Source organism: Hyperolius riggenbachi, chromosome 1, assembly GCF_040937935.1.
Source record: "Hyperolius riggenbachi isolate aHypRig1 chromosome 1, aHypRig1.pri, whole genome shotgun sequence".
In the NCBI taxonomy this organism is placed as follows: Eukaryota; Metazoa; Chordata; class Amphibia; order Anura; family Hyperoliidae; genus Hyperolius; species Hyperolius riggenbachi.
In genome coordinates, this window is record NC_090646.1 from 187,744,427 (window position 1) to 188,262,483 (window position 518,057).

At 42.4% G+C, this 518,057-nt stretch overlaps 1 protein-coding gene across 4 annotated transcripts; it reads left to right on the forward strand.

Moving 5' to 3' along the window:
* The first annotated feature begins 5,558 nt into the window (after positions 1 to 5,558).
* NR3C2 (nuclear receptor subfamily 3 group C member 2) lies at positions 5,559 to 476,161 on the forward strand. Of its 4 annotated transcripts, none has more exons than XM_068279226.1 (9): positions 5,559 to 6,141; positions 21,011 to 22,775; positions 292,865 to 293,016; positions 358,893 to 359,009; positions 406,823 to 407,170; positions 408,435 to 408,579; positions 427,386 to 427,516; positions 439,472 to 439,629; positions 474,545 to 476,161. In XM_068279226.1, exons 2-9 carry the CDS (start codon positions 21,013 to 21,015, stop codon positions 474,698 to 474,700), a joined length of 2,970 nt encoding a protein of 989 aa, XP_068135327.1. In that variant the 5' UTR covers positions 5,559 to 6,141; positions 21,011 to 21,012; the 3' UTR covers positions 474,701 to 476,161. The 4 variants fall into 4 exon arrangements, with proteins under 4 accessions (XP_068135327.1, XP_068135318.1, XP_068135320.1 ...); XM_068279217.1 differs by lacking the exon at positions 5,559 to 6,141 and adding an exon at positions 12,186 to 12,416; XM_068279219.1 differs by lacking the exon at positions 5,559 to 6,141 and adding an exon at positions 12,186 to 12,416 and having other exon boundaries at positions 292,865 to 293,004.
* Positions 476,162 to 518,057: the final 41,896 nt, after the last annotated feature.

Sequence of the window (518,057 nt, forward strand, 5' to 3'; positions counted from 1 at the left end):
CAAAACCTCATCTAACTATGAAGTATGGTGATGGGCGCATCATGGTTTGGGGCTGCTTTGCTGCATCAGGGCCTGGATGGATTGCTATCATCAGAGGAAAAATGAATTCCCAAGTTTAGCAAGACATTTTGCAGGAGAACTTAAGGCCATCTGTCCACCAGCTGAAGCTCAGAAGAAGACGAGTGTTGCAACAGGACAACAACCCAAAGCATAGAAGTAAATCAACAACAAAATAGCTTAAACAGAAGAAAATACACCTTCTGCAGTGGCCCAGTCAGAGTCCTGACCTCAACCTGATTGAGATGCTGTGGCATTCCCTCAAGAAAGCTATTTACACCAGACATAACCAGAGAATATTGCTGAACTGAAACAGTTCTATAAAGAGGAATGGTCAAAAATTACTCCTGACCGTTGTGCATGTCTGATCTGCAACTGCAGGAAACGTTTGGTTGAAGTTATTGCTGCCAAAGGAGTTTCAACCAGTTCTTAAATCCAAGGGTTCACATACCTTTTCCACCAGCACTGTGAATGTTTTCATGGTGTTTTCAATAAAAATATGGAAACGTTTAATTATTTGTGTGGTTTTAGTTTAAGCACACTGTGATTGTGTATTGTTGTGACTTAGATGAAAGTCAGATCACATTTTATGACTAATTTGTGCAGAAATCCATTTAATTCCAAAGGGTTCACATACTTTTGATTGCTACTGTATATTCTCCCTGTTTTATATCATTACTATGAATTTCTAAAATCAATAAAGAGGGCAGATTCACGGGACCAGCTAGAGCTGTAAACAGACAACAAACTGACAGGCAGGAAGTAGGCATATCCGAGGAATAAGAGATCACATAGACAAAATGAATGTATGTAGAAATTCATGCTTCAGAGGAGAAAACATAACTAATATTTTAAAAATAATTCAAGTATACTTTAATAGGGGATTATGATAGGCTTTAGCACAGTGTTATGTGTGAGAACACATGAATAGATTTTAACCATATAATATCAAACTGTCATTTTTAAAAAGCTAACAAGTGGAACCTTGATTTGCAAGCATAATTTATTCCAGAAATATGCTTGTAATCCAAAGCACTCTTATATCAAAGCAAATGTACCCATAAGGATTAATAGAAACTCAGATGATTTATTCCACAATCCAAAAACAGTTATAGAAAAATACAAAGTACTGTACTGTATAAAGTAAAACTTTAATAAAAGACTGACTTTCACTATAACAGAATCAATGCTATCTGTTGGCTCAACCCAACCTTTTTTTCTGTGTGGCTTTAAAGAGACACTGAAGTCTCAAGAAAAACATCTTTATATTTAAAAAATGTGTTTAATATGCTAGCCCTACCTAAACCGCCGCATTCCCGCCGCTGTAATCTATCTAAATCCCCCCTAACTCCCCCCTCCCTCTCCCCCGCAAAATCCACGACACTTTTGGTCGTGGATTTTGCTGCTATAGGAGGCAGAGCTATGAGCCGCAGCTCTGCCTCCTTACGCGTCAATCAGCCGTGTATCTCCGCCTCTCCCCCGCCCCTCTCAGTAAAGGAAGACTGAGAGTGGCGGGGAGAGCGGAGGCGATCCGAGCTGATAGACATGCTGAGAGGCAGAGCTGCAGCTCATAGCTCTGCATCTCACAGAAGCGCTGCCCGGATTGCCCCCCGGCGAGTTAGGAGGGATTTAGATAGATTACAGTGGCAGGAGTACGGCGGTTTAGGTAGAGCAAACATATTAAACACATTTTTTTTTAAAAAGATGTTTTTATTGAGACTTCAGAGTCTCTTTAAAGAGAAACCATGACCAAGAATTGAATTAATCCCAATCAGTAGCTGATACCCCCGTTTACATGAGAAATCTATTCCTTTTCACAAACGGAACATCAGTGGGTCTGTATGGCTGATATTGTGGTGAAACTCCTCCGACAGGAAACTGTGAGGACCATGGTCCTGACAGTTCCTGACTGTGAACCCCATTGCATTGTGGGAAATAGCTGTTTACAGCTGTTTCCAACTGCCAAAAAAAGCAAGCAGCAGCTACTTCCACAGACATCACCTGCCAGCAGTAAAAATGTCACCATGTGATAAAACTCAGAATGTAAATCAGAGAGAGGAAAGATTTTACAATGCGCAAACACTGACTAAATCATTTATACATAATTATTGTAAAAATGAAGCACTTTTTTATTACATGATTTTCACTGGAGTTCCTCTGTAACAAGGAACTTACCCAACAGCAGTTGCTTTTGCCTACGTTTGAGGTTTTCATGGAAATGTGACATTGTACAGTCCCTACACTCAGATTAAAGGGAACCTGAGGTGAGAAGGATACGGAGGCTGCCATATTTATTTCCATCAAAACAATACCAGTTGCCTGGCAGTGCTTCTGATCCTGTTTCTCTAATACTTTTAGCCATAGACCCTAAACAAGCATCCAGCATCTAATCCTGTAAAACTTCAGCTGACTGAAGTTTTACAGGATTAGCCATATGCTTGTTCCAGGGTTTTGACTCAGACACTACTTATGCCAGAAGATTAAACAACTGGCATTGTTTACAAGGAAATAAATATGGCAACCTCCATATCCCCCTCACCTTGGGATCCTTTTAAGTACAATCCTGCAGCGTCAAAGGTAATAGACCACCAGCTCAGTTGTGATGATACGTGTATAGGTTCTTTGGTTGTATATGAAGATGTTGCTTATCAAGTCAAATTTTCTTACAATGTTTTGCCTGTCTTACAAAGCACACTCAAACCAAATTACTCTCAATCCAAGGTTTTACTGTACTAACAACGATACAAACAGCTATGTGACACAAACTAGAAAGTGCAGACTATGTATGTATCAGGGAAAAAAAGGTGGAAATGGGGCATCTAAAGGTTTGCTACAAGGCCCACTAGGTACTGCCCTGGTTTCTCAATTTGCAGATGATGGCTCTAAGTAGTTCACTGTAATCTCAAGTTTTAGAGAGTGCTTTGTAATACTTCTCCAAATTACATATTTCAGTAACTTTCATTTTTAGGACTTCTGTAATTTCTTTTGTTCAAGGCATGTAGTGCAGCTTGTCGAGAAATTTTAGGCAACTTCACATTACTGGAAAGGTTGTATTTAAGTGATGTTTAGATTCAATAGGTCTGGCAGCAAACAAAATGGGTCATTGGCATTTGAATCACTTGTTCACTGGATGGCAATTACTTTTGCACATGGGTAATATGAGTACTGATTTTATTTCCTTCAACAAATCAAATGAGCATTCAAAAACTGTGCAGCCACACTTGATTTATGGTCGGGGAGTTATGCTGGCAACACTTGTGGGTGATTGGCCGCACTTGCTAGGGAAAGAAGGTGGACATATGAGCAGGTGTCATCTCTGGGTGAGTGGGGGAAGGGGAGGAGAACCTAAGTGAAATAGTCCAATCACATTTTTGCAGGTGGGCACAATGTTTTATAGTTACACTCCTGCCAATAATTATGGAATAACCATAGTACACCACTGCAACTTGCCTCTGAATAGACATGTAATGTAGTCAGTGGCATGGTACAGCTACAAAGTTAGTGGTGTGGCTTGGCCCTCATTTTTGACCCTTTTTCCACTTTCCACTCATCATGGATATTGTTACTATTACTACTAATTTATAAAGTGCCAACATCTTCCATAGCGTTGCACTATATAATCACAAGACAAGAGTTTAAACCCTTGTACAGAGTACAAGACAAATCTGGAGACTACTACAGGCAAATACCCAACAAATATACAGTTCAAAAATATACAGTGGCTGTAAGAAACAACTAGAAAGAGAGCCTTGCCCTTGTCAGCTTACACTGTAAGGGGGTGGGTGAGGAAAAGCGAGGTTGGGCAGTAAGTAGGGATGAGCTCCGCTGAGCTCATTTATTCGGAATTGTAACTACAACTTGCTGGCTGGGAGGAGGGGGGAAGGTGTTTAACTTACCCTTGTAGCTGCCTATAGCCAATGTTCCAATCCATCCCCTCTCGGGTTTGAAGAAGGTAGCATTGGAGTGACATGAACGTGATGGAACGTAAGTTGGAGTGCATCAACTATAGGTAAGTTAACTCCCTTGCCATGGCCAGCAGGGTGTAGTCGGAATCCGATTCCAAATGGATTAGCTCTGCAGAGCTCATCCCTAGTAGTAAGCAAACAGAATTTGGGTTGTAAGGGTTCTCTTAAAGGATTCAAGCGTTGAAAAGGGGCAAATATGTTATAGGGCAAGGGCAAAGTTCCAGAGGAAGGGTGAATCCTGTGACAAGTCCTGTACATGTGACTGTGAGGAGTTGGGGACACAAAATGGGGATTTTTAAACCATGGTGGCCCCCTATTAGCACAAGTGTGATCCCCTATGTCTCCCATTGGGTGCTCCCTGTGGGAATATGGGTGGTCCCAGTGTCGCTCATGGTAATATGGGTGACCCCTGAGTTCCCCATGGTAATATAGGTATCCCATGTGTGCTCCATTACAATATGGGCGGCCCCTGTAACCCCTATGGGAATAAAGGTGGCTTCTGTGTCCTGCACTGGAGTAAATCCCCCTCCACACCCCCCCCCCCCCTCCTTCTGCATGAACATTACGGTTGTGCAGCTGACTGACTATTTAAAACTAACACCATACTTGCTGACAGGTTTCCTATTCCTAAGGTCAGCAATAATAACCCAGAAAAGGCTCTAACCTCTTTCGATGCTATCCAAAATTAGAGTGTTATTCACTGGTATTGGGATTTAGGGTACATTAACACTATTGAGCATATTCACTATGTAGCAGTAAAATTACTGTGGGCTGGAAGCGCGCACCAATTTTACCAGTACTTCCAACAGGTACGTAGCATGCGTTGTGCTTTCTGATCCTGATTTTTTTCCATCATTTCAAGTTGCATGCCTCTTCCAGAATCGCTGCGGGAGTTAAAGGTGACCCACGCTGGAAAGCGATGCTGAAAGCCACCAAAAGCTGTCAAATGCTTTTCTGCATTCTTGCTGCAGACGTTCATCTGAACTGAGCCTTACTGTAAAACTATTCTAGCAAAAGACATGCTCCTGATAAGCCTCCAGATATGCAGACCATTAAAACTACATTAGCAGAATGCAGATTACCATTAATTTATAAATGTATACAATAATCTCTACCAAAAATAAATAAATGTTTAAAGAACATAGTTCTCCTATTAAACTAGTTTACCCTAATTGCAATGTACATATGACCTACAAGAGGGACAACTGGGAAAGAAAGAGGAACAGTTGGGAACTATGCAGTATATTTATATTCTCTAATTTCTCTCACATTGTATCCCTTACATTTTTAGCCTTGCCCTTTAGAGGGCTTCAGAAGAGCGAAGAGGAAAAAGAATGGAAGCGCTGTAAGGTAACAGTACTGTAATACTGCATGGGAGACAGTAAAAGTGAAATTCTTCCTGAATCAGACACACACACACACACACACACACACACACACACACACACACACACACACACATACACTGGCAACACTGTACATCATGTGACTGGTACTGTCACGTGACCTGCTGATGTCATCCTGACTTCACAGCTCCTTCTCTCTGCATGGGAACTAGACAGTACCGTGCTCAGTCTGCCTGTCACTCAAGTGCTGCTTCCAATACAAGTAGTGGCCGGGCAGCGCTGTGCCTGTCTGTCAGCTCAGACGCTGGCCAGCACTAGACAGTGCGCCTGGAGGAGCCGTGCACAGCGCCGCCAGCAGCCGGGATCAGTGGCTAGACTTCCACGAAGAGTGCTCTGGGGGGAAACGAGGAAATGTCACGAGCTGGACGAGCAGGAATGAGAGGACGAGTCTGACTGTGGAGAAGGAGGAAAAGTTTTACAAGTCAGCCCAGCGGCCGGAGTTGATGAGAGGCAATGTCAGGCTGCAGGTGCTGACCTTTCAGCAGCCAGCCCAGGCTCCCCAGTCTCCGGCTGCCTCTGCCTGTGGAGGGTGTGACTGGACACGCCGGTGAAGCTGTCATCTGCCGGACGAGATCGCTGCTATCTGGGTCAGCTCGGAATCGCTTGCAGTTTGGGGCAGACTATTTGAATTGGTGTCTTGTGGATCGCTGTGTACAATATTGTGGCAGCAGGAGAGCAGCTCCCCGCCAGCCGCTTACCATGTCATAGGAAAGGTGAGTGGCAATAATGGCCAGCCAGTGTGCAGTGATCTGCCAGTGCCATAGTGCAAAGTCCAGGCAGGATAGACTGAATACACATGACATGATCAGCGCCTCCTCTCCCATGTCTAGCCTAAACTAAAGTCAAACTTGTGTGTCTCCTTCACACATCCTCCTCTGCCAGCGCCACAGGGGTTAACTGTCAGCCGTGTTACATGTGACTCCCATGTAGGTGGTGTGGTATGTTACTTTGCACGTTGACACGCATGATCAGCACTTGACATCAGTCCATCTGGTGCCGTTTCTGGGGACAGTCTGGCTAGGCGACACTTATGTCTTTATATTTTATAAGGCAAGTCTAGTTAGCGAGCGCCCAGACAGACTCAGACAGTAGTGTCTCCATAGGCTGCAATGCATTGTATGCAACACCATCCTCCTAGCTTGTGTTTGCTAGACTTTAGCGGCCATCCTTGCTAAGTATTTATTTAAATCAACTGCAGATCATCTCCCCCGACGGAGCGGATCATATTACGAATAGCATGTTCATAGTGTCTTAATTTTTATTTACATTTATTTTTTCAAATATAGTTATGTATATTTTTTAAAAAAAAATTAAGAAACACCTCTGTACCATACACTCGTTCAAATGGATGTGATTAATGCCAGTTAGCAGACAGTGGCATTGTAGTGCACCGTTTATATTTAATGTTTTTCCCCCATGCATTTGATCCGTATGTTCAGTGTATTTGCACTGTCCGGTTTTTATTTTACTATTCTGCGTGTTGGCGGCGTGATTTGGAAGAGCTATGGCAAGTTTTTTAGGTGTGTTATTTTGCGGAGCCCAACATCAGCGAAAAGAATGCGAGATCCAGAGGAATAAATGCGAGTTTCTTATTACTGTAGTTTCCAAACAGCGTAGGAACTTTTTTTTTAATATATATTTTCACAGCTCAGTCACCGACTTCCAGATACAATATTATAAATCCCTCTGACTTCAGTCACTTCCATTATGTGCACTGTAGCTCTGATATGCATGAAATATGTAACTTTCAGTGACACACTCCATGCAGCCTGCTGCCTGGTCTGCCACATCAGGAGTGCAAGAAGGGATGCTGTGCAGTAGCCCTTGGCAACCAATCAGGGCTCACCTTCCATTAGTTTAGAGAAAACTGTCAAAACAATGGCAGAGGATGATGGATCAATTGCTGCTGGTAGTTACACGTTGCACCTTGCTGTTTATCAAATAAGGGCAGCCACCTTGTACTACGTCTGCTACATAAATAACGAGGCTGGTGGGGAAAAGGTTGTGTTTGTTCCAATATTGATCAGTGGTCAGGGAAGGAAGGAAACTCAAGTCATCTCAATATATTTTAAATATTCATATTTTTTTTAAACGACTGGGCTACATAGTGGTGGAAAATTCCAGTCTTCAATATACGTGTATGTCATGTATTATTGCAAACTAGTAGTGTGTAGGTTTGAACTTGATACCGATTGCTGGCGTGCCAGGTAATGCTGAATAATAAAGCACACAGGGCAGTAGGCTGCATGCCAAATAGCTGCAGGCCTGTGTGGCTCACCGTGGTGCAGGTGGAGCTTCCCAGCTCTGTCTCCTGGAAACTGCCAGTGTTTTCATTCAAATCATCATCTTTGCCCTTTTCTCTCCCTTGCTCTACCTGCTAGGTCAGTAGTGGATTTCCAAATAACCTTCCTATAACCTGTGCTGCCTGAATTAGTTTTTGGGTGTGCCAAGGGCTGGAATTCTAGGGAAGGCATGTCTGCCCAGAGGTGGTGCTGCATGCTTAGGTGATTGTCTACCTGTTGTAAAATGTCTTAAAATCAGGCTTTGATAAATAGTATTATTGTATGACAGCATTCTAATGGTGTTTTAAAATACTAGGATTAAACCCCCCCCAGTTTAAAAAAAACAAATTTAGAAACGAGAAAAATCATCTGTGGAACCCCCCCCCCCCCCCCCCAATTTTCCACAGATGATTTTTCTCGTTTCTAAATTTGTTTTTTCCATGTGCGCCATTTGACAGCTGACTATCGGCGTTAGAAATCACACGCGGTATACAGAAAAGTAGTGGAGGCAGCAAGTTTTTTCCCGCAGGTTAGAAACGTACTATGGGCCCTTTTACACTTGATGCGTTTTAATGTGTTGCATTTTTATGCATTTTTTTTTCTCCATAGCAGAGCTTTGTGAATAAGGTTCAGTTTTTCAGCGTATAGTATGAAAGAGGCCAGAGAAAAAACATGGACACTGGACTGCACATCAGTCGTTCTTTCAGTTACAACTGACAGCAACTGATACAGTATAAAAAAAGACCCTTAACCACTTAAAGGGGTTCTGTTGCCCTTTTTCACAATGTAATTTAAATCAGTAGTTATGTTCCTTTCTCATGTACAAATATTTTCTTCCCTATCTTGTATTTTAAAACCAGTCCTGTCTCTTTCCTGCTCCTTTCAAATTTTTCGTCTAGTTAACTAGACGAATATTTGGCTCCAGGAAGAGGCAGACAAAGCTGCAGCTTTTCTTCCCTGTTCTGCCTCTCCCTCCCCCTTTACACGTCATCGTGTGAGTCATCCCTGACCTTTGTGCGGGTTCCAGAGAGCAGGGGGAAGGAGGCTGAATGCTGAGGAGAGCTGCCCCGTGTATTTTTTAGATAAGCTTATCTCTCTGTAAAAGAGGTAATCAGGGACTGATTATCTCTCATCCTGTCACATCATCTGCCTACTGCACTGTGTATATATATATATGTATATACATAGAGAGAGACATTGAGATAGATACACCAACATTGCAGCTGACAGTTCACAAAAAAAGTATAACGATTTTTCTATCTAACATACTTTGCACGGTGAAATAAGTGAGCAGCACTGCAGGATGCGCAACTCCGTTAGTGATACGTCACGGAGGATGCAACGTTTTCGCCGCATATGCCGAGCAAGAGAGCCTACGCATGCGCAGTTAGGAGCGGCTCTCGTGCACGGCAGGACATGGAGAGGGCGAATAGCGATGACCCAGAAGCAGTTCCGGAGTCACATGGGCTCGGCGGCCATCTTAACAATCGGAATATAAGGTTAAATTTATATTTTTAACTTATTTATTGGCCTCGGAGAGCGCCGAAAATAGAAGTGCTAAAGAGAGGGCGCAATGAGGGACATAGTTATAGGTTTAAATCGATGTGCACGGAAATCACCACAGATCTTCTTTAAGGACCGGGCTTGTTTTCCATCATCTGAGCTGCGTAGGCTCTCCAGCCCACAGCACAGATCACCTTGCAGCCAGGGCGACCAGACTCCCCCCCCCCCTTTTTTCCCTACTAGGGGGATGTCCTGCTGGGGGGGTCTGATCGCCGCCGGCTATCTGCGTGTAGCGGGGGGCTCCTCAAAGCCCCCCTCCGCAGCGATATTTCGCCTCCCTCTATTTCCCTCCCTCCCCTCCTTCCCATGGGCGGTACAGGTCAGCAATTCGTCCTGTACCGCCTCTGATAGGCTTCAGCCTATCAGATGCCGGCGATCCCCGGCCAATCAGAGGCCGGGGATCGCCGTTCTCCTTTACGGCGCTGCTGCGCAGCAGCGCTGTGCGACGGAAACACCACGGATTTCTTCCCCGTGTGTTTACATTTAGCCTGTGAGCCGCAATCGGAGGCTCGCAGGCTGCTCATGGAGACACCCTCCGTGAACTGACATGGAACGTCCAATCAGAGGCCGGGGATAGCCGATCTCCTTTACGGCGCTGCTACGCAGCAGCGCCGTGCGACATAAACACCGGGGATTTACATTTAGCCTGCGAGCCGCGATCGGAGGCTCGCAGGCTGTTCACGGAGACACCCTCCATGAACTGACATGGAACGTCCAATCAGAGGCCGGGGATAGCCGATCTCCGCCGTGCGACATAAACACCGGGGATTTACATTTAGCCTGCGATCCGCGATCGGAGGCTCGCAGGCTGTTCATGGAGACAGCCTCCGTGAACTGACATGGAACGGCCACTCGAACGAGCGGCCGTTTCCATGTAAAACCACTTACGACCTGCCGCCGCCTATCGGCGTTAGGCGGTCGTTACAGAACCTGAACTGAAAATAAAAAGTCAAAATAACCATAGAGGTCATACTTACCTCCTGTGTAGTCTACTCCTCAATCCCTTTCTCCTCTCCTGCATCCTGTTTGTCCACTGTGATCAATGGAATTCTCCATGCTCCATTTTAAAAATGGCCATTACCCCATAACAGCTTCCTGGTCAGCACACTTTTAAACTGCAATATCACCCACTTGAGCCATAGGGAAACATGGACATTACCTTGCACATTCAGTTGTAACTGACAGCTGCTGATATATAACTGACAGCAACTGGTATATTTCAATTCTGACAAAATAATGTCATAAATGGTAGGGATCACTGTAAGAAGAAAATGGTGAGCTTCTGAGAGGAACTGACAGCGAGGTCAGCATGTAATATTCATTTGCAGTTACGCCATGTGTTTATTTTAAATAATTTTACTCACTTCAGGTTCCCTTTAATGGTAACCTGCCCATTTATTAACCTGGGCTGTCACATGTGGTGCGACTGTGGGAAAACTGCCTGCAGGTCCATCAGGTGTGACCCCGGCCTCAAAGTAAAGAAACATTTTAGAAGTTGCTTTTTCAAATGAATTAGTACACACTGTAGCTAGTTTTCTACCAATGTAAGCACATAGTAAAGATAAGCATAAACCACACTAGATGTTTTCAATACAAGTAGTCCCCAGTTAACGAATGAGATAGGGACTATAGTTTGTTCCTAAGTTGAATTTGTATGTAAGTCAGAACACTGAGCCTCCACTATGCCTTCCCTGTGTCTCCAGTTTCCCCCTGTGCCATTTAGTCATTGCTAAAAATGCCCCACACAGCTCCAACAAGCTGTCGTTTGTCTTGTCCTTCAATATGGAAGTGGCATCATTGTGATGTGTGTGCTGTTTGTATTGACGGGTTGTTTGTAAGTTGGGAAGTATGTAACCTGGGTACTACCTGTAGAAGCTTGATTCAATAAAGACATCAAACTGAGTGAAAATGGATACAAAACTGACTTTTGATTGAATATTGGTTGAAATGGCCATACTTTTCTCCATAAAGCTAGGCTAAGAGCCTTATTATTGGCCTTTGGCTTTGTACTGCACTCAGTGGTACACAGATAGTGCTGGTAATGTTTTGGTCAACATGAAATAAGATTCTTCTGAAACTTGACATAATCAGTCATTCATTGAGAATAATGGATACCCAGCATTAAAAAAAAACGTATACTGTACACACTGGAGGTGGTTGTCAATATCTTATGCCTAGTACACACAATGCAATTTTTGGTAAGATTGATGGCTAAATAGATTATTTCTGGCAGGTCCAATCTGATTTCTGATCGATTTTGTATAGAAGTGATCAGAAAATCGATCAGAAATCAGATTGGACTTGTCAGAAATAATCAATTCGACCATGAATCTGATGGAGAATTGCATTGTGTGTACCAGGCATTAGAAAGGGACTCAAGCAATAATTCAAGTATATTGCATTATTGATCAGGCCAGAGCTTGTTTTAAACACATGTAAGTACAGTAGGTATAATACACATGAAACTATTACAGCAAGTAAACATTGATAAAAGAATGAAGTAGGAATACCAAAGAGGTTAACTCGTACATCATTTTTATAACCATGAGTATACTTTGAAAAAGGAAACCTATGACTGGGTCACTCCCAGATGCGTCTTTAGTGGCTCACTGTGCTATAGGCATGAAAGGCTGCATAGGTGGGAGAAGTCAGTAAATACAAGTTCAGCCGCTCATTCTAGAAGTCGTCTGGCCGTTCTGCATAAAGGGTGCGCGCAGTAAGTTTCTTCCCCTTTGCATGTAACACGATGAGCGTCATATCTCGTGCACAAGGTCCCCGGGATCCAGCGGCACCTTGTACCAGCAGGATGGCTTCCTACAGCATGCAAAGGGTTAGCTTTTGTGTCGCAGCAACTTAATATAAGTCATGCCACCCTCTCCATAACTGACAGGTCAGCCGAGCCAGTGAGACGGCCGGGAGCGGGGAAGGAGTGTCAGAGGGAGAGCAGCAGGGACGGCTCCAGCCAGCATTGGCCATGTGACTTAACCCCCTGTGCGCCTGCGGTCGGCGCTGTCAAGCGGTGACAGGAGAGAGTTGTCTCCTGTGACTAATTCCGAGCATGAGGAAACCAAGCAACATGTGTGAATCGGTGACACACTCGTGTCTGCTGCCCCGAGGAGCTCAGAGCCGTGTGCACGCCTATTGTCAGTACAGCCAGCCAGCCAGCCACTGTCTATATACACACAGCAGGTACACAGGTGCCAGCTCCACTGGCTGCTGTTTACTTAGTCTACATTTGGGGATGCAGGAAGTGCACAAATGAGGGAAATTAAGGAATTATTATCATTATTGTGTGTTTATATGAGGATAAGCAGCAGCTGCAAGTTCCAGACTTCATAACTGATGTCCTGCTGGTGGATTGTGAGGGAGCTACACAGAAATGTTTCAGACATATCCAAAATACATTTTAGTTGTTCTTTGGGGTAGTCAGGTTTTGCTTCAGCACACCCCACAGGGACAGATTAAGGTGAAATGAGGACATAGGCAAAAAGCAGCTTTAGCTCGCTCCTTGGCATTTTTGGGAAGGTGCAGGGGGGGTTGATGTCAGGGAAGAGTCAATAAGGCCCCTGAATACCCTCCAGGCCTCTTTCGATATAGGATACGCAGGCGGACATGCGCTCGGAAGGCAACGCCCGGGATTGCATGCCCTCTGCCTTACGCTGCTGATCCTATTCACCACAGTGAAGGGGTTAGTGCTGCGTTTTGCCGACAGTGCATGCAGCAGTATAATATTGCATGCATAGCACTTTAAAGGACCACTATCGCGAAAAAAGTAGGCAGTTAAAATCTGACAGAACCGACAGGTTTTGGGCCAGTCCATCGCCTCATGGGAGATTCTCATGGTTTTTCTTTGTTTTTAACCAGATTTCCTGAAGAGCAATTTAACTGCCAAAATAGTAAGTTACCAGCCAGCCTTCCTACTCACTTGCACACTATTTTGTCAGTTAGGGCCCGTTTCCTCTACACGCAGATTGGATGCAGAAAAACTGACTCCAAGGAATGCCTATGGGAAAATCTGCATCAGAAAATCGCATTTAGTGGAAACGGGCCCATAGGCATTAATTTGAGTCAGTTTTCTACATTCATTCTGCATCCAATCTGCGTGTAATGGAAACAGGCCCTTAGACTTTGCAACTACTGTTCAGGAAATGCTGTTGAAAAAAAGAAAACACTTAGGGCTTGATTCACAAAGCAGTGCTAACTGTTAGCACGCCTGTGAAAACCCCCTTAGCACGTCTAAACGAGCTTTTCACGCGCAAAACTTTACGCGCGCAAAACTTATGCGCGTAACACTTTACGCGCACACTGCACAGAGCGCAGGGCGCGCCGCACGAAGTGCCCATTAAAGCCTATGGGACTTAGCGCGCGCATAGGACTTTGCACGCGCAAAACTTTGCGCGCGGTACTTAGTGCGCGATCTGATTGAGAAAACCGGTGCTAACCTACTTAGCACCCTGGTTAGCACGCCTAAAGACTTTAGACGTGCTAAGTAGGTTAGCACCGCATAGTGAATCAAGCCCTTAGAATCCCCCGTGAGGAAATGGACTGGCCCAAAACCTGTCAGTTCTGACAGATTTTAACTGCCTACTTTTTTTTGCGATAGTGGTCCTTTAAATGTGAATGCCAGACTGTGCAGTCTATACACTTCTGATGTTCTTGCGTGACGCACACCATACACGTTGCCAAAAGGTGCACAGCAACAGGGGCTTACCTAGTCCCTTGCAGATGACATGGTTCCTCATATATTCCCCCTAGAAGGCAGTACACTGTTGCCTTCTTTGTGGCAATGCCCATCAGGCAGCCCCTTCTTCTGAAATTCTGTGGCTCCAACTGCTGGAGGTGATGTGTTTGTTTCTGCTGCTCAGTTACTGCATAAATTGAATTGTTGTCAGTGTCTGTGAGGTTGCCGGCTGACCACTGCTTTTCCCCTTCCGTACTGTTTCCTTGCCAGTTGCAGAGCCAGACACCGAGCTGAAAACAGTCACACCAGTAATACAGTAGCACCATTACTCTGCCAGCCATCTGTGATAGTCACCTTCCATGTTTTGTCAGTCATATCACAGAGGTTGGTCGCCTAGAATAGTACTATAGTCGGTCCAATGCTTGCTGATTTGGCACCACTCCCTGGGTAAACAACTTTCAATATCCAGCCTTTATTTATGCAGACTTTAATTCCCTTTTCCACGTACAGGGTTGGAATACTAGGCTAATTTGTGTACAACCCTTGTAATACTGAAAGGAGCTATTTTAACCATTACATGGCTGGTGCTTGATTTACAGACATAAAGAACAGGGAATAATAGATATCAAAAAAAGAATACGCAGACTTTGTTTTATGGATTACTTTCAAATCTATAAAATATATGATCAGAAAAGTGATACGGCTAAATGGACAGAATAACAGATTGGTGTTTATCATCCTGCTGGCTGCCTGTGAGGTATTAAAAGAAAATCATCCAAGTCTGGACATTAATATTTAAAAATTGATTGGCAGCAGCTTATAAGGATTGCGATCAGGTTGTAAAATATCTACTCTGATGTGGCGAAGGGGTCTGAAAGCTGAGCATTTGCAAATAAAATACTGTTAAATGGGGAGGAAGTAGTTTACTATTTTTTTCCAGGAAATGTCAAAGCTTAATGCTCGTTCCTGATCCCATTTAATTACTCTGGTTCATCAATCGTTTCCAAGTGACAGCATACTGCCTAGCCATCTCATATTTCTCTGGGTATTGAAATACTAGGCAGATCACAATTTTTCTAAATCTCAAAGAATACATGTCAAAGGTGGCATACAGTACATGACTTATACTGCATACGTTGTGGTGTGAGCTCGGCTGTCAGCAGAGAACATCTATAATTCATCTGACACTTCGCTCAGGATACAGATGAGAACTGAGCAGCACACAATACAAGGTACATTTGATACCTGTCAGTGCTACTCAGTTATAGGTTTCCTTCAACTCCCCACATATTACAATACTGTTCAGAAATGACATAGAGGGCATCATTTCCTGATGGTATAAGATCTACACTGGCCTGGGGACCTTCTGCTCACATCAGGTATAGAAGGAATAGTTGACCACAATTTCAGGCGGAAGCAGAAAATGTGGTCGCCCGCTAGCGGCAGAAGTTTGTGCGCCACCATAGGGGCCCATTGTAGTTATCGGCTAGGAGGGGAAATTTGGGGACCTGCAGTGCCTGATAAATGTTGGGAGTTGAGGCTTAAATGATAATGATAAAATAGCGGTATTTAATACCGATATTTTACATTCACTTTTATGTAGAGTTTAATAGTAAAATATTGGTAAATTTATTGATATTCGACTATCGGGATCACTGGGTGCCCAAATTTCTAGGCGCCCTTTTTTGACATAGGCCGACAGGCCAGAATAAAACATGATGTGATCGTAATTTTGTCTGTTCTTACTGGCGTATTACAGATTTGAATTTGTGATTTTAAAGAGAAACTAAGGACCCCTTTTCCTCCAGGGATACTTACCTTGTAAAGGGGAATCCTCCGGATCCTAATGAGGCTTTCCCCATCCTCCTAAGCCTGAGGGATCCAGCGCTGGCTCCCCTAAACCCACAGCCGACAAGGATGTTGGCTGTGGTGCAGGCGCAGTAGCACCTGCATTATTTACCTTCCCCGGCTCCAGCGCAGGCGCAGTATCGGTTTTCCGATTGGGCTCAGGCAGAAATAGCCGAGCCCGATTGGGTCCGCTCTACTGTGCAGACACGAGTCGTCTGTGCAGTAGAGTGGAACCGATCGCGCTCAGCTATTTCCGCCTGAGCCCGATTGGAAAGCCGCTGCTGTACCTGTGCTGGATTGCAGTAGTTAAATATTTACCACCCTGGTGTTCTGGGGCTCCCAGCGTTGGATTGCTGAGGCTTAGGAGGATGGGGAAACCTTATTATCCAGAGGCTTGCCCTCAGGAAAATGTAACAGACTAGAAGTACACACATTTTCTACTGTAATGCAGGGATGCTGTTAAATGTACTTATTTGTCTGTAATAATAAATGTATTTATTATTATGGTTACATCTGATATGCCACTGACACCAGCAGCATCAAGAGTGGAAAGGAGAGCTGCTGTGGGGTTGAAAACACATTAGGCCAATGAGACATTCTGTCTGCCACATTACACTGTTGATTTTTGTTAACTGTTGTTAGAATGTGCTTTGTTCGATTTTGAGTTTAGTTGGACTTGTAGATACATCTTCTTGTCATGCAGTACAGTTGCATTTACAGTTGAATTTAGATTTGGCTCAGAACATAACGATAAACATTCATTCAGCAAAGCAAATATTGAGAAACAGCCAAAACAGCAGAGAACTGTCCTTGACATAATATGTGGCCTTTGATATGCTTGAGTGTCCACTGTACATGATTAAGTTATTTTTGTGCATTATTTGGCAAGAAAGTAGCATCTGTTATATAACATTAGCTGGAGAAAACAAACAAAGGCATGTTGCCCACAGAAATTAGTCTGGTATTGGTACAAGAAGGAAAATGCTGGAATTCCATTGGTCACTGCTGACAAGAAACATGCTCTCTTTTCCTTCCTTTTTTATAAATCAAGTCCATTGTACTCAAAGCATACAGGGGCTTATCTAGATGTCCTGTCTCATGTGCTATATGCTCATGTGCTCGTCTGTTCTATACTGTCTTTGATATGGAGAAAAGACTACTTATATGTGTATAGTGCCATAAAATGAATTTTGCATGCCGTTTTACTAGCACTTTGTGCTTTGTGTTGAATGGGCCTATTTAACACATGTCACATGAGGTGACCATGTACAATTTATGTATATCATTTCATAACGAGGGCCTCCAGGGTTCAGGAAAAACAACTTGTGAGATTTTTATGCGAGTACATGTATAAAAAATGTCTGAATGTACCCTATAAACAGTGCATTTTTTTCTGTTACCACTCTTTGTTGAATTTTCAAAAGAGTGAAACCGTAAACAGTACAGTGCCACGTGTCATTACATAACTTGTATAATCAGTGCTAGTAGCACATTAATACTGTATGTCCGTTTGTAAACACACCACATGCATTTTTGACTGGTATCCTTTAAGGCTGGGGAAAACTATGCCAGTCTGCTGCCACTTCAGAGTGATGAACAGCAATGCAGTCCGCTGTTTGCTAACATTGTTACAGTCAGGCCTTTTGAAAAGGCTATAGCCAAAAACAGATATGTCACAAAGACAGATAGAAGAGGCAAAAATTGAAGGGGCATTTCTTCACTAACAAGCGGTCTGCTGACACACTTCTTCCTTGTTGATTCCGCCGCCAGTGTCATCCTCATTGCCAGTATAGTGGTTCTCCTCTCAGTGGTCTGACGATACTGGTGCATTTGCAGAGACCCTTCCTGTTTTGTGGAAATGAGAGAATAATAAACCCCAATCACCCTCTCACTGTATGCTGGAGTCTCAAAACAGTGACCATCCACGTTATATGCTGGCGTATACAGAGCAAATCCCCCAACCCCACTTATCTCCTCTCTGTGTGCTGACATGCAAAAACAATCTACCTCCAGTCATGCCCTCCCTGTATGCTGGTATGCAGAGAGCAATAGCTCCCCCCCCCACAGTGACCATCCACGTTATATGCTGGCATATACAGAGCAAATCCCCCAACCCCACTTATCTCCTCTCTGTGTGCTGACATGCAAAAACAGTCCACCCCAATTCACGCCCTCCCTGTATGCTGGTATGCAGAGAGCAATACCACCCCCCCCACAGTGACCATCCACGTTATATGCTGGCATATACAGAGCAAATCCCCCCCCAACCCCATTTATCTCCTCTCTGTGTGCTGGCATGCAATGACAATCTACCTCCAGTCACGCCCTACCTGTATGCAGAGAGCAATAGCTCCCCCCCCCCCCCCCAGTGACCATCCACATTATATGCTGGCATATACAGAGCAAATCCCCCCCCCCCCCAACCCCATGTATCTCCTCTCTGTGTGCAGGCATGCAATGACAATCTACCCCCAGTCACGCCCTACCTCCTATGCTGGTATGCAGAGAGCAATAGCTCCCCCCCCCCCCCCCAGTGACCATCCACATTATATGCTGGCATATACAGAGCAAATCCCCCCCAACCCCATTTATCTCCTCTCTGTGTGCTGACATGCAAAAACAGTCCACCCCCAGGCACCTGTATGCTGGTATGCAGAGAGCAATAGCTTCCCCCCCTTCCCACAGTGACCATCCACCTTATATGCTGTCATGTACAGAGCAAATCCATCCACCACTCCCCCTGCTCCATTTACTTCCTCTCTGTGTATCTACTCCCAGTCATGCCCTCCCTGTGTGCTGGTACGCCTGGTATTCAGAGAGTAATTTCTCTCCACAGTGACTGCCCATCCCATAAGCTGGCCGCTGATCTTCTACCTCCAATGCTTGGAATACACATTGAGATTTTCTGTCAGATTTACTGTCAGCTCAATTATTTCTGACAGGTGCAAACTGATTTCTGATCAATTTTCTGCTCAATTTTCCATTCACTTCTATGAAAAATCATTTAGAAAATTGACCGGGAATAAGAATGGACCTTATCGAAAATAATCGATCTGAAAATAAATGTGATAGAAAATCTCATTGTATATTCCCAGCATAATACTTTTAGCCTCTAATACTCTAAGCCATAGGCACTAAACAAACATGTAGATCAGATGTTTCTGGTTTTTTTCAGGTGTATAATTCGGGCACTACTGCATCCAAAGAGATCAGCAGGATTAATATGGCAGCCACCATAGACTTCTCAGTTCAGGTGTACTTTTAGGCTACTTTCATACCTACTGTCACATCGAGTCGCAGTACTCTCCCCCGACGCACCTCGTCACGAGGGCAATGTCAATCTATGAAAACTTACACATGAAAAGTGACGAAAAAAAGAAGTAAGTAGTTAAATCACTGCAAGCTCACCGCAAACTCTGCAGTGCCAACCACATGGATTATGCATCAATGCACATCTGTGGAGACGCATGGTGATATGGTGATGCGGCGTGTGTACATGTAATCCAGTGAGGCACTTCCTGTCCATCAGGGAGTGCGTCACTGAGCTTGGGGCGGCGCTATGCATATTACCCTGTCTGGGCTGTCAGCCGCAGGGCTCTTCTGCTGTAGGACAATCGCACCACACAAATGTGAAACCAGCTTCAAGAACTAGAGGCAGAACATCAGCACAAAAGTCAGACAACTGACATTGTCTATGAGAGAATGAAGGTGGTGGCGTGTGTATTCCTCTCACTTAACAATTAGGCTAGATTCACATCGAGACGGATTGCTACTGTTTAATCGGAGAGGAGAGGCAAGCGTCCGCCTCAGTGGGACGTTGTGGTCTGGTTGTAGTCTGAAGCAGATTTGTTGCCACCAGAGGCTTATGTGAGAGCCAGGGCCAGGGCGAAGCAGAGGCGAGAGAGGCTCCAGCCTCAGGGCGCAGTGTAGGAGGGGGAGCACAACTCACTCAGCTATCATTCCCCTATTGTGTTTGAAGCAGAGAGAAATAAGAAAAGGGGATACATGGCAGTGCCTGCAAGCCTGATAACTAGAGATTAAGGTGTTGGGGGTCCTGGGGCGCCTCTTAGTCTGATAGCAATCAGTGTGTGATGGCTGGGGTGGAGTGGCGCACTTTGGTGTCTCAGCCTTGGGTGCTGGAGGACCTTGTCACGTCTCCGGTGGGAAACGTTATGCAGGTCAGAATGTTGCATTGCAGTTACTGTTGTGGACTGACGTGTGAATGAATCCAATTAATAAAATAGGATCCTCTTTTTGTCGTTTTTTTTGTGATCTGGCAAAATGGACAAAAAATGTCTGTTTTGTGTTGCAGTATGAATCGAGTTTTAAAGGGAAACAGAGATGAGTGATCTGGAGGCTGCCATATTAATTTCCTAATAGAAAATGCACGTTGTCTGGTTGGTCTGCTGATCCTGTGTCTCTAAGGCCCCTTTTACACTTAATCAGTTGCTCTCAGTTAAAACAGAAAGAAAACTGATTTTCAAAGTAATGCCCATGTTTTCCTATGGCACCTTTCACACTTAACGCGTTTTAACTGAAATCTTCTTCCCAATGCACTGCTATGGAAAAAACACGTACCAACGCGCACTAATGCATACTAACGCATACCAACTCTTTAAGTGTAACTGCTGAGTGTTTTGACATGGCATTCTCACACTAGATCACCCCTAGGTGTGTATTGTTTTCATGATATGATAACTTTATATTAGCTGTATTCCAAGAGTTCGGTACTGTGTATAACTTATTATCTTCTTTCATTAGCACAAACTCTTCAGTGGTTATGGAAAAACTTTCTAAAATTTGATTATGTAAGACCTATTAAGTTTCCAATACAGACTAAACACTCTAATTATTATCATCCCATATAATAATAAGGTTCAGTGATGTACAGTAATAGTAAAGTAATAATATATTTCCAGAAGTGCTCTGTATATAAGGACTAATACATGGTCAGACTACAAAAGGGTGTAATTTGAGTTTCTGACTTTTATGTGCATAACTGAAACTACACAGGCATATATTCAACATTTTAACATCCTTGCTTTAAAATTTTAGCACAGTTATGCGTAGATTAGGTTACAGCAGAGGAGATAAATCATTGTATACAAGGAAACTGATGTCTAAATGACTAAAGATAAGATGGAAAATGTAGGGCTAGGCTATACTTTTACAGAGATTGAATATTGACCTTTTTATGAAATTTTCCAGGTATGGAGACCAAAGGATATCACGGCTTCCAGGAAGGAGGAAATATGGAGAGACGATGGGGTCAAGTACCACAGCCCATGGAATTCTCCTCTGCTTCCAGGCAGCAGACCTCTGAAAACACTTACATGGAAATTGTAAATGTGAGTTGTGTGCCCAGTGCTTTTCCTATTACTGAAAGAGAAGGAAAGGAAAAACAAGATCTCCTCAATTGTCTTCATCAAGGTAATCAGTCTGGTACTTTAGCCCAGGAATTTAAGACAGACCTGGAGTCAAAAGAACTCTCTGCCACGGTGGCCGAGTCCATGGGATTGTATATGGATTCTGTGCGGGAAGCAGATTTCGCTTATGAGCAGCATAACCAGCAAGGAATAATTGGTCCTGGGAATTCATATGAGAATGTGGATCACCTTGTAAAATTTTACAAACCAGCCCCTTCTGGCACTTTTCCAATACATTGTCAGAATCAAACTGGAAGCTCTATTTTAGAGGTTGACAGTTCTGCGAATGGTAAACTTAACAGTAACACATTAAGGAGTCCTTCTTCCTGCAATGAGAAAAGTCCAGTCACCAACAGCCCCTCCAGCATGGCTTTTTCTGTGGGCAGCCCCACTGGAATTAACTCTGTTTCCTCCACCACTTGTCACACCAACTTTGGAAAGCTTACAGTCCACAGTCCTGTCAACCAAGGAACTCCTGTTTCATGTTCACCAAATATTGACACTAGGTGTTCTCTTTCTCATAGTCCTGCACATACTAGCACGGTTGAATCCCCCTTGTCTAGTCCATTAAGTAGTTTGAGATCACCCATTTCAAGCCCTCCGAGTCACTGCAGTATAAAATCCCCTGTATCAAGTCCACTAAATATTGCAGTGAAAGCTAATGCGTCAAGTCCTGGGAATATCAACACAAGATGCTCTCTTTCCAGTCCTTCCAATGCCAATAACAGGTCCACTATTTCTAGTCCTACTGCAAGTTCAATGGGTTCTATCTGTAGTCCAGCACACAACACTTTGGGGTTCTCTTCTGCAGTTTTGCCTACAGAATGTAGAACTGATGTCAATATCAGTACCGAAACTAAAGACAAAGGCACTCAGCAACTCTTATTTCCCAAATTAGAAGCTATGGAATCTGATACTACTGACAGTTCAATTAACTTGGTGAAATTCATCAAGCCTGACCCAGATGGGACTTATACTGACTCCTGTTTTGGAGATCATGGTAAGGTTGCTTGTAACTCATCATTTCCACTCTCGATAAAGCAAGAGCCTGGTAAAAACACTTGTTCTAATTCCCTTTTTAAAGGCACCCCGTCTGTAAATCCTTTCCCATTTATGGAAGGCTCGTATTTTACTTTCATGGATGACAAAGATTATTATTCACTTTCTGGAATTCTTGGACCACCTGTTTCATCATTTGTTGGCAGTTGTGAAGGCAATGGATTTTCTAGTCAAGGGCTGGCTACAGGAATTAAACAGGAGGCTGATGATGGCAGTTTTTACCAAGAGAACACTATGCCTTCCTCAGCCATTGTTGGTGTTAACTCAGGTGGGCAGTCATTTCACTACAGAATTGGAGCTCAAGGCACTATCTCTTTGTCGAGGCCTGTCAATCGAGACCAGCCTTTCCAGCAGTTGAGCTCATTCCCTGCCGTTGGCTCACTGGTTGAGAGTTGGAAAGCTCATTCTGAATTGTCACAGAGTGCTTTGTCATCCAGAAGAAATGATGGTTTTCCGGGCCCAGGATACATTCCAGAAAACGTGTCAAGGTGAGTAAGAAAGTAGTCACATTGTGAACACACCAGACAGGAGATGGCACAAGACTATAATTGCTACATACCTAAACTACGGAGTCATAAAATTAATAGGTGTGACTTCTTTATAGGAGCATTGATCGTATTACTTGGATACTTTTTTTTTATATCATAGATTTGTAATTTTATTTTTGTGGAATTTTTGTCTTACATTTATTATAATTTGATGTGGCTATACTTGACTGGATTGCATGGTTCTACTGGTTTTTCATAGTGCTGCTGAGCTATTTTTGCAATTGATTTGACATTTGTTTGGCACCTGAAAGTACCTTGGCATAAAGATAGTGTTTTACATAGATAAATAGTCTAAGAAGCAACCCGCTTTAGTGAGAAAGATATAGAAATATTATCTGTCTCTTATTATGCATTCTTATAAAGCTTACATTTTGTGCATTGCTTCACTGAGTACACTGTATAAAACCTAGTAGTAACTGTTATTTAAGGGAACCTGAACTCTTGCACAGGACAGAACGATAACATAGAGAAATGTGCCCTGTATGTATGTAGAGAGTTTAGCCTGTTTAAATTCCCCTCATTTATGTCTAATTACTAGTTCTAATTTGATATCTACCCTGTGTCACCTGACTGCCATGGCAGAGATGGCAGATAAGCTCATATGAAAACACAAGATGTTACCAATATGTCTGCTTCCATGAATCAGGAAATAGAAACAGTGCAGATTTATTTTAGGATTTGTGTGAACTGTAACGAAGAAATGTTTTTTGTTTGAAGGTTATTATGCTGTTGTGTATCTTTTAGAGCAGAGAGGATGTTCTGAGTTCAGGTCCGCTTTTAAGGAATTTATAATTTAATTTGTCTGTGGATTTTAGATACATCCAAGTCAGGGTTTCCCATATTTTCTTGCTCGCATACCATAATCATAGAGGTTTATTTGTTTTGTTCTTTTGAATGACATATGTAGTATTAAACTGTACCTCACATGTATACTGCAAGCATCCAATAAGGACATGTATTCTCCAAATTATGAATAATAATACTCATAAAATCTCTCACAAAAACGGTTGTGCCATTTTTCCTGCTGTGTCTGCCAATGAAGGCAAGCACAAGGTTAATAGTTCTGTCTTGCATGCAAGTTGTAAGAAACTTGGATCTGGGACAATCAACATTGTTAGGAAGTGCATTTAAATGTTCCAACTTCAAGCTACATACAGTTTGCGATAAATTTGCATGGAAACCAAAATGATTAGCAACTCATGGACTGTACTGACCAGTCCAATACGGTGCTTTCTAGCCAGGGCCGGGCTGAGGCAGAGGCGAGAGAGGCTCCAGCCTCAGGGCACAGTGTAGAAGGGCTCTCAACTCACTCAGCCATCATTCCCCTATTGTGTTTGAAACAGAGGGTAATAAGAAAAGGGGATACATGACAGTGACTGCAAGCCAGATAACGAGAGATTAAGGTGTTGGAGGCACTGGGGCGCCTCTTAGTCTAATAGCAATCAGTGTGTGACGGCTGGGGTGGGAGGGATGGAGGGCGCACTTGGGTGCTGGAGGACCTTGTCCCAGCTCTGTTTCTAGCACATGTATAATCAAGTTATCTTTTTGGAGCTCTGTATATATTTTGCTGATGTAAATGAATCACCAGGATGATAGAGTTGTGGTACTGAGTGGATAAGACTGACTTATGTAAGTGACATCTGAGTTGTTAGAATCAAATGCTAATCTAAACAATCCATTTCTGTCGCTTAAAGTTTAGCAATGGCTTTTCAAACTCCAGCAACAAATATGCTTAATTGTCACATCAAATGTTAACTAGACAAATACTGAAAATCCTGTTAGTTGCCCTTCAGGTTTCAAAACTAGTGAAAACAGCCTTGTTGTTATGATAAGTAAAGCTAATATGTCACTTCAAAAGCTTTAACCATGCCGACTTCAATTTTGCTCTGGGGATAAAGTGTAATTGTAACCTGACCCTCTCATTTGAAAGGTTGTCGTGTAAAATGCTATGTTGATACTATATGGAATACATCTACTTAGTTTAAGTTGTTCTTTATCAACCATGCACATGTTTACAGTTTCTAGTGAGCAATGAATGGCATAAGAAGCGCATTCATTTCAGCGCCTAATGCTAATAGTTAAGCACTGGCACTGCACAAGATAGTAAATTCTTCTGCACATTGTATTTTTCTGTCATTCCTGCCCATAGAAACCTAACTTAATTTGTTAATATTTAACATGTGATGTGACATAAACCATAACTCAACAAGTTAACATAAAACATGCCACATCTCTGCCCTGATCAGATAATGGGATGTTGACAGAGCTTGCGTGTAAAAACCTTCCATGTCACGTGCATCACAGGAGTTAGTGTGCCGTTTCACTAACATCAATTTTTCTGTAGCAAAGAACGGAATTATAGAGAATGCAAGCACAGTATCACTTTGATCTGCAGATCAATAAAGTGTTACTGTCAGTATCACTTCATAGCTGATCAGAAATAAAACCCTAAAATAATGAATACTAGGTATCTTTTTACCAAAGTGCGTCGAACAGACATATTATTACTAATATTGTATCTGTCATTCTTACATTGGAGTATTGTGGAGCTACAATAGGGGTCTAAAGGTGGCCACTAACAATCCAATTTCTAGCGAAAAATCTTTTGAACGATCAGAAATTCTGGTCAGAAGTGAAATCGTTCACTACACCATCAACGAACCAATCTTTGCTTCCTATCTATCACAACCAACAAGAAAATCCAAATTTTGGTTAAGCGAAAATCCAATCGGACGACTATTTTTATAATCGTTTGTAATTGATTGTGTCCAACGGAGATTATTTACAACCAATCCGATCAGAATTAATGATCGCTCTAACAATTTTTCGCTAGAAATTCGACCATTAGTGGCCACCTTTTATTCTATTATTCTGGACCTGAACTCTTGCACAGGAGAGTTTAGGCTGTATTTATCAGAGAGTTTAGGCTGTCTAATTCCCCCTCATTTGTGTCTAATCTCAAGTAATTTGAGCCCCCCCTGTGTCACATGACTGCCTATGGCAGATAAGCAGATAAGCCCATTTGAAAGCTCAGGCTGTAAACAATTTGTCTGCTTCCATGAACCAGGAAGTAGAAACAGCGCAGATTTATTTTAGTATTTGTATCAGCTGTAACAAAGAAATGTTTTTTTGTTTAAAGGTTATTATGCTGTTGTCTTTTAGAGCAGAGAGGAGGTCTGAGTTCAGGTCCGCTTTAACTCCAATGCTTTTAATGTAAAGCTGACCACATGCATCGGTCTGATTATACAAGTGACTACGTTTTAGAATAAATAGTTTGAAAATAGAAAAATAACACAGTTGCATACTTTTGGCAATGCAGAGATTGCAGGTACACTGAGGCCCTTGGGCTAGAGGGGCCCTCCTTCAACCGCAGTATTAGCTCTTTGCTGGTAATAATTACGTCTATAGATGCTTTGAAAAGGGCTGGTTCACACGGACGTTTTGCTGGCATTAAACGCAGCGTTTTAAAAGTAATGTTTTTAGGGATCTACTGCCCTCCCAGGCAAGTGAATGGGAGCGTTTAGTACAAACTTTTACAGGCTTTCGTGAAGGCCTGGCAGTTGATCCCGGCGTCTTGTCTCATCTCAAAAGCAACTTGCAGCTTCTGGAAGGAGTTTGAAAGCCCATAAAATCCCAGCCTTTCCATGTACTTCCTGTTAAAGCCACCAAAAGCCCAGAAAAAGCAACGCTCTCCTGAAAGCCATTAAAAGCCCTCAGCGTTTGAACAAAACGCTAAGGGCTCTTTCACATCTGCGCAGATTTTCTGCGTTTTGACGCAACGGCTACAGTTTGCGTTTACCAAGGTGAAATGAAAGTCCTTAGACTTTCATTTTACCTTTCACATATAACGCTGTGTTTTTGTGCGGTGTGCTACGACGCCCCCAGGAGCTGTTTTTCGTCTGACACTAGCGTTACGCGTTACAATGATAGTCAATGTAAAGCGCAAGCTATGTGCATTTTTTAAAAAAAATTTCAACGCAGGCATAAAATCCCAGAATGCAACAGAGGAACATGGTAGAAAGTTGAAAAGAAAAAAGAAAAAAAAAATTACCTGCGTTTTACTATGTGCTGTGACGCATTGAAAACGCATTGAAAACGCACACTCACTGCAGTGCAATGCATTAAAACCCATACAACAAAACGTATGCATTGAGCGTTCTCCAACGCCAGCTCTAATGTGAAAGAGCCCTTAGCAGAAGCTCAGCAGAAGCCCATGTGAACCAGCCCGTAATCTTTCACAAACTACTCCACATTCCCTGCTTGCACCTGTGATACTGTGGTTGTCTTTGGCAGGTTAAGGTGTGTCATATCAATTTATATATATATATATATATATATATATATATATATATATATATATATATGTGTATATATATATATATATATATATATATATATTATAGTGTTGGGGGGGGAAGATGGGGGGAAATGTAAATGTTGCACTGTAGCCCAAAGCTCCTTAGCTCTGCCACTGCATGTTACAATCAGAATTTCAGACGAATGGCTTTAACAGTGCTGTTGCAGTGCTGTTGCCAGCCTATGGGCCTATTTCCACTAGTTGCGGATTGGCTGTTTTCCGCACACAATTTTGGATGCAATTATAAAATTAAACAGTTCTTAGAAAAACGTATTACCCAAAGAAAGTCCAGATTTTTCCTAAATAAACAAAAAAACAAAACAATAGATATGTCACTTTGGCACACACAATAAATAAGTTATTTCTTTTAAAGGGAATGTCCAAGCAAAATAAAAAAATTAGTTTCACTTACCTGGGGCTTCTACCAGCCCCATGCAGCCATCCTGTGCCCTCGTAGTCACTCACTGCTGCTCCGGTCCCCCGCTGGCAGCTTGCTGACCTAGGAGGTCGGCGGGCCGCATTGCGTACATTTTTACGCATTCCCGCTAGTGCAGGAACAATAACACATACATTTTACGCGTTACTGGTTCAATGCGTACATTTTTACGCATTAAACCAGTAATGCGTAAAAAATTTTTTTATTTTGCTTGGACCTTCCCTTTAAGCAATACTATAGACCCTGAACAAGCATGCAACAAAGCAGGTGTTTCTGACATTATTGTCAGCTCTGACAAGATAAGACACTTCTGCAGCCGAATAGATCAACAGCTATGAATTAGCCCCTGGGAGATTTGGGTGCAGGATAAAGCCGATATATGGCTTACCCTGCTCTTGCACAAGTCCCTGCGCCGTTAATTACTTTTCCCCCTCCAGGTCAATGTGGATGGAAGGGAATGATGCACTTCGGCTTCCAGCTATTGCAGGAGGCCTAATTACAGTGTTTTAACAGTAATTTTAACAGTAATTTGAGCTCCGTCTTTTGACAGCGACAAATTACGTATTGAGCACAGTTATAGCCGTAATGGCTATTACAGCCTATTGTGGCGCTGGCTGCACCCAAATGCCCTGCACTATTTTAACAGCGCTCGATCAGCAGGGCTGCCAGGCAACTGGTATTGGTTAAAAGGAAATACATATGGCAGCCTCCATATTCTTTAAGGGGTAAAAAAAAACCAGGAACCTGAAGTTGTTAAACTACCTGTAAACATTCAATAATTGCTTCCCAATCTGACCATAATATTGTATGTATGTAGGCTCACCTTAGTGTACGTATTGTAACGTCGCTGATGAGCTGGGTGCAAGGTAAGCTGAATGATGGCTCACCTTGCAGCTCAAATCCCCAGCGGCATTAAATACTATTCCCCGTCTGCAGGGCCGGCCCTAGACTTTTTGCCGCCTGAGGCAAAATTAGAAAAAATCACCCCCCCCCCCCCCAGCTGTGGGGGGGGGGGGGGGTGCCGAGCTGGAGGGGTAGCTAGCAGAAAGGGAGAATTGGGCCTAGTGGCGGGGAGGGGGGTCGGACCCCCCCTCCCTCGCCTGGGTCCCCCGATCTGCGCTCCTCCTCCAGCGTAAAGTACCAGCCAGCGCGCATATGTTGAAGAGGCAACGGGCGGAGGAATCACTCACCTTTTCCGCGTTCCATCGTGCGCTCCACTGACGTCACTTCCTGCAAGGCCGTCCACTTACAATACAGTGGGCGGCGTTGCCGGAAGTGACGTCAGTGGAGCACACGATAGAACGCGGAAGAGGTGAGTGATTCCCCCGCCTGTTGCCTCTTCGTCATATGCACGCTGGCTGGTACTTTACGCTGGAGGAGGAGCGCAGATCGGGGGACCCAGGCGAGGGAGGGGGGGTCCGAAGCCCCTCCCCGCCGCTAGGCCCAATACCCCCTTTCTGCCCGCTACCCCTCCAGCTCGGCGGGCGGCCCCAGCGTCCATGGAGAGGCTGGTGCCGCCAGGGCCGCCATCAGAAATTTTGGGGCCCCTCGCAGATCATCAGGCCTGCCCCCCCCCTCCCAAGCCCACCCACTGGCTGCTGAGCCCGCTCAATAGCCACCCCACCCCCGTGCCCGTAGCGTCAAAAACTGTGCATGGCTCCAAAGAAAGTGGCACGCACAGCACGACGCAGTAAAAAAGTGTCTCCCTCTGTGTCACCTCAGTTTGTGCAACAGTGAGGTTAGTGTTAGGTGTAGTGATGGGAAGGCTTGTGTTAAGTGGTCAGTGTAGGTTCAGGGAGGTCAGTGTGGGTGCAGGGAGAGGTCAGTGTGGGTGCAGGAAGAGGTCAGTGTGGGTTCTGAGAGGTCAGTGTGGGTGCTTGGAGGTCAGGTCAGTGTAGGTTCTGGGAGGTCAGTGTGGGTGCTTGGAGGTCAGGCCAGTGTGGGTTCTGGGAGGTCAGTGTAGGTTCTGGGAGGTCAGTGTGGGTGCTTGGAGGTCAGGTCAGTGTAGGTTCTGGGAGGTCAGTGTGGGTGCTTGGAGGTCAGGTCAGTGTAGGTTCTGGGAGGTCAGTGTGGGTGCTTGGAGGTCAGGTCAGTGTAGGTTCTGGGAGGTCAGTGTGGGTGCTTGGAGGTCAGGTCAGTGTAGGTTCTGGGAGGTCAGTGTGGGTGCTTGGAGGTCAGGTCAGTGTAGGTTCTGAGAGGTCAGTGTGGGTGCTTGGAGGTCAGGTCAGTGTAGGTTCTGGGAGGTCAGTGTGGGTGCTTGGTCAGGTCAGTGTAGGTTCTGGGAGGTCAGTGTGGGTATTTGGAGGTCAGGTCAGTGTAGGTTCTGGGAGGTCAGTGTAGGTTCTGGGAGGTCAGTGTGGGTGCTTGGAGGTCAGGTCAGTGTGGGTGCTTGGAGGTCAGGTCAGTGTAGGTTCTGGGAGGTCACTGTGTGTGCTTGGAGGTCAGGTCAGTGTAGGTTCTGGGAGGTCAGTGTGGGTGCTTGGAGGTCAGGTCAGTGTAGGTTCTGGGAGGTCAGTGTGGGTGCTGAGAGGTCAGTGTGGGTGCTTGGAGGTCAGGTCAGTGTAGGTTCTGGGAGGTCAGTGTGGGTGCTTGGAGGTTAGGTCAGTGTGGGTGCTTGGAGGTCAGGTCAGTGTAGGTTCTGGGAGGTCAGTGTAGGTTCTGGGAGGTCAGTGTAGGTTCTGGGAGGTCAGTGTGGGTTCTGGGAGGTCAGTGTGGGTGCTGAGAGGTCAGTGTGGGTGCTTGGAGGTCAGGTCAGTGTAGGTTCTGGGAGGTCAGTGTAGGTTCTGGGAGGTCAGTGTGGGTTCTGGGAGGTCAGTGTGGGTTCTGGGAGGTCAGTGTGGGTTCTGGGAGGTCAGTGTGGGTGCTGAGAGGTCAGTGTGGGTGCTTGGAGGTCAGGTCAGTGTAGGTTCTGGGAGGTCAGTGTAGGTTCTGGGAGGTCAGTGTGGGTGCTTGGAGGTCAGGTCAGTGTGGGTGCTTGGAGGTCAGGTCAGTGTAGGTTCTGGGAGGTCAGTGTGGGTGCTTGGAGGTCAGGTCAGTGTAGGTTCTGGGAGGTCAGTGTAGGTTCTGGAAGGTCAGTGTGGGTGCTTGGAGGTCAGGTCAGTGTAGGTTCTGGGAGGTCAGTGTGGGTGCTGAGAGGTCAGTGTGGGTGCTTGGAGGTCAGGTCAGTGTAGGTTCTGGGAGGTCAGTGTAGGTTCTGGGAGGTCAGTGTGGGTGCTTGGAGATCAGGTCAGTGTAGGTTCTGGGAGGTCAGTGTAGGTTCTGGGAGGTCAGTGTGGGTGCTTGGAGGTCAGGTCAGTGTAGGTTCTGGGAGGTCTGTGTGAGTGCTTGGAGGTCAGGTCAGTGTAGGTTCTGGGAGGTCAGTGTGGGTGCTGAGAGGTCAGTGTGGGTGCTGAGAGGTCTGTGGGTGCTGGGGGACGGAGAGACACTAGGATTTAGGCCAAAGTGCTGTGTGGGGGCGGGGCTTACCGGACGTGGTGGGCGGGGCTTACCGGACGTGGTGGGCGGGGCTTCTTTCCGTGGCCAGGCGATCTTTATTGAAAACTTCTCTTCTTGAGGTCTGGCTGGGTGAGCCAGCCCATCACCTCAGTCATCTTGCCTCCTCCATCTTCAGCAGCACCAGGCCTCCTCCATTCCCAGCATGCTACCTGCAGCTCCTCCTCCCAGACCCTCCTTAGCTGGACGGCAGCCAGCCTGGCCGTGTCTTTGTATGCACCACAGACCACCCACAGCAGGCATGTCGGGACTTTGGGGTGGGGCCTACCGGGGGAAATCCCGCCCTCCCATTGGCTCAGTCTGACACTGGCTTCACCCTCCTCTGTGATTGGCTGGCATCATCACTTGCTGCAGCAGCCGCTCGCAGTTACCAGACATGACATGCTGGGAGCAGGGGGCCTGTAGCGGAGCCGCAGTAAGTGAGCAGGGGGCCCGGGCCCCCCCTTGGGAGCCTCAGGCGGCTGGGCCCATCACTCTTGTATCGGCTGTCCTCCCCTGACGGCAGGGGTGGGTGCCGCCCCCGCAGATTTGCCGCCTGAGGCAAATGTTTCACCCCGCCTCATGAGCGGGCCGGCCCTGCCCGTCTGAGTTGTAGCAGGGAGATGTAATTCGGGGTCTGCTGTAACTCGGGGTCCGCTGTAACTCCGGACTGCGAGTGAGCGGTAACTGGGGGTAACTTAAAAATCACCTGATCGCCGTTTTCAGTGTCACGTCTCCATAGAAACCGCATGTCACATGACACGCTGTCAGGAAGTACCATTGTATTACATGCTGGCTGCCAGTGTGTAATATGCTGGCACGTCCTGGCGGCGTGTCATTTGATGCACGGTTGCCATGGAGATGCGATGCTGGAATCGGCAATCAGCTACGTTTTTAGTGATCTCCATTTACCACCCGCTCGAGACTCTGCTGGGAGGGAGGGGTTAGGAGAGGAATGTAAGGCCCACGGTTTGCGGTTCGGGACGCACAAAGTTTGCCCAGCCCTGCCTTAGAATGTAGTTTTACGTTCTAAATCCATGTATGCCCTGATTTGCAAGAAGTCAGTAAAGCTGCTTTTATTTCAGAATTTTTCATTTGTTTTCAGTATTTGTATTCAAATGATTCATCATCATTTTTCAATGTAAATAGAAATTTTGAGAACAGTTATGTGATCATGCAGTAATATTTTCACCCACATGGACTTATTTTTTACGGAGCATTGCTTGGGAGTAACACTTTATTTAGGAATAACTCTCATGGCTCATACCAGTTATTATTTGTGATTCTGCAACACAGTCGTTTAGACCAGGCTGAAGCAGGTCTTTTCTTGTACTTATTACTGTGGGGGTTTCAATAGAGGTCCATTTGCTTCTGGATGGTTACTAGTTTTTAGACTTAATTATGCATTTCATTATCAGATCCACTCCTGCACTTACATTAGGTTGTATTATTAAATTGTATCTATGGCAACAAACAGAGCATTATTGTTTTCAATATGGCCAGGCTGTAATCCAAAAGCCTAGAGTTTTTGATTCACAGAGCTGTATGAGTGTCCTCTTTCCTCCTTCTCAACCTGTTTTCTTTGTCTAGCCTGAGTAATGGAAATGCTTATCTAGACCATACATGTCAAACTCCGACCCCTGGCCCACAAGTGCATTAAGTGTCCCATTTGAGATCACCAGGGAAGCTATATTGGATGTGAAGCCCAAGATTACCAGGGAAACCATATGGGAGAGGGAGGAGAAAAGCACTAGACACCATAGAACTGTAGGGGGGGGGGGGGGGTCATCAGACACTAAGAAACTGTATAGGGGAGCCACTAGCCACCAGGGAACTGCATAGGAAGGGGGACACTAGACACCAGGGAGCTGTGTAGGGAAGGGAGATAGCCACTAGACACCAGGGAGCAGTATAAGGAAGGGAGGATCACTAAACACTAAGGAACTGTATAGGGGAGGGAGGGCTGCTAATCACCAGAAAATTGTATAGGGGAGGGAGGACAGACAACTAGACACCAGGCAACTGTATAGGGAAGGGAGGAGGCCACTTGACATCGAGATTAGCCCACAACTTGGTCCCAGGGTTTAATTTTGGCCCACTTTGTATTTGAGTTTGACACCCCTGGTGTAGACTCACCTGAGTTATCCTCTCATCTAAACCATTTTCTTTATTCCTTACTACAGTGTCTGATAAACCCATTAGTATCTGTAGACATGCAATTAAGTCAGTAATTAGAGCTGTGATAAACAGAAAACAAGCAATGGGGATGAAGAAAAGAACTGGAAATAAATTAGCCGTACACAGGTCAATTATGGCCCAATGTGCTCAACTGATCGATCCCTAATTTGATCAGATGGTGCCCAGACACGGTATGCTGCATTTGATAGATTTTAGTAGAAGCCTGTCGACAGTTGATTGGATTTGAGTATGTACTGCTCAATGCAGTACAACTCTGTGGGCCATTGATCCCCACTATTCCTGTCCCGCCCCCATCACACAGAGATTTTACATGTCCAGTCAGACTTTCCATAGATAAGCAGCTTGAAATACCAGGGCTGTGTAGTCGGAGTTGGAGTCGGAGCAATTTTGGGTACCAGGAGTCGGAGTTGGAGTCAGTGATTTCAAAAACTTCGGAGTCGGATGATTTTTGTACAAAATCAACAGCCCTGGTAAGTATTAGACTTATGAGTCGGAGTTGGAGTCAGAGCAATTTTGGGTACCAGGAGTCGGAGTTGGAGTCAGTGGCTTCATAAACTGAGGTGTTGGAGTCGGATGATTTTTGTACCAACTCCACAGCCCTGCGAAATACACAGAAAGTCAATCCATTTGAAATGTTTAGTCCCGCCTCAAGTTTATTTGATTAGTTCTGAGTGTGGATAGTATCACGGGATGGTGACTTTGAATCGGATTTTGTAATCTCATATATACCTTGTTTACTTTATGCAGAGCAGGAAGTGAAAAGTAAAAGTAGACAAAACTGGAAGAACTGTCCATACAGTTAAGAGAAACATCTTTGCATATAACTTAATGAATAAAAGTAGACAAGCAGCTTAGACTTACTACACAGGTGCAGTACACAGGCGGATAGCGAGGTCACAAGAGGCTCATGTCAGGTATGTTCAGAGGGTCAGTGCACGAAGATGGTCGAAGTCAAGATTCCCCTTCTGTTTTCATTTGCTTCGGGTTCCCATTGTCATTGATTTATTTGCATATGCTACTTTGAAAGGATACTATTTTAGACAATTTTGTTATGCATGTTTGGATCATTTTTCAGATTCCCTTTAAACAAGTCTTCAGTATGCTAATGTATTGATTCACACACACTTCTACCTAGAACACACTGATAGCTGTGTAGTCAGTGAACCATTTTTACTAAAACTGCTATTGGTCTTGGTGGATGGAACACCACCTGGCTTAACCATGTATGAGCAGTTATGTGTCAGGATTTTGAGGGTGAATATAAAATTTCATCATGCAGTGTTTATGTTGTAGTAACTGTCCTCTGCATTGAGCAGTATTGGCAAGCAGTGGTAAAACAGCTGCTAAATGCCTAGTGTAGGTGCCTCATGACCAGTGACCACTGACAACCATGCTAAACCAGCCTGGAGAACAATTATATGCTGTTACCTAGCTGATTACAAATCTACGAGTATGAGCTAAGCTATATGCATAGAGATCCTTTGTAAACTCACAAACTTGGACTGGATTATGCTTTTTGTAAAATAGGTGTCAAAGATTTGCAACTCTCACCTGTGTCATATCAAACAATAAAGACAATTGCTAAAAGTTCACTGAACTATCAGTCATTTGATTGTAGTCATGTCTAGCAGGGCAACAGTTGTATAATATATGCCACTGGACCTACAAACTTTAATAATAGGATCCAGTCTAGGTTTGGTGTAGCAGGCAGGTTCTCCACTGCCCTCATGCCTTTGTAAATCGGGCCACAATCTCAAATGTCAATAAAGTTTAGTGAATACACTGTTTTTAATTGCTTGCATGCTGTGTCATTTAGCCTTTGTAAAACTTTGTTTACTAGAATTGCAATCTGGATCACACGCAAAATTACACAAGTGTTTATTATTTTATTATATAATACCAATAAAGTAACAAAAGTATCTAGTGATGACTGTGTGAAGTCTGTTCTAGCTGCATTGCTGGATTAAATAATTAAAATTACGCTAGGAAAATGACTTATATTTCATCAGTGTTTTGCTGTTGTTTGTATGGCTACAGATATGAGCCTTTCTATTTGGAATAGATGAGTATGACACGGTTGCCCAGAATTTCCTAAGCTTGGAAGCTTGTTTGCTCTCAGAGACCATTTCAAATGTGAATGTTATACAGAGAGCTGTCAGATTTCAGATCAAGAGCTCTGCCAGATCATTGCCAGTGTGCTTCTTGATATTCTTGAATTGAAGAGAATGTTTGTTCCAATGATTTACTAATTCAGAGGTTAGAGGGAAAACGGCAATATATTTCTGTACAAAATAGCATTACATTGGTAAATGGAGGCCACAGCCTCAGAGTTTCATGAGTGAATTGGCACTAAAACTTGGATTGCCTTTGAGTTGGCAATGGTAGGTAATATAGAATCAGATACGTCATACTGCATAGATGGTATATAATTAGTACACCATAAACTGATTTATAAGCATTAACTACCTGCATCAGATCATGAAAAGGTATATCTTGATTGGTTTCCATGGTTTTTTGTACTTTGTATGTTGCACTCAGCCTTATTATAGAAATCCGACAAGTCATTTCACCTAAAGCACAGCCATGAGCAGTAATGCCGGTTCATACAACACTGTCTGAAAGATAACCTGTCTGACCTGCTCATGACAGTAAGCAAGCATGGAGGCCTGATCGAGTAATCATATCTAGACTTTCACAGCAGTTGAATGAATCCCAAAATATCTTCTGCTGGCCTTTATAAGGTGGAGGCTGACATTTTACTTATACATCTTTTGCCCCTGTACAAGGAATTAAACATGGCATCAAGGGGTTGCAGGTGAAAGATAGCCAGTAAGCCACAGTGGGGGAAGGTCAGGTTTTTGTTTGAACCATTATAAAGGGATTCACTGAATGTAATAACTTAACGTTTAACGTTGTTAGTAATTGTCTTGGGTGATAGTATAGGAGTGGTTATTGTGCAGACACGCTGGTTGGTTATCTGCCGAGTAGAGTGTTTTGCTGTATGGCGAAGGGGGGGAGGAGGACAAGCAAGAGGCACCCAGGAAGACAAACACGGTTTGGTCTGAGTGATCTAGTGCTTCATATTGCTGAAAACAATCCATGCCTGGGAATAGCCTGTCCTGATGCTAGATTTTAATTGGAAGTAGTGTGGTCTCTTACCGTATAAAGCTACAGAATATGATAGGGTAGCTGTTTTGCATTCTTGGGCTATCTAAATTATATAATTAGTTTAATATCTGAGGGACAGTTGGTGACAAAAATATATACTATATAAAGTGCTGCAGAGGATATTGGCACTATATCAATTCCAAATATATAAATAACATTAATAATCTTTTTGCAGGAATGACATGTTACATAATGGGGTTCCAACAGGATAACACAATACGATAAAACGTTAAAAAGGATTGGGAGGCAGTGGTGGACTTACCTCCCGCAAGCAGACACCAGAAACTGTCTATTCGATTGATACAGATTTTATTGGCATACTCCAAAAAAGAAAGATGCCAGGTGTTACCTGGACCAATTTCTGTTGTATGCTCCTTTACCGTATTGCCTGAGGAAGCAGGTTCATATCTGCAAATCGTGTCGCGGTCTCTTTTTTGGAGTATGCCAATAAAATCTGTAACAATCGAATAGACAGTTTCTGGTGTCTGCTTGAGGGAGGTAAGTCCACCACTGCCTCCCAAGCCTTTTTAACGTTTTATCGTATTGTTCTATCCTGTTGGCGCCTCTGACTTGTACACAGTACCTAAGATCCACCCCTGGTGGAGGGCGATAACCCATCTTTTTCTTATCTACAGAGAGCGACTTCTTAATCCTGAGTGAGGACGGGATAATCTCCTCACCTACCTATACAGTGGTTGCCTTTGCGGTGACCCGGCTTTGTGAGTATATCTATTGTACTCGTTAGAATTTTCCATTTACTACAGGACTTACTACACTATATCGGGCTCTCGGTTTCCCTTTTGTATATGTTACATAATGGATTTCATTGGAGCATTTAGCTGACTGCTTGCCTTCAACTTTAACACTTTTGTGTGATGTAGTGAGAGCTACTACTGCTATTATTATTATTATTTTGTATTTATATAGCGCCGACATGTTATGCAGCGCTGTACAGAGGATATTGTCTTGTCACTAACTGTCCCTCAGAGGAGCTCACAATCTAGTCCCTATGAAAAAAATCTGTTTTATTAATTAATTAAACTGGTAGAAAACCAGGTTATCTTCCTTAAATGTACATGCCCTGCTAAAATCATTGAAATCCAATGGGAGACATGCCCTATGTGCTTTGCCTGCCATGACTTTATCGTAATTGACACAGAAAGAACAGTCCTATTAGTTAATGGGAATTTCCTCATTCATTTTGTTTTAATTTAAAATTGTTCAGTTATGGTATACTAATGCAGAGGAGTGGTAACTGAATGGCGTATTTGTTTTTAAATATTCCCATGGGTGCCAAAACCTAGAGCAGGGGGACTAGAGTGAGAGGGGGAACTAGGGAGAGTGGGGGGGGGGGGGGGGAAGGAGAATGGGGATAGAAGTGAGTGGGGATGAGGGCGAAGGGGAGAGTGGGGATGAGAGAGATGGTGCAGTGGGGATGAGGGGGAGAGGAGAGTCAGGAAGAGGTAGAGTTTGGACAAGAGAAAGCAGAGTGAGGATGGGAGGGAGAGTGAGGACAAGAGAGAGAAAGGTTGTTCCTTTTAATGAGTTCATAATAGACATTGCTAATGACACCACATTTCCTTTTAACAATTAATTCTGACTTTGTTCAGGTTGAGTTCTCTTAAAAGTAGAAGGTTGGATGGGTGTCAGGCAACTGTTTCATGAATTGAGGCAGTTGTAATTTTCCAAATACTGTTGGAAAATGTCATAGCCGCATATGAAAGTGCAAGTGAAAAAGTGACCTTTTATTAGGATTCTTCAGGACGGAGGCACGTACATCTATCTCACTGAGACCATTTAGTCTCCCTTGTAAAGCACAGAATTTACTTTTCTTCTACAGCAGCAACCAAGTTGCATATTTATCTTAATAAGTACTCATGAAATGAATTTATGTAAATAAAAAGTAGTGGTTAGTTTAGACCTCAGCTGATTAGCAGGCCGGGCCTCTTCCAACTCATTTTTATTGATTTATTGATTTATTTTTACTTAACCCTGAATCCCAGGTGCAAATATAACTTTTCCTTTTGAAGAGAACAGCTATGCATGTTTTAAACAGAATAACTTTCTTTAAATATTTTGCTTATTTATTTGTGGGCCTAACCATGCAAACTGTGTTCATAGAACATATATGAATAGTAAACACAACAATAGTGGTTTTGGCCCCTAAAGAGATTTGAAACCCCTTGTTCCTAGCCATTTGTTGTTTCCAATTTATCAGCAGACTGTACACACGCCAGCACTGCTGTATCTTCTGACTACATATTTCTCTGGGTCTTATTTCCTGCTCCCTCACCTATTCCATCCGCTGTCTGACATCACTGTGTGTGGCATCATTACTAACATATTGGTGAACTACTAAAGTGTACATCAGATCTAATTTTTTATATGGAATTGGACAGACATAGAGTATGGATTTACAGAGGCAGAGTTCAACCCAGATCTGCAGGTAATAAATATGTGGGCAATGCTGTCGCAGGTAGCAGTGGACAATAGCAGAGGCTTTGTCCGGAGTGGGTAAGAGTATGGGAAGCTATTAAGCCAGCAGGCAACAGTGAAGGCACTACCCGTGAAAGTGAGTGTGCAAATTGTTCTTATTTTCTGCTATACTATCTATCTATAGCCATCAGCTCTAAGATCTGCCAAGGTTTTATCAGTAGTATTTACATCAAATATGGTTGTGTTATGGAATCATAGGAAGCCATTGCAATAGAGCAATGAGTTTTTTTTTGTTTTTGTTGGATCTTAACAGGAAATGATGGTAAGTGGTAGTGATCAGTGACATAGTAATGACAAAATACCACCATATCCCTGGCATCTTTGCAGATTCTCACTCAATGCCGCTATTTGTCTGGGATTAGGAGGTAGTGTGGGTTATCGGTGGTGCCAATCCAATACATCTCAGCAGGTAGAAGTTTCTTGGCAGTCATGACATGCTGGGATTTCCAACTGTGCAGAGGTCAACCGCCTGGCAACTACTGACCTCAACTGGCCATGTAGATTGGCAGTCAATCTCTGGCTTCTGGACAGCTGACGCACAGTTCAAATGCCTGGGTGAACTTAGACGTAACCTAAAAATAGGTCGCGGGATATCTAGTATTTGTATCTGCTGCATTGTGCAAACTTCTGAGAAAGAAGAGAACCAGTTACGTAAATAGAATTCTGGGTTAGAATTCTGGGAAGTCCTGGCAACCAAACAGCGTGCTGTTGCTATAGTTGCAAGCAAGTTTTGAGCTGTCTAGGAGTTTTATAAATGTAGCTGCCTGGTGACTGAAATATATTCAGTTTTTATTGAAATTGGAATTTTTTTACAAATTAATTTTTGTCCATAAAGTTAACTATGTAACTTTGTAATACTTTTTTTTTTCAAAACAAGGGAACCTGCTTAGCTAGAAGTACTAGTATTTGCCACTGCACACTTACAGAATAAGTACATTTTTCATTTCATAGCATTGCTATGATGAAGAAATATTAAGCCCTTTTTCTATTTTTTTACAAAATGTTTTAAACAAAATTATTCAGTAAGCCATCTAAATGATGCAGTATCATGACAGCTGTGTAAAAATTGTAGCACTTAACATTTTGTGACTCCTACTAGCTATCAGATATTGCCCTATATCAAAACAGCTTGCAAAGAATAAACCTGCAGTAGGATACTTTACGAGGTGCCTAATATGAGATCAGAAGTTAAAGCCTTTTTGATGGTTTGGTTGTTCCTAACTTTTCATTCATGGTAAAGTAAAAACATCTTCCAGTATACAAGTGATGTCTATATATAGCATTCAAATCACGTTAAGAGCTGCATTCTGTAGTGTAATCCATTAATCCAGTGCGGGGGTTTGACCAAGTACTGGGTGGCATCACCAAAATGATGTAAGATAATCTGCGAGAGGTCAGCACACCTTTTATAGTATCTGGCACCTTGTCGTAATTCTTCCTTGCATGATGGTTCCACACATATTTATGTATGTATGTGTGTGTGTATGTGTATACACACACACATACACACACACACACACACACACACACACACACACACACACACACACACACACACACACACACACACACACACACACACACACACACACACACACACACACACACATAGTATCAGTGTATCTTTACAAGCACTGAATAGAATATAGCTAAAGAGTTTAAAGGGCTCCCAGCAGCAAATATATATGAGATCAGCCCAGGGAGTTACAGCTCACAGCTCTTATTTACTGAGCAATTTCAAAGTAGATGCACAGCAGCAATACATTAGAGCTGCGTGATGCAACTCCCTGGGCTTATTTCTTATATACAAAAAGGGAATTGGGCACCCTCAGTTGCGTGCATACTATCCCTGAGACTTGAACACTTGTGAAGCTGCTGACTCCCCTCAGACTATTTATAAATATATATTTTGGGCTGTTGGGGGCAGCAAGCATTAATTACCTTCCAGTGGCTTCTCCCTTGTTAGGCATGCTGGTAGTTGTAGTCTATCTCCCGGCCTACAGGTGTAGTCATGTTGATGGAGTACATCTCATCGCACGCATTGTGGTATCCAGGACCACAAAATTTCCATTTGGCCACTTTGAGCTGCAGCAGTTGTGGCTGGGAAACACCATACAGTTCTTTAAAGAAAAAAAAATCACATCATATTCTATATGCAGACCACCAATATTTGAAGATGTAGCCGACCGCATCTATAAGTAATACATTCTGTGTGTGTGTGTGTGGGGGGGCGGTAAAAAAGCCTCAGGGGGCCGCATTCGGCCCGCAGGGCTAATTTGAGGAGCACTGATGTAGACCGATTGGTCCTGACAGATCAGTTCAGATGATAATCTGTGTTAGTTGTTCACACTGCAAAACGAGAAATGATTGCTCCATTCAAAGTAATCACGTGTGGTGAATTTTGCACTTCAAATTCCTCATTTTCACGCTCCCACTAACAATCCGACCTGCAGACTGGCGCTGGGCCATTGTTTAATTCAAATGTGCATTTGACATTGTTCACTTGTCATTGTCGAGTGTGTGTACGAGTCTTCAGAGTTAGAAGGCCATACTTAATCTACTGTGGAGTAATTGCATGGACTGGCTGGGATTTGGGTCTGTACATCAGGCCAGGTCACATATTGCTGGTCACTTTCAGCAATGGTCTGGGTAGGATGTTGGGGAGAGGTGTATTTTGCATTCTTCTTTAATTAGTAGTCTGGTCTGGGTCAAGAAAGGCTTACTGGACGGATTACTGCTGGCTGCTTGAGGCCATGTTCACATTATTGACACAGACTGGCCCGATCACACACCATGTGTGCTTCTGTGCGCTGCGCTGCTCATCCCATTCACTACAGTAAATGGATCAGCGCTGCACTAATGCATGCAGCAGTGCGATAGCGCATCGCATTGCTGCGCAGCACAGCGCACATGATCTAAACGGCAAAAGTGCTGTCTATGCACTTCTGTCGTTCTTGCGTATCACACACCATATGCGCTGCCTAAATGCGCACGGCAGCACGTATGATGTGAATGAATGCTTAAGCTAAAACAGTGTCTGCAGCAGATAGTGCACCTAACTGTCTCTCCCTCTTGATCTCACATGCGCCTCATTTATCTAGAAGGTTAACAAGTGTTAAAATGCTCTATTTTTCCACCTCTTCTACCACTTGTGTGAAATCTCTACTTATGTTCCAGTATACAAAATAATGCTTGAAGATTGTCAAGAAAACACACCATTCAGTATACATGGAGCAATAAACATCAAGTACGAAGGAGTGGCAAGGTGATTGACCAACTCCAGTGAAAATAGTGGACGTGTTTGCAAGCTGGCGTATTTGGTTAAGTTTTTTCCACACTTTGTGCAGCAGAACAGACAGCAGTGCCAGCATAATCTGAAATCCTACTACTGCAGCTTTACCACAACTCTGGCCAACCTGACAACAATTCAGTTTTATGATACTGAGAATAAATGCGGTAAGCTCCTTGAGCCTTGGATCAGCCTATCCACACTGTCCTTATTTTTGGGAAATTATTGTTTTTTCACACCAATTTGATTGTACATGTTATGTTTTAAGAGATGTGAGTTGTCGAGGCCCTAAATAGATACAAAATCCTAGGTAAGGAGTTCATCTTGAAGCTACTGTTTTCAGTCTGTTTTTAGAATACATTTTTAAACATCAAGGATATAAACAGTGTGATATGTTTGTATTTCTGTGTTTAGAAGTATTTTCTCATGAGAGAAGGATTAATTGGAATCTGTAGATGGCCTAGTGATTTCCTTAGGGCGATGGGCTTGTGAAGACAGGTTCTTCATTTCAGTTTGAACCTCATAGAACACAAAAGAATAAAGATTGAACAAATGTTTCTTGTATCCCAGGTAACAATGTTGTGAGGGTGATTTTGAAAGGATTAGAACATCTGCCTGTCTGTGTCTCCATTTGGGAGATTCACCTTTACTTCCTCAACTCTTTGACTGTTACTGGGACAAAACCAGCAAGTAAGGAGAATTACCAGAGATACAAATAGCAGTAAAAATTTACTGTTGCTTAAAGAGAACCCGAGGTGGGATTTAATTATGTTAGTGGGGCACAGAGGCTGGTTGTGCACACTAACACCAGCCTCTGTTGCCCCACGGTGTGCCTCCAGGACCCCCCTGCACGCCGCTATACCCCCCGCAGTGCTAGCGACACGCAGCGTGTCACCAGCACAATGTTTACCTATGCCTGTCTGTTAACGCCGCTCCCCCGCGCGTACGAGAGAGAACGGCGCCGGAGACTTGGGCGCAGGACACAGCCAGTATATGGCTGATCCTGCTGCCGCACAAGTCCGGGCCGTGTTAATTACTATTCCCCCTCCAGGCCGACATGGATAGTGGGGGAATGAAATAATTCGGCTTCCAGCAATCTCTGGAATCCGAATTATTGTTTTAAAAGCAACTTCAGGTCCGTCTTCTGACGGCGCTGAAGTTACTCCCTGTGCCTGCGATAGCCGTAGTTCCTATTACGGCCTATGGTGGCGCCGGCTGCGCCCAAGTCTCCTGCGCTGCTGCGCCCAAGTCTCCAGCGCTGGATTTACCGTGTTCGTCCCCCGCCTCCTCCGTATCGGTGCTACCCGCCCGCGTCACTTCCCTGCAATCAGGGGGAGGGAAGTGACGCGGGCGGGTAGCGCCGATACGGAGGAGGCGGGGAAGCGGCGCTAACAGACAGGCTTAGGTAAACATTGTGCTGGCGACACGCTGCGTGGCGCTAGCACTGCGGGGGGTATAGCGGCACGCAGGGGGGTCTTGGAGGCACACCATGGGGCAACAGAGGCTGGTGTTAGTGTGCATAACCAGCCTCTGTGCCCCACTAACATAATTAAATCCCACCTCGGGTTCTCTTTAACCTGTTTCTTACACTACAAAATAAGTGTTTATATCTTGGGAATGTAGACATTTCACTTGCTTAATATTCTCATGAACCCTGTCACCCTCTGATTAATTTAGTAAGGTTGAATGTTGGAGAAGAAAACTCACCCCAGGCTTGCTGAACCACTAGTGAATTTCCACTATACCTGAATTAAAAGCAAATGTCAGCATTTGTCTTCAAACGAAAGTTTGTGAAATAACGCATTCAAACTCGCAACCCATTTTAACATCAATGGGCTGCTTTTGGCCTTTTGGAAGGGGGGTTGTTGTGCATAAGTGAAAATTTACAGTAGGCTGCATTTTTCCATTGACCCAACGTTGCATGGGTAGGAAACAACATTATGTCGCCTACGACTGCAAATGGTGTTTAGAAAACCGTGCACAAGAGGACATGCCCAGAACTGCAGGAAGCCTTAATAATTGTCTATTGTTAGTATATTGGTAAAAGTCTGAAGTACTGACCATAGTCATAAATTAACACAGGTGTTGCTGTAGGATTAATATATTAAAGGACCAATGTTCTGAAAATAGTAAGCATTTAAAATCTGACAGAACCAACAGATTTTGGATTAATACATCTCCTCAAGGGGGATTCTCAGGGTGTTTTATGTTTTGTAAAGCATTTCGTGGACGGCAGTTGCAAAGTCTAACTGCCAAAATAGTGTGCAAGTGAGTAGGAAGGCTTGCTGGTATCTTAGTATTTTGGCAGTTAAACTGGAAATGCTTTTGAAAACAAAGAGAACCTTGGGAATCCCCCATGAGGAGATGGACTAGTCGCTTCTGTCAGATTTTAACTGCTTACTTTTTTCTTTACTTGTAGTCGTCTTGAAGTCTAATATGTGCTATGTAAAAGGATCTTAGTATTTCAGTTAATATAATGAAACTTTGAATTCTGTTTTCCTTGCTTATAATATGCCCTGAAATATTGCTAAAACAGCATTTGTGCTGTGCTGCTGAAAATCCCAAGGAGTCCTTTTGATTAAAGGTGGCCATACATCTTAAAATCTGGCTGAACAAACGACCATTGGATTTGATCACTTTATCGATTCGAAAGAGGATGGAGTGGGTTTCCAGTATGCCCAATTGATGAAAAGTCGCTGAAATTATGTTGAATCGATCAGCTTGGTCGATCAAGCAGGCTACTGTTCACCTGTCATTCGATCAACTCTGAATCGATTTTTGCATTCATAGCATGGAGGCACAACATCAGTCAGATCGATCCACTAAGGTGAATCGCATCGAATATCGCTTGTAGTGTGTGGGCCACTAGTCAATCGACTTTCGATCAACCATACTGAAGTCAATAGCCCAATAAAGTTGATCGCTTTGTCAAGTTGAATCAGAATCGCTAGATGTACAGCTACCCTACACTATTAAACTGTTTATCTCTGCTAGCCTTTTATGTTTAAAGATAACCCCTTTTGTCCTTGCAGCTGTAATGCACATAATCAGTTTCTCCAATTATTTCCAGACTCATTTAAGCTGGTGAGTCTTTCAGCTGGTAATGCTGGCAACACACGATGCAATTTCCCACCAGATCCGTGGGAATCGAGCGATTTATTTCCGGCATTTCCGATCCGTTTTCGATTCAGAAAAAAGGATAGATTTTGTGAAGTTATCATTATTAAATCAATCCCTTTATCGATCGGGAGCAGTTTGGACATGTACACATGATACAACTTCCTGTCCAATCACCCGTTGATTGGATGGGAAATTGCATCGTGTTTTCCCAACATGGAAACGATGGCTTAAAGTGGAGCTGAACTCTTGCACAAAACAGAAGGAAAACATAGAGAAATGCACTCTGTATGTATTTAGAGAGTTTAGCCTGTCTAATTCCTCCTCGTCTGTCTAATCAAAAATTGTAATCTGATCTCTCCAATTTCAGCTGACTGCCACGGCAGATAAGCTCATTTGAAAGCACAAGATGTTAACAATATGTCTGCTTCCATGAAAGCAGGAAGTAGAAACACTACAGATTTATTGCAGGATTTCTATCAGCTGTTACAAATGTTTTGTTCTTTAAAGGTTGTTTATGCTGTTGCGTACCTTTAAGAGCAGAGAGGAAGTTCTGAGTTTAGGTCTGCTTTAAAACGTATGCAGGTGATGTATGTTACAAGAGACTTTTTACACAGCCCTATTTCCAAAAAAAGTTGTGGCACTGGCTAAACCATAATAAAAAAAAGAATGCCATGGTTTACTACTTGTTAAATACAAGAGACATGTTTACCACTATGTTGCAGAACCTCTTTTCTCAACACCGTAAGTTGCTGAGGTTTTCCTGTTACTCTGTTTCAGCAGCTCAACAGTTCAGGGTCTCCTTTGTCATATTTTTCATTTTATAATACACCAGATGTTTTTATTTGGTGATAGGGCCCTACTGCAGGCAGGCCAGTTTAACATCTGGACTTTTACTATGGAGCCATGTTAGAAACATCTTATCCATGTTTATTAGGCTACTTCAATATTTCAGCTTTCTCCACTGTTCTCCGTTCTTAGTATATTAGCCACACTAGGAAAGGACCAGAGGAAGAAACACCCTGTCTTGAAACAGCACAAGAAAATCTTTCCCATTGAATCTAAAACTAAAATAAATGTGCAGTTTCCACAAAATGCATTTACTTTAAAAAGAATCTGTACTCTAAAATTCTTACAATAAAAAGCATACCATTCTATTCATTATGTTCTCCTGGGCCCCTCTGTGTTGTTTCTGCCACTCCCTGCTGCAATCCTGGCTTGTAATTGCCAGTTTTAGGCAGTGTTTACAAACAAAAGACAAATGGCCTCTAACCAGCTTGTGATAGGCTCAGATAAGCTCAGTCTGTGACTCACACAGAGCCTGCAGGGGGCGTGGAGCGGGTGTGTATAGCTTCTATCCTATCACAAGCAGAGCTGCACATTCCTGCCCGAGCCGACAAAGCCGTCAGAGGAAAGAAGATTAGATTATGTAACAGAGATAATACAGCCACTGTGCAACTAGGAAAGGCTGCAGTAAGACAGACCACATTAGAACATGTATAGGAACTTATAGGATAGAAGAAATAAGGCTGAAATTTTTGTTACAGAGTCTCTTTAATAAACATGCAGGTATAATTTAAATTTTTACTTCAGATTTTTTTTTTTAATGCCTGTAACGTAGAATATATCATAATCTGCTCTGCACAATCGGCTTGGCTGGGTCAAACAGCAGTCCGATAGATGCCCAAACTCCCTGTCTGATTATCACTCATAAGAGGTAGTCAGAGAGGAGCTTTTAGAGGGCACTAGCCTGTTTCCCCTGTAAGTAAAAAAAATGACCCTGCCCAGTATTTCCATGTGCCCCCTAGGAGGGAGCAGAGGGAGGAGGTAGTGTGGTCAGGTGATGGCCTTGTGCAGAGGAAGAATATACCACCCTGCTGGCAGCTCAGCACTTTTTGCACAGACCTCTGGGTCATTTTACTGCCTTTACCAAAGGGAGTGTGCACAGACCTTTGGGCCATTTTACTGCCTTTACCAAAGGGAGTGTGCACAGACCTCTGGATCATTTTGCTGACTTTACCAAAGGGAGTGTGCACAGACCTCTGGGTCATTTTACTGACTTTACCAAAGAGAATTTCTTTGAAATACCGGTAGCTGTGTGGCCTTGCTCAGGAAGAGTTGAGGCTTAGTACCTATCTGGAAACACAAGGCACAATTGTATAGTGTTTGCCAGGGCTCCATAGGTCCAGAGAAGTTGACTTTGGAGCAATCGTAAATACATATAGCCTGTACTCTGTGTATGTGTTTGTGTCTGCACTCCAGTATTTCCTTTTTGGTCACGCATGGTGTCATGACAGGTTCTCAAGCCAGTAATAACACTGGGCAGTTTTACTGTTCATTGCACCTGTTAGGATTAGTGAACGTGGTATGCATTACTAAGATTCCCAAACTTTTTCAGCTCACTAACAGCACTTTGTTTCTAGCATGTATTCAGCCAGTGAATTCCCAGATCACACCTGGCATATCTGACACTATAAATTACTTATGAATTGAGAATTTTGTAAATGGTATTTGGCACAGCAAACAATTACATATTTCCTACTGTAAATTAACATTCACAAAGTGACATTGTGATGTCACCCTAATATATACATAACATAGAAGCTTAATGACGCTAAGTAAGCGCATTGTGTAAAAAAAACAGTGAGTGAAACTAGAATGATGGGTGTGATAAGTTTAATTGCAACTGTGTGATAGTTTCAATTAGGATATAAATAAAGAAAGAATTTAAAGAAGTGTGTGCCTTGACAAAAAAATGGATGATGAGCAAGATATGACTCTCTTTTTGCAACATGCTTGAAATCACATCAGACCTTTTGTTGATGTAATATTCTCTTGGTTTTATTAAAACAGTAACAGCCAGTGAATAGAAATCAGTCAATTAATTGTTTTCTGTTTAACATATGAATACATTTCTCTCATTATTGTGTGGTTTAATGAATAATTCTTCTTAATAAACATTCAGAACTGATAAGTCGAAATTTGGACTGTAAACCAAAGAACATTGGCCTTCACCAAATTCCCACACTTCATAGACACACAGTAATAGAGGTGTCAGGGTTCATCATTTGGCACACAAGGCATAGGCCATTTTCTAGAGATAGAATGAAACCAGGTAGATATTACACAGATCAAATTTTGCTGGATGCAATTATAGATGTCAAATGTGTCAAAAAGATCCAGCATTTAGATCTTTAGGCAATAGCGGAGGCACTGGTTCATCCGCTAGATTTTCTCTGGAGGCAGTTTTTATCATCTCTCCTGGCTGAATTTAGTCTATCGTATACAAGCTTTGCCCTTTTTTGTCAGAAAAAGTGCAATTGTTTCTTTAAAAGAGACTATAACCCAAAGAAATATGTATTGTTTTTAAAATCTGAATTTACTTGATTAAGGATGGCCAACTCTCTTAAATAGATCCCATATTCCAGTGTTATTATGTGATAAGCACTACTCCCAGAATAAGGGTACGCAAGAAGAAAATTGTATTAGCAACATTAACCACTTCCCGACCGCCTAACGCACAGGGGCGGCCGGGAAGTGGAGCCCGCAAGGACCAGCTCACCCACAGAGGCGGCGGTCCTTGTAAGGGCATGGGCGGAGCGATAGCGTCATCCGTGACGCGATCCTCCGCCGGCGCCTGTCTCCGTACACCCGCCGCAACATCCCGCCGGCCATACGGAAGCGCCGGCGGGATGTTAACCCGACGATCGCCGCATACAAAGTGTATAATACACTTTGTAATGTTTACAAAGTGTATTATACAGGCTGCCTCCTGCCCTGGTGGTCCCAGTGTCCGAAGGGACCACCAGAGCAGGCTGCAGCCACCCTATGTCGCACCCAAGCACACTGATTTCTCCCCCCCCTGCCCCAGATCGCCCACAGCACCCCTCAGACCCCCCCTGCCCACCCCCCAGACCCCTGTTTGCACCCAATCACCCCCCTAATCACCCATCAATCACTCCCTGTCACTATCTGTCAACGCTATTTTTTTTATCCCCACCCTGCCCACTGCCCCCTCCTGATCACCCCCCCATCCCTCAGATTCTCCCCAGACCCCCCCCAGACCCCCCCCCCCCTGTGTACTGTATGCATCTATCCCCCCTGATCACCTGTCAATCACCCATCAATCACCCCCTGTCACTGCCACCCATCAATCAGCCCCTAACCTGCCCCTTGCGGGCAATCTGATCACCCACCCACACCAATAGATCGCCCGCAGATCCGACATCAGATCACCACCCAAATGCACTGTTTACATCTATTCTCTCCTCTAAACACCCACTAATTACCCATCAATCACCCATCAATCACCCCCTATCACCACCTGTCACTGTTACCCATCAGATCAGACCCTAATCTGCCCCTTGCGGGCACCCAATTACCCGCCTACACGCTCAGATTGCCCTCAGACCCCCCCCCCCTTATCAATTCGCCAGGGCATTATTTACATCTGTCCTTCCCTGTAATAACCCACTGATCACCTGTCAATCACCCATCAATCACCCCCTGTCACTGCCACCCATCAATCACCCCCTGTCACTGCCACCCATCAATCAGCCCCTAACCTGCCCCTTGCGGGCAATCTGATCACCCACCCACACCAATAGATCGCCCGCAGATCCGACATCAGATCACCACCCAAGCGCAGTGTTTACATCTATTCTCTCCTCTAAACACCCACTAATTACTGCCCTGGCATTTTAGGGGCCCTAAACCGTGAGGAGTAGTCTACAAAACAAATGCCTCAAAATGACCTGTGAATAGGACGTTGGGCCCCTTAGCGCACCTAGGCTGCAAAAAAGTGTCACACATGTGGTATCGCCGTACTCAGGAGAAGTAGTATAATGTGTTTTGGGGTGTATTTTTACACATACCCATGCTGGGTGGGAGAAATATCTCTGTAAATGGACAATTGTGTGTAAAAAAAATCAAAAGATTGTCATTTACAGAGATATTTCTCCCACCCAGCATGGGTATGTGTAAAAATACACCACAAAACACATTATACTACTTCTCCCGAGTACGGCGGTACAACATGTGTGGCACTTTTTTACACCCTAAGTGCGCTAAGGGGCCCAAAGTCCAATGAGTACCTTTAGGATTTTACAGGTCATTTTGCGACATTGTTGGTTTCAAGACTACTCCTCACGGTTTAGGGCCCCTAAAATGCCAGGGCAGTATAGGAACCCCACAAATGACCCTATTCTAGAAACAAGACACCCAAAGGTATGACACTTTGTGAAAAAAAGCCAATTAAAATCAATTTCTGCTAACTTGTGACAATAATAAAATCTTCTATGAACTCACCATACTCCTAACGGAATACCTTGGGGTGTCTTCTTTCTAAAATGGGGTCATTAGTGGGGTTCCTATACTGCCCTGGCATTTTAGGGGCCCTAAACCATGAGGAGTAGTCTTGAAACAAAAATGACCTGTGAAATCCTAAAGGTACTCATTGGACTTTGGGCCCCTTAGCGCAGTTAGGGTGCAAAAAAGTGCCACACATGTGGTATCGCCGTACTCGGGAGAAGTAGTACAATGTGTTTTGGGGTGTATTTTTACACATACCCATGCTAGGTGGGAGAAATCTCTCTGTAAACGGACAATTGTGTGTAAAAAAAAATCAAAAAATTGTCATTTACAGAGATATTTCTCCCACCCAGCATGGGTATGTGTAAAAATACACCTCAAAACACATTGTACTACTTCTCCTGAGTACGGCAATACCACATGTGTGACACTTTTTTGCAACCTAACTGCGCTAAGGGGTCCAAAGTCCAATGAGCACCTTTAGGCTTTACAGGGGTGCTTACAATTAGGCACCCCCCAAAATGTCAGGACAGTAAACACACCCCACAAATGACCCCATTTTGGATAATAGACACTTCAAGGTATTCAGAGAGGGGCATGGTGAGTCCGTGGCAGATTGCATTTTTTTTTGTCGCAAGTTAGAAGAAATGGAAACTTTTTTTTTTTTTTTTGTCACAAAGTGTCATTTTCCGCTTACTTGTGACAAAAAATAATATCTTCTATGAACTCACTATGCCTCTCAGTGAATACTTTGGGATGTCTTCTTTCCAAAATGGGGTCATTTGGGGGGTATTTATACTATCCTGGAATTCTAGCCCCTCATGAAACATGACAGGGGGTCAGAAAAGTCATAGATGCTTGAAAATGGGAAAATTCACTTTTTGCACCATAGTTTGTAAACGCTATAACTTTTACCCAAACCAATAAATATAGGCTGAATGGGTTTTTTTTTCATCAAAAACATGTTTGTCCACATTTTTCGCGCTGCATGTATACAGAAATTTTACTTTATTTGAAAAATGTCAGCACAGAAAGTTAAAAAAATCATTTTTTTGCCAAAATTCATGTCTTTTTTGATGAATATAATAAAAAGTAAAAATCGCAGCAGCAATCAAATAGCACCAAAAGAAAGCTTTATTAGTGACAAGAAAAGGAGCCAAAATTCATTTAGGTGGTAGGTTGTATGAGCGAGCAATAAATCGTGAAAGCTGCAGTGGTCTGAATGGAAAAAAAGTGGCCGGTCCTTAAGGGGGTTAAAGCCCAGGGTCCTCAAGTGGTTAAGAAGGTTGCCTGTTTAAATTTAGTTTAACAAATATGTTCATCTTGAAGGTTCTTTAACTATGTGCCTATTTGCCAATATTGTAATGTATTATTGTTATTTAGTACTTATGTAGCGCTCACATCTTCTGCAGCGCTGTACAGAGTATATTGTCTTGTCACTTAAAGGGGCACTATGGCGAAAAATTTTAAAATTTCAAAAATGCACGAACATATACAGTACAAATAAGAAGTACATTTTTTTTCCAGAGTAAAATGAGCCATACATTACTTTTCTCCTATGTTGCTGTCGCTTACAGTAGGTAGTAGAAATCTGACAGAAGCGACAGGTTTTGGACTAGTCCATCTCTTCATCGGGGATTCTCAGGGACTTATTTATTTTCAAAAGCACTTGGGCCTAGTGCACTCCAGAGCGGTTCGGCTACGTTTTACGATCCGCTTGCGGCTGCGGATACGCTTGGGTAATGTATTTCAATGGGCTGGTGCACACCAGAGCGGGAGGCGTTTTGCAGAAACGCATACTCCAGGGCTGCTGCAGATTTTGGATTGCGGAGGCGTTTCTGCCTCCAATGTAAAGTATAGGAAAAACGCAAACCGCTCTGAAAAACGGCAGTTCAGAGCGGTTTTGCAGGTGTTTTTGTTACAGAAGCTGTTCAGTAACAGCTTTACTGTAACAATATATGAAATCTACTAAACCAAAAACACTTCCCAAAACCGCAAAATGCTAGCTGAAACGCTACAGAAAAATAAAAAAAAAGCGTTTCAAAATCTGCCAGCATTTTGCGGATCTGCTAGCGGTTTTTGGTGTACTCCAGGCCTTAGTGAATGGCAGTTGCTCTGTCCAACTGCCAAAAAAACTGTGTAGCGAGTAGGGAAGCTGGCCAGCATCATTGTTTAAATTATTTTAGGAAATATCTTTATAAAGAATAAAAGCCTTGCTGAGAATCCCCTATGAAAAGATGGACTAGTTCAAAACCTGTTGCTTCTGTCAGATTTATACTACGTACTGTAAATGACAGCAACATAGGAGAAAAGTAATTTATGGCTCATTTTACTCTGGAAAAAACGTACTTCTTATTTGTCTGTTTGCACATATTTTCTATGTTTAAATTTTTCGCCATAATGCCCCTTTAACTGTCCATCAGAGGAGTTCACAGCCTAATCCCTACTATAGTCATATGTCTATGTATGTATCTATCTATTGTGTAGTGTATCTGTAGTAGTCTAGGACCAATTTAGGGGGAAGCCAATTAACTTATATGTATGTTTTTGGGATATGGGCGGAAACCGGAGTGCCCAGAAGAAACCCTCACAGACACAGGAGAACATACAAACTTCCGTGCACATAGTGCCCTTGACTGGTATTCGAACCGTGGAGTTCCAACCACTGTGCTGCCCGGTGTATTTGTAAGGTTATGGAAACTTTAATAACCGTGGTAAACCCAGAAAGAACTGTGTATAGTGAGAACATTTTAATGGACCTATTCTTCTCAAAACAGCAATTCTGTGTCTGTACCTACCCTATCCTTTTTTCCTTTGCTGCTGTAATTCCACCTCCCCAAGTGCTAAGGACCTCAACGGGCATGGCATGCTGTGAGGCTGCTATGGTGTTTGAACTTTTGGTGTTTGCTCTTTCTCTGCACTGGTCTAGAGGCCAGGCATAGCATCAGTTGGGTGTCTGGGCTAGGCAGGTATAGTGTTAAATAGGGCAGAAATGAGGCCAGCTGTGAATCTGGGAGATGAGTGATAGCAGAAAAATCACATTTGGTAAGGGTTCTTTTACACATTGTGCATTTTCCAAACTTGTTTGCATTTCTGATGCATACCATGCTCACTAGAAATGCATTAAAACGTGTATTGCTGCTATATATTGTAACTTTTATGTGTGTTGTCAGAAATCCTGCTTAAAGGAACACTATCAATTCAAACAACTTTTTTTTTTAATACTCTATATTGGGTACACATTACCACTAGTGCTAGGGGGGCTTTACTTCATCATTCCTCACATAGCCCACAAATATACTTTACTGTGTCACAGCATGCAGGAGAGTCTGAGGAGCAGGCTGATCTGAAGAGGTAACAGGTAGTCTTTTGCTGTAATATAACAAGCAGTAAAGGACATATGTACTGACTGGCTGCTTGTGAGGTTACTCGTCTGGCTAAATCTACTTCCTAGGCTGATGTGTGCTTTCCATCTGGGAGAGAGAGACCACTGATAAAGATCCTGATAATATATTTGTAAGCATTCAAAGAAGTGAAGGCAATAAACACACTGGCCCATATGCAATACATTCACCTGAGTTACTCTTGGGAGATAATTTCATCTTCTCTGTAAACTAAATTTTTTAGCATTTTACAACTGAAAAAGTACCAAAACGTTGGTGAAGCGGCACTATAAAAATTATTTTGAGCATTTTCTTGCTTGCTGGTGGTTTAAATAGCATTTTATGACAGTGTATGAAAATATCACCTAGGAGAAAACTCAGGTGAAAAAGTAAATTGTATATTGGGATATTGCCCACATTGTTTAAATCTTAACCCCTTACCACCATCTAAATAAGATTCTTTCATCAAGGTGATTAATTAACTATAAACTGAGGAGCTGATAGCAACATAGTCTAGTCCTGCAGAGCTCTACACTTTTTGTATCTGGAACTGACGGGATGATTTTAACAGCTTAGAGGCAAAGCTGTGTTAAGAAAGAAATAGCATCTAGTACCTGTGGTAATGTGTGCCTTAGCACATAAAAAAGTTATTTTAATTGCTAGTGTTCCTTTAAATCAAGGTCTTAACATCACAGGGGAGAGGATGGACAGCTCTTCCTAAACCTGTGAAGTTCAGTTGTCCAATTCAGTCAGTTATTGTGTTGTGAGTATGACATTGGACACATAGTCCTGCAAAATATCTTTCCTTCACATTATTTTATTCTTTTAAATCTGTTTCTTGTCATAAGGTATACTCACACTGTACCCACTGCATTGCCCTGAAGCACACCAACCAATATACAGGCAACAGATGAGTGCACTGAATCTATAGACCTTTTTACACGTGTCCATTGCCGTATTGTGCGCTGTGGGTACTATACAATCCTGCACATTTTTCAAGACTGTAATGGACAATGCAGCATATCGTGCATGTGTTGTGCTGAATGCAAGCATTAGCTGAACTCTGTACTCTGACATGTGCTGCTGAAGATGTTAGTGCTATATTAATACATAATAATATTCATGTATAATGGTTGCTATGGATCTACAGAGACAGCCCTATCAAACAGCCTGAAGTCACCTGTCAGATTCTCCAGCACAGCTTGGAACATAAATGCTTCCTTTTCCATCTGCTCAATAAATCAGCTCCATTGTCTTTGTTTACACTTCTGGCTTAAATCAGAAAACAGAGATATATATTTTAGGTTTCAAATAAAATCCTTCCAGGGGGGGGGGGGGGGGTTGTTGTTAAATTCTCTCCTATGAATATGACAAGGTTTGGTGGAGTCCCCTTGGTGCATCACAATTCCTTGCAGTCTCTCTACCAAAGAGGGTGGTCATGTTAGAGATCCACAGCTGAGTTTGTAAAAGAATGACATACTATTTTAACATGCTGTAACAAATGCACAGCACTAGAAACGATAGGAATGTATGACAGCAGAAGAGGGGAAATTCCATTCAGCTTCTCAAGGGGAAAGTTACATATAAAATGAAAACAAGAGAAGAAAGCCTGTATTGGTTTGAACTTGATCTCTAGTCTTATGATGATTTGGTGCAGATCAGAAAAAAAATTCTTAGAAATTGGCTGCTATTCAGGATTTTGTACTTTGTGTTATTATTGCATTAATAGGTCTATTTCTGATAAGCCTGTTATCAACCTAAGGGATGTTTCTACCCCAAAATGGGCAAAGCAATGCCAGTGGTATTCAAGTACACCAGTGGTCAAGCTTACTCAGCGCTGCTTAGTACTGCTGTATGGGATGCTCATTTATAGTTCAGATTCTACTGTGCATTGTATCAAATAAAAGAAAGTGTAGAAGTTTAGTAAAGTTGTTTAATGTCTTGTTTAATCATTTTATGGATTGTTAAACACATCCAGCTGGAACAGCCTAGCTTTACGCACAGCTTTGGCTGTAGCAGGTTTCACAGTTTTCACAGAGAGCATTGTCTACAAACTGCTCTGGGAGTCCAAACTGATGTAGATCTATTACTGTGTAATGTTGGTTTGGACCCAATCTATGTAGTCCTTCCCAGACTGTGCAAAATGAAGATACATTTTTTTTCCTGTCTTTGACTTTAAATGTATGTTGTGCAAAGAAATGTAACTTTACTTTTTATTTTAGTCTGGCGCGCACCTTTCTAATTCTCTTAGAAGAGGAATGGGAAGAATTTGTAAAATTGTAAACATTACAAAATGGTTTTCAGTCTGCTCAGAGCTGAAAGTTGACATTAGGTTAGGTGATAATTGTATTCTGGAGGCAGGTGGACCGGACCGTTCATCTGCAAGAGGTGCAATATGTAGGGAACCATAACATAAAAATTCTAAAATTGGGCTGTGACTGCTTCATGGCTGTAAGATGTGCATTTTGGGGAATGCTTTAATAAAATATATGAATACAGTAATGATCATTTCCTTTAAAGTCCAACTTCACTTAAAATTATGCAGAAACTGAGCAGGGAAGGAACGAGGCACTCAGCACTGACCACTGTATACCAGATACTAGGCAGGAAAGTATAATCCCAGTCTTATGAAGTACATGAATTCTCATCACCGCAGACGTCTGTCTGGACTTTATTGTAATATATTACAGTAGAATAGGACACTCGGCACTCAGTAAACTTTTATGAGGGTGGAGGATTTTGTCTGCATATATGGCATTGACATTCACCCCTGATAGCACCTGTTTTGCTGCTGAGAGTTCAAGCTGAAGGACGTGCAACCGGTGAGGAAAACAACTCGGAGAATTATTGCACAACGAGAAGGACCGGGCATCTGTCACTGAAACGCTTGGTCATTTATTTCATCTTCTTGCTGCTTAAACATTGCATATACATCAATCACATAGGTAAATCATAACCTGTGTTGGTGGAGGTGCTTGGGTTCAGGGCTCGGGTGACCAGGGGGGTGGTTGGATGGCAGTACAGCCGTTTCACGCCAAACTTGCACTTGCTCACGTGCTAGATCCTTGGTAAGGACGGCGCTGTGCGGCTTCCTGTATAGACTTGACAAGCCGGCCTTCAGCGCACGTCATTGGTGTGTGGAGTTGTGACAAGAGGGTTGGAGGTTAAGGGGCGGGGGCTCGCCGTCCAGTGGCAAGACCGTGGAGGAAATGGGAGATTGTGTTTAGCATACAAGTGGTACATTGTGTATTGCATACAAACTGCTGCAACGTGACAATTTATAAACATTAAACTTGATTGTTGTTGGGGAAAAATAATCACATACATGCATATTGCCATAACGTTTGAACAAAATTGTGTAAGGCATCACTCTGATAAATACATACGTGGGGGTGAGTGCAAAATATCAAACTACCTATGTGACCTTAATGCAGTAACATTGCTTTCTACCCATTCCACTGTAAAACCAATTAATTATTTATTGAAAAAACCTTTTAAAAACCTACGTAACCCCTCTAAAAGAGGCTTGGGAGTGCAACTGTGTCCTAAAAGAGACCTCTGGGGGTATATTTCCTCCCAAGGAATTAGGAAAGCCAATGCGATCATTCAAGATCGTAAAGGTTGCAAACTAGTATATAATCTTCGATTACCAGGATTGAATGTAGGGGGAGGGGTGGGGGAGGAAATCATAATATGCATGTTAGAGTATCTCAGGGGGCTCCTCTTTGGCCAACCGTGAACATTTTGCTAGAGGTCTTCTAAGGGGCACTGAGGGAAGCGCCCCTTACCAAGGATCTAGCACGTGAGCAAGTACCAGTTTGGCGTGAAACGGCTGTAGTGCCATCCAACCACCCCCTGGTCACCCGAGCCCTGAACCCCAAGCACCTCCACCAACACAGGTTTGATTTACCTATGTGATTGATGTGCATGCCATGTTTTAAGCGCCAAGAAGATGAAATAATTAAACAAGCGTTTCAGTGACAGATGCCCAGTCTTTCTCGTTGTGCAATAATGTATTGTACTATATACTGAATATATATATATATATTATATATATATATATATATATATATATATATATATATATCCAAGTTGTTGCTCCTAATGGTGGCCACTAATGATCCAATCTTTTCATCCAATCTTACAATTTCTATGTCATATAAGGAACTGACTAAATTATCCATTTAATATATTCACTTCAATAAAATTGGATGAAAAAGATTGGATCATTAGTGGCCACCTTTAAGGTGCGTACACATGCACTACCAGCGGCGACGACGGGTCAGCTGGACCCTCCCGCTGGGCGGACGTTCAGCCGACAGTAGTGTGTGTGTACGTGCTGTCGGCGGACTGATAAGGCTGTTTCTGAACGATCCACCAGTGGATCATTCAGAAACAGCCTTATCAGTCAGCCAACAGCGCGTACACATGCGCTACTGTCGGCTAAAAGACCGCCCAGTGGGAGGGTCCGGCGGACCCGTCTTTGCCGCTGGTAGTGCGTGTGTACGCACCTTTTAGAAGAACTTCTGAAAAGCCGATTTCACAAAGCCAGATTTCTAAACAAACATCTAAAGCCCATACACACACTCAACAGCAGTCTTTAGGCTCTCATAACTTTTCTTGTGAAACACCTAAAACAAATCTATTGCTATTGTTCAAGCAGCTGATAAGACTAATAACAAGTCAATCCAAATGTTGAATTGACTTCTTATCAGTCTTATCAGCTGCTTGAACAATAGCAAGATATTTTTTTAGGTGTTTCACAAGAAAAGTTGTGAGAGTCTAAAAGTCTGCTGTTGAGTGTGCGTATGGGGCTTACGTGGTGAAACGACCACCCAGTCAGTCACAGTAGCAGTATACGGCCTTCCTTACCTGGTGATGGCTCACTAAAAGTACAGCATATTAATAGGAAAAATAAATGAATGCAAATTATGGGAATGTGCATATAATGTGCATTTTTTATGAAGTAAAAGAGGAACTTTAAAGAGGAACTGTAACCAAAGATTGAACTTCATCCTAATCGGTAGCTGAGACCCCCTTTCCCACAAAAAAATCTTTACCTTTTCTCAAACGGACCATCAGCTGGCTCTGTATGGCTGATATTCTGGTGAAACCCCTCCCACAGGGTGATGTCAGAACCTAGGTACTGACATCACATTATGGGAGCCTTGTTGCATTGTGGGAAATAACAGCTATTTCAAACTGCCAAAAAAGCAGCATCTTCTTCCACAGACATCACCTGCCAGCAGTAAAGATGTCACCATGTGATAAATGTGAGAATGTAAATCAGGGAGAGGAAAGATTTTACAATAGGCAAACACTGATTAAATCAATTATAAATCATTATTGTAAAAATTAAGCACGTTAAAAAAAAATTACGTTATTTTCACTGTAGTTCCTCTTTAAAGTAACAATACTTGCATGATATTTGAGAAAACTGATCTAAATATTTGTCCTGATTTGTGTTTATCCTGAGCATGATGTGATTTTTTTTCATTTTGCCTGGCCTCCTCTAGCTTTTATTGTATTGATATTAGGACTGTCATAAGAAAGCAGGTTACCTGAATAGCAGTAGCACGGATTCTGCAACCTTGTCAGCCGCTGATTCTGTTTCCCTGATCAGACCAAGTGGAAATGTCTCTGATTTGAGCCTAACTTATGTTTATTTAACTTCAAGAAGTGCAGAATGAAATGCAGGTCTGCAAGGTAAACACAAGAAGAAAGGAGCATAACACGTTTAGTTACATACAAATTGAAAATTAAATTACTTCTCACCGGAAAGGAGTAGAATGATTGGGAAAAAAGCAAAAGAGGTTGTGTTTTTCTCCGCAGGATAGATCACACTGTTAGAGGAAGACTCTGCATTCATTGCCTTTTGAAGAGATGTCACGTCAACTGACAAACAGATTTGTGACTGAGACTTTTTAGTTTCAATATCAAATTACTGATCACATTCAGTTTGTCTGAATAGCCTAGCAAGGTTCACAAAATATATTTGTCAGCTACAGGCATTTTAAATTTACATATTATAACTCTACAGTTACAAATGGGACTTTTTTTTGCTTTTCTATATCTGGGAATGGATCGGTTATTCTTTTTACTTCTCTTCATATTTTTCTTTCAACCACTGTAGATCCAGTGAAAGCCTTTAGATGGAGGCACTTCAGCCACTCCTGGCTGCAGCGCACCCTTATGACAGCAGCTGGAACTGAAGCACTCTGTGCTGACTGACATCCTGCAGTTCCAACCAATAAATCAGCAGGCTGTTTAACCAACGAAAAGATGTGTGCGAGCTGAACTTTACTCATCTGGCTGCAAACTTAGCCTGATCGGCTCAATTAAGAGCACAGCTTGTACAAATTTGCATTTGCTTTATCTTGCCAGGATATGCAGGGTCTTACACTAACTACGCCGCAAAATATTGCCCTGCAGGGGTTTGTCCATGCAAAACATTTTGCATGTTAACAGGGGTGAAGGGCCCCCATGCTTTTATGAAAGGGGAGCAGCATAAACAGAGCCTCAAGCCCTCTCACTGCTCAGAAGCCCTGCTGGTACAACCCGGGGAGGAGCTGAGAGGTGCAGAGGCAACCCCCCCTCCTCCAAGTGTGACCAGCAGCAGGGAGAGCTGCCCCCCCCCCCCCACCCCCAAAGGATAGGTACTTACAGTGGGATGCAAAAGTTTGGGCAACCTTGTTAACCATCATGATTTTCCTGTATAAATCGTTGGTTGTTATGATGAAAAATGTCAGTTAAATATTTCATATAGTAGACACACGCAGTGATATTTGAGAAGTGAAATTAAGTTAATTGGATTTACAGAAAGTGTGCAATAATTGTTTAAAGGGAACCAGAGAGGAACGTTCATTAAAAATAGAAAAAGCTTTTATACATACCTGGGGCTTCTTCCAGCCCCATAAGCCTGCATCGCTCCCACGCCGCCATCTTCTGCTTCCTCTATCGCCGGTACCGGGTCCCGTCACTTCCGGCGGACGCGGCCAATTGTCCGCATCACAGGGGCTCCCTCCATACCCGTACGCATGCGGCTGCGCAGTATGCAGCCTCACACGTACTTATATGGAGGGAGCCCCCTGTGATGCTGACAATTGGCCGCGTCTGCCGGCCGACTGGCGGTAATGACGGGACCCGGCACTGGCGGATCCAGGCAGCGGAGGATGGCGGCGTGGGAGCCATCCGTGCATATGGGGCTGGAGGAAGCCCCAGGTATGTAGAAGAGCTTTCCCCCAACGTCTCTGATTCCCTTTAAATAAAATTAGGCAGGTGCATAAACTTGGGCACTGTTGTCATTTTATTGATTACAACACCTTTAGAACTAATTAAATTGGCTTGGTAAGCTCAGTGACCCCTGACCTACATATACAGGTGAATCCAATTATGAGAAAGAGTATTTAAGTGGGGGTCAATTGTAAGTTTCCCTCCTCTTTTAATTTTCTCTGAAGAATAGCAACATGGGGGTCTCAAAACAACCCTCAAATGACCTGAAGACAAAGATTGTTCACCATCATGGTTTAGGGGAAGGGTACAGAAAGCTGTCACAGAGATTTCAGCTGCCTGTTTCCACAGTTAGGAACATATTGAGGAAATGGAAGACCACAGGCTCAGTTTAAGTTAAAGGGTCACTGTAGGGGGGTCAGGGGAAATGAGTTGAAGTTACCCGGGGCTTCTAATGGTCCCCCACAGACATTCTGTGCCCACGCAGCAACTCCCCAATGCTCCGGCCCCGCCTCCTGTTCACTTCTGGAATTTCAGACTTTAAAGTCTGAAAACCACTGCGCCTGCGTTGCCGTGTCCTCACTCCCGCTGATGGCACCAGGAGCATACTGCGCAGGCTCAGTATGGTCTGTGCCTGCGCCGTGCGCTCCTGGTGACATCAGGGGAAGCGAGGACACGGCAACACAGGCGCAGTGGTTTTCAGACTTTAAAGTCTGAAATTCCAGAAGTGAACCGGAGGCAGGGCCGGAGCATCGGTGAGGGGCTGCACGGGCACAGGATGCCTGCGGGGGACCATTAGAAGCCCCGGGTAAGTTCAACTCATTTTCCCCTGACGCCCCCCCCCTACAGTGTCCCTTTAAGGCTCGAAGTGACAGACCAAAAGAAAATCTTGGATAGGCAGAAGCGACAAATGGTGAGAACAGTCAGAGTCAACCCACAAACCAGCACCAAAAACCTACAACATCATCTTGCTGCAGATGGATTCACTGTGAATCTTTGAACCACTCAGCGCACTTTACACAAGAAGATGCTGTATGCGAGAGTGATGCAGAGGAAGCCTTTTCTCCACCCACAGCAAAAACCGAGACGCTTGAGGTATGCAAAAGCACATTTGGACAAGCCAGCTTCATTTTGGAATAAGGTGCTGTGGACTGATGAAACTAAAATTGAGTTATTTGGGCATAACAAGGGGCTTTCTGCATGGAGGAAAAAGAACACAACATTCCAAGAAAAATACCTGCCACCTACAGTAAAATATGGTGGTGGTTCCATCATGCTGTGGGGCTGTGTGGCCAGTGCAGGGACTGGGAATCTTGTCAAAGTTGAGGGACGCATGGATTCCACTCACTGTCGGCAAATTCTGGAGACCAATGTCCAGGAATCAGTGACAAAGCTGAAGCTGCGCTGGGGCTGGATCTTTCAACAAGACAATGACCCTAAACACTGCTCAAAGAACCCCATAGGGGCAATTTTTTCCTTACAGGTTGTGTTTAAGACTGGGTTTACACTGTGCTGGAGTGGTATTGTATCCATAATGACAGGTGTACTTTACTGCTAGCAGGGCTAGTTTGATGGTCTACTTCATGTCTGCTGCTAATCAGAAAGGGATGCCATTCATCAAATCTCCTTTCTTATGACCTGTTAAGTATTTCAGCATTCTGTACTGCAGTAGCTCTTCTATGGGATCAGGACACTGATAATCCTGTCACTGGTTTACTGATGGCGAAGCAGGTAATGTGGGCACTGGAGGCACTTTGGTAAAATAGGCAGAGCATAGACCACAATGTTAATTGCAGCTGTAGAAGGTCCAAGGGGTCATTTGGGCTCCAGCAACGCCCGATAAATATCGTTAGTAGATGGCGAAAATACATGTGCACCTTTAATGGACTCTAACCACTGAATCCTGGGGACACCTCACAAGACCTGGCATATAAGAGATCAGGAGTCTGTCAGAATTCATTACAATATGGCCCTTGTTAAAGTTGCTTGGCCCTTTTCCTGCATTTAACACAACATCTTCAAAATTCACTTTAGAAAATATTTGTTTGTTCCTTTTATACTTTTTTTTTTTTCCTAGTTAAAAATAAGCAAAATTCCAAAGGTAAAATTGCTATGATGGTATAGTTTGAAGGGTTTGTGTCATGAATATTTTTCAAAGAGAAAGCATTGAAATGAAAGTACAGAGGAAGTCATGAAGTGTAGTTACATATCATATATGTTTATCAGCGCTGGAAGCTGAGTAGCACTGCACATTGTGTCCTTTGCATCCTGTACATAAGTGTGATCATTCCATACACAGGCGAATGAAAACCTGGCAAGCCAAGTGGAGGATCAATAACACTCGTGCTGTCTGGAAAAATAACAGGTTTCATACACCTTGCTAGAAATGTCCACATCAGTCAGGTTTCCTCACAGCTGGAGAGTAACTGAAACACAAAATGTATTTAGAAATTTTAGATTTTACTGTGGAAGCGGGTCTGAGCCCATTAAAACAGTTCTGCGTCAGTGGACTGAGGCCGGTTAGAACCACTGTCAGTTAGGAGCTACAGTCATTGGCTTCAAATCATTAAGCTTATCTCCTGTCTTTAATAACGTTTGTGAGCTGTTTCTAGTTGATGATAAGGCATGTAGTATTCACTAAACAATTTACCTTAACCTCCTTGGCGGTAATCCCGAGCTGAGCTCGGGGTATGCCGCCGGAGGTCGCCGCTCAGGCCCTGCTGGGCCGATTTGCATTCTGTAAAAAGCAGCACACGCAGCCGGCACTTTGCCAGCCGCGTGTGCTGCCCGATCGCCGGCGATCCGCCGCGTGCAGCGATCCGCCGCATGCAGCGGCGAAAGAGGGTCCCCCCAGCCGCCCGAGCCCAGCGCAGCCGGAACAAACAGTTCCGGCCGGCGCTAGGGGCTGAATCGGGCGGCTCTGACGTCAGGACGTCGACTGACGTCCATGACGTCACTCCGCTCGTCGCCATGGCGACGAGGAAAGCGAAACAAGATAGGCCGCTCATTGCGGCCTATCTTGTTACTTTCGATTGCCGGAGGCGATCGAAAGTACGCTTCCGGAGCGCCCTCTAGTGGGCTTTCATGCAGCCAACTTTCAGTTGGCTGCATGAAATATTTTTTTTTTAATTTAAAAAAAACCCCATTTCAGCCTCCCTGGCAAAATAAATAAACCGCCAGGGAGGTTAAGCAAACGCCCTCTATGCTACTATATGGTATATGATATATGCTATAGCAGCATACAGGGTGCTATTGTGGCCGGTAACGCAAAGAATCACCCGCGTTCCCAGCCTGTCGGCTCCTGTCGCCGAAACCGGAAGTGGCTGCCGGCAGGGACAGGAGGATCGGAGGGAGACGGCGTGGGCACCGGACAGCTGCAGGGGGCTATTGGAAGCCCCAGGTGAGTAAAACTCTTTTTTTGGGATGACTTAAGTTTCCCTTTAACACTGAAAATACAGATTGATGTGTGGTGGTACGTTTTCTCTTGCTTTATTAACACCAGCATGATCTTAGTGGATTGAGGCCATTGCCTCAGTTGAGATTTTCCCCACTTCATGTCTTTAGTGACAACCCTGAGTAAGGCAGTAAGTAACCAGAATGTTAGCAACAGAGGTCTAGGCAGAATAAGAGCGTTCCATAGTGTGTTATCCTTAAAGAGACACTGAAGCGAAAAAAAATGATGATATTATGATTTGTATGTGTAGCACAGCTAAGAAATAAAACATTAAGATCAGATACATCAGTGTAATTGTTTCCAGTACAGGAAGAGTTGAGAAACTCCAGTTGTTATCTCTATGCAAACAAGCCATTAAGCTCTCCGACTAATGCTGGGAATACACGTTTCGTTTTTGCCTTCGTTTTAGCCTTCGATTCGTTCAGTAAACGAATCGAGTGTTGAAAACGTATGTGAAAATAGTCATAATCTCATTATAGTTTCGATTAATAGACCCCAAAAACGAACGACTAGTGATCGAACATGTTTGATATTATCTCTCTTTATCCATCTAATCGAGCCATTGGTAGGCTTGATGGCTGTTCAGATCGATTATATGTTCGTTTATGTTAGTCCGTCCCTGTAAAAAGGGATTTTCGTTTCGTTTCTTTGCAGCCTTCGATCATTGGAAAAACAAAACCATCAGAATCGAAAAAAAAAACGAAACCGTGGGTGGTGATATTAACCGTACGTTTGATTATTTCGGGAACGAAAAGGACAAAAGGCACAATCGAAACGAAGGCTAAAACGAAGGCAAAAACGAAACGTGTATTCCCAGCATAAGTTAGTCGTGGAGAGGGCTGTTATCTGACTTTTATTATCTCAACTGTTCCTGGACTATTTACTTTTCTTCTGCTAGAGGAGAGGTCATTACTTCACAGACTGCTCTGAAAGACTCATTTTGAATGCTGAGTGTTGTGTAATGTGCACATATTATAGAATGATGCAATGTTAGAAAAAACACTATATACCTGAAAATAAAAGTATGAGAATATTTTCTTTGCTGCTAATCTTCTAGTAATTATTCATAGTACACAACCAATTCACTATATCATATTTTTTTTCCGCTTCTGTGTCTCTTTAAAACTGCTTTATTTGTAAAAGATCGTACTGAACCTAACAGAGTAACTACAAAGAGGTGATTTATTTTTAAGGCTTGTACTTGCTTTATTTAGAAATTGCTACACTAGTGTATATATATGATTGACATATCAGTTATAATATAAAAACCTAGTCACTGATCTTGAACATTAGTCACTATCAATGCTTTTAAATGCTAAAATAGAACAAGAAAGCATGTTTTGAACCTGTGCATTTAAAACATTTATAAACAGTTGTAGTCCTGACCAGTAGAGTAATCTGGGTCTCATTTCCGTCCATTTCAGCTGAGCTGGCAGCGGACTACATAGGGCTGCATAAAGTCTAAAGAAAAAACAGCCTGACTTCTAATGTATAGTTTACTGTCGTTGTTTGTAGCATCTGTATTTGCAGTAGGTGTCATCTATAGGCCATCTCCAATATACAGGCAAAAGAGTTTCTGGAGCAAAGGACTTGGATATTTGTAGAAAATAGGTTATTTGGGTTAGTTCTGATCAGTCAGGAGCAGCATAAAGACTAGAGAAGGAAGGATGCCATTAGTGGGGCGTGTCTGGGAGAGGGATGGAACGATGTCTGGGGCAATGTCCCTGTGACTGCAGAAACAGGTGAAATTACAATGATCTGCTAATAAGGAAGAATATAAAGATAAGACAGTTTATAAGTAATATGGACTATGTACACAGTGATATAATCAGTTAAAGAGTTTCTGTCCCACTGCACGTATATTTTAAAGAGAACCAGTTACATTGAGTTTGTATTTCTGATAAGCTGATTATTCACATATGGCCTCTGTGGTTGTGGCCCTTGTGTGACAGTATGCACATTTTGTGGATATCAAAATGTATTTCCATTCAACAAATGAATAGCGTGCCTCTGCACTGACATAAAATTGACAATGCATGTGAGAAATGTACTCAATGCTAGTCTCGAAGGAACCCATATCTATGACCCAGTGCTTAACCTATTTTGGTTCCTGGACGTAGAAACTACGTCCAGGAACCATGCGCGCTGCCGCACGCTCCCGCGGCCGATCGCGCGCGTGCATGCGCATTCCCGGCCGCGGATTTGGTTGCCACAGAATCAATGTATCAGGCTATGGTGCCCGATCACTGATTCCTCTCCCTCGCTGAAAAAGCGACAGCTTCTCTCGGAAGCTGTGCTTTTTCTGGCCGTTGCCTTCCCCCTGCGTCACTCTAAGCATGTGTTACGCTTAGAGTGACGTCATGTAAACAAACTCATGGCCGCCATCTTGTGGCCAAAAAGTTAAACTACAACTAAAAGTAAAAAACATTAAAAACAACACACAATTACATTATAAAACTATAGTTTACATCCCACCCTCCCAAAAATACCCAAATAAAATGTTTAATATAAAAAAAAAAAAAAATTACAATAAAAAAAACAAAAACATATAAATATTTACCTAAGGGTCTAAACTTTTTAAATATCAATGTAAAGATGAAATATTTCTATATTTTTTTTATTTTAAACTTGTTAATAGTGATAGATGCAAACCGGAAAAAATGCACCTTTATTTCCAAATAAAATATTGTCGCCATACATTGTGATAGGGACATATTTTTAACGGTGTAATAACCGGGACATATGGGCAAATACAATACGTGAGTTTTAATTATGGAGGCATGTATTATTTTAAAACTATAATGGCTGAAAACTGAGAAATAATGATTTTTTCCGTTTTTTTCTTATTCTTCCTGTTAAAATGCATTTACAGTAAAGTGGCTCTTAGCAAAATGTACCCCCCAAAGAAAGCCTAATTGGTGGTGGAAAAAACAAGATATAGATCAGTTCATTGTGATAAGTAGTGATAAAGTTATAGGCTAATGAATGGGAGGTTAACATTTCTCAAGTGAAAACGACGGAACGCGAATGGGTTAATTATTATTTTTTTTCATACATTACTACCTTTCAAATTCTTATATTTTTAAGATAGCTGGTTAAGACACATCTTGAACTGAGTAACACAAGTTCCTTATTTAATTCATATTTTTGCTAAGTTTTCTCCTAGGAGATAATTTTTCATCTTTTCATGGGCGGCATAGTCGTTAGCACCCTCGCCTTGCAGCGCTGGGTCCCTCGTTCTAATCCCAGCCAAGGCACTATCTGCACGGAGTTCGTATGTTCTCCCCGTGTCTGCGTGGGTACTCTAGTTTCCTCACACATCCCAGAAACATACAGATAAGTTAATTGGCTTCCCCCTAAATTGGCCCTAAACTACAATACATACGCTACACGGTATATAGACCTATGACTATAGTAGGGATTAGATTGTGAGCCCCTCTGAGACACCGTTAAAGAGAGACTGAAGCGAACAAAAATTGCTGTTTTTACCTGCTAGTTCGCTTCAGTCCTCTCATTAGATCTAAATCGCCGCATCCTCGCTGCAAAACGAGCGCTTTAGACCCCCCAAATCCCCAGGGGGCAATCAGGCTGGAGCTTCCTGGAAGGGGCAGAGCTTTCAGCTGCAGCTCTGCCTCCTGATGTCAATCGCCGCGGATCGCTGCCTCTCCCCGCCCATCTCACTCTTCCTTCGCGGAGATCCGCGCAGCGATTGACGGCAGGAGAGGCAGAGCTACAGCAGAAAGCTCTGCCCCTTCCAGGAAGCGCCAGCCTGATTGCCCCCAGGGGATTTGGGGGGGGTCTAAAGCGCTCGTTTGGTAATTTTTTGCTTAATATGCAAAAAATTACATTTTTGCATATTATGTATATTGTGTACCAAAATATAAGACCTGTAAAATGAAAACAAAGTCACAGAATATAAGAGAAAAAAATTATTGTTACCTTAGGAACTTGGCTTTTTAAATATGTACACCATGCGGGTATATTACTGTTATTTTTGCAAATAAGGTCTCGTAATCATCGATGGTGTATAATGAGAAATTAAAAAACATTTATTTCCAGATACAATATTGTCACCATACATTGTGCTAGGCACATAATCTAAATGTTGTAATAACCAGGATTGATAAGCAAATAAAATTTGTGGGTTTAACTTATACTTAGCACTGTTTATTGTAAAGCTATATTGGATGGAAATGGAAAAATAGTGTTTTTTTTTCTATTTTTTTACCTTAAAGAGAACCCGAGGTGTGTTTAAAAGAATGTTATCTGCATACAGAGGCTGGATCTGCCTATACAGCCCAGCCTCTGTTGCTATCCCAATCCCCCCTAAGGTCCCCCTGCACTCTGCAATCCCTCCTAAATCACAGCCACGCTGCTGACAAACAGCTTGTCAGAGCTGGCTGTGTTTATCTCTATAGTGTCAGTCTGCTGCTCTCCCCGCCTCCTGCAGAACTCCGGTCCCCGCCCGTGTCCCTTCCCTCCCTGCTGATTGGAGGGAAGGGACGGGGGCAGGGACCGGAGCTATGCAGGAGGCGGGGGAGCAGCTGAGACTGACACTACAGATGTAAACACAGCCTCACAGCACGGCTGTGATTTATGAGGGATTGCAGAGCGCAGGGGGACCTTAGTGGGGTTTGGGATAGCAACAGAGGCTGGGCTGTATAGGCAGATCCAGCCTCTGTATGCAGATAATATTCTTCAAACCCACCTCGGGTTCTCTTTAATTTCCTTTAAAATGCATAAAAAAACCGAAGGTATTTACTAAACAAAATTGTCACAAACTAAAAGCCTAATATGTCCTGAAAAAAACAATATATAGATCAATTAGCTGTGATAAGGAGTAATAACGTTATTGCGAATGAATGGGAGCAGCGCTGATATGCGAAAATTGCTCTCGTCCTGAAGTGGTTAATAAAAAAAACAGCACATATATCAACTTCACCCTGTAATGTCACATTGTACTAAATAGGTAGTATGGTTGTACACTGGCTGCTGTTATTACTGAGGCCCAATGAGTACCAATGGTTGGGTCAAAATTTGAATAAAGAACTGACTGCCAGCGCCCTTTCTTCTGACTATAGCCTGTCTTCTACATTGGTGCCTAGAAGAGGCTATAACAGGGACAGAGGTGGGAGGGTTGAGGTCAGGGGTGGACACAGAAATGGGCGAAGGAATGACAGGCCATAGAGCATTGGCCTGGACTTTGAGATAATAACTTGGGTAAAATTTGAGAAACCATCAGAGCTCTATGGGGCTTGTTTTGGTGGTTCGGACAGCAATATAGAAGAGGAAAGTCTGCATAGTACGTAGTTTTACCTCCAGTTTAATATGATGCTATATTCCATAGGATCTGTTTGAAGATATCACCTAATATGAAGGTACTATTAACGTTTGGCTTTATCATAGAAGTCTTTTATGAAAGTGTGAGTCCAACATCGCAGCCTGTCCATATTGAGCCATTTGTTTTTGGCTGCAGAGTTTCTTTAAAGAGTACCTATATTATAAATTACAGTTTACTTTAAAGCTAATAAGGTGCCAAGATATATTAAATCGCAAATAATAAAGAATGGATTTCTCACCCTTAGGGTCTGCATTCCACATATGGTCTTGAAATCCCCGCCCTTGTCTGAAATTGGGCCCAGGCATTTTTTTTCTTTCCTAAAGATAGGTGTAAGGGATGCTAGGGTATTTACAGTGGGATGCGAAAGTTTGGGCAACCTTGTTAATTGTCATGATTTTCCTGTATAAATTGTTTGTTGTTATGATAAAAAAATGTCAGTTAAATATATAATATAGGAGACACACAGTGATATTTGAGAAGTGAAATGAAGTTTATTGGATTTACAGAAAGTGTGCAATAATCGTTTAAACAAAATTAGACAGGTGCATTAATTTGGGCACCACAAAAAAGAAATTAAATCAATATTTAGTAGATCCTCCTTTTGCAGAAATTAAAGCCTCTAAACGCTTCCTGTAGATTCCAATGAGAGTCTGGATTCTGGTTGAAGGTATTTTGGACCATTCTTCTTCACAAAACATCTCTAGTTCATTCAGGGTTGATGGCTCCACACCACAGATTTTCAATTATATTCAGGTCTGGGGACTGAGATGGCCATTCCAGAACGTTGTACTTGTTCCTCTGCATGAATGCCTTAGCGGATTTTGAGCAGTGTTTAGGCCCTGGCGCAGCTTCAGCTTTGCCACTGATTCCTGGATATTGGTCTCCAGGATCTGCTGATACTGAGTAGAATACATGCTTTCTCAACTTTGACAAGATTCCCTGTCCCTGCACTGGCCACACAGCCCTACAGCATGATGGAACCACCACCATATTTTACTGTAGGTAGCAGGTGTTTTTCTTGGAATGCTGTGTTCTTTTTCCTCCATACATAACGCCCCTTGTTATGCCCAAATAACTCATTTTTAGTTTCATCAGTCCACAGCACCATGTTCCAAAATGATCCTGGCTTGTCCAAATGTGCTTTAGCATACCTCAAGAGCCTCTGTTTGTGCTGTTGGCGGCGAAAAGGCTTCCTCTGCATCACTCTTGCATACAGCATCTCCTTGTGTAAAGTGCGCCGAATAGTTGCACAATGTACACTGCTCCATCTGCAGCAAGATGATGTAGGTCTTTGGTGCTGGTCTGTGGGTTGACTCTGATTGTTCTCACCATTCGTCGCTTCTATCTATCTGAGATTTTTCTTGGTTTTCCACTTCGAGCTTTAACTTGAACTGAGCCTGTGGTCTTCCATTTCTTAAATATGTTCCTAACTGTGGAAACAGACAGCTGAGATCTCTGAGAAAGCTTTCTGTATCCTTACCCTAAACCATGGTGGTGAACAATCTTTGTCTTCAGGTCATTTAAGAGTTGTTTTCAGACCCCAACGTTGCTACTCTTCAGAGGAAATTAAAAGAGGAGGGAAACTTAAAATTGACCTCCTTAAATACTCTTTCTCATAATTGGGTTCACCTGTGTATAAAGGTCAGGGGTCACTGAGCTTACCAAGCCAATTTGAGTTCCAATAATTAGTTTTAAAGGTTCTGGAATCAATAAAATGACAAGAGTGCTCACATTTATGCACCTGCCTAATTTTATTTAAACAATTATTGCACACTTTCTGTAAATCCAATAAACTTCACTTCACTTCTCAAATATCACTGTGTGTGTCTCCTATATGATATATTTAACTGACATTTTTCATCATAACAACCAACGATTTATACAGGAAAATCATGATGATTAACAAGGTTGCCCAAACTTTTGCATTCCACTGTATGTCATAACTCCATCTTCCCTCCTTCATGTCCTTCTCCCAGCCCACAACCACTGTGAAAAGAGATGTAATCTAATCAAGGCAGGTAGACAAGACATCTGAAATAGGAATTATAGCAAACAGACATGATAAGACAGGCTGCAGCTGTTCTGCTGTGTCTCCTCTCTCCTACACACTGTGAAAAGTGATGTAATAGAATCCAGGCAGGCAGACAAGACATCTGGAATAAGAGTTATAGCAAACAGACATGACAAGGCTGCAGCTGTACTGCTGTGTCTCCTCTTTCCTGCACACTGGGAAAAGAGATGTAATCTGATTCAGGCAGGCAGAGGAAACAGGAGGGAGGTGCAGGGGAGGGCACCAGGCTGGAGGGGAGGTCACCATGCTGAGGGTGTACTTTCAAGGCATCAACACGAGGAGAAAGCTGGATGTGCTACTACAGATATAAATGTGAGTCTGTTCTATCCAATGCAATGTACCAGATGTAAACTTTATATATGTATAGCCAGTCAAACTTTTTTTTGGGCCCGAGGTAGTCTTTAAGTAAGCTATTTTGTGGTATTAGGTAAATTCAGATTCCTCTGTTGATTAGTTTTTAGTTTTTTTTTTTCTCTTGTAGCCAAAATAATTTCAGTAATGGTTCTAGTTAAGTAACCACGCTTGGGAGAGCTTAATTAAATAGTGAAATGACAGTATGCAGATACACAGGAGCTTTTTCCAAACAAATCTCAAATAAACTATTCTACGGATCAATAAATATTAATATCAACTTTTAAGAGAAGATCCATTGAATTGTAACTAATTATGCATCGTGAGGGGAAGCTAAGCTCATTTCAATATTAGATTAAGCAGAATTAAATCAGAAATCTGGTTTAATGACCTTGTAAACAATTTACAGCAGAGTCTCTAATTGTTAGGCTATTACACTATCTGAATCAAAGCTAATTAGATGTTTCTCCAATTATAATAAAACAGAATTCTTTAATAACAAGTATGAATAATTTTTCACACTGTACATCTTATTTCATTGTGCTGTTAAAATGTGCATGTCATTTCAAGACACGATAAAGGCTAATGTGAAAAGAAATATATTTTAAATTATATTTTGCATCTCAGCTGGGAATCTTACTGTAAAAAAAAATCTGTTACTTGTAATACACCATGTTAAACATGCATATACAAATTATGATCATTTTTAGTGGGACTTTACAGAACTGATTAGCATTAACTTATTACAGCTCTCTTTGCACTTCAACGTAGTTTTGTTATCATTTATTAAATATACAGCCACTTACTCGTTTACAGACTACCTTTATGGTAATATACCACACCAGCAGGCAGTGTGTTGTGTAGAGTATAATTGGAACACACGTTGTTATAATTTTTTTGATAACTAAGCTTACTATATAGAAAGGAGTGGGTTGGATACACTAAGATGACATAAATTATATGCACATGTAATCCAGCTAGTAAAGACCTGGGGAGGGCTTATGTATTGGGGTGGGGGGGGGGGGGGGGGGGAGGTAGTATTAATCTGAGAAGCTTCTCCAGTTTTTTAACTAATTTTTCCCTCAAAGAAGTTTTCCAGGGTTGTGTGCTAGCTGCCAAAGACCTCAAATTGGGTCTTGATCTAGTCAAAAATTATTGTTAACACATGCTGGTGAGTTTCTTAGTTATATATTATTATAGCATACTTGTGGATATGTTAGTTATTATTATAACATATCTGAGACTTAGAAAGCTGTTATCTATAAAACTATTTGGAAATACTGAATAAGGCCATAAATGAGGTAAGGGGACCATCGGAATGCAACTCTATGTATAACCTTCCACTACTACTAATAGACTGGCTAAATTTAAAAAAATTGTTTGTTGCTTTGTTCCTTTTTGCAGTGAGTGGTAAAGCCTTAAACACACATAGGACTGTTGCCTGACAGTGATGGGAGACTGGTTACTATGGAGTGACGATGTGCACTGACATTCTGATGGGTGAAACAAAGAGGAAGAGGCGCTCAGAGATTCCATTCAAACTAGTGGGTCTTCCCAACAGTCAGGTCTCACCTGGATCAAAAGCGGCTAGCATAGCTTACTTGGCCACGATACGCCTCTGTCCCACTTACAGCTGGGGACCGGGCTCTCCACGACCGCCGGCCGGATGTGACGTCAGCGCACCCAGGATCCTCGTTGTGACGGGATACACAGCCACCAGGAAATCTGCTCTACTGGAGCCAATCGGGCGCAGTGAGCAGCGACTGGATAGTCTTATAATGTTAGTTGCAAGCAGAGCTAATCGAGGCAGTAATAAATTAATAAAATTGGCAGTAAAAAAGTAGGAATTTATTAAAAATGACAACGCGTTACGCGGAGGACCTCCCTCCGCTTTTTCAAGTCAATAATCTACATTTACAATGGTAGAGAAACATTTTATGCAGTCCACACGCATACAAAGTGAGAAACTGGCCAATCAACATTGCATGGGAGAGGGAGGAAAGGGACTGTATTACTCCTATTAGCTGGGAATTAATACATTGGCCTTGATTCACAAAGCGGTGATAACTCAGTTATCACGCCTAAAAGACTTTAGGCGTGATAACCTTTGCACTAGCAAAGTTATCACCGCTTTGTGCTCTAACTCGCGCGAAGCTACCTCGCGCACGCGCGCAAAGTCCCATAGGGCTTAATGGGAGCTTTGCGCGAAGCGCCGGGCGCTGCGCGGAAAATTCGCGCGAGTTTCTTCTTATCATGCCTAAACTGAGTTTAGGCGTGATAAAGGGGTTTTCACTCGCGTGCAAACACTTTGCACCGCTTTGTGAATCGAGCCCATTACCTGTAATATAACCACATGTAAAGGGCAATTTAGAACGACTGCAAAATATAATAGGACATTAGAACTAGGACATTAAAACTGAGGAATAAAAACCCCCAAGAGATAGAATAAAGTCCTAACCATCTGCATATAAGCCCACACACATGTATAGACCAAATAAAACATGTGTGCGCCCTGGTATACATGCGATGCTGATCGTCCATCCAAACGAATACAATACAATTATTGCCATATATTTCAATAACATATAATCATAAAAAATTAACAAATATAAAAATTATATATATATATATATATATATATATATATATATATATATATATATATAGTACTAGAAAGGGGAAAAAAGGGGGGGGGGAAACAACATGGGTTGTAGGGGGAGCCCCCCTCCCCCTACAACCCATATTGTCCCCCCCCCCAAGTGTGGAGGAGGGACACATTGTACTTTAGGGCCTGAATCACATTAATGTATAATAGGTTGTAAGTGGCTCATTTCTTCCAAACATTTATTGAGGCCACCTGGTTCAAGGGTACCCAATTTTAGAATCCAGAAAGACTTGCGTCTCCAAAGGATGCAGTACCTCTCATATTTGTTATGGTGATCTACCTGTTCTATAATGGTTGCCTCTGATGGGTGGGGTGAGTGGGAAACAATGCACTCGGGGATCCCTCAGGCTTTGGATATCACTTAATATTTGGCATTATGGAACTTAAGGTGGTGTCGGGGGGCCATACATACACTAGATTCTAACACAAGGCAGTCTTTATCAACTGAGTTTAATCTAACGTGTTTACATACAGTAGCTTGAATCTAAGCTTTAACCAAGGATTGAACTTCATTCCAATCGGGAGCTGATACTCCCCTTCCCTTTTCTAAAATAGCTCATCAGGGGGGTCTGATACTGTGGCGAAACCCCTCCCAAAGTTTGATGCTATGACCAAGGTCCTGACAGTTTGCTGTCTGTGAACCTTATTGCATTGTGGGCTTTTTCCAACTGCCAAGCAAGTAATATATTCCTCTGTGCATAGAACTCTCAGTAACAAGCATTCAGTACAGGTCACCTGGCAGAACTAAAGATGTCACCACCAGTGATAAATTTCTGAATATAAATCAGGTAGAGAAAGATTTTACAATGGGCAAACACTGACTAAATCTATAAATGAATATTGTTATTTTCACTACAATTCCTCTTTAAGCTTCCTGCTTCTCCTTCCACAAACCTGTCCTAGGACAGCACATGCGGAATTCAGACCAAGGATACATGATCGTCCCAAGTTGCCATGCACTAAGCTGCATTAATCGTATATAATTGTTCAGTCAACAAAGACATGGTCTATTTGGGTTTGCATACACACCTATGCTGAAGATGATCAAACTGATTATCTTACTTCACTCTTATCATATTACCATACATTGCCTGTGTTACGTCAAACAACAGTCTATTGTATTTCTATATGAGGTGGTTTTAGAGTAGTCATTTTTATTTGACATATGACTTTACATAGGTCAAGGTGTAACATACCTTTTCCCTAGTATTAAGTGACAATAGCCCTTATTCAAGTCACTTTTTCTTCTAGGTTTTCTCCTAGGAAATCATTTTTATCTTCTGTTTAAGATAACTATTTAAGAAAAAGTAGGTTAAAAAAAAGTACCGCCAAAAGTATTTTCTTGCTTTCTGGGGGCTTAAAGGGCATTTTATTGCTAAGGTGTGAAAATACCACCTAGGAGAAAACTTAGCACAAAAAAGTGAATTTAAGTAGGGCCAATGCCTTTTACTTGCTTTAAAGAGACTCCGTAACAAAAATTGCATCCTGTTTTTTATCATCCTACAACTTCCAAAAGCTATTCTAATGTGTTCTGGCTTACTGCAGCACGTTCTACTATCACCATCTCTGTAATAAATCAACTTATCTCTCTCTTGTCAGACTTGTCAGCCTGTGTCTGGAAGGCTGCCAAGTTCTTCAGTGTTGTGGTTCTGCTATGAACTCCCCCATCCAGGCCCCTCTCTGCACACTGCCTGTGTGATATTTAGATTAATGCAGCTTCTCTCTGTTCTATTATCTTTTACAAGCTGGATAAATCCTCCTCTGAGCTGGCTGGGCTTTCACATACTGAGGAATTACATACAGGCACAGCTGTCTGCACTCTGCAGGAAGAAATAGCCTGACACTTCAGTGGAAGATAGCTGCAGGGGGAAAGAAACACACAAATGATCTCTTGAGATTCAAAAGGATGGCTGTATACAGCCTGCTTGTGTATGGATGTATTTTCTATGTGTGGACATACTGTACATCAATCTACTTCCTGTTTTGGTGGCCATTTTGTTTGTTTATAAACAAACTTTTTAAAACTGTTTTTAACCACTTTTAATGCGGCGAGGAGCGGCGAAATTGTGACAGAGGGTAATAGGAGATGACCCCTAACGCACTGGTATGTTTACTTTTGTGCGATTTTAACAATACAGATTCTCTTTAATAGAATCAAACCTCTACAGGAACCTCTCAGAGGTGTCTTTTACATCACTGGAATTTACGTCCATTACTTCTGACCAAACTGGTGAGTCCCTGAGATTTTCTATGCTTTGCCACACTTCATACATTTTCAGTAGGATTTATGTGAGAATTTTGTGGTGGCCACTCCAGTGCTTTTACTGTGTTGCCTTTAAGTTACTTTGTTATAACTTTGGAGGTAAGCTTTGATTTTTTTTTCAGGAAGACAAAGTTGCAAACAAGTTTTGAGTTTCTGCTTGATGTTTTGAGGTGTTGCTTCACAATATTCACATAACCCTCCTTCGGCATTCATTTTCCGATGTGCACTCTTTACCAGTGAAACACTTCTACTGAGTAGTGAGGAGTATTTATTGTACACAAATGAAGAGAATTTCTTATTCATTAATTCTCCTTAAGTTAAACTCATTTAGTATTGGTTCTGATTCACCTGGTGACTTGTTAAGATATTATCTCATGATCCCGACTAGTCAACCAGATAATTACAAATTTCTGCTTCCTCTGAAGGCTTAAACAGGAAGTAGAAATGAGGCATGATAATGTGAGGAGCCAATCACTGACTTACAAATCAATCCCTTGGTCCTATTTATTACATGCCTGTGAAGAAATGCTGCTCAGGGACAAATTTAGAATAAGCTAATCATGCCTATGCTGTAGTATGTATAGTACAAGCCTGTTATTAACGTGATTACTCAGCTAAGAGGAGCTGTCAGCCATACGATCTCAGAAAAAAAACACATATATAAGTAGATAAATACTTGCTTGTTTTTTTTAGGGATTTAATTGTGAGTTCCTTTGAGGGGCAATTACTGATGAGACTATATACTCTGTAAGGTGCTGTGGAAGATGTCAGCACTATAAAAATACTAAATCTTAATAATAATAATAATAAGGTATGTATACGCCAACCCACCAATGTGGGTGCCTGTGCAGAGTGTGCATTGGAGCATGCTGGTGGGCGCAGAGTGCGCGTTGGAGTTGGCTGCTGCATGCATATCTACCTGTCCTCCCTCCAGTTCCAGTCTCCCCAGCAGCTTTCTGAACTGGCTGCTAGAGCTCTAGGGTCACTGTCATGTGATCGCAGTGAATCTGGAGCTCTAGTGGCTAGTTCAAAAGCTGCTGGGGAGACGAGAGGATACAGGCTGGAGCAAGGCCAGAAAGCTATGCTTTCTCTGGCATACTCCAATGCCAGCTTTGCATGGGGGTGCATACATGTCACCCGCAGTATATCACCCAGGGATAAGCCAACTACTCTACCTCATTTTTGGGGTCTCCAAAAGTTGGCTTATCAGATATACAGTAATGATTATTCCACTTAAGCTTGAGACACAGCAGAGATTTCTCTGATATCACTAAAACTCAGTCCATTTCTAGTCTTGGGGCTGATTTGTAGAAAGTGGTGATAAACATTTTGCCACTTGTTTTGCTGTCCAGATTTGGAATCTTGATGTCTTCTGTTATTATACTGAATTTATAGTATTGGGAACAGGTGTTTTTTTTTTCCCTGGCAATCAGGATTTTGAAATGATCACATTTCTGTATCGTAATTAACCTGTAAAGGCAGTCAGAGGATCCCTTCATGTGAATAGATTGATTGTCACTAGTTACAGTTAGTTCACACTGTGATCATCATGTGAAACTTAGTGATGAGCGCCCCATAGACATTCATTACAGCTTCTTTATAAAGTGCTGACGTGTGCCCAGCAGTGTAGTTCAAACTAAAATACTATACTCCAATGTTACTTGTGGTGTTCTCCAAACTAAAAGTGTTGTACAACTTAGGCCCCTTTAGAAAGTTGCAATTAGTCTAATCCCTACTTTATAAACATAGTTATACTTGTAAAATTTACATTGCAGAAGAAGCAACAATATATTTCAGATGATCACCTTTTTTTAATTTTTTTTTATAAATTTGGAGATCAGGAGTGCCATTGAAGGGATAAAAGCACAATTTCTGTTAATAATCTGAATGCTCTTTTATAAACAATACATTATTTCTCCTGTTTTTTAAGTAGCAATATAGGAGTCAAAGCTCTGATGCATCCAAGAAGTAGAGTTTTGTTGGAATGGCCTTGGAGCATTTTTAAGTAGGAACTGAAGCTAGGCATCTACTTTCATATATGAGGGACCTCTTGCAATATAATCTGCTCATTAGGGCCTCGTAGCAAAGTTGCCAATATGGAGAATTGAACCGTTATCACTACCTGTCAGTATTTAACGGACATCTTGCTTGGGCATCTTTGTCTATGCTGTTTACATCAGTGAAGAGTGCTAAATCCATGAGTGTAAGTGCAGTGTTACCCCAAGGGCCTGTTTCCACTACACACAAATTGGATGCAGAAAGCCTGACTCCAATGAATGCCTATGGGAAAATCTGCATCAGAAAAATCGAGTTTAGTGTAAACAGGCCCAGAGGCATTCATTGGAGTCAGGTTTTCTGCATCCATTCTGCATCCAATCTGCGTGTAGTGGAAACAGGCCCTAAAGCTGGCCCCTAACGGTCCAATTTCTAGCTAAAAATTGTTCGAGCGATCAGAAATTCGCGGGTGTTTATACTTATACAGAGGGCATAAATATGTATCATTGTAGTTAGTCTGTGGACATTTATATTTAAAGCTATGTGCTCCAGCTAAGCTGAATTGTACCTACACACACACACACACACACACACACACACACGAATTGTACACACACACACGCACACACGCTCCAGCTAAGCTGAATTGTACCTACACACACACACACACACGCTCAGCAGCATGTTAACCATCCAGTAGAAGATCTGTTAAATGATTATTCTCTGGAATGATGCATCCTTACAACAAGGTTTGTTATTTTGAGTGTTTCTCGGCTGTATTTTCTGGAAACCTCCGTGACCTAGTTTTTCTCTCTCGGAGGCTTGCAGCCTTATTTTGCCTGCATTTCAAGCCATGCATTTGGATTCCATATATACAGTCAAAGTTTGTGTTTCTGGTAGATTATTGTTCAGTAAAGGCTGCTTCGTTTTGTAAATACTGGAATATTGCTGATAAATGAATGACTGTAATTTAGCTCAGCCCTTGAGTTAAATAATTATTTTGAAAGACGAGCTTGCCAATGCAACTCAAACTGACAGAAATATGCTGGCAGAAAACGTCACGACGGAAGGACTGGAAAAGTAAGGCTGCCATTTTTTGAAGTACACATTTATTTCACATGGCTGAATATATAATGCCACTCACCACACAGGCAGCCCAGACAGTTGTCTTTTTTTTTTATTTCTGTTTAACTTTACTATTTTATTTTAGGCATGGCTATGTAAAATATGAAAAATAGATTCTTCAGCATATTTGGAAAGCAAGTAAAGCATATGAGATTTTTTTCTGCCTATGTACATTTAGATCCTTGATGTATGATCATGCAAACCGCTTAAACCACATAAAGCCCCAAAACTCACCCTCACACCCTTTCAAGTGAACCCAGTGGGAAAATAAACTGATGAGTTTAAACAATTGTATTTATGCTCCTACTTCTAAAAATGACTTTTTTAGGTATCCCAGTGTTCTATTTTATATTTAAACATTTACAAATTAGATTGAATGTTTTGTTGCCTCTGCTCAGTGCCAGCCTAATTAGTGTCCCAGAGTTAGAAAAAGGTTAATAGTTCATGTATTTTATTTCTCCCTGCCCTCATAAGTTGTATCCTGCCAGGAAAACTTTTATGGCTGTAATTTGCTTACCCGTGATGTTTATTATATTCCCGACAAAGTACCGACGAGACAGAAGCTGTCACTTCCATGCCTAGAAATTAACTCAGGCAGCAAAATAAAACAAGTAAAACAGCCTAGTGGTTATTAATATGTTTTGTACTGCACATACACATGTTTATCTCATCATGTCACATGTCACCTCGGGTACACTTTAATATATTTCAAAGCTCATCTCCAGACATAAATCTAAATATACAGTACAATAGTTTAGTAAACTGAGTGCTCAAATATGCTTCCTCTATGTGTACACCAGGCTCCTGTATCTACAAATCCTAACTTTTGATGATGATCTGATCACATGACTCAAAGCATCTGTGATGAGGCAATCAGCAACTATGTGTGTGCACACATTTGCATGCTGCTTCTGCTTACATTGCATTATCCCATTGTGCAGTCTGCAAGGAGGTGAGAGCAAACTGAATTTCCCAGGAAGATTGCAAGCCCATAACCATGACAGTCTGTGCTAATGGAAGCAAACTGTGTGGGCTACTAATGAGGTACTGTAAAAATGATGTGTTTGATATTGGCACACTTTTACAAGGTGAAATCAAGCTCGGCCACTCTGTGTCTATACAGCTCTAGGACTACAACATTTGAGCCTGGGTTGGATCTGGAAGCTATGGTTTTCACAGCTGAGCTCCAGGTGCTCATTGGCCAGGCTGGCCCACGGTCATTAAACTGACAGTCTTGGACTGTAACCTTTCTCCCTGGTTGCTAGCCCTGTTTCCTAATAATAAACTAACCTTTGCCATTAGCTGTGGATGTAGAAATACAAAGAGCACCTGTCATCTTGGGGGGAATACACTCTTTTTTTCTTTTGAATGCAGTTAATTTAATATTTATTTTTATAAAACATTATTTTAAATCAATTGCATATTAAAACATTATGCAAATCATAGTTTTTGCAAAATAAGAAAAAAATATCTGCCCCTGTAGTTCACAGATCCTCAGCAACCTACAGCTGTCTGCTTGCTATGTGTCAGCCTGAAACATGTCTTTTTAAATCAAATGAGAGTAGAGGGGGGTTGCTTCAGGCTGTCTGGTAGAGAAGGGAACAGGCATGTGGAGTTTTCAGAGGATTTATGAACTGGTGCAACTCGTATTTTTCCTTTGCAATTATGTAGAAGCATCTTTTTTTTTTTTTTGCCAAAACTTTTCTTGTGCATGGTTAATTAAAAAATATGTTTGCACTGTGGTGATTTTAATACAATATACTGTAGACGTAATTGCAATGTACAATTATAAACATACAGTAGTAGTAAAAAGTATGTGAGCGCTTTGGAATTACAGTGGGTTGCAAAAGTATTCGGCCCCCTTGAAGTTTTCCACATTTTGTCACATTACTGCCACAAACATGAATCAATGTTATTGTAATGTCACATGAAAGACCAATACAAAGTGGTGTACACCTGAGAAGTGGAACAAAAATCATACATGATTCCAAACATTTTTTACAAATAAATAACTGCAAAGTGGGGTGTGCGTAATTATTCCGCCCCCTGAGTCAATACTTTGTAGAACCACCTTTTGCTGCAATTACAGCTGCCAGTCTTTTAGGGTATGTCTCTACCAGCTTTGCACATCTAGAAACTGAAGTGTTTGTGAACAGCAGTTTTCAGATCTTGCCACAGATTCTCGATTGGATTTAGATCTGGACTTTGACTGGGCCATTCTAACACATGAATATGTTTTGTTTTAAACCATTCCATTGTTGCCCTGGCTTTATGTTTAGGGTCATTGTCCTGCTGGAAGGCGAACCTCCGCCCCAGTCTCAAATCTTTTGCAGACTCCAAGAGGTTTCCTTCCAAGATTGCCCTATATTTGGCTCCATCCATCTTCCCATCAACTCTGACCAGCTTCCCTGTCCCTGCTGAAGAGATGCACCCCCCGAGCATGATGCTGCCACCACCATATTTGACAGTGGGGGATGGTGTGTTCAGAGTGATGTGCAGTGTTAGTTTTCCGCCACACATAGCGTTTTGCATTTTGGCCAAAAAGTTCATTTTTGGTCTCATCTGACCAGAGCACCTTCTTCCACGTGTTTGCTATGTCCCTCACATGGCTTGTGGCAAACTGCAAATGGGACTTCTTATGCTTTTCTGTTAACAATGGCTTTCTTCTTGCCACTCTTCCATAAAGGCCAATTTTGTGCAGTGCATGACTAATAGTTGTCCTATGGACAGATTCCCCCACCTGAGCTTTAGATCTCTGCAGTTCTTCCAAAATCACCATGGGCCTCTTGACTGCATTTCTGATCAGCGCTCTCCTTGTTCGGCCTGTGAGTTTAGGTGGACGGCCTTGTCATACGCACAGGTGCACTCTATTTAGCCATTAGCACTCATCAGGCAATGTCTATGGGCAACTGCACTCAGACCAAAGGGGGCTGAATAATTACGCAAACCCCACTTTGCAGTTATTGATTTGTAAAAAATGTTTGCAATCATGTATGATTTTCGTTCCACTTCTCACGTGTACACCACTTTGTATTGGTCTTTCATGTGGAATTCCAGTAAAATTGATTCATGTTTGTGGCAGTAATGTGACAAAATGTGGAAAACTTCAAGGGGGCCATATACTTTGGCAAGCACTGTATATGGATTTCTGCACAAATTGGTCATAAAATGTGATCTAATCTTCATCTAAGTGACAACAATAGAAAATAGAAGATTTTCCGACAGTAAAGATTTGAGGATTAAAGATTACTGCTGCATTTTGACTGCTTTTATGAATGATTTATCTTGTATATTTAATTGTACAATCCCATTATTTTTATATTTTACATTTTCAAATTTGCAGTAGCACCCTTTTTCGTGTGCATACATAAAACTGTATGTGTTAGTTAGGGTTAGTTGTTAGGTTTAGGAGTCCTGTAGTAGGGTTAGGGGGCAGGGTAGGGGGGAGATTAGGCTTTGATGTTGGGGTTGAAAGATAAAGGGTAGTTGTCAGGAAGAGGTGAACTTCATGGCAAGTGTTGGGGTTTGTGTTTGGCATCAGAAAGGGGTCAATGTTAGGGCGTAGGTAATTTACAATTTACTGATAAGGGTATTAGCAAAGATTAACTGAAGGTTGGGGGAGTAATGCTGGGGCAAAACAGCTTCTCAAAGCTGAAACACGAGAGCATCTAGAATGCTATTCCTGACACTTTGTGCCCCAGTTGAATCCACTGACTTAAAATGTGCCTTTGATTATCAAGGCAGGAATAAGAAAACTGGGGAAAAGCTGGAGTAGTTTCCCAAAATAACCAGTCAGGTTTCAACACTTCTATATATGAAAAACTGTTCAATTTAAAATACATGTGTATACATACTGTATATATGAGGTATATTTGTTCTAGAGTAAGATGCACTGTAAATTACCTTCTTCCTATGTAGCTATCACTTACAGTACAAAGTATTAATGTGACAACTTTGAACCTTTTATGGATACGCTTTGGACTAGCCCATTTACTCACGGGAATTTTCGTAACTTTCTTTATTTTTAAAAACTCTCCTTGGGTATGGATTCTCAGAACTTCCTTTATTTTAAAAAGCTCTCCCCGGATAGTAGTGGCACAGTCCAGCCCCCAGCATAGGGTACTGCGAGTAGGAACGCTGGCGGATGCCATTGTACAGGTTTTTTTTTGCTGAGATTGCTTTATAAAACCATTTGAGAATTTGTTCTAAAAGGAAACACAAGATCTTTTTTTTTCTCTAGGATTAACAAAGTTGATTATTCTACAGTCTTAGACTCTAATGTAAAATGTGCATGACAGTTAAAGTTGAACCTGTTTTGCGGGTTACATAAGTGATAGAAGAAGGCAGCGACTGTCTGCTCCTGCTTGTTACAGCTATATTTAGAAAAGCTGTAGTGATGTCTTGTATACTGTATGTGTGGGTTAAAACACCTATTAGGCTAAAATAATTGTTAAGCCTCTTGCAGCATTAGTTTGACATTGTTGTTGTTCAGATGGAGGTTTCTGGAAATAGAAATTGTAAGTATGACTGGTGGCTCCAGACTGTGTGAGTAGGAGTTTTTCAGTTTTCTTTTCTTTTTACCATGGTAGTTGCTGAGCTTATGGTCTTTCCTAAATATTAAAGATTTTTAAAGAACTTCATGTATTTAGATCATTATAGCTCGGCTTGACACTCTGAGGTGCATTATAACTATTTGATTCCTGCCAAGGGAAGTTAAAAGGGGTTTCCTCTTTAAGCAAACCCCAGGCAATTTTATTTAGTGTTGAATGTAATATACCCATATCACCTCTATCAGGTTTTTATTGCTGTCACCCTTCCTGTCTGAGTGATATACAGGCTACAAGATACAGAGATCAATTGGAAAGTGTAACATGCGGTGGGGATGCCGCCGCGGCGGAGAGCAGCATGTCCGCCGCCTCCGCATGTCAGCCGGCGGCGGTCTCCGCCTCGCTGTCACGAACAGGTCCTTCGGCCGCACACAGGGCACGGGCTACGCGTGCGCGCGCCCGGCGGCAGGACCTTTATGCAGCTAGACGGAGAGTCAGCTGACTCGCCGGTCAGCTGACTCCAGCTAGCTGCCGGATTGGCTGGGTGGCGATGCAGAAGCGCTCCCAGCATAAAAGGAGCTGTTTGTCAGTTGCTCCCTGTCTGCTGTTGTGAATACCTCGTGTGCTAGCTCTCAGACCTTAGACTAGATCCCTGGTGTTGATGCTAAGGACTTCACACCAAGACTAGGACCTTGCTTATATTGTATTTGATTTCCTGTGTATGATTCTTGGCTAACTCTGACTCTGATCTGCTTTCTGACTCTGTACTTCTGCTTATCTGCCTTATCTGTTGCTGAATCTTTTGCCTGATTACCGATTACCCTCTTGCCTTACGATTTTGTACCGATACTTACCTCTCTGTTGCTGAACCTTTGCCTGATTACCGACTACTCTCTTGCCTTACGATTTTGTACCAATACTTACCTCTCTGTTGCCAACTCGATTAGTCTGACCCCTCTACTCTCACCAGAGGGCCCTTGTCTCTGGTGAGGGGCTCTGTACTGTTAGGGCCCTCCAGCTCCTCTGGAGAGGTACAGCCAAGCCTATCAGTATTACTGTTGCACCAAGCACCACATTATTGTATTTCTCTGCTATACTAGCATTATTGGTGATTCTGCATATCACCGTATAATCTGTCATTTGAGTCGCTACACAGTACCTTTACAGAAAGGGTTCCATTTTTTCTTGTGTCATAATTTCTACATGTTATTTACACAGACTCCTTATGTCCCAGTCTTTATTGTGTATTGCATGATGTTGTGTAATATGTTGGCACATGATCAATAAAAGGTAATAATAATAATGCCGGACACACCTGTGTACAAAACATTCTGTCTTCCCTCTTTGTAGTGCATTCTTTATGTATTTTTTTTATAGGGACCAAGAGTGCTCCTAGCTTATACCGTATACATGGTGACGTGCTATAAGTAGTTGGTCATTTAGGGAGGGGAACCCCAGTGATAACCAATGTGTTCAGTGCATAGTGATAACCAATATACCGAGTGATAACCAATGTGTTCAGTGCATAGTGATAACCAATGTGTTCAGTGCATAATGATAACCAATATACCTAGTGATAACCAATGTGTTCAGTGCATAATGATAACCAATACACTAAGTGATAACCAATGTGTTCAGTGCATAGTGATAACCAATATACCTAGTGATAACCAATGTGTTCAGTGCATAGTGATAACCAATACACCAAGTGATAACCAATGTGTTCAGTGCATAGTGATAACCAATATACCTAGTGATAACCAATACACCAAGTGATAACCAATGTGTTCAGTGCATAGTGATAACCAATATACCTAGTGATAACCAATGTGTTCAGTGCACAGTGATAACCAATATACCTAGTGATAACCAATATACCTAGTGTCATGGAAGAGCCGTGAGACCAGAAAACATTTGATGTCTATGGGGGTCTTCTTTTGGAAATCTAGCTTTCATAGCTGCTAGAGGAAGTCTTTTCATGAAGCCTTTTGCCTGTGACTTGTTAATTAACCAGGGGTGTGAAACTCTAGCTGGAATCCTGGTGTAAAACTCAAAGGTTGTTCTAGCTGGTCAAGCTTAGATGATAATTAACACACCAAAAGGTGGCTTTCATCCAGGGGAAGCCAAAGGAAGCTAGCTCCACAGGGGTCCACTGAAGAACTCAAGACACAGTGGCACCGCTGGGGAACAGATTTAAATGCATGTGGTTTATGATTTCTGTCTGTTAAATGAAAACCGTGTAGAGCACAGCAATGAAATTCATATAGTCTTAATCGTTAAAATCTGCCCAATGTGCTGATAAAAAATTCATAACAGTAACCCATCCGAGTATTGGTGTACGACCCTTCTCGGGGACAGGACAGCCTAACGCACTCATGCAAGATTTCATATTAATCGATATTTTCTGACAATTATGAATCCGCTGTCCACCTAAATATGACATTTATCATTTATAAGTTACAGTGTTTTACAATTTCAGCTCAAAATTCCCCTAGGAGGAGGTAGGCTGTCATTGGTGGGTAATTTAGAGGGGGCAGGCGTTGCCACACCCCCAAACCAGCTTCATCAAAAGCACATTGCCAGCAGGCGGACTTCAGTCCTCCATCTTAACATCATCTGGATTACAACTAGACCTGCTGCTGGGCAGAGGACCACCCAGCAGCCATCTTGGAACTGTAACATCTGCTTGGATTACAAAATATGCCTAAAGGCCTATGATTCTGAAACCAAGGAATTTGCATTTCTTTTCCCAGAAAGGACATGTTTCCACGAACTTAAGTATTTTCTTCCCTTATTTTTATTTTCCATACTGAGCTATTATTTGTCTCTAGAATTGTTGATTTTAACGATTTTCTGTATATATTAATTATTTATATTGCATTTATAATAAACGCTAACGTAATTTATTTGTTCGGCTACACCTATTATTCAGCAACACAAAACCGAACCTAGCTTCTGAAGAGTTGCTACTATTGTTGATAGCTAGATAAAAGAGAGTGTGTTTAAACATTTTATTTGCAGGTCTAGAATCAGCCAGTCAGTGGATTCCTCTGTCCCATGTTAACAGAGGTGGTGGCAGTTATACCCTGAAATAGTGTGTGAATTGTATTACCGTAACTCACAAGCTCCCTTCTAGTCGATCTGCTGCCAAAATCCCAGCGGTTTCTGGGCACCGATTGCGACCACAGATTGCATGGTCTGTGTGCTGAAACCGATTGGAAGGCATGGTGCGGTTCGGCCACTAGAGGGGGCTTGTGACACCTAGTGATAACCAATGTGTTCAGTGCATAGTGCTAACCAATATACCTAGTGATAACCAATATGTTTAGTGCATAGTGATAACCAATATACCTAGTGATAACCAATATGTTTAGTGCATAGTGATAACCAATATACCTAGTGATAACCAATGTGTTCAGTGCATAGTGATAACCAAAATGTCACCAGGAAAGGAAGTTGGAGAAATCACTCTTGGAAAAAAACAAAACACATTGTAGCTGGAGGTCCGCTACAAGCGAAGGGAATACGTTTATAAGGTTACATCATAAGAATGTAAACCTGTGCCATAAGTAATTAATTGACCTTTGCAGCCACTGCTGCTCAAAGTGAGGGGTTAAACACTGATATAACTAAGTTGTATGATTGTTTCTGCACCCATTCCTCTATTTCACTAATCTACAGTGAGTTCTGCATTCTATAAACAACCAGTCCCATTAAACAACAAAGTGGGACAATAAATGTCCACAGGTCCTGCTGCAGACAAATCTAGGACTCCACTCTTCAGTTGCGCAGTTCTTTTGTGGGTTGTGATTTCAGTACCTGAGAATACAGAGAGGAAATGGAGACTTGCTAAGGTTCTGAGAGTGATGCAGTCATCCGCAGAAGAGAGTATACTGTAATCAATCCTTTTTTTGGGGGGAGGTCACTGGAAAGGAGAGATGTCATTTTTCTGACCTAGATGTCATTTTTCTGCAGCAGGAACTGTGAGTTAAGAAAGAAACTTGACAGCATGTTTTAGAACCGAGATCCTACCATAGGCCTGTGTAGTCTAACGAGGGGGCAATATTAATAATATAATGTAACTGCATTTTTGATTATTAACTATTAAAGAGGAGCTGTTAGGTATAGGGTCTCAGAGAAAAAAAAACACATATATCAGTAGCTAAATATTGGCTGTACTCACATTACATATGCATTTCACTGTCCACGTTTGGATTTCACAGAATTTTTATATAGTATTTGCAGAGAATGATGCTCCTGACAGCTCATGGCAGGTTCCATGTTTGTCTGTCTCCTATGAAGCCAATTGTGATGTCATATCCTCCCTGCTTCCTGATGATTCGACTCACAAAAAAGATCCTAATGGACAACACTACTGTGCAGTGAATATTAATTAGCCATGTGGCTAGGAACAATAGCGGACTCATGCAGTATACTCTAACGGAACATGTGCCCTGTGATTTTTCAGTGCTGGCTGCTGTTACAAGCTGCTGTAACATGAGCCTGTAACTTCTCACTGTGAACAGCCTTAGGGCGTGATAGGGAAATGAAGGGGATGACCCAAGGTACTGCAGTGGGGAGAAGAGGCAGCCCCAGAATGCTTTGCAGTATCTGTTATGCGTCCTGCCGGCCTCCTTCAGAGCTTGGGAATTACCAGTCTTGCTGTTCAGCACACATCATAGTAAGAGAGATTTTTAACTTCAGTATTGTCTTTTTGGCTTCCTTCTAAACTGTTTAACACAGGAGAATAGGGGTTTAAATTAGCTTTTGCAGCCTGACAGTTACTCTGTAAGGTACCTGCAAAGAAGCTTTTTGCATACTTCTCTTATCAAAAGAGCATCTTATCTAGCATAGCGGAAAGAAGATGCCAGTTCATTGGGATAAACCTACTTTGCGTACTAAGGGATGCATAGGAGTTAAAAGGAATCTGGATTCAGGTGTGGTATCTCGACAATGTGCTGAGGTAGATGTTTCATGAGATTGGTGTTAATTTTGGCTTTAAGTGGTAAGTGTGCTTCTATGCATGAAGACTTATGTTGCCTGAAGCTAGATCTCGTTTTTGGAAGCACGGTGCAGGGCGGGGGTTCTTGAAATGCTAGCAGCTTGATGGAATGCATTTGTTTCTACTGCTTTAACTTCACAATGTTCCTGCTTGCTTTTTTCACATAGGAGTGGCCTTTTGATTATATCACTGTCTTTGAAGTTAGCAAACCGGTCTGATACCTAGCGTTTTTTCCCCTTGTTCCTTATAATACATGTTATTTTCCAAACTATCGCATTAAAAAAACAAAAAAACAAAAAAAAAACACTGCCTTTACCATCTATTGATGCAAAAGTAAGATTGCAAGTTGCAATGCAAGTAGTTCCTACCAGATGGGAAAAAAACCCCTCAAAAGATGCTTTAATTCCCTGTTGGTCATCATACAACAAAGTGCATGTTAAAAAAGATGCTAAGGTATCCTTGGATTCACAATAAAGTAGTCTTAATTTGGACTTCCAAAAGGTCATTCCATAAACAAGTCAAAATCACTTACCAGGCGAATGCTAAGCTTTTTACTAGTGTTTGCTTATCTTAGAGGTAAAAGAGATAGCATATGCAGGAAATTAAAAACAAACAAACAAAAAACAACCTGTCATCATTTAGTTTGTGGACTGGAGATGTTAGCACTGATATGCTGACACAGAAAGACTTTAGGACCATCACCTGTTGCTGATTATCTCATTTACTGTATACGGCTACTTTTGGAGTGCTGTCCAGATTTATTGATTATGTTTTTCATCCAACACCTTACAGTTAGTTCAGGACAGTTGGCAACCAAAAGTCCGAATTGCAGTCACATCACATAGCATAGATTAATGAGGTACAATTCAAGCCTCTTTCACATGGGAGGCTGAACTGCACACTTGTTGGGACTTCAGCTGGCCAGCTAGTCCTGTCCACCTTTAGTTTAATGCAGTTGCATGGCAATGTTTTTAACCCCATGTGTGTCAGTGTTTGACACGTGGTGTGGTTACCCAGCAGCCAAAAATTGCATCATGTTGCAGCTGAGTGAGGCTGTGCTCAGATGTGACGCAGTGCTCTGGCCCCCTCTTTACTGCCCATATTTAGCACTAGTAAGCATCCAGGCAGTGCACGAGAGCAGCCTCTGGTAAGAAAAAGGTCTTATTTGTGCATTTATATAGCGTTGTCATCTTCTGTTGTGTTTTACAGAGTACTTAGTCTTATCAAACTTATGTTTTGAATGTCGGGTTGCAAATTAGCATAACTGAACTTCATCCTAATGATATTTGCATAGCACTAAGGGTCTGTATCCATTGCATTGAAGAATAATTGTGCATGTTTACCTTAAAGAGGAGCTATTAGGTATAGGGTCTCAGAGAAAAAAAACACATATATCAGTAGCTAAATATTGGCTGTACTTAAATTACATATGCATTTCACTGTCCACGTTTGGATTTCACAGAATTTTTATATAGTATTTGCAGAGATTGATGCTCCTGACAGCTCATGGCAGGTTCTATGTTTGATTGTCTTGTATGAAGCCAATTGTGAAGTAATATCCTCCCTTACCCTGCTTCCTGATGATTCGACTCACAAAAAAGATCAGGATCAAAGATCCTAATCGTTCATGATCCGGACAACGCTACTGTGCAGTGAATATTAATTAGCCATGTGGCTAGGAACAATAGCAGACTCATGCAGTATACTCTAACGAAACATGTGTCCTGTGAACAGCGCATTGCTTTTTCAGTGCTGTGAGTTAAGCTGCTGTTACAAGCTGCTGTAACATGAGCCTGTAACTTCCCACTGTGAAAGCAGCCTTAGGGTGGGATAGGGAAATGAAGGGGAGGACCAAGGGAGTGCAGTGGGGAGAAGACGCAGCCCCAGCATGCTCTGCAGTATCTGTTATGTGGCCTGCCGGCCTCCTTAGGAGCTTGGGAATAAAGAGGCTTGCTGTTCAGCAAACATCAAAGTAAGAGAGATTTTTAACTTCAGTATGGCCTTTTTGGCTTCCTTCTAAACCAGGGGTCTCAAACTTGCGGTCCGCGGGCCATTTGCAGCCCTCGATACAATATTTTGTGGCCCTCGCCAGCAAAAGCTTCCTTATAGTTCGCTTCAGTGCTCCCAAGTAATCCGCCGCATCCCCGCCACTAAACGAGGGCTGCAGAGCCTCCAAATCGACCGGGGGGCAATCCGCCGGCATTTCCTGGAAGGGGCACAGCTTTCAGCTTCAGCTCTGCCCCTCCAGACGTCAATCGCCGAACGGATCGCTGCCTCTTCCTGCCCCTCTCTGTGAAAGAAAAGTGAGAGGGGCGGGCAGAGGCGGCGATGCGCCGCGATTGTGAAATTCCTTATGCGGCCCAGCCTCATCCTGACTTTGCCTCCTGCGGCCCCCAGGTAAATTGAGTTTGAGACCCCTGTTCTAAACTGTTTAACACAGGAGAATAGAGGTTTAATTTAGCTTTTGCAGCCTGACAGTTACTCTTTAAGTTAGCCATACAGTGTATAATCAAGGTTGTATTGTCTTCTTTAACCACTTGCTGACCGCCCACTGCACAGAGGCGGCCGGAAAGTGGATCCCGCAAGGACCGCCGCGTGTACAATTGGCGGCGGTCCTTGTACGGGCATGGGCGGAGCGATCGCGTCATTCGTGACGCAATCAGCCACCGGCGACTGGCTCCGCCCCCTCGCGCTGTAACCCGCCGGCCGTTCGGAAGCACCGGCGGGTTACTAGCACCCGGATCGCCGCATACAAAGTGTATAATACACTTTGTAATGTATACAAAGTGTATTATACAGGCTGCCTCCTGCCCTGGTGGTCCCAGTGTCCGAGGGACCACCAGGGCAGGCTGCAGCCACCCTAGTCTGCACCCAAGCACACTGATTTCCCTGCCCCCTGATCGCCCACAGCACCCCTCAGACCCCCCCCTGCCCACCCCCCAGACCACTGTTTGCACCCAGTCACCCCCCTAATCACCCATCAATCACTCCCTGTCACTATTTGTCAACGCTATTTTTTTTTATGCCCTAAACTTCCCCCTGCTTCCTCCTGATCACCCCCCCACCCCTCAGATTCTCCCCAGACCCCCCCCCCCAGACCTCCTCCCCCCTGTGTACTGTATGCATCTATCCCCCTGATCACCTGTCAATCACCTATCAATCACCTGTCAATCACCCATCAATCACCCCGTCTCTGCCACCCATCAATCAGCCCCTAACCTGCCCCTTGCGGGCAATCTGATCACCCACCCACACCAGTAGATCGCCCGCAGATCCGACGTCAGATCACCTTCCAAGTGCAGTGTTTACATCTGTTCTCTACCCTAAACACCCACTAATTACCCATCAATCACCCATCAATCACCCCCTATCACCACCTGTCACTGTTACCCATCAGATCCTAATCTGCCCCTTGCGGGCACCCAATTACCCGCCTACACACTCAGATTGCCCTCAGACCCCCCCTTATCAATTCGCCAGTGCATTATTTACATCTGTTCTTCCCTGTAATAACCCACTGATCACCTGTCAATCACCCCCTGTCACTGCCACCCATCAATCACCCCCTGTCACTGCCACCCATCAATCAGCCCCTAACCTGCCCCTTGCGGGCAATCTGATCACCCACCCACACCAATAGATCGCCTGCAGATCCGACGTCAGATCACATCCTAAGTGCATTGTTTACCTCTATTCTCTACCCTAAACACCCACTAATTACCCATCAATCACCCCCTGTCACTGCTACCCATCAGATTAGACCCCTATCTGCCCCTAGTGCACTCAATCACCCGCCCACACCCTCAGAACGCCCTCAGACCCCAGCCCTGATCACCTCGCCACTGCATTGCTTGCATCTATTCCCCCCTCTAATCACACCTTGAGACACCCATCAATCACCTCCTGTCACCCCCTAGCACACCTACCCATCAGATCAGGCCCTAATTTGCCCCATGTGGGCTCCTGATCACTCGGCCAAACCCTCAGATCCCCCTCAGACCCACTTCCGATCACCTCCCCAGTGCATTGATTGCATCTATTTTCCCCTCTAACCACCCCCTGAGACACCCATCAATCACCTCCTGTCACCCCCTAGCACTCCTATCCATCAGATCAGGCCCAATACAACCTGTCATCTAAAAGGCCACCCTGCTTATGACCAGTTCCACAAAATTCGCCCCCTCATAGACCACCTGTCATCAAAATTTGCAGATGCTTATACCCCTGAACAGTCATTTTGAGACATTTGGTTTCCAGACTACTCACGGTTTTGGGCCCGTAAAATGCTAGGGCGGTATAGGAACCCCACAAGTGACCCCATTTTAGAAAAAAGACACCCCAAGGTATTCTGTTAGGTGTATGACGAGTTAATAGAAGATTTTATTTTTTGTCAAAAGTTAGCGGAAATTGTTTTTTTTTCACAAAGTGTCATTTTTCACTAACTTGTGACAAAAAATAAAATCTTTTATGAACTCGCCATACACCTAACGGAATACCTTGGGGTGTCTTCTTTCTAAAATGGGGTCACTTGTGGGGTTCCTATACTGCCCTGGCATTTTAGGGGCCCTAAACCGTGAGGAGTAGTCTAGAAAACAAATGCCTCAAAATGACCTGTGAATAGGACGTTGGGCCCCTTAGCGCACCTAGGCTGCATAAAAGTGTCACACATGTGGTATTGCCGTACTCAGGAGAAGTAGTGTAATGTGTTTTGGGGTGTATTTTTACACATACCCATGCTGGGTGGGAGAAATCTCTCTGTAAATGGACAATTATGTGTAAAAAAAATCAAACAATTGTCATTTACAGAGATATTTCTCCCACCCAGCATGGGTATGTGTAAAAATACACCACAAAACACATTATACTACTTCTCCTGAGTACGGCGGTACCACATGTGTGGCACTTTTTTACACCCTAAGTACGCTAAGGGGCCCAAAGTCCAATGATAACCTTTAGGATTTCACAGGTCATTTTGCGACATTTGGTTTCAAGACTACTCCTCACGGTTTAGGGCCCCTAAAATGCCAGGGCAGTATAGGAACCCCACAAATAACCCCATTCTAGAAAGAAGACACCCAAAGGTATTCCATGAGCGAGCAATAAACCGTGAAAGCTGCAGTGGTCTGAATGGAAAAAAAAGGGTCTGGTCCTTAAGGGGGGTAAAGCCCGCGGTCCTCAAGTGGTTAATGCCATCTTTCTAGTATGAGGGTCAACAAATTGAGTTTATTTTGAACAGATTACTTAAGCAGGCTCAACTACTACAAAGACATGGTAAACTTTAACCGGATTGTGCAATCAAGATTCTATCGGTTTTCTTTTAGCTTCATAAATCTGTGTATAACATAGTAGGATGGTTGCCGCTGTCCATAGGTACCTATGTTTTGAATAAGGACAGCACAATGGCATATTGGCTAGTTATTTGGGTAGATTTGACTCTTTGACTGGATACCATACTTTCTGCATTGAGTTTATGAGTTTCCTTCAGCCACCTCGGTTTCCACCACACCTGAAAAGCACTTTGATAAATTGGTTCTCCCCATTGGTTCCTAGACTAGTATAGGAACATATGATTATGGCTATGACTGGCATTAGATTGTGAGCTCATTTTGAGAAGTTAGTGGCCTGAACATGTACTCTGCAGAATATGAGCACTATAAAATATAATAATAATTATGTTTGTGTGTGTGTGTGTTTGCTCAAATGTCGTTTTGTTTGGCTTTTTTCGGTGTTTAGAAGGACTTGTTATTCCCTGCTTCCTGCTTTAGGGCAAACTCACAAGGGTACTTTGAATTTATGTAAGCAGCACGTTGCCCCACTGAGCTCTTGAAATAAAACATATGGAGCCTACGCAACAGAGAAATTATTGCGGCTTATTACAGACATGATGCTAAAATAACTGTGCATCGGGACAACCCACAGAGCAAACCTGCAAGCATTTTATGTTTATAGCTCTTTCCTTTCCTGGGTGTATGGAAGTGTTTTTTATGTTAAAAGCATGTTTACAGCTGTAACTCAGTATGTGTTATTTTCCTTGTCAAGCTCAATCTAGAAGCAGCTCATACATTCCAAAGTGGTGATATATGTTTTCCCTGCTGGAATTTAGGTCTAAGACATATGTTCATGTATATATTTTGTTTTCTCCTGAAGTGCATAAAGCAAACAATCCAGTAACTTACAGTGCTATTTTCCATCCTTGATTGCTGTGTAATTCTGGTTCCTATAGAAACAAGATGACATACCAAAATGCATGCATGATTTAAAGCAGAGGTTATTCCAGGTCCAAGCATGTATACAGTGTCTTAGTCATTAAATAACGTACGTAAAGCCCTGTGTCATGCACAAATGTTTCCCTAGCCCTGTGTAGGGCTATAGGCACTCCATTGCCAAGGTTATTTGTATCTGTCTATAAGCCCCTCGATTAGCTAATATCAAATTAATAATGTGTAAGATACAAGTGCAGGAAACCAGGCGCTGTCCACTTTCTTCACCACAGGCTACACGTGCTGAGGCCTAAAATCCCCACAGATAGATTCAGTCTATGCCCTAACTCTTGCAGCCTGAACAGTGGGATGATGCAATACGGGCAAAACCACACACAGAGCTTGAAATTAACTCTTTGCTTTACTCTGTGCTTATGATTATCTGAGCAAAATTTGATGGCAAGATTTTTAGCTACAGAAGCCTCACAAAAAGGTAACATCACTGATTAGTACACTTTTAGTATTTTTATATGTTCGAGAGGAATACTGTGGTGAGAGAAATATGTAGGCTGCCATTTTTATTACCACTTAAAACGAGTCGCACATGGAACATTAATGCAGCATCAGAATGCCTTATCATCAAACTTGTTCAAAGTGAGTGATTCAGAAGGTGTTGGATGCAGATGATCAGTACAGTACCCAGACAAGTGACACATGACAAGAGCAAGGGCATCCTCCATATTTCTCACACTTTTGGTCTTTAACATGTCAAGCAAAAGCACCTTCTTCATGTCTAACTCAAAACTGCGCCTGCTTTTCCTTACTCCGCTAAGCATGGAGTTCATCCTAATGCCTAACCCAAAACTTGTAACCTTAATACTTAAAGGAAAGCCGAGATGAGAAGGATATGGAGGCTTTATCTCCTTTTAAACAATACCAGTTGCCTGGAAGTTCTCCTGATCCTGTGTCTTTAATACTTTTAGCCGTAGACCATGAGCAAGCATGCAGATCAGGTGCCAGAAGATCAACAGGGCTGCCAGGCAACTGGCATTGTTAAGAAGGAAATAAATATTGTAGCCTCCATATCCCTCTCACATCGGGTTCCCTTTAAATCTAACACCCTTATCGCCTTATACAAATTGTCCTAAACTGCCCTACAAAATCCTCTAATACTCACTTTTTAACACATGCAAAAAAACTCCTCACCTTGGGTATAAACCAACAATAAGTTGGCCAGCCGGTGCTCAGTGTCATGCAGGTACACCACCCCTGCAAACAATTAGACCACAAAAGAAGACACGGCACTCAGGAGCTGTATGCAGCAACAAGCTGTATAGAAGCAGACAGTACACTACATGTTTCGCCCGAAGCCCTGAGTGCCGTGTCTTCTTTTCGTTGTAATACTCACTTTTTACCAGCTTTGTTCCCACCGTTTTGATTGGTTGGATTTGGTTGGTTGGTTTGATTGGTTGTTTCATTGCCTAGTGACCGCTATGGACTTGCCCTATCAGTACACCTTAGCTGATAGCAGGCGTTTGGCTGTACAGTAACCAAGCACCGATTCCCTAAATCAAACAGCAAGAGCTGGCAAGTAACTGTAATGGCTAATTTTCATTACGTGTATAGAGGCCAAATCAACAGGCACTTTATAACCCAGCTTTGACAGTACATAGGCTAAGGCTAGCATTGCTTTCATCACGTTATGAGCTCAATGCATGCCAGTAAAAAAATGGGAACTCTCAAAGTGTCAATCTAATGACTTATCACAACTTTCCAAGAAAGTCAAATATTCCATACTCAGAGGTGTTTATTGTCACTTTATATTGAAGAAGGGGAAACCTTTGTATAACCAAGGAGAGCACCAGCACAAACAAATGCTTTAACTATAAAATCTAAATCAGCCACCTATGTATGTTCTACTAGAAGCCAACAGAGTGTAGTGTTTGGTATGAGGGTGGGGGCAGAACACTAAGAAACAAATCAAATATACTGTACTAGTGAATGGCTGCTGTAAAACAACTTTGAGTATGGAGTAGATGACAGCAGAGTGCTCAGGCAGCTGCACACTATGGGGAAAAAGCAACATCGACCTGTCTGGGCACCTGGCCTTCCTCTACACTGTACTGTAAATTGTTTTGCACCAGCAATTCATTTATGTATATGATTGGGTCTGTACCTTGGTTGCCTTCCTCCTTCCTGCATAAGCTAGTGACTTCATCTGTGTTAATGAAATATGTATAAATAAATAAAATACAGGAAACAGACAAAAAAATCTGTTGATAAAGGGCAGAAAACCTACAGTTTTGCATCTTTATGAACAGGCCAGATAAATGATATAACAGCAGATTTATACACATTTTCATTTCAGCATTAGTGTAGAAAATTCATTGCCAGTCATTTATGTTTGCAGCTAGCCCTGCCTCTGTTTGCTGTTGGAAGACTTCGAATTAGCTCATTAAATGTGTCCGGTTTATTTTTAATTCCATATATAAATGCTTATCGTCTTCCATTAAATTTGTATTCCCAAGATATGTGGAATAAGAACAAGATGGCAAGATCGCTGTAGAGCGCAGAAATTATATAGTGAACGTGCTGCAGGGTTTAAATTGGTTATCATTTTCTGTGTGATAAATAAACATTTCTTGTGCTTAATTATCAAAGGCCACTTACTTGTACATATGTGAAAATACATGATCTGATAGTATAATGAGGAGTTTTTGAAGCATCCTATTATATTTAATATTAAAGTAGAGCCAGCATTTAGCTATAAGACCCCATATTTGTGCATTATGCATCAGTGTGGCCTAGTCTTTTCTGTGGTTATTCCTCGAGTAACACAGTTGCTCCTCAGTATCACCGGGGTGTGTGTGTGTATGTATGTATATATGTGTATATATATACTGTATATATATATATATATATATATATATATATATATGTATATGTATATATATATATATATATATATATATATATATATATATATATATATATATAATCCAATCAAGAATACTTAGCTCTGACCCAGGCTGCCAGATCCTCTCCCCACTTCACCCCACTCAACTCCGCTCTGTCCTGCACCGCACCATCTTCACTCCTCTCCCCTCCGTTTCAACAGTACCTTTTATTAGCCCCTTGGATAGCAAGAGGTCTGTACAGCACCCGGCCCCGAATTGGCACCCTGAGTATGGAGTCCTGATATCTGCAGGAGATAGTAATTGTATATGTGTATGCACTTTAAAGGTGCCCATACATCAGGCGATGACGGGCAGATTCGACCAAGAGACAAATCTCTCTCTGATCAAATACACAGTGGAGGTTACAAAACAGTATTTTAAAATGGGGCTAAAATCTATAATGTAAGTGTATTACGTTCATAATCAAGGCCAACTTTAAAACATTTTAGGTACACTTAAGTAAACGTGCAGTGTAAACAAAGTGAACAATGCAGCATTGAATTAATCCCCTCACAGGCGGGTATGAACTTAACCGATTAGGGGGGATAGACTCTCACTTTTTCACTTTTTCACTTCCTGTTCACTGTGATTAGCTCACAAAGTGATCAGGTCAGGAGCCAATGAAAATGCATCCTGACCAATGCACGGAACTCTGCTGTCTTTAGGCAGCATACATCTGTGCCGGCGGGGACACACTATTGCGTCCCATACTTGGGAGCCGCCGGCATTTAAACTATGCTGCATAGGCATCCACAAGTGCGGCATAGTTTTAATTATTAGCGGTCCTGAAGCAGTTAAGTCATCAGCTCCACTTACAATACTGAAGGACCTCTATACTGCCAAATTTTCTCAAACATATCAACCTTATCTATTATTGTGAAATTAATTTTCATAAACCACATTTTTTTATTTATCCTCGTGATCTTCTCTTCATTAGGTAGGTTATGCTTCTTCCACTGAGAGTTTAGATATATATGAGCTGCCAGAGCCACAAAGTGAATAATTGTCTCTATAATTCGTGTGAAGCAAGTATTGTAGGCTCTTTCATAATTGGAAGGTCTATTTCCTTTATTATGCAGGTTGTTATCTAGTTGTGAATTGGTCTGATTCATATAGGATCTTGATTTCTATGTTTGCACATCCCCAATCGTTATGCTGGGTACACACGGTACAATTTCCCGCCCGATCGATGGGTGATCGAAAGGGAAGTTACATCGTGTGTACATGTCCAAAGTGTATCCGATCGATAAAGCTATCGAATTTGTAATGATAAGTGTGCAAAATCAAGCGCTTTATCGATTGAGAGCCGATCGGACATGTTGGAAATAATCGATCGCCTCCCGTCGATCGGGCGGGAAATTGCATCGTGTGTACGCAGCATTAGCCCTCATCCTCAGCATACTAAATTTCTTTGTTTTGGAGATTTCTACTCTGAGGGTGACAAATGCCACAATTTATATAGACCTGACTTTGCGGCAGTCCCTGGGATCCCTGATCACACTAGGTGATCTTAGGTGTATGTATGTTTGCGGTCGGTTGAGTGATTTTCCTATAAGCTTGATTCCGTGCTTTTTAACGTGATTATATATTATTAATAAAGATTTGTATTTATACTTTTTCACATCACTAACGAGTGTGTTTGCAATCTGTTACACATTCCCCTCAAACCTCCTTGTTTCCTTTACTTTTATGTTATTGGAGATATCCAACCCAGTATCCGTGGAACATCATAGAAGTTTGTTCCATATTCTGTTTGACAAATACGGTAATATGCAGAACTAATATCATTAAGATGGAGATGGAACTGTCCCTTGTGATAAGAAATAAGAGGCTTCTCTGTACTCTATACCACTCTGAAACTACCGGTACTTGTAGCAAGTCTCCAGTCCAAAATATATTTTATGGTTGTTAATCTACAAGCTAAACTTTTCATTCTGCTGCAGAACTGTAGCATATCAGTGCAGACCAACGCCATTATAAGCAATCATCATTTTGACATCATTGTAGTATGCAGACAAAATTGAGGTAAACATGCTCATTATGAATAGACCCTAAAATGACTCCCCGATCTACCGTATTTGGGAGTAGTAATTACAAATGTATCAACCTTTTCTATGTCTCAGACACACCTCTGGCTGATTGTTCTGGTGGTAAACGTAATTTGTCCAGATTGGATGTTGCTGACTTCTTTTTTCCTTCTCAAATGCTAACACCAAGTGTTTTCAGCAGGAAAATGTAGCAATAACTTTTATTGGCTAACAGAGTAGTTTTCCACAGCAAGGTTTTGAGACAGCTCAAGTCTCTTCCTCAGGCATTGTGTAATTAAGAGGACACCTGAGCTGTCTGAAATGCTTGCTGTTGTAATCTACTTACTGAGGTAATAAAAGGTGTCAGTGAACTCTGCATTTCCATTCTTCTGTTAATGACAAACACAACACCATGCTCTGTTACTATGAACAAGGGTGTGTACTTATTCTCTGCCTGTTGAATAGACAGCCATGCTAATGCTGGGCATACAGGGGAGTTGTGCAGCCTTATCAATTGAGCCTGATGGCTTGATTGATAATATCCGACAGATCCGATGACCTGCCGGATAGATTTCCTGCTCGATCCCCACCGGCAGACAATAGCGGGGAATCGAGCGGCTGATAAAGAGCGCCGGCGGGGATAAGCGTGTATGCCCAGCATTAGATACAGCTTATTATTTCACAAGCAAACACCCACAAGATGGTTTCCCATGCTGAACCACTGGCACCATCTATTGCCAGTGTTATTATGTCGTTTCTATCTCGGATACGTCCATACCATTTTCTATGCCTATTATATTGTTTCTTTTTGAAATGTGATTTGAATTTCAGTAGTCTTAGTTGTTTCTTATTTGCAGTCTTGCTATGGTTAAATTGTTACGTATACTTAGGGCTACAGCCCACTAGCAGCACTTGTGATTGCCGGCAATCGGCAAAGCGCTGTAACAATGGAACCCTATCTTTATGGTTCCACAGCAGCGTTGCTAAAGCATTGCCTTCAGCAATTTTGTAATTGACCCGGAATGATTGCCATACAAGGAAGTGAGGGCCTTTTCTCAATCGTTTTGGGAATTGTGGAGAAAATCAATACACTTCTGTGATTCAGAAATCACAAGTGATTTCTAAATCGCTCTAATGGGTGCCTTGTACCTTGTAGAAAGAAGGGGGACACTTTTCAGCAGAAACATATTTGGGCATCCAATGCCCCTGCTACACCACTAGTCACGCTTTTTCACTTTTTCATCACACCTCCAGTCAGGTACAACACGAAGATTTCATGATCAGAAGGGATGTTTTTAATTTTCAAACCATGCTGGTTGCTTTTTCCATTGCTAATCTTCTTTTATGTTAGTATTTGTAGATCGGGTTTTGTTTTTTTGAGTGGACATACAATTTAGGAAGTAGATTTATTTATACATATTGGTATGTGATGCCAAAAACAGAAACATTTGAAAACTAATCAAGGACAAAGGCTGTGAGTTGTTTACATGAAAGAGACCATCCATCTAAAAGAGAGACAGAGAAGAGCTATGCTATGTGTTTTTAATTTTGAAATTAAAGTATAGAGGTGGAACCAGTGAAAGTTTAGAGATGGAACCGGTGAACATGTTTATACAAAGGTATGGCATGTGGAATCTGGTTGGCTGGCTAATATTCTATCTTTTGTGGTATTTGTGTATAAGATGAAAAAATAAATCAAGCTACAAAATGAACAGGAAAAGGAACATCTCTGTATGTCTGCCAGCTATCTGCATATTAATTAAAGATGGCCTATGGAAGTTTGAGTAAGCACAAATACCGAGCATGTCTTCTGCCATATTATGGCTAGAGCGGATCAGGGAGACGGTACTTGTTCTGGGTTGCAATTAAATCTCATACAAACTGTATGCAGTTTGAAACTGAGCCCATCAAAATATTACCTACTTAGTTCCAAGTTGCATAATATCTGCATTAAATCTGCATGCAAGCCAAAAGTATAGGTATAGTAGTAACAGTAGAGTATTGTAACATATTAGCCATCAGTGAAAACAAGAAGTTTTCAATCAGGGTGATACATAAGCCTCTCATTGAAAATCTCTATTGATTACCCTGAAAAACATATAGAGTGGAAATATTTTACAAATGGGGGTGGGTTATTAACTCGAAGTTTGTTAAATTGCATAGAGATGCAAAATAAAAGTTGCCCAAGACAATTTTAGGCTTGTGTCAGGTGACTGCTTACCCCTATTCCCAGTGCACAGATTCCTGCTTAGCTCTCTGCTGCGTATGCTGTTCAGTTGTGCATTTTACTCTGGGACAAATGTACATCTTATATGTATGCATACACACTTAAAGAGTAAATTCAGTGTAAACTTTACAGAAAAGGACCTCAAATTGTTTATCTTCAATAGAGAAAGCACCAAGGAAGTTTTCTGCAGGGGTATGTGGCTACGTGACAGCAGAGTCGGCGGATATTAGGCTCAGGGAGGGATTTGGAAGGGAAAAAACAGCAGGTAGTTATAACTTAATATTAGAAAGAGATTCATAGAATGTAAATTTTACACTGAATTTGCTCTGAGTAAAATTGTTACTGTTTGTTTCCTGATGGTGGTCCCTTAAGTATAGTTTCCTAGGATTTATTGACTGTGCCTTATTGTGGTAATGTGTCTCAGGCTACTTTCACAGTGGGGAGTTGCACTGCATTCCCTGGAAAAACAGGATTGCAAGGCAACAGAGGAGAAAAGATGCATTGCACGTTCTGAAACAGTGAAACATATGATACTTAGAAAGAATGCTTTGTTGCTACTGTTAACATGCGTGGCATGCATCATACTATGCCAACAGAAGCATCACAGCACACTACTAATGCCCTGATTTGACAAATACCATTACAATATAATTAAATCGCATTAGCAATGCAATTATATTGTCCCATGCAACAAACCACAACGCATTACTTTGAAAGTTGTCTTAAACCTGTTGACTTAAATAAGTTACCCATGGAATGATTACATGTCATTTCCAAACCTTGACTGATTACAAGTTTAATTTTAAAACTATTGGACTTTTTCTGTAGGCTCATTAGCATTTTGTAAACAAATTGAAGAACATATTCTATTCTGAACCAATAGTATAACTACAGTGGTCCCATGCTGGTGAAGTCATCTGCTGCGACCTCTATCACCAGGAGAGAACAGGCCTACTGCTTTGGCATGGGTGCTCAAGGTCAAGGTTTTAAGTACATATTTGTCTTTGCTTAGTCATGTGTCTGTAGGGTGTCTTTAATTGTCCCTTTAAGTGTAAAGCCTTGTGGATAAATTAAGAAATGACTTTTTTCTCCTTGAGACCAAACTAAAAATGCTAATGAGTGCAGAATTGTTGTGCTAGCGAGAAGCAGCTCAGTGTGGGAAACTCTTGGCATGGGAAGATTCAAGAACTGTTGCATCTGGAAGTTTTATGAAACAGCTTTTATCCTGTGAGACTTAATAAAAGGATACTTCTTCAGCTTTGTATATCTGATTTACCGCTGATTGCCCTTGGGCCAAATGCTGTGTAATCGATTGTTAAAGAAATTTTAGATGTATCTCAGTTTATAGTGTCTCAAAGTAAAATAACATTTTTGATTATAGACCCAGTGCTGTGTTTGGCTGATATGGAAAGCACACAACTGTGTGTGTGCGTGCATATACTGTATATGTGTGTGCGTGTGTGTATATATATATATATATATATATATATATATATATATATATACAGTGGAGGAAATAATTATTTGACCCCTCACTGATTTTGTAAGTTTATCCAATGACAAAGAAATGAAAAGTCTCAGAACAGTATCATTTCAATGGTAGGTTTATTTTAACAGTGGCAGATAGCACATCAAAAGGAAAATCGAAAAAATAACCTTAAAGGGATACTGTAGGGGGGTCGGGGGAAAATGAGTTGAACTTACCCGGGGCTTCTAATGGTCCCCCGCAGACATCCTGTGTTGGCGCAGCCACTCACCTATGCTCCGGCCCCGCCTCCAGTTCACTTCTGGAATTTCTGACTTTAAAGTCAGAAAACCACTGCGCCTGCGTTGCCGTGTCCTCGATCCCGCTGATGTCACCAAGAGCGCACAGCGCAGGCCCAGTATGGTCTGTGTCTGCGCAGTACACTCCTGGTGACATCAGCGGGAGTGAGGACATGGCAACGCAGGCGCAGTGGTTTTCTGACTTTAAAGTCAGAAATTCCAGAAGTGAACTGGAGGCGGGGCCGGAGCATCGGTGAGCGGCTGTGCCAACACAGGATGTCTGCGGGGGACCATTAGAAGCCCCGGGTAAGTTCAACTCATTTTCCCCCGACCCCCCTACAGTATCCCTTTAAATAAAAGATAGCAACTGATTTGCATTTCATTGAGTGAAATAAGTTGTTGAACCCCTACCAACTATTAAGAGTTCTGGCTCCCACAGAGTGGTTAGACACTTCTACTCAATTAGTCACCCTCATTAAGGACACCTGTCTTAACTAGTCACCTGTATAAAAGACACCTGTCCACAGAATCAATCAATCAAGCAGACTCCAAACTCTCCAACATGGGAAAGACCAAAGAGCTGTCCAAGGATGTCAGAGACAAAATTGTAGACCTGCACAAGGCTGGAATGGGCTACAAAACCATTAGCAAGAAGCTGGGAGAGAAGGTGACAACTGTTGGTGCGATTGTTCGAAAATGGAAGGAGCACAAAATGACCATCAATCAACCTTGCTCTGGGGCTCCACGCAAGATCTCACCTCGTGGGGTGTCAATGGTTCTGAGAAAGGTGAAAAAGCATCCTAGAACTACACGGGAGGAGTTAGTGAATGACCTCAAATTAGCAGGGACCACAGTCACCAAGAAAACCATTGAAAACACATTACACCGCAATGGATTAAAATCCTGCAGGGCTCGCAAGGTCCCCCTGCTCAAAAAGGCACATGTGCAGGCCCGTCTGAAGTTTGCCAATGAACACCTGAATGATTCTGTGAGTGACTGGGAGAAGGTGCTGTGGTCTGATGAGACCAAAATAGAGCTCTTTGGCATTAACTCAACTCGCTGTGTTTGGAGGAAGAAAAATGCTGCCTATGACCCCCAAAACACCGTCCCCACCGTCAAGCATGGGGGTGGAAACATTTTGCTTTGGGGGTGTTTTTCTGCTAAGGGCACAGGACAACTTAATCGCAAGATGAAGCACATTAAGGTCATGGAGTGGCCTAGTCAGTCTCCGGACCTTAATCCAATAGAAAACCTATGGAGGGAGCTCAAGCTCAGAGTTGCACAGAGACAGCCTCGAAACCTTAGGGATTTAGAGATGATCTGCAAAGAGGAGTGGACCAACATTCCTCCTAAAATGTGTGCAAACTTGGTCATCAATTACAAGAAACGTTTGACCTCTGTGCTTGCAAACAAACAAGTATTAAGTCTTTTATTGTTAGAGGGTTCAAAAACTTATTTCACTGAATGAAATGCAAATCAGTTGCTATCTTTTATTTAAGGTTATTTTTTCGATTTTCCTTTTGATGTGCTATCTGCCACTGTTAAAATAAACCTACCATTGAAACGATACTGTTCTGAGACTTTTCATTTCTTTGTCATTGGACAAACTTACAAAATCAGTGAGGGGTCAAATAATTATTTCCTCCACTATATATATATATATATATATATATATATATATATATATATATATATATATATATATAATACTTTTTAACAGTTGTGTAGCAGATTTGTTTAACCACTTGCCGACCAGGGGATTTTACACTGATCGGTGCTGCGTGGGCTCTACAGCCCGCAGCACCGATCAGGAGTGCAGCAGGGCGATCAGACTACCCCCCTTTTTTCCCCACTAGGGGGATGTCCTGCTGGGGGGGTCTGATCGCCGCCGGCTGCAGTTGCTTAGCGGGGGGGGGCTCTTCAAAGGATTTCCGTCCTGCGCATTGAAGGATAGGCTTCAGCCTATCATATGCCGGCGATCCCCGGCCAATCAGAGGCCGGGGATCGCCGATCTGCCTTACGGCGCTGCTGCGCAGCAGCGCCGTATGATGTAAACAGCGGGGATTTCTTCCCCGCCTGTTTACATTTTGCCGGCGAGCCGCCATCGGCGGCTCTCCGGCTGTTCACGGAGACACCCTCCGTGAACTGACATGGAAAGGCCGCTCGATCGAGCGGCCGTTTCCATGGTAACCCGCAGACGACCAGTTTACGCCAATCGGCGTTAGCTGGTCGTCAAGAGGTTAAATACATTGTAGAAGTCAGACTTAGGAGGCGTATGATTTCCTGTGACTGCTCCCTTATGTGTGATGTAACTGTGGGTTTGGCAGAGTCCATCATAAACCTCATACAACGCATATTATTACTCCTCTGAAAGTAGGTTTACTGACAGACTGAATTTTACACTATTCAGTCACAACTATCTCTTTTATTGAAACATTCTTTGTTATGTCTAGCATGCAGGTACAAACAAAATCCATTTAATATGTAGTCATTGAAGAAAACATAACTGACTGCGGAAGTACTTGTACAGGAAATGTTTCTTTTTTTTTTTTCTTAGTTGATGTTTTCTTTGCATGTTTTTGTATCTTCATCCCAGATTTTAGTGCCTGTGTGTTTTTCCTTATGGCCTTTTTGTATACTGTTGCGTCGTGCCACGTCATGATGCTCTCCCCACCGCTCCCATGTCGCAGTAGTCATTAGTCTCTATGAGACTGGCCACAGTACCTGCAGTGCGACACAATGCAGCGAACAGGCATAACTCTGCAGTGGGTTACCAAGCGGTATGAGCAATACCACTCAGCATGTCATTGCTTTGGAGTTGATTGCACCGCAACAATCTATTTAGATTGTTGCGGTAATAGTGTGACATGCATATGGCAATAATACAAAATCCAGTGACATACTTCCTGTCCAGCAGGGAGCACGTCACTGAGTGGGGCGGAGCTAAACAAATAAACCTGCCAGCACACTCTGCTACAGGGTGTTTAAAATATGATATGGTGTGGTGCATTTGTCCTGTGGTAGGCTCTCCTTCCGCAGGACAATCACTCCTCCCCATGTGTGCAGTTAGGCTCAAAGCACCAGAGCTGCAGCCACTAGGACGCGCTCTATAGGCAGTAGCAGTGTTAGGGAGATTTGCCCAAGGACTACTACTGAATAGGTGCTGGCTTACTGAACAGGCAGAGCGGAGGCAGTATCCAGCCACAGATATTTTTTTAAACTCTTTTTATTGAAGAATGTAACCACGGAGAAACACATACATACAGTGCAATAATCAAGGAATTATAAAAGCGTAGTACAAAAACAGACCCGATTAGGGGTCATCCATAGGGTATAAAGTACTGTTCTGAAGTATGTTATTCAAAGGAAAATGTCCATTTAAGTAGTAACCAGAGTATAATCCTTGAACAGGCAAAATTGTTCCAGAGTAGAAAAGTAACGAGAAAATCCAGGAGGATTACAATATGCACTGAAGTAAGGATAAATTCAGGGGAAAAAACATCCTCTACACACATACAGGATAAAGTTATAACATTAACTAAAACAACAAGCACCTTGGGCAACATTGCTAGCCCAACCAGTAGGCAGCCAGTTATTAGTTAAATTAACTAGACTAATTTGGCAGGGCAGAAAGCTGTACAGAAAGGTATATATGTACATGTATCCATTAGACTTTAATGAATTAACCTCCTTAGCGGTCTGGACGAGCTCAGCTCATCCAGTACCGCCGGAGGCTGCCGCTCAGGCCCTGCTGGGCCGAATTTCTTCAAATAAAAAGGAGCACACGCAGCCGGCACTTTGCCAGCCGTGTGTGCTACCTGATCGCCGCCGCAGCACGGCGATCCGCCGCGTGCAGCGGCGAAATAGGGTCCCCCCAGCCGCTTGAGCCCAGCGCAGCCGAAACAAACAGTTCCGGGCAGCGCTAAGGGCTGGATCGGAGGCGGCTGAGGTCCATGACGTCACTCCGCTCATCGCCATGGCGATGAGCTAAGTGAAACAAGGAAGGCCGCTCATTGCGAAGAAGTACGCATCCGGAGCGCCCTCTAGTGGGCTTTCATGCAGCCGAATTTCAGTTGGCTGCATGTAATAGTTTTTTTTTTATTTAAAAAAAACCCTCCCGCAGCTGCCCTGGCGATCTTAATAGAACGCCAGGGAGGTTAAATACTAATAAGCCTTGGTGCTAGGCCATGAACAAGCAGTGGGTAAAGATAAGCATGAACATTTTAAATGCTGATCGTAAGGGGGCTATCCAGCCATGAGGTCCATGTAAGTAGAAATTTACCTATGCATCCTCTGTTTTTGAATGTTATTTGTTCCAGTGACAAATTAGCATTAATGAGGCTTTTCCATTTCTCAATTGAGGGAGGTATGGGGCTCATCCAACGTAGGACAATAGTTTTGTTGGCGAAGTAGCATGCTTTCCGAATAAGAGATCTATGCTGTTTGGACCATGTTTCAGCATCTAATAGGCAGAGGAGAGCGATTTGTGGGGTAGGGTTGATCTGAATCTCAACAATTTGTGAAAGCAGGATAAGCACCTCTGCCCAAAATTTGTTCAGGCGTGGACATTTCCAAATCATATGAAAATAGTCAGCCGCATACATTTTACATCTAGGACAGTGGACAGATGAGCCATGACCCATTTTTATCATACGTTTAGGAGTTAAGTAGACTTGGTGTATCAGAAAAGTTTGAATAAGTCTATCGTTAGCAGCAACAGAGATCTGAGAGGGCAGCTCCCATATCTCCTCCCAATCTTCCTCGGAGAGTTCTGGAATCACCTCGCGACATTTGTCAAAGGATGTGTCATCACCAGTCACAGTATTTACGGCATAGGTATAAAGGATAGATATGAGGCCGGATGGTCCCTGCGTTTTAAAAATCCCTATCAGTGGGAAATCTGACAGAAGTGGGTTATTTGCTCTAAATTGTGTGGCCAACGTGTGTCTCAGTTGTAAATATTTGTAAAAACTTTGTCGAGGCAGATTAAATTGAGTTTGCAATTGCTCAAATGTTTTCAGGGTGCCATTTTCATATAGTTGTTGTATACAGCGTACCTCCATATTATACCACCATCTAGCCACCTGTAGTCCTATTAATTCTTGAAAAGTAGGATTAAACCATAGTGGGGATTCAGGTATGATCCCTGTATAATTAGTGGCCTTTTTAATTTGCATCCAGACTCTGTGACAGAGTGTGTGTACTGGGAGGCCCCCAATAGTACCCGAAGCACGAGTTTCAAGAAAACCTAAAGGAGGACAATTCCCCATTAAGTGTATACTATGTAGCTCAGATTTGGGCGTTGCAGATTCATCAAACCAGCTCTTAATGTATCTTAACTGACCTGCAAGATAATATAGAAAAAAATTTGGTAGTGCCAGCCCCCCACAGTCCTTAGGTTTTTGTAATATTGCTAGCTTAAGTTTTGGTCTCGTGTTACCCCATATAAAGGGAGATAATAAGGAGTTTAATTCTCTGAAACATTTAATGGGGACACTAACTGCTACGTGCTCCAGAATGTATACAATTTTTGGTAGAAGGATCATTTTGATCAGATTTATGCGTCCAGCAACAGTCAGATAGGGGTAGCTTAACCCAAGATCTAAATTTCTGTTTTACCAGGTCCAATAAAGGGTACAGATTTTTTTGGAGAATATATGATGGATTTTTAGTAATTATTATTCCAAGGTATTTCAGCCACAGATATTTAAATGTTTTAATTAAATGTTTCCATGTTTTTATTGAACACACCATGTAAACATTCACAGTGCAGGTGGAAAAAGTATGTGAACCCTTGGATTTAATAACTGGTTGAACCTCCTTTGGTAGCAATAATTTCAACCAAACGTTTCCTGTAGTTGCAGATCAGAAGTGCACAATGGTCAGGAGTAATTCTTGATCTTTCCTCTTTACAGAACTGTTTCAGTACAGAAATTTTCTAGAGATGTCTGGTGTAAATCACTTTCTTGAGGTCATGCCACAGCATCTCAATCAGGTTGAGGTCAGGACTCTGACAGGGCCTGTCCAGAAGGTATATGTTCTTCTGTTTAAGCCATTCAATTGTTGATTTACTTCTATGCTTTGGCTCGTTGTCCTGTTGCAATACTCATCTTCTCCTGAGCTTCAGCTGGTGGACAGATGGTCTTAAGTTCTCCTGCAAAATGTCTTGATAACATTTGGAATTCATTTTTCCTTCAGTGATAGCAATTCGTCCAGGCCCTGATGCAGTAAAGCAGCCCCAAACTATGATGCTCCCACCACCATACTTCACAGTTGTGATTGAGGTTTTGATGTTGGTGTGGCTCTTTTTCTCCACACATAGTGTTGTGTGTTTCTTCCAAGCAACTCAACTTTGGTTTAATCTGTCCACAGATTATTTTTCCAGTACTGCTGTAAAACCCTCAGGTGCTCTTTTGCAAACTTTAAACGTGCAACAATGTTTTTTTTTTTTTTTTATGGACAGCAGTGGCTTCCTCTGTAATATCCTCCCATGAACTCCATTCTTGTTTAGTGTTTTACGTATCGTACATTCGCTTACATGGATGCTGGCATATGCTAGAGACTTTTGTAAGTCTTTAGCTGACACTCTAGGATTCTTCTTCACTTCATTGAGCATACTGCACTGTGCTCTTGCAGTCATATTTACAGGACGACCACTTCTAGGGAGAGTAGCAGCAGTCCTGAGCTTTCTCCATTTATAGACAGTTTGTCTTACCGTGGACTGATGAACTGCAAGGCTTTTGTAGATAATTCTATAACCCTTTCTAGCTTTATGCAAGTCAACAATTTGTTGAAGTTGTAGGTCTTCGGAGAGCTCTTTTGTGTGAGCCATCATTCACATAAGGCAATGCTTTTAGGGAATAGCAAATCCAAAATTGGTGTGTGTTTTTTATAGGGCAGGGCAGCTGTAACCAACACCTCTAAACTCATCTTATTGATTGGTCTCCATCTGGCTAACACCTCACTAGAATTAGCTCTTGAACATGTCATTAGTCTAGGGGCTCACATACTTTTTCCACCTGCACTGTGAATGTTTACTTAGTGTGTTAAATAAAAACATGGAAACATTGAATTATTTGTGTGGCATTAGTTTAAGCAGACTGTGGTTGTCTATTGTTGTGACTTAGATGAAGATCAGATCACAATTTTTAACCAATTTGTGCAGAAATCCATATAATTCCAAAGGGCTCACATATTTTTTCTTGCTACTGTATATCTTTTTTTTCTTAGAAAACCTTTTTTTTTTAGGTATAATTCGTGCAAAAAACAAAGTTCTAATGAATATACATAACAACTACCTAATCTTGATGAAAGTTATAGGATGACACCAGAAACTGATCTGTGATGTGTGGAATGCATTTCTTAAAGTGAAACTGCAGTTTCATCGAAAGAAAAGGCCTCAGGCCAGTTATGTACTTTGTAAAGAATTTTTAAAGTTGTTTGTAAAATTCTTGCTGTTTTAAAAATCCTGAAACAGGCATTTGCACTATTTTCTGAATGGGGGTGTTACGCAGTTCCGGATATGTACTTTCCAGCGCCCAAAACCCGCTTTCACCAACTGCGCCCCCCCCTCATTCTTTCCAGCACCCTAACTAGCGATCACAAGTTTGAGTGGTGCAGCTCTGCCCCCATTCAGCAAAAGCAGTGCAGGCTTTGTCCACTCCCTGTAATTTTGCACTATTGCCTAGATGCACACCAGCTGATAGCATTCTGGGCATGCATACTTCAGAAATTATGCTCGTATATGAGCAGCACTTGTCAAGTACGCATCCCCATAACACTCCCGGCCTTGGATACTGTGCACATCCGTACAGAAACGCAAAATTACAAGGAGCGCGAGTGGACAAAGCGTGCACTGCTTCTGTGTCCTCTGTGGCTTTGACTGGAGCCAGTTGCACAAACCGGTAACAGGGCAACTCAATGGAGAGAAGCTCATCTAAAACAGAGAAAAGTTAAGTAGGAGGATCCCAAACTACACACACTGGCATAGATGTAGCACCAGCTTAGTTGTCCTCTAAACAGGCAAAGAAGGACAGATCTGAAAATGAGTCAGCAGGAAGTTTTAAAACAAAATTATACCATTTATTGGCTAACTTTAAAAAAAAAAGTGAGCCTTTGGCTAATGAACCTTCTTCAGACTTTGTTCCTGTATACTCACAAGATGTTAGAGTACACAACTATATATACATTAAATATCAGAAGATACATAGCTTGTTTTGCAAAAAAAAATAGTCTGGAAAGAGTTAAGCTGTAGCACAGAGACTGCTGCTGTCATTCCCTAAAAGAAAAAAACTCAACCTAACAATACATTTACAGGTCTCAGGTCTTTAAAGCGGGAATGTCACCATAAAAATCAAATTTCAATAGCAACTGGTCTGAGTGTATTAAGTGATAAATATGCTAATCCTGCATTCAAAACTTTTTCTGCTGTTATGATTTGGAGTTATCACATACTTAAGGAGCACTGGCCCTTTAGTAATCAGTGCCAAACAGTTGCATGCTGGGGGTTCTTTTTATCTATAATATATTCCTCCTCTTCCCTTTATTTCCCTACCTAGCTGCTTATCTGAAACATGATCCCCTGCTCACGTGTGTTTACAAGCAAGGCTGAGGTGACTCAGCGATTGGAGGAAAAAAGAAAAAAGTAAAGGGCAGAAATGACATCAGGATTTAGCCTAAACTTTGGGCAAAAGACATGGCCCCCACCAGTAACAGAATTCTCTTCATTTACTATATAACATGCACTGAAATCAAAATGTGGACAGTACAATACATGTGTTATGTAAGTAGATCAAGTATTTATCTACTACCGTATTTTTCGGACTATAAGACGCACTTTTTCTCCCCCAAAAGTGGGGAGAAAAAGTACCTGCGTCTTATAGTCCGAATGTCCGAATGTAAGCTACCCTGGTGCTTGTTTCCGTATGGTTAAATAGGTCCTAAGCGAGCGAGTGCTGTCCAGAGCGGCATAGCAGCAGCCGCTGTAACTATGCACACTAATTGTCCTTTGATCTTAATCTCCTCCCCCCTCAGCGTGCCCCGCAGCAGTGCTTTCCACAATGTTTACATGTGACACAGGAGAAGCCGCCGTTATCAGCACAGCTAGTCCATTGATCTCGCCCAGAAGCCGTCACCTCTAATGCTGGTCCTTTAAACTTGCCCAGAATACGCCGCCCGCCGTCATCTCCAATGCTCGTCCTTTGATCTCACCCAGAAGCCGTCACCCGCTGTTAGCTCTAATGCCGGAAGCCGTCACCCGCCATTATCACTGTCGATCCTTTAAACTTGCCCAGAATACGCCGCCCGCCATCCTTGGATCTTGTCCAGCGTCAGACCCCATTAGCGCGATCCATGCTGACAGGCAATTCGGCCGCTACAGCGGCAGAGTCCTAAGGCTTCCGTACTACCCTGTTTACGTACGTCACCCCATGACCCGGCGCACGTGCGACACAGGTCATTAGAGGGCGCCAGTAAACAGGGTAGTACGGAAGCCTGAGGACTCTGCCGCTATAGCGGCTGAATTGCCTGTCAGCATGGATCGTGCTAATGGGGTCTGACGCTGGACAAGATCCAAGGACGGCGGGCGGCGTATTCTGGGCAAGTTTAAAGGATCGACAGTGATAATGGCGGGTGACGGCTTCCGGCATTAGAGCTAACAGCGGGTGACGGCTTCTGGGTGAGATCAAAGGACGAGCATTAGAGATGACGGCGGGCGGCGTATTCTGGGCAAGTTAAAGGACCAGCATTAGAGGTGACGGCTTCTGGGCGAGATCAAAGGACTAGCTATGCTGATAACGGCAGCTTCTCCTGTGTCACATGTAAACATTGTGGAACACGCTGCTGGGGGGGGGGGGGGAGGTGATTAAGATCAAAGGACAAGTAGTGTGCATAGTTACAGCGGCTGCTGCTATGACCTTTAGAAGACTGTGGATCACATTGGTGCTGCTGCCATGATTTACATGGCATGGATACCCAAACTGGACCCAGCACTGCCACCCAGGCTGGTAAGATTTCCTTTAATGTACTAAAATTTACTGTTTAGTTAGTGTAGCTGGGGAAAGAAAGGAGGGGGGGGGGTGTAGTGCAGTGTAGCTTGGTGGGGGGGGGGCTTGGAGGATGGGGGCAGCAGGAGTTAGTGAAGTGTAGTTTAGTATAGTTTGTGGGGACATCAGGGGTTAGTGTAACTTAGCAGTGTAACAAGGTCCATAAGACACTCCTGGACCATGGATGCACCCAGGTTTAGTATATTTTTTTTTCCCCTGGTTTTTACCCCCTAAACCTGGGTGCGTCTTATAGTCCGGAGCGTCTTATAGTCCGAAAAATACGGTATGTGTTTTTTTCCCTGGCATAGTATGGCTAATCCTACTGCTTTAACAGCTGACCAGTTAAAAACTATTTGACAGCAGTGAGGGAGAGAGGAAACTTAGCAGAGCTGATAATTCCTGTTTGTGAATGTGAATGCAGATACTGTCATTACACACACCAGGAATTGAGAGAGATGCAGGGAACGCTAGAATTCAGGCAGGAGAGAGCAAGCAGGAGAGTTGATTTACTTTGACATGTGACCTCTTATCTCTCCAAGTCCTGCACTTCTCTACTTTTTATCGCCCAGGGCCATGGCTTTTGTGGCCTTCCCAGAAATCCGGCCCTGGTGCTATGCATAAAGATGGCCATCGTTGCATAGATCCATTCCATAGAGTTGTAAAGAATAAAGGAAATGCTGAGAATCACCTAGGAGGAGATGGACTAGTTTAAACCTGTCAGATTTTGACTACCTACTGTAAGTGACAGTGACATAGGGAAAAATATAATTTATAGTGCATTTTACTATGATTGGAATGTATGTAAATACATGCATTTTACAGTTTTTCATGATAGTGATCCTGTGCTTGTCTAGCAATTTATTGTATAGATTTTTATACTGGACTTTTTCTTTAAATCTTTGTATTTCTTCTGATCAGAGGTGAACATACTATAAGGTTGTTCTATCAGGAATTGTAGCTGCACTCGTTTCATGCTGGAAAATATTCATGTACTTGCTTGTTTATAATCTTCATAATTCCCAAAGGACAGGAGTTATAAACTGAAGTGGGAGACCTTTTATGAACTTTTGTTTATTTTATGAGTTTGCCTGGAAAAGAGGCTTGTTTTTAGTACTGACTCAGGGTTCTCTACACGAATCTTCTGCATAACCAAGCATCTTTCCTGGCGACTTTTATGCAAGACACTGAATGAGATTTGTTAGGTAACAAGTGGTGGCGAGCTTCTATTTCGCATCATATCAGTTTTGCGGGCAATCTGTATTTTGATTTAAAATGAAATTATGCTAATTCCATTTCAAATGTGTTTTTTGTCAAACGCTTCTATAGAGGTCTCAGAAAATCTGATTAGCAGTGGACCTCAATGTAAACTGCTAATACTATGGACCTTTCCCACTGCCTTGAAAAGCTTTATAATTCTTTAAACATTTAAATGCCTGTGTGTAAACAAGCCCAAATGCATTGATTTAATTGTCTAATTGCTTATTAAAGGGGCACTACAGCGAAAAACTGTAAAATGTAAAATATGTGAAAACACATACAAATAACAAGTACATTTTTTCCGAGTAAAATGAGCCATAATTTACTTTTCTCCTATAATGCTGTCACTTACAGAAGGTAGTAGAAATCTGACAGAAGTGACAGGTTTTGGACTAGTCCATCTCTTTATAGGGGATTCTTACGGATATATTTATTATCAAAAGCACTTAGTGATGGCAGTTGCTCTGTCCAACTGTCAAAAAACTGTGTAGGGAGCAGAGAAGCTGGCCAGCATCATTGTTTAAATCCTTTTTAGGGAATATCTTTATAAAGAATAAAAGCCTTGCTGAGAATCCCCTATGAAGAGATGGACTAGTCCAAAACCTGTCACTTCTGTCAGATTTCTACTGCTTACTGTACGTGACAGCATTATAGGAGAAACGTAATTTATGGATCATTTTACTCAGGAAAAAATGTACTCCTTATTTGTATATGTTTGCACATATTTTACATTTTACAGTTTTTTGCTGTAGTGCCCCTTTAATGCATTTTACAATCCTGCAAAACCTGTTTTATGCACTTATTTGCTGTCATTTTCTGAAAGTGTCAGTATTTGTGATGTATTGGGAAGCTGAAGCTGGGACTACTTCCTACTAGCTTTTCCTGTCTAGCAAAGGATGAGTTCCCGAGTTGGTAATTGGTTGAGGTGATCAACCTATCCTACAAAGAAATCTCAAAAAAGATTCATAGAAACACATTTGATGAAGTGGTAGATTAACCACTTTATCCACAAGTCAGTAGATTTACGTCCTCTGTGACTTCATTTAAGCCACAAGTCAGTAGATATATGTCTTGTAGCAGAAGCAGTGCTGTGCAGGATTCGGCTTGCTCCTGTGCACATTTCTGGCACTATCTGATGCAGCACTAATTGGTGAATGGGAATATATGTTTCCTGAGCTAATGATATTGATTTTTACTATTAAAAACACTTTTATTTTCTCATTTCATAGTGAAAAATACACTCTGTAGCATTATTTCAGAATCAAAAATCTTTACCATAAATTGTGACAGGAACATAATTCAAGTTTTGTGATAAGCGGTAAGAATAGCCAAACAGAATTTGTGTTTTTTATCTACAGTAGCACTTTTTATAAACTGGAATGGGTAAAACCGAGAAATGTTTTTTCTATTTTTTTCTTTGTTTTCCCATTAAAATGTATAGAAAACAAAATTGTTCGAGGGGAAAAAAATGGCATACAATGAAAGCCTAGTTTGCCTTGAAAAAAACAATATATATTTCATTTCTGTGTCTTAAGTAGGGATAAATTTATTTCTGTTTAAATAAGGACATGGCTAAACTGTCAAAACTGCTCTGGTCAAGAAATGGGAAACAAGGTCTGGATGCGAAGTGCCTCTGCTTAGGTGGTCATGATCATGTAATCTTCTCTCACTTAATATTTATTGTATTTATAAAGCGCCATCATAGGAAAGGAGCATAATGAGGGCACGTGATCATGTAGCATACACAAAGAAAGGGAGGACCCTGGCGAAGGCTTACAATCTAAGGAAGGGGGGGGGGCTTTTAAGTCTAATAGAGGATAAAACAGGAATAAAGAAGACTTAAATATGTTTCACCAATCAGAGACTTGTTTATATATGTAACCCAATCAAATTGTTCAAACGCTTTTCCTTTAATTCTGTTTGGGGAATATTTCTGTAAAATCGATTACCTCAAAGTTGGGGTGTTGTTTTAAAACTGGAATTTTGATATTTCTTCTGTTATGTTGTCATATGATTATTCTGCCAACATGTCAGAGTTTCTTTTATCTCCTTGTATCGATTACTGAATATTAATGCACAAGAATGAGACATTTACAACTGAAGTTTTTTGTTTGAATATCTCATTGTCAACTTCTTGTTCATTTAGTCTCTGTTTCATCCGCAGTGTTGGAACAATACAGTGATATGTTTGTACTCAATAAACCTGACCTGTTAAAGGGAACCTTAACTGAGAGGGGTAAGGATATTTCTTTTAAACAATACCAGTTGCTTGGCAATCCTGATGAACTCTTTGGCTGCAGTAGTGGCTGAATCACACACCTGAAACAAGCATACAGCTAATCCAGTCTGACTTCAGTCAGAGCACCTGATCTGCATGCCTGTTCAGGGGCTGTGGCTCAAAGATTTATAGACACAGGATCAGCAGGAGAGTCAGGCAACTGGTATTATTTTAAAAGGATAAATCCATTTCCTTCGCAGTTTAGGTTTCCTTTAAGAAATACTGAATATCTCTGCAAATAAGGCCACATTTTCACACTGATATAGGGGAGTGTATGAATGACATCAGAAAGTGCATAGAGTGCACTGTCTTAGGTTCTTACTCGTGTGTGCTGCACAGCAGTACATTATTGCAGTGCACTGCTTCATACTTTTATGTCCAAACGCGGCGTTGTCCCATTCAGCGTCAGTGGGAATCAGTGCTGAAACGTAGAGCAATAGAGAGCAATACAGGTACCGTTCCTTGCGATATAGTGCACAGCCACCTGCTTTGCATAGTGTTCATTAATCATCTTTTTAAAAAAAAGACAGGGAGGGAATTTTATTTTTTTGCCCTCCAGTTAGATAATAATAAACATTTCTAAATATTCTGCTGTATAGTCTGATGGAAAGAGGACAGTCTCAGTGGGTTAAAGGCCATTGACCTTTGTCTTTTAATCAAACCAGCCTTGCCGGTATTTGTTGTTATTTATACTTTTACTTCTGTAACTGGAACGAAAATAATGCTCTATTTGGAAGACAAAACAGTAAAGTTTTTTTTGTTTTTTCTTGCATTATTAGGCCACCTAAATGAATGAGTGTCTGCTAGCCTCATTTGCCTTTGCATTAACAAATATGAATGATAAATGTAGGATCAGTTTTGCATTTTCCTTGTTTGCGGTTTTAGAAATATGTGTGCATCTTCAGTGACCTACTTTCTGAATAGTAAATTGCTGTTCTCATCTCACTAGAAATATTTTTAAAAAAAGTTGAACATTACCTGCAGACAAAATGTTTACTTCAGCAATTTACTGTTACAATAATGTGCATCGATAAGTATTCTTGGCAGGCCAACTTTTTTCCACAACAATAAGGCGCACAATAGAGCATTGCTATACCAAGGCAGAAAGATGGACATAGGCACAATGGGGTAAAAACTTCCCCAAGCTCTGCTTTGTAGAGGTACATGAGCTGTTTTTGACAATTGCTGATGTTCATAGGGTAAAAGAAGTGTATGGGAAATTAATTAGAGAATTTTTGTTAAACTTCATACTAATTATTAAATGCTTTTCTTTTACTTTAAAGCACATAATAAAAATACGCAGGAATAAACATTGTATGCAGGAGTTAAAGCGGAACTAGTAGTCAGGATACTGTACCCACTTTTAAGTTAACTATCCTGGTTTCAGCATCAGAAACAGGTCCTATAAATATATATTGGTGTATAATTGATATGTAACTCTGCCCTCCCAGTATTGTTTAGCCTAGGCTTTTTATTATCCAGAATTCTGCCCCAGAGCATTCTGGGAGACCAGGTGTTCTTTCTCCTGGCTTCGAAACACACAGGGAAAAAACATTCTGCAACAATGCACCTTCCAGCACTAAAGAGGGTTGCCACATGTTATAAATTTCAGAATGCAAATCGGGGTAAGCAAAGATTTTACAATGGGCAAACTTAATATTGTTTTTAATATTGTTTAATATTAAACAATTAAAATTAATATTGGACATAATTTTTATTATATCTTAAAAAATAAGCAACCGATTTTATTCATTACATTATAATGAGTAAAGTCCCTCTTTAAAAGAACAGAAGCATAGGTTACATTACTATGATTGTTGCCTATTATTTTTTTTTTTTTTTAAGATTCTTTATTTAACGATCACATTTTTTATTACATTCCAAGCCATAGGAAGACACAGCAGGGTGATCATGGAAAATAATACCTTCTCTAAGAATAGAGTTATGAACATGAGAAGACATAGACATTATAAGACATGCACTACTATTGTAAGCTTGTGGCGACAAGTCCATTGTATCTTTACTGTGTAAACCCATGGTTCCGGGCAATACAGTGGATTACAGCGACATAAAGGCATTAAAAGGAAAGAAAAGAGAGAAAGGAAAGGAGAAAAGAAGTGAGATATCATGAACCCTGAGAATCCCGGCTCCACAGGATCCAAGGAGGGAGGAGAGATAGGGGAGGGGATAGAAGGCCAAAGATAGGAATTTCCGTCAGGCTCACTCTGGTCCATCTCTCAGATGGTACCATCTTGTGAAGTTAAGACCCAACCCGAAGGGCAAAATATTGAGTTAACCCAATAACCCTTTTTTGATATAAGGTTTTAGGCGGGGGGGGGGGGGGGGTTTGCAATAGGGATTTATATTCATCAGACTCTAAGAAGATGTTCCAGTGAATCCATGTGTTGGAGAAAGTCTCGTCTCTGTTGTAGATGCTATGTGTCAGTGATTCCATTTGGTAAATATGTTTAACCTCATTGATCCATTCCAGGGTCGAGGGTGTTGCTATTGATTTCCAATTTCTCGCTATAATGATTCTAGCAGCTTGGATTAAGTGTTTAGATAAAGAGCATTTGAATTTCTTAAAGGGCTTAGGTGTGTTGTGGAAAAGATAGTAAGAGGGATCTGAGGATGGTTCTGCCCCAGTAAGAGTTTTCATGTGTTTTTGGACCTCTTGCCAGATCGGTTGTATATTTTCTCACTCCCAGAAAATGTGGAGTAAGGAGCCGTTTGCCTTGTTGCATCTCCAGCAATGAGAGTTAGCATGTGGGTATATTTTATGCAATCTGTTTGGGGTGAGATGCCACCTGGAAAGGATCTTGTAATTGGTCTCTTTCACTCTAGAAGAGACTGAGGCGGTTTGGTTAAGGATTAATATCTTTTGCCACCGTTCCTCTGTGAACTGTGTTTGGTCCCATTTCAGTTTGAGCTCCTGTGACCAGGTAGTATCAGAGACCAACAGTTGGTAGATATAAGAATGTGTTTTTTTGGTTGTGCCAGAAGTCATGCAGAGGGATTCAAATTGTGGCCGGGATAGCTGATTCTTCTTACCCAGGGATTCAAGAAAGTGTATGAATTGCATGTGGCTCCACTCATCTAAGAAAGGACATGAACGTTGTTCACGTAGTTGATTTGTTGATTTCCATACATTATTGGAGATGAAATCTCGGGCGCGTAAAATTTCTCCCATTCTCCAGCTAATATAAGCCTGGGAGGAGCATCCCAATAGGAAGATAGGGTTGTCCAGTACAGGGACCAGTGGGCCAGGGAGAAACCTCAGGTAGGTGACGGATGTTTGATAAGGCGGTAAGCGTGGCGTTTATTGATAGATATTCATTAGAGATTTGCTTGGATGCCCATGCATAAGATGTCAGGGCCGAGCCTGCAAGATCCTGCTCGAGGAGAACCCATCTCTTTTGGGCAGCGTGTCTGTGCCAGTTCACCAACCGAACCAATGATGCCGCCAGATAGTATTTTCTAAAATCAGGTACAGCAAGACCTCCCAAGGCTTTTGGCAAGACAAGTGCGGCAAGTCTGATCCGCGGTGGCTTACATCTCCAGACGAAACGGGCAAACATCTTCCTTAGCTGTTTAAAATGTTCAGGTGAAAGGATGATTGGGATGGTTTGGTAGAGATATAGGAGGCGTGGCAGAACATTCATTTTAAGAATGTTTATTCGTCCCAGCCATGTAAAATGGGTGTTGTCCCATCTGTGAAGATCCCTTTCTAATGTTTTAACCAGAGGAGAGACATTTAGGCTGTATAGGCTGCTTAATACGGACGGGATACGGATTCCCAAATAAGTGATAGCCTGGTTATGCCATTTGTAAGGGAAATTCTGCTTAATGAGTGTGTTAAGTTCGGCTGACATTGAGATCCCCATTGCTTGACATTTCTCAGGATTTACCTTAAAGTTTGAGAGCAAGCGATATCTTTCTAGTTCCAGTTCTAATATTGGCAAGGAAATATGGGGATTAGTTAAGTAAAACAGTAGGTCGTCTGCATAGGCCGCCACCTTGTGCTCAGATGTTGAGCGTTTGGGGCCAGTGATATCTAAGTTTTTGCGAACCAGGCGTAGGAAGGGTTCCAGGGATAGAGCAAAAATAAGAAAGCGGGCAGCCCTGCCTAGTACCGTTGGCTATGCTAAAGGAGGAAGAGACAACACCGTTGACCCGAACTTGTGCTGTGGGTGCAGAGTATAAGGTCATAACCCACTTGAGCATGTGAGGACCTAGTCCTATATGTTGCAAGGTGGATTCCAGAAATTTCCAGTCTACTCTGTCAAATGCTTTTTCTGCATCTGTTGACAGAAGTAGAAGGGGTGTGTGTGTTTTATGTGCCCATTGAATAAGGTTGATAGTCCTTATGGTGTTGTCTCTTGCCTCCCGACAGGGAATAAAACCCGCCTGGTCGGGGTGTACTATAGTGTTAATATGAGGGGACAGTCTGTTAGCCAGGACCTTAGCAAACAGTTTGAGGTCAGCGTTGAGTAAGGAGATGGGGCGGTAGTTTGAGCACAAGGTGGCGTCCTTCCCAGGTTTTGGTATGACCGCAACCTGGGCTGCAAGCATGTCTCTAGGTAGTTGAAGGTTGTCATCCTCTCCTTCAGTCAGAGCATTGAGTGATATAAGCAAATGTGGGATCAGAATGTCCTTAAATGTTTTATAATATTCTAGAGGGAGGCCATCTGGGCCCGGTGCTTTGCCCGAGGCAGATTCTTTTATAGCCTGTCTAATTTGTAGTTCAGTAATGGGATGTTCTAAGTCTGAAATAATTTGTTCAGATAAAGAAGGCAGTCCCGAATCCTGGATGTATGTTTTGATGTGGTTGACTTTCTTGTCTAAGGTAGGACGTGGGGTAGATGTAGGGAGGTTATACAGAGATTCATAAAAGTCTCTGAAGACTTTTGCGATGGTTTCAGAGCGTAATGCTTTGGAACCCGTCTCGTCTAGGATGCAAGCCACGTTGGTGAGCGCCTGTTTTTCTCTGAGCGTTTTTGCCAGCATTCTGCTGCACTTGTTTCCGAATTCGTAGAATGCTCTCTTACATTTAGTGGCTATAAGTTTTTCTTTATGAAAGAGGAGTTTACACAGCTTTTCTCTTTCAGCTCTGAGTGCTTCCTGATCCCTAGATGAGAGTGAGCATTTATGTCGAGTTTCGAGTTGGGCGATGGCATTTATGCTATTTTGGATTTCTGCCTGTCTTTGTTTATGTCTGATAGTGGCTTCCTGTATCATCTTGCCTCGGATCACACATTTGTGTGCCTCCCAGACAGTGGGGGAAGGTGTCCCCTCAGTGGAGTTCAGTTGGAAATAGGAGGACAATGCAGTAGATATGGATTGTTTAAACTCATTTTCTTGCAATAGGGAGGTGTTCATCCTCCACTGTCTGGGAAGATGATGTTTGGGTCTAATGCCAATCTCCAGAGTGACTGGAGAGTGGTCAGAGAGTAACATTGGTCCTATATCTGATTGAAGTTGCTCTGAGAGCAGGTTCTGGGAGATGAAGAGGTCGTCAATCCGGGTGTACGATTCGTGAGTATGAGAGTAGAACGTGTAATCACGGTCAGTTGGGTGTTGCACCCTCCAGATGTCTATTAGTTGGTGCTGAACTAGTTCTTTTTTGTATGTGGACAGAGCCTTTCTGGACAGGGAACTCTTGCCTGTGGAGGAATCGATAGAGGGGTCAAGCGTCATATTCAGGTCTCCCCCTAGAATTAAGCTTCCTTCCGCGAATGTATCAAGGGTTTCGAGGGCCCTGAGCAGAAAAGCTGGTTGTCCATTGTTGGGGGCATAGTAAGTGCCTAGGGTAAGATTTCTGGAGAGATAGGTGCCTTTTTATAAAAAGGAGATGGCCCGTGGTGTCTTTATATTCTTGTAAGAAAGTGAAGTCAACATCTTTAGATATCAGAATGTCTACACCTTTAGATTTTGTATCTGGTGAGCTACTAAAAAAGGCATGTTTGTAATATTTGTCTGTCAGTTTGGGGGGGGGCGGGAGTCTCCTTTAAAATGCGTCTCTTGGAGGAAGACAATTTAGACTCTTTGTCTGTGTAGGTGTCTCAGGAGGGCCCTGCGTTTTTCAGGAATGTTAAGTCCCTTCGCGTTGAGGGTCTATATTTTAAGCATCATTAATAGGCGGTAAAATGCTTATGAGAGGGGACCTAGCGAGCCCGATGGATTCATCTGAGGGAGAGAATAGTTGGCCAAAGAGAAAGATAAGTAGAGGAGAGGGAGTGTGGAATGATAGGTATAGTAATAGTAAAAGTAATATGCAAGGTACCAACCCTGCTTTATGTGCGAACATGCTTATATTCTTAATTAGTCTTAGTAAATCTAAAACCGTTTTTGTGGCCTGCATGGCCTTAATTGGTAGGGAAGGAGTTAACACGACTATAACGAGGAGCACCCCAGAGCCCCGGGCATGCAAAGTTTCAGCAGCATATGTTAATTTGATTTAACTAAGGGAACTAAGTGGTCAGGAGAGGGCAGAACGTTCTAATGGTTGGAAGCCCGATTTTGTGTAACTTTATGTGATATTATGTGGGCACTGCAAGGGTTATTGTTGCTGTACTTGAGGGAAAAGAAGGGTAGTTATTTCCCTATGTGCGGATATGGTCATACATACGTATATGCATACGTGTAACATTAAAGATCTATAAAGAGAAGCATAAATTGCAATTTAAACGATAATCATCAACTTAGTAGTTTTTAACAGAAGGATCACTACACCTATAACCTTATAATGGACCAGGGGATCCACATATGTAAAAACTGCATCAAGGTGACAATATCAACTATATATCTTATAGTAGAAGAAGAGAGATAAAATAGGAAGCGACAACATTCAGTCTATGTGCCATATAAGAAGGTAATAAAAGGCGTACATTACATGCGGTTTAGGTTAACTAACTGTTTACCTCCCACACCCAAAAAATACCCAAATAAAATTTTTTACAAAAAAAAATTACAATTAAAAAACAAACAAACATAAATAGTTTCCTAAGGGTCCTAAGGGTTCTTAATATCCCTGTTAAAATACATTTAGAAAAAAAATAATTCTTAGCAAAATGTACCACCCAAAGAAAGCCTAATTGGTGGTGGAAAAAACAAGATATAGATCAATTAATTGTGATAAGTAGTGAGAACGTTATTGGCGAAAGAATGGGAGGGGAAAATTGCTCGGATGCATAAGGTGAAAAACGACTGAAGGCTGAAGTGGTTAAGCTACATTAGAGTGTAATTATCTGTAGTAGTGCCTTATCAGTAGGTGTGACTCACACTCCCAAGGCTCTGCCTGCCCAAGAAAAGGCATTTTAAATGTTTTACATGTTTTAAACCTGTCCTCCCTGAAAGTTAATCCAGTAAATGTTCAGGGATTTTTTTTAAGGATTTCTCTAAATTATAATGAAGATTTTTTTTGCCCTAATGGTTATGATGATGTGCCTAATCTTTTAGAGGAAGAGAGGAAGCTGTGAGTTTAGATAAAATTAAAGAGACTCTGTAACAAAATGTTCAGCCTTATTTCTTGTATCCTATAAGTTCCTATACCTGTTCTAATGTGCTCTGGATTACTGCAGCATTTTCTAGTTGCACTGTCTCTGTAATATATCTAATCTTCTTCTCTTTGTCAAGCCTTGTCGAGCCAGGGAGGAATGTGCTGCCTCTGTTCTTATAGAGAGAAGTTTTGCACACCCCCTCCACACCCCCTTCAGGCTCTGTGTGTGTGCTGTGTGTATGAGTCACATCCAAGGTCTCTGCTCACAGCCAACCTGTCTGTGACCTTGTGAACAGCTGTGAGTACAGAAAGATCAGTTCAAAGGCCAGACAAGCAGCTAAGGCAACAAGTGGGAGAAACATTCCAGCAGTCAAGTCATGTTTGAGAGGAGCCTCTGCAAACAGGGACCTGCTCTGATGATGTATTTCCTGTTTGGCGGCCATCTTCATTGTTTACAAAAACAATGAATAAAACAGTGATTTTATCTCCAGGAAAGCAGCGGGGAGCGGCGAAAATGTCACAGAGGGGGCTTGGAGAAGTCAACAAACAGGCTGGTACTTTTATTTATGTAAGATTTTCATGTAATGGATTGCGAAGACACCTGACAGCGGGGCGGCTGGTTCCGCGTTCAGACCGGCGGTTTCTCCGCAGCAGCATGCGTCTGGTTTGTCTGAGCCTAGTAGTGCACACAGACGGAGAGCTACGCGCGCGCGCTAACAGGCAGGCCCTTTATGCCAATAGGAGAGGGATCAACTGATCAGGACGATCAACTGATCCCAGCGCAGTAGGTGATTGGCTGAATGGGACTGGGCGGCGCTGAGGAGCGCTCTGCTATATATACTTCTTGCTTGTCAATTGCTGGTTGTCTTCCGTTGCGAATGCTTATGTGTTAGCACTCAGACCATAGTCAGATCCCTCAGTGTGTTAGAACCAGGTGGACCTGGGAATTCACGCTTAGCCAGATTACTGTGTTATTACTGTGTTATTCTTTAGACCAGTTCCAGGGTGTAGAGACCACGGACCTCACACCCAAGATTAGGGATACTGTGTCATTGCTGTGTTATTCTTTAGACCAGTTCCAGGGTGTAGAGACCACGGACCTCACACCCAAGATTAGGGATACTGTGTCATTGCTGTGTTATTCTTTAGACCAGTTCCTGAGTGTTGAGACCACGGACCTCACACTCTAGACTAGGCCTCTGCTTGATATCTGTTATGACCTATTGCTCTCTTGACCCTTCTCCTGCTCTCTGATTCGGTACCTTCGCATATCTGATTACCTGTTGCCAACCCTGCCTGTCCCTGGTTACCGAATCAGCCTTCTGTCTCTGTACCTTATCTGCTCGTGTGTTGCCGACCCGGCCTGGCCGACCCTTCTACCTGTGACACCCCCACGGTGGGGTGTCCAGTAGTTGCAGGGACTCCCTGTCCCTCAGAGGGACCTCTCTGCAATCCAGTTAGGGACTCTATCCCATAGGAGTCCTTTGACTGCAGTAGAGTCTGACTCCCAGCAGTTCAGGGAATCACTGGCTCTCTGGTTATCTCCAACCCTAACTAGGAGATACTCATTATACGGTTGGGGTCACCTGCTCCTCAGGTGATCCAGGCTCATATACTGTTGCACCAAACACTTACACTTCATCAGGTGTCCAGAGGTTAGTTATACTTGTATTATTGGTGATTCTGCAGATCATCAATAATCAGGTGTATATCTGTATTCTTGGTGATACTGCAGATCACCAATAATCAGATTCTCTCTGTGTGCTGACACCGATCGTTACATTTCACAGTACAGATTCTCTTTAAGGTCCCCCCCCCCCATCTTTGAAGGATATAATTGTTGGAAAGGGTTATTACACAGGTATTTGCAAATTGAGATGATGATGGGGTGGGATGGTGCTGGATATTTAAAAAAGAGAGTCTGTTCATTTATAGATTTTCCACCAAAATTTTATGTATAAAAGCCTTATTGCTACATATCTTCCATCAAAGTATTGCTCATACCCAGGTTTAGTGGCTCAAAAGTAGTATTGGTCATGCAATGAAGGGTAAGAAAAAAAGTTTTTTGCTATGGGAAATGCCAGTAACAATGTTCTTCAGCATATTACAAGTCATGTCTGTAATTCAGTTGCAGTGTGAAACTAAAGTGCCTACAGGCGCTTCACTTTACCACAAATGAATGTTTGGCAGTGTGTAGTATTATTGGTATTTCCCCATGAGTCGTGGCAGAGATTCTTGTTTATCTGCAGTTCAGTCTCAGGCTCATGCATCTACATCGTCATTGGTAGATAATACATGTATATCAGAAGAGACAGATGTAACGACATTTTCCAGCATAATATTTGCTACCATGTACCACTGCCAATGTATTGCTCTTTGACTTCCTTTGGAGAATACACCAGGCTCTTTACCTGTTATACCTTCAAGAAAAGCATTTAAAAAAACATCAAAGTGACTGGTGCTACTTTATTCTGAACTACTTCTAAAGGACTCAAACATTACTACGGCCTTTTGGCAGGCTTACATACATTTAAAAATGAACTAATTACATCTCCTGTAATTTCATGAAGAGTCTTGAAGACATGCACCGTTAGAGTTGTTGGAGGTCCATTTATAAAAACAATGCAGGGAAGGTGATCCCTCTGAACTCCATATTTTAGTTAGAATCCCTATTTTGCATGTTGTCATTCAACAAACAAAACCAAAGGGCTTTGTTCATTATCAGTATTGCGACTGAGTAGTAAGGGCTGGTTCAGAATAGACATGGGCAAAGTGGTGTTCACTAGAATGTAGGTGCGCCATTCATAAAATAAATGCCAACTGCATCCGCTGCCTGCATTGCCACAATTTTGCTGCAGAACACAGTGGCCAAAAACGGAATGGGTAAATGTGAACTAACCCTTAAAAAGATCATTGCAGTCTTAGACCTGCCCATTTTGTGTCTGCTATCTGGTCCAGCACAATGCAGGGCAGTGTACAAGTGGCAACCTAAATGTTCAGTATGTGTCTGGTACAGCATCTGAACATTTTTTGTTAATTAAACTGTCCAGAGTGTCACCAGCTTGGCACATAATGGCTTTTATGTGTCTTTCTGACTTGGAAAGGAAACAGAGATAGTCCATTTTCCAGATATATATACACTACTGAAAAATGGTATTTTATAGTCTAACCAGTGACCTTATGTTACATCTCTCTGTACCATAAGGAACACTCTCGGCTCTGGCAGAACTCCAAAAATTGTATGTACTTTCTTAGCATTGGATATATTTGACTATAGGATGTTTATAATATGCTGAGAAGTCTCACTCCTTCACATATTTTTCACCAGGACAGTAGGGTGATAATAGAAACTCTTTAACAGTGTGGGCTCAGTATATGTTGAAGCTCAAATTCTAAGTTAAAATACAAAGCCTTCATCTTATAGCTGCCTAGTAAGGTTGTAAAAAGATATATGTCAATTGAGGTCACCAGAAAAAAAAAAGATAAAACAAAGTCATATCTGCAGTAAAGTTTAGTAAAAAAAAAAAAATACAGTGAAAAAACATGATCTACAGAGATACAAGTAATAATGTTGATGATGAAAACTATTTTACACTTAAAAATAACTTCAAGTTTGTTAATAGAAAATTGAGTGGGAGTAATGACTAAAAATTATTTGTATGAAAGTATTTAAGAAGTGAGCCATTGTTTACGAGGTTTTATCTGTAGGTGAAACCTAGGTGCCAAAAATGAAGTCCCCATCATCATGCACAAAGAGATTTATTTTCTTTTAATGTTTACAATTCCTGTTTTCCTGCTACATTACTCTAGAAATTTCCATATACTCAGGAGCTTCTGATACTTAACTTGACCTGAATATAGGAACTTATGAAAAAGCATTTTTTTTCCATTTCATTATAGCATTAACATGCAACTGTAGTCAAAACTTTTTATTGCAGTTTTGGATAAAATGGGGAATGGTAGCTATATTTTTATTGCTGCCTGTATCCCCAATAAGAAGAGTTTTTTTTAACACTTTGACAATGTTCTTTGGGACAAGGATAATTCAAAAGCTCCTCCTGCTCTGTTGAATAGCTCTTTGGAACTCTTTGGGCAATCTTTGGAACTGCTTACACCCTGTATTTACGAGGATGAGCAAATCCGTACTGCACGTGCGTGACTTTTAACTTGTCTGAGGAGTTCCAAAGAGTTTTTCAGTGGATGGTGCTGGAGTGATGGCCAGTCAAAGAAACAGAAAAGGCTCTATGCTATCCAGAGCCTTCCCTCAACTTGGGTAGCTAAACCTTAATTCACTTCATGTTTTAAAGGATTACTGAGTTACAAAGAACAGTTAACCAAAATACCCTATTTGCCTTAATGCCTCTCCTAGAATCCTAGTGTCATCCCCTACCTCAGTTGCACCCACAGGCTTTTAGGCCGCACTGGTTTGAAAAGGCCTGGACTTTGTTTACATTCAGCTCTGGCTGCACTTTACAGTTGCTATTAAAATAAAACAAGAGTCATACTCATTGGGCCATGTGGTGGGGAAACATGTGAGTCTATAAATAAAAGAGGAGGTGGCAGGATAGTTTCATTTTTTAAATGGCTTCCATTTTACAAAATGTAAAACCAATATTGCTTCGTGAAAAAATAGTATGTTTCATTGGTAAATGCTTCATCCAACCTTTTACTACGTGTATTTGCATAGGCTACAATTTTTGAGGGGTCTGCCTCACTGGAGAATTGTAGGAGAGTGAAGTCATTCTTATCTTGCAAACTGTGAATGCAGGGTCAAAAGCATAGCCTCTTGCATGGTATGTATTGCCAAGCAAAATATACTAGTCTAAACCATAGCAAAAACAGTATGGCTGCCCCCAATGTATTTTGGTGTTTGCAGGCCACATCATTGGTTACATCATGGACAGTTTGGCTACTTTTAGAATTGACATTGTACTTAGAGAAAGTATGGAAGGAGTTTTGATGTGAAGTTCATCTTGAACCAGGATAGCAAATAGTGGCTTTCTTTGTAATTGCATGGAAATATAAGGATACTTTCTAAAGTGTCTCTTGTGAGAGCCAAGTATATTTTGATGGTCTGTTGTTTATATTTGACCATGCTGGTATTCTGATGTTCATCATTCTCAATTATTCTGTTTTGTTTTTCAGCCATCCACCATCTTTTTGTACCAAAACCACTCCTATATAATAGAATACACTTGATGTTGGTTTAGAGATCCCGAAGTGCCAGAGCTGCTCATAAACTAGTATAGCATTACAGTCCAGCTCTAAACAGATCCATCTGCTTAAAGCATCCCATAAAGTTTTTACAGAATTCCAGCATAGCCTTTGAGTTAAACTGTGTTTCTTTAAGCATTACTATTATTTTTTTATTCTTGCGGCTTTTCATACCAGCCTGATTTCATAACAGGTTAAACCTTCACATCAGTGTAATATTATATATTTATCTTAATGTGTTGGCAAGGTTCACTGTACATTATTTAAAAAACACAACCTCTGTGCCTTCCTTACATGGCATCCTATAAAAGGATCTCTTACAAAAAGCTAACTGATACGCTGCAGGGCGTAGACTGGAATTTCCCCTACACTTCTTATGAACAGATTTCCTTTTATGAATTAGTGGTCTTCAGGGTATATCACTATCTCCATTTAACCTTGAAGGAATAAAAAAAAAACCCCAATATCAATTAACCCTTAGGAACCTTCAATGCCACATGCGAGCACTGATGTATCATTAGCTTCTGACTAATATGTCTCTTGCTATGCGGGTGAGGGGTGGAGGAACAATGAGTGGGTGTGTTGTATCGGCTTCCATCAGGTGGGGGTATGGCAACAATAATGCGAGCATGCAATCCTCACTTGTTCGACATCGCTAAAGATCCCACATGCCGGATCATTAACAATCAGCGTGCTGCCACTCTACACACCCTGGTCTGACTGGCAAATACTCAGCCATGGCGGTCATTATTGTCCGCCGTAGACAAGCAGATGCTAAAGCAGTCACTCATCCAGGACTGACAGCCTGGCCCGCCGGTGCTCAATCCTTCAGTGGGTCACCACCTCCACTATACAGTCAATCCAACACAATTAGAAGGAGGCACTCCAAAGGCGTATAAACAGTTGTTTATTCCACAGGTGACTAACACAACATGTTTCGGGGTTTCCCCCTTTCTCAAGTGTACAATCACCCTCCACAGTACAACAACTTATGAAGCATAGTGCACCACACCCACAACGGAAACCCCACCCTTTTGGTCAGCTGACCAGTGAGGCAAATACATTAACCCCTCAGGGACACATTTTATTGGGCACTACACACCAAGGTGTCTACCCAATAACAGTAACACACCTAAGAAACATAAGCGTAAGCAACATTTAGCATTCAAATTATATGAAATGCAGAAGCAGATACACAGCCAGTTAATTACTCAATTCAGTGACTCACTGCCCCAGGGATACAAGGTTCCCTCTCTCCACACCACCCACCATTCGATGACATGGCATCAGTACCTAGGGGAGAAAACAGAGCAAAAAGCCATATATTAGTGACAATTCATAAAAAGCATTTTAAAGCATTTTAAGCTAAACATGTCATTTAACCCTCTCGGGGCGATGGAATCCAATTTCCTCATCCATCTAGCTTCTCTCTGAAGTAAAACTCTGTCCCTATCTCCCCCTCTGCTGAGTGGTGGAACATGATCCAATACCACCCACCTCAACTGCGACACCCCATGTCCCAGGGCATGAAAATGTTTGCCCACTGGGGTGTGAGTGCTAGGTTTGGTGGCATTGAATCCTCGGATAGAGCTTCTGCTCTGTTTTCTCCCCTAGGTACTGATGCCATGTCATCGAATGGTGGGTGGTGTGGAGAGAGGGAACCTTGTATCCCTGGGGCAGTGAGTCACTGAATTGAGTAATTAACTGGCTGTGTATCTGCTTCTGCATTTCATATAATTTGAATGCTAAATGTTGCTTACGCTTATGTTTCTTAGGTGTGTTACTGTTATTGGGTAGACACCTTGGTGTGTAGTGCCCAATAAAATGTGTCCCTGAGGGGTTAATGTATTTGCCTCACTGGTCAGCTGACCAAAAGGGTGGGGTTTCCGTTGTGGGTGTGGTGCACTATGCTTCATAAGTTGTTGTACTGTGGAGGGTGATTGTACACTTGAGAAAGGGGGAAACCCCGAAACATGTTGTGTTAGTCACCTGTGGAATAAACAACTGTTTATACGCCTTTGGAGTGCCTCCTTCTAATTGTGTTGGATTATTGTCCGCCGTGGCTGAGTTCAGTGTGGGTATGCAGCCTAAGGTAGGTATTTGTTGCAAGTATTCTAGAGACTTACGGTGGCATACTCATTTTTTTGAGGATAAACTATTACTTGTATATGAACATAAACATATATGTTTAAAATATCCATGGATGAGCACATAAGATATAGCCAGAATAATGCAATCTATGTGAGCTGGTGAAAATCTTTGTATAGGATAACAAGAATCAAGTGAAGAAAGTCAGATCCACTTAAAATCTTAAAAAAAAATATTTAAACAAGAAATATTAACATTTTTTGCATGTATTAAATGTGACATTGCTTCTTTTTTTTTTATTCTTGTTGAATGTTAACAGGTATTTAAAAAGAAGTTTTAAGTGCTCATGTGTATATATAGAGGGTATGTAATGATCCTTTCAACTTTTCAGCGCTAAAACCTTAGCAGCATTGTTTCCTCAGCCAGATAAAAGTGTTTCTGCTCATATACTTTTCACAATGGCCTCGATTCATAAAGCATTCCAGCATGCGGAAATGCTGAAAACAGCTCACTTTACCGACCACATAGCAAAATTTGTATTCATAAAGGCTTTTTCCGCATGAAAAGCCGACATTCCTGAGAAGAACGATAAATCACCGCCTTGTGCGGTGATTATCTTAACAAAAGTAACAAAATGTCAATTCATAAAGATTAGAGGAAGCGGTATGCAGACAGGGATTACCGCTACCTCGGATGTGGCGAGAAGCGTGCGGAATACAGTGCAGTGAATGGGACAGACCTCCCAAGCAGCAGCAGAGAGAGCAGTGAACTGAGGAACTCAGCCAGTTCCTGTGTTTCCGCAAGGCTCCCGACAGCCTACCGCCTGCCCTACAGCGGGAAATCTCCGCTCTGCTATCGCAACTAGCAATATTTTATGAATGCCCACCCAGTAGTCAGAAATACAGAGAGCGGAGTTTCCCCGCACTGATTTACTTCACCGAACACATTTTTATGAATCGAGGCCAATATCTGCCTGAATTTGAATTTCTGTTTGCCTGCCTTATTTGAATAGATAACAGCACTAGTTTTTTTTTTTTTTTTTTGTAATACATGATGTTTTAATTTAGTCTTTAATGCTTGCTATGCATGAAAACAGAAAGGGACTTCAGACAATTGCTTAGTAGAACTAGTACTGTATTTACTTATGTTGACCTCATCGTCTCAGTTCAGGTACCTTTCAAGCACATGGTGTAGCTAGCTAAAGGACAACTGAAGTAAGAAAAATAAGGAGGCTGCCATATTTATTTCCTTTTAAACAATGCCAGTTGCCTAGCAGTAGGAGAGGCGCTACACCTGCTATTGCCGAAATTCTGTTTTGTCCCCACGTTTATTGCCTGATGAAGCGGGCTGGGCCTGCGAAACTCTTTGCACTTTTTTGGGGTACTATTTAATAAATGTGATTACTATTATACAGACAGTCTTTCGTTTCTGCTTTATGGAGGTAAGCCCACCACTTCCTCCCAGCAAATTTTAAAGTTTTTATCCGCTTTTATCCTGTTGGCGCCTCTGTTCTCCTACTGCTATACCGTGTCCACCCCTGGTGGAGGGGTGATCTACCCCCTTTCGCAACTACAGAGAGCGACTACAGAGAGCAACTACAGAGAATCTCCTCAACTGCCTATACAGTGGTTGCCTTTGTGGTAACCCACGTTTGTGAGTATCATTTTCTCACAATAACCTTTACTTCATTTATGCTTAACATACTACACTATATTGGGCTCTCGGTTTCTCTACACTTTAATACCAGTTGCCTGGCAGCCCTGTTGTTCTGTTTGGCTGCAGTCGTGACTGAATAACACTAGAAACAGGCATACAGCTAATCTTGTTAGAACTGACAATAATGTCAGAAACACCTGATCTGTTGCATGCTTATTCAGGGTTTATGACTAAAAGTATTATAGGCACAGGATCAGCAAGATAGCCAGGCAACTGGTATTGCTTGAAAGGTAATAAAGTTAGTAATAATGTAAATAAGTTAGTAATAATGTAATCTAATATCAGTAAAATGAGTAATGAGAAAGTTTAACATTCTCTTTAGAATAGATACAGTAGCACTTTAAAGGACAAGAGCCTTTATAGTTTGGAAATATCCTAGGAATGTGCAATTATTAAGTCAAAACGGATAACTTGCTTTACCTGAATCAACAGCACTAGCTACTGTAGTGGTCAGAACTGGTTTTCAATCCTTTGACTCATTTTGATAGACTTGCCCTCCGCCGTAGGGAATGGGCTTGTTTGAACTAATATTGAAATGCACCTTTCAGTGACCTGAAGATCACAAGCCATTTTTATTTTCACATGAAAATGTTTTAACTTGGTTAAAGACGACCATTTCTATCCCGTAAGTCACAAACATTTCACAATATCAAAAATCATTACAATGAGTAGTATAAGTTCAATCCGAACATTATATTTCTACTTGGATAAAATTATAGCAGTTAGTTGCAACTCCTGTTTAAGTACTGAACAATCAGCTCTAAGTGTACTTTTAGGCAGTGAATATTAGGTAGCTTGAGGAAACCGTATTTAACAGATTGTTGAAACACTTGTACTCAGATCTTGAATAATGAATATCAGTCCACAGATGTCAGACAGGGAAATATGGTTCTGTATTGTTTTTCGGTAGTGTATAATATTTACTCCTTGATCATAATTATTTTAGCAAATTAAATATTATTATTAGTTGCAATTAAGATCAATGGTTATAGCCACATAGATGCTGCTACCCTTATGCATGGCTAATTTGTAACACGAGATGGAAAACCTTTTATATTTTCAGAACAGATGAGATTGCTTTATCTTTTGCAGGCACTCGCAAATGTTTAGGTTACAGTACCTTTTAACACAACATGGAGACTCATATGATAAAACTGCATTTAAAAAAACAAAAACTGATGCATTATTTATAATAAGCAACTCAGTTCTAAAGGTCCTCTTCACTTTCTATTTGTATACTATGTATTCATTCCCTCCTGCCTAAGGTTGAATTCACAGTGGTGCGTTGCATAGCGCATGTGTTAAAATGTGTGTGAACTGCAATGGAGACTGGACATAGGGATTGATGCAGAGACAACAGGCAGCGAATTAGAATAGCGAGATCCGTTAAAACACATAGATGTGAACAGACCCATAGATTGTATGGGCAGTGAGTTGACATGCAGAATTGATACACTGTGAATTATCCCTAATGCTGGGGATACACGGTACGTTTCTGTACCGTGTATCGAGCAGCTGGTCCGATCACGCTGCTCGACCCTCGCCCGCTCGATCCCCGCCGGCGGACAATGACAGGGAATCGAGCAGCTGATAAGGAGCGCCGGTGGGGACGAGCGGTAATCGATCCGCGCGGACGAGCGGGGACGCGGCGGGAGTCGATCCGTGTATTCATAGCAGTGAGGGTCACGCTGTAGTCACTTCCTGTCTGAGTCAGGACTGAGTCAGCTACTTGCATACCTTATATTTAACTCTTTCAGGCAGAGAAATAAAAAAAGGAACATAGCATAGTTATTTGTGTGCTAGGTACTGTACATACACATGTCTATCTCATTATGTCACATTTTAGTTTGGGTATCCTTTAAAGTAAACCTGAAACTTAAAACAACAACAACAAAAAAATAACAGATACTCACCTCTGCTTGTGGGATACTTGACTTCTCCCCTCCCCCAATTTGATATTGATGACCTCCATAAATTTCTCCAGAAAATCATCAGAAACCTGTAAAGGGTTAATTAATACAATTATAAAATAGCTAGTCATTTTTAGGATTAATAGGTACTTGAGATCCTTTACCTGAGCATGATACATTGTAGATTAAAAAGTAAAAAAAAAACCTTAGAAATAACAACACAGTAACGACTCTTATTCAGTATAAAAGAATTGCTGCATAATCCTATGGCTTCCATCTGCAGAATGGGTAAATGTCATTGAACTTTTTGTCTATTTGTCTTGTCAGAGCAAGGTATAATAGCCTTTTCATGCAGATAAGATAATTAGTTCATTCATTCATTGAAAAGAAGCATCTGTAACAAATATAGGTACAAATGTTTCTTTTCAGTGAATAAAACTGATTATACATTGCAGATACTATGAACAAGCTACACTCACTGATCCTCACACCTGCCATTTGCTGACTTGATAGTTAAAGAGAACTCGAGGTGGGTTTGAAGAATATTATCTGCATACAGAGGCTGGATCTGCCTATACAGCCCAGCCTCTGTTGCTATCCCAAACCCCCCTAAGGTCCCCCTGCACTCTGCAATCCCTCATAAATCACAGCCACGCTGCTGACAAACAGCTTGTCAGAGCTGGCTGTGTTTATCTCTATAGTGTCAGTCTGCTGCTCTCCCCGCCTCCTGCAGAACTCCAGTCCCCGCCTGCATCCCTTCCCTCCCTGCTGATTGGAGGGAAGGGACGGGGCAGGGACCGGAGCTATGCAGGAGGCGGGGGAGCTGCTGAGACTGACACTACAAATGTAAACACAGCTTCACAGCAGGACTGTGATTTATGAGGGATTGCAGACTGCAGGGGGACCATAGTGGGGTTTGGGATAGCAACAGAGGCTGGGCTGTATAGGCAGATCCAGCCTCTGTATGTAGATAACATTCTTTAAACACACCTCGGGTTCTCTTTAAGAGGGCTTTACTTGCTGACTTATGATTCAAACCTAATTGGATAATAAGTCTTAATTGTCATTAAATGAAATGTAGGTATTTCCCTACATTCAGTGTTCGGCTAAAATCTATTTGTTCCTAGATATATAGCCACATTTTTTATTCCTTCATTTTCTTTACATGTTTTGAATACAGTTCTGTTCTTTTCCTCATTTCCAAAGTGATCATGTAATGAGTTCTGGTCTAGTGAATCTTATTTTACTTGGAAACGTAAACATTTTTTTTCCAACGTTAAGCCTATCTATTTATGGAGAAGCTCTAAGCGGTTTAATTAGCAGCTGGAGGTATAAATCTTTGTCTCTAGTGCTCATCAGATTATTGAGACATCCCTAATCCCATCACAGCCTGCTTTTTTGTGATGATACTTTGCTAGGAAAATACTGGGGTGGTCTGATTGTGCCCAGAGCACGGGTCCCCAGCTAAAGTCAACACACTGAGGTGTAGCAAGTGACAATGGACCACACTAGCCAAATATCCATATATACAAAAAAATAAAATAGGATAATAATAGGAAGGAAAAATACATTTAAGAAGTTTTATATTTTCTTTATATCTACCTAATTGTACAGACAGGTAGCTGAGCGTTCCCTTGGACCTCAAAAATAATATGTTGAGCTAAAGCAGATAAAAAATATAAAATAAGCCTAGTTTACAGTAGGATGCCTGTAATTACAAGTTGTTTTTTTAAGCTTTACCTTTAAAAGTGGTATGGTTTAAACTCAAGCTATGTTCATTTTAAATCTCCCTCCTCACTCACATAGTAATCACGAACGTCTGAAAACTTTCACTGTGATTTGCAGCACAGCGATGTGACCTCTACTGCCATATTGTTCTTCTTCTCCTGGGGGTATAGTGGAGGAGTAATGTGAGGAGAGGTATGGCCAAGCTTATGCTCACCAACTTTCCTACTAATATGTGGAGTCTGCTGAGAAAGAGGGGGGGTTTGGTCTGCAATCTGTCAGTCAACTTCTCTCATTGGAGTTAGTTGGGGAATTATGACTGCTGAGTGGGAATGACAGGCTCCCGGGTGATGTCAGTCTTTGTAGGAAAACAAAGTGGAAATGGCAGTCATGTGACTGTGTATGGTAACGATGATCTATTTGTACATCTTGATTTTGTTACAGGACTACTGTGAGGGGGTGGGCAGGATATTTAAAGTGGAGGCTGATCAGAGGCGTTAAAGTTTTTTGTCCAAAGAACTGATGAATCTTTTCAGTCCATTCATTTGCTCGAAGCACAATATGTGGAGGGACATGTGTTAATACAACACATTGACATACAGTGGCTAATATCTGATTGTCCAACAGGAATTATTTAACAAAAATGTAAGCATTATTACTGCTATTACTGCTATAGTGTTATAGCATGGTAGGTAGGTAGGCTGCTGCCTTTATTTACTTTTATTTTTGTATTCAATTCTGTAGTGGACAATGATGTATTACCACTACTGACATGCAGGCCTTTATTCAACTACAGGGCCTATTGTGCATTTTACATGTAATTAATCTTATGTCTGGCTTTAACTTGCCTAGTGGTTATCTCATCCTCACTGGTGTCAGCAAATACAGTGGTGTTAGTTGAGGTAACTGTATTAGGTGATATTATTTTTGCTTTCACATTGAAAGAAAATTATATATTTCTGATCCAAAAACCGGCACTATGAAGGTTCGGACACTTCAAGCCTAGCAGCTAATTGGGTGATAAAAGCTGTCTGTGGCAGTTAAAACACACACACACGCATCAGGAAAAGTTTCCACTTATATTACTGCATCAGGCTTTAGTTTCTAATCCATATCATTGTCATTTAATCCTTATTTATTAATAGAAGTTGGAATCAGGTGTGCACAGCACCACCCATCGAGTGCCTCCAAACAGTGGTGTAGCTACAGAGCCATGGGCACTAAGGCCAGTTTTACTTCAGGAGGCATGGCAACGTGGAACACTTCCTGATGAGAGATACAGTGTCCCCAGGTGAAGCAGGTGGTTTTGGTGCTAGCACGGAAACTAGGCGCCACTATAGCAGTAATGCTTTTATGCGCGGGGCAGGTAAGGGTAATTTGGGGTTCTGGTGGTCCCAATTTACATCTCCCTCCAAGTTCCTACACCTTGAAGGGGGCATAGTCCTTAACGCTGCCAGGAATTCAAGTGGCAACAGTCTTTCGTCTTACCCTGCGCCCAGCTCACCAGCAGCGTACCACTAGGTACGCACCCCAGAGCCCAACCTTATTCAGATAGTAATGACCGGCAATGTAAAGCTTCAACATTTTTAGATTTTATGTCCTGAATTTATGCCACGTTTTTATGACACATTGTAGAATGTTGCTGTATTACTGGCATGAGTATATATGTAGAAGGTACCATTATAAGGCAGAGTAAGCTGTGTTAGTATTTTCTATATCCCAGATTTTACTAAGAAGGCTATTTCAATAGAAAGTGCTGTGATATTGTCCAAGTACATTAAAACTATTTTTTGAATAATCCAGAACGTGGACAGAGGACCCATAAAGCTTCTTTGCCCCAGAGTCTATGTTGGCAGTCATCATAACGCCTCGCCGGCAGAAGAACCCACACTCTCCTTGTTCTTTGCAGTATTTCCTATTTTGATTATTTTGCAGTATTTCTTATTTTGATAATTTTGTCTACTATTATGTTTTGTTTTTTGTGTGTGACATTTCATATGCATTAGGAGTAGGTAAATGTAATGTTGGTTATACTTGCTTCTATGCCTTAAGTTCAGTGCTGCATGTAAAAAAATTCAGTGCAGCTCATAGAATGTTTTTCTTTTAGGTTAATAATACTCCCAATTTATTTTTATGGCAGCATACTTTATAAACTGGTTTAAGTGAACATACAAAGCAGTACATAAGCTGCAAGGCTACCAGTTGTAACCACACAGTGAACAAGAGCCACGTAGATGTTCTTTCATTTCCATGGTAACTGCATGCAATAGTTTACTCTATCTAGAAAAATGGAGTGTACAGTTAGCGCAAGCACCGTTCATATGAGCCGCTTATAAGGACCCAGGCACAGAATTGGAAGAGCCGCATAATTAACAGAGCAAGACTACACAATGGTCACCATAGAAATGCATAAATCTTTGTATAATTGCAATGCTGCATCTGTCTGACCAGTTTTCACTCGACTGATGTGTCATCTGCTTTATGTCCTTCACAAAACCAAATTACCGCTCATATTTTGCATTGCTGTACCATGCTGTAAATGTTAATTAGAAGTGTAATGTTTCTATTTCTTCATTATACACACAACTGAACTGGGAGTTTGAGTTTGAATGTAGTTTATTCAAACACCTGTTTATTCCCTCAACAAGTAGGTTTAGTGAGCGTGCATTTTGCTGCATTTTATTGTTTTCCTTTACCATGTTGTTGCTGGCAGGAGGTTATTCCCCTGGTCCTCAACATCCAGCTGTTGTAGAAAGACAGAGGAATTCATCTTGGAGAATTGTGGGCTCTTAGGTAACACAATATTTATCAGCTGAGATATGTAATATCACAGCACCCTGATCTGGCCCATGACAGTAAACTGTCTGGATGAATATTTAACCAATTCTGAGAATTTATGAGGAACAAGAGTCAGTCTCCCTCTCTTTATTGACTTTTGTGCTTGACCTATGCCATTGTTTCGTTATCGGAATATTCATGATTGGAAGGGCTTTATGAGTCTTGAGTTTAATGACAGGTATTTAGCCTTAAGCACAGACAAGTTCACGAGCCAGGACTGCTGGCAGTTACAATGTAAGGTGTCAGGATGTCCATCTTCCTGCTCTGAGAACTCTCCCTGAAAGTCAATCTCCAGCCACAGATTTACAATGATAACCTATTTTGTGTGTGTGAAATGAGGCTTCTGAGGCTGAATAGCTGGTTTTGAGATTTTGATCACATGACCAGACAGATTATTACAGGAAGGCAGTTTTGTGGCTCTTTGGTTGTGTCTGCTGCTGCCCATTGTTCAATTTGCAAGGGGTACACGGACTGAATCTGAGAACATGTCAGCCAATGGCAATGACATTAAAAGTAACTTAAAGAGAACCCGAGGTGGGAATTACTTTTACTATTGGGGCACAGAGGCTGGTTGTGCGCACTAAGACCAGCCTCTGTTGCCCCATCGTGTACCTCCATGTCCCCCCTGCTCGCCGCTATACCCCCCGCATTGCTGGCGACACGCAGCGTGTCGCCAGCTCAATGTTTACCTTGCACTGTCAGTCAGCGCTGCTCCCCTGCCTCCTCCGCATCGGCGCACCCGCCCGTGTCCCTTCCCTCCCGCTGATAGGAGGGAAGTGACGCGGCGGGTGGCGCCGATGCGGAGGAGGCGGGGGAGCGGCGCTGACTGACAGCGCAAGGTAAACATTGAGCTGGCGACACAGCCAGCAATGCGGGGGGTATAGCGGCGAGCAGGGGGGACATGGAGGCACACGATGGGGCAACAGAGGCTGGTCTTAGTGCGCACAACCAGCCTCTGTGCCCCAATAGTAAAAGTAATTCCCACCTCGGGTTCTCTTTAATGACATTAGCTAATCAAAGTACTTCTAAACAGACAAAAACAAGGTCTGCAACTGAGTGTCAACCTAGATCTAGGAAAACATGTGTGCCTGGAGTCTGACTTTATTAGCTTAATATTGATCATTGACCTCAGCAAAAATGATCACATGAATTTGCCATAAACTATAATTAACACAGACGAGGTCTGTCTCCTGCATGGGTCGGGACTCAATGCTTCAGGTGACAATTCAGGGCTGAGTTTTGTACAGACACGTTGCTAGCCTTGAGGGTGTTACTTTGGGGCAGGAAGGAGGCACAGAGCATAATGGAGGCAGTTTTGTAGAGGAAAAATGCGTTCCTCAGTTGCTCACTTGTTGGCGTAGTTTAGAGATTCCACATGCTGCATCCTTGCAGCCTGAAGAGCACTGTGATGGTTAGTCATTTGCCTCCTGCTGCAGTGTCGGTCATTCCTCTCACACAAAATGCACCAAATCTGCTATAAAACTTCCTTCTGGTCACTTGACAATATTAATTACAGTATTTGTATATTGCATTCCTCCTGTTGGACTCAAAACGCTTGCAAGGCAGCCACTAGAGCGCACTCAGTAGGCAGTAGCAGTGTTAGGGAGTCTCACCTAAGAACTCCTTACTGAATAGGTGCAGCCAAGATTTAAACCCAGGTCATCTATGTCAGAGGCAGAGCCCTTCACCATTACACTATTCAGCCACTAGCTGGATTGCATAGGAAATAATGACTGCAAAAGCATCGTTTGATAAAATAAATAAAATGTCACTATTCTACCTACAACCTTGTATGGTGTTACATTTGGATCTATACAGCAATACACAGCAGCATGTCCTTTGCAGCATAGATGCCATTCATTTAATTGAATGGCAATGCATCCGCTGTAAGCGAAAGATGTGTGTGGTAGCACAACGATGGAAATGACTATGAGTCCGTTCAGCACTATCCGTTGTGCATTGCGTTTAAATGCAATGTACAGCACAGAATCAGGCACAGTGTAAACTGGAACTTAGTAGACTGAGGCTCTTCTCACAGATAACTTTGTGAAAGCTAGGTCTGCTAAAGTGATTTATTCCAAGTGCATGACTACCAAGCATCTTGCTGCTTTCAGTATGTGGGAACAGAGCCGTTTCCTGAACATCTGTACACCATGAACAACTAACAGCAAAAGACGTGTACTAAAGGCATAATGTCAAAAAAAGAGTGTAAAATGTGTGTATGTATGTTTGTATGTGTATATACTCGTATGCCATTTCTTTTTCTCACATTGGTTGATGCTGGTTGTTGATGAGGGCGTTTTTTTCTGATTCTACTTTACTACTTAATCTCTTAGCTGTCATTTGAGCTAGTTACGCATTGCAATGTAATTTTAGGCCCTCACGGCAGCCAAAGGGCAGCGAGGATAACTTTTCAGCCCAGCAGAACGGCTGAGATGTGGGAGAGAGCAGTAATAGCTACACCGATTCCTTTGTCCTTCCTGTTGGCCAATCCAGCCAATAGCTTACTGTAAATATGGCTGGCTGCCAGTCTGTGGCGCAGAGCCTTTTCTTCTTGTGCTTGTAATACTGTAACCTGGCGGGAAGACAAGAATTACAGTTCTGCATGTTGTTTGTTTCTATTTTCTTCCTCGGTTGAAAGTGTCAGAACTCTGAGTGTGGGAAGAAGTAAATTGTAATGTTAACGTTGGTTAAAGATTACAAGAAAGCACAGGCCTGCTGGCTGAGTCACTGTGACAGGCAGGGAGACTGTACTATGTGCTTTATACTTCTGACCTTGTTGGATGTTGTCATTTCTGACGGTAATGTTAGCCCACTATGTGTGGAGCTGTTTCTTTTATGTGGGGGATTGTACTAATCGTTTAATCATGCATTCTCCCACTCTTTAACAGGCTTACCATCTTGTATCTAGAACAGAAGAGGGTTAATTCTAAGTAATGACCTAACATCCCAAGCTGCAATGAAAATGATTTTTTTAGGGTTAAATGGGGATAACAAACCATAACTTAAGAAAGGAACAATTCTTGTCCGCTGCCTGGTAGCCTAAGCAAGCCAAGTCCATTTTATAAACTCCTAATTTAACAGAAAAGTGGCTTACACATCCCCTTAACTGTGCCAGCAACCAGAAGAGAGGGAGGGTGGCACGACTGACAGACTGTCTTTTTAAAAGTGCTGCGGACGTGACTGTGCCCCAGCAAATTACCCACTGATCCCGGCTGATAAGATGACACTTTGACCAGTGAATAGAGCGGACACACCCATCAAGATAAGTATAACCAGCTGTTTGCCCAGCAGGCACCTTCCAACCATAAATTTTGCCCACCAACAACTACCAGTTATTAATGACACAGCAGCTCACTCCTAATATTTGCTTAAGCCCCATTGCACATTGTGTGTGTGTGTGTCTTTATATATGTGCTCAGTGTCCTTTTTTCCACAATCAGTTACTCCAGGCTGCACGCTATAAATTGAGAAGAGAGTTCCCACAAAGATCCAATTGCAATAGCAGCGCCAATGAGTCCAGCTTGCCGGATCCGTATACCTTAAATGTAAACAGACATGGAATCCCTCATGGCGAGCAACGCTTCATCAAAACACCTATGTGCTCAAAAAACACTTTGAGGTGCATAGGTTGTCACTTGTCACCAATAGGAAAGGGAGATGACACGCTACCCCCCCCCCCCCTCCCCCACACACACACACGATTTCCCCTGCTTATCGGATCAGTGTCTTTGCATGCAGCATATCAATTCCGATAAGTCAGCGTCTAAAAAGTATAAGGAAAGCAACTCCTCATAGTGTAAAACAGTTTACTAGAGTTCCCAACTGGCCCCAATTAAAATCCACGTACATAAAATCAACTTGTATAAAAGCTCATCATAGTTACTCTCATCTGCAGCTCCGGTTGCCTCCTGCGCGTCCACGACCAGTCTCCTTGTACTCAGCAGCATGCGTCTCCCTAAGCTCCGCCCTACGCGTTTTGTCACAGGTTGAGACTCATTAGGGGCTGGACTACGCATGCTCCCCAATACACTAAGTATGCAAGACCCCTCCCACCCATCACTGCCCAGGCAACCACTCAGGTACTAACTAACTAAAAGCCTGGATGATGTCGGAGGTGGACGGCTCACATATTATTACAAAACATATCCTCTGTATCACTAGCGTCCCTACTTCGCTTATGTATCAATTCCATTTGGATGCTTAGCCCATCTCGTACAAATCCCTCAATTGTTCACTAAACACCTACCCACCCTACCAGCTACATTTTAATAACCATATAAATAGGAGTCATATATCCAAATAAATTGTTAAAAACACAACACAATCAAAACTTTACAAATAGATGCTGACATAATGGGTTGCTGCCCTAAGTGCTAACTCTTTTCCCCCTGTTTCCCCACATGGAACAACTAACTCATGTGGTGCAGGAAGTCATATACACGGCTCTTAAAGGTACATACTCACTTTACATTTAATCATTAGACAGAAAGCAATTTACATCAATTTCAATATTAAGACCTTCTGGGGTCATACTGTGTAGATTATAGATCCATTTGGTTTCCATTTTAGAGAGTTCATGTAACCTACAGTGGAGGAAATAATTATTTGACCCCTCACTGATTTTGTAAGTTTGTCCAATGACAAAGAAATGAAAAGTCTCAGAACAGTATCATTTCAATGGTAGGTTTATTTTAACAGTGGCAGATAGCACATCAAAAGGAAAATCGAAAAAATAACCTTAACCTCCCTGCCGTTATAAAAAATTGCTGCGCACGGCAGGGAGGGTGTTTTTTGGCATTATTTTTTTTTCTTTAGCATGTAGCTAGCCTAGCGCTAGCTACATGCTTCCCCCCTCCCTGCGGCGTCCCCCCGAATGCGCCGATCGCCGCCGGCGCATATACCTATCCGGAAATCCCGTTCTGAACGGGATTTCCAGGAGGGCTTCCCCCGTCGCCGTGACATTGTGACGTCAGAGGGAGTCCCGAACCACCCCTCGACGCTGCCTGGCACTGATTGGCCAGGCAGCGCACGGGTCTCGGGGGGGGGGGGCACCCTCTGATGCGGCGGGTTGCGGCGAATCGGCGCGGAGCGGCGGCGATCGTAAGTTACACGCAGCTAGCAAAGTGCTAGCTGCGTGTAACACAAAAAAAAATTATGCAAATCGGCCCAGCAGGGCCTGAGGAATCCTCCGCGGCACGTTACCCCGAGCTGAGCTCGGGATAACCGGCAGGGAGGTTAAATAAAAGATAGCAACTGATTTGCATTTCATTGAGTGAAATAAGTTTTTGAACCCCTACCAACCATTAAGAGTTCTGGCTCCCACAGAGTGGTTAGACACTTCTACTCAATTATTCACCCTCATTAAGGACACCTGTCTTAACTAGTCACCTGTATAAAAGACACCTGTCCACAGAATCAATCAATCAAGCAGACTCCAAACTCTCTAACATGGGAAAGACCAAAGAGCTGTCCAAGGATGTCAGAGACAAAATTGTAGACCTGCACAAGGCTGGAATGGGCTACAAAACCATTAGCAAGAAGCTGGGAGAGAAAGGTGACAACTGTTGGTGCGATTGTTCGAAAATGGAAGGAACACAAAACGACCATCAATCGACCTCGCTCTGGGGCTCCATGCAAGATCTCACCTCGTGGGGTGTCAATGGTTCTGAGAAAGGTGAAAAAGCATCCTAGAACTACACAGGAGGAGTTAGTGAATGACCTCAAATTAGCAGGGACCACAGTCACCAAGAAAACCATTGGAAACACATTACACCGCAATGGATTAAAATCCTGCAGGGCTCGCAAGGTCCCCCTGCTCAAGAAGGCACATGTGCAGGCCCGTCTGAAGTTTGCCAATGAACACCTGAATGATTCTGTGAGTGACTGGTAGAAGGTGCTGTGGTCTGATGAGACCAAAATAGAGCTCTTTGACATTAACTCAACTCGCTGTGTTTGGAGGAAGAAAAATGCTGCCTATGACCCCAAAACACCGTCCCCACCGTCAAGCATGGGGGTGGAAACATTTTGCTTTGGGGGTGTTTTTCTGCTAAGGGCACAGGACAACTTAATCGCATTAACGGGAAAATGGACAAAGCCATGTATCGTGAAATCCTGAACGACAACCTCCTTCCCTCTGCCAGGAAACTGAAAATGGGTCGTGGATGGGTGTTCCAGCACGACAATGACCCAAAACATACAGCAAAGGCAACAAAGGAGTGGCTCAAAAAGAAGCACATTAAGGTCATGGAGTGGCCTAGTCAGTCTCCGGACCTTAATCCAATAGAAAACCTATGGAGGGAGCTCAAGCTCAGAGTTGCACAGAGACAGCCTCGAAACCTTAGGGATTTAGAGATGATCTGCAAAGAGGAGTGGACCAACATTCCTCCTAAAATGTGTGCAAACTTGGTCATCAATTACAAGAAACGTTTGACCTCTGTGCTTGCAAACAAGGGTTTTTCCACTAAGTATTAAGTCTTTTATTGTTAGAGGGTTCAAAAACTTATTTCACTCAATTAAATGCAAATCAGTTGCTATCTTTTATTTAAGGTTGCTTTTTGATTTTCCTTTTGATGTGCTATCTGCCACTGTTAAAATAAACCTACCATTGAAATGATACTGTTCTGAGACTTTTCATTTCTTTGTCATTGGACAAACTTACAAAATCAGTGAGGGGTCAAATAATTATTTCCTCCACTGTATTACATCCCCTCCAATGAACATTCAGTTTTTCTATTGCACAGAATTGCATTTGGGTTAGATCACATGCCTGTTGTTTTTGGAAGTAAGCTGACACACACTGGTTGTCGTGTCCCTTTTTTGCTTTATATACAGTGGTTTGCAAAAGTATTTGGCCCCCTTGGAGTTTTCCACATTTTGCCATATTACTGCCACAAACATGAATCAATTTTATTGGAATTCCACATGAAAGAGCAATACAAAGTGGTGTACACGTGAGAAGTGGAACAAAAATCATACATGATTCCAAGCATTAAAAAAAACCAAAAACTGCAAAGTGGGGTGTGCGTAATTATTCAGCCCCCTGAGTCAATACTTTGTAGAACCACCTTTTGCTGCAATTACAGCTGCCAGTCTTTTAGGGTATGTCTCTACCAGCTTTGTACATCTAGAGACTGAAATCCTTCCCCATTCTTCTTTGCAAAACAGCTCCAGCTTGGTCAGATTAGATGGACAGCGTTTGTGAACAGCAGTTTTCAGATCTTGCAACAGATTCTCGATTGGATTTAGATCTGGACTTTGACTGAGTCTTTCTAACACATGGATATGTTTTGTTTTAAACCATTCCATTTTTGCCCTGGCTTTATGTTCAGGGTTGTTGTCCTGCTGGAAGGTGAACCTCCACCCCGTCTCAAGTCTTTTGCAGACTCCAAGAGGTTTTCTTCCAAGATTGCCCTGTATTTGGCTCCTTCCATCTTCCCATCAACTCTGACCAGCTTCCATGTCCCTGCTGAAGAAATGCACCCCTAGAGCATGATGCTGCCACCACCATATTTGACAGTGGGGATGGTGTGTTCAGAGTGATGTGCAGTGTTAGTTTTCCGCCACACATAGCGTTTTGTATTTTGGCCAAAAAGTTCCTTTTTGTATCATCTGACCTTCTTCCACATGTTTGCTGTGTCCCGCACATGGCTTATGGCAAACTGCAAATGGGACTTCTTATGCTTTTCTGTCAACAATGGCTTTCTTCTTGCCACTCTTCCATAAAGGCCAACTTTGTGCAATGCATGACTAATAGTTGCCCTATGGACAGATTTCTCCACCTGAGCTGTAGATCTCTGCAGCTCGTCCCGAGTCACCATGGGTGCCTTGACTGCATTTCTGATCAGCGCTCTCCTTGTTCAGCCTGTGAGTTTAGGTGGACGGCCTTGTCTTGGTAGGTTTACAGTTGTGCCATACTCCTTCCATTTCTGACTGATCGCTTGAACAGTGCTCCGTGGGATGTTCAAGGCTTTGGAAATCTTTCTGTAGCCTAAGCCTGCTTTCAATTTCTCAATATCTTTATCCCTGACCTGTCTGGTGTGTTCTTTGGACTTCATGGTGCTGTTGCTCCCAATATTCTCTTAGACAACCTCTGAGGCCGTCACAGAGCAGCTGTATTTGTACTGACATTAGATCACACACAGGTGCACGCTGGTCATTAGCACTCATCAGGCAATGTCTATGGGCAACTGACTGCACTCAGACCTAAGGGGGCTGAATAATTATGCAGACCCCACTTTGCAAGTATTTATTTGTAAAAAATGTTTGGAATCATGTATGATTTTCATTCCACTTCTCAGGTGTACACCACTTTGTATTGGTCTTTCACGTGGAATTCCAATAAAATTGATGCATGTTTGTGGCAGTAAAATGACAAAATGTGAAAAACTTCAAGAGGGCCGAATACTTTTGCAAACCACTGTACATGTTCACCTATCCGTTCTCTCAATTCCCGTGTAGCACGGCCCACGTACTGATACCCGCACCCACACTATATTAAGTTTAAATATTATATATATATATATATATATATATATATATATATATATATATATATATATATATATATACGGAATAAAAAGACAGCACTACAAGGCAGCTACTGTAGATGCATACATTCTGTGCTGGGTATAGTTATTAGTAGACAAAATGGCAACAAATGTATCTACCTTTTAGTATTTCAGCACTACCAATTTCCAGGTCCTGGGAATAGATTTGTCTATAATTTATAAAGGTACAGTATATATTCCCATCTTAAAAGTTGAAGAGAACCCAAGGTGTGTTTAAAGAATGTTATCTGCATACAGAGGCTGGATCTGCCTATACAGCCCAGCCTCTGTTGCTATCCCAAACCCCACTAAGGTCCCCCTGCACTCTGCAATCCCTCATAAATCACAGCCGTGCTGTGAGGCTGTGTTTACATCTGTAGTGTCAGTCTCAGCTGCTCCCCCGCCTCCTGCATAGCTCCGGTCCCTGCCCCCGTTCCTTCCCTCCAATCAGCAGGGAGGGAAGGGATGCAGGCAGGGACTGGAGTTCTTCAGGAGGCGGGGAGAGCAGCAGACTGACACTATAGAGATAAACACAGCCAGCTCTGACAAGCTGTTTGTCAGCAGCGTGGCTGTAATTTATGAGGGATTGCAGAGGGCAGGGGGACCTTAGGGGGGTTTGGGATAGCAACAGAGGCTGGGCTGTATAGGCAGATCCAGCCTCTGTATGCAGCTAATATTCTTCAAACCCACCTCGGGTTCTCTTTAAACGTTAACGGGGACCTGAGCTAAGCTCGGGTTCAGAATCACATACATACCTCTGGAGAGCGAAGCCTCTGGATCCTACTGAAGCTCCCCACAGTATCTGTCATACTCACGTGGCTCTGCTCCATCCTCGGCGTCTTCCACGTGCAGCTCGTCCGTGCACTGGCGTCCTTTGGTTTCTGTGCATGCGCGCGTTGCCGGCTGTGGTTTGGCGATGGCAGCCGGGGTCGTGCGTACGTTCGTATGGAATGGCGTCAGACCTTGCGTACGCATGCGCGGGGTTTTGGCGGACATTCGTACGCATGCTTGGCGGTCAAGATTAGGCGCCAAAGTGCAGCCCTGCCCCTATAAAAGGCCTGCTCTCCCAGCAGCCAATGCTGTTCGTTCTGACAGCTAGTGTGTGGTTCGCTTGCTAGCCCTTGAGCTCTGGCCAGCCTTCTTGTTTGATCTACCATTGTGGCCCGGATTACCTGACTACTCCTTGATCTGCTACCCCTGGTTTGACCTTCTGTCTGAATCTTGACTACGCCTGCCTGCCGCCTGCCCCGACCACTGCCTAAATCTTGACTACGCCTGCCTGCCGCCTGCCCCGACCACTGCTTGAATCTTGACTACGCCTGCCCCAACCACTGCCTGAATCTTGACTACGCCTGCCTGCCGCCTGCCCCGACCACTGCCTGAATCTCAACTACGTTAGCCTGCCACCTGCCTCGACTCTGCCTGGAACTTGACTACGCTTATTGGCTACTCTATACTGTGGTGTTACTGTTCTCTCAACCACCAGCTGAGATTATCCCAGTAGTGACCTGATGCACACTAGGCAGCTAAGTCCAGCCTTCCCTATGGGGTTTGTTGGTAAACACCCGTGGATGCTTAGACTCCACTGCTTGGTAACATCTCCTCCTGCGGTGGAAGAGTCAACAGTGGCCGAAGACTTAACAGTACCCTCCGGTCCCTTGTTGCCACTTGTAGCCCCTATAGCTGATCGGGTCATGCTCCTCTTATGACATAAGCTTGGCCCGTGCCTTCGCAGTAGCATGGGGCAGCTTGTGCATGAGTGTCTCCTGCTTACTGAACAGGAGTGGTCATATTCACACAGACGCAGTACGGCTCACTCGTGCTTGAAGGGTAGAGCACCCTGATCACATTACAGGCAAGCCCTTGTTGGTAATCTTTGGAGGGTCCGTGAGTGGTAACGGAGGACCAGATGATGCTTTGGGAAGCCTCATTAGGATCCAGAGGCTTCTCTTTTCTTAACCTCCCTGCTGTTCTAACAATGTGCTGCGCACGGCAGGGAGGGTGTTTTTTTGCATTTTTTTTTCTTTTTAGCATGTAGCTAGCCTAGCGCTAGCTACATGCTTCCCCCCTCCCTGCGGCGCCCCCCGTACGCGCTGATCGCCGCCGGCGCATATGCCCATCCGGAAATCCCGTTCTGAACAGGATTTCCATGAGGGCGTCGTGACGTCAGAGGTAGTCCCGATCCACCCCTCAGCGCTGCCTGGCACTGATTGGCCAGGCAGCGCACGGGTCTCGGGGGGGGGGGGGACCCTCTGATGCGGCGGGTAGCGGCGAATCGGCGCGGAGCGGCGGCGATCGTAAGTGACACGCAGCTGTGTATTAAAAAAAATTATGCAAATCGGCCCAGCAGGGCCTGAGGAATCCTCCGCGGCGGGTTACCCCGAGTTGAGCTCGGGATAACCGGCAAGGAGGTTAAAGAGGAACTCCAGTGAAAATAATGTAAAAGTACTTCATTTTTACAATAATTATGTATAAATGATTTAGTCAGTGTCTGCCCATTGTAAAATGTTTCCTCTCCCTGATTTACATTCTGACATTTATCACATAGTGACATTTTTACTGCTGGCAGGTGACGTCAGTAGAAGGAGATGCTGCTTGCTTTTTTGGCAGCTGTAAACAGCTGAAGTTATTTCCCACAATGCAGCAAGGCTACCACAGTGTGATGTCAGCACCCTGACAACACACTGTGGGAGGGGTTTCACCACAATATCAGCCATACAGAGCCCCCTGATGATCCATTTGTGAAAAGGAAAAGATTTCTCATGGGAAAGGGGGTCTCAGCTACTGATTGGGATGAAGTTCAATTCTTGGTTACGGTTTCTCTTTAAGTTTGTGATTTTGTACCTAAGCTTTGGCTCGTTTACACTTTAAAGCTGAATTAGTTTTGAATAGCGTTGAAGGGATCAGAAGCTTCTAGGGGTTTACTACTGTGTCCCACTTTGAGATCACTTTTTAGCTGTAGGGTCTTCATGGAGCTTTGTGACTGTACTGTGAAAAGGGGTAGTCCTGGGGACAGAATGTGAGTGACACATCAAGAAGTAGTGAGGCATTCTAACTTTTTCTACACTCTATAAAAATGTATTTCTTTCTGTTTTTCTCACCCCTGTCTGGACAGGAAGTGATGAAACTTACCACAGATAGGAACACAGAATAGCAGTTTATATTTTAAAGACGTAGTTCAGTCTCCTGTTTTTATTTTTATGTAAATGTCTGCAGCTTGGAAAAGTGTGAAACCCATCATATATTGCATTTGATTGATGCAATTCCAAGCTGCATAAATTTGCATATAATTAATATTCTCATCCTCTTGAAGTTACGAGTATCTTATTGCCCACCTTCTCTCTGCTGCTCCATAAAGAATCTTTGTGGCTAGCACTGCAGCTAAAGCTCTGCAGAGTTTCATTATACATTCTTGTTAAATCCTTCTTATTTTTTGTCTTATAAATCATTTACCCTTCCCAAGCCCTCCCCAGTGTGTCTATGAATAAGGTTTATTAAAGGAAGTGATTAATGTTTTATTGGAAGCAGGGAGGGGTGATGAAAGAGGTACACGTGACTTTTATAAAGTCACAGGGAGGATGTGAGAAAAGTAAAATGCTTAATTACACATATCTTCAAAGGCTGGGTGCATTTTGGGTGCCATAGATACCAACATATGATCACATATCTTTGTGACTCCTCATTAGGCAGCTCTGTTAGGGGAAAATGTAAATGTTACATTTTTTTTAGTAGATTGCATTGTTTTCCAGACAATCAGCCATTACCAGGCATGTCTCCTTACCAATTCTCATCTTTCTGCAGGAACAAACATACATTTTAAGTCTAGGATTCAGAAGACATTGTTTTCTAAGAAAGAACAGAAGTCAGATCATGCTTGTATATCCTACAGTTGTGGGTGAAATATTCAATTGCCCAAACACTCACCATCAGCCAAATCAATGGCAGAAACTGATGATTAATTCTCCAACACTTGTGTAAATTGCGGGTTTATTGATTGGCAGCTCTTGCCTTTAATTTGGGTGTTGTCCCCTCCATTTCCTGTGGAGAAGCTATTTGCATAATTGTTGAATTTTCTGCTCAACACTTATGTAAACTATTGTCAATTACAGCTGTCTTTTCCAGCTATTTTACTTTTACTTTACTCTTTTAAGTAGTTTTGATCATCATACTAATTTGAAAGTTATTTACTGCATGAACTAATAACTTTATCAAGTGGGTATTTGATCACTTTTTTTTCCTTGTGCTTTAGTGTAAACAGTTTCGTTCTAAAAGATCAGACTGCCAATAGCAGACGATCACAGGCTGCGACTGCAGTCATCATTTTGCATGCCACTTCCTTTGTATAAAGAGCTTTTCTAATTACCTCTTGGAGATTTTGATATTTTAGCTCGTAGTAACACATTTATGTAAACTGGTGCCATTTCGGAGACATCTATTCATGCGTAAAGAAGAAAAGTATCATGTGAAAATTGATTTTCCATACCATGCACTGCTGGAAAGGGCATCTTGTTACTCATCGATCACCTATGGTATTTAAGCCATGCACAGTACTCTCTCTTGCTGGGGAAAGGATTGAAGATGTGATTGATGGCTGATACCCAATACGAGGCAATATATGAAACTGCCTGGCTTCTCTATTGACTCTCTTTGCCCCGCTGTTTCTTGTAGGCATCAACTTCACATCATTACTTTCTGGCTTGTCAGAAATTTCAATACAATTTGTGTAATGCTTCTTCATTTTATGTTGTTAAAAAAATGGGATGTTTTAATTATTTTTAATGTATGTAAAGTTGAAAAGCTATAATACAGATATTGTGTTTTTTCAGTAACATTTTATTATGTCTGTTAATGGCTTAAATGCGTTTTTAGAAGGTGAGTAATGGCGTTTTACTAGCTTATTTGACACCTAATTTGTAAAATGTTCCTTCACTTTAAAGATTTTGCTTTTATTCGACGTTCATTCATGTACGTTAGTGCTTGTCCCGCAAGTATCCTGTTGACTGTGGATGACATTCCTACCTTCTTTCTATGCTTACAATGGGCTGAATTGGATCAGCAATCCTGAGCAACTTTTATTCCGAGTTTAGTAGTTCCAAAATAAACTGCTGCTGCTATTCCAAGCCATACGATGTTTGTGCTAAGGGCATAAATAAATGTAATGGTTAGCAATGAGCGCTTTTACAGCACTTATTCAGGCTTGCTCCCAACTTATTACATCTACTAGTCTCTGGATTGGTGAGCTTTTTAAAGAATTAATTGGATGTTTTATTTATGGGGTTTCTAAATTTATGTTGATACAACTTATCAAAGTTATAAAAGCTATTTTGAATTTAATATAATTGAAAGTCATTTACATTTTTTGTTAAATTTTCAATTTGCGGTATTTTATAGATGTGGCAGATTATTAAAACGATGCTTCCTTGTAGCCATGCCAACAATGCATCATTTAGTAACTAATATTTTTGTGTATTGTGTGGTTCAAGCCCAAATTCAGGAAATATTTGTATTTTCCACATAGGATAGAGTAGAAAAGTGTTTTTTATTTTATTGCAATCTGTATTCCCATCTCGGGAAATTTCTCCCACTTCCTGCCCTAACAGGAAATGTGTGCATCCCTAAAACAGGCACGGTCACAGCAACAAATAAGATCTGTTTTGTTGACTGGGAAAACGGTTGTACATTTCCCGTCTCTGGGACCCCAGATTTGCTATTTGGACAGCAACCCATTGCAGGAATAGCCAGTGTTTCCTCGCCTGACTCACCTGCAGGAAAACGCTGCATATTTGGGCCACATTTGGTCCTAGTGGAAATGAGCCTTAATAGTAGAAACATTCAAGATGCAGATGGTGTAACATTTCAGGACAAGATTCTGGATTGGAGCTATGTCATGATGAGCATAAATCAAGCTTCCCCTCTGCTATTCAGGGTAACTGAATCAGACTCAAGCACAGTCCATAACCTGTTCCACATTCTGACCTGTTGTCCAGTATTTATTTCTTGGCATGTTCTGTACATGCTTCATATTTCTGGTAGCCCATGGCTTCTCAGTTTGATGCAGGGCTATGCCATACATCACGTTTCATAAAAACAGCAATAGCAGTCTGAATACATTGATTGAAAAAGTAAGCTTTATGGAACCTGGCCAGGCACATCTATAAGTTCAGTTAAAATGAGAAGGTCTTCCTGGTATTAACAGGTAACTTTCATAAGGTACAGAGTCCTTAGTCATAAATGATGGAAAAACCATCTGCTGAGCAACATGCCCTTCTAATGTTCAGTGACGTAAATAATTTGACTTCTAGAGTAATAAAAATTGAATAGCCTCTGGAAACGGCAAAGATAGAGAAAATTAGTTATCGAGCCATGTGACATGGGTGAATCCCTCACCAGAAATGTATATAACCAGATGGTAATCTTCTGAATGCAACTGAATAGGATTGCTTTGACACTGGTGAGAACACTTTATTGCTTCGTCACTACCCAGAGACTGCTGTAACGGCGATATATAAATGTGATGCATTTGTACCATGGCTATGCCAGGACAATATCATAGTTGTAGTACATTTCCAGTTGTTTGAATACATTGGAATAGAACATACTTTGTTTAGAAAAAATGACTCTGGTGAACTCTGGTAAATCTGCTTGTCTACACAAGTCCTCAATAAGGTATCTTTAGAAATGTCCAAATATTTCCTGTAGGAAAATGTAAAATGACCCAACAAACATGGGCTAGACATATTATACAGTATCGCTGTATAATGTTTGTAACCCCACCCTCCCAGTGATGCTTAGCTTACGCTGATTAGTCATGCAGAATTCTCACCCCAAAGCATTCTGGGAGACCAGGTATATTTTGTATTGGCTTTGGAATTCTCAGTAACAAACATTCAGCAGAGATGGCTCGGCAGTTTTAACCACTTGACATGCTGACGTATAAAAACGTCCTGCTGGAGCTTCTTAATGGCTCCAGGACGTTTTTATAAGTCAGACAGTGCTGCTGCTGCTGTGCGCGCGCATGCACGTGCGCACTCCCACGCCATGGCGACGGGGCGGGATGACGTCACCGACGTCAGCGACGTCGTGACGTCATTGGGAGTCCCGATCCACCCCTCAGCAATGCCTGGCACTGATTCGCCAGGCAGCGCACGGGGTCTGGGGGGGGGGGGGGGGGCGCGGCGCGACGGATAGCGGCGATCGAGCGCGGGGCAGCGGCGATCGGTGTGCTGACGCAGCTAGCAAAGTACTAGCTGCTTTCAGCAAAAAAAAAAAATTAAGCAAATCTGCCCAGCGGGGCCTGAGAAAACCTCCTGCGCGGCTTACCCCGAACTACGTTCAGGGTTACCGCCAGGAAGGTTAAACCACCAGCAAGCAAGAAAATACTCAAAATAATTTTGATAGTACTTTTCTCACCTACTTTTTGATACTTTTTCAATTGCAAAGTGTTGAAAAGTTATTTTAACCCCCTGGCTATGTGGGTCTGTGGTTTTTGCATGTTATACTGCACTCCGGCCTAAGCCCAGCGGTCATGACCACACCAGCCAAATGATAGCAATGTGCATACAATCAGCTCCGTAATGTCCAAACATAGGTTGATATACAGCCTAATCGTTAGCCTGCTAAAACAGAGTCCTGCATTACCGAACAGCTGTAGTGAAAATTCTGACATATGTGTTATTCAGTTTCGTAGTGTCAGGTGGATGAAACCAAGTGAAGAGAGATATCACTGTCCCTGTCAGCAGACTTGCTGACAGATGAGGAGCTGTGAGGTATTGAAAAATGGCATTTCTGAGCATTGTCTTGACTTTAGGGATAGATGAATGTTTATCTTTTGCCATAGTGGTGCCATAAGTGCTTGGTATAATGTTTGAAGCACATTGATTATTGAACACCTAGAGGTCCATTTGTTTTGTGTACTGACACTTGTGTTTGATAAAATGCCTTTAACTAGCTGAGCAATACAACTATGGAAAATTAGACTAATATGGGACATGTTATTTTGCTTTACTGATATGTCGTAAATTATGTTGGAAATATTGTCTCAAGACTTCCATTGTATAAATTTGCATGCTTGGCAATAATATGCATTTATTTGCTAAGTCTTTATAACAGGGACAGCATTTATGTGGCATAACTTTAATAAACCCTTTTTCTGTTTCATATACGCTGCTTTCCCCTTCCTGCTGTCTGGCCTCATTCAAACAATTATTTCTGTTTGTGAAATGCTCTGTATTTATACATACCATTTCATGGTAATTGCTGTTGCCTGCGCCGCTCTTCGGATAGATGTGTTTTCAGATGTCAGTATTTTGTGCAAAGAAAGTTGTAGTTTTTTTCTTTCAGAAATAATGCTTACATTTTGTTTTAATATGATCCATTTATGCACTCATTTGTACATTTCAGTGTCAAGGTTTAGCACCTACGAGCTTCAGGCATTAGTGGGGCTTGACTAATGTGGATTGACATCATTATTTCAGTTCATTAAGAAGATAAATTGCAGTAGCATTGGTTCAGAATGGCTGGATGAGACAGCAGGCCTTTTTGACACTTTCTGGCATAGTATCACTATCAGAATTGCTTGTTCTCAGGAATACTACTTTGTTAGCCCAAAATCTGAAACTCAGACGATGACCGTTATGAAACTCTTTGCAAGACATAGTTAGATTCATATGAATGCCTGTTTATCTGAGTTATAATTCATTATCTATGCCTTCTGTGAATAGAAGCATATACCTTTTTTACCTTAACGACATCCTACAAGGTGTGTTAACCTCCTGAGCGTTCTGGATGAGCTGAGCTCGTCCAGAGACGCCGGAGGGTGCCGCTCAGGCCCTGCTGGGCCGATTTTCACGAAATAAAAAGGAGCACACGCAGCCGGCACTTTGCCAGCTGCGTGTGCTACCTGATCGCCGCCGCAGCGCAGCGATGCGCTGCATGCAGCGGCGAAAGAGGGTCCCCCCAGCCGCCCGAGGCCAGCGCAGCCGGACCAAACAGTTCCGGCCAGCGCTAAGGGCGGGATCGGAGGCGGCTGACGTCAGGACGTCGGCTGAAGTCCATGACGTCACTCCGCTCATCACCATGGTGGCCCTTCTTGTTACTTCTGATCGCCGGAGGCGATCAGAAGTACGGATTAGGGGCGCCCTCTAGTGGGCTTTCATGCAGCCAACTATCAGTTGGCTGCATGAAATATTTTTTTTTTTATTTAACCGTCCGGTCGCCAGCCTGGCGATCTTAATAGAGCGCCAGGCAGGTTAAAGAGGAACTGCAGTGAAAATAACGTAATGATAAAAAGTGCTTAATTTTTACAATAATTATTTATAAATGATTTAGTCAGTGTTTGGCCATTGTAACATCTTTCCTCTCCCTGATTTACATTCTGACATTTATCACATGGTGACATTTTTATTGCTGATAGGTGATGTTTGTGGAAAGAGATTATGCATTTTTGGCAGTTGGAAACAGCTGTTATTTCCCACAATGCAACAAGGCTCCCACAGTGTTATGTCTGCACCCTGGTGCTGAAATCACACTGTGAGAGGGGTTTCACCGCAATATCAGCCATACAGAGCTCCCTGATGATCCATTTGAGAAAAGGAAAAAAAAATCTCATGGGAAAGGGGGTAACAGCTACTGATTGTTCAATTCTTGGTTACAGTTTCTCTTTAAGAAATAAATAAACATACGAGACAGAGATGAATAGCACACCAGTGCTGTAGGCATTACTCTGATACATAAAATGCCTTTTATCCCACCAGCATGCTAGAAAATACTCAATTTTTCTGAATTTTTTCACCTACTTTTTGGTACATTTTTCAATTTCAGCGTGCTGAAAAGTTGTTTTAATCAGAAGATTAAAAATTATCTCCTAGGAGAAAACTTATTGCAAAAAGGATCAGGTCTATAGTGCGTACACCTTCCAAATCTCTTATCTGTCTCCCTGAGACATTTTAACTTCATGAAACAGATTTAACCTCATATTAACAGGTTACATAACACTTCAACATAAACAAGTTATTACTGGACCAGGCCATGTGTGTCAGGGTTTTGGAAGTTACAGGGTTCCAAGGGTTAAAAAGAAGGATTTGATGGTGATAGCTGCCACATGTTTATTTGTATTAAATATGGTAAGCTTTCCTCTGTCTGTAGGAGTAACTGAATGGTTTCAAATACATTTCATCACTTCTACCAAAGGTGTAAGCCTGCCCCAGCTTCAATGTTCTTGTCTGCTTATCACAGTAGAAAAGGCCTTCTCCCGCCACAATCCTATTAGTCTTCTCTATACAGGAAGCATTCATTCCTGGTGTCACTGCAATGGCTGCGGAAAAGAGAGCCCCCAGTTTTCCTGGTTTCTGCTGATCACAGTAGAGGTCAAATGTGAACTCGGATCTCTTCATAGAAATGACATGTAATGTGTACTGGCCCAAAGGGACATGCTTGCCACCTTGTGGCAGCAAAGAAAAAAAATAAAAGTAAATATAAAAATAAAAATGTAATCAAAATCACAAATAAAAAGAATTAAAACTGCTAGCTGGAACAAAAACATGCACATTACATGATATGTTCAAAATCACATGCTACAAGAAGGCTATAAAATGCTGTAAAATGTAATCTCCTTTTTGTGCCTGGGGTTTAGTGTATTGGCCTAAATAACAGTGATCCAGTAGCGTATTCATAGATGCTCCACAAGTGCTTTACGTGAGAAAGCATAGCAGACGCCTATGCTGAACTATCAAATGATAGGAGTGCTCTGAGCTCTCCCATACTAACTGGTGCATGTAATGAGACCAGCTACTATTTCCATCAACAACCGGACACTTGTACAGTGACAGGTAATAAAATAAAATGCTAAAGTTACTTGTGTCTCACCGTAGCAGATCTATGAATAGCCCAGCCCTTTCAGAGGAAACTGCTGTCCACACTATCATTTTAATAATAGACTGTAAATGTAATTATAGAAATGTATTTTCCATGGCAGCTTAGACCCTCATTATCAAACATCGGGACACTTTAAAATGTAAATAAAACAGACTGCAGTGATATGAAAACCCTAGATTTAATTACAAATAGTACTAAAAAAAACATGGTAGTTGTTTAAAATGAGAAATTATTTTTGAATATGATATGCTCATTCTGAATTTTATGCCAGCAGAACATTTCAAAAAAGTAGGAAAGGAGCATGTTTACCATTGTGTTGCACTTCGCCTTTATAATGCTCTACAAATGTTTGGGAAGTGAGGAAACCAATTGCTGTAGTTCTGTTAGTAAAATGTAATACAATACAATAACATTTCTATAGCGCTTTTCTCCCATAGGACTCAAAGTGCTTAGGCTCTCTCAGATTCAGTAATTGGTAGTAGGATGAAGTATTCACACAACAAAAGTTATATTTCTGCAAATACCAAACTGAACAGGTGGGTTTTCAGTCTGGATTTAAACACGTCCAGGAATGGAGTTGTCCTGATCTGTTGAGGTAAGGTGTTCCAAAATGTAGGGGCAGCATGACAGAAGGCTCTGGGACCAAAAGTTTCCAAGTGGACTCTGGGTATGACTAGATTATTAGAACCTGTGGATCTGAAAATGCGGGGATTTTTACGCAGCTGCAGCATTTCTTTCATGTATCCAGGGCCCAGATTATTCAGTGTTTTAAATGTCAGTAGGCCGATCTTGAATAGGACCCTCCATTCTATAGGTAGCCAGTGAAGGGAGTGCAGGACTGGCGTTATGTGGCAGTGACGGGGTTGGATGGCTAGCAGTCTGGCAGCAGTATTCTGTATCAGCTGTAGGCGGTACAAGTCCTTTTTTGGAAGGCCAGTGTAGAGAGCATTGCAGTAGTCCAGTCGGGAGGTAATGAAGGTGGGATGAGGTGCTTGAGATGTTCTTAAAGGACTTACGAGGCCAGGAATTCAGAAAAAAAAAAAAGTTAGCTACCTGCTTCAGCTTGTCAGGCACGGAGGACGCCGTCCGCGCCCTCTGTGCCGTTTCGCCGGGTCCCCGCCGCTCACTAGCCCCCCTAACGGTCCCCGACCACGCGGCCCGGGTCGGGCTCTCCAGCCTGTACAAACATGGCGGCCGGAGCTGGCCGCGGCTGCGCAGTACGCATAGCCGCGAGTGCGGCTGCGCAGCTCTAAGGCCAAACCCCCCGATCCACGTAACAGTAGCGTGGATTGGGGGTTGGCCTTAGAGCTGCGCAGCCGCTCTCGCGGCTATGCGTTCTGCGCAGCCGCGGCCAGCTCCGGCCGCCATGTTTGTACAGGCTGGAAAGCCCGACCCGGGCCGCGCGGTTGGGGACCGTTAGGGGGGCTAGTGAGCGGCGGGGACCCGGCGGAACGGCACAGAGGGCGCGGACGGCGTCCTCCGTGCCTGACAAGCTGAAGCAGGTAGCTAACTTTTTTTTTTTTCTGATTTCCTGGCTTCGTAAGTCCTTTAAGGTGAAAATAAGATGATTTTACCACAGCAGAGATGTGAGTTCTGAAGTTTAAATCCCCATCAATTAGAACTCCCTGGCTACGCACATGATCAGAGCTGTGTAGATCCGTACCTCCTATTCCCAGTGGTGAAGACTGCAAGTTAAGTTGTTTTGTTGTCATGTGCTGCCCTCCGATCAGAAGGACTTCAGTTTTGTCTGCATTTAGTTTCAGTCAGTTGTCACTCATCCATTGCTGTAGTTCACGTAAGCAGGCGTTTATAGTTAGAGTTGGGTCTGTCACACCAGGCTTGAAGGAAAGATACAGTATAGTTGGGTGTTGTCCGCATAGCAGTGGTATGTCAGGCCATATTTTCGGATTAGTTTTCCAAGTGGTAACCTGTAAATCATGAAAAGCAGGGGAGAAAGGATTGAGCCCTGAGGCACTCCATACTTAAGTGGTACAGAGGTGGACAGGAAGGGCCCCATAGACACTTTTTGGGTTTTGCCACTCAAGAAGGATTGGAACCACTGAAGAACTATGCCATCAATGCTGCAGAATTCCTGTAGCCTGTTTATCAAGATGTCATGGTCAACTGTATCAAAGGCTGCAGAGAGGTTTAGCAGTATGAGGATGGAGCACTCTCCTCTGTCTCTTGCCATGAGCAGGTGGCATATTTGGATGAGGGCAGTTTCAGTGCTGTGAGGTTTCCTGAAGCCAGACTGAAATGGGTCATAACTGTTTTGAAGGATTTTGGCTTCTAGCTGGAGGTATATAGCTTTTTCAATTAGCTTACCCAGAAAGGGAAGGTTAGAGACAGGTCTGTAGCTGGTCATTGCATTTGGGTCCAGGGAGGGTTTTTTGAGGAGAGGCCTGATGATTGCTTCCTTCAGTAAAGCAGGAAATATCCTTGATTGTAAGGAACAGTTCACAATTTTGAGGAATACCGGTACAAACAGGTCGGGGCAGTTCAACATAAACTGTGTTGGGCCAGGATCCAGGTCACAGGTAGTTTGGCGGAGGTAAAGGGGAATGCTTGATGTAACTTCTTCATCAATTTCTTTGAAGTTTGACCAAGGTGTTACGTTGTCTCTGCTAATGGTCTTCGGCTCTATATTAGGCTCAGATGCTGTAAGTTGGATGGTGGACCTTATAGCGGAGACTTTGTCTGAGAAGAAATGGGGCAAATTGGTCACAGAGGTCCTTTGAAGACTGGATATTAAGTTTTTGACAAGCCGAGCTGCAGAGTTTTTCCACTATGCGGAACAGTTGGGCTGGGTTTTTAACTGCATTTGCAATCTCTTGTGATAGAAAGGATGATTTTTTCCCCGTGATTACCTTTTGGTGGCTCTTCAAGTGGAGGATTAAGGCATGTTTGTCTTCTGGGGACTGAGATTTGCGCCACAGTCTTTCAAGTTTTCGGCCTCGTCTTTTCAGCTCATTTATAGAGTTATCAAACCACTGTGCATGATGGTGTGGGGTAAGATATTTGGTGCACAGAGGAGCAATGGTCTCAAAGGTGGAGGACACACATTTGTTGTACTTAAACACCAGAGTATCAGGGTCCAAGCTAGAGTCAGTCAATTCATCAAAGCTAAGGTTATCTCGGATATGTTGTGGTGTTAGCCCTTTTAAGTGGTGATATTTTATTTGGTTCTTGAACTGGTGTTTGACAGCTGGTATTGAGAGGGAGAAGTGGATAGTGTGATGGTCTGACCAGGCAACAGGATTAATTTCCACACTGGCTATTGACAGCCTAGTATGGAATATAAGGTCCAGAGTGTGACCTTTCTTGTGTGTAGCAGAGCTGATTGATTGGAAGAAGTCCAGTTCATATAAGGCATGAGGTAGCTCTATTCCTAATTGCGTTCTTTCCTGTTGCAGAGTATCATGGAATAGTTTGTTGGCCTCCAGGGTGGGACCAACTGGTTCAGAAAGCCAGGTTTCAGTCAGGCAGGCTCGATCAGAAGACTCTATTAGATCATGTATGATTGCTGTTTTGTTGTTTATCGATCTGACGTTACAGAGTACAGTCTTGATTGGGCTACCCTGGGAGCTGAGGTCTGAGATTGAGGACTCCAGGAGAGAACAGTCTCCAGATGGGTGGCTGTCATCTCTGCTGGATTGTGCTGGAGCTCTTAGGGTTGTTGTCTGGGTGTACTCTGTAGATTTTTTCACAGAGTTATTTTGGTTCTGCAGTGAAGAACGTCTTTTCCCACATCCTCGGGACCCTCTTTTAAGGTGCCCATACACTCGTCAGATTGGCAGCAGATAGATAAGAAATGCATCTGATGATCTATCTGATGCGTTTTTAGAACATTTTTTACCAGGATAGAATTCCAATAGATTTCAGTTTGAAATCTATTGAAATTCGATCTGATGGCATTTTTTTGCCATCAGATTTCCATTAAGGCCAATACAAACTGATAAGCAATCTCATCAGATCGACCTAAATTTTCCACCCTGCCAGTTCAATGGAAATCCTTCGAAATCGATCGAAATCGGCCATCGATCAGTCGATTGGCCAACCGATTTGCAATCGATCGATCGATCGGAATCGATCGGTCGGCCAGAAAATCGGCTGAGTGTATGGGCCCCTTAAGTCTTTCTGAGGATTCCAACAGACTTAAGTAGAATTATTGTTGATTTGTAAATTGGATAAATATTTCTTGGTTGGTATACAGCGAGAAGTGTCTCTGCTGAATATTGATCCATTAGAATGGACAAAAGATACAGCTTGCAGGACTCCTGCTGAGAAAGGCCCTGTTTAGAGTCAAGGTGTGAACTTTTTCGGCTCCAGCTTTGATATCCTGCAGAGATCAAAGGGCCTGTGTAGACTGAATTGTCCTTACACAGAGATGTATGGATGGACAGCATGGCTTTGAAAACACAGTCCCTTGTTTAGAAGTTTGAAGATATTATATGTAAAAAATATAGTCTATTGAGCATAGATGCTGTAGATAATCGACAGTGTTTGGCATTCTTGAAGAAATGGGCTTCCCGAAAAAAAAATCTACATTTCAGCACCAAAAGCTGCATATATTCTTCATCAATAATGTTGCCATCCCAGGTGTGCCTATGCCATAACCAGTAGGCATGGTCTGAAATGTTGATTTCTGATTCTGACTAAATTTTGCTCTCCAATAAGTGCCACGGAAATGGGAATTTCTGATTTCCGCAGAATGTTAATTTTTTTTTTGCAAATAACGTTAGTTAATTGTAAAAAAAAAAAAGTGGAATCCGCTATTTTTTTATGGCTGTACACTACTATACACAAACCGTATTTCCAACTGGTAACCACTGTAAACTTCTGCATTCCCTGATTGGCCTAATGCTTCCGAAATCTTCTACTTGGCCTAAAATTACCGCGACAATCTGATTTTCTCTGAAAAATTCAGCATTTTCTGATTGGTCCAATGTTTTTTAATTTTTGATGATTGATTGGCCTAACATTTAAGAGTTGCGGTAATGCAGTATTTTTGTGGAATTCCAATTTCTGCGCACCAGTTTTCGCATACCGATTTCCTCCACGGTAAGACAGTTTCTGATCGGAAAATCAGAAATCGGAATTCTATGGAAATTGGAAGCTCATGTCCTCAAAAAACAATAATGCACCCCCATACCATTACAGATGCTGGATTTTAACTGTGTGCTGGTCCTTCTTAATATGGTGTACATGATTTCTAAAAACAACTTCAAATTCATTTTTTCAGGTCATGAGACAGTTTTGCACTTCATTTCATTTTATTTTCTTTCACCTCTTTCCCAGCCCCTGCAATTAACTCTAAGGTGGACCCACTCTCCTCAAACCCCACCTATCTACAATACTCTCCAGCACCCTGAAAGACCCAGTGATCAGGTCAAGCTGGAGCTTTTGTCCAGGTACCAATTTGCTCTTGGAGTGAAACTTCCATATAAATGCAGTAGCCCGGCATACTGCAGTAACTTCTTGGGCAAAGCGTTGTGATCACAAATTTGCGTGATTTTAGAAGGAAAGCCATTGTTTTTAAGTTTTTTATATTCTTAAAGGGGAAGTGTACCTTTTAAGATAATTTCATAATAAAATCAGTAAAAGATTCTCATATGACTCTCTTTCTAGTACAGATGGTGTTTGTATTGTGTTGTATCCATTCCAGTGCATGTTTTTGGAATGACGCCATTCCTATTGTGTATATCAGGGGTCCCCAAAGGTATTGGGTCGAGGGCCGGGTCAACATACTTCAGACTGCCGGGGGGTCCGGAGTATACATAAAATGCTGTCGAAATCTTTGCGGGCCAGACAGTGAAGCATACCCAGGTGACAGCCTGCAGTCCAATTGGACAGCAGTGTCACCGGATGTGGAATGTGATTGGAAACCAGCACATTACTGCTTTCTGGCTTCCATGTGGATGGGTGATGCCAGCACTGCTATTCTATGTACGGACCACCAATATTTTAAGATGTAGCTGACCGTATTTATAAGTTTTAAATTTTGTGTGATGGGGGGGCCGGTAAAAAAGCCTCAGAGGGCCACATTCGGCCCGCGGGCCTTAGTTTGAGGACCACTGGTGTATATGATGGTAGCGCTAAATTATTAGTTGTATTTTTTTAATGAGCATTACATGATTTTCAGTGTTTTGTGGCTTTTGCACCAACTTTTTGAAACATGTTGGTGGTATCAAATGTAAAATATGCTTATATTCTTTTTAGAAAACAGTATCATTTTAGTTTAGTATTTGCCATGTGGTCTTTGTATGTGCAGTTTTTTTTCTGGAAACTGGATTGTAGTTGTTATTCATATTAATTGATATGAAGGTGCATTGTGAGCTGCTTTGTATGTGAGTGTGACTTTCATTATATTGTTCCTCTGTTACTGTTATTTTCTTTCGGTCTACTCCAGATCTGGAATTTGCCTTAAGGCCTGCTGTCAGGATCTATAACAGTTTGTGGGCTGTATATACAAAGCATACTTCAGCCCTTGGGCATCTATGCAAGGTGATATCTTGGGCCGCTTTCCTTCAGCCAAGCAAGTAGTACTTGCACCCCTCTGATGGTGGACCCTGTTCACTACTCTCTATAAGATAATACCAGCAGGGCTATGTGCAGTTTCCTTCACCTCTTCATTATATTGCCAAGAAACCTTATAAAAGCTGAAAGTGGTTGGGACCGGCCTGGACAATGACTGCCTTGTGCTTGTGGGTCTCATAAATCTTAATCCAGCATCCATATGTACAATGAAAGGTTCAGTAAGTGTTAAGTGAATACTCCAGTTTCAGCATTGAGATGCTAATATTACTTAATCAAGTTGTACTGATTAATTAACTATTTGTTGGTTTTGTTCCATGCACGTTTGGAAAGAAAGAGTTCTCTGACCAGGGCGTGCTCTCCATACACACCCCATACTTGCTTTCCCGCTTAATTTAGTTTTTTTTTCTAGTTTTTACTTTTTATTTTAAGTGTAAATGCACGTATGAACTTAGGTTCCTTACCCTGGGATATGCCTCAGATGGCAGTGCCCAGCTCTGTTGCATAGGTGACTTTTTACTGGTAGTCATGGATACCATAGAGAACAACTCTACCATAGAGGGGCTGACCGTCTACTAAGATGAGTAGTTATTCCTGACTGCTTACCTAGTGGGCACTTCACTGAGAGAAGTGGAGCATTGGCCTCATTCTTGTAGAGAGGCATATTCCAAGTGAGGATACCATAAGCAGTTTTTATGTTCAGGAGGGAGAGGACAGTAGATACAAGCACTTTATTACTTAAAGACTGTTATCTTGTAAACAGGTGCTGACAATAAGTATGTACAGCCTTTCCACCTCAACAGCACAGGTAGCTGCCAATAATGATGCTTTATTGAGTTTTCTTTGCCAAAAGGTTCACCAAAACTGCTAGTTTTCTTTACCTCCATTACATTTGCTGATTTATTTATTTATTTATTTTTTTTTTGGGGGGGGGGGGGGTTATTCCTGGCAACCCCTGATTTCAGTTTCAGGATGATCAGTTAGCTGCACATTACATACATTCTTGTCAGTCTTTTTACAAACTTGGACTAGTCAGGTGTTTGCAGGATGACACTGGAAGCTACCTTTTTTGTTAGCCAACATTACACTACCACTCCAAGCTGTTCCTAATAGATTACTTACTTATCAACACTTTCCCTAGAGTCATGATACAAAACATATGCAAAGGTTTGGGAGATGATGAGAATGAAGGTTATTTACCAGGAAACTGGTTTTCTCCATGACATTGATCTATTTTTCTTCAATACAAGTGTTAAGCCCCATCTACACCATGGGACATTGAAGCGATCCGGCGGCTCGATTAGCCGCCGGATCACCTCTTCCGCGTGCCCGCCGCGTCCCCCGCATTCGATTCCCCGCTCGTCCCCGCCGGCGCCGCTTATCTCCCGCACGATTCCCTGCCATTGTCCCCTCGCGGGGATCGAGCAGGGAATCGGCGGTGAGAAGATCCGTCCTGTCGGTTCTTATCAATCGAGCCGCATCAGCGGCTCGATTGTGTCTGTGTGGGTTTCCTCTGGACACACCAGTTTCCTCCCACATCTCAACATACAGTACAGATAAGTTAATTGGCTTCCCCCTAAATTGGCCCTAGGCTACAATACATACACTAAATGATACATACATAGACATATAACTATTGTAGGGATTAGATTGTGAGCTCCTCTGAGGGACAGTTAAGTGACAAGACAATATATATATATATATATAAATATATATATATATATATATATACTGTACAGCGCTGCGTTAGATGTCAGCGCTATATAAATACTAAATAATAATAGGTTATGTCATAAAGCTAAATACCTGTTTGATAAAAGCTAATGTGGAAGCAACTAAATGCAAAAAAAACCCGCACAAATTGTTATTTTGAGTGCTTTAAGGTGGTGGTATATTGTATGCATAAAGGTATTAGCTGGTGTGTTGCAATGGGGGAGGGGTTGTCATATATGACCTTCCATTCTCATCAAGATGTAGGTATATTTCCTGTACTGCTGAAAAGAACTGGCTTCCTCTTGCGCTGTTAACAAGGCTAAGCCACGTATCCCCTTAGTAAACTGCTATAGTATTTCCTTTCTTTCACTCATTTAATATCTCACTGCTGTCAACTCAGTAATTTATTCATTATAAATTTCATTGTAAATAGAAGTAGAAATTTTATTTTAAAGAGACTACAAGTTAGGCTATCATGTTTTTACAGCCCTTATTGATACATTCACTTTCAGAAGTAATCTGCTAATAAGAATACCATATGTTGTGTGACTACTACCAAAGTGCCAGATATTTTTGGAAAGGCAAGTTCTTTCAACACTTAACATGTAAAAGGTGTTGCTTATTTGTGTTAGTGTACAAGTAAGAAAACAACCACCCAATGATCATTTGTTTTGTAAAACAGAAGGTATTTGCAAATCTTTAAGCTGGGTGCATGTCCAAAGCGCAGACAGTGGGTTGGTGCAGACACCTTCCCATAGGTCCTCCTATCACACGTAGACATTCAGCTCCATTACATGTTCTGATGAAGTCCAAGTATCCTCCATGACTGTAGGCAGGATGGAATAAATGGCTTCTTATAAGTTAAGCTGTGCATATGCTATAAACCAGATTCATTTGCACACCTTTTTGTTGGTCTTGTAATTATGTAGTGATATTTTAGACAATGGCAGTGACGCTCTTCAAAATTGTTTAGTTTTTTGCCTTAAAGGAAAACTTAAGGCAACTATAAAAAATGAGATTTACTCACCTGGGGCTCCCCTCAGCCCCCAGCAGCCGATCGGTGCCCTCGCAGCCCCACTCAGATGCTCCTGCACCCGCCGGCGAACACTTATATCGCCCCCTATGCTGCTATTGTGGCCAACTCGTCGCAATAGCAGCATAGGAGGCGATATACAGGCTGGGAACGCGAGCCGGAAGTGTTCGCCGGCGGGTGCAGGAGCATCTGAGCGGGGCTGCGAGGGCACCGATTGGCTGCTGGGGGCTGAGGGGAGCCTCAGGTGAGTAAATCTCATTTTTTATAGTTGCCTTAAGTTTTCCTTTAAGAAAATTATCTTGATCTTTGCAGTGTCTATGAAGTCATACACACATCAATAGTCCCCTGCGCAAACATTCATTTAATTGTCAGCTTTGGCCATATGTTTGTAGATGTCTGTCTCCTCAAGCCAAGCCATGCCAGATAGCCATGGAGCATCGGCACACATTAACACAAAGAAGCCAGGTTTGTGGTCTGCTTACCAAATCTCCAAACTGTATCATCATATCTGAAGAGCAATTACAGTTGGGTTGGTTTGGGCAGTAATAAGTCACTTTATGATACTTTTCAGCTCCTCAGTTATTTGGAATTACATAATGATTTCTATCCTGAATACAATTTTTGTCATAAATATTCAACCATCTGCATCCCAAACTGAGCTGAGTTCCACAGTTATTTTTAGTTTATTTTTAGATCCACCACAACGAAATAGCAGGAGACAGCTAGACTCAAATAGCCTATTTAGACTGGTGAACAAAGAGAACCGCCATAAGGCACATTAGGGCTGCAGTTCATTTCCTTCAAAAGGCTCAGGTATCATGTCTAACTTCCCGGGTTCTCATTTATTGGAGACAAGCCACTTCTAAATGTGCTTTCCACCTCCTAGGCACCAAGCAGCACTTGAAAAAGCAATTACTAAAATATAATTGCCAGTAACCTATGGCCATCTGAACAGGGAAAAAATATCTCCAGATCAGAAATGATCCCGTGCAGCTGAGTTGTATGCTTTTTTCTTTATTAAATAGGACTAGATAAGTGGAAACAACCAATTGACGTAAATAATCGATAATGGTCTGGCAGCAGAAGTGAATCACATGTTCAAAGTATAAAGTGCGTCCAGTTCTGGGAAATAAAAGGTACAAATATTTAATATCAGGCTGACAATTGGTGTACAGTAACATTATAATTATTGTTAATTAAAGCAAAATGCCATATTTTATGTGGCCTTTACTAATGGGTATTTTTACTTGTTATAACAGAAAAAGACTAGGTGGTGCTTCTGGTGGTTTAGACCTTAGAAAATACATACATAATAAGAATATTTTCTTACCTAGCCAGGTTACGTTTGGTGACAGTAAAGTGAATAAGCAGGAAATCTAAGACTGGCAAACGTAACACTAGAGACAGGCCAGATGAAATTCTTGTATTCAAAGTGTTCATCTATGCACCTCTAAAAATAAAAAGTCATCAAATGTGAGAACGTTTTTGTGGTCGTTAAACCTTTTACATATAGAAGACAATGTACATTCTACAGTGACTGATCATTGGGTGCTGAAGCCACAAGACAGAGGATGTCGGTCACCAATATTATCATCTGCAAACCTTCTGAGGTTTTTTTGAACCTTGAAAAATTCCAGGGAATATTTGCATTTACAGTAACTGTATTAAGTGTAAATGAACCCTAGATTAGTAAAACAACATATTACATTACAAATTAATGTGTGCTGATGAAAGCTGACTCCCATTATAAAATGTACCTGGTTTTAAAATGTACCTGAGGCGGCAATTGACATGATGAGATAGACATAGGGATGTATGTACAGTGTCAAGCATACTAATAACTAGGTTGTGTTTCTTTTCTTCTTTGTTTGTCTGAAAGAGTTAAACATTGCAGGTTGCGCACGCATCTTCTGCTCGGACGGGCGGAGCTCTGCCCCCTCTTCAGTCTCCGAGTGGCAATCGCCGTCTAATCAACATGTACATCGCTGCGATCGGCAGCAGCGCTGTACTGTCCTGAGGATGGGTAGTGATCGGCTGTCATAGGCTGAAGCCTATGACAGCTGATCACGCTAATTGGCTGGCGGGGGAGGGAGGGAGCAGGGGAGACATTTAAAAAAAATAGTCATTTAAAAAAACAAACAAACACACATAAATATTGATTAAAAAAAAAATAAACACAAGGGGGGCGATCAGACCCCACCAACAGACAGCTCTGTTGGTGGGGAGAAAAGGGGGGGGGGAATCACTAGTGTGCTATGTTGTGCGGCCCTGCAGCTTGGCCTTAAAACTGCAGTGGCCAATTTAACTAAAAATAGCCTGGTCTTTAGGGGAATTTAGCACTGTGGTCCTGAAGTGGTTAAGGAAACCTCTCTAGATCTAGAACTTGATAAAATATGCCACAACAAAGGGGGCCTGCACTTATTCTCAGCTTTGTTATTTATTATAGTAAGAACCCTTAAACCAAGGGCATTCAGAAAAATAATGCCTCTTTACAGATAACTTGTTTGGCCTCACACCTTCCTTCTCCTGAACCTTACTATTGGCCAGCCATGCAGGCCAAATAACGGAACAATTGTAAGTTGGGATGGGATGTAGCTAAACGAGATTGTCCTGAAGAAAGTGATTGTTTCAGATTTGCAACTGATTTGCAACTCTTGGCCTTTTGGCTCTTCCAAGGCACAATAAAAGAGTGAGGGGAAGAAGTTCTGGTGCTGAAACTGCTGTATGTTTGGCAAATTAGTGTGTTCTTTTTCAGTCAGTTGAACATGCCTCTGGAGCAAACATGGAGAATGTAGAAATACATTTTTTAAGTTTTTCTCCTTTAACCTCCTGAGCGATAATCCCGAGCTGAGCTCGGGGTATGTCGCGCAGGAGGATTTCTCAGGCCCCGCTGGGCCGATTTGCATAATTTTTTTTTGTTACACGCAGCTAGCACTTTGCTAGCTGCGTGTAACTTCCAATCGCCGCCGCTCGCCGCCGATCCGCCGCTACCCGCCGTTCCGCGCAGCCCCCCCCCTCCCCAACCCCTTGCGCAGCCTGGCCAATCAGTGCCAGGCAGCGCTGAGGGGTGGATCGGAACTCCCTACGACGTCACGACGTCCATGACGTCGGTGACGTCATCCCGCCCCGTCGCCATGGCGACCAGGGAAGCCCAGCAGGAAATCCCGTTCTGAACGGGATTTCCTGCTTACTCTGATCGCCGAAGGCGATCGGAGTGGGTGGGGGGATGCCGCTGCGCTGCGGCTATCATGTAGCGAGCCCTGGGCTCGCTACATGATTTAAAAAATTAAAAAATTAAAAAAATAGTGCTGCGCCACCTCCTGGGCGATATAATTGTATCGCCCAGAGGGTTAATATAAAAATCAATGAATATGAATTTCCAAGTTCTAAATCCCCCGGGGAAAGAACATCTCAATGTTTAAGGGTTGATTAAAAGTTTAGGACTATTCTTTGTTTGGTGGCATTTGTATCTTAATATGCAACAATTTTCAAGTCACTCAACATCCTTTTGCACACTTTCTAGAACATATCATGTAATTCTATCCCTTTATTTTATTTTGTTGGATTCTGATGAGCATTTCTCTAGAGTGGGGACGGACCACAGTCTGTTGTGCATAAAGATAACATGGGGCCTTACACCTTCTTTAAAGCTCTGGAAACGTCATCCCTTTTTGTCTTTCACTTATGCCCTCAAAGGAGCTATTTTTGCAAATTCGGAAGTCCCATTATTGGTTGACCAAGGCCTCTCCTGATTGAAAGGGTATACGTTTTGCCAGGAGCCCAACCTAATGCAATATCAGAAATATTTGACTAAATCAGAGCAAAACAATCAGGCCTTTTATCAGTTCTACCAAGCTTCATATATGAAAACACCCAAATACATTAAGAAATGCATTTAATTTTTATAAAACTTCTTCGATTCTCCCATGAACATAGATTGGATGTATCCCATTATGTTGCATGAGATAAGATGTAATTCTGTCCCTCATAAGTGGGAAGGGCTCTAAGGTTAGATGAACTGCCTGTGATTCAAGAGAGATGGAACAGCACCTCGGAAATCCTCTGTGGGTGTGCGGGAACCAACACTTGTACCAACAGGGTGAAGATCTGTCTTGTTCGAAGATAATGGTCTGCACCACATCCAAGTATAAATTAGCTTTATTGAAGATCCATAAAATGCTGTGTAGCAGCTACAGCCCGCTTTTTCGGGTTACCTGCCCTTTTACAAGCCGCTCAGCACAATAAAAGTTGTTTTATTGTGCTGAGCGGCTTGTAAAAGGGCAGGTAACCCGAAACCGTGAGCTGTAGCTGCTACACAGCATTTTATGGATCTTCAATAAAGCTGATTTATACTTGGATGTGATGCGGACCATTATCTTCGAACAAGTTACATGAACTTCCAACAGTTATTTATACATGAATGTTTATCCCCAAAGCTGTTTGGTCTCTTTAAAGATGACATTCTTTTCCTGCTTGAATGAGAGAGGCTTTGATGGTTTTGATTCTCAAACTTAGAATAGACAGTACCAGATGTGGTTCCTACAGTCCTATTTCTCTACTGAATCTCAGCTTTTAACATGGAGCAAACATCTAAATAAAGTTACGGTATATTTTCTCTTAACCATGGAGATCAAACTGGTTTTATTGCTGTTGAAGAGAACCATAAAAGGCATGAGAATGTAGTTTTCAAACATGTCAACTTTGGAGAAATTCTCATCGTCCCACTAAACTCCACTAAGGCCTTTGACTCTGTAGAGTGGACAGATTTGTGTGCTGCCCTCTCCAAGTATGGTATTGGTCTACTTTAGTCATCACTGGTAGTCATAGTGTGTAACCCATTATTGAATCCCCCACTTTGTACATAAGATCAGGCAGGGGTGTCCTCTTTAATTTTTACTGTTCATCCTAGCCATAGATCCCTTCATGATTACATTCAAAACTCAGTTTGCAGGTAACAAATATAATGACTGGGGAATCTAAAGACAATCGCACAGATGTCCTTTAAAGGACAACTGAAAAGAGAGGGATATGGAGGCTGCCATATTTATTTTCCAGTTGCCTGGCTGTCCTGCTGATCCTCTGCTTCTAATGCATTTAGCCATAGACCCCTAACAAGCATGAAGCAGATCTGGTGTTTCTGACATTATTGTCAGATCTGACAAGATTTGCTTCATAATGTTTCTGGTATTATTCAGACACTGTCGCAGGCAAATAGATCAGCAGGGCTGCCAGGCAACTAGAATTGTTTAAAAGGAAATAAATATGGCAGCTTCCATATTTTTCTCATTACAGTTGTCCTTTAAAGCGGAACTGTAGAGAGAAAATAAACACATTGTTTCAGTTACCTGGGGCTTCCCCAAGCCTCCAGCAGCCGTCCTGTCCCGCGACGCTTCTCGACGAGTCTCCGTTCTCCCGTCGCCAGCTACTTTCGGTTTTGCCGCCGGGCCAATGCGCCTGCGTGGCTCTGGCCACGCGTATCCTTTCTTCACGCTCCCCGCTATTGCAGAGGGGAACGCGAAGAAAGGATACGCTTGACAGGGCTGTGCTGGCATCGACTTACAAGTCGAGGTACAGGACGGAGCAGTGGCGGGAGAACGGAGGCTCGGGCAGGACCGGCGCGGGACAGGACAGCTGCTGGGGGCTTGGGGAAACCCCAGGTAATTGAAACAATGTGTTTATTTTCTCTCTACAGTCCCGCTTTAACTCCTACTGGGTGACCCCCTACATCCTTATATTATGTCCTTGGTATTTTAGAATGCTGTCAGTGCTTAGGCCTCCTGATTTATTTCTGTAAATCTAGAATAATGGCTATAATAGTTGATAGATATAAAAGTTGCGTATGTGTATGAAGGGGCGTACATACGCACTACTCTAGAGAACGACAGGTCCGTCAGACTCTCCCGCTGGGCGGGCGTGCTCGCCCGACAGTAGTGCGTGTGTACAGTCTGTCAGACAGACTGATGGGGCTGTTTCTGAACGATCCGCTGAGTGGATCGTTCAGAAACAACCTTATCAGTCTGCAGATAGACTGTACACATGCACTACTGTTGGGAGAATGACCGCCCAACGGGAGGGTCTGACGGACTTGTTGTTCTCTATAGTAGTGCGTGTGTACACGTACCTTGAGCCTTTAGTACCATTGGAGTCGAAAGAGAAATTTGTTTATCCAGGGGCAAGGATATCTAGATCACCCAAGGACTATCTTATAGATAATCTATATCTGCTTATGAAATGGTATCAACCTCTATCTCTCTCTGCCACCTGTGTCACTCCTCTGTTTCCCCTTCATTGTGTCCCACTTTGCCACCTCTGCCCCCTTTGCCTCCACTGTGTCCCTCTGTACCCCCTTTGTCCCCCAGTACCTCCTTTGAACCGCCTGTGCCCATTCTGTCCTTCTGTGACTCCTCCTGTCCCCCTTTGTGCCTTGTTCTGTCCCCGCTGTTCCACCTTCAGTCCTTTTGTGCCACTTTCTGTCCCCCTTTAGGACTCTTTCCTTCCCCTTGTGACTTTTTCTGTCCCCCTCTGTGTCTTCTTCCATCTCCCTGCAATTCCTCTTGTTGTCTCTCCTATTGACTGTATTATATTTTGTGCGTGTACTGTCATTATATTTGGATACACTAATACATATCTGTACAGTCAACTTGTTTAATGTGGAAAAAAACTTGCAGAATGTAAAAGTAATCATATGTTAACAAATTACAGAATCTGTAGGCTGCCTACAGTGAAAACTGCATATCTAAATTTTAACCGGTTTAGAGATTGGAGTAGATGTAATTGAAAGTAAACTGAGTTGGGCAGCTGAGCTTCCATGATGGTCAAACTTACCATCGATATAAACGACCAATAGAGTGGCTTAAAAGGTCAAAGGCGGGAGGCTTGCTACTGATACAGGGGAACTTCTTCCAGACACTCTTAGCAGTTGCTGTTCCCCAGGTATATATCTGAACTAAAAAAATAAACATTTCTGATGCAGTTTTCATTGAAGATAACCTCAGATTATGTACTTTATCATGCTATGCTTAGTTTATTTTGCTCATGTTTACTTCAGAGTTATTTAAGTTTATGTTGGAGCAAAGTCTGTTATAGTAGTATAAAAATGATTGATAATCTTTCTGGGTTTTTTATTACTTTAATTCACCAAGTATTTTAGCAGGTGTCTATCCATCCTGACTTACACATAATGTGTTCATCTCTCCTTCCAGCACTTTACTTGAAATCTCCCCTCGGGCTGGTAAAGAGATTGCCTGCAACAACTTCTGAAATGAGGTTAATTGGCACAGATTCCAAACCATACGTTTAAATCCACTTTTGTAAAGAAAAACTATACAACAGTTTTGAAGGAAACATTACTTTTGTTATAGCCCGGATAAATAATATACAGGTTTTTCAGTAAAAGCAGAATTTTCCTTTAAAGTACGTCTGTCCCTTAGCAAAGCCTTTTTTACTACAGGAGTCATAGTCCTGTACAATGTTACCCTTAAAATGCAGAGATCTTGTAGCTACAAAATAATTTCAGGATGGAGAGTTGAGACTCTTAGTAAAACTTTTTTAAGTTGAAGAAAGGTGGTTTCAGGTTTTACAGTACTTAAAGTGGGCCACTTTCTATCTAGCAATATGACCTCATAGGGTTTGAATCGTACTCGGACTTTTAATTGTTTTGAGATCTCACTGTTGGTGCAAAGGCCAGATGATGATGTCAAAGGGGGTCAGGAGGGGGCGGAGATTGAACAGCATGGTAAGGGTGGGAAGCAGCATGGCTGAGCATTTGAACAGGAAATCCAAACGCGTACTCTGGGATGCACCAAGGCACAGCAGAGCCATGTTAGTGAGAGTAACCTGACTGTTAAGGTGGCAAGATTATTAAATACATGTCTGGGCTTGTGCATGTGCAGTTAGATGCGCTCAACTTCAGAACTACTCAGAGATGCAAGTAGGTCTGGAGGCTACCCAAGGAGTGCCGAAGACCCAGCAATATGGGTAAATACAACCGAGGAAGGCACAGGGATGACAGGATAGAGCAAGGATCTTGAAGGCTCTATGGCAGGGGTAGGGAACCTATGGCTCGTGAGCCAGATGTTGCTCTTTTGATGGCTGCACCTGGCTCACAGACAAATCAGTAGGGATTGATTCACTAAGCTACACAGCTTAGTGTGGCAGCACAAGTAAAATTTTCAAGGTAGGCACACTACTGCTGTAGCATGCACTACTAACTTACTCACACTCCTCCCCTCCAAAACTAACAGCTGCTCCAGTTGTCCCACTCTGGACCCTGTCAGGTCCAGTGACTTTGTAGTACGAGAGACTTTGATTGGCCCAATAGGCTGCCTGTCACTTGGGCCAAAGTGCGGGGATCTCTTCCTACAAAATGAATCAACCCCCAAGTCAGCTAGGTAATTGTACAAGCTGTTAGTCAGTATTTCTCCTATCTGGCTCTCGGGGAAATTGCTGAAACCCGAGAAGCTGAAGACGTGTGTGACACTTCCGCTGTCCGACGGATCAACTGTATACACATCACCATGGCAACAGGGATGTGAGCCCTCTGCTGCGCATGCGCACTGTCCCAGTTTGAAACATATTGTATGGCTCTCAGGGAAATACATTTTAAAATATGTGACATTTATGGCTCTCTCAGCCAAGGTTCCTGACCCCTGCTCTATGGTATCCAGAGCCTCCCCTCTACTTAGGTATGTATCAAAGCTCAAGTTAGTTTCCTCACTTTAGGTTTGCTTTAAAGGGTACCTGAAGTGAGAAGGATATGGAGGCTGCCATATTTATTTCCTTTTAAGCAGTACCAGTTTCCTGGCTATCGGTCTTATCCCATGCCTTTAATACTTTCAGCCATAGACCCTGAATAAGCATGCAACAGATAAGATGTTTCTAACATTATTGTCAGATCTGACAAGATTAGCTGCATGCTTGTTTCTGGTGTGATTCAGACACTACAGTTGCCACACAGATCAGCAGGTCTGCCAGGCAACTGGTATTGTTTAAAAGGAAATAAATATGGCAGCCTCCATATACTTTTACTTCAGGTTCCCTTCAAATGAAGGTGAAGAAAGATTGATTTCAGGGAAAAGCAATGCATCAACAATCCCTTTTGTAGACCAGTTATATATAATGTGTCTGTCTTGTGTTTACAATGCTTTCTCATTTGCAGCAAAACATGTAGAAAAGCTGCTAAAATACAGCAGGATAGAAATCGCTGCTTTTCCATGGTACAAGTACATGGTAAAAGCAACAATAAGGCCAAGCATACACTTTTCCAGAAGGTCTAAACCAAACACTGCTTTAGCATCATTGTGAAAGGCTCTATAAATGCAGACCAGAAGCAGGGAGAAAACTGTGAAATCCTTTTTTTGGTGTTGTTAATAGTGTCTTTAACAGATCTGTGTGTTGATTCTTAGACATGAGTGTTATTTCCATCACTTCCAGTTCCAGTGTGAGCTGAGGAGCACTGCGTCAGCACTAGGGAATGGACCGTCTTCTCTACACCACCTAGTCTTATTTTTCCAGTCCAGTCACTGACCACACACATAGAAAGGTGCCAAGTGTTGCCTACATCACCTGTGCCGCTTCTATTAGATGCGGTAGTGAGATGCTTAGGAGACAAGGAGAAATATAAGTGCTTTATTAGAGCTTTAATAGAGCATCAATGAACTTGATGGGATGCTGAGGCTCTTTTGAGTTGCAGTGGTGGCACAAAGAGTTTAACTCTCAGCAGAGGAGGTGGGCATGGCCAGTTTGGTGCTCCAAGGGAAAGACTGGCTGTTGTTTCCTCCATCTCTTAATTGACTACTTCAACTGGGTGAACATATGGAACATAGTCTGCTCTTCAGTCTAGCCAAGCAGCATCTGACATATACACAGTAAGTCAGCACTGCATCCTAGCCAGCCGGGTAATAAAAAAAAAAATCAGTAATCATTTTTTTTTTAAAGTAATTGTGTAAGCGAAACCTTGTGCATTGCAAATGATGATCTGTTCCATACAATATGCATTAAAGGACAACTGACGTGAAAAGAATATGGAGGCTGCCATATTTATTTCCTTTTAAACAATATCAGTTGCCAGGTAGCCCTGCTGATATATTTGCCTGTAGTCGTGTCTGAATAACACCAGAAACAAGCATGCAGCTAATCTTGTCAGATCTGACAATAATGTCAGAAACACCTGATCTGCTGCATGCTTGTTCAGGGTCTATGGCTAAAAGTATTAGAGACAGAGGATCAGCAGGACAGCCAGGCAACTGGTATTGCTTAAAATGGAAAAAAAAATAAGAAAAAGAAAAAATAGATATGGCAGCCTCCATATATCCCTTGTATATCTCTTGTTACAGTTGTCCTTTAAACGCAAGTCTGAAATAGGTTTTAAATAATGGCTTGTTTTTTCCAGTGCCTTTTCACATAGATTACATGACTATATTTGCAAGTGATGTGTGATTTGTTCTCATTGTGAAAGCATTGCCATTTTTCCTTTTCTGGACAGCTTGTGGGTTAACCTTCATCCAGGACTTCAGTCCAGCAGCCATATTTGCTGTCAAGAAAGGACAAAGCTGCCAGGTGCAAATAAATGCGCATTGTTTTTTACAGGGCGCCCTTGCTGTACTTCCAAGTGCAAAGCTATGCAGTAAAAAAAGATCTTGACTCTGATCATAAAGAAAAATATTGCTTTATAATGAACAGTGTTTAAATCACCATTTATGTGTCTCCCTCCTTCCTGTGCAATGGAATCTGTGACAACATGCAGCCCAGGGCTGCCATGTTATAGGCCATATCTGTCTGGTACTCCTTTGTTTATACTGCTGTCATTCAGCACGATATAGTGGAGCATTCTACTGCAGTTTCTACTGCATCATGGGAGTTTTTTTCTGATTTAGATCAACCTAGACTTGCATAAAGCAAACCATTAATAAATACAATGAATGTGCAAAATGAATAGGTGATATTATTACATTGTCTACTACTATTGTTTTCAAAGGACCGCTATTGCGAACAATTGTCCAATCAAAATACATATTTATAAGAAGTACATTTCTCCCAGAGTAATAGGCACCACAAATGATTTTTCTCCTAAGTTGCTGTCGCTTACAGTAAGCCAGAGACGCCTGGTGCTCCAGGCCGACCAGGGTGCCAACTCACTCCCTGCAGCCCGCAGCTCACCTACAGCCTGTAGTTTCCAGTTGGCAGAACAGGGCTATGGGAAAATGGCATCAGAAGCCCTGCATTGGAGACTATTTGTGTCTCCAGTTCAGGGCTTCGGGCACCAATTTCGCCATTATCGTTTTTGTGTCTGATTTCTTTCTTTCTTATATTGGCATTGCCCCTTCTTCTTAGAGGTAAACCATTTTATATTTATTACATCCATGGTTACTTGCAGCATCAGAAAACCCAAGTGCCATCACAATGCATAGCACTTGCTTTTCTTTGCAAATCTTCCTTATGCTGTTGTGGTTTCCATTCATTATAATGAATGTGTTTCTGGCATTTTTTCCGGTGAATCACAACGCATGAATGGGGCCATCATCATGTCCCTGTGAATCATATTGCATTGTATTACTAAAATCGTGTCTCAAAACAAATGTGGGAAAGAGGCCTTAGTCTAAGGCCACGAAAGGATCAGTCAATAGGGAGGCAGGGTTTCTGCTTACAGAGTACCTACTCTTAAGCCTCCTACACAAGTACAGGCATGTCACCAATGAGGGATTGGGACTCGATCCCTTCTATGTCAGTTTGTGGCCGATGCTGTCCAGACCCGTCACTAGCCTCCAGGTTAGTAACTTGTTCTGTTGCTCTGTGGAATAGGGGCAGGCGGCCATTGGAATGGGCGGGGCAAGGGAAAGAACAATGCTCTTTGCAGTGTTGGCCAAAGCATCGAGGGAGGTCTTTAGCCCCTATTCATGTGCTACATTCTCAGCAGATGAGGTCCTTATTAGTCACCTTGGCTGAGAACCATCCAGTGTGCATCCGAAGCTTTACGCCTTTATGCCCATGTGACAAAGCAGATGGAAAAGAAGGTTTCCTTTATTACTTTGCAACAGCTACAGTGTTCTTTTACAAAATGTTTTTATGCATAACTAATTTAATATAATGTTGTATAAAATGCATATAAAAACTGTGCCTGAATTGGAGCGTTTACAAAGTTTTATGAAATTTATTGCGTTGAGCTAGGCAGACAGTATCACATAAAACTTGATTGCTTTCGATTTCACATTCTTGATCGTGGATAAGCAGAGGTCACAGTAAAATATAAGCTGTAAGTCAGGCTTTTATATGACTGTGGCTAATGTGTAACGTATTATGTTGATATCAAACGCTATGTGACATGTTCATGTTTTTGTTTTCCCTCTTTCCCTGCTGGAGAATGTAAGATAAGTGCTCTAAAGGTCTTCCCACTTTGCTTCAGCCCCCTCATAAAAGTCTTGTTTATATTGCCATTGCAAGGAAAACATAATTACGTTTATAAAAGAATGATAGTCAACGTCAACAAGATTGCATTTCTGTATCTATGCTAAATAAAAACTAGTGATGATTAACAGAACTGTATCAATGAGACCTAATAATATGTAACATTAACATGGCATGGTTTCAGAGAGGTGCCACCCAGGCCATTTATAATGTTTTCAGACCTGTCTACCTTTAAAAAACACAAAAACATTTCGTAATTACACCTCTGCTCAATCACATTGTCTTAGTTCTTCTGTATACACATGGAAATTCTACCATAGCAATTGCAGGATATACAATTCAGGTATTCTTAAAACAATCTCAGATCGAAAAATATCATTGCACTTAACAAATCATAATTATTCACACTCTTAATGTACAACATTAAGAGTGTGAATAATTATGATTTGTTAAAAAGCGTGTGAGTGTGAATGATTGATGTACGTGCACTATGTGTGCTAGTGAACTTGGCAAGTTTTGGAGGTGGGGAAGAAGCGTGCTCTTTGGCATCTGTGCCTTGGATTCTAGATAACCTTGTCCCAGCACTGCTCATGTGCTAACTTTTTATGAAATAAGTCTTCTGTAGTTTAAATTCCTGTCCTAAATGCTGACCACCTGACCAGATGTCAAGAGTGAAAAAAAATCTGTTTTTGGCTGTGTGGGTAGGACTGTTGTTTTATGAATTGCATGACCTCACTGTCCACATTGCAAAAGGAAAGGAGCAGACTGAATCTTTTTGAGAGGATTGTAGTCTTTTAATTGATCCTGAGTTTCATCTCGGGATCAAAATCAGATACTCACCTTATAAGAGAGAAGCCTCAGGACCCTACTGAGGCTTCCCTCTCTACTCAGATGTTCCCTGTCCCTCAGCCCAGCTCCCCTCCAGATCGGGTCGCACTCCTTCTCGTCTTGCAGCGTGGCTGCACAGTAGACACATGAGCACGGTCAGGCACGGTCAGGCATGTACAGTAGCACGGAGTCCTCGGCTCCAGCTTACCATGCGTGGCCACCATAGAGGGAGAAAAGCTGCGCTGCTGCCAAAGTAGTTAGCGATAATACATTCTCTCTAATCTCTGAAGAGGCGTGCTCAGCGACAGGGAACAGCAGAATAGATAGGGAAGCCTCAATTGGATCCTGAGGCTTCCCTCTCTTTATGTAAGTATCTTAATTTTGTACCCGAGCTTCAGCTCAGGTACACTTTCAGCAATAACAGTCTGTGGTAAAAGAAAAAACTAACTGGAACGCTTCATCTATCACACCATTTATAAATCTACTCTCAGGTAAAGGTGAAGGGCTCAGTTTATTTCATTAAATATAGTAGCACAGGATTATGGGTAGCATGAAGTAGTACGAATTTCAAAGCTCATAGTATGCGCATGCTTACTATTTGTTTGTAGCATTTTAATCCTGTAAAGCATTTAACCTTGACTCTCACTAGAGGGCACTGTTTGTAGATGGGGTAAGCTTTTGGTTGGACTGAACAAAAAGCCCATCTTTCAGCATTATTCAGTAGGGGTGACCAGTACCAGCTGTTGTACAGGAAGAGCACGTTATACTGTAAATAAGAACCAGGATGCTGCAGGTTTTTGGCTGTGAAACCTGCATCTTCCCTGCACACATTATTACACCTTCCACTTTTCTTTTTTTTTTTCTACACAGCACATATTTTTTGTTCAGATTGTTGCACTACTTGCACAGATTTGAAAGCAATAACAATAACAACCAACGGTCTGCTACTAAGAACAAAATAATCAATAGATAAACATGTTATTTGTGTATCTCAATGAAATATGGTAAGAAAAACAAAAGTTTGCTTTCCTAAAACAGAAAGAATTTGCGATAATTCAGGTTGGAGTGAGCTTGAGATGTCTCCCAGGCACCACTGCTGAATATATGCAAATTAACCATTGTACCCTTAGAAGCTAAACACACCTCCAGAACCGCTGGAATGCAATGATGTGTCAGCTTGTTAATATGTACAGAGCCATAATAATCCAACATGCATACAGACTGTTTCGGATTGTTTGATCCTCATCAGTGCATGGCATGGATTAATTTGGCTCTATGGAGTAGGGCTTGTAAATCCGAGAGGCACAGACTAACCAGCAAGCTCATGGTGACCCAGAACTCATTGGGGTGTGTAAGGGACCAAATGAAATATGGTCATAGATAACAGATTTATTTGTAGTCCTGTTTATTTTGGTCAGGGTATATTCATTTTATCATATTCCTTTGAGTATTTGTGTATCTAGGAAAACATATAGAATAGTTTGCAGTTTTGGACAGGAAAGATTTTCAGTCACATGTTGAGTTAGTTGTGTCATCCAAGGTCAAGGCTGGGCAACTCTGAGCTTTCCATCTCTTGCTGAGTAGCATCACATCCTTAGAGATATGATCAACAACAGTTATGCTGCAGACACTTGCCCATCCCTGATCTAAGAAGAAGCTACGCTTTATTAATAAAACTGTCATTTCACTTCTACCTCAGCATGCTCTGAAGCAAGCAGAAATATTTGTGTTTATATCTTCCTAGTACAGAGTGTATGTAGAAAATAAAACTGTTTTCATATTATGTATAAAGATTTAAACTTAATTCACTTGGGTTAATTAGGGCCCCTTTTTCCACGGGAGCCTGTACTGCTAATTTGTCGGGCAGTTCATCCTACTGGCTTTTGGCCATAAGCGCCGTTCGGCTGTAATAACATGCAGCTACATGGCAACATTTGATAACACCACACAGGTCACGTTTGACATGTGGCGGCGTTACCCGACGCTAAAAAAAATGTCTTTTGTCTGAGGATGGCAACCACTGTTTGCAACTCCACAGGGGGCCGGCGGGCCACCTCCATGCCAAGCACTAGCAAGCGTCCGGACAGGGGATGAGAGCAGCATTCAGCAACACATGGAAAAATGCCTTTAAATAAATGCATGGTTGATTCCAACAGTAACCAAAACGTTTTATGTGGTTTATCCCCTTTGGATGTTTTTCATCAATAAACTGGCTCATGTGAGGGTGAGGTCAAGGTTAGTAGTATTAAGCTTTGGTGATATGCAAGGTTGTTAATTAGTTGGTACAATGGTTTGGTAATTCTTAGTGCTAGGCTGAAACATGTAGGAGATTTAGTTTTAGATGTTAAGGCAGGGAGCACATTTATCTGACAGCAAAATTCCCCAAAAATCACAGAACGAATGGGAAAAATAGCATGCAGGAAGATTTGGTCACAAATGCAAAATTACGGAAATCGCATGGAAAAACACTGACAATTGTGCTCCCTGATTCTGCTCCAAGTGAAAAATCCATGTGACCTTGTTCATAAGTTATTTTGTTTCTGGTGCAAAAAAAAGAAAAAAGGGTAATAGCATTATGGTATAGCCTTTAGGCTTAAAGCCGTCCCGAACTTAGAACTTCCACTCTGCTCTAAAAGATACGGAACAGCATAATAAACTTTAAAGAAAAAATGTCTTTGTTACAGCTGATACAAATCCTGCAATAAATCTACAGTGTGTTTAATTCCTGCTTTCAAGGAAGCAGACATAGGGTTAACATCTGGTGTTCACAAATTAGAAGCTCTGCCCTGGCAGAGGAGATTCTTGAGCTAACACAGGTGAAGAGATCAAATTACACTTGTGATTAGTTACAGATGAGGGGAAATGAGGCAGGCTAAACTCTAAATACATACAGGGGGTGTTTCTCTGTTTTCCGTCTGTTCTGTGCTCAGTGTTCATGTCCACTTTAATGGACGATGATTTATATTGCTTTTGGTGAGCTATAGTTATCCACCCACCAATTACTGCCTATGGCTTTATCTTATTATTTTTTATTTATTTTTTATTTTGTTTAAAAGATAGTCTGTTTGGGCAACATCAATCACTAGCTACGATCAGTTTTTTGCAGTGATGATTAAAACAAAAATGCCTTAATTGAAGTAGTTTTTGTGTTGATTCTAGGATTTTCTTTTAATACATTTACTGATATCTGCTGCTGCTTTCTATTGCAGTTTTTTCTTGTCTGACATATGGAGCGTATGGATAGGAATATAAAAATACAGAAGATTGTGCACAGCTTTCTGTAGTGTCGGTGTGATAGCAGCTGCTATGTATGCTGTACAGTAGCTGACAGTGACAGAGCGTTTCTGAGTGGGAAGCCTTGTGGAGTACAGTAGACAGTCTAGACAGCACTGCTGAATGCTGCAGTACTGTGGATTTAAACTTCTAATGAGATAAGAGGAAGGAGGCAGAGAGGAAAGGCATCAGAGGACAGCAAAACAGGCTAGAATGAGATACAGTGACAATGTGTGTGGCATTTTATAAATAGATCTGCCTCATTATGACGGTTGTGGCAGTCAGTTTTGTTTTTTGTTATTACTATTTAACTGTGTTGTGACCTAAACTGAGCATTGATCTGAATAATGCGGTTTTGAGGTGTAATTCGTTGCCACCTTACAGTGAAGAAATTCACAAGCTGGAGGATAGAAGGCAATGAACAGGTTCACAACAATCCATGTATCCTTAACCTAATTAGGGACCAGTTTATGAATACACATAGAATGAAAATCAGTGTAACCCTTTAAAATCTGCTACAGCAACCATTCAGCAACCAATGATGTGTCATGCTTCATTTTACCACACCCTTTATACACCTGTAACATCTTAAAAAAAATTAATTTAAATAGATAGGTAATATAATCTCTTACCCACCCTGTTTTAAAAGAACAGGCAAATGTTTGATTTCATGAGGGCAGCCATCTTTTTGGTTGAAAGGAGGTGACAGGGAGCATGAGACACAGTTTCAACTGTCCTGTGTGCTGATCAACCCTCCCAGTTGCTAGGCAACGTGAACAACAACATAGGAAATTCCATCATGCTTTGCACAGCATCAGGGGGAAAAAGCCTGGGCAGTTTTCTTTGATGGGTGGAGCTTAGCTAAAAATGCAGCTAAAAATTATGCTTTGGTAAGAAAAACAAAGTACTGATGCTGTGAAACTGTTAAAGAAACACCAAGCCTTTTCAGTTCTACTGAGTAGATTTTTAGTCCGGAGGTTCACTTTAACTTACCTGGGGCTTCTACCGGCCTCCTGCAGACGTCCTGTGCCCACGAAGAACGCATGCGGCCAGGCCGCCGACCAGGAAAACGAGTATCATTGTGTCACGCTGCGGGCACAAGAAGTCTGCAGGGGGCCGGGCAAAGCCCCAACTATTTTTTTTTTAAGATATTACAGGTGTCCTGTAAACAGGAGTTCTGACTGGTTGCTGTGGGCAAATGACAAATCTGCCTTGTTGCTATGAGCATTATCAAACAAAGAAAATAATTCTGAATTGTTGCTATGGACATAGTTAAATAGTTATTTGGTTTGAAAAAAGACGCCCATCGAGGACATAGCCTCCTAGTTTGTTCTGACATCTTCTAGCATAGACTGATTATTAAAATGTCACTTAGTGTATAACTTGAGCCTATGTTGTTGCTTATCTGTGCTCTCACACATATTCCAATGTTAAGATTTTTCTTTTGCAACTGTGCAGTTGTAATGACATTTTAGCATAACTAGTGATAAGCAGGCAGCAATTAAAGCATAGTACAGTACATACAAGTGGTAAAACGCACTATGCCTTCAATTATTGGTTTGAACATTATTGTTCATTAAGCCCGTGATAACCTGAGCATAAATTACTGGATGCCTGCTTCACTATTGATAATTTTAAAGAGAACCTAAGTTGTCAGATAACTTTTTAAAAAACATACTACCGTAGGGCTAGCCGGATCAGGAAGAGTCATTTACCGCCAAGGTCATGATGCTGCAGAGTGTCAGCTGGCGGGGAAGGGGTATTCCTAATGCCGGAGGGGGCTATATGCATGAGTGCCTTTCCTGCAAAAAGATGCCCCTTAGCGTATGAGGCTACCGACAAGATGCTGTCAGTAGATTCGTGGGAAATGCTGAGAGAAGGGGCCAGAGAGTGGCACCAAGAGAACACAGAGGCAGGTCTTGTAACATAAAACATGACTCTGTGTCCTATTTGTCCCTCTAAAATCTGTCTAGGGTCCACTTTAAGATTTACCTAATGTTCAAGCTTGTGTGCTGTGTTCATTATCTGGTATGGTCACATAAGCCTATTGGCTCAGTTACTTCAGAAAAGAACACATTTGGCTCCAACAATATATATTTAAAAAAAAGTATGGATATCCCCTGCTAGTCTGTCTAAAGATGCCCATTAACCACTTAAGGACTGCAGTCTTAAAACTCCTTAAGGACCAGACACTTTTTTCCATTCAGACCACTGCAGCTTTAACGGTTTATTGCTTGGTCATACACCCTACCACCTAAATGAATTTTCGCTCCTTTTCTTGTCACTAATACAGCTTTCTTTTGGTGCTATTTGATTGCTGCTGTGATTTTTAGTTTTTATTATATTCATCAAAAAAGACATGAATTTTGTCAAAAAAATGAATTATTTTTTTTAACTTGCTGTGCTGACATTTTTCAAATAAAGTAAAATTTCTATATACATTTTTGTCTAAATTTACATGTCTAGTGTATATATGTGCAAAGTGTATATTTATTGGTTTGGGTAAAAGTTATAGCGTTTACAAACTATGGTGCAAAAAGTGAATTTTCCCATTTTGAAGCATCTCTGACTTTTCTGAGCGCCTGTCAGGTTTCATGAGGTGCTAAAATTCCAGGATAGTATAAATACACCCGAAATGACCCCATTTTGGAAAGAAGACATCCCAAAGTATTTACTAAGAGGCATGGTGAGTTCATAGAAGATTTTATTTTTTGTCACAAGTTAGCAGAAAATGACACTTTGTGACAAAAAAATTAAATTAAAAAAAGTTTCCATTTCTGCTAAAGTTGGGGGGGGGGGGGGGGGAAATGAAATCTGCCACGGACTCACCCTGCCCCTCTCTGAATACTTTGGGATGTCTACTTTCCAAAATGGGGTTATTTGTGTGGTATGTTTACTGTCCTGGCATTTTGGGGGGTGCTAAATTGTAAGCACCCCTGTAAAGCCTAAAGGTGCTCATAGGACTTTGGGCTCCTTAGCGCACCTATGCTGCAAAAAAGTGTCACATGTGGTATCGCTATACTCAGGAGAAATAGTATAATGTGTTTTGGGGTGTATTTTTACACATACCCATGCTGGGTGGGAGAAATATCTCTGTAAATGAGATTTTTTTTATTTTTTTTTTACACACAATTGTCCATTTACAGAGATATTTCTCCCACCCAGCATGGGTATGTGTAAAAATACACCCCAAAATACATTATACTACTTCCCCTGAGTACGGCGATACCACATGTGTGACACTTTTTTGCAGCCTAGGTGTGCTAAGGGGTCCAAAGTCCTATGAGTAGTCATTTTGAGGCATTTGGTTTCTAGACTACTCCTCATGGTTTAGGGCCCCTAAAATGCCAGGGCAGTATAGGAACCCCACAAGTGACCTCATTTTAGAAAGAAGACACCCCAAGGTATTCGGTTAGGAGTATGGTGAGTTCATAGAAGATTTAATTTTTGTCACAAGTTAGCGGAAATTGATTTTTATTGTTTTTTTTCCACAAAGTGTCATTTTCCACTAACTTGTGACAAAAAAATAAAATCTTCTATGAACTCACCATACACCTAACGGAATACCTTGGGGTGTCTTCTTTCTAAAATGGGGTCACTTGTGGGGTTCCTATACTGCCCTGGCATTTTAGGGGCCTAAACCGTGAGGAGTAGTCTAGAAACCAAATGCCTTAAAATGACCTGTAAAATCCTAAAGGTACTCATAGGACGTTAGGCCCTTTAGCGCACCTAGGCTGCAAAAAAGTGTCACACATGTGGTGTCGCTGTACTCAGGAGAAGTAGTATAATGTGTTTTGGGGTGTATTTTTACGCATACCCATGCTGGGTGGGAGAAATATCTCTGTAAATGACAATTTTTTGTTTTTTTTACACACAATTGTCCATTTACAGAGATATGGTTTTTAGAGTTTAAAGTCTGAAATTCCAGAAGTGAACCGGATGCGGGGCCGGAGCATCGGTGAGTAGATGCGCTCGCACAGGATGTCTGCGGGGGACCATTAGAAGCCCTGAATAAGTCATCTCAATTTCCCCCGACCCCCCTACAGTATTCCTTTAAAGGATTATTATTGCTTGTGGCTGCGCTCCCCTCTCTGTATGAGCAGCACGAATCCACTGGCGTCTGCACAGTGTAGGCTGCGCTTTTACTTGGAGGGAGCGTGGCTGTGAAAATGAAGAAGGTCCCAGCTGGCGACAGAGGGGAAGTCATGGAGGATCGGAGGAAGCCTCTGGTGCATCAAGAGGCTTTCCTCTGTCTGACTTTTTCCCCCTGATTACATGTGTACTTTAATCCTTCCATCATACACTTATTTTTCCATCTATTTATACTGCACTGTTTAATCAGTGGTGGTGAGAAAGTCAACCTTACTTAAAAGGCCAGTGGGGGAACCCCATGGGCCTGATTCACAAAGCGGTGCTAACAGTTAGCACCGTGGTGAAAAGCCCTTTATCATGCCTAAACTCTGTTTAGGCATGATAAGTTTAGGTGTGATAAGTTTAGGTGTGATAAGTTTAGGCATGATAAGTTTAGGTGTGATAAGTTTTTAGGCGTGATAAGTTTAAGCACCAACTGGGTTAGCACCGCAGTGCACAGCTGATCAAAAGTTTTGCGCCAGCAAAGTCTGGTGCACTTTGCATAGAGTTTAATGGCGCTGCTTTGAGTGCGGGACTTTGCGCGCGTAATAAACTTATCTAAACTTAGCATGCCTAAACTTATCACACCTAAACTTATCATGCCTAAACTTATTATGCCTAAACTTATCATGCCTAAACTGAGTTTAGGCATGATAAAAATGGTTATCACGCCTGGGCCTCGATTCACAAAGCGGTGATAACCCAGTTATCACGCCTAAAAGACTTTAGGCGTGATGACATTTTCACCACTGAGTTATCACCGATTTTTCCTGCTCTTCGCGCGAAGTTACCGCGCGTAAGCGCGTTCGCGCGTACGCGCGTAAGAGCGGCAACTTCGCGCGAGTTTCTTCTTATCACGCCTAAAGTGAGTTTAGGCGTGATAAGGGGCTTTTCACTGGCGTGCAAACACTTTGCACCGCTTTGTGAATCGAGCCCCTAAAGTCTTTAACTGGGTTATCACCGCTTTGTGAATCGAGCCCCATGGGCCTGATTCACAAAGCGGTGCTAATAGTTAGCACGCTGGTGAAAAGCCCTTTATCACACCTAAACTCAGTTTAGGCATGATAAGTTTAGGTGTGATAAGTTTAGGTGTGATAAGTTTAGACATGATAAGTTTAAGCACCAACTGCGTTAGCACCGCAGTGCACAGCTGATCAAAAGTTTTGCGCTAGCAAAATCTGGTGCACTTCGCATAGAGTTTAATGGCGCTGCTTTGCGTGCGGGACTTTGCACACTATCTACACTTATCTAAACTTAGCATGCCTAAACTTATCACACCTAAACTTATCACACCTAAACTTATCACGCCTAAACTTATCACGCCTAAACTGACTTTTCACCAGTGTGGTGCAAAGGTTATCACGCCTAAAGTCTTTTAGGCATGATAACTGAGTTATCACCGCTTTGTGAATCAGGCCCCATGTGTTTAAAAGAAAACTTCACTGTTTATTTGCTTTTTAAAAGGGAAAAACCAGTCCAAGCTACACAATGTGTATTTTACATAATGCATAATGTGTAAGTTATTTTCCTTTAGACCTGCAGCTGTACAGTGATACCACTCCCAATGTCACCTGAAACATAGGTTAGGGGTCATTTTAGGTGACAGGGAGGGGAAGAGAAAAGCAAGCTGCTCTTTGCTTGTCTTCCTTCATAGGATGTTCCCACAGCTATAGTAGTGGTTGGGCATTGTGTTCTGTTCTGTCACATTGCTGAGGAGCAAACCAGTGACGTCGGGATATACCTCACACACATAAGATTTTCAGCCGAGCCAAACAGGAACTATTGTTTCATCCGAGAACAATCTAAAGTGCACATGGATTTAGTCCTCAAGTCATGCTTGAGAAGTATTGCCAGCATTTGTCATAAATTGATAATACAGAAAGATATTTTATGCATGATTTTCTATATTTGTGTCAATTATTGGGCAGTAACACAAATAATCTTATAGGTGTTCAACGGAGGTGAACTGTGAGATAAGATAATGTCTGCAAAAGCATACATTTTTTGGATAAAACAGGCTTTAAAGGCAGGAAGTAAGGAAGTTTAGTGCATCAACCGCATAAATATTTCAGTATACTGGATCCTCCTGCCAGGCAGTTATTCCATAGCAATCTTTGCATTGCATATGTGCTAAACGTCACTGCACAGGGCTGAAGGAAGATGACAGCCTTAAGCTGGCAGTAGCTATGAGGTGGTTGATAAACATCATCTGAATGCCAGCCATATTCAGAAACCAGTTAAATCTGCATTCTATTTATTTATTTTGCCCAAGCATGCATATTTATGTACCGTAACCACTCACAGCACTAGACTTGCTAGTTGAATAATTGTGGCAAGAAGCTTTTCAATCCGACCATCAAAAATTGTTTTGATTTCCACCGTGTTTGCTTTGATCAGTTCTCGAACTTCATTCGATTTGCTGATTGCAAGGGCACTTGCTGTATTGGGCAAATCATGGCGCTCACCTTCCACTGCTTGCGTTGCAGTGTGATGCAATTCTTGTAGAATCGCAATGCACTGCCTGTGGGATATTTAATGCTTGTAATTTCCACGCCCATCTGAGGAAACCAGAAGTGACCGGTGAAACATGTCGTGGGCTAGCGTGGGAAGCTTGGTGGACATGTGATTGATGCTCCGACGCCCTGCTTGCAGCTCCCTCTCCCCGACAGGCTCACTCTTCTCTGCCTTTGTAGCTGACCATCCCCCGGCTGGGGGCATCTGTGATTCCACTTATCGGAACGCTATTCACAGCAGTGAATGCAAAACCGCTGCAGGGATCTGTTTCAAACAGACAAGGGGCCATACATAGCTCTGCATGGAGACCAGACGCCATTGATTTGGTACTGTATGCGTTTTTTCTTCCTGTTGTCATGAACTGCAGTTGATAGGACTCAATTCTATATATGACCATGATTACAAGTGCATACAGTGTCGGCCTCAACTTCTCTTGTCTGCTGTGCCAGAACCTATTGAACTAACTGCCTTACCTTAGGCTGGTGCAACCATCACTCCAGCTTTACCTGCATGGCTGCTTGCTGCTGTTTTTTCGCATGTTGCTGCAACTACTAACTCAGCTGCGTGTGTATGCCTGCTTGCTGCTGCTATAAATTACTCTGGTGACACATACGGTCATCTTGCCCTGAACTTAATCGGTAAGCCTTATCTGGTCAACATTGATACACATCAAGTATATGCACACTGTTGCTTGTCAGCAGAACTTTGCTATTATTCCCACTGTAAATCAGCGCACGTTTTGACCGATCATCTGGATCTGAGGAGACATTTAGATGGTTGCTTAGTGGGCTTGCGGTGTGAGTGAAGCGTATGAGTGTGGGCAAAGGGTGGCCTGATCAATCACCACTGTCATTTTAATGTTTGTTATCTTTTTTCTAATCAATAAAGTTATGATATGTTAATAGAAGAATACTGTAGCTTTGTGTCGCTTGGGGTATACGCCCTCCTTATCTTTCCTCCAAGAATTTTTGTATGGGATATTTAATGCAATTGCTATTTAGTTCAATAGAATGGGACTTGCCACCGCACCAAATTTGGAGAAAAAATGCAGAGCATGTGCAGAGGGACAACAGTTGTGTTCTCTCCTGTGTACTTAAGATTGGAAGTAGGAAAAGGCCCTAGTATATCTTTGGGTAATCTCACCGCTAAGCTTGACAAATACGTTATTAAAACAGACTGTAATTTGTTTGAATAGGTTGTTCAGTTAGGTGGCGTGGATAGTGTGGATGTAACACTGTACTGGTGATCACATTCAAACAAAAAAATCCACTTTTAATGAAGACAGTTTTAAAAAAAAATAATGATGCAGCTTCCAAAGCCACACTGAACTTTCTGAATATCTGCATTATGATTTGATCTACAGGCAAGTCATCAGGCTAAATAACTACAAACTTTTAAACCGTTTTACCTGTCTGGACCGTTATGGTTTAGAAGATAGATTCTCAAAATTATTTACAGCTTGTATGCCTTCATGAAGAACGGTGAGTGCAAGTTACCCCTTATTGTAGCTAACATCATCTCAAGTACACATACATACACTTATAAGAAAAGTATGTACAACATTTCTCAGTTCTTCAGGTTTATGCATCATGACACAATGCACATGAAATTGAAAAAAACAAACAAAACACAAAAAAAAGACTATTATTATTTTTATAGTCTATTGTTTGAACAGACTTAACTGACCTTGTTTACTATTGCCTTAGTCCTCTGTCCCTTCCCCATTACTACTTCTTAACACTAGACTTAAAGAGACTCTGAAGTCTTTTTTTTACCTGTTTTTGTCATAAAATCCTCTGAAGCATGAATGCCCCCAGTTAAATGGCTGCATCCCCGCGGCAGATGGGTGATTTATTGCAGAGAGATAGCCTTGCAAAGTTCTACATCTTTGCAGGTCGCAGATTCTGTTGCTCTGGAGAGGCAGTGCTTTGTGCTGTAGCTCTGCCTCTCTGCAATCAATCTCAGCGTATCTCCACCTCCTCCCCGCCCCTCTAAGTGAAAGAAGACAGAGAGGGGCGGGGAGAGGCGGCGAACAGCAGAGAATTACTGCGGATGAGACAGAGCTACAGCTCAAAGCTCTGCCTCTTCAAGGAAGTAAAGCCCTGCGAGCCTGGGACCTTTGCAGGGCTATTCCTCTGTAATAAATCATTCATCTGCCGCGGGGATGCGGCAATTAAACTGGGGCATTCATGCTTAAGAGGATTTTATGACAAAAACAGGTAAAAAAAAGAGACTTCAGAGTCTATTTAACCCCTTACTAAACACAACTCTCTTAATACCTCTTCAAAATTGCTTAAAGTGAATCTTCAGACTAAAAATCTACTCAGCAGCACTGAAAAGGCTTGGTGTTTCTTTAACAGTTTTACAGCATCAGAACTTTGTTTTTCTTACCCAAGCCTCATTTTTAGCTGCACAGAAGAAAACTGCCCAGTCCTTTTTCCCTTGATGCTGTGCAAAGCATGATGAAATTCCTGATGTTGTTCTCCTTCTGCTGTTTTGGCGCAAATTTTAATTTTTTTTTAATTTTTAATTTGAGATTTGAAGCCTAGCGTGCGCAGCTGGGAGTGGTGATCAGGACACAGGACAGTTGGAACTGTGTCTCATGCTCCCTGTCACCTCCTTTCAACCAAAAAGATGGCTGCCCCCTTGAAAAAGATGGCTGCCCCCAGGAATTCACAAACCTTTGCCTGTTCTTTTAAAACGTTAGGTAAGAGATTATATAACCTATCTATTTTAATTAACATAACTGATGTAACTTAATGACAGTATGTTTGTTTAGTAGAGTAAACACAGTGCACATGTACTCTTCTTAAAAGTCGATGTACTTCTCCACTCCTCCACCTGTATGCACTCAAAGTGCAAAATAGAGCAGACAGGGAGGCTTGTAGTGGAGTATACACAAGATTTATTGCTGGATAAAAGGTACAAACAGGCAACCCGAGGATAGGCACTTACTTTAAGAGGGTCCTAATCCACTTAGGACCCTCCCTGGCTGGTATCGCTTCGCCGGCAAAATGATCTAGTGTGAATGGGCCCTTAGCTGTCATCAGAACTTAGGTGCCTGTCTTATGGAATAAGTCAGTACGGAAACCCATGGGGAAAGAAAAAAGGAGCTAGCTATAATGCCTCTGCATCTGGCCCAAGTGGGTCATCCACTCTGCTGGACGATGGATCCTTGTATGGTTAAACATATTCTGTATTATATTTTTACACACAAACCACAGATTCTGCAAGTGACCACATTTTTTTTCTGGGTGGACTTGATGGACAGATGTCTTTTTTTCAATCAGATTAGCTATGTAACTATGTAACTGCTGTTAGGTAGTCAGAGCAAAGGTTCCATCCAGGGCTAGGGCTGCCATTGCATCAAGAATTCGTACTAGCTTCAGGTGTATACCTGTGCTGCAGAGGTGACTTCTGCCCAGGTACTCAGACAGTAGCAGCTTCCTGTAGTCAGACATTGGCTGCTTTCCAGAACTGGATGGGAGCTTCTGTGCTGTGAGAGGTAGTCTACCAAAGATTTTTCACACTGTACAGTGTATTTTTGTTTTGTTTTTTAAACTTACATACCATATCATGCAGGGTACTGTACTGAACAGTGCTGAAAAAGGTTACGTTTTCCAGAATGATTTACAGTATTTGTTCTTATCTAGTCACCTCATTTCACTCACTATAAATATCTCTCCATCTCTCTCTCTCACTGTATGCAGCGTATGAAAACTCCCTGCTGCAAACCCGCAGGGATAGTTTTGCCCTCTGTATCCCAGTTACATCCCCTGCCTTCACTACCTAAAATAGAATAAAATCTATGCCCCACTTGCTCAGAGTAACAGGAAGAGCCTTACTAGTGACCATGGCAAATGGTTTAAAACCACAGGGAGAAAATGTGAAGGTCCAAGAAGATAAACAAAGCGAAATACTTGAGAACCACATCACGCTTTTAATACAATACAGGCAATGTTTCTGTGGATTTTCAAAGAGTCTGACTGGTATAAAAACAAAACCTCTTAAATAACACGCTAAGGATTAGATACTGTATTTGTGCTCTGTGCAAGCTCTGACATGTAGTGGCCTGGCTGGCACTGTGCTGTGCATATGTGTGTGTGTGGGTACTGTGGGCAATGCAAGTCTCCTGTGAAAACAGGCAACATGAACTGGAGAGCATGCTCTGTTTTACATTAGCTCTCATTTGCTACAGTGCTCTGCCTTTGAATTGCTTCTGAGCCACAGTATCTGGCAGGGCTGAGTGGAAGTCATTTAAGGACAACTACTCATTCTGGATTTCTGCCATGTACAGTATACTTGATGATACCGAACAAAGCAGCATGAATCAGGATTATTTACATAGTGTCAATGTCTGTTTCGAATGAACCAACAGAATAAATTAGAGAAGCTTTTGTCAATGTACAGTATACAGAAACCCACTTTTACTAACAAATATTATTTTTGTAAAAGGGAAAAAGACAGCCTGTGTTTTCATTCTGTATAGACCTTTCATAAGCATTGTTTCCCCAGTCACTCCAGGCTGAGGACACGAGAGTAATACTTAGCATAGCCTAGGCTAGTCATGCTATTTAAGGTGATTAACTTGTAGATTATTTACAGTTTAGATAAAGGAATTTATTTATACATTATTATTACAATGTAAGGTGAGACTGCGGTATTGCTGGGTGTGCCACCAATGGGTGTCTAGGTCCTGACATCACATCTTCTTATTCTATTGATTCTCACTTCCATGGCTGTTCAAACAGTTATGGATTCTACATTGCTGCAGTGTATCAATCTGTTAAAGGGCCAGTATGCCTAATATATATCCTACTGTAATTTACATAAATGTGTAGCATAATATTTTTTGAGATACAGGAGGAGTTAATTTGAATTCCATGAGTAATACACAGTATTTGCATGCACCGTGTACATTTATTAATGTTTAGCCTTGAATAGTGGGCTTGTCTAATGTGAAGAAATGTGCAGTAGTTTTGGGATAACTTCTAACATCTTACAATGCAATATGATAAATGTATGTTGCTGATGAACAGAATGGCCATAAATGACTTCATTTTGCATCAGCATGACAGTCAAGTCATTTCTGTTTACCTTGCAGGGGACCATGGCAAGTTTGCCACATGCATTTACCAGACTGGCTGGTTGAAAGACAGTTTGGCTGAAGGTCTTACAGTGGTGTAGTGGATAGCACTCTTTACTTTCCAGCACTAGGGTCCCTGGTTTATATCTGGGCCAGGGCAGTATGTGCATGAAGTTTGTATTTTCTCCCTGTGTTTGTGTGGGTTTTACCTGGACACTTGGTTGACAATAGGTACGGTATGACTATGACTGTGGTTGAGATTAGATTGTGAGCTCTTTTTAGGGACAGTTGGTGACATGACTATAGACTTTGTGAAGTGCTGCAGAAGATACCAGCGCTATATATATTTACAAGAATATTAATGAACAGTGAGTCAATGCAGATACTAGTGATTAAGTGGATGAGGGTTTTAAGGTGCAGTTCCAGGAATTATTGTCTAAGAATTAAATGTTGAGGAAAGAAGATATGCACTTTTATATATATATATATATATATATATATATATATATATATATATATATATATATATATATATATAGCTGAATTTGTTAAATCTGTATAAAATCCAGTCCACCCATTTTACGAAGCACGTGCAGTATTGTCACATCCGTACAACCATAAAGAAGTAGAGGGTTGCGTGTAGAAGTGGTGGTGTTGGGCAGATAAGGTGAGCCTCTGGAGCATCCAGCTTTACCATTACTTATCTAACTTTAAACATCTTTCTCCTAACAGGTTTTCTTTAACCCTTTCTGATCCATTTTCTCAATCTCACCCAGCACTTACTTTTTCCCAGTGTGGGGGGAGGGCGGGGACATGGGTATCGAGAGAGTGCTGCTGCGGGGAGATCCAGCCTACCTCTTCACACTAGAGCAAGGAGGTGACCCGTCAAGGAGGGTGGGTGAGGCCAGTGCCATCTTGCATTCCGTAGCATTGCCATTATTGCACTCACACCAGCGTAATAACGGTATCACCTGAAGCAGCGACAGCTTGGTACCAAAGGGAATCAAAGCGTCAGACTTTTTCAGACACTTTGATCCAAATATGTTGACGTCATGCCAGACTAGATCCAGCAACAGTGCCTCTAGTGGCACGTCCGAATGTGGCCACGTAATATATAAACTATATGGTGGAGCAAGGAGAAGGTGGGGATCAACGTGTCAGACGTAATCTTACACTTTGTTCTAAAGGGGCTGACACTATGTTGGGTTTTATCCAGCAACAGCGACCCTAGTGGCGGCCATGTGCGTGTTGCTGAAACTTTTGAAAAGATTTATCTGCTTCCTGTCTGGACAGGGAAATATAAAAAATTACCACAGATGGGGACACAGCACAGGAATTGAAATCCTGCAGAGATTCTAACTCCTTACCACACTTACTAAAACTGAAATAAACTGTGTCTTCCTGGAACTGGGAAGTATGCTGGATACAGAAATCAGCATTGCTCAGTTTAGGCACTTGGGGCATGCCCGAAGCCCAGGCCTGATTGTAAAAAAGTGATTGGCCAGGTTTGACCTTATCCCTGAGACACAGCTACAATTCCCACAGCTGATTTGGCAGTATGTAGTTACCTGCTTTAGGGCCACAAGGTATTTCAGTTCATGGCTGTGTGTCCAACACTCCAGTCCTCACCCATGTCCACCAGATTTTATTTTAAAGCAAACTAGCACATGACTTTGAAACCAAATCTATATTGTATTATTTTGCAAAGTTTTGTACCCATGTAGGGACATTTAAGTAAAAATTTGCAGGAGTATTATTTATAATAAGGGTATTTGTAGCTCTTGCATTGAAATGTAACTTGTACTTAAGGTTTCCTGTTTCTTTAATGGCATCTATCCTGAGAATACTGTATTTGGGCACAGTTCTCTGGCTGTGTGTGGGAGAGGCTGGGGGCGACAAAGTTTGCATTTTCGCCAGAATGATTTAGGATTTTATGAGGAAAGCTGTCTGCTGCATTTGTATATGTCAGCATGTGCTGATTGTGTATTCATTATTGCACAACTCCAGAGCACTATGGAAAATGGCAGTGCTTTCTGAGAGGAAAGAAAGGAATGCAGTCCCTGTATTTGTCATTTTTTTTGTTCTCATGTGTGCCCTCATCTGACCCGTATATCTTTTATCCACTCTTTCTTAACACTCATGAGCAAAGGAATAGCATGTTTTATTCTGCATACCACATGTGAGCTAAACTTTTGTTCTCGGACAGTGGGATGCAAACGAAAAGTGACCCAGTCGTCCTTTGCAGGGAACAAAGTACAGTAGAGGGGTGGTCTGTTTGTCCTGCCCGCTCTGTCTCTGATTAAGTTTTACAGCTGAACTACCACAGCCCCACTAATCTCCCACAGGGGGTGAGCCATCAGAGCAGCATAATTGTATTCATTCGTAATTTTTACTAAAGTACCAATGTGCAAGAGGTGGATACCTAAACAAAGGGAATTTCTGATGTTTAAAATGTACTGTAATTTGTTTTTGTTTTGTTGTTGTTGTTGTGTGTTTTTTTTTTTTACAGTTTATCGCACTCCTGGCTAATAGGAAAGCAGGATATATTTTTAAAGTAAGGAGATGCTAAAATTATTAACCATTTAGTGTTTTACCCATTTCATTCACTCCTAGAATATTTAAAATGCAAACAAATGGTGACAGACAGCACAATTCATATTACTATTATTTTGTATTTATATAGCATTGACATATTCCACAGCACTTTACATAGTCTTTTCACCAACTGTCACTAACAGAACTCACATTCTGATCGCTACCATAGTCTAATATCCCTCGCATGATATATATTTGGGGCAAGCCAATTAACTTACCAACATGTTTTTGAGATTAAGGAGGGAACTGTAATGCCCATAGGAAACCTAAACAAACCCAGGAGAACGTACAAACGCCACACAGGTAGTGTCCTAGCCCATATTTAAAGCCAGTGCTACAAGGCCAGAGTGATATCCACAATACTACAGTGCCATCTATAGAGCTAACTAGATAAAGGGCACTTGCATCATGGGAGCAAATCATTTTGTTTTTTCCTTGATTTAGACCTGACATACAAAAAAGGTGGAGCTGCCATGTCTAACAATTTCTTTAAAAATTCTTTCACATGATTCAAACCTCCTGATTTTTTTTAGGCATCTCCAGGCTACACAATTTTCTCAGTTTTGCCTCAGAGAGGGTCTGGCTACCTCACCGCCCCCTTTCTAAATGGAATTCCATAAATACACCCATATCCTGGGTTTAAACTCCCTTTTCTATTCTGAAATTTGGCACCAACGACTGGAAGATGTAACTCTGGCAATAACTAAATGGCAGTAAAGGCTTCATGATACCTGGACTTCTGCAGAGTGGGATAGTATTTTGTTGACATAGCTAAATCCTAAAATAATAGTTTAACTAAGTACAGGACCGGTACGAGACCCCATCTCTCCTCTTTGGTAAGGTCTCACACCCTCTGACTGTTGTTTTAGGGGGTGTGGTGCTGCTGCTGCTGATCATCAGTATTGCTGGTGGCCATGCCCCAGTTTTCAGAGGGCGTGGGTTGAGTGTTTCTAGCTAGCCTCTATGGTCCTGCATACTGACATCTCACAAGAGCCATGGATGGCTCTTTTTGGCAAAAAGGTCTTTTCCCTTTCTAAGCTGAAGAACAAGCTATTTGTTCACTTTTGCAATACTACCAAAATCATAATGTAGTGTAGGTCTCCTTCTATCCCCTCCCTGCTGTAGTACGTAAAATTAGTAGAACAATCAAGACGGGCAATTCAATAGCATTTGGTCTTCCAGGACAGCCTGGAGCCCTCCAGGCTGACCTTTATATTCTAATCTTGTGCTCAGAACTGTGTAGTATCACTGGATGTAGGGTTTTTATTATTGTCCTCATTTTGTGTGTGTGTGGCCCTAGTAGGCATCACATGCATATCATGCTTTTCTATGTTGATGTACAATGTATCCTGGCAAATCTGTTATGTAACTTTATTTTCTTCAATAAAATTCTTGTTGAAAAAAATACATTTTCTTACTTATGTCTAGTGATGCTCAAATACCCCTTTTTAAAATTCGAGTTTGGTCGAATTCGAATAGTAAATTATTCGAGGTCAGTCGAATATTCGAGTCGAATAATTTTTACTATTCGATTCGACCTCGGACTTCGAGCTCACTATTTGAGTCGGTATTCGAGCTAACTATTCGAGCTGACTATTCGAATTGGCCTTAAATAGCTTCCCAACACTTGTTTTGAGGGTTAATGATGCAAGAAACATATTTTTTTCCAAGTGACAACAGCAAGTGATTATGTGGGGATGTTCCTTTAAAAAAAAAAAAAGGTGAAAAGAGAAGTTGTGTCCAGAATTTTGTTCAGTACTGTATATACTTCTTCTTCTTCTTCTTCTTTATCTTCTATATCTTCTTCTTCTTCTTCTATATCTTCTTCTTCTTCTTCATCTTCTTCTTCTTCTTCTTCATCTTCTTCATCTTCATCTTCTTCATCTTCATCTTCTTCATCTTCTTCATCTTCATCTTCTTCATCTTCTTCTTCATCTTCTTCATCTTCTTCATCTTCATCTTCTTCATCTTCTTCTTCATCTTCTTCATCTTCATCTTCTTCATCTTCTTCTTCTTCTTCTTCTTCATCTTCTTCTTCATCTTCTTCATCTTCTTCTTCATCTTCTTCATCTTCATCTTCTTCATCTTCTTCTTCATCTTCTTCATCTTCTTCATCTTCATCTTCTTCATCTTCTTCTTCATCTTCTTCATCTTCATCTTCTTCATCTTCTTCTTCTTCTTCTTCTTCTTCATCTTCTTCTTCATCTTCTTCATCTTCTTCTTCATCTTCTTCATCTTCATCTTCTTCATCTTCTTCTTCATCTTCTTCATCTTCTTCATCTTCATCTTCTTCATCTTCTTCTTCATCTTCTTCATCTTCATCTTCTTCATCTTCATCTTCTTCATCTTCTTCTTCTTCTTCTTCTTCTTCTTCTTCTTCATCTTCTTCTTCATCTTCTTCATCTTCTTCTTCATCTTCTTCATCTTCATCTTCTTCATCTTCATCTTCATCTTCTTCATCTTCTTCTTCATCTTCTTCTTCTTCTTCTTCTTCTTCTTCTTCTTCTTCATCTTCTTCTTCATCTTCTTCATCTTCTTCTTCATCTTCTTCATCTTCATCTTCATCTTCATCTTCTTCATCTTCTTCTTCATCTTCTTCATCTTCTTCATCTTCATCTTCTTCATCTTCTTCTTCATCTTCTTCATCTTCATCTTCTTCATCTTCTTCTTCTTCTTCTTCTTCTTCTTCTTCTTCTTCATCTTCTTCTTCATCTTCTTCATCTTCTTCTTCATCTTCTTCTTCATCTTCTTCATCTTCTTCTTCATCTTCTTCTTCATCTTCTTCATCTTCTTCTTCTTCTTCATCTTCTTCTATATCGTCTTCTTCGTCACTTATTTCTCTTTTCATTTTTTTTTTTTTAAAGAAATGCAGCTATTTTTGAGCGTAACAACAAATAGCTGGTGGCGCACGCATGTTGGAAGCGCCATTGTATGTGCTCCCTGGCAGTGGAAACACACAGACAGCAGGAGGTAAATTTAGCAGCAGGAGGAGGAGGATGAGTGTGTGGCAGCATGCAGTCAATGAGGCAGGCAGCGTGACATAATAGCCCTGGTACCTAGCGGTGATACCATGGCTGTAAATAAACACAACAGGAGGTCCCAGACAGCGGTCGTGCAGCCCACATTGTGTCCAATACACAACTGGGACAACACAGTTTTCAACCCGGGCACCTCAGAAAAATTAAACCTTTTTTTGTAATGGTTTTGTAGTTTTGGTTTTACAACCAATTACACAGATATATAGCTATTTTTTGACGTAATAGCTGGTGGCAGAGTGGCAGCAGAAGGTAAATCTGTGTACCCTGGCGGTGGGAAACACAGACAGACAGCAGCAGCAGCAGGAGGAGGAATGGAGGAGAGTAATTATGTGAGCAGCTATTGTTTGACGTAATAGCTGGTGGCAGTGTGGCAGCAGAAGGTAATTCTGTGTACCCTGGCAGTGGGAAACACAGACAGACAGCAGCAGCAGGAGGAATGGAGGAGTAGTGTGAGTGTGGCAGCAGGTAGGCAGCGTGACATAATAGCCCTGGTACCTAGCGGTGATACCAGGGCCGTAAATAAACACAACAGGAGGTCCCAGACAGCGGTCGTGCAGCCCACATTGTGTCCAATACACAACTGGGACAACACAGTTTTCAACCCGGGCACCTCAGAAAAATTAAACCTTTTTTTTTTTTAATGGTTTTTTGGTTTTTGGTTTTACAACCAATTTAGCTATTTTTGGACGTAATAGCTGGTGGCAGAGTGGCAGCAGAAGAAGGTAATTTTGTGTACCCTGGCAGTGGGAAACACAGACAGACAGCAGCAGCAGGAGGAGGAATGGAGGAGTAGGCGAGCAGCTATTGTTTGACGTAATAGCTGGTGGCAGAGTGGCAGCAGAAGGTAAATCATCTGTGTACCCTGGCAGTGGGAAACACAGACAGACAGCAGCAGCAGCAGCAGGAGGAGGTATGGAGGAGCAGTGTGAGTGTGGCAGCAGGTAGGCAGCGTGACATAATAGCCCTGGTACCTAGCGGTGATACCAGGGCCGTAAATAAACACAACAGGAGGTCCCAGACAGCGGTCGTGCAGCCCACATTGTGTCCAATACACAACTGGGACAACACAGTTTTCAACCCGGGCACCTCAGAAAAATTAAACCTTTTTTTTTTTTAATGGTTTGTTTGGTTTCGGTTTTGCAACCAATATAGCTATTGTTTGACGTAATAGCTGGTGGCAGAGTGGCAGCAGAAGAAGGTCATTCTGTGTACCCTGGCAGTGGGAAACACAGACAGACAGCAGAAGGGCAGTACACAGCAGCCCACTGTAGGTGTAAAATGTGTGGCTGCAGGCGACGTAATAGTCAAAGTGAACCAGGCTGGCTTAGTGAGCAGGAGCCAGGAGGTGGTAAAGGGTGGTAAGGCACATTAACGATGGTTCCGGCAGCCAGTTCATGTCCCCCTCTCGCCGACAACAGGGGCCAGGAACTCGCCTTCCACCCACGCCTGGTTCATCTTGAGAAACGTCAGTCTGTCCACAGACTTGTGAGACAGACGTGAGCGTTTCTCGGTGACCACGCCACCAGCTGCACTGAAGCAGCGCTCGGACAGCACGCTGGAAGGGGGGCAGGACAGCACTTCCAGGGCGTACTGCGCTAGCTCGCTCCAGATCTCCATGCGCTTGACCCAATACTCCATGGGATCAACAGGGGCATCGCTGTCAAGCCCGCTGTACGACCCCATGTAGTCAGCCACCATGCGGGTCAGGCGCTGGCTGTGACCGGAGGAGGATGCTGCTGCATGCATCTCCTCTCTAGTCACTGCTGCCGGAGCCTCTACAGTCCTGTAGAGCTCGTGGCTGAGAGACAGCAGGTCTGTGGGGCGCTTGCTGCTGCTGGATGCAGGCACCTGCTGCTGCCTCTGTGCTGGCTGCTGGACAGTGGGGGTGGAAGGCTGGGGGAAGGCTTCCTCCAAGCGCTCAACAAGGGCCTGCTGCAAGCTCCTTATTTGTTGCGCTGGGTCTCCTCCTGCAGGCGGCAGGAACTGGCTCAACTTCCCCTTGAGGCGTGGGTCCAACATCATGCTGATCCAGATGTCCTCCCTCTGCTTCATCTGGATCACCCTGGGGTCCCTGCGCAGGCACGCCAGCATGTGCGCTGCCATTGGGAAGAGGCGGGCCACGTCTGCTGGCACATCGACGTCAGTGCTGTCCTCATCCTCCTCCTCTGCCGCCTCATCCTCTCTCCACCCCCGCACCAACTCAGCTGCGCTGTGCTGATCCCCCTCATCAGCAGCCAGGTCAGGGACCTCCACCAAGTCCTCCTCCTCCTCCCCCTCAGAGGTGGACTGCGCAGCTGGTTGCCGCTCCTGCTGGTCCAAGGCTGCCGCTCCCTGTTCCAGCAAACCATCGAGGGCCCTGTTCAGCAGAGAAACCAGGGGCACCCACTCGCAGACCATAGCATGGTCCCTGCTCACCATGTTTGTGGCCTGCAGGAAGGGAGCCAGCACAAAGCACACCTGCTGCATGTGCCTCCAGTCATCATCGGGGACGATGGACGGGATGTTGCTGGTCTTGTCCCTTCTCCGAGCTGCGGAAACAGTGGCCAGGGCAAGGTACTGGTTGACAGCGTGCCTCTGTTCAACCATACGCTCCAACATCGCCAGGGTGGAGTTCCAGCGAGTCGGAACGTCAATGATCAGCCGATGGCGTGGCAGATCCAGCTCCTTTTGCACGTCTTCCAGGCTCGCACAGGCTGCAGCCGAGCGCCGGAAGTGACGCACAACATTCCTTGCCGTTTCCAGCAGTTCGCCCATCCCCTGGTAGGTGCGCAGGAACTTCTGCACCACCAGGTTCAGCACGTGGGCAAGACAGGGGATGTGGGTCAGGTTTCCCCTGTCTATGGCAGCAACCAGATTGGCCCCATTGTCGGACACCACCTCTCCGACTCTGAGGCCTCTGGGGGTCAGCCAAATCCTCTCCTGCTCCTGGAGTTTGGCCAACACGTGGGCTGACCAAGTGCAGCAGCGCTTGGCAGTGGCGGGCCTTCACGCTGCTGCTGAGGCGGGGGGTTTGGCCAGGTGTGGCGGAGGATGGCAGAGGATCGGAGGAACCCGCTGCAGTTCCCCTGACCCTGCGGGGTGGCACCACCCACTGTGTTGCTGCTGCTGCTGCTGCTGTGCCCGCTGCTGCTCTCCCATCCTCACCCCCTTCCACCAAGCTGACCCAGTGGACAGTGAAGGACAGGTAGCGGCCTGTCCCGAAGCGGCTGCTCCAGGAGTCCATGGTGACGTGGACCCTTTCACCAACCGCGTGCTCCAGCCCTCGCTCCACATTGGCCATCACAAAGCGGTGCAGTGCTGGAATGGCCTTGCGGGAGAAAAAGTGTCTGCTGGGGAGCTGCCAGTCTGGGGCTGCACAAGCAAGCAGCGCCCGCATGTCGCTCCCCTCCTGCACGAGCGTGTACGGCAGGAGTTGGGAGCACATGGCCCGTGCCAGCAAGCCGTTCAGCTGCCGCACGCGACGGCTGCTGGGAGGCAGAGCCCTAACCACCCCCTGGAAGGACTCGCTCAAAAGGCTCTGGCGTGGCCTTTTGCTGACACGGGAATCACCAGACACAGCGGAGGAGGCCACTGAGGACTGGCTGCCAGAACAGGCCTCAGTGTCGGCGGCAGGAGTTGCAGAGGGGGGAGGAGCAGTGCGTTTCCGCACTCCTGCTGGTGCTGCTGGAGGAGCAGGAGGGCGGGTGGCTGCTGTTGCTGCTGCTGAAGGCTGTGCAGTGATGGGTGTGGTGCCACTGCCAGCACCAGATGCCTTCAGCCTCTGGAACTCCTCATGCTGGTGGAAATGTTTAGCCGCAAGGTGGTTGATCAGCGAGCTGGTGCTGAACTTTAAGGGGTCTGCACCTCTGCTCAACTTCCGCTGACAGTGGTTGCAAGTGGCGTACTTGCTGTACACAGTGGGCATGGTGAAAAAGCGCCAGATTGGTGACAGAAACATCCCCCTACGGCATGGAAGCGCTGCTGCCTGTCTCCCTGTGGTGGTTGGGGGGGGGGCTTGGGTGCGGCTGGTGGTGGTACTGGCTGATGCTGCTGCTGCTGCTGCTGAGCCTGAGACACCAGCAGGCTGTGGGTCGCTGCCAATGCTTGCAATGATGCGCCTCCTTGCAAGGCCCACAAGCGCATCCTCCTCCTCCTCCGAGCTGCTGAGGACGACATCCCCTGGAGGTGGTGGCACCCAGTCTCTGTCTGTCACCGGGTCATCAACATCATCCTCCCCCTCCTCAAACATGTCCTGCTGGGATGATGACCCCCCAAACTCCTCTCCTGATGCATGGATGGGCTGCTTGACTGTCGCCACAGTCTTGCTGTCCAATCCCTCATCCCCCAAAGTGCCCATCAGCATCTCCTCCTCAAAATCGCCAACAACAGCAGACAATTGACTCATCATGCCTGGGGTCAAAAGAGTGCTGAATGAGAGGTCGGCGACTGACGGTGAACTGGCCTCCTCCCCAGACCCTGCTGGGCGGCTGCTGCGAACAGGGGTGGTGGTGGTGGTGGTGGTGAGGGTGGAGGCCTCGGATGCAGAGCTGATGGCGGGCTGCTCATCCTCCGTCATGAGTTGCACCACAGTGTCTGCATCCTTTTCCTCAATGGGACGTTTCCGACCCGGCTGGAGGAAAATCGGAGCAGGTGCTACACGCTGCTGCTGCTGTGTCTCTGCAGCGTGAGTTGCAGATGCTCCTGCTGGGCGGCGCCCAAGGCGTCCACGGCCAGTGGCTATGGGAGGAATGTTAGCCACTGACGCTGCTGCTGCTGCTGCGGAACTGTGCATGGTGGCGCGCCCGCGGCCGCGGCTTGCCACAATGCTGCTCCCTCTCCTCCTGATTCCCTTGCTGCCCTTCCCCTTGCCCAAACCGCGCTGGCTGCCACTTCCAGACATCTTAAATGTTTTGGGCGTATAGACAAAAGTTTTGTAAAAGGGCGGGTGAAAAGTGGGGTACTTTAATGGAGTGGGTTGGTTGGTGAGGTGACTGAGTGAGTGTCCCCTAGTACAGTAAGTAAGTAGTAACAGTCAGGAAGTACAACTAGCAGTTACAATAATCAGTAGTAATCACAAGTAAATTTAGTGTGTGTACACTCAGACAGTGAGTGCACGCACGCAGGAGCTAGTAGCCTATGAACACAGTGACTGAGTGTCCTAGACTCCTAGTACAGTAAGAGTAAGTAGTAACAGTAAGTAGAACTAACTAATTACAATAATCAATCAGCGATCAGAAGGAAATGGAGTGTGGGTGGTGTGTGTACACTCAGACAGTGAGTGACCGCACGCAGGAGCTAGTAGCCTATGAACACAGTGACTGAGTGTCCTAGACTCCTAGTACAGTAAGAGTAAGTAGTAACAGTAAGTAGAACTAACTAATTACAATAATCAATCAGCGATCAGAAGGAAATGGAGTGTGGGTGGTGTGTGTACACTCAGACAGTGAGTGACCGCACGCAGGAGCTAGTAGCCTATGAACACAGTGACTGAGTGTCCTAGACTCCTAGTACAGTAAGAGTAAGTAGTAACAGTAAGTAGAACTAACTAATTACAATAATCAATCAGCGATCAGAAGGAAATGGAGTGTGGGTGGTGTGTGTACACTCAGACAGTGAGTGACCGCACGCAGGAGCTAGTAGCCTATGAACACAGTGACTGAGTGTCCTAGACTCCTAGTACAGTAAGAGTAAGTAGTAACAGTAAGTAGAACTAACTAATTACAATAATCAATCAGCGATCAGAAGGAAATGGAGTGTGGGTGGTGTGTGTACACTCAGACAGTGAGTGACCGCACGCAGGAGCTAGTAGCCTATGAACACAGTGACTGAGTGTCCTAGACTCCTAGTACAGTAAGAGTAAGTAGTAACAGTAAGTACAACTAACTAATTACAATAATCAATCAGCGATCAGAAGGAAATGGAGTGTGGGTGGTGTGTGTACACTCAGACAGTGAGTGACCGCACGCAGGAGCTAGTAGCCTATGAACACAGTGACTGAGTGTCCTAGACTCCTAGTACAGTAAGAGTAAGTAGTAACAGTAAGTAGAACTAACTAATTACAATAATCAATCAGCGATCAGAAGGAAATGGAGTGTGGGTGGTGTGTGTACACTCAGACAGTGAGTGACCGCACGCAGGAGCTAGTAGCCTATGAACACAGTGACTGAGTGTCCTAGACTCCTAGTACAGTAAGAGTAAGTAGTAACAGTAAGTAGAACTAACTAATTACAATAATCAATCAGCGATCAGAAGGAAATGGAGTGTGGGTGGTGTGTGTACACTCAGACAGTGAGTGACCGCACGCAGGAGCTAGTAGCCTATGAACACAGTGACTGAGTGTCCTAGACTCCTAGTACAGTAAGAGTAAGTAGTAACAGTAAGTACAACTAACTAATTACAATAATCAATCAGCGATCAGAAGGAAATGGAGTGTGGGTGGTGTGTGTACACTCAGACAGTGAGTGACCGCACGCAGGAGCTAGTAGCCTATGAACACAGTGACTGAGTGTCCTAGACTCCTAGTACAGTAAGAGTAAGTAGTAACAGTAAGTAGAACTAACTAATTACAATAATCAATCAGCGATCAGAAGGAAATGGAGTGTGGGTGGTGTGTGTACACTCAGACAGTGAGTGACCGCACGCAGGAGCTAGTAGCCTATGAACACAGTGACTGAGTGTCCTAGACTCCTAGTACAGTAAGAGTAAGTAGTAACAGTAAGTAGAACTAACTAATTACAATAATCAATCAGCGATCAGAAGGAAATGGAGTGTGGGTGGTGTGTGTACACTCAGACAGTGAGTGACCGCACGCAGGAGCTAGTAGCCTATGAACACAGTGACTGAGTGTCCTAGACTCCTAGTACAGTAAGAGTAAGTAGTAACAGTAAGTACAACTAACTAATTACAATAATCAATCAGCGATCAGAAGGAAATGGAGTGTGGGTGGTGTGTGTACACTCAGACAGTGAGTGCACGCACGCAGGAGCTAGTAGCCTATGAACACAGTGACTGAGTGTCCTAGACTCCTAGTACAGTAAGAGTAAGTAGTAACAGTAAGTAGAACTAACTAATTACAATAATCAATCAGCGATCAGAAGGAAATGGAGTGTGGGTGGTGTGTGTACACTCAGACAGTGAGTGACCGCACGCAGGAGCTAGTAGCCTATGAACACAGTGACTGAGTGTCCTAGACTCCTAGTACAGTAAGAGTAAGTAGTAACAGTAAGTAGAACTAACTAATTACAATAATCAATCAGCGATCAGAAGGAAATGGAGTGTGGGTGGTGTGTGTACACTCAGACAGTGAGTGACCGCACGCAGGAGCTAGTAGCCTATGAACACAGTGACTGTCTGACTGAGTGTCCTAGACTCCTAGTACAGTAAGAGTAAGTAGTAACAGTAAGTACAACTAACTAACAATAATCTATCAGTAATCAGAAGGAAATAGAGTGTGTGTACACACAGACAGTGAGTGAGTGCACACACGCAGGAGCTAGCTAGTAGCCTATAAACAGTGACAGTCAGTGAGTGTCCTACTCCTAGTACAGTATAACTACAATACTATTAGTAAAGGACAGCAGAAATACTGGTATAGATGAGAGAAATAAACAGAGGACAGCTGCCCACAGAGGCAAGGCCCCCCTGAGGCCTAAACCTGTAAGCTTGCAGCAGCTGCCTGTCTCTAATGTAACACACAAGCTACTAACTAAAATACAATGTCTATCTAACTAACAACAATATAGGTGTATATGGCAGGTGTAGGTGAGCAAAAACGCTAGGTAAATGATCACAATAGAGCACTTGCTAAGCCAAAGCACAAAGGAGCAACTCTCTCTCTGTACAAGTCTCAGGCAAGCATGGAGAAACGTAACATGGCGGCCGCTATTTATAGGGTAGGGGCTGGCCAGGGTCCCCCTCTGTGATTGGCTGCCGTCAGAGGGCCTGGGAGCCCTCTGATTGGCTCTAAGGACATCAATCTGGGCTATGACGCTATTCGAGCTCGGTACCGAGCTCGAATAGCGCCGAGTTGCTCGAATAGCTCGAATAGTGAATGGGCTATTCGAGTGTACTCGGATAGCCCATTCGAATAGCTCCAGCTATTCGGAGCTCGAATACCGAGCTCGAATAGCTGAAAAAGAGCTCGAATATTCGAGCTACTCGAATATTCGAGCTCTGCTGAGCACCACTGCTTATGTCTGCTCTATAAACAAAGTTGTGGGCATTTTTATTCTTTTTTTTTTGTGTGTGCAATATCCCTTTTTGCATTATTATAGTGTTTGGCATGAGCACTGGGACTTCCAGAAAATTGAAATATAAATAAATCTTGGAGATTTATCTTGTAAGAATTGGTCCGATAATATGCCTGCATCACTTCTTATGTGATGCACTCAATGATTAATCCCCCCCCCCCCATTCCTTTAGCTTGTAAGCTCGCAAGGACAGGGCTCTCCCCCTTTTGTGTCATGGAAATCATCATGTTGAAAAGAGTACAGGTTACGGGCACCGCCTTTGACATGGGAGACCAGGGTTCGGATCCTGGCTAGGGTCAGTAAGGAGTTGAAGGCAAGACTCCATAACACTGCAGGGTGGCCTCTTGAACACGCCTTTAGGGGCTGCAGCTCTTGGGTGCTTTGAGTCCGACAGGAAAAAAGCGTTATACAAATGTTTGTATTATTATTATACATTGTATTCATCATGTTACTTTTATCACTGTCATTACCAATTTTATATTTTGTATTGTGTATCATTTTTGTATTGTGTCACCAATGATGTATCTTGTATATTGTGGCGTACACCGTTGTCTGTATTATTGTGTACCCCATGTTCATTTCTTACTTTGTACAGTGCCACGAAATACGTGGGCGCATTACAAATCAATAATAATAATAATGAATCTGACATAATAAGTGCAGTTATGGCACATACACTGCTTTCCAAAATGCTAAATATGCTGCCCTGCTGCAATGAAGATTTATTTCCCTTAAAGCAATAAAGGAAAAAAAAAACAGGGTTCTCCTCCATCCTGAGCTGTACAAACTCCTGTGTTCAGTCACAGGGGCTGGTAACAAAGATGAAGATACCCAGTGAGTAGGAAGTTACTCTCAGAGGCAAATTCTACTCCTCACAAGCACCTTGCCTCACGCTGGTGAACATGGGAACTCTTTGGCCACCCACCTGTCTCTTCATGAACGCCTGGCAATAGGGTAGGGAATAGGTCCATTCTTGCCGTTAGTGCAAGAACTGGTGAATGTGTTCCCACTGGCCTGTACAGTAAGTCCAGAAGACTTCAAGCTGGTAATCATATGCTAATGAACTACATACACTTTTTTTATTTATTTATTTGCTGTAACAAGAAAAACAAACAATTCCGATCTAAGAGATGTTTATTTTACATGGCGAAGCACAGCTTAGCTGTGTGTTATTAGTGTACACCCATTTCCTGCAGTTATTTCTTCAGTCACGCATGACAAACATTCTGGTGGCAGATAAAATTCTGCATTTGGTAATACTGAATGCGATAATTCATGTGCAGATTCATGCATATAAGTTAATTTATGTACAGTTATTTACAACATGGTTATGGTTCACATGGGTTGTTAGTTTAAATGTGTTTAAAATATCTGGAAGCACATACAAACACACCTAAGTGTGCCTACAGCCTAAAAGTTTTAAAGCATATCAACTTCCAAAAGGAAAAAAAATCCTCATCCAATCACCTCTATGGAGTTCAAGTATTCTAACAAAATGTATTACCTAGACACACTTGCACTTACCCTGGTCTTTCTCAGATCTCAACTCAATAGCTGTGATGATGTAATTGTGAAAGCTTTCTTGCACGGCGGTCTCAGCTGTTACAGCGTGATGACTCCCAACTATGTGTTCACATACTCAACATCCCTTCTGAATGAATAGGTTTCCCCTTTCCTATACAATGGCTGTGTTATTGCAGTAAACCAATTAGGTGGGTTACAAAAGGATTCAAAAAGTTTTAGTTCCTGCTTCGTATATGATTCCAATGAGTTGATCATAGAGGAGAGTTGTAAATATCTTTAGCACCAAGTTGTTTACTGTTGTTATCGTTTCCACAAATTTCCTGAAAAAAACAATAGAAGCTACTCACTTCCGTTGAAAAATAACCTTTACAGTTATAAAATGAATTGTGTAGTAATCTCTTATATAGATTTTTGTACCAAAGTGGAGTAATCTTTCTAAGTACCCATAAATACTTTAATTTGACTTGACCTTGGGTCAAAAGTCGAATACCTTATCCTTAATACCTTATCCTCCAGAAGTTTGTTGTGCTGTCCTATGCCCTTGCCCACTACCCTCCTGCACATTGCAACACGCTGCACCGTGCGAGCAGGGCTGTACCTGCACAGGAAGTTGAAGCTGCTTGTGCACAAGGGGCCCCAGTTTGCTGCACAGGCACACCCATGCTCATGCAGGTGCACTAAGGCGGAATTTGTGCTTGAAAAAAGGGCACGGCTGTGAGCTTGAAATCCAACAAGAGCTTGTTGGATTTCTTAGGGGGATCCGCATGTAACGATTGTGGGATATCTCCGTGGTCAGCGCACAAGATGTGCGCTGACACTGCGGAAGTCCTCCACAAGCGTGTCAAGATACTAGAACCCAGCTTTTGGTGCAAGCACCAGTAGAGGGGAATTCCCACCGGCAGATGGAGCTGTGGAGTGCAGAGGAATAAACCCTCTGCGCTGCCACAAATGCCAGATGGAAATTGTACGAAGAGAAGCAACACAAGGCAAGATAGCCCCCAAAAAGAGAGAGCATAGAGACAGAATCAATGTGTGTCCGCCAAACTAGTCGCCACCCAGCGACGGTGAACACACAATGGTGGAAACGAAGTGGGAACGCAATCGCAAGAATGGCGATTGCCAAATAGTGATACCAGACTGAGCAGGACAGAGCACGAGAGTAGCAAAGGCACAGCAAACAACAATAAAAGATAAGGAAAATAACAAACGCTAGCTAAACGCGAACACCACACTCATTCGCAACAGCGAACGCGTTTACAGCGCGGTCTCCGCACGAAAAGCACAACAGAGACAATGCACGCCACCCTAACTAGCCACAAGTAACACAAATGAGCACAAACAGACAAGACAGACAAATGAGGTAGCCAGTAGCAACCGCCGCTCCAGCTTACACTCCAGGAAATCAGATCAGAAGGATCCACAGCCGCTACCGCTAGAGGCTAGTGCGATCCAAACAAGACAACCGCTGCTGGCAACAGCGCAATCGCGACAGGCAAGACAGGACAGAATAGGCAGTACAATTATACACAAACTGACTGCACTAACTAGGAATGCAAAGAGCACTCCCCAAGAATTAACTATACTAAGATAGCAGTGGCTAACATTACAGGTGAGTCCAGCAGGAACAAACCTCTATGAGCAGCAAAGGACTCTGGGATCACATGGTATTTATACTGCAAGCCTTCAAAGGAGGCAGCTAGGCCGTTTGCATGACAAGTGTATGCAAATTGCTCAGCAGCAGAGCAGGTCTGATACTTGCAAAGCACAGGCAGGTCTCTTTTCCAGAGTCCTGCAGCCCTCAGACTTAAGGAATGGACAAAGAGCTGTCTGCCTGTGCAGACCGTTGAGCAGATCGTTACACCGCACTTGCCAACTGTGGAGCAGAGGGGGGTGTCGGAAGCGTCTACAGGATCCAGATGCTTCCCTCTCTTTAGATAAGTATTTTTGACCAGAGATTCTCCTCTGGTACACTTTAAACAGCAGTGGTCAAGTGGTCATCACCGGACCTTGTTGTCACCCAGAAACTGATAAGAGGGAACTGAACAGAATGAGCCTCTGGCATTTCAGCCAACTGCCACACCATGTTGATGGTGTGGCAGTTGGCTGATGGTGTAATGGTTAAGGGCTCTGCCTCTGACACAGGAGACCAGGGTTCGAATCTCGGCTCTGCCTGTTCAGTAAGCCAGCACTAATTCAGTAGGAGACCTTTGGCAAGTCTCCCTTACACTGCTACTGCCAATAGAGCGCGCCCTAGTGGCTGCTGCTCTGCTCTGGCGCTTTGAGTCCGCAAGGAGAAAAGCGCAATATAAATGTTATTTGTCTTGTCTTGTCTAATATCTGTTCTCAGCCTCCTCTCCCCAGTTCACAGTTGGAGCTGCTAGTAGCCCTCTAATGTACACAATGCGAGGAATGTTGATTGGCAGCACAACCATGTCCACTTCTGCATCCTGATTAAAATTTGTGGTGAACAGCTCTATCATCCCTCCTCCCCGATTCTGATTGGGAGAGGCAGTATGACAGCATGACCATTTTGAAATTGTAAGCCTTATTCTCTGCAGCAATCCTTAAGCTGTTTATTGGAGGGTGTTAGTACTTCCTGCAGCAAGATCACTTCACTTTGGCAAGCAGGGTGACTGCAGCTTAAATTGTGCTAGGTCTTCTCCACACTACTGAAGTAGTTCTGCTGATACTGTAATTTCAGACTTGTATGAAAGTTTTCTGCAAACTGCAGTAGTAAACTACTGTAGGGTTTAATGCAAGGTTATGGGTTTGGTAAAGCTAACGTAGGGTTTAGTGAAAGGTTATGGGTTTGGTAAAGCTAACGTAGGGTTTAGTGAAAGGTTATGGGTTTGGTAAAGCTAACGTAGGGTTTAGTGAAAGGTTATGGGTTTGGTAAAGCTAAAGTAGGGTTTAGTGAAAGGTTATGGGTTTGGTAAAGCTAACTGAGGGTTTAGTGAAAGGTTATGGGTTTGGTAAAGCTAACTGAGGGTTTAGTGAAAGGTTATGGGTTTGGTAAAGCTAACGTAGGGTTTAGTGGAAGGTTATGGGTTTGGTAAAGCTAACTGAGGGTTTAGTGAAAGGTTATGGGTTTGGTAAAGCTAACGTAGGGTTTAGTGGAAGGTTATGGGTTTGGTACAACTATCTGGCAATTAGAATTCCTAATAATTCAGTAGATTAGTATAATGGCATATTCATGGTTTAAAGAGACACTGAAGTGAAAAAAAAAAATGATGATATTATGATTTGTATGTGTAGCACAGCTAAGAAATAAAACATTAAGATCAGATACATCAGTGTGATTGTTTCCAGTACAGGAAGAGTTGAGAAACTCCAGTTGTTATCTCTATGCAAACAAGCCATTAAGCTCTCCGACTAAGTTAGTCCTGGAGAGGGCTGTTATCTGATTTTTATTATCTCAACTGTTCCTGGACTATTTACTTTTCCTCTGCTAGAGGAGAGGTCATTACTTCACAGACTGCTCTGAAAGACTCATTTTGAATGCTGAGTGTTGTGTAATCTGCACATGTTATAGAATGATGCAATGTTAGAAAAAACACTATATACCTGAAAATAAAAGTATGAGAATATTTTCTTTGCTGCTAATCTTCTAGTAATTATTCATAGTACACAACCAATTCACTATATCATTTTTTTTTTTCGCTTCAGTGTCTCTTTAAGATTACATTGGGGTCAAATGAAAGAGAGACAGGATGGATTTTTAGTACTGATATCTTGTGCCAAAATTGGGGTACTGGTATGAAAATGTATTACCATGAAGGCAAATGCCCAACACAATCCTGGAGATTGGTTTAAGGTTTTCTAAAGCTGTTTTCACATAAAGTAGAAAGAGATATACTTTAATTTAGCAAGGATATACATAATTTAGCAAGAAGTCTTTCCTGGACATGCAGAGCAGCAAAGTCATGGTAAAACCTCTTGCTTTAATACTGTGGTTTACCTCAGTGATTTGTAAGCAGCATGGCTACTGATCTTGTATTATGCATGTATCACTGCTTTCCATACCGCTCTGTACCAAGGACTGATGGGGGTAGAGCAGTTCAGCTGGTGATTACAGAACAGGGTCAAAAGATACTCTGTGGATTCCTGTCAGATAGAAACTTGCCTATTGTAAACTATCAAGACGAAGCAACTCCATTTTTTTTATCACTATCATACAGCTTCCGCCGTCTCATTTGCTTCTATATTTAGCTGTCTATTGACACAGATAATGATTTGCTTACAGCTAGAGAGCTAGAGCAGACAGCAGCATGCTCACCTCAGATGCTTCCTAACCTGCTAACCATGGCACATGCGATTGTTTATTACCAGATAGAGCTGGCAGACACGATCCAAAGGGAATGTTATTCTCTCTCTTCTACATGCATTACATTATTAAATACATACAGTATGTGGTCATGTTCAGCATTTACTTCATTGTCCAGGCATTTCAGTTTGGTTTTCTGCTCACCAAAATTATTTTGATTATTTTGATTTTCAGATACTGTCCAATGACATCTGTGAAGGTGTCTGCATCTAGTTAACAAAGTGCCCAAGCTTGTTGTGTGGTATTTATTGACGTAGCTATGTGGTATAGCATGAAAGGGGCAAGGGATATTTCTTTTTGTTTGTTTCCATGACCTCTTGCACATGATATATGTGGACAAAGAGATTGATTATAGGACTAGAATGCTTTATTGGTAACTGTGGTTCCACATCTATATAATTTTTTTTTACTAATGATTAATACAATTTGATTACTTTTGATTAACAAGTTCGTGTTTTTGTTATCAATTGGGCCACACCTCTCCAATCTTAATATCTCTCAGTTTTGTATACCTTCTGTTTTAAGAAGACACATTTCTGTTTTGCATAGTGTAAGAGGGCATTTTGTTCCCCTTTAGCTCCTTACACACTTCCAGGAGTTCTGGTTCAACACGAGCTTGCTGGGCAATCTGTAACTCTAGTAACAGAAAGCAAGGTAAATCTCTTCAGCAGTAATAACTCGCTAAAAGGCTTAATGGTCCAGTGTGAAACCAGAATATATATATATATATATATATATATATATATAAATATATATATATATATATATATATATATATATATGAATATATATATATATATATATATATATATATATATATATACATGCAACACTTTTATTTTGGTTTCCTACTGTTTTCTAGGCAAATCGCTGCTCTTCAGATAGAAGCATTAAGCTTTGTACCAAACCAGCCTCGTCAGGCTTATTACTTTGTAAACACAATTATTTCCTGCATTCTCTTATTGGGGAGGGGGGAACTAAGCGTGGTTAGAAACAATAAGTGAAAGTCTGTTTCTGACACATGGTTTCAGGTGCCGTATGTCAAGAATGACATATTAGTGCTGATTTATTATTACCATGCTCCATAGTGATTTCCCTGTGACTAGGAAAAGATACTGTATAACAAACAAAAAGTTCTGCGCCAGTGATGGCACAGCAGTTATTCACAAAGAGATTCTTGGCCATCGCTATGGAGCTTTATACCCCTGACAATGGCTGAGGTGATTGCCAGCAAGAGGCTGGCAAATCTGCTCTGGAAATGTGGGTTTTGGTCATTAAACATCTATAAAACCCCCATAATAACTGGCTACTAATGTAGAATTACAGTCCAGTATAGCATACAATAAAAACACATTCCTCTTTATAGCTCATATAGATGTCTTACCTGCTTTTGTCTCAGTGTAGTGTCATCTGTGTAAACTTCTCAAGTCCCCACAGATCACAGTGCAGCATTGCAGGGATTTTGCATTGCATTGACATGTGATGTGCAGTACATTCAAAAAGCTCTTCAGTCAGAGAGAATCAAACTTCTTATGGTGTAGCCACTATGTTGTAGCAGAGGGGACATTTTGACTATAGATTTGCTTAAATATATATATATATATATATATATATATATATATATATATATATATATATATATATATATATATATTTTTATTTTTTTTTTCAATTTAAAACAAAATCCACATTCCCTATCTACCCTATCTCCCAAGCACAGGATGGGTGTCCAAAAAGATGTGGCCAGTAAGTATGGGGCTCTGACCCGTAGCCTTTACCAGCCAATATGATCTGTAATATGGTGGTGTTAGTGATTTTGGCAAGCATCCCTTCTCTTGCAAAGTATCCTTGTTCCTCCCAGTACTGAAGACAAGGGCTACATTGTATCCAAAATGAATAGCCAAGTGCCTGCAACAATTTATAAAGTCTAAAATCTTCCCCTAGTTAAACCATACACACACACACACATACACACACGACTATAAGGTGTGCCAAAAGTATAAGGACAAACTCAAAGTTGCACGCGGTTTATGAATGTGATAGCAATCTTTTTACCAGCCTATTCCGGACATACAATGAGCAGCAACCTCAAACTAATAACCATTTCACCAACTGCTTTTCTTTTCTGGACACTGTTTAGCGCGATGGTACCTTTTTTCTATTTGCAATTTTTAGTGTAGTAGGTGGCTCTGAAGGATGTATATACCGGTTGATATCAGAGTATGTGTTATATGGCCGCTAATCAGTTGGGTGCAGGGAAGAGCCAGAAGATGGCTCTCCCTGCACAAGGTAATCTAGGGGAATATAAAAATATATCCCTCTACTGATTACCTAATTCCTCCCTCTCTGCACATAATTCAGGGTCTTGCTATTGTCAGTGCCCGAATTACAGTTCGTGTACGGCAGCATCCAAATCCAGCACGAAGATGACCTGCTTTGTGATATACCACTAGAAGTTAATTATCTTCTTAATCCCCTCCTATTTTGTTACTCCTTTAGGCCCGGTTCACACTGGCAATTAAGTAACAAACGGATCTGTGAAAACAAATCTGATTACCGGTCAATCGGATCCGTCTTCACTCCGTTGCCATTCGGCTGCTTCCATTCCGTGTCCCCTTATCCCCCAAGACCCCCACCCCCAAAGTGTATTTTTCTATTTAGAACGGTCCGTTTCTTCACTAGTGTGAAGAAACGTTCCATTATCTAATTGCCTCCAATGCAGTGCTTCAGCTACCGTTTCCGTTCCGCTGGGCTCAGCAGTCCGTAAAAATTGCTGCAGAACCTTATTTGCAGTCCGTTTAGCGGAGTGTGCGGAACAAATCCATTCTAACAGACCAACATGAACAGAACCATCGGTTAACATTGGATCTTTTCACATCCATTAGGATACTTTCCGTTAGGATCCGCAAACGGACCGTTTTTTTTTTCCACTAGTGTCAACCGGGCCTGAAACAGATACCACAAAAGGTTAAAAACTAAAAAAAAAACACTTAGAAACTTTTGAAGTATTTTAATGAAGTAAACACAATCTTTTTTCCAACCTTTATGAAAAGTCCTACATCATTTTTCCCATCTATTTTCCAATAATCATTTTTTTCTTATCTTGTTTGTTTTTTTCCCTTTGTTGTTTTTTGTTTTGTTATTGTAGAACGCCACCCTGCCATCTCCATCTTTTGCTTCTCCGGCACACACTGACCGGGGGCTCCAGCTTCAAGATATTTGAATTCCTTCCTGAGGTTTCCTGTTGGTCCATTTGTCGGGACCAAATAGAATCCTCAGCAGTAAATTCAAATAAACTCTGGTGGGAAATCAAGATCTGAATCTCCAGCTGGAGCTTATTTGATTTGCCACCAGGGATTCTTATATAGAAAAGCACAACAGAAGAAGAAATAACAGAAGTAGAAAAGTAGTATGGATTATTGGAAAATAAATGTGGATGATGACACTGTATTTGTATTTGATTTTAAAAACCAAATTGTGATGAGCCTCCCTGACAGTTGATCTGGAGATCACTCTTTCCAGTGTATTCCAATGATTAGATATAATGAAAACATTGCTTAGGGAAGTGCAATATACACAGCAGTGTAACGTGATTATCCAATTAATGCATGCACAGTGCTTCTCCCTGCTGCCTGCATACAGGAGATAATACTATTAGTGAACCTCCCCCCAGCACAGCAAAACACATACTCTATAATAAAACCCCTATGTCCCTGCGTCACGCTGTCCCTGTAGCTTGGTCCACGCTTTTTGCTACTGTGCATGTGCACAGCATGGACCCAGCCTCACAGAGACAGGAGGACGGGGTCAGGGAGCCGGGTGGGTGTGTGAGCAGGCGGGCGGGTGTGCGGCGGGTGCGTACACGGCAGGCGCACGCGCAGTAACATCTGGAGCCGAGAAACAGACCCTAGAGCCCGGGTCTGCTAGCTGTTAAATAGTTAGCCATTAGATATGTTAGTATATTACTGTTTTTCACTGTGTCCATGCTGGGGCATCAGAAATGTATACAATTTCTCTAAAAAGTCAGGGGGGGGGGAGTGTAACGTTTCTCCCCTTTATCAAGACACCACCATAACCTTCCCTCATGGTATTACTCCTACCACCTCCTGGGCACTGAAGGTGGGAAAAAGCCCCTTGCACTTTGCACTGGGACAAGGATCCTTTGCAAGGAGAGGAAATGCTGCCATCCCCCCACTGCAAGAACATGTGCCAGTGTTAAAAAGTCATGCTGGTTGGTGTTAGCCAGAAGGTGGAGCCCAGTGCTCACAGGCTGTACTCTCCTGCACACCACCATACATAGGGGTGTATGCACTGAACTGCATTAAGCACGTCTTATCGTATGATGAGTAGTGCATAATACAGTTTAGAGAATGTACCCCGTAGTTCCTTAAGGGTTTAATAATGTTTACAGAGTGGGTGTACACTGTTTTTAACATTGTAATTGTGTAAAAACAATTCCAAGGTCATCTTTTGACACTCAGCATCTCTTATTTTAAGTGAAACTGTCTCATGCATGTGAGTTTAAAGGGAACCTGAAGCGAGAGGTATGTGGAGGCTGCCATATTTATTTCCTTTTAAAGCAGAACTTTAACTATATATATATATATATATATATATATATATATATATATATATATATATATATATATATATTTAATGAAAACAGCCACAGGGAGCTGGGAAACGAACACCAATAAGGTCAGGGCATCACAGTGAGTAGATACATATGTTTTATTCATATGTTTTTGGGTATCACACTTCGCCATTGTTCTGACTCACTCTCTGCACTATGAGCCGGGACAAGCAAGGCGCGTGGACATGGAGGAAAGCCTTATGTAGGAGAGGGCAGAGATAGGCAGCAACAGGACAGAGTGAAGACCTCAGTTCTTCCTGCCGGAATATCTTCGTAACTGGTATTGTTTAAAATGAAATAAATATTGCATCCTCCATATCCATCTCACCTTCCCTTTAAATAAATATGTGCAGTTTAATGAATCATTTTTAATAAATTCAAGCCTTTGAAAACCTTAGAAGTCACAGGTATTGTCTCATTTTTCCACCAATGGCAAAACATGGTAAAAAATTAATCAAATATGTTGCTTATATATATTCTTTTTCTGCTACAGTTACCTCAGTGTACCACTGTAATAAGCAGCAGAGCAGCTGTGATGTTGAAAGCATCAATAGTGTGTTTTATATGGCACTCAGAGACATTAGCAAAAGGTCAGAAAAAGTACATGGTTGTTATTGTCCTGCTTTAGAAGAAAGGCCACTATGTCTTAAGGTGACATAACACTAATAGTTTATTTCAATAGATTAAACATTACTGTCAATATAAATATCAAATTTAATGAAAATCTTTTAAAACTGTGGCTGTTTTGTATTGACATTACAATCGAAATAATGAATGTTTATAGAGATTGTTTATAGACTGGAAGTGTTGGTTCATTGTTGGATTGATTCCGTGGGGTTGGGGGAGGGGGGGGGGATTCCGGCAGCAGTGCGTAATGGAGACTATTCACAGCTTTGTAAGAGCATATATATGTGATCAGTACTGCTTTACTGGCCAATCCATGCCACCAACAGCATAATGCAGGATCAAGGCTTCCAGATAAACCACATTACACTTTGAGATCACAGAGCTTATATTGAGATGAGCTCGTCATTTGATTGGCGCCAGAAGATGCTCAGAAAGGAAGTTACCATGTTGGAAGGAGTTCTGGGTAGGAGGCTGGTCACAACTTTGGGATGCTCCAATGTAAGTCTGTTACAGAGCTCAAGCCTAAGAATTGGCTGAAAGATGCAACACTGATTGAACATCAAGTACGAACAATTGTGTTAACACCACCATTGCAACATGTTTACCCAGTAATTCTCCCAGAGACAGAAACGTGGAACTGCCAGGATTTGACATCATTGTAAACCTACCCTTAGGCCCCTTTCACAGAAGAGCGTTTTCATTATGTTACTCGCTTTTACTGCAGGGTAACGCTAAAGCAATGAAAGTATGGTCATTTCATACCTGGCGTGGTGCAATGCGTTGTACTTATCACATGTGACGCGAAAGCATCAGTGCGTTAGGGGTCAAAATCCGCAGGGGGCATGCGTTAACCAAAAGGCATATAAGCCGATGGTGCCATAGATATTTTAAACTGTTTCGCGTTCAAGTTGCGCAACCGTAGAAGCATTTTTTTTTATACTCTAGTCTTCAGTTCAATTTGGATTTCCAGCACAGGAAGTGAGTGCTAGAGAGCAGGGATGCTCATCCGGATTCCGGATATCCGGGTAACCCAGATATCCGAACTTTTTTTTAGCTATCCAATTCGGATTCGGATAGCTATCTGCGGATATTTGGTCGCATACCCGAATATCCGCAGATATCCGGCGGATATCTGGATCCGAATAATGTAACTAAGGAGATGACATCATTGAGCCAATCAGAGGGCTCCCAGCAGAAGCCCTAGCAACCAATCACAGAAGGGAACCTTTGCCATCCCCACCTGACCTCATTGAGCCAATCAGAGGGCTCCCAGCCTAAGCCCTGGCACCCAATCACAGAAAGAAACCCTGGCCAGCCCCCCTGTATAATAAGGAGGGCCGCCATGATGAGACATATCATCCTAGCTTGCTGAATGCTCACTGAGAGACATGCTCCAGTGCTGCTGGCCTAGCAAGGGCTGTACACAGTGATAAACTTAAAGCTGTTCAGTGATTAACCCCTTCACTATCACTACACTATTGTATATTAATTAGCTTAATTTCATTGTGTGACAGTCAGTGTGTGCAGGGCTGCTGCAGCTGCTATGTGTCTGTGTGTGTGCTGTGCACAGACCAGGCCAGCTGCTGCCTGCTGGCCAGCTATTAGCCTTAGCTAGCTACAGTATAGTTAGGTTAGGGATTAGGGAATAGGAATACTGCAGTCAGTGCTAGTAGTTGTTAGAGTAGTAGTTTTACTGTGTTAGCTTTCTACAGAACTGCTGTGCTGTGAGCAGTGACAGTTAGTGTGCACTAGTGTCTTCTCCTCTGCTGTCTGACTGTCACTCACCACATGGCACTTGTCACGTGGCAATTGGCACTTGTCACGTGGCACTTGACACGTGTCACATAGCACTTGGAACCTGTCTTGTGGCACTTGGCACGTGACTAGTGCCAAGTGACAAAAGCCACGTGAGAAGTAACACGTGCCACGTCCGGCATGCTCCTGGCACACCTTACACCTGCTGCTGCTGCATTGCCCTGCTCCTGCTGCCTGTGCAGCTCCCACCGCCAGGGTGCCACAGGCCACTGATACCACCTATGTTTAACCGAAAACACAATTACTGCGTAATTTTTTGGGAGGTGTGTTAGCTGAAAACTGTCATGTCCCGGTTGGACTTTGGTCACAATGGCCTCGATTCATAAAAAGCAGTGCGATAAAAAAAATCTTGTCGGGAAAATACCGCACTCGGTATTCTCCCAGTCTGTGTGCTAATTTATAAAGATTTCCCCAGCTGCCTTTGAAGGTCGGTAAATTACCGCAGCCCATTGAGCGGTAGAGTAGAGCAGTGTGGCGATTCTCTCTTTTGCGAGATAATAGCAGTCGTGCTAGTTAAATATCGCAGTCGTGCTACATCCTATTGCGCGGTTTTCAGGGGAGTGTGCGTAACTTCAGAGAGCGCACACGCTACTCATCAGCTCCGAGCGTAGGGTGCGCTTGGTGATTTAACCCGCGCTGCTAAGTGCCGCATCCTTTAGTGAATCAAGCCCTGTTCTATTTTGCTGAAGGGAAATATGCTGAAACAGCTTGTTGTCACACAAATAAGATCATGAGACAAATTATTTCACACCTATTATGCCAGTCTTAAATCATGATTCATTAAAGGTGGTGATGTGTTCAGAGTAAATGCGTAGTCATACTTGTCTTATTTGTTCCACGCTGTATACAAGTGCATCCACTGTGACAAAGGCCTCAATTCACGGAGCATTATCAAACGTTTATCAAACACTTTATCAAACGTTTGATAATTTACCTCATGGGTAAAATCGCACCAAGGTGTTATATATTTGTTGAACGTTTTATCGGTAAAACATTCGATAAATATATAACACCTTAGTGATTTCAAAATTAGATTTTACCCATAAGGTAATTTATCAAACGTTTATCAAACGTTTGATAAAGTGTTTGATAAAACTCTGTGAATTGAGGCCAAAATGTGTTTGTGTGCTCTAAATTGCTAAGATGCTAAAGTAAATTTTGGAGTTGAGATGGAATATGAATGCAGCAAATATATCTTTGGATAATTTACAGTATCACATTAACCATGCTTCTTTTACATTGGTCATGCTCTGCCACCCAGTAGCCCTGTCACAAGGCTGCATGTGGGTAATAGAATTATAGGATAGTATTCTATTGACAACCAGATAGGTCATTTCATGCGCATTAACCTCTTGTGTTCTGACTTCACCTTTCTGCGGCCCCATCAAATCGGGCCCTTAATTAAAGTTTCTAATTGCTTATGTAATTGAGCAGAAGTACAAGCGATCTGTATGTATTAGCAACAATGCTTGAAAATCTCTTCAAAAGAGGCAGAAATTTAGCAAGCACTCTTGTCTATGTTAATTAAGCTTTTAGCTAATTGGGCAATTTACCATTGCAGGAAGAAATATCTTGCCGAAAAGAAACCCAAAACACATCTACTTGTTTGTTATCTTGAAAGATATATATTTGCCGAATGCTACTATTTTCACATGTACATTTCAACTGCTCAGTGCTATTTCTTTTAATGATGAATGGCCATGGAGAATAAAAATTAATGTAGGTAAACATATGGCATCGCCATGAGGTGCAGCATTGAAAAACTTGTCTATTTTAATGTCTTGTCATTCTGCTACAGACCTCCATTCTTCATACCGGTATATGACCAGGGCCAGTGCTTCCATAGGGGCAAACTAGGCAATTACCCAGTCCTCAAGCCTGCTGTTGGACCCCTCTAGGTCTTTCCCCAAGTGAATAATGTTCCCTGCAGAGTATTTGACAATGGAACGTAGTCACCTGTCTGACTGGTGTGCTCCTCCATTGGCCTGTGCTCTTCATACCCGCTGGCCATTTCTTCTGCAGGACTCGGAGGCAGGTTACATGACATCCCGCTTGGTCACTGAGAACAGTGTCAGATAGACCAGGAGTAAGAATGCAGCTGGAGATATCTGCATGCATCCAGAACGCATCCTCTCCTTCTGGATTAGTAATAGAGATGGTATAAAGGCAGAGGATCATCACAACAGCAAGTAGACTAGGGATTTGCACCTTTCATACATGTCTCAGTCCTCTAATATTACAGTACCTCCAAGTAGATGTTAATACCGGTACTTTGCCACCTTAATAATGCCATGTCAGATCTGTGTATACCATGCTAATTTATTCCCTATGGGCCTCACAACCACTGTGCAGAGGGAGAATTTTCTCAGTATTAGTCATTAGGTCATGATTACATGATTCATAATGGCATGAATAGAATAACCTTCAGTAGTAAAAGGTCAATGTCACCAAATACTAAGCCCCACTGTGTGTAGAATGCAGAATCTTTGATAAATCCATGGGTCATGCCTGAGAACTGCCAGCCATAAGATCTATACTTTACAGTAGGAAGCAAGATGCTGTTGCCATGTTTCCATATAGGCTTCCTTTATACTCGCTGACATGTCACCTGGTTGTAAACTGTGCTGTGTGCCCCTTAAACATTTTCTTCTATAAAACACAAAGACCCCGTTCAAAGAAGTATAGATGATCTGACAGTATTTCTTTGTTTTCAAGGTGCTATGAAGTTGTAGTTTTATCAGATATATTTTGCCTGAGGTAAAAAACAGAACATTAAAGTTTCCCAAATTCCCTTTCAAGTGGTCTAAAGTATAAAGTGAAGAAAGCTTGGAACCTTGGAGACATTTTAACAGTCTGAATTTTACATTTAACCACTTTTCAGCTGGACAGAAAAGAGCATAGCATGAGTGTGTAGCATTTGAACTGTCTTGGATGGTGTCAGGAAGTCATGGAAAGCTTTCTACCAACAATCTGGGTTTAAATACCTAAATACAAAATTCTATATAAAGCATGCATCTCACACAGGGACATGAGAAGGCCATCCATTACCTAAGGTGGAGAGTCTAAACATTACCACCTCCACTTCCAAATTTGCCAAGTTCTCTATTGCTAACCATACACGGGTCAAGAGTGGCTAGATTTAGGCAAGTAAGCAATCATTCTCTATTAGAAAAATGAAATGGATAGTGATTAATTCTCTTCTACATTAGCCCCATAATCTGTATTAGATTTTAACAGAAATTAGATTTAGAATGTATTTAACCACCAGCTCCCTACAGTACAATGCTATGCAGTATTGATTCACTACCACTATGCTTGCTTGAGAGAGGTTTTTCATCATGTCTGATCAACCTCTTAATCGATAAACTGTCTGAAATCAATAATGTATGTTGGGGCACAGTTTTATCAGATTGATAGCATTAGGCAGGACAATTCTTATGCATATGATTATTCTTAACATGGATGTTGCAAATACACACAAACACATACAATGTACACACAATGATTAGACTTGGTACCTCTGGCTACCGACAACTGTTTGCTTCTCCAGCTACCAACTACTGGGGTTACCCCTGGTTAATATGGCATAGAATGACACTTAGCATTTACAATTGCTCACAGTCTACTTGGAATGGATTTTCATGGAAATATTGTACCATTATTCCTACAAAATATGGCAAGTTCCATTAATGTTGATGGAGGTGGATTGCGTGTTGGTTTTTGTGTCTCCAACACAGGGCTAAATAATATAGAGGGGTATGGTTAATATGGTGATATAGTGGATAGCTATAGTGTAGCACTCTTACCATGTTGAGCTAGGGTCTCGGGTTCAAAGCTTGGCCAGATCACTGAGATCACTTTCTGCATGGAGTATTCTCTCTCCATATTTCTGTGGCTTCCTTCTAGGCCTCTCTGCATAAGCATTGTGCATGTTTGACTTTGCTGTACTTCAGTCAATGCATAATGTTCAAAGGCAAAAAATGAAGCTTTTAAAGGAAAAGAGTACTTTGAATTGACATTCATAGCTCACATGGACATAATTTTGTAAGGAAAAATGACTGGTGAATGTAGCATGAATATGAATGACGTGTACTCACTCTAATAATGTTTTCCAATTGTGCTCTGCTATATAAAGCAAAGAATAGCTAATGAATATGTAAACGTTTTATAGCTATTTCTCTGCATCACATTAGTTGCATTAATTATTGTTTTTACTTGAAATATTTCTTGTATTTAAAAAGCAGCATTAAGTAATTAGAAAGCTGTTTGAGTGGGTGTTTTTTTTTTAGAAGGCAATAAAGATAGAGGTGGCACAATCCAAGAATGTATTTTTCTTTGTGAATCTGTTACCATATAGGGAATACTTAAAGTGAAACTCTGCTTTATCTAAAATTGCTATAAATATACAGTATATCAGTGCTTCTGTAATTTGATGTTATTAAAATTGTTTCTATTTAATTTGAAGCCGGTTATAAATGTCTAAATCAGACTGAAGCTAAGATTGTACTTGGTTTACCAGGCTGGAATTTGTACTTTTTAGTGGAGTATGGAAAGCCTGGAAGCTTCCCATCCTGCTGCAGGAGTAAGGCAACAAGAGTAAGAAAACAGTAAACAGATCCTATTTTATACATAGGAGTCATTCACACTTGTCAGTTTGCAAAGAATCCATTGGATCTTTTGCAGTAAGTGGACCGCACTTCTGTGCAGTCCGCGATAATCCTGAGCAGGCAAATGTGTTCCTCATATAGCCTATGGAGGTAACGCTTCTGTCCCGGGCTCCACATCAGACCATCAGTGTGGACAATACACTGTCCACTTCTGCTGGCTGCATGTGGTCCAACAGCAGATGGGAACCAAGCCTTCTTGGCTGCACAGAGTAGGAGCTTGTTACTCATTTTTCCCACCTGGACAAAACAAGTGACTGGCAGGAGCTCCCAATTCATAGTCCGTGCTAACAACTGTTTGGAATAACTGTTGTACATGATAAATATGCTTGCATGCAAGCAAGATAAAATAATGTATGCTATTAATCCCTACAGTGTCTGAAGCTGAACTGAAGGGATTGCCTTTTTTTCATCAATAGTGGTGCTTCAAGGACACCTGAAGTGAGAGTAATATGGAGGTTACCATACATTTTTTTTCATTTTAAACAATACCAGTTGCATGGCATCCTGCTAATCCTTCTGACATCAGGAGTGTCTGGATCACACCCATGAAACAAGCATGTGGCAAATCCAGTCAAACATCTGATCTGCATGCTTGTTCAGGGTCTATGGATAAAAGTTTTAGGGTGCATACACACATCAAACTATAGTCTTTGGAAAATGAAAGATCACAGACCAATCTTACCACCCTTCATGTAGTATGAGAGCCATACTCTACACAGTCTTTTCTATGGAGCTGAATTCCCCATCAGAAAAAAAATCGTTGCAAGATGCTGCAGACAAACATGCTGTAGAGACACAAAATATCAGTATCTGCAAAAGATCTGTTCCTGCCAAAGATCCGTTCCTGCAAAATGCATTCATAGTCTATGATATCTGCAGATCATTATACACACCTTGTTTAACTGACATTCATCTGCAGATCAGATCAACCAGGATGGATTTTCAGATCTGCAGATGATTGTCTGATCTGCAGATGAATGTCAGTTAAACAAGGTGTGTATGATGATCTGCAGATCTCATAGACTATGAATGCAATTTGCAGGAACGGATCTTTTGCAGGAACAGATCTTTTGCAGATACTGATCTTTTGTGTCTGTACAGCATGTTTGTGTGAAGGTATGGCTCTCATACTACATGAAGGGTGGTAAGATTGGTCTGTGATCCTTTATTTTCCAAAGACTACCAAAGACTATAGTCTGATGTGTGTATGAGCCTTTAGAGGCAAAGGATCAGCAGGACAGCCAGGCAATTTGCATTGTTTAAAAGGAAATAAATGTAAATTTCCATATCCCTCTCACTTCAGGTGACCTTTAAGTTCCAATCAGAGCAGAACATATATCCTAAAAATTAAACAAATGGGCTACATTAGACTCACCATTATCATTCTGTGCTACATTTTAAATTGGAGGTAAGGGCATAACAATAGGTAGCGTAGCCTCTGCAGCCACAGGGAGGGTTTGGAGCTATGTGGTGCCCTAACTTCTGAACCTCCCTCCAAGACATTGGCCACCTATCATAGTTTTCCTTGAGGTCCCCATGATTTGGGGTAACGTCCATTTGGAAGGTGGAAAGTTAAATAATCCAAGCCTCAACCTTCATCCCAAATATCTAAATTTAAAGGGAATCTGAAGTGAGAGGAATATGGAAGTTGATATATTTATTTCCTTTTAAACAATGAAAATTGCCTGGCTGCACTGCTAATCCGCGGCCTCTTATACGTTTAAGCATAGACCCTGAACAAGCATGTGGCTCAGATATTCTGACCCAAGTCTGACCTGATTAGCTGTTTGGCATTGCAGCCTCCATATCTTCTCACTATAGGTTCCCTTTAAGGCATACGCCTTCTGGTTTCATATTACTGTGTTTACTTGTCTGTTCACCTGCATGGTGTTAAAGCAATCCCAAGCCCAAGAATAAAGGTTAAAAAAAAAAAAACACACACTACCTGATCCAGGGGGCTAGCTTGATCAGGTAGAGCCTCTGATCCCGGGGTCTTGACGCTGCAGCTCACCTCTCCTCACAGAGCAGAGAGGCAGGGGAGAGCTGTGGGTGGGTGCGATAGCAGCGGGTAGAGGCTCGGAGGGGAGGGTTAGAGGCGGGGAAGAGGCTTAAGGAGGAGGGGAGGGATCAATAAGGAGGGGAAGCCTCAATGAGGAGTGCCTCTCCTGCTAGGGACGCCCTTCCCCTAGTTATTTAGCAACAATCCTGTTGTCAGCATTTTCGGGGGTCTGCATCATAGAGAAGGGTGGATGGAGAGCAGCACACAGAGGCATGTCATTAAGCAAAGAACACGCCTCTGTGTCCCATTTGTATTGCAAAAAATCGCCTCGGGTACACTTAGCATATAAACCCCATTCTCAGCACTGGATTTCAATTTAAATGATATGTAAATGAAAATTACTCGGCAGTTTTACATCAGCGGACTGATGTAATTGTTTTACATCGGACTGAAGGATTGGATGCGATTTTTCAAATGCATGGTAACACTCAGCACAATAGAAATCACAGCAGTAATTTCACAGCAGCGTGTTTCAAATTTTTTTTTGTTTGTTTCAGCAATGGATTTGGAGAAAAATGCTAAAAAAAAAACTGCAAGCCATTTGCAATTATGTGATTCCATTATGTAATTGTGTTTGCGATTTTTAGTGTGAAAAAGCCCTAAGATATAGAAACAGAGCTGGAAATTATGATTTGCAGATCTCTGACGTTAGTGTAAGAAATGATTCAGTCAACTAAACTGGAACTTAAAGAGCACCAGAGATGAAGCACCCTCATGTATTTCATTGGGAACATGCCAGTAAACACCTACCCTGCTTTCAGTTTCATCCTTCTCTGCTCAATCTGCCTGTTATCAGCTCTGATAAGAATCCCCGACTAAGCATTCAGTCTAGGTTTGACCTGGAATAATTATAGCTGAGTCAGTCTTCTGTGAAGTCTTTTCATGCCCTTGGATCAGCTTTCCTGCTTTGCATACTCAGAGCTCTGATGACATGTGAGGGGCTGCTCTGCTGAGAAAGAAGCTCTGAAACAACAGACAAGTGTGGCTGCAGTGTGATCTTTGTGGACTGTACAGTGTGTGCAATCATTATTATCTGTGCAGTTTCATTCCTATGAGAGACACTTCCTACAGGCAGCCACACAGCATACCAGAATAATGAAGTAGAATGCACACAGATGTAAGGCTGCAGCAGCAGCCCTGCTTGTCTATAGTTTCATAGAGCCTAGACAGCACATCTAGAACAGCTCATAACCCGGAAGCAGAAGGGGTATAAGCCGGTGGCCATATTGGATTTTTCCTGGAACAATAATGGATAAAAAAACACTCAAAAAGGCACACCAGAGCGGCGAAATTATCAGGTAGAGCATTTATTCTTTACAAGCTATCGATTGATATGTTTATTTTGTGTGAAACGTTCATCTCTGGTTCCCTTTCAATACCTTTTTGGATAGGATAACCCTTCAGTGGTGGCAGAATGCACTCATATGCTCCTATTATGAAATAATACACATATTGCAATTAAATGTACTCTGTTATCAGACTGCAACCTGTCAAATATTTCTACTGCTTAAATGTGGCAAATACTGTGTGGGATATAATAATATAGAATTCTGAAAGTCATCATAGAATTATATTTTCAACCATCCTTTATGAATATCTTTCTCTCATTATAGTATTTGTTTTATTTTTCCTTCAAAATTTCATTTCTTTCAGGGCTCTTTCACACCAGAGCCCGTTTTCTGCGGTTTAACGCAAAGTCGAAACTTTGCATTAACCAAGGTAAAATGAAAGTCCATAGACTTTCATTTTACCTTTCACACCCGACGCTGCGTTTCGGTTCGACGCACCCGGGAGCTGTTAATTGGCGGGAGCCGGCGTTTTCCCGTTGGGTTGATTCATTATTACCGGCGCTGATTGCGTCGCACCACTAAATCCGGACGACACGCTGCAGGGCATATAACATGTAAAGGAGACCGGCTCCTGCACGCGTTGTAGATGTGAAAGAGCCCTTAGAGAAATATTCAGCCATTAAAAACTTGTCCAGGTGTTGCTCCTCACATTCATCTAATCCCCAAACCACTTACATTCGGCATTTTCATTATTCTGAGCATGGCAAAGGGTCTGTTTCCTCGAGACTTGATGCATTTTTAGATTTTTGCAGAGATTTTGGATTGGCGCTTGTGTGTAAGCCTGGAAGACGTGTCCTGCAGGGATCATCGACTGTTTTTTATACACCCTGTACCCGGACCATATTTCCAGCTGTTTATCTGCCATTGCTTGGCTGATGCTAACCATTCATGTGGCCCAAAAAGCCCCTTTAAAACCGGACTGCCCTCAACATGTTGCCTAACTGTAACCTCTCCGTTATTATTAACTCCTTCCTGATAACTAACCCTAACCTTCTGCCTTGACATTGACTCCCTTTTGACACCTAATCTTAACCTTCTAGTTCTTAACAACCAAAGCAACTGCCCCCTTCCTATCCCCTAATGTTCCTAACTAATCTATGCCTAGTCCTAGCTGCTAACCCTAGCAGTTGCTCACATTTTTTACCTATTTGGCTGGATGATAGCTGAACATCCAGTGCCAAAATTAACGAGCCACAACAGCATAACTTGCTAGGCATTTTAGCCATGTAGTAGTTGAATGTCTGTTGGCATGAAGGGTCCTTGACGACCAACTGGCATTCAACTATTGCAAATGTTATGGTCATATATACGTCATATACGTATATATGTCAAATGTTATGAAATTCGATAAAGAAAAGGACAACGTGATGCACATTTGTCAGTTTTATCGATACAACATTGATCCAGTACATCCATTGTTTTTATTGCATTGAGCACGCTGGTAGTTATGGAGCTGTAGGCAGCTGAGATTTCCACAGCTTTTTGTAGTATCAGGCAATAGCTTGTAGTGGTGCAATCAATATTTTACCAGATTTCTGCTGAAATCTACTTGCTGTTGAGTGGTGCAAGGTGGTAAAATCATTCATATTTCCAGATTTAATTTTTATCTGGGAAAATTTGATTGTGCCTTAAAGCGGACCCAAACCAAACATTTTTTTAATTCAAAATATTTAGTTGCACCACTCTGACACATACAAAGATAAATAAACACTCCTTCAAGCCTATGAGCATTTCAGTGCATGCTTTTCACCCTTTTTTTTTCATAACTAGGGTTATGCAGGTGGCAGCCATTAGCAATTCCTCCTTTGCTGGACACCATCTACTCCACCAGTTTGCCGGATTCTGTCATGGCAATTTGAAAGGAAGGGAGGGGTTTCTCCAATAAATGCAAAATATTTTATATTTGTCATCATGCAGCTGAAAAAAGGCTGCTATTTATTATAATTTAGAAAATGGATTTTATTTCTGAATTCTTGTATTTTTAATTTGGGTCCACTTTAAGATAGTGGGACAGTTGATGGTGGATCTTTGGGTATTTATTACTTATACACACATAAGTATAGAAAAACAAAAATGTGCATATGTACATTGTTATGCCAATATGCATATTTAGGGAGCTAGAGGACCTTTTGTACAGCTATCATTTAAAATGTTAAGTCAATTTTGGTCACTTTTTAATGTGCTCAGTAAATACCATTATTTACTATGGTGGCGTCAAGGAATACACCATGATGAGGAGGAGGCAGCAGAAGTTGGTGATAACATGCATGTGATTTCATGCTGTTGTTTGCCACAGTAGAGGATGTTTTAGGGCTATTGTGTAAGTGCATATTAATGGCTCTTTCTCTCTATAAGTGTAGAGAGTTGTATATTTAGAACAGTGTTTGCTATTACTGTAACTGGCACATACTACTTTTGTAAAGAGTACTTTTTGGCAGGCAGTTTACTCTGTGCTTGATCCAATACTTTATGACCTATTTTTAGAGGAAGACGTGAGTCAGCTTGATCTCTTTATACAGAACTTGAAATATCAAACTCCGTTATGACATATTTGTGCTTCAATTTTTAACGCCAAGTAAATATGAACTTTTAAACTTCAGCATGCCCTGCAACTATACAATATTGGCTTTTCACGAGTACAGACTATGCCCAGCATTGTGTGATTTCTCTTCTCTGCAGATATATTTTCTGTCTGTAGCCACAAGGAGGTGCTGTCCCGCATATGCAGTCCCTTCAAATCATACAACGGATTTAGCTCACACTGACTGATGTTACTTTGTAGGACTATAATACGGTTTCTCTAACAGATTATTTTGTGTTATATTTTACAAAGGGGATCATGTCTATTAACCAATAATATAGACAGGTATCTAAAAAAGATTAAACTGCTCTCTAACGATAATAATTAAATATTACATAACATGTCACCTGTCAAAATAAAAACATTACAACATGAAAAAATGCAGTCATGTCTGACTGTACAAACAGTATTTATGTGTGAACTGGTCATGTGTGGTTTTAACATTTTTCAGTTTGTAAAAAGTATAACTGAAATGACATGTATGTTTTTATAGACTGGTAAGTAAACTGAACAGTTTAACTTTTAAGTTTACCTTTAGGCCTCGTTCACATTGCGTTCCATTTGCGTGTCCGTTCGCATTGGGAGTTTTTTGAGGCGATTTCTTTTTCTGAATTCTGTTCATTGGACGGTTTTGTTAATCGCTTTTCTAAGCGCTTTTGCAGAGCGATTGCGTTTTTTCACTTCCTGACATCAGTCAGGAAGTGAACTCTTTGATCTGGAAAAGAATAAATACAATGTATTTATTCTTAACAACGGTCACACAGGCACTGCACAAAGCAAATTTGTGAGCGTTTTGCATTTTTCCTATAACTTCCATTGAGGCGGAATCACCTCAAAAATGGCCCATGCACCGCTTATCTGAGCGGATCCGAAACAAACCGCTCAGATGTGAACTTTGTCATAGGATGCACATACTCACCCTCAACCTTCCTGTTTGTCATAGGGTGATTTTGAAAATCGCCAGCGCTTAAAATATCTAAAAAAACGCCCCTAGTGTGAATGAGCCCTAACTCGGGGACTTTTTTTTTTCTTTTATTTGTGCATCTAAAGCACTTTTTAGAAAAAAAAATCTTTTTTCAAGCCTCTTTGTCAGTGTTTGTCAGTGTCTGGGAAAAGACATCCTTGACCTTGAACTGCTTTCATGGTATAAACATACCTTTTACAAGGCAGTTCAGAGGCAGAAATCACCCCTTAATATTATTATTGAACTGTGAATATGATTGACAGCTCATTAATAAACATCCAAATAGCAGACAAATAATATTAAAGTGGCCAAGGCGTATGTGTGATGCTTAAAGAGACACTGAAGCGAAAAAAAATATATGATATAATGAATTGGTTGTGTACTATGAATAATTACTAGAAGATTAGCAGCAAAGAAAATATTCCCATATTTTTATTTTCAGGTATATAGTGTTATTTCTAACATTGCATCATTCTATAATATGTTCAGATTACACAACACTCAGCATTCAAAATTATTCTTTCAGAGCAGTCTGTGAACTAATGACCTCTCCTCTGACAGAGAAAAAGTAAATAGTTCAATAACAGTTGAGTTAATAAAAGTCAGAAAACAGCCCTCTCCATGACTTTGAAAGTCGTAGAGCTTAATGGCTTTTTTGCATAGCGATAACAACTGGAGTTTCTTAACTCTTCCTGTACTGGAAACAATTAGACTGATGTATCTGATCTTAATGTTTTATTTCTTAGCTGTACTACACATACAAATCATAATATCATCATATTTTTTTTTCGCTTCAGTGTCTCTTTAACAGGACCCAAGTCCCCCCAAAAAACAACCTCTAAAGCGACTAGTATGAAGTCAACTAGCTCCAAAAGGTGAAAATATAGTAGAACAAAATCAGAATGCAGGAACAATGGGGCCATGCTTGGGCTGTGTATTACCATGTTAAGGAATATATATATATATATATATATATATATATATATATATATATATATATATATATATATATATATTATCCCTTGTTGTCTTGGAACACCTGAGGAAAGGAGCTTGTTCATGAAACATATTGGACCATATGTAATTCACTTTTTCCCCTGAGTTTTCTCCTAGGAGATAATTTTTGATCTTCTATTTAAAATAACTTTTTAGCACTAATAAATGGAAAAAGTAACAAAAAGTTGGTGAAAAAGTACTATCAAAATTATTTTGAGTATGTTCTGGCTTGTTGGTGGCATAAAGGCAATTTATTTATAAATTGTGAAAATATCACCTAGGAGAAAACTGAAAAAGTGAATTGCATATGACCCCTTGTCATGAAAGGCCTTTTAAACCACCAGCAAGTAAGAAAATACTCAAAATAATTGTTATAGTACTTTTTCACCAACTTTTGAGTGCTTTTTTAATTTTAAAATGCTTAAAGGTTATTTTAAAGAGAATATAAAATGATCTCCTGGGAGATAACTCGGGAACAAAAATTAATTGCATATGGGCCATTGGGTGAAAAGTTAGTGCAGCTGTGATAGCCTCTTAGGGCCCGTTCACACTGCACGCGTTTCCAGCCGCGTTTTGGAAACGCGTGCAGGTGGCCAAAACGCACGACATCAGACATTGCATAGAGTGCAATGTCTGATGTTCACACTGCATGCGTTCCGGACCTGTGCGGTCCGGGAACGCATGCTGCACGCAGATTTTGCAAAAAACGCGTGGCTGTCCCATTCACTTTTCAGTGATGGGATCAGCCACGCAACGCACACAAACGCGGATGGCCATGCGTTCGTACGCATTGCGGTCCGCACGCGTTCCGCACGCATAGCCATCCGCATTTCTGATCTGAACGGGCCCTTACTGTATATTTAAAAAAATAATTCCCCCTGTATTGATTGACTAGACTTGTTTTTCTCTAGGGTCTTTGATGAGTTTACATTAAGCACTTTTATGCACTCATTGCATTGTTTAATTGTGATTGCAACTGCAAAAGGATTAATAAAAGAAAGTGGTTTTACATTTCTATACCCTTGGATAGTCTGTTAAGAAAGAGATATACTGTAGCTACAAGGCAATCAAAAGCATTGATTCATCAATCCACTAACACTTCATTTTCCTATTCACCAAAACATTTTGAAGTTGAACAATTATATTCAATGACATTGGCCTCAATTCACTAAGCTTCACTCCTGTCTTTAATAACTCTTCTGAGCTGTTTTACAGTTATCACCATGGTGATATAATTGTGATAACTGTAAAACAGCCCAGAAGAGTTATTAAAGACAGAAGTTAAGCTTAGTGAATTGAGGCCATTGGGTTCCAAAATGACCTGTAGCATGATTATATGTAGCACTCTTTAATTTAACCTTTCTTTCTATGCTTCAGTTTTCTTTATAAAAGGCAGATGGTCATCAACTGACAAAGTGCTTTTGCTGAGCTGGAGTACTGAAGAGCCAAGATGCAAACTGCTTGTCAGTTCGCCCATTGGGTACCAAAGATGCTACATGCAGTTAAACTTATACTCTGCAAACACTTTTCCTACTATAATCTTGGGGTTTGGTGAAGCAAAACCTTGAGTTACTGCTTTCACTTGCAGTACATGAATGATTTTCCCAATTAAAACAGCTTTTGATTTTGTTTAGTAAAAGCCTGTGTAAAGCATATAGTGCCTGGTACACTAGCCTTTGTTTGTGCATTTTACCTTATCAGATAAAAGTTGTTATTCAGCCCACAGCAGGGAAATAAGTGCTAAAAATAAGGTGAGAAAAATAAGCTTTTTTCATGCGTTATCTCACTTTTATCAGAGTAGACAAGAAAAACTAAAAATAAGTTGAGAAAAAAAATAGCTCCCTGAATGGTGAAAATTTACTATACAAATAAGATAATAAATAAATAAAGTGAGATAAGTTTTAGTTACGGTAGATCTTTCAATGTGATTCATTAGATCTTGAATAAATAAAACTACTGCATGTTCTATTCAAAGCTATATTTTTCTCTGTGACAAATTTGATAGAGGATGGCTATATTTCAAAGAGGTCTGTAATTTTCTGTTAAATATTCACCACACCCTAAATCTATCCCACTTATTACCGGTAATTCATAGTTATTTCCATCAGGCACGTGTAACAAGTCCTTCAACCATTAAGGCTGATCTGTTGTCTAAGTGCCTCATACCTACACCGAAGTAAAGGCTATATAGTAGATAGTTGACTCCATTCCCAGGAATTTTTCGCTTTGCTTGGCTTGGAAAGGGGTTAGAACAGCCCTGGGCAAACTTTACATGGCCCGGGCCGCATTCAGTGGACCACGAGCCGCATTCCTAAAATACTTCACCTCCTTCCTCCCTCCCTGCAGAGTCACAAGCGTGCGATAAGAGTGGGTTAAAACTCACCTGATTGCCAATTCCTGGCAGCCAGCATGTACACTGGCACGTCCTGATGGCGTGTCATGTGACGCCTTGTTGCCATGGAGACACAACGCTGAAATCGGCAATCAGGTAAGTTTTAACCAACTCTTATCATCCACTCGTGACTCTGCAGGGAGGGAGGGGGGAGGGGAACCAGCTGCCTATAGGCAGGCCGGGTTTACAGTGCACCATAGTGGGGGAAGAGTGGTATCTGGCTTGCAGGCCTTAATTTGCCCAGCGCTGGGTTAGAATCTCTCTTGGATTTTAATTGTGAAGTTCTCCTCACCTCGGTCCAATACGCAATTAACTTTTTCTCCTGATTTTTTTTTTATCTAGGTGATATTTTCAAACTTTTCAATAAAATGCCTTAAAATATGTAATGAAAAAAACTCCCCTGGGTGGTACTCACCTCGGGTGTGGGAAGCCTCCGGATCCTATTGAGGCTTTCTCCTTTCCTCCTCGGTCCCACGGCGGCGGCAATGTAAATATTTACCTCTTGGCTCCAGCGCAGGCGCAGTATCCGCTCTTCCCACGGAGATAGGCGAAAATAGCCGATCTCCGTCGGGCCGCTCTACTGCGCAGACGCAAGTCTCCTGCTCCTGCGCAGTAGAGTGGACCCGACGGGGATCGGCTATTTCCGCCTATCTCCGTCAGAAGAGCCGCAACAGCGTCCCCGCTGGAGCCAAAAAAGGTAAATATTGCACAGCGCGACAAATTGTCGCCTGTGCGTTCCGGGGGCTGCAGCGTCACCGCCGTGGGACACAGGAGGACGGGGGAAGCCTCGATAGGGTCCAGAGGCTTCCCCCTACTGAGGTGAGTACCCCCCAGGGGAACTTTTTTTCAGTACAGGTTTTCTTTAAACCACTGGCAAGCAAACAAATGCTCAAAATAATTTTGATAGTACTTTTTCACTTACTTTTTGGTACTTGTTTTGTTGCAAAGTGCTAACAAGTTATTTTAAATCATCTGCATATGGCCCCTCTTGTCTTTGCAGCAAGTTCCTTACAACAGGGATAGAGACAGCAACAAATGAAACATTTTATTGTGGGGAAGAGTTAGAACTCCTATCAAGTTTTATACTGTCTATGGTAAAGCCATGGAGGTGCCATGGGCAGTAAGTTAGGGAGATCTCCAATAGGAAAACTGACAGCATTAAAAATGCATAAGAGCTTTTAATTACTTTTCAAAACTATGAATTTTTGTAAATTGGGTATGTGTATTTATGCTCGCTACGGCTGTAATATGAATATCTGTGAAGCCTATCACAGTTTATTGATGCAAGATGGAAAATTAATCTTCATTGGAATAAATTGTTATCAAAAAGGACAGACAATACTATACTTCTAGATTAGAGCATTTCTCTCTGCACCTCTTTGGACCCAGATATTTGTATTGATTTTAATTTAATTATGTATAACAGAATATCCAAGCAGCTTGGAGTGACCCAAAACTACTAGGAAAGTATAGGGGACTAAAAGAGACTGAAAAGCCCTCCTACTAAAAAGCCAACGCTTAGTGTATTTTGACTTAAAACAGAAGGTATTTGCGATAATTCAGCTTTAAGTGAGCGACTGTGGTCTTCCACAATGCATCACTACTGAATATCAAAAACTATGTCTTTATGCCCATGAAGCCAGGCTTACATCCAGAACCGTTGGTGTATAGCAAGCTTCTAGCCTAAAACTTTACAGTGCAACATCAACCCCACATGTAGACAGCCTGTTTTGGACTGTTGGTCCTCCTCAGTGCATGGCAGGGATTATGACTGTAGTTGTATAACAAATCAAACAAGAGCCTGTGAGTTCATATATCTATATCATATATGGGGGTACCTGCCATTGACAGTCACTGCACATTTAAATTTAGTCCTCTACAAGCGTCAGTATTACAAAAAGTGTTGGTTTATTGGTTCAGCTACCTCAATTCAGTCTGACAACAGTTCTCTGGAATTGGTCCCAATATTCTGCTTCATTTTTAAGATTAATTTAAGTCCCATATGAAGTGAGGGTAAGCATTCTGGCTTTGAGCTCTGGTTTCTACAGAGTTTGAATAGGAATAACAATCAAATGCAACAAAAACACCTGGGAAGGCCCCTAACATATTTGAAGAGCACTGTGCAAAAAAGGGTGGAAGTGGGGATCTTTTTTATCCATTGAGAGCTATGCTTTATGCAGATGGAAGACCAACATGTTAGACATGTCAGTGTTTCGATGTAAATCATCATGGTGAAGTCCCATAATCCCACTGACGCTGTTAAGTAGCCACTGTGTCTCATTTTTTGGGACTGTTCTGTTAGCAAAACAGTACAGTTGGCTCCATTAGCTGCAAAATCTTTGCTTTATTACCTCTCTAATTTTTTGTTTTTAAATATTGCACTTTAAGAATACAATTTAAAATACAGTAAATGTGAAATATTCTCCAACGACAAAAGCTGTCACTGTATTTGCTTGTTATGAAAATTGGTACATACTGTTTTATTACCAGCTATTTAACTATAAACATCTTTCCCTGCAACTCGTTTGAACATGCCAGGGTGATCAAACAAAATGTAAACACAAGACTGTTGAAGGTACATCAGTTAAATAGGATAAAAGCTTATTTCTTTTGGTCTATTTCTTTTTTTTTCTCCTCCATAAAAATAACATGACAGGAAAATGGCTTTATAAATTTGCCTGAAAATTTTAGTAGTTAGTTTTGTGTTCCAGAAATATCAGTGTGCAGCAATTCTAACGTTGAAATATGAGTTGTGTCCTCTGGGCATTTACATTGCCACAAGATTAGGCTTGTTCTGAAATATATTTATGACATGCTAGAACATCACACAGCATAGAGACAGATCAATGACACATATTCCTGACTCTTTTTAAATATGTAGGTAATCTCGTTAAAAGAGAATACTTTAAAATTGCATGCTGTACTTCAGGATCTTGTCTGGAAATGGGAGGCTGACACTGGCAGTCACTTCATTTACTATTAGTGAGCTAGCTGGATCGTAATGACAAGCCACGTGGAGATGTGTTTACATCCACCCTCTGCTCAAGTGAAGGATCACATAATGGTGGTAGATTTATTGTAGCAGCACTGATTGTGGAGACTACTGAACACTATAGTGCAAATGACGTAATAGGTGCTTTTTGAGGTGCCGATTGTGATATGTCTGAAATGCTAACTTTGCATGCTCTTGTGGGGAACACTATATGTGTCTTGCATGGGACCACTATTTAAGTGGCAGCAGGTGCAATATCTATCACTCTAGAAGTTGTACTGTGCATAACTTAATAAATTAAATTGCTTAATAATTTACAATATTAATTTATAAATAGTGTAGTCAATGTTTTCCCATAGAAAATGTATTTATATTATTATGTTCTTAAATGTAGCAGTGATGCCAGTATTTTTACTGCTAGCAAGGTGAATCAGCCTGGGATGTTCCAGACACCTCAGTGATGAGAGTAGGAATATCACATGATGTCCCAAAGTGCTCTGGTACAGAAGTATGTATTATATTGTAGCCTATGCTAAATATCACTGGGAGGGCAGGGTTACATACCAATGAACAGATATATAGTTACATAGTTACATAGTTATTTTGGTTGAAAAAAGACATATGTCCATTGAGTTCAACCTGTTGATCCTGAGGAAGGCGAAAAAGCCCTTACAAGGCATGGTCCAAGTAGCCCCAAAAGGGAAAAATTCCTTCCCGACTCCAGATGGCAATCAGATAAAATCCCTGGATCAACATCATTAGGCATTACCTAGTAATTGTAGCCATGGATGTCTTTCAACGCAAGGAAAGCATCTAAGCCCCCTTTAAATGCAGGTATAGAGTTTGCCATAACGACTTCCTGTGGCAATGCATTCCACATCTTAATCACTCTTGTGTAAAGAACCCTTCCTAAATAAATGACTAAAACGTTTTTCCTCCATGCGCAGATCATGTCCTTTGAGAAGGCCTAGGGACAAAAAGCTCATCCGCCAAGCTATTATATTGCCCTCTGATGTATTTATACATGTTAACCCCCTTGGCGGTATGAAAAATACCGCCAGGGGGCAGCGCAGCAGTTTTTTTTTAATTTTTTTTTTTAAATCATGTAGCGAGCCCAGGGCTCGCTACATGATAGCCGCTGCTCAGCGGCATCCCCCCAGCCCCGCCGATCGCCTCCGGCGATAGGCGATCAGGAAATCCCGTTCAAAGAACGGGATTTCCTGGAGGGCTTCCTCCGTCGCCATGGCGACGGGGCGGGATGACGTCACCGACGTCAGCGACGTCGGGACGTCATTGGGAGACCCGATCCACCCCTTGGCGCTGCCTGGCACTGAATGGCCAGGCAGCGCAGGGGTCTGGGGGGGGGGGGCGCGCGCCGCACCGGATAGCGGCGATCGGGCGCGCGGCGGTGGCGATCGGGGTGCTGGCGCAGCTAGCAAAGTGCTAGCTGCATCCAGCAAAAAAAAAATTATTTAAATCGGCCCAGCAGGGCCTGAGCGGCACCCTCCGGCGGCTTACCCCGTGTCACACACGGGGTTACCGCTAAGGAGGTTAATTAGATCCCCTCTAAGGCGTCTTTTCTCTAGACTAAATAAACCCAGTTTATCTAACCTTTCTTGGTAAGTGAGACCTTCCATCCCACGTATCAATTTTGTTGCTCGTCTCTGCACCTGCTCTAAAACTGCAATATCTTTTTTGTAATGTGGTGCCCAGAACTGAATTCCATATTCCAGATGTGGCCTTACTAGAGAGTTAAATAGGGGCAATATTATGCTAGCATCTTGAGTTTTTATTTCCCTTTTAATACATCCCAAAATTTTGTTAGCTTTAGCTGCAGCGGCTTGGCATTGAGTACGATTATTTAACTTGTTGTCGATGAGTACTCCTAAGTCCTTCTCCAAGTTTGAAGTCCCCAACTGTATCCCATTTATTTTGTATGGTGCTAGACCATTGGTACGACAAAAATGCATGACTTTACATTTTTCAACATTAAATTTCATCTGCCATATATGTGCCCATATAGCCATCCTATCCAGATCCTGTTGCAATATGACACTATCTTCCTGAGAGTTGATGATTCTGCACAATTTTGTGTCATCTGCAAAAATAGCAACATTGCTCACTACTGCATCTACTAGGTCATTAATAAATAAAATTGAAGTGCACTGGACCCAGTACAGACCCCTGTGGGACCCCACTGCTAACAGTCTCCCATTTTGAGTACGATCCATTGACCACAACTCTTTGTTTTCTGTCCATTAGCCAGTTCCCTATCCATGAACACAGACTCTTCCCCAGTCCTTGCATCCTCAACTTTTGGACCAGACTTTTGTGGGGAACAGTGTCAAAGGCCTTTGCAAAGTCCAAGTATATCACATCTGCAGCATTCCCAATATTAAGAATGGTGTTTCATCCAGTTTAACAATTGCGGATGGAAGAGAATAAAGTAGGTGGATTTGGCTTAGTACTGTGCAATGCAAGGTTTATGTGTGTGCTGTCAGCAGCCTGTCATGGAAAGCAAATTTTGTGATACGTGGAAACATTATTTGTGATATGCAGAATATAGGGTACGGGAAGGAGGATTGGGCACCAGTCACTAAGATAGAATGTAACAACAGAGAAAGCCAAGCCCTCAGGCCCCATTCACATTACCAACCGCAGATGGCCGTGCGATCGGAACACAATGCATACGAACGCACGCCATCTGCGTTTGCATGCGTTGCGTGGCTAATTCCCATTCACTGTAGAGAATGGGACAGCCATGCATTTGGGCAAAAAATTCGTGCAGCATGCACTGGTCCACAACGCATGCAGTGTGAACATCAGACAGTGCAGTCTATGCACGCTTGTCTGCCTCCTGCATGCGTTGCCAAAGCCGGACGGCAACGTGTGTATTGTGAACGGGGTCACCATCACTCAGTACACTTACAGCATTCTTAAAGTCAAAGTAATCCAAATAAAGTTCTAAAGGGGTTTGTTGCTCATGAAGTGACAGAGAGCTATAAACTGAATATTTCCAGCTAATGTCAACACATCAGTTAATACTACCTTAACACTCACTTTGATACAGCTTTAAGTAGAGCTCTTTAAAGAGGAGCTGTCAGCCATACTATCTCAGAAAAAAACACATATATAAGTAGATAAATACTTGCTCTACTTACATAACATACGTATTGCACGATCCACATTTTGATTTTAGTGATTTCTCTATAGTAAAAAAGCATTGGCCTCTCTCCTCCCAGTCTTAAGACACTCCCATCCAGCTCTGCAATAGAAAGTGCATTAGTCATTGTGTGACTCTGCAGCTTCTCAGCATGAAAAATATTGGCCAATCAGAGAGGAACAGAGGGGTGTGTGTGTGTGTGTGGGGGGGGGGGGGGCAGGAGGGAAAGAGGCTTCAGCCAATCAGGCTGCATTAGTTAAGTCTGAGGGGAAAGTAAAGAAGAAGAAAAAGAAAACCCAGCATGGCCTGCAACTTTCTTTGTGCGGCAGATGTACTAAATAAGAGCCAGGGGAACTGGGGAATTATCTTTTATGGACAAGAAAAGTAAGAGTGAGTTTCAACTTTTGGATTTCTTGGTTAGCATCCTTATTACTTGTTTACCAGATAAAAATAAAGAATTGATTTTTTATTTTATACCTGACAGTTACGCATTAAATGCTTCCTGCCAGTACCCGTGATAGCCATATTACAACAACTGTTCATACAAACTGACCCAGTGTTCTTCCTAGAGCTACCAGCACAGAAGATTTGACCACTGACAGTTTGCTTCAGTAGTGCTGATTTTTTTTCAAGAAAAACTATTCACGCTGTAGTATGGATTTTGGAATATAGTGGGAGTATTGTACTATACCATGCAAAATCACTGTTTTGTACTTGTTGGCTATACTTGCAGTATTATCTCCAATTTCTTCAGATACTGGTGCATGCTTACAAAATGGTTTTAGGCCTATCACTCAGGGAGGTGGTACTCTGAGAACAATATCATAGCAGAATCATTGCACACATACTCTATATGTAATGATCTGCTCAGCTGCCTGTGCAGGCAGGCAGCTTTTTGACCATTGTTCAGGTCTGCATTCTGCAGATCTCTGGAAGAGAGACCTTTTGTCAGTTTTTCAGCTTGCTGCTGCTGAAGAATTTGCATACGTTTGTCATGCAAATTGTCTAGCCACATCCCTTGTAGGCTTGCTCTATATATACCATGTGATATCACAGACCTTGGCTGGTCATAAGGGTTAGTTCCTGTGAAACACTCCTGGGAGTGTCAGCCTTGCTCATTGTTTGAATATCAGCTTAGAGTAATTCCTGGGACTGCACTCGGCAGGTTCCCCGGTGCAGTTAGGATTGCTTATCTGTTTTGTTTGTCTGTTGCGATTGTCCGGTCCCTGCGGTGGCCGACAGGAAATCGTTCAGTGTGTCTGGGTGCTAACCGGAACAGCGGTTGTTACTGGTAGCCCGTTCTGTTCTGTCTTCCTGGATCGCACTAGCCTCTTTCGCTAGTGCTGTGGATCCTATCTCTCGCTTGTTCCTGTTTTCGTGTGTCTGTCTTGTCTGTTACGAACGCTTGCTGGAGGCTCGGTGAGGTAACCGTTAAGCAAGCGCTCGCGTCCTCTGTTTCATGTTTGTCTGTCGGTGGTTAGTTAGGCGTGCTTGTCTCTATTGTGCTTATCACGTGGAGACCGCGCATAAACGCATGCACTGTTGCGAATGAGTGCGGTGTTCGCGTTTAGCTAGCGTTTGTTATTTTCCTTATCTTCTCATTGTATGATTTGCTGTGCCTTTGCTACTCTCGTGCTCTGCCTTGCTGTAGCCTTGTGTCACCTCTGGCAATCGCCTCTCTCGCGATTGCGTTCCTACTTCATATCTGCTGCTGTGTATGCACAGTCGCGGGTTGAGTTTGGTGCACACACATACAATCTGTCCCTGTGCTCATTCTCTTCCGCAATCGCTTCTCTTGTGATTGCGTTCTCACTTGGTTTCTTCTGTTGTGTGTCCGCCGTCGCAGGTTGGCGGCTAGATTGGTGGACATACATACATTCCTCATCTGTGCTTATTCGGTCTTGTGTCGCTGTTAGCAATCGCCATCTCCGGCGATTGCCTTCTCGCTTTGTCTTCCTGGTTGTGTGTTCATCGTCGCAGGGTCAGGGTGGCGACTAGTTTGGTGAACACACATACCCTCTGTCGCTTTGCTCTCTCTCCTTTAGGGCTATCTTGCCCTGCGTTTCTTCCCTTCGTGCAATTCCTGTCTGGCGTGTGTGGTAGGGCAGAGGAGCTGTTCCTCTGCACTCCACAGCTCCACCTGCCGACAGGAATTTCCCTCTACAGGTGCATTGCACCTTTTGCTGGGTTCCCTCAAATTACACGCTTGTGGAGGATTTCCACAGTGTCAGCGCGCGTCTTGTTCGCTGATCACGGAGAGAATCCCACAATCGTTACACTATAGGCTGGAATGTTTTCTATAGACTTAAGGCAGTGGCTGCCAGATGTTTGGTTATTTATTAGGTTGTGCATTCTTTTCTACAAAAGATCTATTAACAGTAATGACTTTGTGCCAACAAAAACTGCATTCATGAAGGAGTTATTGGTGAAGAGACAGCTGCTCATCTTCAAACAGTAAGGTCGGTCCTGACATGTCTTGTGATAGAAGAAGTAGCAGCACAGTTATTTTTGTCCCATTACATGCACAATTTTCCTGGAGCTATAAAATTTGGGCCTTGATTTAGCTAGGGCCATTCCAAGTAGGCAATAGCTTTGTCTAGATGATCCCTGCACTGAAGTATAGTGAGTACTCCATAACTTCCGTTTACAAAATGGCATAAAATGTATCGTTGCTGTGTATGGGTGGACTGAAGCTATAGTTTGCTTACACCGCACCATCTATGTAGCAGGGTTCTGTGGAGAATTAATTGCAAATGTGTATTTCAGACACGCTGGAAGTGGTAGCTAGCAAACTAAAGCCTTTAGTCAACAATCAGTTGACAAGTCTGTTAAATAATCATATACTAGATCATTTATATTCAGATTTGTACTGATATGCTTCACAGCATAAAAGTACACGTGTTACAGACAGACTTTGGAGGGACAGTGGGTTAAAATTTGAGGTGGAGGGTCACTAGCTTTTATTCCAAAAAGCTTCTAAAAACAAGAGGCCACTATGGTTTATTGTTCTTCTTCTATAGTTTACTTTCATTTCATTCAGACGTTCTTGCCAAGCAAATAGCCAGCTATTAGAAGAAGGATCACAGTTCTGTCATTTTAGCCATTTCTCAGGACCACAAATGTCTAAACATGTCTGACATCCTGAACTGAGAGGACTAGAGAGGGTGATAGAGCAATGCTTTTAAGAGATACTGAAGTGTGGAAACTCAGTTCAGGTTAGATATATATTAAAGTAGAGGGAAGGCTCTAAATACCAGAATAAGAATAATTTATTTTGCCAAGTACAAAGGGGAGTAGTACCCGGTATTGGTTTAGGCTCATACAGGTTAAGGTCTTAAAGCCAAGAGCTGATGCTGCCATACTATGGTGCCACCAGTCGCACTTGGCAATCATCTGTTATTCTGAAGGAGACATTGAAGGGGGAGGACAACAAAGGGAGGCGAAGGTTCAGCAGAGATGACTCAGTTGTGACGCTGCTGAAGATCCCGATTGCTAACATCTTGCACCTGGCAGTGCTGGCCAAGGTGTTCCAGTCCAAAAGGTGCAGTAGTGTTTATTTCTGTTGTGGGTTCCGACTCCTGGGCAGCATTCAGCTGGCTGTCACAGAAATGTCTGGCCGCGGCGGCCTTTACTTCCAGATTAGCAGTTGGCATCATTGAGGGGCTGATCCAAAGCTGTCCCTGCTGCGGTGGAGCAGCAGCAGCTGAAGGATGGAGCCAGCATCCAGCAAGGCCAAAAGTGTCCCCAATGGTGCGGTGTGTTTCAGCCTCAGTGGAGCCCTGACCTCCTGGGTAGCAGCAGTGCACTCCACTTGGCCTAGATCTGCACAGACAACTGACCCAGGCAGCGGCAAAGCAGAAAAAACTTCAGGCCCCTAACTCCCCACGACCCGCACCAGCGTCCCTGGCTACATCGGACCACAGTGCACACCTTCAGGAGGGAAAACAAGGTGAATTGGTAGGAAAGAGGTAATTAAAACAAGAAAAGGCCAGAATCCTGTAGCCATGGCTGCCAATTAAGCCGCCATCTTCTTGGACGGCAGTAAAGCCTTAAAGAGACTCTGTAACAAAATGTTCAGCCTTTTTTTTCTATCCTATAAGTTCCTATACCTGTTCTAATGTGGTCTGTCTTACTGCATCCTTTCCTAGTTGCACAGTCGCTGTAATATCTCTGTTATCTAATACAATTTTGTTTCCTTTGTTAGCTTTGTTGACTCTGCTTGTGATAAAGAGAAGCTGTACACACCCTCTCCGCGCCCCCTGCAGGCTCTGTATGAGTCACAGACTGAGCTTCTCTCAGCCTATCACATGCTGGTTAGCAGCTATATCTTTTGTTTGTAAACACTGCCTGCAACTGTCAATTACAAGCCAGGATTGCAGCAGGGAGTGGCAGAAACAGCACAGAGGGGCCCAGGAGAACATAATGAATAGAATGGTATGCTTTTTATTGTAAGAATTTTAGAGTACAGATTCTCCTTAAAGCCATAAAGCCTTCCTGGTCCTCCATCAGTCCCGTTGTTCCTGCGCCATCCCTGGTTGAAGTTATTCAACTTGCTAGGTTGAATAGCTATTTGGCACACCTCAGGCAGCCTTTCGAAGCTATAGTAAAGCTATTTCCCATGATCATTTGCATTATTTTTTTGCTTTCCATGGCTATAATGGATAGAAAATCCTGAGGTAGGGAGTTGAGACAATTTTGCCTTCTCAAAAATGGATAGAGTAACGTGTAGGCTTGTTCTAAGGGGACAAACTCCATTATTACTGTTATCATTATTATCTTTTATTTAAAAAGCACCAACACATTATGTAGACATGTACTTAAAATATAGGGAGCACTGGCTACATAACAACTAAAAGGTATGACCCAGAACTAGAAAAGAACACTGTCAAATCAAACTAAGAGGTAGGAAATACTGAGCTTGAATCACGAACAGGCGCTAAGCCGGTTAGTGAGCCCCTAAGAGGTAGTGTGAGCAAACCATGGAGTTTGGTGGTTTGCGCCCACACATCGTTCATAGCCTCGCGCAGCGTGGTGCACCGGTAATAGTGCACGGTGTGACGTTAAGGTCGCACCCGCTGCCCTGTAAACGTCGCACCCGGTGCGCCCAAAAGTGGCGCATCGGGTGCCCCTAATGCGTCGTTTCGTACGCATACAAAGCGCCGTTTACAGGGCCGTACGGGTGCGACGTTTACAGGGCAGCTGGTGCAGCCTTATCGTCGCACTGCGCACTATTACCAGCGCAGCACACTGCGTGGGGCTGTGCGCCAAGTAGCTTTGCTACTTGTTAGTGCGTGCAAAGCTACTTATGGGGCACTAAGTGGTTTTTCACTCCTGCGCTAACACTTAGCGCCGGTTAGTGAATCAAGCCCAGTTATTGTAATTGGGCTATGGTTAATTAGCAATGCAGTGGGGTTTAAGGGGCCTGTTTGAATGTGTTAAAGGTGGGACAAGCCTGATAGTAAGAGGAACAGAGTACCAGAGAGTGAGAGCTGCACTTGGAAAGTCTTGTAGCTGTTGGTGGTATTAGGTTAAAAGCAAGGAAATTATTAATAAGTCATGGGAGGAGCGGATCATTTTCTAAGGAATGTATTTATGTGAGATGATCAGTTTAGGTTGGACAGGTGGCAGTAGGCGGAGCATTGAGAGGATGGCTACATTGAGTAGGCATTATTAAGTTGGCCACTAATGATACAATTTGCTGAACGATTGATTACGAACGATTCTTCGTATGAACAATCGTAAATGATCATTTGGACAAAAATGTCTTAACCAATCCGAACAGATTAATGAAATCAATCCAAATTTCGGTTCGATCCCATCAACTTGATCGGATTGGTTAGGAGATTTTTGTCCATTAAGTGGTCCCAAACGATAATTTACAATTGTTCATACGAAGAATTTTTCGCAATCAATCGTTCAGCAAATTGTATCATTAGTGGCCACGTGTACACTAATTAAGTCAATAATTTGTAATATAGGTATAGGGACTACTGTACATAAGGCCATTTTCATTTTTGCATGGAGTACCACTTTAAAGCTTCCTGTATCCAGCCGGACACATGCTACAAACACCCACAATCCTGTTCAGTTTTCTACCAGTCAGAAGCGCAGTACTGAGCATCTAAAACATTTTTTCTCTTGTAAGTTTGATTGGTGGTGCATTTGCCGACACATCGCCATTTCATGTGTACAGTAATAGCTGAAAGTTTTGATGATCTGATTAATTGCTGCAAGGCGAGAGTGGAAAATAGTTCCCCTGCCTAGTTAAGTCTGAGGAATCTCTGTTTCATATCTTTGTAAGTACTACTTTTAGCTAAAGAAATTATGTACTGAAGAATGCTAGCCCTGGGCTTTCACAAATACCAAAGACCTCGTAATCTCTGATAAATTATCCTTGTCTTTTGCTTCACGCTGGTGTATTTTACCCCCTGTTGGTAAAAATGAAAAGAAAAGAATCAATTGAAGTTTTTATAGACTTACATGAGCCTATTTAAAATCACATCAGTTTACGGCTCTTTTGAATAGCCACTTAATAAGTTTCTTCTTCATCCAAAGGCGGCATTTAGTATAAATGTGCTGCTGATTGAGAGCAGGCAATAAACAAATGTATCTTTAACTTAAAGTGGGATTTATATTCAGGAACACCCTTAATCCCATCCCACACAAACCAGCGCACAATAACTGTGAAATTAAGCATTCTGAATTCTAGAATAGAATGTACACTGATTACAGATGCCATTCATTTGCAGAATTATTGCAATATTGGCAAGTCAACTCAAGCCATAGTCCTCTTAGCTATTTCAAATGACTCTCGGAATATGTTTTTTAAAACAATTATGTCCATTGTGAATATAAATTAATTTTCTCTGCAACCATCCATACCTAAATTCAACATTTTTTTAAAGCAAAGGAGACTATAGCAATGACTATACAAACACAAGGCTTGCCTTTATATTGCATTCATTGACTCTTAATCACAGCTTGAAGTCAAATGGCTATCCTTTATCCCTGATGTAAATGAATTAGCTGTGTTATCTTAATACTTGGCATCTGTCTGATGAACCATGACTGCTTCTTGTTCTAATTTTTGCCCCGTCAGGTATTTGCTAAAGGAATGAACTGTATAGCAAAAGTGTTAATTATGTGGATCAGTGTTTTCTAGGAAATTGTGGAACTAATAAGAGTTATATTTAAGCTAATGATACTTAACAATTAGGATATCACCATCTTAACCATACTGTAACTAGGCTTATTAGATTTACAAGCAAAACTGAAACACTTTGAAGCGATTTGCCATGGAATTAAGTAATGGAAACATTTTCTGTGGTGTCAGGATTAAAAAGCATAACAATGTTTCCAACCTATTTTCAATCTACTAAAAAAAGTGGTTTATTCCCGTTGGCATCCCTTTTGCTGAGATTTTGTGTCAATCCCTACTGTGATCAAGACCTGAAATCTTGGGAAGGTTCTTCTGGGGAGAAGCAAACTGCAAAAGAGCCAGATGAAGGTGGTTGAGATTCTCACAAACCTAATTAAAACAGATTCTCACAAACCATATCCGAATCTTTAAAAAAAATGTGTCTGGTGGTTACCACTAAAGAAGATCTCCACCTGAACCATATGATAGCATGGGTGCTTGGTTGAGTGTGGATATGTTAAGTCTACTCTTAAGAGGCTATCAGAGGGTCCCAGAAGTTGACTGCTGGTTGGTCTTCAGCTTCTGTACTGATTTGTGCAACTCCTGCTGTTCGGTTTAGTGCCATGGCTCCTAAGCTGTATGTGCCGTAACACATTTATGTATCTTGACAGCTTAGGTCATGTGTCACGACATGGTCTTCTCTCTGGGATTTCTATCATAGTCGCACTCTTTTCAAATCACAATGTCATGCGCTGGGGTGGAGCTTTCCTTTGATGCCTGTGAAAGAGTAAGAGTTGAATGTTTACTTCTTGCTATTGCCTATGTTGCATATTCTTCACATCCTGTTTATGGGCTCTTATGGTAAAATATAAACCCTGTGACCATTTACAGCAGTGAAGACTGGATATTCTTTATGTTGTCTTTCTGGGGTTGTATCTAAAGCAGTATAAGGCCTGTAACCCACTAGCAATGCTTTTCTAAGCTCTTGTGATTAGAAAAGCTCTTGCTAATGTAATGTTATGGGTGATTTATTTATTTTTAAATCACACCCCTCAAGTGAGATCACATTCATAGCAGTGTTCTCCCCAGAGCCTATTAGCCGGGCGGAGCGCCCACCTGGGTCTCTGTTCCCGCCCGGCTGCTGTGATTAGGCTCAATCTAAAGCAGAGACTCATTCCTCTGCACGGAGTTTTGAATCATTTCTCTGCACAGTTTTGAATCATTCCTCTGCACAGAGTTTCGATTCATTCCTCTGCACGGAGTTTTGAATCACTAGCTCTCCTCCTCCTAGAATCTCCTTCCTATCAGCAGCGTGGAGGGGCGGGAAAAGCTCCTAGCACAGAGCAGAGATGAGTCAGACCGCGGGAGCTTTCAGCTGAGGTCCAGACTTCAGGCACAGAATAGAATGTGCAGCTCTATTGCTTTCCTTTTGGTGAGTCACCTGATCTCCCCCAGCTACTACAGTGCACAGACACTCTCCTTTCCCTGCAATGTCCAGAAACCTCAAATACTGGCTGATCAACACATTTCCTTTTTTCTACTGATAACAAGCTGTTTACAGGATCTGTAACCTGAACCTGGTGCTGCATTCACTCTGCCTACTGTGTTCCTGCACTTCATCACAAACTGACCCCCAAGTGTTCAGTTAAATCACTGAGATATCCAGCTTCCAGTATGGGCAAATGAATGGCAAACCGTTCAGTACAGCATGTTTAACTTATCTTTGCTCAGCAGTTAGTTTTAGGTTGAACAGAAGATTTACAGCCATCCAGTTTAGCCAGAATACTAAATCATTGTAGCATGGTTTTTACAGTCTTCTCTGGAGTTCTCACCATGATTGTCACCTGCCTGTGTGATTTTAGTCAGCACTCGTCTGCTCCTATACAGCAGCAGGAGTCACATACATTGCATGCTGGGAGTGGTTAATGATATCTGGTCATATATGTGATGATGGGGGCTATGGCACTAAGGCCCCTTTCACGCTTTTCAGGGAATGTCCAGAGCTTTACCGAATGCCAGCAAACAGAGGTACTATGACAAAGTTGCCCTGTGGTAGCATTTACACTACAGTTGCAATTTCTATGAAAATATCATACATATACAGCATTTTGGAAGCGCTCGCAATGTGATTTTTGTTTCTCAAACAAGTTATTCCCCCCTTTCCCCCAAACCAGCACGATCTAGAAATCTCCCCATCTAGTGTGACCCTCCCTCTCCAGCAGCACCCAGCGTGACCTTACTTCCCCACCCGGCTACTTTTTCGTGCCACCCGGCTACAAAATATTTCTGGGGAGAACACTGCATAGCATTACATTGACAAGAGCTTTTCAAATCACAAGTGCTTAGAAAAATGCTGCTAGTGGGTTCTAGGCCTAAGCATAGTCTGGGTCATCATAAGGCTTTCCACTGTCTCATAAATAATGGTGAAATTTAAATATGGTTGCTATATGGACACAGTGAGAGTACTGTGTGGACATATGGACACAGTTGGAATGAATTACTAAATTAAATGTGTGGAACAGTTCATGTTTTCAAATTCTTTTGTACCTTGTTTCTTCCTTAATTGTGCTCCCCTATTATTTTAAGCATACTGTAATGGATTGCGGAGACACCGCTGCGCGGTCTGACAGCGAGGCGGCTGGAGCCGCGTTCAGACCGATGGTTTCTCCGCAGCAGCGACAGCAGCAGCGTGCGCCTGTGTTGTCTGAGCCTAGTAGTGCACATAGATGGAGAGCTATGCGCGCGCGCGCTAACAGGCAAGCCCTTTATGCCAATAGGAGAGGGATCAGCTGATCTGGACGATCAGCTGATCCCAGCGCAGCAGGTGATTGGCTGAATGGGTCTGGGCGGCGCTGAGGAGAGCTCTACTATATATCCTTCTTCCCTGTCAGTTGCCGGTTGTCTGCCGTTGTGAATGCTTACGTGTTAGCACTCAGACCATAGTCAGATCCTCAGTGTGGTTGAACCAGGTGGACCTGGGAATCCACACTTAGCCAGAATATTGTGTTATACTCCAGACTAGTTCCAGGGTGTTGAGACCACGGACCTCACACCCAAGACTAGGGATACTGTGCTATATTGTGTTATACTCCAGACTAGTTCAAGGGTGTTGAAACCACGGACCTCACACCCAAGACTAGGGATACTGTGCTATTATTGTGTTATACTTCAGACTAGTTCCAGGGTGTTGAGATCACGGACCTCACACCCAAGACTAGGGATACTGTGTCATTACTGTGTTATTCTTTAGACCAGTTCCTGGGTGTTGAGAACTCGGACCTCACACTCTAGACTAGGCCTATGCTTGATATCTGTTATGACCTATTGCTTTCCTGACCCTCCTTCGGCTTTCTGATTCGGTACCTACGCATATCTGATTACTTGTTGCCAACCCTGCCTGTCCCTGGTTACCGAATCAGCCTTCTGTCTCTGTACCTTATCTGCTCGTGTGTTGCCGACCCGGCCTGACCGACCCTTCTACCTGTGACACCCCCAGTGGGGTGTCTAGTAGCTGCAGGGACTCCCTGTCTCTCAGAGGGACCTCCCTGCAATCCAGTCAGGGACTCAATCTCACAGGAGTCCTTTGACTGCAGTAGAGTCTGATTCCCAGCTGTTCAGGGAAACACTGACTCTCTGTGTACTCCAAGCCTATCAGGAGATACTCATTATACTATCTGGAGTCGCCTGCTTCTCAGGTGATCCAGACTCATACTGTTGCACCAAACACTTACACTTATCAGGTGTCCAGAGGTTAGTTATATACTTGTATTATTGGTGATTCTGCAGATCATCAATAATCAGGTATAAATCTGTATTCTTGGTGATACTGCAGATCACCAATAATCAGATTCTCTCTGTGTGCTGACACCGATCGTTACACATACCATGCTTAGTTATAATTATTTTGCTTCTGCATACATCTATTGAGCTGCTAATCTGTATGTAGTACACTTATACTGTAAATCATACTAAGGCCTAGGCCTTGTTTACACTACACACATTGTCGTGTGCATTTCGGCAACGCGACATTAGAAGTGCATAAACGGCACTGTGTGATAGTCAAACTACATGCGCTGCGCAGCAGTGCAATGTGCTATCACACTGCTGCGTGCATTTTTCATCAAACCGCACATTGACCCATTCACTGTAATGAATCAGATCAGCAGCACTACGCACGATAGCGCAGATGGGGTTCAGATCACAGAGCTATTTGCATTTGCAACTGTGGGCGAGACCTAACGTATGGGCGCTACTTTGACTAAGCTTCTAGGCAATTTCCACTCAGTAATTCATCAGGTAGACATAAACCAGGAGCCAATAGATCAGTATATTAAAACACCTGGATAAGAAATGTAAAGAGAGTTACTCACAAATTTCAGATTGCACAAGAACTGCAACCACCAAAAAGGCTTATGGAGGAATTCCTGCCCCCGCTTTGGATTTGGGAGGGTTCTCCCTGTAATTAGTTAGGGCACCTGGATAAGAACTATGCTAAAAATACAACCTCCCAACAGAGGTGTGATAAGTAACAATTGGTAGATGAAGGCAGCCAAAAATATACAATGTATAAAAAGGAGAGGTGTGGTTGGCTTACCTCTCCTGTGGCAGACAGAGTAACCAAAGCAGCCAATACAACCCGACTGAGATTTTCAAGAGTTTTATTGCACATAGTAGGGTCACACTCTACTTTGTGCAATAAATCTCTCGAAAATCTCAATCGAATTGTATTGGCTGCTGCTTTGTCTCTATAAGAGAGATAAACAAATTACACCTTTCTTTTTTTTAAAGATTTAAATATTCTGGGCCATATGCAATTCACTTTTTCACCTGACTTTTCTCCCAGGAGATAATTTTTCAACTTCGATTTAAAATAACTTTTCAGCACTTTTCAACTAAAAAAGTACCAAAAGTAGTTGAAAAATTACTATCAAAATTATTTTGATTATTTTCTTGCTTTCTGGTGGCTTAAAAGGCATTTTATTGACAACTTTAAAAATATCACCTAGGAGAAAAATCAGGTGAAAAAGTGAATTGCATATGGCCCTTTATGTCCGTACTGTGATGGGGAATTCTTAAAATAACTTCTTGTATGATGATTGAATGTAAACTTATTTCACTTCATCTGGAGAAGGAGATCAGCTGTTATTACTTATCCTTGGTGACTTAATGCAACCAAATCGGTTGCAGGACTGCAATGTGAGACAGGCACAGGGACTGCCTGAATGATTTGAGTTTTAGTATCTGACCATCACATTTGGCTGCTACAGAATAGTGAGGTAGCCAGAACTTGCCTTACCTCTGGAATAAAATTGAAAAACACATCGAAGAATGGACAAGACTACATGTCCTAAAAGCACAGCTTATCATTTACACAGATTGCAACTGGCTGGGGGCCTCTAAAGAGCACACACTATAGCAAGTACCTCATTTTTTAATGCCACTTGTTTCATAGCGGGACTGCTCTGCCTGCTAATATATTCTAGTAACCATGCAGGTCCTTTTATCTGGTGCTCAGTAGGTAGTTACAGTAGAGTTATTATCTTAGCTTGGTCAAAGGAGCCATGCAGAATGTGATTTCTTTTTATCGCACTCCTGTCGCAGCAGCTGAAAAGCCAGCACAAGCCAAACTGTGCAAGAGGCACCCTTGAGGTTTCTTTTAGCAGAAGACTCTGATTACTTTTAAATGTTTGTTTTAGGGGCTTAAAACCATTAGGTTAGTGCTGCTCTATGAGTTCTGATAATTCCCTCAGATGATTACTAATGTACTATGTCTCTGGACTGTGCAGAGTATACAGTAGTTCACCTAGTTACTTTTTTTTACTGCATTCTTCTTTCTATTCATACAGTATAATTGTTTAATTAATATGCTAGAAAGATGCTTCATCTGAGAGTGGAATAATAATAATCTTAATGCTAATGAATTGAAGACAAAAGTTGTATTTAAAGTGAAATCTTAAATTTCACTTAAAATGTTTAGAAATAACTGGATACAACTATTGCTGGCTAAAAACTTCCTTGGTGTCTATGTGAACTGCTGTGTAGACCAAAAAGTTCTATCAAGGATATTATTATTATTTAGTATTTGTATATATCTTCCGCAGCGCAGTACAACAGAGTACATACACTTAACTGTCAGTCATAAGAGCTTATAATCCATTCCCTACCTTAGGCTAGATCCAATCCAGTGAATTTAGCTGTATGTTTTTGGGATGTGGGAAGAAACCAGAGTGTACGGAGGAAACCCACGCAGACACAGGGCGTACATACAAACTTGCAGATGGTTCCCAGGCTGGGATTGAAACCGGAGACCCAGCATTGCAAGGCAAGAGTGCTATCCACTACACCACCATGCTGCCACAAAGATTATACTCTACAAAACTGTACTGTAGCAGCTTGCCTTCATAACTTGCTTTCTGTTGTGGCTGATGCACAATTGCAGAGGTAATGTCCTCAGCTGCTTGATCGTTGTAAAAAGGAAATGTCTATAAACAAACCGCTTAGGCATCTAAACTCCAATTCTCACAACCAAAGATCCAGGTAGATATGCACATTCCCTATCTATGCAAATGAAATATTGATGGTATGGGCTAATACAGACTGGTGGTTTAAAGAGAACCCGAGGTGGGTTTGAAGAATTTTATCTGCTCACAGAGGCTGGATCTGCCTATACAGCCCAGCCTCTGTTGCTATCCCAAACCCCCCTAAGGTCCCCCTGCACTCTGCAATCCCCTATAAATCACAGCCGTGCTGTGAGGCTGTGTTTACATCTGTAGTGTCAGTCTCTGCTGCTCCCCCGCCTCCTGCATAGCTCCGGTCCCTGCCCCCATCCCTTCCCTCCAATCAGCAGGGAGGGAAGGGATGCAGGCGGGGACCGGAGTTCTGCAGGAGGAGGGGAGAGCAGCAGACTGACACTATAGAGATAAACACAGCCAGCTCTGACAAGCTGTTTGTCAGCAGCGTGGCTGTGATTTATGAGGGATTGCAGAGTGCAGGGGGACCTTAGTGGGGTTTGGGATAGCAACAGAGGCTGGGCTGTATAGGCAGATCCAGCCTCTGTATGCAGATAACATTCTTCAAACCCACCTCGGGTTCTCTTTAAAGTGGATCCGAGGTAAACTTTTATTCATTGCATAATTGTGTTCCTTTCATATAGTTTATAGGGCATTCTTCAAGCCAAATACTTTTTTTGTTTTGTTTTAAAACTCTTTAATTCACTATAACCTAAACAAGCCACTCCCACAGCTTCTCCAGAGAGTCTTGGCACTCTCAGCCTTAGTAGCACGGGCTTATGGGAGCTCAGTCTGGGCAGGAGGAGGAAGAGGTTACTAGCCAAAGATTTCAGAGGCAGAGGGGAGCAGAGAGGAGGGGGGAGTGAAGTTTTCTCAGGCTGAGGGCTGGAGATGCAGAGCAGCTTGCCTGTGTAATGTGAAAAACGGAACATGGCTGCCCTCATTGTATCACAGGAATAAATAATCATAAACAGTTGAAGCTGTTTGCAGCTAGATTTGCTGTGTAAACTATCTAAACTTTAGATAAGATCTATAGACAAGTTACTTGTTACAGTTAGTATTTCATCTTGCATCCGCTTTACAGTAACCCTGAAGTGGGAAAAAATAATTTTAATTAAACCCATGGTGGGTAGATTACCTACTGCTGAGTATACTTCGATTGCTTGTTGTCTTTGGATTCTATCCTGCTCCCCGGGCCTTCAGTATTGTACTGACAACTTCAGTCGAATAATCCCGAGGAAATGCTCAAGCAATTCTGAACCACACATGCCCAGAGCAGTTCTGTGTAAGTGCCATATCCCCACCGCCTCCAGCGACCAGTAAATGTTGCATATAGAACAGTAGCATGTGACTGGTGATTAATCCACCGCTTGTCACCAGGGCCGGTTCTCTCATGAAGCAAGGTGAAACATTTGCATCAGGTGCAGAGATTACAGGGACAGCATTTTTGTATTGTGTTTACACTAACAGCATGCAGTCAGAGTAGGAGGAGAAGCAAGAGAAGAGCAAGCGAATGGTAAAGAGGCCATCAATGGGAAAAGGCAGCTTGTAGTGCTGTGTGAGGAGTCTGACAGTGAGTGAGAAGGGGGAGGCAGGAGAGCCGCAGTGCTTCATTTGACTTGCACAGGAGAAGGGATGATGTGGCACTGCTGTCCTGACCGAGGAGGAATGGAGTGGCTGAGATTGAGCAGTTTTTTTGTCACAGACTCACAGCCAGCCAATGTGCTATTGTGTTGAGCTGCAGCATGTCATGTGAGAACATTTAATGGAGCAGAGTAATTTGTCGGGTGCTGTGCAATCATTCCAAATCAGGGGGCGCATCCTCACAAGTTTGCCTCAGGCAGCAAAAAGTCTAGAACCAGCCCTGCTTGTCACACATCCATCTGAATGTAGAACTCCAAACCTTGGATTCAGTACCTAGTTTTCTATCTAAAATCATTTTTTTTACTACTCATTCACATAGAAAGTTTATGCAGATTGTGTCATGACCAGGGTACAAATTCAGTGCTGCAGTATAAGGCTTGGTTCATTCTGTCCTAAAAAAAACACTCTGTTTAGTGGACTAAGCAAATGTGAATGGCTCTGAACCTATGTTAACCAACAGGATCTGTTCACATCAGTCAGTTTGACACATAACTGATTGGTCCATTCTACTAAACGGAATGCAAATATAGGGAATCTGTGATCATTCTGAATCGATGGATCTATCACATTGACTGAGTGGCAACAGAATGGAACCCATAGATAGAAAAAGTGATGCTCAATGTAAAAATGGGTTCATTTGATGGATCAGTTTTTACCCGGATCAGTTTTTGAGCCATGCAGTGTGAACCAAGCCTTTAGAGGGCTTGTCCTTAGCAACTGTACTATCCCTTTGTTTATAATATTGCATTACTTTCTAGTTTAAACAGGAAAAAGAGTACTCCTGATCTTGGTCCTACTTTTTTATGTGTGCTAGACAACACAAATAAGTATAGTCAGAACATTATATGTTCACTTTCAGTCACTGGCCAAAGTAAATTGTTATATGCTATATGTGTAAATAGTGTACCTTTTGCTGTATGTTTACCGGGATATTTATGAGGGTTTTGCAGTAGGTGGAATCCTATAAAAGACAGCTTTTCGTTATTGATCAGTAGCGCACTGCTTGCCAATGTTGTAAAGATTTTTAGTAAGACTTGAGGCTTAATCATGCCAGATCTGTTTTGTGTTTGTGTAATATCACTACATAGTATCACAACGCTAATCCTGCATTTGTAAAATAGTAAAAATAAGATCTATTTAAAATGTATTTGTAAGTCAATTAAAGTGTACCTGAAGAAAAAAAATCAAATTAAAGAAACAAATTTTATTGGCGAGGTGTCAAAAAACATCTATTGAGAGAAAAATTAGGGGCCTAAGGTCTCTTTTTTTTCGTACCTAAGGTCTCTTTAATGTGTTTTAAAATCTTTCATTGCAAATGTAATGAGTTAGACAATAAGTTAGTGGAATTTAAATCAAACCTGTAATGAGGAGTGGTGGGGGAGAAGTTACTTACCTTAGTGCAGGCACGTCAAACCTGTCCTTCGAGGGCCGAGGTCCTCACACATTTTTGACGCAGCTCAAATTAATTGATTGGTCTGAATCAGGGAAGGTGTGGTCCGTCAGGTAGAACACATTCCTCTCTTTCTCAGTCCATCCTAAATACTGGCATGGATCTGGCCCTTCAGGCCTGGAGTTCTACACCTGTGCCTTAGTAGGGAGCTCCTGGATAGTTGAGAGGTTTCTTGGATCCACTTGCAGCAATCCGTTCCAGTGCTGGGTCCCTCTATACTTATTTGGCAAGAGCTTGTCAAATACATTTTTCATGTCTGCACTTCTGCTATGTACTAGTGCATCTGAACCGGGCATGCTCAAAACAGGTCCGCAGATGGCCATTAGAACAAAAGTGGTCCTGCATGGAGGGAAAAAACAATAAACGAGAACCTTGTTCTACTCGGAATTCCTGGACCTTACTCACACATGCCCAGACCAAACAATCAGGGGAGTGTCCAGAAGAAGAAGAGGGTCCTGTGCAGGAACAGTGGACTCAAAGAGGATTTGGGAAGCCACTGGACTATCCAGAGGCTTCCCATTACTACTACCACCCCACACATACCCATACACACACACCGTTTTTGGAACACAGGGGATGCCTCCATATTCTGTATTCTATTTTAAAGTTTCACTTTATCCAAATTTTCTTGGAAAGTCATTTTAATTTTATTTAATTGCCTATTTTTACCATAAACTCCTGACTTTCATATATCGATTTGTTATACAAATTTGCACATTTTCCACCATTCAGTGCCTTTGTCATCCTTATTCAACAATTACAAAGGTATCACTTGCAGGATAAACCCCCTAAAATGTGTATTTTGTCCAAAGCGTTGCTAAACTGTAGAAGGAAGACTTGTTCCGAGATGAAGGAAGTGATCCTCCATAGAGGGGCTGTTAGTTTTCGGAAACTTGTTTGCTGCCTGAGCTCATCATGATAGTCAATATTACAGAAAATTGTAAACTAAGGCTAGATTCACAATTGTCTATCAGCTGTGTGTTTTTTTACATGCATTTTCTGACAGTACTGCATCTCTGTCACTTGTTTTTTCTGCATGTGAAAAACACATTCAAGCATGAACTAACCCATTGATGAACATTGGTTCTCAGTAACCCTGTGCAGAAAACGCACAGAAAAGTAGACAAGTGTGAATCCAGCCTAATATGGTTTTATACATGTTATCAGAATTACTGATGTTACACAGTACAGATGATAGCCTCTATAATCCTCACATGTTTTTTGATATATTAAAAAACATTAAAATTAAGCTGCCCATACACTATTTAATGATCTGTCTTCAATTGTCATTTGAACGATATGAAGATTGATATAACAATTCATATAACTATTGATTCTTTTACGACCAACTACAGACCAATATTGCAGATTAATCTTTTGACCAATTTTAGCCCGTAATAGTGATTGGAAGACTTGATTAATCGATTGTAACATTCATCATGAATGTTTTTAATCCCACTTCAGTTTACAATCGATTCATCATTTTGTCTCGTTGAATGGGCAAAAAAATTGTACAGCATATGGCTACCATTAGAAATGAGGTCACACTTATTTCTATTCTACTTGTAGTAGGAGGGCTTTTCGGTCTCTTATAGTCCCCTATACTTTCTTAGTGGTTCTGGCTCGCCCTGAGCTGCTTTGGTATTCTGTTGTTACGTCTATTCTGGGAAAGTAAAATGTAATGATCAGTTCAGGGTGGAGAGTCAGCCTTTTATTGTGATTTGTTTTCCTTTTTGAGGACAGCTCTGCAAGATTTTGTTGTGTGCTTTATTTATTTATTTTCTCCAAAAGTTTTTAGATACTTTCTAAGTGTGCTGGAACAACATGAAAACCCTTGCATTTATTTTCAGAATAATCACAGTCTGACTGATCATGTTTAGTGGGGGACAATATACTGGCATGGACTTTATCTCTTAGCTGGTTGAGTGTAAAGCCCTTGCTTAAAGAAAAAAAAAAGTTATTAGTATTTCTGCAATCAAAGTCTAGTCAGACATTTGTGAATCCGAAGCACAGAGTAGTCTTGAATTCTAAAGCGGCGAGTTTATAAAATATTTAGGAAGCAAGCTTGGAGTTGTAGATATGACTCCTCATTTTTCTTCTCTGCAATGCAGTTACAGAGTTGTGCGCAGAATGTGGAGGGGAGAAAAAGGCATTTTGGCAGCATTCTATGCGAATAACAAAGAAACAGCAAGGAAAAACAGCACTTCAGAGAAATTAACCCTAATATATCAATCATGGACAATATAAAACACACAGAACCGTAGTTATGTGCCAGTGGTAGCAGTACTAGCTCTGTCAGTAATTTATCATTCAGACTGGCAGTGATTTAATGATCTAATTTTGTTATGGGCAGAAAAACAGGTTTGATTTTCTTTTATCCTTTTCCATTCAGGCTTCTAATTCTGTAAAAATCCAGTGTTTGTTAGTGTCAGATCATTAAGGCACAATCAAAGTTTAATCAGCAAAACCACTGATATAGCATGAGATTTATTAGATCATGTTATTAACCCTTGTTGTACAATTTGTGCTTCACACTCTAGCATATTTCCAAACCCATGACAATTTTTTTAACCATCAGTTAAAATGTAATCTGAATTTTGGACACAAACATAAAAAACTAAATATCACAACATAAATTACTACAGATTTTTAGAATTTTTCACTGAGCGTCACTAAGATTGCCAACTCCTGCAAAAGCATATAAAATATTTGGATTTATGAAAAGGTGCGAAAAATTCCTGATGCAAGATATATTGTTTCTGATATTACAGGTTGTCAAGTTAATTAGAACAGACCTGATATCCTGAATTCTTGCCACCGGAAAAGACCTTGAAATACCCCTCTCACCTCCACACACCTAGTCTAGCCTAACCTGAGCTCATAGCCTAGTGTTCTCATTTCTTGTGTCTATTATTAAAGAGGAACTGTAATTTGAAAATCAACTTACTGGCAGTGTGAAGCCCATGTCAAGTTTATTGGGGAAAACACGATTTTCTGAGGGAGAGAACCTCCTTGGTTTAGAGTAAATTATGCTGCTGATATTTAAGGCCGATCTCTCCAAACTAATCCCTCCTACACACACACCAAATTTTGAGGGTATGGAGGGGACTCCCGAAACTACCTCTGAGCCAAATTTCAGCCCCACTGTTCCTGAGATAGCTTTATGTAACCTATCTCGGAAACCAGGGGGACTAAAGGGCTGCGGTTTGGCACGGAGCTTATTATGAGGACCCCCTCCCTACCCTCATAATTTGGTGTAGGAGGTATGAGTGCGAAATATCAGTCCTTATAGGATCCCCGAGGTGACATGTGACATGTGACATGATGAGATAGACATGTGTATGTATAGTGCCTAGCACACAAATAACTATGCTATGTTCCTTTGTTTTTTTTCTCTGCCTGAAAGAGTTAGGGCCGTTTCCACTAGCATAGTGGATGCGAGGCGATCGCTGTACTTTCGATTGCCATCCGTACAACCGGATGCGACGTCATGCAGCTTCCCGTCAGTGGCTATGAGGACTCTGATTCGTGCTGCAGAAAACTGCAGCATGCTATTCATAATTTCCCTCACGCCGGATGCCGTAGGTTTATTTGCGTCAATGGAAACTACTCCATTGATGTGAATTGGTTGCAGTTTTCTTACGTTGTGATGCGGAGCAACGTGTCTAGTTGAAACGGGCCCTTAAACATCAGGTATGTAAGTGGCATCTCCTGTCTGAGTCAGGAGGGGTTCAGACTGCAGTGTGACCCTCACTGATAAGAAATTACAACTATAAAACACTTTCCTAGCAGAAAATGGCTTCTGAGAGCAGGAAAGAGATAGAGGGTCAATAGTTTATAGATTTTAGCTCTGATGTACTTCAATGAGTGTGTCATTGAGCAAAAGCAATAAAAGTAAAAACTTAAAAAGTAGATTTAAATATAAAATAAAACTGTGGAATATCTTTAAAAGTCATTTTAAGGAGGAAGAAGATAATTAAAAGTGTTTATTTAATTAGTTTATTTTCACCTCAGGTGTCCTTTTAATATCAGCAGCATAATCTAATAGACAAATGTGGCTGCAGCACACGACCAGACACAGCCCCAGCATATCAGCCTAGTGATGAGCTGAGAAATAGCTGAGAGTAATAGCAGAAAATAATGCCAGTCCTTTCATACCAAAAATCGGGGCAGTTTGCTTTTTTTTTTTTCTTTTTTTAAATATTCTTTAATGTTTGCTTTTTCAACGTGAAAAAGGACCCTAAACGAAAGTGATCTGGATAAAGTGGATAGCTATATAAGAAAAAAAGGGGCGCTTTTTCAGCTAAGGGAATTAAAAAAAAAACTCTAGCTCTACATGCCAGTAGTAAACATGATTCCTCCTACGCTGCGTGAGGCATTTTTTTCTACACCACAATGACAGTGAACGATCATTTTTTCTTCTCGTTTGCTTATCTCATAACACTTTTTTTCTTTGTTTTATAAACCAATTTCCTCTCCTTACACTTCCTCACTTCTTGACTACTTACTGGCCAATATCCCTAACTTTAGCTGTGGGCCTACCCTTAAAATGACTTAACCTGAATTAAAGATAGCCTACTGATGTGAATAATTGTATCTTTGAGCCTAATCCTAAATAGAACTTTAGTGGAATCCCATATTCTTGTTTTAAAGGTTAAACGTCTAGGATGCTGCTGCAATTTACAATTATATTGAGCTCACATGCATTAATGATGATTAATGGTGACCTATTGAACTTATTATCTTTCCCCTGTTGCCAGGGGTTCTTGTCCCAGCCACATACAAGTTTTATGACCTCTTATTAATTATGGAGAATTCTTAAGTCTACTTCTCCAGACTACAGCGAAAAACTGTATCTTATAGCTCTGGGTTATTAACCATTACAGTGTAAAAGAATAAGAAGTCAAGTCCTCAGTAGTATTAGTACATACATATGCGTCTTTCCCTGGAAAAAATGAGAGAGGCATTGCTGCTATACGAGCCCTTTATTCAGTTGGGCAGACACAGTGGTTATAAGCAGTGGGGGTTGTAAGCCTGACAGTACATGTTTGCCTCTGGTTAAGCAGGGCTTGTAACCACTGTGTCTGCCCAACTGAATAAAGGGCTTGTATAGCAGCAGTGCCTTGCGTGCTCTCTCTCATTTTTTCCTGATGTCTTCTGCTGCATGAGAGCACGCTGCTTTGGAGCCCGCATCAGTTGATCCGTTCCTGCTGCATACTAGTTCCGGTGCCTTCTGCTTATCTTTAGCTATGCTTCGGTCCCATTATACAACTCACCCATCTCTAGTCAGATGATATTAGAACCAGGTTAGGGGTCTTCAGTCTTAATTTAACCTAAAACTGCAGCCCAAATCCTTGTGTGGCAGGTTCTTTGTTGTCGCCAATCAGTCATATTTCTTGTTTCAGTTGCAATTTATCACTTTAAAAATTACTATTAAAACAGGACAGATGTTTGAAGAAAACACTCATTCACTACGGAAGGCAAAAGCAGGGCAGAGAGCTCCAGACTTCCTGTTAACCACAAGAGATTTGATTTGATTCCCACCACAACACTGCACATTAGTTTTCAATAGATTCCATCAGGTAATATATTGAAAATCAATCGAACTGCAGCATTGCACTGTTCAATGCAGTGCAACACTATGAGCCTTCGATCTGCCGCCACTTCTGCCTCACCCCCAATTGACCTAGATCTTCCAACCTGTCTGACATTTTAGCTCGATTTTTGGTCCAAATCAACTAAAAGTTGAGTGATTTAATATTTTGGGGGGAATCGATTCCCTGCAGGTGGATAGAGTCTGCAGGGAATGGAACAGGAAAATGGACACCTTTAGCAATGTTGTTCAAAAATAGCTAATATGAAGCTAACTAAATACCTCTGCCTTTGCTTGGGATGGTTTCAGACAGCCGTATATGTATTAACCATTTAACGGCAATCTATCGTATTAAAACATCATGCTTTTGCCTGCTAATGGCAACATGACGTTTTAATACATCGCACGTTCTTGCCGCCGCTACCGCCGTGTACGCGCCGCTACTGCCGCATTTTCCGTCGGGGATCCCGTAGTGAGTGATTGGGAAAGAGGACCGAGCGGTCCTCTACCTAATCGCACTGCCTGGAGTGAATGGACGCGACCACAAACAGCAGCCGCGTCCATTCATAAAAAAAGGAAGCTGTTACAGTTTAATTAAGTGTAAAAAAAAAAGTGATCACTTCCTATACGGGAAAGTGTTCACTAGTATATTACACATACACATACAAGTACATACACACTATTAATAAAATAAATAAAATTACACTTCCAACCCTCCCCCCCCCCCCCCCCCCAAAAAAAAAAAAAACACTTGTAAATAAAAATCAGCTTAAAATAAATAAATAGTTGCCTTAGGGACTCAGCTTTTTTTAATCTATATTTTATGGGGAAAATTAATTTTAATTTATTATAGGGGCTTGTAATTATGGCCAGAACAAAAAAATCGGGACAACTGGACAAATAAAATGTGTTTGTTTTAACCACACGAGAATGTTTAATTTTAAAACTATAATGGCTGAAAACAGAAATTATTTTTTTTTAATTTTTTTTGTTTTTTTCCCAATAAAACACATTTAGAATAAAAAAATTCGTAGCAAAATGTACTACCCACAGAAAGCCTAATTGGTGGCGAAAAAGATATAGATAATTTTCTTGTGATAAGTAGTAAAAGTTATTAGGGAATAAAAGGGAGGAGCACTGACAAGTGAAAATTGCTCTGGTCCGTTAGAGTAAAAACCCTTGGGGGTGAACTGGTTAAAAGCTCCTGGACATTATCTTCTGTTAGAAAAGAAAGGGTTAGCAATATAAATTGTACTCTGAGATTCTAAGGTCCAAATCTGCTGTAGAAATATAAGTTGTGCGTTCACTAGTCTCTCTACTACTGCTTTGGTCAGCCACATCTACAACGTATGTCCTGCATTTGAAATATATAGATTTACAAAGCAATGGTTTTTGCCAAGAAGGTATTTGCATAAGATATATAGCACTATTTGCATCATGTGAAAGCCTGTTCACGTTGCAGTTGCCGGCTCGGCTGCTGTCCTCTAAATCAATCTGCCATGCCCTTGAAGAAACACATAAAACATCCTTTTCCTTTCAGTTATTCTCTGCCACTTCCACCCACTACCCATATGTACAGTTTCTGCAGCTCCTTCCATGAATTATACAGTGAAGCTTTAGCGATTTTACTTTTGTTATTTTGTTTTACTGTATGCAACTTCGCTATTGATGGAATGTTAGTTTATAATGTTTGCACTTACAATTATGCTTTTAAATGGCAGTTGGATATTTTATATGTACTTTTTATAGCAAAGTAATTCTGCATTAGCCTGTATAATTGGCAGGCACAGCAAACCATTGTTCAGGCAATATTACATGTTTTAATGTTTTGCTATGGTCCATTGATGGTTTCAGTCTTTTCAGTATAGACATGATTGAGGGTTATGAACAATGCAGCAAGTCATTTACTTACATAGTTATTTTGTATTTGGAACAAACCACACATATGGTGGGCTGAAATCGCTTTTATTATCCAGGTCAGGAGTTGTTCGTTTAGTGTGGCTGCTCCCCTCTGTTCAAAGTAATCTCATGTTCATGACAAGTGTTGGTGTTTAAAACCAGTTTTTTTTTTCATTTGGAAATCCATTTTATGACATACACTGCAGTTCAGCACCAAAGCTTATGGAGAGGGTCACGTGGTTGTGGTCCATGTGGTTGCCCTTCAAGGGATTCTGATGCTTCCTGCTTCCAGCTGGGAGTACATGCTCAGAAGCAGATTTCATCTTCCATACCTATTTTTTTGCAACCACTTTAATTTGTTTTCCCCTAACTGACTTGATAAGAAAAACAGAGGTGTTTTTTTAGCTAACAGTTACACCTCAACTCAAACTCACAATAAGCAAGTGTATGAATACAATACCTGAAATCCCAAGTATTGTTGGTTCCACTTATCCCACAGGCATGTGGGTAAGCCCCTCAGCCATGAAAAGGCCAATCATGGGAATAAAAAGCCAGCAAGTATAGAGGTTTCCCACTGGACAATCAGCCCCCCGCCTTTTGGTGCAGTTACACAATAAGGGGAGACCACCAAGAGAATCCCTCTGTGCCACTGCCATCACCAAATCAGTACAAACACAGCACAACGATGGTAGTCACTTAAATCAGGCTGATAATTATGAGGTGCTCAGGGGGCTGGGCAAATATACAAAACAAAATTTACAAAGAAATACAAGTGGTCAGTGACATACTAATAATTAAAGTGAAAAGGACCAGGCCAGGCCCTTTATGGAGGGGTGGTGGGGTTACGCATCAAAGTCTGGTTGATATAGCGCTCCGGTGACACTTATAGTAGATGCAATTTACCAGTTAGTTATAATTTGTTCTCATTACAAGATCAAGCAGTTTTTATTAGTCACCTGAGGTGTGCATTGATTACTAGCATCTCACTGACCACCGCAATTCCTTTGAGCCTGATTTGTGCAGCTACCATTTTTGGCAAAGGGGGATTCTGTTGGTGGTGCCCTCCTGATGTCTAACGGGGGAGGGGGGGGGAATCACCATTCATTCATTTACAGAGTGAAGACTTCTAGATTGAGCTCAACGTATGTGTCAGTGCGGTGTATATAGAGTATGTGAAAGCGGCCAAAGCAGATATAACAAGGTATACATGAGGGCTCCTCTGTTACCTACAGTTCCTCTTCAATACAGACAGCAGGGATATACAAAATAGACATATAGAAGCACTGACATTACAGAGCTGACTGCTTGCCAGCAGCAAGTAATCAGCAGTGTGTAGAATGTTGCCAAAAGTCCCCTTCTGTTCTTGTGCATGTATTTGTTTTATAAAAAGACAGAAAACTTGAATCCCCTGTTCATCTACTGTATGTGCCCAGCATTTAGCTATGACCAAGCTATTGAGCTAGTAGGAATTGAGTGGCTCCTGTCCTTGACCATTGAATAAGATACACATGTCCTATATCATTGAAAGGAAGAGAGAGTGCTGAATAAAGTATATAGAATCCTTGTGAGCATGTGCCCCTTTATGAAAGATGTTTGTCCATTACCCCCAATTACTGGTAATGTTGTCTCAAGTACCTCTTGATATATACTGTATATATTTGTTACAAGTCCTCAGTATCGGTGTATAAATGGTTTTCACATATTCCTGTATGCTTTTAATGACCATATTTAGGCTTATTTCTACATAATTAATCATGTTTGAATCTCAAAACTCACTATAATAGATTGACTATGATAATTTCAAGTACCCCACTAAAACCACCCAGGTACATTAGGGGTACTAGTATCACATGTTGAAAACCTATGGTTTAGAGTAAGCACTGACTTCCGTGAGACTGTATGTCGGTGCAGTAAAATGCAGCACACAGAACCATATTTTCCTCTGCTGTTTCACACTGCATTGCTCTCATCTGGCCGTCTTTTATATAATTACAGTTCCTACGTCCATTTTCTTTGCATTTAATTGCTGTTTTCATAGCGGGTGAATGAGGAAACTTGTTGAGACAAGAGATAACAGTAATAGGTACACACAATACAATTTTCTGGCAGATTTACTATCAGATTGATTATTTCCAACATATCCCATCTGATTTCCGATCGTTCTCCGGTTGATTTCTGATAGTAGTGAACGGAAAACAGTCGGAAATTGATTGGAAATCAGAACGGACATGTTGAAAATAATCGATCTGACAGTAAATATGCCAGAAAATCTCATAGTGTCTACCTAGCATAAGAGGTGACTGTAGATAGATATTTCTGTGACTTGCTCCAAAAACGTTAGATAAGGGTCAGGTAGGAGGAAAGAATGCTCATATAGTAATTTGTACTCAAGGGTTTCAGGATACAATAGAAAACAATTAATCTTACAAATAGTTGATTAGATTTCCTGGTCACATGGCAAAACAATCATGCCTTATTTCTGTAACCCAAGATACACATTAGCCTCCCTGATGGTTTGCAATGAGGCTAGTTTGTCACAACCCGTGACTTCAACTCTGCTATGTAGTGGAAATGTTAACTATTCTGTAATATAGTGTGCCCAGTTACGTCCTGGTCTATGTCGAACATCAAGACTGTATGTAGTGGACTAGTACATACCTAAATACCCTCTACAATTATGTAAGCAGTCGTATTTTCTCTTCACTGGGCAGTGGAATGACATACATGCATTCATGTGTTTCTGCATAACCCTGCTTTGCGAATCAACTCTTATGAATGTATAATAGGGATTGAAAGCATGTTTTTCCCCTTATATTTGAAATACTATTGAAAAGCATTTCAAAAGGGAATCATAGCAATATTTATGAAGCGTCATTGTTTGTAGTAACACTCTTGATGTTATTGGCTTAATAGTTTTATATTAAATATTCTCTATTATACCACAGCCAAAGGAAAGATTTTTCCTTTTTTGTGCAATGGGCTTTATTTCTTAAATTACACTGCATTCTAAATAAAGCTGTAAAAAAATTACAAGGTCTTGGAAACTGAATTGGCCGATTAATGTCCTGAAGAACCAGACATAACACAGAGCAAAAAAAAATTCCAGTTGGAGCATAAAATGTGTTTCAGCTGCTTTCTTGCTCATGTGGCTGAGCTAAAGGATAGGTCACATCCAGAGGCCTAGTTCTATGTGGAACATATGTACAGTACAGGACAGCTATTGTGTACAGCACAGAGGTGCTATGCATAGTATGCAGAATTTATTATTTTTGTTTGTAACTCATGCTAAAGGCATCATTTTCCTCCTGATAACATTAGCTTCACAGTCCTAAGCCGATAAACCTTTAAAGTCATATGATCACATTTTCTTCTAGAAGTAGAAGTCGTTTTTCGTTTGTGTTGTGTATGGAAATAGAAAGACTAGAACTAACAGACAGGATTTTGCTGCTTGTATTCTTTTCAGGAAGATTACCGTTTGTTTCAGCACAGTGTCTGAGGAACAGGAAGCAGACTCCTCCAGAGAGAGGTAGATTTCACCACTGACACTTGAACATGCCCATTGGGATCTTTATGCCCAGCTGCTGTTCAGGTGATGTGCAAAATGTTGGAATTCATCCCAATTTCTGTCAATAACAGGAAATAAGGGCAAATGTGGGACAGAGATAACAGGGCTTCTAGCATTTTCACATTGTGTCCAAGTCTATTTTGCCTTGACTTCCAAGTCAGTAAGTAATTTAGGACATCCTTCTCTAGTGCATTGGCAAGCATTGCTTCAAAACTTGCCACATAAAAGCTACACAGCCTTCTATGATTAACCTTTGACTTCACCATATCTATCCTGCCACAAAACATGTGCAGTTCATATGTTCATTTTCTTCCAAGAAGTCCTGTATTTATTAGAAGTAACTCGTAAAACGAAATATTATTCACATCTACTGTCAAGGCTTCTTTTATTATCGTTCATTATAAGTTAGATTACTGAAGATGTGTTCGTACACTTAAAGCACCAAAAAGAAAGTTATGTAAGATGTCTGTCACCCAGAATCTTTTGTAATCATCTCAGGTGGCAGTTTTGTTATTTATTTTGTTGATTTTTTATTTTTCCTTCTCCGAGATTGTAGATCCACATAAACATGTAGTCATAGTTCAGCTTCTAATATCTGGTCATTTAACATAAACAAATAATAACATAACACATTTCTTTAAGAGGGGGAGGAGAGTAATTTTTATAACATAGGGGTAAAACTTGAGAATATTCATAACCTATCAAAAATATACAATTCTTTTATGTAAAGAGAAAAAGAAAACTTCTCAAATGAAAAAGAAACGAGAGAATCGATGAATATAGGTAATTTAAATCTGCTACCTTTGACTTTAACAACAAATTACCAAAACAAAAAATATAATGAATAATATATAATTATTAAGATGTCCATCATGCCCCGACTAGTGTACTATACTTGAGTATAAGCCGACCCAAGTATAAGCCAACCCCCCAATTTACAGCTAAAAAAACAGGGAAAAATTATAAAAAGTCACAATGCAAGAAATTTTCATTGAACATACAGAGACAAAAAAGAGACACGTGCAGCCGGGCCAGCGCAGGCGCAGTGATACCTGACTCAGGCAACCCGAAAGAGGCTGCCGGAGAGGCATTTAGAAGCAGCGGAGGGGCAGAAAGGAGAATGGGGGCAGCAGTGGGCATCAGGATAGTGCACCATACATGCCAGCTCCCCCCATTTCTCATATGTGCTTCGGGTCTGGTATCCTTTAACAGCTTCTGGCCAGCTATATCCTACATTTAGTTAAAAGACTGTAGCAAGGTAACCCTAGGTCCAGTAAAAATAGTACAATGCAACACTTAGATTATGTACAGATACATACATTAAAAAGAAAAGCATATGAAAACAACTACTTTGAAGGAAACAAGTGTGAGTGGGCCTTATTAAATTATAAATGCATTTCTTAAAACTAAGAACTAGTTGTAAGTAATGTTGTGTTAGCTACCGGTAATTTATCTAGACATAAAGATAATTGGGGCATAGGCACTATTGATACAAAGCCAAATGAGTGCATACATTCAGCTGCATACGCACAGGCAAGGTGACATTTAAAAGCTGGAATATTTCCTGTTTTTATGAACTCTTCTTTCCCACAACTTCGCCAACTTTACTGGAGTCCTGACTCTGTAGTAATGAATTCTCCGCTGTGCCATCCTGATTCTGTCAAAAGTATTTTTCAGCAAACCTTGCTGGCCTTGCAAGTCAGCGTTCCACTGCTAATTACACAGGGGGTTGCATTTAATAAGCAAGACCACTACACAAGACACATTTAAAACTATGCAATTTGTCAGTGGTGATTGCATTATATAATATGATGCTTTAAGACGCACAGTAACCACTCCAGTGGAGGGTTCATATAATAGCAGTATTGGCACAATGGACAGTAGATGACTCAAAACAGCTTGTTTCTATACGCAAATATATTTAACAGCAACTCAAAGCAAGAAGTAAAATCAGATTAACTGATAATATCAAGAAACACGGCCACTGTAGTGTAATATAGCTGTGATTTTCTTCATGTCTGTTTCTATGCAGATTTGGTTAAGGGTTCATGCTATATAAGTGGACACTGAAGCCCTTTCGGCTACACCTTGCTCTTTCTGTGCGCCAAACACATTTATGGATTGAGATGATTGAGTAAACATATTCATTTCCTTTTCACGTGATTCTATATCATACTGCTACAAGGGAATGTTTTGTTTTGTTCTAGTGTTTATGTAGCACCAACATGTTTTGCAGCTCTGTATAGTTTACATAGCACAATTAACATCTGTCATTTTCCTCAAAGGAGATTTAAGTCTAAAGTCTACCACAGTAATTCGATGTTAGTTGCATGCATGCAGCACGATGGCGTAGTGGGTATCGCTCTCGCCTTGCAGCACTGGGTCCCTGGTTCGAATCCCAGCCAGGGAACTATCTGCAAGGAGTTTAAAGGAATACTATCGATTCACATATTTTTTTCAATTGACACAGGAATTGTTTGGAAAGTGCTGCTAAGTACTGGTGTATACATTTTAGTAGCAATTTCATTGTTTACTGTTAGCAAAATACATTCAAAGTTTACTGACGCCAAAACTGACAGCTGACTGAGCCATGAGGAGAGGGGAAATTCCCCTCACACTTGATCAGTTAACTCTATGTGTAGCTCTGTGTGTGACAGAGAGAGACAGGACACAGGAGCTGCAGCTCCTGTGTCCTGTGTTTCTGACTGAAGTGTCTGAAGAGAGCAGAGGAAATGTAACTAATTGTCACAGCTTTTCATACTGTTTTTGCTTTCAGAGTTTGATATGTTTGATATGTGCTTTCTGTAGTCTGATATGCAACACTGGCTGTGCATTGAAGCAGACACCCCTTCTGCAATTGATTTGTCCCAATATAGCTAAATCCTACCCTCAATAAATTACAGCTTTTGCCTCTGATATTTAACATGAAAAGTAGGAAAATGTTTACACAGCTACTTAGACATTATTTGTACATTGTCATTTTAGAACACTTGGGTATCAATAGTATTCCTTTAAATGTTTGAATGTCTGTGTGGTTTTCCTCCGGGCACTCTGGTTTCCTTCCACACCACAAAAACCATATAGATAAGATAATTGGCTTCCCCTTAAAACATTGGCCCCATACTATGATACATGCACTACACGATACATACATAGACATATGACTATGGTAGGGATTAGATTGTGAGCCCTTCTGAGGGACAGTTAGTGACAACACAATATACTCTGTACAGCCCTGCGTAATATGTCGGTGCTATATAAATGCTTAAATAAATAAAAATAAATATAATGTAACCATGAGCATCCCCTCTCTAGTGAACATATGCCTTATCCAGGCTTCACGTAGATTTCCCAATAAGGTAGGGAAATGGCAGAGGGTAATAGGACCTAATAATTCTTTGTAAGGCTGATTGATAACCTGCACTTAACAGAACCACTAAATGAAAGCCTCAAGCCCCTTTCGCAGTGGGATATTTTCATTGCGATGCATTACCCTTTTTTTACTGCAGGGTAACTTTTAAGCAATTAAAACCTATTTGGCATAGCAAAACCTACCACAATGTGATGAGCCAGAAGTACCTGATTCACCACAATGACAACAGCTCATTATTGGCTTCCCCTCGGGGCAGCGGGGCTATGTGCAGAGACATATTTTAAACTATTTTGTGTTAGCAAATGTATTTCTGTGCACTTCCTTTTTCTGCCAACGGAAGTGAGCGCTAGAGAGCTTCACTTTTTGCTTGGCTTGCAGCCAGATTAGAGATTGCCGCCAAAATCTCTAAAGGCTGTTTTTGACGTTACGGTGCGATACGATCATCCGATCGCACCGCACCCATAGTGCCGGTTAGTTGTGTGAGACAGGCCTCAAGCTCCAAAATACTCTCTTCCCCTAAACTACAAAATGAGTGATGCTCCCTGATCCAGAGTGAGCCTACCAATAGTCCTGCAGCTGCCATGCTAAGATCTCAGATTCCAATCCACCTTCTCACCCTGTAGTTGCATTGCTAATAAATATGCTTTTCTTTGCACAAGAATGTGATCCTGTACTGAACTCTAGTCTGCCTGCTAAGTTATCCCAAAATCACCTTTTCAGCATTTAAGCAGGCATTCTGTTATGCAACGTACCTTATCCCGGGAACATGATGTATAGGTGACTTAAGGTACAAAGGGACACAAAAAGCTCCTGAGAGTTGGTGGAGTATAGTCCTTGATAATTTAAAAAAAAAAATGCTAGCTCTGCATGTTCTGTTTCTACGGGAGACTGAGTCACCTAAATAAATGAACAAAGAATATTGTTTCGTTTTTTTTTATTTTTTATTTCCAAATCGGAAGCTCCTCGGGGTTTAATTTCTTTAGTGAAATCTTTTGCATTAAAAAAGCCGAAGCCTTAATATTTTCTTGATTGCAATTCAAACCTCCACATAAATCATTGAAGTAGTGTGGTGTCCTTAGCTTTTGAGGTCAATAACATCCATTCATAGCAAAGTGTTTTTTTTCCTCTTTCCTTCTTTTGCATAAGGGAAAAGAGAACCTGGAAATATTATGTCAGCAATCTGGTATTTTAATGCAGTGACCTCATGGACTAAGTTTAGCTTGTTGCGTATCACTTTCCTGCCCTGTTCACATTTTGGACGCTATCTTGTAACAAAGACGCATGCCAATGACGTTTCATGCAGTGGTATGTGTGCTGCTCCACATTAAATTTAACTACCCGTTTTTCTATATTGCTATAGACCTGATGTTAGACAGTTGCTGTCAGGATGGAATTTGAATATTATTGGATTATGAGATAAACACTCATTGCAGATAATTTAATATTGCTTCACATGATTTAAAACCCAAGTTCACGGGCAAAAGGTTTTTACACACATAACAGATCATTATTTTAAATAACTTGAATTTTAAATAACAAGCATTTCAAACATTTTAAAAGTGTTGCTCCTTTTGTAAAATAAAACAATATAAAACATCTGATACACCAATTTCACAGACAGCAGCTTCTAGCTACCTTTGTAATCGCCACCTACCAGTCAGTGACACTCATGACTTAGTCACATGGGAATGGATGGTGGAGTGTCCAATTTTCTGCTAAAGTCATGACTTACTACAAAAGGACCATGGTGGGCTATCACTCACAGTTTTAGCTTATAGAGCAGCTTTTTCTGCTCTCCCAAAGGTTTGCTCTTAAATAAGCCAGTGTTATCTTCCGCTAACAAATCTGCCTGTTAGCTGAGGTTTATGGACATCTTGAAGCATAAGTTTGCAAGCCTGCATAGACAAATCTATACTGGGGAAAATGTCTTTTGATGCTGTTTTTTATATATTTTCTGGTTCATCAGTAAAATGAACTTTATCTGATACTTTTCCTTAATCATTTACCCTAGCCTAACCCTAACGTAAACTTAAAGAGGAACTGTAACCAAGGATTGAACGTCATCCCAATCAGTAGCCGATACCCCCTTTCCCATGAGAAACCTTAATCTTTTCTATGATAGATCGGGGGGTCTGTATGGCTGATATGTGGTAAAACCCCTCACACAGTTTGATGTCAGGACCTAGGTCCTGACAGTTTACTATCTGTGAGCCTTGTTGCATCGTAGGAAATAACAGTTGTTTCCAACTGCCAAGCAACCGGTATCTCCCTCTGTGCATATGTATAACTATGAAAGAAACAACCTTTTAGCCTATCACATTGTTAGGGGGTGTAGTTATAGATAATAGCAGTTGGTGCTGTCTGTTTTCTCCCATGTCTGCCAGTAGTAAAGATGATTACAGGCAAGCTGATTGTGGATCAAAGAATATGAACAAATTAAATGTATTTATTTTATTTATTGTTTTTATAAAGCACCAACATATTACGCAGCACTGGACATTAGTTAAGGTTACAGACAATGTTTAGGGGTGACATACAGCAATAAGAAAATACAGGTAAGAGACACAAGGAGGAGGACCCTGCCAAAGGCTTACAATCTAGAGGGAGTGGTAGGGACATGAAAGGCAGGTGACCAGAGTTCAGCTGCTGGTTTAGAGCTCCAGCGGGGAGGGGGGGGGGGGGGGGTTAAGCCAGAGTGAAAAGTGCATTTTGAGGGCCTTTTTGAAGATGTTGAAGGAGGGGGAACCCCGAAGGGGAAAGGTAGGGAATTTAATAGTGTTGGAGCAGCTCTTGAAAAGTCCTGGAGCTGTCATGGGATTGGGTGATGCGAGGGGCAGTCAGGCGAAGTTCATTGGAGGAGCGAAGTGAGCAGCTAAGTGTGTACCTCTGAGTTCAATCGGAAATGTAGGCTGGGCAGGTTTTGTGGACAGATTTGTAGGCCAGGCACACACAGTATCTTGAATCTGATCCTGGACTGGATAGGAAGCCAGTGGAAGGATTCACAAAGGCATTATTGTGAGGAACAGCAAAATGAGATACAGTTGTGGAGAGCATCATAACAGTGGTACTGTATTTGAATTGATCTAATGCAGATTTTTACAAAGGGGAACATTATGTGATAGAAATTCTGATGGGGAACAATATAGTGGTGTTATTAAAATGGAGAGAACTGGCATGAAGAAGTCATAAAGGAAATATTATAATGAGAATCTATGTTATGAGGGAAATATGAGTGATACTATAGTGGGGTACTATGATGGGGGCACCACAGTGGAGAGAATTATAAAGGAGGCACTACAATTGGGATCTTTGCAATTTGTAGCCAAATCTCCAACATTCTGTAGGACAGTTACCTGGGCCTTTAAAAAATGTTTAAAGTTTACTGGTTTACATTATGATACACCCTTGAATGACTGTTTTCATATTATGTAAAAAACTAGGCTGCAGATGAAATGAAACCAACAGAGTTGTGCAGAGCCCCCTAGGGGCTTAAATACACACATTAAATACAAATCAAATGCAAATTATGCACCAATTCCTAATCTAAAAATGTAAATGCATATTATGTAGCCTAATGTTCCATAGAATTTCACGACTCTACAGTGTCTTCAATTTCTTATGTATATTTGTTCCTCATTATTTGTTTTGTACTATGTACAGCACTACGAAAGATGTTGAAGCTATATAAATAAAAATAATAATAATAATAGTTATTGAAAACCGATTTACAGTTTGCCTTAACATACAATAAAAACCTGTTTCCCAATTCCTTATTACGCATATAGTTATCCTTTATGCCTTTGCTCCAAAGTTATGCCATCTCTGCACTAATACAGTTCGCCTCTACAGTATGTTACATTGCTGGAAGCATGGTTACATCATTTCCTGTTGCATCAATTTCTGTTCTTGGAATGAATTGTGTGTGAAATCTGTTAGAGCAGCGAGGAAAGTGTGACTGTACTGTTTCATACTGTAAAGCATAAAAAATATGAAATATCCTTGCATCCCTCCCTATTAACAGTGTGTACACTGCCCATTTTTCTCAGTATGGACTTGTTTATAGTTTCAGTAAACATGTGAAAAGTAATTAATTGTTATAGTTGTGGCAACATTTCTGGATAGTAGGTATGCAAGTCTCTGCAGCACAGTAGAACATGCCACTAGAACAGTCTCAATATAAACAAATCTTAAGATCCCTTTGTAACTCAGTAGCAATGCGCTTTTATCATTGAAGCTTACCATACGTCATGTGTACATTCTTCATCACTACTCTTTGACCTGATGTGCAGAAAAAAATGTTAACTGCAGTATAAAAACCAGGATGTGTTCAACCTTGTTTTTTTTCTTCTTGTTCTGTCAACCTTCAGCTATTTTTCCCTTTCATTGTCTCATGCATATCAAGTCATCTAAGACGTTGTGCACCGTTTTATATCAGAACAACTGACTGTTCCAACCTTGCCAATAGATTGAAGTTGTGTAAATAGATATCTGTTTTGCGTTGCTTTTATAGCCATTAGGAATTTTCAGCATAGCACAGCACGTGTTAGCCTGCTTCAGTTTTTTGTTGTTGTTGCTGTGCAGTGATGGTTGAACAAATTAGCATGATCTCTAGCCTTTAAAGGGAACCTGAGGTGAGAGGGATAGGAACGCTGCCATATTTATTTCCTTTTAAACAGTGCAAGTTGGCAGGCTTCCCCCCTGATCCTGCGTCTCTAACATTTTTAGCCGTACAGCATGAAAAAACATGCAGATCAGGTGCTCTGACTCACGTCTGACTGGATTAGCCTCATACTTGTTTCGGGTACTACTGGTTCCAGAAGAAGATCAACAGGACTGCCAGGCAACTGTATTTAAAAATGAAATAAATATGGCAGCCTCAGGTGCTGGCTTACTGAACAGGCAGAGCTGGGATTCGAACCCTGGTCTCCTGTGTCAGAGCCCTTAACCATTACTCCATTCAGCCACTCCACTCCATTCAGCCACTAATAAAGGGACGGATGCATGAAGACTAGTGTCACCACTTAGTCTGAACACAGTGGGCTCGATTCACAAAAGCGTGCTAAGTGTTAGCACGCCTGTGAAAAGGCCCTTAGCACGCCTAAAGGGTCGCGCTAAGCTTCACATGCTAAGTTAGCGTTCGCACGGTGCGCTGAAAACTGCACACTGGGTGCGCCTATAACGTTGCACCAGGTGCGCCCGAAACATCGCATCGTGTGACGTTTTGGTTGCACCCGGTGCAACATTATAGGCGCACCTGGTGTGACGTTTTCGGCGCACCCATTGTGACATTCTGCATGCACCGTGCGGCGCTAAACTTTGCGCGCGATGACTAAAAGTTGTGGGCATGCTAAATACTTACGCCCAAAGCTTAGCACGCTTTTTTGAATCGAGGCCAGTGTGTAAAGCTATATATATTTAAAATATTATATATATATATATATATATATATATATATATATATATATATATATATATTATCAATTATTTTGCAAATAGCTTGAAGTCTTGCTGCTTAAACAATGATTTAATTGTCTTTCATTGCAACTGTGTTCTGTTGACTGGCTGTGGTTTATAATTTTATGTACACTTAATTATCTGTGAGCGTTTTAGATGGCATCCATTGTAGCATAATAGAGCTATTATTTATTTAAAGATTTCAGATGGTAGAGAAAGATACATTCCTGCCTTTGAATCTTGGCCAGCTAGGACTAGGTGTCATTGTTCCCTCCAAGCAAAGGATTGAATGTTGCCTCCAGCTCTTTTCTGCCTTTAGTGCTGATGACCAGAGGGCTTGGCAGAGAAGCTGAAAGTGACATTCATTGGCAAGGTGATGTGTAAAACATCATAGCGTGGCTTACTGATACAGGGATGCTGTGAAATGGGCTAACTGATTATGAGCGAGCCACAGGAAAAAGTATTTGTTCTGCGTGTTATGTAATTATCATGGTAAATCACCACTTTACAGTTTCAAATTAAAGTAATAAAGTAATGAGCATTGGTCCACATGATGAATTAGTTGAACCTTCTTTAACTCTGCTATGTGATATGGCTAAACAGGCAAGCTTATATGATTAAATATGGAGAAATATTGAAAAATTGAAAGAATTTTAGGCTTTCTGTATTATTAATATTTTATTTAAAACAATAACACCCACATATTTTGCAGTGCTGTGCAGTCATTAAGCAAGGGCTGTCATTCATGTACATCATCCAATATACTGCTGGGGATCGCAGGATACATTGTTGGGGTAGGTAGTTAAAGTGGCAAAGAGGCAGCATGGATTTAGAGGCTTGGGAGGATATGAAGGTAGAGAAGTGTCTTTTGTTGGTTGTGTTTAGAATAGTTTTTGTCGGGCAATTCGGATGCCAGGTTGCTGGCCACAAATGCCATTCCGGTGCAATTACATGTAGCCGAATGGCATAATTTGACACGCAGCTGGGTTACCTGGTGGCGCAGACCTGTCTCATGTCGTGTCTGAGCATGGTAACCGACATGCCCAGATGCAACTACATGGGAGGGCCACCTGTCCATCACCTGTCTCCTGCCTTTGCCCAGCGCTAGCATGCGCCCAGCCAGCTGATAGGCGGTGAATTCACTGCCTTCAGCTGCTAGTGGAAAAGAGGCCTTAACCCTCCAGGCGGTAACCCCGCAGGAGGATTTCTCAGGCCCTGCTGGGCCGATTTGCATAATTATTTTTTTTGCTACACACAGCTAGGTGACGTCATCCCGCCCGTCGCCATGGCATCCCGCCCGTCGCCATGGTTTAAAACAGGATTTCCGGACGGGCTTGATCGCCGGAGGCGATCGAAGAGGGTGGGGGGCTCACCCTAGGCTCGCCACATGATTTGAAAAAATTTAAAAAAACAAAAAACTGCTGCCCCCTGGCGGTTTTTAATAGACCGCCAGGAGGGTTTAAAGAGAAACTCCGACCAAGAATTGAACTTAATTCCAATCAGTAGTTGATAACCCCCTTTTGCATGAGAAATCTATTCCTTTTCACAAACAGACCATCAGGGGGCGCTGTGTGGCTGATATTGTGGTAAAAACCCTCCCACAAAGAAATTCTGAGTACATACTCTTGGCAGTTTCCTGTCTGTGAACCCTGTTGCATTGTGGGAAATAGCTGTTTACAGCTGTTTCCAACTGCCAAAACAGCAAGCAGCAGCTACATCACTTGCCAGCAGTAAAACTGTCACCACGTGATAAATGTCAGAATATAAATCAGGGATTTAAAATATTTTACAATGAGCAAACACTGACTAAATTATTTATGCATAATTATTGTAAAAAATGAAGCACTTTTTTTTATTACATTATTTTCACTGGAGTTCCTCTTTAAGTAATGTAGTTTGGACTTGTATTCAAGCACATCCCAGTTCAAGCTGCTTCGCTTCAGGTCTTCTCTAAATCATACTCTGTACTTTACCATCATTACAATGGTTCGTTGTAGAGGGCGTTCCATAGGCAGAGATTTGGTAGGCTGATGGTTTGTCATTTTGTTGTTAGGGGCTATGTGCTTTCACCTGAAACAAGTGGGAAGACCTGGATTTCTTATACTTCTTAGCACATGTGTATTATTTACTCATGTTGTATTTATTATTGAATACGTCTGCCTAATTTATCTAATTTACATTTTTTGGTTCAGTGTATAACTGAAACAATGCAAAAATAGTTTTTGTGTTTCCAGAGGAAATATATATAGAGAGAAATAAAAAAAATGTTCTCTGGTCATTGATTTGATCACAAGGCCTCCCTGTGTTGCCTGACACTTTTTACCTCCCACGTATGGTGTGTATGTAATTAGCTCTACAATAGACCTTAAAGAAGTCTGTCACAAACCTGAAAAAGTGGGGATAAAATACTCCCATTCCATTAAAGAACCAACTAGAAGCATGGCCAAGTTTTACCTTTATGACAAAATATAAATCTACTGTTCAGCAGAAATCTACTGTTCAGCAACCTGCCTCTGTAAAACTTTTTACAGTATTGTTATACTATTGTTGTTGAGAGGCGGCTTTATCTATGTAATCGTATAATGTGTTTAGCCCATATTGTCCAGATTTTTCTGAAGGTACCTGCATGTATGGGAGGTTCACAATGTAATACTGTACTTGAAAGGTTTATATGAAATCCATGTCACCCATTGGAAAATATCCCAAGAAATGATAGTAGAGCTCAATATTTTTACCTAATAGCCCATTATTCTTTTTACATTTTTTTGTTTATTTGACGGTGGGAGGGGAGGTTTACACATTCAAGTTAATAGCATCTTCATTTGCTAAAATAAGTGTGCGTGTCTGTATGTGTGTATATATATATATATATATATATATATATATATATATACATACATACATACAGAGAGAGATGTACATTTCTTTCCAGTACAAGTTAGAGTGTAAATAGCTTTTTTCCAATGTTCCTGTAACTTGCACTCCTCTGACATGTTTTGGACTAGTCCAACTCCTTGTGGGGGAGACTCAGAAATGTCTTTTGAAAATCACTCTCTGGACAGTAGTGGTAAAGTTCAGCTGGCAGAATAGTGTGCCTCAAGTAGACAAGATAGCTTCCAACTTGGTGTAGTTCCTTTGAGGGGAATACTTTTGAAAACAATAAAGGAAGTTTGGGGAATTCCCTATCAGATTAATAATTATCATAATTGACAGTGACATAGGACAAAAATAATTTATACTGCAGTTTACTCTGGGACAAATGGACATCGTGTATGTATGGTAATACACAAACATTTATTGCAATATTGGTACTTAAAATAAAGTTGTTTTATGGAATTCACACAAGTCCATTCACAGCCATTCTGTTCCAGTTAAAGGACAACTGAAGTGAGAAGAATATGGAGGTTGCCATATTTATTTCCTGTTAAATAATACCAGTTGCCTGGCAGTCATGCTGATGTATTTGGCTGCAGAAGTGTCTGAATCGCACAAAAAACAAGCATGCAGCTTATCTTGTCAAATCTACCAATAATGTCAGAAACACCTGATCTTGCTGCATGCTTGTTCACGGTTTTTGGCTAAAAGTATTAGAGCCAGAGGATCAGTAGGATAGCCAGGAGTCATCAAGCAAAAAACCCTCCCCCCGCTCTACTTACCTGGGGCTTCCTCCAGCCCATTGCAGCTAATATTACCCACGCAGCATCTCCACTTGCAGCCCCTAGCCCGGGGTCCCCACTGGTGCAGAGGCTGACCTCCTCTACTGCGCCGCTTTATATGAAGTCCACGTTGTCCGTAGTGTACTGCGCAGGCGCAGTAGTTCTGCTCCTGCGCAGTAAGCTGTGGACAATGTGGACTTTATTGATAGCGGGACTCGTGTAGGCGCAGTAGAGGATGACCTTGAGGTCAGCCTCTGGACCGGCGGGGACCCTCGTCTGGCGGGTGTGAGCGGAGATGCTGTGTGGGACATGTCAGCTGCAAGGGGCTGGAGGAAGCCCTGGATAAGTAGAGCGTGAGAGGAGAGTTTTTTTGCTTGATGACTCCTTTAAAGTGTACCCGAGCTGAAGCTTGGGTACACAACACCAGAAACTTGCTTAGATAGAGGGAAGCCTCAGGATCCTATTGAGCCTTCCCTCGTCGGTCTGCTGTCCCCCGTCGCTGTTCACGGCTCCTTTTCCACAATCATGGCCACGCATTGTAATATCGAGCCCACAGGCCACAGCCCTGCAGCTCCGTGCTCCTGTACCTACGCGGGTGGGCTCGATCTTACAATGCTCGGCCATGTTTGTGGAAGAGGAGCCGTGCAGCCAGGACTAAGAGGGGCTGCACTCAGCAGCAGAGTCTCTGTGGACCAACGAGGGAAGCCTCAAAAGGACCCTGAGGCTTTCCTCTCTGAGGGGTGATTATTCATTTTGAACCCAAACTTTGGTTCGGGATCTCTTTAAAAGAAAATACATATTGTAGCCTTTCTATCCCTTTTGCTTCAGTTGTCTTTTAAAAAGGAGTTCATAATTATTATTGCCCTGCTCCCCTTTGCAGAAATGTTGTTGCACATGATGTTTAATTGGCACTGACATACTTTACACGTTGGGCCCTGTTTTTCTATTCTATGTATGCAAAGAGCTAGCGGGAGTATATTTTGTGAACATTCTGCACCCAGTCAGCAGTGCTGAACATGCCAATGACTGATGTGGCAAGACCGGTGTTTACCATAAACCTGCTCTGTTTCTTTATCAGGCACTCTTTTTAGTGATGCACAGTTATTTTGTTGTATTTCTTAGTATTTACTGCTGCAGCCTGCACAGAAAAAGAAAAGGAATCTATTTTGCAGTGTTTTCTGAGGCAGTATTACCCTGCCAATTTACCTGTAGGTTCACAGTGACTATTATAATCTGAATATGCATTGCTCCAGTCACTGAGACAATAGATAGATCCATTGAGACCTCTTCAGCACAGTTAAATTATGCCTGTTTAATCATCCAGATCCTGGAAATAGCTTTTGCATTGTTACTTTATCTTAGTAAATGTTCATGGTGCAATCAACATTGAACTTCAAGTGCACAAAGCATACAGTTTCCACCACCTGAAGAGGATGTATTCAACAGCATGGGATTTACCATGTATCTATTGATCTATTTATCTAATTGGTTTTGTCTCTCTGTCATTATACACCAACACAAGTGAGTAATTCCACTGTCGGAAGCTTACCATTTAGCTGCCTTTACCATACGACTGCTAATAAAAAAAAATCATTAATTATTATTTTGGTTTTATATAGCGCTGACATCATCTGTAGTGCTGTACAACACATAATATATATTATACACAGCTTCACAAACCACACTGGGATACTGATAATACACAAGTCACAAGTAACTGGACGAGCAAGTGATTTGTACATTGATGTGGATATGTGTGCCTACATTACATAGGAGTGATAAAACACACTAGGAGAAAGAGCCCCGCCTTTTATATACTTTGTCAAATTTGGTGAGGGGCCAGCAGTAATGCTTAGTAGCTAAAGGACAAGGCTAACCACAGAAGCAGTGAGACTATTGCAAGGATATTTGTAATATGGTATTTGGGGCTTCTAGAGTACTCTGCAAGATATGTGAATGTAAAAGGCACATATATGGGCAGTGAAAAAAGTCAGCATTGATTCAGTTTTTAGGTCATGTCTGACTTTATTTCACTCCTTCTTTTTTTTCTGTCTTTCTTTTTTTTGTTCTTTCTTTTGAATTTGGTGACCTCTGCCTATACCAGCCACAGAGTGACGTACAGCAAAGGGCATAGTGATCAATACCCTACTTTCATTCATCCCTTCAATATTAGCTGTTGTATTGGTTTTGCTGATCTTGAGTTCATCCTCTGCCAAAAAATTATACAGTTATCCAACAGAAATGTAACATAAAAATGCTTGTGCTCCTGTAACTTGAATCATTTTGAACATTTTCAATTACCAATATTAGCAACGCAGACACCAGTCTTTGTGTGTGTAGAAGAACAGCCCAGTGACATCTACTTGTAGGACCTCTGCAAAAAGTCTCCCGTGGATAGTGCACATTCTAGTCCTCTCCTGATTACCTCAATTATGCTCAAGTGAAGTGTTTGGGAATTTATGTGACAGCATGCTGCAGACTTGATGCAGGAGAATTTCATTTCAAGCCATCTGTGTAGCCATGTTGTGCAAAGAACAGCTTTCTTGAACAGACTGACTGAATTTGAAGTTGAAGTGCAGTTTTGATCGTGTTGTAACATAATAATTGCATTTCAACACTTTAGCACAGAGGTGCCCAACCTTTTTCAGCTCCTAAGTTACAATCCCAAAAAATAAAATAAAGGTAGAAAAAGTAAGTTTGAGAAAGTAAATTTCAACTATTACTATTGAAGTGTTACTGCAACTTTATAATCCTGTTTTATTAAAGGGGCACTATGGCGAAAAATTGTAAAATTTAAATTATGTGCAAACAAACAATTAAGAAGTATGTTTTTTTCTAGAGTAAAATGAGCCATAAATTACTTTTCTCCAATGTTTCTGTCACTTACAGTAGGTATGTAATGGATTGCAGAGACACCGCCGCACGGTCTGACAGCGGGGCGGCTGTCTCCGCGTTCAGGCCGGCGGTTTCCGCACAGCAGCGTGCGTCTGGTGTGTCTGAGCCTAGTAGTGCACACAGATGGAGAACTACGCGCGCGCGCGCTAGGAGGCAGGACCTTTATGCCAATAGGAGAGGAATGATCAGCTGATCCCAGCGTAGTAGGTGATTGGCTAAGTGGGGCTGGGTGGCGCTGAGGAGCGCTGCTCTATATATACTTCTTGCCTGTCAGCTGCTGGTTGTCTGCCGTTGTGAATACTTACATGTGAGCACTCAGACCAGTCAGATCCCACGGTGTGTTAGAACCAGGAGGACCTGGGAATTCACACTTAGCCAGAATACGTTTGTGTTATTTGTTAGACCAGTTCCAGGGTGTTGAGACCACGGACCTCACACCCAAGCTTAGGGAAACTGTGTCATTGCTGTGTTATACTTTAGACCAGTTCCAGGGTGTTGAGACCACGGACCTCACACCCAAGCTTAGGGATACTGTGTCATTGCTGTGTTATACTTTAGACCAGTTCCAGGGTGTTGTGACCAAGGACCTCACACCCACCTTAGGGACTCTGTGTCATTACTGTGTTACTCTAGACTAGTTCCCGGGTGTCGAGATCAAGGAGCTCACACCCCAGTCTAGGACTCTGTTATATTTATATGTTATGACTATTTGATCTGTCGACCTTTCTCTCGCTTTCTGATTCGGTACCTCTGCATATCTGTCTACCTGTTGCCAGACCCTGTCTGTACCGGTTGCCGAATCAGTCTTCTGTCTCTGTACCTCATCTGCTCGTGTGTTGCCGACCTGGCCTGCCCGACTATCCTAGCTGTCACTCTCCCTGAGTGCTCAGTCTATCAGTATTAGCAGTGACACCATTCCATCAGGTGTCAGCTGCAACCAGGACTCCCACTCCTCAGAGAGTCCGGCCTGTTAGCAGCCAGTGGTCCCTCCCTCTGGCTGCAGTACAGTTCACCATGTAATACTGTTATTCCTAGTTACCAGGTCCTCACTATCAAGAGATAGTTTCTGCACTGCCCGGGGTCACCTGCCCCTCAGGTGGCTCTTGGCCGAGTCTCTTATATCTCCCGCTCCTCGGGAGATAGCCTCCAGTTCATCCAATACATTTAACTCATTAAGGTGTCCAGAGGTTAGTCATACTTGTATTATTGGTGATTCTGCAGATCATCCATAATCGAGTATACATCTGTATTGTTGATGATTCTGCAGATCATCAACAATCACATTCTCTCTGTGTGCTGACACCGATCGTTACAAGGTAAAGGAAATCTGACAGAAGCGACAGGTTTTGGACTAGTCCATCTCTTCATGGGGGGATTCTCAGTGATTTATTTTCAAAAGTACTTAGTGAACAGCAGTTGCTCTGTCCAACTGCCAAAAAAACTGTGTAGAGAGCAGGGAAGCTGGCCAGCATCATTGTTTAAATCCTTTTTAGGGAATATCTTTATAAAGAATAAAAGCCTTGCTGAGAATTCCCTATGAAGAGATGGACTAAACCAAAACCTGTCGCTTCTGTCAGATTTCTACTACCTACTGTAAGTTTTGATTAAGGAGCCATACTTTACTCCGATACACATGAGCTTTTATCTGCATGTTATGACATTGGATTAAAGAACAAAGACGTTTTCTACTTTCACCTCAACACCTGGTGTAGCGGAATTTTCTGTTGGTAGCTGTCTTTACCTACTGTAAGTGACAGCAACAAAGGAGAAAAGTAATTTATGGCTCATTTTACTCTGGAAAAAACATACTTCTTATTTGTCTATGTTTGCACATATTTTCCAATTTTTCGCCATAGTGCCCCTTCAACATGCCCTTGTCCACTGTGTTCAGATTTTGACTGGCGTAATATTAGCCCTTCAAGCTTCTTACAGTTAGCTATCAGTTAGTTACTGAATGTTGAGTACACAGCTGCACATTGTTCTATTGTTCCTACTTGGCAATAACTAAAATGTGAACATTGTCAGAGTAAAAAGAGTAGGACCCTGTGGAAGAATAATATAGTAATTTAACAATTCCTCTGTAACTTATAGGTGGTATTGGTAAGGTTCATTATCTTGTTGACTAGGTTTGAAGTATCCAAATACAGTACTCAGAAGGGTAACCAATAAAACCAAAGCAGGTAATTTGGGCACTTCAAGTTGTTCGCTAATTTACTAATTATTAAAGGATACCTTACATGAGGCAAAGCCACTTTAGTTAAGCATAAAGTTATGCTTATGCTGGATCCACATATCTCTGTGCGTTCTCTGTTCCTCTCCTCATTCCTCCCAGTCCCCATAATCACCACTGGTGCAGGGAAGAGGAGGAAATGGGACCGTGATAGGAAGGAACATTGCCACAAGCCTGTGTCTTCCTGCCTTTAGCCAAAAGTCACAATTGTCAAGGAGTAATTATGGGTACTGGAAATAATGAGGTGAGGAACAGTCAACACAAGTATGTGGACCCAACATACATATGTTCTTCCTTGGCAGAAATACTAAGAACAACCCTAGCTGTGGTCTTATATGACCCAGGCAATAGTTTTACACTTTTGCTACCCAATGGCAGACCTATTTTAATAGAGAACGTACCATTCTCTGTTGTTCTCTAGGCTTTGGAAAACCTTAATAAATCACACCCCTTGTGGAAAAGTAACCTTAATCAGATTGATAATTGAATGATTTGCCTTGTACTGATGGACATTTTTATAAAAAAAAAATGATTTATAGCAGCTTGTCCAGGTAGATGTTGGATTTGCTTATCTGCAGTCAGGAGAAGCGTGGAAATTTCCAGCCATAACACAGTATTTATTTTTAAGCTATTTAAAACTTTTACACACAAAATCTTTCCTGTCAGTTATAAATGACTGATCTCCAAGTGCCACGAGTTACTGAAGAGTGTTTCATTGTTTCCTTTTAGCTCCGCACTACGGACAATGTCAGCTGGCTCCTCGAGACCTTCCAAAGTCTGCTTAGTTTGTGGAGATGAAGCATCTGGGTGTCATTACGGAGTGGTCACCTGCGGAAGCTGCAAAGTCTTTTTTAAAAGAGCAGTGGAAGGTAAATGTTCAAGTGGGTGATTACTTTTTATTATCTTCTCTGTGTTCCTGTTGTCTCATTGGTTGCTGAGCATGCTGTGTGTTAACTGGTGTATTGTGAAATCCATTGTTTGGCTCAGAACTAGTTACGCTGTGCATTGCATATGTATGAGCTGCATTTGAACACTTTCATGGGTATTTGGAATGTGTCCCTTGAGATGTATTTTAGTCAGTGAGCAGTTTTCACAGGAGAGTTATTACAGGCGATGTTTGCGTTTTAGGATTGCTGCACATTTATGCTATGCCTACTAATGCATCAAATCAAAGTCATTTTATCTGAAACTTGTAATATGCACGGGATGTACGAATATGTACAGTATGTATGAAAAGGCAAGAGGAAAGTATAGATTGCAGTTATTTTTTAAAGGAAGCTTGTCGTTACATAAAAAAGTGCTTCAAAATACATATCTTATTTAATAAATTGGCAGAGTCAATTGGGTCACACGCAGGAACGCAAACAACTGAGAGCATAGTTCACGTATCTGCAAACATAGACCCCTGCTTGTTCAGTATGGCCACACTGTATTTATTTAGTTATTTATTTATTTCAGTATTAATATTCAGGGTCGGACTGGGACACTAAAGGCCCACCAGGAAAGTTTCAGCCTGCCTCCCCTCCCCCCCCCCCCCCCCCCCCACACACACACGCGCATGACGCGGGATCGCCTCCCACCATTATGAGCTCACTCACGCATGTACTACAGAAATTTTGCACTATATAAATACATCAGTTGTTAGGAGTCATTAGATTATGGTAGGGAATAGATTGAGAGCACTTCTGAGGGCAGTTCATAACAGGGAGATGGACACATGCGGCGCGCGCAGCATACACAAAATAAGTAGCGGTGCTATTGACAGAGAGTTGCCTTACAATGAACAAAATAAATAGGCAGGTGCGTCAAAAAAAAATAATTCAGTAGCCAAATGGGCCCTGTATACATACATTAAGTGGCATGCCATCATATGATTCATCAAGTAATCACATGCCATCAGATAATTCATCAAGTCATCGCATGCCATCAGATAATTCATCAAGTCATCGCATGCCATCAGATAATTCATCAAGCAGTCTCATGCCATCAGATAATTCATCAAGTCATTGCATGCCATCAGATAATTCATCAAGTAGTCTCATGCCATCAAATAATTCATCAAGTCGTCGCATGCCATCAGATAATTCACCAAGTAGTCTCATTCCATCAAATCATTCATCAAGTAGTCACATGCCATCAGATAATTCACCAAGTAGTCACATGCCATCAGATAATTCATCAAGTCATCGCATGCCATCAGATAATTCATCAAGTAGTCACATGCCATCAGATAATTAATTAATCAAGTTGCTGCCCAATAAAAATAGTTGTAACAGTCAACCAGATAAAATAATTAAGTAGTCAGGTGCCTCACAATAAACAAATTGCATAGACAGATGCCTCAAGATAAAACAATTTAGTAGCCAAGTCCACCCTGGATACATAAATTAAACACCCATGTTCACCAAATAATAGAATTAGATAGCTATGTGCCTATAGGTATCAGTATTAGGTAGAAATATGTGCCCATAGATATTAGGTAGCCATAGCGGACCCCCAATTGCTGGCTGGGTGCAAGGTGCTTGCTGGGTGCTGTTTAGGACAGTGTGTAGGATGGGTGCAGGGACAGGGTACAGATTAGGGCAGTGTGCAGGATGGGTGTAGGGAAAGGGTGCAGGTTAGGGCAGTGTGCAGGATGGGTGTAGGGACAGGGTGCGCAGTGTGCAGGATGGTTGCAGGGACAGGGTGCTGGTAAGGGCAGTGTGCAGGATGGGTGCAGGGACAGGTTGCTGGTTAGGGCAGTGTGCAGGATGGGTGCAGGGACAGGGTGCTGGTTAGGGCAGTGTGCAGGTTGGTGGCTGGGTGCAGGGACAGGGTGCTGGTTAGGGCAGTGTGCAGGCTGGGCAGGGTGTAGGGTCAGGGAAAGGGTGCTGGGACAGGGTGCAGGGACAGGGTGCTAGGGCAGGGTGCAGTACAGGGAGCTGGGGCAGGGTGCAGGGACGGGGTGCTAGGGGAGGGTGCAGTGCAGGGAGCTGTGACAGGGGGCTGGGGCAGGGTCAGGGTGCTGGGGCAGGGTCAGGGTGCTGGAGCAGTGTGCTGGGGCAGGGTCAGGGTGCTGAGGCAGCGTGCAGCAGCAGGGTCAGGGTGCTGGGGCAGGGTGCAGCAGCAGGGTCAGGGTGTAAAAGCAGGGTCAGGGTGCTGGGGCAGGGTGCAGCAGCAGGGTTCTAGGGCAGGGTGCGGCAGCAGGGTCAGGGTGCTGTGCTGGGGCAGGATGCTGTGTAGGGGTGCTGTGCTGGGGCAGGGGTGCTGTGCTTGGGCAGGTATGCTGTGCTGGGGCAGGGTGCAGTGCTGGGGCAGGGTGCAGTGCTGGGGCAGGCGTGCTGTGCTGGGGCAGGGTGCAGTGCTGGGGCAGGGTGCAGTGCTGGGGCAGGGTGCAGTGCTGGGGCAGGGGTGCTGTGCTGGGGCAGGGTGCTGTGCTGGGGCAGGGTGCAGTGCTGGGGAAAGGTGCTGTGCTGGGGCAAGGTGCTGTGCTGGGGCAGGGTGCAGTACAGACCTCAGATCTCGCGGCGACTGGTCCCCGCAGCCTGTCCCCGATCCTCTTCTCATAGTGACAGACCTCAGATTGCGGCGACAGCAGAGTCACAGGCCGCACACGCTATCCACACTCAATGTAGTCCAAATGCGGAAGTGACGTCAGAGGTGAATGACATCACTTCCGCATTTGGAATATGTTCAGTGCGGATAGCGTATGCGGCCTGTCACTTTGCTTTTGCCGCAATCTGAGGTCTGTTGTTATAGGAAGTCATTCGGGCAGGGCAGGCTGCATGGAAGGGGGCCCCCCAGGTGAGGGGGGGGGAGACTGCCCCCCCCCTTGCTCCTCCTCCTTGCGCTTTGCCTGGCTGTGACTCCTCGCTCCTCCTACAGTGCTCGGGGCCCCCAGGGCCCTGTAAGTAAGGGGTCTACCGGGCAAAATCCCGAGCTCCCGCCAGCTCAGTCCGAGCCTGTTTATATAGCGCCGACATATTACGCAGCGCTGTACAGAGTATATTGTCTGGTCACTAACTGTCCCTCAGAGGGGCTCACAATCTAATCCCTACCATAGTCATATGTCTATGTATGTATCGTGTTGTCATGTATATATCATCATCTAGGGCCAAATTAGAGGGAAGCCAATTAACTTTTCTGTATGTTTGTGGGCTGTGGGAGGAAACTAGAGTACCCGGAGGAAACCCACACAGACACGGGGAGAACATACAAACTCCTTGCAGATGTTGACCTATCTGGGATTCGAACCGGGGACCCGGCATTGCAAGGCGAGAACGCTAACCACTACGCCACCGTGTATGCCTACATGGGCAGCTGGGACCTACCTACGCAACAATGATAACTATGCTATTAAAACAAAAAAAACATATGAGGCAACAAGTGGAAGGAAGGCCACGTTAATGTCTACTAGTATTACATAAAAACAGACGTAGCAAGGTTGAATAGCATGTTTTAGATTTCCCAGAGCAGAAAGGTGAAGATCCGCTCTCCAGCATAGTATGCACCAACATCATGAATCTGACATCAGCATTGTGTACAGGATGCTGGCTGCTAGTCCAGGCTTGCAGGGGAAACCCCAAGTGCTGTGAGGCAAAACCCCAGGGACTAGATACTGTGCTGGAAAGGGAAGGAACCAACCACAATGCAGCTGCCCTTACGGTGCAGAGATCTTTTCATATTCTGCATGCTAAAGGTCCAATTTCTAGCGAAAAATCGTTCAAGTGATCAGAAATTCTGATCGGAAGTGAAATTGTTCACTACACCATCAACGAACCAATCTTTGCTTCCTATCTATAACAACCAACAAGAAAATCCAAATGTTGGTTTGACGAAAATCTAATCGGACGACAATGATTTTATAATCGTATGTAATTGATTGTGCCCATCAACAGAGATTATTTACAACCTGATCAGAATTTTTGATTGCTCGAACAATTTTTCGCTAGAAATTGGATCATTTACAACCAATCCGATCAGAATTTCTGATCACTCAAACGATTTGGCCACTAACGATCCAATTTCTAGCGAAAAAACGTTTGAGTGATCAGAAATTCTGATCGGATTGGTTGTAAATAATCTCAGTTGATGGGCACAATCAATTACATACGATTATAAAATCGTCTGATTAGATTTTCGTCAAAACCAAAATTTGGATCTTCTCGTTGGTTGTGATTGATAGGAAGCAAAGATTGGTTCCTTGATGGTGTAGTGAATGATTTCACTTCCGATCACAATTTCTGATCACTCAAACGATTTTTCGCTAGAAATTGGATCGTTAGTGGCCACCTTTAGGCTGTGTGTGCAGTGTGGTCGGAAGTTTGCAGAGATGATCCTATGAAGGGGTAGAAAGTTTAATCCCTCTTGTGACAACCATTAGTGTTAGAACCTTTGACAGGTTTTTACTAATTTCCTTCACTTCCTTTCCTGATGTCTACTGTTGTATGCAGTTACACTTTTGACATGGAGTGATCCTTTACAATCACTTTAGGTGACAATATGTACAGACATGCTTGCTATGGCTCTCTGCTAACCAGCATGTAATATGTCATTTGGAGAGGGCAGGGTGAGCAGGAGGCATGCAACTGTGAGCTGTTATAGAGAAAACATTACATTAGTCAGCCAAAATGTCCAAGTGAATCCATTGCAGTAGTAATATGTACAGAGAGCGAATTATCATCCAGAGCAAACAAGAATGATGAGTTCTGGCTACCAAAGTCGACTGTGTAAATGTACTTCAAACTCCCAAATGTTTCATTGTTAGCAAAACTGAAAGCCATTACTCACACAGTGTTTAATATTTGGTGCAGCTGTTCCGAAGACAATCCCTTTGAAAGGTTAGTCACATAATCCAGAATCCATTTAAAAGAACAGACAGCTGCCAGGTGTGTGAGTATTGCCCAGCAGGTGATTAGCTGTCACTCCCCGACACAGACACACTACTTGACTCCACCCACTTCCTTCCATTTGCTACACTTTATGGTCAGCAAAACCAATCCATTCACTATGTGTCTGATAGCTTATTTCAGCGGTTATTAAGGATTAATATGGTTATGGTTAAATACAATCTCCCCAAGTACATAGAAAAATAAGGTGCCCCCCCACCTCCACCAAGGGATGTACAGAGTTCTAGGCATTGTCCATTACCATTTCTGGTAGCTAAAGGTGGGGGTCTTCGCTGGTCAGATTAGATGTTCAATGAGATGGTAACAATTCTAACCTGAATGCAAATTATGTATCTTGTAAATGGGTCATTGACAAAATCTTTGGCCATACTGTGGACCATGTTGGGTGCACAGAATGGTAAAGCACTCAAGCTATATATTGTGGTTAAGCTAACCTGCCCCCACCTATACATGCCACCTTTCTTGTATCACACTTCCCAAGTGGAGCAAATGCTTATATGTCTTACTATCGAGAGAGGTGCACTGATACTCCAAGAAAGATAAAGTTGTAATTTGGTGGTCAGATGCTCATTCAGACAAATATAAGATGCTTCAGATCAGCTGCTGTCACAGTCTCTGTTCTGGTGGTTAATAAACAGTGGTATTAAAGGCTTGTGTTAGTAAAGCCCTCACCATTTCTTTCCTAGTGGCTGCCACTAGAAAAGCAATCCTTCCAGACTGTTGTAGACTGCAATTTCAGTGCCAATGCTGCTCATTTATCTCTGTGAATGCATTTATGTTGTCATCGCTATGCATATTAGCATGCATGCCAGCTCACAATAGTTCAACAAGGTTTATTTCACACCAGAGGAATGTATATAAAGTGGCAGCAGTATGAGAGAATGTAACCCCTTCCCTTCAGGACTCATCCACCTCACTATTCAATTCTCCTCCAGGACCAGAGCTTTTGTTTTATTCAGCTGCTGTGAGTTGCAGGATCTGGAAGATCCTGTTTTCCACCATGCACTGACCGACACTCTTCTGGGTAAGTCGCACTTCAGGCTCCCACTAATATATCTTCCTTTCACTTCCCCATCTATACATCCAAATACCCACATATACCCTCAGACACGTTTAGATGTACCTTGAAATGCTTTGTGCAATCAATTACTTGGAATGTCAAGGGCGTATAAACAGAAAGGAATGTGAGGGAAGGGGTTTGGGGCAAAGTGTTAAGTAGAAAATACTAAAAGATGGCGAGGAAGGGATATCGGAAGTAGTAAAACAGGAAATGGGATGGCTAGGAAAAAAAGTGGACAGGAGCCAATTAAGTGCATAAAAACAACATGATGAATGCCCAAGAATGCTAAAGAAAATTGGTGAGATCCTAGCACTACGTGACCAACCTCAGATGACCAGTAAGAAGGATTAAAATGCATCTAGCTACACTGTATTCAATATATTATATCAATAGGACCATGATCATAGCCTCTTGAGAATAAAACACTCCCAAACTAGTCAATTAAATGCCCTCTAAGCTGGGTCCAATGAGACCCACATCTTGTTATCTTTCCATTAGAGCCTGCTTGTTCCCCATGTTTTTGTTCTCGGGTAACCATGCCTCGAGAATCATCTGCACAGTTCCTTCTTAGTAGGATTGCTATTTTCCTAGCTAATGCCATCAGAAGACTGGGAAAGATGTATTCTTTTTGCCTTCTGTCTTCTGCCTTCCCTTCCACCTCATCCTTGTACAGTAGCCACCCTTTATGTGCAGAAACTCCTCCATACTGTTTACAGCCCCCATTTTAATTTACAACCTAATTGTAGAGCAGTACCTTCTCCCATTACAGCTGCTCCTCTCTTGCAAGTGCTTCCCTCACTTCAATATTAGTTTTGGAATTTAAAAACGATTAATCATGTATAAACGAGAGGTACATGCTGCACTAATGTTCTGCTCTAGACCACAAACTATAAGTCAGCCTTGCCTTGAGTACTTTGGTATGGCTGCATTCTTCTATAAAATCTACTTGGTTCACTTTAATAGTCTGCAGATATGGGCTTAGGTTTGCTTTAAAAGTATTATTTTTTGGTTAGTTACATGTCAAAAGGCAACACTGTCTAATTACAGCACCCCTGACTTCATATCACTAATAGAAAAGCTAAAACCAAAGTCAGCCAAACCAATTAGCCAAGCACTTAATCATTATCAGCCCCTCAAGCACTTAATGGTTTAGAAGGCTGAACAAATGGTAGATCAGTTAAGTACACATAAACATTGCACTATACAGCAGCAATCAAGAACTTATCAAAACCATGTCAGTCTTCAATTATGTATTGATTTATAAAGATAAATGAGTGAATATATAAATCTCCCTCTAATGGATAGCTCATGCCTGTTTGTAGAACACTACATGAATAAAAACATTAAACATTACTCATAAGTAGGATACTCAAGTGAGATCATTTAAGGTGACAGACTTGCACAATTCTCCAAAAGCTCTGTGTTTATTTAACCACATGGTGATGGTGTAATAGTACTGATGTAGGGTGTATCTTCACTGTTCCCTTTCACCAATCGTAAAGAAGATATACACCAGTTGCTTTCTTTATAAAACATATTTCATGGAAGCAAAAAAACTGTAACAATTATAGTTCAATACTGGGAAAACTTTTCTTTAGTAACAGGGTTCGTGAAAATGTATCATTTCAGGGTAAAATTCAAAACAATAGCTTACATGTAACCATGGAAAATAATGCATAACACTGAAAACTGAAAAAGTTTTTCACCTTCTTCCCATATTGCATCTGAAAGTTATTTAAAACTGACTGAAGTTATTTTTGCAACAAGTCACAATGGGCTCGATTCAGTAAACAGTGCTAAGTGTTAGCACGCCTACTTAACACGCCTCTTCACGCCTAAACCAGCTGTTCGTGCATTAAAATGCGTGCACGCAAAACGTCGCATTATGTTGCACCTAATGGCCCTATAACGTCGCATTGGATGCGACCTCAACGTCGCACCCATGTGACGTTAAAGTCGCATGCATGCAACGTTAAAATCGCATCCAATGCGACGTTATCGGGCCATCGCGATGTGACGTTTCGCATGCGGTACTTTGCGCGCGGACTGATTTGGAAAACGGTGCTAACCTAGTTAGCACCCTAGTTAACACACCCAAAGTGTTTAGGCGTGCTAACTGGGTTAGCACCGTTTACTGAATCGAGCCCACTAAGTCATAAAATTAACTTCCCTTTCACTGTGTCGTTTGCTACTGCAGGTGTATGGTTGCCATTAGCAACCACTAGCTGTAAGTGAAATATCTGTCCATAAATATCTTTTCATTGGAGATATTCCAGTTCGTAGCCATAGAGCTGTCAGAATCTATTGTGTGGCCAATAGAAGCGAAACTCTGAATCAGGCATAAAACCGACTTTAGGGTGCAATCTTCTCATATGCATATATACAGGTGTATGGCCAGTCTACAGTTTCCCATGATTAATTATTTAGTCCAGAGTCCCTCTTCAAAGTGTAAAGCTCTACATTGCCTCTCTATGTTTGCAGTCTCCTCTCTGTGGGGACTTTTCACACACTACTCCATTACACTTCTCCTCCAAAAGATCCAGCTCCAACCCCTCACAGAGTAGAAACAACAGTACCACAGAGCATACCCACGCACTGTTGAAAACAAAGAAAGCCCTGAGAATCCCCCTTAAAAAGATGGACTGGCTCAAAACCTGTCATCTGTCACGTTTTTTAACTGCCTACTTTTTTCGCGAAAGAACCCCTTTAAGAAACTGTCGCGAAAATCTTAAAATTTAAAACACATACAAATAAGAAGTACATTTCTTACTAAAATGAGCCATAAATTACTTCTCTCTTATGTTGCTGTGGCTTACAGTAAGTAGTAGAAATCTGACATTACCGACTTTTTTTGGGGGGGCTAGTCCATCTCTCCATAGGGGATTCTCAGCAAGACTTTTATTCTTTATAAAGACACTCCCTGAAAAAGATTTATACAAAGATGCTGGCCAGCCTCCCTGCTCGCTGCACACTTTTTTGGCAGTTGGACAGAGCAACTGCCATTCAGGAAGTGCATTTTAAAAATAAAGAAATCCTTGTGAACCCCCCATGTTAGCAAAGATAGTGAGGCACCACTCCAATCAAACAGATCATGTGCCGTGGCTAAGACCCGGCAGCACTCCTGGGCCAATACAGTGCAAGGAGAAAAGTAGCCGGCACCATCCAGTATAAATGCTCTTTCATTCTTCAATCATCCATTACAGCCATTATTGCAACGTTTCAGAGTAACAGCAACTCCTTTATCAAGCTAGGCTGTAAGTCAAATGCATTTGACTTACAGCCTAGCTTAATAAAGGAGTTGCTGTTACTCTGAAACGTTGCAATAATGGCTGTAATGGATGATTGAAGAATAAAAGAGCATTTATACTGCCGGTTACTTTTCTCCTTCCTCTGTGAACCCCCCATGAGGAGATGGGCTAGTCCAAAACCTGTCAGTTTTATCAGATTTCTACTACCTACTGTAAGTGACAGCTACATAGGAGAAAAGTAATTTATGGCTCATTTTTTTCTGGAAGAAACGTACTTATTAATTGTATATGTTCACATATATTTTAAATTTTAAGATGTTTGCGACAGAGGTCCTTTAACCATTTCAGCCCGCGGGGACATTTCACCTAATGCATCAGAGCAATTTTCACCTCCCATTCATTCGCTAATAACTTTATCACTACTTATCACAATTTATTGATCTATATCTTGTTTTTTTCCGCCACTAATTAGGCTTTCTTAGGGTGGTACATTTTGCGAAGAATTATTTTTTTTATAAATGCATTTAACAGGAATATTAAGAAAAAATTGAAAAAAAAAATCATTTATTTCTCAGTTTTCGGCCATTATAGCTTTAAAATAATACATGCTACCATAATTAAAACCTATGTATGTTATTTGCCCGTTTGTCTCGGTTATTACACAATTTAAATTTTGTCCCTATCACAATGTATGGTGTCAATATTTTATTTGGAAATAAAGGTGCATTTTTTCAGTTTTGCGTCCATCACTATTTACAAGCTTATAATTTAAAATCTGTTCGTAGTATACCCCCTTCACATGCATATTTAAAAAGTTCAGACCCTTAGGTAACTATTTATGTTTTGGGGTTTTTTTGTTTTTTTTTTTAATTGTAATTTTTTTTTTCATTAAAAATTTTATTTGGGTAATTTTTTGGTGTTGGGAAATAAACAGTTAATTTTTAATGTTATAACATGTTTAAATTGGTATGTTAAATGTATGTGGATGTAGTTTTACTATTTGGCCACAAGATGGCCACCTTGAGTTTTTTTTCTCCTTGTGCTTCTCGCTAACTGGAAGCACAAGGAGGACGGGGAAACAGAAAGACTGAAGCCTCTAGTAAAAGAGCTTCGTTTTTTCTGCTGGGGACACGGATCGGTGATCGGGAACCATGTTCCCGTTCACTGATCCCAGGGCTACCGGGGGACAGCACGGGGACATGGGGGCGTGCCCGCGATTGCGCGGGAGCGTGCCAATGCGCGGCACCGCAGCAGAGCAGCCGCCTGGACATGAGGATTACATCCGGGCAGCTGAAATGGTTAAAAAGGAACTTTAACAAGAAGAAAAGAAAGTCAGGCACTATTGAGCTACCTATTACACTGACAGTTAAGTACAGTACAGGTATCAACTCATAGAATTCAAATGTCCATGCACAATTCCATATAAATGTACATTACTGGACAACCATTTCACAATAACAGCTTCCTCTGAGGCCAATTAAGTGCACATTTAACAAATGAGAAGATGCTGTTTTATGCATCCCACTTCCCAAGGTGTCCTGTTGGTCCTAGTGGGATAAGTGGCATCACCATCAATAAGGGAGCTGTGGACCTCCACATACTTTTTGCCAGGTTTCCACAATCTAAACCATTGGAACTATTGAGCTCATTGACATGTTGTTTTTGCACAAGATACATTTTGACCCAATATTGTTTCACCATTTGATAATTTCCAATTGTCGAGATTTGTAAAAGGTGGCTGTAGTCCTAAAAGTGATTAAAGATTGAGAATTATGTAAGGGTACTCAAGCCACAAGGATGGAAATACTGCTTAGATATTTACATAGAAAATGCCATCCGATATCTTTGGCTTATCCTGAACAAAAAAAATATAGAATATAAAAGGCTTAGCCTCATGATACCAGCTGACCAAAGATGCCTCCTGGTGCTCAAAGATTGAAATTAGATTGGCCTACAGTAACCATGTTAATGTTTCTAAGCACCCTAGAGTGTAGTTGTCTTTTTCACTGCATTCTAAAAACTTTAACAGGATGCAACTGTCACATGTTAGGTCACAAGTAAAGCCTATTGTTTTTGCAGCTTCTAAATCAGCTTCTAAATCAGTCATGTATGAAGACTTTTCTCTTTCTTAAGAAATAAGTTATGGCTCTGGCGCTGATGTTGTGTTATGATAGCTTATTGCTGCATCTTTCATGCGTCATCTTGAGCTCAAGATATTTTAATCACTTTATCTTGAGAATTAATATATGCCACTGAGTGATGAATGCCAACATCACTCACCCTATCTTGGTATTTTCTGTCTAGCGAATTGATGACCAAAATGGAAGGGGTTGGGGTTATTTACTGTGTTTAACACCAAATCAATTCAGAACTCCCTCAGTTGTCCTTCTCGTAATGAAGTTTAATTTATGATGGTAGCAGGTGATGAATAATTGTGTACTCGCATTCGTTCCTTGCTTTCCTGCCTTTTTTACTTGACTTTAATTGACTATGTGAATGAGTGCACAGCGCTATCATAGCATACAGTGAGTGATTCATATTGAACAGATGAAAGACTTCTCACGTCAGGGAAAATTTAATGAGAGAATGTGGTTAGAAGCATTTAATTGATTTGGTATTTCCTCTCTTTTTCTCTTAAATGCCAAGGAAATATATCCAGGTTCTATGTACACGTAACAGCTTTCCTAGAAACCCGGGCTGTAGGCCCACAGTCACTGGCCACAATAGCATATAGGTTGTGCTCGTCTAAGTGCCTATATACGTTTGTGTGCTGCGTTATGCTACTGGGGACATAAAGGGTATTTTGTACTAAAATCCACAGTTGCAGGTGACATAAAGCAGAACAGAACCACACCTGACTGATTTGCAAGCTGCACAAAAAATAGGCTATACTTGTGACCTAGCATGTGACACTTGCATCCTGTACTTACATTTCAAGCTTCCCGAATTAGGTATTTCTTGAACTCTTTAGTAAGATGAGCACTGAAAGACTGAGTGTTTTTTTTTGTTTGTTTGTTTAATTGTAAACTCTTTTTAATAGACGTTACCATGTATAACGATAAAAAGTGCTACTATACTGACTTCAGTGATTTTTACAATCCACCCATTCTAGTAAGGTGTATCTAGCATCTCTATCTGCTCTACTATGTTTGATTTTGTAGGACATTTCTGTGTCTTGTACATTTTCTTTTCATGATGAATCAGAGGCACGTCCTTTTTAACCACACCTAATGGCCTCAATTCACTAAGCTTTATCAAACACTTTATCAAACGTTTGATAATTTACCTCATGGGTAAAATCTAATTTTGAATTCACAAAAGTGTTATAGATTTATTGGACGTTTTATCGATAAAACATTTAGATAAATATATAACGCCTTAGTGAATTCAAAATTAGATTTTACCTATGAGGTAAATTATCAAACGTTTGATAAAGTGTTTGATAAAGCTTAGTGAATTGAGGCCAATAACTCTTAAAAATCTTTAAGTGAATGTATAATGTTCAATTATTTTACTTAGTACTAATGTAATTTATTTTTGTCAAGTAAATATAAAATATATAAGGTAAAATGTCTTTTCAATCTCTTTTTATCTTTACATTTTGTGTCCCGCTCATTCCCACAATAATGGGATATAATGGCCCCTATGCAATTAATTTTACTCTTGAATTTTCTCACCATTATCTATAAAATACCCTTTAAAGACCCCAACAAGCAAGAAAATGCTCAAAATAACTTTGCAATTGCAAAGGTGCCAAAAAAGTAGGTATTACAGAAATATCAAAGTGCTGAAAGGTTACTTTGTGGAGGATGTGGAAGATGAAAAAATATCCCTTCTCTTAGGAGAAAACTCAGGAGAAAATGTACACTGTGTTCCAAATGATTATGAAATTTGTATTTAAGTGTCATAAAGATTAAATATTTGCTTTTTCAATTAAACGCATGGATGATATTATGTCTCAGGGCTCTTTTTATCACTGAAATCAATGTCGGACACTTCTGATAACTAGTTTGCCAGGTGACCCCGATTAAAGGAAAAACTACAAAAAAAAGGGTGTTCCACATTATTAAGCAAACCACCATTTTCAGAAATGATCTCTCTGCTGCTGAAAAGTGTGAAATAGTTGAATGCCTTGGACAAGGTATGAAAACTTTTATATTTCAGGAAAACTTAAGCATGATCATCGCACTGTGGAAAGATTTGTGGCTGACTCAGAGCCCACACGGGATTGTGCAGAGAAAAGCAAAATGAGGAACGGTTCTGCCAAACAAATCTATCAGATAAAGAGAGCAGGTGCTAAAATGCCTTAACAATGCAGCAAACAGGTATTTGAAGCTGCTGGTGCCTCTGGAGTCCTGTGAACAGCAAGGTGGATGGACCCTGGATGGTCAAGATGGATGGAGTGGTGGATGTTGGTGGATGGCCACCGTGTCACAGCAAGGCTGGGACATCTGCAAGAAGGTAGCAGAGTCAGGGTTTGGGTCGGAATCATGGAGAGAGAGCTGGTCGGCCCCTTTAGTGTCCCTGAAGGTGTGAAAATGACTTCTGAAAAGTATGTGGAGTTTCTGATTGTCCACTTTTTTCCATGGCACTTAAAGAAGAACCATGCTTTCCGTGACTAAATCATCTTCATACATGACAATGCACCAGCTCATGCTGCAGGTAATGCCTCTGCACCATAGGCTATCAGCATAAAGAGAAACTCATAGTGTGGCCCTCATCCTCCCTTGACGTCTATCATAATAAGAACCTTTGGAGCATCCTGAAGCAAAAAATATATGATGGTGACAGAAAGTTATACGCGAATGCCGGATGTGTGATGCGGAAGGTGATGGGAGAAGATGCCAGCCGGGAGCCGATGCGGCGAAGATGCGGGACCAGGTGGAGAAGAAGACAGCGGTGGACCAGAGGACTCGCGCCAGCAGGAACAGGTAATGTATGGGGGCGGGGGGTGCGGTAGCAGAGGCAGCTCCACAGATTGTGATCGGTTTCAGGCTGAAATCGATTCACAATCTGTTTGCAGTAAGGTGGCCATACGATCCCTCTCTGATCGATCAGAGAGGGATCTATCTTTTGGTCGAATCTGATGGCAAATCGACCAGTGTATGGCCACCTTAAGGAGAGGGAGGAGGATGCAGGAGGGAGAGATACACTGTTTGCATGTGTCTTATCTATGTTACAGAGAGCATTCCTGCAGACTTTGTTGATAAAGGATACCCGAGGTGACATGTGACATGATGAGATAGACATGACTATGTACAGTGCCTAGCACATAAAAAACTATGCTGTGTTCCTTTATTTCTTTCTCTGCCTGAAATAGTTAAATATCAGGTATGTAGGTGGCTGACTCAGTCCTAACTCAGACAGGAAGTGACTACAGCGTCACCCTCACTGATAAGAAATTCCAACTATAAAACATATTCCTAGCAGAAAATGGCTTCTGAGAGCAGGAAAGAGATAAAAAGGTTCAACAGTTCATAGATTTTAGCTCTGGCATATTTTAATGAATGTGTCATTGAGCAAACACAATAAAACAGTTAAAACTTAAAAAGTAGACATAACATACAATACATAAAGACCATAATACATAAGAACATAAAATACAACTGTGGAATATCTTAAAAGTCATTTTTAGGAGAAGGAAGATACAATTGTTGATTTCATTAGTTTATTTTCGCCTTGGGTGTCCTTTAACGGACCATAAAGAGTTACATGAACAGGGGCAATAAATCTTGTTTTGGGGCCAAGGGCCCATGAGCTTTTACTAGATCAAAGCAACTGCTTCTGATGCTTGGTGGATAATCCAGCTCTTGCTGACTGCCGATTGCATCCACTATTTAAGAATATCAGAGGGAAACATAATTTGCATCATAATTTGGAATGTGGTTTAATTACATAAGGCCCAATGGCCCTATTTCAAATCTGGTAAAACTGTCATGTACAAGGAGAGCATGGCAATTTTAATTGTACCAACACCAAATGAGTAGCGGGCATTAAATTATTATCGCAACCTGCAATCGTACACATAGACAACAGATGTCGTCCGTCAGGGATCAGCACATGATCCCCTTGGGCAACATCGTTGAACCCTGCTGCACACACAATTGACGACGCGCAATGTTATTATGTGTTGCTATGTGGGGGGAGGGGGGACGAGCAGTGCATGCGTGATGTCACGCTGCTGGTAGGGGAGTGGCACAAACAATGAGATCATCAGGGGGATCATCCTCATTGGGGTTGAGTAGATCCGTCCAGCGGATTGCTCGTGGGCTGGACATCGGGGGTTGTCTAGTGCCGTACACACACCTGATTGACAGTCGTTACTGGCCGCCTCAGCCAACTTAACCAGTTCACCCCCAAGGGTTTTTATCCTAACGGACCAGAGCAATATTTCGTTGTCAGTGCTCCTCCATTTTATTCCCTAATAACTTTGTTACTACTTATCACAAGAAAATTATCTATACCTCGTTTTTTTCGCCACCAATTAAGCTTTCTGTGGATAGTACATTTTGCTAAGAATTTTTTTATATTCTAAATTAGTTTTAATGAGAAAAACAGACAAAAAAGAAAAAAAAAACATTATTTCTCAGTTTTCAGCCATTATAGTTTTAAAATTAAACATTCTCCTGTGGATAAAACAAACACGTTTTATTTGCCCAGTTGTCCCGATTATTAAACCGTTTAAATTATGTCCCTATCACATATAGGTATGGCGACAGTATATTATTTTGAAATATAAGTTATTTTTCTGTTCTGTTTTTTATTGTTCTGGCCATAATTACAAGCCCCTATGTAAGGGCTCGTTTCCACTGTTGCGGTGCGGAATCGCCTGCATTCCACCGCAGAAGTAATCGCATGCGGCTGCGTTTCCACATGCGGATTTAGCCGCGATTTGCATGCGATTTCGCATGGCAAGGAGCCAGGTGAATTTTACCATGTCACTGCTGGAGTAAAGCTCCATAGCAAACCATGCGAAATCGCGGGGAAATCCGCATGACAAAGCCGCATGCGATTTCCCTATTAAATGCATTAGCGGCGATTCGCCCGCATTCCTCCCGCATGCGAAATCTGACGGCTCTGCCGTGCAGATTTCTGCCGCACCGAAAAACGCTCCCGCCGCCGCACAAGTGGAAACACCCCCATCCACTTACATTGACTATGCGAATCCGCATGCAGTGCCCGCATGCGGATTCGCTATAGTGGAAACGAGCCCTCATACATTAAAATTAATTTCCCCCCATAAAATATAGATTAAAAAAGCTGAGTCCCTAAGGCAACTATTTTTTTTGTAAGCTGATTTTTTTTTTACAAGTGTTTTTTTTAGGGGGGGGGGGGGGGGGGGGGGGTTGTAAGTGTAATTTTATTAATGAAGTGTATGTACTTGAAAATGTATGTATTTTGTAGATGTAATATACTTTTTGGCCACAAGATGGCGCTAGTGAACACTCGTTATAGGAAGTGTTCACTTTTTTTTTTTTTTTACACACTTTATTTAATTGTTACATTTCCTGTTTATGTGAATGGACGTAGCCGCTGTTCGCGGTCACGTCCATTCACTCCAGGCACTGCGATTGGGTAGAGGACCGTTCGGTCTTCTTCCCCAATCACCCAGCATGGGATCCCGCCGGAAACAGCGGCGGTAGCGGCGCACACACGGCGGTAGCAGCGGCGGGAATGCGCGACGTATTAATAGCGGTAAGCATGACGTTTTAATACGTTAGAATGTCGGTAAATGGTTAAAGTGAATCTGAACCAAGTAATATTATTGTTATTCGTAAAACGATTATTATTTTCTTCTTGCAACGATTCCTTCCATTTCTGACAAGATTTTGTCAGAACTGAAATATATCAATAGCTGTCAGTTGCTGCCAGGTTTATATCAGTTGCTGTCATTTATAACTGAAAGGACAACAGATGAGCAAGGTAATGTCCATGTTTCCCTATGGTTCAAGTGGGTAATATTACAGTTTAACATTGTACTGACCAGGAATTATATTGTTATGGGGTAACGGCCATGTTCAAAATGGAGGACAGAGAATTCCATTGATCACAGTGGACAAACGATGCAGGAGAGGAGAAATAGATTAATGAGCAGATTTAACATTAGCACCCATTTCCTGCTCCCTCCACTCACCCTATGTGACTGCTGCCTGGCATTATATTGCATTATAGTAGTAAAGTGTAACACTTTGAAAATAGTCCTACTCCTCACAGCTTAGTGCCACAGCCTGCCTGTGCTGTCACACTACAGGAATGAAATCTGCAGTCTCTACTTTTGGTCAAGTCTCCATTCACTTTTGTGGAACATGGGAGCTGTACCCCAGAAATGAAAGAGTGGATATGGACTATTATACTGTCTGCTATCCAGGCCACTAAAGGCTTTGGGGGCAATTAATGTGAACAAGGCAAAATAAACTGGGTAGAAAGTGGGTTTTATTAAATGAACTTAGGATTTGAAAATGATAACTGTAGTATAAAATAACTCCACTAAGACATCCATCAGTATTAATGTGTTTACTTTTCCTGAACAGTGGCTGTAAATGTTGTATTTTCACAGCGGTGAAGAAGAACATTATCAGCTGATGGCATATGAAGTCTGCAGTATTCCTGACATTTGTCATTCTAGAGCAGGTGTGTTCTCTCAGGAAACCGTGCACTGGGGTCAGCAGGATTAACTGCACCTTCCATATGCTAATCCTTACTCCCTGATAGGACAGGCTCTCTTTTATGTGAGAGCTCTGGCTTTATGAGGCTGTCAAATCATTTTCTCATTTCCTTACTGCAGAACACACATCGCCACATATCATATCATAAACATAACTGCTTGAGCACCAATTATTTAGAATAGTTTGCTCTGTAGTATGAAGTTTGCCACAGGCTGACAGTTTCCTCATCTTTAATAATATTGCCATTGAAACTTTTGCATGAATGTTTTATAATGTTAGCCACTGATGATGGCAGACAGACTGAAGTAAAAGTGAAACATTCCGGCTGCTTGTGACAATTGAGAGTTGAATTCTGAATTGCAAGCTTTCAATCTACCGTACAAGTGCACATATATATGATGGCCGCTGGTATGACCATTTTATTCTGCATTAGACAGTAATCTTGTGTATAGGTAAACAGGGCTGTGGAGTCAAGGAGTCAAGGAGTCAGAGCAATTATGGGTACTTGGAGCCGGTGGTTTCATAAACTGACGAGTCAGATGATTTTTGTACCGACTCCACAGCCTTGTAGGTAAATGCAGGCATACTAACATTGTGTTCTGCGAGGTGTCTCCCAGAGACTTCTCTTACCTCTTCACAACATTGAATGTTCAGCCAGCTTAGCTAAGCCTATATACTTATGCACTTGAAGGAAAATGATGATGAAGGATAGTAGGAGCATTCCTGAAATTTATAGAAATGATGGCAGGGATCACACTTACCAGGATTGCATGCGTTTTTTCCTGCATGCAAATATGCATTAGAACTCACATGGGCTATGCAAATCAATGGGCTCGTTCGTTCCAATGCGATTTCTGAATGATGGGGAAAAAACTTACGACAGTGCTGCATTTCATCACAGAGCACACGTGTTATCTTGATTTAAAGTAATACTGTAGGGGAGTCGGGGGGAAACGAGTTGAATTTACCTTGGGCTTCTAATGGTCCCCCGCAGACATCCTGTGCCCGGCTCGCGCAGCCACTCACCGATGCTCCGGCCCCTCCTCCGGTTCACTTCTGGAATTTCAGACTTTAAAGTCTGAAAACCACTGCGCCTGCGTTGCCGTGTCCTCGCTCCTGCTGATGTTACCAGGAGTGTACTGCGCAGGCACAGACCATACTGGGCCTGCGCAGTACGCTTCTGGTGGCATCAGCGGGAGCGAGGAAACGGCAACGCAGGCGCAGTGGTTTTTAGACTTTAAAGTCTGAAATTCCAGGAGTGAACCGGAGGCGGGGCCAGAGCATCGGTGAGTGGCTGCGCACAGGATGTCTGTGGGGGCCCATTAGAAGCCCCAGGTCAGTTCAACTCGTTTTCCCCCGACCCCCTACAGTATTCCTTTCAATCATTGGCTACTTTGTCAAAAAGCATACTTTGTAAATTAACATTAAAGTGGATCTAAGATGAAAAACTAACTAGAACAAGTAAGTTGTCTATATATCTTATCTAAAGTTTAGATAGTTTACACAGCAAATCTAGCTGCAAACAGCTTCAACAGTTTATGATTATTTATTCCTTTGATACAATGAGTCATGTTCTGTTTGTCACGTTACACACAGGCAAGCTGATCTGCATCTCTAGCCCTAAGCCTGTGGAAACTTCACTCCCCTCTCTTCCTCCCTCCTCCTCTCTGGCTAGTAACCTCCTCCTCCTCCTGCCCAGACTGAGCTCCTATAAGCCCTTGGTACATGGGACTGAGTACCAAGGCATTTTGGCAAAGCTGTGGGCGAGGCTTGTTTAGTTTACAGGGAATTAGAGTATTAAAACAAAACAAAAACGTATTTGGCTTGAAGAATGCCAAATAAACTATATGAAAGGAACACAATTATGCAATGAGTAAAAGTTTATCTCGGATCCACTTTAAAGCATGTGGTGTGTGGTAAAAGTCCTGCCTGTTACAAGTGTGAACCCTCCCTAAAGCTTAAGGAGAACATATCTTTGTTATTATTATTATTTAGTATTTATATAGTGCCAACATCTTTCGCAGCGCTGTACAGAGTATATTGTCTTGTCACTTAACTGTCCCTCAGAGGGGCTCACCATCTAGTCCCTACCATAGTCCTATGTCTATGCATGTGTTGTGCAGTGTATGTATCGTAGTTGAGGGCCAATTTTAGGGGGGAAGCCAATTAACTTATCTACATTTTTGAGGGATGTGGGAAGAAACCGGAGTGCCCTGAGGAAACCCACACAGACACGGGGAGAACATACAAACTCCTTGCAGATGTTGACCTGGCTGGAACTCGAACCGCGGACCCAGCATTGCAAAGCAAGAGCTCTAATCACTACGCCACCGTGCGTTAATTTCTAATAATCTGAATTCCTACTATTAAAGAGGAACTTTATTGAAAATAATGAATAAAATTGCTCTGATTTACATTGCAGATGGTGGTATCTTTTCTGCTGGCAATCATTTTATCTAAAAAATAACTTTTCAGCATCTAACAATTGAATTTAAAAAAAAAAAAAAGTAATAAAAGATATTTTATTGATGAGGTATAAAAACATCTCCTGTAAGAAAATTCAGGATGAAAGTTAATTAAACAGGTGCCTAGGTCTCCCTAATGTGTTTCAACATCTGGCATTTTAATGTACTTACCTAATCAATTATTTGACAGTGGAAACATACTGTATATTCATATGTGTACAGCACGGTGGCGTAGTGCTTAGCGCTATCTCGCATTGCAGCGCTTGGTCCCTGGTTCGAATCCCAGCTATGAATCAACATCTACAAGGAGTTTGTATGTTCTCTCCATGTCTGTGTGGGTTTCATCTGGGCACTCCGGTTTCCTCCAATATCCCAAAAACATACAGACAAGTTAATTGGCTTCCACCTAAATTGGGCCTAGACTACGATACATACACTACACTATGCATATACAGATATATGACCATGGTAGCGATTAGATTGTGAGCTTTTCTGAGGGACAGTTAGTGACAAAAGAATATGTACAACGCGCTATATACAGTGGTGTGAAAAACTATTTGCCCCCCTTCCTGATTTCTTATTCTTTTGCATGTTTGTCACACTTAAATGTTTCTGCTCATCAAAAACCGTTAACTATTAGTCAAAGATAACATAATTCAACACAAAATGCAGTTTTAAATGATGGTTTTTATTATTTAGTGAGAAAAAAAACTCCAAATCTACATGGCCCTGTGTGAAAAAGTGATTGCCCCCCCTTGTTAAAAAATAACTTAACTGTGGTTTATCACACCTGAGTTCAATTTCTGTAGTCACACCCAGGCCTGATTACTGCCACACCTGTTTCAATCAAGAAATCACTTAAATAGGAGCTATCTGACACAGAAAAGTAGACCAAAAGCACCTCAAAAGCTAGACATCATTCCAAGATCCAAAGAAATTCAGGAACAAATGAGAACAAAAGTACTGTAATTGAGATCTATCAGTCTGGTAAAGGTTATAAAGCCATTTCTAAAGATTTGGGACTCCAGTGAACCACAGTGAGAGCCATTATCCACAAATGGCAAAAATATGGAACAGTGATGAACCTTCCCAGGAGTTGCCGGCCAACCAAAATTACCCCAAGAGCGCAGAGAAAACTCATCCGAGAGGCCACAAAAGACCCCAGGACAACATCTAAAGAACTGCAGGCCTTACTTGCCTCAATTAAGGTCAGTGTTCACGACTCCACCATAAGAAAGAGACTGAGCAAAAACGGTCTGCATGGCAGATATCCAAGGCGCAAACCACTTTTAAGCAAAAAGAACATTAAGGCTCGTCTCAATTTTGCTAAAAAACATCTCAATGATTGGCAAGACTTTTGGGAAAATACCTTGTGGACCGACGAGACAAAAGTTGAACTTTTTGGAAGGTGCGTGTCCCGTTACATCTGGCGTAGAAGTAACACAGCATTTCAGCAAAAGAACATCATACCAACAGTAAAATATGGTGGTGGTAGTGTGATGGTCTGGGGTTGTTTTGCTGCTTCAGGACCTGGAAGGCTTGCTGTGATAGATGGAACCATGAATTCTACTGTCTACCAAAAATCCTGAAGGAGAATGTCCGGCCATCTGTTCATCAACTCAAGCTGAAGCGATCTTGGGTGCTGCAGCAGGACAATGACCCAAAACACACCAGCAAATCCACCTCTGAATGGCTGAAGAAAAACAAAATGAAGACTTTGGAGTGGCCTAGTCAAAGTCCTGACCTGAATTCTATTGAGATGTTGTGGCATGACCTTAAAAAGGTGGTTCATGCTAGAAATCCCTCAAATAAAGCTGAATTACAACAATTCTGCAAAGATGAGTGGGCCAAAATTCCTCCAGAGTGCTGTAAAAGACTCATTGCAAGTTATCGCAAACGCTTGATTGCAGTTATTGCTGCTAAGGGTGGCCCAACCAGTTATTAGGTTCAGGGGGCAATTTCTTTTTCACACAGGGCCATGTAGGTTTTGAGGGTTTTTTTTTCTCACTAAATAATAAAAACCATCATTTAAAACTGCATTTTGTGTTCAATTATGTTATCTTTGACTAATAGTTAACGTTTTTTGATGAGCAGAAACATTTAAGTGTGACAAACATGCAAAAGAATAAGAAATCAGAAAGGGGGCAAATAGTTTTTCACACCACTGTAAATACTTAAAGGAGTTGTCAGGCAAATTGTAATAAAATAAACGCTACTTACCGGGGGGCTTCCTCCAGCCCCAAGCTCCCAGGACCTCCCTCGCCGCAGCTCTGCCCGCAGCCGTTTTCCGAAGCTCCGACCCGGTCCCCGGCGATGATGTCAGAGCGAGGGAGGTCCTGGGAGCTTGGGACTGGAGGAAGCCCCCCGGTAAGTAGCGTTTATTTTATTACAATTTGCCTGACAACTCCTTTAAATAAATATGCTGCTAATGCTTTGTTTTTCTGTTTGTTGAAGACATTACCATTTTTTGGGCTAATTTAAAGGTTTTTTTATTTTCTTTAAAAAAAAAAGTAATTAACCCATTCGCGTTCCGTCATTTTCACTTGAGCAATGTTCACCTCCCATTCATTAGCCTATAACTTTATCACTACGTATCACAATGAACTGATCAATATCTTGTTTTTTCCGCCACCAATTAGGCTTTCTTTGGGGGGTACATTTTGCTTAGAGCCAATTTACTGTAAATGCATTTTAACAGGAAGAATAAGAAAAAAACGGAAAAAATGTATTATTTCTCAGTTTTCAGCCATTATAGTTTTAAAATTATACATGCCTCCATAATTAAAACTCACGTATTGTATTTGCCCATATGTCCTGGTTATTACACCGTTAAAATTATGTCCCTATCACAATGTATGGCAACAATATTTTATTTGGAAATAAAGGTGCGTTTTTTCCGTTTTGCATCTATCACTATTTACAAGTTTAAAATAAAAAAAATATAGAAACATTTCATCTTTACATTGATATATAAAAAGTTTAGACCCTTAGGTAAATAGTTACATGTTTTTTTTTATTGTAATGTTTTTTGTTTTTTTTTATATTAAACATTTTATTTGGGTAGTTTTGGGAGGGTGGGATGTAAACAATAGATTTATAATGTAAATGTGGAGTTTTATTTTTTTTAACTTTTAGTTGTAGTTTTACTTTTTGGCCACAAGATGGCGGCCATGAGTTTGTTTACATGAGGTCACTCTAAGCGTAACATACGCTTAGAGAGACGTATGGGGGACGCTACAGCCAGAAAAAGTGAAGCTTCCGAGAGATGATGTCGCTTTTTCAGCGGGGGAGAGGAATCAGTGATCGGCCACCATAGCCCGATTCACTAATTGCCTGGCTAACGAACCGCGGCCGGGAGCACGCGTGCACGCGCGCGATCGGCCGCGGGAGCGCGCATGGTTCCTGGACGTAATTTCTACGTCCAGGAACTAAAATAGGTTAATTAACCTTTAATTTTGAGCTTTGTATTCAGTATGGAAACCAGGTGCAAAATTAAACCATGTCACGGTAAAACCCGATAAAAGGATAAAATACTTTCTCAAGCTGGCCATACACTTATAGAGTTCCTCCCAATGTTCCAAAATGATTAGTTCCTTTCTGAAAAGTATTTATACAGAAGGAATCGATTCCTACCATACACTGCACATTAATTTCCAATAGATTCCTGCAGGAACAATGCCTTTGTGTTTTATCACAATCGCCTAAATTCACTAAGCTTATCTAACACTTTATCAAAAATTTGGTAATTTACCTCATGGGTAAACTCTAATTTTGAATTCACTAAGGTGTTATAGATTTATTCAACGTTTTATCGATAAAACATTCGATAAATCTGTAACACCTTAATTAATTCAAAATTAGATTTTACCCGTGAGGTAAATTATCAAACGTTTGATAAAGTGTTTGTTACAGCTTAGTGAATTGAGGCCAATGTATGGATACCTTCATGACCTGAGCATTGCACGCAGGAACAGAGCCTTTATGGACTGACCTGTAGTAGCAGTAAAGTATTGTACCCTGTTAGCCAACAGTAAAAGCAAGAAGTTTTGAATCAGGAGGATACCATTTATTAGCTAGCTTAAAAAAATAAGAGTAAGCTTTGGGCTATTGTGCATTAATCAGACTTGAATCCTGTATCATGTATGATACAGGATTCAAGTCTGATGAAGGCACAATAGCCCAACGCTTATGGTAGGTACACACAATACAATTTTTTGTTAGATTTACCTGCCAGATCGATTTTTTCCGACATGTCTGATTTTCCGAATGATTTTCATTCACTTCTGTGGAAATCGATTGAAAAATCGATCGGAAAATCACTTGTAATTAAGAGCGGACATGTTGGAAAAAATCGATCTGGCAGGTAAATCTAACAAAAAATTGTATTCTGTATACCTAGCGATGCTCTTATACTTTTTAAGTTAGCCAATAAATTTTATGACCCGTGTAGTGTATGCAGGATGCCTTCACAACCTATGCATTACATGGATGAACAGTGCTTTCATGATCCTTGCAATGTATGTAGGAGCAATACCTTCAAATCCTGTGCACTATATGCAGGAACAGTTAGTTCTTACATGAGCTCTGCAAAGAATGCAGGATCAGTACCTTCAAATCCTGTGCACTATATACAGGAACAGTTAGTTCCTACATGAGCTCTGCAGTGTCTGCAGGATCAATACCTTCATGAGCTGTGCAGATTATGTAGAAGCAATACCTTCATGACCTGTGCATTACATGCATGAACAGTGCCTTTATGATCTGTGCAATGTATACAGGAACATTACCTCCCTGATCTGTGCATTACACGCAGGAACAGTACCTTTATGACCTGTGCACTGTATGCAGCAACAATGCCCTGGGGGGCCACATTCTGTATCATACCAATAGTCATGTGACATTATGTATTTAAAACTTGTTACTTTGTAACCAATATTTTAGCCTGATGAAAGAGCGTTGAGCTTTTGGAAACGCGTCGCTGTTTATTAGAATAAATATTTTAAATTACACTACACGGCAGCCGCGGTTTATCTTTTCTACCACGCACCTGTTTGTCAGCTCACAAACCTCTCTCCAGCTGCCTGCTGCTTGCTTGTGTGAGACACGCAGAGCAAAGTGGAGTTTCTCACAGCCATTACCCCTCACACAAACTGAGCTAGCTCCTGGCTTTAACAGCTCCTGCAGCCTGTGACTTACAAGTGTAAAGCATACAGAGCAGCGTGGAGTAATCTAGGCACAAACTTGCTTCCTCCTGCACATCCAAGACACCTCTGTGCAGACACTCCTAAGCATGAATGCGGCCGCATACAGCGGTAGGTAGCATTTGCGAGGAGTGGAAATACAGCTGATCCAGGACTGAAGTTTAGTGGACGGAGAAGCATATGTGCCAGTACATCTTGTGGAGGAAGATCACTGGAAAGACCTGGTCCCCGGTTCTGAGTGGGACAAAAGCTCTTTAGCTGATCAACCCATATGGGCTAATCGGCAAGAATCTCAGGTGAGATTACGCCACGGTTGGCTAACCAGTTTTCTCAAATTGTCTATTGAGCGCGCTCTCCCCCTTCCCTTCCTTTTTTTCCCCTTGTCCTTTACAGATATCTTCACCACTCAGAATGGCTTTTAAAGGAGCAGCACCAACTAACCTACTTTGCCTATACTTTACATCAGTATTGCCAAGATCACTCCCTCTGTCGAGTACAGAGGTCAAACAACCCTCCCTTCCTCAAAAAGTCTAGATTCTAGAAAAACCCTGAGGATCAAAAATGTCATGATCTGTGCAGATTATGTGGAAGCAATACCTTCATGATCTGTGCAGATTATGTGGAAGCAATACCTTCATGATCTGTGCATTACATGCAAGTAAATTGCTTTCATGACCATAACACCACATGTATGATCAGCAACTGCATAAAATGCACTGCATGCAGTTACAGGACATGTTCTATAAGCAATGGTAGAGAAATCATCTCATGTGGGATTTGCACACATATGACAGCCCATGGCTACTATATGATATTGACAAGGTTTGTTTCCTTCTCTCATAACTCAGTGTGGCGGAAATTCACAGCAGTTAATTAATAGATATGTCTACAGACAAATAAGGCTGCATTCTAATTATATTGCTTATAATTGTACTGCTTATAATTAATTTTACATGCATTCAGCAGAATGTATTAAGACATTTTTAAAAAACAATATTAATAAAGCATAAACTGTTTATGATGTGACAGAATCTACAATGATGCTGTGTGACCTGTACAATAATGTAGGACAAACATTTTTTCATTTCCAGGCTACATAATTTTGATTATTATTTATTGCAGCATTACATTATATGTAATTACAATATGTGTAATAAACTGAGCAAAATGCCCTTCTACGGTTTCATTTTGTTACTTAAGGTGGCCACTAACTGTCCAATTTCTAGCGAAAAATCGTTCCAGCAATCAGAAATTCTGATCGGATTGGTTGAAAATAATCTCAGTTGATGGGCACGATGGATTATAAACGATTATTAAAAAAAATCGTCCAACTGGATTTTTGTCAAACCATAATTTGGATTTTCTTGATTGGTTGTGATAGATAGGAAGCACAGATTGGTTCGTTGATGGTGTAGTGAACGATTTTTCTTCCAATCAGAATTTCTGGTCGCTCAAACGATTTTTTGCTAGAAAATGGACCATTAGTGGTTACCTTAAGGGGGATTGTGTTACGTATGTCCAGTCCGTTGTTTTTTTTTTTTGGAAGGGGGGGGGGGGGGGAGTTTTTTCACTTTTGATGTGTTAGATTTGTATGTACAGAAACTTTTATTTGAACTTTTTGCATAGTTTATTTAATATTCTGAGTGTTTGTCGGCTTCTTCTATGGTTTGTTTCTACACATTATATTTATTGGGGCACCAGCTGATAACTGCCCAGTTTAAAACCACACACATGTAAATGCAATAACACACTTGATAACATTGAGAGTGTGTAGGATTATGTTTTTAAAAAATGGGAAAACTGTCTGGATTTTGACAGATTGTAGACAATTGCTGTTGCAGATTCATAGATGCATGCAACTAGCAACAAGCTGTGAATCGACTCAGGAAATTCGTATCTTATAGATTATTTCAAGTGCAAAGTCATGTCAGTAATTATCTGCCATAGGAGCTCCCAATATAATCCCAATCATTGTTATAATTTAATGTCATTACCATAGTCTAATTCCAGTATGCTTTTGGGGTGTGAAAGGAAACCAAAAGACCTGGAGGAAACCCATGCCAACACAGAGAAAAAATACAAACTCCCATTTAAACTCTACATTTATAGAGGGCTGGGGTGCTTTCCTTGGATTGAAGGACATCCACAGCTACAATTACTAGGTAGTCCATGGGAGAGTTGATCCAGGAATTTATGTGACTGCCATCTGGAGTTAGGAAGGATTTTTTCCCTTTAAATGCTACTTGGCCCAAGTCTTGTAAAGTTTTTCGCCTTCCCCTCAATCAACTGGGATATGTGCAGGTTCAAGTTTTTTACTGGTCAAACTTGATGGACAGAAGTCTTTTTTTCAACCACACTAACTATGTAAGATAGTGTCCTAATTGACAGTTCAACCTGAGACTCTAGCTCTGCAAGGTGAGAGTGCCATACACTGGTATTTCTCAACATTATTACAGCATATATCCCCATATGAAACATAATATTTTCCAAGTTTTCATGAGTAGCATAAGCATAGGTTTCCCTTGACACATTTTTGTTTTGTTTCAGAAATTGAGTATAAATACTTTGTTTTAATTGAAAGTGTTTTATAGAAAAACTATTTAAACATTCTGTGCTTTTAATGAAAAACAAAAACAAAAAGAATGTTCAAACCCAAGTTGCCCAAAGGTTCCCATAGGCCCTATGCAATGCCACTGTGCTTCCTCTGAAGTGTATAAGAAAACTGTGCTTGTGCGTGCATGTTTCTCTATACATTGCCGGCCACCACAGTAGAAACACAGCCCACCATGTACAGAGGCTAGACAGTGCAATGTCTGGGGGTGCCACATTACACAGCACTGTGTGCTTTCATACCTGTAAAATTCTGCAGTATGTCAATGCAATCTTTTTAAAAAAAATTTTATTAAAGTATAATTAAAAAGCATGAATGCTTCACCATGTTCGACTAATTTATGGGAATAATCAATAATTACCTTATTATTATTATTAGTTACAATCGCCGCAAATCTGATTGAATAATTGCATCTGAGGAAAATAATGTACCATTAATGGACACCTTAACACCTTGTCCTCTATGCAAGCTGGTGTGATTGTGGAGACCTCTGACGTAGTGCCTCACCCTCAGCTATAATAACCTACATATTCTATAAGGTTAAGGTGCAATCTGCAAAAGGGATACAGCAAAGCCTCCACCTCCTGCTTTTGCAAATTGCTCTTGTGCTCCTCCCTGCTTCATGCTAGGGGAGGTGGAATGAACTTTCCCTATAAGATGCATGTGGGTGTAGGCATAGGACAGGAGAGTATGGTGGATTCTGGGAGGCCCTTTTAATGATAAGAGAACCCTAGATGTCAACCCCTCCCAGACAGACTGATAGATAAGTTGGGAGTCATTTTTGACTCCCTACCTAATTAATTATAAGAGTGACTTAAATGTAAAAGTTTTATTGAAATAAAAAACAAGTAACATTTTTTTTTAAGATATATAATAAACTTTTTTTTTTCGAATTACACTCACAGTAAAGTGGAACTCTTTAGAATTGTCCCCTACTCTTCCTATGCAAGCAAGGGAACACTTCATGCTCTTGAACCTTAAATTTAAGCTAAGGCAGTTTCTTGCTCTACCTTGCTGACCTGTGTAGGAAGAATAGAGATCATTTCTAAAGCGGGAGTATTAGGCCCCCTGCACACTGCAAATCCAATTCCAATTTGTGATTCAGATTTTACCTAGATGCTATCAAAATAAAAATTAAAATCACAAATCGGAATTGCATGTAAAATTGTGTCAAAACTGCAAATCAGAATCGCATGCAGTGTGCAAGAGGCCAAAATGTGGTAAGTTGGACCAGTACAAAATTACTGTAGTCCATTGTGGAAGCTAACAGTCTCCATATTTGCAACCTAGTTGCTTCTATTCCTACTAGAGTTCCAACTTGCTGTGAGTGTGCTTTTTCAGTGCAGAGTAATCCTCTCTCACAGAAAGTTGGAATTCAAGTAACTAAGATGGCTCTTAGCTTGGATGTAAATTGACCACTCCCTTCAGCACTTGCTTTTGCCTTATTTGAGTCCCAGCAGAATGACTACCCTTGTTTGTGTATATGAATAAAAAAGCTTGCATATTTCTACTTCCTATGTCATGCAACAAAATAGGGATGAAAACATGAAGAGCAATTAAGAGCTTTATTGCTTTTTGTCCCTAGCTATACATACATGCAACCAGCATCCCTGCTTTGACTATGCCCCAGTGATTCTTATACAGTATGATTTTGTGTTCACTTTAAATTTAGAACGATGGGAATAAAATAAAGGAATACACGAATGATGTAAACACTTGCAAATACTATCCCCTAGGGTGGCTATTTTACATTTGAAGAGTAAAAGAAAAGTAATAGATCTCTTGAAAATATTTCATAAGGACACAATTAAACTCTCAATAAGTTGGAGAAGGTCCATTTCTTAGCAGTAATCATTGTCGAAATGCTCAGCCAAGTCTGTAATGTATTAATCAATAATTCACTTTATATAAAAAAAAACACACACATACACAGACAAAATAAGGTCAGTATTTTCCATTCGATTGCTCACTTCTTTTACTGTGAAAGGGGTGATGGAAGAAAATGTCTGGTTTGATGTGTAGGGGGTTTGCATTTTATTTAAAAGCCAGGTTTTTTTACCCCCCTCAAAATGAAAGAAAAGCTGCTGAAAAGATCACACATGACTTTTATTTATTTGTAGAAATAAATCAAGCTTAGGTGTTTCTTTAAATGGATAGCAATTATGCCACCCACTGCCTGAAGGCTTTCACTACATTTTGCTGGTGTTGGCATGATGTATAGAGAGCAGTTTGAAGTTTACTTTATAAAGCACAATCTAAGTAACTGCAAAACAGCAGAGCCCAGTGCATTGATGCGGTATGTTCCTTTGTTTTTACTTGCTATAGAAGAGTGTGTTCTGCAGCCTGGAAAATAGGACCTTGATACTTTGAAAATACCTGGGGCCTGATTCACAAAGCGGTGCTAACAGTTAGCACCCTGGTGAAAAGCCCTTTATCATGCCTAAACTCAGTTTAGGCATGATAAGTTTAGGTGTGATAAGTTTAGGTGTGATAAGTTTAGGCATGATAAGTTTAGGTGTGATAAGTTTAGGCATGCTAAGTTTAAGCGCCAACTGCGTTAGCACCGCAGTGCACAGCTGATCAAAAGTTTTACGCTAGCAAAGACTGGTGCACTTTGTATAAAGTTTAATGGCGCTGCTTTGCGTGCGGGACTTTGCAAGCGATCTAAACTTATCTAAACTTAGCATGCCTAAACTTATCACACCTAAACTTATCACACCTAAACTTATCACGCCTAAACTGGCTTTTCACCAGCATGGTGCAATGGTTATCATGCCTAAAGTCTTTTAGGCATGCTAACTGGGTTAGCACCGCTTTGTGAATCGAGCCCCTGATGTGCTTGTGGTATACTAGGCATTGGCTTTGTCCATATTGCACTGTAAAATATAAAAGGTGATATGCTAAAGGATATGTATAAAGAAAAGCAGTGCTGCTTCAATAGAGTCACTAGAAATATGCTGTCATATACAGACACATTTTTATAATGCACAGCACAGTGGCGTAGTGGATTGCACTCTTACAGCGCTGGGTCCCCGATTGACTATATAACTGTCACAGTAGGCAGACTGCAAGCGGCCAGGTTCTCTGCGGCGTCCCGCTCAGATGCTGGAAGAGCCTGGAAGAGCACACCAGTTCCTTTCTTACTGCAATTTGTTTATTATCTGCCTCAACTTTTCTGCAGTGCCCCCAGGTGGACTAAGTGTAAAGCATAAACTGCATTTTATATTTATTATTTTATCTTATCATAAGATACCTGTTGGGAGTGCATCCACTATCCTTCACACAAACTTGGAAATTACACGCAATCCAGTAAGACAAAACATTTAGGTGTTTAAATCCATAAAAACAATGTCCTCCTCATATTCTCTCTCTTTTTTTTTTAAAGAGACCATGCATGGCTGCTTCAGTATTTCTTCCCTTATCACATGAGACTTGCCATGTCTTTAGCATCTCTCTCTCCCTCTCTAAGGGCTCTTTCACATGGGTGGCTGGACTGCAGTTGTCGGGTTACAATGCAGAAAAAAACACATCGGGCTCAATTCACAAAGCGGTGATAACCCAGTTAAAGACTTTAGGCGTGATAACCATTTTTATCATGCCTAAACTCAGTTTAGGCATGATAAGTTTAGGCATGATAAGTTTAGGCATGATAAGTTTAGATAAGTTTAGATCGCGCGCAAAGTCCCGCACGCAAAGCAGCGCCATTAAACTCTATGCAAAGTGCACCAGCTGATCAGCTGTGCACTGCGGTGCTAACCCAGTTGGTGCTTAAACTTATCACGCCTAAAAACTTATCACACCTAAACTTATCATGCCTAAACTTATCACACCTAAACTTATCACACCTAAACTTATCATGCCTAAACAGAGTTTAGGCATGATAAAGGGCTTTTCACTAGCGTGCTAACTGTTAGCACCGCTTTGTGAATCAGGCCCATCATGTCACGTCTAGGAATAGCCATGACCGTGCTTAGGTATGACTCAGTGCAATTGCTGCCTCTCCACTTCTCATTCTGAGCTTTAATAAGTTTCCTGTCAGTGCACATGAGTAGCTGGCAGGCAGCGAGTACAATGTCTTCAGTCTCTTTTGTGAGAGGCCTTAGCATGCTTGTTGGTGCCATTTTGTTATGTTTTTGTGATTATCTTCAATTTCTAATCTTAACCATGAAGTTCCATTGCATGATAAAATGTATTGTAGCTTTGAAAGTTTGGTAAGGTGTTAAAACATGTTATATTTTTGTCCTGTTACTCATCTATAAGATTTTCCCTCGCTTTCTTTTCAGAAAGGAAGTAGAGAAGTCTCTCCAAGTGAGATGACGATAGTAGCAAATAAAACATTGTTTTGTAAAGTGTCATTAGACTGTCTGACAAGGTTTCCTGCTCTTCCTTATTTCCTGACCCTGGGTCTACTCGTTTTCATATTAAAGCCAAAATGCTGTACATAGGTCTTATGGATTTTGTTCGAATGGGGCATCAGTATGCTAGCTATATAATGGATAAAACCATGTATGGAGCAAAGGCGGACTCCTGGAGCTCATAAGTCTGGAGAAAATCACTCCTGGAGCTCATAAGTCTGGAGCAAATCACTCCTGGGGCTCATAAGCTTGGAGCAAAGGTGGACTCTTGGAGCTCATAAGTCTGGAGCAAAGGTGGACTTCTGGAGCTCATAAGTCTGTGGCAAAGGACTGCAGCTTATAAGTCTGGAGCAAAGAAGGACTCCTGCAGCTGATAAGTCTGGAGCAAAGGACTGCAGCTCATAAGTCTGGAGCAAAGGAGGACGTCAACTGCACATAAGTCTGGAGCAAAGGAGGACTCCTGGGCCTCATAAGTCTGGGACAAAGGACTGCAGCTCATAAGTCTGGAGCAAAGGAGGACTCCTGGGCCTCATACGTCTGGGGCAAAGGTGGACCCATGGAGCTCATAAGTCTGGGGCAAAGGACTGCAGCTCATAAGTCTGGAGCAAAGAAGGACTCCTGCAGCTCATAAGTCTGGAGCAAAGGACTGCAGCTCATAAGTATGGAGCAAAGGAGGACTCCAGCAGCACGTAAGTCTGGAGCAAAGGAGGACTCCTGGGCCTCATAAGTCTGGAGCAAAGGACTGCAGCTCATAAGTCTGGAGCAAAGGAGGACTCCAGCAGCACGTAGGTCTGGAGCAAAGGAGGACTCCTGGGCCTCATAAGTCTGGGACAAAGGACTGCAGCTCATAAGTCTGGAGCAAAGGAGGACTCCTGGGCCTCATAAGTCTGGGGCAAAGGTGGACTCCTGGAGCTCATAAGTCTGGGGCAAAGGACTGCAGCTTAAAAGTCTGGAGCAAAGAAGGACTCCTGCAGCTCATAAATCTGGAGCAAAGGACTGCAGCTCATAAGTCTGGAGCAAAGGAGGACTCCAGCAGCACGTAAGTCTGGAGCAAAGGAGGACTGCAGCAGCACATAAGTCTGGAGCAAAGGGGGACTCCAGCAGCACATAAGTCTGGGGCAAAGGAGGATTCCTGGGCCTCATAAGTCTGGAGCAAAGGAGGACTCCTGCAGCTCATAAGTCTGGGGCAAAGAAAGACTCCTGGGCCTCATAAGTCTGGAGCAAAGGACTGCAGCTCATACGTCTCGGGCAAAGGAGGACTCCTGCAGCTCATAAGCCTCTTGCAAAGGAGGACTCATGCACTCATAAGCCTCTAGCAAAGGAGGACTCATGCAGCTCATAAGTATTCAATTACCTCTCAGATGTGAGAATAATATATAGTCAACCTGTACAAATGTCCTTCATCTTTCATACATGCTTTGAAGTTGCGCAAGAGCAACATATCTGTAAGTTAGGGCTTGCTTATATGTTGTGCTGTTTCTGTAGCGTTGTGCAGAATGCTTAGTTCCAGTGTATGGAGTTGGTGGTGTAATGTTAATCAATCAGATGGTAACTGTTATACTATGGAACTCTAATAATGCTGTTTAAAACTTTAATGGTGCGCGTGTTTTCTTACTATTAGTATTTCTTTACAGACTTTATTCACACACAATATATGTCTATCATGCTTCTGTTTTTTGTTTATCTCATAATTATTTACAGTGTTCTGGTAAACGGTTGAGTGTTGTCGTTGAAAGTCAAGGGGAGAGTGCTGTGATGTATGTGAAAGGCTATAACTAACTTTCTATAACATGTTACTGAGCTTCCTATAGATAATCAGGTAAGACCTTGAAACACAAGTTTCCCTTTGCTGACCAAAGTGAGGTCTGAAGGGTCAAGTTAAGTTCATTTTTTTAACCACTGTAAATGTGTCACATGCAAATTAACTCCAGTCGTTAATCATCATCCTTCACCTGTCAAATTTGATTTGAAAACCAACAGAGAACTACATCCTGCCATCTGGAATACCTTAATGTGACCTCAGCTGGCTGCCTTTGCCTGAGAAAACAGAGAAGGGTATGCAGATATACTCAGGCATGCATATATGCTGCCATATATCATGAACTGAATAATACACATTCATTCGCCAGTTAGTATTTAACTGAACAGGTCCATTTACTAAAAGTGAGGGACATCAATGAGCAAGCTAAATGCTGATATTTGCTTGGCCCCATGTACCCCGGCTCTCATGGAGACCTGTGTGTTCTCTCAACCTGCTACATCCTCACCATTAGAAACATTTTACACCCTGAGGTGAAGGGTGATGGAGCAGAGTGGCAGGTACACGCAGATAGGCACCCAGTATAACAAGTTAGAACTCTTCACTGAAGAAAAACATGCAGAGATAAAACTTACACCACCATCAGGTAATGCAGCTTACTGAGAACAGAGAGGAACACAGAGTGAATACAGGAAATAACAATGTCATAGAGATCATTGCAGCACTTTACATTTTACAGTGATATCTTGTGGTTGCTTTACTATACTGCAGTTTAGGATAATGCCAATAAAGGGGAAATTTTAAGATGAAATTTGAGCTGGTACTAACAGTACAGTATTGGAACCGTGTGCACAAGTTAATCGTCATTAGTGCAAAACATGTGCTTTAACAGCTGACCTCTTTTATTGACGTTAAAGAAGTAACTTGAGCATTTATAAGTAGACAAAGTAGAATGTCAGCTGTTCCTTGCTTCACAAGCTTGCCTGGGAAAAATGGGGATGGCCCAAAGAGCTATACATCAACTTAGATGGAGTTTGTGGCATTGCTTGTCTTTCCTGGGATGTGTGGTAATTTGAAAGAAAAATGGTATTGCTTAAACAATTCAACCACCCCCTGCGAATATTGGAAGTTGACTTGTTTCCAAAAACACAACTTGGTTATTTTTTCAACTTTTATGTGTAAAGAAAAGTGAAGGGGAAGATGTGGTGAGCAGCTGGAACATTCGGCTGGTCGTGGGGCAGTTGCAAGAGTTGAGTTTTCTACCGTATTCATGTGCTTATTCCCTATAAGAGTGGTAAGCTGGTTGGCATCTACAAAGTCATGGAGTTGAATATGGCCAGACTAATTGGCTGCCTTTTCATGTTTGGTAGTAGCTTTAGAATAGCTCATTTGCTGACACAAGATACATTCTCCATGTTTCTGAGACCCTCAGCACTGAGAATTATCTGTCTGCTTCAGAAATAAGTTATGGAATTTTCCAAATTCCACCAGAGATTTTTATTTTTCTCTAAATGATTACACTTAGTTAAGGGGAATTGTGCTTGTTTTCAACTTGGAGTCTAATTGTCATATTGCTGTAACATTGCACCTACAGAACTAAGTGAAATTCTGCTTTTACCATAGTAGGAAGTCCTTTATATGACGGATTATATTTCAAAAGCCTTCAGCGCACTGCAGTGTTATATTGTGCAATTAAAAAGTGCATATCATAGGCTCTTTTCTGCTGGGATATTTTTTGTACTAGTTACACTAAAAGACAGGTAGTGGAATGTGATGTTTAAAGTTTCCCAGCATGTTTCTTGAGGGAATTTAGGCAGGAGTATGTGTGGCTTCTACTGTCATAGGCATTTAGCTATTTAAAACCTCACTCTTGTTACAATTTTTGGTTTATGTGCAGTATTTTTGTCTTTACTGTGGAGTGGATCACAGTGGTGATGTTTCTACAATGTCGTAACTAAGAAACTTGGGGCCCCAGTGCAAGTTGTACACGCTGCCCCAAGCACTGTAATGATATGGAGCCCCAAAACCTATCAAAGACAGCTGCAGTGTCAGAGTATTTAGAGTAAGTAAACCGATTGTTAAAGAGACTCCGTAACAAAAATTGCATCCTGTTTTTTATCATCCTACAAGTTCCAAAAGCTATTCTAATGTGTTCTGGCTTACTGCAGCATGTTCTACTATCACCATCTCTGTAATAAATCAACTTATCTCTCTCTTGTCAGACTTGTCAGCCTGTGTCTGGAAGGCTGCCAAGTTCTTCAGTGTTGTGGTTCTGTGATGCATCTCCCCCCTCCAGGCCCCTCTCTGCACACTGCCTGTGTATTATTTAGATTAGGGCAGCTTCTCTTCTCTCTTATCTTTTACAAGCTGGATAAATCCTCCTCTGAGCTGGCTGGGCTTTCACATACTGAGGAATTACATACAGGCAGAGCTGTCTGCACTCTGCAGGAAGAAACAGCCTGACACTCCAGTGGAAGATAGCTGCAGGGGGAAAGAAACACACAAATGATCTCTTGAGATTAAAAAGGAAGGCTGTATACAGCCTGCTTGTGTATGGATGTATTTTCTATGTGTGGACATACTGTACATCAACCTACTTCCTGTTTTGGTGGCCATTTTGTTTGTTTGTAAACAAACTTTTTAAAACTGTTTTTAACCACTTTCAATGCGGCGAGGAGCAGCGAAATTGTGACAGAGGGTAATAGGAGATGTCCCCTAACGCACTGGTATGTTTACTTTTGTGCGATTTTAACAATACAGATTCTCTTTAAGGTTTACCACTATGCAATGCATACATTATATAGAGGTGTTAATAACCAACGTAGCACCAATTAAAAGCTAATAGGATGGATGAAGGAAGATTCCTAGTGAGCCCCTCTGGTCCAGGTCGATAAATCTGCATCTCCTATTGCTACACCACTGTGTGTCTAGATTCTAGTAGTACGTAGTGAAACAGTATGAACATATAACATGGGAAGAATCACAGCAAACTAGTAAAAAAAGAATTGCTTTTTATGATGTATGTACACTGTTTGGCTTCTATTGTTTGGCTGAATGAGCCCCAAACATTAAATTGACAACCCTGCGATCTGTGCTCCAGGAGAGTTAGATAGTTGATGGTATTTAATAGGCAATTAAGTCACATTTCATTTCTTTATGACACGCAGGGTTGCAGTTTTTGCTGCCTTGTATTTGTCTGTTCTTTCCATTCCATTGGAAAGTAATTCTTAATCATTTTGACATTCAATTAGTTATGATGTCTGAATAATTAACATCTTAGCCAGGAAATGTATTGCCAAAATCTGCAAAGATGGAGGAGAATCCTCTAGAGGAACAGTGTCTTGTTTCCAAAGTCAAAGTATTTGAGTGTGTTTAAAATGTGGTTTCAGAAGTTACAGGACTCTAAAGTGTATAACCTTATGGGCCTTGTTTCAATTTGGTTACAAAATTATGTTCTGTAGGTCGTCATTTCTCTAACAACTGTTATATTTATATGTTACCTTATTTTATTATTAGGTTGTAGTTTTAGGTGCTTCTTTGTAGCAGGTAGCTCTCCGGTGATACCTACTTTTCGCCCTGTGTACAGTAGATAAAATACCATATATACTCGAGCATAGGCCGAGAATTTGAGTCCAAAAAAGTGGGCCAACAGTGGGGGGCTCGGCTTATACTCGAGTCTAGTGCAGGACATATGTGCCCCCAAGTGCCTCCTTGTGCCTGGCCTGTGCCCTCCGCCATACGCGGGATAAATAATGGTGCGGCTACAATTCAAGGGTATGTGCGCGGTTCTCCCCGACTCCCCCGCCAGTGTCCCCCGCCATACACCTGCTAAATAATGAGGCCGCTACAATTTAACAGAAGGTGATCGGCTCCCCCCGTCCCCCTGAGTCTCTTACCGCCGCCGGAGAGCGATGCGTCGGTTCCGGAACAGTAACATGCAGAGCGGTATTCAGTTTTCAATCATCGGACCACGCTACCTGAAGGAGTCTCTGCTCTATGACGCCCCTTAGTGGCGCCTTAAATTGCATGCGCTTGCTGCAGGACGTCATAGAGCAGAGGCTACTTCAGGCAGCGTGGTCCGATGATTGAAAACTGAATACTGCTCTGCATGTTACTGTTCCGGAACCAACGCATCGCTCTCCGGCGGGGGTAAGAAACTCAGGGGGACGGGGGAGCCGATCACCTTCAGTTAAATTGTAGCGGCATCATTATTTAGCAGGTGTATGGCGGGGGACACTGGCGGGGGAGTCGGGGGGAACCGCCCACATACGCTTGAATTGTAGCCGCACCATTATTTATCCCGCATGTGGCGGAGGGCACAGGCCAGGCACATGGAGGCACTTGGGAGCACATATGTCCTGCATGCTCTGGGAGGGGAGAGGGGGATTCGTGGGAGAAAAAAAAATCAGCTGCACCAGAATACCACCAGCATATGGTGGAGGGGGCATTCAGGATGTCAATCACTTGGAGTGTGGCATATTGTGATTTCAGTGCTGAGGTGAGGAGGTTTTTAGTGGTGTGAGGTAAACTGCCAGCATGGTATTTTTTGCTTTAACTTGTGGTTCTGAGGTGATGGTCACTGTGGTCAGTTGCTTGCCAGTTGCTTAATTTGCTTTTGTTTAGCTGCTATGGTATGACATTTACAGTTAATTTACCATTCATTTTGTAAACCTATTATTGCTATCTGCTAACTTTATGCTGCTTTTCCTGTGTATGATCGTGGCCTGCCATGGTTTTGAGTGGTGTTATAGTTGTGGCATTTTCTGTCCCGGCTTATACTCGGGACAACCAATTTTTCCTGCTTTTTAAGGTAAGAGTTAGGGGGTCGGCCTATACTCGGGTCGGCTTATACTCGATTATATACGGTAATCTGATATCCTTTACGTTTAAGTGAAGTATGGGTAGATTACCATACTTCAAGTATGCCTTCCAATGTTAGTGACTATATTGTTTTCATTTATTTTATTTCTTTTGGTGGGAGGGATAGCAGAATGTTGAAGCTATTGCTTTGTATGTTCTAGCTTAGTAAATAAATGTGCCAGTTAAGAAAGAATGTAATGTATTTAAAATTATATTAGCTTTTATCCTTTTACACCTCAGAATTACTTCATTTTCATTAAGTTCAAATAAGCACAGGGAAGTAGTGGCCAGTAGTCTTGCCTCATAGTGCTAATCCCAGGCTTTGCTCCTGGCCTGGACACTATCTACCGGAGGTGGAATTTGTATGTTTTCACTATGTCTGTGTGGGTTTTCTCTGTGTACTCTGGTTTCATTCTACATTCTCCTCTTTTACTGGCCTCCTCCTTCAAACCTAAAATGACCCTGTAGTGAGAAGGATACGGAGGCAGCCATATGTATTTCCTCTTAATGTCAGCTATGCATCCGCCTTGCTGAACTTGTTCCTTTAATATTTTAAGCCCTAAACCTAGAGAAGTATGCAGATTATACTGTATGATATGACTAAACTGACAAAACTGATGGCATGCTTATTTCAGGTGTTTCATTCAGACACTACTGAAGCCGAAAGATAAGCAGGAGAGCCTGGCAACTGGCATTGTTTAGAAGGAAGTAAATATGGCAGTTTCCTCATCTTTTTTACTATAGGGTCTTTTTAAGCTTCCAGTTTAAATACTCTGAAATGCCTTGTCTGCCTTTGTAACGAGCCTCCACTTAAAGAGACACTGTAACAACATATAGTAGCATGTAGTCAGGGGTGTAACATCAGCAGCCTGGGACCCCCAGGAAAATTATCACCTTCCCCCCCTTATTTCATGGCCAGACAACCTGTTCTCACATTTAGTAGCCAGTTGTTCTGCTCCTCTTCCCTTCCACTTGTGCAAAGTATGCACAAGTAGCGCTGTTACATTTACCGAGTCTATGCTTCATCTGGTCTTCTCTTCCTTCCTGGAGCCGTGTGCTCTATGCTGCCATCCTGCAGCTCCTGATGATGTGACATGCAGGGAGCCTCAGGATTTCAGCATGCAGTTTGCAGATGCCAGGAAGAGGGGGAGACCAGATGCAGCAAGGATGAGGTAAATATAGCAGTGCTCCTTGTGCTTATTCTTCACAAGAGGGGGAGAGGAGGAGTGGGCACCTATGGCCCCTGGGACCAGCTCTGGTCGTGGGGGCTATTATTATGCCCCTGAATGTACTACATTAATAAGAGTAACCCATTTTATGTTAATTATACTGGTTTCAGCATTAGAAACACTTCCTATATTTATATATTGCTGTATCATTATACATCAGTAAATACATATATTGCTGTATATATAAATATATTGCTGGTATGTAGTGATGCAAATCTTATCAGCTGATACAACAAATCACATGCTTTATGAGTTCTCCTAGACATGGCCTTTACTAATGTTATGTGGTCCCACCCTCCCAGTGATGCTTAGCCTAGCCTATGATGACATGAAGCCTTCTCCTCCCAGTGTACACTGGGAGATCAGGTGTTGTTTCTGCATTAATGCACATGCTAGCAAGCAGGTAAGATATTGACACATGTTATAAATTTGAAGGACAACTGAATTTGAAAATGTATGCAGGCTGCCATATTTATTTCCTTTTACACAATACCAGTTGCCTGGCAGTCCTGCTGACATATTTGGCTGCAGAAGTATCTGAATAACACCAGAAACAAGCATGCAGTTTATCTTGTCAGAAACACCTGATCTGCTGCATGCTTGTTCTGGGTCTATGGTTAAAAGTATTAGAGGCAGAGGATCAGCAGGACAGCCAGGCAACTGGTATTACTTAAGAGGAAATAAATATGGCAGCCTCCATATACCTCTCACATCAGTTGTCCTTTCAGAATGTAAATCAGGGCGAGGAAAGGTTTTACAGTGAGCAAATGATTTTACAGTGACTGAATGATTTATAAATTAATATTATATAAAAAATAAACAAAAACATTAAATGATATTCAGTAAAGTTCCTCTTTAACCTTATTCTTCTTTCTTTTAAGAATATCCATTCCAACCTGGGTTAAAATCAATGAACTAATGGTAGTTACATTTATTATGAGCAGTCATTGGTTACACCGTATGCTGTTTTGGTAATAAAAAAAAAATTACAAAGACAGCCTTTCCCTTTTTTGAAGTTGTGTGACCATTTACATCATTTCTATGTTTTATTGGCTAAGTCATCCATAGCTTATAAATTGTTCATTTATTAAATATTAAGTTTTTAAACCAAAATGTAATATTTGACAGAGAGTTCACATTTAGCAAGTGGGCAGGATTAACTGTTTATCCAATTCATTTTTGTGTGCAGTAATAAATAGCTGCCTGCTTTCTGAAGTTCCACAAATCTCCCTGAGCCGTTACATTGCATCTGTCCTTGCATATGCAGATGACACACTTACAAGAGACATAAATCAAGTTTATCCCTACAATACATCACATAAACAGTTTTTATCAGCACAAATGAATCCACATTTGTGACTGGAGAATGGATTTTATAACTCTCCTGATAACTTGTATCATCACAGATAGTTCTGGAATGGAAAACTGAGCAAACCGGCTCCTTATCAGAGGTCCCAGAGGAAAAAAGACCTCAGACTGTTTACAGACATCTTTGTGAAGTATTATGGCTATTGTTAGCTTCATTTACTCTACTATGTGATCTGGCATGTTGTACACAGCAATTAAAAAAAAAAAGTGAAATTTACCACCGAAGACAATTATTGCTAAGTGATGTTTAAGAATGGGTTTTAAGGGCACATGCATTCAAGTGGCATTCCCACTGTCTTTGAGCTTCATGTAGTTATGTTTAGCAGGGCACAATAAACCACTGGATGATAAAGTGCCATGGGCATTACTGTCAGCTGACCTATATTTTATTAGCCTATTGCAAGTCTTTCCCAGAAATAAGGTCAGCATTGGTCATTGTCTACTCTATAGGGTGGTCTGGTTAGTGGCAAGGTTATCTGCAGCATACGAAAATAAACTTGGATTATACAACACAACTATAAATTTACAGTTTATGCACGAACACACCTGAACGTCATCTACAGTCACCTTAAGTGCCAAAGTATGTAAGACATTTGTAATTAATTAATTCCAATCAGGAAGCCTGTTAGCTAGAGGTAAAACATATACTCCTAATTAATTATATTGCCCATGTAGCTCAGCTTTGAGAATTTGTTTAGAGATGGCAGTGGAGTGGGAGTATCAATAATTCTTGGGAAAGCAGTAAAAAACATTGAGATTGTAAACCTGTCAGTGAATCAGTGATACATATATAACATATTAAGAGAAATTCTAATCTTTACCATATTGTTGTAATCCTATAGAACTATTCCAGATTATTGAAATATAGACTGTTAACTGATTAAAGAAATTACAGAGTACAAAACAAAATACACCAGGAAAGCAAAGGAAAAAAGCACACTCTATATCAACATAACGTATATACTCTCCTATAAGCCGACACGTGTATAAGCCGAGGTACCCACTTTTCCCTCAAAAACCAGGAAAAACGGATTGACTCATGTATAAGCCCCTCCCCAATATAGAGTACAAAACAAAATACACCAGGAAAGCAAAGGAAAAAAGCACACTCTATATCAACATAACGTATATACTCTCCTATAAGCCGACACGTGTATAAGCCGAGGTACCCACTTTTCCCTCAAAAACCAGGAAAAACGGATTGACTCATGTATAAGCCCCTCCCCAATATATCCCTCTCTACAGTAGCCAGATGTTCCCCCAGTACAAGTCAGCCCCCCTCCCCATAACCAGATATGCCCCAGGATCATACAGCTGTGTCTCAAGCTGCCACTAGATGGCGTCATAGATATGAGACACAGCGACTGCCACAAAGGAAGAATGAAGCTCATTGCACCGCTGACACTCTGCTTGCACACTCCACTCCACAAGCCAGGGGACAAGCCAGGTAGTCCTGAGCAGCGCACTCTGCACACCATGTTGCAGGGGATGGGGGGGGGGGGCACGAACACAGCAGGGAGGCAGCTGGCAAGAGCAGGTTCACTAGTACACAATCCTGTCACTCCAGTAACAAAACCTGCTGCACCATTCGTTCTGCTCCACTGACTCGCATATACAGTAAGTCGAGAGGGTAACTTTTCAGCACATTTTTTATGCTGAAAAATTTGGCTTATACGCGCGTGTATATACAAAACATGTAATTTAATAGCTTACGTACTAACATCATTTTATTACTTTTCTAGTTATATATATTTGAAGCAAATACTTTAGCACCAATGTAACAGAAACCATTAGGAGCCACAACAAAAGCAACGAAAAAGTTCCAGCAGCACCCTGTCTCAGCTGATATGCAATTTAAAAGCTGCACACCAGAGACCCATTTATTATCACTAACAGTAACCTCTGTATCATGACCAGCTCTGCCTCAACTTACCTTATAACTCAAAGCCGAATTACAGGTTCTAACACAATAATGGTTCTTCTTAGTGATTTATTATAGGTCTGTAACAGAGATCACAGACCAGTAATTGGTAAAAGCAGAAAAGAATTGCCTTTATCTACAGCTTCCTAAACTCCAGCTTCCTCCCCAACACTGTACTGGAAAACTACAGGCGATCTTTTTCATGGTAACTTGTGTCAGAAAAGACTGTAGCCTTGTGCAGAAAGGCAGCTTTATATTGCATAGCAAAAAGTTTAATAGGAAGGGATGTATAGGTCTGTAAATAAATTAGAAAACCATGTTGACAAAGGTTGTGGTTACAGATGTTCTGCTTGTCATTAATATAGATTTCTTATTTCTGTGGGCCTTTTTACATGTTTTGATTGGAAATGACTGGTCACATAGTTTTTAGGTGGCCTTGCCTTTGTTTCACCATGAACATGCCTATTCAACAGCTGAAAGAAGCAGCGATTTTAACAGGCATATCTGGCGTGAAGTAGTACATATGGTCACACAAGAGTCAGAGTCGACTAAACGAATGAGGAAGACAAGGCCTTTGTTTCCAACTTCTTCACAAATCTAATATTATTATTATTACTGTTATTACCATCATGATAAACAGTGTTGGGCACATGCAGTGGTTTGCAAAAGTATTCAGCCTCCTTGAAGTTTTTCACATTTTGTCATATTACTGCCACAAGCACGAATCAATTTTATTGTCATTCCACGTGAAAGACCAATACAAAGTGGTGTACACGTGAGAAGTGGAATGAAAATCATACATGATTCCAAACATTTTTTACAAATAAATAACTGCAAAGTAGGGTGTGCATAATTATTCAGCCCCCTTTGGTCTGAGTCCAGTCAGTTGCCCATAGACATTGCCTGATGAGTGCTAATGACTAAATAGAGTGCACCTGTGTGTAATCTAATGTCAGTACAAATACAGCTGCTCTGTGATGACCTCAGAAGTTGTCTAAGAGAATATTGGGAACAACAACTCCATGAAGTCCAAAGAACACACCAGACAGGTCAGGGATAAGGTTATTGAGAAATTTAAAGCAGGCTTAGGCTACAAAAAGATTTCCAAAGACTTGAACATCCCACGGAGCACTGTTCAAGTGATCATTCAGAAATGGAAGGAGTATGGCACAACTGTAAACCTACCAAGACAAGGCCGTCCATCTAAACTCAGAGGCTGAACAAGGAGAGCGCTGATCAGAAATGCAGTGAAGAGGCCCGTGGTGACTCTGGACGAGCTGCAGAGATCTGCAGCTCAGGTGGGGGAATCTGTCCTCAGGACAACTATTAGTCGTGCACTGCACAAAGTTGGCCTTTATGGAAGAGTGGCAAGAAGAAAGCCATTGTTAACAGAAAAGCATAAGAAGTCCCGTTTGCAGTTTGCCACAAGCCATGTGTGGGGACACAGCAAACATGTGGAAGAAGGTGCTCTGGTCAGATGAGACCAAAATGGAACTTTTTGGCCAAAATGCAAAACGCTATGTGTGGCAGAAAACTAACACTGCACATCACTCTGAACACACCATCCCCACTGTCAAATATGGTGGTGGCAGCATCATGCTCTGGGAGTGCTTCTCTTCAGCAGGGACAGGGAAGCTGGTCAGAGTTTATGGGAAGATGGATGGAGCCAAATACAGGGCAAACTTGGAAGAAAACCTCTTGGAGTCTGCAAAAGACTTGAGACTGGCAGAGGTTCACCTTCCAGCTAGACAACGACTCTAAACATAAAGCCAGGGAAACAATGAAATGGTTTAAAACAAACATATCCATGTGTTAGAATGGCCCAGTCCAGTGGCGTACCTAGGGCATTTGACACCCGGTGCTAGGTATTGAAAGACACCCCCCCACCCACGGTCCACCCGCGGCGAAAAAATGGGCGTGGCTATGACCGGATGGGGCGGAGCTAATTTAAAAGTGCACCCAAGTTTTAGTCAACCTTTCTCCAGAAAATTCACATCATTGCGCAGCTTTTCTCCAGAAAATACACAAAATGTCAGAAGCTTTCAACATAAAATACACGTAATGCGAGAACATTTCACCAGACATTACACGTTATGTGAGCAGATTTCACAAGAAAATACATTCAATCATGTCGGCAGATTTGACCAGAAAAAAATCATTCAATCTTGCGGTAGATTTGACCAGAACATACACAATGTCAGCACCAGATTTCACCACAAAATACACAATATCGGTAGTTAAACTGACCACAAAATACACAATGACGGTAGTTAAACTGACCACAAAATACACGACGGTAGTTAAACTGACCACAAAATACACAATGACGGTAGTTAAACTGACCACAAAATACACAATGACGGTAGTTAAACTGACCACAAAATACACAATGTCGGTAGCAGATCTGACCACAAAATACACAATATCGGTAGCAGATTTGAGTGTTGGCAAGCTGATAGCCTGGTGGGTAGGTGGTTAAGGGTGAGCAGCCTGATTGCCTAGTGGGTAGGTGGGCAGCCTGCTGGGTAGCAGTGGTGGGTAGGGGGGCAGCAGTGGTGGGTAGGTGGGCAGCCTGCTGAGTAGCCTGGTGGGTAGGTTGGCAGCAGTGGTGGGTAGGTGGGTAGCATGGTGGGTAGCCTGGTGGGTAGGGGGGCAGCAGTGGTGGGTAGGTGGGCAGCCTGCTGGGTAGCAGTGGTGGGTAGGTGGGCAGCCTGCTGGGTAGCAGTGGTGGGTAGGTGGGCAGCAGTGGTGGGTAGGTGGGCAGCCTGCTGGGTAGCCTGGTGGGTAGGTGGGCAGCCTGCTGGGTAGCAGTGGTGGGTAGGTGGGCAGCAGTGGTGGGTAGGTGGGCAGCCTGCTGGGTAGCCTGGTGGGTAGGTGGGCAGCCTGCTGGGTAGCCTGGTGGGTAGGTGGGCAGCAGTGGTGGGTAGGTGGGTAGCAGTGGTGGGTAGTTGGGCAGCAGTGGTGGGTAGCCTGGTGGGTAGATGGGCAGCCTGCTGGGTAGCCTGGTGGGTAGGAGGGCAGCAGTGGTGGGTAGGTGGGCTGCAGCGGTAGGTAGGTGGGCAGCAGCGGTGGGTAGGTGGGCAGCAGTGGTGGGTAGCCTGGTGGGTAGGTGGGCAGCCTGCTGGGTAGCCTGGTGGGTAGGTGGGCAGCAGTGGTGGGTACGTGGGCAGCAGTGGTGGGCAGCAGTGGTGGGTAGGTGGGCAGCAGTGGTGGGTAGGTGGGCAGCAGTGGTGGATAGGTGGGCAGCAGTGGTGGGTAGGTGGGCAGCAGTGGTGGGTAGCCTGCTGGGTAGCCTGGTGGGTAGGTAGGCAGCAGTGGTGGGTAGATGGGATGCCTGCTGGGTAGCCTGGTGGGTAGGTGGGCAGCAGTGGTGGGTAGGTGGGCAGCAGTGGTGGGTAGGTGGGCAGCAGTGGTGGGTAGCCTGCTGGGTAGGTGGGCAGCAGTGGTGGGTAGGTGGGCAGCAGTGGTGGGTAGGTGGGCAGCAGCGGTGGGTAGGTGGGCAGCAGCGGTGGGTAGCCTGCTGGGTAGCCTGGTGGGTAGGTGGGCAGCAGTGGTGGGTAGGTGGGCAGCAGCGGTGGGTAGGTGGGCAGCAGTGGTGGGTAGCCTGCTAGCAGTGGTGGGCAGCAGCGGTGGGCAGGTGGGCAGCAGCGGTGGGTAGCCTGGTGGGTAGGTGGGCAGCAGTGGTGGGTAGGTGGGCAGCAGCGGTGGGTAGGTGGGCAGCAGCGGTGGGTAGCCTGGTGGGTAGGTGGGCAGCAGTGGTGGGTAGGTGGGCAGCAGCGGTGGGTAGGTGGGCAGCAGCGGTGGGTAGGTGGTGGGCAGCAGCGGTGGGTAGGTGGGCAGCAGCGGTGGGTGGCCGGGCCGGTGCACCTGTAAAAGAAAAAAAAACCATTCACTTACCTGCAGATGAAACCTCTCTTCCGAATCCCAGGCAGCCTCCGCAGCTCCTCTTGAATGTCCCGCGCCGTCTCCTGCTGCGTCATCAGTGCAGGGCTACGGGAAGATGGCCACCGAAGCCCGCACTGGAGACAAAAATAGACGGCAAGATGGCGTCGGCGGCCATCTTGCCGTCTATTTTTGTCTCCAGTGCGGGCTTCGGCGGCCATCTTCCCGTAGCCCTGCTCGGGTAAACTGAGGGCGGCTATCAGCCGCCCTGTCAGTGCCCGTTGCCGGCGCCCGTGGAGGGGAAGCGCCGAAGGAGGGGACCCAGGTGAGGGAGATGTGGGGGGGTATTTCCCCCCTCCCCGCCGACGCTGCCACCCCTCCTTCAGCGCTGCTTCCCCTCCTGTGTCATCAAGGCTTCTGGGGAGGCCTTGATGACACCCCCCCTGGAGCTGACACCCGGAGCGGAGCGCTCCTGGCCGCCCCATGGTAGGGACGCCACTGGCCCAGTCAAAGTCCAGATCTAAATCCAATCGAGAATCTGTGGCAAGATCTGAAAACTGCTGTTCACAAACGCTGTCCATCTAATCTGACTGAGCTGGAGCTGTTTTGCAAAGAAGAATGGGCAAGGATTTCAGTCTCTAGATGTGCAAAGCTGGTAGAGACATACCCTAAAAGACTGGCAATTGTAATTGACTGGCTGTAATTGCAGCAAAAGGTGGTTCTACAAAGTATTGACTCAGGGGGCTGAATAATTACGCACACCCCACTTTGCAGTTATTTTTTTTTTAAATGACTTATAAAAAGACAAATGAGACCGAGAGCCCAATATGGTGTAGTATGTTAGAATAATCGAAAATAAAAGTAATCAGTAATTAATATACTCACAAAATTGGGTTACCACACAGGCAACCACTAAAACGGCAGGTGGGGAGAATTATAACCTGACCCCACTCAGGTATAAAATGTCGCTCTCTGTAGACAGGAAAGAAAGAGATGGGGATGCACCCCTCCACCCAGGGTGGACTTATTCAATGTAATTGTCAGACAACAGAGGCGCCAGAAAGTGTAAAAGAATTCCGTTTGGAAAACGTTTAAAATCGGAGGGATGTGGGTGCAATCACCTCCCTTAAGCAAAGACCAGCCAATGAGCTGTAGACAAACATATCCAGGTTAGAGCGCCTCTAACCTGGATATGACCTACTAATGTTTTTCTCCGTTTTGATTGCCTGATGAAGCGGGAGTTTTGCCCGTGAAACGCGTTGCATAACCTGGAGAAGCCCCAATAAACAATACTGTTGTTTGTCTACAGCTCATTGGCTGGTCTTTGCTTAAGGGAGGTGATTCCACCCACATCCCTCCGATTTTAAACGGAATTCTTTTACACTTTCTGGCGCCTCTGTTGTCTGACAATTACATTTTTTTTAAATGTTTGGAATCATGTATGATTTTCGTTCCACTTCTTACGTGTACACCACTTTGTATTGGTCTGTCACGTGGAATTCCAATAAAATTGATTCATGTTTGTGACAGTAATATGACAAAATGTGGAAAACTTCAAGGGGGCCGAATACTTTTGCAAACCACTGTATCTTTTGTCATAGAAAAATATATAGATGAACTACTCCAAAACCAGATTTGTCTGATTTTTACTATCTACTGTAAGTAACAGTAAGTGACATAGAAAACAAAGTAATTTATAGTGCATTTTACTCTGGGCCGAATATACATCTTATACAGTATGTATGTATTACTATAGGAAATGTAGAATGGTAGGGGCCCTGTCATTCAAAGTCTCCCCCTCACCCTCTCCTAATACTTATCACCAGAAGGTTTTCACATAACAATTCGGTTTAAAGTGTACCCAAGGTGACATGTGACATGATGAGATAAACACGTGTATGTATGTGGGCAGCACGGTGGCGTAGTGGTTAGCGTTCTCGCCTTGCAGCGCTGGGTCCCCGGTTCGAATCCCAGCCAGGGCACCATCTGCAAGGAGTTTGTATGTTCTCCCCGTGTCTGCGTGGGTCTCCTCCGGGTACTCCGGTTTCCTCCCACATTCCAAAAACATACAGATAAGTTAATTGGCTCACCCCTAAATTGGCCCTAGACTACAGTACTTACACTACATAATACATACATAGACATATGATAACAGTAGGGATTAGATTGTGAGCTCCTTTGAGGGACAGTTAGTGACAATACAATATATACAGTATATATATATAGATAGATAGATAGATAGATAGATAGATAGATAGATAGATATACTGTACAGCGCTGCGTAAGATGTCGGCGCTATATAAATACTAAATAATAATAATAATATGTACAGCGCAAACATACTAATAACGAGACTGTTTTACTTGTTTTATTTTGTTGCTTGAAGAGTTTGGGTTTTTTTTTAGCATTGAAAGTGACAGCTTCGGTCTTGTCGGTACCTTGTCGTGAATATAGTAAACATCACTGATAAGCTAATTGCAGCCATAAAAGTTTTCCTGGCAGAATACAACTTCTGAGAGTAGAGGGAGATAACAATGGTCATAGTCTTGGTCTTAATAGGCTGCCATGAGCAGAGGCAACAAAACATTCAATCTACTTTGTAAATGTTTAAATATAAAATAAAACTATGGGATATCTAAAACAAAGTTATTTTTAGGAGTAGGAAGATAAATACAGCTGGTTATCTCATCAGTTTATTTCCACCTTGGGTTCACTTTAACTCCACCCAGAATTCCAGTTAAGTTCTTTTTTTTCTAATACCAACAAATCAAAATCTGGCATTCTCCATTTTACCATGCCCACCTGCACTTTTCCTGGGAAAAGCTGTATATACATGGTCAGGTCAGGCTTCCCCAGATTTCTTGTTTTCTGTTGCAGCCAGCCTAATCTAAAACTAACTGGAGGATTTTAGGACCAATTTAAAGGGAACCTAAACTGAGGGGGAGATGGATGTTTCCTTTTAAACAATACCAGTTGCTTGTCAGTCCTGCTGATCTCTTTGATTGCAGTAGTGGCTGAATCACACACCTGAAACAAGCATGCAGCTAATCCAGTGTGACTTCAGTCAGAGCACCTGATCTGCATGCTTGTTGAGGGGCTTTGGCTAAAAGTATTAGAGACATAGGATCAGCAGGAGAGTCAGGCAACTGGTATTATTTTAAAAGGAAAAATCCATATCCTTCTCATGTTAGGTTCCCTTTAAGAACAATGCCAACAGTCATTAACCATTTGCGCTCACAACACATACAACAAATTGGAGTTGTCAAACTCGTAGTCGTAGTCCCCCCCCCCAAAAAAAAAAGACTGCAGTATCTTTTGTATTTGATCAGTTCCCGACTTTGTGGTTCCCTCCCACCAGATTGTAAAAATGACAGTCAACGAGCTTCATTCACTAACCAGTGCTAACTCAGTTAGCCCGTGTGAAGGCTTTGCACGTGCAAACTAGGGTGCTAAGTAGGTTGCACGGGCAAAGCTGTTGCTGTTCGCCTACTATTTTAGCGCACGCACCCCGCTACGCCTTACGCTTTGTGCAAAATCAGCCACTTTGCGTGCAAAGTATGCTTATCGCGCTACTTAGCATGAAGCGGCTGATTTTGCACGCAAATCGCTGTGCGCAAAACGTTACGCACGCATCACTGAACTTTACGCACACAAACTTTTACTCGCATATTAGCGCGTGAAGAGGCAGTTTGCACGTGCTAAGGGGCTTTTCACTGGCGTGCTAAAACAGCACGCTTTTGTGAAACAAGCCCAACATATCCTATGTTATTAATAGGATCCGTTCACACTTGTCATTTCACAAAGGATCCAACGGATCCTTAGTGGTAACTGTAAGGCAAAATTTTATGTTTACACTTTTTCTGGACAGCAGGTGCATTTCCCACAGAAGCTGGGGGGGGTGGACACATCAGACTCTAGCCAGACTGCAAAGCACCATTGGAGTGGACACTGCACTGCCCGCTCAGGCTGGCCTTTTTTGGTGTGGCTGTGTGTCGGCCGCCTTACACTGATTGTTTAATACAATACCAAAGGAGGTGCGCTGATTCTGTTTATTCTAAATGACCTATTAGAGTAAAATTGGCCATTTCCTGTGTGGCTTAAGACTGGTTACATTCACATTTAATGACAAAACTGTGTTCTAGAATACATTTCCATGAAGAAAATACATTTAACATAGTCTTGCAAGCTTAAAGCATTTAACAATTAGACAACTTACAAGCAATTTTAGGCCTTCTTCTTGTATACATATTTAAAGCTAAATTTCTGATCTGCAATGCATAACACATGCAGCACATTAAAGGGCTACAGTAAGTTATTTACTGACGTGACAGTGCCTGATATTTTAAGACAATTTGCTGCTAAGCAGGGAGAGAGAGAGGGGAAAAAATGAAAAACAAGTTTTCCGCCCACACAGACTACTCAATCAAATGTCATTTAGCTGTGCATAGTGACGTCTCTGCTCATTTTCTTGCCACAGTGTAAAATAACATTAGGGAAGACAATATACACAGAAAAATGTGTTTGTATTTTATATCACACCTAAAGCCTTGCAACTCTTCTGGCTGTATGAGAAATTCTGGAGCTGCAGTGCTTTAATTTCATATCTTACAAAGTCAAATATTACGAGGTTTCTTTTTTAAAAGGACTTCTACTGTTCTTGGCAGAGACATGGCATGTGGTTTTCGGGAATGGACAGTCATTTTCTCTGTGAGTTCAGCAATTTACAGGATGTTGAATCGGCTTAGCAGATTTTTGATAAAAAAATCCTAAAGGATTACAAGTGCTGGGACGTCCATAGCAGCAAAATGGCAACTGCTCAGGGTTTCAAGCATCTCAGGGGCCTTAAGCTGCAGGTTGTGAAGATTGAGACCCAGATTAGCCTCCTGGCTCAGAATAGGACCCAATAGGTTCCTGCTTTACCCACTATTCACGTTGGCGTAAATTGGGCTCCTGCTGCCACATACATTTAAAAAGGGGTGCCGCAGTAATTTGGGTGTTGAGAAAAGCCGCTAATAGAATATCTGTAAAGTTACCTATATTCTACTATTGGCAATGGCTAATTCAGATAGCAAAATATTGGTTACTCTTGCAGATATTTTATTAACACCTAGCCTAACCTGCTTCTCTACTGATGCTTAACACTAACCACCCCCTCCTCCACAATATCCGTTGTTATTTATCTCTAAACCTAACCTTTTCTCATGCTTACACTCCCTATAACAATGCCTATCGCTCCGGCTGCAATTAGCCGCTTACACCGCAAAATACGCCCTCTCCTTTGCTAGTTATTGGGCATTGTCTGCCTTATTATTATTTGATTTATATAGCCCCAGCCTTATGCCACTATTTATCAGCTGCCCACTGTGCCCAGATTACCCCCTGGGTGCCGCTACCTGCAATTAACAGCGTTGTCTATGCGTTGTCTATGCGGCTTCCATTTTACCAAAGCGCCGCTAGCACCCAAATTACTTGCTTTGCCTGCTGCTTGGCTTACACCAGCAGGCTGTTCAGACTGCAAGAAGTGTGACACAGACAGAACTCTCTGAGAAGACTGCAGCTACAGAGATTGAAGTCTGCAGCACAGGAAGTGATTGGTGAAGGGGCTCTTGGCCATGCCATTTAATGGTTATTCTGCAGGAGCTCATCAAGGTACAAATATAAGAACTACCCTGTCCACGGAATGCTTGTGAAGAGAATTCAACACTCCAAGGCAAAGTACAGGCACTTCATGTGAATGCTCTTATGCTACATTGTAGTTATTAGTAACAGTCTACAGCTGATCATTGAACAGACACACTAATCATCTGTCTCCAAAGCAGCCTGTCCTGTTATATTGAGAGTTGCTTGGCAGAATTAGGAGTACTGGAACCTGCAGCAGCAGCTGCCCAAGATGTATACAGTGCAGTCTATCACTGTAAATAATAACTTACTTGCAGTGGATTTTCACCAAAGACAGTCACAAACAATCATCCTGGGCAACAAAAATGTAATGTGTGTGTATATAATGTAACAGCTGCCTGTTTAGGCTGCACCTGACAGTGGTGACTGTACATTTACAAATAGGTTTTATACATTCAGGAAAAACAGCTGTTACTCTGCATTTTACATTAGAGACCACCACAGAAAGTATGCAGGTATAGGTGAATCCTGTGTTCGGTTCACACTTGTTTCAAAACCATATCTATGGCTCCGTTTGTTTGTCCTGGACAAAAACGGAGCCACGGATACCAATATTAAAAATAGTGTCCATCTTCACACACTTGAAAAACCGGATCCGTGGGCTCCATTTTAAAAAAAAACTGAATAGAGACTGCGGATTTTGCAGATTTTCACGGAGCCCGGATACCCATGGAGGCAATGAAAGGCAACACAAAAACAGATCTCTCTCTACACAGAGAACTTTTGCACACAAAACGGATGCCAAAGCAGATTGCCTATTGCCTGCTCCTCCCCTCAGCATCATCTTTGCGGACCTCTTTATCCAATAGAAACTCACAGGAAGGAAGGACACTTTTTTGACATATGTTTAAACGGACTGGAAACGCACGCTGCAAAAGCACAACATTTTGAAAAAGGGATCCGTTTTTAGAAAAACTGATCCTTTTAAAATGCACTCCAATTTGCAACCTGACAAGTGTGGACCGACCCTAAGGGATGAAGTGGATATGGATAATGCATTTTCAAATATGTTTATTTTTAACACATAATTTTATTGTTTATAAACATAAATACTACATACAGAGAAAGAGGTAATGCATTGGCTCAAGAACTACAGTGCACATTATAAGATTTAGTTCGGTGTGTCACAGTTACAATAATATTATGCTTATATATAACATACAATTTGTACAAAGCATTTGACCCAAACTAAAGTATAGAGTTGTTCATTTGGCAATTTCTGAGTCAAGCAAGGCCTAGTGGCCAAAAAAGGCTATAAATATATTTGCATCTTATTTTTAACAGAATTAGTCTATTTGATTGTATTTTATGCTAGGTACATGCAATCTACCATCAGATCAATGGGTCAAAAAATGACAATTTTGTAAAATCTGACAAGGTTAGCTGCATGCTTGCTCCTGGTGTGATTCAGACACTTCTGAAGCCAAATACTGTAGATCAGTGGGACTGCCGGGCAACTGGTATTGTTCAAAAAGGAAATATGGAAGCCTCCGTATAATGCTCACTTCAGGTTCCCTTTAAAGGAAACCTTAGCCTTAACCTTAAATATTTTACAAAAAATACATCTACTGTGTGTGTGGGGGGAGTTGTGCAGATGCTTACCACACCTCCTATGCCCAGATGTCTCCCTCCGTTCTCGGGCTCCAACTGTGCCGACCATGAAGTAAAAAATGTGGACAATTACTAGATGACAGAGGGAGAGACCAGGGCATGGGAGGTGCAGCAAGCATCTGCACAACTCCCCCCACACACAATAGGCTCCCTTTTTAAAAAAAAAAATATTTAGCACTAAGGTATCATTTACAGTAAGATAGCTGCAAAGTTAACCAACACAAAATTATGTTCATATGGTAATTGTTAAGTAATTTAGCTGCTTGAATAGTTTTTTTTTTTTTTTTTTTTTAATTTTGTCTCAAGTTAGTCATGTATTCTGTAAAGGATGTGGTGTACTGACTTGTCAAACCTGTAAAAAGAAATGATTGCAAAATGAATCAATTTTGTGCTTTGTCAGCGAAAATTCACATGGTTTCTACTTGGGTATTATAGTTAAAACCTTTCATGTAAAGTGAATTTTGCACAGAAAAGGTGCAGTGCCTTATCACAAGGCCCACACTGAAGTATGCCCTGTGTTTTTCACACATTTATTTATGTATTTAGGTGGAAAGTGGACCCTTGCTGTGTCCAGCAATGAGTGAAAATAGTATGTTCTTCTCGCATTTTGCAGGAACTCAAACTGTGCAATAGACCTAATCATAAATTTGTTTGATGTCAGAATGAAATACATATTCCAATTTCAGTGTAGAAATGTAGTTGCCTCATTTCACTGCCTGAAAAATGCTAAAATGGAACTTTGATGCATTTCCTGGGATAACGGACAATTGCAGCCAATGCTGATCTCTGCATTTACTAACACCAACATTTGTCTCACTAGAGCCAGGAGTCACAGTTTCAGATACACCAATCTCCAGAGGAAAACCGAGAACCTGTTCACATTTCTGCAGTTGATTGCATTTGATTCTCAGTTATCAAATGCAGTGTCAGTTGAATGTATCAGGAGTCCTTTGATGACTGTTGTCAGAAAATGTTGTAGAAATTGCAACTGGAATGTTTCTTGCAGGAAGGTTAAAAATGCACTGCTTTTGCTTTTCACTTGTGCGTTGAACCATTGCCGATCGCGGTGCTTGGCGTTCGTTGTTTAATCTCATTAAACGTTGATACTGGCTTTTCCCATTGTTCGCACTTATGCCACACTCAATCTTGTCATCTCATTTTGGCCTGGATGTTACATGCAGCATTCAGGATTGGCTAAGTGTGGCGCCTCTGTGTCCCCGCCCCCCCCCCCCCCCCCCGCCCCCCCTGGTTGATTAATGTGGTATTCATTTGCTTCTCTGGTCATTTGCAAAGAAGCGTTTAGCACCATCGAAATGTGACACCACAGAAAGCGCGTGTAAACCATGCCTTACAAAGAAAAGGGATTTACAGACAGGGATAGGGAAGCAGTATACCGCTACAATTCAGTGATGATGAAAACAGTACTTGGAACATAATGATGTGCTGTGAGCTGTCTGCTGCATGCTCTTCTGCTCTCTGGAGATGAGGTCTTCTCAGCACATACTTAAAGGGGCACTATGGCGAAAAATGTAAAATATGTGCAAACATAAACAAATAAGTATGTTTTTTTCCAGTGTAAAATGAGCCATAAATTACTTTTCTCCTATGTTGCTGTCACTTACAGTAGACAGTAGAAATCTGACAGAAACGACAGGTTTTGGGCTAGCCCATCTCTTCATAGGGGATTCTCAGCAAGGCTTTTATTCTTTATAAAGCTATTCCCTAAAAAGGATGTAAACAATGATGCTGGCCAGCTTCCCTGCTTGCTACACAGTTTTTTGGAAGTTGGACAGAGCAACTGCCATTCACTAAGTGCTTTTGAAAATAAATAAATCCCTGAGAATCCCCTATGAAGAGATGAACTAGTCTACAACCTGTCACTTCATCCTTAAGGATTGGAATGCATAGTTACATATAGTGCACATACATAGTGAAAGCTCCAAGCCTGTTTGACCTTCTTGTTGAGAAAAGTGAGTCAGAATTTGACATGACATAATGTACTGTAAAGATTCAATAGTCTAAGGGTTGCACAATAGGCACATAAAAGCAACAGATTGGGAACTTAGGGGCTAGATGCTGCTGGGTCAAAAGGACAAATGTACTTATAAGGTGCACTTTCAGCCCTAATAGCATTTTTCAGAGGCCCTCCGTAGAGGTTTTCCCTGTCTGTACCCAGAGTTGTGTGTGGGGGATGAACACTACGGACAGCCAGGGTAGTCTTTATTTACCGTACATACAGTATCCCATATCTCATCACCTATGTTCTCTCCAGCTGTCAAGTGCCAAAATGGTATATTTCCACTTAATTTTGAGGTGGAGATAATCTAACATCCCCAGCATCAATTGTTCAAGATCAGAGCAGTAGTATATATGGTAGTCCAGCTTCTGCACCTTTTTATGCTGTAGCATAGTGTGCCCTCACTTCCTGCACTGACTGATCTTATTTCCTGGGTGGGATGGTAAACTAGGAAGGGTAGCTTCTGATACCCCAACCATAGACAATTCTAGCTGTACTTCTGTCTCATGGTTTACCACCCGGCACCCACCAATATCTGTAGATGTAACGACTTTCCCTATTATTTGGAAGGGATGGCACACTTTGGTGGTGGGTTTGGAGAGAGGCAGACCACAATGGAAGGATCGCTAATTATTGTATCAATCCATAAGATGTTCTATTCACTTTTCTGCTTCATTCTGGAGAGGGTAATGTATATATCAGTGTTTAGGATAGACTGATTCATGGATAAAAGTGTTCTACTTTATGAACCATGCCTTTCCTGATTCAGTCCCATCAATTCATTTGAGCTGTGTCATAAATGTGAGGACCTCAGCCTTTGAGGACTGGAGTTTGACATCCCTGCTTTAAAACTTCAATTGCAAAATATGAGTTTGGGTGGTAAAAACACATATCACTGCCTCTGATTTCCAGTTTTGCTGCTATAATTATTAAAGATATTAATGAGTAATGACAAACTAAAAAATAAATTATGGAGCTGTATGTAACTTTGTAACTTTGTTTCTTAGATTTTCCCTTTAAGGATTTTCCCTGAGTTAAAGCTGCCCGGCAACAGACGTCTCTGCTCCAGGCTTTCTGTTAGGCGACATCACATGGCGGTTACATAACTCTGTTTTACCATCTCTGCACTTGTTGTGGAAAGCAGGAAACTGACTTGGGCTGAGAAAAGTTACCATGCCAAACCTTTTGTGTGGGACATTCGCCCACCGACTTTCACAGCCTGGCACATTTTTCTAACTGGTTAATTATTATAAGGAGAGATTGAAACATTGGATACTAAACTCCTTCGCTCCAGTTTAAACATGTTCAGGCTGCCTGAAAAGAAAACAAACAGAAAAAGGCACCAATTTTCCTTTGGAATTAAAAGGAAATGGATTAGAAATTAAGCATAGTATGTTAAAGGAAAGATTCAAATTGCAGTTCATTATAAAGATGTCAGATGATACATTTTCCACATTTTTATCTGTTATGTGCTTTTGAATATTTTTTGTTGCTTATAATTTAAATCCAAAAGGAGTAGAAAAAATGGGCATAGTAGTTGATTAAAAGTAGTATGTTTTATTAATTGTAGTTAGACTTTTAGGACATGTTGACGCAAAGCAGTGCCACAATGCACAGCTATAACAGGTGCTAAAAAAGAACCTGCCTGCTGTCTATTTTCTTGTTTTCTTTACAGAATAGATGTTTTTCCCCTCCTCCCTATGGCTGTACAGTGTATGCACTCAGCATTAGTTAGCAGACTGGATCCCCACCATCTTTTCTAATGATAAATGGATGCTGATTGAAGTTGTGTTCTAATTCCCTGATTTCTGCCCATGTGGCACATTACCAGAATGAAGGAGTACCAAATGTATTTTCATTCATTGGCCAATAGTCAGTGAACTCTTTGAGTACTGTATTTGTTAGCATGCTCATTTACTACCCTGTTTCACTTATTGCTCTAGGTGCTATCCTAGCAAAGAGTTTAGAAATGCTGCTCTTTATAATAAAAATAACACTTCTATAGCGCATTTCTCTCATAGGAGTCAAAGCGCTTAGGCTCTCTCAGATTCAGTAATTGGTAGTAGGATGAAGTATTAACACAACAAGATTATATTTCTTCAAATGCCTGACTGAACAGGTGGGTTTTCAGTCTGTATTTAAACATGTCCAGAGATGCAGCTGTCCTGATCTGCTGAGATAAGGAGTTCCATAATGTAGGAGCAGCATGACAGAAGGCTCTGGGACCAAAAGTTTTCAGGGGGACTCTGTGTATGACTAGATTATTAGAACCTGTGGATCTGAGATTGCAGGGATTGCTACGCAGCTGCAACATTTCCTTCATGTATCCAGGTCCCAGATTATGTAGTGATTTAAATGTCAGTAGGCCAATCTTGAACAGGATCCTCCATTTTATAGGTAGCCAGTGAAGGGAGTGCAGGACTGATGTTATGTGGCAGTGACGGGGTTGGTTGGTTAACAGTCTGGCAGCAGTATTCTGTATCAGCTGTAGGATGTAAAGGATTGCGGAGATGCCGCCGCGCGGTCTGGCGGCGGGCAGACCGGCGGTTTCCGCACAGCAGCATATGTCTGGTTTGTCTGAGCCTTCTAGTGCACACAGATGGAGAGCTACGCGCGCGCGTGCGCTGGGTGGGAGGACCTTTATGCCAGGAGGAGAGGGATCAGCTGATCAGGTTGGTCAGCTGATCCCAGCGCAGACTGTCATTGGCTGAGTAGCGCTGGGTGGCGCTGAGGAGCGCTGCACTATATATAGATCTCTCTGGTCAGTCTCAGGTTGTCTGCCGTTGCGAATACATACGTGTGAGCACTCAGACCATAGTCAGATCCCACAGTGTGTTAGAACCAGGTGGACCTGGGAATTCACACTTAGCCAGATTACGCTTGTGCCATTGCTGTGTTATACTTCAGACCAGTTCCAGGGTGTTGTGACCAAGGACCTCACACCCAAGCTTAGGAATACTGTGTCATTGCTGTGTTATACTTTAGACTAGTTCCTGGGTGTCGAGACCACGGACCTCACACTCTAGACTAGGCCGCCGCTTTGTCTGTTATGACCAATTGCTCTCTCAACCTCTCTCCTGCTTTCTGATTTGGTACCTATGCATATCTGCCTACCTGTTGCCAAACCCTGCCTGTACCTGGTTACGGAATCAGCCTTCTGTCTCTGTACCTTATCTGCTCGTGTGTTGCCGACCTGGCCTGGCCGACCCTTATGGCTGTCACTCATACCTTGAGTGTTCAGTCTGTCTGTACTACCTGTGACACTACCCCGCCGAGTGTCAGGTAGCTGCAGAGACCTCCTGTTCCTCAGAGAGGCCTCTCGGCAGTCCAGTCAAGGGCTCTATCCCTTAGGAGTCCTTTGGCTGGAGATAGTCTGATTCCCAGTATTGCAGGGAATCACTGGCTCGCAGGTTATCTCTATCCCCTCTCCTAGGAGATAGTTCACACACAGCCAGGGGCCTCCTGCTCCTCAGGTGGTCCATGCTCATTGTTATCTGCATCTCCCGCCCCATGGGGGACAGCCTACTGTTTCACCAAAACACTTACACTTTATCAGGTGTCCAGAGGTTAGTCATACTTGTATTATTGGTGATTCTGCAGATCATCAATAATCGGGTATATATCTGTATTGTTGCTGATACTGCAGATCACCAATAATAATTCTCTCTGTGTGCTGACACCATTCGTTACATAGGCGCTACAAGTCCTTTTTTGGAAGGCCGGTGTAGAGAGCAGAGCATTGCAGTAGTCCAGTCAGGATGTAATGAAGGCATGAACTAAGGTTGGCACATCTTCTGGGGGATGAGGTGCTTGATTTTTGCTATGTTTGAAAATAGGATGATTTCACCACAGCAGAGATGTGAGGTCTGAAGTTTAAATCCCCATCAATTAGAACTCCCAGGCTACGCACATGTACCTCCTATTCCCAGTGATGAAGACTGCAAGTGAAGTTGTACTGTTGTCAAGCGCTGCCCTCCAATAAGTAGGACTTCAGTTTTATCTGCATTTAGTCTCAGCCAGTTGTCACCCATCCATTGCTGTAGTTCACCTAAGCTGGTGTTTATAGTTGGCGTTGGGTATCTCACACCAGGCTTGAAGAAGTGGGTGAATACCTGCGAAACGCATTGCCTGTTTGGAGCATATGATTTTAAAGGGACTCCAAGCTCAACTTAAAAAGGAAAATAGTACTCACCCGGGGCTTTCTCCAGCCCAGTGCTGGTCGGGAGGTCCCACGACGGCGGCCTGGCTCCTCTCCTAGGCCCCGCTCCGTCTTCTGCATATGATGCGGCTGATGTCACCACGCCGGCCGCCTCGCGTCATCATGGCGGCCGGCGCGGCAGTACGTCGCATGCGTGCTTTAATCGCGCATGCACGCTTTAATCGCGCATGTGCAGTACATTCACGCCGGCCGCCGCGATGACTCGAGGTGGCCAGCGTGGTGACGTCAACCGCGTCATACACGGAAGAAGGAGCCCGACACTCGACTGAGTTGTGCCGGGCTGCCGCCGGTCAGCCATTCTAGGAGAGGAGCCGGGATGCCGTCGTTGGACCTCCCGACCAGCACTGGGCTGGAGAAAGCCCCAGTTGAGTACTATTTTCCTTTTTAAGTTGAGCTCGGAGTACCTTAAGGTTTTATTTGAGCTGAATTTTGACCCTCTGGGTACTTTTTTGGGGATGTAAGGTCACCAACTACTTCCTTTTTAAACACTTTTTAGTGAATTTTACTCTATTTTGTTGCCCCTGTTCTAGTTGATCAATTATAGATGGAGTAGTTCAAGTGAGCCAGAATAATACCATGGTTACATTCAGAGACTAATTACTCTTGATTACAATGTGGCCTGGCCTGGAAATTCATTTTGTTTAATTCTGGATAATGGTTGTCTGTTTCATGCAGAGATTTCCTGAGATGTTGGTGGAGCACCATGCACAAAAAATATACACTGATAGACCTGGCAACGGTAAACAAGGGATTGCAGTAATAATTTGATAGGGTTTCTGACTCATGTACAAAAAGATTTTATAAAATACAACCTTTTTCCTGTAGTGACACTTTAAGGCCCCATTCATATTAGGAATTGCAAAATGTTAGCAAAATTGCTAGTGTTGTACAAAACTATTTTCTCACAATTTTTTACTGTATGGGAAAGCGATTTTGGAGCGATTGCTACCACCGATCGCATGCTCTCCCGTCGCTATGACAGCAGAGCTCTGTCAGCCGGTCAGGAGACTATTTTATTGGCTCTTGACCCTGTGGTCAATATGAGCCAATGTCTGGAACCGGTTAATATTGAAACGCAATTGCTCCAAAATCATTAAAAATGCTGCATGCACCTTGTTTGCAATGTCAGAAAATCAATAATCAAGGGTGATTGCTGCAGTAACACTGCCATACACTTTACATTGCAGTAGCGCTTTTCAAATGCTGGTGATCGCCACTGATTGAAAGCACTGCTGAAATCGTTAGTAAAGCGATCCCGTGTAAATGGGGCTTAAAACATCTTTGTCTCATGTCATTATGGTTTGTGATATGCACTTATAAAATTAAAGATTAGCGCTCTCTTTGTTAACACAAATGTCTCTTGGCATCTTGATGACAAGTGGCCCTCATAGCTTGTCATTAAATACAGCTCTAATTGCTCTGCCGTAAATTACTTGTAGGTTTATTTATTTTCCTGATAAGTATTCCTTTGATCCCATTCGACTTGAGTTACTGAATATTTCAGGCATGTTCCTGCTTTTGTGGAACTTGAGCTGCTGACAAAGCGATAAAGAAAAAGCTTAGCTAGTTGACAACTTAGGCTCAGAACCCACTGGAGCTTTCAGAAATCACAGTGATTTTCAAAATCGCGAAGTACAGTGTTTCTCAGCGTGATTTTCAAGCTAGGGATTGCTCCGGAAAAATCAGAATGCTGCAAGACTGACAATTGCAATTTATGCATGGGCTAACATTAGCCTAGCGCTTTTGGAATCCAATTTCAAAGAGTGATTCCAAAGAGTTGCAGAAGTGGTGCAGCAGGAGAGTCCCAGCAGGAAGCCACACACATTGGCATTGCTTTACCAGAAAGGAAGAAACAATAGACATGAACATGGTTTTCCATTTTGACAGCATTCTTTACAGACAACCTATGAGGCACAGGAAATTAGCAAAGGTGTCTTGATCTAGTTAATGCCCCCAATGTCTGCTGGTACTTTAGCTTTCATCATAATGCCTCCTCAATCTCTCCTTCCCTGTGGAAACTTGACATGGAAACCCTCAACCAGTAGTCAGAGGGGCTCTTATTATAGGTTTTCACAATTCACAGTAAAAGGCTGGAATTACTGGATGTCACCTCGAAATGTGTGATATTTGTCAGAGACATTGTTCCACTGTGTATACAGGCCATTGCATGGTGCTGAAAAATATATGCATTTTATCCCATACTGGCTTGTACTATAAAGCACTGCATTTTATTAAAGGGGCACTATGGCAAAAAAGTGTAAAATTTTAAATATGTGCAAACATAAATAAATATGTTTTTTTCCAGAGTAAAATGAGCCATAAATTACTTTTCTTCTATGTTGCTGTCACTTACAGTAGGTAGTAGAAATCGGACAGAAGCGACAGGTTTTGGACTAGTCCATTTCTTCATAGGGGATTCTCAGCAAGGTTTTTATTCTTTGTAAAGATATTCCCTAAAAAGGATTTAAACAATGATGCTGGCCAGCCTCCCTGCTCGGTACACAGTTTTTTGGCATTTGGACAGAGCAACTGCCATTCACTAAGTGCTTTTGAAAATAATTAAATTCCTGAGAATCCCCTATGAGGAGATGGACTAGTCCAAAACCTGTCGCTTCTGTCAGATTTCTACTGCCTACTGTAAGTGACATCAACATAGGAGAAAAGTCCTTTATGTCTCATTTTACTCTGGAAAAATGTACTTCTTATTGGTCTATGTTTGCACATATTTTACATTTTACAATTTTTCGCTGTAGTGCCCCTTTAAAGGGACACTTAAGTCAAACAAAAAAAATGAGCTTTACTCACCTAGGGCTTTCAATAGCCCCCTGCAGCTGTCCGGTGCCCTCGCCGTCTCCCTCCGATTCTCCTGACCCCACCGGCAGCCACTTCCTGTTTCGGTGACAGGCTGGGGACGCGAGTGATTCTTCCCGTTCCTGGCTACAATAGCGCCATCTATGCTGCTATAGCATATATCATATACCATATAGCAGCATAGAGGGTGCTAATGTGTCTGGGAACGCGAAGAATCACTCGCGTCCCCAGCCTGTCAGCTCCTGTCACCGAAACAGAAAGTGGCTGCCGGCGGGGCCAGGAGGATCGGAGGGAGATGGCGAGGGCATCGGACAGCTGCAGGGGGCTATTGGAAGCCCTAGGTGAGTAAAACTCATTTTTTTGTTTGACTTAAGTGTCCCTTTAAGGGATAGCATGTGTTTTAATCCAGATATATGATGAGAAACCACAACCACATAGAACTGAATGGGGTTTTCTGTCTGAAATAAATTGATAGACAAAAATACATGTATTTAATGCAGAAGCATGAACAAAACGTTAGGGATGACACAGGACTATACATAGAGATGGTCAATGATATGGTAATAATTCTGGCTTACATTCAGTTTTAATGCAAATTATATGCAGTTGGCAAATGGCCTAATCGAATGCACTTCCTGTCTATTGATATTGGCTCAGTTCCAACCTGCATACAATTTGTATTACTGTACATTTGCATTCAAGCCAGCATTTGTATGACTTAATTGACTATCTATAGCAATTTTACAAATTGCAGTAACCCACAACACCCATGCGCAGTCTTTTTAAGGCCTGGAACCCACTAGAGTGTTTTTTTGAGCGTTTAGGGAGTGCTTTCAATCGCTAGCGATTTCCCTAAATGCTCTGCCAATGTAAATGGTTGGGACAGATTCCACTAGCGCAGAGGTGCTCACACTTTTTTGGCTCGTGAGCTACTTTTAAAAATCATCAAGTCAAAGTAATCTACCTATGTACAATTTTAGGAGCACACTTCTATATACAGAATGGAAAATGTAGTGGGGTCGGGATCTACCATGAAGGCCTTCGCGATCTACCAGTAGATCGAGATCTACCAATAGATCGCGATCTACCTAATGGGCACCCCTGCGACTAGCGTGATTGCGATTAAGGAAATTGCAATCGCAGGACATGCAGCATTCTGGTAGTGTTTCCATTGTAATGAATTGTATCGGAGCAGGGAAATCACTCCCAAAATTGCTTGCAAAACGTTATCACAAATCGCTAGCGGTTGCCCTTTGCGCTTTCTAGTGGGTTCCAGGCCTCACTCACTTGTGCACTAAAAGGAAAGTGGATTATAAGGAATGCTGATTTATTGCTAGGTTCTGCCACACATTGTACCTCATAGCACATTTTATGTACGGTACTTTACCAAATAGGTCCACAGAATGTCGCATTATAGAAATATATTTGGTGTATTACGTAACTTTATTGGTGCTTATATTTCATAATTACAGATTCAGATAGAACATAGAAGTCTGAGCTTTTAATCTACGTTTATGTGTTTGCCCTCGGATGCCTGCCATTTGGATGTACTTTGACTGTTTATTCAGAGATAGGTAGAATAAAAAAAAGGGTAATTGAGAAAATGTCACAGTAATGACATTATAATATCAAATGTAAATGATTTTTCTTTGTTAAACTACAGTTTCTCCAACGTACATATATATATTTCCCTGTGAGCTGCATTGTATCCATCACTGTCTGTGTTTTTCTGTACTCCATCCAAGTTCTCGTTTTGATGTCACTCCATTCCCCATTTCTCATCAGTTTTGACTGGCTCATCTTTTTTTAATCTTATTAATCTTGAAGTGAAGATTTACAAAGCAGTGTATGCACTTCAGATGTGAAACCATTTGAGAGAAAGTAATTCTTGCCTTGTGTATTTTCAGGGCAGCACAGTTATCTATGCGCAGGAAGGAACGACTGCATTATTGACAAAATCCGAAGGAAGAACTGTCCTGCATGCAGATTGCAGAAGTGTCTCCAGGCTGGCATGAATCTTGGTGGTAAGGAAATCCAATAAACACACTTGTAGAAATAGAATGTGTGCATTCCCAAATAGCTGCTTCACTCAGTGCTGGGTCCAAATTGTTGTGTTTTTTTGTTATGTACTGTACATGTCTGGAAAGGGGACATGGAAAATCATCCAATAATTAATGGAACAGATATATAAATAGCACAACATGTTGACATCATGGGATTTTGATTTTATCATTTTGATTTAATGTATTTTATTTGCAGTTTAGTTGTTGAATAGTTTAAGAATTCAAATTCGACAAGGAAAAGGTTCCTAAGCTATAACATCTATGAGGCTAGAAACCCACTAGGAATTGCTGCAGCTCTTTAAAATCACTGCAGCGCTGTGTGCAGCGATTCCTAGGATGTTTGCAATTTGGGGTTTTTTTCTTTAAAGGATACCCGAAGTAACAAGATGAGATAGACATGTGTATGTACAGTGCCTAGCACACAAATAACTATGATGTGTACCTTTTTTTCTTCCTCTGCCTGAAAGAGTTAAATATCAGGTATGTAAATGGCTGACTCAGTCCTGACTCAGACAGGAAGTGACTACAGTGTGACCCTCACTGATAAGAAATTCACCATTTTATCTCTTTCCTGTTCTCAGAAGCCATTTTCTGCTAGGAAAGTGTTGTATAGTTTTAATTTCTTATCAGTGAGGGTCACACTGTGGTCACTTCCTGTCTGAGTCAGGACTGAGTCAGCTACTTACATACCTGATATTTAACTCTTTCAGGCAGAGAAAGAAAAAAAGGAACACAGCATATTTATTTGTGTGCTAGGCACTGTACATACCCATGTCTATCTCATCATGTCACATGTCACTTCGGGTATCCGTTAAATAAACTTTATTATACTTACCGGGTGTCGGATGTCCAGCTTCTGCCCGTAGACCCGCCGCCTATAGGAAGATGTCATAGTTGCTTCTCTATGACCAATCAGAAAAGCACCTGTGACCTCTTTCTTTAGGGGGTGGGGCTACGGACAGAAAAAGGAAATACAGAGACCCGGTAATATAATTATGTTTATTACAAGGCTAATCACTCGGCCCTCCAAAGCGCTGAAAAATCACTTTGCTAAGCGATTTATGCAGCGCTGATATACTTTGTATAGAGCACAAACACACTGAAAGTGCTACATGTGCATCGCTCTTATGGGTTCCCCCCCACACACACACACAACTCACACTCACTTTCATTGGCAAAGCCTTTTTGGGAATCCCTGTTAATTGTCCCAAAATGCTGCCAAAAATGCCCTAGTGGGTTCCTACCCTGAGGCCACATTCACAGTGGTGTGGTGCAGTGTAATAGCTGCTTTGTAATGCAGTTTACTGCACTGCAATGCACCACTTGTGCATCATTTACAGTGCAGCAGGAGCTTTGTGGTATAACGGCGTGTGGCATGGTAACGCAGTGCATACAGAGCGTTATCACAAAACACATAGTGAAGCATACTTTCCATTGACTGTATGCTTTACTGTGCCCAGTGTGAGCAGGCCTGGATTTACCTCACAGGAGCCTATAGGCACAGATGTCCTGGTACCCTACACTTCGCCCTCCATGAACCTACAAACCTCCACAAAAGTGCACTGCAGGAATGCTGGCTGTCCCAGCTGTACCTTAACGTCATAGGTAGCTACAGGTGTCCCTTAGTATTAGGAAGCCAGAAGTACCCTCAGTATAAAGTAACTAGAGGTGCCGCCAAGGATAAGGTAGCTAGAGGAACCTCAGTGTTAGGTAGGTAGAGGTGCCCCTGACTGAAGGCAGCTCTTGTCAGTGGAATGCCGAGAGCTGGGTGAGTAACCTCTCATTTACCCTCTCATCAGGACTCTGCATAGGGAAGGAGAGAGGTAGGCACTAGGGGAGTGAGCCGCAGGGCCAGGACAAGGTTCTCCAGCACTAGAGGCGGAGAACCCAAAGTGCGCCCCTCTCTGAACTGTGCCCACCCCAGTATAGGTAGCAAACATGCCCCTGGTATTGGCTCCAGCTGTGCCCCTATACCAGTGTTTCTCAAAATGTTTTATGTTGTGACATATCACGACAAACATTATGATCTTCATGACACATCACACATATTGCTAAACCACAGCCTATTTTATTTACTTTTTAGTAATCTTTTGTAAGTGAAAAGTAGTAAACAACGACTTCAGGAAACAGTGTTTAACCTTTTCGGGACCACGTGCATTAGATTCTACGCCGCACTTGTGGCTGTTCTAGCCTGATGCGGTGTAGAATCTACGCCGGCCCGCAATTTCCGCTCCCGACGCGATCGTGCGCACCCGGAGGGGGAGATTAAGCTGTCATATGACAGCCGACCTCTCCCCCGAGTGATCAGCAGCCATCGCGTATGGCTACTGATCACGTGATCACTACGATCGCCGTCGGTTCGCAGTGATCAGTTTGACAGCTGCGGCGGCAGGGGGAAAAAGAAGAGGATCCACTCACCTCCCTGCCATTCCCGCGACGATCGGCACTCCCCTCCGCTCTGGCCGGCATCTCCGCTCCGTCTGACGTCAGCGCCAGGTCCCGGCTTGATGACGTCATCAAGCGGCGACCCGGAACTGATCGTCAGACAGAACGGAGATGCCGGCCGGAGAAGAGGGTCCCGTGCAGCTCATCGCTGGAGCCTGGAAGGTAAGTGAAGGCCCCTGGCAGAAGGGGGGGGCCCAGGCCACCATGGGGGGACACAAATCCAGGCAGCCACAGACGGGATCCGGCCGCCTGACCCCCCCAAATGTGCGCACCCCCTTCCCGCGCAAAATGCCTGGTCCTTAAGGGGGGGTAGGTGGCCGGTCCCGAAAAGGTTAAAAAACAAAAACATGTTTCCAATATAAACTTTAAAACTGAGGAACAAGCCAGAGCACAATTTTGGTATATGTTAAAGTTCCAACAGTCAGTATTTAGTAATACCCTCTAAGGTACATATTACAGTTTATAACTCCCTACTGTATCCAGCTAAAAGTGCCCGGAAATGATTGATTAGCTGTGGCATTGTATTTTAAATGGGCTCATTTAGAGCCCAATGGTATTATGTGCATTTTATTGATATTTGCCTATTGTTGGCAATATTTTAAATACCAATCATATCTGCCTGCTATTGGTGATAGCTGCACATAATTAGTATGTGCCTGTTGTGTGTGCTTAGTAAGTTACTACAGTATGTATTTGTGGTGGAGTTCATCCGTTAAAGTCTGTATCTTGTGTTACCGTGGTACAGGGAACAGTAATATGGTATCTTGTGGCCCATGTATGGGTGATAGAGTACCTGTAGTATATAATCTGTATTCGTGTATTGTTATGCCCAGTATTTGGCCATTGTGTCCAAACATCTACCCCTTTTATGTGACCAAAAGGTGTTTTAGATATTTTGGGATCTTAGTAGCTCTCCTGTCAACTTTTAAAGAACCAGCATTTGTACCAGGCAAATAGGTCATAAACGGCCCTTACTAAATGTGTAATTTTGCCAGGACTTTTTCTTAAATAATTAATCTTTATTAACTGTTTTAAAAGATAACTCCAACCATGGAGAAATGGGTACTTCCTTAACCCTTGTCCCTTCAAATTTGCCCAGTTTACTAATAATATGAGAAATTTAGTGTCGCAACTTCCAGTAAGTGTAGCAAATATGTGACCATATGGTGTGCTTTTTTTTCTTTTCTAAAAGTGTACCCACCTTCCCTTAGTAACAGTAGCTTCAGGAGGCTTACTGTAGAGATTTGTCATTAGCCTGGTGGCTAGTGAAGGATCTGTAGAGCATCGGCTATGCGTTGTCATCTGAGGTATCAAGTTCCAATCCCTGTCAGAAGACAGCAGTTGACAGCCCATTCTGACATTATTTAAAAATTGCTGAGTAGAAGTTTCTAATATTATGATGGTGGTTGTCCAAGTCAATATTGGAGACTGTGGACTTTTAACTTAAAGCATTATTTCAGGAACTTGTAAGGGAACTTTTTTATTTAAAAGTAGGGATTATTTATTTTTTATGGGATAGATGTGTGATATGCATTTATTCATAACATTCACACTCCATTTTAAGTGATTTCCCTTTTAGTTAGCATCTGTCATTGTGAACTCTGAGAAAAATTCACTTTTTGCCCTTCCATTAAAAGACCCTGCTTAGCCCTGTGAAGTCTAGCAGCTTTCATACATCTTCTATGAGAATTTATGCTGGTAATCTACTAAACTCTATGTTAGCTGAATGGTGGAATTGTGTTGAATGGGGTTGTCATTCGTACAAAAGGCGTGTTATACTGTGCTGTGTTTAATACAGAAAGACAGCACTGGTTTCTTTGCTGTGTTAAAAGAATATATTATTATTTTAAATTTTGCTTGAAAATAGCTATACTTTTGGTGACTCATGCTGTGACAATAATTAAATAAATGTCTGCTGCTATTAGATAATAATTTTTAAAGCTAAGTGATCTGTGTCCTTAAAAAACCTCCTTCTAATTGACTGAGTTTAATTTGCAAATAATTGAGGAAAATACTAAGCTGTTTAACAGCATTTCAGAACATTAAGAATATCTGGAAAAATTCTGTTATATTTGGGCTTCCAGAAATGAGCGCTTTGAGCATTAGATCACCAGTCAATTGTCCCGCAGTGGTAACTCAGCAAACAGCATGTAGGATGAGTTTTAATGATGCCGATGTAAATGCTCACGTTCTTAGTTATTGGACATGTTTCAATAACATTTTCTTGCAGAAGATGTTTTCTTATCTTCTCTGTAGAGTACCTTTTCAGCAGTATGTTACTGGATGTCATTTTCACAGAACTTAAAGAGGAACTCCAGTGACATATAGTATAATGTAGTAAATTATATAGGATACCCAATTTTACGGTAATTATCCTGGTTTTAGCATCAGATGCACTTCCTATAAGTATATATTGGTATGTAGCCCTGCCCTCTCAGTGATGCTTATCCTAGGATGTTTATTATGCAGCCTTCTTCTCCCAGAGCACTCTAGGAGATCAGAGGCTTTCCCTTTTTCTCCTGAGTTTTCTCCTAGGAGATAATTTTTCATCTTTGATTTAAAATATCTTTTTAGCACTTTGCAATGAAAAAGTACCAAAACATAGGTGAAAAGGTACTACCAAAATTATTTTGAGCATTTCTTTGCTTGTCGATGGCTTAAAAGGCATTTTATTAACAAGTTTGAAATCATCTAGGAAACAACTCAGGAGAAAAAGTGAATTGCATATGGGCCCAGGTGTTATTTCTCTTCACTTTGGAACACACAACAAACCAACATTCCGGAGTGCTGTACCATACCAGAAGTAAAGGTGTCTCCACTCGTGATACATTTCAGAATGGAAATTAGTGTGAGGAAATATTTTACAATGGACACTGACTAAATAATTTATAAAGTAATATTGTAAAAAACAAGCAATTTTATTAATTATGTTATATTTAAATTCCTCTCTACGGAAAACCTAAGTAGTGGGAAGCCATTGAACGCTACAGAGGCTTCCCAGATCTCTCACAAACCCATTAATGTTAGCCAGGACCCTCTTCACCTCTGTGGCCAAGCTCCCCTTTGTGTATGAGAATGACCAAACTACACGTGCACAAATAAGGTCCGCCCATTTCCACTAGCTCAAAACAGTTTGTGCATGGAGAAGCTGCTTTGTGCTACTGGGCATTCGCAAACCATACTTGCACATGTGCAGTATGGTCATGCTTGTATACAAACAGGAGTGCCACCTAAAATGTACCAGTATATTTGATAATCCCTTATCAAAAATGCTTAGAGGTACCCAGCCCTGAAACGGTGGGCCACAGGATGATTGTGAAGGCCTCTGGATTATCCAGAGGCTTCCCTCTTCTGAGGTAAGTATTTAATTTTAAATCTTAAATCTGCTTCTGCTACACTTCAAGTACATCTGAGACAACCTATTTTAATTTTTTTTGCTTGCAGAGGGCTGGCAGGGGGCTTACTTTGTATTAATAATGTACACAAGTATTTACTATGAGAAAACATTAGAGAAAAGCTTATTGAACCAGGGCATGGTTAATTTCTTCTTGATGTCTTCTTGATATCTCTTCCCACTCCCCCCACCTTGCAGAGTTTGTAGAGTGAAAGTGGTGCTGGAGAATTGTTAGTCACCTTTCCCTATGCAAGCAATGATTACAATGCTTCCATGCCCTGTACTCTATGGTAGCTGTCCCTGTCATAGTCACTGAGTCACAGTCTAATGACAGATTGCAGAGGGGGTGGCTAAAGTATGCAGGAGCACCAGAGTCCTCACTAACACAGTAAATGGTCACCATAGCAGCTCTCTAGCAACAATAAAGGTATCCCCTTGTCTGTGAGAATGGGGAGGCACCAGACCACCAGGTAGCACCAAAACTAACCTTTACAAAAGGGTACTATAGAAAAAATTATAAATGAGGAAGGGGGAGGGCTACAAAATTGAAGGCAGCATAGTAAGTGTTCATTTTTATGTAGTGATAGCTATATAGGAAGCACTATAAATCAGAAGCATTATAATACAGGGCACTATAAAGGGACACTGAATGGGACCACTATAGAAAGCAACATTTTCAATGGAAGATTTAATGATGAGCACTATAAAGGGCAGTACAAAAGGGGATTCTATAATCAAGAGAGCTGTAAGGAAGGACCGACCGTTTTCCTTGTGTTTTTTTTATCTTTCCTAATTATCCAGTCTTTTTTCTATCATTGTTACTCATTACTCAACTGTGTGTGTTATTGCTCAAAGGCCTGACATTTTGCTAAATGTCAATAAAAAAAATTATATATATATATATATATATATATATATATATATATATATATATATATATATAGGGTTTTTTTAAGGATACCTGAGGTGACGCAAATAACTTTGCTGTGTTCCTTTCTTTTTCTTTCTCTGCCTGAAAGAGTTAAATATCAGGTATGTAAGTGGCTGACTCAGTCCTGACTCAGACAGGAAGCGACAACAGTGTGACCCTCACTGATAAGAAATTCCAACTATAAAACACTTTACTAGCAGAAAATGGCTTCTAAGAGCAGGAAAGAGATAACAAGGGACAATAGTTCATAGATTTTAGATCTGGCATACTTCAATGAATGTGTCATTGGGCAAAAACAATAAAACAGTTAAAACTTAAAAAGTAGATTTCAACATAAAATAATACTGTGTAATATCTTAAAAAGTCATTTTTAGGAGAAGGAAGATAGATAGAATCGTTTATTTCATTAGTTTATTTTCACATCAGGTGTCCTTTACATTATTATGTTCCTTATCTGTAAATGTTTTATTCTTCATCTGCTTTGTTCTGTTTTGTTCTGTCCCTTTTTTATCTTACCTGAATAATGCCATGGACATAGGTGCATTTCTCGATTCATTTCAGTGGAGCAGACTGCGGTTTATTATGTGCTGAGAGCTGTAATAGTCTGCGGTTCTCTGCGCATCATGCCCACATCGCCAGTATGAGCAGATATAATGCAAGCTTGTTTAGTGATAGTGGCTGCTATAGTATACTGAGCTGAAATATCTGTGTAGTAAAATCTGAATGCTTTATTTACGTTAATAGAGTTAATAAGTTTGTTGCTGATAGGGGCAGCAACAAATCACCACAGCTTTATCATCCTCTCTTTGGGTAACAGAAATTAAATAGAGCTTGTTGGATCTGCATATCTATAGTTAATGAGAGTGTACCCCAATGTTAATGTACTCATGGTTTGTGTATGATGTATAAGCATCCTCTTGTAACACAGGGAAACCATTATGAGACTGGCTTTGTTGTAGACCTTGGGCTTGTTGTCATATCTACATATTTCCCGAGCCTGCCTTTGTTTTTTGGAAGTGTTATGTCTGATATACACAATGCAATTTTCCATCAGGTTGACGGTCAAATGGATTATTTCCGACAGGTCTGATTTTATTTCCGATTGTTTTTGTCTGATCGATTTTCTGATCACTTCTATACAAAATCAATCAGAAAAACGACCGTAAATCATATTGGACCTGTCAAACTCAGAAATAATTGTTTTGACCGTCAATCTAACAGAAAATTGCATTGTATGTACCATGCTTTAAGGTGCCCATTACCTGTACAATGTTTAGTGAATCAAACAGAAAACTGGTGGCCAAATCGCAACTTGTCTCAATATCAGGTGTAGTTTGGAATTTTTAACCACCCTGGCTGTATGATTCTTTCTGGATTATAAGCGGTGCAATTGTTTTGCAGGCTTTTAGACCCTAAAGCTAGGGAAAAAATCACGCTGCTAGAGAGCCCGCAGCAGCGCTAGCACTTAATCACCTCCCTGGGATCCAGCGCTGCAGTTCTCCCTCCGTCCTCCGGTGGCGCTGTAACCCTGTAATGGGATTACCGTCTGTCATCATGATGACAAATGACGATCTCACCCGAGGGATGCAGAGACTCAGAGGACAGGAAGGAGAATGACTGCTGGCGTCTAGATCCCCGGGAAGGTGAGTTAAAACGCCCCTAGCTTGCTGTGCTCTGCACAAACCTCCTTGTGGCTACCACAAGTCACGCTCGGGGTTACAGTTTCTGGCTTGTTTTTCTACTCCGAGCCTGAATCATGATGACCGCCAAGGAGGTTAATGCTCTGCTTTGGTTAAATACAATTCTTTCTTTCTATCTGAATGATCTTATTGAACATATGATAATTTGCTAAAAAGAGCACCATTAATGGGCACCATAATGTCTATCCCCTAGCTTCATGTAAGGCCCCGTTCACACTGCACGCGTTTCCAGCCGCGTTTTGGAAACGCGTGCAGGTGGCCGACACGCACGACATCAGACATTGCATAGAGTGCAATGTCTGATGTTCACACTGCATGCGTTCCGGACCTGTGCGGTCCCGGAACGCATGCTGCACGCATTTTTTGTAAAAACGCGTGGCTGTCCCATTCACTTTTCAGTGATGGGACCAGCCACGCAACGCACATAAACGCGGATGGCGTGCGTTCGCATGCGTTGCGTTCCGCATGCGTGGCCATCCGCGTTTGTAATGTGAACGGGGCCTAAGTGGAGCTGAGATCTTTTCAGTGATAGTGGCGTGTGATTGTTTGCTCTGCCCTGTGAGTTCCTTACTTGCACTTTGTTTGTTTGAGTGAAGCGCTTTTTTCTATTTCGAATACAGTGCAAAAATGATTATTCTGCCTTTTTCTTGGTTAGCTTGATTGTATTTTGTATGAAAGCAAAATAATGCTGCCTCTTATAACAATAAAATGAGCAACAAAGGAATCTCTCTCAAACTCAAGAAGGGAGGTTATATAGTTATTTGTGTAATAAATGTAGAATGACAAGAAGCAAGGAAAGAAATGCAGTGCTGAAAATAAACTACTAATTTTGAAAAGATTGAATTAGGAAGAAAAAAAACTGTTTTGTATAACAGTAGGACAGAAATGTTGGCATGTCTCAAATGATTTCTGCACAATTACTACATAGAAGGGGATCAGTGATTCAGCCACAATCATGAAACTGTCTATTTTATTAATGAGGCAGAAACCTGAAATACGTGTTCCTCATTCCTACTTTAATATAATATCCCTTATTATCTTCTAGAAGTTCACCTCAAATGCCCTTTCCAAGGAGGGCTGAGTGAGATGAATACTTGGGCATTACTATGAAAGAGACTTTCTTAAAGTATTTCACAAGTTCTTGTATTCTTCCTGCCTTTCACACGATTAGTGGCTTTGAATAATTTTAGACCCTTTAAATAGGAATGCCTGAGTATTATTTGTAGCTTGTAAATAAATAACAGAATGTGAAGATGAATACCTTGGTGGATCTAATTAAATGAGAGTAATTTATTTTGCGGAGTATTTTGCTGTTGTCTGCAAATTCAAGGCTTGGAAACTTTAATGTGAGGTTTTTCTTTCAGAAAAAAAGTGTATAAAACTATGCTTATTCTAAGAAAAAAGTATGCACAATATAATAGCTAAATACTATTTCCAGAAGGAAAATGTAAAGGTCCCTCCTGAAGAATGTAAGGCTAAAACATTCCTTATATAAGGTAGTCAAGCGCAGATTGAAGATCACACACAGATTTCTTGTATTAAATACCAAACAACATTTTAATGGAAATGATAGTATGTTCAACCTTTAAGCAATTATGTATCACACCACTCTATCTATAAGAGAGGAGCTGCTACCATTTGAATGAATCACATCACTCAATTATATCCAAAACACGGAGCTGCTACATGTGCATAGAAGAACACTTTTATTATACAACAAGGCATATGAGGTGTGACTACAAAAATATGAAGTATGACTACAAACATTAAAAACAACCCACAAGAACAATATTCATTTGAGTGCTCCATATACAGTTTCTCCACTGATCACTGCCTGTCTAATGTTTAACTGGGTTACCTGGCTCTTGACCAAAGCAAATCCAGTCAACTCTCCAATGTGAATCACCCATGTGTGAACCTGCCTCAGATGCACACTAATGAAGCTTCACTCATACACAACCCTGCTTAAAATAGCTTCTATGCAGTTCTGACATTAAGTTGGTAAGGACTTAGTATAGATAGGTAGGTAGTCAGGTATAGGTGCCCCCAGCATAGGAAGCCTGATATAGGTGCCCCCAGTATAGGCAGCCTGGTATAGCTGCCCCCAGTATAGATAGCCAGGTGTAGGTGCCCCTAGTATAAGTAGCCAGGTATAGGTACCCTCAGTATAGGTTTCCTCAGGCCTGGAGTGAAGGCCTTAATAACACCCATCTACAAGAATGGAGACAGATATGATCCAGCAAACTACAGAGGAATCTGTGTCAGCAGCATGCTGGGGAAACTGTTTAACAGCTTTATCAATAAAAGAATCCTCTCCTTCCTCACACAGCAGGATGTACTCAGCAAAAGCCAAGCCGGGTTCATGCCAAACCACCTCACAACTGACCACATCTACACACTGCACAGCCTTATCAAGACCCATGTCCACAGCTCACGCAGCAAAATACACGCTTGCTTTGTGGATTTTAAGAAGGCGTTTGACTCGGTATGGCACCCAGACCTTTTCCTAAAACTCCTAGAGAGTGGAATACGAGTAAGAACCTATGATTTCATCAAGAGTTCATATACTGGGAACCAATGCAGTGTGAAAGTGGACGGGAAGAGAAAGGCGTTCTTCAAGCAGGGTCAAGTAGCCAGGCAGGGCTGCAGTCTTAACCCAACGCTCTTTAACCACTTGCCGACCAGCTGATTTTTCAATGATCGGTGCTGCGTGGGCTCTGCGCAGCAGCGCCGTATGATGTAAACAGCGGGGATTTTATTCCCCGCCTGTTTACATTTTGCCGGCGAGCCGCGATCGGCGGCTCTCCGGCTGTTCACGGAGACACCCTCCGTGAACTGACATGGAAAGGCCACTCGATCGAGCGGCCGTTTCCATGGTAACCCGCAGACGACCAGTTTACGCCAGTCGGCGTTAACTGGTCGTCAAGAGGTTAACATATACATTAACCAACTTGCTGTAGTCCTAGAATCCTCCCCAGCACCAGGCCTCCTCCTGCATGACTGCGGGGTGAAGTTCCTGCTGTATGCAGATGACCCGCTGCTGCTCTCCCCAACAGAGAGGGACTTAAAGGATAGCCTGAGGGCGTGGCCGGCCGGCAATGTGAGTGCACGCGTCTCACAGAGCTCCCGTTTTGATCCTGCATAAAGTGACCCTGATACTTGGATCCGTGTCTGCCACCAGCGCTGTAAGGACACCGGAGGAGAGCTGACACCTCAGACCACACAGGAGCAGTGTCCAGTCCACAAATAAGCAGCCATGCCGCAGGGGGAGAACAAAGAAGAGAGAGGCCTGGGGGAAGCGCCGCGAAGACAAGATGGCGCCGACTCGAGACTCACGCGCTCTCGTAAGACGGGCACCTAGTCTGAGGAGGTAGCAGCCCGGCTCGAGAAATTCGCCCACAAGGACTCAAAGTCTGCCCGGGGAAAAGAGGTTGCGGAAAATGAGCAGCATAAGCCGGACTGGGGTGAAAGGGAGGAAGAACAGGAGGAGCTGGACGATCCTAATGCCATTGCCGCAGATGGAGAGTGGGAAACAGCCGATGCAGCTGTAGTACCTGCTGCGGGTGGTGACCCCATGCAATCCAATGATCCGGACCTGGAAGGAGGACAAAAAGAACCCTCACTAGGTGAGATTCTTGCAGCTATTCACACATGCAATGCGGCCATTGTCACGCTATCACAGCAGACCGGTAGCATAAAAGAAGAGCTGATGCTTTTAAGACAGGATGTCTCTAAAATCAGGGAAAGGACCACTGAACTAGAAAAGCGCGTGAGTGATATTGAGGACACTGTGGGACCAGTGACCAGAGATCTAAAGAGAGTGATTAAACACTCCATTGCTAATACTGATAAATCGGACGACATTGAGAATAGATTGCGCAGGAACAATGTACGTATTGTAGGCCTGCCTGAGAAGATAGAGAATGCGGATCCTACTGCTTTCATAGAAAAATGGCTGCTTGAAGTATTCGGTGCAGATTCCTTTTCTAAGCTATACGCCATTGAAAGGGCGCATCGTGTTCCAGCTAAACCCCCTAAACCGGGCGCACCCCCCAGACCGTTTCTGGCAAAACTTCTACATTATCAAGACAGAGAGGTGATTCTAAGGCAAGCAAGGCTTAAAGGAAACATTCAATTTGAAGACCATAAAATCTCATTCTATCCGGATTTTTCGGCGGAAGTCCAAAAGCAAAGGGCCAAGTTCTATGAAGTGAAAAAACGCCTACAAAAATTAAACCTCCAATATGCCATGCTGTATCCATACAAATTAAAGGTCATTGCGCAGAATAAAACTCACTTCTTCCTTACCCCAAAAGAAGCAACGGAATGGCTGGATGATAACGAACAACACATTACCCGGATGATGCAAGCTGACAATGAGTAGACGGCTTCAGATCCCTTTGCCCACTTTGTTTTGGGCCACATAACCTAAACCAAGCTGAGGATGGGTAGTTTGGAGATTTCCCCCTCTTCGGCATCTGATTATTAGACTGCTCCCCCTTTATTTTCTTTGAGAGCTCTCCCTTACGGAGATTTACACTATACATTATATTACTTTATATTTTCATCGTATTTTGCATACAAAGGGTCACTTTAATTTGATTCTGTAATTACTATATTATTGATATTAGGTGGGGAGCTGAGGTAATGTTTAGCTTCAGTCCCCAAAAAAACAGGTTACTGGTTGACTGTAAACAAACTGACAATTGTTTCTGAAAGGATCGTTAAGCTTTACCCTAGTTTGTAAAGACAGAATGAGGTCCCAATCTTTCACATTGGGCTTTGATTATAATTATTTCTTTATTCTTTTTATGTTAAAGTGCAGCAGGAATTACTTGGTTAAAAAGCAGCGTGACCATGCCATGTTTCCATTTATAGTGCATTAGACAAACCCATGGCGGACTTTTCGGTGATAAGCTGGAACGTGAGAGGTTTAGCAGACCCTGTCAAACGTCAAGCTATACTAACCTCTCTACAGAAATTAGGCCCGGCAGTTATTTGTCTCCAGGAGACACACCTAACCCGTAACAACCAGAGCTGGCTAGCAAAGAGATGGCTCTCTAACACTTTTCACTCTACTCATACATCTTACTCCAGGGGAGTGTCCATTCTTATAGATGCCAAAATTCAATTTCAGTTGATTAAATCCCATATAGATCCAGAAGGGAGATATGTAATTGTACATGGGCACTTTAACTCACTTGAATGTATACTAGTAGCTATCTACATCCCCCCCCCCCCCCCGTTCTCGCCTTCCTGCTTGTCACCAATAATTGAACGACTACAAGGTAAATTGCACCTCCCAATCCTATTGATTGGGGATTTTAATATGTACTTAGACCCAAAATATGATAGACTCAGATCAAGAGCCCTGATCAGCCAGCCCTCCCCTTTAGCTAGGCTTTTGGAGGAGCTGGCATTAGTGGATATTTGGCGATGTACACATCCAAATGATTATATATACTCTTGCTTTAGTAGAACCCACATGTCTCTCTCTAGAATTGATCTTGCAATAGGAAATCAAGCTCTGTTACCTCTAATTGATCAAGTAGAATACTTGGTAAGATCACTCTCTGACCACTCCCCTCTAAGGGTCAATTTTAATAACCCCTTAAAGATAATTAAGCCAAGACTTCCCTGGAAGCTAAACCCCTTCTGGCTTACGTTGATTAACACACACAGGGAAATTATACAAGAAATTAATATGTTTTTTGAATATAATAATGATCCCACTAAGCACTGTATTACTTGGGAAGCATTTAAAGCCTTCCTTAGGGGAATATTTTTGAGGGAAGTTAATAAAATAAGATCTAAAACCAGAGAGAGACATGCCCAATTGACTAGAAAGGTGATGGATTTGGAGATTGCCTACGTGGCGGATCCCACTGATGCAAAAAGGGCCTCCTGGATCCAAGCGCAGGACCTATTGAGGGAGTTCTTAATTGCTAAAGCTAATCACAAAAGGCTGTTCTTGAAGCAGGCATTTTTTGAAAATGGGGATCAAACAGGTCATTTACTTTCTGTAATAACAAAAGCCCAAACCCCGCTAGGTCATATTAGTGCCTTAAGAACGTCTAAAGGGGAATTAATTTCTGATAGGCTGTGTATTGTGAAGGAGCTTCAGAGGTTTTATATTGACTTATACTCGTCTAAAGTAAATTACACCCCAGAGGAACTAACGGGATATCTGAATTCCATTCCCCTGCTCAACCTTAATGATAAAGACAGAGCTATGCTGGATGCACCCATTATGCTTGAGGAACTTGAAATTGCGGTCAGTTCGTTCCCTGGCAATAAAGCCCCGGGGTGTGATGGCCTTCCGATCGAAGTGTATAAGCGCTACTCTGAGTCAATATTACCACATTTATTAGAGGTACTGAATGAATCATTTCATAAGGGGGCTTTGCCAAGATCCATGTCCGAAGCAACTATTATTTTGATCCCAAAGCCAGGGAAGGATGCCCTTAAGGCAGACTCATACAGACCGATATCTCTCTTAACGGCCGATGTTAAGATACTGTCGAAGGTCTTGGCGAATAGATTAGCGAAAGTAATAACATCTATAATTAAGCCGGATCAATCGGGTTTTATACCATCTAAATCCACAGCTATTAATATTAGGAGAGCTTTCCTGAATATTCAACTGCAGGCAGACAATATAGGTGATAGGGCTGTTCTATCACTTGATATCGCCAAGGCCTTCGACAGTGTGGAATGGCAGTATTTATATGCCGTGCTAAAGGCGATGCGATTTGGCCCGTCCTTCTTACAATGGGTAAAAACAATTTATAATGCTCCCACAGCAAAACTTAGAGTGAACGACTCAATGTCCCCGAGCTTTGCTTTAGGGAGAGGCACCAGGCAGGGATGCCCACTCTCCCCTCTGCTCTTTGCAATTGCCATGGAGCCACTTGCGGAGGTAATTAGGTCTAATCGATTAATAAAGGGTTTTAAATATGGGGAGGTGGAAGAGAAAGTCGCGTTGTATGCGGACGACACGCTGCTTTTTTTTACAAGATACTAATGAGTCCCTAGAAAATGTTATGTATTCTTTGACGGATTTTGGTAGATACTCAGGTCTTATCATAAATTGGGATAAATCCTCCATACTACTTCTAGACAAGGCTGACTCTGCTCTGCCAAGATGCTGTGACCAGATTCAAAAAGTTAACACTTTTAAATACCTGGGAGTAGTAATATCTAACGATGCAGCTGAGTATGAAACCCTTAATATTTCTCCACTGATAGTCAAAATACGTCAAAAGCTCAAAACATGGTCCAAGCTATTACTGACCCCGGTCGCCCGAATTAATCTGCTGAAAATGGTTACCATGCCTCAATTGCTATATCTTTTACATAATGCACCAGTATGGCTCTGTCTTAAGTTGTTCAAAACCATTGATAAAATATTTAGGGATTTTATCTGGGGGCAAGGTAGAGTGAAAATTAAGTTGCAACATTTACAATACGCTAAGGAAGAGGGAGGGCTGGCAGTTCCAAACCCGTGGGTGTATTTTTTAGCCTCGCAAATGCAACACCTGGTAGGCTGGGAGGACAGTCAATTGATGGACTCTAGCAGGTGGCTGCTTAATAAAGTGCTGGGGTCTAATTCAATTTATGCTGCCTTAGAAGCTGGGATTGACGGATTAAAAAACAGAAAGGAATATACTCTTCTACTCATGCAAAAAATCTGGGACAGGGTTCGTTCAATGCAGGATATTCAGGGGATTACTACCTATACCCCGTTATATGCCCGAAATCGTCTCCAGGATTTAGCTAACTTGGAGTTTTTGAAAAACTGGTCCAAAGAGGGAATTCTAACATTAAATCAGGTACTGACTGAAAATGAGCATGTGAAACCGTTGGTTGATATTCAGGTTATTTTGAAGAGACCCCTCACTACTTTACTGAGCTTCCAATATATGCAATTAAAACATGCAGTCGATAGTCAGCGGGCGACGCACTCGTTACGTTTGCAACCAGCGCCCCTTTTTAATTTAGTAAGCCAGTATAAGGGGCGTTCTGGGTTCATCTCAGTATCGTATACTATGATACTGAGACTGTTTTTGAAAAAGTTCCCCCTTAAATGTTTCAATAAATGGCTTGAAGATGTGGGCGATCTAACGGAGGAGGAATGGGTTAATATCCTTCAAAATGTTCCTCTGGTATCTACCAACGCCTCTCAAAAACTGTCCCAATTAAATATTCTGCACAGGAATTTACTAACTCCTAAGAGACTCTACTCTATGAAGTGTGGAGAAGATCCAATTTGCCCCAGGTGTTGCAGAGAGCATGGAGATTTGGTCCATATGATTTGGCGGTGTCCAAAGCTGCATAGATATTGGGGGGAAGTTATGGACATCATAGATGCTGTTGCTAAACAAAAAATAACTAGATCTATAACACTATGTGTTCTGGGATCATCCCTGGATCTGAAAGTACAAGAAAAAGTACAAATAATGATTCTGCGCCTATTATTTCAGGCTAGAAAGTTAATTCTTATGCAGTGGAAAAGCTCAAATCCACCAAAAGTGGAAGATTGGATAAAACAAGTTAATTCCTACCTCAAGTTGGAGAAAGTTATCTATCAGCATAGAAAAGCTTCTGGGAAATTTGACTTAATTTGGGCTGGGTGGTTAGATACTCCAGGTCTTCCGGACATTTCATTAATTCAAGATAGGTTATTTTCAGGTGGCTCCTAAGGGGCATGGCCGAGGCTGCTACTTTAAGGTTATGCTTACCTTTATTGTAATTCGTTTGTGATACATAGTACTGCTGCACTATTTTTGTTTTTGTTTGTATTCAAATACAGAAATGTTGGTATATATACATTATACGGTTTAATAAAGGCTGTTTAAAAAAAAAAGGATAGCCTGGCAATAATGGACACTTTCCATCAACCCAAAGAAGACAAAAGTGATGGTGTTCCAGAGGAAAAATCTAAATAAAACCCCCACCTCCTCATTTATATTAAATGGCTGCCCAATGGTCACTCCTAATAGTTAGACCCATCTGGGGCTGGAGATTAACCAAACAGGGAGCTTTAAACCAGCAGTAGAGGCCCTGAAGGAAAAAGCCTGCAGAATGTTTTATACCATCAGAAGGCAACTTTACCACCTAAAACCACCAGTGAGAGTCTGGATAAAGATATTCCACAGTGTCATTACCCCAATCCTGCTCTATGGCATTGAGGTGTGGGGCCCGGTCACCTACCCTGACCAATCAAAATGGGACTTTAGCCCAACAGAAATATTCCATCTAGACTTCTGCAAGTATCTTCTCCAAGTCCATCGCAGCACTTTGAACTCAGCCTGCCGGGCAGAGCTAGGCAGATTCCCACTATGACTGACTATCCAGCAGAGGGCGCTCTCATACTGGGCGCATATACAGAGCAGCAGCCCCAGCACTTACCACCATAAAGCCTTACTGAGCCAGGGAGCTGAGGCCATACCATGCGCTTTGAAACAAAGCGACAGCAGCCAGCCAAGACCTCCAACACAGCCTGACAAATGCCCAAATAAACGGGATGATAGAAAGCTGCAAGGACCGAAACCTAGCATAATGGAGAAGTGACATAAATAAATCCCAGAAACTCCCCCGTTTACCAATCACTGCAGAGAGAGTACACAATGGCTCCGTATCTGGAGAGGCTACACCACCATAAAGACAGACAGACCTTGAGCCTGTACCGTCTGAGCGCCCTCAACCTGGAGATAGACAGGGCGACAAAGACAGACATGGAATACCTGGGAGGAGAGACTGTGCAGACAATGTGACCAGGGAGTCCTGAAGGATGAGGCCCACTTCCTGCTACACTACAGAATATATACACCTTTGAGGACTGCCCTCTTCCAGAGACTCTCCGCCCACATCCCAGATTTCACCTCCACAGATGAGGAGAGGAAACTCTACATCCTACTGGGGAACAGGAAAAAACTGTGCAAATAGCTGCCCAATATGCCGCTGCCTGCCACCAACTGAGAGGAACATGATACCACATGGACAGTATAACCCCTATACTCCCCTCCCCTATAGACTGTATATCTATACCCCCTCCCCTATGGACTGTATATCTCATACCATCGCTTACATCATCCACACTCCTATGGACTGTATACCTATATCCTTACCTTATTACCACAACCCCCCCCCCCCGGCCTTTTAATGCTTTGTTTTGCTTTGGCAATGCTAAATGTATTTTGGTCCTGCCAATAAAGCTTTTTAGATTTGGTAGCCTGGTATAGGTACCCCCAGTATAGGTAGTCTGGTATAGGCACCCCCAGTATAGGTAGCCTGGTATAGGTGCCCCCAGTATAGCTAGCCAGGTATAGTTGTCACCAGTATAGGTACCCTGGTATAGGTGCCCCAGTATAGATAGCCTGGTATAGGTGTTCCTAGTATAGGTAGCCAGGTATAAGTGCCCAATACACAAGGGGATTAACCTTATGGAGAGGAAAAAACTTTAACATTTAACTTTTATTTGATACTTGAAAGAGCTTAGGACACATATTACTGACTATAAGGAACAAAGTGATAGCAATCGGGTTGGCGGATGTATGGTTACTAGTCATTAAGACAATCCTGCCAATCTCCCATTGTAAGATTATTAAACCCCACACCAATACCCTACATGTTTCATTTCATAAAAATAGAAACTTCGTCAGGAGTGAATGCTATACTAGGTGCAAGAGTGAAAAGTGCTAAAATAACAAGGACATAATATATATATATATATATATATATATATATATATATATATATATATATATATATATATATATATATATATATAAATCACAAAGTACACATATTCATAAGTAATATGGCCACAGGCAGCAGCCAAAAAGATCATGACCGTTCTGGTTGCCCTTTTATAGGTATAGGAGCCCCCAGTATATGTGCCTCCAGTATAGCTAGCCAGATATAGGTGCCCCCAGTATAGGTAGCCAGATATAGGTGCCCCCAGTATAGGTAGTCTGGTTAGGTGCCTCCACTAAAGCTAGCTAGTAATAATTAGAAGATACAGTGGGTGTATTCACCAAATTGCGGTAAGCAGAATTGCATGTGACAAGTCTTCTTACGCACAATGAGTAGAGCATAAGAAAATGGCTGCTGACCCACATATATTAGGAAAAATGCAAGGTGATTAAACTTTGGGACAACAAAAGGCTGAAAAAAGGTGTGCTTGTAATAAAGGCTTCGGTTAAAAAGGGTGCCAGATATAAACACTTTTGAAGTTGTAGTTTAGTAAAATGAGTACCAGGATATGCTATAAAATATTGTTTATAATACTGATCTTCTCAAAAAAAGTGGGATCAGCGCATCACCAGGCCGCCTCTGAATGGCCTCAGCTCAGAGATGCGCTGAGCCCCCCCAGAAACTGCAAACGCACCTTGAACCCAAACAGAGGCTCTGCATATACACCAAAGGAAAACCATTAAGTGGGAGCAGCTGACCAGAAATAAATAAATCAAACATAGCAAAGAAATGAACAGCGCTACGCACTCATCTGTTTTTAAGTAGCGCTGTTCATTTCTTTGCTAATACTGATCTTCTACTATTTCACACTGTAAACTCTATTTTTACATTTAGTCCTAAAATATTGTTTCACATACCGATATTGTACTACTTCATTCATATAGTAAAACATCTTTAATACTTACTGATGTTTTACTATGACCTAAACTTTCCCTATTCTCACACAGAACCCTCTCCTATTGGTGCCTAACCCTAAGACCCCACTGGTGGTGCCTAAAGGTGCGTACACACGCACTACAAAAGGTAACGACGGGTCCGCCGTACGCTCCTGCTGGGTGATCTTTTAGCCGACAGTAGCGCGTGTGTACGCGATGTCGGCGGACTGATAAGGCTGTTTCTGAACGATCCGCTGAGCGGACCCGTCATTGCCTTTTGTAGTGTGTGTGTACGCACATTAACCCTAAGATCCCCTCAGTGGTGCCTAACCCTAAGACCATGCTGGTGGTGCCTAACCCTAGCCCCCCCTGGGGGTTCCTAATCTTAACACACTTCCTCCCCACTGGTGCCTAACCTTAACCCCCCCTGGAGTGCAACTAATATTAATCCCCCATATTGTTTGTGTAATATAAATTAATATATGTTTAATTATCGTTTTTAACATAAAAGACAAAAAAAACAATTGAGGCCTCAAACTGTGAGAATAAACTTTTTTTATGTATAAGTTAAAGTAAGTTTGTTGAAAAATTATAACTTGTAACATAGGCGAGAATCACAGAAGCTGGTCGTTGTTGAAATGTAAACTATTTTTTTCTGAGAAAGCATAGGGAACAGTTTTAGAAACAATTACACAATTTTAGAAACAATTATTTTTTTGAAAAATGGGCTATTATAATCGGTAAATTTGGTATGTAAATGAAAGTTAATGACAGCTATCAATATCATTTTTTTAATATATATATTCATGCCACGCCTTTTTTAATAATTTTGCGCCAATAGAGAACATTTTTTATTGATGTGAATGAGGTGCCCTTTTTTAATAGGCACCTTTTTTACGTTCTACTGAAAAAAAGTGTGAAAAAAATCTATTACCCACTGCAATACATGGGCCGAAGAATGCATATAATGGGGATGGCATGAGTAGAGGCTGTAGTAGGGTATAGGATATGTGTACTTACTGTATATGTGATATCCTTTAATATAAGCAATGATATTGAGCCTGCATAAGCTGCAAGAAAATGTTGTTTGCTTATTGCCTCTGGTTACGTATCTGATGATATTTGTAAAGCAAATATAAACTTTTTATGTACAGATCTAATAATGCACTGCCCATTCCGAAAGGTTTATTCTTTTGGCATAGTAATGGAAGCTCTCTTTTGGACAGCAAACTGAATTGGTATTATTCCGAAGCAGCTTTCATTCCTTTAGTAGCTGATGAGTATTATCAGTCCCAGGATATAACAGTAATTCCATAGTTAGCTAGTGGGCTCTTTTATTTATATTTATATATTATTATAAAATAACCACTGACATCCTATTTTAGATAGGATGCACCTTTTTACCAGGTTATGATTAATAAACCTGTGATATTACAAAAAGTTACTAGTTACCATGCTTTTTAACAAAATGTTTATTGCAAGACAGGAAAAAAAAAGATTAAATTATGTAGAAAATCAGAAGAAAACACTATATTGCTGTTTCTTTAAACTCCCAATGCTGCCTCCCAAATGCCTGGCTCTCTGCACAAGACTGAGGGATAGACACCATATGGTTTGTCCTGTGCAATCAACCAGGCACAGCCCAAGGAGATAATTCCGTCTGTCACAAAAAAGATTTGCTGACTCACAGCGGAAGCAGGTTTTTTTTTTTTTTTTAAAGTATTTGTGTTATTTGCAGGTCTTTGGTTATAAAATATTTCATATTGTTGTAATACATCTTATATACTTTTCCACGCGGTAAAGTATAGTAAATCTAAGTTATATATTAACTTACCTCTTCTTCATTGTTCACACTGTGTGGAAATCTCCAGATACATATCATACAGTCAGCACAGCTATGGATATATTACAGTAGCTCTAAAGTTCTTTAAATGCTCTTTAGTACTCATTGAGCCTATGATAATTAACTTGCAATAAACATCATTTTTTAATGTATGTGAAATATGAAATGTATATTTTTCTGAATGAAAGCATCTTAGATTGTAGGTTGGATTGTTTCATCTTAATTTGTACTTTTGTGAATACAGGTTGGTCAACCTGCATCCTTACCATACAGAGCTGAGTAATAGGTTGGATAGGTTGGAACTAAATTATTTTAAACATTTTTGATGAAAATATAAAGTACAAGCACATCTGAACATAACTGATAGCTTCATGTAATTATTACATATATAACTGTATCCACTTTTTTTTGGGGGGGGGGGGGGGGGGGTCTTTCTGTTTTGCATAATGCTCTTTTGTTGCTTTCTGTGTCAAATCATTTCCTAGCTCACTGACAGTTGGCAGCAGAAGAAGAAGTGGCCAGGATTCCTCACAGCTCAGATAGGATATAGATTGATGTAGAAATGCTCTTGAAGCAGAGATGAGAAGGGTTACAATGTCTGTCCAGTTTTTATCACCACAAAAATACTTTAGGGGGGTTTCCTTCAACTCTTGCCAAGGGATAATGACACTAGGAGTCCTAGTAATTTAAGGACACAATCATAAATCTTGTTTTTCAGATATCTTAGTTACAATGGAGGCTGTTTTGTTTAGGCTAGTAAAGTCGTGTGAGTGTTAATTCAATTTGGAGCACCGATTTCTGAGTACATTTTTTTGCCCAAAGTCCTAGTTCTCTCTCTTGCATTTGTCATTAACAATAAAGGTGAATAGGACACCATATTTATTATTGATCACACAATTTTATATTTGGTGCAGCTATTTCAGAGAAATTTCCTTTGGAAAAGAGATTTGTATGACCCAGAGATCTGTGCACAAAGTGCAGTGCTACCAGCAGAGTTGGAGCTTATTCCTACTCAGAGTCATCACTTGAGCTCCCACACATTCTGCCTTTGCTGCCTCCCAGGAGATCACAGGGAGGAGGTGGGTAGGGTGAGATCAGTGTTCACCAGAAAAGACTGGCTCCTCTTCCAAGCTCCTCCCAAACTACCTTTTTTGGGTGACTACGGAATAGGGGAGGCACTTTGACATCTATTTAAAGGGAACAAATAATCTTTCGATGTATATAGAGAACAAACTAGAAGTGACAACGTCGACTTAATGACTCAAATGTTAATAACAGCTGAGAAATGTCTTTTTCCACAATAATGCCGCTTGTGCATCGTCTTATTATCTTTTGGGAGACACCTATGTCATTTCCCATCCAAAAATTACTTGCTGGTTGAATAAAAGTAACTTTAAGTCAAAATTTGCAAGGGATATGAATAATTATTGGCAGCACTGTGTGTGTATCTATCTATCTATCTATCTATCTATCTATCTATATATATATATATATATATATATATATATATATACACGGTGTATGTATATATTATATATATATATATATATATATATATGTATATATATATATATATATATATATATATATATATATATATATATATAATAGCGGCACAGATAGCATTAAAGTGTTGCGAAAGTGATCTTAATCACACTGAATTGCAAAAGGATTTCACCATTCTTTAACTAAACCGAAAAGTCTGTTTAAAAATGTGAGCCAGGTAACATCCCCTATCTACATTAATAGTATATTCATTGTCGGCATTGTCTCAGTTAGAGAGGCGCCTTCACTTTCTGCATTGATGACACAATAGATGAAGCATAATCTATTCTACATAATAAAAAGCTGGTCAGCAATAACATCTAGGCAGGCGTTCCATTCGTTCTCTGTTCTTTCCAATACTAACAAAAAGCTTGGCTGGAGTTATGCTTTAAGCATATATTTGTGACAGTGATAGAAAAAAAATGAAAATGTATGGATGTCATGACTCATAAAATAAAGTCTGGTATGGTAATTGGCTATGAAGGGAGAGCATGGGATGCACAATGGCTTACTGTAAGTGGGGAAGGAATATTATTACACATATTCACAGAGACTGTACTCTGAATTGTGGCCTTAGGTCAATGCTTGGAAATATATGAAACATTTTATCCCATCTCATCAGAAACAATCACAGTGACTTGCAGTGGCCTGGTAGCGAATATTGAGTCCAGCAGGCCGTGTCCCTGAGTGTCCAGAGCCTGTGGCTCTGTGCCAGTTTTCTTTTCTCTTGCTGTTTCCTTACTGAAGGATTCTGTCAGAAATGAATGAATGTTCATTATTTGTTTGCACCACTAATATATGAAGTCTTTTTGGGCAGGTCAGTACAAGTCATACTGTAGGTGCTGGGTAGTCAGGGCTCCATAATAGTGGTTTAGAGGTTTTTTTTTCTCTTATTTTGGTCAATTAAGTTGGTTCCTTAACCTGGCTCCTAGAATGGACAGACTGACCCCTGAATTTCATGCTGTTCTAAGAAATGCGTTATGTCCACATAATTGGTCACTAAACTGTAAATAAAATAATTTTGTGTAAGGGCAATATTTGTGTAAGGGTAAGAATTTTTCTTTAGGTTTCTTTTAATGCAATTGTAATAGTTTAATGCGGTTTTAAAGCTGTCCGGTGTCATCATCTGCAAGAATTTCTTTAATCTCCTGGCCAGACAGGTATTGGTGAAATTTTTCAAAGAGTAACAAAAAGATAACAAAAAATATGGTTGTTTTCCTTTTCTTGGCCCACTGGTTCTAAATGTATCACTCTGGGTAATCCCAGAGGCAACATGTCAGATTCTCCACAATGAGAACACAATAAGCAAAAAAATTCCTGAAAGTTTCTGTCCATTTTGCAGTTTCAACTCAATACATAACTAAAATTGAAACAAATTCTGGTATTTATTGTACGTATTGCAATTATATTTGTAAATGGAAGCAGCTATAATCAGTAATGACTTAGGCAGGCATGTTGCACTGCTTACAAATGTGCGGTGATTATGCTTTACTGTTCTCTTTTCCTTAAAGACCCACTCCAGGCACAAATATACTGCAAGGTTGGCATGTAAGCATGGTGCCCAATTGTTGCTTTATTGTGTCAGGATGAAGCTTCTGCGATGTAAATCATGAAGCAGTTTATTTAGAAGCGTCAACGACATCCTCAGTAGCGGGAGCTGCAGCTGCTGATGCTTGGCCGTGGTCTTGTTCAGACTATATGAGTGGGGAGCAAAGACAGACGTTACTGAAACAACTGTAGCTATAGAGCCTGTAGCTATTGAAGTTAGTTGTGCATGATGTGTCTGGTCAAGGGACTCCTTACCAGATAATTTAAGAGAACCACGAAATCTATTCACAGATGAAAACAAATTTTGTTAATGAGTGCTTCCACTGGCATAATAAAACATTTCTGACAGTAATGGCCTGGATTAAGGAGCAATTTGGGGTCAATTTGTTAGAAAATTTTTTTTCAGTAGACACACTTATCCGAAATATGTACTTTGGAAAATATTTACCTTGCCTGTGTGAGGGAAATTGTCAAGATTCTGTGTTTGTATTAGATTTGCATTTTAAGATACATATGCAGTTGCACAACTCATATACTGTAGTGCTTCTCTCAGAAATGTATGGAGTGCATTCAGCCACAATGGATGATACCAAATGACTCCTAAGCTAAACACTCATGTAGGTGGAATATTATCACTATATAGCCATGGGTACCCAATGATGAGCACACAGCAACAGCAGGAGTACTTCTCTTTTAAGAAAAGAGCAGTAATTAACTTTTCATGGTGCATTTAACCAATTTCCTAAAAAAAGGAAAACGCACTGCATCTGATATACAGGGTCTTCTCAAAAAATTAGCATATTTTGATAAAGTTCATTATTTTCTGTAATGTACTCATAAACATTAGACTTTCATATATGTTAGATTCAAATACACACAACTGAAGTAGTTCAAGCCTTTTATTGTTTTAATATTGATGATTTTGGCATACAGCTCATGAAAACCCAAATTTCCTATCTCAAAAAATTAGCATATTTGATCCAACCAATAAAAGAAAAGTGTTTTTCAAACAAAAAAAAGTCAACCTTCAAATAATTATGTTCAGTTATGCACTCAATACTTGGTCGGGAATCCTTTTGCAGAAATGACTGCTTTAATGTGGCGTGGCATGGAGGTAATCAGCCTGTGGCACTGCTCAGGTGTTATGGAGGCCCAGGATGCTTCGATAGCGGCCTTAAGCTCATCCAGAGTGTTGGGTCTTGCGTCTCTCAACTTTCTCTTCACAATATCCCACATATTCTCTATGGGGTTCAGGTCAGGAGAGTTGGCAGGCCAATTGAGCACAGTAATACCATGGTCAGTAAACCATTTACCAGTGGTTTTGGCACTGTGAGCAGGTGCCAGGTCGTGCTGAAAAATGAAATCTTCATCTCCATAAAGCTTTTCAGCAGATGGAAGCATGAACCCACTTTTGAACCAGAAACAGCGGCAGAAGCGAGTGACCTGGGCTACAGAGAAGCAGCACTGGACTGTTGCTCAGTGGTCCAAAGTACTTTTTTCAGATGAAAGCAACTTTTACATGTAATTCAGAAATCAAGGTGCCAGAGTCTGGAGGAAGACTGGGGAGAGGGAAATGCCGAAATGCCTGAAGTCCAGTGTCAAGTACCCACAGTCAGTGATGCTCTGGGGTGCCATGTCAGCTGCTGGTGTTGATCCACTGTGTTTTATCAAGGGCAGGGTCAATGCAGCTAGCTATTAGGAGATTTTGGAGCACTTCATGCTTCCATCTGCTGAAAAGCTTTATGGAGATGAAGATTTCATTTTTCAGCACGACCTGGCACCTGCTCACAGTGCCAAAACCACTGGTAAATGGTTTACTGACCATGGTATTACTGTACTCAATTGGCCTGCCAACTCTCCTGACCTGAACCCCATAGAGAATCTGTGGGATATTGTGAAGAGAAAGTTGAGAGACGCAAGACCCAACACTCTGGATGAGCTTAAGGCCGCTATCGAAGCATCCTGGGCCTCCATAACACCTGAGCAGTGCCACAGGCTGATTGCCTCCATGACACGCCGCATTGAAGCAGTCATTTCTGCAAAATGATTCCCGACCAAGTATTGAGTGCATAATTGAACATAACTATTTGAAGGTTGACTTTTTTTGTTTTAAAAACACTTTTCTTTTATTGGTTGGATCAAATATGCTAATTTTTTGAGATAGGAAATTTGGGTTTTCATGAGCTGTATGCCAAAATCATCAATATTAAAACAATAAAAGTCTTGAACTACTTCAGTTGTGTGTATTTGAATCTAAAATATATGTAAGTCTAATGTTTATCAGTACATTACAGAAAATAATGAACTTTATCACAATATGCTAATTTTTTAAGAAGACCCTGTAAATGGTGACAAAGGGGGTCATTTGCTTGATTTGGAAAACACTGCAGAACTTAAAGAAGAGCTGTCAGCTATACTATCTCAGAAAAATACACATATAAGTAGATAAATACTTGCTCTACTTACATGACATATGTATTGCATTGTTCACATTTTGATTTTAGTGATTTTTCTATAGTAAAAAAAGAGAAAATTCTTCTTAGCCTTTTCCATTTTGAGTGTGTCTATCTTCTAGCCAATCCTGACATAATCTCCTCCCTTACTCTGTTTCTTTCCTGTTTGTGCATTGCCCACCCTCCTCCCAGTCTTCAGACACTCCCACACAGCTCTGCAGTAGAAAGTGCATTAACCATCATTGTGTGACTCTGCAAAGCTTCTTTATTTGTATGGAACGGATTTCAGAAGCTGCTGGAGGGGTGAGTCCTTTTCTCAGCTTCTCAGCATGAAAAATATTGGCCAATCAGAGAGGAACAGAGGTGTGTGAGGGAGAAACGGAAGGCAAAGAGACTTCAGCCAATCATGCTGGATTAGCTATGTCTGAGGGGAATAACTATTAGAAGGGGAGGAAAGGAAAGAAGAAGAAACCCAGCATGCCCTGCAACTTCCTTTTTTAGGCAAATGTACCAAATAAGAGCCGAGGACCTGTGGAATGATGTTTTATGGATAAGAATAGTAAGAGTGATTTTTAACTTTTGGATTGCCTGGTTAGTATCCTTATTACTTGTTTACCAGATAAAAATAAATAATTGATTTTTTATTTTATGCCTGACAGTTACTCTAGTGGTTCACAAACCTATGCTGTGCTGGATTTTCCCAAAGTGTTACATTAGGTGGTAAAAGTCCTCACCTGAATCAGTCAGCACCAAAGCGATGAATGGCAAGCTGGAGCTCTAAGATTCTCCTCCTTCCCCTCCTTCTTGTTCTTTACCTTGTTGAGCATTTTTTTTGAGAATTAGTTGAATGGATTTATGTGACTATAGATAAAAGTGAAACCTAGGTAAAATAATCTCTCACTCCACTGAATCTTCTATTTGACACTTTGCTAAATCCAACTCACAGATGCTTGAGCCAAGAATGTCCTTTGTAAGTCACACAGAGGTTCTTTCTGTCTGTGACAAAATAAACCAGAGGGTACATTTAGCCAATTACTCCTGCCCACCACCACTCTTTTCAGGCTAGGGGACAGAAATATTCTCACCTTGTCTAGATCCTAATGGCCACAGAGGAGACACCTATCTAAGGTGATTTTTTTTAGTCTAAACTTGGTTTGGTGATGGATTCTACCTTAATGCATTAAAAGACTTACTGAGTGCTGGCTTTACTTGAACTTATCTATGGATCGCTATATCCAGCCTTGTGCCAGTAAGGATGAGTGCAGACCTTAAACAACTCCATTAAATGAGAAAAGGACTCACTAGGGCTTTTTCCTCAGAATTCTGACTTCTTTGGTGGGTTCCTTATTCTCCTTATCCTGCAGTTTCTCCTCTGTTCCCTTTCCCTATCTTTCTTTTACCCTCTTATCCATCCCACATCTACCACTGTTGTGTTTTGTTTTTAAATATCTATCAGTTTTGTGTATTTGCTGTATCACTTTTTTGTTCTAAAAGCTGTAATGCGATCTTTGCTCTTGTTATGTTACATGCCTGACATCTTTAGTAAAGTAGATTTAATGAGACTTCCCACCGCTAGGAGTAACAGATCCAACAGCTGCTTGTTACCCCTTATCATGCATTTAAGTTAGCACTTTGCAGTGCTGTTTGCACCTTTGGAACCTGAAGTGCAATGATTGAGCCTATCTTGATTATGAGTAGATCATCCACACGCTTTATATTGTCCTTGAAAAGAAGGAGTGGTAAAAAAAATAAAAATCCCTGGATATTTGAACGTTTTTAATCAGGCACATTTCCAGATCTTTGTTTATTTACAAATAAATGGCATGTAAGAACTCAATAGGTTGTATGTATCTGTGTGTAGAAAACTGAATGCAAGCATTCTGTCTTTGACATAATGGTAATTGTGTTTTCTGCTCTATACAATACCGTTTGTTTGCACCGGTTACATTTTCATATCTTGAAGCAGGAAAAAAATCTTAAGTGCAAAAATAAAGCTATTAGGAATAATTTAACCTAAATGAAGACTGACTAAAGGTACTTGTAATCCATTTAATGCTGGATGCATACTAGCATGAGTATTAACCAAGTAAATGTATGCGCTTTGGCTTTTATAATCATTTTCATGCTTTCCATAGTAAATGTTTTCATTTAGTTGCAGAGCTTTAAGTTACTTTAGTCATTCTGAATATTAGCAGATAAACAAAGAAGTAGTGTATGTATTTGCTTTCTCTTTACAGATAATCAGTTCCCTGGCAACATTGTAGACCCTCTGTTCATAAACAATAATAAGAAAAAATCATTGCTAGGCCCTATCACACTTTTCTGACAGGGCAGTAGTTGTCTAAGGCACAGGGTCTTTTCATAACGCTGCACTACTAACATCTTATTTGACCTTCAGCATAGAATTCTAACTTCCTTTGTAGCACATTTATTGGTCACCTTGGTAACAGTTTCAAGAGTGTAGTCATTTCAATTTTTCTGTATTTAAGTCAGATTCTATATATCTGAGACAAATATTGAGCAAAAGGGAGTTTTATCATAAAGATATAATGGAGAGGATAAATTCCTCATGTCTCCTTTTGTGTATGTCCTTCTCTCCCCCTCCATAACCTTCTTCCTTCCTCTAGTATACACATGCACCATATGGTGTATAAGGTGAATGCCCATCCCATCCTGCCTTGCTCACTATTTTAAAGATATAAGGGGCTTATTAGATGGTAGATAAAATCACCAAGGACCATTAAAGTGTAATTCCAGACAAAACTTTTGGTCCCATGTTTAAAGACTGAGAGAAAGAAGTTAGATTTTCTTTCAGGTTGTTATTGTTGCTTTTGAAGCTATCACTGGGATAGGTATTGAAGTACAATGTTTTAACAGGGACAAAGACAGGAATAAAACCTTACAGATGTTCAGATTGTTCCTACACTTAAAACTTCCTTCTACCTTTTGGTTGGGATACGCACGCTGCTCATAGTTTTGGTCTAGTAACTGGCAGATTCCATCTCACCCATTCCCAGGATTATGCTGTCAGAATAACTCCCTTTCTCTGCTGACCATGGCACCCCCTCCATTCTTCCCAATTGGAGGGGATTAAATAGCACTGAGAGTAGACGTGACAACAGGGCATTTGGGATTATTTCCATAACTTCTGACACATTATTGAGCTACTGTAAAATGAGTGAAGCTAAAAAACTGAAGGAGGTAAAGTACTATAAAGAGGCTCTATTAATATCTTTGTTCCCTTAACTACACCTTCTGTTCTCAATGATCAAGTCTTCAAAACAGGAAGCATGGCAATATGCTCACAATCTAATGTGTTGTCCCTAAGCATAACCTGTGGTCCCTACTTAAGTCGGACCAATTTGAGAGAACCAGTAACTAACATAAGAAAGCATAAGAAAGAGAGAATATACAAAATCCAAGCCAATTGTACCCAGGCATCAAAAGGTGGATGATTTTCACCGCTGCATGCAGCGGCCAATCGTGATGGCATTAGGAGGCGCGCTCTCTCCACTTGTCCTCTCCGGTAAGCTCTATCTCCCTCATTAGCGGTCTACCCCCTCTGGTTACATCCCTTCCTTCTCACTGCCTTCACATTGCGGTTTTGCCTGTTATTCACCTTTCTGAGAGGTCTGTTTTTCCTCACTCAATATGTCAATTTCAGGCACTTAACACTTTTTGGACTTATTTGCACTTTACTTTTCTGCATGCTACTTGATATATGCTGCATATGTCTTATCTGTTATTGATGCTTTATTACACTTCCATGTGTATTTATTGGAGATAGACCTTTTGGATCGGCTTCTGGAAACATTTGACCTTGTGTGCCTGACAATTGTTATATACTGTATACATTGTTACATATATATAACAATATACAATTCAGTATATATATATATATATATATATATATATATATATATATATATATATATATATATATATATATATATATATACAGTATAGTGAGATATTTTGTGAGATAGTGAGATATTCAATTACTTATGACTATTTTGCGCTGTACTCCTATTTAAATTGTTTTTTATTGCTTTTACTATACAAATGCAGTTTAATAAAAACTGTTTGACTATATTCAGAAAGTGATGCAGTGCTTTAGAACATTCTTTTGTTTTTTGTTTATTTTGCTTTAACTGGAGGTCAGTCAAAGGTAGAGGAAGCCCAAGCTTCTTGGTGGTGTGTGGGTACTCCTAATTGCCAGTAAATAGCATTGAAATTAAGTTGTAAACTGTCTAAATTCCCCCCTTACCAGTTGAGTGGTACATGCAAGGCGAGATTCCTTGTGGGCAGGGACATACAGTGGAGGAAATAATTATTTGACCCCTCAATAATTTTTGTCCTGTGCCCTTAGCAGAAAAACACCCCCAAAGCAAAATGTTTCCACCCCCATGCTTGACGGTGGGGACGGTGTTTTGGGGGTCATAGGCAGCATTTTTCTTCCTCCAAACACAGCAAGTTGAGTTAATGCCAAAGAGCTCTATTTTGGTCTCATCAGACCACAGCACCTTCTCCCAGTCACTCACAGAATCATTCAGGTGTTCATTGGCAAACTTCAGACGGGCCTGCACATGTGCCTTCTTGAGCAGGGGGATTTTGCGAGCCCTGCAGGATTTTAATCCATTGCGGTGTAATGTGTTTCCAATGGTTTTCTTGGTGATTGTGGTCCCTGCTAATTTGAGGTCATTCACTAACTCCTCCTGTGTAGTTCTAGGATGCTTTTTCACCATTCTCAGAACCATTGACACCCCACGAGGTGAGATCTTGCGTGGAGCCCCAGAGCGAGGTCGATTGATGGTCATTTTGTGCTCCTTCCACTTTCGAACAATCGCACCAACAGTTATCACCTTCTCTCCCAGCTTCTTGCTAATGGTTTTGTAGCCCATTCCAGCCTTGTGCAGGTCTACAATTTTGTCTCTGACATCCTTGGACAGCTCTTTGGTCTTTCCCATGTTGGAGAGTTTGCAGTCTGCTTGATTGATTGATTCTGTGGACAGGTGTCTTTTATACAGGTAACTAGTTAAGACAGGTGTCCTTAATGAGGGTGACTAATTGAGTAGAAGTGTCTAACCACTCTGTGGGAGCCAGAACTCTTAATGGTTGGTAGGGGTTCAAAAACTTATTTCACTCAATGAAATGCAAATCAGTTGCTATCTTTTATTTAAGGTTATTTTTTCGATTTTTCTTTTGATGTGCTATCTGCCACTGTTAAAATAAACCTACCATTGAAATGATACTGTTCTGAGACTTTTCATTTCTTTGTCATTGGACAAACTTACAAAATCAGTGAGGGGTCAAATAATTATTTCCTCCACTGTATGTGACTGTCTGTGAGTGGATCTGTTTATATAACTAGAAACTGCAAAATATAAATAAAGCATGTGGTGCTAATGCCTTCTAACCCTAAAGGGCATACTGTTCTAGTTGTGTTTAAATCTTTTGTTTTGAAAACTGTATTAGTGGCTGTGCTACAGATTTTCAATTAGGCAAAAGCATTAAATGTATCTCAATATAGATAACACCGTATCAGCCTGTATTGCAGTTCACCTGCCTTTATATTCATTGTGTGACCAGTGGAGATGTAATTTGCTAAATAGTTATCAGTGTTTAGCTCTGATGAAGCTTTCAAGAAGACTCATTTGAATCCATTAGGATCACAGCGTATGAAAGAATGCAGCCATAGCGCTTCACACTGAACAATGTACCTCTAAGCTGTCTTACATGATTGTCTGTGATTGCATACCAGGTAGATGTTATATAACGTCTATGAAAATCAATTAAAGCAGCCCCAAGGTCCTTGCAGCTGCTTCATTACAAAATAAGGAAAAAACGTTCCCTGTGCAAGGCTGTTTGGCTACATGCAGTCTGCTTTCTTTAGTGCAGCTCTGGATGGAAGGAAAAAAATATTAACCTAGAAAAAATATGCTTTACCATAATATTTCTTGGGATTTTCCATAGTTACCATTCTAGAGCTTATCCTTGTAACACAGAATATTGCAATCATGTCATTGCTAGTCCTGACATGACTTTACCATACGTTTTGTATAATACAATCCAAGTAGGAAAAAACAGTGCAGCATTCAAACAGTTAATGTGGCTAATGAGGAACAATCTCACCACATCTCGGCTTTAGAGAAGGAAGTGCATCCGCTTGGAAACCAGAAGTAAGGGTACAAACATTGTGCAAAAGAAGAGGAAAAGAGTCGGGCACCTTCCATGCAAGTAGTTTATTGCTGTCGTTACCAATTCCATCCAAGGCAAACCATCACAGCCATGTGCTTATGCTAACCATCCAGGCGTGGACTGTCAACGTGGCCAAACATCTACACAGACGCAAAACGATCATCGTTCCTCCACCTATTGCCAATTCTCGCACTATGAATTTCAGTGAATAAATTATTAAAGTACAGTTAGCACTTGCAAAGGGGAAGAGACCAGAAGTAATAAAGTGAAAGTTGTCAGTTATTTTATCTATCCTTGCAGTTTTATATATATATTTGTTGTGTTGTTGTTATTCCCTTTTAGCTGTTTAATCAGATAGGGTCACCATGGCTGAATGCTATCACAACTATTCCTCCTGAGCGGTTGGCTTACAAGTGGGTTTGCAGAGGCCTGAAGCAATCCCATTGCTCTGCCTCATGTGACTGTTTGTTTAGTAATTTGTTATTAAATTCTTTATTACAGTCTTTAAAAATAATAATAATAATAATAATGGTCAAAACCATCATTATATAGTTATTTGGGTTGAAAAAACACATACGTCCATTGAGTTCATCCAGGAAAAAAAAAGTTCAACACCAGCCTGCTCCCTCACATATCCCTGTTGATCCAGAGGAAGGCAAAAAACCCTTACAAGGCATGGTCCAATTAGCCGCAAAGGGAAAAAAATTCCTTCCCGACTCCAAATGGCAATCAGATAAAATCCCTGGATCAACACCACTGGGCATTACCTAGTAATTATAGCCATGGATGTCTTTCATCGCAAGGAAAGCATCTAAGCCTCCTTTAAATGCAGATATAGAATTTGCCATAACCACTTCCTGTGGAAATGCATTCCACATCTTAATAACTCTTACTGTAAAGAACCCTTTCCTAAATAAATGGCTAAAACATTTTTCCTCCATGCACAGATCATGTCCTCTAGTCCTTTGAGAAGGCCTGGGGACAAAAAGCTCATCCACCAAGCTTTTATATTGCCCTTTGATGTATTTATACATGTTAATTAGATCCCCTCTAAGGCGTCTTTTCTCTAGACTGAATAAACCCAGTTTATATAACCTTTCTTGGTAAGTGAGACCTTCCATCCCTTGTATTAATTTTGTTGCCCGTCTCTGCACCTGCTCTAAAACTGCAATATCTCTCCTGTAATGTGGTGCCCAGAACTGAATTCCATATTCCAGATGTGGCCTTACTAAAGAGTTAATTGTATGTTTCCCTCCTCTTTTAAATTTCTCTGACGAGTAGCAATATGGGGATCTCAAAACAACTCTCAAATGACCTGAAGACAAAGATTGTTCACCATAATGGTTTAGGGGAAGGATACAGAAAGCTGTCTCAGAGATTTCAGTTCAAGTTAAGGTTCGAAGTGGCAGACCAAGAAAAATCTCAGATAAACAGAAGCAACGAATGGTGAGAACAGTCAGTCAACCCACAGACCAGCACCAAAGACCTATAACATCATCTTGCTGCAGATGGAGTCACTGGGCATCGTTCAACCATTCGGCGCACTTTACACAAGGAGATGCTGTATGCAGAGGAATCCTTTTCTCCGCCCACAGCAAAAACAGAGCCGCTTGAGGTATGCTAAAGCACATTTGGACAAGCCAGCTTCATTTTGGAATAAGGTGCTGTGGACTGATGAAACTAAAATTGAGTTATTTGAGCATAACAAGGGACGTTATGCATGGAGGAAAAACACAGCATTCCAATAAAAAAAAAATGCTACCTACAGTAAAATATGTAGGTAGCAGTTCCATCATGTTGTGGGGCTGTGTGGCCAGTGCAGGGACTGGGAATCTTGTCAAAGTTGAGGGATGCATGGATTCCACTCAGTATCAGCAGATTCTGGAGACCAATGTCCAGGAATCAATAAAAAAGCCAAAGCTGCACCGAGGCGGGTTCTTTCAACAAGACAACGACCCTAAACACTGCTCAAAATCCACCAAGGCATTCATGCAGAGGAACAAGTACAACATTCTGGAATGGCAATCTCAGTTACCAGACCTGAATATAATTGAAAATCTGTGGTGTGAGTTAAAGAGAGCTGTCCATGCTCGGAAGCAATCAAACCTGAATGTTTTGTAAAGAGGAATGCTCCAAAATACCTTCAACCAGAATCCAGACTCTCATTGGAAGCTACAGGAAGCCCTAGAGGCTGTAATTTCTGCAAAAGGAGGATCTACAAAATATTGATTTCATTTCTTTTTTGTGGTGCCCAAATTTATGCACCTGCCTATTTTTGTTTAAACAATTATTGTACACTTTCTGTAAATCCCAAAAACTTAATTTCACTTCTCAAATATCACTGTGTGTGTCTCCTATGTGATATATTTAACTGACATTTTTTATCGTAACAACCAACATATTATACAGGAAAATCAGGACAATTAACAAGATTGCCCAAACTTTCGCATCCCACTGTAGTTTCCTGGATCAGATTTTTTGCCCTTCTTAAATAATGGAAAAACGTGCACTGTATGCCAATCTGCTAGAACTCTGCCACTTGAAATAGTGTCACAAAAGATGAGATAAACGGGTTTATCGATAATTGAACTTAATTATCTTAGGACTCGAGGATTTATGCCATCTGGGCCAGATGCCTTGTCTATTTTTAATTTATTTAGCCTTGCCTTCACTTCTTCCTGCATTAAGTATTTAATACTTGCTGATGACCCGGTGTTGCCCGGGTATGTATTTGGCGTCAGCTCCGCCCACTTTTTCTAACCCTAACACACAAACAATCAATGACCAAGTTTGTGAGCTTTGGCATCAATAAATAGTATTTTCCCATAGAAATTAACCACTTAACGACCGCCTAACGCCGATAGGCGGCGGCAGGTCATAAGTGGTTTTACATGGAAAGGGACGCTCGAACGGCCTTTCCATATCTGTTCACGGAGGGTGTCTATGTGAACAGCCTGCGAGCCTCTGATCGCGGCTCGCAGGCTAAATTTAAACACGTGGGGAAGAAATCCCCTGTGTTTACATCATATGGCGCTGCTGCGCAGCAGCGTCATAAAGGAGATAGGCTGAAGCCTACCAGAGGCAGTGCAGGATGGATCGCCGTCCTGTGCCGCCCAGAGAGAGGGAGGAGGGAGGGAAAGAGAGGGAGGCTGGGAATCGCTGCGGAGGGGGGCTTTGAGGAGAGCCCCCCCCCCGTTAAACACATACAGCCGACGGCGATCAGAGCCCCCAGCAGGACATCCCCCTAGTGGGGAAAAAAGGGGGGAAGTCTGATCGCCCTGCGTGCCTGCTGATCTGTGCTGTGGGATTGGTGGTTTGTGACTCTGCCCCTCTCTAGTATTTGAACCCCAGTCACCCAATGACCAACTTTAGTAGGGTTGAGGCATTTGCTATTAACAGTGTAAAAATGGCAGCAATTTAAATATTCCCCTTGAAAACCAACAGGGGAGTTTTGATTGCCTGTTATAGGCTCCACCCGCTTCCCTGACCATTTGAGTAAAGTTTGAGAACTCTGCCATTAACAGTGTAAGAAGGCCTGCAGTTTCTATTTTCCCAGTGAAATTTGTTTTTGACTCTGCCCACTTTTTGTAACCTGGACACACAGTCACTCAAGTTTGTAAGCTTTGGGGTCATTGGCATCAATAAAAACAAATCTGATTGGATGCTTGTGGCTCTGCCCACTTTTCTGAATTTGAACCCCAGTGACCCAATGACCAACTGTACCAGGTTTGAGGCTTGTGTCATTAACAGTGCAAGAATGGCAATTTTAATATTCCTCTTGAAAATCAACAGGTGAATATTGATTGGCTTTATTAGGATCCACCCACTTTTCTGAGTATTAATCCCAGTCACCCAGTAACCAACTGTGCAAATTTTGCGATCCCTTCGATTAACAGTGAAGAAGGGCTGCAGTTTACATTTTCCCAGGGAAATCTGTTTTTGACTCCACCCAGTTTTTTTTAACCTTGACACACTGTCACTCAATGACTGTGTATGGGAGCAGTTTATCCAGCAAATAAATCTGATTGGCTGTTTGTGGCTCTGCCCCTTTAGTGAATTTGAACCTCAGTCACTTAATGACCGACTGTAGCAGGTTTGAAGCCTCTGCCATTAATAGTGCAAGAATGGCAACAGTTTCAATATTCCACTTAAAAATCAATAGGTGAATTTTGATTGGCTGTTTTAGGCTTCACCACTTTCCTTAGTATTAATCCCAGTCATCTAGTGACCAACTGTGTCAAGTTGGAGAAACCTGTCAATAACAGAATGGCAGAAATCAATCTAACAAATCTGATTGGCTGTTTGTGGCTCCGTCCCTTTAGTGAATCTGGACCCAAGTCACCCAATGACTGACTGTATCAGGTTTGAGACCTCTACTATTAACAGTGTAAAAATGGTAGCAATGTAAATATTCCCCTTGAAAAATAGGAGAATTTTGATTGGCTGTTGTAGGCTCCACCCACTTTCTAAATACTAATCCCAGACACACAGTGGCCAACTGTGTCAAGTTTGGGAACCCTGCAATTAACAGTGTAAGAATGGTTGCAGGTTATATTTTCCCATGTAAAACATTTAGTTGTTGGCTCTGCCCACTTTTTTTTAACCTTGACATACACTCACTCAATTACCAAGTTTATGAGCTTTGGTGTCCTTGGTATCAATAATTTGAAATTAATCAAATCTGATTGGCTGTTTGTGGCTCTGCCCCCTTTCTGAATTTGAACCCCAGTCACCCAGTGACCAACTGTACCAGGTTTGAGGCATCTGCTATTAACAGTTAAAGACTGGCAGCAATTTATATATTCCCCTTGAAAATCAATGGGTGAATTTTAATTGGCTGTTTTAGGCTCCACAAATTTTTCTGAATATCAATCCCAGTCACCCAGTGACCAATTGTGCAAAGTTTGAGAACCCTGCCATTAACAGCGTAAGAATGGCTGCAGTTTATATTTGACCAGTTAAATTTGTTTTTGGCTCGGCCCACTTTTTGACACATTGGGCCATATGCAATTCTCTTTTTCACCTGAGTTTTCACCTAGGAGATAATTTTTCATCTTTGATGTTAAATAACTTTCCAGTACTTTTCAACTAAAAAAGTACCAAAAAGTTGGTGAAAAAGTACTATCAAAATTATTTTAATAATTTTCTTGCCTTCTGGGGGCTTACAAGGCATTTTATTGACAAGTTTAAAAATATCACCTAGGAGAAAACACAGGTGAAAAGGTGAATTGCATATGGCCCATAGTCACTCAATTACCAAGTTTGTGAGCTTTCAGGTTCCTAGCATCAAAAATGTGTGAATGGAAGCAGTTTATCCAGCAAATAAATCTGATTGGCTGTTTATGGACCCACCTCTTTAGTGAATTTGGACCCCAGTCACCCAATGACCGACTGTAGCAAGTTTGAAGCCTCTGCCATAAACAGTGTAAGAAAGGCAGCATTTTAAATATTCTCCTTGAAAATCAATAGGTGAATTTTGATTGGCTGTTGTACGCTCCACCTACTTTCCTGAATCTTAATCTCATTCACTCAGTGACCAAGTGTGCCAAGTTTGAGAACCCTAAGAATGGCTGCCGTTTACATTTTCCCATTAAAAAAGAATGGCTGAAATTTGATTGGCTGTTTTACCCTCTGCCCAATTTTCCTGGATTTGTAACCTCGGTCATCAGGTGACCAACTGTGCCAAGTATGGGGACTCTGGCTTGATTACTGCGAGAATGGCAGCCTTTTCCATTTTTTCCATTGGCATAAATGGGAGAAATCTGATTTGCTGTTTGTAGCTCCAGGTAAGCAGTGGGGATGCGAGACCCCCAGAACATATCATCCCAGGTAGTAAGGGATCTGTATACCAAGTTTCGTTCAAATCGGTCAAGCCGTTTTTGAGTGATCACGGCACATACATACATACACACACACACACACGTACATCCAATTTTTTATATATAGATTACAATTGGAAGATAGAGACTCTTCAACATCAGAAGCAAAGAAAGCATTTAATAACTCTGCCTTACCTTGGTCATCCATCATTGAGTTTCCACCCTTATCCTTTAGGAGTCCAACACAGTCGACCTTTCTTTTTTTTATTCATTTATAGTTTGCTACCGCCTTTTTCCAACAAACACTGTGTGGCTGTCTGCTTATCAGCGTTTCCTGCTCTGTGAAGCGAGCAGGTGGGAGTGAGCTACCCGTGCCTGCAGTAATGTATAACAATAGCGAGCAGGTATGGTTTTCCAGCATGCTTGATCACTAATGAACTAGAGGTGGATACCCTTGGTAAAGGTCCCTGAAATGATCTTGATTGATTGTTTCGGATTATATGAGCTGCAAGTATGTCTGGGCCTTAAAAACAGTCTAAACAGGGGATCAGTACTACCACTACAAAGCTACAGCTTGCATAGAAATCATTATCACAAACAAGGATTTACTCCACCTGTTATTCCCTGAACTGTCAATACAGGCTGCCTAAAAACCCTTTTCTTCTGCCAACAAATTATAGCACACCCATGCACTCTCAAATACCTGGAAAGATTGTGTCTGCATAATCGCACTTAAAGTTCTCTCAGAACTGGTGTGTCCTCCTCGCCTACAGATTCTTGCTGACTTTCTAAACTAGATAAATCTGATAACTGCAACTATCTACGTAATTAGGTGTATGGGAAGCCTTTCTGCCTGTAGCCTCTGTCTTGTCTGTGTTCCAGCAAAATGTAATACTTGCTGACACAGATGGCCCTGGGATTGCTGACAGCAGCTCCACCACAAATACAGTCACCCACACCCTGTAGGTATGAATCTGGCATGGATGTGGAACAAGCTGGTACAGGATTGTCTGTAATCACTCTCACTGACCTTCACAGATAGAGATACACAGCTGTGCTCACTGTCTTTGATGGTGTACATGCATGGAGGCTGAAGAGGCCCTGTTGGCTGGAAGCTTACTCTTTAGATCTTTCAAAGGTAGACAATAAATGGAACATAATCCTGATTCAAAACTTCCATTATTTGATGTTTTGTTTTAAAATTGGTTTGGAGCAAAAAGATTTGCAGTAAAAAGTTGATCTTTTACTTTTAACCAAACCATGCATTATAAACAAACATTTCAAAAGAGGACATACAATACTTTCAGTATAAAATAAAATAGAAAAGCTGCTACATCACACTGGATTTGATATATGTCCATGCAGAGATGGCTCTAAAGCAAAAACATGGCTGAAGGTATCTCACTCAAAATCATTTTTTTCCCTATGTCTACTGTTACAGTAAATTGTGAAAACCTGGAAATATGTTATGTTATGATAGAAGAACTCCTTTCAGTGCACATTATATTCAGCAGCTCTGGATGATGCCTGTACCGCACAGACATAGAAGGATTGAAATGTTAAAGTGTAATTGTCCAAAGATTTATCACTTGGGAAGAAAAGTCGTCCATAGGTGATCGGTGACTCCTACTTGCCCCATCGATAGCCTGTTAAGCCAGCCCAGCAGAGTGAGGTCAGGAGCAGGGAACAATGACTGTAACATGCATACTCACTAACTTTTTACATTTATTTTGTACTTATATAGCATCATCTTTGGCAGTGCTTTACATAGTATATAGTTTTGTCTGCAACTGTCCCTCAGAGGGTCTCTCAATATTATCCATACCAAAGTCAGACTATAATTGTGATATTAGACTGTAAGGCCAGTTCTGGAGGAAGCCAGTTAACCTTTTTATATATTTTTGGGATGTGAGATGAATCAGATTTCCAAGAGGAAACCACCACAAACAAGGGGGTGCTGATATTTTAATTGGGTTATTTTAAAAGTGCAATCCACCAGCCCACCTACTTCTGTGACTTTGCTATTAGCTCATAGGCTTAACTGTAGTGGGACCGGGCCCTGCAGCCACATGGGAATTCAGGGCTGCAGGGGGCCTCAATTTCTTACCCTGCCTATAGAAAGTACCCCCCCATCAGGTGGTGTTGTGGCCAAGCTTGCTTATACTTATATATGACCATACTTACAGTATACATATATTCCAGTATTTGTATAGTGTTTTTTTCCTGTCGGACTCAAAGCACTTGCAAGAAAACCAGTAGAGCGCACTCAGTAGGAAGTAGGAGTGTTAAGGCTTATACATACGGGGCACAACTGTCGGCACAAAGACGTGGCACGCGCATGTCTGGGCGACAGTTGCCCCATGTGTATGAGGCGCGCACCCCGAACTGTCGCCGGAGACAGCAGTTGCCGTGCGACTGAAAAGTTCAATCGCCGGCAACTTCTGTTTCCGCAACTGTCGCTAGTCCACCACGCTTACTGAGTGTGTATGTGTGGACTAGCGACAGCTACCCACAGCCAGAAGGGAGCTTCCGGCGGGGGGACGAAACTTTCGCCAACAGCTTCCGCCGCGTCTCTGCCTGTTGGGCAGAGACGTGTAGACAGCTGTCTTTCAGGCAGAGCTGTCGCCGAGCTGTTGCGCACACGTCTCCTGTGTGCTAGTAACAGCAACAACGGTGCCCTGTGTGTATGAGCCATTAGAGAGTCTTGCCCAAGAAACTCCTTACTGAATAGGTGCAGCTTACTGAACAGGAAGAGCCAAGATCTGAACCCAGGTCTCCTGTGTCAGAGGCAGAGACCTTAACTAGTACACTATCCAGCAGATGTGATCATGGCTGTGGGTTCACAATGGGGTATAATAATGTTTTTCTGAGGGTCCCCTGATCTGTAAATACACCCTAATGTAAACTAAATTGTTTCCTTTGTCTGACTTAAAGTCCATTAAAACCACCCTGGCGTTCTGATTAAATCGCCAGGGTGGCTGCGGGAGGGTTTTTTTTAAATAAAAAAAAAACTATTTCATGCAGCCAACTGAAAGTTGGCTGCATGAAAGCCCACTAGAGGGCGCTCCGGAGGCGATCTTCCGATCGCCTCCGGCGCCCAGAATAAACAAGGAAGGCCGCAATGAGCGGCCTTCCTTGTTTTGCTTATATCGTCGCCATAGCGACGAGCGGAGTGACGTCATCGACGTCAGCCGACGTCCTGACGTCAGCCGCCTCCGATCCAGCCCTTAGCGCTGGCCGGAACTTTTTGTTCCGGCTGCGCAGGGCTCAGGCGGCTAGGGGGGCCCTCTTTCGCCGCTGCTCGCGGCGAATCGCCGCAGAGCGGCGGCGATCAGGCAGCACACGTGGCTGGCAAAGTGCCGGCTGCGTGTGCTGCACTTTATTTGATAAAAATCGGCCCAGCAGGGCCTGAGCGGCAGCCTCCGGCGGTGATGGACGAGCTGAGCTCGTCCAGACCGCTCAGGAGGTTAAGACAATCATGGAATAGATTCTGTTAGTTTCTGGAACAGTGACTGCTATTCTCACAAACCAATAATTTTTACAGCAGTCCCACAGAAGCATGGAATTGAGTATGAGGCTTTTTATATTAAAATATATTTCTAAATGTTATTGCTGTCTAGATAAATCATAATGTAACTAGACATTATAGGTCTGCTGTGTTGCTAGGCCCCATAGCAGGTGCATGGTCTGTTGTGGCTATGGTCATGCCCTTGTCTCTGTTAATTCTAATCATATTGGCATCTACCACTGGAACATTTGCAATATAATGTTACACAGGAATGTTGAAGCTGATTATCCTAACAGAAGTGCTTGGAATGCAGAGCACAAAACATGACATCTCTATAGAAATAGTTTCTTGGTTCAGACCTCAGTTTGGTAGGTAGCAGCAATACGTTTTGAGCACTCCAATTTATAATAGTGGTTCAGTTTAATGGCAACTGCAATAATACCTATACTTTGTACAGAAGATGAGATGCGGAAGATATATAAATACTAAATAATAACAGTGGTTCAGTGTAATGGTAACTGCAATAATGAAGTATAGGAGTCTGAATGGATATAAAGGTAAGCAAACTGCAAGAATAAAATTAGAACTAGTCTGTGTTTTTTTTGTATCATATACCCAGTATTTCAATGTCTTATATTGGAGAAGATTTAATCTCTAAGTTAGCCAATAAATGGTATCATCCTGATTCAAAACTCCTTGGGGAAGATTTAAGAAACCAAAATTATACGTTAAAGCAGGAGGTTTTTACATTATTTTAGCCTCACATAATACTGATGGTGGTTATTATTATACCCTGCCATTGTCATGGCACTAACTGCCCTCAGAAATGCTCACAATCTATTCCCTACCATAGTCCGTTCCAGAGTCAGATTTAGCAAGAAGTAGAGCTTAGTCTGTGGATTTAAAGAATGGCCTGGGTTAGGCTGCTTGCCTGAAAAGGTGATTGTTGCGATTGCGATTTTGCATTTTGATTTTTCATGATTTTGCCACACTTGCGCTTTGCAATTCTCATTTCATTGAATGAAAATTGCATCGCAATCACTCGGAAAATGCTACATGCAGCACATTTACAATTGGCAGAAATTACAAGCGTGCTGCAGTGTGAGTAATCCTAAAGGATTACATATTTCACAGCACTTTGCTGAACACCGGCAATCAGCAAATCGCTGCTGGAAAGTGCCAGAGTGTGAATGGGGCATAAGGGTGTGCTGAAAAATATTAATTACAACGGAGCCCCAGAGAATGAGGAACGCTTGTGAAAAGTCCTTTATGCACAAATATGAGGTGGGTTTTTTTGGAGGGCAAAAAGATGTTTGCTTAGCAGAAGTTGTGGAGGGTGGTGTCTGGATATTATTGAGAAGATAAATGGAGGAAACAGTTTCTGGAAAGCTTTTGAACTTAGTTTTGTAGGGGATCCTCTGGCCAAATCCGTTAATTTAGGTACAGATTGTTCCTGATATTTTGTATGCTCCCGTAAGCCGCTGTGGAGATTGCAGCTACGGCTGTACCGGCAAGGTAATTTGGGTCCCACAGTTCAGTACGTGTTATCCCATCGTCCGGTCAGTTGGGCGCAGGGTGAGCACATTGACAGCTCACCTGCTGCCACTGAAATACTGGACAGCGTTAAATATTATTCCCCCTCCAAGTTATAGCGATTCGGAAGTAGAAGTAATTTGGGGTCCGGCAATCGCCAACACCCGAATTACATTTAAAAACCTGCTGTACAGCTATTGACATGATAACATTGCATGTAGAGCGATGCCCAGGTCAGGCGCAGTGTGGGCTACAGCGCGTGCTGAAATGACCTTCTTCTCTGCAATCTTTGGCTTTGAAAATTAACAGTGTTAGGCCCCGTTTACACTTAATCAGTTGGTGTGCGTTAGTACGCGTTGGTACGCGTTTTTTCCATAGCAGTGTATTGGGGTGTATTGGGAGGAAGATTTCAGTTAAAACGCAATTAAGTGTAAAAGAGGCCATAGGAAAACATGGGCTTTACTTTGAAAATCAGTTTTCTTTCAGTTTTAACTGAGAGCAACTGATTAAGTGTAAAAGGGCCCTTAGTGATGGGATTTAGTAGTGTAAGTGCCGGTGATTTGCAGTGGCATATGGCTGCTATATAGCCTCACTCAGGTTAGCGGGAGTTCCTGGTACTGGACAGTTAGGATAATGGCAATAGATAACGGGGGAAGAGTAGTATATAGGAGAGAACCGAGTGTTGTTTGTTTTGCTAGATGCTGTAACTCCTTTTTCTATTGCCTGAGGAAGCGGGCACTGACCCGTGAAACACGTTGCTTTGTTTTATCTGGAGTTCGTTAATAAATAGACTGAATGTACAGTCGTGTTGTGTCTGCTTGGAGGAGGTAAGTCCACCACTGCCTCCTCTAATTACCACATTTTTGGCTTTTAAGCTCCTTTAAAACCCCTTTTATCCTTTTGGCGCCTCTGTTCTCTCCTATATAATATTGTATCCACCCTGGGTGGAGGGTTGCGACCCTTTTCTACTATCTACAGAGAGCGACTTCTTATTCCTGAGTAGGGTCAGGATAATCTAACTATTACTCTTTGTCACTATCCCCTTTGTCAATACATACTACACTATTGGGGCTCTTGGTGTTCCTCTGTTTATCTCGGGGGAAGAGTAGTGTTAGGGGTAAGGGGGAGGGCCGTGTTAGGCGTAGGCGGGGGAAGGTGTTTAGTGTTAGTAGTTGGTTGGGGTGTTATGCATTGGTGGGGGGATAGTGTTAGGCAGAAGTAAGGGAGGGGTAATTTGAGAGATAGGTTTGGCTAAGCGATAGTAGAATATCAGTAATTTCTACAAATATTCTACTAAGGGTAACAGAAGACAGTATCATATTGGTAAAGTTACCAAGTAGGTCTCTCGCCCATTTCAACTTGCAGCTTTTTTACTGTTAGCTGTTTATTTGCTGCCAGATAACACATGGAAGGATATTATTGAAATCAAGGCCGAATATAATTGAACTAGCATTAGTTTCCTATGTGAGGAAGGAGCGGAAGTGAGATATGTTTGTAAGGTAGATATTGCATGAGATGGTCAGCAAGTGAATGTGTGAATAAATAAGGGCACCTATATTATACTTAAGATATATGCTTGGTAAGCTAAACATCAATTCTTATTTTTATTCAAGCATAGGAATGGCACTACACATTTCTAGGTGTTTATTCATCTGCTTATTTGAATTGATGAAACCACTTGTTTAGAGGTGAAACATCTTCTAAACTATAAAAAAAGAAAATGCTTAGTTAAAACATTCTTATTTGCCTTGATATGCCATGAGCCTGATGATAAATGAGAACCATCAGACATCATTACCAGGTGCCATTACTGCAGTCAGCTGATGACCATAAAAAAAGGTAGCACAAGATTTTTTTTCACCTTCTCCAACAGTCAAAATTTAACGTTGAGCATTATTAAGCTTTGTACAGAAGCAAGCGAGATGTTCATTATTCTCCAAGCATTTAGTATTTCACTTATAAATTCACGCCACAGCTTTGATGGATATGGGAAAGGGGTGTGAAAGGTTAATGTATCAAAATTTCCATTATGCAGTAGTTATGCAGCTAGCATTATTATGCCCTTGGAATGCCTCAGGATCACATACTGGCCAACAGGCTTTGGCATCTATGTGTGCTAGGCCTAGCGGAAGTGTGTCTTTCTGGCAGCTACATGATTAATAGCTAATCAAGGTTAAATGGAAAGCTGCAGACAATAATATATTTGTGCAGTATATTTTTGTTAATCACCAAGCCACAGTTTTACTAAATGTGAAAACAGTTTGAACAGTCATCATCATCTCTGTGGATAACAGAGGGAAGAAGGTCTAATTTATTGAAGCTGTTCAAGACCAAAGACCATTGGAGAAAATGGGTATCTTACCAAACCCGGTCTGAATATATTAAAGCCAATCTGAGATAAAATGTGGGGTCATTACTAATGCCCTCTTTACACATATTAAATTGTTCCCCCTAAAGGTGGCCACTAACGGTCCAATTTCTAGCGAAAAATCGTTCAAACGATCAGAAATTCTGATCGTATTGGTTGTAAATAATCTCTATTGGTGGACACAATCGATTTCACAAACGAGTGAAAAAAATGTCCGAATGAATTTTCGTCAAACCAAAATTTGGATGGTTATGATAGATAGGAAGCAAAGATTGGTTCATTGATGGTGTAGTGAATGATGTATTACAATATTTCACTTCCAATCAGAATTTCTGATCGCTGGAACGATTTTTCGCTAGAAATTGGACCGTTAGTGGCCAGCTTAAATGTTTTTCCTTTCTCACATTACCCACTAATATATTTAGCCTCTCCCCCTCATCTATGCGTTTTGTGGTTGTGTTTTTTGCAGTTGCATTTTCAGTTACATTTTTGAGATGGTGGTTGCCTGAATTTAATACAGGAACACACTGATCAGACATTGTAAACAGTGGGTGAGGTTTATCTACGTAGTACTGTTGTACTTTCTATTTATAATACTGTGAGTGGTGTAGTCAAAGTTTTTTTTGGGTTGGCTTTTTAATATTGTCTGCAATTAACGCAGTTACAGTCCCATGCACATATCAACAGTGAAATCTATTTGTTTTCTGCAGTTATTAAGAGTCATTTTAGCCACGCTTTAATAATTATTACTTTATAAGAATGTTTCTCAAAGACCTCCAAGCTTTTAGAACATTTAAATTATGGTCTATGTATCTGTTGCACTATTTGTCTTAATTGTTCTTTATTTATATTTCAGCTCGAAAATCTAAAAAGCTAGGAAAGTTAAAAGGAGTCCATGAAGAACACCAGCCACCTTCTCTTCAGCAGCCACCTCCACAGAGTCCAAAGGAGGAACCTACATTCACACCCATATCAAAAGATACCTCTGTTTCCACAAACGCAACTATCGTTCCAATCATATCTGCTGTATCTCCTGGACTTACACTGTCAGCAGCTGTGATACTTGAAAATATAGAACCGGAAGTTGTGTATGCGGGGTATGATAGCAATCAGCCTAACACAGCAGAGTACCTTCTATCTAGCCTCAATCGGTTAGCTGGGAAGCAGATGATCCAAGTTGTCAAATGGGCAAAAGTGATTCCAGGTACATAGCACATTCTTTTATTTTCTTTATGCACAAGCTTCTATGAATATGACTTTGACAATGAGCATTATCACTAGTGATCAGCAAATATGGCTATTTTCATTTCGCCATCATTTGTGCAAAAGGTTTTCATTTTCACACAGATTTGCAAAACATACGAGCATGAGGAAAACACATTTTCGCACAAAGTAGAATACACACAAAATAGAAAACACATTTTTACCAAGTGCATTGAAATGAATGGCAATGAAAAAAAGTCATTTTCATACAAATGTGGATGTACCTGAAAAAATATGGGCTTGCAAAAACACATTTTTGCTAAATGCATTGAAATCAATGGGCATTTTGCATGTTTACAAAAATGTATATTGCGCGGTACATAGTATTACACTAATGGAAATAATGTGCAAAATATAATGGCCACAACTAGGTGCACATGATAAAATATGTGATCATGATTTTGTAGATGATGCTGAAATCTTTGTGTGATGACTTTAGTAACTTTTACGTGTAGCAGCTGCACATTATGGGCCTGATCCAATTCAAGTTTTCTCCTAGGAGATCATTTTTCATCTCTGTTTAAAATAACTTTTCAGCACTCTGTAATTGAAAAAAGAACCAAAAAGTAGATGAAAAGTACTATTAAAATTATCTTGAGTATTTTCTGCCTTGCTGGTGGCTTAAAAAGCAATTCTGATAAGATGTAAAAATATCACCTTAGCGAAAATGTAATAGAAAAAAGGAATTGGATTGGGCCAAATGCCCTTATCATTAAAATAACGCTTTAGTCCCAGTTTTAGTTTATTGAATTGAAGCAATATCCTAAAATTATGACTCTGAAAGGGACATTTGCCTTGTCTCTTAAAGCTAAGTAAGCTAAGTTCTGCATAGAGCTGCAGTTTGACCCTCTTCTGTTTAAGACTCTAGTGGATATCTAGTGGATATATAAAATTATTTAAGTTGGCTCCATCTTAGCCACTTTAGCAACAGGGTTGGGGAGATAAACCTCTGTTTGTCTCTCCCTACACTCTGTCAATCATTACTGCATTAGAATTAAGCATTGCTGAGAAGCCTTCCCTGCATGTGGTGGACCATGTGCATACAAAGCTTGTGCTATACAAGCTGCATTCAGGCATTAGTGTATGTACAACATTCAGATCACTGTCTGCAATCACCAGTCCTACATACCCTCATGCAGATGCCATTAGTTTTTTCTGCACATTGTACATGATTTGTGTTTACCCTGTTCTTCATTTATTTTTAGGATTCAGAAACCTGGCTCTTGAGGACCAAATTACGTTAATCCAGTACTCCTGGATGTGCCTGTCATCGTTTGCCTTGAGCTGGAGATCCTATAAACATACAAACAGCCAATACTTGTATTTTGCACCAGATCTGGTATTTAATGAGTAAGTATTCATTTGTATACTTTAAATAATAATGTATAAAGTTGTTTTACAGAACTCAACTATACTTACTACAGTATATACTTTAATGAACTGTGAGGGTAGCTATAATCTCTTTAAAAAGTTCTTGCACTGCATGGCTTACAATCATCTCCCCAGTTCTGGCTGCTGCTGAATATTGTGTTGGGGCCTTTCACAGACCTGTGTGAATCCAAATGCATCCAGTGCTGATGTATGATTCTGTCATCACAGGTGGCATGCTCTGAAACTACTAGGCTGTATGCAGTTTTCCTTACACTCGGTACTGATACAGAGTGTGTTTTTTTTGTCATGTGTGAGGAGGGGATGTGGCTAGGAGAGAGTTAATACAGGCAACATGGGCACAGCCAATGTGGCACTTAAGCCATTTTTGTGACACCAGCACACCAGGACTTGAAATAAAGGCTGCAGCAGAAATATCAAATTTAATAGGCAATTATGCATTTTTTTTTTTACCTTTAAACGTGTTTGCCAAAGCAGGCAAGTAAGCATGATGAATAAAGGTAGTTTTCAAAGCTTGTATGATAGACTGTGGACCATGGCTTGTGCAATGCTATGCGGCCATTGTCGGTGAGCAGGGCCCCAAACGGTTGTCTTGGCCCAAAAACCATCTAACGTGTGTACAAGACTTAAAGGGTACCTAAAGAACACCTAATATGACCATTTTAACTTACCTGGGGCTTCTTCCAGTCCCCTGTAGTCCCTAGCGGTTGTTCTGCACTGATCCGTTTAGCAGCTGTGCCCCTCTGAAAGCTGCATAAAGAAAATATATCTAGGTCTCCACCTGGATTTATGCAAATAGCAAGTGTAATTTATTTACACCATAGTAGCAAAAACACAACGTTTCAGCCTCACGGCCTTTATCAAGTGTTACCAAACAGCCAAACCACATATATAGCGCAAAATTAAAACACACCCCAAATGGGGCAGGTACAAGCTTAATTGGTTGAAGAGAGATTTGCATTTAAAGGTACAGTATGCAATGAATTCATAGAAAGCATCTTAAACTGTATTCATCATTAAGTCCGTTAGGGTACAGTGTACTCAGCCTGTCAATCCATCTGCTTTCTCTTCTGAACAAAGTTGTTTGTCCATCACTGCCCTCATTTGTGAAAACCTTCTCGAGGACACACCAGCGAAGATCTCCAACTGTGTGCCCACATTCATAGTAGTGTTTGCCCTCTGAAAGCTGGCCAGTTGAGCCAGTCACGGGTCACTGTGCATTACATGCCATGCACCTCCTTGTTCACGTTCCCATGCCCATATCATTTGGGGCATGCCCAGCTACAATTTATATTAACTGCACAAACGCAAGACACATCAGCCCATGGGCGCATGATCGAGTAGACACGCAGCCCGAAGCTGTGCATGCAGCTTTTAGAGGGGTACAGCTGCTGATTGGAGCAGCATGAAATGTCAGCAAGGACCCATAAGGACTACATGGAGCTAGAAGAAGCCCCAGGTAAGTTAAACTGGCCACATTAGGTTTACGTTAAAGGAAACCAGAGATGAGACAATTTACAAGTTTTATTCATACAGTACCTGGGGCTTCCTCCAGCCCCATCCGCAAGGATCGCTCCCACACCGCCGTCCTCAGTCTTCTCCCTCTTTGGTACTGGGTCCCGTAACTTCAGCCAGTCACTGCCAGTCTGCGCAAGCGCAGTGCGCTCCCAGCCACGGGAGAGAAACGGAGGAGCGCACTTGCGCATGTGTCGACTGGCCGCGACTAGCCGAACTTATGGGACCTGATAGCGAAAAGGGAGAAGACTGAGGACCGCAGCGTGAGAGCAATCTGTGTGGATGGGGCTGAAGGAAGCCCCAGGTATGTATAAAACTTGTAAATTGTCTCGTCTTTGGTACACTTTAAGTGCCTGTTTCAGCCACTTCAGTGTTTAGTATGAGATTGAAACTAACTGAATATACTGTATCCAGGAATAAAAATCTAATAAATCCAGCATTTTGAAAGGTTTAAATAACATTACTACCAGTTTTTTGTTCCCGAAGTGCTTTGTTTCATCACTACTTTTTTAAACACCAGCCTTCTTACAATCCTCCCACTTGAAAAAGCATTCATCTCTCAGATTCCTAGGATGAGTGGATCAGCATTTATCTTTTTAGGCCAATGTAGTCAAGTTAATTTTGCTCTTTTCTGTATGAAGTAATCTTGCTGAGCTGAGCTATTTCCTCTGTGTGGATTTTTATTTTTCCATTTCTATGAGCATCAGAGAGATTTTATTGCTTATTCACTGTTCCCATTTCTTTTTCCCCTGACTGGGATTCACTTTAGTACAAATATTTAACATGTAAGAAAGAGTGAGGGGAAATATCTCTCGTGATTGAAATTGGTTTTCCCATGAGTTAGCTTGTATGTATGAAAGCTCATTCAGTCACTAGAGCTGTGGAAATGCCAACTGTTGTAGGCTGCCGGGAAATGCAGCATTGATTAACCGTATTTGTAAAACTATCATACCGTTTTATTTTGGTCTTTTTCTCTCTGCATTAACCTATATAGTAGATTCCAAAAGCTCTAAAAAAAAATCCAACAGACCTATTTAATAGGATCAAGAGCAATATACCAGTGACAAGAACCAATAACAGCCAATCCAAAATATTTCTTTAATTTGGCTGCTCTAAAGACAAATTATAGTTGAATATTTCACAGTACATATCAATACTTCACCTTCCTCAAGGGTCCTTTCACACTACATCAGTTGTGGCGCAGAATAATTCTGCATGTCAACGCACTGGCAATGCAATTCTATGGACTTCTTGACATCTCTGCATTGTAACGGAATGTGTTATTCTAACTCGCTGCATGCAGGCTTTAACCCCTTGCCGACCACTCCACGCCAATTGGCGTGAACGCTGCGGCAGCCCCAGGAACACTCCACGCCAATTGGCGTGATGTCCTGCGGCGGCGCCGTCTATTTACACTGTACAACGCTGTGATTTATGGCAACAATGTACTGGGGACAGTCATGTGACACAGCTGTCCCCTCTGGAGGCAGAGAAGAGATCTGCTGTGATAGGCTTATTTAACAACAGACGTTGATTTTTTTAATCCCCCATAAGAAGATGGACTAGTTCAAAACCTCAGTAAAAGGTCAGAAGTATTTGATTAAAAACACTAACTGTGACAGCTACATAGAAAGAAAGTTATTCAAAGTACATCTTACTCTGGGACAAATGTACATGTTCTACATATGTGCACACGTGAATTTTAAATTTTACTTTTTTTTTGTCACAGTGCCCCTTAAATAGCCCACTTTCCCATATCTTTACACTAACTTGAAAAATGTACATATCTTATTTATTTATTTATTGTATTTATAAAGCGCCAACATATTACGCAGTGCTGGACAATAAATAGGGATACATACAATATTTAGGGGTGACATACAGCAAAATGACAATACATGAATACAAGAAAGATCAGATCATGCAGCACAGTATGAGTACAAGGTAATGCTTAGTCAGTCACTGGATGGAGCATGGAGATTAGGCAAGTTAGGTTCACTCAGATGCCTAGCATGGGTGCACAGTAATGGAGGTGCATGATCAGGTTGGACACAAAAGGTGGAGGACCCTGCCCAAAGGCTTACAATCTAAAGGGAGAGGTAGGGACACGAAAGGTAGGGGACCAGAGTTCAGCTGTGGGTTTAGAGCACTTGTGAGGGGTAGTAGGCCAGAGTGAAAAGGTGAGTTTTGAGGGCTTTCTTGAAGATGTTGAAGGAGGGGGCTGCCCTAATGGGTGGAGGTAGGGAGTTCCATAGTGCTGGAGAAGCTCTTGAGAAGTCCTGGGGGCGTGCATGGGACTGGGTGATGCGGGGGGCGGTTAGGCGAAGTTCATTGGAAGAGCGGAGTGAGCGGCTAGGTGTGTACCTCTGAGTAAGATCGGAAATGTAGGTTGGACAGGTTTTGTGGACAGATTTGTAGGTCAGACACAGTATCTTGAATCTGATTCTGGACTGGATAGGAAGCCAGTGGAGGGATTCAAGGAGGGGATCCGCCATGGTGGAGCGATGGGAGCAGTGGATAATTCTGGCTGCTGCATTCATGATGGACTGCATGGGGCTGTTCGGGTCATAGGGAGACCAGACAGCAGGGCATTTCAGTAGTCAAGGCGGGAAATTATGAGGGCATGGATGAGGAGTTTGGTGGTGGCAGAGGTCAGGAAAGGGCGAATCTTACAGATGTTACGAAGGTGGAAGTTGCAGGACTTTGTGAGGTTTTGGATGTGGGGAGTGAAGGAGAGTGCGGAGTCCAGGGTGACACCCAGACAGCGGGCTTGAGAGGTAGGGTGAATGGTAGTGTGGTTAACAGTGACATGCACATCTGGGAGGTTTATGGATGTCCGGGGTGGGAAGATCATAAATTCCGTTTTGTCTAGGTTTAGTTTCAGGAACCTAGCGGACATCCAGGAGGAGATGGCTGATAGACAGGAGGAGACCTTGTCCATGGTAGTGATGGATATGTCAGGGGTGTGGAGGTAGATCTGGGTGTCATCTGCATACAGATGATAGTTAAAACCCATGGAGGAGATAACCTTGCCAATGGAGGATGTGTATAAGGTGAACAGTAGGGGGCCAAGGACCGAACCTTGGGGGACTCCCACCGAGAGGTGGTTGGGGGTGGATGAGGACTCATTGAAGGCGGTCGTGAAGGAGCGGTTGGAGAGGTAGGATGAAAGCCAGGACAGGGCAAGATCGTGAATGCCCATGGACTGGAGGGACTGGAGGAGTAGGGGATGATCTACTGTGTCAAAAGCTGCTGAAAGGTCAAGAAGGAGGAGAATGGAGTATTTACCTTCAGCTTTAGCTAAGGCAAGGTCATTGACCCCTTTGGTGAGAGCAGTTTCGGTTGAGTGGGCAGGCCGAAATCCAGATTGCAGTGGGTCTAGCAGTGAGTTGGCATTGAGGAACTGGGTCAGGAGTTTGTGAACCAGACGCTCAAGGAGTTTTGAGGCAAAGGGGAGGAGGGAGATAGGACGGTAGTTGGAGGGTAATGAGGGGTCGAGGGAGGGTTTCTTGAGCAGGGGTAGTACAGTGGCCTGCTTGAAGTCTGAGGGGAAGGTGCCTGTGGATAGGGAGAGGTTGAACAGGGTAGTGAGGACTGGGGCCAATTCCGTGAAGTGAGGCTGGAGTAAATTAGAAGGGATGGGGTCAAGGGGGGAAGTAGTGGTATGGGAAGTCTGCAGTAGGTGGATGACTTCCTCGGTGGTAGTAGGAGTGAAGGATGTGAGGGGAGGAGAGGGTGGAGGAGGAGCTGGTTGGTAGGGGGTGGGAGGTGAAGATTTGAGATTGGATATTTCCTGGCGGATAGAGACAATTTTGTTGGTGAAGTGGGTGGCTAAATCTGTGGCAGAGAGGGAGGAAACAGAGGGTGGGGGGGTGGGGGGGGGGGGTTTAAGCAGGGAGTTGAAAGTGGCAAAGAGACGCCGGGGGTTGGAAGCTTGTGCTCCGATGAGCTTGGTAAAGTATTCCTGCTTCGCATGAGCAAGGGCAGTGTGGAACTGCAGCAGGTTGGTCTTGTACTGTAGGAAATCCTGGTTAAGTCTAGATTTCCTCCATTTCCATTCAGTGGCGCGTGTTTCCCTCTGGAGGTTGCGAGTATGGGTAGTGCGCCAGGGCTGGGGGTTAGGGTGTCGGTTGCGGCGAAATATTGGTGGAGCAGCTTTCTCTAGGGCTGATGAGAGAGTTTCGCGATACTGAGCTGCAGCAAGATTAGGACAGGTTAGGGTGGGGAGAGTGGAGGAAAGGGCATGGAGGGGGTCAGCAAGGACGCTAGGGTTGAGCTTGCGTAGGTCTCCCTGCCATCGACCAGGTGGGCGGGCGGGTAGTTTGGAGGTGCCTTCCGTGAGGAGGTTGAAGGTGAGAAGGTGATGGTCTGAGGGTGGAAAGGATGCGATGTCAAGGTCTGCAATAGCGGTGGATTTAGTGAATATAAGGTCGAGAGTGTGACGTGCAGTGTGAGTGGGGGCGTTGGTGTGTTATACTAGTCCAAGTGAGTTGGCAATGGTGAGTAGCCGGGTCACAGCGGAGTTCTGGGCTTCATCGATGGGAATATTGAAATCCCCAAGGATGATGGTGGGGAGGTCAGAGGAGAGGATGTGAGGGAGCCAGGAAGCAAGGTCATCGAAAAATTGTGGGGTGGAGCCAGGAGGACGGTATAAGACCGCAACAATGGCAGGGAGGGGGTGGTAGAGGCGGATGGTGTGGGCCTCGAATGATGTGAATTGTAGGGAGGTAGGTGGGGTGAGGACACGGAAGGTGCTGGATGGGGAGAGGAGCAGACCTACCCCTACCCCGGTCCTGTTGTCTGGTCTGGGGGTGTGACTGAGGTGAAGCCCACCATAGGAGATATCTTCAATAAAGATCATGTGGCTAGGCTTGGAACAATGGCGATAGTATCCATTTTGGCTTGGTACACTGTATGGGCTTATGTTCTCTTTGTATAATACAGAGGTACAGAAAACAATGATGATCTTTCTCAGACAGGTGAGAAAGCAATATGCTAACCTCATGCACATAATTCATTACAAACAAGCAAATCAACATACTGGGGACATTTATATTGTACTCTAATGAACTGATCCATATTTAGAACATTTTAAATTATTATTTAAGAACAATAAACATTCTTGTGACATCTGTTTCTTTCAGCCTTAAAACAAAACATAATACAGTGTTTTATGTCTCATTGTGAGCTGATTACAGTAATTGTACTGCAATACGTGTTAGTAAAATGAATTGACTCTTCCTGTAAAGTGTACTCTTCTGGATTGTGACAACGATAAGCAATGCCTCTTATGTTTGTACAGTAAATTACATGTGGCATTTTCAGTGCAGACATATGGATGTATGTAAAGGTTTTGACAGCTGTGTGGTTGAGTGTGGTTAGCTCCTTCCTAAAATAACTTCCTAATATTCAAAGCAATTGACTGCACTGGATTAAGTCACTGAGCCAATGGAGAACAAGCGGAAATAAAACATAGTGTAGTCAGAGCAATGAACTTGTATGAACTTTACAGTCCATAATAGGAAGACAATTGTTTCAATTGTATCTATTGATCTTTACTGCTGAAGAGTGAAGGGACCTTGCAGGATAAGCACACCTGTCTGTAAATAAGATGCTATTTCTACATAATGAGAACCTGTAAAGCCACAAAGCTTGGGCACTCTAGAAAAGTGCCATAACCTTGTGTTTCTGCTTTGTAATATTTTAAGGCCTACTGTTTTAGACACATGGAAATGCTAACCTGCACTTGTCTTAACATTTTTATTATTCTTTCAAATAAAACAGTGACTAAAGAGCCAGCACCAAGCACTTTTTAAAAAGCTTATCATACATGAGAATGAAGAACATAAAAATTGTGCCGCCATTGCCATAGGTGGCTATAGTAAAAGCCGCAATTATCAGCAATGAGGTAGCATTCACAGTGGGATGTTATTGTCCTGCGTTATAAAGTAATTATAACGCAGAGTAATGCACTGTAATGTTAAGCCTATGCAACATTCACAGTGCGACATTAACGTCGCGTTGTAAATGTTGCATTATGGTAACTCACTGCTTGTGTTACCTCTAAACGCAGACGTTAACAGATACAGAGAGGCATACTTTTCATTGACTGTTTTCTCCACTGTATCTACCGTATGCCACGGGAACGCAGCATTAATGCGTGTTACCACATTTTTTTGAGTTGCGTTGTAATGATGCGTTCCAACTTTAGCATCACATTACAACACAACGTCCCACTGTGAATATTTCTTGGGAAATTTGTTAAGACTTCAAATAATATCCATAGGGCCATCTGTGCATTTTGTGCTTGCTAGGCACTGTGAACATGGTCAAAGTCTATTCCTATTCCTCATTTTTGTAAACACCTGTCCCCCCCCCCCCCCCCCAAAAAAAAAAAAACTTTCACAGTTGCATGTATTTGCAGCCATATACTGTATATATGTATGAAATCCACAGGGCTTCTATAAAGTATTCTTTGCAGCCTGCGCTTCTTAGGGTGCTACAGTGAGCCATATTGTGTATAACCACATATACACTGCAAACGTATCTGGAAGTCATCCCAGTACTGTTACTGGGTACAGTGTGCAGAAAAATACAATTTTGCCAGTGACAATACGTCATGGCAGGTTGTCATGTATGATGCAAAAAGTAGCATGTAACTGATTAAAAATTTTGTGCAGTATTTCATTTTATGGCTGACTGTAGGTGTCAATAGATACAGTACACGTAGTAACATAATTAGTGTGGATGAAAAAAGACATCCGTCCTGAGCCATAAAGAGAAAAAAAAAGTGTCCTGAACCTGCACATATCTCAGTTGATCCAGGGGAAGGTGAAACACCTTAGTCAAAGAGCCTCAGGGCTCGTTCCCACTGTTGCGACGCGATTTCGGCCGCATTCCGACGCTTGTAAAAACGCATGCGGATGCGTTTCCGCATGCGTTTTTACCCGCGATTTCGCATGCGATTTCGCATGGCAGGGTGCCACGCGAAATTAACCATGACACTGCCAGGGCAAAATAAAATTGAAAAAGGTGCGAAATCGCACGCGAAATCGCGGGTAAAAACGCATGTAACAAACGCATGCGTTTTTACTATTAAATACATTAGCGGCGATTCGCACGGATTCCCGACGCAGGCGAAATCGTTGGCTCTTTTGTGCGTTTTTTTACCGCTGAAAAAAACGCACCTCAACAACGCTACAGTGGAAACAAGCCCATCCACTTGCATTACATGTGCGGATCTGCATGCGTTGGACGCATGCAGATTCGCGATAGTGGGAACGAGCCCTCAAAAGGGAAAAATTCCTTCTTGACATGATTTAAAGAGACACTTAAAGTGAACCTCCGGACTAAAAATCTACTCAGCAGCACTGAAAAGGCTTGGTGTTTCTTTAACAGTTTCACAGCATCAGAACTTTGTTTTTCTTACCAAAGCATCATTTTTAGCTGCCCAGGCTTTTTTTCCCTGATGCTGTGCAGAGCATGATGGGATTTCCTATGTTGTTATTCACGTTGCCTAGCAACTGGGAAAGGTGCTCAGGACACAGGACAGTTGGAACTGTGTCTCATGCTCCCTGTCACCTCCTTTTAACCAAAAAGATGGCTGCCATCATGAAATCAAACATTTGCCTGTTCTTTTAAAACAGTGTGGGTAAGAGATTATATTACCTATCTATTTTAATGAACATAACTAATGTAACTTAATGACAGTATGTTTGTTTAGGCTGGAGTTCCTCTTTAAGCCAACAACAACAAAAACCATTTTACTCACCTGGGGCTTCTACCACTCCCCTGCAGCTGTCCCGTGCCCTCGAAGTCACGATCCTCCTGTCCCCCGCCGCCAACTATTTTCGGCTTGCCGACCGGCCTGGCCACGCGTAGCCTTCTACGCGTTCCCGTCCGCAGTAGCGTCCTGCGCAGGGCACTATTGCAGATGGGAACGCATAGAATGAGATCCATGGCCAGGCCTGTGGAGGCGCAGCAAGCCTGTCGGACAAAAGTTATAGTAGCTGGTGGTGGGAGACCGGAGGATCTGATCGGTACTGCGAGGGCACCGGACAGCTGCGGGGGGCTGGTAGATGCACCAGGTGAGTAAAACTGATTTTTTTTTTTTGTTGACTTAAGGATCCCTTTAAGTCTGTGTGCACCCCATCACTTTCTGGCTGACCATTTGGTGCCAATAGATTTATTTTTATAAAGGTCAATATCACACAGCTATTGATAGATATAATCTGAAATCTCTTTTTGTCTCAGAATTAGCTGCTGCTACTTGGTGTCAGCCATGCTATTTTCCCTCCTCCAGAGGCACACATTTACATCTACTAGTAATGTGAACTTACATAATGATTCCATTAGTAAAATGCTTTCTCCAATTGGCCTGAGCATGCAAGCATGAATACATTTAGAGTAGTGATGCAAACCTCATAGACGTATTGCATCACATATTTGAGCTGTACGTTACATAGTACATGATGTACTTTCCTTTTAGTTAATCATCAATGTACTACAGGATGTTGAAGACAGTAAAATGTGTGTAAGAAAAACATCTTGCTTTAATGTTCACCTTTATATCAACAAAAACACAGCCAGAGATGGTAGAGGCTATGAAAAACTGGGGAATATTATTAGTAGACAGAATATGATCACATACAGTTAACAAAGCAAAATGAACAAACTATGCTTTCATTGCAGAGTGACATTCAAGCACAGTGAATATGATATTCACCATTTACTTGCTATGTTTTCAGATGGTAATTTGTTTGCAGCTCCAGAAATTTGGGATTAGAATTGCATAATGTTCTGTAAGACTGCAGCTACCTCTTAATGACCTTTTGCTTACAAAGCCTGTAATTCTTCTTGGTATTCCGATTTCTATAGTAACGGTAAGCAGGATACATTCACACAAAAAGCCGCATGGTGGTTAAATTACTTTTTTCAGAGTGAACATCATGTGTGCTTACCTGTTAGGTCTAATATCTCATTGACTTACTTATTGACTTAAATTAATTTGAGTGTCAATTCTCTACATCTGGATTTCACACATCGACAGGTCTTATTTGCAGCATTGATTTTTTAGAAAGGTTGAAGTGGTTTTCTTTGGGAAAAGAAGTGTGCAATGGTTAATAAAATTGTATGTTTTACTTATCATGTAAATGATTAATTTTTAAACTGTTTTGGAATTTTAGCACATAAAGAAGAACTTTAAACAGACTTTTTTTTACCATTGTAATTTTTTTCCTGAAACTTACAGTAGGTTGTGGATGAGTAGCTTTGGTTTACTGCACAGACGCGGATGTACTTGCACAGGTGCAGTATGGCTGCGCTCGTTTGCAAAGGGGAGTGCGGCCACGAGAACAAATCTGTCAGATATGTTCAGAGGGTCAAAGCACGACAACAGTGGGGTCAAGAAGGACATGGAAGACCCCTTTAAAGGAAAAACATTTTGAAAGAAACACTTTTCACTTGCTGGCTTAGGTCTGTATATCAGTCTGATATCTGTGGGTAGCTTTAGCTTGTATGCAGCAACACAATATCCTCTGCTAATAGATCAATCATTAAAAAATTGATCCATCCATAGAAAGTACACTGTAAACGTAGAACATTGATTAAGTTGCATATTATTAAAATGATATGGGCATCATTAATAAGTAGTTCATAGCAAGGAAGTAATTCAGTATATGTGTATTGATCTGTTGATTCTTAAAGGGAACCCAAGGTGAGAGGGATATGGAGGCTGCCATATTTATTTCCATTCACACAATACCAGTTTCCTAGCAGTCCACCTGCGAGCGATGTAATCACAGCACAGGAGATTTGAGCGCACACTGAGTAATTTCGGCGCCGTCAGAAGAAGGTTACAATTTAAAACACTATAATTCGGCCTCCAGCAATATCTGGAAGCTGAATTATATCATTCCCCACTATCAGTTAAAGTAAAGTAGAGAAGCACTCCTCTTGCTTGTATTGTGATGTGCCCAGGCAGCCTGTCAGTACTACAGGCTATCTTCTGTAACAAACTGGAAAGCCGGCACCATCAGTATTGTATGCTCTTTGAGATTTATTCAATCATAGGCTGCTCCTTATAGCGACGTTTCGGAATCAACATCCTTTTTCAAGCTAAGCAGCGTACAAAATGACATATACAAACATATCATGCATTTATATACTGACATACATGGATAATGGGCCAATCATGGCCATGTATACTCACAGCCAATATGAAAGGTCCGTTGTCTATCGGACCTGATAGGGAACTGCATTGCCCACTACTCATTGGTCGCCCTAATCAAGGACATCCCCCCTCTCTCTCCACTATCAGAAGTATGCATGTCAGGGCGAAGCGCATCCACCCGGTGTGTGCGCATGGGTATTCATTCCCCACTATCCACATGGACCTAGAGGGGGAATAGTAATTAACGTCGCCGGGAACTTGTGCAGCAGCAGGATAAACCATACTGGCTGTATCCTGCGCTCAAGTCTCCCAGCGGCAATTACATATGTATGCTCCTGCTGATCGTCTGCCTCTAATACTTTTAGCCATTTAGCCATAACAAGCATGCAGCAGATCAGGTACTCTGACTCAGCTGACTCAGGTTTTACTGGAATAGCCATACGCATACGTAGCTGGAGTGCAATAAGCAGTATTTGCTCTGCACAATTATAAATATGAAAAGATTGCAATAAAAGTTCTGTAATAACATCCATTACCACTTCCTCCATCAGTATTTGGGCGTGGCATAGGTAGCAATCAGTTCTTATTACTATATGTCATGTCATTTGTGACTAACTTTACCTCTTTTACTGATTTCTATTAGTGCAGTACTAGCTGTCTGTTTATGCCGGTGTGTACATTTAGATTCTTGTACCTCTTGGACTCACCAGAGAGGGTACTTCCATGGTCCAAGTTCCAAACTTTAGTTATTGTGTAAAGGAAAGTTATGCTGACCATGCACAAGAAAATCAAAATGAATGATTGATCTCATTGTGATCTATGAATGGATCAAATTAGCCCAAATGCAATGAAGCAAATTGCCAATTTCCAGTTATAAATTTCTTTTTCAATATTTTTATTCATCAGCTGGAGAGATGATCATGTTGGAAAGATTTAGGGCACGTTTCCATATATCGCGCTTTTAGCCGCACTTATGGAAACGCGATCACAGGGACAGCAGACAGTGCATAGATTGCACTCTCTGATGTTTCCATACATGTTCTGCGATTCACCACTGAATCGCATTGCATGGTTGCCTGCATTTCAGGGAGATTGCGCCCGCGATCCCATTCAGTATAATGAATGGGATCTCAAGCTCCGCCCCTCCGGGAGTGATGCGTCACGCAGAGCCGCGTGGCTCTGCGTTGCAATGGAAACAAGCCCTAAACTGAGTGTGTTTTATTCTTTTTGTGTTTTTTGAGCATTTATATTGATGTTTCCATGTATGGCTACCATCTAACTTATTATTCAGTCTATTAGAAACTAATGCTGGTCACACAGAGATACATTTTAGTGCAGTCAACTTAAATTATCTAATGAACAATTATTAAAACAACTACATAAGAGTAAAACCCTTTCATTCAGTTGCTTCAAAAATTAATTAGACTAAATGCAATCAATGCTTTCTGTATCTCTTATTCCATAAAAGGTTCCATTTGATTAAAAAAGTATTGCAGTTGACAGATCTTATAGTTATACTTCTGTTTTACATGTATTCCACCATTTTATCTAACTAAGAGTTTCACAATATGATTACAAACTTAATATGTGTGATTTGAATACTTTAAGTAGCAGAGGGTTGAGAAATGGAAACATGCTTCCACTGTAACTGTTATGTATATATGTACAGTGGGATGCGAAAGTTTGGGCAACCTTGGTAATCGTCATATTTTTTCCTGTATAAATAGTTTGTTTTTACGATAATAAATGTCAGTTAATTATATCATATAGGAGACACACACATTAATATTTGAGAAATTAAATGAAGTTTATTGGATTTACAGATAGTGCATAATAATTGCTTAAATTAAATTAGGCAGGTGCATACATTTGGGCACCACAAAAAAGAAATGAAATCAATATTTAGTAGATCCTCCTTTTGCAGAAATTACAGCCTCTAAACGCTTCCTGTAGGGTGCAATGAGAGTCTTGATTCTGGTTGAAGGTATTTTGGACCATTCCTCTTTACAAAACATCTCTAGTTCATTCAGGTTTGATGGCTTCTGAGCATGGACAGCTCTCTTTAACTCGCACCACGGATTTTCAATTTTATTCAGGTCTGGGGACTGAGATGGCCATTCCAGAATGTTGTACTTGTTCCTCTGCATGAATGCCTTAGTGCATTTTGAGCAGTGTTTATGGTTGTTGTCTTGTTGAAAGATCCAGCCCCGGCGCAGCTTCAGCTTTGTCACTGATTCCCGGGCATTGGTCTCCAGAATCCACAGATACTGAGTGGAATCCATACGTCCCTCAATTTTCCCAGTCCCTGCACTGGCCACACAGCCCCACAGCATGATGGAACCACCACCATATTTTACTGTAGGTAGCAGGAATGCTGTGTTCTTTTTCCTCCATGCATAATGCCCCTTGTTATGCCCAAATAAATCAATTTTAGTTTCATCAGTCCACAGCACCTTATTCCAAAATGAAGCTGGCTTGTCCAAATGTGCTTTAGCATACCTCAAGCAGCTCTGTGTGCTGTGGGAGGAGAAAAGGCTTCCTCTGCATCACTCTCACATACAGCATCTCCTTGTGTAAAGTGTGCCAAATAGTTGAACGATGCACAGTGATTCTATCTGCAGAAAGATGATGTTGTAGGTCTTTGGTTCTGGTCTGTGGGTTGGATCTGACTGTTCTCACCGTTCGTCGCTTCTGTCTATCTGAGATTATTCTTGGTCTGCTTCTTCGAGCCTTAACTTGAACTGAGCCTGTGGTCTTCCATTTCCTCAATATGTTTTAACTGTGGAAACAGACAGCTGAAATCTTAGACATTTTTCTGTATTCTTCCCCTAAACCATGATGGTGAACAATCTTTGTCTTCAGGTCATTTGAGAGTTGTTTTGAGACCCCCACGTTGCTACTCTTCAGAGTAAATTAAAAGAGGAGGGAAACTTACAAATTACCCCCTTAAATACTCTCTCATAATTGGATTCACCTGTATGTAAGCCAGAGGTCACTGAGCTTACCAAGCCAATTTGAGTTCCAATAATTAGTTCTAAAGGTTTTGGAATCAATAAAATGACAAATGTATGCACCTGCCTAATTTTAATTAAACAATTAGTAAATCCAACAAACTTAATTGCACTTCTCAAATATCACTGTGTGTCTCTCCTATATGGTATTGTAACGGTCTTGTGTCGTAGCTCAGATGTCTGATTATGTGGTGCTCTGCAGAATCACCAATAATGCCAGTATAGCAAGACAAAGAGCTGAGTGTGTAGTGTTTGGTGCAACCATAACTTTAATAGTTTGGCGAGACCTCACCAGAGGGGCCGGTGAGGTACTATCAGGACACTGACTGTACACTTAAGTACAGTAACTTTAATAGTTTGGCAAGACCTCACCAGAGGGGCTGGTGAGGTACTATCGGTTCACTGACGGTATAATAGAGTACTACCCCAGCAAGCTGGAGACACAGCAACTGAAGAGAGAGAATCTCCCGAGGAGCGGGTGATTCAGACAACACTGCAGGCTAGTGATTACCTGAGATACAAACAGTACTGCACTAATGATCACCTGTGGAGCAGGTGATTCAGACTGTACTGCAGCCTAGGAACAGGAGACACAAACAGTACTGCACTAGCAGGTGACTCAGACTGTACTGCAGCCTAGGAACAGGAGATACAAACAGTACTGCACGGATGATCAACTTCACCAGCGGAGCTGGTGAAGCTAGCACCTCACCAGTGGCAAGGGGCCACTGGTGAGTAGAATGGTCTGACAGGCAAGGTTCGGCAACAGAGAGGTAAGTATCGGTACAGAATCGTGAGACAAGAAAGTAATCAGTAATCAGGCAGAGGTTCAGCAACTAGTAAGGCACATAGGCGAAAGTACAGGATCAGAAAGCAGGAACAGGGTCAGAGTATTAGCTAAGAGTCACACAGAAGATCAATACAATAAGCCATATCCTAGTCTAGGTGTGAAGTCCTTGGCATCAACACCCGGGAACTAGTCTAACAAATAAACAGTAGCAATGTAGCAATATCCTAGACTAGGTGTGAAATCCTTAGCATCAACACCTGGGAACTAGTCTAACAAATAAACAGTAGCAATGTAGCAATATCCTAGACTAGGTGTGAAATCCTTAGCATCAACACCTGGGAACTAGTCTAACAAATAAACAGTAGCAATGTAGCAATATCCTAGACTAGGTGTGAAATCCTTAGCATCAACAACTGGGAACTAGTCTAACAAATAAACAGTAGCAATGTAGCAATATCCTAGACTAGGTGTGAAATCCTTAGCATCAACACCTGGGAACTAGTCTAAGGTCTGAGCGCTAACACGCAAGCATTCACGACAACAGACAAGGACAGAGTAACAACTCCAGGTTTAAATACTGAAGGCAGATTCAAGCAGCCCCGCCCGAGGGGCTGAACCAACCTGCAAGGTAGATTGATAGGTAGAAGTCAGCTGACCACAATGTCAGCTGACCACAATGTCAGCTGATCTGTCTCCTACGCCCATAAAGGTCCTTTTGCTCCATGCGCAGGCGTGTGGACCTAAACTGCTGTGCAACAGAAACCCCTGTCCCACCTGAGTCGGGAAGCGACACCCGGGATGGCGTGGCCGCAGAGGTGACATCAGGTGTGAAAGCAGCTGCGCTGCTTTCCACCACAGAGGTAACATCTTTGATCGTTACAAATATACTTAACTGACATTTTTTATTGTAACAACCAACGATTTATACAGGAAAATCATGACGATCAACAAGGTTGCCTAAAGTTTCCCATTCCACTGTATGTACTTATTGTGTCATTGAACAAAAGAAAATGACTACAATAATATTGTTTTATATTGCGCAAAACATGCCATTTTCAGAAAAAATATCTCTGGTAAAATATTTAGAAACTAAAAGATAATAAAAAGACTAGAATGTCTGCAGTTGCTAGACAGATGATATGTGCATAGCCTACTGTGTCTTATAACTATATATTTCATCTGCAGGTTGTAGCAGCCACCTATTGCATGTCAATGTAATTGCTATTTGGCCACATAGGAACTTCATGTCCAGTTCTCATTAGTCTCCTGTTCCAACATTATGAACGAACATCTCCATTATATTTGTAGCAATAAACAACAAAAATTTGCTTTTATAGAGAGTGCATGCAGCACTAGATAAGACTTCCGTGAACCTTAGTCACATCTGTGTAAGACTGAAGTAAACATTGCTGAGGCTCTTTTTTTCATGATAGTCTATTTCAGTAGTGTTTTAGTTAAATAAAGAGCCTTCATGTGGTTTGTGGTGATGTCTGTTTGTGTCTTGCAGTTAGTTGAAAGTGTTTCTTTGCCCTCTGTTGCTTTAGAAACCAGACAAGTTAATTCACTGAACCTTTTGCAGGTCAATATAGATTTTATGACTGGAGTTCTTCATAATAAAAATATGAGAGCAGTGATCCAAGAACAAACACAGCTTTGTTTTATATTGCACAGTATATCCTGCCTGTGAGGTGGAACTCACATTGCTGGCTGTTTTACAGATCCAGTGTCAAGCAGTTCCCATTGGTGAATGCATGCATCAGAAGCCTATAGACTCATAACCAGTGAGGAGCTACAGCTATCTGACTGGATAAACTCATATGGGTGCATTGCTGTGAAGTGACATGATGCAACTTTATTGCCTTGTACAAGGGGCTGTCCAACTCCAGTCCTCAAGGGCCATATCCATGCCACTGTTTGGGATGGACAGAGAAATGTGTTTTACTTGATGAACCACACCTTTCCTGATTCAATCTCATCAAGCCATTTGAGCTGTGCCAAAAATTACCTCTGACTTCGAGGACTGGAGTTGGACAACCCTGCCCTATACCTTACCCATCAATAATGTTATATCTTAACGTCCATCACCAGGCATCAAAAATACCATCTCCCATGCATTGAAAATACCATCTAACAGCTTATAAATCAGAGTTGTCAAATGTTGTGTTTTGTATGTGAAATGAGGCTTCTCCAGATAGCATTACTGTCCTTTTGAGCAAATGAACAGAAATTGCTTAGTTTAAAAAGAAAACAGACTCTGACTATGTAGGTGTGGCTTGTACTGCTGCTTGGATTGCATCACTCTGCTGTTCAGACTGCAAGTGGCAGTGCACAGATTGAATCTCTCTGAGAAGATTACAGTCTATAGCAATGACAGTCTGTCGTCAGCAAAATGGCCAGTGACAGGGCTTCTGATCAATTACTTTAAAAAGTGATTTAAACATGTTTTACTTGACATCATCAAATCAAGGGGCTCGATTCACAAAGCAGTGCTAACACAGTAAAAGACTTTAGGCGTGATAACCATTGCACCACGCTGGTGAAAAGCCAGTTTAGGCGTGATAAGTTTAGGCGTGATAAGTTTAGGCATGATAAGTTTAGGCGTGCTACATTTAGATAAGTTTAGATCGCGCGCAAAGCCCCGCACGCAAAGCAGCGCCATTAAACTCTATGCGAAGTGCACCAGGCTTTGCTAGCGCAAAACTTTTGATCAGCTGTGCACTGCGGTGCTAACCCAGTTGGTGCTTAAACTTATCACACCTAAACTTATGATGCCTAAACTTATCACACCTAAACTTATCACACCTAAACTTATCATGCCTAAACTGAATTTAGGCGTGATAAAGGGCTTTTCACCAGCGTGCTAACTGTTAGCACCGCTCTGTGAATCAGGCCCTAGGTGTTTAAATATAAACAAAAACAAGCTCTGTAACAGTGTTTTCACAGATCTAGAGAAAATGTATGTTTAAAATTGGAATTTAAGAGCTCCTGGCCACTTCAGATTTAGTACTTAGCAGAGTTCCTTAAATTAATTCCTATCAATTATTTCAGTTATATTTCTGACTCCTTGTGTGCCGCAGTACAAAGGTGTCAGTAAGCTTACATGGTCAGGCTGTTCTTTTCCTCCTGTGTAATATTAGTTGTATGGTATTTGTATTTGTGATCTCTAGAAGTTTTTAACCTACATTTCATTATTTGTACAGTGTTGCATAATAGGTTGGCTTTTTACCAGTAAATAATAATAAATAATTACATGGGTAATTATGTCTGTTTTCCTTTGCAGAGAAAGGATGCGCCAGTCTGCCATGTACGAGCTTTGCCAAAGTATGCAGCAGATAAGTTTTGAGTTTAACCGTTTGCAGATAACCTTTGAGGAGTACACAATAATGAAAGTTTTGCTGCTGCTAAGCACAGGTAAATAAAAACTAATTGCTGTCCTACTGCTCTCAGTTATGTTACTGTACCCGTTTATTTTGCCCACAAGAGTCATAATGGTACTATCCAAAAGCCTTTTCATCTGCCACTGACTACATAAAAGTTAGAGTACACAAGCACCCAGCAAGTACATGAGCACTTTTTTTTATTTCCTCATACTGTTTATTGTAAATACTTAAGCTTCCCCGAGTTTGCACCATGATTAGTTGCACATAGGATCTAATATACTTTGTCATTTTTTGAAGTCACCCAATCATACAGCAGAGAATAGCAGCCACACAAATAACCTATCCTCATGTTCTTACATAATGAAACCACAGCACACTGCTTAGATTTTCTTGAAGTACGCAAACAACTTTTTTTTCCACTGGGACTTAATTATTTTATTGTAAGTCTTGGTGAAATATGTTTATTAGTTTAATACATTTTATGTTTTACACTCAAATAATCCCCTAATAACAGGAAGCCCCACTGAGATTCGGTAAAATAGATTTCCAAAATATGAGGTGGTTTTTTTTGTGTGTATTTTTCTCTTTGCTTCCAACTGTCTATGAACAATGAATGCCAATGTATGTATCATACTAATACCCTAAAATAAGAGATGTGTGTTTTCAATACAAATAACCAGGTCTTTAAAGGACTTACGAGGCGAAATTCATAAAAAAAGTTAATTACCTCATTGCAAAAGCAGACCTCAGGGCAGACGAACAGCACCTTGCTTGTCATTATCAGGTGCTTTATGAGCCTAATCCAGTCTTCATTACAGGTCCCGACCCTCCCCAGGGTCGCCTTATAAGAATCGCCGCTTTAAAATTATCTCCTGCGCAGCTCTCATAGCCGGAGCTGCGCAGGATTACAGCCCCGCTTGTTTCCACCCTCTCTCCGTGCGCTCTATTATACGTCGTGTGGGCGGCTCCACATGACCACCCACATGACTTACTACACAGTGGCAGCCAGCCGCGCCCTCTCAGCAGAGAATACAAGCGCTGAGCGAGTGATGACTTGCTCGCTCAGCGCTTGTATTCTCTGCTGAGGGGGCGCGGCTGGCTGGCACTGTGTAGTAAGTCATGTGGGTGGTCATGTGGAGCCGCCCACATGACGTATAATAGAGCGCACGGAGAGAGGGCGGAAACGAGCGGGGCTGTAATCCTGCGCAGCTCCGGCTATGAGAGCTGCGCAGGAGATAATTTTAAAGCGGCGATTCTTATAAGGCGACCCTGGGGAGGGTCGGGACCTGTAATGAAGACTGGATTAGGCTCATAAAGCACCTGATAATGACAAGCAAGGTGCTGTTCGTCTGCCCTGAGGTCTGCTTTTGCAATGAGGTAATTAACTTTTTTTATGAATTTCGCCTCGTAAGTCCTTTAAGGAGTAAAAAAAAACAAAAACATCTTTTGTTGCATCAAAATAGAAAGCTAATTAATGTTTTCACTGTGAAGTATGTGGGTGGGATGAAAAGGGCATAGTCATGTGGGACCTCTAAGCTATTTTTGTGGCTAGATAAGCTTAGAAAGCGTGTTTAATACATTTTGCATAGACGTCGTGTAACATTAAAGAGAAATACAGATAGCATTAAAAACATCAAGAATGCAAGCAAATGTCAGTCTAAATAAAACGCACGTTTTGGGAATTGTTACTGAATGAACTATGCCTTTTTACATAGGCAATCTCTTCTTTGGCCTGGTGCACACCAAAAACAGCTAGCAGATCCGCAAAATGCTAGCAGATTTTGAAACGCTTTTTCTTATTTTTCTGTAGCGTTTCAGCTAGCATTTTGCGGTTTTGTGAAGCGTTTTTGGTGTAGTAGATTTCATGTATTGTTACAGTAAAGCTGTTACTGAACAGCTACTGTAACAAAAAACGCCTGGCAAACCGCTCTGAAGTGCCGTTTTTAAGAGCGGTTTGCGTTTTTCCTATACTTAACATTGAGGCAGAAACGCATCCGCAATCCAAAATCTGCAGCAGCCCGGGAGTATGCGTTTCTGCAAAACGCCTCCCGCTCTGGTGTGCACCAGCCCATTTAAATACATTACCCTAGCGGATCCGCACCCGCAAGCGGATCGCAAACCGCAGCAGAACCGCTCTGGTGTGCACTAAGCCTATTACTGTATGGCCAAGAAACTCAAGAATCAGCACTGGAATATAATGAAAGAGACCTCATTAAAGGACAACTGTAGTGAGAGGGGTATGGAGGCTGCCATATTTATTTCCATTTAAACAATACTAGTTGACTGGCAGCCCTGCTGATCTATTTGGCTGCAGTAGTATCTGAATCACACCACAAACAAGCATGCAGCTAATCTTGTCATATCTGACAATAATGTCAGAAACACCTGATCTGCTGCATGCTTGTTCAGGGTATATGGTATTAGAGGCAGAGAATAAGCAGAACAGCCAGGCAATTGGTATTGCTTCAAAAGGAAATAAATATGGCAGCCTCCGTATCCCTCTCGCTACAGTTGTCATTTAAGAAATAGTTCCTTATTTATTATTACTATTTATTTTAGAATATCTGACTCATTAAAAAGAAGGTTGTGCTGGTGCATTTGTAGCATTATAAAAGATTGAATAGAATGATATATTTTTATTTGCACTAACAGTATTTTTTTTAACCACTTCAGGACTCAGCCTTTACTCCCCCCCCTTAAAGAGGAACTCCAGTGAAAATAATGTAGTAAAAACAGTGCTTCATTTTTACCATAATTATGTATAAATGATTTAGTCAGTGTTTGCTCATTGTAAAATCTTTTTTCTCCCCGATTTACATTCTGACATGTATTACATGGTGACATTTTTACTGTGGGCAGGTTATGTAGCTGCTTCTAGCTGTTCTGGCTGTTACAGACAGCTGTAAACAGCTATTTCCTGTCTGTGAGCATTGTTACATTGTGGCAGTTTGCCCAGAGTACCGCGGTCCCAGAGATTCTTGTGGGAGGGGTTTCAGCACAAAATCAGTCATACAGCGCCCTCTGATGGTCTGTTTGTGAAAAGCATTATATTTCTCATGTAAAAGGGGGTATCAGCTACTAATTGGGATAAAGTTCAATTCTAGGTTGGAGCTTCTCTTTAAGGACCAGCACTGATTTCTAAGATCTGTGCTGGGTGGGCTCTACAGCCCCTAGCACAGATCAAATACCAGGCAGAGCGACCAGATCGCCCCCCCCTTTTTTCCCCACTAGGGGGATGATGTGCTGGGGGGGGTCTGATTGCTCCTGCCTGCGTGTGGCTGGCGGGGGGGGGGGGGGCACCTCAAAGCCCTGTCCACCGCAGGATTCCCCCTCTCCCTCTCCTCCCTCCCTGCCCCGGAGATCAGAGGCTGCACAGGAACGGATCTGTCCTGTGCAGCCTCTAACAAGCTCCTGCCTGTCATGTGACAGCGATCCCCAGCCGCTGATTGGCCGGGGATCGCTGATCTAGTACAACGCTGCTACTGTTAGCAGCGTTGTAAAAATGTAAACAAAGTGGATTATTTCCGCTTGTGTTTACATTTAGCCTGCGAGCTGCGATCGGCAGCCCGCAGGCTATTCACGGAGCCCCCCGCCGTGAATTGACAAGAAGCAGCCGCTCGCGCGAGCGGCTGTTTCCTGATTAATTAGCCTGCAGCCGGCGACGCAGATGTGCGTCGCTGGTCCTGCAGCTACCACTTTGCCAACGTTATGAGTGCGCGGTCGGCAAGTGGTTAAGCACTAGCTTTAATTAGTTACACTTCCTTCCTCTGTATTAAAACATGAATCACAATGCAGATGTGTAACAAAGATTTAAAAAGAAATCCTTCCATTTCCTGTGACATCAAAGTATAAGTATGAATAAATTATTATACAGAAGGGCTAGAACCAGCTATATATTAAGAAAAACAGAGGTTTAAGCTGTATTCATTTGCAATTATGTATGGCAGCTAAAATTATAGACTTGTTAGCAGCAACATTAAAACAACTGACAGGTAATGTGAATAGCATTATCTCACTACAATGTCAGCTGTCAAGGGGTGGGGCTTATTAGACAGCAAGTAAATAGGCAGTTTTTGAAAGTGATGTGACAATGTTAGGATCAATAGTTAAATGGATGAATCAGTGCAACTTTAACAAGGGCTAAAGGGCTGGTGAGTCATAGTATCTCCAAAATGCCTGTGTTGTGGTTAGTTCTGACCAAGCACATCAGCCATCAGCTGGTGAACTGGTGACAATGGCCTCAATTTACTAAGCGTATCTCCTGTCTTTAATAACGCTTCTTGAGTTATCACCATGGTGATAAGGCGTGTAGTACTCAAGAAACTTTTTACCTTAGGCAACTCTAAAGTTAACTCTTCTGTATTTAAGTTAAGGTGAGATCTCTAAAGTTAACTCTTCAATCCTTAAAATAACTCCAGAACTGCATGTGAAAATAACTACAGAGGAGGTACATTAACTACAGAGGGGGTAACTTAAGGAATGACGAGATAACATAACTCTCTCACTGTGAAAACGTATCTCTACACCTTAATCAATGTGTGGTGGTAAGTTTTCTTATTATCTCCAGCATGATCTTAGTGAATTGAGGCCAATGTCATGGATTCCCAAGGTTCATTGATGTACAAGGGGAACAAAGGCTTGTTAGTCCCACCTGATCCCATAGAAGAGCACATACTGCTGAAAAGTGTAAAGCTGACCACGAGAGAAGGGTCTAAAAGGTGTCAAAACACACAGTGCATTGCAGCGTGCCAGTATGACGCCACTGACTTGCAGATAAGTCAGAATGCAAAATTCTGAAATTGATGTACAAGGGGAACAATTGATGTTCTTATGACCTTAAAATTACCCAGAACTTTGCTGAGAGATGTGCTGGAAAAGCAAGTGTGATCCGTGAAGTTCCCACTTTTCAACTTGCAGAAATTGACATATGTGCTAACATCTTGGTGCCAGATACTAGAGAGCACCTTCGGAGGTCCTGTGCAGTCTAAGCCTTGGCAGATCAGAGCTGTTTTAGCACCACAAGGATGACTTACACCAGGGGCGTCGCTAGCCCTATTTTGGGGGAGCACGTGCCCCCAATCTGTCCTGGGGTGCCACGGATCTCCGCCCGGCCGCCGCTCACCCCATCTGTCAGCGGCTCCCTCCAGCCGCGTCACTCAGACCTCGATCAGGCGGCGACCAATCGTGCGGGTGCTAGGACCCAGCGCCCACACTGATATGCGGAAGTGACATCACTTCCGCATATAGAGCGGGTGCGTCCGGCGGCCGCTCGTACTACTGGTCGGGTCGCCGGTGATCCTGAGGTCTGCTGACTGCGAGGTTAGGGGGGGAGTGGCGGCTCCCTGTCACTGTCACTCACTCACTACCTAATGGGCTCCCTGTCACTCACTGACTCCCTAATGGGGCTCCCTGTCACTCACTCACTGCCTAAAGGGGCTCCCTGTCACTTACTACCTAATGGGCTCCCTGTCATTCACTCACTCCCTAATGGGGCTCCCTGTCACTCACTCACTTGCTAATGGGGCTCCCTGTCACTCACTCACTGCCTAAAGGGGCTCCCTGTCACTCACTCACTCCCTAATGGGGCTCCCTGTCACTCACTCACTTCCTAAAGGGGCTCCCTGGCACTCACTACCTAAAGGGGCTCCCTGTCACTCACTCACTGCCTAAAGGGGCTCCCTGTCACTCACTCACTACCTAAAGGGGCTCCCTGGCACTCACTCAGTGCCTAAAGGGGCTCCCTGGCACTCACTCACTGCCTGAAGGGGCTCCCTGGCACTCACTCACTGCCTGAAGGGGCTCCCTGGCACTCACTCACTGCCTAATGGGCTCCCTGTCACTCACTCACTGCCTAAAGGGGCTCCCTGTCACTTACTACCTAATGGGCTCCCTGTCATTCACTCACTCCCTAATGGGGCTCCCTGTCACTCACTTCCTAATGGGGCTCCCTGTCACTCACTCACTGCCTAAAGGGGCTCCCTGTCACTCACTCACTACCTAAAGGGGCTCCCTGGCACTCACTCACTGCCTAAAGGGGCTCCCTGGCACTCACTACCTAAAGGGGCTCCCTGTCACTCACTCACTGCCTAAAGGGCCTCCCTGACACTCACTCACTGCCTAAAGGGGCTCCCTGTCACTCACTCACTGCCTAAAGGGGCTCCCTGTCACTCACTACCTAATGGGCTCCCTGTCACTCACTCACTCCCTAATGGGGCTCCCTGTCACTCACTCACTTCCTAATGGGCCTCCTTGTCACTCACTCACTGCCTAAAGGGGCTCCCTGTCACTCACTCACTACCTAAAGGGGCTCCCTGGCACTCACTCAGTGCCTAAAGGGGCTCCCTGGCACTCACTCACTGCCTGAAGGGGCTCCCTGGCACTCACTCACTGCCTGAAGGGGCTCCCTGGCACTCACTCACTGCCTAATGGGCTCCCTGTCACTCACTCACTGCCTAAAGGGGCTCCCTGTCACTTACTACCTAATGGGCTCCCTGTCATTCACTCACTCCCTAATGGGGCTCCCTGGCACTCACTACCTAAAGGGGCTCCCTGTCACTCACTCACTGCCTAAAGGGCCTCCCTGTCACTCACTCACTGCCTAAAGGGGCTCCCTGTCACTCACTCACTGCCTAAAGGGGCTCCCTGTCACTCACTACCCAATGGGCTCCCTGTCACTCACTCACTCCCTAATGGGGCTCCCTGTCACTCACTCACTTCCTAATGGGCCTCCCTGTCACTCACTCACTGCCTAAAGGGGCTCCCTGTCACTCACTCACTCCCTAATGGGGCTCCCTGTCACTCACTCACTTCCTAAAGGGGCTCCCTGGCACTCACTACCTAAAGGGGCTCCCTGTCACTCACTCACTGCCTAAAGGGCCTCCCTGTCACTCACTCACTGCCTAAAGGGGCTCCCTGGCACTCACTCACTGCCTAAAGGGGCTCCCTGGCACTCACTCACTACCTAAAAGGGCTCCCTGGCACTCACTCACTACCTAAAGGGGCTCCCTGGCACTCACCCACTACCTTAAGGGGCTCCCTGGCACTCACTCACTACCTAAAGGGGCTCCCTGGCACTCACTCACTACCTAAAGGGGCTCCCTGTCACTCACTATCGGGGTCCCTGTCACTCACTACCTAACTGGAGGCGCCTGTCACTCACTAGCTAACCTGGGGGTCCCTGTCACTCACTACCTAACTTGGGGGCTACCATATTAAGGGGGCATTCTGCCTATTTATGTGAAATGCTGTCTATTTATGTGCCTCATGACTGCTGAATTTGTCTTGTTGGGAGCCTTATGATTTGTTGGAGGTCTCAAGATTGCTGAATTTGTCTTATTGGGGGCCTCATGATTTGTTGGAGGCCTCATGATTTCTGAATTTGTCTTGTTGGGGGCCTCATGATTTGTTGGAGGCCTTATGATTGCTGAATTTGTCTTGTTGGGGGCCTCATGATTTGTTGGGGACCTCATGATTGTTGAATTTGTCTTGTTGGGGGTCACATGATTTCTAACTGCGAGACTATGGGAAAAGCTGAATCCTTATAGACAATAGCATTAAACCTACTTTTTTAGCTTTTTAAAACAGAAAATAAAACTGGGAGGTTCTAAAAAATTGAATACATTTTTCAGGAGTAGGATCGATGAAATTGTTTATCTTCACAGTTTATTTTTAACTTGGATTTTCCATAATCATGTATGAGTTAAAACGTTTGTACAGCATTTAGTTTAAATTGCTGTTGCCACTTTGCGATAGATAAGTGACTTTTGGGTTGCAGTTTGGGCACTCGGCCTCCAAAAGGTTCGCCACCACTGTCATAATCTAATGTCCCACCATTGCTAGGTTCATGTAAATTTGTCTCCACCCGTTACCACACCTATATTCTGGTCCATGGCCCACCCATTTTTCGGTGCGGCTCGATAAGCACGCCGCACAACGTGATCCTCATATTTTTGGCACGCTAGCTGCAGTGTGCTGAATTCTGCTGCCTACAGTATGTACAGTATACGCTGTTCTCTAGTGCCTGCACTGTGTGCTGATTTACCTCCAGTGTGTACAGTGTAAGGTGTTACTCTGTGCCTTTACTGATTGTAAACCAGCTATATTGTATGCTGATTCCCTGCTCCTTTCAGTATGTACAGTATTAGCTGTAAAGCCTGGTACACACATACAATTTTGATTAGCCAATTTTAGCTCTGTTCATAAAATTCATTGTCTGTTGGCCCACTTACTGCACGGGGGTGGTAAAATTGGGGGTCAGTGATTGACCAATCAAAATTGTATGTGCGTATACATCTTTGATCTATGCCTATACTGATTGTAGATTATCTAAATAAATATTTCGATGGGCAGGCCCGTTATCTGTAGCTAAGTTAAGTTCATGTACATTTGGCCCCACCCATGGTCACGCCCACTCACCTCATAGCCACGCCCATGTTTTGCCGCGGCGCATATACCTCCCCACCTGGTGCCCTCAGGTGCCCGCGATCTCCAAGGATCCTAGAAACGCCCCTGACTTACACAATTAGGCAAGTGGTTTTAGTGTTTATGGTTATCAGTATTTATGGAAACAAAATTGTAACATGGTACTAATTTTGACACACAGGCTTGGATTTACTAAAAAGTGTCTGTCAATAGTAGGCAACAGTTTAAGTCCTCATCTGAGTAATTTTGGACTTCATGAAAGGTTAATGAACTTGCTAACTACATGATTGACTGATTGTAAACACACATACACACATTCACATTGAGATCTTAGTAAATCTAGAAAGTACTGGATCAATTAGAAATGATGAGTTTGTGCATGAAACTGCAGTCATTAGTTCAACTAGCAAAGTAGCTATGGACTAATATAAACCAGGCAAGGTTACAAATTCTTGTCATCTAATACATATATTGGTTTGTGTTACCTGGTTAACATTAGTAAAATAGGTTCCTAAAGATATCCAGATGACTTAAAAGCTCAGTGATTAACAGATGTAATCAAAATCGGCTGCGGTAGACTGTGTGGTCGAGACAATGAAAGCTGTTCTGCATCTTCCTCTTCCACCTCCAGTCACCCATGATCCCCTAACTCTGACTGTCCTTTTCCCTCCAAACATATAACATTCAACCTTACCTCTAAGCTATATATATATATATATATAGCAAGCACACTGGAAATCCGGGCACTGTCATGCTGTGGAACTTTCATGGAAGAAGATACACACTGACATACATAGTGGACACTGGAGCGACTAAGAGCTTCCATGTGGATCAATCAGTAGCTTGATTTTTACAAGGGGAGCCTTTAAGAGTGCCCATTTTTCTACACTCTCCTGTTGTTTACAGTTATTGATGAGATATGTATTTTTGATTTTTTAGTGTTTTTATGCAACATTTTTATCTGGCATCAGGTGGTCCCTATACATGTGTGGATGGTTTGAGTGAGTGAGTTGTCTACCATTATTGTAGTAAAGTACCTGTATATTGGTGCTTTGAGAATAAAATTGATACCAGCAATATAAGTTGACATCGATTTATGTCCAGCGTTCCTTTTTGTAAATACTATCTGGTTCTCTTTTTGAGGTACTAAGGAAGCAGCAGGAAGAGATCTTTTGAGTGTTTCAGTGGGTAATATTTTTGGGTGGTTTACCAAAACCCTGCCATATTTGTTCTTTTATATAGTTATTACTGCAGCGCCACCTTTAGTATTAATCATTTATGTACTGTGCTTTACATACTTCCTAATCTGTGGGGAACTGGAAGCTATACAGCCTGATAGCGCGGCTGTGTTTAATAAACCCAATTTGAGAATCTGGGCAGGCTTCCAGAATTTTGTATTTTGAGTTTGCTCGTTTTGTTTATACAGTTTATCTTTATTTTATTTTTCCCTTTTGCCTCAATATTGGTGTGATATTTGTCAAATATTACATCTGCATGGGAATGGTTGCTTTAGAAAACAGCAGGAAGAAATTAAGTGGTTATGAGAAAATCGTTATTCATTAGATGGAATTGGTGTTTTCCATCGCCATCTCTACTGCTCTGTATTACTGGTGTTTACACACACTCATGCACATTTCTTAGCTTATAGCTTTCAATGTCTTTTTCTCTTTTCCTTGTTGCTGCTTTCTTGCATTATGTTATGTAAAATAACTTTGTTACAGTATGTCTGTGCATCCTGAAGCAAGAAAGTTTCCACAAATGCCAGTTTATATAAAAAGAGAAATGTCATCTGGGAAAAAAAATGACATTTTTACCTAGAACCTTAGACCTTAGGGTCCTTACCTAGAAGTCATTTCTCTTTTCAGACTAACCTATTCGTATGCATTCCTCAACAAGTATTGCCTGAAATCTTTATACTGTATTGATTGCTGTTGTTAAAGCCAGATTTGATAACATTTGCAAAGAGGTAATCTGTGATGAATCTCTTACAAAAATTCTCTGTGGGAAGCCATAGACATCGAAAGGCAGGATCTGAACACGTTCAGCACAGTTCACCTGCCAGAAGACGCATCAGATGTTTATGCCATGATGTCTGTCCTATACCCTGCACCGCTACAGCCATACTAATGGTCTATGGTGGACCCTAAGATGACCTTATCTGGTGCCCCTCCCCCCCCCCATTTTCCCTGGTAACCACCAGGACCATATAGTATGCACTCACCTCGGCCCCTTAACAAATGCGGTCAACAACCGCTAACAATAAGTGGAGCCTCCTTAACCCCCCCTATTGCTCAATGCCCCACAGCAATTTGGATGCCCCCCTTCCCCACACTACTAATATCCCGTCGCCCCCCCCCCCCATTCTATAACCTCAGGCATCCTCCCACGCGGACGCCACCATTCCACCGTCCCCAATACTGTTCTGTGTGCCGCTCTTACATACTTATTTGGGTTTAAAAAACACATACGCCCATCGAGTTTAAACAGAACTTGAGACACTCCCCTTCTCTGTTCCTACTGCACTGTTAAGTAACACAGTGGAGCAGTTTAAATTGCTTGCTCCAGTGCTGGATCCACTGTACCTTACTGCTGCCACTCAATCACCTCCATAAGTCTCCCAAGGCTTCCTACATCATGTGACATGTGACTGACGGAAGATGCAGTGAAGAGAAGCACACCCAGCACAGGAGAGAGTAATTCAAACTGCTTTGTTGCACTACTGTGCATTGAGGAGTCAGATATCATCCACTGAACTGCTAGAGGGGAACCCTGGTTTGGAAGGAGGAATGAATCTGGCTATCTAGCTCCTAGGTCCTCCCAGTAGCTGCAGTGATATCCTTCCCTGAAAATTATGAGACTGCGATCAGAGTTCTCTATCCTATGCATTATAACTTGGTTAGCTTTATCTGCAATACAAGAGGTTATCTCACAACTAAACCACAACTTACCAAAAATATTGCCTTCTGGCATAATTTGTTGTCATTAGCAACTGTGTAATTCACAGTCTTTTCAAACAGAGATTTAAAATCGTTAAACATTTTGAAAATGCCCCGCTTCCCTGACAGTTACTGCATGTTAGACTGTCTGCTATGTTTGCACCTAGTGAATTCACTAAGTCACAATAGATTTAAGATACCCATAGACATGACATGAGCATTACTCACCCTGGCTGAGTTCAGCTGTTATGTCTCAGGGAATTAGTAGACTTCCCCACTGACGGCTCTTGGAGAAGCAGCCAATCAGCTGTCTTGGTTTTTTTTCAGCTGATTTGTATCCTTAAGATAAGAAACATCACGGCTAGCTGCTTTTTTGCAGCTCTTAAAACAACAAATAATGACTTTTTATGCTAATAAAAGAGGCACTATATAAAGACAAATGTTAATGTACCATCCATATCTTTAACTTGCCCATAATTTTAGTTTAAAGAGAAACATTCAGAACTGCATTAATTATCGGTATTTCATTTTCATTATACATAGTCTGTTATCTGTTTTGAATTCATATAATTTGATTAGGTGCCTAATTTTTTTGCTAAGCTGTCTCAATTTTTATTTTTTCGATCCAGTTCCAAAAGATGGACTTAAATGCCAAGCTGCTTTTGAAGAAATGAGATTGAATTACATTAAAGAGCTGAGAAGGATATTAATGAAGAGTCCACACAGTGCTGGACAGAGCTGGCAGCGATATTTCCACTTAACTAAACTCCTAGATACTGTACAAGACGTAAGTACTAACGCTCCCAGAAACTCAATCCACATTTATATTCTGTGAATTGTAGAGTTTATTCAAGGTGTGTGATTGGTGACTAGTGTGACATGTGACTTGCCGTACATTTCACCGTGTTAAATTACGTTCAGCTACTTAGATGATCTTATTATCTAATACTAAAATGTGCCAGTCTCTGCTTTAAAGTGGTACTCCGGGATTACAAGTTAGAATTGTGATAGTTATAGTACTTAATAATTAGATATTGTTAACAACTTAATTGGCAGAGTGGCATTGAGTAGATTCCAGACAGATTTGATGAAAGTGATCTAGTCTGCCTATCCATGGCCACCTTAGAGGCCTGTTCACACAGGCTGCTCCATTCAGCACAAGTGAATGACACCTCCCAATTTCACTGGGTGAGAATGCACCTGGATGCCTTTTTAGCAGCACATGAAACTGCAGGAGGTGTGAGCAGTGCAGCATAGCTGATGAGAGAACTCGGGCAAGAGCAGGGAAGGGTGCGGGGCAGAACAGTGAGCACCACTTTGCACAGCTTTTAGTGAGAATGAGCCCTGAAGGTGTCCACTAATGATACAATCCTGAATGTACAATCTTATCACTTCTGTGTAATATGAGGCTCTATCTAATATATGCATTCAAAGTATATTCACTCTGTTTACTCCTCTACTACATACATTTGGTAAAATTGTACAATCAAGATTGTATAATTAGTGGGCACCTCTAGACTGCATTCTATGCAATTAACTTGCTAGGTTTTCTTTTTATAATGAGACTCTAGTGAGTTCTCCAGCATCTCTTTATTTTCCACACATCATGGTAGTGGGAGTCTGCTGATTCCTACTGATTCAATTCCATTTACTGGGGAGACTCAGCTCACTGTTTTTAACAGCAGCTGCCCAGACTAGTAAATAAAGCTGGGGCCAGGGTCTGAGTACCCTGCTAATCACTTCCTCAGCTCATACCTCCTCTCTTGCAATGCAGGCTAATCAGAGCTGTAACATCCACAACAATAACCTGTGTAAACTGCTTTTCTTCCAAAGGACTCAATATTCATGGATATATCTTAGATCAATACATCGTTGTGGGGTGGAATGTGTTACAGAGCAAAGCATGATGTGTTCATGCTAGGCTTAACAGGTGATTTTTCAGTTTGGATTTAGATGCCTGTAGGGATGGAGCTGTCCTGATTGGGTGTGTCAACTGGAAGGGTTGGCACCACCAAATAGTAATTAAAAAGTTCTTTTTATTTATAGCTCTTTAAAATCACAGCCATTGCAGACAGTGACACAAGTAGCATGTAGACACAGCGACAGCCTGCTGTTTCAGGAGTATCCCCTTTATCTGGTTGTGTTAGCATGCATCTACTATCTACTGATTGGGCCAGCTGGTTCCAAAGGGTAGGAGCATCAAGACAGAAGGGTCTGGCTCCAAAGGTTTTAAGGTGGGATCTGGGGGCTAACTAAGTTATTAGTGATAGTGTTAACCCAAAGCCTGTGAATTTTAGAGAAGGAATCAAAGGGCCCTCTTAATGTTGGCTATGGATTCCTATTTAGGGCTGGGCCTCAGTCAACCTTCAGTGAGAAGGAGAGAAACACACAGGCAGGGTCAGGTCTGAACAATCTCTTCTCTAATTCACAAGGTCTTACAGCATCCTTCCTAAAGGATTCACATCATGTGGCATGAGTTTCAATACATATTTATATAGAGTATACACTTTTCTTTCAACACAAACTTAGTTGTGGTTGTCACTTTTTATTGTATTGTTTAACCCCCCTGGTGGTTTAATTCCCGCGGCTGCGCAGCCGCGGGAGGGTTTTTTTCACTTTTTTTTTTTTTACCATGTAGCTAGCCTAGCGCTAGCTACATACTTCCCCCCTCCCTGCGGCATCCCCCCGTACATTCCGATCGCCGCCGGCACCGCTTGCCCATAAGGAAATCCCGTTCTGAACGGGATTACCTTGAGGGCTTGCCCCGTCACCATGGCGACTAACGGAGTGACGTCATGGACATTGTGACGTCACAGGGAGTCCCGATCCACCCCATAGTGCAGCCTGGGGCGATTGGCCAGGCTGCACAAGGGGTATGCGGGGGGGGGGGGGACCTGAATCCGCGGGTAGCGGCGCATCGGCGGCAGGCGGGCGGCGGCGTTTAGACCAAACACGCAGCGTTTGAAAAAAAATGATGTAAATCGGCCCAGCAGGGCCTGAGCAGCACCCTCCGGCGGCTTACCCTGTGTCACACACGGGGTTACCGCTACGGAGGTTAAAGTGTACATCAAAGAAAGTTGGGAATGTATTATCCTGTACAGGTATTGTACTTTATTTAGGATATGAGTCTTCCCAATTACACAGCAATGTTAAAGTTAATGTTTACCATTTAAAAAATCAAAAAGTCAGATACTCACCTAAGGAGAGGGAAGGCTCGGTCCTAATGAGCCTTCCCTCTCCTCTCCCGGTGCCCGGTCCCGCGCAGGATCCCCCGCGGCAGTATTCGACCAGTTCGGTCAAATACTGCCACTTCCCCAGCCGAAGGGAGCTTTCGGGAGCACTCGGGCTCCCGAAGACGGGCCGCTCCATACTACGCAGCACTGAGCGTAGTATGGAGCGGCCCGTCTTCGGAAGCCCGAGTGCTCCCGAAGACCTCCGAAGTCCCTGCGGCAGAGGACGCGTACAGGGGAGCCAGCGCAGCACCGAGGGCACCGGAAGAGGAGAGGGAAGGCTCATTAGGACCGAGCCTTCCCTCTCCTTAGGTGAGTATCTGACTTTTTGATTTTTAAACTGGTAACCACTGGCTTTAATTAAATGGTCAGGGGCGTAGCAATAGGGGTTGCAGAGGTTGCGACCGTATTGGGGCCCTTGGGCCAGAGGGGCCCTGAAGGGCCCTCCCTCAACTACAGTATTAGCTCTCTATTGGTCCTGTGCTCATAATAATCACTTCTATAGATACTTTGGATAGTGGTAATCATAAACAAACTGTTCCCCATCCCCTTCTTGAACCTGTGACACTGTAGTTGCCATTGGCAGGTTTTGGTATGTATAGAGTGCTTGGGGGCCCCATTGTAAAAACTTTCATCGGGGCCCACAGCTCATTAGCTACGCCACTGCAAATGGTTAATACTGTTCAATAGAAAAGAAACTCAGGAAAGTACAATATTTGATCAGGTAAGATTTCATCCTGACAAGTTTCAGTACATCTGTTCAGTTGATTCTTGATTTAGGTTATATAGAAAAGGAATGGACAGCTTACATATATTTTCATAATACATCGTTTAATATAATGGTAAATATTAGATACGTAAATTTCCCCAACATTAGATCCTGTTGATTGAGCTTGTGGAAGATGAAATTTAGTTGCAACAAATCCTTCAGGTATGCAGGACCTAAATTGTATAGAGATTTGAATGTTGGTAGGCCCCTTTTGAAGAGGATTTTCCATTTTATGGGTAGCTAGTTGAGTGAGCAAAGGATCGGTGTTTTGTGGCAATGGCAGGGTTGGTTCGCTAACAGCCTTGTGGCAGCATTCTGTGCTAGCAGCAAGCAGTACAGATTTTCATTTAGAAGGCCTTTTTAGAGGGTATTGCAGTAGTCTAGCCTTATCATGTGATTAAGGAGTGAACTAGGCTTGGAAAATCTCCGAAGGAAAGACATACCGTATATACTCGCATATAAGCCGACCCCCCAACTTTTCCATGAAAAACCAGGGAAAAATGATTGACCCCCATATAAGCCGGGGGTAGGAAATGCTGGCCGCGTGATCCCCCCAGTGTGTCCCAGTATAGCTAGTATACTGCCCAGTAAGGGTAGGTAGTGCCCCAGTATAGCTAGTATAGTGCCCAGTTTAGCCAGTATAGTGCCCAGTATAGGTAGGTAGTGCCCCAGTATAGCTAGTATAGTGCCCAGTATAGCTAGTATAGTGCCCCAGTATAGCTAGTATAGTGCCCCAGTATAGCTAGTATAGTGCCCCAGTATAGCTAGTATAGTGCCCCAGTATAGCTAGTATAGTGCCCAGTTTAGCTAGTAAAGTGCCCAGTTTAGCTAGTATAGTTCCCAGTATAGCTAGTATAGTGCCCCAGTATAGCCAGTATAGTGCCCCAGTATAGCTAGTATAGTGCCCAGTTTAGCTAGTAAAGTGCCCAGTTTAGCTAGTGTAATTCCCAGTATAGCTAGTATAGTGCCCCAGTATAGGTAGGTAGTGCCCCAGTATAGCTAGGTAGTGCCCCAGTATAGCTAGTATAGTGCCCCAGTATAGGTAGGTAGTGCCCCAGTATAGCTAGTAAAGTGCCCAGTTTAGCTAGTATAGTGCCCAGTTTAGCTAGTATAGTGCCCAGTTTAGGTAGGTAGTGCCCCGGTATAGCTAGTATAGTACCCAGTGTAGGTAGGTAGTGGCCAGTATAGTGCCCTGCTCGCCCCCCTCCCGCCGCCGCCGCTGCTGCTATTACCTGCAGCGGCTTCCTCCTCCCCGGCGCTTCCTCTTCCCCGCTCTGCGCTCTCATGCCCGTATGAAGAGATCACAGCAGCGCGCTTGGCGCTGCTGCTGTGACGATGCAGGGGGGAGGAAAGAGCGGTACCCCTGGTAACGACGATACAGATCGCCGCTACAGGGAGCCGCGCTTTTTCCTCCCCCCTGCATCGTCACAGCAGCAGCGCCGAGCGCGCTGCTGTGATCTCTTCATACGGGCATGAGAGCGCAGAGCGGGGAAGAGGAAGCGCCGGGGAAGAGGAAGCCGCTGCAGGTAATAGCGGCGGCGGGAGGGGGTAGCGGGGGCCGCGGACCACGGACCACCAGGGAAGACTCGCATACAAGCCGACCCCCCAACTTTTGACCCCCTTTTTGGGGGTCAAAAATTCGGCTTGTATGCGAGTGTATACGGTACTTACTTTTTGCATTGTTCTTTTACTGAAAAAAGGAATATTTCACAACAGCTAAGATTTCAATCCAGCTGGATAGTGTACTGGTTGTTGCTTTTGATGTAGGGTTCAAGCTTTTGACTAGGGTTCAAATCCTGGCTCAAGCCAGTATGTTAAACAGTTAGGAGTCTTTGGGCAAGGCTCCCTAATGCACCTGGTCTTCTGTGAAGGGCACCCTGCACTCCTTTTAAAAGCAGCTGCTCAGACTAGTAAATAAAGCTGCCTATGACTTGATCTTATTGCTCTTATGTGTTTTGTCTTGAATAAGAACTCCAGTCCCCTTCAAACTACCCCGAAGTCCTGACCCTCCTTTAAGTTAAAGTACAACTGGAATGGGTGGGATATGGAGGCTGCCATATTTATTTCCTATTAAACAATACCAGCTGCCTGGCAGCTCTGTTGATTTATTTGGCTGCAGCAGTGTCTGAATAACACCAGAAACAACCATGCAGTTAATCTTGTCAGAGCTGACAATAATGTCAGAAACACCCGATCTGCTGTGTGCTTGTACAGGGTCTATGGCTAAATATATTAGATGCAGAGGATCAACAGGATAGCCAGGCAACTGGTATTGTTTAAAAGGAAATAAATATGGCAACCTCCATATCCCTCTCAATACAGTTGTCCTTTAACTCTAACACTTTTATAAGGTAAAGCTCCCAGACACTTTATATATATTTCTTGGTGCCCAATGACAGAATACTTATGGACAGTCCTTTCTGCCTTCTGCCCCCATAAGACCTCTTTTCAAATATATAAATCGACACCCTTCCTTTAAACACAATTCCTTTATTGTCCTTGCCTCCATGACCTATGACAAGTTATACAAGTTTTTGTTTTTATCTTTTTTTTTGTCCCTCCCACCATAACGCCGCATCCTTTGTGCGGTCACTAGTCAGGTCCTGTTTCGCTTCTCCCCCCGTTCTTCCCAGCTGGAGTTCTATTCTTTTGTAACTAAAATGTCCTTTAAGTTTAAGAATCCCTGTCTCTTTGGCTCTTTGGCTATCGTTATGTGGCTACCAATATTGATTCAGAGGGCTTACAAAGCCAAGGGATTGGTTACCGCTCAACAACTAACAGTGCACTCCACTATATGTATTTCCTCATTTTGGACCTCCTTTTTGCAAGATTTCTATTGAAACAATATGCAAAGCGGGAAAACAAGGTAGCAATATGCAATACTCAAGTGGATTGCAGGTCTCCTAGTGCTCAAAGTCATTAGCATCTGGTAGTTAAGTGACAGAAATTCTCCCTGCTCCCTGTCCTTACACAAATCATGGCCTGCTTATGCAACTTTTATGTCTACCAACAAGGACCTCTGATGGCCAGAAGGAAGAAGAGAAGATTTCTATTGCCTAGTCTACTGTGTCACCATGGTCCAGAAGAAAGTGTTTTAGAAAAGGAAAATCATCTTATGGACTTCTTTATTGCTATCCCACAAAGCCATTAAAATCTGGAAATTATTCCTAAAAATCTACTTCTACTTTGTGAGTTAGATAACCATCACACATGACAGATTATTTCCAGATCATTTATTTAACATTAATGTGCTGAATATTAAAAGAAAGAAAACAGCTAATTTTAGAATGTGTCAGATTCTAATGTTTTGACTGAGCTACCTGAATTGCTTGCTTTTTCTAGTAGCTGCCAAGTAAAATCATGTGCTAAGACCTTTTATTTCCTTGAACGTGTTTCTAAACCTTTTCTTACTTCACTGTAGTTTTAGTTTTATGAGGTTTAAAAACGGCTTAGTAATCTATATCCTGGACCAGACAGAGGTGATCTGTGTCCATCTTGTTCAGGCAATATGTGGTCACTTTATTTGATGCAGAGCTCAACTTTTGACTGTACTGAGGCTTGTTATAATGCTGCTGGCATGCAAAAAATAACTCTGACTCCAGTGTTTGTTCATTATTTATGTTTCATACGCAGTCATAGGGCGAGAGGAGTGCATTTCAGGACAGGCCTTAACACTACAGCACGGTGTTGTTTGAAGAATGTACATATGGAATTATTTTTCCACAGTATTTTATGCCCCCCCCCCCCCCTGTTCTGAGAAGCATGGTGGGAGGTCGTAAACATGATTCCCTTGGCAATTGTAGAGCTTGTTAGAAATGCATCTCCCTTATCGTAGGCCGATGTCATGTGGTGGGTCTATATGACCAGAAATATTAATTGGGACTCTACATGCTGCCCGTTTCAATATGGCAGTGATCATTTTGTTCATACATTTTATTTTTCCTGTGTAAAGGGCAGCATTACACACAATCATAGTAAATTAACCAACACCAGATCAATAAAATACGTTCCTCCTTTATTGAGTCGATTCAAATCTTCTCCTAAAGAGCATACATATGAAAATGTCAATGTGGAGACTGGTAATATCTTCAGTAATTGTAGCATTAACAGCAGAACCACAGATGTTGTGTTGATGTGTTGATTATGTTATAATTACTGAAATATTACCAATCTCCACATTGCAATCTTCATATGTAACCCACAAAGCATCCCTGTGTTGAATAATGCCTTGTACTTATCTGATCTTGCACTATGATTGTTTTTCTCTAAAAGCAGTTAACTGAATGGGAAGTTCTTTTGTTCTTTTTTTAGTTAAATGACATGAAAAGAGCTGTGCCACAGAGTAGGTGCAAACTAACATACAGCAGTGCTTTGATCAGTGGAAGAAAACATGCCTTTAAGGGTGCTGCACATATTTATCAGGTGTAAATTATTTCATCCATAGTGGTCAGGAATCTCCCTATTCTGTCCCCTCTTATAGTCATGATGTCTTGAAGTCCTCACATATTCTAAAATGAGTCACCCTTCTGTACTGCTACTGTAAGGACACCTCAGTGTGCTGCAACCTAGTGTATAGTGCTAATGGCTAAAGTGAGATCTTTGTTGTGACTCAATGGGCACAGACAAACATTATTGTGTACCATATACCCTCTTTATTACTCTTTTGAGTGCTGTACATACCGATACATCATCTTACAGTCTTCCCTTCATTCAGGTTCATTTTTTGTTACAATATTTCTGATTGTTTGTAAAGGACATCCGAGGTGAAAATAAACTGACGAGAAAAACAATTATAGCTATCCTCCTTCTCCTAAAAATGACTTTTTTAGATATCCCACAGTTTTTTATTTTATATTTAAATCTAGTTTTTTAGTTTTTACTGTTTCATTGTCTCTGCTCAATGATACCTTCATTGAAGTATGCCAGAGCAATTATTGACCCTTTTTATCTTTTTCCTGCTCCAGGAAGCCAATTACTGACAGGAAAGTGTTTTATGGCTGTAATTACTTATCAGTGAAGGATATGCTATAGTCCTGACCCAATCCAACCCGGTCCCGACCCCGGATAGTAACTGTCACTGGCATACCTGATGTTTAACTCTTTCAGGCTGAGAAAGAAAAAAAGGAACATGGCCTAGTTGTTTGTGTTCGTGGCACTGTACATACACATGTCTATCTCACCATGTCACATGTCACCTTGCGTATCCTTTAAAATGTACAGTAAAACAAAACAGATAACCCATATGAAAGTACAGAGATTGGGCATTCATCGAACATAACTGGGTATAGAAATTGTTACATCCACTTAACCTTCAGTGATATATCAAATATAATCACATCAAGTCATAGCGTACATTAACATTGATTCTTACTTCCCACAAGTTTAGTTATCAAATCAGAAGTCTATACCTAAGCACAAAACATTTCAACTATTAACATAGAAGCAGTGCCCAAAAGAGACAGAAAAGGAAGTAGAAGAAAGAAAAGGAGTAAAAAGAGAGGGCCGAGAGATTCACCAACATGGATCATGGATCAACCCATCATGAGATAACAACCCTTAACTGACTTTCCATGTCAATTACCTAAGGATAACTAGATGAATCTATCCAAAACTAAAGCTGTGCAATAGTCCTTCATACCTGCCACCAATTCCTCCTCATCAACATCCCAAAGGTCACCTATTCATCTATGCCGACTCTGATCAGCACATTCAGATACAGTAGATCCACTGACAAAAGGCAGTCATTTCTAGACAGAGGCTTGCCCAAATCTTGTGCCATGGCTATACCTTCTAAACCAGTGATGGCTGACCTTGGCACTCCAGCTGTGGTGGAACTACAAGTCCCATGAGGCATTGCAATACTCTGACAGCTCTAAGCATAACTCGGGGAGGAAGAGGCATGATGGGATTTGTAGTTTTGTCACAGCTGGAGTGCCAAGGTTAGCCATCACTGTTGTAAACCATTACTTTCCATTGGGCCACATCATGCCTCAAAGTGTGTTGACATAGCATGACACAGCTGCAAGAATCTAAAGAACATTCTGCCGTCTAGTGTGTACATTCTCTTAAGTTCAGAGCAGGTCACCACTTGGGGCATGTGTTTATGTTCATTATTTACTTATTGTCAGTATGTGTAGACCATATTAGGGAGTCTACGATTACATTAAATGTAATTAATCTTTGATTTAGAGCATGTTTCCACTTCCTGTTGTGCGAGTACGCAGCCAAATTGCAGAAGATTCCCATCTAGGACTTGACCCACAATGGATGTAATAATATCCAACTTGTCTTTTTAATTCAATTATGCAGACATATAACAGCATAAAAACAGCAGGACGTTGCGGGCGTTAGCCCTTTATCAAGTGCTCACACTTCTGGTGCTACATTACTACATATATATATAGACATAGACAACACACCACACCCAAGATTTGGGGGGCGGGCACATGCTTAAGAATTGATTAACCCTTTCCAGGGTAAATTGCAGCCAAATCCCAGAAGCCGTGCCATGCCTTTCCATGCCGCGGAAAAATGCTGCAATGCTAATTGCAGAGTACAGGCAGCGGAGATGGTGGAAGAGCATCTCACTTGATCGAATGTAGATGGTAGCCTCTGACATCGTGGTGTCTTGATGAAGTTAGGTTAACCCTAGCGAAACATGTAGACATATACCTCATGTTATGCCATTCTAGACTGCCATTAATTTATAATCTAGCTTGTGCTGTGATAATTAGCCTGTGATTTACCAGCCATGATCACAACACAGCCTGAGTGTCTGATCCAGCTATTCAGCCAGGACATTTGATACCAGCATTCATCAGTAACGCAAGTATACATTATGTATGTGCATCTGCTTGGCCATTCAGGCTTGCTGCTCTCTGGCCTGACAACCATGCTAGCTTCTTAAACTGCACATATTTTTGCTCTGCGATCAGACTTTACATGTATGTCATTTCCATAAAACTGACTCTGGTATCCCAATAAGGAGCACACAGTGCAGTACCGCAAAATGCATGTGTTGACAGTGGCAGTGAAGCATACTTTTCATTGCCTGTATGCTTCACATTATGCGACTTTTTTCCACCATTGCATTCCTGTTTTTACAAAGCAGCTCCCACTTAGCCAATCACAGCAGTTTTAATGAGTAGAAGTGGCCAGTCAGGTTCCAGCACTTTGCACACTGCCTATACAGCGGGTACTGGTATTCCGAGAGGAAGACAGAACCATGGTATGTTAGAAAACAGCAGTAACATTTAACAGTAATTGCTTAGTAGATGTGTCAGAGGGAAGATGGTAAATATCTGCAGGGTGTCTGGAGACTAGGAAGGTGCGAGTCTCATCATTGTCACTTATGGGAAAAATCTTGTTAGCACTCACGGGGGGATTATTATTAAAACTACTTTTACATCTGTTGCGTTAATTGTTGTTATTTCAATATTTTGGCAATTAATAAATACAGTGAAAAGCAGTACTGCGGCAGAGTTGTGAGTGCCAGAAATGTCTGTAAAATGTCCCGCCAGATGTGTCAAATGAAGAGTCAGTGAACTGCAGGGCTTAGTCCTGAGAGATTAAAATACAGTATATCTCCAATCACAGAATTCCATGTGATTAAAATCAGTGTAGGCAAAGTGCCCACCCTGTAAAGCTGGCTATGAATGCAGGCATGTGGAATTTCTCTTAGGAGTGCAAAATACTCAGGGTTACCCTCCAGCCACAACCACTGTGTAAAATAAAGGGATGATACATGCACATTCATACCCAGTAGTTTTTCACACTCTGCTGCACTGAATGGGCTTTAGTTAGCATAAACTGGTGGTCTATGTATAATTGCAACTGTGCTCTACAAAAATATCATGTTTTCCATATGTTTTATATGCTGCATATTATTCAGCTTTTGGAAACCCAGCAATTGTCTTTCAGTCTTGTACATCACAGTGGCACTTCTTTATAGACCACTGATTCTGGCTAATTACATTTTTGTATTGATTTTATCTATTTGTTTTAGTGCAGGAACACTCTAGGCAGAATTGCATATGTGGTTTTCACTATGTTCTATGGAAAACGCAAATGTGATTCTGCCTAGTGTGTTCCTACCCTTAATCATGTACAAAGTAGAAATGCATGATAACTGCTGTGGATGTGTGTATATGATTATGCATGTGGCCAGACTGAGAGCAAGCATTATTACTAGAGGTTTTTTTTTTTTTTTAATAGTTTGACATTTTGATGCACAAATTACAAGTAGAGGAGTTCTCACTCTCCTACTGCCTGACCCTTAAGTCTGGTACACACTTTCAATTATGATTGGTCAATCATTGACCAATTTTACCATCTCCATGAAGTATGAAGGTTTACCTACACAATCTGTCCAATAGTATTCAATATTTGTTGACCCTCATAATACATGGAGGTGGTAAAATCAGTCAGTGATTGGCCAAACAAAACTGAAAGTGTGTACTAGGTTTTCAGCCTGGGCACACCTTCAATTTATTTTGGTCAATGTTTGGCCCATTCTACCACCTTCATGTAGTACGGGAGTCAACATTTTTTTTAAAACTATGAGAAGATTGTGTAGATAACAACTCTTATACTACATGGAGTTAACAAAATTAAGGTGGCCATACTCACAGTTACTGGTCGATTTGCCATCAAATTCGACCAACAGATAGATCCCTCTCTGATCGAATCTGATCAGAGAGGGATCTTATGGCTGCCTTTACTGCAAACAGATTGTGAATTGATTTCAGCATGAAATTGATTCACCATCTGTGGAGCTGCCGCTGCCGCTCCCCCCGCCAGCTATACTTTACCTTCTCCGGCCGGCGCGAGTCCCAGTCTCCACTGTCTCTTCTCCGGTCTGGGCTCCTCCAGCTTCACTTTACTTCCTGCCGGAGGAAGTTTAAACAGTAGAGGGCGCCCTACTGTTTAAACTTCCTGCTGGGACAGGAAGAAGTGAGGCCTGCTGGACTCGGAGCCCAGCGGAGAAGGAGCAGCGGTGACCAGGGGACTCGCGCCGGCGGAACTGGTAATGTATTGCTGCTGTATTGCGTTGGTCGTCGGGCATTCGAACGCCGCTATCGACGCACTCCCGATCCGCCAGTGATCGAGCAAAATCTTCCGCACGGACAGGAACGACGGGAATCAACGGGAACGATCGATTTCGGACGGAAAACGATCGTTCGGTCAGCGTTTGCGTTACGATTTCACAGCCGATTCGATCACAGTGATCGAATTGGCTGTGTATCGGTGGGAAAATCGGTAAGTGTATGGGCCCCTTAATCCAATCATTGGCCAATCAAAGTTGAAGGTGTGTACCAGGCTTTACTATTCATCACCAGAGTTTAACCACTTGCCGACCGCACACTCATAACGTGCGTCGGCAAAGTGGCAGCTGCAGGACCAGCGACGCAGTACTGCGTCGCCAGCTGCAGCCTAATTAATCAGGAAGCAGCCGCTCGTACGAGCGGCTGCTTCCTGTCAAATCACGGCGGGGGGCTCCGTAAATAGCCTGCGGGCCGCCGATGGCGGCTCGCAGGCTAGATGTAAACACAAGCGGAAATAATCCGCTTTGTTTACATTTGTACGGCGCTGCTGCGCAGCAGCGCCGTAAGGCAGATCGGCGATCCCTGGCCAATCAGCGGCCGGGGATCGCCGCCATGTGACAGACCACATCCTGTCACTGGCTGCACAGGACGGATAGCGTCCTGTGCAGCCCGGAACACCAGGGGGAGGCAGCAGGTAGGAGAGGGAGGGGGAATTTCGCCGCGGAGGGGGGCTTTGAGGTGCCCCCCCCCGCCACCCACAGCAGGCAGGAGAGATCAGACCCCCCCAGCACATCATCCCCATAGGGGGGAAAAAAGGGGGGCAATCTGATCTCCCTGCCTGCACCCTGATCTGTGCTGGGGGCTGCAGAGCCCACCCAGCACAGATCAATCAAACCAGCGCTGGTCCTTAAGGGGGGGTAAAGGGTGGGTCATCAAGTGGTTAAATACATCATTAGAGTATTGTTTATGTGTAATTAACAGTAGAGGTGTGAGGCAAACAGACAGTGGGCAGGAGGAGTAGTAGGGAGTATTTAAGTATTAAGTAGAAACACTTAATTATTTAAGTAGAAAACAGTACTCACCTGTTTATTCTCTAATGACATTGCATAGCTGGAGAGAGGAGAGGGAAAACACAGGTAGAAAATGCTTGGAAAAGCTCTCCTTGTGCTCATTGTGGAGAATCTTGGCCTGAATATTGACTAGTGACCACATATAAGCCAGTGTTACATGTGTGGTACACAAACAGTTACTTTTTGTATTGGGCTTTTGAATACTGGTCTAGCCACAATGACTGGAATAGCAGAAGCGGTAAGTACTGCTTCAGCAGCTTCACTTTGCACTTCTCATGCAATGCCACCATAGCTTATAAATGGAACCTCAGTCATCCATACAACCCCTGCAGATGGCTCATAGCCTAATAGAACTATACAGTCAGCAGTATACAAACATGCTAAAAGAAGTCTGATGACTCCTTAAGGAACGACAGGAAATCATTCTGAATGGATAGTGTGATGTTGACTAAATAATAATACACCAACCACTAAATACAAAAGAGCAAACCACGCAGCAGATAAATCAGAGCAGAGAAATTAGAACGAACATCACTTTATTGCTCAACCCACAAATGTTTGCTTATTTCATATACATACAGTAATTTCTGGCATGCAATATTTTCATGCTACAGTTGCTAAATAGCTGTCAAACACATTCTGGATGTATGCTATCTTATACTTCATAATATTTTTCTAGGCAAGGCAGAGCCTGCGCTTATTTCTGTATGTGTAGATGCATCTGATTTTCTGCTATTAGCTATGGGGTACTACTTTCATTAGGGTTTTTGGACATCTTTCTTGTTGATCGGCTATCAAAAGTTCTGTTTTCTGAATGTCTAACCCCCCAACCCCATAAAGTCCTTCCTTAAAGGGGTTCTGTTGACGTTTTAGAAAACAAAAACTGCCTGGGGCTTCTATCGGCCCCCTGCAGCTGGAATGTCCCGCGCCGTTCTCTTCCGATGTGCCGTTCCCCGCCGCCGGCACCGGTGTAATTATTCGTCTAACTAGACAAATAGAAGTGCGGCTGAAATGAGACTACAACAATGACGCTAAATATCCCTTATATCTTTTATCTTGACATAGAATGCAGCCATAACGATCACGCTAAATCCTGGTTATATCCTTCACAAATTGCGGCTACTACAGTCTCACTGAATACCATGGTTAAGGTTAGGCACCACCATGGGGGGATTAAGGTTAGGGTTAGGATTAGGCTTATAGTCTGAAAGTGGCTACTTCTGGTACCTTTTGTAAATGGGATCACACTCATTGGTTACAAACAGGCGCCCTTTTTTAAATTAAATAACAATTATCAGCTATATATAATAATAATAATAATATATGGCGCTCTTTTTTAACAAAAATCACTTTCCTTGGCTATATCGGCGTCCTGTCACTTTTCTCGACTATATCCAGCGCCCTATCTCTTTTCTCAGCTATATTTGGCACCGTATCACTTTTCTGGGCTATGTCTTGCGAGCTATCACTTTTCTTGGCTATAAGCCGGCGCCCTATCACTTTTCTTGTCTATATCTGGTGCCCTATCACTTTTCTCAGCTATATCCAGCACCCTTTTATAACCGAAAGTACTCGCCCTTTTGTTACCAAAATCACGTTTATTGGCTACATCTGGCACCCTTGTTTTCCAGATGCCCTTTTCAGATAAATTGTCTCTCCTTACCATATCCCTTATACTTTTGCAACATGCTTATTAGTTGGTCAAATGATATTTCTGCTAGTGAGTCTTGAAAGCTATCCTCCACAACTATGAAATATGTATTTAAAATGCTTGGGAACCAATGCAGAACTTTCACAAAACATTGGCCACCAAGTGACCTAAAGAAAATGCAGTATTTTTCACTTATTATGTATGAAGAGCCATCAAACAGTTTGGGAAATAGACTGAATTGAAACCAGACTTACAGAAATGACTGGCTTCACCCTTGGCCGAGTTTTCTAAAAAGCCACCCTTTGTACTGTTGTCATATAAATACAGATAGAAGATATGAAAATAATAAGCAATATTTCAAAAAAATCAATAAAGGCAGACTGCCTTGGCATATTGTTTGTTTACATCAAGGAGGGCTGACTCACACTTCCTGTTTGTGAGAGAGGTAGATGTGTGATGAGATAATAATTAGTTATCAACAAGTGATGTGGTAAGGAAAGTAACTCCCTGTCTGTGTATGGTTTCCAGATCCTCTCTGGGGTGGTGCTGAGTTTTGTAACACTTGATAAAACTGATACTTTCACAAGATAGTAATACAGGAAATGAATGAAAGAGTGAAAGGCTTCATAATATTATTGTGTTTTACACAAGACCTCAGACTCTCACAGTTTTCACAACTAAGGTAGAACAAAACAGACTGTTGCTTTTTATTTTTTTTTGAAAAATCTTTAACTGCTGCTTTTTATATAGCAGCCACCTTTATGTTCAATAATAATAAAAACAGGTAAAATACTGTTAATTATATTATACCCCCCCCCCCCCCCCCCAAAAAAAAACAAAAAGAAACAGGAAGAAAAGATCTGGTTAGTTGAAAATTCAGTGTACAATAAATGTTTGTTTACATTTTAGTTATATGCACAGGTCCAACTTTAACCCCCCTCCACTTAAAGGGAACATGAGGTGAGAGACATATGGAGGCTGACATATTTCTTTCCTTTTAAACAATGCACATTGCATGACTGTTCTGAGGGCCAACTGCCTGTAATACTTTCAGCAAAAAACCCTGAACAAGCATGCAGTTTATTATGTGTATTTATATAGCGCCGACGTCTTCTGCCGCACTCTTTAGAGTATATAGTCTTGTCACTAACTGTCAGTAAGAGAAGCTCACAATCTAATCCCCACTATAGTCCATAGTACCATAGGGGAAACCAGTTAACTTACCTGTACGTTTTTCTGGATGTGGGAGGAAACCAGAGTGCCCAGAGGAAACCCACACAGACACGGGTGGACCATACAAACTCCATGCAGATAGTGCACTGGCTAGGATTTAAACCGTGGACCTAGAGCTGCTAGGTGAGAGTGCTAAACACTACACCACAGTGTTGCAGATCAGATGTTTCTGAGAGAAATTTGACAAGATTACCTGCATGTTTGCTTTAGGTGTGTAATTCAGGCAGTACTGACCACAAAGATTAGCAGGACTGCCAGGCAACTGGCATCACTTCCTACCAGGTGGCCCTTGGGGAATTCAACACAGGACTAGAGAGTAAGCATGTGTAAAGTAAACATTGTAGGAGAGGAAAGATGCAGCAGTGAGTTAAGTATAGAATCTGTGCCTAAGATACTATGAACACAAATAAACAGTTTTAATAAACAGGAGAGATAGACAAATAACGTGTGGGTTTAATGTACAATATAACTGTTTACATTGAAGCTATAATGGATGAAAATGGATAAATAGTGTGTATGTTCATGTTTCCCCCTTATTTTCCCTTAAAAATGCATTTCCCCATTCAGTAATAACACCTCTGTTGAGCCCCTAACCTTGTCTTTGTAACCTTAACTAACAAAGCTAGCCTTCATCTGCCTTGTGCCCTAACTCTTCTTACTGACACCCTTTTGGCTTCAGTGTACCTCCCTCCTGCTGTAATCTTCTCATTGGTGCAAATACATAGCTGAAGGAGGAGGGTTTTTAAAAAAAATAAAAATCTGAGAACATTTTGAATAGTGTACAATATTGGAGCAAAACTACATCTAGCATCCTAATATAGAGGAGAGCTGAAAACATTTAGGCTTCAACAGTGGGTGCCCAACCTACCTTTGCTCCCATGAAGCAGGTGGGTGCAGCACCTGTGGATTGTGCACCCACCTGCTTGTCTAACCCCCCGTTAGACAAGCAGGTGGGTGCACAATCCACAGGTGCTGCACCCACCTGCTTCAAGCATGAGCTTGTAATCATTAGCTTTCGGGATAACTGCTAGAAGCGTGACTATAGTTGGGCCAGCTAGCGTTCACTGATGTCACTGAAGAGAGATCTCTCATATCTCCAAACACTGCACCAGTACACATGGTAAAGCTGGAAGTACTCCCCACGGGTCCTACTGTCACTGACGGTAGCATCGCTGCACACATAGACAACGCAGCAAAGTTATCAGGGGGATGGTTTAAGCCCATTATAATTATGAGAGGAAATACCATGGGATGCAGAAAGTCATGATTATGTTGTGATTCTTAGAATACTAGATTTTAAACACATGTATGCTTGTGTGGTATTTGAAGCCTGCACTATGCATTGGATTAATACGTATGAAAAACATGACTATGCTAGTAATACAAGATATTAGCAGGACAGCAGCAGTGAATTGGTTAAGAGGAGTGATGTTTAGCAGGAATGCAGAGATGGTGCTGATAGCTCTTCACACCAGTACTGACCTATGACTGGAGCAAGAAACGCCAGCCTGATGGGGGAGCTGTGCCTAAGAATAGGATACAGCACCACGTTTGCTCTGGTTTTATCAATCACACTAAACATAGTTTGCTTTGATCAAAAACAGCATACAGTAATTAGTGAAAAAAATCAGAGCTTGCCGTGAAGAAAATGCTGTTTGCGTTTGACACGGTACACCGCGGAAGAGTACTATTCCATGACAATCCGGAGCAATCTATTGGAAATCAAAATGCATTAGCTGGAGTGGACTGTGCCTGAAAAAGTTCAGCTTGTTGTGAAAGGCAGGATCATAATAAAGTCCTTGTTCCCCTGTGCTATATTAATATAAGCTGATTTTATAATAAGTACTTGATTTGCAAGGCGGATGACATTCACCCCAACCCTACACCTTTAACCCCATAATTACAGTATGAAGCGTGGTATCCAGAATAGCTTTCAGAGAAATGAATCTGTGTTTGGCAAGCTGATCATAGTTATACACTCAGTGTTGCTATACATTAAAATACATAGGGAGGAGTTACTTATGTATTAATTAAGCAAATGTGACGCAATTTTTAAAACTAGTAGAAAGGTTAAGAGGAACTGCTTGTAGCAACAAGCCACTAACTAATACATTTCATCTATTCTCTATTCCAAGTAGTTGTACTTTGTAGTAAAACAGTATTTTTGGGTTAGAAGGTCAGAGTAAGCTGGGGGAGGTTAGTGTTTAGCTTACAGTCTGTGTTAGGCGAGTTAATTGAAGGGCGCTGCTATATTAATTTAGAGCTGCCTATTCCTCAAGGTCTGGGGTATCCCCTTCCCCCTACCAATACTTGGAGCAAAAAAAGTTAATTCAGAGGATGGCGCCATCCTCTGTATTAACTTTTTTTACAGTCTGTGTTAGGCCTAGTACACAAATCCAATTTTATCACCTCCATATAGTATGAGGGTTCACCTACACAATCTCTTAATAGTATTACATTTCTGTTTGGCCCTCATAGTACATGGAAGTGTTAGGATAGGTTTGGGTTAAAAATGGTTCTGAATTATACATAAGAGTATGTGTGCATGGTGTTGGCAGTTGCAGTTTATACAGGATTCAGGTTATCACTTTCTGCGCCTTAGGTTACACCATAACGTAATCTGAAATGCATAAACCATTGATTGCACAATGCTTGTAAAGCATATCAAAAGTGTATCCAAACGATGTTTAGAGTCTGGTACGCACCATGCAATTTCCCATCAGATAGATAGGTCGAATAGATAATTTCCGACAGGTCCGATCTGATTTCCGATTTTTCGTTTTTTTTTATCGATTTGCATAGAAGTGATCAGAAAATCATTCACAAAAATTGGATCTGTCAGAAATTATCTGACGACCCGTCTACATGATGGGAAATTGCATGGAGTGCACCAGGCATAAAACAAAAAGATTAAAATGTGTGCTAGGTGTAACTGTACCCTTATTGAGAAGCAGAGGGGCAAAGGTTAGTGATAAGATCAAGTTAGACAACTAGCTTAGCATTAGGGTAGGTGGGACATAAGAAGGGTTAGTGGAGATGTGCAATCTCATTAGTAGAATTTCAGGGTTGTTAATGTGTTACCCTGATGGTCTGCACATATTGCAACCATAAAGAGAGTGTTTATGTACCTTTCAAGATGGAATTTAATGTAAAAAAATATCTGTTATTATATGTCATCTCAGGTTGCAGATGTAAAAAAAAAAACATAATATAGAAACACACGACTGCTTTCCACATCGTTCTGTTTCTGTCCCTTTAATGACACCTATAGGACAATGACAGTACTGTATATGGAAGATGCTGTGTGGCTGTGACTAGTAACAGCACTCCCTTGCCCTATATAGAGTGTGCGTCAGGGAAATCTGCTGCATGTGAGCTGAAGGCTGTAAGAGGCCCGTTATTTGTTAAGCTGGGCACCATGAACATGTGATTCTTTCATATTTGTCCTTTATTTGAAGATAGTTTCTCATTTTCCAATAATATATCTACATAAGTATTTTATAAATAAGTAACATGTCCTGTTCAGTGCTGCACAGAAGCATGGACATGCATTGCTGATAGATCCTTGTGTCGCTCTGTCTATGAAACCTGTTATTCCGGGTGGGTGATCATTACTCCAATTATTTCCTTACCATATTTTCTCTTGCCTTATTCTATATGACACTTCTTCTAACATCTATGTAACACAAAAGACTTGAGAAAAAAATACATAAAAAGATGGTAAACGTACCAATAACCTTTATCAGTCAGGGTCAGTTTATTCTGAGAACTTTTTTCACACATTAGCTGCAGAAATGATAATTGTAGAAGGTATATTTACTGTATCAGAGCTCAGTCTTATAACTATCCTAAAAGTTTTATACTGTACTAAAAGCTTTCCTGCTTGGCTGTATGCATAACAGGCTGTGTTCATTGCTGGAGTCATAGTGGTGATTGTTCTTTATAAAATACTAGCCGACCCGCAGCGTAGCATACGCCGCATAAGGGGGTAGAGGGCAGGAAGGGGGTATTGGGCACAGCGGCGGGGAGGGTGGTCGAACCCCCTCTCAACTGGGTCCCTCATGTGTGCTCCCCCTCCAGCTTAAGCTCAGCTGGAACCCCCCTCACCTACCTGGGTCCCCGATGTGTACTCCCCCTCCTGCTTAAGCACAGTAGCAGCCGCCACTATTAGTAAGAGGCAGCGGGCGGGGATGCCTCACCTCTTCCGTTTTCCAGCATGTGTTCCACTGTTGTCACTTCCTGCAATGCCACCCACTGTATTAGTGTAATTTGCCTTCTTAAAACAGAAAGAAATCTGCAATAATTCAGCTATAAATGAACATTTGTGGTTACCCACAATTCACTGCTACTAAATATGCCAATTATTCTTTTTCACCCAAGCAAGCATCCAGATCCACTGGTGTATAGCAAGCCTTTAACTTTAAATTTTACACAGCCATATCAAACCCACATGTGACAGCCTGCTTCAAACTTTTGGTCCTCACCTGTACATGGCAAGGATTGATATGGCTGTATGAGATAGGGCTTGGACCAGTACAACAAAGTAACCAAGCAGCTCAGGGTGACCCAAACCACTCGGAATGTATATAGGCAGGGCCGGATTTGTACCATTTACCGCCCAAGGCCCACTATCAGCAGCCGCCCCTCCCCCCCCATCCTTATAAAAAACAGAGTTTTCAAAAGTGAGCAAGATTAGAGACTGGGATTCTCTATAAAATGGCTCATACTGTTTTTCTGGAGGCAGTCCTCCTGAAAGTCTGATGTACAAATCCTTAGCAAGTTACAAGCAAGTATTTCTTAATGCTAATTAATTCTGCTTATGTCTTTGTTAAAAAAAAATACAAGTCTTGCTATATCCTCTCTCCACTTGCTGGCGCTGGAGTCTGTACGTTTTAAACATATCTTGAGGATAAATAAGTAAAAACACCTCCTCTAAATACTAAATGTATCCTTTTCAAGTAAACCTTACATCACTCACTTTTAGTGGAAAAAGATATAGGTGCAGGGTTGATCTACAGTATTCAGTACACATGAGGTGTTCACCCTATACCTATGCACCCTGTACATTACCATCATTATTATCTATTACAATATACTATTTTAATATCTCAAGATGTAATACCCACCTGTCTACATCCCTGCTTGAATATCTGCACATTTTAGTTTGCAGTTCTGCTAGCACAGAGTTTGGCACATGATGTATTTACAAATGTAGGGGACAGTGTGAAACAGCATGCCCCCAACTGAGAGCTGAGCAGTGACTCACTGCTGGCTCCTGCTCTCCACAAAGTCCCTGCTCATTCGCCTGCCCTCCATACATTTTTAACCTGGCAGATTCATTACCTGTCACTTGGGTCCGCGGTACTGCTCCTGCTTGCCTAACCGGCTGTCCAAATAGATCCTCCTCCACAAAGTAATCCTGAAAGTTCACCTGTTCTCCTGAGATGTTGCAGCTGGCAGATCAGCTGTTTAATTCCTGTCTGTGTCACTTGTGTCCGGTATCGCTCCTACTCGCTCACCTGCACAATATCCAGATAGATCCTCCGACCTCCACTCCACTAAGTTCTCCTGTTTTGCTGCGCTGCCCGGGGCCATAGATAGAGCTGGATATCTTCAACGGTGCCCCTCTCCTCATGTTGATGAGACAGCAGGCAATGCCTAGTGACAGCGCCATAGACTTTGAATACAGGAAGTGAGCAATTATGCTACTTCCTGTAAACGCCGGCACTGTCATTGAGCACCGCTCGGTCTCAGCACAATGATGAGAGGGACACTGCTGAGTATATGCAGTGCTATCTATGGCCCCGGGTAGCGTAGCAAGACAGGAGAACTTTGTGGAGGTCGGAGGATCTATCTGGACATTGTGCGGGCGAGTGAGTAAGTGCGGTACCGTGAACACAATACAAGCGGCACAGACAGATAATGAAACAGCTGACCTGCCAGTTGCAACGTCGCCCCAGCCAAGCTGCCGCCCTAGGCAATGGCCTCTGTGGCCTGCCCACAAATCCGGCCATGTATATAGGAGGATAAAAGGGTCCAAAAAGACCTTCTACTAAAAAAATCAAAGCTTGGTGTAATTTGGCTTCTTAAAACAGAAGCAAATCTGCAATAATTCAGCTATAAGTGAACATTTGTGGTTACCCACAATGCACTGCTACTAAATATGCAAATTATTCCTTTTCACCCTTGGTAAGTCAAGCAAGCCTATGGGCCTGATTCACAAAGCGGTGCAAACTGTTTAGCACGGGTGTGCTAAACAGTTAGCACGTGTAGTGCCGTTCGCAGACTTTTGCACGCGCAAAGTGCTGCGATTTGCGCAATAGCGGTCTTTTGTGCGCGCAATTTGCCGCAAATCGCAGCACTTTACGCGCGCAAAACTCAGCAATCATGCGACTTGCGGCAAATTGCACGCGCAAAAGACTGTGATTGCGTGAATTTTCACGTGCTAATTGTTTAGCACACCCATGCTAAACAGTTTGCACTGCTTTGCGAATCAGGCCCTACAGCTTTTCATTTTATACAGTCATATCAAACCCACATGAGACAGCCTATTTCAGACTTTCAGTCCTCAACAGTTCTTGGCAGGGATTGATGTGGCTGTATGAGATAGGGCTTGGACCAGTACAACAGAGTAACCAAGCAGCTCAGGGTGACCCAAACTACTAAGAATGTATATAGGAGGATAAAAGAGACCAAAAAGCCCTCCTACTAAAAAAAAGCAAAGCTTGGTGTAATTTGCCTTCTTAAAACAGAAGCAAATCTGCAATAATTCAGCTATAAGTGAACATTTGTGGTTACCCACAATGCACCGCTACTAAATATGCAAATTATTCCTTTTCACCCTTGGTAAGTCAAGCAAGCCTATGGGCCTGATTCACAAAGCGGTGCAAACTGTTAAGTACGGGTGTGCTAACTGCTAAACAGTTAGCACGTGAAGTGCCGTTCGCAGACTTTTGCGCGCGCAAAGTGCCGCGATTTGCGCGATCGCGGTCTTTTGCGCGCGCAAAAGTCAGCGATCGCACAAATCACAGCAAATTTCGCACGCAAAAGACCGCAATAGCGCAAATCACGGCACTTTGCGCGCACAAAAGTCCACGAACGGCACTTCTCGTGCTAAACAGTTTGCACCACTTTGTGAATCAAGCTCTATAGCTTTAAATTTTACATAGTCATATCAAACCCACATGTGACAGCCTGTTTCAGACTTTTGGTCCTCATCAGTACATAGCAGGGATTGATGGTGGCTGTATGAGATAGGGCTTGGACCAGTACAACAGAGTAACCAAGCAGCTCAGGGTGACCCAAACCACTCGGAATGTGTATAGGAGGATAAAGGAGACCAAAAAGCCCTCCCACTAAAAAAAAGCAAAGCTTGGTGTAATTTTCCTTCTTAAAACAGAAGCAAATCTGCAATAATTCAGCTATAAGTGAACATTTGTGGTTACCCACAATGCACTGCTACTGAATATGCAAATTATCCCTCTTTGCCCTTGGTTTGATATGACACTACTTCTTCTTCTTGCTTGGACCAGCCCCTTCTTCTTGCTTGGACCGGCCCTGGGGGCAGGGCGCTACTTCTTCTTCTTGTTTGAAGGTTGAGGCACTTACTCTATTATATATATAGATATTGGCTGCCAGCTACAAACTCTCTGCTTCAGTCAGCTGAGGTGTTTATCCTTATGATTGTTACATCTGAAGGGAAGCTGGGAAGACTGTGGAGTCAGTGCATTTAGAACAAATACTGTAGCTTGTTTAGAGTCACTTCCTCAATTACCAGTCAAGCTGAAAGATCAGGATGAAGATTAATGCCTTTAAACTTGCAGTTTTTTTTTAAATATCCTGTATAATAATCCCTCTGTCCCTGCGTCCTCCTGTGTCCCTGTCAGCTGCCTGGCACGCTTGCACGGTACACAGGTGGACTTCGGGCAGCGGTCGTGGACAGGCACGTCAGATTGGGGCTGGGCGCATGGTGCGGAGGAGTGTCTCCGCTATGCTTGCGCAAGGTCGTGGGCATGTGTGACATGAGATTGTAGACAGTTGCCTAGCGCCCATTATTAAACGAGTGGGCTTTTTCACTAGTTAATAATAAATGAGCATTTGATGGCAACACCCATTTTTCTATGATGGCAATGTCTCCTCTCAATAAAGGAGATAGACTAACTGAACAACACACAGCCCTGAAGCACTGTGTTTACAGTACTAGTTTAAAGTAGTCTGAAAGTCAGCATTTTTACTTTGCTCTTAAAGATTCCTCGCAGCTTGAAAGCTACAGTGTACTATCCCAGATTTTTTTTTTAGCAGAACATCACTGAAATGGTTAAACAAAGCACTTTGTCCTGCTGTTCAGCTTCAAATCCACTTCCAAACTGGAGATAACAGTATCTTTGTTTGCATTCCAATGTTGATACATGTGTGTAAACACAGTGTAACAAGTGAAAATGAGCCCTCTGTAAAGCTCTATGTGCTTCAAGCACACAAACAGCTCAGAACAGCTAATTAGAGGATGTTAATATCTATATATATAATAGAGTAAGTGCCTCAACCTTCAAACAAGAAGAAGAAGTAGCGCCCTGCCCCCAGGGCCGGTCCAAGCAAGAAGAAGGGGCTGGTCCAAGCAAGAAGAAGAAGTAGTGTCATATCAAACCAAGGGCAAAGAGGGATAATTTGCATATTCAGTAGCAGTGCATTGTGGGTAACCACAAATGTTCACTTATAGCTGAATTGTTGCAGATTTGCTTCTGTTTTAAGAAGGAAAATTACACCAAGCTTTGCTTTTTTTTAGTAGGAGGGCTTTTTGGTCTCCTTTATCCTCCTATACACATTCCGAGTGGTTTGGGTCACCCTGAGCTGCTTCGTTACTCTGTTGTACTGGTCCAAGCCCTATCTCATACAGCCAAATCAATCCCTGCTATGTACTGATGAGGACCAAAAGTGTGAAACAGGCTGTCACATGTGGGTTTGATATGACTATGTAAAATTTAAAGCTATAGAGCTTGATTCACAAAGTGGTGCAAACTGTTTAGCATGAGAAGTGCTGTTTGTGGACTTTTGTGTGCGCAAAGTGCCGTGATTTGCGCTATTGCGGTCTTTTGCGTGCGAAATTTGCTGTGATTTGTGCGATCGCTGACTTTTGCGCACGCAAAAGACCGCGATCGTGCAAATCGCGGCACTTTGCGCGCGCAAAAGTCTGCGAACGGCACTTCACGTGCTAACTGTTTAGCAGTTAGCACACCCGTGCTTAACAGTTTGCACCGCTTTGTGAATCAGGCCCATAGGCTTGCTTGACTTACCAAGGGTGAAAAGGAATAATTTGCATATTTAGTAGCGGTGCATTGTGGGTAACCACAAATGTTCACTTATAGCTGAATTATTGCAGATTTGCTTCTGTTTTAAGAAGGCAAATTACACCAAGCTTTGCTTTTTTTTAGTAGGAGGGCTTTTTGGTCTCTTTTATCCTCCTATATACATTCTTAGTAGTTTGGGTCACCCTGAGCTGCTTGGTTACTCTGTTGTACTGGTCCAAGCCCTATCTCATACAGCCACATCAATCCCTGCCAAGAACTGTTGAGGACTGTAAGTCTGAAATAGGCTGTCTTATGTGGGTTTGATATGACTGTATAAAATGAAAAGCTGTGAGAGCGCATGCGCGCGCAGGATGGTGATGGCCGCCTAACCTAACCACTGCGCAGAGCACGGAGCTATTTTTCAAATTATCGCCGGTCTAAGCACCACATTCCTCCCAACTGCACTAGAAATAGCTGTGTGACCTTCCGAGGAGCAGATTGAGCACAATGGCGAACAGTAACAAGCCTAAACGGCGAGGGAAATCCTCCGGCTCCGAGAAGGCACGCGGCTCTCAACAACCACCCATTACAGATTATATGGCGGACCCTAACCTTGAGGAGGACTGTTCGGACGAAAGTAGAGAACACTCAGACACCGAATACCCTCCCTCTCGCTCTAACCGCGACTTATTGCAGAAGGTCCGTGAGGTTGTCCGCAGGGAGATTACAGCAGCCGTCAAACAACTCAGCAGCGATATCCTACGGGAAATGAGGCTACTCTCGCAACGCACAGCAGGACTAGAAAACCGCATGGACAATGCCACCACTGTGCTTGAGGGACATGAGGAAGACATCCATACCCTCCAAAACGATGTAGACTCCCTGAAAATACAGGCTGAAGACAGCGAAAATCGATCGAGGAGAGGAAACCTCCGGATTAGGGGCATACCTGAGACGGTGACCGACCTGCCGGGCGCAATGACAGCCTTGCTCCAAGAGCTTGTCCCTGACATACCAGTAGACCGCTTGGAGCTGGATCGTGTTCACAGGGCTCTAACCCGACGTCCAGAAAGCGGGCCACCTCGGGACATCATAATGAAATTTCTATATTATAAAACAAAGGAGGCAGTCTTAGCAGCCTCTCGTGCGAAATCCACGCTTACTTTCCAAGATCATGCCTACCAGGTATACGGAGACCTCTCTCAAGCAACCCTCCTGAGAAGAAAGGAAATGAAGCCTTACCTCCAAGTGCTTAAAGAACGGCGAATAAGTTACCGCTGGAGGTTCCCCTTCGCACTCATCCTCACCATCGATGATCGTCAGTTCGTGGCTACCTCCACCCGAGAGCTCCAAGAACTGTTTGCAGCACAGAACCTCCAACTACCGGCCCTACCTTCTTCACCCCCGACCTCAGCATCCCCGAAACCTGCTTCCCCCCCATCTTCCCAAAGAAGCAATCGAAGCGGTCCTCTGCTTCTCTCCGGAAGCCCAAAGGAGCAGCCCCAACGAAAGAGAAGATCCGTTGCACTTCGAGAGCTCTCCTCGCAAGTTTTTCACGCAGTCACCTGATCAGATAAGTACCTGTTTGCTTTCATCCCCTCCCTGGAGTACTTATCCCCATGGCTGACGACCCCTGGGAGTCCCACCACTATGCCTTCTCGTGGCAAGTGCATCACTAAACTTATTTAGACCTATTGGTCTGGTTATAGGTTTTCATTTAATTTCATTTTACTACGTTAACAATTTTAATATTAAAAGTTAGAAGTTAAAATGGCGGGTTTCTTCACCATTGTTGGCGGACAGTTAGCCTTCCCGCTCCTCCTGTGTGGCTCCTCCCCTAGAGACACTGAGAAGCTCAGCGCCATTATGCACTACCCGTAAAGGAACTCAACCTTTTACCTAAAGCCACTATACTAGGCCTTTAGGCTCTGAACTGCTTTCCAACTTCGGACAATGTCTGCTCACCAGGGATACTCGTTCCACGATACCACCCCAGTAGCCAACGATCAGACCCCCCAGCCTCACAGCATATACCAATTATTGGCTGAACTTCTTTCCCTGCGAGCAATTCGCTCACTACACAGCTCACCCCTAATTGTCTTTTTCATATAGACTCTTTTTCCCCCTGCTCCCCCAGAACAACCTGTTTGTTATCTGAAAACTTGCCTGTTTGCATATACCATACTGTTACTCATAAGGTGATGACTATGTGTTTCTGTTTTCTTTTGCATTTTTCTTTTTAAATCACAGTAGCAGTATACTTATGTTAGAAGGTGTTTCAAACCTATACATTTCAAATTTCACTACCCATACCTACTCCGTGATCGCCACAGAGATGCTCAGTGTATCCCTCCCCTTGAAGCCACCCAAAAGAGATCTTCCGCGCTCTGTCATGCGCTCTATCCATATCTTTACCATCATTAGTATTACTCTTTTCCCTCTCGTCTCTACCCCCCGACATCCATCTTCATTATCCCTATTCTCTCTCCCATTCAACTCCTCAAAACTATAATTACATCTCTGGCTTACGACGAATACACTGAGCATCCCAGTACCCCTGGTTGCCACCAGAGGCCACTATGATACCACGATTACTCTCCCGAGCCCAATAACAGCTCAGCTCAACTCCTATGTTATCGGACAGAAGCACCTTCTATTTGTATAGTGAAAATGTACTAACTCTGCTGCCTATTTATCTTACTTAACAATCCTGCAATTGTATTCGGTACCACAAAGAGTTACACTCCGCACCTACCCAGCCTTTATATAGGGATAGGACCACAGGCAATTTCTTAAGGTATGCCCCTAGAATGAACCCACTACCCACGGGCGATTTGAGATGGCTGCATATTTAGCAAATAAAGCTAAACACAGGTTGCTATCTGGGTTGCCCCCCCACTAACCCTCTACCCCAAATACCCCCCCTTTTTTTTCCCTTTTTTTTTTTTTTTTTTTTTCCTCCTAAAAACCCACCTAACCCTACTTTCCCATCCCCCCCCCCCCCCGTATGAAGCTACACTTCTTAACCCCCCGACTCCCTCGTACACGAGACAGTCTCATCTCCCATACTAGATTGCTGAATGTGCGGCTGCCTCAAGTTGCCTCTGGTGGGCCCCTTGTGCCCCGGGGTGTAACATATAAGATACGATACCCACCCTAGATTAAAGTCCAAGGGCAGAAGAAGATTTCCCCCCTTCTCCTTCCACTCCCTCTCCCTTCCCCCCCACAACCCCTTATCCCACCCCTTCCACCTTGAAACCTTTATTAGTAGGTGCTATCTCGACCCCCACCTAGTTCAACAATTTAATTGAGATCGCTCCGTGCTCACCTCATGCTGCTCCCTGTTCCTCTTATGGGGTTGTTAATCCCTAAAGGGAACCCAACACCTAGTCACCTTTTGGTGTCTACGTACTATGCTAAGGGTACCTCTGTTTGGAGTTCGATACCCTTTGCAGCCCTTTTCTTGCTGCTCACCTTTCTATTCTTTTTTCTCTTCCTAATCCCTCCCTTTTTCTCTTTACCCCATGGGACGAGGAGTATTACGCAGCAGACTACACTCAAGCCTCCATGACTAATTCAATTAAAATTGCATCTCTCAATGTTCAGGGCCTCAATTCCCCCCCTAAAAGAACCAAAGCTTTCCAACATTTTAAGAAACTAAATATAGATGTTATATGTGTACAAGAATCTCATTTTATCGCTGGTAAAGAACCAAAATTTTTTCACAAGGACTACAGGCAAATATTCTTTGCAAGTGCCCCCATTAAAAAAAGGGGAGTCTTTATAGCCTTCAGGAACTCTACTAACTTCACTCTCTCAAAGTCTATCGCAGACCCCGAAGGAAGGTATGTCCTACTGATAGGCAAAATTCAAGACGAACCAATTTCTATAATGTCCTATTATGCCCCTAATGACGCACAAGCGCCTTTCTTATCTCACATCCTCCAAGTACTTGCCACACACAGTAAAGGCAGGCTATTTTTGGCGGGTGACACAAACCACTGCCTGAACCCATTTTGGGACAAACAACCTTCAAGTAATCCTACTACAGGAACGTTGCAGAAACAAACCGCCACCATCATTTCGGCTTTCCAATCATATGACCTCATTGATACTTGGAGAGAATTGAACCCCCTTAAAAAAGGCTTCACGTTCTACTCTAACCCACACTTATCCTTCTCCCGCATAGACCACTTTTGGGTCACCTCTCCCACACTACCCCTAGTCAAGGCAGCTGTCATTCACCCCATCCCGTGGTCAGACCATGACATGAATATTATAACTTTCTCATCCTTGATCCAACGCCCTACAGAAATCCGCTGGGTAATGAACCAGTATTTACTCACCAAGGAAGAAACAATTCAACAAATAAAAGCCAAATTAATCGAATACTTCGAGCTAAACGTCCCAGATGATGCGATCTCAGACCTCACCATCTGGGAAGCCCACAAGGTAGTAATCAGGGGGATCCTAATACAACTAGCCTCTAGGCACAAAAAAGATAAGCAGCAACTTCTTCAAAAACTAGAACTAGCTTACCAGGAAAAACACACTAACTTTCAAAATAACCCTACCCCTGACAACAAAAGCGATCTACTAAGGGCGGAAACTGCTCTTAATTTAAGTTTAACAGACTCAGCCGAAAAGCAACTCGCCAATACTAAATTTAAATTCTTTCTCAAAAGCAATAAGCCAGACACACTTTTGGCCAGACGTCTTAGGCAGAGAGATCCATCACATAAACCTATTACCTTACAACAGTGCCCAAACCAGACCACTTCTAACCCTAACACTATAGTAGACACTTTCCGCCAACACCTAGAACAACTATATAACTCCCCCGACTCTTCGTCACCCAACCAATTATCAGACTTCCTGTCAGATGTACCAATACCCAGTATGCCTCCTGGTTTCAGAGAGTTAATGGAACGAGAAATCTCACTTGTTGAAGTACAATTAGCAATCAAACAACTCAAGCTCAACAAGCAACCGGGACCAGATGGTTTTAAAGCACTCTACTACAAGAAACTAAGTACCGTCCTCGCTCCAAAATTAGTTAGCGCCTTCAACAGCATCCTTAAAGGTGCAAAGCTCCACTCTGAATCCATCACGGCCTCCATTAGCATGATCCCGAAGCCTAACACAAACAGCTTAATTTGGTCCAACTACAGACCAATATCGCTTTTAAATATTGATGTTAAGCGATTGGCCAAAATCCTAGCCACCCGCCTCAACACTGAAATCTCGTCCCTCATACATAATGACCAGGTAGGGTTTATGCCACATCGTCAAGCGGGAGACAGTGTCAGACGTCTCATCCATATTATCCACCACGCCCATACAACCCAAATCCCTTCTATGCTCCTTTCCCTAGATATAACGAAAGCCTTCGATTCTGTCTCATGGAAATATCTAATTGCAATATTGCGCAAATGGGGCTTTGGTGACCACTTTATCACCTGGATACAGGCCTTATATTCCACCCCCTTAGCGTTTGTACATTACAACGGATTCCGCTCCCCTTCCTTTAAAATCACTAGAGGCACCCGTCAAGGCTGCCCCCTCTCCCCTCTTCTTTTCGCCCTTGCAATAGAGCCCCTAGCCATCCAAATCCGAAACTCACCAGACATCCATGGGATTCCACTGGGAAAAAGGATATTTAAAGTCAACCTTTTTGCCGACGACTTAGTTCTCTGCATCTCCCGCCCTACCAACTCCCTCCTAACCTTAAACAAACTCTTATCAACTTTTGGCACCGTCTCGGGCCTGCAAGTCAATCCTGACAAATCAAAGGCACTGAATGTTTCATTACCCCATAGACTCATGCAAGCTCTCCAAGATGCCTTTGAGTTCCAATGGGACCAACAAAAACTCCCACATCTAGGCATATACCTAACAAATACATACGAATCCCTATTCAGGCACAATTATCCAATGCTAGCCAAAGAATTACTTCAAATGCTTGAATGCTGGAAACGATACTCTATCTCCTGGTTAGGTCGTATCGCGGCGATAAAAATGACGTTCCTTCCAAAACTTCTCTACACCTTCCGTATGCTACCCATCCCGTTACCAGCTTCCTTCCTATGTAACATCCAGAGCAAGGTCAACCACTTTATATGGGGCTCCAAAAAACCGAGGTTTCGCAGTATAAACTTGTATAGATTAAGACCCGATGGAGGCCTTGGAGTACCCAACCTGAAACACTACTACAAGGCCGCACAAATTTCCCCACTAATTCTGTGGCAATTGAACTCCCACAGGCCTTCATGGGTAGACATCGAGGAATCCTTAGTTCACCCAATTAAACTCTCTAATCTCCTCTGGACCACCCCGGCCAGTAAAACGATAATCACTAATCCCATAATTAAGCACTCCTTATCCGTTTGGGACAGCTGCAAGTACTCCGGAAATTTATTATCTCCACATAGGCCCCTGACATCTTTCCTCGGGAACCCCTCTTTCCCCGCAGCCTTAACCTCACCTGCTAGCTTTCGCTGGTGGATTAGTTCTCACCTCACCACGGTTTACTCCTTATCTTCGGACACAGGTATGAAAACCTTAGCCTTCCTACATGAACACAAGCAACTCCCCCCCACTGAAAGATTCCGATACATGCAAATTTCACATTTTGTTAAGTCTCACCTCTCCCACACAGATTCCCCTTTAACCAGAACCCCTTTTGAACATATCTGCGCCTCAGACCCACTTTCACCTGGCACTGTCTCACTCATATATAAGGCATTAACCCATGCACAATCCAAACACAAACCAAACTACATAGTTGACTGGGAGAAAGATTTAAATATCTCGATCGATCCTGAAGACTTGTCCGACATTTGGACTAATATCCCCAAAATCTCTATCAACGCTGACCTAGTTGAAGTCAACTATAAGTTACTTTTTAGATGGTACCTGGTTCCTTCCCGTCTGGCCAAGTTTAAAAGCAACACATCCCCATACTGCTTCAGAGGCTGCAATACCCCTGGAACTCATGTTCATACCTGGTGGAAATGTGCTAAAGTACGCCGACTTTGGCTGAGAGTATGTACATGGGCCTCCTCGTTAACCAACCAACCGATACCTAGGAACCCACTACACACTTTGCTGGGCCTTCCTTATCCTAATCTTACCAAACCACAAAATACCCTGGTAAATTATATCTTTACAGCAACTAAACTGACGATAGCCGCAGCGTGGAACACTAATCTCCTCTCCTTTGACCTGGTGAAAAGTAGATTAAACCGTATCCTCTTTTTTGAGAAACTGCGAGCCAGATTAGAAGATAATATGACTAAATTCAACAAAATCTGGTCCTCCTACATGGAATACCTACTGGGGTCTGACTATAGCGCTAGGATTGGTGCAGTATGACATCTTGGAGTCGCCCTAACTCCCGCTGCCTAGGCGGATTTGCAACAGCCTACTCTCTCCTCGTCCCATACTCTACCTCACCTCCCTCTCTACCCCTGCGTCTTCTATTCCTCTCTCTTCCCTTTTCCCTCTCTACTACTCTCTTTACCTAGTGTTAGATGCGTCTATCAGATATCCACTCCCGCCTCCACTGGGAGACGGGTAGCAAAAGCTAACTATACTACCCGAACAAAATAGGCTCATGCCCACCCAACAATTGGTTCAATGAATGGGCAAGAGACATTTTGTCGCAGATATAGCCACTTTGACTAATCTTTTCACAATATAGCTAAGACAACGCCCCGAATCACCGCAACCCTCCGGTTGCTTTAAAAGTGCCAGTCAATAATAACTCTAACACTTGATGATGTTCATTCCTTTTATCCCCGTTATGTTTGTTATTGATGTTAAGTCCTGTACTTGACTGTATACTTTCTTATAACCCAACCATTTGCCAATGTCTATATAGTCTGTGCAGACTTATGTTCATGTTCTATCTTATAAAATTCAATAAAAACGATTGAAATAAAAATGAAAAGCTGTAGGGCCTGATTCGCAAAGCAGTGCAAACTGTTTAGCATGGGTGTGCTAAACAATTAGCACGTGAAAATTCACGCAATCGCGGTCTTTTGCGCATGCAATTTGCCGCAAGTCGCATGATTGCGGAGTTTTGCGCGCGTAAAGTGCTGCGATTCGCGGCAAATTGCGCGCACAAAAGACCGCTATTGCGCAAATCGCGGCACTTTGCGCGTGCAAAAGTCTGCGAACGGCACTACACGTGCTAACTGTTTAGCACGCCCGTTCTAAACAGTTTGCACCGCTTTGTGAATCAGGCCCATAGGCTTGCTTGACTTACCAAGGGTGAAAAGGAATAATTTGCATATTTAGTAGCAGTGCATTGTGGGTAACCACAAATGTTCACTTATAGCTGAATTATTGCAGATTTGCTTCTGTTTTAAGAAGCCAAATTACACCAAGCTTTGATTTTTTTAGTAGAAGGTCTTTTTGGACCCTTTTATCCTCCTATATACATTCCGAGTGGTTTGGGTCACCCTGAGCTGCTTGGTTACTCTGTTGTACTGGTCCAAGCCCTATCTCATACAGCCATATCAATCCTTGCCATGTACAGGTGAGGACCAAAAGTTTGAAGCAGGCTGTCACATGTGGGTTTGATATGGCTGTGTAAAATTTAAAGCTAAAGGCTTGCTATACACCAGTGGATCTGGATCCTTGCTTTCGTTACTAAGGGTGAAAAAGAATAATTGGCATATTTAGTAGCAGTGCATTGTGGGTAGCTGAATTATTGCAGATTTCTTTCTGTTTTAAGAAGGCAAATTACACTAATACAGTGGGTGGCATTGCAGGAAGTGACAACAGTGGAACACACGCTAGAAAACGGAAGAGGTGAGGCATCCCCGCCCGCTGCCTCTTACTAATAGTGGCGGCTGCTACTGTGCTTAAGTAGGAGGGGGAGCGCACATGGGGGACCCAGGTAGGTAGGTGAGTGATGGGTTCCTGCTGAGCTTAAGCTGGAGGGGGAGCACACATGAGGGACCCAGTTGAGGGGGGGTCCGACCCCCCTCCCCGCCGCTGTGCCCAATACCCCCTTCCTGCCCTCTACCCCCTTATGCGGCGTATGCTACGCGGCGGGTCGGCTAGTATAATAAAAAGCAGTTTGAATAAAATGCAATGGCAGGTTTCAGGACAAGATAAACTACACTTTGCAAATGTGTAAATTGTAAATAGATTATATCACTTGTGCACAAAGCATGGCAGGAGGGGGTGGTGGCTTTTGAAAGGGAATGGGGTAGTTTTTTTTCAAATATACATACCTATTTTCTTGAGATCGGCTGGCTGGGGGCACAGTGTGGACCAAGGGGGCCCCATGCTTTCTGTTTTGCAGGGGTGGGGGGGGGGCATTCAGTGTAATTATGCCTGTTTAAGTATACTTAATTATATTATTGTGCATGGCTAAGGCAGATCTAATTGCATATTTTTTCTTTCCCAGGTGGTCGGTGACTTGTTGGAGTTCTGCTTCTACACATTTAGGGAATCTCAGGCGCTGAAGGTGGAGTTTCCTGCAATGCTGGTGGAAATAATAAGTGATCAACTACCAAAGGTGGAGGCTGGGAATACAAAGTCTTTGTACTTTCATAGAAAGTAACTGGAAGAGTCTTACAGGAAAACTTTGCCTTAAGTTTCCTCCAATGTTTCATAGACAAGCTGAATATACAAAACTACTTTTTCATTGCAAAACAAGGACGATCTCTTTTAAGCTGAATAATATAAGCAAATCGCACTGTATGGGGACTGAAGGAGAAATACCAGGAATACAGAGAGTTGGAGCCAGCACCCCGGATACTGATAATTACTTATATTCCTATGGATAAAAAGCCATATCTAGTCAGAGACTGATTCATTTTGATATTATAACATTGAAATTTAAAAAAAAAATGCCATGGAGTTTCCAGCTTTGTTTGTTTCATTTGGGTTCATGGACACAGGAAATATCTTTATATGGTTACTCTCGGTTTGCACACAAAGTATATTGTCAATATGGGGCATTAAATATTCTTTTCTTGTACAAAACAGAGAAGCTCAAAATAAAACAATAAACATTTGTTGTATAAAATTAAGGAACAGTTGATGTTGAATAAGCACTTCCCACAGCTGTCCCATGTTATCAGCCAATACTGTAGGATGAAGGTGGTGCGTGCCCATTCTTTTTCACTTGCAGCAGAGTTGGTTTTGAACACAAGTGTTGTGCCATGCTAGGCACAGTGCTTCTGCCATATAAAGCATGCAGCACGATTCCCATGAACCCCTAGAATGTACCAACAAGCTCAGCTGACAATGCAAGATAAAAAAGGAACAACATTAAGGCTGCATTAGATTAAATCTTGTAAATAGCCCTGTTAGCTACTTAATGAAATAAACTGCCTGTGAGCTTAGACATTTTCCTATGAATTTTGGAGGTGCTATACCGCCTTTTGCAGGCTGTTTTGACACTGTCATTTGACCTGATGACGCAGGCTAGACCTGCAAAATGCTTAGTCTTGAGTGACTAAATTCCTCTTTGAATTACTAGCTTCACTTCCTCCCCCCTTCCCCCTTCCCCCTTAAAACTGATTTTAGGGTTTTTTTTCTTTTTAATTATCTGTTGGTGCCTCCAGTCCCAGTGTAAAACTGGGAGCCTGGAAGTCTTCCCATTTCATAGAGTTGTAGGGATTGGCTGTGTTAGCCCTGCCCTCCTCCTCCTCACCATCGTAGCAGGGGCCAGAGTATCACTACATGGGTGTTGGGGACATTCCCACGCTTCACTACCTAAACTTATAGATTATATGGGGACCTGCTGCAGCTCACAAGTATCGTATTTCATTAAAGGGGAACTGAAGAGAGAGGTATATGGAGGCTGTCATGTTTATTTCCTTTTAATCAATACCAGTTGCCTGGCAGCCCTGCTGGTCTATTTCTCTGCAGTAGTATCTGATTAAAACCAGAAACAAGCATGCAGCTAGTCTTGTCAGATCAGACTTATAAGTCTGAACCACTGAAACACCTGATCTGCTGCATGCTTGTTCAGGGGCTATGGCTAATAGTATTAGAGGCAGAGGATCAGCAGGGCTGCCAAGCAACTGGTATTGTCTAAAAGGAAATAAACATGACAGCCTCCATATACCTCTCTCTTCAGTTCCCCTTTAAGCAGCCGATAGGGGGCGTAAATAAGTTTGAAACAAATGTAGTCTTACAGGTACTACTTTTTTTGTTTTGTTTTTTAAAAGTTCAGCTCTGCTATTAGTATTTAATTTAAAGTGAAAAAAAATATTCTAGGTTAAATCAATTTCCCCACCTCAATTTTACATTTGCTATATTGTGCTGGCTTTACAAATAATTTGACGCAGTTTATGCCGTACTGTATATTGCTGTATATGTATAAATTGTGAAGGACCTGAATCAAAAATGTATGGTAATTTTGTAAATTAGACACAGGAAAATCTTTAACGACAAAAGATGAATGGCACGTAAAGGAAAGTATTTTTGAAAGAATTCTATTTTGATGGAGAATATTTAAGTACTATCTTTGTCTAAATAAGGTAATTTTTGTTTTTCCTTTTTGTAAAGTGAACCTGTTTTGCATGGATTCTGAACTGTTTACAGTGTATTTAAGGAAGGGAAAGCTGTGCCTTTTTAGCATCATATCTAATTTACCATTTTGCAATATCGGTTTGTAAATAGACTCACTTAAACCCCCTTTTCCAGTTATATTTAAGCTTTTCTACTTTTCTGTGAAACAGAAAAACATTATGGTTCTACTTTTTTTTGTGTACTGCTTGCAAGTAATACTGGAGCACACTTTCCAGGAATCCTTCCTGTTTTCTTGTGAATTACACTATTTTATGTTTATCAGATGACTTACTGTAAGTATCTTTAGAATGGTGGGAAAGGGTCTTCTGAGAAACTAAGTGGGAGTCTTTTCCTAAAGGAGATGGGAAGTGAAGTAAAGGTATGTCCGGTTTTGTGGAGGATATTTAAAAAAAACAAAATAAAAGCCCTTCTGTCCTTGATTGGATATCTTTAGTTCCCATTGCCTTCAGTAAATGACCTCCACTGAATACAAAGCCTTTCTATGGGATCATTGACTCCCTCCCACATCTTGGGCCTCATGCATAAGAAAAAAAAATATCTGTAAGTAAAGGTGTTCTTGTTGCCCATAGGAACCAGATTCTATTATTTTCACATTTTAAGCAGAAAAATGACAATATGTTTGTGATTTCTTGCCATGGGCAGCTAAAGCACTTTCCATGAAACGTTTTGCACATGAGCTATCCCAATGTTTTCGTGGCTAGAAATGTCTCCATACTTGAGCAGAATTTTAGGATTATGGAGGAAAGGCGTGCAGAGGCCTGCCAAAAATACCTTTGTAGAGTGCACTTTACTTTCTGTTTCAAGTGATCCTGATCCTCCCAGTCCTATATTTTTAATACTATCCATGTAATTGGGGCTCAATCAGTAGTACCTATTGCCACATATGATCTACATTGAGGTAGATTTGGTCTGGCAGAGCGATAGTTTATAAGAATGATATGTATTTTGTACAGGGGAAAATCTATTTGAAAATAAAAATGTATTTCTTTCCTAAATGTACGGCACTACCGAATAGTGTGGCTGAATTTACGTGTACTACATAATGTTTAAAAAAATATCTTCTCTTTTAGTTTTCCAAAAGAGGATATTTTTGGTAAGCAAGGGGCTTAGTTTTCAGAGTTTGTAAAGAAGTGTTTGGGGTTCAGAAGGGGTACGGTACAGCACAGTAAACAAGCATAGCCTTATAAAAGCAGTGTTTTACCCATGCCACTAAAATGCTGGGGCGACACCTGCATCCTGTTACTGGGTTACTGATCAAGCCTATATTACTTTGACGTAACATAAGGGCTTGCATTACTGCCTAATTAAACAAAGCCATCTGTAGAATAGATCAGATATTGTGGGCCAAAAGAATAAAACTAACAAATGCAATATTTGCTTTGGCAGAATCATGGCAAGATACAAAGACAAACACCCTACATCTGCCTGTAACGGTTACCCTTGTTGTTTTGATGGAACCATCTTTGTAGAGCCTATGTACAGATTCACAGAAAAGAAATCTGAGCTCTGACAGGTTTGTCTAGTGCTATGATTAGAATGCTTATCTGATTAGGGAACAAATAATACACAGGCCCACATACTCCTATCAGGGTCTAAAACACACATAGCTAAATTGATAAATACTTTGGGGCACATTTATGATGGAATTATACGTAAATACGCACAAAATTAACATTTCATGATTTTTAGCATATTTAGCAATGTGCTTAGAAGCTCTTCGCAATTTCCTCTTTAGCATAATTACCCAGAAAACATCATTGTCGGCTAAAAGCTGCTGAAGTGAAAGTTTACAGTGTGTAATTGAACAATGCATATATTATATATACTCATACACACTAATCTGCTACTGATGTCCCTGAGGCATTGCAGCAGACCTCACTGCACAGCAGCTGAGCAGACTCTCCGCCCATTCTCTAACATGGGTGGAGTCATTGGGACTCCTTTGCCACATCATTAGTTGCTCTGCATCACGTGAAGAAGAGAATCTGGAAGTGGGGAGTGTACTGAAATTGCCTCCATTGTTACACTTGGAATCACTGACTTGAAGATTGCCTGTGGAACTACTGAGAATAGCAGCAAAGAAATAAAAAACGTTTTTCACAGTTGCTCATAAATCTGCCCCTTGGGGAAAAGAAGCATGGAACAAGCTCTGAGAAGTTGTCATGGCAACTAAACAAGTTGCACATTTTAATTGTTGTTATAACCAACTTCACACAGTTTGTTTTAATTTTCCTTTTCCAAAAAGTGTTTATACATTGGGTTTGTCCTGCCTAACGCACACTTGCCATGCATGCTTGCCAACAACCTTCAATGAAAATTACATTTTTGTTGTAAAATTCTCATCAATAGGAATGGGTGCTACTTAAGTCTTTTTGCAAGTTTATGCTTTTAAAAACGATCTATTCATTTCAATCTTCAGCCAGTTAAGGCCCGGTTCACATTAGCGGTGGCCGTCCGGAATCGCCGTGCCGGAGCCGGACCGCTTGCAGAACGGACGGAACGGACGCACGGCATGGCAATGAAAGCCTATGCGTCCGTTCACATGCGTCCGTTCTGCCGGACCGGATCCGGGCCGGATCCGGACTCCGGCATCCGTTCCAACATGCGCTATTTTTGGGTCCGGCTCCTCCGGCAGCCGTATCCGGGGCGGAGCCGGACTGCACCATCCGGCCAATACAAAGCAATGAGAACCGGAGAGCGCACAACACACTGGCTAAAAATCCGGATGTTCTACCCCACTTCCTATGCGGATTGTTGCGGCGATTTTGGATGGGGACACATGGGCAAGCATTTTGGAGTGGAGCAGCAGTGACTTTACACGAGCTGGAGATGTTGGCAGCATGTCGGAGGTGGAGGTGAGTGCTAAACAGCAGAGGGCCTGATTCCACAGGTCCCCCTTCTGCTGACCTCCCAGACCCCAACATTTTATTTGGTTTGTACTTAACTTTTGCCAAACGGATCCGGATCGCATCCTGATGAACACCTGATGCAACCTGACCGGATCCGGATCGGATCCGGATCAGAACCGTACGGTTCCGATCCGGATCCGGTCCGGATCCGGTCAGGTCATCCGGTCCGTTTGGCAGACAACCGCAAGTGTGAACCGGGCCACTGACAGTAATTTCCACTACTTTGTATTTGGAATTTGCCACTGTATTGTGTTTGGTGTACTGTTTGAAAATATGTCTGAAGAAGGGGACTGGTTTCCCGAAAGCTTACATTGTGAAATATTTTCAGTTAAAAGGTATTTTTGAGCATTCTTGCCATGGGGCTGGCCAGAGACTGATCTTACTGTATGGGAAAATATAGTTTCACAGGGCAGCCGTTATTCATTTTCAGCAATTATAATAATCCAAAATTCATCAGGACAGTTGGGCACTTTTATATGCACATGAAACCAATGTAATGAAAATTATGTTTACCCTTATTTCTTGCAATACATAGAGCCACGTGGAAGGAATGTTGTGTGTTTTCCAGAAAAAGTGTAATTTCCCTTAAAAACTCCCAGAATCCATGCTAGGCTCAGTCTACTGAGGGGTAAAGATGTAACGTTTGTGATGTCTCTGTGATAATCCTTGGTGGGAAGTCTGATTAAGCTGGAGTTGGTTAAGCTTTCCCATTCATTAAAATGCCATTCACAGGCAAAGAATATATGGGAGCTGTGGTTTATTGATTAAATGTAAAACAGAAAACATGGAATTTCCCGGCCAGTAAGCATTATAGAAACCTATATCCTCAATGGTTAATGCTCATGGCAGCTTATTTGAAATTTCCATTTCTAATTATGTGAAAATAAGTCATACTGTAACACAAGTTAGTGGTCTACTATATGCTCATACAAGGCTTCCAGATTTCTGCTGGGGGTCACATGATAGAGGATGTGATGATTACAACCATTAAGTTAAAGCCACACTTCAGTTTAAAAAAATGAATAAAATGCATACAATTGCTTAATACCTTATTTTAAGTCTGAAGACAACAAAGTATAAGGTATTTTGTCATTTCTTTTAACGACTGTTCTGTGTGGGATGGTCTGTAGGGAGCAGGGAGTTTTAATCTGTGAAGTAGGAAATATTAACTGGCAAAGAGCAGTAACTCAAGGAGGGTCAGCTAGTTTACTGTAGTCGACCAGTGATGGTTTCTGACTGGTTTCTACGAGTTACTGCACCTTCTTTAAGCTTTTCTCACACAGCCTTACTGATAAAAACATGCAGTCCTACAAGCTAGCGCATGTTTGGCACACCATAAACACAAAGAATACTGTTATAGTAAAAAGAGCTTGCTGCCACCACAATCACTTGGGTGAATATGTAAGCGTAGCCACTGGCAATTGTATCCGCCCTGTAAATAGCCATCCATAAGGACAATGCTGTAAGAGTGACCATGTTTTAGTGGGATCTTTACAGAGTTGAAGGGCCCTATGACAGCCCGAGTGAAGAGGGAATAATATGTGAATGCTAAAAACAACAAGCCACTCCTCCATGTAATACTTCTTATACAGCAAGCCAGAATATTTTTGGGGAATAGAGTTATCCCTCTTGCTAATCTTTCTGAGAAACCAACAAACCATATGTACAAAGCACTGCACACCAAATAATTGTCATTATTTGCACATGAAGACATAGGCAACAAGCACTGCTCCGGCACTGCAGTAATGTAGATTTGCATCTCCTTCCGCCATGCATTGATTAGTATACACTAAGGTTTTTACATACACTCTGACGTAGGAATTTTCATCACCACCATGACCCCAGCATGATTACATTTGATATGCCGGACGTTTTATTAGCTGCAGTGCCATTTATGCTCTGCAACCTACTAATAAGTAGCGTATAGGGTATATAACATTGCCAACGTGTTTATAGCTTTTTTCCAAAGCAGGGTATGGTCTATTATTCTTAAACAATTTTACAAAAAGAAACAGTAATATTTGATAATATAAATATGTTTGTCACACTATTTTTTAACGGTTTTAAATGGTCTCTTACATCACTCTGATTCCGATTGTACTTGTTCTGTTCAGCATTACGTCATATCACAAACACTGACTGATCTTCAATACTATTTTTTTTTCTTTTTGGAAAACATGGTGTCTGCCATCGGGGTGTAAAATATAACTGAGAGGCTGGATGTGATGTCAGAAACCAGAGGCGCCTGCCATGGATCCGTGGTAACGGCCTCCTGCTGGGTCGTATTTCGTGGCAGCTTTATGCAGAGTCCTGTACAGTAGAGAGCATTCTCTTTTTATCCTGTTAATGCAGAGATTGTTAACTTTGCAGAGTCACTAAACTGATGCTATTTAATGCCATATTTGTGTCACAACATCATTTTACATAAGGGCAGCATTAAAAACAAAATAATGAAATTTTGTGTGAAATTGTTTTTGTTGAAAGCCAAACTCCATTTTTATTTTGACATTTTCTACTAATAAAAAAACCCTTGCATTAGTTTTATGTGGTCTCCTGTTAATTGCCACTGACCTGACGTGACTGTAAAGATCCTGCCAGATTTGGGGGTTTTAAAGGAAACCTGAAGTTAAGCTGGATTCACACATATTGTGTTGCATAACGCACGCGCTATAATGTGTGTGAACTGCAAACGTTTCACAAATAGGCCACTTTACACTTCACCCTACATCACAAATATAAACATTGGCTTATGTATAATGGCTTAAAGTATATTTATGCTTAAAAAAAAACCTACACACACACATTGGATAAAGTAACTGTAATTTTGGCAGGTTTTGTTTTGCAGCTGCTCTTGATTAGAGATGACCCGAACGGTTCTCCGGCGAACGGTTCCCAGCGAACTTCGGTGGTTCGCGGAGAACCGGGAACTTTTGCGGAAGTTTGATTCGCCCCCATAGTGCATCATTAGGGTCAACTTTGACCCTCTACATCACAGTCAGCAGGCACATTGTAGCCAATCAGGCTACACTCCCTCCTGGAGCCCCCCCCCCTTATAAAAGGCCGGCAGCGTCAGGCTTTTCACTCACTCCTGTGCCTGCAGTAATTAGAGAAGGGAGAGCTGCTGCAGTCTCTTATAGGGAAAGCTTAGTTAGGCTCTTGTAGGCTTGTTAGCTTGTTCCTCGCTGATTCTTATTGCTAAACAAGCACCCCTCAACAGCTGTTTTGAGAGCTAAGCTTGTTCTTGTGATCTATTTTTTGTGTGTGTGTCTGGCCCACTTGCATTATATACAGGATCTTATAAAAAAATTAGCATATTGTGATAAAGTTCATTATTTTCTGTAATGTACTGATAAACATTAGACTTTCATATATTTTAGATTCAAATACACACAACTGAAGTAGTCCAAGCCTTTTATTGTTTTAATATTGATGATTTTGGCATATAGCTCATGAAAACCCAAAATTCATATCTCCAAAAATTTGCATATTTCATCCAACCAATAAAAGAAAAGTGTTTTTAACCACTTGCCGACCGCACGCTTATAACGTGCGTCGGCAAAGTGGCAGCTGCAGGACCAGCATCGCCAGCTGCAGGCTGATTAATCAGGAAGCAGCCGCTCGCGCGAGCGGCTGCTTCCTGTCAATTCACGGCGGGGGGCTCCGTGAATAGCCTGCGGGCCGCCGATGGCGGCTCGCAGGCTAAATGTAAACACAAGCGGAAATAATCCGCTTTGTTTACACTGTACAGCGCTGCTGCGCAGCAGCGCCGTAAGGCAGATCGGCGATCCCCGGCCAATCAGCGGCCGGGGATCGCCGCCATGTGACGGGACGTCCTGTCACTGGCTGCACAGGACGGATAGCGTCCTGTGCAGCCCAGATCACCGGGGAGAGGTAGGAGAGGGAGGGGGGTGAATGTCGCCGCGGAGGGGGGCTTTGAGGTGCCCCCCCCCGCAACTAGCCTGCACGCAGGAGCGATCAGACCCCCCCTGCACATCATCCCCAAAGGGGGGAGAAAAGGGGGGCGATCTGATCGCTCTGCGTGCACCCTGATCTGTGCTGGGGGCTGCAGAGCCCACCCAGCACAGATCACAACAACCAGCGCTGGTCCTTAACCACTTGCCGACCGCACGCTTATACCGTGCGTCGGCAAAGTGGCAGCTGCAGGACCAGCGACGCAGTATTGCGTCGCCAGCTGCAGGCTGATTAATCAGGAAGCAGCCGCTCGTGCGAGCGGCTGCTTCCTGTCAATTCACGGCGGGGGGCTCCGTGAATAGCCTGCGGGCCGCCGATGGCGGCTCGCAGGCTAAATGTAAACACAAGCGGAAATAATCCGCTTTGTTTACATTTGTACGGCGCTGCTACGCAGCAGCGCCGTAAGGCAGATCGGCGATCCCCGGCCAATCAGCGGCCGGGGATCGCCGCCATGTGACAGGGGACGTCCCGTCACTGACTGCACAGGACGGATAGCGTCCTGTGCAGCCCGGATCTCCCGGGGGGGGGGCAGGTAGGAGAGGGAGGGGGAGGATTTCGCCGCGGAGGGGGGCTTTGAGGTGCCCCCCCCGCAACACCCGGCAGGCAGGAGCGATCAGACCCCCCCAGCACATCATCCCCCTAGTGGGGAAAAAAGGGGGGCGATCTGGTCGCTCTGCCTGCACGCTGATCTGTGCTGGGGGCTGCAGAGCCCACCCAGCACAGATCAGCTACAACAGCGCTGGTCCTTAAGGGGGGGTAAAGGGTGGGTCCTCAAGTGGTTAAGGGGGGGTAAAGGGTGGGTCCTCAAGTGGTTAAGGGGGGGTAAAGGGTGGGTCCTCAAGTGGTTAAAGCAGAAAAAAGTCAACCTTCAAATAATTATGTTCAGTTATGCACTCAATACTTGGTCGGGAATCCTTTTTCAGAAAGGATTGCTTCAATGCGGTGTGGCATGGAGGCAATCAGCCTGTGGCACTGCTCAGGTGTTATGGAGGCCCAGGATGCTTCGATAGCGGCCTTAAAGAAAACCTGAACTGAACATTAAAAGTCAAAATAAACATACACAAGTCATACTTGCCTCCTGTGTAGTCTACTCCTCAATCTATTTTTCCTCTCCTGTGTCCTGTTTTTCCACTGTGATCAATGGAATTCTCCATCCTCCATTTTGAAAATGGCTATTACCCCATAACAGCTTCCTGGTCAGCACACTGTTAAACTGTAATATCGCCCACTTGAGCCATAGGGAAACATGGACACATCAGTTCTCCTCTTAGCTGTAACTGACAGCAACTGGTATATAACTGACAGCAACTGATATATTTCAGTTCTGACAAAATGTTGTCAGAACTGGAAGGGATCACTGTATGAAGAAAGTGGTGAGCTTCTGAGAGGAACTGATGGCAAGGTAACTATGTAATGTTCATTTGAAGTTACCTCATGTGTTTATTTTAAATAATTTTACTCAGTACAGGTTCTCTTTAAGCTCATCCTGAGTGTTAGGTCTTGCGTCTCTCAACTTTCTCTTCACAATATCCCACAGATTCTCTATGGGGTTCAGGTCAGGAGAATTGGCAGGCCAATTGAGCACAGTAATACCATGGTCAGTAAACCATTTACCAGTGGTTTTGGCACTGTGAGCAGGTGCAAGGTTGTGCTGAAAAATGAAATCTTCATCTCCATAAAGCTTTTCAGCAGATGGAAGCATGAAGTGCTCCAAAATCTCCTGATAACTAGCTGCATTGACCCTGCCCTTGATAAAACACAGTGGACCAACACCAGCAGCTGACATGGCACCCCAGACCATCACTGACTGTGGGTACTTGACACTGGACTTCAGGCATTTTGGCATTTCCCTCTCCCCAGTCTTCCTCCAGACTCTGGCACCTTGATTTCCGAATGACATGCAAAAGTTGCTTTCATCCGAAAAAAATACTTTGGACCACTGAGCTGCTTTTTTGTAGCCCAGGTCAGGCGCTTCTGCCGCTGTTTCTGGTTCAAAAGTGGGTTCATGCTTCCATCTGCTGAAAAGCTTTATGGAGATGAAGATTTCATTTTTCAGCACGACCTGGCACCTGCTCACAGTGCCTAATCCACTGGTAAATGGTTTACTGATCATGGTATTACTGTGCTCAATTGGCCTGCTAACTCTCCTGACCTGAACCCCATAGAGAATCTGTGGGATATTGTGCAGATCATGCACTATCCGAGATAATACCAGGGAAAATTGAACATTCACAAAGTCCTAAGACCAGCCCTATTGGTATGATAGATTGAGCAATAAGCTCAGCATAAAAGATAAATAGAAAATTGCTGGATATTGTATGTTGTCACCAGCACAGCTACAGACATAAGCGTGTATGCTTCTACAGCCTCAAAGTGGAGGTTGAGTGCAATCAAAAAATGGAGGTCTTTGCTTATCCCCCACACTTGCAGAGTGTGGTGTAGCTATTCCATTAGATTGTGATAGCCTGTAGCTGTAGCTTGTGGGGAGTTGTACCAGCTAGCCTGATTTGCCCTTAGGCCATATCTATCAGGGAGCCCTGCGTTAGGTACCTACTCAGCCCACAGTGAGGAGGAACATATATATATACAGTGAGGTGCCTATATACAAAGTGCTGGATATATGAGTCTCTTTTTACATTTGTTCATACATTACTCTATCCATCACCACCACATTCCCCCCTTTGTCTGCAGGTTTAATAACGAGCTGTTCATTTTTTCTAAGTTGGTCAAGGGCAGCTCTTTCTTCCTTGCTCAGATTGTCCTGTGTGGGGATATGGAATGTTTCCTTTTCTAGTTTTCTGAGTGCTCTCGTGACCATTTCAACAAAGGTACTGATTTGGGGGTACTGTGTAAGTGATGGGCAGAATGTGCTTTTCTTCTTTTCTCCACTTGGTGGTGCCATTTCTCCTATTCCTTCTATGTTTTCTCTCAACAAATCCTCCAAAGCTGCAACTGCCTCTCTTTCTGATTTCTGTGTCTTTCTGTCTCTGGCTTCTTTCGATTCATACATTTTAATTAGAGCCAGTTTGCGGGCAAATAAATTAACATCCTTTACCCATTCAAACGCATTGTACCTAGTGACTGGTACATATGATAAGCCCTTTGACAAAAGTGAATTTTGTGCAGGAGACAAGACTATAGTGGATAGATTTATCACCCGCATGACATTGGTATCTTTGCAATCAGTATTTTTGGGGACTACCACTGGTGGTGTGCTTTCCCTCTTTTCTGTCCGGTGTATCCCCATTTTTTTCGGTCTCTCAACCCCTGTGCCTTGGGAGTCATTGAATTTTCTGCTACTCCTACACATTGTAAATCTGGGGTGGTTGGTGGGATGTCTAAAAAACCAGTCTTGGGATCGGCTTTCGTGGAGGGTTTATTGGGGTTCAATTTTGGGGTGTGTTTTCCCTTATTTTTGTATTTGTTTTTATGTGTCTTGTGACGGGTAGACGTAGTAGATGTATTCGATTCACACTCGGATTGTGTATCACTTTCAGACACACCCCCTGGTTGGTTCCCTTGTGCCCCTGCACCCTGTGTTTTCTCAGCCCACGTGTAAACTTTATTATTCTTGAAATCTAAGCAATCTCGTGCGAACTTTTTCTGTTTTCTATTTTTAATCTCTTCTGTATATGCTTCTATCTTTCTTTGAAGTTTAGATTCAAATTTCTCAAACTGAGGATGGCCTGACAGTTCTAACAGTACTTTTTGTTCGCCCAGTAATTGATTCCTTATTTTTTCAGAGTAGATGAATTCATAATCGTGGAGGAATTTCATCTGCTCTAAAGTTTGACGTGTTTTTAACTCCTCCCACCCTTTGATAAATTCGGGGTCATCGGTATGTGAATGGGGTTTAGTTAGTATACGTAGTCCTCGGACGGTAATTTTTTCTTTCAGGTATACATTAAAGCTAGCCACCTCCCACGTTGCTCGTGTAAATTCTTTATAAGTTTTAAAGATGTCTTTAAATACAGGTTCTACGTCAGTGTCAGCACTATAGGTCTCATCATCACCTTCAGTATTGTTAGCTATAAACGTGTCCCTGGCCTCAGTGGTCAGGGATTCAATGGTGGGGAGGTCCTCTGATAAGTAGGCCATACCCCAGGGGTGCTCGGTACACCAAATAAACGCTAGAGAAGATCATGCACTATCCGAGATAATACCAGGGAAAATTGAACATTCACAAAGTCCTAAGACCAGCCCTATTGGTATGATAGATTGAGCAATAAGCTCAGCAAGTGTGGGGGATAAGCAAAGACCTCCATTTTTTGATTGCACTCAACCTCCACTTTGAGGCTGTAGAAGCATACACGCTTATGTCTGTAGCTGTGCTGGTGACAACATACAATATCCAGCAATTTTCTATTTATCTTTTATGCTGAGCTTATTGCTCAATCTATCATACCAATAGGGCTGGTCTTAGGACTTTGTGAATGGATATTGTGCAGAGAAAGTTGAGAGACGCAAGACCCAACACTCTGGATGAGCTTAAGGCCGCTATCGAAGCATCCTAGGCCTCCATAACACCTGAGCAGTGCCACAGGCTGATTGCCTCCATGCCACGTCGCATTGAAGCAGTCATTTCTGCAAAAGGATTCCCGACCAAGTATTGAGTGCATAACTGAACATAATTGTTTGAAGGTTGACTTTTTTTGTTTTAAAAACACTTTTCTGTTATTGGTCGGATGAAATATGCTAATTTTTTGAGATGGGAATTTTGGGTTTTTATGAGCTGTATGCCAAAATCATCAATATTAAAACAATACAAGTCTTGAACTACTTCAGTTGTGTGTATTTGAATCTAAAATATATGAAAGTCCAATGTTTATCAGTACATTACAGAAAATAATGAACTTTATCACAATATGCTAATTTTTTGAGAAGATCCTGTACAGTCCTGTAAGTCAGTTGCAGCTGGCCTTTGGCCCCTTGGTGGTATAATTACTACTGTGTCAGGTGCACATTATAATACCCATCACTGCATATACCTACCTGTTGTTTACAGTGCACCCACCTACCTACGTGAGCGCATGCAGTGTCACTGTGCCTGTCCGGTACCTGCCTGTGTGTGACAGGTGCACATTGTAATACCCATCACTGCATATACCTACCTGTTGTTCCCTTCAGTGCACCCACCTACCTACGTGAGTGCACGCAGTGTGATATACCACTCCGTGCATACCTGTTAACTGCACCTGTGTGACCGCCTGCCCCAAGACTAAGTCGCTCTCCACACAGCACCTCGGCCCGCAGGACGCTTGACTGCCTTCTCTGCCACCACCAACAGGGTCCAGGACTCCAGGTGGATTCCTGAATTTTTAAGGCCACTGCTAGCAGCGGCCGCTATACTAATTTTTCTGGTGCGTGTACATGCCTGCCTAATGTTTCTGGCTGCACTGCAGCTGCAACAACAAAACAGAAGGCATGTACATGTGCCAATTCCCTTTCCTGATCATTACCTTGCCGCGGTGAAGGGGCTTGCATATCACAATGAAGTAATGACCGCCGGCTATATGAGTGTCTCGGGGGGTGGCACACCAAAGATAATAAGGTCATTGCTTCATTGTGGACAGACCAAATTTGATCAGCTGGAAAATCCATGTTCTCTCATTGAGCTACCTCAGCCTGGCGACCATATGGGCTTAAAAACCGCCACGGCCTGCACTCTGGCCATGGTGCGCACCAGTCCAGCACGGCCATCACTACACAAACAGCTGTTTGCGGTGCGTTACACAGTGAGTTTGGTGTGTCAGTGTGAAGCAGTACTCCAATTACACTCCCTGATTAATGTATACACATGCAAGATGTTTTAAAGCACTTTAGGCCTGCAATTTAGCATTCAATGTGATTTCTGCCCTTAAAACGCTGCTTTGCGTCAAATCCAGATTTTTCCCACTCATCCATGCAAAAACTCAGATGTTAGACCCCTTGAAACATCTTTTCCATTACTTTTGTGGCCAGCATAAGTGTTTCTAGTTTTCAAAGTTCGCCTCCCCATTGAAGTCTATTGCGGTTCGCGGAAGTTCACACAAACCGAACTTTTGCGGAAGGACGCGTTCGATGTTCGCGAACCGAAAGTCAGAGGTTCGGGCCATCTCTACTCTTGATCTTAATAGACTGATAAAAGGGTGATATGACACCAAGGGAGTGCCTAATCACAACCAAGTCCCTCCTCTGTGGGGTGTAGGAAGACCTCTGAGTAAGCCCTCTTCTGTTAGGCCATGAGCTTACCCAGGGGTTCTCTGGTCTCCCAAGTGAGTAAATACAGCAGAGTCTCTGTTATCTGGCACTGACAGGGATTGGCTGATGCCGAATAAGTGTGCTTTCTGGTTGCGTCAGACTCAATCTTAAGAATAGGCCTAGCTAATACAGTACAATCCCCCACTCTATATACATACCATGAACTCTGTAGGCTCAGCTGTGCTTAACCTCTTGAGGACTGCTGTGTTAAACCCCCCTAAAGACCAGGCACATTTTCATTAAATTGGCCACTGCAGCTTTAAGGCCAAGCTGCAGGACCGCAAAACACAGCACACAAGTGATTCCTCCCCCCTTTTCTCCCCACCAACAGAGCTCTCTGTTGGTGGGGTCTGATCGCCCCCCAGTGTTTGTTTGTTTGTTTTAAATAAAAACGGTGTTTTTTCCCCCCCTGTTGTATACCCCCCTCGCTCCCTCCCCCCGCCGGCCAATCCCTGTGATCAGCTGTCATAGGCTTCAGCCTATGACAGCCGATCACCTCTTTGGCTCAGGAGGGGACAGCCGTGTCACACGGCTGTCCCCAGTACAGCGCTGCTGCTGATCGCAGCGCTGTACGGGTAACTAGACGGCGATTACGCCATCTAACAGTCTCCTGAGCGGCAAAAGCCGCTCGGAGACTGAAGAGGGGGCGGACCTCGCCCTCTGAGAATGAGGTGCGCGCAATCTCATTCAAAACAGAGCTCCAGGACTTTACGCTAATTGGCGTTAGGTGGTCCTGGGGCTGCCGCCGCGGCCACGCCCGTCGGCGTGACGCGGTCGGCAAAAGGTTAAAGACTGAAAGTATATTAACATTGGTGGAGTCGTGAAATCCAATTACTGTACATTTAATACAAACAGCCTAAGAAGTTTTCCTTCACCACTAAGTACTGCCGGTGATTTGTGTTGGTTGGTTGAGACTGCTGGATTAGTCAAGCTCCAGATAACAAAGACTCTACTGTAATGCACTTCTCAGTACAGTAGGCAGCATATGCCAGGACCACCAGTTAGTGCACAATCAGACAGGAGATGCCAATCATTGGGACTAAGGGACAGCCTGGAGCTGTACGAGTACATCGGCTTTCGGAGGTAAGTGTGCCTGCCATGGATCAGGTGGAGAGGGGCGATAAAGGTATTTCCCCTCCTCTTGTTTTACCTTATTGGGTCAGCTACTTTCTGCAGCTACTGCTGCCTCTCTTGTGTTTTCTTCCAACTAACACCCAATCTCTAAGGATGACTGTCCTTACTGATGGCAGTCAAGTCAGTGAAGAAGAAGATAGGAGGGAGGCAGCAATGGCTGCAAGATGGAGCTGCCACATCAGGAACAAGTGATCTTCTGTTGTAGGGGGTTCTGACTACAGTCTACAATACAATAGAACTCTGCAGGTCTCTATAATATTAAAGGAGAACTGTAGTGAGAGGTAAAGTCCTGGGGCAGCAGTTTGCAGGAGATCGCGCGCACATCGCTGTTCGGAAGACTGTTACACAGCGAAACCGCCGTGTATTTACATGTACAGCGCTGCGATCAGCAGCAGCGCTGTACTGGGGACAGCCGTGTGACACGGGTGTCCCTTGGGGGGCAAGAGATTGATCGGCTCTCATAGGCAGAAGCCTATGACAGCCGATCGCCGTGATTAGCTGGCTGGGGGGGGGAGGGATTGTCAAGAAAAAAAAATAGCAATAAATATTTAAAAAAAATGCGCGATCAGACCCCACCAACAGAGAGCTCTGTTGGTGGGGAGAAAAGGGGAGGATCACTTGTGTGCAGAGTTGTACGGCCCTGCAGCTTGGCCTTAAAGAGAGCCTGTACTGAGTAAAAATATTTAAACTAAGCACATGAGGTAACTTCAAATGAACATTACATAGTTACCTTGCCATCAGTTCCTTTCAGAAGCTCACCATTTTCTTCTGACAAAAATCCATTCCAGTTCTGACAATATTTTGTCAGATCTGAAATACATCAGTTGCTGTCAATAAAATATCAGTTGCTGTCAGTTATAGCTGAGAGGAAAACTGATGTACCAGGTAATGTACATGTTTCCCCATGGCTCAAGTGGGCGATGTTACAGAAAGCTGTTATGGGTAATGGCCATTTTCAAAATGGAGGACGGAAAATTCCCTTGATCACAGTGAACAAACAGGACGCGGGACAGGTGAAAGACACTGAGGAGTAGACTACACGGGAGGTAAGTATGACTTGTGTATGCTTATTTTCACTTTTTTATTTTCAGTTCAGGTTTTGTTTAAAGCTGCAGTGGCCAATTAAGCACAAATTAGCCTGGTCACTAGGGGGGGTTTAACACCATGGTCCTCAAGAGATTAAGATCACAGCCAAAAGGCTCCACCTACAGCCCCAGTAAGAAAAACATAAGAACAGCACCATGGGGTTGATTCACTATAACAAATAGCATGCCTTATCAGAGTTAACATGCTTTACCAGAGTAGCATAGCAAGCGCTACGAACTTATGCCTGCTGATAGGCAATGACGAGAGCTCCACTCGTCCTGCCCTGAGCCCCTGCGGGTCCATTCACTTTGGAGGACATTATCCCCGCACTTTAATTGGCCCAATAGGCTGCCTGTCAAGTTTCCTGTCAAGTGACAGGCAGCCTATTGGACCAATCGAAGTGCGGGGATAATGTCCCTTAACCACTTGATGACCGCAGTGCTAAACCCCCCTAAAGACCAGGCTCTTTTTTGCAGCACTGGGCTGTGCAGGCTTTTCAGCCTCCTGCACAGCCCAGCTAAGAAGTATGGTGATCAGACTCACCTCCTATTTTTGTCCCTAAAGGGACATGCTGCCGGAGGTGTCCGGTCGCTGCTGTCACTTTTTTTTTTTTACCTTAGCCTCATAGAAGGTTCTCCCTCCGTCCCCCTCCCTCTCCTTCCTCCCTCCCCTCAGCCTAGAGAAATGAACAGGACGGCGAACCTTCCTGTTCTCTGCCTCTCATAGGCATCAGCCTATGAGAGGACGGCGATCTCCGGCCAATCAGAGGCCAGGGATCGCCAATCTCGTACAGCGCTGCTGGAGACCGCAGCGCTGTACGCATGTAAACAAAGGGGATTGGCGTGAAGCGGTCTTCAAGTAGTTGATTTAGTTTGTTTGTTTTAACCACTTCAGGACTCAGCCTTTACCCCCCTCTTAAGGACCAGCGCTGATTTCGCTGATCTATGCTGGGTGGGCTCTACAGCCCCCAGCACAGATCAAACAACAGGCAGAGCGACCAGATCGCCCGTATTTTTCCCCACCTCAAAGCCCCCTCCACCTCAGGATTCCCCCTCTCCCTCTCCTCCCTCCCCCGGAGATCGCAGGCTGCACAGGAACGGATCTGTCCGCTGATTGGCCGGGGATCGCTGATCTAGTACAACGCTGCTACTGTTAGCAGCGTTGTACAAATGTAAACAAAGCGGATTACTTCAATCACCTCTCATAGACATCAGCCTATGAGAGGGATTAGATTGTGAGCCACTCCAGGGGACAACTAAGTGACAAAGCTGTCCCCTGTACAGCACAGCACTAGATCGCAGCGCTGATCGCGGCTGGCAGGCTGTTTACTGTGCGCCACATGCATTCCCTGCTAATCACCACCTCCAGTATCTAATGCCAATCGGCGTTAGGCGGCCCTGGCGGTGCCACCCTCCCACCACCGATCGGCGTGAAGTGGTCAGGAGCGGGTTAAATGCTGCCGGCACGTTTTTTTTGCGAATTCAGAGCCAGCCAACAGATTTCAACAGGCTGTTTTTTCAAAACAAAAGCTCATCATCACCACCACTGCAAAAAAAAAAAAGTCATTCACAGACAGCATGTACTCTATACTCAGAGTTTGCATATGTAATTGGTTGCTCAATAAAATAAATAGAATACACGTTAACCACTTCCCGACCGCCTAACGCACAGAGGCGGCCGGGAAGTGGACCCCACAAGGACCAGCTCATGCCCAAAGGCGGCGGTCCTTGTAGGGGCATGGGCGGAGCGATCGCGTCATGCGTGACGCGATCCTCCGCCTCCGCCTGGCGCCGCTCACCCGCCGCAACATCCCGCCGGCCATACGGAAGCGCCGGCGGGATGTTAAGTCCGCGATCGCCGCATACAAAGTGTATAATACACTTTGTAATGTTTACAAAGTGTATTATACAGGCTGCCTCCTGCCCTGGTGGTCCCAGTGTCCGAGGGACCACCAGGGCAGGCTGCAGCCACCCTAGTCTGCACCCAAGCACACTGATTTCCCCCCCCCCCCGCCCCAGATCGCCCACAGCACCCATCAGGACCGCCCCTGCCCACCCCCCAGACCCCTGTTTGCACCCAATCACCCCCCTAATCACTCATCAACCACTCCCTGTCACTATCTGTCAACGCTATTTTTTTTATCCCCCCCCCCTCCGCCCTGCCCCCTCCTGATCACCCCCCCACCCCTCAGATTCTCCCCCCAGCCCCCCTCCCCCCCTGTGTACTGTATGCATCTATCCCCCTGATCACCTGTCAATCACCCGTCAATCACCCATCAATCACCCATCGATCACCCCCTGTCACTGCCACCCATCAATCAGCCCCTAACCTGCCCCTTGCGGGCAATCTGATCACCCACCCACACCAATAAATCGCCCGCAGATCAGACATCAGATCACCACCCAAGCGCAGTGTTTACATCTATTCTCTACCCTAAACACCCACTAATTACCCGTCAATCACCCATCAATCACCGCCTATCACCACCTGTCACTGTTACCCATCAGATTAGACCCTAATCTGCCCCTTGCGGGCACCCAATCACCCGCCCACACGCTCAGATTGCCCTCAGACCCCCCCTTATCAATTCGCCACCACATTACTTACATCTGTTCTTCCCTGTAATAACCCACTGATCACCTGTCAATCACCTGTCAATCACCCATCAATCACCCCCTGTCACTGCCACCCATCAATCACCCCCTGTCACTGCCACCCATCAATCAGCCCCTAACCTGCCCCTTGCGGGCAATCTGATCACCCACCCACACCAATAGATCGCCCGCAGATCCGACGTCCGATCACCTCCCAAGTGCAGTGTTTACATCTATTCTCTACCCTAAACACCCACTAATTACCCATCAATCACCCCCTATCACCACCTGTCACTGTTACCCATCAGATCAGACCCTAATCTGCCTCTTGCGGGCACCCAATCACCCGCCTACACGCTCAGATTGCCCTTAGACCCCCCCTTATCAATTCGCCAGTGCAATATTTACATCTGTTCTCCCCTGTAATAACCCACTAATTATCTGTCAATCACCCATCAATCACCCCCTGTCATTGCCACCCATCAATCACCCCCTGTCACTGCCACCCATCAATCAGCCCCTAACCTGCCCCTTGTGGGCAATCTGATCACCCACCCACACCAATAGATCGCCCGCAGATCCGATGTCCGATCACCTCCCAAGTGCAGTGTTTACATCTATTCTCTACCCTAAACACCCACTAATTACCCATCAATCACCCCCTGTCACTGTTACCCATCAGATCAGACCCTAATCTGCCTCTTGCGGGCCCCAATCACCCGCCTACATGCTCAGATTGCCCTTAGACCCCCCCTTATCAATTCGCCAGTGAAATATTTACATCTATTCTCCCCTGTAATAACCCAGTAATTACCGGTCAATCACCTATCAATCACCTATCAATCACCCATCAATCACCCCCTGTCACTGCCACCCATCAATCACCCCCTGTCACTGCCACCCATCAATCAGCCCCTAACCTGCCCCTTGCGGGCAATCTGATCACCCACCCACACCAATAGATCGCCCGCAGATCCGACATCCGATCACCTCCCAAGTGCAGTGTTTATATCTGTTCTCCACCCTAAACACCCACTAATTACCTATCAATCACCCCCTGTCACTGCTACCTATCAGATTAGACCCCTATCTGCCCCTAGGGCACTCAATCACCCGCCCACACCCTCAGAACACCCTCAGACCCCAGTCCTGATCACCTCGCCAGTGCATTGCTTGCATCTATTCCCCCCTCTAATCACACCTTGAGACACCCATCAATCACCTCCTGTCACCCCCTAGCACACCTACCCATCAGATCAGGCCCTAATTTGCCTCGTGTGGGCTCCTGATCACTCGGCCAAACCCTCAGATCCCCCTCAGACCCCCTTCCGATCACCTCCCCAGTGCATTGATTGCACCTATTTTCCCCTCTAACCACCCCCTGAGACACCCATCAATCACCTCCTGTCACCCCCCCAGCACTCCTATCCATCAGATCAGGCCCAATACAACCTGTCATCTAAAAGGCCACCCTGCTTATGACCGGTTCCACAAAATTCGCCCCCTCATAGACCACCTGTCATCAAAATTTGCAGATGCTTATACCCCTGAACAGTCATTTTGAGACATTTGGTTTCCAGACTACTCACGGTTTTGGGCCCGTAAAATGCCAGGGCGGTATAGGAACCCCACAAGTGACCCCATTTTAGAAAAAAAGACACCCCAAGGTATTCTGTTAGGTGTATGACGAGTTCATAGAAGATTTTATTTTTTGTCAAAAGTTAGTGGAAATTGATTTTTATTGTTTTTTTTTCACAAAGTGTCATTTTTCACTACCTTGTGACAAAAATAAAATCTTCTATGAACTCGCCATACACCAAACTGAATACCTTGGGGTGTCTTCTTTCTAAAATGGGGTCACTTGTGGGGTTCCTATACTGCCCTGGCATTTTAGGGGCCCTAAACCGCGAGGAGTAGTCTAGAAAACAAATGCCTCAAAATGACCTGTGAATAGGACGTTGGGCCCCTTAGCGCACCTAGGCTGCAAAAAAGTGTCACACATGTGGTACCGCCATACTCAGGAGAAGTAGTATAATGTGTTTTGGGGTGTATTTTTACACATACCCATGCTGGGTGGGAGAAATCTCTCTGTAAATGGACAATTGTGTGTAAAAAAAACAAACAATTGTCATTTACAGAGATATTTCTCCCACCCAGCATGGGTATGTGTAAAAATACACCCCAAAACACATTATACTACTTCTCCTGAGTAGGGCGGTACCACGTGTGGCACTTTTTTACACCCTAAGTATGCTAAGGGGCCCAAAGTCCAATGAGTACCTTTAGGATTTCACAGGTCATTTTGCGACATTTGGTTTCAAGACTACTCCTCACGGTTTAGGGCCCCTAAAATGTCAGGGCAGTATAGGAACCCCACAAATGACCCCATTCTAGAGAGAAGGCACCCAAAGGTATTCCGTTAGGAGTATGGCGAGTTCATAGAAGATTTTATTTCTTGTCACAAGTTAGCGGAAAATGACACTTTGTGAAAAAAAACAATTAAAATCAATTTCTGCTAACTTGTGACAAAAAAATAAAAACTTCTATGAACTCACCATACTCCTAACGGAATACCTTGGGGTGTCTTCTTTCTCAAATGGGGTCATTTGTGGGGTTCCTATACTGCCCTGGCATTTTAGGGGCCCTAAACTGTGAGGAGTAGTCTTGAAACAAAAATGACCTGTGAAATCCTAAAGGTACTCATTGGACTTTGGGCCCCTTAACGCAGTTAGGGTGCAAAAAAGTGCCACACATGTGGTATTGCCGTACTCGGGAGAAGTAGTATAATGTGTTTTGGGGTGTATTTTTACACATACCCATGCTGGGTTGGAGAAATACCTCTGTAAATGACAATCTTTTGATTTTTTTTACACGCAATTGTCCATTTACAGAGTTATTTCTCCCACCCAGCATGGGTATGTGTAAAAATACACCCCAAAACACATTGTACTACTTCTCCCGAGTACGGCGATACCACGTGTGTGGCACTTTTTTGCACCCTAACTGCGCTAAGGGGCCCAAAGTCCAATGAGTACCTTTAGGATTTCACAGGTCATTTTGATAAATTTTGTTTCAAGACTACTCCTCACGGTTTAGGGCCCCTAAAATGCCAGGACAGTATAGGAACCCCACAAATGAATCCATTTTAGAAAGAAGACACCCCAAGGTATTCTGTTAGTAGTACGGTGAGTTCATAGAAGATTTTATTTTTTGTCACAAGTTAGCGGAAATTGATTTTTATTGTTTTTTTTCAGAAAGTGTCATTTTCCGCTAACTTGTGACAAAAAATAAAATCTTCTATGAACTCACCGTACTACTAACGGAATACCTTGGGGTGTCTTCTTTCTAAAATGGGGTCATTTGTGGGGTTCCTATACTGTCCTGGCATTTTAGGGGCCCTAAACCGTGAGGAGTAGTCTTGAAAACAAATGTCTGAAAATGACCTGTGAAATCCTAAAGGTACTCATTGGACTTTGGGCCGCTTAGCGCAGTTAGGGTGCAAAAAAGTGCCACACGTGGTATCGCCGTACTCAGGAGCAGTAGTATAATGTGTTTTGGGGTGTATTTTTACACATACCCATGCTGAGTGGGAGAAAGATCTCTGTAAATGGACAATTGTGTGTAAAAAAAATTAAAAAATTGTCATTTACAGAGATATTTCTCCCACCCAGCATCGGTATGTGTAAAAATACACCCCAAAACACATTATACTACTTCTACTGAGTACGGCAATACCACATGTGTGGCACTTTTTTGCACCCTTACTGCGCTAAGTGGCCCAAAGTCCAATGAGCACCTTTAGGCTTTACAGGGGTGCTTACAAATTAGCACCCCCCAAAATGTGAGGACAGTAAACACACCCCACAAATGACCCCATTTTGGAAAGTAGACACTTCAAGGTATTCAGAGAGGGGCATGGTGAGTCCATGGCAGATTTCATTTTTTTTTTTTTGGTGCAAGTTAGAAGAAATGGAAACTTTTTTTTTTTTTGTCACAAAGTGTCATTTTCCGCTTACTTGTGACAAAAAATAATATCTTCTATGAACTCACTATGCCTCTCAGTGAATACTTTGGGATGTCTTCTTTCCAAAATGGGGTCATTTTGGGGGTATTTATACTATCCTGGAATTCTAGCCCCTCATGAAACATGACAGGCGGTCAGAAAAGTCATAGATGCTTGAAAATGGGAAAATTCACTTTTTGCACTATAGTTTGTAAACGCTATAACTTTTACCCAAACCAATACATATAGGCTGAATGGGTTTTTTTTTAATCAAAAACATGTTTGTCCACATTTTTCGCGCTGCATGTATACAGAAATTTTACTTTATTTGAAAAATGTCAGCACAGAAAGTTAAAAAAATCATTTTTTTGCCAAAATTCATGTCTTTTTTGATGAATATAATAAAAAGTAGGGATGGTCGGAATGCTAATTTCCGATTCCGCGGTAAATCCGCATTCCGTCATGTACAGATTACCGATTCCGCATACCGCTACCAATTTCCGCATTCCAATGCGGAATTTCCGCCGGAAATCGCGGAAATTCCGCCCGACTTTAACATCGATTTTCTCAAAAACTATAAGGTCTTTTTGAAAACTTTTTTTTGCATCTTGTTCAGAAGATTCGGTTTAATAAACCCTGAAAATTTGGTGTTTCTAGGACTTACTGGGGCTTTGCTATCAACTGCTAAAGTCGGCGGATTTTTACTGTAATGTAAAATGCAGAAAATAGGCAGATGCAGATTTTCTGCATTTTACATTACAGTAAAAATCTGCCGATTTTAGCAGTTAATAGCAAAGCCCCCTTATGTCCTAGAAACACCAAATTTTCAGGGTTTATTAAACCGAATCTTGTGAACAAGATGCAAAAAAAAGTTTTCAAAAAGACCTTATAGTTTTTGAGAAAATCGATGTTAAAGTCGGGTAGAATTTCCGCGATTTTCGGCGGAAATTTCCGCGATTTCCGGCGGAAATCCACCTACAGCACTTGCATTGCCGATTTCCGCATTCCGATGCGGAAATGCAATTTCCGATCGGAATTTGCATTTCCGCGGAATCCGAATGAGCATCCCTAATAAAAAGTAAAAATCGCAGGAGCAATCAAATAGTACCAAAAGAAAGCTTTATTAGTGACAAGAAAAGGAGCCAAAATTCATTTAGGTGGTAGGTTGTATGAGCGAGCAATAAACCGTGAAAGCTGCAGTGGTCTGAATGGAAAAAAAGTGGCCGGTCCTTAAGGGGGGTAAAGCCCTAGGTCCTCAAGTGGTTAAAGAGTTTACACTGCAGACTTAGTGTGGGCAGTTTCAAAACAAATAATTCAAACAGAGAGCAGCACACACTATAGCGTGCTTATCCTTAGTATAAGCATATAATAGTTTAGATCAGGGGTAGGGAACCTATGGCTCAGTAGCCAGACGTTGCTATTTGGATGGCTACATCTGGCTCACAGTTAGGGGTTGATTCACGAAGCTACACTGCTCAAGCAGCGCAGCTTAGTGTGACAGTGCAAGCAAAAATTTCAAAGTAGGTATGCTACTGCAGTAGCATGTGCTACTAACTTGCTTGCGCTCCCTCCTAAAACTAACGACCACTCCAATTGTCCCACTCTGGACCCTGTCAGAGAACCCCGCATTTTGATTGGCCCAATAGGCTGTCTGTCACTTGACTAGCAGCCTATTTGGCCAAAGTGCGGGGATCTCGTCCTACAAAGTGAATCAACCCCCAAGTCAGCTAGCTAATTGTACAAGCTGTTAGTCGGTATTTCTCCTGTCTGGCTCTCAGGGATATTGCTGATGTTACTGAAACCCAAGGGAAGCTGAGGACGTGTCTGACACTTCCGCTGCCCGGAGAGAAACTGTGTACACATCACCATGGCAACAGGGACGTGAGCCCTCTGCTACGCATGCGCACTGTCCCAGTTTGAAACATATTATATGGCTCTCACGGAATTACATTTTAAAATATGTGGCGTTTATGGCTCTCTCAGCCAAAAAGGTTTCTGACCCCTGGTTTAGATCATATACACAATCATGTAAAAAAATAATATAGTAAACCCTATGAGAAAGCCTTTGTTTTAGTAATAATCTTAAACATAATACTGGGAAATTCAACTACTATAACCAAATAATAATACTGAAGAAAACACTTCTATAAAATGTAGTTCTACAAACATGCAATGCTGGGGAGGAATGAATAAAGGCACCCCCACATTTATTCTAACTTAAAATGGCTCACATCACATTCAGATCTATTGGTGTATCACATCAGGTGCACACAATTAGAGCTAAATTACTGTGCATTTGGAGGAAGATGTGCCCCATTTAACCACTTGAGGACCACAGGCTTACATTCCCCTAGTGACCAGGCTATTTTTTACTAAATAGGCCACTGCAGCTTTAAGGGCTCACTACAGGGCCGTACAATTCAGCAAACAAGTGACACCCCCCCCCCCCCCCTTTTCAGCCCACCAACAGAGCTTTCTGTTGGTGGGCTATGATCGCGCCCAGGATTTTTTTTTTATACATTTTTTTAAAAATAAATAATACTATTTTATTATTTTTATAACCCTCCCTCTGCCTGGCATCAGCGTATGACTGCGGATCGCTCCTGTCTCCCCCACTACAGCGCTGCCTTAGAATGCATCATGGTACAGTGTTTAACAGTTTCCTAGCAGCAATTGCCGCTGCGAGATTGATGACGGAGGGGAGCGCGCGATCTACTGCAAAACCCCGCCCCAGGACTTGACGTCAATTGGAGTTAGGTGGTCCTGGGGCTGCCGCCTTGTCCACACCCATTGGCGTTAGGCGGACGTTAGGTAGTTAAACCTCAGACATTTAGTTTAGCGTGCTCTTGGCTGTTGAGGTGAGTGTGAAGACAAGAGAGCTATCAAAGATTGTAGAAGCTTATAAAGGACTTGGAAAGATCTGAGCTTGGGGTAAGCCGCGGCGGAGGATTTCTCAAGCCCTGCTGGGCCGAATTTCATAATTTTTTTAGAACACGCAGCAAGCACTTTGCTTGCTGCGTGTTCGGGTCGATCACCGCTGTTTGCCGCCGATGCGCCGCTACCCGCCGCGATACAAGGCCCACCCGCATACCCCTTGCGCAGCCTGGCCAATCACCTCCAGGCTGCGCTATGGGGTGGATCGGGACTCCCTGTGACATCACGACGTCACTCCGTTCGTCACCACGGGGGAAGCCCTGAAGGAAATCCCATTTAGAACGGGATTTCCGGATGGGCTTGATCGCCGACGGCGATCGGAGGGGTGGGAGGAAGGCCGCAGGGAGTTATTAGGCTAGCTACATGATAAAAAAAAAAAATTAGGCTTAAAAAACCTCCCGCGGCCAAAACAATTGACCGCCAGGAGGGTTAAAGTGTACCTGAGATCATATTTACAAAAGCATTTATACTTTCCTTGTGCTTCCTTCAGCCCCCTTTAGGCCTCTGGCACCCTTGCTGTGCTCCCAGGCCACTCTGTTTACCGCTGGCTGGCCCGGTTTCTTCCTACAGTCGGCTCAGGCATGCTGTAATGCGCATGCGTGGCCTAGTAGCCTACTCCCATCGCCTGAAGTGTTCTGTGGGACTTGCGGAGACTTGAGGAAGAGACAGGTTGGCCAGTGGGTAATCAGTGGCCCAGTAGGACATTGTGGGAGCCAATGGTCTTAAAGGGGGCTGAAGGAAGCACCAGGTAAGTATAAATCATTAGTAAATTTGATCTCAGTTTTCCAATAAAATTATCTGAAATAAGCCATTCCAGTGAAATAATCCAAAGTTGAGGACTTTCAAATCAACTGCCAACATGCCCAAGTATAGTATTCCAAGCAAGATCACTCTGAAAGCAGACCCCAAGATGCTAAAAGAAGTTCTAAAAATTCTAAAATATTATCACAGCCTACTTCAGGCTCTTACTTCTGTTGATGTGAAAGTGCATGCCTGTACAACCAGAAAGAGATTGTACAATTACCACGCAAGTTAAACTTGTGCAAAGATGAAACCTTTGCTCTCTTAACCACTTGAGGACCACAGTGATAAACCCCCCTAAGGACCAGGCTGTTTTTTTCATAATTGGCAAGCTGCAGGGCCGCACAACACAGCACATGAGTGATTTCCCCCCCCCCCCCCCTTTTCTCCCCACCAACAGAGCCCTCTGTTGGTGGGGTCTGATCGCCCCTCCAGTTTGTTTTTTGTAAATATTTATTGTAATTACGTTTATTATTATTTTTTTTTTTTCCCACTATCCCGCTTACCCCCCGCCAGCCAATCACAGCGATCGGCTGTCATAGGTTTCTGCCTATGAGAGCCAATCGCTCACTTGTCCCCCAGGGGGACAGCCATGTCTCACGGCTGTCCCTAGTACTTTGCTGCTGCTGATTGCAGCGCTGTACTGAGCATTCAGTCTGGCTTTGCTCAGGAATCATTTATAGCAGAGCCAGAAGGGGGCAGGCTTGTCCTTGAAAAGACATCAGAGAAGACAGACTCAGCTATAATGATTCCTGAGCAAAGCCAGACTGAATGCTTAGTCCGGGACTTTATCAGGGCTGATAACAAGCAGGCTTAGCAGTGAATAATGAAACAGAGAGCAGGGTAGGTGTTTTCGCGAATGTTCCCAAATATGTGAGGGTGCTTCATCTCTGGTTCACTTTAAGAGAGATCACAGGAATCTTTTACACATTCTGTGGCACTGCCCTAAGCTGCATAGATACTGGTCAGGCATTTTAGATGCAATAGATAAACTGTATCAGACCTAGTTATCAGAACTGCCTTGTGTTCTAGGAGCCTGAGGATGGTAGTGTGTCCTATCAGGTTAGGAAAAACAAAAGTTTGCTTTCTTAAAACAGAAAGAATTTGCGATAATTCAGGTTGGAGTGAGCTTGAGATGTCTCCCAGAGCACCACTGCTGAATATATGCAAATTAACCATTGTACCCTTAGAAGCTAAACACACCTCCAGAACCGCTGGACTGCAATGATGTGTCAGCTTGTTAATTTGTACAGAGCCATAATAATCCAACATGCATACAGACTGTTTCGGATTGTTTGATCCTCATCAGTGCATGGCAAGTATTAATTTGGCTCTATGCAGTAGGGCTTGTGACACCGAGAGGGACAGACTAACCAGCAAGCTCATGGTGACCCAGAACTCATTGGAGTGTGTAAGGGACTACAATGGTCCTAAAAGCCCCCTTACTAAGATGTTAAGAAAAACAAAAGTTTGCTTTCTTAACCACTTGATGACCCAGCCTCCCCCCCCCCCCCCTTAGGACCAGCGCTGATTTCGCTGATCTGTGCTGGGTGGGCTCTACAGCCCCCAGCACATTCAAACACCAGGCAGAGCGACCAGATCGCCTCCCTTTTTTCCCCACTAGGGGGATGATGTGCTGGGGAGGTCTGATCGCTCCTGCCTGCGTGTGGCTGGCGGGGGGCACCTCAAAGCCCCCTCCACCGCAGGATTCCCCCTCTCCTCCCTCCCTTCCCCGGAGATCGGAGTCTGCACAGGAACGGATCTGTCCTGTGCAGCCTCTAACAGGCTCCTGCCTGTCATGTGACAGCGATCCCCGGCCGCTGATTGGCCGGGGATCGCTGATCTAGTACAACGCTGCTACTGTTAGCAGCGTTGTACAAATGTAAACAAAGCGGATTATTTCCGCTTGTGTTTACATTTATCCTGCGAGCCGCGATCGGCGGCCCGCAGGCTATTCACGAAGCCCCCTGCCGTGAATTGACAGGAAGCAGCCGCTTGCGCGAGCGGCTGTTTCCTGATTAATTAGCCTGCAGCCGGCGACGCAGATCTGCGTCGCTGGTCCTGCAGCTGCCACTTTGCCGACGCACGGTATAAGTGGTTAAAACAGAAAGAATTTGCGATAATTCAGGTTGGAGTGAGCTTGAGATGCCTCCCAGGGCATCACTGCTGAATATATGCAAATTAACCATTAACACACTCCAATGAGTTCTGAGTCACCATGAGCTTGCTGGTTAGTCTGTCCCTATCAGGTTAGAATTTCTATTATTTATTATCTTTTCATATCCATTAATCCTCCAATTTTGATTAAAAAAAAATCCAAAAATATTTAATCTTTATGACAATTAGTGAGTACCACTTCTGAAGAGTGCATCTATACACGACTTCTGTTCACAAATACTGCACTTACTTGGCTCTAGGGATTGTCATTGTTCTTTGTTGATTTGGAAGTCTCTGGGTGAGTGGACAGTGTGGGTAGTTTAAGTCTCTGGGGTTGGTGCAAAATAGTGGTGGTGTAAGTCTTTGGGTGGGTCAACAGAGGGGGGCGGTGTAAGTCTTTGGATTGGGAGGACATTGGGAGTGGTGTAGATCTCTGGGTGGTTGGGCTTTAGCGGTGGTGTATAAATGAATGGTGTAAGTCTATGGGTAGGTGCAAAATGGGTGGTGGTGTGAGTTTCTCAGTGGGTGGACAGTGGGGGCAGTGTGAGTCTCTGGGTGGGTAGAAAGTGGGGGTGGAGTAAGTCTATAAATGGATGGTGTAAGTCTCTGGGTAGGTGCAAAGTGGTGGGTGGTGTAAGTTTCTGGGTGGGTTGATAGTGAGTGCAGTGTAAGTCTCTGAGTGGGTGGAAAGTGGGGGTGGTGTAAGTGGCTGAGTAGGAGCAGAGTGGAGGTGGTGTAAACCTCTGGGCGAGTGAAATAGTGGGGGTGGTGTAAGTATCTGTGTGGGTGGACAATGTGTGTGGTGTAAGTCTCTGGGTAGGTGCAAAGTGGGGTGTCACTGGGTCTTTGGGTGGGTCAACAGAAAGGGGTGGTGTAAGTCTCTGGATTGGGTAGACATTGGGAATGGTGTACATCTCCGGGTGGTTGGGCTTTGGTTGTTGTGCAAGTCTATAAATGTGTTGTGTAAGTCTCTGGGTAGGTGCAAAATGTGGGGTGGTACGAGTTTCTAGGTGGGTGGACAGTGGGGGCAGTTTAAATCTCTGGGTGAGTGTACAGTGGGGGTGGTGTAGGTTGCAGGGTGGGTGGAAAGTAGGTGTGGTGTAAGTTGCAGGGTGGATGGAAAGTGGGGGTGGTGTAAATCGGTAGGTGGGAGCAGAGTGGGGGTGGTGTAAGGTAGGTGCAAAGTGGGGGATGGTGTGAGTTTCTGGGTGGGTGGAGAGTGGGACAGTGCACGTCTCTTGGTGAGTGGACAGTGGGATGGTGTAAGTATATAGGTGGGTGGACTGTGTGGTGAGGTCAGTCTCTGGGTGGGTGCAAACGGGGGGATAGGGGGTAGTGTTAGTCTGAACAATAGGGGTGGTGCAACTTTTTAGGGGCATGGACCATGGGGATGGAGTGAGTAAACTACATCATAAGCAGTTATCCTGTACACTTAGAATGGGTTTTTAAAGTGAATGGGAACCGCATTTAAAAAAAAAAAAAGAAGAAGCAAATACTTACCTAAGGAGAAGGAAGGATCTGGGTCGTATAGAGCCTTCCATCTCCTCTCTCGGTGCTCTCTATGCTGTGCTGGCTCCCAAAGCCCCCACCCCCTTGACTAACCCCCGCCGAAAGGGTATTTGGAAATCTTCGGGAGCCGTGTCCTCCCGAAGACGTGCAGCTCCATACTGCACAGGCGTGAGCATGCAAGAGAGCGTGCTTGCACAGGCGCAGTACCGGGCCGCCCTTCTTCAGGAGCACTCGTGCTCCCTGAAGACTTCTGAAGCCTCCTTCGACCGGGTACAGCAGTATTTGACTAATTTAGTCAAATACTGCTACCGGGAGAGCCAGCACTGGAACGAGAGGACCAGTAGAGGAGCGGGAAGGCTCTATAGAACCCAGAGCCTTCCCTCTCCTTGGGTAAGCATCTGTCTCATTTTTTTAAATGCGGTTCCCATTCACTTTAACACCTTTGCATCCATACCTTGTTTTCCCCTCATGGACCAGAGCAGTTTTGCCATTTCAGCTATGTCCCTATTTAATCAGCAATAACGTTATCCCTGCATATGACACCTTCATGAAATACATATTGTTTTTTCAAGACAAACTAGGCTTTCATTGTATGGAATTTTTTCCCCTTGGACAATTTTGTTTTCTATGCATTTTAGTGGGAAAAAGTGGAAAAAATAGAAAACACATTGTTTCTCAGTTTTACGAATTCCAGTTTAAAAATAAAAAGCGCTACAAATTATTTGGTTATTTCTACATTTTATCAAAAAAACTTAGATTATGTTCCTGTCACATTTTGTGGTGAGAATATTTGATTCTGAAATAATGCTACATTGGGTATTTTCCACTATGAACTAAGAAAATATAAATATTTTTAATGGTAAAAATCAATATTATAGACTCAGGGAACATATGGTACCTTTCACCAATTAGTGCTGCATCAGATGCAATGCCCAATCGTGCACAGCTGTGCTTCAGCTACAAGATGCAGATCTACGTCCTTGTGGCTTACATGAAGTCACAGATGACCTAGATATACTGTAGCGGTGGATAAAGTGGTTAAAAATATGTATAGATGGCTGCACACATTGCTACAGAATGTTAATTGCAATGTTACTGCATCATTTTGCTATTAGGAAACACCTTTAGTACCATGGAAGATCTTTCACTTTAACCACTTTCCCTCTCCTGGGACGAGTGACTATGTCCGTGTAAATTCCCATATCTTCTTGTAGACAAGTAGCTACTACGCCCTTGCTGCTGCGCTCTCCCGCTCAATTCATTGATCTTATGGCCCATACTCACGGGCAACCAAACCTGCATGTCGCTAGCACACGGGAGCGTGTGCGCGACAGTTCGGCGACAGCTCGTCGCCAAGTCCCTCCGCATACACACTGCGAAAGAGGGACGGAAGCTGTCGCCGACGTTCCTCCTCCCCGCCGGAAACTCAGTGCGCCGGATATGGGGTTGCTGTCGCTAGACCGCATACACACGCGGACTAGCGACAGTTGCGGCGGCATTGACCGGTTCAATCGCCTGGCGACATCAGCGATGAGCGACGGTTCGGGGTGCGCGCCCGTGCAACGCCTCATACTCACGGGCGACCTGTGGGCCATAAGTCTCTGTGTCCCTAACTGCCACAGTCTATGAGACGGCTCTGCTGTTCACAAAAAACGGTCCTCACACATCCACGCATAGCTTCCTGTTTGCGTAGTAATACTACGCATTGGAAAGCAATTACATCTATAAACATTTTTTTCACTAACAAACTTTTTGACATTTAGAATTAACCCCTTACCTCCCACACTCCCCAATAGTTACCCAAAAATGTATTTTGTAAATAAATATAATTAAAAAAAATACATAAATAGTTACCTTAGGGACTGAACTGTTTTAATATGTATGTCAAGAGGGTATATTACTGTTCCTTTATAAATTATGGCCTTGTAATTAGTGATGGACGCAAAACTGCAAAAATGCACTTTTATTACCAAATAATAGGGAAAATTGTAAATGTTGCAATAACCGGGACAAATGGGAAAAAAAATAATCATTTCTCAGTTTTTGGCCATTATAGTTTTAAATTAATGCATGCTACCATAATTAAAACCCACACATTTTTTTCTTTTTTCTTCTTTTTCCTGTTAAAGAGAACCAGAGACGAAGCCCCCTCATGTATTTTACCGTATATATCAGTGGGAACATTAGAGAAAACACCTACCTTGCTTTCTGTTTCAATGTGCACTGCACAGCCTGCTTCTAATCAGCCCTGATAACATCCCCGACTGAGCATTCAGTCTGCCTTTGCTATAATGATTTAGCTATAATGATTCCTGAGCAGAGCCAGCAGAGGGCAGGCTTGAGCTTGAAAAGACACCAGAAAACACAGAGCTATAAAGATTCCTGAGCAAAGCCAGACTGAATGCTCAGTCATGGATTTTATCAGAGTTGATAAGAAGCAAGCTGTGTAGTGCAGAATGAAACAGAAAGCAGGGTAGGCGTTTTCTCTAATGTTCCCACTGATATACATGGTAAAATACATGAGGGTGCTTCGTCTCTGGTTCCCTTTAAAATGCAGTTAGAATAAAATAATTCTTAACAGAAAGTACCCCCCAAAGAAAGCCTAATTGGTAGCAAAGAAAAAAAAAAAAGATCTAGTTTTTTTTTACTACTTATTACAACGAAACAAAGTATAGGCGAATAAATGGAAGGAGAGCTGACAGGTGAAAATTGCTCTTTTTTTTTTTAAGGGTAAAAACCCTTGGCGTGAAGTGGTTATAATGGAAGTGTACTCATTAAGATTGCAACTGTAATAAGTTAAGTTGTATTTATGACTATTTTTAGATAGGTTAGTAAAAAACAAAAAGCTTGATTCCTCTTTTCTTTAGAGCAGTCATGCTGTGAGCACGTGAGATTCCCAACATCTGGCCACCGCAGCCAAGCTTAAGGCTGGTTTCACAGTGGAACGTTACAGGCGCACGTTAGAGCAGCCTGTAACGCACCCCACCAGGGGCAAATCCAGGATTTCCAAGGGGGGGGTTCCTGAAAGTGGCGTGTGGGCGTGGCCAAAATATGGTGTGGGTGGAGCCAAATACTAGCAGTTTCTAGGCTAAATTGCACCCAGGGTGAGGGCGTAAAATGCGCCCCCAACGTGGAGACAGGTATAGGTGCCCGCAGTATAGGTAGCCAGCTATAGGTCCCCCCCAGTATAGGTAGCCCATATAGTTGCCCCCAGTATAGGTTAGATAGGTATATGCCCCCCAGTATAGGTGAGATAAGTATATGCCCCCCAGTATAGGTTAGATAGGTATATGCCCCCCAGTATAGGTTAGATAGGTATATGCCCCCCAGTATAGGTTAGATAGGTATATGCCCCCCAGTATAGATTAGATAGGTATATGCCCCCCAGTATAGGTTAGATAGGTATATGCCCCCCAGTATAGGTTAGATAGGTATATGCCCCCCAGGATAGATTAGATAGGTATATGCCCCCCAGTATAAGATAGGTGAAGGAAGGTGCCCGCCCCCTGTGTGGGGAGAAGATTGCCCGGGGGAGAAGACAGAATAAAATGATGGAGGCGCCAGCCGCGCTAATAAGGGATGCGGGAACCGGCTTTATTCCTCGCTCCCTCCCTCCCTCTGAATGCCCCCACCTGCGGTGAATGTGTGCCGGCTCCCCCATGAGTGTGTGCGCAGCGGAGCGGTAGGTCCTCTTACCGCAGATCAGGCGCACCAGCAACTGGAGTCTCATGCTTCCTGTTACGTCATGGTAAACAGGAAGCATGAGACTCCAGTTGCTGGTGCGCCTGATCTGCGGTAAGAGGACCTACCGCTCCGCTGCGCACACACTCATGGGGGAGCCGGGCACACATTCACCGCAGGTGAGGGCATTCAGAGGGAGGGAGGGAGCGAGGAATAAAGCCGGCTCCCGCATCCCTTATTAGCGCGGCTGGCGCCTCCATCATTTTCTTCTGTCTTCTCTCCCCAGCCGGCCGGGCCATGCGGCAGCCCCACTTCCGGTCCCGGTGCAGGGGGGTGTTCTAGACACTCAGAACAACCCCCTCCGTGCGCCACTGCCCCACCGCACAGCAATGAAAAATCAATGGGCTGTTCACAGTGCCCACGTTGCGTTACTCAGTAACGCTGCGCCATAACAGAACGTACTGCATGCAGTACTTTATAAGCGGCAGAGCCTCATTAGACTGCTTGCACATGTGCAGTAATGTTGGGGAGGAGCGGAGAGCGGCCAGGCACATGGCTAATTAATATTCACTGCACTCAGTGACGTGCAGTGTTTACTTCCTGGAGCGGCCGCTCTGTGCGGCGATTGGTCGGGCGGGACCACGTGATGTCGCATGCGTCGCAAGAGTACGCATCACGGACGCCAGAGTGAGCTGCACAACGCGGCTCACTCTGACGTCCACATCAGAGAGCACCAGGCGTTGCGTTAGGGGCACGTTATGCGACCATAACGTCCCCTAAAACGCAACGTCCTGGTGTGAAACCAGCCTAAAAGAAGCTCCGGTGACAATGCATTAACAGCCACATCTAGCAGGTGTTCCCTTCCTTCAGGTGAATAAATCACACATCAGTTTCCATGGAGTGCATACAGTGGGAGTGTACTGCTTTCTTTTATATCTAACAAAACTAAACAGCAACTTATGTTTTTTTTTTTACAAAAAGCTGTTAAAATAATATCCTTAAATATATATTTAATGTATACAGAGGGACTCTTACAGGCACTGTGAGATTACTCTACATTAGGAGCACTCTTCCCTTTTAACCACTTTGTCCTCCTTGTCGTATAAAAACGTCAAGGAGGACAGGCGCGCTCCCGCGGCCGATCGCGCGCGTGCACGTGCACTCCCGGCCACGGAGTATGGAGCCCGATCATTGATTCCTCTCCCCCGCTGAAAAAGCGACAGCTTCTCTCGGAAGCTTCGCTCTTTCTGAAGCTGTGTCCCTCTAAGCGTACATTGTACGCTTAGAGTGACGTCATGTAAAAAAAATTGAGATTGCCATCTTCTGGCCAAAAAGTAAAACTACAAGTAAATTCCCAAAAACATTACAATACACCAATATTTCCCCAAATAAAACACTTTTATATCCCACCCTCCCAAAAATGACCACATAAAATGTTTAATAAAAACAAAACAAAAAAACATTACTATAAAAAAAAAAAAAAAAAAATATTTACCTAAGGGTCTAAACTTTTTAAATATCTATGTAAACATGAAATATTTCTCTCTATTTTTTTTTTATAAGCTTGTAAATAGTGATGTATGCAAAACGGAAAAAATGCTCTTTTATTTCCAAATAAAATATTGTCGTGATACATTGTGATAGGGACATAATTTAAATGGTGAAATAACCGTGACAAATGGGCAATAACAATACGTGGGTTTTAATTATCGAGGCATGTATTATTTTAAAACTATAATGGCCGAAAACTGACAAATAATGAATTTTTTCATTTTCCTGTTAACCACTTGCCGACCGCACACTCATAACGTGCGTCGGCAAAGTGGCAGCTGCAGGACCAGCGACGCAGTACTGCGTCGCCAGCTGCAGCCTAATTAATCAGGAAGCAGCCGCTCGTACGAGCGGCTGCTTCCTGTCAAATCACGGCGGGGGGCTCCGTGAATAGCCTGCGGGCCGCCGATGGCGGCTCGCAGGCTAGATGTAAACACAAGCGGAAATAATCCGCTTTGTTTACATTTGTACGGCGCTGCTGCGCAGCAGCGCCGTAAGGCAGATCGGCGATCCCCGGCCAATCAGCGGCCGGGGATCGCCGCCATGTGACAGGGGACGTCCTGTCACTGGCTGCACAGGACGGATAGCCGTCCTGTGCAGCCCCGATCACCGGGGGAGGCAGCAGGTAGGAGAGGGAGGGGGGAATTTCGCCGCGGAGGGGGGCTTTGAGGTGCCCCCCCCGCCACCCACAGCAGGCAGGAGAGATCAGACCCCCCCAGCACATCATCCCCATAGGGGGGAAAAAAGGGGGGCAATCTGATCTCCCTGCCTGCACCCTGATCTGTGCTGGGGGCTGCAGAGCCCACCCAGCACAGATCAATCAAACCAGCGCTGGTCCTTAAGGGGGGGTAAAGGGTGGGTCCTCAAGTGGTTAAAATGCATTTACAGTAAAGTGGCTCTTAGCAAAATGTACCCCCCAAAGAAAGTCTAATTGGTGGCGGAAAAAACAAGATATAGATCAGTTCATTGTGATAAGTAGTGATAAAGTTATAGGCTAATGAATGGGAGGTGAACATTGCTCGGATGCATAAGCTGAAAACGACTGAGATGTTAAGTGGTTAATGTACTTTGGCTGCCCCTGGAGCTCTTATAGCACAGGACCACTTACCAAACATTCTGACCCGCTTCTCTCTCAATATTTTTATTGGTGAATTTTTCAGAGTGGTAACAAATGCATTGCACGTAAATACCACTGTGCACTGGGAATAGTATACAGCATCCCCTACCAAATCGTAATAGCGCCATTGCCTAGCTTTTCATCTTGTTCTTAACATAATCATATTGAGCACATTATACTTTTAAAAATGTGTGTCAAAGGATGAATGAGAATGATTAAACATACCAACTATTCCCTGCAAATCTAACCTTCAATCTGTTATTTTTATCTATTCATCTGCTCGGCATTTGGACTCTTTCATAGTGCCCAATTATGTCAAAATTTGGAATATCTATTTTCTTTAATCGCTATGATAATTTTTCTTATGCACATTGTAAATTCTTAGCTGTCACTAGTTTAGAGATGGTAAAGGTATCAGTTCTTTTCCAACTCTGTGATATTCAGTCTAGCTGCTACACACAGTACTGTATATAAATGTGCAGGTGTTCAGAATGTATATAAGCAAAGTAAGCACCAGTAGAATATTGGTAAAATTTAGGGATGGGACGAATCCACAATTTCTTTGAATATGAACACAAATCTGAAACGAAAAAGGTTCTCGAATATATCAAACCTTTCCAATCACGAATCTAACGAATCCTGCACATAAGAATTGTGCGATCTGTGGTATAATTGCCCGCAGTATAGGTACCCAGGCATAGGTACCCACAGTATAAGTAGCGAGGTAAAGGTGTCTTTAGTATAGCTATCTAGGTATGAGTACCTTCAATATTGGTAGCTTTCAGTAGCATGGTATATGGACCTTCAGTATAGGTAGCAGGGTATATGTGCCTTCAGTATAGGTAGCAAAGTATGTGTGCCTTCAGTATAGGTAGCAGGGTATATGGGCCTTCAGTATAGGTAGCAGGGTATAGGGGCCTTCAGTATAGGTAGCAGGGTATAGGGGTCTTCAGTATCGGTAGCAAGGTGTGTGTGCTTTCAGTATAGGTAGCAGGGCATAGGGGCCTTCAGTATAGGTAGCAAGGTACATGTGCCTTCAGTATAGGTAAGTAGCTAGGTATAGGGGCCTTCAGTATAGGTAGCAAGGTATGTGTGCCTTCAGTATAGGTAAGTAGCTAGGTATAGGGGCCTTCAGTATAGGTAGCAAGGTATGTGTGCCTATAGTATAGGTAGGTAGGTAAAGGAGCCTTCAGTATAGGTAACAAGGTACATGTGCCTTCAGTATAGGTAGGTAGGTAAAGGAGCCTTCAGTATATGTAGCAGGGTATAGGGCATTCAGTATAGGTAGGTAGGTAGGTATAGGGGCCTTCACGTAGGTATGTAGGTATATGGGACCTTCACATGGCTAGGTAGGTAGGTATAGGGGCCTTCACATAGGTAGGGAGGTATAGGGGCCTTTAGGTAGGTAGGTATAGAGGCCTTCAGTTAGGTAGCCCTGTGCTCCCCCAACCCCTCACGGCCTCCTCCGTCCCCCCGTGCCTCCTCCGCTGCCCCCCCCCTCAATAAGCACCCACTCACCTTCCCCGTGGAGCACAGAGCGGCAGACCTCTTCCTTACTTCACTGTTCCCTCTAGTGGCCGGACCGGCTTTTACTGATGACGTAATAGTAAAAGCCGGTCACTAGGGGGAACAAGGAAGTCGGCGAGAGGTCTGCGCTCTGCACTTCGCTCTGGATAGCTGAGCGGATATTTGTTAACTATCCACGGAGCGAGCGGAGGAGGCGCGGGGGGACGGAGGAAAACAAGGGCGAGCGGGGACGCAGCGTCAGGATTCGGCGAACGGTAAATGGCTTCGGGATTTGAATCCACGAATCTCGAATGTTTCCCAATATTCGAGGGAGCACAAGAGGCTGGCACCACAGTTTAATAAGTCACTAAAATGACATACATGTCAATAAAAGATCAAAAATGGCATAGCAGCGACAGCCCGCTGTTTCGAGCCGGTCAGCTCTTTCTCAAGCTAGACAGCCATCTACCGGTGGTACATGGCTGTGTAGCTTGAGAAAGAGCTGACCCGCTCGAAACAGCGGGCTGTCACTGCTATGCCATTTTTGATCTTTTATTGACATGTATGTCATTTTAATGACTTACTAATAAAGAGCTGATTTTGATTTTTACAACTGTGGTGCCATCCTCTCTTGTGCTTTGTAGTTAACCACTTGCCGACCGCACGCTTATACCGTGCGTCGGCAAAGTGGCAGCTGCAGGACCAGCGACGCAGTACTGCGTCGCCGGCTGCAGCCTAATTAACGAGCGATCGCGCGATCGCTACGTCACACTCTTCGGCCCCCATGTGACTTCAGCCCGCCGGCCAATCAGCAGCGCCGGCGGGCTGTAAAAATTCAAATCGGCCAATAGAACAGGTATAATACAGTTTGTTTTCGTAACAAACTGTATTATACTGCCTGCCTCCCGCTGGTGGTCACACTTAGCGATCGACCACCAGCGAGGAGAGCAGGCACAGTATACACACCCACACACACATCTTAGGAGCCCCACAGACCCCCCGATTACCCGCAGCACCCATCAGACACCCCCCTGTACCCCCCTGCAGCCCGCAGATCAGACCTAACCACCCCCCATATCACCCATCAATAAATCCCTGTCACCACCTGTCACTTCTATCCATCAGAGCAGACCCCCAACTACCCCTTAGGGGTATCTGATCACCCCCCACACCTCCAGATCTCCCCCCGACCCCCCCCCCCCCTGTATACTGAACCTATCTATCTCCCCTGCATCTGTCTATCTCCCCAGTGATCAGCTGCCAATCACCTATCAGTCACCTGTCAATCATCCCTTGTCACCACCTGTCACTGCCCCCCATTAGATCAGACCCCCAACTGCCCCTTAGGGGTATCTGATCACCCCCCACCCCTTCAGATCTCCCCCCCCCTGTATACTGCATCTATCTTCCCTGTAATTGCCCGCTGATCAGCTGTCAATCACCTATCCGTCACCTGTCAATCATCCCTTGTCACCACCTGCCACTGCCCCCATCAGATCAGACCCCCAACTGCCCATTAGGGGCTTCTGATCACCCACCCACCCTTTCAGATCCCTCCGAGACACCCCCCCTGATCACATCAGCAGTCCATTGTTTACATCTGTTTTTCCCTGTAAACACCCACTTATCACCCGTCAATAACCCATCTATCACCACCTGTCACTCCTATCTATCAGATTAGACCCCCAACTACCCCTTAGGGGTATCTGATCACCCCCCACCCCTTCCGATCCTCCCCACACCGTCCTAGTTCATTGATTGCGTATATTCTCCCCCCTGCCATTGTGTATCTTATCTCCTGTCTGTAAGGCTTGATTGTGCTTTGTTTGGCTACAATTGTCTCAATTGCACTGTGATTGGCATCGATTGTCGTGTGATTGGCTTCGATTGTCACGTAATTGGGCTTCGATTGTCGCGTGATTGGCTTCAATTGCCCGTAATTGGTTTTGATTGTGCCAATTGCCCACTGATTGGCTGTTTTGCCCTGTGATTAGCATCGATTGTCGTGTGATTGGCTTCAATTGTCACGTAATTGGTTTTTGATTGTCACGTTATTGGATTCAATTGGTCCGTGATTGGCTTTGATTGCGCCGATTGCTGTAATTGTGTTGTAATTGTCTCGTGATTGTTTTTGATTATTTGTGATTGCTCTCTGATCCCCAACCCCCCCCCCCCCCCCCCATCACCATCACTATCACTATCCTAGTGATCTAAAAACTTTTTTAGTATCACTAGTGGTAACAAACAGGCCAGTTAGCTAAGCAAAAGGGTTGTTAGTGTCAGTTAGTGCTCAGCCCACTGCACCACAGTCACTAATTAGCGTCATCACTGTCGCTAATCAGCATTGGTACTATATAGTATCTGTAAGTGATTATTAGTGATCATCATCAGATCTATATTAGGGTCTCTAGGATCCACAAAAAAACGCAGTGTTTGCCCGATCAGACCTGATCGTTCGCCTGCACTGCGTTCAGCCCGCCCCACCGCAGTGACAGAAATTTCTTTTTTCTGATCACTGCAAAAAACACTGTACACAAGCTGTGGCACTGTAAACATCAGTTTTGATTTTTTTTATCTAAACTCAGTGACCACAGCTTTCTACCTCTCAAGTACTCCCTTTCGCTAGGTAGGTGCTCTTTTCCTGGGTAGTCTCAGAGGAATACCTCCTAAATTTAGCAGGCCACCATGGCAAAAAAGAGGTTTTCCAATGAAGACATCTACAGGTACATGGACCAGTCGGATGAGGATGATTGGGTCGACTTATTCGACGAATCTTCGGGTTCAGAGTACGATCCTGTAGACAGCAGTGGCTCTCTGACCGATAGTTCCGATGACGAGGTTGAGGTCCCGGCTAGAGCCAGGCGTACCACACCCCATGTCACTGGACTGCAGGTGGCGGAAGATCAGTCTCAAGGGCAGCAGAGTGGCGTTGATCTGATTTTTCTTGGTGAGGCATGCACCAGCAGCGCAGCATCTCCTGGACCTATCAACACCAGTACTTCCGCAGAAGACCCTGATGAAGTGGCGGACACCATCCTGGAAGTAGAAACTGGTTCGGTGGTACGTGAATTAAGATCCGATCCGCAGCCACCAAGTAGACGGGCCCGTACTCCCATTGGTTTTCCAGAGGTGCTGGCAAACCCTGATTGGCATTCCCCTGATCCCGCCGCACCCATACTGCCCCCTTTCACCGCCCAGTCTGGAGTCCAGGTGGAGACAGTTGAACTAGGATCGGCCCTAGACTTTTTTGAACTGTTCCTCACCCAGGATCTCCTTGACTTAATTGAGACCAACCTATATGCCACACAATTTATAACCGCCCATCCGAAAAGCTGCCACGCCCAGCCTTTTCGGTGGAAACCACTCCAAGTTTCCGAACTTAAAATTTTTTTGGGCCTTCTCCTCAACATGGGTATTACTAAAAAAAATGTATTGCGCTCTTATTGGTCTACACGCCAAATACATAACATGCCCGTGTTCTCTGCTGCCATGTCCAGGACGCGATTTGAGATCATCCTGCGCTTCCTGCATTTCAATGACAACGACACCTGTCATGAAAGAGACCACCCAGCTTATGACCGGCTCCACAAAATTCGGCCCCTCATAGACCACCTGTCATCCACATTTGCAGATGCTTATACCCCTGAACAGAACATTTGTGTAGATGAGTCCCTCGTACATTTTACCAGGCGCCTTGGCATCAAACAATACATCCCAAGCAAGCGCGCCCGGTATGGGGTGAAACTGTATAAGCTCTGTGATAGGGCCACAGGCTATACATCTCGTTTTAGGGTCTATGAGGGAAAAGACTCAAAATTGGAGCCGGTCGGATGTCCTGACTACCTGGGGAGCAGTGGAAAGATTGTGTGGGACTTGGTGTCACCCTTGTTCCAGAAGGGGTACCATCTTTATGTGGACAACTTTTACACAAGTGTGGCCCTCTTTCAGCACTTAAAGGTAGAAGGAATCCGATGCTGTGGCACCGTGCGGCCTAGTCGCCGGGGCTTCCCCCAACGGCTCGTTAACACCAGACTTCAACGGGGGGAGAGGGCCGCCTTGTGTACCGATGACTTGCTCTCGGTGAAATGGAAGGACAAGAGGGACGTTTACCTTCTGTCTACCATTCACACAGACACGACAGTACAAATTACACGGGCAACAGAGGTCATTGAAAAGCCCCT

Coding starts and splice junctions, on each gene's coding strand:
- NR3C2 (XM_068279217.1), top strand. CDS start 12,332: ATGAGGAAACCAAGCAACATGTGTGAATCGGTGACACACTCGTGTCTG. Junction 22,776..292,864: donor ATTCCAGAAAACGTGTCAAG/GTGAGTAAGAAA, acceptor GTTTCCTTTTAG/CTCCGCACTACGGACAATGT. Junction 439,630..474,544: donor TCCTAGATACTGTACAAGAC/GTAAGTACTAAC, acceptor TTTCTTTCCCAG/GTGGTCGGTGACTTGTTGGA.